This window comes from Mobula birostris, chromosome 29 (genome assembly GCF_030028105.1).
Source record: "Mobula birostris isolate sMobBir1 chromosome 29, sMobBir1.hap1, whole genome shotgun sequence".
NCBI lineage: Eukaryota > Metazoa > Chordata > Chondrichthyes > Myliobatiformes > Myliobatidae > Mobula > Mobula birostris.
The window spans coordinates 13,328,778-13,905,493 of record NC_092398.1 but is presented as its reverse complement, the minus strand read 5'-3'; the positions used below and the strand labels follow the sequence as shown (position 1 = coordinate 13,905,493).

The 576,716-nt window shown below is 44.5% G+C and overlaps 2 protein-coding genes, 1 long non-coding RNA gene and 3 other non-coding genes across 8 annotated transcripts; all 6 read left to right on the top strand.

Annotated features, from left to right (window-relative positions):
- Positions 1–28,379: 28,379 nt before the first annotated feature.
- Positions 28,380–124,361, top strand: pum1 (pumilio RNA-binding family member 1). Its single transcript, XM_072246846.1, is given in 22 exon segments — positions 28,380–28,400; positions 28,403–28,858; positions 66,626–66,694; positions 72,658–72,766; positions 75,251–75,438; positions 76,213–76,376; positions 77,019–77,292; positions 79,826–79,919; positions 82,282–82,401; positions 84,961–85,106; positions 86,310–86,448; positions 88,154–88,297; positions 89,380–89,676; positions 90,885–91,121; positions 91,701–91,968; positions 93,170–93,299; positions 94,039–94,173; positions 102,478–102,615; positions 104,132–104,257; positions 114,366–114,487; positions 116,420–116,612; positions 121,545–124,361. Coding segments are annotated over 22 exon segments (3,702 nt in total). The 3' UTR covers positions 121,677–124,361.
- Positions 84,301–84,383, top strand: LOC140190332 (small nucleolar RNA SNORD103/SNORD85). The gene has a single exon (XR_011883594.1). It is a non-coding gene; the product is annotated as a small nucleolar RNA SNORD103/SNORD85 (small nucleolar RNA).
- On the top strand, positions 86,986–87,066 carry LOC140190322 (small nucleolar RNA SNORD103/SNORD85). Its single transcript, XR_011883584.1, has one exon. It is a non-coding gene; the product is annotated as a small nucleolar RNA SNORD103/SNORD85 (small nucleolar RNA).
- LOC140190325 (small nucleolar RNA SNORA50) lies at positions 107,285–107,421 on the top strand. Its single transcript, XR_011883587.1, has one exon. It is a non-coding gene; the product is annotated as a small nucleolar RNA SNORA50 (small nucleolar RNA).
- A 39,096-nt stretch (positions 124,362–163,457) lies between the features above and the next one.
- Positions 163,458–466,222, top strand: LOC140190254 (uncharacterized). Its single transcript, XM_072246825.1, has 5 exons — positions 163,458–163,782; positions 430,456–430,567; positions 450,199–450,701; positions 458,513–458,798; positions 465,285–466,222. Exons 1-5 carry the CDS (start codon positions 163,720–163,722, stop codon positions 465,449–465,451), a joined length of 1,131 nt encoding a protein of 376 aa, XP_072102926.1. The 5' UTR covers positions 163,458–163,719; the 3' UTR covers positions 465,452–466,222.
- Positions 466,223–532,130: 65,908 nt separating this feature from the next.
- Positions 532,131–553,622, top strand: LOC140190210 (uncharacterized). Of its 3 annotated transcripts, none has more exons than XR_011883551.1 (4): positions 532,131–532,175; positions 543,969–544,138; positions 553,093–553,380; positions 553,494–553,622. It is a non-coding gene; the product is annotated as an uncharacterized lncRNA (long non-coding RNA). The 3 variants fall into 3 exon arrangements; XR_011883552.1 differs by lacking the exon at positions 532,131–532,175 and adding an exon at positions 543,087–543,174; XR_011883553.1 differs by lacking the exon at positions 543,969–544,138.
- Positions 553,623–576,716: the final 23,094 nt, after the last annotated feature.

The window sequence follows — 576,716 nt, the reverse complement described above, 5'->3', positions numbered from 1 at the left end:
CACATTACAGGAGCAACAGTACTTCCCTAAGGTGCTGTCCTTTGGATATTCTGAAATGGACGTGAATGCCGAGGTGTAAATGCAAGCCTTTCGTGTCTCAGTGATCAGGCATGTTTTACAATTCAGTCTAATTTTCTCTCAAATGCTCCTGTTTCTTAGCTTGTGTCTTCCAGAGAAAGTTTCCTTTTGGGAACGTGCGGACCATCATTTGTGCCCTCAGCTCCTCCTACACCTCGGTTCAAGCTAGAAAATCTGCAGATGCCGGAAATGAAAGCAAAACACACTAACTGCTGGAGGAACTCAGCAGGCCAGCCGGTATCTATGGAAAAGAGTAAACAGTCGACTCTTTTCCACAGATATTGCCTGTCCTGCTGAATTCCTCCAGCATTTTGTGCGTGCCACTGCCGTTCAGTGCCTGTTTGAAATTTGTTGGTCAATGTGGAAATGAAAATGAGCTTAATTGTGCAGTTTGGACCACTTGTTGTTAGAAGTATTTGCACCTATAGAGAGAGAGATTCTGAAGAGATTATATCCAGGGAGCAAAGAAAGGCTTGCAACAATGGAGCTGCTTTCATAAAAAATCTATGATAACAGGGTGTGTGGCTCAAAGATTTGAGGGATAGCGCAGAGGAGATAAACAGAGATTACAGACACGGATGAGATTCTGCAGACGCTGGAGATCTTGAGCAACATGCATAAAATGCTGTGGAACTCAGCAAGTTAGGCATCTGTCATGATTAAGGGTCTCAGCCTGAAATGTCAGCTGTTTATTTAATTATACATACAAGACCTTGGTCAGATCCCACTTGGAGTACTGTGCTCAGTTCTGGGCGCCTCACTATAGGAAGGATATAGAAACCATAGAAAGGGTGCAGAGGAATTTTACAAGGATGTTGCCTGCATTGGGGAGCATGCCTTATGAGAATAGGTTGAGTGAACTCAGCCTTTTTTCCTTGGAGCGACAGAGGATGAGAGGTGACCTGATAGAGGTGTATAAGATGATGAGAGGCATTGATTGTGTGGATAGTCAGAGGCTTTTTCCCAGGGCTAAAATGACTAACACGAGGGGACATAGTGTTAAGGTGCTTGGAAATAGATACAGAGGGGATGTCAGGGGTAAGTTTTTCACACAGGGAGTGGTGGGTGCATGGTGGTAGAGGCATATACAATAGGGTCTTTTAAGAGACTCTTAGATAGGTACATGGAGCTTAGAAAAATAGAGGGCTATGCAGGAGGGAAATTCTAGGCTGTTTCTAGAGTAGGTGACATGGTCAGCACAACATTGTGGGCCGAGGGGCCTGCAATGTGCTGTAGATTTCTGTGTTCCTTTATTTAGAGATACAGCACAGAACAGGCCCTTCCAGCCCAACGAGCCACACTGCCGAGCAACCCTACACTAACCACAGGACCAACTAACTTACTAATCTCCGGGTGCTCTGGGTTCCAAAGTCCGTGGGTGGAAACCGAGCACCCACGCACGGTCCGCAGGAGAACATGCAAACTCCGTGCAGACAGCGCCGGAGTTGAACCCCAAACTCCGACACGCTCCGGGCTGTAACAGCGTTGCGCCAACTGCTGCATCTCCATGGAGCCTCGCAGCCTTTCGGCTCACGTCAAGCACCGTCTGTTCCTCTCCACAGATGCTGCCTGACCTGCTGGCGGTTTGTGAGTGTGTGTGCGCGTGCGCTAGAGTGATGGGAGTGTGCAAGTGGCTAAGGAAACGTGGATATTGGATTAAGTAACTGAATCTTAAAATGATCATGGTTTTACATTGTAGGTCACCTACCTACAGGAAAGATGTCAATAACGCTGAAAGAGTACAGAGAAAATCTGCAAGGATGTTGCTGCTTCTTGAGGACTTGACTTACAAGGAAAGATTGAATAGGTTTGGACTTTATTCCTCATAACGCAGAAGATTGAGAGGAGATTTGATAGAGGTATACAAGATCATGAAGGGTATGGATGGGGTGGTTCCTTACAGTTGTTATAGCCAGGGTTAGTATTGGGGACAAGCTCCCGCTACCTATTTTTGTTTAGGCATCCGTTAGTCTCGCGAGACCATGGATCTGCGCCTGGAAAGTCTTCACTCTCCAGGGCGCAGGCCTGGGCAAGGTTGTATGGAAGACCGGCAGTTGCCCATGCTGCCAGTCTCCCCTCTCCACGCCACCGATGTTGTCCAAGGGAAGGGCACTAGGGCTGATACAGCTTGGCACCAGTGTCATCGCAGAGCAATGTGTGATTAAGTACCTTGCTGAAGGACACAACGCGCTGCCTCAACTGAGGCTCGAACTAGTGACATTCAGATCGCCAGTCGAACGCCTTAACCACTTGGCCACGCACCCACAACCGCTACCTATTAAATGCTCCTAACTCCATGCACCTCAGATAGCCTCTGATAACTAAGTCCAGAGGCCAAGACCATCCTGGCCTTCACCTGTGGCTTAGCTACTAAGCCTGGCAGAATCGTTTCTACCGACAGGAGAAGGGGCAAAGGCAGGTTACTGGCACCTTAAAACCAGTCACTTCGGGCAGACGGTGCTCGTCAGCCATGGTTGGCAGCTCATCTAGGAGAAGGGAAACTCTGATCTCGAACCTCTGCTGGCTTGCGGCTACACCCACTCAAGAGGAAGGCTCCGGGAGTAAACCCCGAGGGAAAAATCCGGAGCTGGAGTCCCCAAGGCTGTCCCACATTCAGTTCAACGCTGACTGGCAGCTCCTGCGATGCTACTGGTGCCAAACTGTATGGGTCTCTGCTGTTCCTTTGGGTTCATCAGATGCATGGAGAGGGGGAGCCTGCTACATGGGCAACAGCTTGCTCTCCATATCGTACTGCCCAAGCTTGCGTATCTAGACAGCTAGGACACAATATCCATGGTCGACTCTGAGTGACGGAGGCCCTCAGCTCACCTCACCTCATAGGTAGGGTAAATGCAAGCAGGCTCTTTCCACTGAGGTTGGGTGGGACTACACCCAGAGGTCATGGGTTAAGGGTGAAAGGTGAAAAGTTAAGGGGAAGCTTCTTCACTCAGAGGATGATGAGAGTGTGGAACGGGCTGCCGGTGTAAGTGGTGCATGCGAGCTCAATTTCAGCGTTGAAGTGAAGTTTGGATAGGTACATGGATGGTAGGGGTATGGAGGGCTATGGTCCCGGTGCAGGTCGATGGGAGTAGGCAGTTTAAATAGTTTTTGTGGTAACTTCTACTTTGAAAAAGGCACACTCGACAACTTCATGCCAAAGAAACAACTTTATCTCGAACTTCAAAACGTTACGTATATACAGAGGGTTTCACAACCCGTACGGCATGGCGGGGACACTATGTACCGACAGCCACCAGAAGAACAAAAACGGAAGTAGACCCCTCCCCAATTAGTATTAACTTACTTTTAATTACACTCACATTGCAACAGTTTTGGCATAGACCGATGGGCTGAAGGGCCTGTTTCTGTGCTGTACTTTTCTATGACCCTACTGGGACCAGAGGTTGTTAAATGCACCAATGGAATTATTGACTGAAGCAAAGTCTGTGACAGACATCGAGAATAGATTAAAGGAGAATAAAGGAGGAGGCCAATGAGATTTGGACTTCTGTCATTTTGAGGATTAACACAAATGTGTGCTGGTCCTAGGACATTGGTTGTCCATTTATTCTGGTGGCAGCTGTTGTAAGACTATTCTTGTGCCCAGCGATACTGTGCTTTGTGACTTGACTCTGTGTAGACCGACCTTGCCCCGTCCTCACTCATACTTTTGGTTAGCAAAATGCTGCTGAGCTCAGATTTAAAAGTGACAAATTTTCAACTTGCAAAAGGAGTTCTAAACTTTGACTTCCCTCTGTGTGTAGGTACAGCACCCAAGTTCACTTTGAATGGATAGCTCCTGATCTTTGGGCTGAGATTGCTATTCCCAATTTCGTGCAACAGCCAGGTGTGTGTCACTAATGTTTCGAAAACTTCCGTCATCAATCTTTGACCTTGTGAGCTGTAGGGATTACAGCCTAAAGTTTATATGATCCGGCCTCGTAATTTGAGTTTTGGAGTTTTGAATATCATACAGGTAAATTTGCTACTCTTTAAAGCAAGTTGACCCAAAACTGCTACTCTGGCATCAGGTGAAGCTGAACTAAGGCTTTGTATAACAGCAGTCAATTGCAGCCCTGTGAAGTTCTGTAATTCACTGGTTTATTTGATCTGTTTTCAAACCTGTCCACATCATGTTGCCCGCCGCTCTGGGTCACCGCTACATTTTAAATGAGTTTATGCAGAAATTAAAAGATTGGAGTGATCAAGTACAGGAATCATTGTTGTCGTCGTTATATGATGTGGGCGATCCTGGTCTTTCTATGACCATGATTGTGCTTGGCAAATTTTTCTGCAGAAGTGGTTTGCCATCGCCTACTTCTGGGCAGTGTCTTTACAAGACGGGTGGCCCCAGCCGTTATCAATACTCTACAGAGATTGTCTGCCTGGCGTCAGTGGTTGAATAACCATGACATGTGATGTGCACTGGCTGCTCATATGACAATCCACCACCTGCTCCCATGGCTTCGCGTGACCCTGATCGGGGTGGGGGGTGCTAAACTGGTGCTACTCCTTGCCCAAGGGTGACCTGCAGACTAGCAGAGGGAAGGAGCACCTTACACCTCCTTTGGTAGTGACTTATCTCCATCCCACCACCCAAAAGGAATAACACCAGATTAATGGTTTTTGGTCTTTTTTTAATCGGGTTATTTGAGTTTCTTGCTTTGTGACTGCCTATAAGCAGACAAATTTCAAGGTGTATAATTTATACATTCTTAGACAATAAATGTGCTTTGAATCTTTGAATATATTCTACCTTTACATTACATTATTTCTGTTTTTTTGCACAATTTTAATCTATTCAATATATGTATACTGTAATTTGATTCACTTATTTATTACTATTATTATTTTCTTCTATATTATGTATTGCATTGAACAGCTGCTGCTAAGTTAACATGCCGGTGATAATAAACCTGATTCTGATTCTAACCTTTCCCTGCTGCTGAGGTAAGGACTGTGGGATCTGGTATTTCAAAAGCCAGAGGGCACCAGGGAGAAAATGGTTATGTTTAGGAATGGGAGAGGAAATCTATGTGTGGGGCCTGGCAATGTGGGAGAGGTCTTAATGAATACTTCTCATCTGCGTGGACGAGGAAGATGTCGAGATGAGAAAGGATGGGCTGATGATCTGTAGCATGTCGGTGATAGGAAGGATAAGGTGTTAGATGTGATGGAGCATTCCGAATCCGATTCATTTATTTATCACATGTACCCTGGAACGCACAGTGAAGTGCATTGATTGTGATCATAACCTAAGGCTGTTCTCGAGGCAGCCCACAAGATCATCATCATCATCATCATAATTAAGTGCCATGCCCAGTTTGAGCTTTGACTGCCATGGCCCACACACTCCTGTTTTGGGTCAAGCGGATCAATTCATTGGTATTCATTTCCAGTTCTCTGGCTGCTGTCTCCATTCATCATTTGTCTTTGTCTTCCTCTTGCTTCCTTCCCTTCAATCTTTCCCATAATTACCGTGCATTCTAACTCCTCATTCCTAATCACGTGTCCAATGAAGTTACGTTGCCCTTTCATGATCTCATACATTATTTCTCTTTTTGTGTTTGCTCTGTTCATGACATCCTCGTTAGATATTCGTTTCGTCCATGATATTCTTTGCACCCTCCTCAAAAACCACATCTCTGCTGCTACAATTCGTTTCCTCATGTTACTAGAAATTGTCCAACATTCTGAGCCATATAACATAACTGGATAAATGTAACATTTCAGTACTCTGAGGCGGGTTGTCATGCCTAGTTTAGTATTGATCAGTATACTCTTCATTCTCGTAAAGGTGTCTTTTGCCATCCCTATTCTTCTTTTGATGTCCAAGTCGCACCTGCCATCTGATGTCACCCAGCTTCCTAAGTAGCAAAAGTTCTGTACTTGTTTTATGTCTTCCCCGTTTATTCTCAGCCTGCATATAGGATCCTCCTTCTTTTTGGATATCACCATACATTCTGTCTTTTTGCAATTGATAGATAGACCCATTTTTGCACCTTCTTCAACAATTATATCAATTAAATTTTGTAGTTCTTCCTCCGTACTTGCAATTAACACAGTGTCATCTGCATATCTGAAATTATTGATGTTTTCACTGCCAACTTTGATTCCCAAGATGTCTCTTATTTTTTGTAATATTGTTTCACTGTACACATTAAATAAATCAGGGGAGAAAACACACCCTTGTCTAACGCCTCTCTTGATTTTTGTAAACTGACTCACTTCTCCATCTATTCTTACAGTGGCAATTTGCTCCCTGTACAGATTTCTGATTAGGTGGAGGTCTTTCGAATCTAGATCTAGAGTTTCCTGTAATATTTCAAATAACTTATTGTGCTTCACTTTATCAAATGCTTTTGTGTAGTTGATAAAACAAACAAGTTTTTTTGCACTTGAATGGCTCGTTCTGATAGTATCCTTAATATCAATATTGCGTTTCTTGTACCTTGTCTTTCACAAAACCACATTGTTCTTTGCCTGTTTCAGCTTGTATCTTACTTTTAGCTCTTGTCATCAAAATTCTTAGAAGTATCTTGGTGATATGACTCATTAAACTTATGGTCCTATGTAATTCACATTCTATTGCTCCAGCTTTCTTAGGAAGAGTGTTAAATACTGATTTTTTTCATCTCTTCTGGTATTATTCCAGTCTCATAAATTTCATTGATTAAGTCAGTAAGTTTTTCAATTCCATAATCTTCAAGGGCGATAATTTGTTCTATTGCTAATTCATCAGGATCTGCTGCCTTTCCTTTCTTCATTTTATTTATTGCGTTACGAACTTCAGATTTTAAAATACTTGGACCTTCAATGTTCTTCTTAATTTCTGGTTTTTCGCCTCGATTGTCTTCAAACAATTCCTGAATATACTCAATCCATCTGTTCATAATTTCATCTTTTTTCATGATAATGGTACCAACCTTTGCTTTCAAACATCCACCTGAAGAACAGAGGAGCTTTTTACCAGTGATATTCTTGATTTGTTGATGTAGCCTTTTTGGATCAGTGATAGGGATTCTTTCTATTTGCTCACGTTCCTGGTTTAACCATTCTTCTTTGACTTTTTGACTTAAGCTTTTAACTTTTTTATCTAAGAACCTATATTCTATAGGATTTGCTTTCTTCCGTCTCCTTTCTTCCATTAGATTTTTGATTTCATCTGTCATCCATTTATTCTTTGTGCTTTTTTGTTTTTTAGGAATCACTGACTTTGCTGATTTAGAGAGTTAAATTTCATTTCTACATGATTGCCATCATCTTCAACAGATTCTATTTCTAGACCTTGAAATCTATTCCTTACTTCAATTGTAAATTTTTGTCTTAAGTTTTCTTCTTTAATTAATTTCAAGTAGTCAAGGGATTGTTCAAGTTTTTGCTTCTTTAGTTTTTTAAGTTTTACTTTTACATGACATACTACTGGGTCATGGTCACTATTACAGTCTGCACCTGGATATGTTTTGCATTGTGTCACTGAGTTTCTAAATCTTTGGTTTATAGTAATAAAGTCAGTTTGATTTCTAGTGTTATCACCTGGACTTTTCCAGGTCCACAAGTGTCTTGGATGGTTTTTAAAGTAGGTATTCATAATGACCTGATTATTCATCTTGCACCATTCTACCCATTTCTCACCTCTTTCATTTCTTTCCCCTAGTCCAAATTTTCCTATGGTATTTCCATCAGCACCTTGTCCTACTTTAGCATTTAGATCTCCCATGATGATAACAATATCTTGAGATTTGCATCCATTCTTTGATTGTTCAAGCTCTTCATAGAATTTATCTATATCTTCATTTGTTCCATCTGTTGTTGGTGCATATACCTGTATAATCGCTAAATCAAATGGTTGTCCTCTGAATCTAACAAGGAGCACTCTTTCTGATACTGCTCAATGTCCTAAAACACTTTTTGCCATGTTTTCATCCATAAGAATTCCTACTCCATTAGTATGGGATGTTCCTCAAGAATAAACTAGTGTTTTATTTCTAATCTGACATGTTCCAGCACCTATCCAACCAACCTCACTAATTCCCATGATAATCTTTAGTCTTTCCATTTCATTTATCACATTGTCCAATCTTCCTGCTTGATAGAGGGTTCTCATATTCCAAGTGGCAATAATTTTCTGTTGTGTTACCTTAATTTTATGACCAGTAGCTTGATAACGGTCAGGGATCCCCTGCTGCCCAGAATCAACCCTACCGAGCGAAACATCTTCAGAATTGTCTTGAAGATCCTCTTGATGCTGTTGTTCTGTGATACATTTTGTGAGTTTGACCATGGTTTTCTTAGCAAATAGCAACAGTGGTTTGCTAGTGCCTACTGTTGGGCGAACCAAAGAAATCGCCATTTCTTCACCCCTCCCTTCACCCACTCTCTCCCCCTCCCCTCTCCCCTCTCCCCCTCCCCTCTCCCCCTCCCCTCTCCCCCTCCCCTCTCCCCCTCCCCTCTCCCCCTCCCCTCTCCCCTCTCCCCCTCCCCTCTCCCCCTCCCCTCTCCCCTCTCCCCCTCCCCTCTCCCCCTCCCCTCTCCCCCTCCCCTCTCCCCCTCCCCTCTCCCCCTCCCCTCTCCCCTCTCCCCCTCCCCTCTCCCCCTCCCCTCTCCCCCTCCCCACTTCTCTCCCCCTTCTCTCCCCCCTCTCCCGCCCCTCTCCCCCCTCTCCCCCCACTCTCTCCCACCTCGCTCCCTCACCCCCCTCTTTCTCTCTTATCTCCTCAAAGTTAATCAGTAAGCTTCAAGACCTTGGCCTCAATACCTCTGTGTGGAAGTGGATCCTCGGTTTCCTGACCTGCAGAGCCCCAGTCAGTTTGGATTGGCAACAACATCTCCTCCACAATCTGCGTCAGCACAGGTGCATCAAGGCTGTGTGCTCATCACCTGCTCTACTCACTTTATATTTATGACCGTGAGGCTAAGCACAGCTCCAAAGCCATACTCAAGTTTGCTGATGACATCACTGCCACAGGCCGAATCAAAGATGGTGACGATTCAGCATGCAGGAGGGAGATTGAAAATCTGGCTGAGCGCTGCCAAAACAACAACCTCTCACTCAGTGTCAGCAGAACCAAGGTGCTGATTGTTGACTTCAGGAGAAGGAATCCATAGATCCATGAGCCAGTCCTCATCCGGGGATCAGAGGTGGAGAGGGTCAGCGATTTTAAATTCCTCAGTGTTATCATTTCAGAGAATCTGTCCTGGGCCCAGCATGTAAGTGCAATTATGAAGAAAGCACGACATTCTTAGGAATTTCCGAAGATGTGGCATGACATCTAAAACATTGACAAACTTCTATAGATGTGCGATGGAGACTGGCTACATCACAACCTGGTGTGGAAGCACCAATGCCCTTGTACAGAAGGTCCTACCAAGAGTAGTGGATACAGCCCAGTCCATCGTGGGTAAAGTCCTCCCCACCAATGAGCACATCTACACAAAATGTTATTGCAGGAAAGCAGCATCCACCATCAGGGATCCTTGCCACCCAGGATATGCTCTTTTAGTGCCGCTGCCATCAGGAAGAAGGTACAGGAGCCTCAGGTCTCACACCACCAGGTCCACGGACAGTTATTACCCCTCAACTAAAGGGAATAACTTCACTCAATATCACTTGCCTCCTCATTGAAATGTTCCCACAATGCCGTCAAATGAAAGAACCATCCACATACTAGCTGCAACAGTGAACCAGAACTGTGCACAATGCTCCAAATGTGGCCAAACCAAAGTTTTATATCGCTGCAGTGTGACTTCTCAACACCATAACCAATGGAGGCAAATAATCCAAGTGCCTTCAGTCACATCCTATTTATATGTGTTGCTATTTTCTGGGAACTATGGACTTGGACCTCAGAGTCCCTCTGTCTTCCTCTTGCAGCCTGGCCTTACACTTCCCTGAATTAAACTTCATCTGCCACTTCTTTGCCCATATCAGCAGTTCGTCTATAACCTGCCATACTCCTGATGGTGGAGGCCTGTGTGTTTGTGTGTGGGAGGGCACCTAGGCACATGAGACTCAGGAAAGAAAAGGGGCTTATTTTGCTTTTGTGGTGGTGTTTGTGTTTTTGTTGTGGTGCTTGTGTTTTTGTTGTGTTGTTGCTGTTGCTTGCCTCCTCTACATCAGTGAGACCCGACGCAGATTGGGGGACTGCTTCGTTGAGTACCTCCACCACAACAGACAGGATCTCCCGGGTGCCACCCTCTTCAACTCTGCTTCACATTCCCATTTGGATATGTCCATACATGGCCTCCTCTACTGCCATGATGAGGCCAAACTGAGGTTGGAGGAGCAACACCTCACATACCGTCTGGGTAGTCTCCAGCCCCTTGGTATGAACATTGAATTCTCCAATTTCCAGTAATTCCTTGCCCCTCCCTTCCCCCATCAGTTTTATTCTGCCCCCTCCTCCAGCTGTCCATATGTCTATCCAATTGAACTTTAAACGACAACATTCACTATACTAACATGTCAGACAAGAGTAGAAATGACATCCTGCCAATGGTGGTTAGGCTTGTTAATTCATCATTTAAAAATTGAAAATGAAGTGGACTGAAAGCTACCAATGGACGTTATCGCGACACAGTGCGGAATAGGTTCTCCCGGCCCTTCAAGCCGTGCTGGCCAATGGTCCCCTCTTTAACCCTAGCAATTTACAATTACCAATTAACCTTATAACCGGTATGTCTTTGGACTGTGGGAGGAAACTGGACATCCGGTCAAAACCACAAGGAAGAGTTACAGACTCCTTACAGATGACTTCAGAATTGACCTCCGAACTCTGACACCCTGAGCTGTAATAGTGCCGCGCTAACAGCTAAGCCTCAGGTCCCACACCACGAGATTCAGGAACAGTTATCACCCTACAACCGTCGGGCTCCTGCGCATTGGTTGATTGCCATTTATTGTTTACCTATACCATTTAGCTCGGTAGCGTAGTGGTTAGCACAACGGTTTATAGTAGCGGCGACTAGGGTTCAATTCCCGCTGCTGCCTGTTCTCCCCGTTTTCGCGTGGGTTTCCTCCCACAGTCCGAAGAATTGTTCATTGTAAATTAATTATTCATTGTAAATTGTCCTGTGATTAGGCTAGGCCTAAATTGGGGGTTGGCTCGGCTCGTAGGGCCGGAAGGGCCGATTCCATACTGTATCTCAATAAAATAAAAGGAAATGCTGGAGGAACTCAGCAGGTCAGGCAGCATCTATGGAAATGAATAAACAGTCGACGTTTCGAGCTGAGACCCTTCTTCTGGCCAGAATAAGAAAGTCGGGGGAGTGGAAGGAGTACAAGCTAGAAGGCGACAGGTGACGCCAAGTGGGTGGTACATTATCGATATATTTTTTCATAAATTCTTTATTTTCCTGTGAATGCCTGCAGGAAAATGAATCTTAGTGGTTCTTTGATAATACATTGACTTTGCCTTTGAGTGATGTGTCATTTCTGATGTGTTGCCCAGTTCTTCCAGCTTTTGAATGATACATCGTTGCTGGCGTAACAGCGGATCTGCCCCCTCCAGTCTAACTTCGGGCTCTCTTCATTGATTGACTCATCCCTTGTGCTTGACGCCACAACATACTGATCAGGCGTGCTTTGTTCCCTAGCGGAGTAGGTACGAAGGCTAAAAAGTGTACCCATGTTCCTATAGGGGCAGACTTAGTCAGGAACATAAGAACATAAGAAACAGGAGCAGGAGTCGGTCATCTGGCCCGTTGAGCCTGCTCTGCCATTCAATAAGATCATGGCTGATCTGGCCACGGACTCATTTCCACCTACCTGCCTTTCTCCCATAATTCTTAATTCCCCTACTATGCAAAAATCTATCCAATCTTGTCTTAAGTGTATTTGCTGAGGTAGCCTGTACTGCCTCATTGGGCAGAGAGTTCCCCAGATTCACCACTCTCTGGGAAAAGCAGTTCCTCCTCATCTCCATCCTAAATCTACTCCCCCGAATCCTGAGGTCATATTTTTTATGATGCAGTCAGGTTGAAAGAGGAATCTTTGAATGTGTTTATGGGTGTGGCCTCAGAATCAGGTCAAAATCGAGCTCAATATCAATGACTTCGTGAAATTTGTTGTTTTGCGGCGGAACTGTGGCCTACTGTCTCAAAGGTCCAGAGATCTAGATTCAATCCTGACCTCAGGTTCCTATCTGTTTCCACATTCTCCCTATGACTACTTTGCTCTCCGCTGGGGCCTCTGGTTTCCTCCCACGCCTCACGGTATGGTGGGGTAGTGGTTAGCACAACGGTTTACAGTGCAGGCAACCGGAGTTCAATTCCCGCTGCTGCCTATAAGGAGTTTGTACGTTCCCCCCTGTGACTGTGTGGGTTTGTTTTGGGTACTCCAGTTTCCCCCCACAGTCCAAAGACATACCGGTTAATTGGTCATTGTAAACAATCCCATGATTAGGCCAGGATTAAATCGGGGATTGCTGGGCGGAGTGGCTACTGAACATATGTCAACAAATGAATACACCTGCAGGTAGATGAGTCAATTGGCCTCTGCAATTTGTCCTTAGGGTGTAGTAGGTAGAGAATTTTGCGAGAATTAATATAGGTTGTGGAAGAACTAGTTGCCCTCCGCCATCGTATTTCTCAATGGTCCATGAAGGTACAAGAGCCTCAGGACTCGCACCATCAGGTTCAAGAACAGTTACTACCCCTCAACCATCAGGCTCTTCAACAAAGGAGATGCCTACACTCATTTAAGGACAATTTTATCCTGTTGTTTCACACTTGTTCCTATTGCTGTTTATTTACTATCTGCATTTGCCCAGTTTGTTTACAGTTTACAGTTCCTGACGTTTACAGATCCCGTTTACAGTTACTGTTCTGTAGATTTGCCCACAGAAAAAGAATCTCGGGGTTGTATGTAGTGATATGCATGTACTCTGATAATGAATTTTACTCTGGACTTTTGCTCACTTTCAAGGACTCTTCATCTCATATTGTTGATATTTAATTATTTATTCTTATTATTTCTTTTTATATTTGCACAGTTTGTTGTCTTCTGCACCCTGGTTGAATGCCCGTTTGGTGTGGTCTTTCATTGATTCTATTATGGTTATTATTCTATTATGGAGTTACTGAGTATGCCCACAAGAAAATGAATCTCAGGGATGTATATGATGACACAGGTGTACTTTGATAATAAAATTTACTTTCAACTTTGAATCGATGAAAAACTCCACACGGAGACTGAACTACCAACCAATGTGCAAAGAAGACAAACAGTACAAATACCAAAAAAAAAACAAGTAATAACAGATAAGTAAATAAATAACACTGAGAACATGAGTTGTAGAGTCCTTGAAATAACCTTTGCTTCCAGATTAGGAAACTGGGAGTTTAATAGGTATTGATGTTCAGTGTGGACTCAGTGGGGTCGAAGGGCATGTTCCCATGCCATATGTCTCTATGACTACGACCCTTAATAGAAAAGCAAATACCCGGAAATCTAGAGTCAAAAACAGAAAATGCTGGAAAAGCTCAGCGGGTCAGGCAACGTGTGGAAAGCCAACCAGAGTTAAAGTTTCAAGCTGAAAGAAAATGCAGGTCTTCACATTGAAATATTGGTTGTACCTTGGTCCATTGATAATTCCTCACCTGCAAGCTTCTTGCGCTTTCTGCTTCATTTTTAGTTTCCTTGATGTCCTGGCCAAAATCAACACCATTTAAAAAAAAAGAACATTTTTATCTTTTACTCAAGCCTGCTTTTAGGACTTTGCTGTACTAAAATAGGCTCTGATATTTCTGTATGATATTAATGACATTTCAACAGTTGTCATTTGGTTTAAAAACTCCTAAACATGCCAAGTTTGTGAAATGTAAGATATAAGTGTATATTCATTCAATTTTTTTTTGCAACAAGCAACTTATGGGGATAGATTTTTTGTGCTTCTCTCTCGAAATAATTTGGTGTTTGCAAGAGGGATGAACACATGTTGTTGAAGTTCCCGTTGAGGGAAAAAAAGGGAAGAGACTTGAGTTATAAAGGACTTTTAGCTATCTCACCATGTTTTATTCAACCAGGGAAGTACCCTTTGAGGTTTAGTTAATAACGTGGCAACAAACTTTGTGCACAGGAGGTGAAATTTAGATGCAGGGAATTTTTGTTGGTGAGGCCACGCCTGAGTACTGGGCACTGGTTTGATCCCACTACCCAAAACAGGATATAGTAACTTTAGATTTAAATTCATTCTGAAAGTGTTTCACTGAGCTAGTTCCTTGGATGACAGAATTGCCCTGTCAAGAGATACTAAACTGGTTATGTCTGTATTCTTTGGGGGTGAGGAGGATCTTAATGAAACATCTAAGATCTTAAGGGGGAAAGGCAGGGGAGGTGTCAAGTTGTTTTCCGTAGTTGGAGAGTCTTGACGAGGCATACAAAATTATGAAGGGTATAGATAGGGTAAATGCAAGCAAGCAGCCGCTGAGGTTGGGTGAAAGTACAACTAGGTCATGGTTTAAGGGTGAAAGGTGTAATGTTTAACTTGGGTGTGGAATGAGATGCCAGTGCAAATGGTGGATGCAATTTCGCTTTCAACATTTACGAGAAGTTTGGATATGTACGTGAATGGGAGGTGTACAGGGGGGTTATGGTCTGAGTGCAGGTCGATGGGACTAGGCAGTTCAAATGGTCCAGCATAGACTAGATGGGCTGAAGATGAGTAACCAGCCTTTGAAACTGAAGTATATAGAAACTTCTTAGTGGTTTATGGATCTCCAGAATTAATTATTCCTAAGAACTGTGGAGACTGGATCTTGTGAAGGGTTTCGTCCCGAAATGTCAACTGTACTTTTTTTTCCATAGATGCTGCCTGGCCTGCTGAGTTCCTCTAGCATTTTGTGTGCATCGCTCGGATTTCCAGCATCTGCAGATTCTCTCTTGTTTGAGGCTAGCTCTTGTCAGCTATTCAAACAGGAGTTAGATGCATTTTTTTTCAATATTGGGAGATTAAAGTGACTGACATGGAGAGTGAGTTGAGGCCTGTACTGAATGACAGGGCAGGCTTCAGGAGTTAGGTTGCCAACATCTGGCTCTTGTTTCTGGTGTTTACCGAAAACTCCCACCTAGCATTGAGATTCTAAGACAATACCCTTATTTTGGATGTTAATGTCCAAGTCAGTTTTCACATAGTCTTCAAAACAGGATCTTTTCCATGGAGAAATATGCATTATGGGAATTATAACATTCCTGCATTCCGGTACCAGATTTTTATGTGCTTTGATCACCAAAGTGGAATTTAAACTCCCGATTTCCTAATCTGGAAGCAAAGGTTATTTCAAGGACCTTACAATTCATGTTCTTAGTATCACTTATTTACTTATCTGTTAATACTTTTTTTTGGTATTTGTACAGTTTGTCTTTGCACATTGGTTGTTTGTTCAGTCTATGTATAGTTTTTCATTGATTCAAAGTTCAAAGTAATTTTTTTTTGAAGTATATGTATGTCACCATAGACAACCCTGAGTTTCATTTTCTTCTGTGCATACTCAATGAATCCACAATAGATAAATAACAATAATAGAATCACTGAAAGATTGCACCAACTTGGGGATTCTACCAGTGTGCAAAAGAAAAACTGTGCAAATACAAAAAGAAAGAAATAATAATATTAAATAAATAAGCAATAAAATATCGAGAACATGAGATGAAGAGTGAGCCCATAGGTTGTGGGAACATTTCAGTGATGGGGCAAGTGAAGTTGAGTGAAGTTATCCCCTTTGGTTCAGGTAATAACTGTTCCTGAACATGGTGGTGTGAGTCCTGAGGCTCCTGTACCACCTTCCTGATGTCAGCAGTGAGAAGAGAGCATGGCCTGGGTGGTGGGGATCTCTAATGTTGGTTGCTGCCTTTCTGCGACAAAGCGCCGTGTAGATGTGCTCAATGGTGGGAAGGGCTTTAGTTGTGCTGGACTGGGCCATATCCGTTATTTTTTTAAGGGATTTTTCCATTCAAAGCATTGTTTTTCCATACCAGACTGTGATGCAGCTAGTCAATATACATCTATAGAAGTCTGTCGAAGTTTTAGATGTCGTACCGAATCTTTGCAGACTCCTAAGGAAGTAGAGGCGCTCCGTGCTTTCTTCATAACTGCACTTATGGGCTAGGCTCAGGACAGGTCCTCTGAAATGGTAACACCAAGGAATTTAAAGTTGTTGACCCTCTCCACCTCTGATCCTCTGATGAAGGCTGTCTCATGGACCTCTGGTTTCCTCCTCCTAAAGTCAATAATCAGCTCCTTGGTCTTGCTGACGTTGAGTGAGAGGTTGTTGTTGTGGCACCATTCAGCCAGATTTTCAATCTCCCTCCTACATGCTGATTCGCCACCTATGATATGGCCTACGACAGTAGTGTCATTAGCAAACTTGAATTTGGCATTGGAGCTGTGCTTATCCAGACAGTCACAGGCATAAAGTGAGTAGAGCAGGGGGCAAAGCACAGCTCTGTGGTGCATCTGTGTTGATGGAAATCATGTAAGGGAAATTGGTGCCAGTCTAAACTGACTGAGGCCTGCAAATGAGGAAATCAAGGATTCAACAGGAATTCTGCAGATGCTGGAAATTCAAGCAACACACATCAAAGTTGCTGGTGAACACAGCAGGCCAGGCAGCATCTCTAGGAAGAGGTACAGTCGACGTTTCAGGCCGAGACCCTTCGTCATGATTCAGGAATCAAGGATTCAGTTGTGAGGCCGTGAAGCTTATTGATTGGTTTTGAGGAGTTGATGGTACTGAATGCTGAGCCATAATTGATCAAGAGCATCCTGATGTATGCACCTTCACTGTCCAGATGTTCCAGGATTGAGTGATGAGCCAATGAGGTGGCCCGTACGGTGGACCTGTTGTACTGGTAGACAAATCTGAGCGGATCCACGTTGCTTCTCAGGCAAGAGTTGAGATGTTTCATCACCAAACTCTCAAAATACTTTATCACTGTGGATGTAAGTGCCATTGGACAATAGTCACTGAGCCCGGTTAGCACGTTCTTCTGAAGCAGCAGTATAGGTGAAACCTGCTTGAAGCCATTGGGTACCTCAGACCGTGAAGAAGTGAAACATTAAAGATCTCAGTGAACACTCCAGCCAGTTGATCAGCACAGGTCTTTATCACTTGACCACGTACCCCGTTCGGGGCCGGATACTTTTCGTGTGTTCACCCTCCTGAAGGCTGCTCGCGCGCCATCCTCTGAAACTGAAATCACAAAATTATGTTGCATTCCTTTGTTCTACTATGAATATCTGCAAGAAAATGAATTTCAGGGTAGTATATGGTGACATGTACGTACTTTGATAATAAACTTACTTTGCAGTTTAAAAGATTTTATTGAGAGAGCTAGGCCTACTTTTTTTTTCTAGTTTCTCCCCCCCCCCTGCCATTTTCGCTTGTGTCCTCTCTAAGTTTTTTTTTCTTACCAATGAGGCATACCTGCTGTGAGCAAGTACCTGCCACATGCTGGGCATCTCGGTTTCCTTCTGGCTCCGAGTTATCCATTCTCCCCCCCCCCCCCCCCCCCCCCGTTTGGATACTGTCCTTCTAACCATTTCAAATATGCTCTCACCTCACTGCCTCGAACATTATTTTTTCTCTATTGTAACAGGCTGCTGCCCTGTCTCGCATATTTTTGTTTCCAAGGTATGCATTGATTTACTGCAGTTTCTTGTTCCCATTGGAACAAGTTGAGCTTCTGAGTCCCTGAAGGGAACCAAGGCCACCCTGTAATCCAGTACTGCCGCAACCATATATTCTGTGCCATGCATTTACATGTGTATTGTGGTAACCGGTCACACGAGCGGGGAGGGTGTGGTAAAGGAGAAGGGAATAAATTTCATATTCTTGCTTATTTTGTGGCAGCTTGGAACCAGCAGAGGTCATAGCCAAAGGGTGGTGAAGGTGTGGAATTTGTGGCCACATGCAGCTGTGGAGGCCAGGTTGTTGGGTGTACTTAAGGCAGGGATTGAGAGGTTCTTGATTGGACATGGCATCAAAGGTTACAGGGAGAAGGCCGGGAACTGGAGTTGAGGAGGAGATAGAAAAAAAGATCAGCTATGATTGAATTGTGGTAAACCATATATATATATGTTGTAACTGGGCTAACTGTCTGGACACGCCCCTCTGCTGACTGCCCCTGTGGTTCCTCCCACAGACCCCTGAATAAAGGTGATTCCGCTCTGCTCCTCCCCCTCAGTCCAGGGGCAGACACACAGCATGCTGGAAGTCATATTTTACTGCGAATAAAAGCCTTTCAGTACTTACCCTACTTCAGTCTTTTGGAATAATTGAAGGTGCATCAATTTTATTTGCAGTTAATTCTAAAGCACGGAACGTGCCCTGAGACCCGACAAGTTAGACCTCAATCTGCAAACACCTGAAGCTGGAAACGCTTTCGAACTCTAGCTGGCTGCTTCGAATCGTACCTATATATATATATATATAGTTTACCACATGAATGGCAGAGCAAACTCGATGGGCCAGATGGCCTAATTCTGTTCCTATATCTTATGGTCTTGTATCTTTGCTGACTGCTTAATATCACCCAATACCATTTAATATCACCTCAAGATTGTATGATTGCTAATAAAGGATTGGACTCTGAAACAATCATTTCATTGGAACTGAGGATGAATCAGGCAAGTATAGCAACTGCTCCTGAGGTCGCGGGCTGGCGGTAGTTGTTTCGTTTCGATTTTGGATCAATTTTTGCCACTACAAAAACCTCAAACTTGACTTTCCCATATTCCTTCGCGCTATTGATTAACAAAATCCTTCAGTCTCCAATTTATAATTAACATTCAATGAAGCGTCAGCTGTCATTTGTCAAGGTTTGTTTTTTTTCTTTTTACAACGCTTCTTAACTTCTGAATGACCTGGCTGTAGTTTGTAGTTTGGCTCCCCGTCCCACAGAAATAACTTCACTCCATCAATTCCTCTGAATGTCCACGGAACTTTGACCTAATTAACCCCTCCCCCACCCCATCCTTCTAAATTACAGGGACGACGACAACTGTTTTGTATGATCTCTCTGTCTAATTTAACGCTTGGAATCCAGGTGGCACTTTGGTAAGTTTATACTGCTCTCCCCCCCAAAGCCGCTCTATCCCACTTAAGGCATAGTTGCCAGAACACCTTTCATCATTTCAGGTGTGGTCTAACCATGCCTATGACATAAGATCTCCTAACTTTGCACAAAGGCCAGCATTCCGTTATGAACGTGTGGTTGTCAGTCTCTTCACACGGATGTTACCTGACCTCCTGATTATATGCACAATTTTCAGTTTTATTTTAACATTCCATTAGCCCTTTCTGATTATTTTTGATACCTGAACATTTTACTGGTGCGTCAAGTCTATTTCTAGCTTTCTGTCGCTTACAGTTTATATTTTTAAAAACTTTTCATTGAGCTCAGCTGTGGCATCCATCTACGGGTCAGCCGGTTGCAGGTTTAAGACGAGCTCCGGAATGTAAGGTCAAACAGATTCAGGGCAGTGCTGAGGGAGTATTGTGCTATTAAAGGTGCTCTTCCCCCCCCCCCCCCCACCTCCATTCTTCATCGTTGAGGACAAGTACCTTTCGGATAAAATGAAAAACACAGACCTTGAAATGCTCAGCCGAATGAAAAGCATACCACAGCATGACATTGATAAAGAGCAGGAGAGATATCCCTGATATCTGTGCTCTTGTGTACACGAGGAAGTCTGCAGATGCTGGAAATTCAGAATACACACACTCGCACTCTGTGGACATGAGTAAACAGTCGGCGCTTCGGCCGAGAGCCTTCTTCAGGGCTGAGAAGGAACGGGGGGAGAGAGATGCCAGAATTAAAAGGTTGGGGGGAAGAGGGGAAGGAGGCTAGCTGGAAGGTGATAGGTGAAGCCAGGTGGGTGGGAAAGGTCAAGGGCTGGGGATGAAAGAATCTTAGAGGAGAAAGGGGATCCAGGAGGGAGTAATGGGCAGGTGAGAAGAGGTGAAAGGTCAGAGCAGGGAATAAAGGAAGGTGGGGTGGAATTGTTCACCGGAAGGAGAAACTGATATTCATGTATTTCCCCCCCCCCAACCCCTCCCTTCCCTTCACCCGATGCAGTTTGGCACCGGTGGCGTCATAGGAGTTCCCAGTCAATATTGAATTCAACGTAGGGCTGCCTAAGGGACTCCAGATGCGGATTTTTCCTCAGGTTTTACTCCCGAAGCCTTCCCCGTGAGTGAGTGTAGCCGCAAGGCAGTGGAGGTTTGAGATCAGAGTTTTCCTTCTCCTAGGTGAGCTGCCAACCACGGCTGACGAGCCCCCTCTGCCCGAAGCGACTGGTTTTAAGGTGCCAGTAACCTGCCTTTGCCCCTTCTCCTGTCAGTAGAAACTGTTCCACATGGCTTGGTAGCTAAGCCACACGTGAAGGCCAGGAGCTGGACTTGGCTGTCAGGAGATATTTCAATGGATTCAAAGTACATGTATTATCAAAGCACGTATAAATTATGCAACCAAGATTATTCTGCTTACAGACAGCCACAAAGCAAGAAACCCAATGTGCAGAGAAAGAGAGAGGGCGAAAAAAACACGAATCATGCAAGTAACAGAAGCAAGCAACACCATTCAGACCCAGAATCGTTTATTATCATGTGTCACGACATTTGTTAACTTACAATGCAATACATAATAAATTAATTGTAGTAAGTATATGTGCATACTGAATAGATTAAAAATAGTGCAAAAGAAGAAATTATATTATTAAAGAAGTGAGGTGGTGTTCAAGAGTTCAATGTCCGTTTTAGGAATCTGGTTCTGAACCAAACTGTCCGTAGGCCTGAATCCCAGAGCAGCAGGAGTAGGCCCAAAGCCTCAGTCTCAGTACATCATATAGCGGGGCAAATCACCGCGAAGATCGCAGACGCAAAGCGCAAGGTAGCCAGAGCAGCCAGCTTAGGAGACGCATACAATGAGGAGCATTTAATAGGTAGTGGGAGCTTATCCCCACTACCACTTCCGACTCTAACAACTTTAAAGAACCTGGAAATACTGACAGAGCAAATGTAAATACAGATCTTAAGTAATTATTCAGAATACTCACCACTTCCATATTTTAAGATGGACCTCAACTCTACAAAATCGTTGGCGTGGTGGCTATCCCTCGAGGTCAAGGATGACGGTCTTCGTTCTGTTGATCTACTTACGGGCTCTCCAGCGGCTCATGAGTTCAATCTTGGCTTTGAAAGTTCTTCTGCGTTCAGGACAGGTAGCTCCAGATGGCAGATCAGGCTTTGGTTGTTGCTGCCTCTCTTTCCATTTCCTTCTCTTCTTCTAATTCTGCACATCTGTTGGCTCCGAAAGTTGCTGTTCCTTCTCGATGACGGCTTGCCAGAGTTTCCTGTCCTTGGCAACGGTTTGCCAATTGTTGATGTCGACGTTACATTTCTTCATGTTGGCTTTTAAGACGTCTTTGAATCTCTTCTGTTGTCAGCCTCTTTTACGTTTGCCCTCCTTAAGCTGGGAGTAGAAGATTTGTTTCAGCAGACGTTCGTCTTTCATCTGAACAACATGAAGATTACCCATTACTACCTCCAGACCAGCTTTTGCCTGCGTGATCTCCTTCATGCCACCATTGATGTTCTTGTCTTCAGCTGTTTGTGAAATCTGAAATCCTCCAGCCTCCTTTGTCTATCCTCTCAGATCTTGTTGGACAAAGTTTTGAGACTGTGTGTCAAATCTGTTTTAATTATTTGCTTGTGAAAGCACAGCATCTTTTTTTTTTAACTCCGTGTTATTGCTGTGGCATTCAACAGTCTACATTTCAGGCTGAGACCTAGTTGACGTTTCGGGTCGAGAGCCTTCATGGTCTCAGCCTGAAACGTCGACTGTTTACTCTTTTCCGTAGATGCTGCCCGGCCTGCTGAGCTCCCCCAGTATTTTGTGTGTGTTGCTTGGACTTCCAAAATCTGCAGAATTTTCTCTTATTTATGACTTGGCTAAATATTTTCAACGTAGGCCAGGAGTCAAGGGTACACCTCATTCTGAGGTGATCCCTGGCTTCTATTTATAATTTTTTTTTCCCCTCCCTGTTGGTATTCCAAATTCTGGAATTGACCCTTAGGTTTTCAATCTTCCCTCTTTTATATATTTCCCCTTAGAGAGCTGTCGTAGCATTTAGTATAACTTGTGTGCTGTCAACAGTAGCCTAGTGGGTAGCACAACGGTTTACAGTCCAGGCAACCTGGGTTCGAATCCTGCTGCCGCCTGTAAGGGCATTCCGGGCATTCCAGTTTCTTCCCACAGTCCAGACCGTACCTGTTGGTCAGTTAATTAGGCATTGTCCCATGATTAGGCTTGGGTTAAATCGGGAGATTTCTGGGCAGCGCACCTCGGAGGGCCGGAAGGGCCTGTACTGGCGGGGCCATGGTAGCGCGCAGTGGTTAGCACAATGCTTTACAGTACAGATGACCCGGGTTTGATTCCCGCCACTGTTTTGGGCGGTGTGCCTCGAAGGGCCCATTCTATGCTGTATCTCAATAAAACAATAATAATGAATAAAAATCAAAACTGCTAATTGGGCAGTATTAGATTATGAGGACACACAGTCCTCTTTTATTGTTATTCAGTAATGCATGCATTAAGAAATGATACAATACTCCTCCAGTGTGATATCACAGAAACACAGGACAGACCAAGACTGAAAAAACTAACAAAGACCACATAATTATAACATATAGTTACAACAGTGCAACAATACTATAAATTGATGAAGAACAGGCCATGGCACAGTAAAAAAAGTTCAAGGTCTCTCTAAAGTCCCACATCTCATGCAGACGGGAGAAGGAAGAAAACTCTCCCTGCCGTGCCCGACCGCAGTCCAACTCTGAGTCGTCCGAAAACTTCGAGCCTCCGACCAGCCCTCCGACACCGAGTACCGAGCGCCGTCTCTGCCGAATGCTTTGACCCCAGCCTCGGTCACCAGCAGCAGGCAAAGCCGGGGATTTTGGGGCCTTCCCTCCAGAGATTCTCGATCGCACAGTAGCAGCGGCAGCGAACCAGGTATTTCAGAAATTTCTCCAGATGTTCCTCTGTGCTTCTCACGTCTGTCTCCATCAAATCAGAATTGTGCATGGCCCCTATCTAACAAATACGATATCATTTCACCGGAGAGCTGCGCGGCACTGTGTCACGCCGCCATCTTCTCCTCCTGCCTCTATACTCCTCTGTGAATATACTCATATTATACTAAAACCTTAGCTGTAGTATGATTTAATATTTTGAGGGATGGCACAGTGGTAGAATTAGTCCGGCTGCTGTTTGGGTTCAGGTCTTACCTCTGGAGCTGACTTTGAAGTTTGCATATTGTCCCGGTAACTGGGACACAAGATATTCTGAAGATGCTGGAAATCTTGAGCAAATCACACAAAATGCTGAGAAACACACGAGACCTGATGAAGGATGTCAGGCTGGGTTTTTTTTTGCCACCCCCCCCCCAGAGATGCTGCCGAGTTCCTTCAGTATTTCTTTTCATTGAGGTGCAGTGCAGAATAGGCCTTTCTGGCCCTTCGAGCCACATTGCCCAGCAGCCTGCGATTTAACCCGAGCCAAATCGCAGGGCAATTTACAAAGACCAATTAACCCACCAACTGGTACGTCTTTGGACTGCGGGAGGGGAAACCCACACAGTCGCGGGAAGAACGTACAAACTCCTTACAGGCACCAGGGGGAATTGTATATTTTGTGTGTGTGGCTTGCTCCCCGTGACTGCATAGGTTTCCTCCAGGAGCTGCAGTTTCCTCCCAGATCCCACTGTGGGTTAATTGGCCACTGTAGATTGTCCCTAGTGCATGGATGAGAGATAGAATCTGGGGGTGCAGGAGTTGAGGGGTGTAAACGTGCACTTCAAAGTTCGAAGTACGTTTACTATCAAAGTATGTATACATTATACAACCTTGAGAGTTGTTTCCTTATAGACAGCCACAAAACCAAGAAACCCAAAGAAGAACTATAAAAAAGATCATCAAACAACCAATGAGCAGAGAGAAAAAAAACAAATTATGCAAACAATAAATGCAAGAAATAGCATTCTGAACTTAAGTCCACAAGGAGTTTGCCCACAGTTTGTCTTTGGTTTAGGGCAGAGACGAGTAAACGTAGCAGAGCAGTCCGCTGAACCGCCCCGTCTCTCGCTTCAGGGCCCTGACACCCTGACCTTTTCAAACTGGCCTGGCAGCTAAATTGTCATCCAAACATCAGCTTCAGTCGTTCCGGTATGCCCTAGGGCCTGGACCCCTCTGCCTTGATTTGGCTTGTATCCGATCTTTCCGATTTGGCCCGGCACTTAAATCGATTGGACCTCGGGCTTTCCTTGTTCTTGTTGACAGGCCTGCTGCCCTGGTTCTGCCACAGCGAATTGCCTCCAAGTCCAAACGGATTTGATAGCATGGACTTGATGGGCCAAAAATCCTGTTCACAAGCTGCATGACTTGCTAATTGAAAAGCAAGACCGTCTGTAACCAAAAACAAATACTTGGCCACGCAGTCATTTATCAAAGCTGCCTATGAAAACAGTAGTGGTTGGCATCACACTTTGCGGTACCAGCGACCCAGGTTCAATTCCCGCTGCTGCCTGTAAGGAGTTTGTACGTTCACCTCGTGACCACGTGCGTTTCCTCAGGTGCTCCAGTTCCCCACCCCCACCCCCACCCCCACCCCCACCCCCACCCCCACAATCCAAAGACATACTGTTTGATTGGTTAGCAACACACATAAAAGTTGCTGGTGAACGCAGCAGGCCAGGCAACATCTCTAGGAAGAGGTACAGTTGACGTTTCGGGCCAAGACCCTTCATTCTGACTTTTATGTGTGTTGCTTGAAATTCCAGCATCTGCAGATTTCCTCGTGTGTGCTGTTTGATTGGCTAATTGGTTGTTGTAAATTGTCTTGTGATTAGGCTAGGGTTAATTTGGGGGACCTATTCCACACTGTACCTTTACATAAGTAATTAAAATGGTACAATTTCAAAAATCAGCTGCACTTTCATAGACTTTTAACCTTTCGCTTACAGAACTAACTTGTGGTTTTGGGGATTATGTTAACATATTTTAAAGGGAGGTCCCAAACACGATAAAATCGGTAGGTGCTGGGAATCCGAATCAATGCACACAAGCACACAACGTGCTGGAGGAACTCGGCAGTTTTGGAAGGGAGCTAGCTTCTCCACCACACGCATTGTTTTTGTTTAGCAGACGGAACTTTTGAGTTTCTTTGCATAAGATGTAGGGATCTGGAAGTATAGCAGCGGAGGCACTGGAAGGTTTGGGAAGGGATGCTGTCACCTGTTTGCGAGATAACTGCAAGTTGGGAGCTGCAAGTGAAACAAAGGCCGAGTTGGGGGGGGGCGGGGGGGGGAGGGAGGCTGCCCTCACCCAGGATGCTTTGCGCTCGAGTGTCCCAGTGTAGCGCCATGTTGTAGAGAGAGAGGACTGAGAGGGGCCGCAATCCGCTGCAATCTGCCCGCTCTGCCGGTGAGTATCCCGACCTGACCTCACCAGTCGACAGCTTAGACACCCGCGCACCCGGCCGGCCCGGTATTGCGGGGCGGCGGGGAGCCGGCGAGGCAGAATTCGCGCGGCTACTTTTCCTCCAGCTCCCTTCTCTGCCCAGTATTTTGGGCTCGGGGGCCATTGTTGTAGTGTGTGTGTGTGTGTGTATGTAAGTGTGTGTGTACATGTATGTGTGCGTGTGTGCTGTAGGAGCGGGCTGGAGGGCAAGGGCTAGCAGCATTGCAAAGAAGGGAGGGCATATTTATGTTGGGGTGGGTGGGGGAACAGAGGGTGAATTTTAAGGCCCCCGTCCACCTCTTGCACAAAGCCAGATGGTTAAACTTTGATGGAAAAATTGCTTCTTTCAATTATTTCAGGAAACGAATAGGGAAGGAGGGCTGGTTTCAGTGCACGAAATGCTTGAATTGTTCTCCTTAGTACAAAATAATTACTTTTTTAAAAGGCTTGAAATGCAGATTTGAATTTTAAAAAAAAGGTTGTGAAATGTGTACTGTGTTGTTTTCAATGTGGAGGTATTGCAGTTACGCAAAAACAACAAAAGTATTCCCCTGAAAAAACAATTTATGTTGCCACCTCGTGCATTCTTCGGAGAAATAATAATCTTTATTTTTCTTTTTTTGGATAAGGTATTTGGTTGCTGGGGAATTTTGTAGAAAGTCTGCTAATAAAGAGAGGGAAGACTGTTGCAAATCCAATTTTTATTTCAAACTGGTCTGAAATATTATGGATTTGAAAAGTAACTATGCCCAGAATCAGCTGGATTCAGTATTTCGACATGAAAATTGGGTCTGGTTTTGCTTTAAGTTTAGATATTGTGATTTTTTCCCTACTCGTGCTGTGTACTGGTGTAGGCCTTAATAAGGAAAGTTGTATGCCTTATGCATATACCCCTAACTGTAGCTGTTTCAGAAGCTTGTTTTTTGCTTTAGAAGTCAATGTAATTTTTTTTACTCTCTTGCATGGTTTTATAATATGTACATTTTGCATCAATTAAAATTTTTTTGCTTCAAACCATGTTGAATCTTGTTTCTTTCAAGTGCTTTAGATTCAGCTGAAGGTAATGCACGTTCTTCACAAACACATTGTTTGAACAAAAAAATGTCTACTGAGGCAACCTAGCTTCATTGCAGTTGTACAGAACAAATATTTAATTGGAATAAGTAACATGCTGAAAGATCTCTGAAATGCATGTGCACACAACCTGTTAAAATGTATTTATTGTTGTTGGATGCATTTTCTCCTTTTAACATGTAAAAGCAGCACAGTGGATTGGGCTTTGAATTAAGAGTCAGGGAAGCTTGTATTGAACTACCGTGGAACAGCAAGACAATTTTAGAAAGTGTTTTGATAATGTGGAAAACAAGGATGTTAGGCAGAAGTTGCTAGCTCTGTTCAGTTATTTAATACATAAATTTTACATTCAGTGGATATAGTAACATCAGGAAGGCTTGGAATTCCTCATAAGATCAGAATATCCCCACCCAGTGCCTTTAATACATACTCTGCATGTTTTCAAAGCTTGGGCCCACTTCTTTGTTGATGCAGCACCAAAGCACACATAAGGGGGAGGGGGTTATATGCTCCTTGCTTGTCAAGTAATATTGCTATATTTTGAAATAATGCAAACTAAAGCAAGGATATATAAAAATTATCAGTATAACACATCAAGGGTGAAATAACATGTTCCTTGCAATTGGAATAGATTAAATATATACATTTTTTTCTGGCTTGTGCCCAAGTTTGTCCATTGTTGATTGATTTTCTGCATTGAGAAACACATGGTGTGTTGGGGATTCGCGTGCTCTTCAAACCACGCTTCAGTAGATTCTTCCCTTTCAGTACTGACTTACACTTGTTCAAATCAGGTAATGGGCACTGAGCTGTTAAGTTCCAGGTATTATTTTCCGGGGGGTGGAGGGGGGCAAACGCTTAACAGTATAGGCCTCTCGGCCCACAATGTTGTTCCAAACCAGTTGAAAAGTAAATTTAAAAAAACTCAAAACTACCCCTCCTATCTACACAATGTTTGTATCCCTCCATCTTCATATTCATGTGCCAATGTAAATGTAAAAGCCTGTCCTGTATCTGCATCTACCACCAACCATAAAAAAAAGTACAGTGCAAACAGGCCCTTTGGCCCATCTAGCCTGTGCTGAGCCAGCTTACTATTTCAGAACATCGTACAGACCCTTCGGCCCACAATGCTGAGCAAGTTAATTTTTTAAAAATCAAAAAAAAATCTACCCGTACAATGTCCCTTTTCCTCCAACTTCCTTATGCCCATGTGCTTATCCAAACGTCTCTTTCAGTATTTTTATTAGTTTCTGCGTAGAAGAATGCAGAGTACAAGAAGATATATTATAAGTCAAAAGAAAAGAATAAAATAGTACTAAATACATTGTATTTAAAAATAGTTACAATCACAAACCCTGTATTCATAAAAATTAAATTGTAATATTGAAATATTTTGTTATACAGAAAAAAATCTAAACCTACTATCAAAGTCTCTTAAAAGCCTCTAATGTATTTGCCTCTACCACCATACCGTAGAAAAGTATAGCACAGAAACAAGCCCTTCGGCCCATCTAACCTGTACTGAGCCATCTTTCCATTTTCAGCAGCAGGTTAAAGGCAGCACATGGGGAGCTATCAAACCACTTTTTTAGTGAGGGCGAAGACCAAGTTCTTTAATTTTTCACTGAAAGCTGAATGTTGCACTGGAGATGTATGTGTAAAGTTGTGTTTTATTTTTTTCTCTCTGTTTTTCAGGACTAGGTGGGATGGTTGTTCCCTGTGTTTTTAAGGTATGAATGAAGTGCTCTGGCAGGACTCCCTCCCCCAGCAGCAGTATCAGCCGCCACCGCCGTCACCTCAGGACAGTCTCGGTAACAGCGTTGTTCACAACATGCCGGTGGTGCTAACTGGACCCTCCTCTGCCGGCTCCCAGCAGCAGCAGCAGCAGCAGCACGCCGCCTCGCAGGCGCTCGCCGCCTCGGTCTCCACGCAAGGCCCCGGCTCAATGGGCCCCCCCGTGCCGGTGGTGGTGCCAGCCCTCGCGCTGGCCGCGGGCCGCTCGCAGGACGATGCCATGGTGGATTACTTCTTCCAGCGGCAGCCCGGGGAGCACCTGGGAGGAGGCGGAGGCAGCGGAGTAGCAGGGGGCGGTGGTAGTGGCGGGGGCGGAGGAGGTGGCGGCGGCGGTTACAATGGCAAGCACCGCTGGCCGACAGGCGACAGCATCCATGTTGAACATCACCAGGTCAGTGACATTTTCAATAGATGGTCTTTAATAGTACTCTGCTTGAGCTTTAAGCTTTGATCTGTTTACAGTCCCAAGTCCTACGTAGAGTCTGGCTCAATAATTAAATGAAGCTAAAGCAGGAACTTTAAATCATAATCCAGATCCGCATTATTTTTGGTGTAAATACAGGCCAGTCCTGATGAAGGGTCTCGGCCCTAAACACTTCTGTGTAGATGTTGCCTGGCCTTCTAAGTTCCTCCAGCACTTGTGTGTGTTGCTTGGATTTCCAGCATCTGCTGAGTTTCTTCTCCAAGTTTAAGTTGGTTCCCTTTGCTCCTTATCAAACTCAGTATATCCTATGCTCTTCTATTGGATATTTTTGCTTGGAGTGCATGCTAGCTGTTCTGTGCAATGAGTTCCAAATCCTTTGGGGGTGTGAAGGATCTCTCTTAAATAATCCTACTAAATATAATGGTAGCTGCCCTACATCTCCTTCCTTTGAGGAAATGAAAAGAGTTTCTCCATTTCCTATTGTAATTGTAAACTTGTTACTCACACCACTCAGCTTTATTTTGAGCCTGTCTTCCCTTTCTACTGTGTGCGTTTCTGATGAAATCTCTGATCTCCCAAACCATCTCCAATGCCTCATTTTCCTCTTCATAATGCAGTGACTAGACCCATGGGCAGTGTCCACACAGTAGGTCTCAAGCAACAGGAGAGAGAGAGAAAAAGTTTGGTTTGTAACTTCTAACAACAGAAACAAAAGTTTATTTTATACTTAATGTATTGAATCAAGATATTCTGATACAGTACTAAGAAAATGCATCTTTCTTCATGCCAGTTTTTCAGGAAGGTGTTAATTAAGGATTTGTTTGGAACCAACTAAGATTTTGGGAAGTTCAGTGTCCATGCCAACATTTGCCCTTCACTTATTTCTATTAAAGCAGATTATCTGGTCATCTGTCTTTTTTTTTGCATTTGATCTTGTCTGTGAATTGCAGTTGTCTACCTAATGATGCAGAAACTTGGAAAAGCAGTTCATTGTAAAGGCTTTCAAAGTTTCCAAATCATGGATCACACTCAGTAAAGGCACAGCAACAGCTTTTGGTGTGTGTGTGTGTGTGTCACTGAAATGTTCTTGTCTTTACAAATTCTCTGAATTCTGTAGGCAAGTTATGCACCTGGATTTGCTGAATATCATGCAGAATTAAAATTACAACTTTTTGACTTTTTAAAAATGTCTCCTCTTCTCCCATTGCCTCAACACTCTTGGCACAAAGGCTGAAGTAGCTGATAGAGTAGGCCAACTGCTACCTTTTCATCAATATTAATGATTGGTAATACATGCTTGACATTGCACTCTAGTCAAGAGCAATTAAAAAAAAATCAAGTCTGAGCACACCAGGGTTAATTTGGGCTGTCCCTCAAGTGCCAACCTAATTAAAAGTAGATCTGTTGGTCACTTGTGGTCGGTGGCATTTTGGTTTGTGTGTCTTTAACTCAGCCATCAGCAGGGGACACTTTTCCCCCCCTCCAGTATATAGAAATGCAAAAATTGCATTTCACTTTGGGTAAGGTCAATAGTACTGTTAGGAATGCATAAAACTTAACATTTAATTCTCAAACAGTAATGCACAGCTTTTGATCTTTGCACTTATTTAATTTGCGAATACAGTTCTCTATATCTTCCCTGCATGTAGTCCTGTTCATCAGAAACATTGAGTCCAGAACAGACCACTAAATTTGCACATCTGTTTTAATACCAATTTCATAGTCTGTAATTGAGCAGGAAACTTCCAGTGGATGGGAAGCATATCTGCTCTACGTCCTGCAAAAGGGCCATTTTCAGGATTCATTTCAACCGTGGAAGCACAACTAATTTTATTGGAGTGAGTAGCCTCTTACTAGCAGCTTTGAAGATTGTTACGGGAAGGAATAAAATAATAACATTGCATGAAGGCTAATTCGATTTCTTTTTGCTTTAAACACCTTGTGCTAGGTCATTTGAAAGGGATATTTGTTCAAAGCCTGTGCAGTTAAAACAATGCAATGTAGAAACATGCCCTTTTGGCCCACAATCTGCACAGTGTAGGGCAGGTAGGACAGGATGTGGGGAGAGAAATGGAGTTAGTGTTTCAGATATACTTGGTTTATTAACAGCAGTCCTGAATTACAATGAGTAGTGATATTAGACAATGAATATGACAGAGCAACACACACAGAATTTTGGAGGAACTCAGTAGGTCAGGCAGCATCTATGGAGAGGAATCAACAGTTGACTTTTCGGGCCAGGACCCTTCTTCAGGACTAATGAAGGGTCTTGACCCGAAACGTCGGCTCTTTATTCATCTCCATAGATGCAGCCTGACTTGTTGAGTTTCTCTAGCATTTTGTGTGCGTTGCTCTAGATTTTCAGCATCTGCAGACTTTCTTCTGTCAATGAATACAACAGTTTTGCTCCACCCAGATGCACACAAAAATGCTACTTTACTACGATGAACTTCTTCAGGTTTATGCCTTGGTGACCATTACGAAATGGTTAGAGCGAAGAGACAAGGAATCTGATCCAGATTTGATGGTCGTAGATATAGCCTTCTCAGCAATTAATGAGGGATTGTACTCAAAGTATTTTTAAAGAACATTCGAGCTTAGCTCTGATCTTAACAAAATAAAGGTCAGAAATTAAACTGGCGCCTTCTGTGTTTTGGAACTATAAAGTTGCTGCCTTTGCCAATTAGTTTGGGGAGTTTGTAATTTTTACTTGTATATTCCTTGGACAAAAACAACCCCCAGCATGGGGAGCTGAAGAAATCTAGAAGTTGGGCTTTGCCGAGCTCAGTAAATCAAGCTGTATGTGTATTTGCTTTGATTTGTGGTGATAGCTTGACGGGGGTGGGGGAAAAGAGAAGACAGCTTGGAATTCTAGAGGAAGGGTGGGACTTCACTGTCTCTTACCTGACAATACTCTAAATTTATCCATATCCTCTTGTCTGCTTGGGGAAGGTACTGTGAGGTTGCTGGCCCTCTTGGGACTGGAATGAGCAGGTGCCGATGCTTTCATAGGGAGGGAGGGATCGAGCAAAAATATAATTACTGACACATACTGTCTTCTTGTAAATTTTGTCTATAGATTCTTTTGGTATAAACTTTGCTTAATTATTTTCAACTTGTTGGGAAGTTAGCGATTATGGATCCTGATTTATAGAGTTGATGCAGCCAAGATAAGCAATTTAGCACAGAATATTCCAGAACACTTCCAAGAGATTGGCAACAGCAAGTAGACATTGTAATGTTGTACAGTTATCCATGGTAAACACGAATTGGAAAGAATACTTCTAAGTACTTTTGGTAAATCAGCACGTTTAAGGTTGCATTTAGAATGAAAGTACACATGAATGGTTCACCTTTAAGTCCTCATGCAACAAATGGTTTTTGAAAGTAGCTATCTGTTAAAGATCACTTTTGGGGTAAATGAATTTTTCTTTGGGCTTGAAAATATTATCTGGCACTCTGTGTAGTTTGAGGGTGTGGAGAGCAGGGTTACTTTCAGTGGCTGTTTAACCATAAGTCTTCAGTTTGACTGACTTAAAGTTGGAGCCGCTAATGGCAATTTCTCTTCATCTCATCCTATTCCTGGCCTACAGGGGCATCCATTCACCGGTATCATCTTTGCAATTTTAAGTCAAATATTAAAATGTACAAGTTACATGTATAACTAATAATATTAAAAATGCCATTTAATCTCCATGTTCTGTAATAAAGAAATGGGAATGGTTTGGGAGCAGGCAGGATAATGGGAACTGGTGGATACTTTTTTTCAGCTTCCCAGCTTGATTGTTCCAACGTTGCTCTGAGCGTCCTTCTGTCTGTCTCATTTATAAGCTAGCATTTCTGAAATTCAGTTTCCTTTGTTCATTCACTAATATTTCTTGTTCTTCTGCCCTTGCGAATCTCTGTTGCCTTTAGCTCTTCAGTGCTTCTAGTGTAAAATTCTCACTGCGTTGTCTGAATTGATCTAATCTGATAATCATTCTTTTTAAGCCCATCACCCCTACTGGGGAGAAGGCTGCAAACAGCAGCTCGCTAGAGTCATCTCTTACTAGCTCTTCTTCCAGTTAGTCCTGACGAAGGGTCTCGGCCCGAAACGTTGACTGTACCTCTTTCTAGAGATGCTGCCTGGCCTGCTGCGTTCACCAGCAACTTTTATGTGTGTTGCTCGCTAGAGTCATCTGTCCTGGGCCAAACGAAGTTTGATTGGTCCCATGGCTTCTGCTTCCACCATTCTACTTCATAAGTCTTCCAGGTGAGGATCCATCTTCTCCCAGGGATGAGGTATTTGGAGCTTCCACTGGCATTTCTGCAGCTCTGGGTTTTTACGAGATGCAGTTATTAGCCCCATGCCCAACCCTCCTCCGTCTGCAGCGGGGCTTGGGTGACAGAGTTATATAACCATGACATTGTGTTTCATGGTCTGATGATGTAACTCCCTGTCCCACCATTTTACCTGTGACCCCACATAAGGAAGCTGGGAAAGTTTAATCAAAGTAGCATGAAAGAGGTCCCCTGGCACGCTCTCCATCCGTGCTGGGTTGAGCGCCGAGCTAGCAACTCGACCTCGTAAAAAAGAAATTGTCTGCTACAGAAACATCAACAGCAAAAAGTTGATGGCCTATGCTCCCTGTGAGTTTAAAAGGCAATTTCCTTTTTCCATGACAGAGGAATAGGAAATGGCTGGATTGATAGAAGGAACATTACTGAACTTTTCTGGTTTAATAATATCCTGGGTAAGAAATCTGTCATCTTGCCTCTGTATCTCACCAATAACACCTACAGACCTATGAACAAAATAAGGGGTAAACATCTCTTGCATCACTCCTGAGATTGTTTGGCATGCTCTTCTGCCATTTCCCTTCTAAATCCTATGATTTTCTGTATTCCTATAGAAAACCTTTCTTGCTGCTCAAGCTATCAGTCAACACACTTAACACCTCTTTAGGTTCCGTGCCATTTTTTGTTTGAATTATGCCCAAATAAAACTGCTTGGTTTGTTTCTTCCAAAGTCAAAATCACTTTGACTAAAGCAAGTTATTTTTTTACTGGTACAATACCATATAAGAGAGCTTTAGTGTTCTACAGTGGAATGGAAGCTAAAACTGATTAAAATTAAAATGGTTTCCCTGCTGAAAACCGTACAAGTCAACAACTCATGAATTGATGATCGCCACAAAGTTTATTGCTTAGGATTCTGAACTTAATTATTTTTTTTTTTTGAAGAGTTCAAACCTTGCTTGAAATGAAATTGCGACAGTAGATCGGGTAGCTTATTTGTTGCTTCCAGAAGAAATGAGCATGATTGTAATGTGAATGCTGAAAACCCTCCAGTAGTTCATATTGCATTAGAAGAAGACAACAATATAGTCCCACAAACAACAGGAATTCTGCAGATGCTGGAAATTCAAGCAACACACATAAAAGTTGCTGGTGAACGCAGCAGGCCAGGTAGCATCTCTAGAAAGAGGTGCAGACGATGTTTCAGGCCGAGACCCTTCGTCAGGACTAACTGAAGGAAGAGTAAGTAAGGGATTTGAGAGGGGGAGGGGGAGATCCAAAATGATAGGAGAAGACCGGAGGGGGAGGGATGGAGCCAAGAGCTGGACAGGTGATTGGCAAAAGGGGTATGAGAGGATCATGGGACAGGACGTCCGGGAAGAAAGACGGGGGGGGGGGGGACCCAGAGGATGAGGAAGGGGTATATTCAGAGGGACAGAGGGAGAAAAAGGAGAGTAAGAGAAAGAATGTGTGTATAAAAATAAGTAACAGATGTGGTACGAGGAGGAGGTGGGGTGTATAAAAATATAGTCCCACAGTTCAAATGTATCATGACTGATTCTTGAACTCGGTGTCCTAGCCTCATAACTTGATTATTATTTTAAAAAGACAGTGATTTCAGACGTGGCCATATTTGGTGACCATGGGCTGCCTGTTAAGTGTCCTCTGGGTAGGGAAATTTCCCTATTCTGAATAACTGACCCCTTATTTCAAGCATTCCAATTGCTGGAAATGTTGACTATAACCATCCTGTAAAGTTGTAGAATTCTAGCTAGGAGGTTTCTTATCCTAGTCTGGTCTGGCTTTCTAGTCCTTTAATGTTTTTAAGTCTTGGTGAATTGTAAAGCAGTTGCTATGATGGACTACCCTCACTATCACTGTGGGAAGAACACCTCCACTTGTAGAGCAGCAGTGACCTGGGAGTGCTCATAGCCATCACCTTTGAGAAATGAGCCATTGGCAAAATCAATGGGGAGAAAAAAGCATTGGGAGATTACAAAATGCAGTCCTTTTGACCAGAATTAAGGAATGAGATCATAATGTCAATTTTAATGTTAAAAATTACTTGTAAGATTAAACATGTATTGCTTGATGGATAATCACTTCTGGGAGCTAGAAGGTTTTATTGTGGATCACTTGAGAGCCTACTTGACCCGTTGTACCAGTTCATTGTTGGAGTGTTGGCTTAACCAGTCCAACTGCCTTGTTCTACTCTGGACATCTCTTTTCCTCTACATTTAACATCTTCCTAGAAAGATAAATGGCATCTGCCTTATTCATTTTCTGCAGCAAAAATAATCCACGCTGCAGCAATAAATTTCCATATCTCACCTCAGTTTAAAAAAAAACTGGAGTGAAGTAAAAGATAGTTCCTCTTGGCTTGACAGTGTTTTGTGATCTTCCTCAACCACTTACAGATCTACAGGTAGAAGGGAGTAAAGTTGATAATGTGGTTATGGGAGGGTAGTGTTGCATTTGGGTCATTTAACAAGTTGATGACGAGCTGATCTGCAAATCTTGCAGAAGTTGTAACAGAGAACCAGAATGAACTACCCATGACCAAATTTGGTTTGGAGTTGCAAACTCTTGGCTTATTTGGTTCAACCCCATGCAAAGTAGACATTTAACTTAGAGTATGTCTTATCTGGTACCGATTCTGAATAAAGTTCCTGTTTTTAAATCTCCCTCAGTGCAGCCGCTTTGCGTCTCACAATGGATATGCAGTGAAAGCTTAAAATGCTGGAAATACTCAGGCAAGCAAGCTGCATCTGTGAAAAGAGCTGATGTTTTCAGGATTAAGACATTGCTGCAGTTCTGATTGGAACTGATAGAAATACTGACTGTTTCTCTTTCCACATGCTGCCTGGCATGTTGAGTATTTCCAGCATTTTCTGTTTTTATTTCGGATTTCCAAGGACAGTTGCTTAGCTCAAGTGAATAGGTAGGTTTTGAATCTAATCTTCTCCCTGCAATGTAGGTTGCCTTGCCTCTGTGGAAAATCTTTCTAATTTAGTCCTGGCCTTTGCTTTGGCTGCTTGTATGGAGTTTTTTAATGTTAGATTAAGCTATTTCTTGCCCATGTCCCTTGCAAAGAAATGCTGGGATTCTGAATATAATACCAGAGAAAATACTCAGTTGGATTTGCCTGTGAAAGCTTACTTTGCTGGTTTTCATATAGGGTGAAGGCTTATTCTAAACCTTGGGTTCCGTTCAGACTTTAGTCTGTAAACACAAACTAAACTATGTGAATGCTGGTTATTTGTATCTGCAGAGGTCAGCTGATCTGAAAGGAAAGCATTGGGGCATCTTGAAATAATTTGTAGCCAATTAAATCCAATTGAAATGCTGTCATAGTTACAGTTGTGGAGGATGGTGGCTAATTTGTATAAGTTGAACTCTCATACAGGAGTGTGATGGTGGTAAGATAATTTGGTACTTGTGACCAAGGTTCTGGTTGCGTATCAACTTGCATGCGGCTTTGGTTTTGATTTATTTTTATTCACTTGGTCCTCAATTATCCATTGACTTACAATCTGCAGATCTCCATACTTGTAGGTTGGGAGTGTTGTGATTAGGTGTGCGGCCGGGGTCGTGAATGTGGGTCAAGCTGCAATTTGGGCTCTTGGGGTGGAGCTGGGTCTGGAATGCTTGTTTCAGTGAATTGGCAAGCTGTAACTTAAAAAGTATAATTTCTTTAGGAGAGGTTAATTGCTGTATGTCATTGCATTCTTGGTGACAATTGTCAACACCCTTCAGCAGTATCTGTAGGTCCTTTTGTAATCTCCCTTTCGCTACTAAGGAGAATTTCAGTCACTTGTAATTTCATTGACAGTTGGCCTTTTAAGTTTTTAATGAAAATGGTGTTCTTTTCAAGTTATGGTAGTAAATTTCACAAATAGTTTTCATTCCTGGAATAGAGTGGTTGTTGGAGCAGCCTGCATTTATTTCCCATTTCTGGTGACCTTCATTACTAGACCATTTCAAAGAGCTGTTACCATTGTGAACTTTATACCAAACTAGGTAAGGGTGCCAAGTCATCTTCAGCAAAACACATTGAACTAGATAAATGTTTACAACACTCCAATCATTTAGTAAGCACCAATCTAGATTTAAAATGTTTAGCGGCTCAGGTAGAATTTAAACTTAATTGGTCATTAGTCTAGGCCTCCTGAAAGACTAGTCCAATAACGTAACCACAAGTTTACTGTGCCCCATGAAAATACTGGTGTGGAATTTCTGCAGTCCAAGTCATGAATTGTGCCTGCATAGTTCCTGTGTTTATTGGTAACTGAACTAATAACCATAATACTGTGGGTGTTATGGTTATTAGTGCACTTGTCTCGTATGAGTCAGGTTGCCAATCCAAAATACGGAATAGCTTACATTAAATAAGTTTCAAACTTCCTCAGATCCTTACAGCTGTCATTATGACTGTACCCCTGCCCTCTTGATGAGTACAGCAGTGTTGCATTGGGAATCTGCCTAATCGAGCGGCGGCAGGTTAGCTATGGTGTAGTTTCTGGATTTTTCTCTTTCAGTGGAGAGGACTGACTATGAGGGGATAAAGGCAAGTTCACCAAATTTATATACAAATAATTGAGTTGAATGTCTTGGCTTTAGTTTTTTTCCCCCATGTGTTTTTTGCTGTTTTTTAAAAAAAGCATCCTTAGTGTTTCCATATTTCAAATTTTCTATGTGAATCTCAGCCACACAGACTTGGTCTCAACTGTAAACATAAATTTGTTGGATCAAGTAACAACAGCACAAAAGGATCATTATTTATCTTTTCACCCGTTTATTTCTTTGAGCTCAGCTGGCGAGTGAACTTGGTCCCGACATCAGGGAGAGAAGCGTTCTCATCTGCTCGGCGGTTCAACAAGTTCACTGCCTGATGTCAGAATTGTTAGAAGTTATAAGGCCACCGATACAAAAGAACAATCAGTTTGGTGAGCATTCCAGCCAAGTCAATAGACTATTGATACAGAGAACAACCAGTTTGATAGACACTGCAGCCACCTTAATTAAAGAAAGGAATGTCCTACCTGGTTTGTTGGAGCCACAACTTAATTAGAAAGATAAGAACATCCGTCAAATTTATGCTTTAATTAAGAAAGGAATGTCCTGTGTAATTTCCATCAGGTACTGCCTTTTGTCAAAACCAAAAGGTGTGAAAAGCCAGGAGACATCTTATGTGGATCTGGGTGAGCTTCAATCCCTGTCTTGCTCCAAAGAAAGGAGCTGTGAGACATTATTTAAACCCACTGCAGTCACCCACAAAATACACAGACATAGTCGGTACTGAACCCATTGTTTACAGGAATCTGAGAATCCTCCATTCCCTTAAACTTTATCACAATTTTGACTGTCAGTAAGCTTGAGGGTGCTGCTGTCTAATTATGGGCTTATAATGGGACAGGCTTCAGGTTTCTGCCATAGAAAGTAGCAAGTAGCAAATGCATTTGGTACATCAAGGGTATATTGGACAAATAATGACAGATTGTTTATGTATGAGTTAACAGTTTTGAGGGTAATAATCCTTCACACTGAATTGATGAAGGCCTTTGAGCAGGCCTGATAATTCCACATTCACTATACTGACCTGAATGAGATTATAAACTCGAGAAAATCTGCAGATGCTGGAATTCCAAAGCATCACACACAAAATGCTGGAGGATCTCAGCAGGCCAGGCAGCATCTGTGGGGAGAAAAAGAAGTAAATATTTGATGTTTCAGTCCGAGACCCTTCATCAGTCCTGAAGAAGTATCATGGCCTGAAACGTCGATTTGTTTATTTATTTCCTTAGATGCTGGCTGGCCTGTAGAGTTCCTCCAGCAATTGTGTGTGTAGATGTGAAGCAGATTAGATCAGTTTTAAGAGGAAGCCACTATAAGTTTGGACAGAATTTAACCATTATTTGGAGGTTGGTTTTTGGTCATATGCTTCTCTCCTCTGTATGGTGCAGGGTTGAGTGTGTGTTCAGTTTACTGGGATACACTTACTATTTAGGATGAGCACATGTCTGGTTCTGTACCCCAGTGGGCTTTATAGTGATTTGAGTAACTACAGGTGGTCTGTTTAGAGGACAAGAACAGGTTTGTGGAGAAATGTGATGTTGTGTGCTGCTGAAATCGCGTTAATGGAATACTTCAGTAGAGACGGTATCATTGTGAAGGTTTTGCAACTGTCCTCCATCACGCACCTCCCTAGTTTTTTAAAAGAGGTCTTTGCAGAGATTACTTGTGTTTGCTGTAGCTGCGGTCAAATTGGGTTGCAAGGCCCAGGCTGAAAAGTAGAATTGAATTTACATGCTGTACTGCTCTTGTCAATTAGCCTTAAGCCATCAGGGAAGCCCTTACAAATTCTAAAGCTCGACATTAACAAATGTTATGATTCTCTTAAAGGAAATAATTCAATAGCTGTTGGGTTGGTGAATGTCCCAATGCAATGTCAAGTCGGTGTATCTTGCAGAGAACAGAAGCAATTACTATTTACCAATTTCTTTGTGACCTGTTGTATCTTTTTTTAATGTTGCTTTAATTTTCTTAGCGGCAAGTAATTTTGATCAGGGTTGTCATAATCCATTGTTTCAATTGCATTTGAAAGAATGGGGTGGGGGGGATTTGTCCGGCTTCTGCTTTGGTAAACATTACACACATTTTAAGGAAAGAAGCCTGGTGAAGATTAATTAAATTGTTATGCTATTTGCTGTTTGCACTACTTTTTGATGGATTTCTTCAGTGCTGAGATTGAATGTGAGCACTGGATAGTACTTTGATAAAGCCAACTTTTAGAACACTACAACACAGAAACAGGCCCTTTGGCCCATCTAGTCTGCAGCCTGGTCTTCTGCCTAGACCTATCAACCTCCATAGTCCTCCATACCTCTCTCCTTGTACCTATCCAAATTTCTCTTCGATGTTACAGTTGAACTCACATCTACCATTTCTAGCAGCTCCTTCTAAGCTCATGACTCTCTCTGAATGTAGAAATTCCCCTTCATATTCACTGCATATCAGCCATAATGAATTGACGGAGCAGACTTGATGGGCCAAATGGCCTAATTCTGCTCTTATGGTCTTGTAGTTTAAATACTTCAGGTTTCACTGTAAACTTCTGGTTCTAGTCTTGTCCAACCTGAGGGGTAAAAATCAGCAAACTTCCAACATATCTATCCCGAATGTGTTCCGAACTTAATCATTTGAAGGACTTCAGTAGCAGAAGCAGAAGCAGCAATGCTACTGAAGGCTGCCCAGCTTTATTGAGCAGTTTATTTTAAGCACGACCAAATACTGCAGGGTAAACGGTAGCGTAGTGGTTATAGCAGTTAGCACAGCAATACTTTCAAAGTTCAGTTCTTGCAACTGCCTGTCAGGAGTTTGTACCTTCTCCCTGTGATCACGTGTGTTTCCTCTGGGTGCTCCAGTTTCTTCCCACAGTCCAAAGATGTACTGGTTGGTAGGTTAATTGGAAGTTGTCAATTGTCCTCCAGTTAGGCTGGAGTTAGATCGGGGGATTGCTGGGCCGATTCTGAACTGTATCTCAATAAATTTCAAAGTAAATTTATTATCAAAGTACATATATCACCATATATAACACTGAAATTCATTTTCTTGTGGGCATACTCAGTAAATCCAAACTAGAATAATAACCATAATGGAATTAATGAAAGACTGAACCAACTTGGGTGTTCAACCAGTGTTCAAAAGATAACAAACTATGCAAATACAAAAAGAAAGAAATAATAAATAAGTAAGTAATAAAGATAGAGAACATGAGATGAAAAGTCCTTGAAAGTAAGTCCATTGTTAGTGAAAACATTTCAAGTGAAGTTTCACTTGTTACGTAATAAAAAGGAGTTTATAGTGAGTTACATAAAGCATCACAAGTTTTGTGTTCCTATTCTTGCCGTTGCCTGTCAGGAGTTAGTATGTTCTCCCCATGACCATATGGGTTTCCTCCAGGCGCTCCAGTTCTCTCTCTCTTTCCCCCCCCCCACCAAGTCCAAAGACGAACTGGTTGGTAGATTACTGGACGTTGTAAATTACTGTACGATTAGGCTTGGGTTAAATTGGGGGATTGCTCAGCGGCGTGGCTAGAAGGGGCGGAAGGCTGCATCTCAATAAATACATCGATCCACTAGAGCTCCGGTAAATTGTTTTGATACGCACTGAACCTTTGTCCAGTGCTAACTCTCTATTGGAAACTGAGTTTAAAAATTGACTTGTCTTCTGCAGAGACCACTTAGAATAAACAACTGTGGTTACAATGGAACTTTGGGATAAAGCTAGTTTTAACAGATGTGTTAGTACTTCAGTGAAGCTTTCTTGATTTTAACCATGTTTATGATAAATCTGCATACAAACAGCATGGGATTGAACTAGTCTACACAGTTGGGGTGGGGGGAGAAGTTGCTGGGTTCCATATTTTAGAAGTTGCACACAATCTTATTTTAATGTGATTTTAGAACCATTGCTCCCTTTTTTCCCAAGTTCATTTCGTACTTTCGGTGAAGAGATCTTGTGATGTTAAAAGACCTGAACAGATTAGGTATGGCAAAGTTATTTCCCATGGTAGGGGATTTCAGGACAAGAGGGCACGACTTTAGGATTGAAGGATGTCCATTTAGAATTGAGATGCGGAGAAATTACTTAGAGGGTGGTAAATCTGTGGAATTTGTTGCCATGAGCGGCTGTGGAGGCCAAGTCATTGGGTATATTTAAGACCGCAAGATATAGAAGCAGAAGTAAGCCATTTGGCCCATCGAGTCTGCTCCGCTATTCAATCTTGGGCTGATCCAATTCTTCCAGTCATCCCCACTCCCCTGCTTTCTCCCCATACCCTTTGATGCCCTGGCTAATCAAGAACCTATCTGTCTCTGCCTTGAATGCACCCAATGACTTATCTTTCAATCCTGAAGTCGTACCCTCTTGTCCTAGACTCCCCTACCATGGGAAATAACTTTGCCATGTCTAATCTGTTCGGGCCTTTTAACATTCGGAATGTGTCTATGAGATTCCCTCCCTCCCCCCCCCCCCCCCCCCATTCTCCTGAACTCCAGGGAATGCAGCCCAAGAGCTGCCAGAGGTTCCTGATATGGTAACCCTTTCATTCCTGGAATCATTCCCGTGAACCTTCTTTGAACCCAATGTCAGTATATCCTTTCTAAAATCAGGAGCCCAAAACTGCACACAGTACTCCTCACGAGTGCTTTATAAAGCCTCAACATCACATCCCTGCTCTTATATTCTATACCTCTAGAAATGAATGCCAGCAGTGCATTTGCCTTCTTCACCACTGACTCAATCTGGAGGTTAACCTTTAGGGTATCCTGCACAAGGACTCCTAAGTCCCTTTGCATCTCTGCATTTTGAATTCTCTCCCCATCTAAATAATAGTCTGCCCGTTTATTTCTTCCACCAAAGTGCATGATCATACACTTTCGAACATTGTACTTCATTTGCCACTTCTTTGTCTAATCCCATAAACTATCTAAGTCTCTCTGCAGGTTCTTTGTTTCCTCAACACTACCCGCTCCTCCACCTATCTTTGTATCATCAGCAAATTCAGCCACAAATCCATTAATCCCATAGTCCAGATCATAGACTTGCATCGTAAAAAGCAGTGGTCCCAACACCGAACCCTGTGGAACTCCACTGGTAACCAGCAGCCAGTCAGAATAGGATCCCTTTATTCCCACACTCTATTCTACCAGGTGCAACTCACAAACTTAATCTTTAAGGCAGAGATAGATAGATTCTTGATTAGCCAGAGTAGCAAAGGGTATGGGGTGAATGTAGGGGAGTGGGGATAACTGGAAGAATTGGATCAGCCCATGATTGAATGGCGGAGTAGACTCGAAGGGCTGAATGGCCCACTTTTGCTCCTATATCTTATGATCTTATGATATAATTGTTTCCTTCTCTGTAGCTGAATCCTGAGAATATTCCAGATAATTTTCCCTCTGCTGGTGACCTAATTACAAGAGTTACTTTACAAACATTGTGAGCCACGCTGTAGGCAGGAGTAAAATGAACTATGATCGTGTCAATAACTAGATGCTTCAGCTTTGCATAGTGCCTTTTCTGATGTATTATACTTGCACATAGAATATGGTGTGGGGCCCAAGTTTGTCTTTCAAGATAATGACACGGTTCAGAATAGTGAAACAGTTTAAAAAAAAAGAGAATAAATAACTTTTAGATGAATGAAAGTCTGAAGATTATAAAGATTTAACTGTTCATAAAACTAAACAAACCTAAGGAAGGTTGATAGTGTGAATTTTATTTTGTGAGAATGCAGCCAGAAAAGAATTAATGATAAAAGGAATTGTAAATCATTAGTTCAAATTTAGATACTTTTTCTGTTATGTGAAACTTGCAGTGTATTAGGTGCCAGCTAGCCCTCAACCTTCAATTCTGTTAGGATGTTCCCTGCCCCTCAACCCCCTTGCCTGTTTGGAAGCACCACTTGCTGGTGAAAATATTTTTTAGTGGACAGAAGATGGTTCTTGTGGACTATGCATATCCTCTAGCTTCACATTCGACCCATCTCCAAAGGTTCATGCAGACTTCTCTCAGCAGGGTGAAGTGAGCTGAAAAGTATAATTCACAATGCAAAGCAACACATAAAGTGCTGGAAGAACTCTTCAGGTCAGGCAGCATCTATGGAAATGAATAGATAGTCGAAGTTTCAGGCTGAGATCCTTCAGGACGGGAGAAGGGTCTCGGCTTGAAACGTTGACTATCTATCTGTTCATTTCCATAGGTGCTGCTTTACCCGCTGAGTTTCTCCAGCACTTTGTGTGAGTTTTCTTGGATTTCTAGCATCTGCAGACTTTTTATAATTCACAATACACTTTACCTATATGCTTTTCCCTGAATTTTTATGTACAGTTTTTGAAAATGCATATTTTCACTTATTCTTTTTGCTGTAACACTTTCTGTTTGAAAAGGAAGGTATTTACCACTAATGTTATAGTCATACCTATTGCTTTAGGTAGGGTTTTTTTATGCAGGCAGTTCATGACTTCCTTGCTGTTTCATTAAGTACATGCTTGAAAAACTGGTATAGTATAGTGTTTCTTTCAGTATGAAAGTTAAATTGTACTTTGTTTTGCATTGACTTAAAAGCTGTCCAGATTTTTGTCGTTCCCAACTATGATGGAGTTGGGAGCTGTGTGATGCTGAATGCTGCATTGAAATTAATATAGTTTTGCATGAAGTGTGACAGTAGTGATGCTTTAGTCATGCTGTTGCAGAGTTTTATTTACGATTTTTATAAAGAGAAGGTGGGGGCAAATGAGGCTCGATGGACTTGTATCTGTAGGAGGGCTGGTAAAGCTTGGCCTTGTTTTTACAACAGAATTCTGTCATCACTGTTTACTTTCTAGTGATTGACATTTGAAATTTCAGACAACTGGGAACCAGATGCTAATTTACAGTAAAAACACTTCTCAATTTTGAGAAGGAAAGGTGCTTGAATATCGTTTGCAGTGGGGAAAGTGCAAAAAAAAACCCCACCTATGCTGGCAATCGGAAATTTAAAAAAAGCAAATACCAGGTATACTTGTGGGCCAGGGAACTTATGTAAAGTAACAAATGGGAGTTAATGTTTTGGGCAGTTGAAGTGAAAATTCATCAAGCCTTGCAGCCCTGAATTTTGTTTCTCTCTCCATGGAATGCTGCCTGACTTTCTGATTATTTCCAGCGTTTCTGTTATTTAATCTTTAAAGATATCAGCTGTTTGCCTGAAGTATGGGATTGTTCCTCTTTCACTTGCTGATCAGTTCACTCCATTTTCTTGATTTTTATTTGAGTTTTCTCCTGTTCAGTGCAACAAAATAAGACTACAGCCAGTATAACAAAATTTTTCTGTGATGTTTTACTTGTCGCTGAAGATTTTGAGGGTTTCCAACTATTCTATGATATATACCAGAATGTATTGAAACAAGATTTTTTTGTGTTGCAAATATAGTTGCTGTTATACCATTCGATTTTAGAGGATTAGAGAAGTGAAAGAGCTTCTCATGATACTTGGTGGAAAAAGATTTTGGAAGATCTTTTCTGATTTTTCTCACTAAAGCCTCAATGATTTGAATGAAGATGTTTTGAAGAGTAATTGGTAGTATGTTTGCTGTAAATGCTGGTGGATCTGTTGAAAAGCCTCATTAATTGACCATGGAGAAATGACGTTTAGTTGCCAACTTCAGGATAAAGGGGATTTTTTTTTAAAGGATGCTAGTAATCCAGAAAATAAGCTTAGAAGACATTTGTTTTCAATTACCAAATGCACGAATTGAGATTGAAGATCTCTGTCTCAATTGCATATAAAACCAATGATAAAATAGTGTTTTTGAAAATTCAAGTTTTATTCTGCAGTGACTCAAGCCATGCATGTTTGAATTTGGTTCTCATTAAACCACAACTTTTTATATTTAAAAAAAAAACAGAACCTCCACGCCATAAGCCTCAATTAACTCCCATACCACTTCAGATGCCATTTTGTACTTCTGGCCCTCGGTTGATGCCAGATGGTATCTCTGTTCAGTGTTTAAGCTGATAATATCAGTTAACATATTGCACGTTCGAGTGATTTCTTATACAGACAAGTCCATAATCCCTTATCTGAAATCCTTGGGGCCAGTTGCATTTAGGAATTCAGAATTTTTTGGATTTCAGACCCCGCCCCCGATACAAGAAAAACACGTATGCTCAAGCCCCTTATTTAACCTGTCTCAGTGCAGTGGACTTTAGGACCCAGCGGGGCACCAAACCTATGCACACCCTCCTGTATACTTTAAATCATCTCTAGATTACTTATAATACCTAATATAATGTAAATGCTATGTAAATAATTGTTACACTGTATTGTTTAGGGAATAATGACAAGAAGAAATTTTATTTCCAACAGAAACATCCAATAAAACATAAAAATATACAGCTTCAAACAAACCGAATCAAACACATGGTAAATGACTTATTGGAATAAATGTAGAATGTCACTGTCACTATAAAACTTCAGTAACTTGTCTTTCTGTTTATTGAAATCATATACAGTGGTAGTTCCGACACTATTTTCTTCGGTAAGACGCTGCACAGACACACCACGATCAAGCTTCTGCAATAGCTCCACTTCCTGTGTTATTGATAGAGAAGATTCCTTCTCTTTTTCTCATTGTTACCCATAGGGGTATCTGCAGCTCTTTTTGACATTTTCACAATGAAATTAAACACAAAGTCAACAGTGAACACAAAATATCAGCGAACAGCAAATACACATGTAACCAGTACGAGCGCTGAGCCACAACTGACGCCTGGCGGCATCTGCTAATGCTGCCACGTCACACCTGAGTGATGTCAGCTGTCGGCAAAAAAACTTCGGTTTTCAGAGCTTTTTGGATTTCAGAATTCCGGATAAAGGAATGTGCACCTGTAGTTGCAAGTTGATGAAATGTGTTTAGACTACATGTGAATGTACTTAGCATCTTGAAGTTAAATATTTTAATTTGTCATGTATTTTATTGAATGCTTAATGTACCTCCTGATATCATTAATGACTTCATGTAACCAGTATGAAAATGCATCTTTTTTAGACTATACTGGAGTGCAACTATGGATAGTTGTCATTTTCATTGAACCTCACCTATTGTGTGGCCAGGCTGCCCTTGTTGCCCACAAACTTGCTGTCTGTGGGTCCGTGCATCTGCCACAGATAGGGAGTGTTGGTAAGGATAGTACATTTGTGCATAACCCCCTTCTGTGGTGTCTGAATAACCCTGTTCACTTTGAGACTGATTTCAATTTGCATTGTGATAGCAGGTAGTAAAATATTAATCAGTGCACAGTTATGTTAGGAAGACTGGGAGCTTGAAGTGTTGATTAAAATGTTCAGATGGAGTAGGGGCCCAAATTCTGGTTCTGAATTGCAACTGGAGCTATGCTGGGGAGCACAGGTAGGAGGGTGCACATGGTGGCAAGATCATGGGTAAGTTTGTGGCTGGTACTGGGGGTCCGAGTGGGTTTTGTTTAGTTCTAGAAAAAGATGGGACTGGTCTGTAAGTTAAAGGCCCTAAATTTGAGCAAGGCTAATTTTGCTGGTGTTTGACAGGAGCTTGTAAAGATTGATTGGGAGAAGCTATTAGTATATAAAGGGACATTTGGTAATTCAGAGGCTTTAAAAGTAAGATAGGGAAGGTTCAGCATGTTCCTGATTGGGTAAAGAGCAAGGCTGGCAGTATTAGGCTGAATAGGACTATTGAGGCTCTTGGCAGGAAAATTGGGTTCCATGTTGGCATACTTAGCTGGGATCAAGCAAATGCCTTGATTGTGTGGGTTGTAGGTGTACACATAAGAAAAAAATCAGGAAAGCTCAAAGGGGACACAAGATAAAGGAAAATCCAAAGAGGTTCTATGAATGTTGAGCAAAAATCTAACTAGGAAGTGAATCGGACCACTTAGAAATTTAAAGCCAAGGGAGGTAGGTGAGGCCTTAAGAAAAAATCTTATTTAGCACCTTAGGAACTAGGGAAATCAAGAAAGGGAATGGCGATGTCATGAAACATTGATATTATGAAAGATACTGGCACTTCTGAGGTGCATGGAAGTGAATAAATCCCCAAGGCCTGATCAAGTCTATCTTAGGACATTGTGAAGAAATTGCTGAGGCCTTGGCAGAGATTTTTGTATTTTCTTTAGTCGAGGGTGATCCACTGGAAGAAGAGGACAGTCATCGTGCTTTCAGTGAAGAAGGACAAACCAGTGAGCCTAACATCAGTGGTGGGAAAGTTACTGAGAAACAGGATCTATGTATTTGGAAAATTCAGGGGCAGGTTGGGGATAGTCAACGTGGCTTGCTGCAAAGGGAATTGTTTCATGAATTGGAGTAATTTTTGAAGATGTGACCAAGAAATTAATGAGAGCAGGGCAGTAGAGGTGGACTTTAGCAAGGCTTTAGACAAGGTCCCAAATGGCTGGCTGGTCTGGTGAGTGAGTGAGCTAATTGGATATAAATTGGCTTGGTAGAAGAAACTGAGACAGTCGTGGAGGGATTTTCAGTTTGGAGGCCTGAAGCCAGTGGTTTTGCCTTAGCGATTAGTGCTGCTGTTCATCTCATCTATTGATTTGGTATGATTATTAAATTTGCAAATGAGACCAAGGTAGCTATTGTGAAGATGATTGTCTACAGTTATAACAGGATCTAACTGGGAAAATAGGCCAAGATTAGCAGATGAAATTTAACTTGATGCGTGTGAGGTGATGCTTTTTGGAAAGTTAAACTAGGACAGAACATGCACAGTAGATCACATTTCTCCAGGAAATGTTGTAAAACAGAGATGCCTGGGGTACAAGTACATAGCTCACTGAAAGCGGTGACATGCTGAGGGCATCTACCATGATTGCCTTCATTGGATGGGGCACGAGTACAAAAATTGGGATGTCACGTTATAGGTGTAGAAGATGCAGTAATATACAATTCTTTTTGGCGGGGGTCCCCAACCTTTTGCGCACTGCGGACCGGTTTAATATTGATGATATTCTTGCAGACCGGCCGATGATGGGGGGGAGGTGTTCAAGTTCAACAATGCGTGACAGGGAATGAGGAAAGGTGCACCTGACTCATTGTTTCATATCGCCAAATCATATCATTCCCTCGCGGCCGGGTGGTTGGGGACCACTGCTTTATGGCACCAGCAACCTGGGTTCCATTCCTGTAGCTGTCTATAAGGAGTTTGTACATTCTTCCTGTGACAACATGGGTTTCCTCCCACAATCCAAAAACCTACTGATTTGTAGGTTAATTGGTCATTGTCCCATGATTAGGCTAGGATTAAATTGGGGGATTGCTGGGCGGCGCACCCGAAAAGGCCAATTTCATGCTGCATCCCGATAAATAAATAAAGGTTCTCAAGACCTTACCTGGAATATTGTGTGCATCTGTGCCCACCATACTACAGGTATGATTAATGAGAGAATGTAGAAAAGACCCTGCTTTGTTCCTGGGACCAGAGGGCTGAGGTATCAGAAGAAACTGGATATGCCAGCACTGCTTTTCATTAGTTGAGCTGTGACCTTGGAGTGGTTCTCCCCTCCCTCCCCCTCTCCCAAGGTAGGCTAAAGGTAGAGGCCATGGGTTTCAGGTGAGAGGAGAAAGGTTTAAAGCGGGCTTTTTAATCCAGAGTGTGCTGCCAGAGGAAGTGGTGGAGGTGAGTACAATTATGTTTGGACACATTCTTGATTTGGAAATATTTACAGAGATACAAGCCCAATGAAGGCAAATGGGATGAACTTTGGTCTGCATGGATGATTGTGGCCAAACTTCCATGTTCCTTGAACACTAGTATCTTTCAAGTTGTAGATTTGTTCTTGTATCTGCAAGTCAGGTGTGGGTCATGCCAGTTCCGCGCACTCTTCTACAATGTTCACTCCTCTCAGTATGCTGTATCCCAAACTGGTACAAGTGATTTTGTTTGAGGTTGGTGTGAAATTTTGCCTCGTCCTTCAGGAATAACTGGAACTTAGTTTAGGGACGTGAGGCTGAGGATGCTGGAGATCTGGAGGACCACACAAAGGAGCTGGATGAACTCAGCATTTGTGTTGATTGTCCATTTCTCTCTGCAGATGCTGTCTGGCTCACTGAGTGCCCCCAGTTCCTTTTGTGTGTAAGAGTTTGTCACAGGTCCTGTTTTTCAATTGATATACAGAAGGCTCTTAACATAGAATAGTTAAGTTTGCCATTGAAGCTAAGTTTTTGTTTTGTTTATCCTTAAGTGTACATTTGTGTTTGTTCAGTGTTTGAATTAATGGGGCAGTCAGTTCACCAAGGGGTTAGTGGAAGAATATATATTCATTTATAACTTTGGAAAATAGTTTGGCATGTTGTATTGCATAATATCACGAGGTAACTGTTCTGTTGTATGCTTTCTCGTGCAAAGAGCTGTTGTTTAGCATGGCTTGAATGCAGAGCATATTGATTTGTCTTCCTAAGGCTTCCTTTTATTTGGGTTGGCCTGTTTGTCTTACAGTCTACCATTATATGGAAGGTATCTGAGATTTCTTAAGTGTTTTGACTGGTGGCATCAACAAGAGTAAGTGTTCTCTGGCTTTCAAGGCAGTTGCTACCATTTCTCTTGACAACTACCCTCCAATTTGTTAGTGTTTGTGTGTCTGTTGATTAGTGGTTTCTCATTCAATCTAATGAACATAGATGTCATTGGGAATACTAAACATACGTGGATCTTGAGTTGCATTTGAGATTAAAAGCTAGTGGCCTTCAGGACTCCACAACTCTTAAGGCATTGGGGCTAAAGGGTATCTTATCACTCCTTCCCCACCCATACATTCCCTTTTGTGCTACTTTGGACTTGCTTTCCAAAGCTGACAAGAATAGGACATGAACCCAGCTGCTATTTGTACTCCAAAATTCAAGTGTCTTGTGCTGGAACACATTATGAGTTTTTAAAGATTTGTCTACAAATTATTAGGGGCATAGTCGACCAACAGATAATTCTGAACTGAGGCACAGTAAAATGAACGTTTATGATGTCATGAGGAAGCTGCTGTGACAGTTTAGTGCGTACTCTGAAGTCATAAACATTTAGGGTTTTCACTTCAGAATAAGAACTGTGTAAGTTAGGCAATCTGCCAGGATGTGTTTGACTTTTCAGCTTCTCACCTGAAAACTGAGAGATGGGACTAGGTTTAAAAAATTGATCTGCATTCATCCAGCATATACACTTCTTCAAGCTGGCATTCCTGAGGTAGCATAATATTGATGTGCGGTAAACTGAAAGGCCTAAAAGGTAATTAAACAGAGCACAAGTACCTTAATATCAGAAGTTTTCCCAATATTTCATAATAATTTGTGTTTACCTTTCTAGTTACAGTTTTATACAATTCTCCAGGCAAAATTTATCCATGGTCATTATATAAGTGTGCAACTAATTAGGAGCAAGGGAATGTGTGACCTTGCACCAGCTAAGTGTTGCTTTTTGCATAGGACTGTTCTGTCAGACTTGCCTCCAATATTATACTTCCGGTAGTTTTCTTGATAATTTGTGAGGAATTCTTGTTGCCCATATTCCCTCTTGCTTTAATTGTTCAGCTCGAGCTCCCTGGTGTTGCTGCTTTTACTGTACAAATGCATTATTGAATCATCCATGTTGTGGGGAAAGTATTTATGGGTGGTGGTATCTTTGTATTTATACTTTATTAGTTACATTTCATTACTAGCTTGTATTGTCCATGGAGCAGCATGGCACGGTCAGCTTCTCATCTGTATCTGGAACTGTGCAGGTTACTTGTCTTCGGATATTGTGAATCTGAAGTATTGCCAATGTGGTTTTGTTTCATTCATTGTCAAGCCTTATTCAGAGCATCAAGACTTGGTAGATTTGTTCTTGAATCTACAAATCAGGCGAGGGTTGGGCCAATTTCGCACGCTTTCCCGTGATGTTCATTCCTCTCCACGGTGCTGAGGCTGTGAGACTGCTCTGGCTGGTACTCGCTTCGTATCTGCGAGTTCGTGGTGATTTTCCCCACTATATGATGAACTGAGACGGGCTTTGGGCCTACTCTCACTGCTCACGTCTGTGCTCTTCTGTTGTTTACATAATTTGTGTTTTTTCTCTCTTTCTCTGTGCATTGGGTATTGGTCTTTTTTATTGGGTTCTTTTGAGTTTCTAGCTTTGAGGCTGCCAAATGTTGTATAATTTATACATACTTTGATAATAAATGAACTTTGAATCCTTTGAAATATTGAACATGCTGAGGCTTTACACTTTACCATCATCTGTGCCAGGTGGTGTCGTGTAGTTTGGTGTGTAAATGAACTTTGAAAAATGATAGGTCGTAGGTGACCCAGGGAGTTCAGGAGGAAATCCAAGGCAGTGTCCTTGAGGCAGTCCGGATGGTGTTTTAGGAAAATATTGACCGTGGGAAATTTAATGTACTGTTCAGAAACTGTTCTAACTACATTTGTTGTACCAGTTTCATCTGTTGACATTCAACAAAATAAAAATTGTTGCAAAACATGACCAGTGTTCACCTGATGTTGATTGGCCTCTGTCCTGTTACAAGTTGATATCTTGCCAAAATTGTGTTGGTTCATGTGGATTCCAAACTAGCATTTGCTAAAGGAGCCACTTCAGGCCTCAGTAATTTGTGTTGAGATGTGCTAGCTTTTTCCAGCTCAATATCTTGACAGTGCGTTGTTATAACTGATGGCTGACAGTGAACTGTTAATTACCGCCACTGCCTGGAAGGACTTTTTTGTACATTCTCCCAGTGACCACGTGACCTCCCACAGTTAAAAGACGTACCGGTTAGTAGGTTAATTAGTCATTATAAGTTTTCCCTTGATTAAGCTAGGGTTAATTTGAGTTGTTGGGCAGTGTATCTTGAGGGCCCTATTTCATGCTATATCTCAATCAATCAATAAAAATAAAATTGATCAGTAAAACACTGATGTGAGAGCCCGAAAAGCAAAACAAACTGCAGAGACTGGGAATCTGGGATAAAATGACTGAAATTGTTCGGAACATTACAATATATGGAGAGAAAGTGTTCTGGGTTAATAACTTCCAGTGAGAGCAAATAGAAGATTCTTGTTCTAAAACATTCTGTTTCTAACTTTTCCTCACTTGATCTGAGTATTTCTCAATGTTTTCTGTTTATTTTGATGTGATTGAATTCTGAGAACAAATTTTTAGCCGCTAGCAATGGCAAAGTACTGTGATTCACTGCTGTAATATCCTGGCAGAAATTTATGCAGAGAACTTAGTAATTTTTGGGCGTGATCACAGTGATGTAGGTGAGAATGTAATGCAGCTGGTGATGGAAAGGCTAAATCAATGGCTTTCATGATACTGGTGTTATTTCCTTGAAGAATTTTTTCCCCTCGATTTATCCTTCAAGCAAGATTTGGATAGTGACGTTTGGTAGACAGATGTTGATATTAGATATTGGGTAGAGATGTTGGAGGAGTTGAAAATGTGGGCGGCTGAAATGTTCTTGTTTTTATTTGGTCCAGTATATTCACAGTGCATTTTATTTTGAATATCAAGCTACAGTGTACAAAGTGCTAAGAATGTTATTCTAGAACAGAAAGGATTTGAGTTTTTGTGGAGTAGTGGTCTCAGTTCTTTATTCAGTTGTCTATTTTCAGCATTTGGACATTGCTGGTGGGGCCAGTATTTACTGCCTAGCTCTAATTGGCCATGAGAAGGTGGTAGTGAGCCATTGCTTTGAATTGCTACAGTTACTCTGGAGAAGGTACTGGCTGAACTGTTGCAGGACCTGGAACCCAGCAAAAACAAAGGTACGGTGATGGACATCCAAGTCAGGAGAGTGTGTAATTTGGCAGGGAACCTCCAGGTTGTGGAGTCCTTGCTTGAGGTGGTGGGTTTGATGTACTGCTGGTGTAGTCTAGGCCAGTGTGGTGTACACTGCAATCTCCATTCAGCTGATGAGAAAGGAGTGAATGTTTAAAGTCACTGGAGCCTTAGTCACGATGGCTGCTTGGAGGGCGCAAAGTATTTTGAGAACTGTTGAAGCTTCTTTTGGGTAACTTCCATCACACTTAAGTCTTTGAGATGCCAGGTGAAGTGCTTGGCACTTTTATTTTTGCAGTACCAATGTTCTGTGCATCAAGGCTTTTGCTGTGTGCAAACGTAGACTGTTTCATTTGGTGAGAAACAAATGGAGTTCATTGTCTGATCATCAATGCATTCCCCCATTCCTGACTTGATGAAGCAACACAAAATGATAGGGGCAGGGTTACTACCCTGAAGAACTATGCAATTATGTCCTGGGGCTGGGATAATGGTGATCTTCCACAATCACAGACGCTCTTGGATCTTTATCTTCCCTGCAGCATTTATCAGGGCATGTTTGTCGAATGCTTTATTGGTGAAATAGAAAGCCTTGTTTGTTTCTAGCATTCGGATTAAAGCTCTGCACCTTTTCTATGTTGTTACATTTCTACCAATGTATTTCCCCAGAGCTTGGTGCATGCAAGGTTAATAAAGTAAAGCATTGTGGATTTGTTATCCATGTATGTTGGGGCATTCATCAGTGGAGTTGTTCATACTGTTCTGTTCTTGATGCTTCAGCTCTCTCAGCCCTGTTTAAGAAACATTTAATGCAGCCCATTACACTGTGTTTGATCTTCTAGTGATTATAGATAGTAAACAACAATCCATTAACCAATCCTTGGTGCTTGGTGTTACGTTTGCCTCAAGCAAAGCAAGCATTGGAAAGGCGATGTAGGGTTCCACCAAGATTTGGTGGTCTTAATTCAACAGTGTTCAAAGTTTGAAGTAAATTTTAATATAGGAGTACATATACAACTGAGATTCATTTTCTTGCGGGCGTACTCAATAAATCCACAATAGAATAATAACCGTAATAAGACTCAATAAAAGACTGACCAAATTGGATTCAATTAATGTGCCAAAGACACAAACTGCAAATACAAAAAGAAAGAAATAATAAATAAATAAGCAATAATTAAAGACGTTATTGGAGGTCAGAGTGAGGGCTAAAATTAAATGGTTAAGTGAATGGTAGCCTGCATCAGCTGGGCTGGCGATTGTGCCGAGGTGTTAACCGTAGTGACTGCCAAATAACTACTTGGGAGTATAGAACAGTACAGCACAAGAACATGTGCTTGGGTTCAGAACATGTACCGACCATGATGACATTAAAATAAATTCTTTTGGCCTGCACATGTTCTATAATCTCTTACAACAGGAATTCTACAGATGCTGGAAATTCAAGCAACACACATCAAAGTTGCTGGTGAACGCAGCAGGCCAAGCAGCATCTGTAGGAAGAGGTGCAGTTGACGTTTCAGGCCGAGACCCTTCGTCAGGACTAACTGAAGGAAGAGTGAGTAAGGGATTTGAAAGGGGGAGGGGGAGATCCAAAATGATAGGAGAAGACAGGAGGGGGAGGGATGGACAGGTGATTGGCAAAAGGGGATACGAGAGGATCATGGGACAGGAGGTCCGGGAAGAAAGACAAGGGGGGGGGGGCAGAGGATGGGCAAGAGGTATATTCAGAGGGACAGAGGGAGAAAAAGGAGAGTGAGAGAAAGAATGTGTGCATAAAAATAAATAACGGATGGGGTACGAGGGGGAGGTGGGGCCTTAGCGGAAGTTAGAGAAGTCACTTCCGCTAAGGCCCCACCTCCCCCTCGTACCCCATCCGTTATTTATTTTTATGCACACATTCTTTCTCTCACTCTCCTTTTTCTCCCTCTGTCCCTCTGAATATACCTCTTGCCCATCCTCTGGGCCCCCCCCCCCCCTTGTCTTTCTTCCCGGACCTCCTGTCCCATGATCCTCTTGTATCCCCTTTTGCCAATCACCTGTCCATCCCTCCCCCTCCTGTCTTCTCCTATCATTTTGGATCTCCCCCTCCCCCTTTCAAATCCCTTACTCACTCTTCCTTCAGTTAGTCCTGACGAAGGGTCTCGGCCTGAAACGTCGACTGCACCTCTTCCTACAGATGCTGCTTGGCCTGCTGCGTTCACCAGCAACTTTGATGTGTGTTGCTTCTATAATCTCTTGTTCGTGGGCCTGGCTAAATGCCTGTTAATGTTGCTGCCTTGTGAGCTTCCACTACTTCCCTAGCAGCATGTTTCAGGCACCTCATGCTTATAAAGAAGAAACTACTTTTTGAAATCTCATTTAAAGTTTCTTTCACTTTCGATCTATGCCTTCTAGTATTGGACATTTCCAATCTGGGTGTGGGGAGGGTGGAGACTACCCTATCTCTGTGTTGCCTTTCCCAAGGTTATATCCTTCTATTGGGTCTCCCACACCCCCATCCAATTAATATCCTGGTGAACCTCCGTTTGCACCCTCTCCAAAGCCTCTGCATCTTTCCTATAGTGTGGTGACCAGAAGTTTAGTATCAGAGGTTTAGTGTCAGAAGTTTACTATCTGAGTTTAGTACAGCTGCAGTGTGCTCTTTTGTCTATTTTTGTAGTCAGTGGTCTGACTAATAAGCGCAAGTACACCTTTGTAACCACCCTATTTACCTTAGTTGCCACTTTCAGGGGGTTTTGATCACTCTGCACGAGGCGAAAAGTGTTGCAAACTGCTGTGGACTTTTCTCTGATATTCAATTCTATCCCACACCCAAAATATAATGTCTTATCTGGACTAGACTTCAGCTGCTTTCCTGTGATTCATATTTCAAAGTGATTTATATTCTGTATCCTCTGACAACCTTCCTCACTGTTCACATCCCTGTCAATTTTTTTGCTGTGTGTAAACTTGCAAATCAGCACACCTACGTTTTTGTCCAAATCACTTGCGTGTAACACAAATGGGATCACGGCATTGATTCATTGGTCACAGACCTCCTCTCGAGCTTCTGTAAGGGTTCTGTTTTGCTTCCAGGATGTTCAGGATTCACCCTTTTGTTATCAGGCACTTTTATCTCAGACAGTCAGTAGCACGTTATGCATCATGCACATTCTTATTGATAATGTTGAACATAAAACCAGTCTGCATTCTTCTCCTCCTAACGGTATTTCTTTCCAGACAAACAACTTTTAGAGAAGTATAACTCTGGGGGGAAAAAACCCTGCAGACGTAGAAGTCTAAAGCATAAAATAAAATGCTTGGGATGCAAAGTTGTTTGGTGCAACTGTGGAGAAACAGGGTGTAATATATCCCAACTCTGATTAAAAAGTTCTCACCTTAGTGCAGGGGTTCCCAACCTTTATAATGCTATGGGGCCTTACCATTAACCTGGACTCTGGGGACCTCTGCTGTAGAACATGGAATAAACTATTTCTTCAGCAGTGCTGCATGACCAGCTCTGTGTTTTCAGCAGTTTCTAATTCCAAGGACAGTACTGATGGAATAGGCTATTTGTCTTCATTCACTGTTCCTGCTGCAACATCTTTGCTTGTATGTAGCCATAGTGTGTTTCTCTATCAATGACCTAGTTATATAAATATACCTGGGTGTATTTAGCCAACTAGCATAAACTGGAGTCTTCTCACGTAAACAAACGGACAGAGGCTCCTGATCAATCAGTGGTTAATTCTGTTCTGGCGGTGGCTGTCTTGAATTTAGACGTGTCGAGCGGGGTGTGGGGTAGTTACTTTTGGGAATGTATAATATCAAAGAGAAATTATGGTGAGTGAAAGATTAAACTTTTTTTGTGTTTTTTTTTAAAGTGTACACTTGGTACAGGAAAATCAAGACAGTGAGAAACTTAAGGTAACCAGTACGAATAAAGATCAGGTAGTATAGAAATTAGAGAGACAAAAACAGCCAATTTGGAGCCTGCTCCTCAGAGCTTTAGTTGGGTATGTTGGTGATCATCCGCAATTCTCTGGTGTCTGGTACTGTCTCAGTAGATTGGAATTTATCAGTACGCACTAAGGAGAAAATCTAGAATCTACACCAGTAAGCCTGACCCAAATGCTAGAATCTCCTGTTGTGCGCGAGTACAGCACAGCACATAATTAGGAAGAGAAGTAGTGAGGTAGAAGATGGTGGGCTGCAAATTTTAGAGACTGTTCATGGCTCTGGAGCTCATTTGGTATATATTGATTCCAAAGCTTTCATCCCTGGGTGAGGGGATTGCATTGTGAGGAAAGATTAAGATAATCTTGTGTCTATTGAAATTTAGAAGAATGACACTAATAAGTTTTCAATTTATCAGGGCTTCTGTCTTCTTTAGCTGGATACGTGAGACACCAAATAGAGGTTTCCCCCGCCATCTGAAGGTAGAGCGTTCCTGTGAAATGGTTCGTAAGCCGAAATGTCATAAAGCGAAGAAGCAATTACCATTTATTTATATGGGAAAAATTTGTGAGCGTTCACAGACCCAAAAAATAACCTGCCAAATCATGCCAAATAACACATAGACCTAAAATAACAGTAACATATAGTAAAAGCAGGAATGATATGATAAATACACAGCCTATATAAAGTAGAAATACTTCTCTACAATCATTGCCGCACTGTTCTCTGCAGTGAAAATCTCACGCAAGCGCTCTCGGCAGAAACACTTTCTCCAGTAACTGTTAAGCTATGAAGCTGCCAAATCACACCAAATAACGCATAAAAATACACAGCCTATATAAAGTAGAAATAATGTATGTACAGTGTAGTATCACTTACTGGAATTGGGAAGACAGCGCCGAGCACATTGATGGTGTGTTAGGCTGAGTTGTTGGAGGTTGGGGTGGTGCAGTGGACCCCAACCTCCAGGCCACCGACCGATACCGATCTGTGAAGCATGTAGGGGTACAGCGGTAGCGGGGGCGCACCCAACACATCTTTAAGAAAAAAGCCAAAATAAACAAGCTAATTAAATAGGTGCCGGTCGGCAATCACCTCTGATCTGGGCCGACATTTACATGCCGGGTGGCACCTAATTAATTAGCTTGTTTATTTTGGCTTTTTTTCTTAAAGATGTACTGGGCGCCTCCAGGCTACCACTGCATTCTCCGCGGCAATGTATCGGCCCAGGGGTTGGGGTGGTGGGACACTGGGGTGTCATCTCATCGTCGTCTGTTCCCATCAGGGCAGGCAGGTCATCTTTTTCTATGTTTGCCTGCCTCGATGTTGAAGGTTGAGGTTTGTTGTCTGCTGTGGCTGATGGGGAAGGCTTGAAAAACGACAGTATGCTTGACTGCTTAGCCTCGCGCATTTCTCTATCATACAGTTCTTCGTAAGCACTCAAACCATCTTGCAAATATGCCCTCAACCGATGTACTTAAAGTCGTACTTTTCTGCAATCATTGCAGCGAAAATCTCACGCAGTTGTTTCAAGTTCAGTTCCTGGACAACTTCACTTTCGGTTTCGATTGTTATCCTTTTCTCTTCCAATTGTATCAGCTCTTCATCTATTAGTTCTTGGTCATGGGATGTCAAAACCTCTTCAACATAATCTTCGTCAACTTCCACAAGCCAAACTCACTTTGTCCTTCGTTCACCATGATTGAAACACTTAATTATGTCTAGTTTTACACTAAGTGTAACACCCTTATGAGCTCTTTTAGGCTTTTCCGATACCTTAGAACTCATCTTGCTTACGGCTGCTCACAGGCACGTGTTTAAGTAATGCCAGCTAGAATGCAGTTCCGGGGGAGGAGCTTGGCTGCTCGGGGCGTTTTCTGTTAGCGAAAACAGATAACTAATGTAGGTCACACGTACAAGTTGCTGGTGAATGCAGCAGGCCAGGCAGCATCTCTAGGAAGAGGTGCAGTCGACGTTTCAGGCCGAGACCCTTCGTCAGGACTAACTGTCCTTCAGTTAGTCCTGACAAAGGGTCTCGGCCTGAAACGTCGACTGCACCTCTTCCCAGAGATGCTGCCTGGCCTGCTGCGTTCACCAGCAACTTTTATGTGTGTTGCTTGAATTTCCAGCATCTGCAGAATTCCTGTCATTTGCGTTTTTAAACTACTGTAGGTCTTTGGTAACAGCAAGATTTCGTAAAGCGAATGTTCGAAAAGCAGGGGACACCTGTAGATACACTCAACACACACCAGGAGCCCCCCGCACTCCCCCTCCCCCACCCATTCCCCTCTCTCACCGTATGTCCTTGTCTGCCTGTCGCCTCCCTCTGGTGCTCCTCCCCCTTTTTCTTTCTTCCATGGCCTTCTGTCCTCTCCTATTAGATTCCCCCTTCTCTACCCCTGTATCTCTTTCACTAAGTAACTTCCCAACTCTTTACTTCACCCCCCCCCCCCACAGTTTCACCTGTCACCATATGTTTCTTCCTCCCCTCCCCTCCCACCCTCTTATTCTCACTCCTCGTCTTATTTTCTCCAGTCCTGTTGAAGGGTCTTGGACTAAAACGTTGACTGTACTCTTTTCCTAGATGCTACTTGGCTTGCTGAGTTCCTTGGATTTCCAGCATCTGCAGATTTTCTCTTGGTTGTGGTTGAGACATCAGGTAGAAGCAGGACTGAGCCACATTGCTGCCAATCACTGACAAACTTGATCTCGGCTTCATCTCGTTTCTGCTTCCCTGCTTAGTCCTCTAAAAGGCACAAACCTCATCTGTTGATGTTTTTTGCTTCCTCTCTTCTGAAGGGCAGAGAATTCCAAAAATTTGTGATATCTGGAAGAAATTCATCTCTTCACTTTTGAAGCGGCCACCTGTTCTGAAACTTTATCCCCTGGTTCTAGAATTTCCCGTGAGGAAAAATTGTATCACCATTTCCCTTCTCAAGCCAATTGAAGAGTTCCTGCAGCATTTTGTGTGTGTTACTTGGATTTCCAGCCTCCACAGGATTTCTCGTTTGTGATTGAGACACCAAGTAGAAGCAGGACTGGGCCACATCATTGCCATTCATTACCAAGTTGATCTCTGCTTTCCTGCAGAGATGGAAAGTGGATGAGGTATAGTCATGATATTGTGTGGCAAGAGCTGTATAGCCAACTTTCTCCGATAATGTCTCTGGAGTTGAACTGAGAGGAGGACAATGTTGGAACAGGCTATTGACAACACAATGAAAGAGTACAGAAAGAGAACTTGTACAGTACTGTACAAAAGCCTCGGGGGTGGGGTGTGTGCGCGTGTGTATATATTCAGGTGCCTAAGATTTTTGCTCAGTATTATTTATTGGTTAAAATAGGAAGGTGGTTGGGAAACAGAAATAAGAGTGCTTAGCTTTGTTATTGTGAATTGCTTCTCTTTCAACACAATACACTGCAAGCAATTTAAGTATTTCTGAAATTACCGTCATAGAGAGATGGGACTGCCAGTGTGATGCAGCAAGGTTCTTTGAAAATAGTGATTTGAGATAATGTTGATATGAGACAAGCGAGATTTGTGTGACATTGTTAATGTCGAAAGAATTGAAAGAAGCTTTAAGCATGAAAGAAGGTAAAGGAAATGATTGTGGTAGGTGAACTGTTTATCAAATTTAAAATAAATATTGGGTCAACTTTTTTTTTTAGACTTCAACTCTTAAGTACTTTCCTAGACATAGACATGAACCAGTACAGTGCCTGACCTCTCATTATTTTATATACAGTGGTTTCCGGTTAATTGGGGCACATTGGGACCAGTATGTTTTGACCCAGTTAAGCGGCTGTCCCAGTTATCCAAAGTTTCATGGAAATAGTTAAAAAGGTATTTAAAAAAAAATACAAACTATGGTTTAACAGAATAACAAATTATGTATTTAAATGAACTACAGAATAGATTAGGACACTAGCAATATTACTGCTTTACCATAAAATAGTGTATAAGGTCGTAATGGTTACTGACAGGGGGGGTAATTGATAAATAATTAATTCACCAAGTGTACTTTGGCAGAAGTAAACCATCCATTCTTAGCCCCTTAAGGTCTTGAGATTTAATGCTTTTCCCAATAGCCAACAATTTCCTTTTATCAGTTCCTGACGTATTTGAATAACACAACACAGTTATAAGGTTTGTTTCGTTTGCATTGTAAATTTCATCTGCACAAACTTTTTGAAGCAAGCTGGGGAGTTCTGTGGATTTTTATGTTTCTGCACTTACCTTCCTCACCTTGTGCTTTCTTGCATTCAGTGTGAGACAATCAACTACCTGTTGCTTTAAAATCTTCATGACCCAACTTCTTAGCTAGCTCCCACCTCATTCAGTTATAGAGGAACACCATTGATTGAGGGCCTCATTAACACCTGGATCCTTACCTTCATGATTTTGTTTATGTGACGTTCCTCAGGTAGGCCCATTCTTCTTGCAGTTTATCTTGCTGATGTACCAAGTGTGTAATTGTAGATTTTGGCACCCCAGTTATCTCTGCCAGCTGTTGACAAGTGGTGTTATGCACATGGCTTTTAATTTGGTCTAGTTGGGTAGTTTTTTTTCAGCTAATGTGAAATCTTTTCATGGCAAGAAACACACAAGTTTCTGAAATCAAAAATTTTAAAAAATTATTAGAAACACTGCTTTTTGAATGGATAACAGCTCCTCAGCTTCTGTTGCTCCATAGAAAACAGTGCAACAGTTCAATCTCCAGTCAAATACTCTCTAATCCAGGCAACATCCTTGTAAACGTTTTTTGCACCCTCTCCAAACTGTCCTCATTTTGTAATGTGACGGCTGGAACTGCGCATAACACTTCTAATGTGGTGTGACTGAAGTTTAATACAGCTGCAACAGACTTTTATATTCAGTGCCATGACTGCTGAAGGCAAGCATCAGTGAGCCATGAACTTGCAACCCAAGAACTCCATTTACTGTATACTTAACCCTTGCATTTGACTTCCCAAGATTCAACACATTAAACTCTACTGCCATTTCTCTGTCCATATTTAGAACCCATCTATATCCTGCTGTATGATTTGGCAACCTTCCTTTATTATCTATTACTTCAATTTATGTCGTCTGCAAACTTGTAATCCTTGAGGAAAGCCACTGGTCCTAGACTGAGTTGGAGAAGCACCTTTTCTCTACTACCCATTGTCATCCTTGACCAAGTTAGTTTTGGAGCTGGTGTACCTGCTCACCATGGATCCCATGCAACTTAATCTTATATAACCTTGGGTCCACCGTCCCTCGCTTAATGGTATCGGTCCATTGCATAAAAAGGTTGGGATCCCCTGTTCTACACCAACCCTTGTAAAATGGACCTTGACTAAAGTCCCTGTTCACATAGACAGCAGCCATTGCTCTGTCTTGTGTTTTAAAAATGTTCTCAGTCTGGACGTTCGAAATGATTTATAAGCAAAGAATAAAGATGTTCCCCCCCCCTTCCCCCCCGCCATAATTTTTAAGGGTATTCTTTGCCGGTTCTTTTTATATCAAGTTTGTGGCTTATTGTGGGTATTCCATATGATATGGGAGCAGAAATAGGCCATTTGGTCTATCGAGTCTGCTCTGCCATTTCATCTTGGCTGATCCAATTTTCCTCTCGGCCCCAATCTCCTCCCTTCTCTCTTTATGCCTTGACCAAGCAAGAATCTATCAACCTCTGCCTTAAATGTACATAAAGACTTGCATCCACAGCTGCCTGTGGCAAAGATTTCCACAGATTCACCAATCACCTCTGGCTAAAGAAATTCCTCCTCATCTCTGTTCTAAAAGGTCCCCCCTCTATTCTGAGGCTGTGTCCTCTGGTCTTAAACTCTCCCACCATAGGAAACATCCACATCCACTCTATATCAAGGCCTTTCACCATTGGGTAGGTTTCAGTGAGGTCACCTCTCATTCTTCTGAATTCTAGTGAATACAAGCCCAGAGCTATGAGATGCTCTTCAAATGATAAGCCATTCAATCCTGTAATCATTTTCGGGAACCTCCTTTGAACCCTCTCTAGTTTCGGTACATCCTTTCTAAGATAAAGGGCCCTAACCTGCTCATAATGCTCCCAAGTGAGGCCTTACCACTGCTTTATAAAGTTTCAACATTACATGCTTTTATGTACTAGTTCTCTTGAAATGAATGCTAACGTTGCATTTACCTTCCTCAACTTGCAAATAACCTTTAAAGAATCCTGCATAAGTACTTCCAAGTCCCTTTGCACCTCAGTTTTTTGTGTATTTTCACCACATTTAGAAAATAGTCGACCCTTTCATTTCTTCTACCAAAGTGCATGACCATACACTTCCTGACACTGTTCCATCTGTCATGTCTTTGCCCATTCTCCTCAACTGTCTAATTCCTTCTGTAGCCTCTACTTCCTCAACTACCTGCTCTTCCACCTATTTTCATATCATTTGCAAACTTTGCAACAAGGCCATTCTATCCAAATAATACAAATCATTGACGTATAATGTAAAAAGAATCGGTCCCAACACAGACCCTTGTGGAACATCACTAGTCACTGGTAGCCAGTCAGAAAAGGGTCCCTTTATTCCCACTCTTTGCCTCCTGCCAATCAGCCACTGCTCTATCCATGCTAGAATCTTTCCTGTAATGCAGGGGTCGCTAACCCTTTTTGCACCGCGGACCGGATTATTATTGACAATATTCTTGTGGAGCTGCCGACCCGTTGGGGGGGGGGGTGGGGGGGGAGGGGAGGGTTGCCAACGGACGAGAGTAGCAGTCACATACGTTGTGTTTACCCCGAGAAAGGCTGCCATGACCATGAAGCCTTGCTCGGGCAGCTGTGTGTGCATGCGTGTATGTGCCGATTTTTTTTTCCCCCTACAAATCATTTTTGGCGATTCTGTTCGGGGGGGGGGGAATGGTGTTATTCACGACTGGAATATAGGTTATAGGTCAACTGTGTCACTTATAAGTGGCTAATGCACTCAATTTCGTTTCTAAAAGGGTTTATCTAACAAATTTAATATTAAACACACAGCACATATTTTTCTTGCATGAATATAGTGATAAGTCAATAGCGTCATAACATTTTAAGTAACATTTGGATATTAAACACACAGCATATATTTTCCCCGTATGAACATATAAAATCATTGCAACACACCAATATCGCTGAATCAGTGGGAGCCCTGGGCTTGTTTCCCTGCAACAACACGGTCCCATCGAGGGGTGATAGGAGACAGCGATACTTGAAGGGGGTTCCTTGTGTCCAATCTGTTCCGCAATTTAGTTTTCCTTGCATTCATTGCTGAAAAGCTTGCTTTGCAGAGATATGTTGGAAATGGAAACAACATTTTCAGTGCTTTTGTGGCTATCTCAGGATATTTAGCTTTGACTTTGATCCAGAATGCTGGCAGAGATGTTATGTCAAACATACTTTTCAGCCCGCTGTCATTTGCAAGCTCGAGGAGTTGCTCTTCTTCCCGCGCTGACACGGATGACGCGTGCGTAATGACCTCGCGTGCGTTCAAGTTCCAACAGTGGGTGTGACAGGGAATGAGGAAAGGTGCAGCTGACTCATATCGCCAAATCATATAGTTTTCTCGTGGCCGGGTAGCACATGCATTGCGGCCCAGTACTGGTCCGCCGGCCCGATGGTTGGGGACCGCTGCTGTAATGCCATGGGTTTGTAGCTTATTAAGCAGCCTCGTGTGGCACCTTGTCAAAGGCCTTCTGAAAATACATAGTACACAAAATCAACGGCCTCCAAGTACCCTGGATCCTCATCCTTAATAATTGACTCCGGCATCTTCCCGACCACTGAGGTCAGACTAACTGGCCTACAGTTTCTTTCCTTCTGCCTCTTTCCCATCTTGAACAATGGAGTAAAATTTAAAAATTTCCAGTCTTCCGGAACCATTCCAGAATCAAGTGATTCTTGAAGGGTCATTACTAACGCCTCCACAATCTCTTCAGCCACCTCCTTCAGAACTCTGGTGTGTACACCATCTGGTCCAGTTTCCCAAGAGTCTTCTTTCAGGGTATGGTAACTTCACGTACTTCATGCCCCCTGACACCTGGAACTCCTACCATGCTGCTAGTCTTCTCCACAGTGAATGCAATGTAGCTTTCTGGAAGGAATCCGTTTATATCCCCTACTATTGAATTCAGAGTTGCACATACCATTATTTAAAAACAATTTTAAAAAATTGCTGTATTTTGCCTATTCTATATTAAGCTTGTAGGTGACTGCATGTGTTTTCTATCATTGCCTATCATGCTTTACACGCGAGTGTAAATATCACTGCAGCGTAGACTGAAAGTAATGACTAGCAGAGGATGTGAAGAGGCTTTTCAACTCTCCCTAGATAGATGAGCAGATTGTCATTTGCTGTGTCATTCCTATCGCAGATAAATACAGTCTGTTAATTTGCCATGTTCTAAACTGTCTCCACTTAGCTCAGCAATATTGGGTATACAATGTTTGTCCTAGCCAGTATGGGATTATTTCTTGCAAAGCAGTTCATTGACTGCGTTGTTCTCAAGGATGTCTGGGGAATAAATGGAAGTTCCTAATAAGCCAAAATCAGCATTCTCTTCTCACTAACCAACTGAATCCTGTTCATCATAACTTGGTGTTTTGAATGTTCTTGGTATTCACCATAAGAGTCTTAGTTTCCAAATGGCTCTTGATAAATGGACATTTGTACACCCATTGTTAAGTGAAACCAGAAACTTTACTACTTTGATGCATTAGGTGTGGCTTTATGCTCTACTTAAATTAGCATTTCTAATATTAGCAATACATGTTTGATGTGTGTTACTGACTTTCATGTCTTGAGAATGGTGTACACGCATAGGTTAAATATCTCCCAGCGAATGAGCAGGCACAATGCAGAGGACCTGCATGGATAATTATGAGGAGGAAGGTTCTATCCCTTCAGTCCAAATACAAGTTTGTGACTTTAGATTGAGTAAAATGTTTCCTGGCTGGTGAAAACAATTTTTTCTTCTCAGTGGGGATGTACTTGTCTAAATAATTTATTATAAATAAGGAAATAACTTAATCTGGCCCAGTTTTGAGCCCTTTATTGTATAGCAGTTGTGTTACTCTTTTACTGAAGTTACCATTGTATTTGGGTGGCCAATTATATTGTCTGATTCATGAAGTCTATGTTTTGTGTCTCATTCTTTCCAATTGGTGTTTTATTTCTTCAGGTACGGTCCATGGATGAACTGAACCATGACTTTCAAGCGTTGGCATTAGAAGGGAGGAGCATGGGAGAGGTGAGTTTTATATTCAGAATGGACGATGGAAAATCACGAAGTATTGATATATATCATTTGACCTTTTTTTGTTCTACTCTGTTCCCTGTCTCAAAACAATACTTTCCTTAAGAATGATTTTACAGATCCGGAATTTCTTACTTCTGTAACTTGATATTGCAGTCAGAAGTGCCTCATGGTCTAAATTGTTTCTGGTGACTTGGATTAGTGGTTAATTTATGACCTTACACTTTATTTTCTGTTAGTTTGGCTGTGTTGTTCATGAATTCATTTACAATTTACTTTTTTCTTGATTATGGCTGTGAATGTCTTGTAACAAAAAACTGAACATGGAGTTTGATAGATATTCAAAGTTTAAAAAGTATTGGTATTTGTAGTTCACTGGAGTTGTCTGGTGTGATGCTAAAGTGTACACGAGGGTTCTGATCCGTGTGCCAAGTTAGCTCATCATGTTGGTATGGAAGCTACTTTCGGCCTTCATATTCACTGGGTGGTGAGCTTGGGCTGGTGGGGGGACACTGCTTTGTTGTGATCTGCACTGGAAAATCCATTTTTTGCACCTGCGTTCTCACCGATTTTGAGGAGGCTGAAGAGAGTTGGGCCTAGCGTATCCATTTTCACATTTTTTACAGATGTACAGTAGAGAGCATCCTAACTAGCTGCATCACTGCTTGATACAGAAACTGCACTGTGGCGGATAGGTAGTCAAAACTGCCTAATGCATCACCAGCACCCGCCTACTTGCAGTCAAGGGCATGAAGGGCACGTGTACAGAAAGGTGCTGGAAAAAGGCCAGTAGCATCATGAAGGATCCCACATATCCTGCTCACGGACTGTTTGTCCCACCCCCATCAGCTGGACTACCGGACTCAAAAACAGTTACTTTCCACAAACAGTAAAGCTAATCAACACTTCCACCCAACTTTTCAATGGCCAATGACTCTACTTGTCCACTATTTGAAGCTGTGCAACAGTATTTACAATTGAAATGATTCCCTTCAATTTCAAGCTGAGATGGACCCATATTTTGTTCATGGCCATCTGTATGTATCTGTGCAGTGTTTTGTTTCCTGCCTTAGCACAGTCATGGGCTTACATGGACACCCTGTAAACCTGATGCCATTCAAAACTCTTTCTGAATGGGATCAGTGACTCATTACCCCTGTGACGTAGGCCGTGATTTGTCCTGTTCTTTGTAAACCCTCAAATTAATGCACTACTTCTGTCTGCATGTGTATCCTTAAGTTTGCTCAGCACAAAGTTCAGTGATTACTGTCAAACTCTTCCTGAATTCTTCCTAGTTATCCAGTTTTTAAAAAAGATTTCCTTTATATGTTTCTAGAGTGTATGTCTTCCTAATTGCAAACAAATTCCTTAATCCCTAATGCAATCTATTTCTTCCCGTCTTCAGCTGTTTATGATTACAGATTTCTAATACTTGAGTTTTCTTTTTGATTTCAATTTCTTTATTCCATCATTGGTCTTAAATATCATTTGCATGCTATATCAGATTCAGAATCAGGTTTAATATCACTGGAGCAACACACACCAAATGCTGGAGGAGCTCAGCAGGCCAGGCAGCGTCTATGGAAAGAAGTACAGTCGACGTTTCAGGCTGACACCCTTTGGCAGGACTGGAGAAGTGTCTCGGCCCGAAACGTCAACTGTACTTCTTTCTAGAGATGCTGCCTGGCCTGCTGAATTCCTCCAACATTTTGTGTGTATTGCTTATGTGTGACAGTGCTTCTTTGGGCAGTTTGTTTAAAGGAGTTTGTATAAATGGGACTGCTGTGTTAGATCTCTCTGTTACTTGGCATGTACATTCATTCTGCTTCTGGCTGCACAGATCAATAAAGTTTGTTTTGGAATGTATTTGTAATACTCTATAGTTTCTAGGCAGTTGAATAAGAAAAGCCAACTTTCTCTGTGATTTTGGTGATCGATAAGGAGATGTGGTAGAGGATTCCTTAACATGGAAGATAATTGGAGACGATAAGACTCGGGACCCTTGCCTTTTCAACTGCTTCAATAATAATGCAGTGTTGTTTATGGGGGAATGCATTTTGAGGACATTTACTGTTTGCTGCTATTTTGTTGAATGAAATTTCTAATTTTCAATATTGCCATACTCTTCGCGAGTCGTTCATGTGATTCTTTTGTATATAGCAATACTCATGGGACAAGCATGTTAATGGCGGGCAACAGTTCTTTCTTTGAAAGTTTTTCCACTTGATCAGTCATTTTTCATTTTCTAGGGCAGATGTATCCACTGATGCCTAATGCAGTCTTGGTTTAAAACTAGTCTAGTTTTTTTTAAAAGAATCTGATGGACGTAGTTAACTTTCTGACTCCTAACCTTGTGATTCTGACCAAAACTTGACAACAGATTCTTATAGCTTACAGAAGAATGATTAACTAATAGAATTATAGGTGTTCTTTCATCAGCTCTTGAAATTCAAGTTAATAGGCTTGTTGTCCCAGTAGGATTCCAGCCTCACTTCAGAATTTCAGCACACAGGCTTGTACTTCAGACAAGATAGCATTCCTTAAGTGGCATCTTTCAAAACAAGTGGTGCTTAATGTTATCTGATGGGGATGTGGTGAGGAGGCTTAATTTATTGTCCTGACTAACATTTATCCTTTGACAATGTTAGAATACATGGACTTGTGCCTTTCTCATTAATTTTTGTGCTACTGCGTTCTGGGATTTTAGCAACGCAAGTGAGTTGCTCTTAAAAACAAATAAGTCCTTCAGCGGTATTTTGGTCTATCCAAGGACATTAGGCCCTATGCTGGAGATACAACCGTTCAAGGTAGCCCCAAAATTTCAGTGGATGTTTGCTCCTTAACCATGGATTTGTATACATGTTGATAGCAAAAAGGATCTGGCACATCTTAATAGCTGATTCAGGGACAGTGGATTTGCACTGTGATATAGTGAGTCTTGTTAAACTGCTCTTGAGTAACTTCGGCTATTAAAGCATCTCCTAAAACTGTAGGAGAGTAATGTCTCTGTTATATGGATCTGCTGAACGCTTTGTGCATTTATTTGGACGTGCTTTTTAACCTAGGAGCTGCCTATTTGTGTGTGTTCTCTGGGATCCATACTTAAAAATATTCACAGCATACTGAGTTCAACATTGTCTCCTTTATCAGCCCTCCTGAGATTATGATCCCAATTTTTCCACTGGGAACAACTCTTTAGTATCCATCCTGTTGGACTGTTGGAGCTCCCGAAGTTTCAGGGAATAGTTACACTTGCGCTTTCATTGAGGTCTATTTAATGTAATAATTCAGATTAATGATTGTGTATTAACAAGTTGGAGACATGTGTCCTGCTTGTACAGATGGCTGCATTGATAAAAGCCACTGTGAATGTCAAAAAGAATGAAATGCTCTGCTGGTTTGGTGTTGGAGTTAACAGTATGAGATGGGAGGTTTATCCTGACCCGAACTTGGGAGTAATAGTTATTTGTCTGAGGTTGGAAATGCTCCATGGAGGCTTAGGCAACACAACCTTTATTCATGTCTGGTGAGATTTTTATTGGGTGTGTATTTGGAACTTTGAAGGAGGGGTGTTAAAGAGTTACAAGGCAGCCTCTCACCAAAACATGCACGTGCAAAGTTGGGAAAAACAGGGGCAGCAAGAGAAACATGCTTTTGGAACTGTTTAATTTTGGGGAATCCCAAAACATCTGCAAAATCAGATGCTTGTCCTGTTCTTCTAGACCTAGTCTTGGAATTTCTATTAGTGGTTTTTGAAGGATGATTTGCATACTGGAATACTGAATGTTTTTCCTCTCCAGTCAGCTGAACTTTCCTTGTGCTCATAAACTGAGCTTGGCATGTTTGGATATTGGCTTCCATTTTCGATACAACTACAGTGACCAGGGGGCTATATTGTACTTGTGCATATTAATAGGGTGTAAAGTATCGATATGTTATTGTGGAGCTGAAAAGTTGAGATGATTACTGTTTGTTTCATGCATTGTGCTGTGAAAAAAGAGACAGATGATTTGTTGTTTTTGGACTGGAAAACCAACACATGATGAAGTACAGGAGCTATAAAAGACTTGCACTTCTGTTTCACTCATCTGGACTCTGTCACATTTTGCAGTGCTGGCTCCTCAAGTCTCATTTAACCAATTGTGGCAACAGAAAGTTTACTTGTGCATAAATTTGGGGATCTGAAGCTTTATAACAAGCTTGCCCTTTGATATTTTGTAATAAGCAGTGTAGGTGAATGTCTTTTTCTTTGTTTTTAAAACGAAACGTAGCCCAAAAAGATTCAGGATGTAAGGTACTTAGGAAATTTTAGATAGATTGGCAATTCATTTTAGACCTTGATGGTGTAATTTTAAACCACAGTACTTTTTATCTTAAATATTTATATCACCAGCAATTGAACAAAGTACTCATGACAGTCTGAAGTATTTACTTCGAACCGTCAAAGTGCTATGACTTTGGAAGGTCATTTGGAAAGATTTCACTAAGGTGCCTTGTTTAGAACATAGGGCATTATAGCACAGTGCAGGCCCTTTGGCCCACGTTGTGCTGACCTTCTACCCTACTCTTAACATCAATCAAACCCTACCCCTCCTGCATGGACCTCTATTTTTCTATCATCTAAGTGCCTATCTCAGAGTTTCGTTAATGCCCTTAATGTATTTACCTCTGTCACTTCCCCTGTTTGATCTAGAATTGGTGTGGGGCTTTTCTGGAAAACATTGCCTGGAGGTACAAAGAGATTTTGCATTTGCCGGAAATTATTCAAAAGTGGCAAAACTATTTGATTTTCTTTCCACATTCATGTTTTGTTTCTGCTATCTGCTGTGCACTCGGGAAAGTTCACTGCTGTTGTAGCTTAGTCACCCGGGGAATATTGCAATTCAGAGTCTAAATTCCTTTAAAGGTTGTGCAGGACCTTGTTCCTCCCAATCACTGAGGCAAGAACTCTTGTTCTAATGAATCTGGCTTGCTTTGAAAGAATGAGGAAGGTTAACCTTCTGTGTTTTGTTTATAGCTTCCTCTTCTGTACTTGTTCAGTAATTCCTTTCGTTTCATTAGCCTTCCATCAGATGCCCACTTGACACAAGTAGGCTTGTAGAATGATGCATCACGCCATCTTGGACATAATTGGAGATTCCTGCTGAAATACTGATGTCAGGAATAGCTCCCGTCCAACTGCAGCATCACAGTTACAGTGACGCTACTATAGCTCGGGCCATTGGAGTTCTGTAAGAAGTTTGTATGTCCTTCCTGTGAGTATGTGGCGTTTCCTCCCGCAGTCCAAAAACATACCATTTAGAAGGTTAGTCAGTCATTGCAAATTGTGTTTAGGCTCGGGTTAAATAGGTGGGTTGCTGGGTGGTGCAGCTTGTTGTGCTGGAAGGGCCCATTCGGCACTGGTTGTCTAAATAAAATAAGTAAATAGATTACGAATTGAATATGAAACCTTTTTTGTCTGCATGGTTTGGTCACTAACTTGGTAATTTGTAATAACTTTGCCATTCGTGAAAGATTTTTTGGCAAGTGGGTTCTCTAGGAGATTTGAGCGTTCTTTTTGCACTTCTATACACTGGTCAGTTTATAGAATGGAATTTGTTGGCAGCTCTTTTGAGTTCCCATTTCTACGTTATGGTTAGAACCTAACTTCTGCATTGTATTGGATTTCCTTGAACTTGTTGCATCTTAATGTGTAACTGCTGTCAGCAGTTGGGGTAGAGTCTCGGTCGAATTATCTGGAAGATCGATGTGTGTGTCTGAACCAAAGAAAAGAACTGTTTATTTGCTTATTAGCAAATTACTGTAATAGTTTCTAATTGATTTTAGGATTAATGTGTATTGGTCATAATCTTTCTGTTGCCCTTGTGATTTGATAGGCATTGGGTCTTGCTTGCACTGTCTCAGAAGTGCTTTTTGACAAAAACTGTTACTTTATTATTTTTCTCTTACTTACACAGCAGCTTCTGCCTGGCAAGAAATTCTGGGAGTCTGATGATACAAACAAGGATGGGCCGAAAGGGATATTTCTTGGGGATCAATGGAGAGACAGTGCATGGGGACCTTCAGGTAAGGAGCATGAGCATATTTCATTTTTTAAAAAAAAAAAGTATGAATGCTAAATTAATACCTCCAGCCACTGAGGATTGATACATTCAATTCGGAAGAGAGATAGCTCAGGTGGGTTGATGGTTGAGTTGAGTTGTTGTCTGATCTGGGCAACTTACTTGTAAACATTTCATCACCATGTGAGCAGACACCGTCAGTGCGCTGTTGATTGTGGTGTGTCCTCCGAATGCATTGCCTTTTTATAATTTTCAAGCACATTACTGGCTATAAAGTGGCATGATTGACTCTCCCTAGTCTCTACCCATGAAGATTGACAGGCGCAAATTCGACTGGGCATCAATGAAAGCCATGTCATAAGCAAACGTGGCATCGAAGAGAATTCCAAAAAGTGTGGTTTTCCGCGAACAATCCTGTAAACAAACACGTAGGCCTGGATCCTATTTATGAACTGATGTGGGCAAAATGCCCGACCACAACGCACAAAGTTAGCTAATCAGTGACGAGATTCCCTCACCACATCACTCGAGTTTCTAAAATGACGTCCATTCAGCTGATTTAAACAGTATATGAAGGCCAAGCATTTGGAGGACACACCATAATCAACAGCACACTGACGATGTCTCCTTGAATCGCGATGAAACGTCAAGTAAATTGCCACGAGCAGAGAACAACTCTACCCAACCATGGATATAAACCTTCTTTTCTGGATTATCTTACTTTTTTTTTGTGTTGACATTGAATACAGAGCCATTTAAGTGGTCCGGAACATTTGGAATAGTTGCACAATCTGGACTGTCCAGTTGGAAATCTCTTAAATTTTTATTAGTAAAAGTGCCCTCTTTGCTAAATTGAGACTGCACATTTACATCAGGTATGATGACATGCCTTTCCTGATCCTTGGTAAACAAATTATGTTCTTTGCTTTAGTTCTATGTTGAGTCATGGAACTATACTGTGCAGAAATCGTTCCTTTTTGCCCAACTAGTCAGTGCCTGACTGACCTAGTCCCATTAGCCTACATTTGGCCCACCTCTAAACCTTTCCTATCCAAATATTGTTCAAATGTCTTTTAAACATCTACCACTTCCTCAAGCAGTTCATTCCATCTATGTTGTACCCTCTGTATGGAAAAAAGCTCCCTTTCAGATTGCTGTGAGGTGAAATCAACCTACTGGCAATGATGTGGATCCAGATTTCACCTATTTGTCTTACTTGCAGGGAAACTGAGCTTCAGATTACCCTGTCTCATTTTGAGTATTATTTCTATCTGTGCTATTTTCAGGAGTGTGCAGTTCTTGCTTGGAAATAGTGCCGGTGGCTCTCCTAATGTGTGCAGCCAATGCACTCAGACTGCTTAATGCTGATGATGCGTTACTCTGAGGTGGAGCGCTGCGTAAATCAGCACTGCGTAAATATCAAACCTGAGATGTATGATACATTATTTTATGTTTAACAATTAATTTGTGGAGGAACAAACACACAAATAGGCCTAACCTGTACATCCGTGGAGCAGCAACACATCACAGCAGCAGAAGAGGGAAGCAGGTGGTGGTTACACCTTAGAGGAGGGACCAGGCTGAGGGTCCTCCTCTAACTTTAGCTTCTTCAAGTAGCGTCGAGATTTGGCTGCCTTTTCTTAAGTTTCCTCTCATGAAGCAGTTCTCGGGAACAGGAAATCATGTCGAGAACTCCTCTCTTTGCTGTATTGCTTCACTCCCAGTCAGGGTCATTTGCAGTGAACGCCGTGATTTGTGTGCTCGTGGTGATGCTAGTACTGAGGAATTTTGTGTGAGGTTTCTTGTGGGTGCTTCCTCTCCCCGATCTGGGTCCTCAGATTCAGGCCATTTTGCAGACATTATGGGTGGTGGAAAAATGGAATAATTTGACGAGGGAACAAGAATGTTTACACACGAGGGGGAGGCAGAGCGTGAACTGGTACGTGAATGGCTGTGAGTGGCTTAGAGTGCATGAAGTGCTGTCATTGGCTGATTGGATGTTTACTATAATGGCAGCCACTCAGAAGTTTTAAGTGTTTAGAATGAATTTTTGTCGTTTTTAAAAAATTCTTTAATGCATTGAATAACCATCTTGTAATGACTCAGTGCGTGGGGTCTGAGTGTATGAGTAATTGTATTTGCTGTAAGGATTCTCAAATCTGGTATTCGTCTCGAGAGGATTGAATATGTTTGGACTAGAGTTGATCTTAAAAGGAGAGTATTTTTGAACTATTTTAGAATGGCTTTTTGGGTTCCAGTGTGGATGGTGCCAAGTTTGGAATTCCCATTTGAAGGGAACTCCCAGGATTGTTGCAATTTTCTATTTAAAGACGAACATTTACATTTTGCTGCATGCGATTTCACTTGGGGAAACCATCTGTGCAGCTGATTTCTAGTAAACTGTAATGTGGCTACGTGGAGCACTAAAAAATCTCTGCAGTTCTGAGTTGGTTGTTAATAACAGGGACTTGTTCCACTTCTTGCTCAGATCACTCTGTGTCACAACCAATCATGGTGCAGAGACGTCCTGGTCAAGGATTCCATGGCAGCAGCGAAGTCAACTCTGTTCTGTCTCCACGTTCTGAGAGTGGTGGGCTTGGTGTCAGCATGGTGGAGTATGTACTGAGCTCATCTCCTGGGGAAAAACTGGAATCCTGCCTCAGAAAAGGGCCATTTGTAAGTATTGGAAATGTTTGATTTTCAACTATACAGATAGAGGGACAATAGGAGATGGTTAAATGCATTATTATCAAAATTTGAACAATGAATGTTGTCTGCTATGTATGTTCTTTGTCTCAAGCTTGCCTTGATGCTATCATCTCCCCAACAGCCTATTGTTAGACAACCTCAAATGTTATCTGTGGTGCCAGCTCAAATCACCATCAGTTGCAAGCTGTTTATCGTAAAGTATTCATGTAATAATCTAACATTGATAATTTTCCAGCAGAGGGGTAGATGTTGGTGTAAAGTGTTTACTTATGTGGCTGATCTTAATTGCCGAAGTTGGTCTTTTTCTGTTGGTCTATCTGGTTTAGATCAGCTTTATAAACTTTTTAGGCTTATTTATCTAAGTTAGTATTTCATTAAAACATTTCATTTCGTTTCCATAAGGATCTACTATGCAATTGGTAGCCCTATTCACAAAGTAATTCACTGCTGAGAATTTCTTCTGTGATTGGCATCATCAGTAAAATTGGTCAAAGCTGTGACCTATTTCCTTAGCTATTTAATTTTTTGTTTCACCAGTACGTCATCAGCGTGTGTAGTGCTGATGACATCAGAAAGTTAATTGTACTTCCTTGGAGCATTGTGTATGTGCACTTGAGCTCTCCAGGAATCATAGTAACAGCAGTGATGCTTTGCCACCAGTGCTGAAATCTGTAAAACGCCAGCATGTTAGAATAGTTGGTAAAATGTCCTTCCTGCTTCTTTTTCTCTGCCTTTGTTTAGGGTTCTGGAGATACGGAGGCTCACAATGAAAAAGGAGACAAGAAAGGAAAATCTTCGTTTGATGGGGATAAGATGGGGGACCTGAAAGAAGTAGAAGATGATGGAATTGACAAAACAAATGGCTTGGTGGTGCAAAATGGCATAGATTCTGATAAAGACTTCAGGTATTTGGTAAAATCTACATGGTTCTTGGTCAGAATTACTTTTTCTATAACCATCAATTATGACATGTTTTCATTTTGAAGGGGTTTCAACAATCAGCACGTTTAAACGCCCATCATGTTACATTTGAGAAAAATCCTATACTTCCATCTTGACTTTGTGAGCAGAGCGATTATTAATCTTTTTAATTCTAAAATTATTCAATAACAGAATTATTTCTACTTGCACAATGTAGTCTTCCTGTTAGTGACTTTGTTATGGCTTAAAATTGTTATGGTTTACAACTGCAGAAACATAGCTGCTGCTCCTGGGGTGGAATTCATTTAGAGCAGGGGCTCCCAACCTTATTCCATGGACCACTAAGCAAAGGGTCCACAGATCCCAAGTTGGGAATCCCTGACTTAGTGGTTCTAAATGTTTCCAGACTTAGTTTTGGTCTAAGGCAGTACTTGATACTAGTTATGAACTTTTGCTTTCAAAATCTCAGTGAATTCAAATCTCAATCAACATTAATTTTTGCATGTTCACTTTGAATTTCCTGTGACCAACTTGTAGTTGTGTAATTGCTGCTAAATGTGCATGTCCTTCATCAGTATGAGATGTTACTTGTGCATAATATTCACGAGGAACTTCTGTTTGTTCAGCCGAACCCCTGGCAGCTGTCAGACCTCTCCAAGCGAAGTGGTGGATCTACTTGGACCTAACCAGAACAATTCAGAAAGCCTGAGTCAGCTGACCAACAGCAACAATGTAAAGCCTACAGAAGATTTCAATAACGTTGAGTCACAGAATGTGCCCTTGGATTCTATGGAACCTGTCGGACTGGATTCGCTGCAGTTTGATTATTCCAGTAGCCAGGTGCAAATGGACTCTGGAACAGCTGCTGTGAGTCTGTTTGATTACAGCTCACAACAACAGGTCAGTTTGTCTTCCGCGCAGCCCAGTTTATGTTGGAGAATTGTAGAACTTTCCTGAGCGGAGAGATTAACGTGTATTCCTAATACAAACTGAGGTACCTCAGCCCCTCTTACCCCTATGCCTTTTTATCCTCTGTCAAATAGTGGTGCAATTTTATTTGAACGGCCAAGTTACCATTTAAATAGTTTCAAAATACTGAATGTGTTTTCAGTTCTCTAGTGGACTGAAACTGAGTTATTCTGGTGTCTTGAGGCCCAGAACAATGGCCAGATTTTGAAGAAATATTTTACCTTGGAGACCACAGCCACGAAGTATAGATTAAAGCACTATTTTGCAGAGAGAGCAATAAGAAGGGCATATTGGACGACTGGTGTAGGGGATATAAACTGATCTGAGGACCATGTGTCCTTGTTACAATTTCTTCATAATTGTATATCCCGTTCTTTGCCCTTGAAGCTCATGTTCTTTTTGCACAGAATATGACTGTCATTTTGCTGTGGTTTACATTTTAGCAACGCCTGATACTGTCTTTCCACAATGTTGGCATTCATATATCCTGGAGCATAGCAACAGTGAGTGTGAATACCAGCTGTTTTTCCTGACGCCTGACCTTTAGTCAGAGTTACACAGTGCGGAAGTGAGCCCTTTAGCATAAGGCTAATTGAAAATAGCACTGAGCTGGGAGATGTGTCCTCATTTTGTTTTTACTTCTAAGCGAGACACCCACATGTGACCTGGTGGCGTAATGATGTATTCGCCTACTTTTACATATAACGTGTAATGAATTATGTCAACAGCAAAGAATGCTTAATCAAACAATATATTTACAATATTCCTCAAATACTAAATACACAACACAGATCACTACCCAAACTTTGCAATGCAGAGTAAAATTTGTGAAGTGGTGCATGCAGTGAGTTTGGTGCTAAGACCTTTCTTCTTTCGAATATATTTTAATGACACGGTTACCATGGAAATTTGTGGTGTTATGGGTAGTCGGGAAGATGGTTGAAGGCTACTGGAGGATATATTTCAGATGGAAAGTTCTGCAGAGCATTAGCAGGGGAGCTGAATTCTGAGAAATGTGAGGTGATGCATTTTGGAATGGTAGGACACTATTGAATGTTGATGAACAGATAGAGAATGGAAGTTTCAAGTCCACAGTTGATTGAAAGTGGCAAGACAGATAGGTAGATTTTTGCCATCAATAAGTTGGAACTTTGAATATTAGGAGCAACAGCTTAGGTACAGTTGGAGCATTGTGCTTCATGGTAAGAAACATGTGATTGTGCTTCAGAGGATGTTGCCTGAATTGGAAGATTTTAGTGGAGTGAGCTATGGGCTGGACATCTTTCTCCTGGACTAAAAGTCTATGACTGTTGTGGTAAGGGTATTATAAGAAGCAAAGTGTAGTTTGTCAGAGTCTCTTTCTTCATCATCATTATCATCATTATGTGTCCTGTTGTATAATGTGGGCAATCTTGGTCTTCCCATGACCATGATTGTTCTCGACAACTTTTTGTACAGAAGTGGTTTGCCATTGCCTTCTGGGCAGTGTCTTTACAAGATGGGCGACCCCAGCCATTATCAGTACTCTAAAATCTGGTGTCAGTAGTTGCATAATCAGGACTTACAAAATGCACCAGCTGCTCATACGACCATCCACCACCTGCTCCCGTGGTTTCATATGACCCAGATGGGGGGTTGGGGGCCAAGCAGGTGCTACACCTTGCCCAAGGGTGACCTGCAGGCCAGCGTTGGGAAGGAACACCTTACACCTCCTTTGGTAGAGACATATCACCTCTCTGCCACCTGCTGTTTTTTTTAATCAGGGTAGAGATTTAAAAAAAACAGGAAGTTTAAGAAGAGGGGGAGGAATTTTAAAGGGGATCTGAGTTTTTCAATGTTTGATATCTGCAGTGTCCTGCCAGAGGAGGGATACACTCACTGTTTAAACACTGAATAGGTAAGAGATGGAAGGATGCCAACTTAATACAGGCAAATAGGATTCGTACAGGTGAACAAAATGGTCAAGCAACAATTGGTAAGATGAGTGGCCTGCTTCTGTGCTGGTTGTTTTTGACCCTAATTAACGCTTACTGTGAACCTTAAACTTGTAGATCTGGAAGTAATCCAGGCACGTGCAAATTAACCAAAGATCATAGGGCTTCAGTTAAACAAAGTTTCAGGTTGGGTAGTATATGGCAGCCAGAAACCATTTGGAGAATAATTTTAATTTACTCTCTGTGGACTTGGTTGATCCTGACTGAGCAAGGTGTTGTTTTGACTGAGGAAACAAAGTTGCTGTTCCTAGCATAAGGGAGATTTTCCCATTCAGCATTTTTTTGAGGGCAGGCAGCCCCAAACTGACTGACCTGCCTCTCTAACCCAATTATGCTTCTGTCAGTTTCTTATCGAGAAACGGTAGTTTTAAAATAAGTCATAATAGGTTGGCAAAGCAGCGGCTAAGTTGGTCTGGTATTGGCATAAATATGTTGCATCAGAGTAAAAAAAATTCTTTCATTCTGTTTAGCTTTTCCAGAGGCAGAATGCGTTGACGGTTCAGCAGCTCACAGCTGCACAACAGCAGCAGTATGCACTTGCAGCTGCCCAGCAACCTCACATAGGTAAGGGAAACTTTATATTGAACCTGTCTCAATACCTATACTGCGCCCAGCTAAAAAAATTAAATTATCATTCATTAGTTGTGAAAATTAAACATTAATACATGTTAAATGTGGGACTATTGACCTGAATCTTTGATGTCAAATTTATTGAGATACAGCGCGGAAAAGGCCCTTCCAGCCCTTCGAGCTGCGCCGCCCTGCAATCCCTGGGTTTAATCCCAACCTAGTCATGGGACAATTTACTTACCAACTGGTAGGTCTTTGGACTGTGGGAGGAAATCCATGCAGCCACGAGGAGAACGTACAAGCTCCTTACAGTCGGTGGTCGGAATTGAACCCTAGTGGCCTGCATACCGTTAAGGGGTGTGCTAACCACTACGCCACCGTGCTGAACCTAAATTTAAAGGAAACCTGAAGAGAAAACCTTGTAGGTAATTGGTTACTTAATGTGGAGGGTGGGGAAAGAGTAAACAGTATTTAATGACAAAGGTGATGCCCTATTGTTACTTGGAAGGTAATCCAATATAATTAGGACCTACACTTCATTTATAGTTTCATTGCTTTCAGGAGCCACTGAGCTTTCAAGGAGATGAGTCAAATTTGAGCAAAAGTGCTCAAGGGCTTTGTTGAAGTAAAATGTATTAGGATGGCTCACTAAGTAAATTGTTAAGGGATTTTAAAATCAACCTGTAACCTTTTACTGGGTACATGTTGAAACAGATGCACTTGGTTCATCCCAACTCCAATTACTGTGTTTAATTACTGTCTGGTAAATAGAGGGAAATGGCTTCTGAGACATAATTGCTGCTTCACTGTTAAGACTGCAGCTTTTCCATTTGAGGAAATTTTCTGAATTGAATTATGTTGCCACTTCCTATTAGTTAGGTTACAGTCCTTTAAATCGTAATTAATCACAGTGCAGTAGTACTGGGAACACAGAAGGAGCAATGAAATTGTAGTACTATGATGCTTGATTAAATAATATGTTTTTATGCAACTTAATGGATGACCAGCAGGAGAATCCTTGATTTCCTCGACCATTATTTTATCTGTTTTGCTCATAAGAAGTAATAACGTGCATGTCATGGATTTGGGAACCTTCTTCAAAAATAGACCAGTGTGGTACCACTTAACCTTGATAAGATTATAAAGTCCTTAGTTGTCACTCAGGCATTGTTTGTATGTAAGCATTTGGAAGTGATAACATGCTGGAAAGAGTTCTGCATTGAGGGCATTTTGTGCTGTAATGAGATCTCGACAAACTGTGACTGGTTGGAGTGGGGTTGTTATGGATTTATCAATGTTTGCAGGTTCACTCCACAGGATGGCTCTGTAGTCTGTCTTGGAAATGCATCGTCCCATACCGTGAGATATAGGAGCAGATTTGCTGCATTTAACAACTAAAGGAGCAGAATTGGCATTCTTTTTCCACTTTAGTTATAATTGGTTGCAGTACACTTGAATCATTCAGTCAGTGGTTCAGCATACATGCCACAACAATTGCTCTCAAGCAAATTAGATACAATGTAATAACCTCCGTTTGGATCCACCGAGGATCCCAGATACTTAGATTTGATTGACTGCTTCTCCCTTCAAATTGTACACGCTACCCTTTCTGCTAGGCGAAGTTACCTGCAAGCCCTGTCTCAGCTAAAGCTCCGGGCCCCTCTCTCTACCATTGGCCGTGGACCTCTTTGTGACATTTCATCCTCGGCTGGATCCACGCCTTCAAACCACCAAATCTTCACCTTCCTTGTGTCCAGGGAAGGATCGGAAGATTACTCAACTCCAGACTGTGGGTCCCACATTCTCCCACCCCGGTTCTGATGGCCCTTCCCCCCCCCCCCCACCTTTTTATTTTGGAATTTTCTCCTTTCCTTAATAGTCCTGATAAAGAATCTCGACCCAAACGTCAACTACTTATTTATTTCCATAGATGCTACCTGACCTGCTGAGTTCCTCCAACGTTTTGTGTGTGTTGCTCTGTATTTCCAGAATCTGTGTTTACTATCTAATAGCCATTTGACTACTACTTAAGTTTGAATAACTCCTGTAGAGTGAACATGGGTTTCATTTTGCTACATTTTATGTGCCTGTTCCTGAGATTTTAATTTAAGTTTTTAATGCTTGTAGAAAGAGCTTCCTATAATTTTCTAAATGTTTGGTAGTCTGGTTGCACTTGGAATTAATCAGCTTCAGGTTCATGTGAGCAATCAGAACCAGAAACAAAGGTAATTTAATAACCCCATGTGAGCAATCAGAACCAGAAACAAAGGTAATTTAATAACCCCAGTGATTGTTTAAAATAAGATATGGAGGTGATTCTATGTGATTTTACATGTTTTATTCTTGTATTACACAGGTATGTTTTCAGCCGGCCTTGCTCCAGCGACATTTGTTCCTAATCCTTACATCATTAGTGCTGCCCCTCCAGGTACAGACCCTTACACTGCAGGGCTTGCTGCGGCTGCAACTCTGGCAGGTAAAACTTTGACAACCATTTCAGTGATCTGAATGAAGGTAATGGCAGTACTTGTTTAATTAGCCTCCTCCCCCTCCCCGCAGCACCATAGAAGGTAAGCGTAAGGAATGGTGTGTAAAGGGGAAACATTCAGTTTGTAATAATTTTTCTGGATGGAAAAGGACATGGAGTGCTGTGAATAGTTTTATCTCATTATGGATACTTTATCTCAATTGCTAGTCTTAGGTTTTTCTTGCATATCCATTTAAATTGATGATGGTCAGCCCACGCAGTGAAGCGTGTTTAGGGGGATGGAGGGTAAGTTTGTCAGTCAGTTTGAAAAGCGAAATGTCAGTGATTGAGCAGTGAATCACCAGAAGAGGCTGATCAGGCAAATGATGGGAGGAGGTAACGTTCATTGAATGACATTTTGATTAAAATAGAAGTAATTTGAGACCTATCATACAAAGCATTCCTGTGGAGGAATAGATTATTCTGGATCTATGTAGTGGATTTTTTTGTCCTTTTTCAGTAGAGTTTATTCATGCGCCCATCAGTTCCGTCATCTGTCATCTCGTACCAGGATGTTTGAGGCAGAATTAGTTGGCTGTGCCATTTCTTTGCAAGTAATTCCTTTGATCGTGCTTCAAACAGATGCTGAATGGAAAGGCATATAATCCCATTACCCAGATGCAGTCTTTGAGAAACATGGCATCAGATATTTTGTATGATCTTGGAAGTGATCTGGGAGGGTAACCCAATAATTGAGAAATTATTATTTTATTTGATAGCTCCTGAGCTAATTAAAGAAAAACACCTCATATTACAGGTGCATTTGTGAAGAATACATGTTGTATTTTTAAGTAACTGCATAATATTATTCTTTGTGAATGGAGAGGTTCAGAAAATTGTTACTTGGTCTCGTCTGCAGTGTTCTTCAAAGTTCATACTAGTATTTATTGTTACGTTAATAAAATAGCTACAAGTTAAATTTGTTTTCAGCTCCTTTTTGAACAGGGGCATCAAAGGCAATTCGCATCCGAGTCTCACATTGAATGCTTCTGTTATTGTTTATGTTTTGTGGGAAAAGTTAGAATAAAAAAAAAACTTCTCTTTGTTTAGGATGGTGGTGAATATTGGCTGCTGGGGTTGAGGCACTTGATGTTGCAATGATTGCTGAGCCTGGCAGTTAGCTTGCATACGTTTCAGCAGCAGTCGAGGTGACATCTTCAGTGCACAGTTGTTGGTGTTTCCCTCTGGGAGTGCTCGCATTTATATGGGCTCCCATTCACTTGCCTCGGCCCTGAAGAGGTGGCCATTCAAAACCGTGGCAAGTGAACGGGGCCTGTATATACGCGAGCACTTCCAGAGAGAACACCAATAACTTTGCAATGAGGATATCACCTCGACTGGTGATGAAACGTCTTCAAGCTTTGCGAACGCTGCCACCTCAAACTTCTCTTTGTCTTCCGCTCAGAAAAGATAGTGAACTATAGGGCTGATTTACTTTTGTGTAGTAATATTGGTCATATTTTTAAATATGACCAAATCATTAAAGCTTTTTTGAATGTGTTTTTATTTACTGCCGATTTTACTGCCTATGGCTTTTAGTTCAGAAAAATTCCCCTTAACAGGAAGGATGACTCCCAAAGCCGAAGCATAATGTACAATCATGAAAAGACTATTTTCAACACATGCTTCAGAACCTGTTCTATTATGATTGTGGATGTTGATTGTGGTTATGGCAAACCTATTCAGTGTGCGGTAGATAATATCCTTTTCATTAAGGTTTACACTAAGAATTTGCACTTCATCAGTGCCAAGTTTCCAGTGTTGCAAAACTGGATTCACTGGCATAAAGTAGTTTGCTGCAGAAAGGAAGCAGGCCATTTTATTTTTTACAAGTGCTAAGAGAGTTGGTCTGGCAATGATGACACACTTGCCCTCACTGAGAAGAATATTCAATAATGAAAACTTAATTCTGTACTCAAATCTGAGCCGGACTAACCACTTAGCTGATGAAGCTCTAAATCAATGTTGTTACTTCTGTTAATAGTTTATCCGTATGCATCTCTTGCTGTAGGTGAGGTAGGAATGCAATTGTATTTGAGGAAAAATGCTTTTATGTGGGGATGAAAAACTTCTTTTCAATTGATTTGATTTAATTTTGTGCAGCTGGACAATATGCCAACCTTCAATAATCCAGGTTTAATTTCAAACATCTGTTTGTGCCTTTAAACCTTCCAAATAGTCAATGGTTAATATAGAGTTGATGCAGTTTAAGAGGCTATTCTAATATACTAAATTCAGCTGACATGTGAATCAATACCTGAGTTCATTAAGAAGGCCCAACTCTTATATAGTCTTATAATCTTTAAGTAAAAGTTTTGGTATCGGGAACTTCTGCAAGAAAGGAATAAGATATATGGAAATGAAGTCATACAATTTGTGGCTTATTGATTGGACAAATGGATTGGTTGAAATATCTTTAATGAAAGCTCATTTGTGATGTTCCTTGGATTTGTGCAATAATGTTAAAGTTCAACATTTTGTTTCCAATGCCATTGTTTGCTGTATTAGGTCCTGCAGTGGTCCCACATCAGTACTATGGTGTTCCGTGGGGTGTTTATCCAGCAAATCTCTTCCAACAACAAGCTGCAGCAGCTGCAGCTAACAACTCAGCAAACCAGCAGGCTGCATCACAGGCACAGCAGGGCCAGCAACAGGCAAGTCACTTGCATATTTAACCAGCTCGTTGTAAGAGAACGTGACAGTGAATAAGGAAAACTGTGGGAGTGGTAATAGCTAATTTATGATTATGCTGAAGTCTTCCATGATATTATCACCTTTAAGGCATTTCTAGGATTATTAGTCTGTGTTTCAATGATTTGGATCAAATGTGTGGTTAAAAACAGTAACAAGTTATTTATGCAGCCTGACGATCATGACAAATCTGCTGTCATTATTTGAAGATCCCAGCCCAACTAGAGTACACTGATGCCTGAGAAAAACCTAATGTGGAGGGTGATCCTGGAATTATATTGGAAATCTTGGTGATCTTCTTTCATTCAGCAAATAGCTGAAGCATACAAACAAAGTCACCAATTTGGTTGTATTGCTTAAGTGAAGTGCTGTGTTTCAACTTGCAAGCATTTGATTAGGAAAGTCAACAGCAGCCAAATCTTGTCCTAATTCTAGTACATCACCCTCTGCCAGGCATGTCAGAATTCAAGAAATAGAAGTAAAGTTGGCAGTTTAAGCTGTTGCACTTTTAACTAAGTTTGTGGCTACTCTTTTGCCTATAATGATACTCCTTAATCAGTGCCAAGAGTGTTAATTCTCTAAAAACTAAAACAATGTCTGTTTATCTTGAATATGCTTCACAGCCCTCTTGGGTAATGATTTACAAACTCAGGTAGAGATATTTCTTTTCAATCTCTCCTGATTGGCTGACCTGTTACTTTGAGACTCCAATTAAAGGTTCTAGGCATGTCAGCCTCATTTGGACATTTATCCTGTTAAACCTTATGGGGTGTAGAAGGTAAATCGTTTGTCATTGTATATCCAGATTCTGACTTGTTCCCATAGCTGCCTTGTTTATCTGTTTGCTCTATTTGGGTTTCTGATCAATGGTGAGCACAGAATGTCGATAGAAGGCTTGGCAATAAGAATGTCATTGTGTGTTGTTGAACTTTTGGTACCTTCTGTGGCACGAATGCTACTTGTAGCTGGTGCTTCAATATTCTTGTTGTCTACAGGCAAGGAATGCTTCATTGAGTTGTAAATTTTGCAATCATCGAAGACTGTCCCCAATTTGCCTTTGTGCAGCTTTGTACCCAGTTATTTTTTGATGCTCTTTTAAAATCTTGTTCAACACGTTACTTCATTGGGTGAAGATTTGATGATCCTTTCTTTGTCTTTTATACCAGGTTCTGCGTGCTGGAGCCAATCAACGACCTTTGACCCCAAATCAAAGCCAACAAGGCCAACAAGCAGATAGCCTGGTAGCAGCTGCTGCTGTCAACTCAGCTTTAGCTTTTAGCCAAGGACTGGCTACTGGAATGCCAGGTAAGATGCCATTTTACTCCGTCCAGCAGAGATGTGTTTTATTTGGTGGTTGGTGGTTTGCTAAAAAGGTGGCTTTGTAAAGAGGCTAATTATTAGCATTGTCAGAGCATGGTTGTATAGGGTAAATTGTTCATTTCCCTTAAATACTTTTATGACCATTTGCAATAAATAATGCAAAGCAAATTTCTGTTACATGATTTAAATTATAACTAGTTTGAAGTTTGTTTTAAGCAATTGAAATCTCTATGCCTATCCTCCTCAATGCTGCAGTTAAACTCAGACAGATCTTTTGGGATAGAATTTGTTGTGCAGTGTGACTGTTTATTGATGGATGTTATCATAGTGACAGAACAGAATCAAGAAGAAGTGTAGTTCCAATTTGCACTTTTCAGTGTTAACTCATTCTGGTATCAGCTGGTATCAAGTCCAGCTATAATGATCGATGCCCATAATGTTGATGGATAACTTTAAAGATGGGGTTTTCCTACTGACTGTTATGTTAAAGGTTTTTTTTTGGAACTGCATTCTTTTAATTTGTCTGGCAATGATGACACACTTGCCCTCACTGAGAATATTGTTCTACCGTGAGGATGTCACTTGTTCACGACCTGAGCCAGCCAGGGCCTGTGTTACAGGCCAAAGCAGTAACTTGCTTAAAACACTTTTTAAATGTTATAATAGTTCTTCATATTTAGTCTGTGTACCTATGCTAATGCATACTTTAATTTCCAGTTGTTTAAAACACATCCCCAGCGCTTGTTATTACTAAATATAGCAAAAGGTTTGTTCTTTAGGCTGTGTGAAAGATTGTAGAAGAGTGTGGCCAGAAATTTGGTCATTCATTATATCACAGGGCACTTCAGAAAAGGAATTCAAAGCAACTAAATGGCAAAAGAAAGAGTGCTGGGGGTGGGGGCAAGTTAGAGTACAGGATTGAGCCACAGGATAGAATAAATCAAATGCAACAATAGGTTTTGAAATGAAATACTCCACTGTGTTTTGCGAATAAGGTGAGGGCAATGTCAAGAGGGGATCCTAAGCACTAAGACCAAGGATTTACAAACACGAGCTGCTGCAGATGTTGGAAGTCCAGAAAAACACAAAATGCTGGAGGACTGTGGCAGGTCAGGTGGCATCTATGGAGAGGATGAAAGAGCGGGCGTTTCTGACCTTCAGTCAAGGAAGGGCGAAGAAGGTGGGAGAGGGGAAAGGGTGTACAATCTGGCAGGTGATGGGCGAATCCAGGAGATGGGAAAGATAGGTGGGTGGGGAGGGGGGGGATGATGCAAGAAGCTATGAGGTGATAGGTGGATGAGGTGAAGGGTTGAATAAGATGTAATCTGATAGGAGAGGGGATTGGGCCAGGGAAGGAAAGTAGGTGATTGCAGATTTATATTACAAAGAATTGATGCCAATGAGAACTGGCTGTATTGTGTGTGTGTGATTTCAGTGATGGGAGAAGTGTTGACAGGACAATGTGGAATTGACAGTGACTGAGAGTTTTAAACCAGATGATTCTCAGCTTGGGTACAGGTAAAGAATTTTAGGCAGTGGCCAGAGGAAGCATAGCGATGGAAGTTCACTTGGAGTTGGAGAGGGCAAGGTGACCCTCCTTCAGCCTTTGCCCCTAGATCGGTTTCCGTTTGACATTATTGATTGTTAGCAGGTAGTGCTAAGTTACGACCATAATCATGCCTTATTTCAGGTTATCAAGTCCTTGCTCCAGCCGCTTACTATGATCAGACAGGTGCTCTTGTGGTGAACGCCGGGGCTCGGAATGGCTTGGGGGCTCCTGTGCGCCTTGTTGCTCCAGCACCTGTCATTATAAGTCCATCCGCAGCCCAAGCAGGTAAGGTTGGCTTTTTGGGAAGACGACTGAAATTAGATTTATATCCTTCAATTCTATTTGTTTACAAACCGACAATGTTCACTGCATCTTAAAACCAAATCCTGATGGATCATTTCAGATGTGTACTGTTTTAAAACTGAACCCTGCTAGGTCATTTCACATGTGCATTGTTTTAATTGACGAACTTGTGAACCCTGCGGTATGACTTGCCGGTAATTCTTCGGTGTGTGCTAGTTCAGCTTTTGATGCTGAATTTTAATTTCTCTCTGGGGTCATAACAGATGAAACTATTGATTCAGCAGAGAAATTTCACAGCTTCACTACCATTTCCTTTCCATTTTCTCACATCCCACCCGAGTGCCTGCGTGTTTTCTAGCTCTGCAGTTCAATTTGGGTGATCTTGAGGTCGGACTGGTTCAGATAACATTCCAAATTTGGGTGTATTCGGTAATTATCCAAGGCATCAGGTGCATTGCAGAAGAAACCTGTTATGCTGGCCAACCTGTTAAGTATTCTAGACTGACATGGTAGTTGGTCATGAATTGTTGGGAAACTAGCTTCCTCAGCATATTGCACACCTTAAAAACTGATTTATAAAATTCTGGGAATTTAATCATAACATCATAATACATTACAATGTAATTGTTCAGATTTATGTATTCAGATTTACTTCGTTTGAGGTGCTAGTGCATGAATGGTGTAGTTATAAAAGTTTTCTTTCTGTAATATACTGATTCCTCAAATGTTCAATTACAAGTTAATGTTCTGTAACCTAATACTGGGCCTTTGCAAAAATGTAACACGAGACATGTTGTAAAACATCAGATTGTAGTGCAGAGCAAACTTTACAATATTTGTTCCTCCTCAAACCTTTTGTGGGATTGGTCATGAGCATGGCAATGACATAATGTCAAGAGCACACATTGTTTCGTGGGAGGTTGAACCTAACCTGGTTTGCCATCCATGTTCCTGCAAAGGACGTTCATAATCTGACAACAGTTGGTAATCTTGCTGTGTTTGGTTGAAATCCCGTTGTCTACATGTTTAGTGCTAGGCACTTGAATAAATCTTTTGTATTCCAGCAGTTGCAGCAGCAGCCGCCTCAGCGAATGGAACAGCAAGTGGCTTAGCAGGGACATCAAATGGCTCCTTTCGCCCAATGAGTAATCAGCAGCCTCAACAGCAACCACAGCAACAGCCCACCAACAGTTTGGCCTCAAACTCATTCTATGGTAACAATTCCCTGTCTAGCACTTCACAGAGCAACTCACTGTTCTCTCAGGGGTCTGGCCAGCCTGGTGGCACCTCCCTGGGCTTTGGAAGCACTAGTTCACTTGGGGCAACACTCGGATCTGCACTTGGAGGATTTGGATCAGCAGGTATATTTAAACTGTAATCGTACAATACTAAGTGCACAACTTCATTGTACAAGCTCAGCCGTCGTGTTTCCCGTCAGGCATGCACCTTGCTTTGGACTATTTAAGATAGTGGTCCACGTTGTACCTACTTGAAGAGCAGAAACTTATTTTTGTTTCTCCAGCAAGAAGTTCCACACTATAATCTTAAGTTCTTAAGTAATTTATTTGACATAAAAGGTAATGGCACATACCAAACAGGTAATAATCTGATACTTCATTCTTGCACTGAGGTGTCTTCAGCTTAATTTCAGTTCACTTTCACCAGTCTTCAATATTATGCCATTGCAATCCCCATGAGCAACACAACTGCAATAGTCATTATTTTCCACCCTAACAGTTTAAAGAAATTATCTTTTCAGTCTTGTTTGCAAGGATACTATCTGTATCTACACTGCTGGGTGGTTTATGCTATTATAAGTGAATTCAGCATGGGATTTTATCCACCAGTGAGAGTTATAGAAATTATAGTCATAGTATTTTTTTAAGGTTCAAAGGTTCATTTTTATTGTCAAAGTATACAACTCTGATATTTGTCTTCTCCAGATAGCCATGAAATGCAGAAAAGCCACGGGTGTTGTGGAAAGAAAACACATCAACCTCCCCCTTCAGAAAGCAACAGCACCACTAACATCAAACCCCCCAACCCCTTCCTCTCAAAAATGAACAGTGACAAAAGCATCAAACCCCCCCAACGCGCACGTGCGCACACACACGTGCGCACATAATCGCCCACACACACGAGCGTGCACATACTCGCCCACACACGCGCGCACATAATCGCCCCCCCCCCCCCCCCACACACACACGCGCGCATGCATTATCGCCCACACAGTAAAACAAGAATAATGGACCCTAAATCCCCAACCCCTCCTTAAGTATTTAGAAGAATTGGAGAGTATCTGATCATTATTTTTCCAAAAAAAGCAGAATTTGTCTCTCTGGGTCTTTTGATCATAACTAGTACAAAACATTTTTGGCTTTATTTGCTGAGTTGCTATCATGAGATTTATAATTAGCAAGTTGTGTTTATGTACCCAGATAAAATGCTTTTGGTGATCTGAATACATCAAAAAATGCCTTTAAAAGGCTTATTTGTGTGGCCTTGATAATGTGCACAGATGTTGCTATTGTAAAGAATTAAAAATAAACCACTTTTTAACTCTCTTAAGTTGGCAGCTCAAACACTAGCAGCGGCTCAAGGAGAGACTCACTAACTGGGAGCTCTGACCTATACAAGCGAACAACCAGCAGTCTCGCCCCTATAGGCCACAACTTTTACAATGGATTGGGCTTCTCATCTTCCCCTGGCCCAGTAGGAATGCCTCTTCCAAACCAAGGACCCAGCCACTCGCTAACACCACCACCATCATTATCGTCCCATGGATCGTCCTCGAGCCTTAATCTGGGTAAGAGGGGTGGGTAACTCTCAGTTAATTTTCTCTCGTTCTCATTATACCAGGATTTTTTTAAAGTAACTTGTTATGGATATTTTGCATGATGTTAGCAGTTTATTGTGTGATATTTGTTTTTTTACAGATTGTTAGAATTAGATTTGAACAGAAAGCAGAACTTAGTGCGAATAAATAATATGGTATTTGGAATTACATGGACAGGGCTGGGAAAAACAAATTGTTAATATGTCTTGAATCCACTGACTTTGGTATACCCCCCAGAGCTGTTCCATTCTGTCCTTTTATGGGACTTCTGTTTATTCATAGTTATTGATTTCATATGAGCTAAAATACATTTTCAAAGCTTGCCCCTTCGCACCACTGTGTTGTGCAAATCACAATTATGCTGGAAGTGTTACCTCACTGAAGGCAGTGGATGGTCCTTCTCATTGAAAGTTACTGTTATAATAAGCCTTTACCGTCTCAAAAGCTATTCATATCTAAACATTGCTTTCTTAACAAATACTAATATTTTGTGCTAGTTGCCTCAATGGACGTTGGATACATTAAAATCTTGATGCATTTGTGTGACAGGTGGACTTACAAATGGCAGCGGAAGATTTATTTCGGCCGCCCCAGGAGCTGAAGCCAAGTACCGCAGTGTTAACAGTGCCTCCAGTCTGTTCAGCTCCAGCAGTCAGTTATTTCCGCCGTCACGTCTGCGGTACAGCATGTCAGATGTGATGCCGTCGGGCCGCAGCAGACTACTGGAGGACTTCCGTAATAACCGTTATCCAAACCTTCAACTCCGTGAAATAGCTGGCCACATCATGGAATTCTCTCAGGATCAACATGGTTCAAGGTGGGGAAAATTGATGTATCTTGCAGCATCCAGCATTTAAACAATGCTTCCGAGCAAAGTCAGAAGGTTTAACCTCATTTAGTGAAGTACTACCATTACTTTTCTGGCTAATTAATTTTTTATTATGCTACTCTGTTGTTGCACTTGATCAAAGTATGGGTAAATAAGCAGCCGTACAATATTAAATGGAAGTTGGTTAAAAGGAAAGTTGCAGAATATTGTGCAAATAAAACCAAAGTAACCCTAGCTCCGATGACTTGTATAGGTAATAGATTGTTACGGAGTCATTTTGACAATTTTGTGGGAAGGCACACAACCATGTAACAGTTGGCCATTTCACAGCTTGTATTACAGAAGAAAAGCAAATGTGTCATATATCATCGTAAACAAGTGCAATATGTAACTTGCAAGTTGATAAGCATGAACTCGCAAGTTGATATGCACGCCCGGGCTGAGTAAAATTTGCACTGTTGCTTGGAGCTGGAGATAATATTATGAAGGATGCAGAAGGCATAGATAATGAAGACCGTAACCAGACAGAAGATTCTACTTGGTAAAGAGTACAGATTCACCCTGGAATGGGTTCACTGAAATTTGGCAACTTAGAAGATAGGGATTACCTTATTTGTCGCATGCACGTTGAAACATGGAGTGAAATGCATGATCAAATCTGTAAGAATTGTACAAGCGTCGCAGTGCTTCCTGTGTCAGGGTAGTATGTCCACAAATTAACCCTAACCGTACATCTTTGGAATATGGGCAGAGGAGAACATATGAACTCCTTCCAGGCAGTGGCAGAAATCGAGAAGCCTGGTGCAAACCACTGCACTACTGTGTCACCCTACTTTGTAGAATTTTGCAGTTGATGATTCCTGAATATGGTCCATAAACCACTTGGTGCGTGCCTCCGAGAGCCGATGTGCCTACGAGCACCATGATGAACTGCTGCTCTGGGCTGGTATGTCAGATCAGCTTGAAGTGCCTTTTAATGAGGTCACTGCTTGTAGCAGAGTAGTAAGAACTTTTGAGGAAGTTATAGGGTTGAGTAACATTTGGTCATTACTAGGAGAGGGGGTTGTTTAGAACCTCTTTCATGAAAGCTGATCTGTGTGTGATTTTCAAAGATAATTCAAAACATGCGAAGCATTTGGTATGAACTACAAGACCTTTCTGACTCCTTGAAATATCTTGTGGCCCCCAGGTTCATTCAGCTTAAATTGGAACGAGCTACCCCTGCAGAGAGACAGCTGGTCTTCAACGAGATTCTGCAGGCAGCCTATCAATTGATGGTGGATGTTTTTGGAAATTACGTAATTCAGAAGTTTTTTGAGGTAAGCAGGCAAGAGAAAATGGAGATAATAGTTTAAATTTTGTTTTACATTGCTCATGCTCACAGTGAAAGTTAAGGCCTTTGAAATAAAGAAATCAAAATTGGATGTGAAAAATGCAGTCTCCCTTTAATAAACAAGCTTGTGATTTTTGCTGTCCCAATCTCCAGTCTTCGGAATGGGAAGTAAAGCATTTTAGCTTCATTCCTGCTGACATATGCCACCTCCCCTATATTTTTGCCTGTTAGATCACCTTGTGGAATACCCAAATTTCCTTTATTCCTTGGCCTTTCTATGTATAAATATTTTCCCATTAAGGGTGCCAAGTGCTCAAGAGAATGAATGTTGTCTTTCCCAACTTGGATGAGGGACAGAGGTTGTCCTACGGCATATAGGGCTCAGTGCGTCGATAGGATTTCTACCTTACTGATTTATAACAGACACCAGCTTTCAATGGGATTTTGTAGATCATTTTTCTTTAATAAAACATATTGTTGCTGCTGCTGCTTTTGATAAAAAGATTGTCTGGATTTGTTTAATCTTCTGAGTATATATTCAGTCACTGGGGTGAAGCATCTTTACCCTGTGAGTGGTGGAGATGTTACCACTCAGTTTATTTACAGCTGGTGGATTGAAGAAGCATACAGGGTTGGATGAGGGAAGGAGATCTGATTGAAGCAAGAATGGCCTGTATCTGTGTTGTTGTGCTTTCCAGTAAAATGTTTGTGCTCCTTGTCTCTAGTTCGGAAGCTTGGATCAGAAGCTGGCTCTCGCTCAGCGTATCCGTGGACATGTTCTCTCTTTAGCACTGCAGATGTATGGCTGTCGTGTGATACAGAAGGCCCTGGAATCCATTCCCCCAGACCAACAGATCATTGTAAGTTTGATTTTAATGTATGGCCCAGCTATTTATTTCAGGCACTTTACACGTTTCCACAAGGGAATTTGTCATTCAGTCGTACATACATATACCACCAAGTACCAAAATGTGTACAATACAGTACATATAACTCATGCACGTTACACACGAACTTGTATTGCCACCAGTAAATTAACAAATAATGTGTATTTACAACACAAGTTTAAAAAGTAAACAATATAATGCTATTGGCACTTTTTACATGATGAGACCTGGTTGGTGGCAGGGAACTGAGTAGTCTTGTGGCCTGGGGGAAGAAGCTGTTTCCCATCCTGACAGTTCTTGTTCCTGCTGTCTGATGGTAGGAGGTCAAAGAGTTTGTTGGACGGGTGGAAGGGGTTGACAATGCCAAGGGCCCTGCGTATGCAGTGCTCCTGATAAATGTCTCCAATGGGTGCAAGGGAGACCCCGATGATCCTCTCAGCAGTCCTCGCAGTCACTTGTAGGGACTTGCAGTCAGGTGCCTTGCAGCTCCCGTATCGGAAGGTGATCGGGACACTCTTGATGGTGCTCCGTGAAAATTGGTTGGGGGTGGCGGGATTAGGGAAGCCTCACTTGCGTCAATCTCCTCAGGAAGTGGAGATGCTGCTGTGCTTTCTTGACCAAAGATGTCAAGTTGAGCACACATATTGAAAACATGTTTTTCTCTCCATTAAATTAGAATGGGCAGAACGTGATTAATGGTGGGTATACTTTCATAGAAATGGTAAAATAGAAAATCTGTCCATTATTCACTTTGCATGCTGACTTTGATTTCCTATACAGCTTTACAGAGTGTACTGTAAAGACAAAGAAAAATCCACAGTTCATATATAATTAATACCAACGTATCCATGAATACTACATCATTAATCTTTATTTGCACTGTTTGTCTTTGTATTGTAGATTTTTGTGCCTTTGCACTCTATTTCTGCTGCAAAGCAGCAAATTTCATGTCCTGTGACAGTGAAATAAATCTGAAATTACTTTTCACTTAGGAAAATTGACCACTTCAAACTTGGTCAAACTGCAGAATTAAGCTTAGACAAGATTATGCTTTCCAGGAACATAATCAAACTAGAATCTGGAGTATCTTAAGACCATGAGACATGGGAGCAGAATTAGGCTATTCAGCCTGTTGAGTCTGCACCATTACGTCATGGCTGAAATAATTGCTCTCTACTGCATTCTCCTACCTTATCCCTGTAACCTTTGACGCTCTGATTAATCAAGAATCTATCACCCTCTGCCTTAAAAATACCCAATGAATTGGCCTGCACAGCTGCCTGGCAGTGAATTCCACGGATTCACCACCCTCTGGCTAAAGAAATTTTTCCTCTTTTCTGTTATAAATGGATGTCCCCCTATTCTGAGGCTGTGCCCTTTGGTCCTAGATTCCCCCACTATAGGAAGCATCCTCTCCATGTCCATTCTATCTAGGCCTTTCAATACTTGATAGGTTTCAATGAGATCTCCCCTACCCTCAACAATCCTTCTAAACTGCAGCGATTACAGGCCCAGCGCCATCAAGTGCTCCTCATATGTTCACTCTCTTCATTCCTGGGAGAATTATAGTGAACCTCCTCTGAACCCTCCCCAGTGCCAATACATCTTCAGTAAGGGGCCCAAAACTGCTCTGGGTGGTCTGACCAGTGACTACTTAAACCCCAGTATTACATCCTTCCTTTTGTATTCTACACTGACTCAACCTGCAAATTAACCTGTAGGAAATCCTGCATGAGGACTCCCAAGTCCCTTTGCACCTCTGATTTTTGAGTTTTCTCTCCATTTAGAAAAAGGTCAACCCTTTTATTTCTTATGCCAAAGTGCATGACAATCACTTCCTGACACGGTATTCCATCTGCCTCTTCTTTGCCCATTCCCCTAATCTGTCTAAGTCCTTCTGCAGACACCTTGCTTCCTCCACCTATCTTGGTATCATCTTCAAACGTAGACATAAAGCCATCAATTCCTTCATCCAAATCATTGATATATAATGTGAAAAGCTGTTTCAATACCGCTAGTTGCTGGTAGCCAACTAGAAAAGGTTCTCTTTATTCCCTTTCTTTGTCTCCTGCCAGTCAGCCAATCTTCCTTTTGTCCATGCTAATATCTTCTCTATAATACCATGGGGTCTTGTTAAGCAGCCTGATGTGTGGCACCTTGTCAAAGGCTTTCTGAAAACCCAAAGAAACAATATTCACTGATCACTGATCAGGTAGTCCTGACGAAGGGTCTTGGCCTGAAACGTCGACTGTACCTCTTCCTAGAGATGCTGCCTGGCCTGCTGCGTACACCAGCAACTTTGATGTATGTTGCTTGAATTTCCAGCATCTGCAGAATTCCCGTTGTTTGAATATTCACTGATTCTTCTTTGTCTATCTTGCCTGTTATTTCCTCAAAGAATTCCACAGATGTGTCAGGCAAGATTTCCCCTTTAGAAAACCATGCTGGCTTTGGCATGATTTATCATGTGCCACCAAGGACCCTGTATAATAGATTACAAAATCTTTCTAATTACTGAGGGCAGGTTAATTGGCCTATAATTTCTTTTCTTCTGCTTCCTTCTCTTATTAAAGAGAGCAGTGACATTTACTACTTAACAGTCCTCCAGAGCCTAGTGATTCTTGAAAAGTCATTACTAATGCCTCCACTATTTTGTCAGCTACTTATTTCAGAACCCTGTCTCACTATACATTGCATCCATTTGTATACCAATTGTCCCACCCTCACCCTTATCACTCTGGTTCCCATCCCCTGCTAAATTAGTTTAAACCCACACTAACAGTTCCAGCAAACCTACCTGCAAGGATATTGCCTCCCTCAGGTTCAGGTGTAACCCATCCTTTTTTTACAGGTCATCCCTCCCCCCAGAAGCGATCCCAATGATCTAGAAATCTGAATCCCTACCCCTTGTAGCAATTCTACAGCCACACATTCATCTGCCAAATCATCTTGTTCCTCCCTCACTGGTATGTGGCATAGACAGCAATTCAGAGACTTCTACTCTGGGAGATAGATAGATATACTTTATTAATCCCAAGGGAAATTTGGTTTTGTTACAGCTGCACCAACCAAGAGTAGAGCGTAAATATAGCAATACAAAAAACCACCAACAATCAAACAACAAAATGCAAACTATGCCAGATGGAAAATAAGTCCAGGACCAGTCTATTGGCTCAGGGTGTCTGACCCTCCACAGGAGGAGCTGCACGTTCGATGCCAGTGTTGTATCACGGTGGAATGTGGCCGAAGTCCAACAGTAAAAAGTTCAATATCCAGTCTGCAAACACGTTCCTCGATCGTAATATACCCTGGATTGCACCATCCGTTGTTAACCAGATCAGTAAGCACGAAACTCCTTTACGCTTACCGCTCTCGGTGCACTTCCGGTCAGCCAGAATGATATTATCCACCGAACTCCTCTTCTCCAAAAGTCTCTGTTGTTTTGACCCGGTCCTCTTTCCTTGGCTTTGTGATCCCCCTCTGTGTGTTTTCCTCTGGATTTCAGCAGGGGTGTCCACCGCTCTGTTAGCTAAGCCGGCCAGGATTTGCTGGAATACACAATGCGACCATGCTTCTGTCCCGCGTGTCGGGATGTAACCATTTCCAGCGCTAAAGAAAACCCAAATAAAGCTCTCTACCAGCATGTTAGATAGGGTGCAGCTTGGACATGTTACCGTGAGAGGAAAAAAAACTGCTTTCCAGTTTTCTGCCTAACTCCTTTCCTCATATGGGCTGTCCCTGCACTACATCCATACAACCAACCTGATCTATTAACTTCATGTTTGGTTATGGATGTGTGTGGTATAAAGTCACCATTTGACCATCAACCCTGCACCAAAGCTGTCTTAGTTGTGTTCTCCTTTACCTTCCTCCATGAGAAATCTTTTCCAAATAACGTGCAAACTGCACGCCAGCTGCAGCATGTTCATGCTTGAACTGTTTCTGGCACTATGAGACGGTGCCTTTCCTAGCTGGGTCACTGCTACACTGGGAGAACTATCTTAGCTGGTGTTTGTCAAGTGCTAGTGGTGGGCTGCGATGCAATTCTGGATTTCTTTCTCAAGCAGAAAACTAGGCGATGACAGTGGGAGACCAATTTTTGTATTGGTGATTATAATTCAGTTATATTTACATAGTATCAAAAGGAAAGATAGTATTGTGGTTAAGTCAACTGATAAGTGATTTTGTGTAAGTATATTGGAAACAGCTTCAGTATAACAAGTTGAGACAATGACGGGCTTTCAAGAAAATTCTGTGGATTCAGGGTAAGTGTTCTCACAAATTTAATGGGACTTTCAGACATGGGATCTCTGAAAAGATTATCAGACACTGAGTACTTAATATACCAGGAAGTCTTGGAGAGTAAAGGCGCCGTGGGAGTGAAAGCAAGAGGGAGACTAGGAGAATGACAAAAGAGTATGAAAAATAAAGGCAAGGAAATTGCAAAGTTGTATTAATATTAGGGAGCCTAAGAAAAAGTAGTGGTTAACTACCCCTGTATGTGGTGGTGGACATTGGACAGGGAGGTTCTCGGACATTTTGCAATCCAGGGAAGGGTGACAAAATTGGCTGGCCAGCCGGGAGCACTGGGGGCTGTGAGGTTCACAAAACTTAATACTTTTGATGTATTAATAATCTAGTTCTAAATTGCGAAAGCGTGAGCAGAGTTTTCGGATAGTACAGAAGTTAACAGTGTGGTTTACAGTGGGAAAGAAAGATTTTTTTGACTGCAGAAGGATCAAAAGATGGCCAGGAGAATGGCAAATAGAATTTATTTAGGGAAGTGAGAGGTTATGTTTGGGTGGTGGAATGTGTAAACGTGAGGATATTGAGATGCGTGGAAGAACACAGGAACTGTATAGAGGTATGCAGATCAATTGCTGAACGTATCAGGATATGTCAATAGGGAGGTTAAAAAGGCAGATGATTTAGGAAATATGTGATTGCACAAGAAGAGTCAGGTAATGGGTGGAGATTAGTCTCTACCAAAGGAGGTGTAAGGCACTCCTTCCCTCCACTAACCTGCAGGTCACCCGTGGGCAAAGAGTAGCACCTGTTGAGCCCCCGATCAGGATCATGTGAAGCCCTGGAAGCAGGTGGTGGATGGTCATATGAGCAGTTGGTGCATATCACGTCCTGGTTATGTGAGCATCCACTGACTTCTGAAAATTATTGATAATGGCTGCGGTCATCTTTTGTGTAAAGACACATTGCCCAGAAGAAGGCAATGGCAAACCACTTCTGTAGAAATTTTTTTTCCAAGAACAATTACGGTCATGGATGGACCATAATCGTGTACATCATACAACATGGCACATAATGGTGGTGACTGCAGAGATCTTCTCAGGGCTGGAACGTTTTACCTGTGGAATGATTGGATAAGCCGAGTTGCTTTCTATGGAGGAGAGGAAGCTGCGAGGTGATTTAATTGGGAAGATTTAGGGTGCTTAGAGTAATCTACCTGCAGCTCAGGGGCTAGTAACCAAAGAGATTTAAATACAATTAGAAGATTGGAGGAGTTATGGCAAAAAAAAAAGGTGTGAAATTCTCTGCCTGAAGGATAGTGTTGTGAGAAATATACCTAAAAGTATATTTACCTTTGAGGTAAAGTCGAAGTGAAAACATAGGTGAAAATATGTATGACTGTTTTTTTCCTTTATCATGTACACATGTTGAGACAGGTGGCCTCCTGCGTCAGATTTTCTGTAACTATATGACTAAAGGTTTCTCGCATACCTGTAGTCCTTCATCCCTAATTCAGTTGAGCACAGTATTCCAGATGGAGCCAAGCTTTTTTAATATCGACATAGCAAAACTCCCTGGCTTTTGTTCTGAACCACTCAGCTATTTGTCCTTTTACCTTCAAAAAATTTATGCCTGACAACTCAAGTTAAAACCCATCAGGATAATATCTCCTTTGTCATTACTAACCTCATTAACTCTGGAAAAACTCCAATCCACTGCCACCAAGCTCACCCTGCACTGCTTATCTCTTACCCAAGATCCACATACCTGACTGTCTGGGTAGGCCTGTTGTCTTTGCCTGTTTCTGTCCTACTGAACTCAAGTCCTCAAACCTCATCTTCATTCTATCCCCTTTTCCACCTACATCCATGACTCTTCATGTGCATTCAATCTCCTCAACAACTTCAGATTCCCTGCCCCTGACCACCTCATTTTTCACCATGGATGTCTAGTCCCTATACACTTCTATCCTCCCATCAAAAAGGCCTTAAAGCTCCCTGCTTCTTTCTTGGCAAAAGACCCAACTAGTTCCCCTCCACCTCTGCCCTTGGTCTGGCAAAACTGAGCCTCATCCTCAACAGTTACTCCTTGGCTCCTCCCATTTTCTCCAAACTCAAGGGATAGTGGTGGGAATCCGCATGGGACCCAACAATGCCTGCCTTTTCGTTGGCTATGTGGAACAGTCCATGTTCCAAGTCTTCCCTGTTAATGCTCCCCAACTCTTCCTTTGTTACATTTACAACAACATTGGTGCTGCTAAGCTCATCAATTTAACCAACTTCCAACCTGCCTTTAAGCTCACTTGGCCCATTTCTAACACCCCTCTCCCCTTTCTCAATCTTTCTGTCTCTATCTCTGGAGACAAGCTGTCTACCGACATCTTTTATAAACCTACAGATTCCCATGACTATCTCGACTGTATGTCCTCCTACCCTGTCTCCTGACATCCCCTTTTTTCAGTTCTTTTGCCTCCACCGCATCTTTTCCCAGCTTGAGGCTTAGTTTTCCTTTCCTCCACTATTGTGACTCCCCTCGGCTCCATTTCCTCCATTTCCCATACATCTGTGCTCACCCTCTCTTACTGCCGTCTTAACAGCAATAAAGGTCCTCTTGTCCTCACCTACCACCCCATGAGCCTCTGCATCCAACATATCATTCTCCGCAACTTCCGTCATCTTCTTCATTCCTCCCTCCTGGGCACATATCCATGCAAGTGACAGAAATGCTACACCTGCCCGTTCACCACCCCCCTCACCTCCATTTAGGGCCCCAAACAGTCCTTCCAGGTGAGGCAACAAAAGGCGAATCTGTTGGGGTCATCTATTATATCTGGTTTTTCCGATGCAGCCGCCTCTACGTTGGTGAGACCCAACATGAATTGGGGGACTGTTTTGACATGCAACTCCTCCATCTGCCAAAAGCAGAATTTCCCTGTTTTAATTCCTATCCCCATTCCCATTCTGATATGTCAGTCCATGGCTGCTGCTTTTTGCTAAGACGAGGCCAGTCTCAGAGTGGAGGAGCTGCACCTCATATTGCGTTGAGGTAGCTTCCAACCAGGTAGCATTAACGTTGGTTTCTCCTGGTGATTTTTTTTTCTCTTCCCCTTCTCTCTTAACACTTATTCCCACTTGCCTTATCACCCCCCCCCCCCCCGTGCCCCTCCTTCCCTTTCTCCTGTGGTCCACTCTGCTCTCTTGCCCTCGACCTTGCTCATCCACCTGGCTTCACCTATCACCTTCTAGCTGTCCTCCTCTTCTCCCCCTTCCCCTCACTGCCCTCCCAAATCTTTATTCTGGCGTCTTCCCCCTTTCTTCTCAGCCCCGAGGAAGGGTCTCAGCCCAAAATGTCAACTGTAATTCATTTCCACAGAAGCTGTCTGACCTGCTGAGTTCCTCCAGCATTTTGTGTGTGTTGCTTTGGATTTCCAGCATCTGCAGAATCTCTAATGTTTGACATTTGTTAGTAATCTGTTCTTTTCCCTTCTTCCCATTGAAATGATATTTTTGTACTTCGTCATTGCACTACTTCTGTCACTTGCATTGCACATTCCCAGCCCATCTGCTTTTATGTCCTCTTGTGACCAATTTACAAGTTTCATGTTATCTGCATGTCTTGGAATTCCAAACTCCTTCCAAACTAATTTGTTAGTACTCAGATTTTGAAATTGTTAACTTCTTCCTTGGTTTTGTGCATTGCTGTTTAAGCTGTACGTTTGCTGATGCAGCAAATTACTGTGTGAAGTTCTATTTCTCACATTCTCAAGAACATTCCTACTTCCTTGATCTCACGGTAGAGGTGCACAGGGAGCAAATGTATAACTTCCCCACTAGTAAGCAGGATTTAATTTGTTGGCAATGGCTCAGCCATTGACATAGTTTATAAAAAGAAATGGAACATTAAAAAATCTATGCAGAAACTTGCTGGAGAATTTGCATGTAATTTGTATGTGAAAGTGAATGATTTGGGTAGTTTGCATTGTTACCAGCTTAAAGTGTAACTTAATCAGTGCTCATTCCTGCTGGTTTTCAGAATGAGATGGTAAAAGAACTTGATGGGCATGTCCTGAAATGTGTCAAAGATCAGAATGGAAATCACGTTGTGCAGAAGTGCATTGAATGTGTTCAGCCACAGTCGCTGCAGTTCATCATTGATGCTTTCCAAGGACAGGTAGGACCTGATTCCCTCCATCACCACTTTAAACATGGGCTGCATCTTGACCAAGTAAAATGGTTCTTCGCGTTTTATCTCAAGTAGCTTAGATGTTAGTGTGGGGCATTATGGTTGTCCACACTAGCAGCCAGGAAGGGAAACCACATAGTTGGTTGTGGAAGTAGGAATAGTTTTCTCGGCTGACTTGAAATCAAGTCTAAAGATCAAAACTGGTTCCTTAACATGGAGCTCTGCTTTCCTTCAACAAGGACTGTTACAATTTCTATAGGAAACTTAATCAAGTTTTAAAACAGAATGAATTATTGACTGATGTAGTTATTGGTAAAGGTGAGCTATTTGAACAATCTGTCCATGGATTCATACAGCAATACAGCGTGGTTACAGAACCTTTGGCCCAAAGAAGTCCAGGCCAACCCTGATGTGTTCATATGAGCAGGGATGCAGAGCACACAGTAGCACGCAGGCTATCCTTTATTGATAACACTGCTGCTACAATACATGAATTCCTCCCACATGGAAGTAACTGAGTGCACAGCATTAATGCATTAACTAGGTTGACTCTCAAGTGCCTTTTAATTATTTCCCCTTTCATTCTAAATCTATGCCTCCTAGTTCTGGTCAATCCTACACTGTGGTAAAGACTGTTACTGTCCACCTTAGCTATGCTTCTCACACTTAAACATTTCTATCAGCTCACCCCTCATTCTGCTATGTTCTAAGCAGTAAGGACCTATCCTGGCCATCCTATATTTGGGGAGAACAGTACTATAGCACACCGGGATTCATTTCCTGCCACTGTCTGTAAAGAGTTTGTGCGTTCTCCCCGTGACCACCTGGGTTTCCTCCCACAGAACTGAGATGTACTGATTGGTGGGTTAATTGGTCATTGTAAATCGTCCTGTCATTAGGTGAGGGATAAATGGGGGTTTGCTGGGCGGTGTGGCTCGAAGAGCTGGAAGGGCCTGTTCCATGCAGTATCTCAATAAATAAATAATGCAGGCCTCTAGTCCTGAAAACATCCTCAAGTCTTTTTCTATGCTCTTTCCAATTTTATACCATCTTTCCCATAACGGTGACAAAAACTGTTGACAGTACTCCCAAATTTATAATATCAGACATCTTCCCTGACTGATAAAGGCCAGTGTGCTTAACATCCTTTTCACTGCCTGGTCTACCTATGATGCCTCTTTCAATGAACTATGCACGTGCATTCCCAATTACCCTGTTCTATTACACTCCTATTACTATTAATAATATCAGTCCTACGCTGGTTTGACTTTCCAAAATGAGAGATACCCGAGAGATGATCAACCTGTATATAAACCAGAAGTGGAGAAAATGGTAGGAAAGCTAGAACGTGCAAGTTATTTGAATGGCAAGTTTGTGTTGTACCAGATTGCAAAACATTACCAGTTTAACACGTTTTTTACTACATATAAAACGTAAAATTTATCCTACCTTACAGATTTCCTCTTTTGTGACCTGGTGCTAAGCTGTTCTATTTTTGCTAAAGGTTTTTGCACTGTCGACTCATCCATATGGGTGTCGTGTTATCCAGCGAATTTTGGAGCACTGCATGCCTGAGCAGACCCTGCCTATCTTAGAGGAACTACATCAACACACAGAACAGTTGGTTCAGGTATGTGTCTTTGTATGCTCATGTAACTGTCTTTGTCTTACTATCATTCTATGATTTGGAGACATGGAATATGAAGCAAGCCTCACTATTGGCCCTTGTGTGTAGTGCCTCTAACACTGAGATTCTGCCTTTTTATTCTTACCCAAGGGTTCCCAACCTCGGGTCCATGGACCCGTTGGTTAATAATAGGCGTCCATGGCATAAAAAAGGTTGGGGATCCCTGTTCTAGACAGTGCAGTGAGGACCTCTTAAAGGGTGCTGGATAGATATGTTGATAAGGTAGAGATTTCCAGTCTCTTAAGAATTTTCTTTTTGAATAAACTTTCAGGAAGATGTATTTAGTCTGTTCTACTCAAAGAAAATCTCTCTGACAAAGAAATCAGCTTGATGAAGTACCATGTTGCCTTTATATAAAGAGACTAAAACTTTTGCACACAACGGTGTGTTATAGCAATCGTGTAACAGCTTAAGACATCACTCTCGTAATCCTTTTTTTAAAATTAAGATCAACATACCGTATAAATTTACTTGCTGTGTACTTTGCCACATTCATACAACAGTACGGATTCTATGTGTCCACAATTCCCAAACTCTCGTGAGTTTGATAACCTATTCTGTGCTTTCCCAACAAGGTGGGTGCGTGGAATGCACTGCCAGCGAAGGTGGTAGAGGCGGATGCAATAGGATCTTTTAAGAGACTCTTAGATAGGTACATGGAGCTTAGAAAATTAGAGGGCTATGCGGTAGGGAAATTCTAGGCAGTTTCTAAAGTAGGTAACATGGTCAGCACAACATTGTGGGCCGAAGGGCCTGTAATGTGCTGTAGATTTCTATGTTTCTAAGGTGGATAATTTGATACTTTACATTATATAAGATACAATTTGGCTCATTTACTCAGCGTGCCCAGTCTACTGTAAAGTGCTGATAATCTGGCATGTTTGGGTTTGGGGCTGATTTAGTAGATTGTCTGGACAATTGGATGTTACTTATTCTGATAGTTAATGATTAAACCCAGCACATTTGTTGTACATTTTTTAAGATGTGCAATATAACATAATGTTCTACAATTCCCTCATGCACCCAGTAATGACTACAATTAAAGTAATTAATTTTTTGTACAACTGAGACTTCTGGAATCTATCAGATGGAGCAAGTGAAAATGGAGCTTGAGTTGTTTGAAAGAGAAACGCAAGGATCAGGCTGATGAATCAAAGGCGAGCATGGTAAACATCTGGTGAGCCAGTTATCAATTCATTGGGTTTCTGAATGGTTGAATATTATGGACTGCTGTGGTTTTTGCTTAGCTCCATATTCCTCTAGAGCAGGGGTATCCAGTTATTTTTTGAATGCCTTGGGCCCCTATTATTATCCAAGAGGTCCATAAAACCCCAGGTTGGGAACTCCTAATCTGGAACCTTTTTCGACTTCCTTGTAGGTTTCAAGGTTTCAAAGGTACATTTAATGTCAGAGAAATGTATACAATATACATCCTGAAATGCTTTTTCTTTGCAACCAACCACGAAAACAGAGTGCCCCAAAGAATGAATGACAGTTAAATGTTAGAACCCCACAGCCCCTCCAGCTCCCCCCCCACGCGTAAGCTGCAACAGAGCAATGATCCCCTCCTCCCCCACCAGCAAAAAGAAACATCGGCGCCCACCACCGAGCACTAAAGCGTGCAGTAAAGCACAGACTCGCAGTATCCCAAAGGCTACTCATTCACTCGGTATTCGACATACCACAGGCTCGCTCTCTCCCTAATAAGGGAGAAAGAGGTGTCTCCATTTTACAGCGAGACAGGAGACGTAACAAACAATTCGCTGATTTACCATGTTAAAAGTTTGTTGTGTCGCCTTTTCCATGCTCTGCCCAAAGATCTCGGGGGTCTGAGCACACAGCCAGAGATTTTCCATCTCCCACAACACACTGATTTCCTGCTGAGGCATCAGCCTTTGATCCACCCATTTCCAGGGCCACGGAATCCCGGAACTCCGAAGGCAAGCTAATCTCTTAAGGCCGCATCCTTGGCTTATCGAATAACAGCCAGTCATGGAACCCCGGGAGCGGGTCCCATTCCCGCAAAGAACCAAAGTCTGTGTAGCTCCAGGTCAGGGTCTTCAAAAGAACCCTGAAAGGGAAAAATAGAGATATTAAAGATGGAAATGGAGCTGTTTCTGCAGATGCAAACAAAGGAGTTGCTGTTAGGTGCCATTGTCTCCTCCTAAGCTGCTCCTCCTCTTGTATGAAATGATCAAAAATATTTATCAAAAATTACATGTGTTACACTTGTGATACTCACCTAAAGTATTGATTTAGATTTTACATAGTTGAGGCCCAAGTCTTTGGGGGCAGTTCACTGTAGCATTTTTTAACCAGGTTTTACTAAAGAGTGGACCAGTCTACCGGTCTTGCCTCTGATATTTTATACAGGTAACTATTCTATTTAATTGTGGTTCATCTGGAAAAGTAGTTGGTGCAATTAATCAACTGAAAACTTTACCTCTAGATATAAATCATGTTTGTTTAAAAATATTACGCAAGCTTACTGAAAGTGGACGTGGAAAGCAATGGACTTCAGTTGATCTTTTATGAAACCCTTTGCAGGATTATGGAACTCCCTGTTGGTTTTATTACAAATACTTTAATGTAGTCATTGTTATAATCTGACAGTTGTTGCCATTTTGCAAGGTCTCACCATCAGCGTTGGTGACTACACTTCTTAAAGGATTCTGAATGATCCTCCTCTGGTTTGAACTGTGCCATGCCTGCTTTTTTAATCTACCTGAGTGGGAGGCAACTCCCAGGCTTTGGGTTTCTGCTCAGAGACGATGCCTTGTGATTGTGGCCTGAGTTGCTTGATAATGCACTAAATTGTCATTCTGGAGGTAGCTTTATTGTAGAGAATTTCTGACTAGTCTGCATAATTTTTAAACACATGTTTTGTTATCTAAGGACAAATAATGTAAAATATAGGGATCGAAAATGAATCTTGCATTTTCATTCTGCTCTTTTTGTTTGTGGTTGCCTCTGCACAGTATTTGAACCTGTGATCACTGATCGGTAGTGCCATGGGCCAAGCAACTGTGCAACAGCAAATCCTTGTGATAACTGGAACTTCTCAGCATTGGACACTGAGCTGTTTTTTTTAAACGCAAGGGACATGTGTAAGATGTATGGCTCAGGATCACTGGGTGTTGCAGTTGCAATAGATTAATGACGTTGTATGGGACATGCTACTGATTAAGTAATCTGAGATACTCCTCACTCTGAGGTTGTAGCCTCAGGAAAAGGCATCGCATGTCATCTTTGATCAACAACTTGCCAATTAATTCTTCCACAATTGAAGCTGTGTACTCAATTTCGATATATTGCAATAATTGCTTCCTGATTTTAATTCAGATCCTCAGATCCGCAAAGCAGAATGATGCATTTCTCTTACAAGGGATACTGAAAATCTAGAGTAGTGGTTGCTAACCCGTCGATCGTGATCGACCGGTTGATCTTTGAGACTTTCCCAGTAGATCCTGAAAAAAATACACAAGTACCATCGTAATGTGAGCATTATAAAAATAAGTAATACTAATTAGGATAACGGTAATATAGCAATACTTTCGCAACTGAAAACTGTTTGTAAAGAGAGATTGTTTCTGGGTTGCAGGGTTTTAGTTCCGTTCTTTCTGCCCAGTGCGCATGTGTGTAGCTCCCCCGCCATGCACGGCGTTTTCAGCGTAGCCTGTGCTGCATCAAAGTGACCAATTAGATTAGATAAGAGTACAGACTGTCGCAAACATCAATATACGGCAGCGGTAGTTGGAACGCACCTAGCACATCTTTAAGAAAAAAGCCGAAATAAACAGCTAGTTAATTATGTGCCGCCCGGCACGTAAATGTCGGCCCAGATCAGAGGCGACGCATTCGGCAATCACCTCTGATTTGGGCTGACATATACATGCCGGGCAGCACCTAATTAATTAGCTTGTTTATTTCGGCTTTTTTCTTAAGAATGTGCTGGGTGCGTTCTGGCCACGGCTGCATTCTTCGCGCATCAGTATTGGTCCGCGGCCCGGAGGTTGGGGACCACTGATATACGACACTCGCTGGTGATATCCTGATAGCATGGTGAAGGCTCCACGAAAGAAGGCGAAAACGTACAAATTCCTTCCAGGATGGGAAGAGGAATTTCTATTGACCTTGGTGAAAGACAAGTGTGTATGTATGTTGTGCCACCAAACACAAGCACTGACTAAAAGAGGGAATCTGGAGTGGCACCACAGCACCAACCACCAGAAGTTTAAAGACACCTACCCCGCAAAGAGTGCAATTTGTGCCAGGAAAGTTGAGGAGCTGAAATCGGGGTTGAAAGTCAAGCAATCATTTTTCACAAAACATTCTGCTCAAAATAAGGCTGCTATTGAAGCACCATTTCGTGTAAGTCACCTTTTGGCTAAGCACAAGAAGCCTTTTACAGATGGCGACTTATTCGAGGAAGCAATGGCCATTACCGCAAAGACTGTTTTTAGTGACTTTAAAAACAAAAACGGCATCACAACCGCAATACATAATATACCGCTTGGCCCTGCAACAGTGACAAGGAGGGTAGAGTCACTGTCAGAGGACATGGATCGACAAGTGTTAAAGGACTTGTCACTCTGTGAATATTTTTCACTACAGTTCGATGAATCTCTGGATGTAGTGCAAACGGCTCAGCTTGTTGTATTTGTCTGAATGGCTTTCCAGGATTTTACAGCAAAGGAGGACTTCCTCACTCTTTTGCAATTAAAGGAGAGAAGGAGAGGTGAGGATGTTTACAATGAGTTTTAAAAATATGTCTGTGAAAATGACATCCCCGTTCATAAACTGGTGGCAGTTACTACTGATGGGGCCCCAGCAATGCGCTACGGTTTTATAGCACTAAAAGTCAGTGCCTACTTCGGGTCAACATATCTATGTGAAATTGCATTTTCACAGATGAAAATTATTAAATCTAAGTACAGGAGCTGTCTTACTAATAGGCACCTCAAACTTTCTCAGACTGGCTGGCTGTAGTTATGAGCCAAATTTCGGGGAACGAGCAGAAAGTATTCAGCCCCAGTCATCACACTGAGTGCAACAGTCAATTTTTATTCATTTATTTATCGTGTTGAAATAAAATTAAGTAATGAAACTTAGCAATAAAGGTAATAAGCTTAGTAATAAGTAATTAAAGAAAAGTAATAAAGGTGTGAAGTATTGTAATATTCTTAAAGACAGCTATGGCCTGTTCGATATGCTAGTTACAGTGTTTTCTTGTTTGTCATACTTTCAAGTTAATTCAGAAGTATTTTATGTAATTCAAATACAATTAGCCCAAATAAAAGGAAGTACAATCTGAGCTGTTTTTTCTCTAAACAACTTAGTAGGTAGATCTTGCTAAGGTCGCGGCAGGGGATCTTGGACTTAAGAAGGTTGGTGACCACTAATCTAGAGCAATCCACACAATGTGGTGGAGGAGCTCAGCAGGTCAGGTAGCATCTACGGACGGGAATAAACAGTCAAAGTTTATGGCCGAGGCCCCTCATCAGGATGTTGATGCAGGGTCTCGGCCCGAAACATTGACTGTTTATTCCCGCCCATAGATGCTACATGGCCTGCTAAGCTCCTCCAGCACATTGTGATGCATTTTGCTATTTTTGTTTCACATTTTCTTTGCTTGAAAAGCGAAGAAGCAGCAGAAAGTAATGCCAGTTCCTTCAGAGGAAAGTACTGTCAAAGCAGTTATTTTTCAAAGCAGCAGAAGGAAGGCTGTAATTGTAATAGTAAGAGAGAGAGCATATTAATCATGCCCAATAACAAATGTGTTTCATAATTAAAATTTACAAAGGCTTTTATAGATGCTGATTTAAGACGCATACTTAATTTAGGTTGTTTATACCCAAGTATGCCTTGTAGTCAGAAAGTGCAAGTGTTGGATAGTAATATTTTTGAACTTTTGAACGATCCTAATATCCACCATGTATGCCCCAATCTTTAACCTGCTGAATTCAAAATGAATTCCATATTCTGTTGTGTGTAACATATCAAGCAAAAATTCTTCAAAATGTAATGTAAAATACAGAGTAAAATCTTTTTAGAATGTTATAGGCTTTGTCAAGTATTCTTGAACTATTAAACAATTTGAGTTAAGAATACTCGACAAACCACCCTCCTTACCAGAATGAATACACTGTCTCGCCAGCAGCGGAAGCTGAGGAGAATATTCCTGGCATGAGTGGTGCTCACTTGCACAGTATTGTGGCTTCTGAGCAAAGCAAATGTCACATCTCACTGGCTATGGGATATGGGTGTTTGTTGCCGATTGTGACGATTATGCCATTGGAACTGAGAAAAGTCAGCTGGAAGCTGGATGTGTGTAGCTGAGGTGTTTTGAAATTGAGCTTTGTAGTCACCCAATGTGAGGTGAAGGAAATTGGAGTTGTGCAAGAATAGGTAAATTGCACTGTGATCTGAGTGTTGTTTTGGATGAACATCAGACTACATTTTGTGATTAATTAATGCAGAAAATGATATAGTTACATAGTTTCAAAGGGTTCACACCTTTTCTTGCAATAGTGCATATATGTTTTCATATACTCCCCTGAGAGATTTGCTCTCCTAAGAGCATATTCAGCAAATCTGTAGAATAGTAATTTTAACAGGATCAATGAAAGATCAACCAGAGTGCAGAAAACAGCAGACTGTGGAAATAGAAATACTGTATAAATAAATAGCAGTAAATAATGAGGACACGAGATAAAGAGTCCTTAAAGTGAGATCATTGGTTGTGGGAACATTTCAATGTAGTTATCCCCCTTTGTTCAAGAGCCTGATGGTTGAGGGGTAGTACTTGTTCTTGAACCTGGTGGTGCAAGACCTGAGGCTCCTGTACCTTCTACCTGATGGCAGCAGCGAGAAGAGAGCATGGCCCGGGCAGTAAGGATCTCTGATGATGGATGCTGCTTTCCACCTACAGCACATCATGTAGATGTGCTCAGTTGTTGGAAGGGCTTTACCTGTGATGTACTGGCCCGAATCCACTGCCTTTTGTAAGACTTCCCGTTCAAAGGCATTGGTGCTTCTAAACCAGGCCATGATGCAGCCAGTCAATACTCTCTCCAATAAACAACTATAGAGGTTGGTGTATATGAAAAATAAAACTACTTCAAAGCTCTGAGAAAGTACTTTAATGATATATAGTATTCTTCAAACTAGCGATGAAAAAACACTTAATGTTACTTTGGGTATTTAGTGGGATCCTTGCAACGTGTAAACTCGAGTTTCTGAATATCTGGTTGCATCTTGGTTAGTTGAAGATTCCATCTTTTGACTACATCAAGATGGTTACGAGCTTTTGATAGACCTTAAATAAAACCAAATCCAATTAAAAATAACTGCTTTCTTCCAGAGCTGTGGAAATTTATTTTGAATATCACCAGTTATGTAGAAATTTTGCTTGTCATGTTTGAATTTTGCTCGAACTGTTATATCACTCTGGTAGGCTTTACACGTTCTTGCCGCTCTACAGTGTAGCCGTTTCTGGCAGATGACCCCTCTGCGGGTTAACTGCAGCCTTCATGTCATGTTTAATAAGTATTATAACACGCACGGGTCAGTGGAGGGCAGACAGAACCAGCCTTTTGCTGCACACTCGCTGATTGGCCTCGCTGCTGATAGCCCCCACCCAGTCTGCAGTTTGTGATTTGGGGGCGGATGTGGATTAGGGCTCAGTGGGCTGCTCTGCAGGGTGTGAATGGTAATTCGTGTGAATTGTTAAGCAGGAGCAGAGATGATGGCTGCACCCCACACACAAAAATCTGTTTTGCTGCCTCATTTACATCATCTAGCATATTTTTCCATTAATTTCATTCAGGATTCCAATTACATAGACTTATTTATTTTTGTTTATATATGTTAGTAATATTTGATTGAAACAGTAAACTTAAGGCCTTTTCAGGAACTCCTATGGCTGCCAGTTTCTTGTTGTTTTCTTCTTGTGGCCCCTACAACATCCAGCGTGGCCCATGGGGAGGGGGAGAAGAGGGTGGACGTACGTGGTAACCTCTTGCATCTCCAATTCCATCCTGCTCGCTCTGACAAATGGAGGCATGTCAAAGTTTGTTCCTTTTGCAGTGTTTGTTTTTACCCCCGCGTCAATTCTGTGAGAGTGAACTTCATTCCTGATCTCAAATATATTGGTAATGATTTGTGAATTCCATTTACGTGACTTTTCATAACCGGCACAGCTGTGATGAGAGGCTTGTCTGTACAGAGAAAAGAAAGTCCTTGTAGATTTTTGCTCATGAGAATGAGAATTCTTAATTGCCATTAGGGATGTTAAGGCAGGGTTTTTCCATTGAACTGATAATTGTCATTCATGTTTATAATCATAATTAACTCAGTTAATTTTTCTACTTTTTCTAATTTTCTAACTGCAACTGCTTAAATGGTGTTGGGGGAAATCATTGGTTTTCCTGAGTGTATGAGAAACTTGTCCCTTTGTATTGTCAGTACATTGGACGTTGATTACCCCCCCAGTTGGTGTTTTTGTGTGGCCTTGACTGCAAATGCTATTGCTGACTGGTGCTGCAAATAATTCTGCACCTGAGTAGCCAAGCAGCTATTCTAGACCAGGCTCATAGTGTTAATGTTGACTGGCATTCAGTGTAACTGCTTGTGCATAGAGGGAGCTCCCCACCTGGTGCTGTTGTACTTTTAGCTGATACCCACAATCTTTAGGTTTCTTTTCCGCTTCAGCATTGTATGTTTGCAGTAAATATTGGAAACTTTTCTATCTGATTAAAAATGTACTGCATTGGAGAGGGACCAGAGAAGGTTCCCAAGAATGATTCAGGGAATGAAATGGTTAATTTAAGAGGAGCGTTTGATTGCTCTGGGCCTGTACTCACTGGAATTTAAAAGGATGGGGAGATATGGGATCTCACTGAAACCCACTGTATATTGAAAGACCCAGATAGAGTGGAAGTGGAGAAGGTGTTTCTTACCATGGTGGAGTCCAGTAAAGAGGGGCACAGCCTCAGAATAGACGATCATCCCTTTAGAACAGAGATGAGCAAGAATTTCTTTAGCCAGAGGATGGTGAATCTGTTGAATTCATTGCCACAGGTGGCTTTGGAGGCCAACTCATTGGGTATATTTAAAGTGGTGGTTGATGAGGTGAGAATGGTAAACCTGATGGCATGAACAACGATTTCTCGAATTTCCAGTATTCCACCCCCCACTCCCCCCCCCGCAATCATTCCCCATAGACTTTTCCCTCTCAACTTATTTCCTTACCTGCCTATCACCTCCCTCTGGTGCTCCTCCCCATTTTCTTTCTTCTTTGGCATTCTGTCCTCTCTCAGCAGAGTTCCCCTTCTCCAGCCCTGTATCTCTTCCACCAATCAACTTCCCAGCTCTTTACCTTCCCCACCCTTCCCGTTTCACAAGCCCATCACTTTCTGTTTCTTCCTCCTCTGCCCCAACTTTCTTGCTCTGACTCTTTTTCCCAGTCCAGATGAGGGGTCTCTGTCCGAAACGTTGACTGTCTATTCATTTCCATAGATTCTGCCTTGACCTGCTGAGTTCCTCCAGCATTTTGTGTGTGGTACGTTTAGTTTATCTTTTTGGTTCATACTGCAGAGCTTGTACTTGCAATAGCTGTTTTATTTCAGTGTGCAACACCCTGGAATATTGTGATTTTTGAGGCAGCACTGTATTTTGAATGTACAGAGGTGAGGAATAGGGCCATTGAGGTAGAATAGATTTTCTCAGGGAGGGCCATTACCCAAAGCATTTTCTGCTTTCTATTCTAATCGACAGCTACTCATTAAATGGAAAATGACATCAGTGTTTTCTTACATAATCCTCTGATCAACAGTATGTTAAGTGTTGATGGCTGATTATGTAATTAGCATGGGGTGATGTTTACTTAATCACTATTATGCATTTTGTACCTCCCAGCTGAGTAAGTGCCTTATCCTTGAAAGCATCGTTGTACAAATCTAATTTGAGCCCTTAAAAAAAGTGTTGAAGTACCTAGTATGTTAATGATTTTGCTTCTTTTGTTACTTTAACTTTATTCGCTTACTTACAGGATCAGTACGGGAATTACGTCATTCAGCACGTTCTGGAGCATGGCCGGCCCGAGGACAAGAGTAAGATCGTGTCTGAAATCCGAGGAAATGTCCTGGCTTTGAGCCAGCATAAGTTTGCCAGGTACGGCGAGCAATACTCAGTTGAATTAGCGGAACTGGAATCTACCTTTGATTTGGTGGTGTGATCTTTTGTACAATGGAGCTCCTAGTTTATGTCCTCAGGCCCATTTTGCGGTGCACTGTTCCTTATAAGCTGCGCGGGTGCACAGCTGCGCAGTAACTGAAATGCTCCTGCGCACATAACCTTTGTTGCCACGCAGCTGGAATTTTCTTTTACATGAAGTTTTATTAAAGTGCCGCACAGTTTCCAGTCTGTGTATAAAATAAATAAATAAATATTTCCTGGTCAGAGCAATGGTTGTTCTGCGCAGCTGTAAAAACAAATTTGAGGGAACGTCGTTGCAGTGAAAAGACATTCTGATTTACAATTTGAGAATTCAGTATTTTTTTATTCTAAGGAGATTGGAAACCTTTGGGGGAAAATTTAAAAAAAAAGGCTTTTTCATTCAAGCCAGCTAAATTGCCATTTGTGTTCCAAGTTTCTTACCCTGTTCAGTTAACCTGAGGCTTGGATCATCTATGAGCTTTGGATACAGCTTTCTACTCTAAAATCTTGATCGTTCATAAAGAATGTGAAGAATTGAAATGAATTCTGAGGGTTTGAATTTAAATATTGATTTAAATGCTGATCTCAACTGAAGCATTATTGAACTTCACAGACAGCATCATCCTGTTCAATATAGTGTGTCTGGGACATCTGGTTACTACTTAGTAGAGTGCTGTACCTTTAGTTGAATTGGAAGTTTGTGAACAGTTTGCTGTTTAATGCTTGGAACAGCCAAGTGAGTCTCCCTTTTGCAGAATCTTAAAGTACAGATAGAAGCCATTCAGTCTTTTCTGTTCCTACTGTCTTTTCTGAGCTGAGCAATTAAATCCCATAATCCAGCAAAAAAGGTTTCTTTTCTGTGAAATACCTCATGATTATTTCTATGGGACCTGATTCTACTGTCCTTTCCGGTAGTTATAACAATACGGTTAGCGATCGGGTTGAAAGATTGCTGAGAAAATTTGTAAGGATTTTGCTGTGACTAAGTTATAGGGAAAAGGTTAGAACTTTCCACCCTCATTTTCCTATGCTGCAGGGAATATAGGAGAAACCTGTAAGGAGTTCCTATGTTCACCCCGTGACTGCGTGGTTTCCTCCCTCAGGTTAATTTGGTCATTCTAAATTGTCCGTGACTAGGCGAGGATTAAATCGGGATTGCTGGGCGGCGTGGTTTGAAGGGCCGGAAAGACATATTCCATGCTGCATCTTTATAAATAAGTAAACAGAATTTGTGAGGGCGGAGGGGTAAATACATGCAGCCCCACCCCCGAGATTAGGTGAGACTAAAACTAGAGGTTATTAGTTTAGGGTGAAAGGTGAAATATTTAAGGGGAACCTGGGGGTGGGGAGTGAAATTTCTTCACTCAGGGTGGTGTGATTGTGGAACAAGTAGTGGTTGTGGTCCAGGTTCTGGTAGATGGGCCACGGGATCTGATTCTGTGCTACAGTGCTCTATGGTTTTGAAATAAATGTTCTCTTTTTCCTTCTGCTCTGGTGTTGACCGTATTTGAAGGCTAGTCCCATTTGGTTCAGAAAGAGAGCTCCTCATCCAGTCCCCTGTTAAATGTCCGTTCTTTTGGCAGACCCAGTGATTCCCAAACAGCACCCTGTGGCCAAGGCAGCTAGGGTGCAAAGTCTAATTTTTTCTTTTCCTGTTGATATTTCAGCTTTAATAATGTTGAGCTAATTTCATGTTTCACAGTCCCCCTGTGTAAGCCTTTGTCACACCCGGTCTTGATTTTACATCTGACCCCTGGTTGGTTGTCAGCTTAGAGGTGCGAATGGATTTTCCGTTTAGCTATATTAAAACGTAGCTTAATTCGGAGTAGTTATTTTTAGTCATTGAACTTGTCAGCTGTCACAAGTGTGGATGCCTTTGTTTTCCAGCAATGTTGTGGAGAAATGTGTGACCCACGCCTCTCGTGCTGAGCGAGCTCTGCTGATTGATGAAGTGTGCAGTATTAACGATGGTCCTCACAGTGCCTTATACACTATGATGAAGGATCAGTATGCAAACTATGTGGTGCAGAAGATGATTGACGTGGCAGAGCCAGCCCAGCGCAAGATCGTGATGCATAAGGTGGGTTGAATACGACACTGATGTATTTTCAGTTTGACAAAGGGAAAAGCTTCATTTGTCACGGTATGTCGAAGCCTACAGTGAAATCTGTTGCTTGCGCCGAATCAAATCAGCGAGGATTTTTGCTGGGCGGCTCGCAGGTGTCAGCGTGCTCCTGGTTCTCACATAACATGTTGCCAATGACTTGCGAGTGCCGACTGTAATCTTTGGAATGTGGGAGGAAACCGGAGCACTTGGATGAAATCCACACGCTCACGGGGAGAAGAGGCAGGGTCAAGAATTGAAGCCCGATCTTTGTAGAGTGGCTGACGCTGTGGATGGTAATGCTAATGGCTATGCTACCGTGCTGCCTCCAGATGACCCGTTTGTCAAAATGGTCATCTCCGGGTTGCCAGAGGTCAAACGCACTTAAAATTTTAATGTAATTTTTTTTACTCCTCTGTTTAACACAGAGTATGTAAATAGTTTCTTAATGAAAACTCAGTCCCCCAAATTTTTGTAAGTATATCCTGGACCAAATCTTCAGGGGTGTCCATGCCCAGCTTAACAGGCAAGACAAAATATATTTGGGTTAAAAGATTTTGTTTGGGTTACTTTGTGCCTCGTGATTCTGAAGTCATAAATTCCAGATTCTAAGTTGTGGATTGTGAGACTGGTGCAGTGATGCGCTCGCTTGTGTTCTTGCTGCCTGTCCCCTGCGTCACGCTGATTCCCGTACTGTAGCTTAATCACGCTTTGCATCAACTGGAGGTTTCTTTATTGAATGGTGATGCATGGAATGATGACAGTGAAGTAATGACTCTCCTGACAGACAAAGGAATGTTCAGTCCATTGAGTTATAAATGAAAGTTTGTAACATCTGCCGTCAGGGAGTTCCAAAGGCATAATCTTGTACTCTCAAATCTTGAGACTTATTTATCTGGTACTGCAGTTTTTCTCCTTCCTCCTCCCCACATCAAAGTTCTGATGTTTCTTTTTGCTCTTTCCCCGAACTGAAGCTTGTTTTCTAGATTCAATCCAACTTTCTTGCACCCTCGACCCATCTCCTACACCTCAGGCCTCCGGCCACCTACTCCTTGTGGATACTGCTGCTGTCCCTGCCCCTTCAGGAACTCTTGCCCTTCAAAATGCATTGTCGGCGTGCGTTCTCTCCATAGCTGGCAAAATCGTCCAAAAAGGGCTGGTTACTGTCCAGCAACTGTCAGTTACCATCTCCTTTTCCTTTCTAAAGTCCCTGAGCTCATGTTTATTTGTGTTTAGGGACACAGCATGGTAACATAGCATTCCGGCCTGACAACCCTGCACTGTCCAATGATGCCCGAGTGTCCAATTAACCTAGTAACTTGTGCGTCTTTGGAAGGTGAGAGGAAACCAGAGCACCCAAAGGAAACCCACACAGTCGCGGGGAGATCAAACACTGCGCACAGCAGCAGTTTTGAACCCGCATCGCTAATGCTGTAATAGCATTACCCTAACTGCTATGTTACCATGCCACAGATTATTGCTCCAGATTCCAGCGTCTGCAGTCTCTCGTGCCTCATTTGTTAGTATCGATTTTGTTGTCATTTCCGGAATGAGGCTTGAGCTGGAAACAAAGAATCAGTCATGTTATCTGGGCATCTTGTGATCTGATCTATCTTCCCTGCAGTTTGTGGCTTAAATCCCTCATCATATTTTGTGCCCAAGCTGCACTACTCTTAGAAAAGTTACCTGTTTCTTATCGTCTTTTATATCCTCTACAGGACTTGAAGGCTCCTCAAATACTTTAGAAGTGTTGACAGCCAATCTACCCTTAAGGCTTCAACTAAAACCTGATGATAACTAGATGACCTATGTGGAGGGAAACATTCCTAAGTACTCTCAAGATAGTTAGACTGGACTGAGTAATGGGCAGCACTTTACTAATGACAGGAAAGTCTTGAGGGTTTGTGATTAGGATCATAATCATCTCTGGTAGCTGTCCAAAGCTGAACCGGACCATTCACAACCATGTTGTTGTGTTTTGACTTCCAATAGATGCTGACTGCAAAATTTACTGCTCATTTTCATCGCGAATGGCATCACTCGATTCCTTTCCTGCCTTATCATCTTCATTCTTCCCTTTTCCCTTTGGGGAAAAGGCAGGAGAAAGGGTTGATTGGGAAAATAAATCGACTATATGATCAAATGATAGATACAAAATACTCTGCAGATGCTGGGGTCAAAGCAACACTCACAATGTGCTGGAGGAACTCAGCAGGTTGGGCAGCATCCGTGGAAATGATCAGTCTGACTGATCATTTCCACGGATGCTGCCCGACCTGCTGAGTTCCTCCAGTGTGTTGTGAGTGTTGCTTTGATCAAATGGTCGGGCAGATTTGATGGGCTGAATGGCCCAATTCTGCACCCGTCTCTGTGGTCTTTTGGACCATGGCGACCTGACCAGTTTGTATCTCCTGCCCAAACTTCCTTCTGTATAAACCCATGCAGCTAAAACTACCCATGTCTTAATTTGTTCAAAGTCCTGGCCATCTGATCAGTCTTGTACAGTCAGTGCAGTCTTCCAGATTTGGTTTCACATCATCATCCCTGTTTTCAAATACCTATATAACCTCAGCTTATTTGTGTCTGGGACAACCTTTACTGCTAAATATCTTTGAGGTTTCTGTTCTGTTCCAAATCTGATCTCTTACACAAATGAATTAGAATTTTTCATTTGCTTTATAAACCCATAAAGGTATTGAAGCAGAATTAGGCTATTTGGCCCACCATTCACTCGTGGCTGATTTATTATCCCTCTCAACACTATTCTCTTGCCTTCTTCCTGTAACATTTGATGCCCCATCAACCTTTTTAAGTATACCCAATGCCTTGGCTTCCACAGCTGCCTGTGGCAAAGAATTCCACAGATTTACCACTTTCTGGCTAAAGAAATTCCTCCTCATCTCTTCTAAAAGGGACTCCTTGTATTCTGAGGCGGTTCTCCCACCCCTAGACTTCCCAAACTATTGGAAATGGAAACATCCTGCCCCTGTCCACTCTATCTAGGTCTTTCAGTATTCGATAGGGTTCATTGAGATCCTGTGCTTTGAACTGCCTCGACCCAAAAATCTTCCCACCACTCAAAACCTACCAGTTTGTCCAAGCCTGTGCCATTTCATCTCACCCTGTGACTCATTCCAAACATATTTAACTGGAAGTAGCTAAAATTACATTGAACTGTGTTAACACAAGCTGTTGAATCATGGGTCCCTGATATGAGGAATATTAAAAGGGTAAATGCAGGTAAGCAGTTGGGTAGGATTACAACCAGCGGTCACGGGTTATGTGTAAGGGGAACATGAAGGGAAACTTCACTCAGAGGGTCGAGAGAGTGTGGAACGAGCTGGCAGCAGAAGCGGTGCATGCGAGCTTGATTTCAATATTTAAGACAAATTTGGATAGGTGCATGGATAGTAGGGGTGTGGTCCCTACTGCACGTTGATGGGAGTAGACAGTTTAAATGGCTCAGCATGGACTGGATAGGCTGAAGAGCCTGTTTCTGTACTGTACTTCTCGATGACTCTTAAGACGTATTGTGAGTGAAATAAACAACTTTTCTTGCCACAGCAGATGTTTAACAGTTGGAGGGGTATGGGGGTATCGTCCATGTGATAAGTTTGGGCAGAATAATAGTTTTGCACAGACTAGATGGGCTGAAGGGGCTGCTTCTGTGCTGCAGTGTTTTGTGTCTGCGACAACCCTCCATCTTAAGGATGGCATATATCAGACCATCACATCACCTGTGTATATTCTTCCCTTCTGCCGGTTTCTGAATGGATGTTGAACCCATGAAAACTACCTCAATACTTTTTATTTTCATTTTTGCACTGCTTAATTTAACTTTTTTCTAGATTATGAGAACACTCAGTCCTCTTTTATTGTCATTTAGAAATGCATACATGCATTAAGAAATGATACAATGTTCCTCCAGAGTGATATCACAGAAAACAGGACAAACCAAAGACTAACACTGACAGAACCACATAATTATAACATATAGTTACAGCAGTGCAAAACAATACCATAAATTGATAAAGAACAGACCATGGGGACGATAAAAAAAAAGTCTCAAGTCCCGATGGACTCCCGAGTCCCCGATAGCAGGCGGCAAAAGGGAGAAGCTCCCTGTCATAAACCTCCAGGCACCGACCACTGCCGATGCCTTGGAAGCAGCTGACCACAGCTGACACCGAGTCCGTCCATCTGAAAACTTCGAGCTTCCGACCAGCCCCTCCGATACAGCCTCCCAAGTGCCATCCTCTGCTGAGCGCCTTCGACCTCACCCCGGCTGTAGAAACAAGCAAAGCCGAGGATCTGAGGCCTTCTGCTCCGGAGATTCTGGTTACCATACGGTAGCAGCGGCAGCGAGGCGGGCATTTCAGAAGTTTTCCAAATGTTCCTCTGTGTTCTCACATCTGTCTCCATCAAATCAGAATTGTGCACGGTCCCCTACTTGACAGATAACAGATATTCATCAGTGGAGAGGCCGCGCGCGCTGCCGTCGCGTCACCATCTTCTCCTTCCCCCTCTTATATATATTTAATAGGTATACTGTAATTCATGTGTTATTATTATTATGTATTATTTATTGTACTGCTGCTGTAAAGTCAGCAAATTACACAATGTGCTGGTGATATTAAACCTGATTCTGATTCTGCTTTAGTAGGGGAGGATAGTTTGTGAAAAAGCATGTGAAGGATTGGTCTGTATTTCATTAATGAATTGGAAGGTACATTGTTAGGAACTTGTCTTATCTAGAGGTTGGCCATAGACAAAAAATCAGGCAGCAGGATTGCAGCACTGTCTGATTTGCTCTGCCTTGAGCAGGTTTCCTGGTCTTGTTATTAGCAGTAGCACACTGAGAGATCAGCTCTTACTCTTGTAACTGCATGTTCAAAAATTTCTTTACAGATCAGGCCTCACATTGCAACCCTTCGCAAGTACACCTACGGAAAACACATCTTGGCCAAACTTGAAAAATATTACATGAAGAATGGAGTGGACCTCGGCCCCATTGGTGGGCCGCCGAATGGAATGCTGTAAATGTGAAATTTTTAAAGCAGAATTACTCCTCCCAACATCCCTTTCCTGGGGGACTAAAACGCGATTGACTGACGTGATAACCAGCAGCCTAATTCTCCACCTCTGCAGGCTCATAGCAAACAAAAAAAAAACATCTTGATTTTAGGTTGCCATACCATGCTAGCAAAAAGCAAACCAATTTAGTTTCTTCAGTGAAAGCATTTATAAATTTTATTTTGTCTGTTATGTATATATTATATATGATGCTTAGCAATTCTCAAAGTCCTATTTTTTCCAGGAGATGTTCACACTTTTTTTGGTTAATTTTTTAGAAATGATCACTGCCCTGCTTTTCTACCGTGTCTCAGTGATGTATAGGAATAGTGTACATAAGGTTTAAGATAAAGAAAATACATCAAAATTGTGATATTTTAGCCATCCCATTATATGTACAAAAAGTAGAAAAGTTCAGGGTGCTTTTTGGTGAAATTGGGCTTGTGTTAAATGCAGATTTGGCTCAATATACTCCTGCTGTGACAGTAAGATATCCAAGAAGTTGAAATCTACTTGTAATTATCTTTTTTTCTCATTATGGACATGAGCTTTTCAGCAATTATTTGACAAATTTATATTTAAATCAGTTACACAGGTTTTCAAAACATATGACGATTAACTTTAAAATGAAAGTTATTGTGTAAAAATAATAATTAAAACGGGCCCCACGGGTGTCCTTTTTTTCATAATTTTCCCTAACCTGTGGGTGTTTTTAAACCTGAATACCTGCTGTTTTTATGATTTGCATTGACTGCTCAGCCCCAGCTTTCTGGCCGACTCAAATTCCAGGTATGCTGTTTGGTTTTCTTTCATGTTGAGATCAACCATGGAACACAGTTTCTGTTTGTGTGTGTGCTCCCTCTGCGGGTGTGCCGCTTGCCTCCTATTCCTTCACAGGTAGGTGTGTACAATAAAATATAGAACCTAGAGGACTGATGTTTAATGAAATTCAGCCTGAGGAAGACAAAATGAAATCCAACCAAATGTTTGGTCTTGCTTATAAATATGTAGTGTATAATTGTTGTAGACTTTGCATATATATTTGTAGGTTTTTTTCCTTTTTGGCAATTTGATGTCTATCTGTATCTAAAATGTACCCTAGTAGTGGAGCATAATTTGACTGTACAATTGTACATTTGTAAACCTCTATAATGTAAATGTGGAAAGTTTGAACCAACTTTAACCCTTTGAAAACAAAAATGAGACTGTGCATTTCAGTGTATATTCACATTTTTTTCCTTTTGTCGTTAGCATATAGTATTGTACAATGTAAATTCTCAATCAGAAGTAAATTTTTGAAGGAAAATGTTCTATCTTTATACAGCTTAGGGAATGTAAAACACTTACTTTCTTTTTAATCTGTCACTTGATGGAACAGTAGTCTTTATAAATGTTGTGGAAAATTAATAATCTTCACATAGAACTTTTACAAATATTGTAATGTTTTTTTTTGTTGTGACAGTAAAAGAAATTGTGCATAGCAACAGAACCCCTAGTTACCATGGAAACAAAACTTCCTGTTCATCTTGTAAAGTGTGGACCTTACCCCTTTTGTACAGAAGATACCTGTATTTTGCATTTTTTGTCTACTTGTAAGTGAATGTATGATACTGTCAATTTTCTTGGTTTGAATATAGAAATGTAACACTACATTCATGATGTACATTTACAGAAAGCCTTGTGTATATTTCCAGAAGAACTTTTGCAAGTACACCTGTAACCATATGTGTATAATTAACAAACCTGTGTATGCTTGGCCTCTGCAAATATTTTTTGTAACTTTTTTCTTGTGTAGATTGTCTCTAAAAACAATGCGTGCTCTTTATTTTGAAAAGAAAAGTACTTTAAAATCTGTACTTGTGTTTTAAAAAAACTGGGTGGTTTGGTTAGACATTTTTGGAAAACGTCATTAAAAGAGCTAGTAATTCAATCATTCGATGGTAGCTATTTTATACGTAGTTGTACTTTCGGCATTTTAGTAGCTTGGGATTTTCTGCCTCTTTTTATACCATAAAGGGGTTTTTCTGTCTTGAACTGATGACACATACCCTGGTACACAGTTCCATCTGTTCCTTTATCTCCCTTTTTCTGCAAGAGCTTGACTATTAGTGACAGACTCGATTGTGGGTGTAGAGCGGATGCCTTCTCGTCTGACATCTGCATTCCGTACCTGGCCCCGGTCACTTATCCCTGGTCGTTTGTTTTCCCGTTGATGCCTCTTGTACAGAGATACAGTTACACTGCTCCCACTGCTGAACACAGTGAACTGTCCAGATCCAGCGCGAAACCGTTCTGCGCAGTGGGCTGTGGCCAGATTCTGCCTGGCCAGTTGTACGTGGGTGGGAGGGAAACACTCAGAATTACGTTCCTATCCTTAATCTGTAGAAATCCTCATTACCTTACAAAGTTCTACATCTGTGAAATATGTATCAAAATCTTGAATGTAAAGTGTTGTATATCTTATACATTTGTAGTCAGCGTTGAAATTATTTAATGTTTTGCAATCAAGTCGTGTTTTTAAATTTTGTGAAAAGATATCTATTAAATCTATCCTTTTCAAAAAAGATTGGATAAAGAATAGAACTTTCTGAAATGAGCATTTTTTTTACCCTGTGCAAAAGTCCAGGAGGTCGTATTTGCTGAAGTGTTAGCATCAGGCTTCCCAGTAAAAGTAAGGTTTGTTGATAACTGACGTGTATTTTTAAACTCAGTAAGATCACTCAAAACTTATGATTAAACAAAGCCACTGTTACTGGTTTGTGTCAATTTACCCGTCTTGCCTGGTGTACTTGTAATCAGCATCAGAATCTCTCTCCGCCTGTGTTCTTGGCCAAAATCATAGCTTGGTTTGCAATAATCAACGATGCTGAACAAGTGCAGCAGAGCAGGCTCATTAGGTCGATTGAGTTACTACCTGTTACACTGCTGGCGTTTAGGGCAGTAATAAAATCTCTGGTGGTCAGGGCGTCAGTGTCATCGTGTCAGTAGCTTTCCCTCGATTAGGAAGAATAGGGGGTGGGAAACAGCTTTGCCACCTGCAGCAAGTCGGCAGGTTCTAGGGTTTTTCCTGAAATTCAACAGCCTGCAGATGCTGGATCTCTTTAAATTTACTGGAAGTACATTTTCAGTCATCTCTCTAGGGCAATGTAAGGGCTGGCCGTGTCTGACATCGTGCAGCTGGACAATGGGTGCTGGAAAGCAAAAGGTGTGCCAGTGCTTTCAGTGAGCAAAGGAACTTCAGGCACGAGAGCCGGTTTCATTTCTGATCTCAATAATGGGCTCTCTAAAATACTCTTCCTGCCTTGGAAACCATTGCCGCATAATGTATGTCGAATGTGGGAGCCCCTGACCACCGGAGCCCTGTGCATCCTCTGTCATGCCTGGTTTGCCAGCTCCATTCGGGAGTCTCTGGAAGACGGCGTAAACTTCAGAAAAAGTGATTGGGGCTGCGGACCCCAGAAAATAACAAATTTGATTACTTCCAACCCCTCTCTGTTCCCCCCCCCCACCAGCAGGAGTTCATTTAGTGCTGGGGGCCACGAATAAGGTAGTTCTGGTCCAATGCTTCCTCCAGGTTTGAGAAGCAGGCATGCGGCAACCGTGGTTAATGCATAACTACACATGGCCAAAGTTAAATAACATGGGTAAATACCACGACCTGATCCCTCCCTCCCGAGAATTGCAGGTTGTACTGGCAATGCACACGTTTTAAAAAGCTGGTCGATGCACAGGGGCCTGTCCACCACCTCCCTCACATTGACGTCCTGGGTAGGTTAATTGGTAACTGAAAATTGTCCTCTGAGTTTAGTGTTAATCTGGGTTGCTGGGGCGACAGCGAAGAGCGGGAAGGGCCTACCCTGTACTGTGTGGCTAAATAAATATTTTTGCTCTTGGCGATGGACATAACATATAGCATGGTAATTGAGACAGGAAGCGGGGACATCAATGAGAAGTACTTTACGAAGGAGGGTGTAAGTGATTTCCAACCGGGGTGCTTGTCTTTTTCTGAAAGGTTTGGACACACAGTTGGCCTTAGTTTGTTCCTGGCCACCGCACCGTTCTGGTATAAGGTGCCTGCCTCTTGTTTGGAGCATTTGAAGATGAAAATCTATACCACGTTCAACCACTGTCAATCTACACTTTCTGATGTTTATCGGTACTCTCAAGCATCTACTCTGAAGCAGAGCGCAGTGTATCTGTTTTACAGTGAATGACAATTTAGAAAAAAAACACTAGCTTGTGGAAATCTGAAATATGAAAAGAAGTTGGAAAAGAGGCGATGGAAGAAAGAGCAGTTAACATTTCAGAACTGAGAGGGAAGCCAGTGGTAGAAGAGGGGGCAATGCAGTAGGTGAAAGATAAAGCGCGTGTGCTGGAATCTAGAACAACAATCTGCTCAAGAAACTCGGGGCTGAGAGGATGAAAGGCGTTGTCAAAGTTTTTGACCCAAAACATGGCTGACGGGATAAAGTAATTGCCGACGAGCGGCCATTTAATGTTAAGATTCATCTACATTAACGCCTCGCATTCAGCGTTCACAATGTGGTACCTCAACGCTGGAGCAGCTAAATGCAGACAGGGTGATTGTGCGGTGACAGGAGTGGTCCCGAATGCCGAGCTACATGCCACTTTAATCGTCATCCCGCACGGTTGAAATAAGGATCAGAGCAGAACTGAAGGATAACATCTAATCTCATCTGTGCACAGATGCAGCCTGCAGGCCTCGAACGGCTTCAGATAACTTGGTCGTTCAGTTTGTACTGGACTATTTTGCCCTCGGCTTGTTTCTGCAGCATTACATTGGCTACATTAGTAACATGTTACACAATCAGGAAGCAAAGCAGCTTCCCCGTTATTTCACCCAGTCTGAGAAATTCCCTTTGTCCACCCACTTCCTTCCTCCAACCTCTCCGCTGCCTCGTCCAGTTTGTCTCTTGAATATGAATATCGATTCACAAGCAAGAGAAAATCTGCAGATGCTGGAAATCCGAGCAACACACACAAAATGCTGGAGGAACTCAGCAGGCCAGGCAGCATCTTGGAAAAGAGTACAGTTGACGTCTCAGGCCGAAACCCTTCAAAAGGACTTTCTCCTTTCAGTTAAATAATAACCCCCGTTCTATTCTTCATTCTGGCTTCTTACCTCTTTTCACTTGCCAGTCATCTCCCCTCCTCCCCTTTCTCCTATGGTCCACTCTCTCCTATCAGATTTCGTCCTCTGCAGCCCTTTACCTTTCCTACCCACCTAGCATCTGGTTTCACCTATCACATTTTAGATGTCCTCCTTTCCATCCTTCCACCTTTTTATTTTGGCCTCCCCCACCCCCTTCCTTTCCGACCCTGAAGGAGGGTTTCGGCCTGAAACGTCCTCTGTTTATTCATTTCCATAGATGCTGCCCGATCTGCTGAGTTCCTCCAGTATTTTGTGTGTGTTGCTCTGGAATTCCGGCACCTGCGGAATTTGTGCTTTTGATTTTCTCTTCTCTTCCCATGAAGGTACGCAGACCCGCAATGTTAACCCTCTCTCCACAGAGGCTGCGTGGCCCGCTGAGGTTTTGCAGCATGTTCTGTTTAATTGTTTTTCCTCGACGATGCACGGATCGTCCTACCCCGGCAGCTCGCCACTGCCCTCTGCTGTCTCCAACAGGTGTTTCCACCGGTGTCCAGTGTGGAGTCCTGGTTAGGAAGCAAATTCTTTCACAGACGGGCTTAAGGTCAGAAGTGAACAACTGCAGATGTCCTTCATCATTAGTCGCTGGTGTAAAGGGGTCACAGAACATTACAACGCAGAAACAGACCCTTCAGCCCATCTAGCTATGCTGGACTATTCTGCCTAGTCCTATCAACCTGCACCTGGACCAAAGCCCTCCCATTCATGTGCTTATCCAAACCAATCTTAAGTGTCAAAATCAACCACTTCCACTGGCAGCTCGTTCCACACTCTAAATGAAGAAATCTCCCTTAAACAGTTTACATTTCACCTGTAACCTATGACCTCTGTTTTTAGTCTCACCCAGTTTCAGTGGGGAAAAAAAACCTCCCTGCATTTTCCTTCCCTATGCCCCTCATGATTTAATATACCTCTATCAAATCTCCCCTCATTCTCCTGTGCTGTGTTTAGGTATCAATTGTGGACAATTATTAAACACAATTATCGCTTCACTTGGCATTGAGGGGAACCTGAAGACCAAGTAAGCGTTTTGTCATTGGTTAGATATCTCTGCATAAAATCATCTCAACTTTCCAAAGTAGATTCCTCAGCCATCTGTCCAGGTAGATGGATGAGAGTTAGCTCAAGACCCTAAGACATTGGAACAGAAATAATCCTCTTAAGGCTTAAAGTGTAACAAGAGCTGTTTGTGAATAACACTGTCCACAAAGCAGTCAATTATGCCAAGTTGCTGCACAGGATATTTATCAGACAAGGCTTGGCACTGAGCCACGGAGAAAGTGAACACCATTAGACATAGGAGCAGAATTAGACCATCCTAATTCTAGCAACACACACCCAAAATGCTGGAGGAACTCAGCAGGCCAGGCAGCACCTATGGAAAAAAGTACAGTCGACGTTTCAGGCCGAGACCCTTCATCAGGACCGCCGAAGGGTTTCGGCCTGAAACGTCGACTGTACACTTTTCCAGAAATGCTGCCTGGCCTGCTGAATTCCTCCAGCATTTTGTGTGTGTTGCTCGGATTTCCAGCATCTGCAGATTTCCTCGTTTGTCATTTTTTTTTGTAATTTATTTTTTTATTGAATTTCATCATCAAACATTTCCATAAGATGTATTTCAGATACTGTAAATATATATCATATATTCATATTTGTCACAATCTCCACATAAGATTTATCTGATGTATACACTTATAGAAAGGAGAGGATAGAAAGAACAATCGAAAGAAGAAAACTATGTACAAAGTTGAAAAGCAGGACCTCAAGGGTAGTAATCTCAGGATTGCTACCTGTGCTAGGTGCCAGTGAGGATAGGAATAGGATGCTCTGGAGGAGGAACAAGTGGCTGAGGAACTGGTGTAGGGGGCAGGGTTTCAGATTTCAGGATCATTGGGACCTCTTCTGGGGCAGGTGGGACCTGTACAAGAGAGACGGGTTACACTTGAACCACAGGGGGACCAATATCCTTTCAGGGAGGTTTGTTAGTGCTGTTGGGGAGGCTTTAAACTAGATTTGCAGGGGGATGGGAACCAGAGTGCCAGAGCTGACAGTGTGGCTGGGGTGAAAATAAATGATATTGAAAGTTTAAGCAAATCTGCTGATAGAAAGGTTGTGAGTGGTGGTAAAAATCTTCTGAGGTGTATATATTTCAATGCTACGAGTATTGCGGGGAAGGCGGATGAATTGAGGGTGTGGATTGACACGTGGAATTATAATGTTGTAGCAATTAGTGAAACTTGGCTACAGGAGGGGCAGGACTGGCAGCTTAATATTCCAGGGTTCCGATGTTTCAGATGTGATCGAGGCAGAGGAATGAAAGGTGGGGGAGTAGCATTGCTTGTTAGGGAAAATATTACAGCAGTGCTCAGGCAGGACAGATTAGAGGGCTTGTCTACTGAGTCCTTATGGGTGGAGCTGAGAAACAGGAAAGGTATGGCCACATTAGTGGGATTGTATTACAGACCACCCAATAGTCAACGAGACTTGGAAGAGCAAATCTGCAGAGAGATAGCAGGCAACTGTAGGAAACATAAAGTTGTGGTGGTAGGGGATTTTAATTTTCCATACATTGATTGGGACTCCCATACTGTTAGGGGTCTAGATGGTTTAGAGTTTGTAAAATGTGTTCAGGAAAGTTTTCTAAATCAGTATATAGAGGGACCAACTAGAGGGGATGCAATATTGGATCTCCTGTTAGGAAACGAATTAGGACAAGTGACAGAAGTCTGTGTAGGGGAGCACTTTGGTTCCAGTGATCATAACACCATTAGTTTCAATTTGATCATGGACAAGGATAGATCTGGTCCTAGGGTTGAGGTTCTGAACTGGAAGAAGGCCAAATTTGAAGAAATGAGAAAGGATCTAAAAAGCGTGGATTGGGACAGGTTGTTCTCTGGCAAAGATGTGATTGGTAGGTGGGAAGCCTTCAAAGGGGAAATTTTGAGAGTGCAGAGTTTGTATGTTCCTGTCAGGATTAAAGGCAAATTGAATAGGAATAAGGAACCTTGGTTCTCAAGGGATATTGCAACTCTGATAAAGAAGAAGAGGGAGTTGTATGAAATGTATAGGAAACAGGGGGTAAATCAGGTGCTTGAAGAGTATAAGAAGTGCAAGAAAATACTTAAGAAAGATATCAAGAGGGCAAAAAGAAGACATGAGGTTGCCTTGGCAGTCAAAGTGAAGGATAATCCAAAGAGCTTTTACAAGTATATTAAGAGCAAAAGGATTGTAAGGGATAAAATTGGTCCTCTTGAAGATCAGAGTGGTCGGCTTTGTGCGGAACCAAAGGAAATGGGGGAGATCTTAAATAGGTTTTTTGCGTCTGTACTTACTAAGGAAGCTGGCATGAAATCTATGGAATTGAGGGAATCAAGTAGTGAGACTATGGAAACTGTACAGATTGAAAAGGAGGAGGTGCTTGCTGTCTTGAGGAAAATTAAAGTGGATAAATCCCCAGGACCTGACAGAGTGTTCCCTCGGACCTTGAAGGAGACTAGTGTTGAAATTGCGGGTGCCCTGGCAGAAATATTTAAAATGTCGCTGTCTACGGGTGAAGTGCCGGAGGATTGGAGAGTGGCTCATGTTGTTCCGTTGTTTAAAAAAGGATCGAAAAGTAACCCAGGAAATTATAGGCCGGTGAGTTTAACGTCAGTAGTAGGTAAGTTATTGGAGGGAGTACTAAGAGACAGAACCTACAAGCATTTGGATAGACAGGGGCTTATTAGGGAGAGTCAACATGGCTTTGTGCGTGGTAGGTCATGTTTGACCAATTTGTTGGAGCTTTTCGAGGAGGTTACCAGGAAAGTGGATGAAGGGAAGGCAGTGGATATTGTCTACATGGACTTCAGTAAGGCCTTTGACAAGGTCCCGCATGGGAGGTTAGTTAGGAAAATTCAGTCGCTAGGTATACATGGAGAGGTGGTAAATTGGATTAGACATTGGCTCGATGGAAGAAGCCAGAGAGTGGTGGTAGAGAATTGCTTCTCTGAGTGGAGGCCTGTGACTAGTGGTGTGCCACAGGGATCAGTGCTGGGTCCATTGTTATTTGTCATCTATATCAATGATCTGGATGATAATGTGGTAAATTGGATCGGCAAGTTTGCTGATGATACAAAGATTGGAGGTGTAGTAGACAGTGAGGAAGGTTTTCAGAGCCTGCAGAGGGACTTGGACCAGCTGGAAAAATGGGCTGAAAAATGGCAGATGGAGTTTAATACAGACAAGTGTGAGGTATTGCACATTGGAAGGACAAACCAAGGTAGAACATACAGGGTTAATGGTAAGGCACTGAGGAGTGCAGTGGAACAGAGGGATCTGGGAATACAGATACAAAATTCCCTAAAAGTGTCGTCACAGGTGGATAGGGTCGTAAAGAGAGCTTTTGGTACATTGGCCTTTATTAATCGAAGTATTGAGTATAAGAGCTGGAATGTTATGATGAGGTTGTATAAGGCATTGGTGAGGCCGAATCTGGAGTATTGTATTCAGTTTTGGTCACCAAATTACAGGAAGGATATAAATAAGGTTGAAAGAGTGCAGAGAAGGTTTACAAGGATGTTGCCAGGACTTGAGAAACTTAGTTACAGAGAAAGGTTGAATAGGTTAGGGCTTTATTCCCTGGAGCGTAGAAGAATGAGGGGAGATTTAGAGGTATATAAAATTATGATGGGTATAGATAGAGTGAATGCAAGCAGGCTTTTTCCACTGAGGCGAGGGGAGAAAAAAACCAGAGGACATGGGTTAAGGGTGAGGGGGGAAAGTTTAAAGGGAACATTAGTGGGGGCTTCTTCACACAGAGAGTGGTGGGAGTATGGAATGAGCTGCCAGACGAGGTGGTAAATGTGGGTTCTTTTTTAACATAAATTGGACAGATACATGGATGGGAGGTGTACGGAGGGATATGGTCCGTGTGCAGGTCAGTGGGACTAGGCAGAAAATGGTTTGGCACAGCCAAGAAGGGCCAAAGGGCCTGTTTCTGTGCTGTAGTTTCTATGGTTTCTATGGTTTAAAGTAGGGAATGATTTTTTACAACATATTCATTGACTTATGAGAATAAAATCAGGCCTATGAGGTGCTACGTAGTTAAACCATTTTCCCCAGTATGAATAAAATTGTTCCAACTTATGATTAACTGATGCTGTTATCTTCTCCATTTTGTAAATGTCCATTGTAATTTCCATCCATACACTTAAAGTTGGGCTCTCCTGTGATAACCATTTCCTGGTAAGGGTCTTTTTACTAGCCACCAGCAGTACATTCATTAAATATTTATCTCTTTTCAACCATTCTGGAGGTCTTGTTTGTCATTCTAATTCTAGTCTGCTCTGCCAATCCATCATGGCTGATTTTTTTTATTCCTCTCAGCACCATTCTCTTGCCATCTCCCTGTGACCTTTGACACCTTTACTAATCAAAAACCCATCATACTCCACTCTAAGGCCATTCTGTTGGTCATTTAATTTATAGAAGGCCCATTTAATTGGGTTTTCAATGCTCTGTGAAACAATGGGTGTGCTTAATAGATGCACTCAACAAATTCCACAGTTAAGGAAATTCCTCCTCATCTCTGTTCTAAAGGGACATCCTTCTGTTCTGAGGCTGTGCCCTGTGGTCCTGGAATCTCCCACTATTGAAAGCATCCTCTCCTCATCCATATTATCCCCATATCCCTATCGACATTGGCCCCTCAGCCAGTCATCAAACACAGCCTGAGGAACCACCCACTGTATCTGCTGCTGCTGTGGGTTTTCATCATTTACACTTGCTGTGAATCACTGCGAAGTCGGTGCGGATCCCAATTTGAGAGCTGTGACTTAACTGCACAGAGATTTGCAATACCCTGAGGCACTGAATTTGATTATCGAACAATAACCTGTGCTGGTAACGGTTGTCAAGGCTGCAAGGTCATGTGTATCAGCCAGACGTCTACAAATACATGTGCTTCTTACCTTCCTCGAGGATATTTTTTATTTGTGTTAACGTGAAACAGTACAGCACAGTAACTGGCCCTTCGGCCCACAGTGTTGTGCTGACCCAGCTGAAAAGTAAGTAAAAGAACACCCAAACACTGATCCCTCCATCCTACGCCATGTCCATATCCCTTCACCTTCCTCACATCCATGTGCCTATCCAATGTCTCTTAAAAGCCTCCAATGTATTTGCCTCCACCACCATCCCAGGCATCCACCACTCTCTGAGTGGAAAAACTTACCCCTCAGATCCCCTGTGAACCAACTCCCTCTCACATCCATTGCATGCCCTCTATTAGACATTTCAACCCTGGGAAACAGATACTCTCTGTCCACTCTCTCTGTGCCTCTCATCATCTTGTAAACCTCTATCAGATCTCCTCTCAGCCTCCAGCACTCCAGAGAAAACAACCCAAGTTTGTCCAGCCTCTCGTGATAGCACATGCCTTCTAAACCAGACAGATTCCTGGTGAACCCCTTCTGCACCCTCTCCAAAGCCTCAACATCCTCCCTATCGTGGTACAACCAGAGGTGTATGCAATACTCCAGATGTGGCCCAACCAGAGTTTTATAAAGTTGCAACATAACCTCTTGACTTTTGAACTCAATGCCTCGACTAATAAGAGCAAGCATTCCACCAGCCCTCTTAACCACCCTATCAACCTGTGTCACCTCTTTCAAGGACCTATGAACTTGGATCTCTGTTGCTGGAGTGAACTCCTGTAGCCAGCAGCCTTACTTTGAGGTTAGTAGATCAATTGGTCACATGGGTGTAATTAGGCAGCACAGGTTTACTGGACAGGAGGGTCTGTGTTGGCCAGCCTGGACCGGTCATTCACCTCGCAAGCGAACTTGTCTTTCTACTTGTAACGAGCAACCCCCATCCACTCGTGCATTCCTCAGCCACCCCATGACCCAGCCCTGACATCGTAACAGGGAAGATTTACGAGGACATTGCTGGGACTTGGGGGACTGAGTTACAGAGAGAGGACGAGCAGGTTAGGAATTGATTAATTGGCGCGTAGAAGAGTTGGTATTATAAAGGTGTATAAAATCACGGGGGGCATAGGCAAAGTGAATGCACACAGTCTTTCCCCCAGGGCTGGGGAAATCAGGAACTAGAGGGCATGGGTTTAGAGTGAAAGGGGGAGATTAGATTAGTTTCGATCATGAGGACACGCAGTCCTCCTTTATTGTCATTTAGTAATACATGCATTAAGAAATGATACAATATTCCTCCGGTGTGATATCATAAAAACACAGGACAGACCAAGACTGAAAAATTAACAAAAACCACATAATTATAACATATAGTTACAACAGTGCAACAATACCATAACTTGATGAAGAACAGGCCATGGCACAGTAAAAAAGTTCAAAGTCTCTCGAAAGTCCCACATCTCACGCAGACGGGAGAAGGAAGAAAACTCTCCTTGCCATGCCCGACCACAGTCCGACTCTGAGTCGTCCGAAAACTTTGAGCCTCCGACCAGCCCTCCGACACCGAGCACCATCTCTGCCGAACGTTTCGACCCCAGCCCCAGCCGCCAGCAGCAAGCAAAGCCGGGGATTTTGGGGCCTTCCCTCCGGAGATTCTCGATCACACAGTAGCGGCAGCAGCAAACCGGGCATTTCAGAAATTTCTCCAGATGTTCCTCTGCTTCTCACGTCTGCCTCCATCAAATCAGAATTGTGCACGGCATCCTACTGACAAATACGATATGTAGAGGTTGATGTAGATGCATTAACAATGTTTTTAAGACACCTGGAGAGCTACTTGGATAGGAAAAGTTTCGATGGAGATGGAGCAAACGCAGATAGATGGGATGAGTTTGGATTGGAACTTGGGGTGGCGCGATAGCGCGGTGGCTAGAATGATGCTTCGCAGGACTAGCAACCCGGGCTCGATTCCCACCGCTGTCTGTAAGGAGTTTGTACATTCTCGCTGCGACTAGGGTTTCCCCCAGGTGCGCCGGTTTCCTCCCACATTCCAAAGACGTACTGGCCAGTAGGTTCATTGGTCACATGGGTGAAAGTTGGGTGGCGTGGTCTAAACAGGGCAGGACGTCCTGTTAGCCCATTGTATCTCTCAGGGATCTTGGACTGTATGCACAGGTTGGGCTGAATGGTCTGTTTTTGTGCTGTACAACTGTATGTATGGTGTGGTACCATTAATGGGATAATCTCCCTCTGCTTGGTAGGAGGGAGTATCAAATAAGATAGACGATGAGTCAGCCACACACAGAACTAAGTCACATGTGCCCAGAACCTTGGCTAGAGTCTCACTGGATGTTTCAAAGGAGGCAAGCATGGCGACAAGGTGTAAGGAGCAGATTACAGACCTTCGACACCACTCGGCTGAAAACTAGACATGAGCAGCCAAAAGCGATGAAAGGTGAAGATGTACCAGAGGCAGGAGCTCCCACCGAGAGAAGGAAGCTTCTCCAGTGCTGTAGTAATGAAGGGCAGGTCAGGTTCAAGTGATAGTGTAGCACAAAGCAGAGTAGAAATCTAGAATTCTTTCCCCACTCCAATCTCCCCCTCACACCATCCACCACTCCCCACACACATACACCAGATAGCTAGGGTTTGAAAAAGGCCTCACAGCTAGAGGTCATGGGTTAAGGGTGAAAGGTGACATGTTTAAGGGGAAAACGGGGGGAAACTGCTTCACTCAGAGGGTGGGGAGAGCCAGTGCAAGTGGTGGATGCAATTTCGATTTCAACGTTTAAGAGAAGTTTGGATAGCTTGTACTCTGCAGATCTTCCTCCATTACATTGACGACTCTATTGGTGCTGGTTCGTGCACCCATGCTGAGCTCAACTTCATCAACTTTGCCTGTAACTTCCACCCTGCCCTTAAGTTCACTTGGTCCATCTCTGACACCTCCCTCCCCTTTCTCGCTCTCTCTGTCTCCGGTCAACTGACATCTTTTATAAACCTAATGATTCCCATGGCGATCTTGACCATACCTTCTCCCACCCTGTCTCCTGTAAAAATCAAATCAGTCTCTTCGCCTCCACCACATCTGTTCAACATGCAGATTTCCATTCCAGGACATCCGAGATGTCCTCCCTCCTCTATCAATGCCACCCTCACCTGCATGTCCTCCATTTCCTGTATATCTGCACTCACCCCATCTTCCCGCCACCGTAGGAGCAATAGACTCCGTCTTGTCCTTACCCACCACCCTATCAGCCTCCACGTCCAACACATTATCCTCTGCAACTTCTACCGTCTCTAAAGGGAGCCTCCCTCTAAACATATCTTTACGTCCCCATCTCCTCTCCACTTTCACTGACTCCCTTGTCCATTTTCCCCTCCCCACTGATCTCCATCCTGGTACTTATCCCTGCAAAGTGGCCAAAGTGCTCCACCTGCCCCTTCACCTCCTCCCTCACCTCATACAGAGCTTCAAACAGTCCGCTCAGGGGAGGCAGCACTTCACCTGTGAATCTCCTGGGGTCGTCTCCTGTGCCTGAGGCTCCTCTACACTGGTGAGACCCATCGTAAGTTGGGGGACCGCTTCGCCCAGCACCTCCACTCCTTCCGCCACAGGTGGGAATTCCCAGTGGCCAAACATTTTAATTCCCACTCCCATTCACGTTCCGTCATGTCAATCTATAGCCTCCTCTTGTGCCAAGATGAGGCCACCCTCAGGGTGGAGGAGCAACATCTTATATTCCGTCTGGGTAGCCTCCAACCTGATGGCGTGAACATCGATTTCTCCCTCCGGTGAAAGTGCTCCCCCCCCACCCCACTCCGACCTTTCACTTTTTCTCACCTGCCTATGGCTTCGACAAGCCGGCTAAACCAGGTGAGGGTAGCCGATGGGTCTCAAACCCTCGGTGAGACAGGGAGTTGTCTATCCCAGCATGTGAAGACAGACTCCGGCAGATTGAGCGGACGAGACCATTGGAAGGTCCAACGGTCGAGAAGGCGGTTTCTGCAAGCGTCGTGGAAAGTGTAGAGCAGGACAAGACACAGAAGACGTCCTGGTCATCCACTGTGCCTAGTCCCATCTCCAGCCGTCTCGACTCTGTCTTGCCACTGGATCCAGATGGGAATTGGGAAGAGAGAGTGAGGCTGACGCTGCGCAACTCTCCCTCACTTCAATCCAAATCACGCGCTAGTCTCAACACCATCACCATCATAATAGTGTTGAGGTCTTCATCGACGACGACGATGGACGAACACACAATCTGCCTATTACCTCCCTCTGGGTCCCCTCCTCTTTCCCTTTCTCCTGCAGTCCACTCTGCTCTCCTATCAGATTCCTTCCTCTCCAGCCCTTGACCTTTCCCACCCACCTGGCTTCATCAATCACCTTCCAGTTAACATTTTTCCCTTCCAACCCCCACTACCTTTTTATTCTGGAATCTTCCCTCCTTCCTTCTCAGCCCTGAAGAAGGGTCTCGGCCCAAATCGTTGACGGTCCACTCTTTCCCATAGATGCTGCCTGACCTGCTGAGTCGCTCCAGTGTTTTGTGTGTGTTGGTTTGCATAGGAAGGTGGATGGGAGGGGTACGGAGGGAGGGTTATAGCCTGGGTGCAGTTCGATGGGACTAGACAGTTTAGGTGGCTTGACACAACTAGATGGGCCGAAGGGCCTGTTTCTGTGCTGTAGTTTTCTATGAGTCTAATTAAGTGTGACAGACTTTTGTTGGTTGTCGGTACTGTATAACAAGATAGATGGAATTAAGGTCAAACGGACCTCACAGCTGCTCCTGATTCATCCCAGTCAGCGTTCTCTCTGTCAGGACAGTAAAACCATCCAAGAACTGTAAATCACTAGCAAATCCTCTGAGTTTAAACCATTGCCACTGGAGGGATCATTTCACAGAATGCACTCCTTCACCCTTAACACTAGTAACCCAATCTCCAGGATTCATTCACCAAATACTTACAGCGTTTATAGAATCTGCCAAAGATTCATCCTCACTTGATTGCTTTGGAGAGGTTCCTTACATGGTTTTGCATAAAGGCCCTTTTGGAATGGAGAATGAGTTAATTCCACTCTGATCCTGAGCAGCAAAAGATGCCTGTGTGATTATTTTTAACTGGGGTGGCCGATTCACACCTGCTTCCATACTGGCTTGATAGAAGCCTGGTCTAATGCATGACTGGGGACCAGGCTCACCTGCTGCACAATATTAAAGCCACTGTTCCCTCTAAGCTGCATGGGTGTGTGGCCGCACTGTGACCGAAATGCTTTCGCACACATAACTTTCGTTGCCATGCAACTGGATTTTTCTTTTATAAAATATTAATACAATTTTGAAATTGTGCTAATATAACTTTGCAATTTATGTTAATGTAATTGTGAAATAACCTGTAATTAATAGCGTGATGAATATTATCCATAAATTTTATGAATAATAAACATACCCATTCTTTACTTTGAAACATTTTAGAGCTTCAATGTATTTACATTGTCAGTGTTTCAAGTTACAACACTGTTATAAATTGTAACAATAAACACAGAATGGAAGTCGGTAGCTCATAAACTGCCAGCCTGTTGAATGCCAACACCATCTAGTCAAAACGTTTACCTTTGGCATTGTATCAGTCAGTTGTTCTGAGTCTTTCATCTGGATGTGAAATTAATCTGGTTAGTGATTATAGACAATGGATTTGTAATAAAGACAGTCAAGAAAAAGTTTATTAAATATGAAAGCTTTTCTTTGTTGTGCTATATATTATTATATTCTTCAATTACTAAATAAAATCAAAAGTATCTGATGGTTTTCAGTTTTCAGTCTAAATATTCATAGTATGCATATTACAAAAAAAACATTTAAAGTGCCACACAGTTTTCAGGCCGTGTAAAAATTTCCTGCTGAGAGCAATTGTTGGTCCACGCAGCTGTAAAAAAAATTAGGGGAAATATTATAAAGCACACTTTTCACCAATCTCACCATGGCCTCCAGTCAGAATGACCCAAAACAGAATTGATCATCTCACTCACCTCCTCTCTCCTCCAAGACCCTGCAGCCCAGTCCTGAGAGAGGTGCATATCCTGAGAAAGATGTTGCAATGTAAAACATTCACAAGCACTGTTTTCTTCAGAGCACTGTAAAAGGTTTACTCCTCAGTAATGACCAAAAAGTAAACATTTCCATAATCTAAAAAAACTAACGGACAAGTTGCATCGTTTATGCGCTATACTACTTGATGCCATTATGAGAGTAACCACAAGATGGCAGTATGTCTCCATTTTTATGGTCAGTATTTCCTTTGCATCAATTGCATTGAATTTAAAGGGATATAATCCCTGAATATAATCCCTCCATGTATGTATTTATTGATTTGTACATGTTGTTGCTTTGGACAGCGATTACTACCTAAACTAAAGGGTTTATGTAAAGGATTTTTTGCATATTCAAATGGCACGGCTACATATATATAGTATTGATACTGGTTTATTATTGTCACATGTACCAAGATACCACGTGTTGGGCGCGTGGCCAAGTGGCCATTAAACAAAAGTCCTTTCTGCCCTCTCAGACTGATGTAATAGATCCGTTGTCCCTCCTCTTAGTGTTGGGCACATGGCTAAATGGTTAAGGCGTTCGTCTAGTGATCTGAAGGTCGCTAGTTCGAGCCTCAGCTGTGGCAGCGTGTTTGTGTCCTTGAGCAAGGCACTTAACCACACATTGCTCTAGTGTCTGTGCAAGGAGTGGCGCCCCACACAGACTTCCAATCTGTGCCTTGTAAGGCATGAGAATGCCCGACGCAGGCCTCTCATGGTCTGAGTCGACGTTCCCTCCTCCCTCCCCCCCCCACCAAGATACAGCGAAAAGCTTGTCTTGCATACTGTTTATACAGATCAAATCATTACACAGTGCACTGAGCTAGAATAAAGTAAAACAATATCAATGCAGAGCAGGAAAAGATTGAAGAGCAAGATCCTAACAAGGTAGATTGTGAGGCCAAGAGCCCATCTGATCGTGCAAGAGATCAGAATCACAAACAAGAGAAAGCCTGCAGACGCTGGAAATCCAGGGCAACACACACAAAATACTGGAAGAACTCAGCAGGCCAGGCAGCATCGATGGAAAAGAGTGAAGAGTCGCCGTTTCGGGCCGAGGCCCTTTTTCAGGACACCAAATCAGAACCAGGTTTAATATCACCAGCATGTGTTGTGAAATTTACCGCCTTTGTGGCAGCAGTACAATGCAATACATAATAATAGAAAAACCTGTAAATTACTGTGAATTGTGAGTATATACAAATTGATAGTTAAATTAAATAACTAGAGCAAAAATAGAAGTGAAATCAGATCATGAGACACAGGAGCAGAGTTGGGCCATTCAGCCCATCGAGTCCACTCTGCTATCTCATTATGGCTGATCCCGGATCCCATTCAACCCCATACATTTCCCCTCTCACCATATCCCTTGATGCCCTGACCAATCAGGAATCTAGCAACCTCCGCTTTAAATGTACCCACAGACCTGGCCTCCACTGTAGTCTGTGGCAGAGCATTCCACCGACTCCCCACTCTTTGGCTAAAAACATTCCTCCTTACCTCTGTCAGAGGAGGAAGAAGCGGCTCCTGAACCGTTGAGTGTGTGCCTTCAGGCTTCTGTCCCTCCTCCCTGATGGTAGCAATGAGAAGAGGGCACGTCCTGGGTGGTGGGGGTCCTTAATGATGGACACCACCTTTTTGAGGCATCGCTCTTTGAAGATGTCCTGGATCTCAAATTCTGGATCTCTGTGCGACAGGAGAACACACATCATAGTACAAAAGTCTCTGAATTATTAGTTCGTACATTATTATTGAGTATATTATTATTCTGTACTTTATTATTAGTTAATATTATTATTGCTAAGTGTGTTTTTAAATGTTGCTGCTGTAACAAAGTAATTTCTCACTCGGGATCAATAGAGTACTTGGTGGTGGCCATCTTGCGAGACCATTGGATCTGACCCTGGAAAGTCTCACTGCAGTCTGTGTTAGAGCAGTGTCTGTTGTGGCTGTAGAGGCCCACACGGGAGTGACAGTCTCGGCTGCAGCGACTGCATTTGAAGGTACTGTCCTCCAGTGTTGTCTTGGTGCTGTTTTTCCGACGAGTGCGCCTTTCTTCAGCAGCAAGCCTCAGATTCTCTTATTAGAGTACTTACATTATTATATAAAAGAGTACTTATTATTATTATTATGATGATGCTACGGAGGCTGGTGCCCATGATGGAGCTGATTGAGCTTCCAACTCTCTGCAGCTCACTTCGACCCTGTGTATTACTCCCCCCGCCCATACCAGTCGTTGATGCAGCCAGTTAGAATGCTCTCCACGGTCCATCTGTAGAAAGGTTCGAGTGTTTGTGGAGACACACCGAAAGTGTGATCCCTTCAAGAGTCTGGTAACAGCGGGATAGAAGCAGTCTTTGGGTCTGGTGGGACGTGCTTTCAGGCCCTTGTATCTTCTGCCCGACGGGAGAGGGGAGTCCAGTGAAAATGTCTGAAGTGTCTGGGGTCTTCAATTCTGTTGGCAACAGGAAGAATTGACAAGACGAACGGAGGGGGGGGGCTGGTTCGTGTGGTGTGCTGAGCTGTGTTCACAATTTGTTTTTGTGGTCACATGCAGAGTGCATGGATGGTGCTTGCTTCTGAAGATCTAGGAGGTCACAGATTCTAACCTGTGGGAGGAGGAGAAGATGGCGACGTGATGCAGCGCGCACGGCCACTCCGGTGATGAATATCTGTTATCTGTCAAGTCGGAGGCTGTGCACAATTCTGATTTGATGGAGGCAGACGTGTGAGCACGGAGGAACATCTGGTGAAACTTCTGAAATGCCTGTTTCGCTTCCGCTGCTACTGTGTGATCCGAAATCTCTGGAGGGGAAGGCCCAGAATCCTTGGCTTTGCTTGTTACTTGGCGGCTGGGGCGGGGTTGAAGCGCTCAGCAGAGGATGGTGCTCGGTGTTGGAGGGCTGGTCAGGGGCTCGAAGTTTTCGGACGGACTCAGAGTCGGACTGAGGTCGGGTGCTTCCAGGGTGCTGCATCGGCAAGTTTGCGGCGCTGGAGGCTCATGGCAGGGAGAGTTTCTCCCTTCTACCGTCTGCGTGAGATGTTGGGGCTATTGGGACTTTGAGACTTTTTTTTACCGTGCCCATGGTCTGCTCTTATCAAATTACTTTATTGCTTTGCACTGTTGTAACAATATGTTATAATTATGTGGTTTTTGTCAGTTTTAGTCTTGGTATGTCTTGTGTTTCTGTGATATCATACTGGAGGAACATTGTATCATTTTTTAATGCATGCATTTCTAAATGATAATAAACGAGGAGTGAGTGTCCTCATAATCTAATCTAATCTGATTTTAGCCTGATTTGAGTCATTTACTCTCGCCATGTGTCTTATATTCTTTCGCGGAATGCGAGGCCCTCTGCCACCACTCATTGCCCGACCCCTAAGGTCCTTGAGAAGGTGGAGGTGAGCCAGCCTTCTTGTAATCCCATGGCAGCTCACAGCAGAGGGGTTGATCATTCCAACAGGTAGTTACCGAACTCCAGAATCACATTTCACCAGGCAGTGTAAGGTGGCAGATTTTCTGCCTTGTGTTTTTTTCACCTCCTGACCACTGAAGAGTGGTAGAATTGGTTTAAAAATCAAACTGAAGCTCAATGAGTTTAAAGAGCACGTTTGTCTTAATATTGAGGCCGAATCTGGAGTATTGTGTTCAGTTTTGGTCACCAAATTACGGGAAGGATATAAATAAGGTTGAAAGAGTACAGAGAAGGTTTACAAGGATGTTGCCGGGACTTGAGTTACAGAGAAAGGTTGAATAGGTTAGGACTTTATTCCCTGGAGCATAGAAGAATGAGGGGAGATTTGATAGAGGTATATAAAATTATGATGGGTATAGATAGAGTGAATGCAAGCAGGCTTTTTCCACTGAGGCAAGGGGAGAAAAAAACCAGAGGACATGGGTTAAGGGTGAGGGGGGAAAAGTTTAAAGGGAACATTGGGGGGGGCTTCTTCACACAGAGAGTGGTGGGAGTATGGAATGAGCTGCCAGACGAGGTGGTAAATGTGGGTTCTTTTTTAACATTTAAGAATAAATTGGACAGATACATGGATGAGAGGTGTACGGAGGGATATGGTCCGTGTGCAGGTCAGTGGGACTAGGCAGAAAATGGTTCGGCACAGCCAAGAAGGGCCAAAAGGCCTGTTTCTGTGCTGTAGTTTTTCATTGTTTTCTATATGTATCGATTTCAACTGCAGCTGGATTGTTCAAAGTTCAAAGTAAATTTAGTATCAAAGCACATATGTATCACCATATAGACCCTTGAGGTCTATATGACCCTTGAGGTCTATATGACCCTTGACCCTTTTCTTGCAGGCATTTACAGGAAATGCTAAAGAATTTATGAAAAAAACTATACATAACAAAGACTGACAAACCGCTAATGTGCAAAAGAGGGCAAACTATGCAAATAATAAAAAATAACTAAATAATCCGGAGAGCATGAGTTGCAGAGATCATCACGGTTAAAGCCCTCCCCGCCATTGAACACGTCTGCGCCAAGCGTTGTTGCAAGAAATCAGCATCCATCATCAGGGACCACCTCCACCCGGGTCATGCTCTCTTCTCGCTGCTGCCATCAGGAGGAAGGTACAGGAGCCTCAGGACTCGCACCACCACGTTCAGGAACAGTTACCACCCCTCAACCATCAGGCTCTTGAACCAAAGGGAATAACTTCACTCAACTTCACTTGCCCCATCACTGAAACATTCCCACAACCTATGGACTCACTTCCAAAGAATCTTCAGCTCATGTTCCCGATATTCATTGCTTATTTATTTATTTTTATTCTTTCTTTCTTTTTTTATTCACACAGTCTGTTGTTGTTTGCACACTGGATGGACACCCAATGCCTTTCATTGATTCTATTATGGTCATTATTCTATTATGGACTTATTGAGTATGTCCTCAAGAAAATGAATCTCAGGGTCGTACTAATTTACTTGGAACTTTGAAAGTGAATCTGTAAATTGAGATTATACTGAATATTAGGTGCTGTTGCAAAGTGTACAGACGACATCTGCTTCAGTCACCAGGAACAGGTTCACACTAAAGATTTCTTTAGTGTTGGTGTGAAGTGGTTTCCTCTCACCGAGCGTACATTAAACATCAAAACCTCTGTCCAACAATTCCGAAAGGAAGCAGGCGAGAGATTCCACTCCCAGGTGAAAATAGCACTCTGCCCGAGGCGCACTGAATCCCAACTAGGAGCAACACCTTGTATTCCAGCTGGGTAACCTCCAACCTGATGGCATGAATATCAATTTCTCCTTCTGGTTTAAAAATAAGTTCACCCCTCCCCTCTTCTTCTATTCCTCACTCTGACCCCTTATCCCTTCTCACCTGCCTATCACCTCCCCCGGTACCCCTTCTCCTTCCCTTTCTCCTGCAATCCACTCCCCCCTCCAGCCCTTAACCTTTCCTACCACCTGGCTTCACCTATCACCTTCTAGCCATCCTCCATCCCCTCCGACAAACTTTTTATTCTGGCATCTTCCCTCTTCCTTTTCAGACCTGAAGAGAGGTCTCGGCCCGAATCGTCGACTGTTTATTCATTTCCGTAGATGCTGCCTGACCTGCTGAGTTCCTCCAGCATTTTGTGTGCGTGTTACTACAAGTTGCATTCATGATGTGACTACAGAATTCCCAACCGAGTTAAACCAGTTTGCTTTGACTCTCCAAGGCGGCCAGCGAGAACAAACTGGAGGAGAGGCTGTAGATCGAAGAAGATGGAGGTGCATAGCTGCCAATCCCGGATTCGGGACGGCACCCCCTGACTGACTGACTGACTGTAGAGAGCAATTTGCCTGTTTTTACCCCAATTCTGTGCCAGTAATTTTCTCTCTCTCTGTGTTTAACATACCTCTGTCAAAGATGGTATTTTGTGTCCAGAGTTGCGAAGAATGGGTCTAGCTCTGTTGTTACACAATGTCAAGGGCAAATCACCATCTGGTATGCGCGTGGGGGGTGCGGTTACTGCACAAGATCGAAGTAAGCTGCAGAAACTTGTAAAATTAGTCAGCTCCATCACGGGCACGAACCTCCACAGTATCTAAGACATCTTCAAAGAGCGATGCCTCAGAAAGGCAGTGTCCATTATTAAGGACCCCCATCACCCTGGACATGCCCTCTTCTCATTGCTACCATCAGGGAGGAGGTACAGAAGCCTGAAGGCACACACTCAACGATTCAGGAACAGCTTCTTCCCCTCTGCCATCTGATTTCTGAATGGACATTGAACCCATGAATACTACCTCACATTTTCTTTTATTTCCGTTTGCACTCTTATTTAATTTAACTACTTAATACACACACACACACACACACACACACACACACACACACACACACACAGGGTGTGTGTATATATATATCTACTGTAATTCAGCATTTGTTTCTATATTTATTTCTATGTGTGGTGTTGTACTGCTGCTGCTAAATTAGCAAATTTCACGACGTATTCCGGTGATAATTAAACCTGATTCTGAAGTTTATTGTGATCCGCACAGGTACAGGTATGTACAGGTACAGCTGTGTACAGGTACAGGTGTGTACAGGTACAGGTATGTACAGGTACAGCTGTGTACAGGTACAGGTATGTACAGGTACAGGTATGTACAGGTACAGCTGTGTACAGGTACAGGTGTGTACAGGTACAGGTATGTACAGGTACAGCTGTGTACAGGTACAGGTATGTACAGGTACAGCTGTGTACAGGTACAGGTGTGTACAGGTACAGCTGTGTACAGGTACAGGTGTGTACAGGTACAGGTATGTACAGGTACAGCTGTGTACAGGTACAGGTATGTACAGGTACAGGTGTGTACAGGTACAGTTGTGTACAGGTACAGGTGTGTACAGGTACAGGTGTGTACAGGTACAGTTGTGTACAGGAGCGATGAAAAACTTGCTCGTAGTAACATTTACAGGAAAAAAACATAAATGAGACATAAATTATAGACTTTTAAAACAAGAGAACATAATTAAAACAAAAGAAGAGCCAAGTTAATTTTAGCGTGAAGTGATCATAGTGTTGATAAACTGTAGTGATCCACATTTTATCGGTTTATTCAAGAACTAAATGGTTGAAGACAAGTAGGACAAGATCTCTGAGGACCTAACCTGGTCCCAACATATCGATGCAGCTGTAATGAAGGCAAGACAGCGGATATATTTCATTAGGAGTTTGATGAGATTTTGTTTGTCACCGAAAACACTCGCAAATTTCTACAGATGTACCCTGGAGAGCATTCTGACTGGCTGCATCACCATCTGGCATTGGGGGCTGGGCCTACTGCACAGGCTGGAAGAAAGCTGTAGACACAGTCAGCTCCATCATGGGCACCAGCCTCCGTAGTATCCAGGACATCTTCAAGGAGCGGTGCCTCAGAAAGACAGCGTCCATTATTAAGGACCCCCAGCACCCAGGACATGCCCTCTTCTCACTGCTACCATCAGGGAGGAGGTACAGAAGCCTGAAGGCACACACTCAGTGACTCAGCAACAGCTTCTTCCCCGATTTCTGATGGGACTTTGAACTCATCCGCACCACCTCACCACTTTCTTGTTAATTTCTGTTTTTATGCTACTTATGTTAATTTAATCTTTAATATACATATTAATTATTAGATTCAACTTTATTGTCATTGTGCCGAGTACAGATACAAAGCCAATGAAATGCAGTTAGCATCTGACCAGAAATGCAAAGAATAGTGTTATTTACAAAATAACTGTGAATAAAAAGTAAGTGCTACAGCACACAAATATAAAAGTACTGAGACAGTACAACATGGGTGCAATACTGCTTAGTGCTGTGATGAGAGGTTCAGCAGTGTCACAGCCTCAGGGAAGAAGCTCTTCCTGTGCCTGCTGGTGCGGGAGCGGAGGCTCCTGTAGCGCCTACCAGATGGGAGGAGAGTAAAAAGTCCATGGTTAAGGTGAGATGCATCCCTGATAATGCTTTTCGCCCTGCCCAGGCAGCGTTTATGGTAGATGTTCTCAATGGTGGGCAATTGGGTGCCGATAATCCGCTGGGCAGTTTTCACCACATGCTGGAGTGCTTTCTTACTGTAGTTCAGTTTTTTCCTGTTATTCTGTATTGCATTGTACTGCAGCCGCAAGGTTATCCAATTTCACAACATATGCCGGTGATATCAAACCAGATTCTGATTCGTGTGGCATTTCAGGGTTCTCTACCTCCTGCCTCACGGTAGCTGTGAGAAGGGGACACGGTCCGGATAGCGGGGATCTTTGATATTAAATGTTGCCTTTTGAAGCAGCGCCTCCTGTATGTAACTAATGGACATTGCTGCAATAAATGTCCTTCGGAGAAAAGTTCTTCTAGGGCAGGGGTTCCCAACCTTTCTTTATGCCATGGACCAAAACCATTCAGCAAAGTCTCCACTGACCCCTGAAGTAGGGAACCACCTTTGACCACAGGTCCATCAGGCAGTGGTCAGCTTCGAGGGGCAGTTCCCCGAGCAGGCTATTTAAATCAACTGGCGGAGCCCCTCATCGCTGGAATGCACCAAGACCTTGCCTGGGTGGCGGCCGTGCTTGGCAGGCTGCCCTCGGGACGCCTGCGGTGGAGGGGGGGGAGACTGCGGGCTCGCTAGGAGGCCTTCGTCACAGTTCGTCCTGAGCAGCAGGGGAACAGAGGGCTCCCTGAGCCTCTGGCTCTTCCCAGCGGATGCCAAGTGGCTGCTGGAAGTTCACCAGCTTGCAGGTGCCCCTTGGTCCGGCCGAGACCTGTTGGGCTTCCCGCCCGGAAATACGTCCGAATGGGAGTGCTGCCGACTGGCACTTTCCCGTCGGCGGGAGCATGTGCTGAGGGACACACTTACACTCAATACATCCGGTGCTGAGGGTCTGTGGGGGCAAGGGTCACCGTCTAGGCTCCTTCTGCTGCTGGACATTGAGGGTCTGACTCTCTGCCGTCACTGATCAACCGGAAATGTTAATCCTTATGAAAGACTTCGAGGCTTTGGAGAGGGCGCAGAAGAGGTTCACCAGGATGCCGCCTGGTTTGGAGGGCGTGTGCTATCACGAGAGTCTGGGTGAACTTCACTCCATTGTAATACTGATACATCTGACTTTAGCTTCTCCTCAAACTGCAGGGTGAATTCCATCACATTATGATCACTGGCCCCGAAGGGTTCCTTTACCTTAAGCTCTCCAATCAGTCCCAGTTCATTGCACAACGCCCAATGCAGAATAGCTGACCCCCTAGTGGCATTAACCATGAGCTGCTCTATAAAGCCAATTTGTAGGCATTCTACAAATTCCACCCCCTTTTGGATCCAGCACTAACCTAATTTTCCCAATCTACCTGCACATTGAAATCCCCCATGACTATCAGAACATTACCCTTTAGACATGCATTTTCTATATCCCATTGTAATTTGTAACCCACATCTTTGCCACTGTTCGGAGGTGCATATATAACTCCCATCAGGGTCTTTTCACACTTACCCTTTCTTAGTTCTACCCACAAGGATTCTACATCCCGGAGGCTGAGGAGGAGATCTGATAGAGGTTTACAAGATTATGAGATGAATAGATAGAGTGGACACAGAGTATCTGTTTCCCAGGGTTGAAATCTCTAATACCAGAGGGCATTAAAAGTGAGAGGGGGTAGGTTCAAGGGGAATATGGGGGGTAAGTTTTTAACTCAGAGAGTGGTAGATGCCTGGTATGGTGGTAGAGGCAAATACATTAGAGGCTTTTAGAGACATTTTGGATAGAGACATGGACGTAAGGAAGATGGAGGGATATGGACAATTGTAGAAAGGAGTGATTTGTGTTTGGGTATTTTTCATTTGCTTTCTAGCCCGTCAGCACAACATTGTGGGCCGAATCGCTTGTTTCAGTGCTGTACTGTTCTATGTTCTATGCCCTTTCCTTCCCTCCACATTCCCGCTCTCTGTTTCTGGCACTGAAATTATCATAAATTATTCATTTATTTGTTGAGATACAGAGCGGAATAGGCCATTCTGACCCTTTGAGTCGAGTCACCCAGCATTCCACTGATTTACTCCTTGACTAATCACGGAAAAATTTACAACGACCAATTAACCTACCAACTGGTAGGTCTTTGGACTGTGGGAGGATACCAGAGCACCCGGAGGAAACCCACGCGGTCACGGGGAGAACGTGCAAATTCTTTGCAGGCATTATTGACAATTAGTGATGATACTGCTTTTATAAATTCTCATTTTACTCCAGGATGCACTAAAGCTCGTGCAGCCACCGCAGAAACTTTGTGTGGCACGACCTCGATCTACGGTCCTCCCTCACTGAACTCAAGGGACTGAAACCCGTGTGGGAACCTCTCAGCGCACTTCAAGGTAAATTTATTATCAAAGTACATTCACGTCGCCATATACAACCCTGAGATTTCATTTCTTTGTGGGCATGCTCAATAAATTTACAGAATAATAACCATAATAGAATCAATGAAAGACCGGGCAGCTTGGGCATTCGTAAAACCATAAGACAAAGGAGCAGAAGTCTGCCATTCGGCCCATCGAGTCTGCTCCGCCATTTTATCATGAGCTGATCCATTCTCCTATTTAGTCCCACTCCCCTGCCTTCTCACCATAACCTTTGATGCCCTGGCTACTCAGATACCTATCAATCTCTGCCTTAAATACACCCAATGACTTGGCCTCCACTGCCGCCCGTGGCAACAAATTCCATGGATTCACCACCCTCTGACTAATAAAATTTCTTCGCATTTCTGTTCTGAATTGGCACCCTTTAATCCTTAAGTCATGCCCTCTTGTACTAGGCTCCCTCATCATGGGAAACAACTTTGCCACATCCACTCTGTCCATGCCTTTCAACATTCGAAATGTTTCTATGAGGTCCCCCCTCATTCTTCTAAACTCCAAGGAATACAGTCCAACAGCGGACAAATGTTCTTCATATGTTAACTCCCTCATTTCCGGAATCATTCTAGTAGAGTACAGAACACAACAAACTGTGTAAATAAAAAAAGAAAGAACTGATAGTAATAAATAAATAAGCAATAAGTATTGAGAAAATGAGATGAAGAGTCCTTGAAAACGAATCCATTGGTTGTGGGGTCATTTCACTGATGGGGCGAGTCACGTTCATGGACTATGTATAGTGTAAGGAAGCTTGTGTCTCAAACGTACAGGGAGAGACAAGGGACCATACTGTCACGATGGACCCTAGACTTGTGGAGATTTAAAATCATGATGTTTGTTATTGTCAGACTTGTCGCATGTATTGGGTGGCAGGGTAGAGATACGTCTCTACCAAAGGAGGTGTGAGGTGCTCCTTCCCTCCGCTCTCCTGTAGGTCACCCTTGGGCAGGGAGTAGCACCTGCTTAGCCCCCGATCAGGGTCACGTGAAGCCAGGGGAGCAGGTGGTGGATGGTCATATGAGCAGCCGGTGCAGATCACAAGTCCTGGTTATGCGACCAGTGACGCCAGGTAGACAATCTCTGAGGAGCATTGATATTGAGTCTTGTAAAGACACTGCCCAGAAGAAGGCAATGGCAAGACCACTTCTGTAGAAAAACTTGCCAAGGACAATCATGGTCGTGGAAAGACCGTGATCACCCACGCCGTACGACACGGAGCATAATGAACGAAGGAAATCTTTTTCTCTATATGCCATTCACACAGATTATTCATTCCTACCGCAGTCACCGAGGTAGTTAGAAAGAGAACGGAACTGTGGAGGAGTACGGTACAGAAGCAGGCTCCTCGACCCACGATGTTATGCTACGATAATTAAATTAATAACCAACATGGCCATAAAACCTGTTCTTTTGAAACTATTGATGACCATTTCTTTCCATTTCCTGCAGATCCAAGAGCCTTTTGAACTATCTGCCTGTATCTCCACCCCGGACAGTACATGCCGAGCACCCCCCACTCTCTGTGTAAAAAACTTGCCCCGCACATCTCCTTTGAACCTACCCACCCTCCCCCCCGCCAGCCTTAAGTGCATTAAGCGTTTCATCCCTGGGAAAAAGCTACCGGCTGTGTACACTATCTTATGAACCTCCACAACCTTGTCGTTGGGTTTGGAGGCTTGCGTGCCTCAGTGACCTGGAGAGCTATGTTGACTGGAGTCAGGCTTTATGCTTTGGTTCTTGGTAGGGTCACCCATGCCGAGCAGGTCAAAGGGTAGGGGCCAGACGAAGAGTGGTCCACCGGTCCTCCAGGTTCGGGGGTTCAGCTCACCCTGACTGGTCAAATAAGTTGTTCCAGAAACAGCAATGAAGAATCCTTAAAGGAGATTCATTGTTGCTCTAAAGTCTGAAAGCACAATGGGCAGTGAAAAGAAATAAAATCTTATAAACTTCTATCAAATCTTCCCTCAGACTCCACTGCTCCGGAGAAAACCATATAACAATATAACAATTACAGCACGGAAACAGGCCATCTCGGCCCTTCTAGTCCGTGTCGAACGCTTACTCTCACTTAGTCCCACCGACCTGCACTCAGCCCATAACCCTCCATTCCTTTCCTGTCCATATAGCCGTCCAATTTTACTTTAAATGACAATATCGAACCTGCCTCAACCACTTCTGCTGGAAGCTCGTTCCACACAGCTACCACTCTCTGAGTAAAGAAATTCCCCCTCATGTTACCCCTAAACTTTTGCCCCCTAACTCTCAACTCATGTCCTCCAGTTTGAATCTCCCCCACTCTCAATGGAAGAAGCCTATCCACGTCAACTCTATCTATCCTCCTCATAATTTTAAATACCTCTATTAAGTCCCCCCTCAACCTTCTACGCTCCAAAGAATAAAGACCCAACTTGTTCAACCTTTCTCCGTAACTTAGATGCTGAAATCCAGGTAACGTTCTGGTAGATCTTCTCTGTACTCTCTCTGTACTTCTGAAATGCCCGGTTCGCTGCCGCTACTACTGTGTGATCGAGAATCTCCGGAGGGAAGGCCCCAAAATCCCCGGCTTTGCCTGCTGCTGGTGACCGAGGCTGAGGTCGAAACGTTCGGACAGAGACGGTGCTCGGTACTCGGTGTCTGAGGGCAGGTTGGAGGCTCAAAGTTTTCGGACGACTCAGAGTCGGACTGTGGTTGTGCATGGCAGGGAGAGTTTTCTTCCTTCTCCCGTCTGCGTGAGATGTGGGGCTTTCGAGAGACTTTGAACTTTTTTACTGTGCCCATGGCCTGTTCTTCATCAAGTTATGGTATTGTTGCACTGTTGTAACTATATGTTATAATTATGTGGTTTTTGTTAGTTTTTCAGTCTTGGTCTGTCCTGTGTTTCTGTGATATCACACCAGAGGAATATTGTATCATTTCTTAATGCATGCATTACTAAATGACAAAAAAAGAGGACTGCGTGTCCTCGTAATCTGATCTAATCTAATCTAATCAATTTTGTTGACAACCCAAATACAGTTCTACAGCTTCAGAGGCAGTGTAGTGCAGGAAGACCACTGAAGTGCGGGGCCATGAAGCTGACTGGGAGATCAATAGTTCACCTTTTAGCACCTGGAAAGTCTGTTCAAGAGTGTGAATATAAATATTCACTCTTCCTCAAACGTGATGAAGCACGGGAGATGATGTGGATTTGACCATCGATGTCTTTCTTCCTCGAGGGATGCCTCCAAACTAAAGGACATGAGTTGCCTTTTCTGGTGGTGGACCTTTCCAACAGGAGGACCAGTTGGATGCAGATTGGTAGGAGCTGCAGGCCAAGTCCCTGCTTCCCAGTGGAATGGGCTGGTGACGATTTGGAGTTCAGCCCTTGACTCCGACTCAGATGGGCACCTCAAAGCACTGGAGAGGCATCACTGGTGCTACTTTCATAAACGTGTCCACAGGTAGAATAAGTGAACCAACGCCATCCTAGACCAGTCCCAGAGCCGGGAGTCCCTTTATAACACAGACAGCTCTGATGGGCAGGTCACATTGCTTGCACGGCCAACAGCAAATCTTCTGAAACCTTCATTTGTTGGATCCTGATCCTGACGGATCTTCAGGAGACAAGAATGAGGCAAACACATGTAGTTGATAGTCGTTTTCCTCCAAGAAGACCACAACCTTGTCACTGGATTTGAAGGCTTGCATGCCTCAATGACCCAGGAGCTATGTTGGCTGGAGTCAGGGCTTTATGTTTTTCCTCTTGGTAGGGTCACCCATGCCAAACCAGTAGAGGCCAGACTAAGAGTGGTCCACCAGTCCTCCAGGCTCAGGGCTAATAACCCCGACTGGTCAAACAAAATTGTTATGGAAACAGCAATGAAGAATCCTTTCCATCTGAGTGTGGTGGTATTTCTGAGTCTCGACCCGGGACTTGCATGACTGACAGTAGTGACAACCGAGCTACTGACACGATGAAGGAAGCCCTGAACACTGTCAGAGATGGAGGACCTTCATTGCTGCCCTAAACGCCAACAGTGTAACAGGGAGTAAAAATTAGTTCACATCAAAGTTGCTGGTGAACGCAGCAGGCCAGGCAGCAGGCCAGCAACTTTGATGTGTGTTGCTTGAATTTCCAGTATCTGCAGAATTACTGTTGTTTGAGTAAAAATTAGTTGTTTTATTGCACATTACAGAAACTTAGGGCAAACAGAGAGTGAGAGAGAGCTGAGAGAACCAAGGAAAGACAAAGGAATATGCAGTTGTGGTTGTCTCATACTCAGACCAGAGATAACAAAAATTCCTGTGATAATAATTAACACATAAAATAGCCAGATTTAAACTGCTACCGAAAACTAAAAACTTTCTAGAAAAATTGTGAAGCACCTGTACTGTAATTGCTGCAAAATTCAGAGAATTACTTATATATCGATGATAATACAAAAATACAAACAAAAATAGGAAAGTTGAACTATAAGAAAAAAATAACAGTTCTGCACCCCCAATGCCGCACACTCTACCCTGAGCTCCATCACAGCACCAGGTGAATAAAGAGAATAATTTATTTATTGAAGTACAGTGCAGAATAGGCCCTTTCAGCCCTTCGAGCTGGACTGCCCAGCAATCCCCCGATTTAATCCTATCCTAGTTACAGGACAATTTACAATGACCTATTAACCTACTTCTTTGGACTGTGGGAGGAAACCAGATCACTCGGAGGAAACCCACGCAGTCACAGGAAGAACGTACAAACCCCTTACAGGCAGCCTCAGGAATTGAACCCAGGTCACTGATACTGTAAAGCGTTGTGCTAAGCACTATACTACCGTGCCAATAGTTCAAAGGTGTTCCCAAAACTTCCTTGATATCTTAACATCTGAACATCTCCATGAGTCCTGGTCTCCATCTCTTCACTGGGAACACGTGGAAGCCCAAGGGTATCAGTGGAAGGAAAGCCCCAACTCATAAATTACCCACCCTGTCAATCCCCTCCTGCCCCACCTGTGCATGCTTCCTACATTGTTGGTTAAATCATTGTCATAAACACGAGGGGAAAGTTTAATTCCTTGCCCACGTGAAGTTCACAGAATAAACAGCATAGACCAACGAATCAAGGGGCAGGCACAAAACAACAGAATGTTGCAAAGTACAGCAATGCAAATCGAAACAATTCAAAATAAAATGCTGAAATAGCCATAGCAGATTGGTAGAATTAAGGGTTTAAGAACATGGCAACACCCCCAGGAAGGGGATGTGAGAGGGGTGATTGACTCAGAAGTCTGATGGCAATCGGGAAGACACTGTTGTGGAAAAGTACTTTACTTGTAGTAACAAAATGGAACCTGTATTGCACCAGAGTGCTTTACTAACAGTGTTTGTGCAACATTTTGCCAATGGAACCTTGACAAACTGTGGAAAGACAAACGGATATGGTTACTAGAAGAATGATTAAGCAGATGAACATAATACATACCATCTTTGAACTTGTGTATGAAGGAGTGACTATGCCGTCTATTTTTTTTTTTGAAGCTATCACCAGCTCTTCTGCAGTGCTAGTCTTCCCTTGCTGCGAGTAAAATAAATGCGCTTATGATTGATTCACTCTGAGTTCATTGTTGTTTGCTATAACACATAGTGAAAAGGTGAACGAAATTGTTCTTGAGTCTGGTTATTTGGGCTTTCAATCTCCTGTATCTTCTAAAAGGAAGATGAGAGAACGGGAATGGTAGGCCTTCTTCACAATACTGCTAGCCTTCTTGATGCAACACAACGTGAAGGTAGACTGGATGGATGGAAGCGATGCGTGTGTGATGAAACAGACAGTGCTTATGACCCTCTGCTGGGTCTGTCAGTCCAGAGCAGAGCAGTTCCTATACTGGGATGAGATGCAATCCATCAGGATACTTTCTATAGCACAGTTGAAGTTTGAGAGAATCATTGAGGAAAGCTAAAGGTTAAAGATAACGTTCAGTAAAATGTGCCGTTTTGCATTAAATCAAATCAGCGAGGATTGTGCTGGGAAATCAGTAACAGTGGCCATTCTTATGGCACCAAACAGGCGTACCAACAACTTACTAACCCTAACCCGTACATCTGAGGAATGTGGGAGGAAACCAGAGCTCCTGGAGGAAACCCATGTGGTCATGGCCAGAATGTACATACTCGAAGATTCAAAGTGCATTTATTATCTATGTATGCATTCAGTATACAACCCTGGGGTTCGTCTTCCCCACAGACAGCCATGAAACACATTCAAAGAAAAGCACCAAACCACCAACGTGCAAAAAAAAGAACAAATCATGCAAATGGCAAAATAGAATTGAACAAGAAACACAGAGTATAAACCTCACCTACAAGTTCAATGAAACAGTCCAAGCATGTCCAGCTTCAGCTCAGTTCAGTCTAATCCAGCGCAGTGTCATTCGCTGACCGCAGGCTGCAGAGCCAGTCCATCCCGATCAACAGCGCACAAAACAGCAAGTGAAAGCAGCGACTAGAAAGCATAAACACGCCACAACATGAACTAGAGACCAGTCCATAAACCGCATCGATCAAGCCTTGCCCGGCAACTCGAGTCTCTGGCACCATCCTCCAGCATCAGTGAGTGAGAACGAGCGAGAAAGAGAAAGAGAGAGAGAGACCAATTGAACATAGGCACTTTTGTCCAGGAGCAGTGAGCGGGAGGGAGAACGAGACCGGTCTTCTCCTTACAGGCAGTGGCAGGAATTGAACCCTGATCTTACACCTGGTGTGGTGAAGCATTGAGCTAACTTCAGTGGCACCACGCTGCTCGAAGTGTGCACGCTGATGTGCCCCCTGGATCACTGCGTCCGTGCGATGGGACCAGGTGAGGACGCTGGCGATGTGGACGACAAGGAGCTCAAAGCTTTCGATCGTCCCCACAATGGCACCGTTGATGAGGGCAGGATCCACCCCACGACTCCCTCGGGTCAACAGCCAGCTCTCGCATCCTGCTCACGTTAAGGTCTGAGCTGCTGCTCTGTCACCAGGATGCAGGGCTTGGGATCCCTTCCCTGTTCCCTGCCTCACCATTGTCATTGATCCGGCTGATAACAGGGGTGTCAGGGGCGAGCTTTAAGATTGAGTTGGCTCTGTCTTTGGCCTCGTGGTCATGGGCATGCAAGCTGTAGAGAAGGTCCTCACCAGCCACCACAGAACCCTAGGACTGGAGTTTTCCTCAATCGCTAGGGATTGTCATAGAGTCATAGAGCACTACAGCACAGAAAAAGGTCCTTTGGCCCATCTAGTCTATGCCAAACTCTAATTCTGCCTAGCCCTATTGATCTGCCCCTGGACCATAGCCCTCTCATCCATGTACCCATCAAAACTTGGCTTAAATGTTGCAATCAGACCCACATCCATCACTTCCCCGAGCAGCTCATTCCACAATTGTACCACCCACTAAGTGAAGGAGATTTCCCGTAGGTTCACCATTCACCCTTAACCTACGACTTCCAGTTCTCGTCTCACCCAAACTCAGAGGCAAAAGCCTGCTTGCATTTTACCCTATCTATACCCCTCAAAATTTTATACAGCTCTATCTAATCTCCTTTCCTTCTCCTACATTCCAGGGAATAAAGCCCTAACTTATATAACCTTTCCCTATAATTCATAAGAACATAAGAAATAGGAGCAGGAGTTGGCCATCTGGCCTGTTGAGCCTGCTCCGCCATTCAATAAGATCATGGCTGAACTGGTCATGGACTCATCTCCACCTACCTGTCTTTTCCCCATAACCCTACAGTGCAAAAATCTATCTAACCTTGTCTTAAATATATTTACTGAGGTAGTCTCCATTGCTTCATTGGGCAGAGCAGTCCACAGATTCACCACTCTCTGGGAAAAGCAGTTCCCCCTCATCTCTGACCTAAATCTACTCCCCTGATTCTGGAGGCTATGCCCCCTTTCGGGTCCTCAACATCCTTGTAGATTTTCCCTGGGCTCTTTCAATCTTGTTGGTGCCTTTCCTGTAGGTTAGGTGTCCAGGAAGAAAAGATGCACCAACCTGACCAAGCTAAATGGATTCTTGAGAAGGTCGACGTCTGTATCCTACCGCAAAAGAGCGAGGGACAAGGAGAAAACAAGAGAAAGTCTGCAGATGCTGGAAATCCAAGCAACACACGCAAAATGCTGGAGGAACTCAGCAGGCCAGGAGAGGTAATTGACTCATTCTCTCACAGGGACCGATGAGGGGCCTCTTTCTCTATGCTAAGGTGCTGAGACTTCCTTCGCATCACTTCCTCCTCTTACTCCGCACCTGTCTGTCAGGTGTGTTGGGACAGCTTTTGAAACTTGATTGGGTCAGTACAACAAACGAGTACCTCCCGCCACCCCCACTGTTCCGGCATCTCATTTACATTGTTAGCTTGTGTTCTGCAGTTAATTACCCCATTTATTGGAATCCTTGATCTCTTTGAAGTCTGCCCCTCTCTGCTTTGACACCTCTCGTGGGCTATAATGTGACCTAGCTATTTCTTGCAGTGCACTCTTCCATGTATCTTGCATGGAACTACTGGTAGACGTTGGGGAAACAGCCTTGCTTGTTTTATAACAGCCAACAAAGGGAGCAATAATTAAGGCATCTTCGCGATGCGATCACTCAAGTCGAGTATGGTGTTCTCCTAAGAGGTTGTCTGTTGGTGGGTGCTCATGTGGCTGTAGAAGCCAGTCCGAGATCCAGTCATTCTGGTGCAGTGTTGGCTGTGGTGAATGGTTAGATCTTTGGGTGGTTCTGTTTGCTTTCACAGTTGCTGCTTGTTCTCTGGGGCACAGTGGAGATTGTTCTCGTGCAGTGCAGCTCCTTTCTGAACAGATTTCCTCCAGGTGTATTGATTGAGTTCAACGTCATCCCCGTTTCCAGATGTAATGTTGGATTTCTTCAGGCTGATTTTGATGTTGTCTTTGGAGTGTCTCCTTTGCCCACCAGGGGCTGGCTGACCTTCCTTGTGGAGCCTCTTCACAAACATGCAGCTCCATAAATCTTCCTTCTCCTGGTCCTCAGGTGTATAATTGAGCCATGCATCAGTATTGGCGCAGTCATAGTGAAATGGGACTCTGAAAACACAGAAAATCTACAGCACAATACAGGCCCTTTGGCCCACAATGCTGTGCTGAACATGTACTTATCTCAGAAATTACCTAGGGTTACCCATAACCCTCCATTTTTCTAAGCTCCATGTACCTATTCATGAGTCTCTTAAAAGACCCTATTGTATCCGCCTCCACCACTGTCACTGGTAGCCCATTCCACGCACTCACCACTCTCTGCGTAAAATTCTTACCCCTGACATCTCCTCTGTACCTACATCTAAGCGCCTCTGTACCTGTGCCTTCTTGTGTTAGCCATTTCAGCCCTGGGAAAAACCTCTGACTATCCACACAATCAATGCCTCTCATCATCTTATACACCTCTATCAGGTCACCTCTCATCCTCTGTCTCTCCAAGGAGAAAAGGCCGAGTTCACTCAGCCTATTCTCATAAGGCATGCTCCCCAATCTGGGCAACAGCCTTCTAAATCTCCTCTGCACCCTGTCTACGGTTTCCACATCCTTCCTGTAGTGAGGTGACCAGAACTGAGCACAGTACTGCAAGTGGGGTCTGACCAGGGTCCTACATAGCTGTAACATTATCTCTTGACTCTTAAACTCAATCCCATGGTTGATGAAGGCCAATGCACCGTATGCCTTCTTAACCACAGAGTCAACCTGCGTAGCAGCTTTGAGTGTCCTATGGACTCAGACCCCAAGATCCCTCTGATCTTCCACACTGCCAAGAGTCTTGCCGTTAATACTATATTCTGCCATCATATTTGACCTTCCAAAATGAACCACCTCACACTTATCTGGGTTAAACTCCATCTGCCACTTCTCAGCCCAGTTTTGCATCCTATCAATGTCCCGCTGTAACCTCTGACAGCCCTTCACACTATCCACAACACCCCCAACCTTGGTGTCATCAACCATTGTGACTCTCTTAGGCAAACAATCATAGATGGCCTTGTGTCATACGTGGTTGTCCAAATAATTTTACGTGTAGGACTGACAGATTTTGCTTAACCAGAGACATTAAGAGATACAGTTAATTCGAGGGCTGGGTCGCAGATCCCACGTGATCTCAGAATCGGAATCACTTCCAAACAGTACAGTGAAAAACTCTTGGACACATATCTATAGCTAGGGTGCCTAAGACTTTTGCACAGTACTGTAGTAATTTTATGTATTGCGCTGTACTGCTGTCGCAAAAATAAAACTCATGACTTATGTGAGTGATGATAAATCTGATTCTGATATGGGTCTCTATTGTGGACTGAGGGTGGGAAGGGGGCAGGGAGAGAGGAAGACTGGTTGGGAAAAGGGGAAGGGAGTGGGGAATCATGGCTGGGAAAAGGGGAAGGGAGAGAGGAACCGTGGTTGGGAAAAGGGGAAGGGAGAGGGGAGTCGTGATTGGGATGAGGGGTAGGGAGAGGGGAACCGTGATTGGGATGAGGGGAAGGGAGAGGGGAATAGTGGTTGGGATGAGGGGAAGGGAGAGGGGAACCGTGGTTGGGAAAAGGGGAAGGGAGAGGGGAGTTGTGGCTGGGAAGAGGGGAAGGGAGAGAGGAACCGTGGTTGGGAAAAGGGGAAGGGAGAGGGGAATCGTGGTTGTGAAAAGGGGAAGGGAGAGGGGAATCGTGGTTGTGAAAAGGGGAAGGGAGAGGGGAGGGAGCTGGGAGCACTGGAGAGACATTCTGTGATGATCAATAAACCCATTGTTTGGAATCAAATGACCTTGCCTGGTGTCTCAGGGCTGGGTGTGTCTGCATCTGTGACACCCCTCTGACCCCCACCCCTGCCGTCCCCGGCACTCCTTCTCTGCCAACTGACCCACACCCCCGCCCCCCGCAGCACTCCATCCTCACCATACCCAGCATCCCTTGGTCTCGCCAGATTTACAAACTTGCTCTACACTCCAGATTAACAAGTACAGTACCGTGCAAAACTCTTAGGCACCCTAGTTTTATGTATATATATATAAGACTTTTGCATGGTTCTGTATGCCATGTAAAAGCATATGTTTTGCAGCAGCAGTATAGCGCTAAACATAAATATTACAATAAGAATGCTATATATATATATATATAAATAAATCTAGATAATATATATATAAATGCTGTGTGTGTGTGTATATATATATATAAATCTAGATAAAAGTGACGGCAAAATGGTGAGGTGGGGTTCATGGGCTCAGAAATCTGATAGTGGACGGGGAAGAAATTGTTCCTAAAATGCTGAGTGTGGGTCTTCAGGCTACTGTCTCTCCTCCCTGATGGTAACAATGAGAAGAGAGCATGACCTGGGTGATGGGTGTCCTTTATGATGGACACCGCATCTCTGAGGTTCCGCTCCTTGCAGATGCCTTTGAGTAGGAAGATTTGAAATGGATTTGAGGGCACAGTGTGATGAGGCTGGGCAAACTTGAGCTGCTTTCTCTGGAGTGCTGAGGGGAGATCTGACAGAGGTTTACCAGATTATGAGAAGGATAGACAGAGTGGACAGGGAGTATCTGTTTCCCAGGGTTGAAATGTCTAATAGAGGGCATGCATTGAAGCTGAGAGGGGGTAGGTTCAAGGGGGATGTGAGGGGTAAGTTTTTTCACTCAGAGAGTGGTGGATGCTTGAATGCGCTGCCTGATAGAGTGGTAGAGGCAAGTGCATTTGAGGCTTTTAACAGGTAAGAAGAAGAGGGCAAGCTCGTAACCCTGGGGTGTACCTGTGCTGATGTAGATTGTGGAGGAGATATTTTTGCCAATCCAAACTGCCTGGCGTCCTCAAGTGAGGAAATCCAGAATCCAATTGCACAAGGGGGTATTCAGGGCAAGGTCCTGGAGCTTATTGATCAGTTTTGAGGTGATGATGTTATTAAATGCTGAGCTGTAATTGATAAAGAGCATCCTGATGTATGCACCTTTGCTGTCCAGATGTTCCAGGGTTGAGCAAAGAGCGAACGAAATGGGATCTGCTGTGGACCTGTTATACTAGTTATCAAATTGGAGCAAATCCCATGTCCCCTCTCAGGCAGGAGCTGATATGTTTCATCACCAACCTCTCGAAATACTTCACTCTCTGTTTCGATGTACATGTGACAAATAAAGCTCTCCAAGGCAACAAGAGTTAATGCTACACGCATAAAAATTGCTGGTGAATGCAGCAGGCCAGGCAGCATCTATAGGAAGAGATACAGTTGACTGTAGATGCTGCCTGGCCTGCTGCGTTCACCAGCAATTTTTATGTGTGTTGCTTGAAATTCCAGCATCTACAGATTTCCTCTTGTTAAGAGTTAATGCTAAGCACAATTTAACCCCTTAATTAGGCTTTAAAGATTAGTTGGAATGATGATAAAAATGCAAAATGGTTGGACCTGCAGACAATATTTGCTAATCCTGAGGTAGAAAAATTACAACCTATTTTTATTCAATAATAGTTTATTATGAATTTAATATTAGTATAATTTATATATAGTATAGTATAATTTATATATTATTTATGTTCTTCCCCTCTGCCATCCGATTCCTAAATGGACATTGAAGCCGTGAACACTACCTCACTTTTAAAATATACATTAGTTCTGTTTTTTAATCTATTCAATCTACATACACTGTAATTTATTTATTTATTTTTCTTCTATATTCGGTATTGCATTGAACTGCTGCTGCTAAGTTAACAAATTTCGTGACATATGCCGGTGATAATAAACCTGATTCTGATTCTGTGTGGAATTCAGGAAGGGTAGAACGAGGGAAAACACACCAGTCCTCAGAGAGACACACATAAAAGTTGCTGGTGAACGCAGCAGGCCAGGCAGCGTCTCTAGGAAGAGGTACAGTCGACGTTTTGGGCCGAGACCCTTCATCAGGACTAACTGAAAGAAGAGATAGTAAGAGATTTGAAAGTGGGAGGGGAGGGGGAGATCCGAAATGATAGGAGAAGACAGGAGGGGGAGGGATGGAGCCAAGAGCTGGACAGGTGATTGGCAAAAGGGATATGAGAGGATCATGGGCCAGGAGGCCCGAAACGTCAACTGTACCTCTTCCTAGAGATGCTTCCTGGCCTGCTGCGTTCACCAGCAACTTTGATGTGTGTTGCTTGAAATTCCAGCATCTGCAGATTTCCCCGTGTTTGAGTCCTCAGAGAGAGATTGGAAGTGGAGAGAGTGAGCGATTTCAAGTTCTTGGGTGTCATCATCTCTGAGGATCTGTCCTAGGCCCAAGATATCGATGCAGTTACAAAGAAGGCACGACAGTGGCTATATTTCGTTCTGAGTTTAAGGAGATTTGGTACGTCAGCTAAGACTGTTGCAAATTCCTACAGTTGTGCAGTGGAGAGCATTTGAAGTGGCTGCATCACGTGGGTGGGGGGCTACTGCACAGGATTGAACTAAGCTGCAGAGAGTTGTAAACTCAGTCAGCTCCATCATGGGCTCCAGCCTCCCCAGCGTCCGGGGCATCTTCAAGGAAGGATGCCTCAAAAAGGTGGCGTCCATCATTAAAGACCCCCATCACCCAGGACATGCCTTGTTCCCATTGCTTCCATCAGGGAGGAGGTACAGAAGCCTGAAGACACACACTCAACCATTCAGGAACAGCTTCTTCCCCTCTGCCGTTCGATTTCTGAATGGACATTGAACCCATGAACCCTACCTCACTACTTTTTTATTTCTATTTTTGTACTACTGATTTAATTTAACTATTTAATATATAGACATACTTACTGTAATTCACATTTTCCCTATTATTACGTACTGCTGCCACAAAGACAACAAATTTCATGACATACGCCGGTGATGTTAATCCTGACTCTGATTTTCTGCATCTAAGAGCCTATGATGTTGCCGCAGGTAAGTTTTCATCGCACCTCTCCCTCAGCGTAGTTGGGCGCATGACAATTTTACTCGACTTCAGTCCCCCTCTGTCACCTGCCGACGATGAAAATCTGAACTGGACCCATAAAAAAAAATGCTGGGTGAACGCAAGGGGGGGGGGTCGACGTTTCGGGTCGAGATCCTTCCTCAGGGCTGAAGAATGCGGGTCGTTTCTGTTAAACAGGGCTGCAAAACTCAGGTTGCGCGGTGCCTGTAGGGGGCGGATTGGATTGTGTTTAAATTAATTTCTTGGCTCCCTCGCTCTCTCTCTCTCTCTCTCTCCCTGTCTCTATATCTAGAGAGTGAGCTGGGGGCGGATCGGTACAGTTTCCCAGCACAGAGAGAGAGAGAGAGAGAGAGAGAAAGAACGGTCGGCGGAGGTAAAGAAATCAAAATCCAGAGCGCTGCTGGCCGCGGAGCGCCGAAACTGATCAGGAGAGGAAGGAGAGCTGAGGGACTCTTTACAACCCGCTTCCAAGGGAGGGACAGACACCGGAGAAAGAGATCCATCAGCTCGGATACCGACCCAGCGCTGTATACCCCGCTTTCCCACCATGTCCAAGCTCTCGGTGTTCCTGCTATGCCTGCTGGTCCCCAGCCTGTGCGACATTGTATCGGTAAGTGACAGACCAGCGGCTACATTGTTGCAAAGCGAAACGTTACTACGGGAGAACTAGAAATTGAAACGCGATGCTGGCGGCTGCTCAGCTTATGAGGAATTGCTGTATCAAATATTTTAAGGAAAGTGTGTGTGTGATGGTACTCATCTTGCAAACTGTTACAGTGCATTGCTTTCGTGACACCAGTGGCTTATTGGAAGCATTTGATTTGTATTTTAATTTACGTTGTAAAAAATCCCAGGGGGGTAGTCAGGTGGGGCGCTCTCCAGGTGTCGGTGGGGAGCGTTTGGGAATTTTTTTTTCACCGTGGAGTACTTTAGAGAGGAATTATTTTTGGAGGGGTTGATTCCATCTCCAGGCAGTTACGTCACCTGCCCCTCCCGTCCTTTCTTGTCCACTCTTCCCGGTCCCATTCTCTCCTTTTCCTCGCTGCCCTACCCCCGCCGGGCTCTCTGTCAACCCCTTTCCCTCTCAGATCCTGCAGCATCTCGCCCGGTCCTTCCGATCTCACTCTCCCTCAGCCCCCAATCCCGGGATGAGAGGTCGTTTGGATTTCCTTGCTTGCTTTTCCCATCTTCCATTCCTTGTTCAACCCTCCCCTCCCTCCCCTCCCTCCCCTCCCTCCCCTCAATCCACTCACCATCCCACCTTTATCACGGGCACTATCGGGTGCTGGTTATTTTAGCCGTGCACAGAGTTCAGGGGTGCGGAAATCAAAGGATGTTTATTGCTGACGTGAGGTTTCCCCGCTCTGGTTGAAGTGAATGTTGTTTTGTTTGATGAACTGATTTTTGTCGCAGGTGACTTCATAGCCTGCAGCCTTTGTGGAGGTTGACCCTCGGGTTGTCTAGTTGAAGTTGTATATGATGCCAATCTGTTTAAAAAAAAATGTGCGATAGGTTAAAAAAAATGTTGGAAGTCAAATTTATGGTGAATTTTGGGTAATGCTCATGGTGCTGTGGTTTATCTTGAGGACGGGAGGTTGTGGATTCGCACTCTGGAGGTGTGATCCTCGAATCTTGCCTGATACTTCAGCGCAGTTTCGATAGAGACCTCAGCGGTCACAGACACAGTGACAGACTGTGGTCCTGTCTACTCGCTGAATTAGGACTGATCTGAGGAAGACCCCCCCCCCCATACCACGCCGCCCACTTGTCATGTTGTGGGAGCTTACTGCGGGCAAGCTCTTCAAAGTTGGAACTTCATCGGGCGTGAAACATTTTTCCAAGGTCACGATTAACAAATGCGAAGTTTCTTTTTTTAAATTAAAGCAAGAAGACCCGTTCATGCCACCAGCAAAGCCGGAGAACGTTAAACACTATTTTGAAACAAAATAGATAATCTGGGGTAATCAGTACTTGAGTCTCAGATTCCTGTGGGGCCAGAGAAATCTTCATTTGATTGGAAATCAACACATTCGATTCAAATTGCTGCCTCTTGTTGAGACTAAGTAGTTCATTGCAAGTTTCTTAATTAAAAGTCCAACCAATTCCCAGTTGAGTGAGTGACGCCATTATTCTCGGGACTTGTGATGTAAGGCGCAGATATCTTGGTTGTGTGTGTGTGTGGAAGTTAATTTAGGATCATAGTCTCTCTCTTTCATCACTGACTGATTCATGTCTGAGGAAGTTCAGCCACAATTGAGCTGGCACGGGTCCAAACTCGCTGTACTCCCAGTTGACTTTGGGAACCTACAGTTTATGATCATGTGTGTGCTTTATATAGCGTCTGCATTTCAGTCCCACCCCCACTTTGTAAAGGGATCAAAACGTTTTCATCATATTTGTAGTAACTGACCAAAGCTAAAAACAGAATCTGTGATGCACTGGAAGTCCATTAATTTACTTCAAGGCCAATTTTTTAAAAACACCTCTGGTATGGGAATGGCCTATTCTATTACTAGTAGATTGGTTAATCACTGCACTGACCCAGGGGCCCACTTTAAGATGTATTGTAGATTGCACTGGGTTTTTCTCTCTCACTGTCCAGTTGTTGATAAGGCCTCTACATTGAACCAAGCCAAGGTACTCAGAGGAAAAAAGAAGTGCTTTCTGTGAATGTCTGCTGCTGATGCAGGCCAATCATTTGAAAGCACAGGACAAACTGAGTCTGAGGTAGTGGAGTAATTTTAAAGTTATAATCGAGGGCTCAGTAATTCTGGGATGCCAGCCAGCATATTGTCTGAATGAATATTTTCATCCCACTGTGTGGGGGAAGAATTAACACACACAAAATGCTGGAAGAACTCAGGGGGTCGGGCAGTGTCTATGAAAAGGAATAACTCTGTCAATGTGGAATGTGTGTGCACGCAGGGCATCTCAGTGCAGAAATGACATTCTCTTAAGCAAAGCCTTATTTTATTTCCAGAAGCATGGTAAAGGCGCAAGTTAATTTAATTCCTCCCCTTTTTCAGAAGACATTGCTAAAACTTCCTGCGGCCCACTCTAGGGGAAAGGACGGTGCTGTATAGTGTTTCTGTAAATATCTTGCTGCATTTGTAGTGACCAATAACGTATTTCTTCCTAACCAATCCTGATCAGGTGTTGGAGTGCATCTGTTGTAAGACCAGTCGTTGGATTGTTGGTGGGGGAGCGACACGGGTTAGCTTTGGCCTGGCTTATAAAGGGTGCCCTTGCCTATTCTGCATGCTCCTGCACCCACCTGGGCCGAGGCCAGACGTTGCAGGCACTCTGGGAAGTGACAGGCTGCAATCTTCGGTCAGGTGCTGCTTCTTGGTGTCTAACTGCACAGACTTCGCGTGTTGTAGGAGCTGCTCTGGGACTCCAGAGCCAGAAAACTGAAAGCACAAACACCAGCCCAGAACTTGCAGATATGGCCTGGAACGTCTCTGGTGCACTGAAGTTCTGCAACATCAGAGAGGCATTGAGATATTAAACCAGAAATACCTCATGAGCAGGAATAAAAGATCTAATTTAAACAGATGTTTCCTACACTGGGATAGTGTAAGACCAGAGGGTGCAGCCTAAGAATAGAAAGATGTCCCTTTAAAGATTCAAAGTGCATTTATTATCAAAGTTTTTTATACAGAATACAGCTCTTGAGACTCGTCCTCCTGCAGGCAGCCACGAAACAAAGAAACACCATGGAACCTTGTTCAAGGAAACATCACACTTCAGAACAGAGACGAGGAGGAATTTCTTTAGCCAGAGGATGGTGAATCTGTGGAATTCATTGCCGCAGACTGATGTGGAGGCCAAGTACTTGGGTATATTTAAAGCAGAGGTTGATAGGTTATTGATTAGTAAAGGCATCAGAGGGTTACATAGGGAAGGCAGAAGAATGGGATTGAGAGGGGAAATAAATCAGAAATGATGGAATGGTGGAGCAGCCTCAATGGGCTGAATGGCCTATTTCTGCTCCCATGTCTTCTGGCCTTATCCGAATGCAGTGTTTCATTATCCCCAGCATCAAGGCCTTGCGCAGCAGCACAAAATATCTGCTCAATATTTCAAACATCAAAATTAAATTTTATTATCAAAGTACATATATGTCACCATCTACAACCCTGAGATCTATTTTTCTGTAGGCATACTCCACAGAATAGTAACTATAACAGAATCAGGGAAACAAACTGCGCAAATGCAAATATAAATAAATAGCAATAAATAATGAGAGCATGATTAAAGAGATAAAGAGTCCTTAAGGTGAGGTTGCTGTGGGAACATCTCAATTGACGGGGCAAGTTCAATAACTACATTCAATGTCAGAGAAATGTATACAATATACATCCTGAATTTCTTTTTCTTCACAAACATCTACAAAAACAGAAGAGTGCCCCAAAGAATGAAGGGTAGTTAAATGTTAGAACCCCAAAGCTCCCCCCCAGCTCCCCCTCCCACACATAAGCAACAACAAGGCAATGAACCCCCCCACACCCCAACCAGCAAAAAGCATCAACGCCCCCTACTGAGCACTCAAGTGTGCAGCAAAGCATCAGTAAAGACACAGACTTGCAGTACCCCAAAGACCACAAGTGAAGTAGAGTGTACTTATCCCCTTTTATTCAAGAGTCCATTGGTTGAGGGGTAATAGCTGTTTTTAAAGCTGGTGGTTCATGGCTCTTTCTGAGAGCTTGTTACATGCAAGTGGGCTGCTATCTTTCTAACATGACCATACAACCATACTTTGACGCCCTTACTTAATGTACCCAATGACTTGGCCTCCACAGCTGCCTGTGGTACCAAATTCCACAGATTCTTCACTCTCTAAATGAAAGAAATTCTCCCTAACCTCTGTCCAAAATGGACGTCCTGCTACTCTGAGGCGGTGCCCTCTGGCCCTAGATTTCCGCACGATAGGGAACATCCTCTCCACATTATCTCTCCCCCAGGCCTTTCAATATTCAATAGGTCTCAATGAGGTCTCCCCTCATTCTTTTAAATTCCAGCGATCACATGCCCAGAGTCATTAGATGCTCCTCATACATTAACTATATATTGTGTGTGGTCAAGTGGTTAAGGCATCGGTCTAGTGATCTGAAGGTCGTGAGTTCGAGCCTTGGCTGAGGCAGTGTGTTGTGTCCTTGAGCAAGGCACTTACCACACATTGCTCTGCGACGACACCGGTGCCAAGCTGTATGGGTCCTAGTGCCCTTCCCTTGGACAACATCGGTGGTGTGGAGAGAGGAAACTTGCAGCATGGGTCTTCCACACAACCTTGCCCAGGCCTGCGCCCTGGAAACCTTCCATGACGCAAATCCATGGTCTCACGAGGCTAACGGATGCCTATACTATATAGCAACAGTGCTGTCCCTTCCCAATTAACCCTGTCGGTTCTAAGACACTTTGGGAGCATCATGAGATGATAAGAGGTTCCTTAGGACCACAGAGGTTTTAAAAAACATGGGGTGCTGTTGAAAGTTGAGACTTAATTGAGTGAAGAGTTTATACCAACTGTGGCAAGTTAGCAATCCTGAACGTTAAGCCAAATTGCATTAAGATATTGATTTGTGTGCTTTGCAGAAGGACTGTAGGGACAGACCCTGGAGGTTGGCAATCAGTACAAATGGAAAGCGAGGAGAAGCAGAGGAGTTCCTCTGTGAGAGCTGCTCTCGTTCATTAACGGCCCGAGATTCCCTTTGATTTAGGCCTGTATTTATGTATAACTGCAAATGCCTTGGGGGAAGGGAAAATCAATCTAAACCTTCCCGGGATTAAATTAGCAGAACCCTTGATCCTTATTAGGTTTTCAACTTTGCAACCTCACGTCTTCGTCGCACCACGTTGCTGAATGGTAAATTGGATATAGCCACCTTTTTTCACCCAGTAGACTTACAGCAGCCAATCATTTGTAAAGTGGACTCTGCTTTGACGAATATTTCCTTTTAAAATGTTGCTACGGCAACCACTTGACTTTAAACTCCTGTTTCCAGAACTCTGCCTTCTATCTCCCTATCAGCTTTTCAGCATGCCAGAATCAGAATCAAGTTTAATGTCATCGGCATATATTGTGAAATTTGTTGTTTTTGTGGTAGCAGTACAACGCAATACATAATAATGGAGAAAAAATGTGAATTACAGTAAGTATATATGTATACATGTGATAGACCCACACACACACACACACACACACACACACACACACACACACACACACACACACACACACACATATATATATATTTCAAAGGTTCAATTTAATGTCAGAGAAATGCATACAATATACATCCTGAAATGCTTCTTCTTCGCAAAACATCCGCGAAAACAGAGAAGTGCCCCGAAGAATGAATGAAAGTCAAACGTGAGAACACCAAAGTCCCCCCAGCTCCCCCCCTCCCGCGCGTAAGCGACAGCAAGGCAATGATACCCCCCCGGCAAAAGGAAAAGCGCACCCGTTATCGAGCGCAAACGCTAGTAGTTAGTATAATGGTTAAATTTAGTAAGTAGTGCAGAACAGAAGTAAAAAAGTAGTGAGGTTGTGTTCATGGGTTCAATGTCCATTCGGAAGTCGGACGGTAGAGGGACAGGATCTGCTCCTGAATTGTTGCCTTGCCACACACACAACACACTGGAGGAACTCAGCAGGCCAGGCAGCATCTACGGAAAAGAGTATTGTTGACGTTTCGGGCCCAGGCCCTTCAGCAGGGCTGGAGGAAGAAAGCTGGCTTAGCTTAAAAGGTAGGGGGGAAGGGGAGAGAGAAGCTCAAGGTGACAGGTGAAATCCGAAAGGAAGGGCGGGGGGGGGTAATGAAGTAAAGAGCTGGGAACAAGACGGAAGACCATGGAAGAAAGAAAAGGGGGGAGGAGCACCAGAGGGAGTCGATGGGCGGGCAAGGAGACAAGATGAGAGAGGGAAAAGAGGATGGAGAATGGTGAAGGGGGAGGAGTAGGGGCCATTACTGGAAGAATAATTTCTGGAGCCTGCAGCTCTCCTGAATCACTGAGTGCATGCCTTCAGGCTCCTGTACCTCCTCCCTGATGGTAGCCATGAGAAGCACCTGTCCTGGATGGTGGGTGATCCTTAATGCTGGACGCCGCCCTTTTGAGGTATTGCTCCTTGAAGATGTCCTGGAGGCTAGTACCCATGATGGAGTTGACTGAGTTTACAACTCTCTGGTCAGTGGTGATTTCAATCCTGCTCAGTGTTAGCTCCCAGCTGTGGAGGTTTGCGCACTTGCCTCCAAATTCCTCAGACTTCCCTCGCTGGGGGTGGCACTGTAGCCTAGCGGTCAGCCCAGCGTTATTACGACAGCAGTCGCTGAGGTTCATTTCTGCTGCTGTTGGTAAAACGTTTGTACGCTCCCCCAGGGACCGCGTGGATTTCTTCTGGGTGCCCCGGTTTCCAAACGCGTTCTGACGACATACGGCGAATTGGCCAGATGGGTGTGGTTGGATTTGATGGGCTGAAGAGCCTGTTATCGTTCTGTACCTAAAAACTAAATAAGCGACACACCTTGACTTGAATTGACTTTATTACTTACATCCTTCATATACATGAGGAGTTAAAAATCTTTACGTTACATCTCCATCTAAATGTGCAATGTGCAATTTATAGTAATTTATAATAAATAGTATGTACAACAATACAACATCGAAATACAGTTGTGTCAGCATGATTTAATTAGTCTGATGGCCTGGTGGAAGAAGCTGTCCCGGAGCCTGTTGGTCCTGGCTTTTATGCTGTGGTACCGTTTCCCGGATGGTAGCAGCTGGAACAGTTTGTGGCTGAGGTGACTGAGGTCCCCAGTGATCCTTCAGGCCCTTTTTACACAGCTGTCTCTGTGTCCTGAACTGTGGGACACTAGTGAATTACCAATTCAACCCCATTTATATTTGAGTTCCCAAGTAATTAAGGTGAGACTTCCTCTGAGATAGGGAGTAGCTGCCTGGGCAGGTATCTAGATGGCTCATGGGCTGGTGCAGTGTCCGTCTGTACTCTTGAGGTTCTCCAAGCCATCCCAAGTGCCTCTTCTCCACTCTCATGGGACTTGGGACCATCCTTATCAATGTTTCTATCACTCAATGGGGTTTCTTGTTTTGTGGTTGGCTGTGAAGAGTAAGAATTTCAGGCTGCTTTCTGTATATATTCTCTGATATTAAATTGAGCATTTGAACCTTTTTCCATGGTTAGAACTTGGAACGCAGCATCTGGGGGCTGAGGATGTGTCCAAGGTAAGTAGGTAGCTGGCCATGTAAGGGGGTTGGCCTGAGAGAGAAGTCTCACTGTCCTCTCATTGAACTTGGTGGCCCTCAGGTGCCTCTCCCTTCACTTTCTTTAACTCCCTGTGCTCCTTTGTTCAGGGCACTTCCTTTTACAGTTGGTGATCTCTCTCGCTCTCTCGCTCTCTCGCTCTATCTCTAGCTCATATATTACCCCTCTACCGCATCCCTTGGTGAAGGTGCTGAGGTGAGGATGTCACTGGTAGAATAGGTAAGAGAAAGCCCGAGGCTGAGACGTAGCTGAATTTTTCAGAAGTCCCACCAAAAAGGTTAGTGCACAAAGTGTGTGATATAGGGCAGGGATTCCCAGCCTTTTTAATGCCGTGGACCCCTACCATTAAATTTGGGGTCTGTGGACTCCAGGTTAGGAGCCTCTGTTACAGGAGATCATGTAATGGCTTTCATTGAGAATGAGAGGAGGAATAAATGGATCTTTCCTGGTGTGAATGACAGACGGACTGATTCATCTGCACTGGTTAAGGTGGCAGAATAAAGCTAGGAGATTCGTCATCAATTACCTAAGATATTAAACTCTGCGAACATTGATGCCATTAAGGCCAAATCAACTAATTAATGGAACAGGGCACTCTGCCCTCCTTTGCTGGTATCCCACTCCCTCAGGTTCCTGCTAAATTTTCTTCAAAACTCTCCTATGTATCAATACTTTGCATGAACTTGTATTGTACCATGTAAATTTAATAATCTAATTCAGATCTTAGACCTTCGCTGTTTGTCATAGAAACATAGGTTCATAGAAAAGTATAGCACCAGAACAGGCCCTTCAGCCCATCTAGTCCATGCTAAACCATTTAAACTACCTACTCCCATCGACCTGCACCGAGACCGTAGCCCTCCATAACCCTACCGTCCACGTACCTATCCAAACTTCTCCTAAACTTTGAAATCGAGCTCACATGCACCACTTGTGCTGGCAGCTCACTCCACACTCTCACAACCCTCTGAGTGAAGAAGCTTCCCCTCATGTTCCTCTTAAACTTTTCACCTTTCACCCTTAACCTATGACCTCTAGTTGTAGTCTCACAGAGGTCAGTGGAAAAAGCCTGCTTGCAATCACTGTATCTATACCCCTCATAATTTTGTATAACTCTGTTAAATCACCTCTCAATCTTCTACACGCCAAGGAATAAAATCTTAATCTATTCAATCTTTCCTCACAACCCAGGTCCTCCAGACCCAGCAATATCCTTGTAAATTTTCTCTGTACTCTTTCAATCTTATTTACATCTTTCCTGTAGGTAGGTGACCAAAACTGCACACAATACTCCAAATTAGGCCTCACCAACATCTTATACAACTTCAACATAACATCCTATCTCCTACGCTCAGTACTTTGATTTATGAGGGGTAATGTGGCAAAAGCTTTCTTTATGACCCCATCTACCTGCACTTTCAATGAATTTTGGGTCTGTATATGAATAGGGCGAGGGAAGGGAACGAAAGAGTTCAAAGTTTGGCAGTGACACTAAACGGTGTGGGATCGTGAACACAAGAAAGCTCCGGGGGAGGCGGACGGACTGACCAAGTGGAGATGCAGAATAACAGGGATAAATATGGTGTTATCCTCTTGGATGGGATCACCAGGAAGGCAGTGCTGATGTACAAGAAGACTTGGGCAGGCACTCTCGAACACTGGGCGCAAAAACATCGGTGCAGTGGGCAGCATGGCACGGTAGTGTTGTGGTTAATGCATCGCTTTGCTGCCCTGGCGGCTGCCGATCGGGTTTCAGTTCCTGCCCCTGCCTTTAAGGATTCTGTCCATTTTCCCCAAGGCCATGCAGCTTTCCTCTGGGAGCTCTGGTTTCCTCCCACATTCCGGCGATGTACGGCTAGGATTAGTGAGCTGCGGGCATGCTGTGCTAGCACCGGAAGCGCAGTGACAATTGCGGGCTCACCGATTTGATTTGATGCAAGCAATGCTTTCACCGCACGTTTCGAAGTTCAAAGTGTGCGTACGTTATACGACTTTGAGATTCGTCTCCTTACGGGCAGCCACCAAACAAAGACACCCAGTAGAACCCGTTAAAAATAAAAGGAAGATCGTCAAACACCCAATGTGCAGAGAGTAGAAAACATCAAATCGTGTAACAATAAAAGTAAGCAAGTAGCATTCAGAGAAAAGGCGAGTCTATAGACACAGAGCCCGGAGCAGGCGACTGCCTCAGTTCAGCGCAGGGCGGAGTAATCATTGTGGAGCCCTCAGACACGGAGCCTGGAGCAGGCCACAGCCTCAGCCTCAGTTCAGTGCAGAGCCGAGTAAACGTCGCAGAGCCTGGAGCAGGCCACAGCCTCAGCCTCAGTTCAATGCAGAGCCCAGAAAATGTCGCAGAGCCCAGAGCAGACCACGGCCTCGGCCTTGACGTCTATTCGAAGTGTGCATACAGAACCCACCTCTGAGATTCATCCTCCTGCAGGCAGCCACGAAACAAGGAAACACCGCGGAACCCATTCAAGGAAACGCCAGGCACCCAACGCGCGAGGAAAGAACAAATCCCGCAAACGGCAAGAAGCGCGCGAACAACACGTAGAATATCAAGCAAAGAATACATGACACGTGGAGCCAATCCCCCAAGCAACTAAGGAGGCCGATGGCATCTTGACTTTGCAGTGAGTGGGCTTGAGTACAGGAGGAACTACACCTAATATGGAGGCTCTGTGAGCCCTCCCTGGAGTATCACGTGCAGTCTTGGTCTCCGTCCCAAAGGAACGGACGCACGCTGCCGTAAAGGAAGGGCAGGCTGAGGATCACGGTCTGGCTCCTGGGGTGAACTGCCTCTGGGGAAAGGGGTTACTTTGACCAAATCAGAAGCTGCCAGAGCTCTGAAGAATGAGTGGGTGTCTAATTAGAGCTTGTAAAATCCTGACAGAGGCTGGAATCTGGGGAATTTCCACGGGCTGGGAGAGCTAGAAAGGGGATTGCCGTCTTAGTTTGCTTGTCAAGAAAGTTAATACTGGAATGAGGAGAAATTTCTTCACTTGGATGCTGAAGATGTTTAACAAGGAAATGTAGAAATAGTCAATGAGTATGGGGAAGAGCAGAAAACAGAATCACGTTGAATGATGGAGCAGGCTCAGAGGGCTGAATTGCCTACTATTTCCTACATTTTTATGGACTATAGTTTTTATAACCAATGGCCAAAGCCTGCAAATCCCCTATGAATGTGCTGAGGAAATTGAGCCCAGTGTCAGTGAACCTACAAGTCAGCTGGAGGCTGAAGGCCAAAGGTGACCTGTCCCGACGGTGTATGTGGATGGGAGGGGGGAATGTGCCTTGTTGTGCCACTGTTGTTTTGTTGCTCGTCCTGTTCTGCCGAGCATTGTGGGTACGCTAGGCTGGCGCCGGAACTCGCGGGCTGGCCCCAGCTCACCCTCGGGCCTGTGTTGGTTGTTAATGCAATCGGCACATTTTGCGGTATCTTTTGATGAATAAAGGATCTGAACGTCTCATGACCTTTCGGTCAGCTGACCGGACAACTTCCCGACGTCAGGTTCCGGTCCGCGCACTCCTCCGCTGCGCTCGAGCCAACTTCCGGGGAGCATTTTCCGCACCAGGCGCGAGGCGTTACTTAAAACTTTGCAGGTGGCACAAACTAGTTCCCAGAGCGGCTCTGAGCGAGGAGCGCGGCAGGAAGCCTTGCAGTTGCGAAGGAGGAGTTCGAAAGTAGGCTGTCGAGCTCCAAAGGATTTGTTCCCCATTGGGGAATGGGGGGGGGACGTGGGTGGGGAGGGTGGAATGCATCTTGGGCCTGTAACCACTGGAAGGGTGGAGAGCTGGAGGATGTCAATACAGCAAATTATCATTCAAGTTTGAATTGGAATGTGTTAATCACATGCACATTTAAACGTACAGCCAAGTGTGTCATTTTCACTCACATCCAACACACCTGGGTGTGTGCTGGGGGCAGCCCGCGAGCGCGGCCACGTATTCCAATGTCGACACAGCAGGCCCACAATGCTTAGTAGGAAGCACAAACAACAAACAAATCTGCTGACAACAGGACCTCGAGCACGAGGCCTTGAACTTCTGACTCACTGATAGTTCAGACATCCCACCTCTCCCGTTGTACCGGGAGTCTCCCGCATATTAATAGTGGCTCCCTGATGCCCGCAAATTATATACAATGTCCCGGAAATTGATTTTTTGAGAGCGAGCGTGAGAGAACGCGTGAGAAAGAGCGAGTGCAAGAGCAAGAAAGCAAGCGCGAGACAGCGAGCGCGAATGAGAGAGCGAGCGCGAGCAAGAGCAAGAGTGTTCCAAAAAAAGAAAATATGAAATATACGTCACCCCAGACTACACTAAAGTGTAACCCTGCCTAATAGGGGTCAAAAATAATGACAGTGTTGCTCGTCGCACTGTCTGCAACAGGGACTTTTCTATTGCCCATGGTGGGTTAAGACTGTAAACGACATGTTTAACAGGTGTCATTCGTTCATTAGCGTAGCTAATATTATTTAAACTAGCTGGCTAGCTGCTCAGGAGCTACTCTATTGCAGGCATCCCACTCTCCCGGAAGTCTCCCGCAAATTGACGGTGCTACCTCCCTGAAATGAGTTTTTGCAGGGTGGGATATCTGGATGGTTGGACACCGAACACTAGGCCTTGAGCTCCAGACTCACTGGTGATTGGACACCGAACACTAGGCCTCAAACTCCTGACTATCTGATGGTTGGACACTGAACACTAGGCCTCGAGCTCCTGACTCACTGATAACAAGACCCCGAACACTAGGCCTTGAACTCCAGTTTCACCGATTCATGTACCTGAAGGGTCATCGGATCTCATTCCTCCTGCCCGCACGGCACTCCGAGAACCTGTTTACAGTATGTTGCACATCCTTCCCACAGCATGGTGCCCTGAAGAGCACTCAATACTTCACATGCCCCGGACGGAGAGCATTACAACTTAATAAAATATTTTGACTTGTAGGCACTTACAGTGCCGGGGAATGGCTGCCTAGTTACTCATACTTGGACTGTGTCTTGGGACAATTATCTTTGGTGAAGGCACAATTATAAATCCAAATGGTTAGTAGCAAACAGGCTGTGCCTGTGCGAAGAGAGATAAGGAAGGGACTGACACATGTGGAATTGTAGCTAAGCCAAAAACAAAGAGGAAAGGGAAGCCCTAGGGGATTAAGTGCCATCACTCAACCGAGTGCAGTGCCTTGGGAGCCAATGCTGATAACACATTTATATTGAGCTCCATTGCTTGAAGCCATCTTGGAGCACTTTTCACAGAGTGAATCACACAGGAGCTACGCCGTACACGACTACAATTCATTCTGCACAACTGCATCCGGTGGACGACTGACGGACTGATTCGTTGGCTTTGGGTAGCGTTGGTTAAAGGCGGAAGAATGCCTCTAGGGGATTCTTCATCAGTTACCCAAGGTATTAAGGCTCTGGGAGTATCGATGCCGGTCGTGTTTCAGTGGCAAATCAATCATTTTATGCAACAAGGGACCCTGCCCGTCTTTGCTGATAGTCTTCTCCTGCTGAATTGTGTTTTGAAACATGATTCAAAATGTTAACACTTTAGCTGTAAAGAGGGGCTTTTTGGGAGCTTAAGAGGCTTCGGGTGTGTGTCGCTGTGCCAGGGCCCGGGTCCCAGGGCGAGGTGCTTGGACAATTCAAGCGCCAGCCCAGATGGACCAGAAAGCCCCAGTGTCGGGACCGGAGGCGGGGGTCAGATCGATTTTGCTCGCTGCCCCGCGATTTCATTCCTCTCTCCGGCGGCTGGTGAGTTTCGTGGGTTTTTTTTTGCCCCGCTAATACGATGAACCGAGATCGAGGCTTGGGCCTGCTCCAGCTGGTCCGGGGAACGGATCTAAGGACTCAATCTGGTTCGGAACGCCGTCGTTTGCCCTTGTGGTTTGCACGATGTGTGTGAGCGTTTTTCTTCCTCTTTCTCTGCGCAGTGGTAATTGTCTTTTTTTAAAAATTGGGTTCTTCGGATTTGTGGCTACCTGTAAGCAGACAAATCTCAAGGTGTAGAATTTTAACATTCTTTGACAATAAATGTATTTTAAATCTTTGAAACCAAGGCAGGAATATACACAGTGAACAGTGGGACCTTGAGGAGTGTGGTAGAACAGAGAGGTCTAGGAGTACAAATACAAGGTTCTCCAATTGTGGTCATATTGGTAGACAAAGTGGTGCTTGCCTTTGTTGGTCAGAGCTGTGACACTGCATAATAACTTTACAAATCATTGGTGAGACGGCACCTGAAGTATTGTGTACTGTTCTGGCCACCGTACTGCAGCAATGGTGCTATTAGGCTAGAGAAGGTGAAGAAAAGATTCAGGAAGATGTTGGTGAGATTGGAGGGTTTGACTGATGAAGAGAGATTGTCTCGGGTGGAACAGTTTCCGTTGAAGAGAAAGAGGCTGAAGGGTGATTGCTCGGAAAGAAAGAGGACCATCATCTTTATCCCGGAGAGGGGGGGGGGGTCTAAAGCTAGAGGGGAATGATTCAACAAAACTGGAGGGCAATTTTTTACTCAGGGAGTAGTGAGCTGCCAAGGGAGGTGATAGAGGTGGATATAATTACCAGGTTTATAAAGTGTTTGAGCAGGTAGATGGACAGGAAAGGAGGGGGATATGAGCCAAATGCAGACAAGTGGGACCAGGTCAGATAGGAACTTTGGTCATTGGGCCAAAGGGCTCATTTCTGTGTGGTAGGAATTTATAAACTTGTATCACCCCATGTTATCTAGTTTAGTGTATATCTGTATCACCAGCCTGCTTGCTTTCCTCATTATTGACACTGTGGGCAATGTTCCTCCCCGACTTCCTCCATTTCTCTCTCCCCTTCATCTATCTCCCCCTTTAGCTAGACCGTACTCTGCTATTTTTTCATTTTCCTCCTTATTTCCTCCATCCTGCTATCTCTCCACACACCCTCCTACAATTCTTATCTTTCTTTCCCCGATGACCTGACATTGACTTTCAATCATTGTCCATATCTCTCTGCGCCCTCTCTCTCCCCTCTCTGTGACTCTCGCTCGGTCTGTCCGTCTCTCAGTCACTCTTCCCTCTCTGTGCTTCTCTGTCTGTCTGTCTCCCTCTTTCTCTCTGTTTGTGTCTTCTGTCACTCTCCGTGTGTTTGTGTGTGTGTGTGTGTGTGTGTGTGTGTGTGACTGTGTGTGTGTGTGAGAAACTGTGTGTGCGTCTCTTTCTCTCTGTTTGTGTCTTTGTCATTCTCCCTGTGTGTGTGTGTGTGACTCTGTGCGTCTCTGTGTGTCTCTCTGTCTGTCTCTTGGTGTGTGTCTGTGTGACTGTGAGACACTCTCTCTCTCTCTGTCTGTCTCTTTCTCTCTGTTTGTGTCTTCTGTCACTCTCCGTGTGTGTGTGTGAGACTCTGTGTGTCTCCCTGTCTGTCTCTTGGTGTGTGTCTGTGTGACTATGAGTTTCTCTCTCTCTCTCTGTCTGTCTCTTTCTCTCTGTTTGTGTCTTCTGTCACTCTGTGTGTGTGTGTGTGTGTGTGTGTGTGACTGTCTCTCTCTCTCTTTGTCTGTGTCTGTCTCTCTTTCTCTCTGTTTGTGTCTTTCTGTCATTCTCCCTGTGTGTGTGTGAGAGACTGTGTGTGTCTCTGTGTGTGTGTCTCTCTCTGTCTCTTGGTGTGTGTCTGTGTGACTGAGTCTCTCTCTCTCTCTGTCTCTCTTAATTTCTGTGTCTCTCTGTCATTTTCCCTCTCTGTGACCTATGTGTGTGTGTGTGTGTGTGTGTGTGTGTGTGTGTGTGTCTTTGTTTCTCTGTCTCTCTGTGTCTCTCATTCTGTGTCTCCCTGTGTCTGTCGGTGTGTGACTGTGAGTCTCTCTCTCTCTCTCTGTCTCTCTTTTCCCTCTCTCTCCATACTTCCTTTCCTTGCCAAGCTACGTTGTAGACTTCTAATATTATACTGCAGTTGTACCTTGCCTGAAAATAGAATACACTGTGCGTTTTGCGAAGCTAAGACTGCGATTGCTTGACAAGTTTAATTGTTGTCACAGCAAGTCAATGTAAATTGTGCAGTAGTCGGGTCGGGCTCACGCAGGAAATCAGCTTTGTTTCCAACGGTTTAATCCGTTCACTGACCTACTGACTGCATGCAGAATGGCACTGGTAATCTGTGGCAGTGAACGGGCTGCTTGAGATGAGGCTCGGTGAATCCAAATGGTCAGCGCGTGAGTGACTGGTTGTACTTTCCTGGTATCCGAATCCCTCGGCAGGAAAGCTGATGATTCCATGTTTTCCTTCTGGGAGCCAAAAAAAAAGAAGAATCACACCCAGGAGGCATTGGGCAGGGAGAGAGTACGGATGAAAGTCTGCAAGATTAATTTCCTCTGCACTCTGTGAATGCGCTACAGGCTCGATCTCAGAATCAGGTTTAATATCACCGGCATATGTCGCGAAATTTGTTAACTTTGTGGCAGCAGTACAATGCAGTACATGATAAATGCAGAGAAAATACTGTGAATTTTTTAGATTATGAGAACACTCAGTCCTCTTTTATTGTCATTTAGAAATGCATACATGCATTAAGAAATGATACAATGTTTCTCCGGAGTGATATCACAGAAAACAGGACAAACCAAAGACTAACACTGACAGAACCACATAATTATAACATATAGTTACAGCAGTGCAAAGCAATACCATAATTTGATGAAGAACAAACCATGGGCACGGTAAAAAAAACTCTCAGAGTCCCTGAGTCGATCAACTCCTGAGTCCCCGATAGCGGCGGCAAAAGGGAGAAACTCCTTGCCATAAACCTCCAGGCACCGTCAACTTGCCGATGCCTTGGAAGCAGCCGACACTGAGTCCATCCGTCCGAAAACTTCGAGCTTCCGACCAGCCTCTCCGATTCAGCCTTCCGAGCGCCATCCTCTGCTGAGCGCCTTCGACTTCGCCCCGGCTGCTGAAACAAGCAAAGCCGAGGGTTTGGGGCCTTCTGCTCCGGAGATTCCGGTTACCACACAGTAGTAGCGGCAGCGAAGCAGGCATTTCAGAAGTTTTCCAGATGTTCCTCTGTACTCTCATGTCTGTCTCCATCAAATCAGAATTGTGCACGGTCCCCTACTTGACAAATTACAGATATCATTCACTGCAGAGGCCGCGCACGCTGCCGTCGTGCCACCATCTTCTCCTCCAACAGTAAGTATGTTAAAATAGTTAAATAAATAGTGCAAAAAAAGAAATTAAATAGAAGTAGTGAGGTAGTGTTCATGGGTTCAATGTCCATCCAGAAATTGGATGGCAAGGGGGAAGAAGCTGTTCTTGAATCATTGAGTGTGTGCTTTCAGGCTTCTGTACCTCCTCCCTGATGTGAAGAGGGCATCTCCTGGGTAATGGGGTCCTTAATGGTGGACGCCAATTATTTTGAGGCACTGTGCCTTGAAGATGTCTTGGATACCCGTGATGGAGCTGACTAATTTTACAACCCTCTGCAGCCCCCCCACCCCATACCAGACAGTGATGCAGCCACTCAGAATGCTCTCTGTTTTCACCCTCACATAAAGACCTAAAGCTCCCTTTCAGGTGACAACAGAAACAGTCGGCCCTACTGACTGAACCTATTCATACAATCTTCTTCCAACTCCACCCTCCCAGAAGGGGAATAGTGAATGTTTCACAAGGAATCCGCAGAGGGGTTTGGATACGTTTGGGGTCAGCCAAGAAAAAGCGACGGAGAGGTGAGCTGATAGAGGTGTATAAGATGATGAGAGGCATTGATCGTGTGGATAGTCAGAGGCTTTTTCCCAGGGCTGAAATGGCTAACTCGAGAGGGCACAGTTTTAAGGGGCTTGGAAGTAGGTACAGAGGGGAATGTCAGGGGTAAGTTTTTTTTAATGCAGAGAGTGGTGAGTGCGTGGAATGGACTGCTGGCGGTGTTGGTGGAGGCGGATACAATAGGGCATTTTAAGAGGTTAAGAGGCTTAGAAAAATAGAGGGCCATGGGTAACCCTAGGTAATTTCTAAGGTAAGGACATGTTTGGCACAGCTTTGTGGGCTGAAGGGCCTGTATTGTGCTGTAGGTTTTCTCTGTTTCTAAGATGGTAGATTGAGATGAAGCAGTACAGTAGTGTAGTGGTTAGCACGACGCTTTACAGTACCAGTGACCCGGGTTCAATTCCCACCACCGCCTGTAAGCAGTTTCTACGTTCTCCCCGTGACTGCATGGGCTTCCTCCCGCAGTCCAAAGGAGTACCGGCTGGTAAGTCAAGTCAACACAAGTCACTTTTAATTGTCATTTCGACAATAACTGCTGGTACATTACACAGTAAAAATGAGAGAACATTTTTCAGGACCATGGTGCTACATGAAACAACACAAAAACTACACTAGACTACAGACCTACCCAGGACTGCATAAAATACACAAAACAGTGCAGGCATTACAATAAATAATAAACAAGACAATAGGCACGGCGGAGGGCAGTAGGTTGGTAGTCCGATGGCTTGGGGGGGGGGAGCTGTTACATAAATAAACAGCTGAATGGCGGCGTCCGGAATTCTGTCCGTTTCTGTACTCCCGCCGAGTATTTCGTTGGAGTCGGATGCAGTCCAATTTGATGTCCATTGGAGAGCAGAATGGACGGGAGAGACGGCTGGCTAGGGCTTGCTTTGTTCCTGGCACGGACTCCTGCCCGCTCGCCTCGCTTCCCCTTCCTCGCACACCGCCTACGACGTCCCCACCTCCGGCCACTGGCATCAGGCGACTCCGAGGACTACAGGCCTGATTCTCTCAGCAAGCCGAGGTGATTCTAGCGCAATTTAACCAGCAGATCTTCATGAAGTTAATTGCTCATTGTAAATCGCCCCGTGACTAGGCTAGGATGAAATCGGGGGGATTGCTGTGGGGGGGGGGTAAGCCCCTCTGGCTCTCAATAAAAAGGTGAAAGAACATTCCGGTGGGCCGAGGGGAGGGGGTGCGGGAAAGAAACTAAAAACACAAGGAACCCCGCAGGAGCCGGAAATCCAGAGAGGAATAAAAAACCCAGTTTTTTTTCCAGTAAATGTTGGTGTACTGACGTACAGAAAACAAACTTGTCCGTAAGATAAGCAAATGGAAGGGCAGCTGGTATTGCAATAAGGTTGGTGTATGAAACATTGATAGCCATGTCATAACTGTGTGGGGATTTTTCATTATTTGTGGACTCTGTACCTTAAGATACTCTTTGGAGGCACTGCAGCCTTTTTCTTTATTAGATCCTAGGATGAGGGGGTTCTTGTATTTTTTATTTATTGAGATACTGTGTGGAGTATGCCTTTCTCGTCCTTCGAGCCACACCGCCCAGCAATCCCCCGACTTAATGCTAGCCTAGTCATGGGACAGCTTACAATGACCAGTTAAACCACCATCTGGTACGCCTTTGGACTGTGGAAGGAAACCGGAGCACCCGGAGGAAACCCACGCGGTCACGGGGAGAACGGACAAACTCCTTACAGACAGTGGTGGGAATTGACCCTGGGTCTCCCATACCGTAAAGCGTCGTGTTAACCAGGCCATCCATGAGTTGGCAAACCAGCCTCATGCTCAGCCTTCCAGCCTGTTGGGTTTAATTTGAAGCAAGGAATAACCACCAGACAGCCCAACCCTGGGAAGAAATGCTTTTGGATGCATTTTGTGTGAATTTAAAAAAAATTCCTGTGCAAATGGGTCCATTTTCAAAGTTCAAAGTAAATTTTATTATCAAAGTACATATATGTCACTATATACAACCCTGAGATTTATTTTCTTGCAGGCATACTCAGCAAATCTATAGAGAAATACCTATAACAGGATCAATGAAAGATCAACCAGAGTGCAGAAGACAACAAATTGTGGAAATGTAAATATAAATAAATAGCAAGAAATAACAAGAACATGAGATAAAGAGTCTTTAAAGTGAGATCATCGGTTGTGGGAGCATCTCAATGGATGGGCAAGTGAGTGTAGTTATCCCCTTTGTTCAAGAGCTGGGTGGTTGAGGGGTAGTAACTGTTCTTGAACCTGGTGGCGTGAGTCCTGAGGCTCCTGTACCTTCTACCTGATGGCTGTAGCAAGAAGAGAGCATGACCTGGGTGGTGAGGATCTCTGATGATGGATGCTGCTTTCCTACAAAAGCGTTTCGTGTAGACGTGCTCAATGGTTGGGAGGGCTTTACCTGTGATGTACTGGGCCAAAACCACTAGCTTCAGTAGGACTTTCAAGGGCATTGACGTTTCCATACCAGGCTGTGATGCAGCCAGTGAATACACTCTCCGCTACACATCTATGGAAGTTTGTCGAAGTTTTGGATGTCATGCAGAATCTCCACAGACTCCTGAGGAAGTGGAGGAACTGTCTTGCTTTCTTCACAATTGTACTTACGTGCTGGGCCTGGGACAGGTCCTCCAGAATAGTCACACTTGGCAGCTCTGACTTCCAGCTTTCCCACCTCCCTCTGTATCATTATGATGTCCCCTCTTTTCATTGTCACTAATTTATCATTTCAGCAGATTGTTAATGGCTGAGGATAACCTGCTGAACTTTGAGGCAGGACTCATCTAGAAAACGATCTCTTTATTCCTACTGTTTGTATTCTGCCAGTTTCCACAGCTCACGTCCATGTCCTGTCTTCGAGGTGAGGCGCTTGATCACATGACCCTTCCCTGCTAGTGCCACTGTTTAAAAATAGCCAAGACATTTGTTTAAAATGACTTTCTTCTTCCTTTCATTAAGCTACATTAACTTTGCCTAATCGAGTTATGTTTCTCTAAATGCCTAATTATTACTTCCTGTAAATATCAGATTCCCAGCATTTTCCTAATGACTGAGGCGTACAAAGTTCAGAGTAACTTTATTATCAAAGTACATATACGTCACCATATACATCAGGCTGAGATGCGTTCTCTTGTGGACATTCACAGTAAATACAAGTAACACGACAGAATCAATGAGACCACACTCAACAGGACGTACAGCCATAACAGACATCCCACCCTGCAAAAACTCATTTCAGGGAGGTAGCACCATCAATTTGCGGGAGACTCCCGGGAGAAGTGGGATGTCTGCAATAGAGCAGCTCCTTAGCAGCTAGCCAGCTAGTTTAAATAACGTTAGCTGTGCTAATGAACGAATGACACCTGTTAAACTCACCTCAACATGTCTTTTACAGTCTTAACCCGCCATGGGCAATAGAAAAGTCACTGTCATTATTTTGACCCCTATTAGGCAGGGGCACACTTTAGTGTAGTCTGGAGTGACGTACGTTTTATTTTTTTTTTGGAACACTCTGCCATGGCGCACTCTTGCTCGCGCTTGCTCTCTCGTGGTCACTCGCGTGCTCTCGCTTTCTCGCTTGCACGCTCGCTTGCCTTTGTTCTTGCTTGCTTTCTCTCTCACTCTCTCTCTCTCTCTCTCGCGCTCTCTCTCTCGTGGTTGCTCTCGCACTCTCTCTTGCCTTTCTCTCTCTTGCTTTCCTCTCGCTCGCTCTCAAAAAAAATTATTTCCGTGATATTGTATATAAGTTGCGGGCATCAGGGAGCCACTATTAATATGCGGGAGACTCCCGGAAGTTCCGGGAGAGGTGGGATGTCTGCCATAATGCAAATGCAAAATTGCTCACAATACTCCAAATGTGATCTGACCAATGCCTTATAAAGCAACAGCATTATATCCTTTAAAATGAATGCTACCACTGCCCTTGCCTTCCTTACTGTCGACTCAACCTGTAAGTTAACTTTTTGGGAGTCCTGCACCGGGACTCCAAAGTCCCTTTGCACCTCTAATTTCTGAACTTTCTCCATGTTTAGGTATGCCTTTATTCCCTCTACCGAGGTAGATGACCGTACACTTCTCCATACTGTATGCCGTCTGCCACCTATTTGCCTACACCACTGGGTACTCAGCCCGTCCATTCCTTCAGCACCCCCCCCCCCCCACAGATTCCACCAATCACCCGGGGCACCCAGCCTTGCACAAAGTCACCTTCACGGTCGACGGTAAGCCAACTAGGCTCCACACAATAAAATGTACCTGAATTTATCGGTAGGAAAGGGTTAATTTGGCAATGTCCATTAGACAACTTCAGAGGTGAGAGTTCAGTTACTTCCACCCCTGTCAGCTCCAACACTCCCAGTTTGATGGCACACCCATCATCCCAGCAGCACCCACCCACACATACACGCCAAACGTTCGTTATTTGACGTACCCACTGCTCCAGGCCCTCGCCCGCCCCAAATCACTCAGAAAGCACGCTCTTTGTTATCCAGTTTCTAATGAAAGAAAAGAGACCTGACACCTTAACTTGTTTTCCTCTCCACAGATGCTGCCTGATGCACTGAGTGTTTCAGGAATCTTGTTTTTATGTCAGATTTCTCGCATTTGCAACGAGACCCTTCAGCAGGACCCATAATTCCACAACCCAGAGAATAAAACCCACAGACTACTAGTCTCTGCCATTTCCTTGTTTTCCCTTTCTCATCCTTGAGGGACCTATGTTTACTAAGCCACGCTCTTCCATCACATACCTTGGCTCGAAATGTAGACTGTTTATTCATTTCCATCGATGCTGCCTGACCTGCTGAGCTCCCCCAGCATTTTGTGTGTGTGTGGCTTTGGATTTCCAGCAGCTGCAGACTTTCCTGTGTTGTCAATTTCAGTTGCCTGGTCATAAATAATTTTAGCTATAGTCCCATGTTATCAGTCAGTGGGTGTCGTCCCGAACCCGGGGTTGGCGGCTATGCACCTCCATCTTCTTCGATCTGGAGTACAGCCTCTCCTCCAGTTTGTTCTCGCTGGCCGCTTTGGCACCGCCCGCCGGACTCGAGTCCGAGGCTGTGTCGGCCTCCAGCTGCGGCCGCTTCTTCGAGCTCGGCCCTTCCTTAGGCGGAGGCCTCGGGCAGGTCCAGGCACACGGTGCAGCGCCCAAGTTCATCATGTCTCTTCTAACTGGGTGCATAGCGTACGGTTCGTAGATACATGGTGAGGCTTTAATCTCCACGGAAGATGGCTGTTGGCTCACAAGGAACTCATCCATCCTTTGTCAGGATTTGTTTTTATCAGTCCTACTGGGTGTCCACACACCCTCCTCACCAGACTAAGTCCGGTGGGGGAGCCGGCCCAAGTTGCGACCACGGCCCCCGACCGAGCGCCGGGCGCCTGCCCCATGTTATAAGTCTCAATTATTTCCTGATTGCTCGAGGCTGCTGTAGGCTTTGGTGCAACAAACTTCCTCTAGATCAGGGCTTCATACCTGGGGGTCCATAACATAAGAAAGGCTGGGAACTCTTGCTCTAGGTACATCTGGGTTGACTGCTTCAACCTGTGATCCAGCATTGGAATAAACGCTTGGTGATCTGTCATTACCTCTGCAAAATCAACAGGCTATTGTCCTGCTTGATGACCTTTCTCCATATCTACTCGGGAGAACAATCACAGTGGTAATGCAATTGGGACTTCAAGTTATAAACAAAGATCTCGAATTCAGCAGCAAAAAATATGAGTTATATTCTCAAAGATAGCTTTGAGGATGGGCTTCGTGGAATGTATCTGTGACAGATTCTTTAAACAATATCTAACCAGGGAACAGCTTATTTTAGAACTGGCATTAATTAATAATCTCATATTAAAGGAAGAGTGATTATAGCATAAGAGAGTTGCACATTCAGTTTGAGGGTTAGAAGCTGCCGTGTAAAAATAGAGCCTTTAACTAATTACTATTATGTAAATTTTCGATTGGAGAGCAAGACAGTTGATAGACAGTGGTGGACAGTTAGGGATTATTTTCCGATTGATAGCAAATAAATTCTGTAGAGAAACAGAGGCATTTTGGAGATGGCCCACTGAGGAAATCGGGGAAGTTATATTAAATTATAAGGAAAGTTCTATAACGTTGTGAAAATAAGTGGTCGGTCAGGAGTCTGGGAGCATTTAAAATCACCAGAAGATGTGTAAAAAGATAATAAAAAGGGAGAAAATCGATTATGAGAGTAAGCCATCAAGAAATATGGGAAACGACAGGATGAACTTTTATAGATATATGATGGAAGAGCCTTCACATTGGTTCCTTAAGGATGAGACAGGGAAATATGATAGAAAGCAAGGAAACGGCGGAGACTAGTACTCTGTGGGTTTTATTCTCTGGGTTGTGGAAGTATGGGTCCTGCCAAAGGGTCTTGGCTCAAACTGTGGACTGTTTTCCATTGATGCTGCCTGGCCTGCTGAGTTCCTCCAGCTTTTGTGTGAGTTGCCTTTATTGAACTTTGCATTTTTTTTGTAACCCTTTGATGTGACGAAATGAAGTAAACAATCCCAGAATAAAGCTAATACGTTCCAATATATGTACGTGACTACAGGAAATGTGTTTACCAAAGGAATACATGACTACTAGCACCCAATGTACTGAACATTGTACAAGACTAAGGAAATAGCAGAGGCAAAGTCAACTGCAGATGACAGGATGCAACAAATGTGTCCGTTGATGATTGGAAGGACTGAGCTCACTGGAAATAGAAACCTCGCCTTGCTCTTTTGTATAAAAGGGATGCTTTGTAAACGTTGTGTTGGAAGTCTTCTGCCATCCCTGGTGGGAGTGGAGATGAACTTTCCCCTTGAAAGCAATAAAAAATAAAGGCACTGTATAAAGATCTACTCACTGTTGGTTTGTGTTTTGTGAGACTTAGTGGAGAGATACTCGATAGGCTGTTATTCCACTGTTCTTGAAATATTTTTAGTTGCATTGTAGAAGACACCAGAAGTGTTTCAGTGATAGTGGAATAAAGCCCTTCCAACCATTGAGTACATCTACATGAAACACTGCCACAGGAAAAGCAGCACACATCATCAGGGACCCCCGCCACCCAGCCCATGCTCTTTTCTTCAGGAAGAAGGTACAGGGGGCCTCAGGACTCGCACCACCAAGTTCAGGAACAGTTACTGCCCCTCAGTCATAAGACTCTTGAACCAAAGGGGATAACTTCATTCGCCCCATCATTGAAATGTTCCCAGAACCTATGGACTCACTTTCAAGGGCTCTTCATCTCATGTTCTCGATACTTATTGCTTATTTATTTATCATTATATAACAGGCTGTAAGGTTTCACTGCTAAGGCTAATGTAAGGGCTTCTACGTAATGTTCCACTGCTGAGGTAATGGTTTCTCTGTAGCAGCAATGTTTGGGTTATGGCTCGAGATAACGGGGCTTTGGAATGTGGGGATTATCCAATGGGAGAAATGTTGTTCCTTGTGTGTCTGGGAACTGGGTTTTAAGCGGTTGATGGAGAGAGAGGACGCGAATGGAGGAAGTTGGAAGCCCACGGGACAGAGTGGATTGAGGAGCAAGGGTCCGAGGGCTGGCTATGCTTGGAGGTCAATGGGAACAAATGAACAAACAGTGAGCTCCAACGATGCATAATAGACTGTTTTGTGAGAATGAGCCCTTTTTTTTTGTTGTTTCTTTGCTAACCATATAGTCAAATTAAGAATTATAGAGATCTGTCGTTTAATCGCATATTGTGTACTGTCTGATATCTTGGATTTGTAACCAGGCAACACATCATGCAGCATCCAATTATTATTTCTTTCATTTTGTATTTGCACAGTTTGTTGTCTTCTGCGTTCTGGTTGAATACTGTAATTGGACAGACTTGATTGATTCTGTTATGATTACTATTCTATAGATTTATTGAGTATGCCTACAGGAAAATGAATCTCAGGGTTGTATATGGTAACATATGTGTACTTTGATAATAAAGTTTACTTGGAATTTACTTGTGATAATAATAAACCAATAGTAAGGAAAGCAGTGCCAACACAGTTCACAGAGAACACGTTTGGGATATTGAAGTAATTGGATTTTCCCTCATTTTTTCTCAAAGATTTTTAATATATTCATTACTAAAATACTGAAGTCGGAACTTTGAAACTGTTTGTCAAAAAAAGAGGTCATCAGGGTTAAAAAGTCTGAAAATCCAAATGTTGCAAATGCTAGAAATCAAAGTCAATTCAAAATTCCTGAAATACTCAGTGGGTCAGGCAGTATCTGTGGAGAGAAAAATGAGTTAAGGCATCAAGTCTTTAATCTTTCATTAGAAACTGGATAACGAAGAGCGTACTTTCTGAGTGATTTGGGGCAGGCGAGGGCCTGGAACAGTGGGTACATCAAATAACCAACGTTTGGCGTGTATGTGTGGGTGGGTGCTGCTGGGATGATGGGTGTGCCATCAAACTGGGAGTGTTGGAGCTGACAGGGGTGGAAGTAACTGAACTCTCACCTCTGAAGTTGTCTAACGGACATTGCCACATTAACTCTTTCCTACCAATAAATTCAGGTACATTTTATTGTGTGGAACCTAGTTGGCTTACCGTCGACCGTGAAGGTGACTTTGTGCAAGGCTGGGTGCCCCAGGTGATTGGTGGAATCTGTGGAGGGTTGGGTGCTGAAGGAATGGATGGGCTGAGTACCCAGTGGTGTGGGCAAATAAGCGGCAGATGGCATACAGTATGGAGAAGTGTACGGTCATCTACTTCAGTAGAGGGAATAAAGGCATACCTAAACGAGGAGAAAGTTCAGAAATTCGAGGTGCAAAGGGAACGGAGTCCTGGTGAAGGATTCCCAAAAAGTTAACTTGCAGGTTGAGTCGACAGTAAGGAAGGCAAGGGCAGTGGTAGCATTCATTTTAAAGGATATAATGCTGTTGCTTTGTAAGGCATTGGTCAGATCACATTTGGAGTATTGCAAGCAGTTTTGGGCTTCGTATCAACGAAAGGTACTGGAGAGGGTCCAGAGGAAAGTGATCCTGGGAATGAAAGGGTTGATGTATGGGAAGTGTTGGGCTCTGAGCCTGTACTTGCTGGAGTTTAGATGAATGGTGGAGGATCTCATTGAAATATTGGAAAGCGTAGGTTGAATGGACGTGGCGGGGGATGTTTCTAATAGTGAGCGAGTCCAGGACCAGCGGGCAAAGCTTCAGAACAGAAGGACGTCCCCTTTAGGACAAAGATGGGGAGGAATTTCTTTAGCCAGAGGGTGGTGAATCTGTGGAATTCATTGCCTCCGATGGCTGTGGAGGCAAAGTCATTGGGAGTATTAATTAGTCAGGATGTCAAAAGGTCATGGGGGGGAAAAAGACAGAAGATCGGGGTTGAGAGCATCCAGGACACTTTCAACAGGCAAAGACTCAGAAAGGCAGCAACCATCCTTACGGACCCCCATCACCCAGGACATGCCCTCTTCTCATTGCTACCATCAGGAAGGAGGTACAGGAGCCTGAAGGCACACACTCAATCATTCAGGAACAGCTTCTTCCCCTCTGTCATCAGATTTCTGAATGGATAATAAACACATCCTCAGTATATTTTTGCCTCTCTTTTTGCACTACTTACTTAATTTAATTTTCTTTTTTTATATATACGTTTTATAATTTATATTTTTTATTACTTATTACAATGTACTGCAGCTGCAAAACAACAAATTTCACTACATGTGCCAGTGGTATTCAACCTGATTCTGATAAATCAGTCATGATGGAATGGTGGAACAGACTTGATGGGCTGAATGGCCTAATTCTGCTCCTATGTCTTGTGGTCTTATGGCGTAATGAATGCTGAGGCAGGAATATGGTGGGGGGGGGGTGGTCGTGCTACACATTAGTCATCAGCGTTCATGTGTGAGAGTTCAAAGTTCAAAGTACATTTATTCCTTCCTAGCATGTCGCACCTGATAGTCGGCCATTCTTGTCTGGCGCGTGGTGTCAGGATTGGTCTCCTTTCAGATTAACCGGGTCACGATATGAAAGTTCCTGACTTGACCCTTGTTTGTTTTTGTTTTTTACGAGGCCGAGTGGCTAGCTCGACACTCAACCTGGCACGGATGGAAAGCGTGCTTGCGGGGGTGGCCCGACTTGGATTTGAACTCGGGAGCCTTCGCTCCGGGGTCCGGCGCTGATGCCATTGCCTACATTTATTATCAAAGTATATTGCAACCTTCAGATTCATCTCCTTACAGGCAGCCACAAACCCTATGGGACCCATTAAAAAAGAGCACTGTGAAATAGCCAATGCGCAGGATAAGAAGAGAACAAACAGTGCAAACAGTGAGATAAGGTCATGAAAGTGAGTTTGCAATCATTAAGCCAGTCGCAGCCGCCCCAGAAGCCTGTTATCTGCAGGCCACAGCCTCAGTTCAGTGCAGAGATGAGTAAACCTCACCAGGCTGTGAGCTGGCCCCTGGCCTGTCTCTTGCCTCTGGCCCCGACACCCTGACCTTTCCAATCTGGGCTGGCACTTAAATTGGCCAAACTTTGGCTCATTTCATCACTCTCGTACCCTGGGCCCTACCACTTCGATACGTTCTCGGGTCTAGGCCTCGTCGCCTTGATTCGGTCTGTACCCAACCTTTCCAATCTGGCCTGGCACTTAAGTTACTCAAACATCGGCTTGTTCCTCGCTCTTGGGCACGGGCCCCCGCCGCCTTGCCATGACTTGGCTCAGAACCCCCCCCGGCTTCAAATCGACTCCAGCAAACCATACGTTGGCTCGCTCCCCGATCTCCAGCCTGGGCCCCATGGCCTCGACTCGACACAGACACAAACATCACGCCGCACCTTGACACTTCACGCCGCAAGAAACGCCAGGTCGTACAGGCCGCTCAAGACTTCAACTCTGAAAGGGAAGTTGCTGTGATCATTTACCAGAAAGAGGTGAATAATAAACTAGTTAACAGTTTTGTTTGTTGCCAGCTGACTCCCAGCTGGGATATTTTAGTCATTTAGGAACGTGATACTGATTAGGAATTAAACCTGGCAGTTTCTTCCCAACACAAGTAATTAGCCTTTGTAGGTGGCACGTAGCTCATGTGTCGCTTCTCAAGCTTCTAATCCACAAATCGATCTACTGAATGACATACGCTGGCTGGAGTCTGACTAACAGCCCAGTCGCATCCAGAGGAGTCAACTGTAATACCCTCCTCTGAGTCACCGATCATAATTTCCCTTCCGTGCTGCAGTCCTTCGACTGTTATATCGGCTATGACGGTAAACGGAATCCAGACTGCACAGTCTTCCTTTTACCCCAAGCAGTACTTGGGGGGAGAAAACTAATAGGGTTGTTGGGAAGTCCTCCCCTTTGCACTGTTCTCTGTGGCTCTGCTGCAAGAAGATGCTGGCTTGGAATAATAAGCCTCTGTGGTAATTATTTTTTTCTCTCGGTCACCCACAACTTTCCGTTCACCACGGCCGATCCCAGGAAATCTCGTGCTCCGTTTAATCTTCTGGTTGAAAATACGTTAAGTGTGTGGCAGAAATCCACCTGCCCCGGGCTGGGGAAGAATCCTCCCCATCCACTGATGAATGAAACTCCACCCCACCCCTCCCTGAGGTTCACATTCTTCAGGAATTTACCAAAGTCCTGTGGAATTGACACATCTTCTCCCACCGAGAGTTCTGAGGACACCATGGATTTTGTAGAACCTAGAGCATAGAAATCTACAGCACATTACAGGCCCTTCGGCCCACAGTGTTGTGCCGACCGTGTAACCTACTCTAGAAACTGCCTAGAATTTCCCTACCGCATAGCCCTAATTGTAAAGACGTTAAGGAGAATTTGTGTGTGTGTTTCAACTTTCTTGTGAATGCCTATTAGTTCTATAAAATATAGGGGAGGGGGGAATGTGTGATTGTGGTATTGTCGAGGGGGTATTTCTGAGTGTTTGGTTGTGTATGTGTGTTTGGCTTTGTGAACCTTCACGCAGAAATCTGCAAAATAATAAATGCTTGGCCCATTCCCCTCAGGGTGATGGAACAGAAACTATTAATATCAGATGCAGAATCACTGCCCCTCGGTTTTGTAACCTGGCCCTGGTGAGAGTACGGCTGATGAGATTTTACAGGCATGGGGTGTAGGACCGAATGGCCTTGGTGCTGTATTGTTCTGTGATTTACATCTCTGTGTCTTGTCACTCAATACTTGCCTTTAAACGTTAGCTTTATTTCTCACGTTTTGTACATCAAAACGTTGAAATGCCTCGTTTGTGTCAAATCAATGGTTCCATTTAATTTCAGAGAAATGTATACAATCATACAATATGATTGAGTTCAGGAGTTGTGAGGTAATGTTACAGCTATGTAAGACCTTGGTCAGACGCCACTTGGAGTACTGTGTTCAGTTCTGGTCACCTCACTACAGAAAGGATGTGGATGTGATAGAGAGAGTACAGAGGAGATTTACAAGGATGTTGCCTGGATTGGGGAGCATGCCTTGTGAGAATAGGTTGAGTGAACTTGGCCTTTTCTCCTTGGAGAGACAGAGGATGAGAGGTGACCTGATAGAGGTGTATAAGATGATGAGAGGCATTGATCGTGTGGATAGTCAGAGGCTTTTTCCCAGGGCTGAAATGGCTAACACGAGGGGGCGTAGTTTTAAGGTGCTTGGAAGTAGGTACAGAGGGGATGTCAGGGGTAAGTTTTTCACACAGAGAGTGGTGGGTGCGAGGAATGAACTGCTGGTGACATTGGTTGAGGCGGATACAATAAAGTCTTCTAAGAGACTCTTAGATAGGTACATGGAGCTTGGAAAAGTAGAGGGCTGTGCGATAGGCAGTAGTTTACATGGTCGGCACAACATTGTGGGCCGAAGGGCCTGAAATGTGCTGTAGATTTCTATGTTTCTATACAACCTGAAATTCTCACTCTCCACAGACATCCTCGAAACAGAAGAAAAAACTCTGAAGAATGAATGACAGAAAAACAATGAGCCCCAAAGCTTCCTGTTCCCCCATGCTCATGCAGCAGCAAAAGCATTAACCCTCCTCTCTAGTATTCCAGCAGAAAGCACCAGCCCTTCCCACCACCCACCATGCCAGCAACAGCAAAGCCCCCAAAGAGGGACCACGGTCTACAGTCCATCAAAAACTAACTACTCACTCCAACATCTCAACATCCCACAGCCTCTCTCTCTCCCTCACTGACAGGGGAGAGACAGATATTGCTCCTTCCACAGCAACAGGGGAGACAACAGTCGCTATTTTGACGTTACAGTCAGTGTGAAGCGTTGCTTTTATTTCGAGTTCCCCGACTCGAGAATCGGCGGGAAATTCTCACTTGCCATTGAGAGAGAGAGAGAGACAGAGAGCGATCAACCACCGAGCTCAGAGGCCTCCGCCAGGTTCGACATATTGCAGATGCGACCGATAGGCGTCCTCCAAGAATGGGAACATGGCACCGTGTGGAACTGCAGTTTGAGTGCCACTGTAGATCAAAGACCCCAACAGGACCCCAGCCACTCTGAAAATGAAAATAAGGGACATTAGAATAGGAAGAATTTGACTGTTTCACTGATGAGCTGGGAGAAGCCGGGGTGAGAATTGTGCTGGGTAGCCCACAACACTGGTGCCAACAAAGCATGCACATGACTCACTAACCCTAACCCTTAAGTCTTTAGACTGTGGGAGGAACCCTGAGCATTCGGAGGAAACCCACGTAGTCATGGGGGTAACATCATCATCATCATCATGAGGTGCCATGTCCAGTTTGAGCTTTGACTGCCATGGCCCACACACTCCTGTTTCGGGTCAGGTGGATCAATTCGTTGGTATTCATTTCAAGTTCTCCGGCTGCTGCCTCCATCATCATTTTTCTTTGCCTTCCTCTTGCTTTCTTCCCTTCAATCTTTCCCATAATTACCGTGCATTCTAACTCCTCTTTCCTAATCACATGTCCAATGAAGTCACGTAGCCTTTTCATGATCTTTTACGTTATTTCTCTTTTTGTGCTTGCTCTGTTCATGACATCCTCATTAGATATTCGTTTCATCCATGATATTCTTTGCATCCTCCTCAAAAAACACATCTCTGCTGCTTCAACTCATTTCCTCATGTTACTAGATATTGTCCAACATTCTGAGCCATATAACATAACTGGATAAACGTAATACTTCAGTGCTCTAAGGCGGGTTGTCATGCCTAGTTTAGTGTTGGTCAGTATAGTCTTCATTCTCGTAAAGGTGTCTTTTGCCATCCCTATTCTTCTTTTGATGTCCATGTCGCACCTGCCGTCTGATGTCACCCAGCTTCCTAAGTAGCAAAAGTTCTGTACTTGTTTTATGGCTTCCCCGTTTATTCTCAGCCTGCAGATAGGATTCTCCTTCTTTCTGGATATCACCATACATTCTGTCTTTTAGATAGATAGACCCATTTTTGCACTTTCTTCAACAACTATATCAATTGTTTTGTAGTTCTTCTTCCGTACTTGCAATTAGCACAGTATCATCCACATATCTAAAATTATTGATGTAAAATTATCGATATAAAATTGTTGATTTTCACCGCCAACTTTGATTCCCAAGATGTTTCTTATTTTTTGTAATATTGTTTCACTGTACGCATTAAACAAATTAGGGAAGAAAACACACCTTTGTCTAACGCCCCTTGTGGGGCAACATATGGGCTCCTTACAGGCTGTGGTGGGAATTGAAGCTCTATCAGCTATCACTGGGACTCTAACAGTGTAACGTTAACACTATGCTACTGTTAAGTTTTGGAATTAAGGAAAAAATATTCCAGAACTCTGAGGAACAAGGCTGTGGGAGTAATTGGACAGCCTCTTCCCTGAGCTAGCAGAAGGCTGAATGGCCTCTTTCTCTCATATATTTCTGACTCTGGATCCCTGTTTTTTTTTCCTCAATGAATGTTTGGCAGTAGTTTAACTGGTGCTTTCTTGTATAACTGATCAGCTGGCCAGCACAATATTAAAATCTTACTCTAAACAGTGATACAGCTGAAATGAATGAAAATCTAGTCCCTACCACTATGGCGTTTCTAAGTGGGAGACAGAAGGGGCTCGGGAAGCAGAGAAATCACTGGAACAGAGATTAAAGATTAGCATGTGACGTCTGTGTAAATTTTGCTTCTGGTACTTCAGAGCATTTGCCTTTGTTTGCCAGAGATGACCTTTTGCAGAGTACTCAAAGGAAGATCAGCGGACATGGGTTCAACCAAGACCACAGACAGATAATCCCTCTCTGTTTGGGAACACAGGAAGAGTCTGCAGCTCAATAGCAATACTGTTGGTCTGCTGCACTTGCCTGGCAATCTTCTTTGAACCGTTTCATGGTTCTTCTTTGTTTCGTGACTGTCTGTGAGGAAATTAATTAATTAATTTATTGAGATACAACACGGAATAGGCCCTCCGGCCCTTCGAGCCAGGCTGCCTAACGGGACAATTTACAGTGACCAATTAACCTACTGACCAGACAATTTACAGTGACCAATCAACCTACTAATGGGATAATTTACAGTGACCAATGAACCTACTAACAGGATAATTTACAGTGACCAATTAACCAACTAACGGGACAATTTACAGTGACCAATTAACTGACTAACGGGACAATTTACAGTGATCAATTAACCTACTAACGGGTACATCTTTAGACTGTGGGAGGAAACCCACGCGGTCACGGGGAGAATGTACAAACTCCTTACAGGCAGTGGCGGGAATTGTACTGTAAAGCGTTGTGCTCACCACTAGGCTGCCGTGCCACCCCGAATATCAGGGTTGCATACTGCATACATATTTTGATAATCAATGTACTTTGAATCTTTTCCCCCCTAATCCTTCAGCTCCCAGCCTCTGTCTTGAATAAATCCGTTCGACATCCACAGCTCTCTGTGGTGGAGAATTCCAAAGGTTCACAACCCCCAGCAAGGAATATATTCCTCATCCCATTACCAAGTGACAATTTGAGAGAATGAGCCCAGGACAAACTGCACCTGCCCCATCAGGACTCTGTATATGATTTAGTGGCATCACCTAATCCTGAGTGACTGATGTCCACTCCAGTCAGTCTCTTCAGATGGGACAGTTCACCCCTTCTAACCTTTGATATGTGGGAATCGGAATTTGTGATTAAACAGGCAGGGTGAAGAATGTGATGAATCACAGTTTTGGACCAGGTAGGACTAGATTTTCAACTCTCTTTGGAGTTCACTCCTAGAAAGCCCAGCTTTGACTGTAAGGGCACAAAGTGGCTGGGCTATTGGTGGATTACAGTGATATTTCTTATAAGAACATAAGAAATAGGAGCAGGAGTCGGCCATTTGGCCCATTGAGCCTGCTCTGCCATTCAGTAAGATCGTGGCTGATCTGGCCATGGACTCCTCTCCACCTACCTGCCTTTTCCCCACAACCCTTAATTTTCCAACTATGCAAAAATCTGTCCAACCTTGTCTTAAATATATTTACTGAGGGAGCCTCCACTGCTTCACTGGGCAGAGAATTCCACAGATTCAGCACTCTGTGGGAAAAACAATTCCTCCTCATCTCCGTCCTAAACTTACTCCCCCGAATCCTGAGGCTATGTCCCCTAGTTCTATTCTCACCTACCAGTGGAAACAACTTTCCTGCCTCCATCTTATCTATCCCTTTCATAATTTTAAATGTTTCTATAAGATCTCCTCACATCCTTCTGAATTCCAGCAAGTTCAGTCCCAGGCGACTCAATCTCTCCTCATTGTAACCTAAGTTTTTAAAAACTTTTTGCACTGGACTGCTGCTGCAAAACACCAAATTTCACAACATACAGTGCTGTGCAAAAGTCTTAAGCACGTATATATAACTAGTGTGCCAAAGACTATTGCACAGTACTGTAGTTATTTTATGTATTGCAATGTACTGCTGTCGCAAAAAAACCCAAACTTTATGACATGTGAGTGTTGATAAACCTGATTCTGAAATACAAGACAATCTGCAGAATGCTGGAAATCAAAACAACACACACAAAATGCCGGAGGAACTCAGCAGGTCAGGCAGCATCTATGGAAAAGAGGGCTGATGAAGGGTCTTGGCCCGAAACGTTGACCGTTCACTTTTTTCCGTAGATGCTGCTTGGCCCGTTGTCCGGGTTTTGTGTGTGAACCTGATATGGGATTGTGGACTGAGAATGGGAAGGGGGTAGGGAGAGGGGAATCATGGTTGGGAAGAGGGGAAAGGGAGAAGGGAGCACCAGAGAGACATCCCGTAATGATCAATAAACCAATTGTGTGGAATCAGATGACCTTGCCTGGTGTCTCAGAGTTGGGTGTGTCTACACCCGTGCCAACCCCTCCGACCCTGACACTCCTCTGCCACCCATCCCGCGGCGCTCCACCCTCACCATTCCCCCGTTCCCAATGCCCTTTGCTCCCGCCAGACTTAGAAACCCGCTCTCCGCTCCACGTTGACAAATGCAGAACCGCGCAAAAGTTCTGGGCACCCTAGCTGTATATATGTACCTCCGACTTTTGCACAGTGCTGTTGCAAATGTGTCTTTTTGAAATCTTTTGACGATGACTCTCCAAATTGTGCAGACCGTCTCCCCCAGCTCTTGATTTCTCACAGGAAATAAAAATAAAGATTCCAGAGGGGAGATTTGATGGAGGTATACAAAATTCTGAGGGTAAATGCCAGTGTCCTCTAGCTTGGCGGTGTGGCTGGACGAGCTGGTATGGCCTACTTCATGCTGTATCTAGATAGTCAGACCGACAGACAACGGGGATCACTGTGATTAATAAACCAAGCACTATTAACGAGTGCAATTGCCCATTTTTAATAAAGTAAAAGCTGAAATCTGCATAACCTGTTTGTCAGATTCCTATGCCACTTTCATGTTGACACCCTCCCAGTACCAAAGTTACCCTGAGTCACCTGCGGCAGGAGTTGACGATTGCCCTGTGGCCAGTTTCAATCAACAGTCCTCGGACAAATAAGAAGTCACATATTTAAAATGTGTGTTGTATAAAGGGAGAAGGCGCCGAATTCCACCAGCCCGGTTCAGTTCAGTTCTCCCTGCTATCTAACCTTCAGCTGAAGGCTACCGGCAAATTTTAAATTTCCGTATGCAATAAGAGGAAAGATTTGAAAGTCAGAATTTTAAATGCCCTGCCTGTGTTGTGGGACAGATCACGCCGGTAATTACACATCTCTAATACCAGGCAGCTTGTTAATCTCCCGGGGCCGCAGATCGCCAGAGATAGGCCTACAACATTACTGAAGCTCACCGTGGCTTATCCTGATTTCCCACTGGGAAAGCCAGAGTTCGCCACCGTTCAGATTTAGATCCAGTGCAGGCAATATACTTCAACTGAGTGTCTCGCTTGCCTTTCGACCTGCTCGCGATGGGAGCTTCGCCGGCTAATTAATATTATTTTTCAAGAAGAAGTGTGCACGCTCAACTGCCTTTTATTTCTCATTGAAACATCAGGCAGTTCGTGATGAGGTGGCGCTTGCTAATACATGTGGGAAGAATAGCCCTGACAGTTGTGTGCATGCCATGCCTGACTAACGCCAGTAACGAGTCTCAAAATGAACATGTTAATGGGGTATTGGATCTTTGTGGTCTTGTGTAATGACTCAGCAAGCAGCACATTACAAAAGCCAATGTTTGTCCAACTAACTCTCACCAACGTTTGATAGTTACTTAGCATTCTGCTGGCGCTCAGGTTGAAGAGACTTGCTCAATTAACCCACTGGGAACTAACAAAGCATTTAGCTGACCGTCTACCTCCCCTCAAGGTAGCGTAGTGGCTAGCATGCTGCTTTGCAGTGCAGGCGACCCGGGTTCAAATCCTGCCCCTGCCTGTAAGGAGTTCGTACGTTCTCCCTGTGACCGCGTGGGTTTCCTCCGGGTGCTCCTTGGAGGGCGGGGGGGGTTCTCACTGAAACCTTTCGAATGTTGAAAGGCCTAGACAGTAGATGTGGAAAGGCTGTTTGCCATGGTGGGGGAATCTAGGACAAGAGGGCACCCTTTCTGGATAGAGAGATGTCCTTCCAAACCAGAGCCAAAGGGAATTTGTTGCCACATGCAGCTGTGGAGGCCAGGAATGTAATTAAGGCAGAGAATAATAGGTTCTTGATTGGATGTGGCATCAAAGGTTATAGGGAAAAGGCCGGGAACTGGGGTTAAGGAGGGGAGAAAAAAGGATCAGCCCTGATTGAATGGTGGAGCAGACTCGATGGGACAGATGGCCTAATTCTGCTCCAATGGCTTATCATAAAAAGTTGTTTCAAGTGTTTACAATGCAGTGACTGAGGTAGTAGGTAGAGGGGGTGAGGACTTTACTACACTGGTTGATCACATTAATTGCCTGGGGGAGGAAACACCCTCTCCGTTAAGATTCTCTTTACCACTTCCCCTTTGACTACCTCCCTCAAATCCTCCAACAGAGATCCTCGTCGAAGTCGGCCAGATTAGTGCTCCTGCAATTTGACTTCGGTCGTTACGCTGTGGAGAAGCAGTTTGCCATTGACTTGACGTCTGATTTTTATTTTGGGTGAGGAACTGTCCCACATCTTGTCACTGCCAAATATTGCACTGACCTTGGCTGTTGCAACTCCAGCTAAAGCACAGCGTTGGAGCTGGGAGTTGAAGATGCTTGGGGTGTGCAGTAACCTGAGGACCATAGTCCATAAGGTTGTCATAGCCGGGGGTGGTAATGGGGACAAGCTCCCACTACCTATTAAATGCTCCAAATGGCGTGCGCCTCAAATAGCTTCAGACAATCTAGTCCAGCTCCTGGACTTCATGTGTGGCTTAGCTACTAAGCCCAATGGAACCAAGAAGAGGCCTTAAACCAGTGGCTTCGTGCAGATGGGGTTGGGCAGCTCATCTCGGAGGAGGAACGCTCTGATCTGAAGGCTTTGGGCGTAGACCCCGAGGGAAAAATCCAGAGCTGGAGCCCCTAAGGCAGTCCTACGTTGAGTTCATCGCTGACTGGCAGCTCCGGCGATGCTGCTGGTGCCAAACCATATCCGTATCGGTCTCGGCCGTCCCTTTGGGTTCATCAGACGCATGGAGAGGGGGAGCCTGCTACACGGGCGACAGCTTGCTCTCCGTATCGTACTGCCCGGGCTTGTGTTCTTAGACAGCTAGGGCGCAATCTCCATGGTCGACCCTGACCGACGGAGGCCTCAGACTCGGGTAGTCCTGCATGAAGCTCCCATCAGGGCAGGACTGGAAGCATGGCGCAGTGGGTGGATGGAGGAGGGGGCTGGAGGTGAGATTACTGGAGCAAACAGAGTGGAACTAATGAACGGCTCAAAACGTGAGGCCATCTGTTGCGAAAGCCCGCCAGGCTGCCGGCTACAAAGGTGGCTCCTCCACTTCAATAGGCTGCGTGCTCACTTTGATATTCGAGCTGCTGTTTTTACTGCTTGTACCTTGATGTGGGAGAGGGGAGAAGAGTAATATTGTATGCAGATGTGGCTGAGGGTTAACGTTTCTGAAACTTAATGAAGATTGAAGTCTTGGGGTGACAGGGGTGCGGCTTGCGGTTTCCCGGCAGACTCCTGATCCAGCCTGGTGAAGCTCCCCTGGCACTGCAGTCTGCGGCCCTCACCCTGAAGGTACTGACTTTTGCTGACGGGCTTCCAGACCTCCCCCAGCCTGTACGTAAGGACAAACACTTGGGAGACCCTATACGATGGATCTTCCAACTCCTGCAGAACTGTTGGTGGGGGGGGGGGGCGCTTACTTTGGAATCACATTTCCCGCCTGCAGGCTCTATGGATCACGAGTCCTGTTGCAACCTGGGGAAGATCTGGTACTCAACAAGGCCCCCCTGACGTGAGACAAAATCAAAAACGTTATCTTCGAATCATCAGCCTATTCACCCCTCCGAACCTGGTTGAAGTCTAACCTGTCTGCAACAGAACTCCAGTTACCTGGTGTTTTATGTTTTGAAATTTTACAATTAATAATTTTTTTTTTAGCAGCCTTTCGAGGAAGGGGAGTTTTTAACAGAATCATAGAACATAGAAATCTACAGCACATTACAGGCCCTGCGGCCCACAATGTTGTGCTGACCATGTAACTTACTGGAGAAACTGCCTAGAATTTCCCTATCGCATAACCCTCTATTTTTCTAAGCTCCACGTACCTATCTAAGAGGCTCTTAAAAGGCCCTATTGTATCCGCTTCAACCGTCGTCACCAGCAGTGCATTCCACACACCCACCACTCTCTGCGTAAAAAAACTTACCTCTGACATCTCCCTTGTACCTATTTCCAAGCACCTTAAAACTATGCCCCTCATGCTAGTCATTTCAGCCCTGGGAAAAAGCCTCTGGCTATCCACACGATCAATGTCTCTCATCATCTTATACACCTCTATCAGGTCACCTCCCATCCTCTGTCTCTCCAAGGAGAAAAGGCCAAGTTCACTCAACCTATTCTCATAAGGCATGCTCCCCAATCCAGGCAACATCCTTGTAAATCTCCTCTGCACTCTCTCTATAGTATCCACATCCTTCCTGTACTGAACTGAACAGAGCAAGTGGGGTCTAACTGATAGCTGCAACATTACCTCATGCGTTTTGAACTCATTAATGAAGGCCATCACACCATCTGCCTTCTTAAAAACGCTGTCAACCTGTGCAGCAGCTTTTGAGTGTCCTACGGACATGGACCCCCAAGATCTCGCTGATCCTCCACGCTGCTAAGAGTCTTACCATGAGTATTATATTCTGTCTTTAAATTTGACCGACTGAAATGAAGCTCTTCACACTTATCTGGGTTGAACTCCATCTGCCGCTTCTCAGCCCAGTTCTGCATCCTATCGATGTCCTGCTGTAACCTCTGACAGCCCTCCAGACTATCCACAACACCCCCAACTTTTGTGTCATCAACAAAATCTGTTGCACCAATCCTCTGTCCAGGATGCTATTTGCTGAGGACATGGATCCTTGCCAGGCTCACCATTGAGTTATCCAGGGTGGGGTGGGAGGTAGGGTAAGACCACCTCCACTGCATTGGACTGTCTCACTTGTCCTGTGGCTTCACCACAGGAAGGAAATCTCCGGTCTGGCTTACGAACATGGATGACTCTTATCTGAGTCTGCAGCCAAACAGCAGTTAGGAATGAGTCAGAATCAGGTTTAACTTCACTGGAATGTGACGTGAAATTTGTTTTGCGGCAATGCATAATCATAAAAAGCTGTAAATTACAGTTTATGGTCGGTGTCCGTCTGCCTCGAAGGACAATGGGTGATGATGATCATCATCACAGGTATGGAGATCCTGAGGTGCCCAGTCGTCAAGATCCCCCTCTCGGCTGCACCAGGGAAAGCTTGTGAAGCAATACGTTTGCCACCAGCTCGGCTGCAGGAGCTGCCGGAAGGATGTTCAATGACGTCCAGCCCCCTTAGGGGTTCCACTCCGGATTTGCTGTCTGGGTTTACTTCAGTAGCCTTCGTCTCTCCCGAGGCTGCCTGCAAGGCAGTGGGACTATTTACCCATTGCTGTGGGTCTGTTTTACGAGCACCAGGGCGTGTCCACACACCGGCTGGCCTGTGTGCTAAGTGTGCAGGGGCCAGACCTCCTCCCCGTCCCCTGTAGTTCAGCTCGAGTCCGAAAGGAGCTCAGTTTCCATTTGTCACCTGCGAGGAGGCACCACATGAGACTTGCTGCTGGAGAGGCTGTGTACTGGCAGGGAGAGACTTATACACTCCTCTCTCCTTCTCAAAGCGGGGGAAGCTGAAAGTCAGGGCGACAAACACTACCCACTGCACGACCACACTAGACACATCACAACCGCCATTTTGACATATGTATATTAAAAAAGAGGTAGGATTCCAGGCTGTATACTGTATACATTCTCCAACATTAAATCGAACCGTTGACGTAAGTCGTGCAAAAAGCAACAGTAAAAAAGTAGCGAGGTAGTGTTCATGGGTTCAGTGCCCATTGAGAAACTGGGTGGCAGAGGGGAGGAAGCTGTTCCTGAATCACTGAGCGTATGCCATTGGGCTTCTGTACCTCCTCCCTGATGGTAGCAATGAGAAGAGGGCACGTCCTTGGTGATGGGGGTCCTTAATGCTGGATGCCGCTTTCGTCCACTAGCACAGATAACTTCTTCATAGAAACATAGAAGCGTAGAAATCTACGGCACATTACAGGCCCTTCAGCCCACAATGTTGTGCCAACTATGTAACCTATTCCAGAAACTGCCTAGAATTTCCCTACCGCTTAGCCCTCTATTTTCTAAGCTTCATTTACCTTCTCTTAAAAGACCCTATTGTATCTTCCTCTACCACCATCGCTGGCAGTGCATTCCACCACCCACCACTCTCTGCGTGCATTCCTGTGAATATTTTTGTATATTAAAATACATTTTATTCATAATAAAAATATATTTAGCAGATATACGTGCATATATGTTTACGAAAGGTTCAAAAAACTAGGTAATGAGAGAGATGTTGAAGGTTATAAAGCTAGCGGGAAGGAGCTTAAGAATGAATTTAGGAGAGCCAGAAGTGGCTGTGAGAAAACCTTGGTGGACAGGGTTAAGGAAAACCCCAAGGCATTCTACAAGTATGTGAACAGCAAGAGGCTAAGACGTGAGAGAATAGGACCGTGTCAGTGGAAAAATGTTTATGGAACCGGCGGAGATAGCAGAGGTACTTATTGAATACTTTGCTTCAGTATTCACTATGGAAAAGGATCTTGGCGACTGTAGGGATGACTTACAGTGGACTGAAAAGCTTGAGCATGTAGATATTAAGAAAGAGGATGTGCTGGAGCTTTTGGAAAGCATTAAGTTGGGTAAGTCACCGGGACCGGACGGGATGTACCCCAGGCTACTGTGGGAGGTGAGGGAGGAGATTGCTGAGCCTCTGGTGATGATCTTTGCATCATCAATGGGGACGGGAGAGGTTCCGGAGGATTGGAAGGTTGCGGATGTTGTTCCCTTATTCAAGAAAGGGAGTAGAGATAGCCCAGGAAATTATAGACCAACGATTCAGTGGTTGTTAAGTTGATGGAGAAGATCCTGAGAGGCAAGATTTATGAAAATTTGGAGAGGCATGATATGATTAGGAATAGTCAGCATGGCTTTGTCAAAGACAGGTCATGCCTTACGAGCCTGATTGAACTTTTTGAGGATGTGACTAAACACATTGATGAAGGTAGAGCCGTAGATGTAATGTATATGGATTTCAGCAAGGCATTTGATAAGGCACCCCGCAAGGCTTATTGAGAAAGTAGAAGCATGGGATCCAAGGGGACATTGCTTTGTGGATCCAGAACTGGCTTGCCCACAGAAGGCAAAGAGTGGTTGTAGGTGGGTCATATTCTGCATGGAGGCCGGTGACCAGTGGTGTGCCTCAGGGATCTGTTCTGGGGCCCCTACTCTTTGTGATTTTTATAAATGACCTGGATGAGGAAGTGGAGGGATGGGTTAGTAAATTTGCTGACGACACAAATGTTGGAGGTATTGTGGATAGTGTGGAGGGCTGTCAGACCTTACAGCAGAACATTGATAGGATGCAAAACTGGGCTGAGGAGTGGCAGATGGAGTTCAACCCAGATAAGTGTGAGGTGATTCATTTTGGTAGGTCAAATATGATGGCAGAATATAGTATTAATGGTAAGACTCTTGACTGTGTGGAGGATCAGAGGGATCTTGAGGTCCGAGTCCATAGGACACTCAAAGCTGCTATGCAGGTTGACTCTCTGTGCATTGGCCTTCTTCAACCATGGGATTGAGTTTAAGAGCCGAGAGGTAATATTGCAGCTATATAGGACCCCGGTCAGACCCCACTTGGAGTACCGTGCTCAATTCTGGTCGCCTCACTACAGGAAGGACGTGGAAACCATAGAAAGCGTGCAGAGGAGATTTACAAGGATGTTGCCTGGATTGGGGAGCATGCCTTATGAGAATAGGTTGAGTGAACTTGGCCTTTTCTCCTTGGAGCGACGGAGGATGAGAGTTGACTTGATTGAGGTGTATAAGATAATGAGAGGCATTGATCATGTGGATAGTCAGAGGCTTTTCCCCAGGGCTGAAATGGCTAGCGCAAGAGGGCATAGTTTTAATGTGCTTGAAAGTAGGCACAGAGGAGATGTCAGGGGTAAGTTTTTTACGCAGAGAGTGGTGAGTGCGTGGAATGGGCTGCCGGCGACGGTGGTGGAGGCGGATACAATAGGGTCTTTTAAGAGACTCCTGGATAGGTACATGGAGCTTAGAAAAATCGAGGGCTATGGGTAAGTCTAGGTAGTTCTAAGGTAAGGACATGCTCGGCACAGCTTTATGGGCCAAAAGGGCCTGTATTGTGCTGTAGATTTTCTATGTTTCTAATAAACCATGAAATGCCTTTTCATTCTTTACATTCGAAGTCAATCCTTTCAGGTCTATCACAATTCCTACACATCAACAGGACAGCTGCCACTCCTGTGAGTGAAATACAACGACAGCAATTGAGAGGCTTCCTCCTGTGAACGGATTTTAAAAAATACTGCTGCATGTCGACCCGTTCATAGAGGTGTAATTCAGTGTGCCACAGTCTGGAGGAGCCTTGTTGTTGCCTTCTTCCACTAGCTGGTTTAATTGTTACCAGTCAGACTCACTACATGGTCAGAACCTTCGCCTCAGTTCTTGTCTCTGCTGATGATTTTTACATGGACTCTGATTCTAGCAGGGTCTGGCACCTCAAGTTTTTCAAAATGCATCAGAGGTGGATGAGAGATTTTTGGCATGTGGAGTGGGATGGGCTGGACGTTAATGTTCCGGCACCCGAAAGCCATGCCATCTCCTCGGCAACAGCCAGTGCCTTCTCCCGTGGCTGTGGGATGGTAATGAGCCTACGCGCGGTTTTCAGCTTTCACGTTTTTCCCGTCGGCGGCAGCGCGCGCTGGCGAGGGAAGTGAGCAGGGGAGGTTGGGGTTGGGAAGGAGTGCTGGGTGGTTGGGCAGGGTGGAGCGAGGAAGGGTACAGAGGGACACACACAAAGTGCTGGAGGAACTCAGCAGGCCAGGCGGCGTCACTGGAGAAGAGTCACGCGGAAGGGTCCTGGCCCGGAACGGCGACTGTTTACTCTTTTCCGTAGATACTGGGTTCCTCTAGCATTTGGTGTGTGTTGCTTGGAGTTCCAGCATCTTCAGATTTTCTCTTGTTTGTGAAGGGTACAGGCAGATCCTGGTTTTTGGAGGAAAATACCAGTGCCAACTCGAGTGGGTAAACCTCCAAGAGGAGCACAACCTTGTGGTTTGGAGGCTTGCGTGCCTCGATGACCCAGAGTTCTACGTTGGCTGGAGTCAGCGCTTTGTGCTTCGACTCTCGGTAGGGTCACCCATGCCAAACAGGTCAAAGGGTAGAGGTCAGACTAAGAGCGGTCCACCAGTCCTCCAGGTTCGGGAATTCAGCTCAGGGCTAACAATGCTGACTGGTAAAAGAAAATTGTTATGGAAACAGCAATGAAGGATCCTCCTACATCTGAGTGTGACGGTATTCCTGAGTCTCCACCCGGGACTTGCATGGCTGACTGTAGTGAAAACTGAGAGGAAGCTACTGACACGATGAAGGAAGCCCTGAACACCCCCAGAGATGGGGGACCTTCATTGCTGCCCTAAACGCCAGCGGTGTAACGGGCAGTAGCGATATTAAACACATGCACAGTGAGCACGCAATTCATTAATGCATTTCCTTCAAACTCCGTCATGCACACAACCATAGTCTGATGGAACGAATGTGAACTTCATTTCCCTCGACATCCATGTAGATAATTCATGGGCCTCTTTATAGAACCTTAATCTTGTGAAGACTCAGTCTGCTAAAACAAGTCTGTTTGTGTGTTAACACTGCACTCTCCTCCCCATCCATTTCCACCCTCAGGCAAAAAAAAAACATACCTTCAAGAAGACGGAAAAGACAATAGGGCTACACGGTAGTGTAGGGGTTAGCACAGCGGCTTATGGTGCAGATGAGCCAGGTTCAACCCAGGTTCGATTCCTGCCACTGCCTGTAAGTGTTTGTACAAAGACCGCATGGGCTTCTACTGGGTGCTGTGATTTTCTCCTGCAGTCTAAGGTGCCCTGGTTGTAGGGTTAATTAATTGGTCAATGTAAGTTGATCAAGCTAGGGTTAAACTGGGGGAAAACGGACGGCATGGGGAAATAAATTAGTAGTCTCTGGTCTTTGGTGGAATAATTGAGGATTCTTCTCCCTGATTTGCTCCGACTGTCATGAGCTGTCAGCGGGTGCAGTCCAGCCAAGTGAACCATCCTGATCATGGAAGATGCTCTGCAGTTGGGAGGAGCGTGGTTGCTCAGGGAAAGACAAGACATACCACTGACGCCTCATTGCCACCAGGGTGAGGGCACTAAACGAGAAACAAATGATAAAGCAAACAACTGCTGTCTCTCCCCAGGGATCAGGGGTTCCCAATCCTTTTTATGCCGTGGACTCCTGCCATTAACCAAGGGGTCTGCGGGCTCTAATCTGGGAACCCCTGCGTTGAAGTAAAATCTAGGTTTGCGTTTTAAACCTTACTGCTGTCATTTAGATTCGCGTTATTTGTACTTAAAATTAGAATTGAATCTTACATCCATCCCACAACGTGAGGGCGTAAAAATCTTTGTGTTATGACTCCGTTGCAGCGTACAGGCGTGTGAATTTAAAGGTCGAGTGGCTCGTAGGAAGAAGCCGTCCCGTGGCCTGTTGGTCCTGGCTTCAGTGGTGCGGCACTGTTTGCGAGAGTGTCACCCAATCCCCCGCTCTTGCGTTAGCTAATGTGTTGTTTAAACAGCTCGAGACGGAAGGGACTGCAGAGGCTGGTGGGATCAGGCCTGATTCACATCGGAGCTGGAGAGAAGAAGTGGACCATTTAGCCCTTAGCCCTCTGAGATAGATCTGGTATTTCTCATCATTTTAATGTTACTATCTTTGGCGGGGGGAGGGTGCTCGGCAGCCCACCCTGGAGAAGGAAAACTCTGATTTCAAACCTCCGCTAACTTGCGGCCATACCCACCCATGGGAAAGGCTTCTGGAGTAAACCCCGAGGCAGAAATCTGGAGCCAGGGTCCCTAAGCCGGTCTGATGTTGTTTACAACTTCACTCTGGCAGCCTCTGCGACAACACTGGTGCCGAGCTGTATCGGCACTTGCCCATCCCTTGGACTACATCAGTGACGTGGAGAGGGAAACCCACTGCCTGGGCAACAGCCGGTTCTTCAAATATTCCCGCCCCGGCTTGCACCCTGGAGAGGACACAGCCCACCAGAGGTGCAAACCCATGATCCCCTGGGATCGACGGCGGCCTACTAATCTAACCTGATGTTACTATCTGTGTAAACATCCTCGAAATCAACTTGGCGGGAGGCGTCCACGAATCCCTCAGTTAATGGTAGGGGTCCAATGACATAAAAAAAAGGTTGGAAACCCCTGCTTGAGGTAACTTCTGGTCTGCTGGGAGTGGCTGAGGAAGAGAATTACCCAAAGTCACGAATGGTTTCAAAACTACCTTATATGATACTAATCCATTGTATAATTGTCTAAGATTGTGGAAAATAATTCTCAGCCCCTGATCTTTTCTACACTTTCTCAGAGGCTGCACCAACAACGTTCTGTCAGCATCATTATATGCCGTGTTGTACGATGTAGGTCGTGACCATGATTATTCTTGGCAAGAGATTCTATATCCACTAAGTAAAATTTAGCCGGCTGGTGGTGTGGTGGCATCTGCACCGGACTGCGAACCGAGAGGTCCAGGGTTCGAATCCAGCCGGCTCCTTGTAAGCTTTCCATCCGCGCTGGCAACTCGGCCTCGTAAAAAAAAAAAAAAGGTGAGACAAATGCTAAAGAGATGGCAAGGTTGCTCCCTGATGCGCCGCGGAGACAACCGATGAAATCCTTGACGTGTTTTTCTGGTCAGGTGTTGGTTCGGTCTTGCAAAGCACAGCGGCAGGTCTTTCAGTCCAACGTCTTCATGTTGGTGTTTCTCCTCCATGTGAGCCTCCCATTATTGTTCACCTTATTTATTCCGTTGTTCTTGGCTTCCCAATCTTTCTGTCCAAACTTGTCCCACCAACGTGCGGCATACTGTATTCAACCCCAACCCCTCCCTCAATGAGATCTTCAGAAATTAATGTGTCATTTACTAGTGAATATCGTTATCAAACACCTGGCTCCCTTCAAACTGACTTATGGAAATATCTTTGTGTTAACAATTATGAATTGGTTAGATAAGGAATGTGCTTTCAGAGAAAAAGCCCCATCCTGACAAATATAAATTTTCAGCTCTGTTATCATTCAAGTCGACTCTTTTACAACTCGTTTCCATTCTCTCACATGTAACGTTAGAGATCAGAGCTGTCCAGTTTTCCAAGAAAACTCAACAGAGTTTAAACTGGCACGGCCATGAACAGTTTTTACCTTTCAACCGCCAGGTTGCTGAACCAGGACAGGTAACTTCACAACCTATGCACTTATTTTCAAGGACTCAGTATTACCTATTTACTAATTATTACTGTTTTGTATTTGTTATTTACTTATTGAGATACAGTATTGAGTACCTTCTAGCCCTTCGAGCCACACCACACCCCAATTTATTCCTAGCCTAAACACGAGACAATTTACCAGTAAAAACCAGTAATTTACCAGTATGACTTTGGACTTTGGGAGGAAACCGGAGCACCGGGGGGAAATCCACGCAGAATTTACAAACTCCTTACAGGCAGTGGCAAGGATTGAACCTGGGTATCCCGCACTGTAAACCACTGTGCTGACCACTACACTATCATGCCACCTTCCTTTGCACATTGGTTGTTTGTCAGTTTTTCATTGACTCTAATGTTTTTTTGTTGTTCTGCTGTGAATGCCTGCAAGAAAATTAATCTCATTAATCTGCGCGTAGCCTCTCCGGTGAAATGATATCGTATTTGTTAAATAGGGTACCCGTGCACAATTCTGATTTGATGGAGGCAGCCGTGAGAGCACGGAGGAACATCTGGAGTAACTTCTGAAATGCCTGGTTCGCTGCCGCTGCTATTGTGTGATTGAGAATCTCCGGAGGGGAAGGCCCCAAGATCCTCAGCTTTGCCTGCGGCTGGTGGCCGAGGCTGGGGTTGAAGCATTCGGCAGAGATGGTGCTCGGTGCTTGGTGTCGGAGGGCTGGTCGGAGCTCGAAGTTTTTGGACGACTCAGAGTTGGACTGTGGTCGGGTACGGCAGGGAGAGTTTTCTTCCTTCTCCCGTCCGCGTGAGATAATAGACAATAGACAATAGGTGCAGGAGTAGGCCATTCGGCCCTTTGAGCCAGCACCACCATTCACTGTGATCACGGCTGATCATCCACTATCAGTATCCAGTTCCTGCCTTATCCACATAACCTTTGATTCTGTTATCTTTAAGAGCTCTATCCATCTCTTTCTTGAAAGCATCCAGAGACTTGGCCCCCACAGCCTTTTGGGGCAGAGCATTCCATATATCCACCACTCTCTGGGTGAAAAAGCTTTTCCTCAACTCCGTTCTAAATGGCCTACCCCTAATTCTTAAACTGTGGCCTCTGATTCTGGACTCATCCATCAGCGGGAACATGCTTCCTGCCTCCAGTGTGTCCAATCCCTTAATAATCTTATATGTTTCAATAAGATATGGGACTTTCGAGAGACTTGAAACTTTTTTACTGTGCTCATGGCCTGTTCTTCATCAAGTTACGGTATTGTTGCACTGTTGTATCTATATGTTATAATTATGTGGGTTTTGTCAGTTTTTCAGTCTTGGTCTGTCCTGTGTTTCTGTGATATCACACCGGAGGAATGTTGTATCATTTCTTAATGCATACATTACTAAATGACAATAAAAGAGGACTCTGTGTCCTCATAATCTAATATGGTGATAAATTCATACTTTGGCAAATCTGGTGCTCAATGCAGACCAAACACTCAAGTCTTCATGATAACTTCCTTGGACTACTCAAAACAAGCTATAATTCACCAAAATTGAAAGGAATGGGTCACTAAAGTATCCAATTAAATGCAGCAAAGTTAAAATAGTTCCCATCTATGAAAGAATAAAAATATTCTTTTTAAAGAGTGTAATTCCAAAAGCAGCCTGTTTACTTTTCATTAGCCTTGCTGAGCCTCTGTGGAGCTGGTACTATTATTCTAGTCCAAGGGCATCTGCAAAACACAACGGGACATTTTGGAAACCAAGTCCGTCAAAGAAAGTTTGATTGAAACAATCTGGGCCAAAGAGTTAATTTGAGAACAGATTATTTTGATTTCAGAGCCTTTTAATCCCTCGCAGAATCAGAATCAGGTTTATTATCACCAGCATGTGTTGTGAAATTTGTTAACTTAGCAGCAGCAGTTCAATGCAATACATGATATGGAAGAAGAAGAAAAAAATAATAAAGTAATAATAAATAATAAGTAAATCAGTTACAGTATATGTATACTGAATAGATTGAAAATCGTGCAAAAAACAGAAATAATATATATTAAAACAGTAAGCTCGTGTTCATGGGTTCAATGTCCATTTAGGAATCAGATGGCAGAGGGGAAGAAACAGTTCCTGAATTGCTGAGTGTGTGCCTTCAGGTTTCTGTACCTCCTACCTGATGGTAACAGTGAGAAAAGGGCATGCAGTTGAAGAAAGCAACACACATAAAAGTTGCTGGTGAACGCAGCAGGCCGGGCAGCAACTCTAGGAAGAGGTACAGTCGACGTTTTGGGCCGAGACCCTTCGTCAGGACTAACTGAAAGAAGAGCTGGAGGATCTCAACAGGTCAGGCAGCATCGATGGAGAGGAATAGAGCGCCGAAATTTTGGGCCGAGACCCTTCATCGGGACCCTTCAGGTCTTGATGAAGGGTCTCAGCCAAAAACGTGGGCTCTTTATTTCTCTCCAGAGACAAATCTGTACCTGTTTGAGCCTTTTTAAGAGGAAATAGAGCTTTGAAGTTGTTACCTGCTTCCCAGCTATCCAAATATACCTCAAGGAGGTTACACTCCCATCGCTGCAAGGTCAGAACACTGGAGTTGGTTTATTATGGTCACATGTACCAAGACACAGTGTAAATCTTGTCTTGCATACTGTTAGCACACACGAGATGCTGGAGGAACTCAGCAGGCCAGGCCGCATCTATGGAAAAGAGTGCAGTTGACGTTTGCACACTGTTATACTGATCTGTTCATTATTCTGTGCACTGAGGTAGTTCAAGGTCAAGCCATAATAAAGCATAATAAAGTTTAAAAGCTACCGAAAAAGTGCAGGTAAATGATACTGTGCAAGATCATAATGAGGCACAGGTCTGTGCAAAAGTCTTATATATATAGCTCGGGTGCCTAAGAATTTTGCATAGTACTGTATTTGTCAATGTGGAGCAGAGAGCGAGTTTGTAAAACTGGTGGGAGCAAAGGAGGTTGGGTGTAGCGAGGGTGGGGTGCCACGGGAGGGGTGTGGGACAGTTGGCAGAGAAGGAGTGCCGGAGTGGGTGGGGGGTGGCACGGGTGTAGACACACCCAGCCCTGAGACACCAGGCAAGGTCGTTTGAATCCGAACAATTGCATTATTGATCGAGACTGGTGCTTCCCGCTCCCTTCCCCTTTTCCTAACGGTGATTCCCCTCTCCCTGTCCCCTTCCAAATCTTGGTCCTCAATACAGAACCATATCAGAATCAGGTTTATCATCAGTTATGTTCCCTCTAGGCTGTGTGTGTGCGTGCACATACCTTTTTCAACCAGCGCACAAAGGAAATTAATGTGTGCACAAAAGGTAAAATAATGTAGTAATTAATAATTATACTTATTGATAATAATCTTTTAGCTAAATATGTATATATTTAGTATATACATTTAGTTTATATATTTAGTTAAATATGTATGTTATTTTGTTGTTATTCTGTGCAGTTTTATGTCAAATATTTTATAAGCCTACATAAACTGTGCCATGTGTGCATTCAGTGCGCACATACTTTAGTCACAGGAAAAAAATTTGCACAACATAAGACTTCTGCGCACACTGACTACTGAAGATTAGAGGGAACATTGATCATCAGTCACATATGTCAATTTCGTTTTTATAAATTGAGGCAGCAGTACGGTGTAATACATAAAATTACTAATACTGTGCAAAAGTCCTAGGCACCCCAGCTGTAATATATACACACGCACACACACATCCCTAAACCCCCAAGGCTGTAGATTGTGAGGTCAAGAGGCCATCTTATCATACAAGAGGCCCATTCAAAGAGACTGCTAACACCGGGGTAAAACTGTCCTTCAGCCTGGTGGTACGTGCTTTTAGACTTCTGTGCTTTCTCTCCGATGGGAGAGGAGAGAGTATCCGGCTGGATAGGATCCTTAATTAAGCTGGCTGCTTTTCCAAAGCGGTGAGTAGACAGGGCCTCCCCCTTCCTGAACTCAAGGGATGATGAGACAGCTTGTTGTGATTTACCAACAGCGCAGACCAGAGATTTATGTCAGAGCCTCTTTCACCTTGAAGACTTCCAGCATGAATCGACCGGGGGGAGCAAGCTCTTGAAATAATATTCTAATCAATCATTCCAGGGCAGTTTAAACCAGTGAGGTCAATAATGAGTTTAATCCAGACATATTTCCACGGAGCCCTGGATGCTCGAGACATTCTGAGGCGGGTATCAATACAGAGTTGAGATTTAAACTGGAACAACACACACAGAATGCTGGAGGAACTCAGCAGGTCAGACAACATCTAGAGAGAGGAATAAACAGTCGACACTTCAGGCCAAGGCCCTTCAGCAGGACTTGATGCAGGGTCTCGGCCCGAAATGTCAACTATTTATTCCTCTCCATAGACACGGCCTGACCTGCTGAGTTCCTCCAGCGTTTTGTGTGTATTGCTCCGGGTTTCCAGCATCGGCAGAATCTCTGGTGTTTGAGATTTAAACTGAACTTGATCTTGGCGGCAGTGCATTAACAAACCATTAAACTATATTTTGTACTGCATGTGAAGGACCAGAAGCACAATGTTCTCGGCCTGAAATGGCGACTATTTATTCATTTCCACAGATGCTGCCTGACCTGTTGTGCCATCAGCGTTTTGCACGTGTTGCTTTGGATTTCCATCCTCTGCGGACTTTCTAACGTTTACGATTTCTGCTCCCCGCTTGGTGTTATTTTACATGAAGGTGTAAATTATTGTGTTTGTGTCTGAGGCAATTGCTCCTTCTCAGAACTTCCACCATTTATCAAACCCTAAAATGATTGGTCGGAATCTGCTTAATGCTGAAAACTCTGAGGGCAAAATTCTGCTGCCGAATGCTCCAATTTTGCCATTTGGTTCACTGGTGTTGGACTGCAGTAGCAGCAGGCAGCCATCGATCCCAGGGGATCACGGGTTTGCACCTCTGGTGGGCTGTGTCCTCTCCGGGGTGCAAGATTTGAAGAACCAGCTGTTGCCCAGGCAGCAGGTTCCCCCTCGCCACGTCCAAGGGAAAGGCAAGAGCCGATACAGCTCAGTGCCAGTGTCGTCGCAGAGGTCACCAGAGTGAAGTTGTAAGCAACATCAAACTGCCTAAGGGAGCCCGGCTCCGGATTTCTTCCTCGGGGTTTACTCCCGAAGCCTTTCTCGTGGGTGGCTGTGGCCGCAAGGCAGCGGAGTGCGTCTGCAGAAAGCAACTTTAATTGTTAATGGACGAGTCTAGGTCTGAGTCTGCAATCCCGTCCCCTAGTCGCTTCCCGTTCGGTGAAAACTGACTCCAGACAACTCTACTTCCGAATACTTTTAGCACATGAACCGGGGCTGCAAGTGTCCACATCAGGAGGGCAGTCTGAGGAGAAATGGGATTTTACTTGGGTGGACAGACCAGGGAGATATGGTCAAACGTCGGACCGATGAGAGATGGCTTCCCGATGTCCTGGCAGGGGAACGATACAGAGCTGTTGGAGCTCTGGGGTTCAGTCATAGAGTTCTGAATGAGACCGAGTCTACAGGTGAATATGTTGATCGTAGGCTTAAGGTTAGAGTTTTTCCAAAACGTAATGCCCATCACTGATCATGGCACGGTCTCTGGAGAGGGGAAGTGCAATTAATACATCAAGCCATTAACCATTATTGTCAATATATGGTCTTGATTAGGAAATTGTCAGAGTTTTCTTTTTCCATTCCCCATTCTGGTTACCCCCACATCCTTCTGCTCCATGCCCTCATAACCCCCCTCTTGTTCCCCACCTCCTTCCCTTTCTCCCAGGGTCCACTGTCCTCTCCTGTTAGATTCCTCCATCTTCAGCCCTTTATCTCCTCCATCTATCAGCTCCCAGCTTCTCCCTCCCTCACACACCCACCTTCCCCCCGACCTAACCTCACCTATCCCCTGCCAGATTGTACCCGTTCTCTTACCTCCAACTTCTCATTCTGGCTTCTAACCCCCTTCCTTCTCAGGCCAAAATGTCAACTGTTTATTCCCTTCCATAGACGCTGCCTGACCTGCTGAGTTCCTCCAGCATTTTGTGTGCATTGAACAATATTTTCATCATCTGCAGAAGCTCTTGTGTCTACAGTGCCAGGGATCAAAGGGTGGGATTTTGGACTGGTACTCTTACTGCAGGATGGGCCAAGTGGGGTCTTGGAATAGCTCGGCTGATAGAAAGTTCCATAGCCATATCACGTGGACAGCATGGCAAACGGCAAACAGTGCCCATTAATTACTTACTATCCGTTATGCCGCTGGCGTTTAGGGCCGCAATGGAAGTCCTCCATCCCTGGTGGTGTTCAGCGCTTCCTTCATCATGTCAGTAACGTCAGCCATGCAAGTTCTTGGTGGAGACTCAGGAATACCATTCCACACAGATGTAGAAGGGCTCTTCATTCCTGTTTCCGTAACAATTTTGTTTGACCATTCAGGATTACTCGCCCTGAGCTGAACTACAGAACCTGGAGGACCGGTGGACCACTCTTAGTCTGGCCTCTACCCTTTGACTTGTTTGGCATAGGTGACCCTACCAAGAGCCAAAGCACAAAGCCCTGACTCCAGCCAACATAGCTCTCTAGGTCACTGAGGCACGCAAGCCTCCAAACCCAACGAGAAGATTGTGGTCTTCCTGGAGGAGTGTATATTAATATAAATGTTGTCGCGTGGTCAAGTGGTTAAGGCGTTCTTCTAGTGATTTGAAGGTCACTAGTTCGAGCCTTGGCTGAGGTAGCGTGTGTGTCCTTGAGCAAGGCACTTAACCACACATTGCTCTGCGATGACACCGGTGCCAAACTGTATCGGCCCTAGTGCCCTTCCCTTGGACAACATCGGTGGCATGGAGAGGGGAGACATGCAGCATGGGCAACTGCCGGTCTTCCATACAACCTTGCCCAGGCCTGCGCCCTGGAAACCTTCCAAGGCGCAAATCCATGGTCTCATGAGACTAATAGATGCCTATTATAAGTGAACAAATAATTTTCAAGACTAATTCTTCTGAAGTAACTCAGAGGCAAGATTCATCCTCACTGAAACATGACAGACATTAAACAAAAGGCTAGAATATTTAGTTCTGAAGATGGGCTATTGATTTTGTATTTGTGTGTGTCTTCACTCAGAGATTTGTGAGGGAGTGGAACGAACTTCCAGCACAAGTGGTGCATGCAAGCTCAATTACGATGCTTAAGACAAGTTTGGATAGGTACGTGGATGGGAGGGGTATGGAGGGCTACGGTCCTGGTGTGGGTCAACAGTATGACTCTAAAGTTGCAGCAGTGAGTACTATGTACAAGATACACTGCTACAACACACTAAACTTCCTCAGGCAGCACCTTCCGGACCCACAACCACTACTATCTAGGAGGACGAGAACAGCAGATGCCTGGGAACACCACCACTTGGAAATGCCCCTCCAAGTCACTCACCATCCTGACTTGCAAACATATCACCATTCCTTCATTGTCACTGGGTCAAAATCATGGAATTCCCTCCCCAACAGCACCTACACCTCAGGGACTGCAGCGGTTCAAGAAGGCAGTTCATCACCACCTTCTCGAGGGCAACCAGGGATGAGCATTAAATGCTGGCAACGCCCATATCCCCTAAATGAATAATTTTTTGAAAAAAGGTGTTATATTTTTGATATAAAGTGTTGCCTCGGTTTCTCTACAGATGCTGTCTGACTTGCTGGGTATTTCAAACGCTGTGTTTTAATGATAAAATGTTTATTTTCTTTATATACTTTCTCATTAAGTTGTTGAATATGGAAATCATCACACTGGAGTGAGATCATAATCAAATGCAAATGCGTGGAAAAAGCAGGAGAGCTGGGACCACCCTCCCGACTGTGATTACCCAACTCGATTAAACCGAAGTGGGCATGGGAGGGGTTTGGTATCTGTCTTTCCCACTCTGTTTCCTGAGATCATCGGGAGAGAAGCCCCTGTTGCACTTCATTGCTCCTGACAACAGCCCAGGTCTTGAAAACTATCCAATGCTGAAAGGCCCTGACAGAGTGGATGTAGAGTGGATGTGGAGAGGATGTTTCCTACGGGTGGGAGAGTCTGAGACCGGAGGACACAGCTTCAGAATAGTGCATGGGAGTGTCCTTTTAGACCGGAGATGAGGAGGAATTTGTTTAGCCAGTGAATGGTGAATCTGTGGAATTTTTTGCCACAGGTGGCTGTGGAGGCCAAGTCGTTGGGTATATTTGAGGCAGAGGTTGACAGATTCTTGATTAGTCAGGGCATGAAGGGATACAGGGAGAAGGCAGGAGATTGGGGCTGGGTGGGAAAATGGATCTGCCATGATGAAATGGCAGAGCAGACTCGATGGGCCAAATGGCCTAATTCTGCTCCTATAATTTAAGGTCCTAGGGAAGAGTCCATAATCTCTGTGCTGGATTATCTGCATTCAGCCCAGTTGAGAAAATCAAGAACAACTTCTAGCTTGCAGTTTGGTTCCTTCTCAGGGTATCTGCTGCCAAAACTTGCTCAAGCACAAACAAAATAAATGACTCTCGTTTATTGGCAAGCCAAGAGCTCTCTCATTATGTCAGAGCTGCATGAGATTGACATTGGCATCATCAGGATTATTAAATATGACTGCTCGGAGATAGATATGGACTGATTTGTATTGACAAACAGCGAGTGTGCTGTAATATATCAGGAACCTATTTAATGAAGAAGTATTACAACTGTGCCTGCACAGAAAGGGGGAAGCACAGATCGCTGCCGGTGACGGGCTGCCCAGAGCTGTCACAGGTTTCGAGGTGCCAGTCCATTCACTTGACTGGTCTTGGTTCATTGCCATGGTAACTGACCCTTTGCTTCCGCTGCATGGGGCAGAGCGAATGGGACTGTTGTTAACCCTTGCTGCTGTCATATCCCGGGGAATATGAGGAAAAAGGGCTGTCATTATCCATTGAAAAGTACGGCGAGGTCTCAGCCGGTCCTGTGGACTGGAGAAGGACCCAAGACTCCACGCCGAAGCCGCACTGAATGAGTTGGGCGAGTGGATCTGTCAAAACGGGCGTCCCTCTCTCAGCTTAACAGCTGGAATCAGCTTCGGCCTGCAGCTCTGCAATGACGCCAGCGTGGACGTGCATGCGTGTGCACGCCTGTGTACACAGCTCCTTTCCAGTACAAAAGCCTGCGCACATTTCTGGCCCTGCGATATCCATGAAGCCCCAAGGCAGGCGGCAAGAATCAGGAGAGACTCTCACGATCCGGGTTACGGTCTGATTTCATTACTCTGATTGAGAAGAGGCCCAGGAGCCTGAAGACCCACACTCAACATTTTAAGAACAGCTCCTTCCCCTCTGCCATGAGATTTCCGAACAGCCCATAAACCCAACACCTCATTATCCGTTATTTGCACTCTATATTATTTTTTGCAACTTACAGTAAATTTTATGTAGTGCAGTATACTGCTGCCGCAAAACAACAAATTTCATGACATCTGTCACTGATTATAAATCTGATGCTGGATACAGTCAAATCCACTTACCACAGCAAGGGTTCCCAACCTGGGTTCCATGGATCTCCAGCTTAGTGGTATAAAATAGGTTGGGAACCCCTGCATGGGAGGGGGTTTGGATATTATGTTTAGTAACTCCAGAAATTAATCTAAAGAAAATCACAAATGGTCTTGTTATGTCTTTTTAACTTGCAATAAAAGGATGGGGGAACCAAGGGAAAACTAAGGTCTTAGTTTGTCCTTTACTTTAAGCAAGCTGTGCATGAATGCCGTTCTTGTACTTCTTACATATAAACCGTTGTTAGAACGATTTTTGGATTTAATGCGCATACATTTAGCAAATGACTTTGGCTATCAGTCTTCACACCTGAATATGAATAGTGGATTTAATTTGGAGTACAGCTTTGAACAATGGGTTTCTGAAAAGCCATGAATCTCTGACCAGCCAATGCTGAGACTAAAATTCATTTGGACGCCTGTGGTGTGCGTGCCAATATGGAGGTGTGAAGTTTCTGTGCAGTTTCAAAGAAAGCATTGTCCATACTTTGTAAATATGGAGTTGCCCTTTGATGCTTGGCACATAAAATATGGAGCCCCATATTTTATGGGCCAGCAGACCATGCGACCGAAAGCATCTCCATATGATGCCTGCTTTGTCGAATAAAGAAGCTGCTTTGTATCGACCAGTACTTTTCTCCGGTGACTTCATTCACGCAACAACAACCATAATGAATTATGTAAACAAACAGAGAATACTTAATCGAACAATATATTTACAATATTACTCAAATATTACTGTAATATTAAATATACTACGTTCCTCCCAGCTTAGCTATAAACTCCAACTCAATACAGAATGCATCTTAACTCAAATATGAAACATATTGTGCTCTTGTCATCTATATCCACACACACACACACACACACAGTATATAACTGCCATATAGACATCTACAACATAGTAAATTTTAAATTGTTCTATTCAGGCCTAAAGATTTAGTCACTGTGAAGGACTGTGGGATAACGTCTTTCCTGACAAAGGGGATCACTTTAATTGGCTGGTGAGACTTGTGGCTGTGAAACAATCGCAGGTTCTGAGGTCTCCTCGGTGCTGGTTGTAGGAGTTGGCTCTGGGACTGCAGGAAGTGATTCTGACAGCTTTGGATACCTTCCTTCCCTAATGATCGACTGTGTCATCTGCAGGTGACATCAGGCGCAATCTGCACTATGTAGAACAGTGGTCCGGTTCGGTCCTTAATCTTTCCAAGTGCCCATTTTTGATCACCTCTGTGGTCCCTCACCAGAGCCGCTTGCCCAGGAGCGAAACCTCGAACCTCCTTGTTTAAGGAGCCCCCAGTTTGTCTCAGCTGTTTGTTCTGAACCCTCCTTCTGAGACTGGGTTTGAGGAGATCAAGTGTGAATGCGAGAGACAACCCAGGAACAGCGTAGCCGGTGAGTTGCGGAGTGTGCCGCATTGCGATATGCAAGGAGGAAATTGGTGAGCTTCTGATTTAGTGTTAGTGTAGTGTGCTCTGCTAACATTGCTCAGAGTGTATTCTTCCAGATTCCGGACAAACCTTTGTAGCTGGGTGGTAGAGTGTAGATGTAATATGTCTTATTCCTTTCAGTTTCAGGAATGACTGAAACCATTCCAAAACAAATGGTTCCAAAGCACTGCCTAAGTGTTTAGGAACACCAGTCCTTGAGAAGAGGCTTCTCAACACATCAACAGTTGTGAGAGGCTGTAGTGGAGGCTATTGGGAACACTTCTGGTCACTTTGGAGCTGCATCCACAGCTACCAAGACATTAGTGCCCACGAAGGGCCTGACAAAATCCACACGAGTCCTCTGCCAGGCCAATGCACAGATGGAGAGGTGCTGCTCTTGGCATCCCGAACGGAGCATGGCAAGCTGCTCGATCTGCTTATCTATCCCAGGCCACCTGACAAGGCTTCAAGCCAACGCTTTCATTTTGACCACGCCGAGATGACTTCCTATGCTTGAGCTCTCAGCTTGGATGGTACAACAACTCCCAATCCCCACCTAAGGCAATCCCTGTCAAAGGAGAGTTCATCCCGGTGCTGGTAAAAATGAGGGAACTGGAATTTCTGCTGCGCATTCAAGCTAGTGTTGATGGCCATGTAGACCTGACACAGTGTGGGCTCTTTTCCGATTTCCTTTTGGATCATCCCTGCCATAATAGGGAGACTTTTGATTCACATTGGGGAGAATGCAAACACTGACTACGGTTCTCTGCGGGAATGGGACACGCTCTCGGGGTTCCGTAACTGGCTGTTGTTCAGCATGCCAAAGGCTCGGCCTGAGAGTCCAGCTCGATTCGGAAGCCTAGGATCTCGGGGCTCTGGAGATGGGAGGGTCGAGGGTCAGTGTCACGACAGGAGGCCCGTGTGTCATCGGGGGAGTCGAAATATCTATGGCTGTGTGCCTGGAGACCCGGGATCTTTGCAGTCTTCGGGCACAGAGCTCAAAAAATGCGACGTAACGGACTTTTAACCATAAACCAGCGAGTTGTGTGTTATGTCTCCCCGCTCGCTGGGAAAATGGAGACATCTCTTTCTCCCTTGTTAGGGAGAGAGAGAACCTGCGGTATGTCGAATGCCGGGTGAAACGCGAAGTCTTTGAGGGTAACTGCAAGTCTGTGTCTTTGCTACTGTTTTGTTCACGCTTGGGGGCTCGGTGGTGGTGCCAATGCTTGGTTTTACTCCCCGGTGGGGGGAGGGGGGGATTGTTGCTCGCTGCTGCTTACGCCCGGGAGAGGGGAGCTGTGGGGGGGGGGGGATTTTGGGATTCTAACGTTTAACTGTCGTCCATTCTTTGGGGCACTCCTCTGTCTTCGTGGATGTTTGCGAAGAAAAAGCATTTCAGGATGTATATTGTATACATTTCTCTGATATTAAATTGTACCTTTGAACCTTTGAATACATCAAGAGGAGTGTCCTCTTTTGTAAACCTTTCAGCTATTTCCTTTTTCAAGGGTAAACGGGACAACCCATCAGCACTTCCACAATTAGATGGCTCTTGAATTCGATCGTGGTCAGTGTATTCATTTTCATCTGTCAGATGTGCTCTTTGTATGTGTCATACTTTGTTGCCTTTTCTGCAAATTTTGCCTTTAAGCTTGCATGCCTGGTGTGTGTGAGCCCTTGATAAAACGGTAATGCAGTTCGTTCAGCCAGGCAGGTTTCTGTTTAGATGTTGTAATTTTGTCCGTTCTCCCTGCGATCGCGTGGGTTTCCTCTGGGTGCTCCAGTTTCCCCCCACATCACAAAAAAATGTACAGTTAGGGTGAGTGAATTACGGGCAGACCATGTTTGCGGTGACATTGTTCTTGGGGTGGTAGCTGTAACACATGAGGAGAAATTAGACCTATTGGGACTATCTTCTCTGGAGTTTAGAAGAACGACAGGGCAACTTGTAGAAAACTTAATTTCTTTAGCCAGAGTGTGGCCAATCTGTTGAATTCATTGGCACAGCGACTGTGGAGGCCAAGTCACTGGGTGTATTAAGGCAGAGGTTAATAGATTTTTGATTAGTCGAGGCACGAAGGGGTATAAGGAGAAGGAAGGGGCAGGAAGGAAGGGATGGGGAGAAAGAAAGGGCAGGAAGGGGAGAAGGCAGGAGATTGGGGCTGACAGGGAAATCGATCAGCCATGATGAAATAACAGAGCAGATTTGATGGGTCAAAAAGCCTATTTCTGCTCCTATATCTAATGGTTTTATGATCCAAAGCTGTTAAGTTCTAGCAGGATTGGTTAGACTACACTAGACTACACACAGGAAGGATGGCTGGAGTGTCCAAAACCACAGAACAGAACCTGAGGTCATGGGGCATGCCATCAAGAACCAAGAACAGGAGAAATGTTTTTACTCAGAGTGTGAATGTGCGGAATTGTCTACCACAGAAGGTGGTGGAGACTGTTCTGTTTTGTAACTTCAAAACTAATTCAAAGGAAGACACACGAGTCCAAAATGTGAGTCTAACTTCGAGTTTAAGTGAGGCAGGCATGTATCATGTGATAGCGTGATCAAGTGTGCAATTCACGTATTTATACACATAACCCCTAATGAATTATTTAAACAAACAAGATTGCTCAAATATTACTGAAATATTTAATATATAACAGAGACTGTGTCATAAAGAAGGAAATGGATATACATTTATTAATGTTGAAGCAATCGAGGAAAGTGTGGGTATTTGATGTTGCCTGGATTGGAGGACGTACCTTATGAGAATAGGTTGAGTGAACTCGGCCTTTTCTCCTTGGAGCGACGGAGGATGAGAGGTGACCTGACAGAGGTGTATAAGATGATGAGAGGCATTGGTCGTGTGGATAGTCAGAGGCTTTTTCCCAGGGCTGAAATGGTTGCCACAAGAGGACACAGGTTTAAGGTGCTGGGGAGAAGGTACAGAGGAGATGTCAGGGGTAAGTTTTTTTTACACAGAGAGCGGTGAGTGCGTGGAATGGACTGCTGGCGACAGTGGTGGAGGCGGATACAATAGGGTCTTTTAAGAGACTTTTAGATAGGTACATGGAGCTTAGTAAAACAGAGGGCTATAGGGAAGCCTAGTAATTTCTAAGGTAGGGACATGCTTGACACAACTTTGTGAGTCGAAGGGCCTGTATTGTGCTGTAGGTTTTCTATGTTTCTATTTCTCCCTGAGCAATTTGAATGGCAAAGTGCACGGTAGGATCCTCATGACTTATCCCCTGCTCTTGTATTCTATTTCTTTGTTTCAAACATCAGTCACAAAGACATTTGCACACATGTGGCTTCAGCAGCAGCTCCCGGAGTGATGGATGGGGCAGGCAGTAGGTAACAGGTGAACCTGCTTCACCACCTCGAACTTCGGGACAGATGGGATTTCCCTTGCGTTGCCGTCGGCGTGTGCTTTTCTCCTGCTCCCCCCGTCTTCGAGGACTGCCTTCTCCTGCCGTTCTCAGTCAGTTTCCAGGATGGGACTGAGATGCAAGATGCCGAGGAACGAGATGCTTTGAATCCTGCAGGCGGTCAGTTGACGGCAGGTCATTGGGCGTGGAGGTACCGAGTCATAAGCTGCGGTTCGAGCCAGCTTGGTGGACTGTTCCCACCATAACCCAATGCCAGCTCACCTGACGACCTCTTAGGGGACACAGAAGCAAGGCTAGCATTTTCTCCCCTCTGACATGGGTAGCTTTGCAAAGGCAGTGTGTCTCCGACAGCTGTAACCCTAGAAAGCCCTGGGCCCCACTGGGCATGTTTGGCATCCTGTTACATGAACTAGTTACTTCTGTTTTCCAGTCTGGGTCCTGTGTTTCAATATTTCTCCTTTCACCGTGTGTTGATGTCGCTGTGACTAATGGATTATCGTCAAGTTACGGTCACAGCAAGTGAAGCAATTCCGAACGAAAGTCAAGCCTGAGCAACTTAATGATTAATCTGGAAAGTTCTAAGGTGATCCTGCATTATCCCCATGTTCAATAAGTGCCCTCCAGTCTAACTCGAGGACAGTGGCTATATTTCATTGGGAGTTTTGAAGAGATTTGGTTTGTCGCCTAGAACACTTGAAAATTTCTGCAGCTGTACCATGGAGTGTATTCTGACAGGGTGCATCACTGTCTGGCCTACTGCATAGGATAGCAGGAAGCTGCAGAACGTTGCAAAATTAGTCAGCTCCATCATGGGTACTAGCCTCCGTAGTATCCAGGACAGCTTCAGGGAGCAGTGCCTCAGAAAGGCGGCGTCCAGCATTAAGGGCCCCCATCACCCAGGTCATCCCTTGTTCTCAATGTTACCATCAGGAAGGAGGTACGGGAGCCTGAAGGCACACACTCAGCAATTCAGGAACAGCTTCTTTCCCTCTGCCATCCGATTTCTGAATGGACATTGAACCCTTGGACACTACCTCACTTTTTTATATATATTATTTCTGTTTTTGCACTGTTTTTAACTTAACTATTTAATATACATATATGAAGAAGAAGAAGAAAGCCCTTAACTCCAAGTGGAGTCATCGGGACGCCATCATGACGGTGTTTTTTTTAGCAGGCTTTCTTATTTTTACGAGGCAGAGTTGCTAGCTCGACGCTCAACCCAGCACGGATGGAAAGCGTGCAGGGGAGCCGGCTGGATTTGAACTCGGGATCCTTCGCTCCGAAGTCCGGCGCTGATGCCACTATGCCACCAGCCGGCTTATACACATATACTTACTGTAATTCGTTTATTAATAATTTTTTTCTATATTATCATGTATTGCATTGTACTGCTGCCACAAAGTTAACAAATTTCATGGTACATGCTGGTGATATTAAACCTATTTCTGATTCTGAAAACCCACTTTAACAGGTTTAAACTCATTTGTCACTTGTGCATTGAAACCTGCAGTGAAATACATCATTTGAGTTAACGGATAACGCATTCTGAGGCTGCGCTGGGGGCAGCTCGCAAAATGTTGCCACACTCCCGCACCAGTGAAGCATGCCCACAACTCACTAGCCCGTACACCTTTGGCATGTGAGAGGGAACCCACGCTGTCGTGGGGGGAGCGTACAAACTCCTTACAGACAGCGGCGGGAATTGAACCCTGCAATGCAAAAGCATCTACCTTTTGCCACCGTATCTTTTGTTCGTCAGCGCGGTGCAGTCCTAATCCCTGTACGGAATGATTTGCTGGCCCATTTAAGTGGGCATTTAGGAGTTAACCACATCGCAATGGGTCAAGACCTGTGCATAGGTTGGGCCGAGTAACATCGGCTGAATTTATTCAGTAAAACATCTCACTAGTCTTTACAGCAGTTTTAGGATTTCTGTAACCAATACTGGCTGCTTTTGCCAGATTTATATGAAATTAAATCCTGTAGCTGCCTCATTAAGATTCACAGCCCAGGACCAGAAGCATAATCACAACATTATCATAACTCTTGGGACACTTGTATCCTAAAGTTTCCAAGCTTTTCAAAATCACCGTGATCAAAATTTATAACGGGAGCAACAGCTGCTTTGCCATGGCGTACTCACCGGTGGGGGGGGCGGGGCGGTGAAATACCCTTTTGTTTCACAAAGCGTTAGTACAATGTGAAGCTTGGCCTCCGGGCACCGCGTTGGGCCTCTAATCGATTCCTGGCAGCAGCGCGCCGCCACTGTATTCCACGTGCCAGTTCAGTGCTCTCACTCCCCTGTGGGGCTGAACATCTCATGCAGGGTTTCTCAACCTGGGGCCTACGGGCGCCTCGCTTCAAGGTGCTGGTCCACAGCATTCTGAATTTCAGCTGGCACCTCTTTGCCCATGCCGCGGGACGGCTGGACTGCGGAGAGTTGAAAAGGGCGTGACATAATCCAGATCTGACGATAATCAAGTTCTGCTCAGACGGACACAGAGTTTGAGTAACTGGTCCATAATCATATTGCTGGGTTTTATTTTTGGAGCTTACCACATCTTCAAAGACTGCTACAAACTTTTACGTAATGGCAAAGATTGTGAATTTAAAAAAATATCTTGGCAGCTTCGGGCTTGGGCTGAGGAAGTGAACATGCGAATCATCGGAAGATTCCATCCATGTAACATATAACCATATAACAATTACAGCACGGAAACAGGCCATCTCGGCCCTTCTAGTCCGTGCCGAACTCTTACTCTCACCTAGTCCCACCGACCTGCACTCGGCCCATAACCCTCCATTCCTTTCCTGTCCATATATCTATCCAATTTAACTTTAAACAACAACATCAAACTTGCCTCAACTACTTCTTCCGTTCTTTTTTGCAACTGATTTGGCCGGAGATTTTGTGGCTGCTGATTTGAGGAGCGAGTGAGAAATGTTGGCTTCAAGCTGTGCCACATGCATCAGGAGTAAATATGGGATTATCTTCATCTTTTAAACCACTTGAACTAGTCCTTCCTTAAACTGCCATGTTGAATTGGAGCAAGTGGGTCTTCCTGCCTTGTCGTCATAGTTTCCATTGTTTATTTTGCACACCTTTTGAATCAGAATTAGTGTCAGCATCCGGTTTAATATCACTGACATAATTATGAACCATGTTGCTTTGCAGCAGCAGTTCAGTGTAATCCATAAATAAAAATTATATATAAGAAATTATAAGGCGGCCCGGTAGCGTAGTGGTCAGCACAACGGTTTACAGTGCGGGTGACCTGGGTTCAATTCCCGCCGCTGCCTGTAAAGGGTTTGTCCGTTCTCCCCCGTGACCGCGTGGGTTTCCTCCAGGTGCTCCCACATACCAAGATGTTGGTGGGTTAGTTAGTTGGTCATTGTAAATCGTCCCATGATTAGGCTGGGGTTAAAACGGGGAATTGCTAGGCCGCGCGACTCGGAGGCCCAGAGGGCCCATTCTGCATCTCAATAATTAAATATTCAGTACTGTACTTTACTCTCTGGAAAGATTGAGGGGAGTAAACCTGGAGGAAGACCTCGGCTTATGTACATCAAAAGCATAGCCAGGTGGCTACACATCGAGGAAATGGAAGTCATCCAAAAACGAAGGATAGATCTACATAGAAAACCATGGTCACCAAAGTCCGCATCGAATATGGTACCTAGACAGACTGTGCAAAAGTCTTAGGCACACGTATACAGCTGTATCTATGCGCCTAAGACTATTGTACAGTACTGTGTGATTATTTTATGTATTGCTCTGTACTACTGCTGGAAAAAAAACGATTTCATATATTAACCGCTGATTAAGGATTGAGACATCGAGACGAATGCAGAAGACGAGGGAGAGGTCAGAGCCGACGGCTTTCCTTTCGATCGCTGCCGAGAAGGAGTCTGTGAGCAGCCATGGCTGTGTGCCCCACTGAGGCATGCGGGTAGGCCTCTGCCTTGTGGGTGTCCCTCTCTTTCGGTGATTTTCCGTGGTATCGCGGTTCTGTGTTTATGGATTGGACGATTGTGTTTATGGACTGTGGTCTTTTTCATACTTATAGCTTTTATATTCTGTGTTTTTTTTATCGTCCATTCCTTTTCTGTTTTGTTGTGTGAGGGGAGGGGCTTTGGGGTTGATGTCCTGTTAGTCTTTTTGTACGGGGATTGGATGCTTTTTTGGGGGGGATTGGTGTTCCTGTTCAGTTTTCTGCAAAGGGAGGGGTTTTGAGGCTTAATGATTGGGATGCTGTTCTTTTTTGTGCCGGGGGGGGTGTGGTTTGATGTTTCTTTCTGGATGACTTTCATGTTCTTTCTTTGTTTCATGGCTATCTGGAGAAGACAAATTTCGGAGTTGTATATGGACACATGCTTTGATAATATATGAACCTTTGAACATGTGTGAGTGATGATAAACCAGATTTTATTGTGGACTGTGAGTGGGAAGGGGACAGGGAGAGGGGAATCATGCTTGGGAAAAGGGGAATGGAGAGGGGAGGGAGCGGGAAGCACCAGAGAGACATTCTGTAATGGTTGGAATCAAATAACCTTGCCTGGTGTCTCAGGGTTGAGTGTCTGTGCACCTGTACCACCCCCATCCCCCGGCACTCCTTCTCTGTCACCCGTCGCACACCCTTCCCATGGTGCTCCAGTTTTGCCATTCCCAGCAGTCTTTGCTCCTGCCAGGTTTACAGACTTGCTGTCTGCTCCACATTGACAAATACAGTACTGTGTAAAAGTCTTAGGCCCTGTATAGGTATGCATATACACAGTATATATCTATATCTATCTATGTGTCTAAGACTTTTGCACAGTATGTATAAAAATAAATAAGTAACGCAAACAGAGAGCAAAAAGCAGTGAGTGAGGTAGTGTTCATGGATTGATTGCCTGTTCAGAAATCTGATGAACACATTTTGTGAAACTTCTTTGCGAACTTTAGAAAAAATAAGGTTTTATTTTTGGATTGTGTTTTGAGATTCCTGCAATTTCTCAATTTCTCAAGTCAGTATTTTGATTGGAAGCTATTTGACTGCAGGAAGGTCCTGTGGAGAAGATCCCTTGAAGCCAACACTCTCTCTCTCTGGATCAGCTGTTTTAGTTCAATTTCAGCAACAACTTGATTCCAGATTTGTGTCCTTTCCCCATTTTTGTTTGACAGGTCTCTTTATCAGTTTTTAAGAAACCAGAAAGTGGTAGGGGGCAGGATGAGGTAACTGAAACAGGAGGTCATGCGGTGGAAGTTGCAGGAAGGCTTACAGCTGGCAACCCAATTGTGATGGAAAAGGTAACATCTTAACAAATCTAATGGGGATGTCTCCTGTTGGAAACCACTGTCTTTTTTAAATAATAATTTTTGTAAGATTTGTACTTTTTTAACGAAGTGATGTATTTTTCACACTCTCTGGCAGAAAGCGGTATAGCAGCTAAACTAACGGTTTATCACTTTTCTCATTTTTCATTGCCTAAGGATTAGCACATTACCCACGTGATGTAATTGTTTTAATTACGTAGCATATTAATTAATTTTACCACTATCTAGGGAACTTTCCTTATCTCATCTATAAAAGATATAGAGTTTTCAGAAGCACTGTCTTTATACCTTTGTCTTACATCCCTTTGCATTAATTCCACACTTAATGTTCTTTCTCAGCTTTTTATTTCATTTGCTTAGTATTTGAGTGTTTGTTTGTACTCTAAAATAAACCGAAATCTTGGAATTAAGACTGCTCGACATCCCTGACTCCCGAAGTTAAACAGAGATCCAAAATCCACTTTGTACAAGCTGAATTAGACTGAATCCAGTGTAAATCTCTGGCCAGTATCTATACAGGAACTCTTCAAATCTGCTCTGCAGTTATTGGTGATTAATGAGAGTTACTGGATTGACTTTAAAGTATTACTACTGTTTTATAAAGCACTGAATGGTCTGGGGCCAAGGTACATCTCTGATCTCTTGTTGCATTATGAACCTTCCCAAACTCCCAGGTGATCTGGGGCAGGTCTGCTTACCGTCCCCAGAGTCAAAATTAAAGACGGTGAAGCAGTTATTAGTTGCTATGTTCCACGTATCTGGAATAACCTTCCAGAGGATCTGAAGTCTGCTCCAACTTTAAGTTATTTTAAACCGAGGCTTAAAACCTTCAATTTCACTGTAGCTTTGAATTGGAATCTCCTGCACCGTAACATTTAGCCCTTTTTAAATCTATTTATCATATCTATTTTTGTGTGATTTTATTCTCTTTTACATTGTCTGAAATTTGAATGTTTGATTTTTATATTTTGTTCTGTGTAAAGTATTGTGTTTGAAAAATAAAAGTTAAAGTCTGTCCCGAGTCTTATAGGCCCATCAGGCTGGTGCTTATGCCGGTTTCCGTGGTGTGAAGTGACTGAGAGTATGAGACCCTCCCCCTGGATAGGACGCCAGTCTATCGCGAGGTTAACCCCTAGCATTTGCCAGTGCCCATTTTCAGCTGGGTGGACTGGAGCATTGTGTGATTAAGTGCCTTGCTCAAAGACACAACATGCTGCCTCAGCTGGGGCTCGAACTCGCGACCTTCAGATTGCTAGTCCGACGCCTTAACCACTTGGCCATGCGCCACACAGGAAACATCCTCTCCACATCCACTTTATCGAGGCTTTTCAATTTCAATATGACTTTCCATTCCCAAAGAGACGTGTTCTCCTCTACTGTCACAATGAGGCCAAACACCTCAAATTCCATCTGGGTGGTCTCCAACCTGATGGCATAAACATTGATATGACTAACTTCCAATAACCACTGCCATCTGTTTTCCCTCCCCATCCCTGACCTTCTTTTTGTTTCTCCCCTGTTCTGGTGGCCTCTCAGTTCTTTTCTCCCCCCACCCCTACACCCTCATGCCCTGCCCATCATCTCCCTCAGTTCTCCGCCTCCTTCCACTTATTCCACTGTCCCCTCCAATCAGATTCTGTCTTCAGTCCGTTTCCTCTTCCACCTATCACCTCGCAGTTTCTCACATCACCAGCCCCTCCCCCGTCCACCCACCTTGCCTGTCACCTGGACTCACCTATCACCTGCAGCTTGTAGTCCTTCCCCTCCCGCCACCTTCTTATTCTGACTTTGTCCCTGTCCCCTTCCAGTCCTGATGAAGGGCCTCAGCTTGAAACATCGACTCATTTCCCACTATAGATGCTGCCTGACCTGCTGGGTTCCTCCAGCAATCGTTCCAATTTAAGACAGGTGTCTACAGGTAATGGTAGATGACATCATAAGCACCAAGAGATAAATTCTCTCCTGCCTTAAATTGTATCATTGCCCAAGTACCCTGTCCAGGCCTTGGACCTCAAAGGTTTTCTTCGATTCCTGAAGTATTTTATACAAGCTGCAACTTCACGCATAATTAATTCATTTCAAAAGTCAAAGTTCAAAGTAAATTTATTATCAAAATATATATATGTCACCATATACAACCCCAAGGTTCATTTTCTTTCAGGCATACTCAATAAATCTATCATAGAATCAATGAAAGACCACACCAATTTGGGTGTTCAACCAACAACAACAAAAAAGAAAGAAATAATAATAACAAATAAGCAATAAGTATTGAGAACATGAGACAAAGAGTCCTTAAAAGTGAGTCCATAGGTTGTGGGAACATTTCAGTTATTGAGCAAGTGAAGTTGAGTGAAGTTATCCCCTCTGGTTCAAGAACCTGATGGTTGAGGGGTAATAACTGCTCCTGAACCTGGTGGTGCGAGTCCTGAGGCTCCTGTATCTTCTTCCCGATGGCAGCAGTGAGAAGAGAGCATGGCCTGGCTGGTGGGGTCCCTGATGATGGATGGTGTTCTCCTGTGATGGAGTTTCAACAGTAGGGAGGGCTTTACCCATGATGCACTCTGCCACTCATGTTCTCAGGATTGTTTAATTACTTTTTATTATTTGCATGATTTGACCTCTTTTGCACATTGCCTGTTCGTTAGTCTTTGCTATGTATAGCTTTTTTTTCATAAATTCTTTAGTATTTCTGTATTTTCCTGTAAATACCGCTGATGGACTGGGCCGTATCCACCACTTTTTGTAGGGTTTTCCATTCAAAGGCGTTGGGTGAAGATTAAAGTTACCTACAATAATTAAATAACAGGATATTTTCCCCATCTAAACTCCTCCGCTGAAGCATACGCACTTTATACCCTGGATTTCCACTCTTCCCGTAATTATAGCATCAAAGTCTTCAGAGAAATTGGAATAGACCTGGTTTTATAATGATCCTTGTGCTTTTCTTCAGCTATTTGATGACATTGATGTCTGGGAAGATTATGGCTAATGAGGACTCTTGTGCAAATGATATGTGTTCACTTGGGTACATGTACTTTATAGTGGCCGATGTATGTATATCCAACAGCAGTAGCTTTACTTTATATTTATTGAGATATACAACTGGCCTTTTGAGCTGGGCTGCCCAGCAATCCCCTGATTTAATCCCAGCCTCATCATGGGATAATTTACAATGGCCAATTAACCTACCAACTTGTAGGTCTTTGGGACGTGGGAGGAAACCCATGCGGTCACGGGGAGAACGTACATTCTTACAGGCAGCGGTGGAAATTGAACCTGGGTCGTTATCTTCTGTGTGCTAATCACTGTGCTACAGTGCTGCCCCCGGGTACATCGCAGCTTTAGTTCAACATGCCAAGTTTTCCTCTCCGAAACAGTTACCAAAATTTGGCACTGAGGCACGTAGCTGGGTGTTGGACAAGTGACCAAAGGCTTCATGAAAGAGGCACTGTTTCAGGTAGGTCTTGAAGGAGAGGAGGCTCGAATGATTTAGAGGAAGGATTGCAGGACCTAAGATCTCTTGACGCGGGTCTGAGCATCAGGTTGCAAGGAGACTGCATTCACCACCGTCAAAGCTGTTCTCAGATTAGGATAGATGGTTGCTTTTAGGTATCTGAGGATGGACCTCCAAGGTCAGACGGAGAACCATTTGTTTTCACAAGTGGAGCTGAGAGGGCAAAGTTTGAAGGAGCACAACTGGACAGCAGCTACCAGTTTCTCAAAATAAGTCAGGTGAAGTCCAGTCTCACGGAAACTGCTTGAGCGCATCTGCTCCAGTTCTTTCAACTTTGCCACTCGGATGTAAGAATGAATTGTTCAAATGCAAGAAAAGCCCCAAAGTCGTGCAAAGGAGGATGCGAGGCGCACAAGATAATAAGAGGCACAGATCGAGTGGTCCGAGACTTTTTCTCCAGGGCGGAAATAGCTAATCTAGGGGGCATATATATTGGTGAGACTTGACGCAGACTGGGAGATCGTTTTGCTGAACACCTACGCTCTGTCTGCCAGAGAAAGCAGGATCTCCCAGTGGCCACACATTTTAATTCCACGTCCCATTCCCATTCTGACATGTCGATCCACGGCCTCCTCTGCTGTAAAGATGAAGCCACACTCAGGTTGGAGGAACAACACCTTATATTCCGTCTGGGTAGCCTCCAACCTGATGGCATGAACATTGACTTCTCTAACTTCTGTTAATGCCCCACCTCCCCCTCATACCCCATCCCTTATTTATTTATATACACACATTCTCTTTCTCTCTCTCCTTTTTCTCCCTCTGTTCCTCTGACTATACCCCTGCCCATCCTCTGGTTCCCCACCCCCTTTCTTTCTCCCTAGGCCTCCTGTCCCATGATCCTCTCGTATCCCTTTTGCCAATCACCTGTCCAGCTCTTGGCTCCATCCCTCCCGCTCCTGTCTTCTCCTACCATTTTGGATCTCCCCCTCCCCCTCCCACTTTCAAATCTCTTACTCACTCTTCCTTCAGTTAGTCCTGACGAAGGGTCTCGGCCCGAAGCGTCGACTGTACCTCTTCCTAGAGATGCTGCCTGGCCTGCTGCGTTCACCAGCAACTTTTATGTGTGTTGCTGGGCATAACTTTAAAGTGCTTGGAGGGAAGTATGGGGAGGGGTAGGGTGTCAGTGGTAGTTTTTTTATGCAGAGAGTGATGGGTGTGTGTAGAGCATCGCCAAGGGTAGATACATTAGGAACAATTAAGGGACTGGATTGGGGAGGCGTTTGAGTGTAAGAAGGCCAAGTAACAGGAGCTGGCGGAGCAGTGCCAGTGACTGCTCTACCACAATGTGAGTCTTTGAGTTGGGGTGTAGAGGGTTTTTTTGTCTGTTTGCTGTGCAGAACCTACTCTCTCCTTGGCATTATGGGGGGGTGGCGGCAAAGAAAAGAGTCGTCAGGACAGTCACAGAGGCGGCTGAATGAGCCCCCAGGTGGCAGTGGATCAAGAGGTGTGACCCGTGGACCAGTGCTGCTGGGACGCAAGCCGGGGCTGGATCAAACATGGCTGGGTCGCCTGGGCGAGGGTGTCTGACATTGAAAGACCCGAAGCACTCGATGACCCCAGATGATGTGTCCCAGCGCATCCTAGAATCTCAGCATCATGAGGCTCCTCAGGTAGGTTCATGGATGAAAGGAAAATGGAAGGCTATGTGGGTGGGAAGAGATAGACTGACAGAGGAGGTTAAAGGGTCGGTACAACATCAAGGGCCGAAAGGCCTGCTCTGAGCTATTCTACGCTCTTTGTTCCGGAATGTTTGTGCTTTAGAAAATGGGAATTGTTAACTGCAATTTCTTCCCCATGAACTCTTGACTTTCCTTTCTGAGGATATGAATAGTTATTTTTATCTTAAATGCTTTAAAGTGCATTTAAACATGGCAGCGAAGATTAAAGATTGGAAGGGAGCTTAGCTTTATTTGTCACATGTATATGTAAGCATATACTCAGTGGCCACTTTATTAGGTACCCCTGAGTGTACATTCGTGGTCTTCTGCTGCTGTAGTCCATCCACTTCAAGGCTCTCCCTGTGACTGTATGGGTTTCCTCTGGATGCTTTATTTTTCTCCCACGTTCAGAAACGCTCTTCTGCACACTACTGTTGGAACACGTTTGAGTTACTGTTGCCTTCCTGTCAGCTTGAACCGGTTTGGCCATTCTCCTCTGACCTCTCACATTAACAAGGCATTTTCACCCTCAGGACTGGATGATTTTTGTTCTTGCACCACCCTCTCGAAACTCTAGAGACTGTTGTGTGCGAAAATCCCAGGAGATCACCAGGTTTTGAGATACACAAACCACCCCATCTGGCACCAACAATCATTCCACAGTCAAAGTCAGTTAGATCACATTTCTTCCCCATTATGATGGTTAGCTTGAATAACACTGAACCTCTTGACCATGTCTGCATGCTTTCATGCATTGAGTTGCTGCCACATGATTGGCTGATTAGATATTTGCATTAATGAGCAGGTGTACAGGTGCAATAAAGCAGTCACTGAGTGTACAGTGTATTGCCTCATGTGCATCAAATCAACTCAGCGAGAATTGTGTTGGGCAGCCAGCAAGTGTCACTACAGTGCCAACATGGCATGCCCATAACTCACCTAAATGTACGTCTTTGGAATATGGGAGAAAACCAGAGCACCCGGAGGAAACCTCTGTGGTCACAGTGTGAACGTACAAGCTCCTTACAGACAGCAGCAGGAATTGAAGCACTTTCTTTACAGCAGGCAGTATAAAACACCGTGCCAACCACTACACAATCATGTCATTATTAATATTGCAATTAATACAGTGTCTTTAACATAGCGAAACTTGCCATGACACATTTCAGCTGCCTCTCAGTTGCTCATCCACTTCTGTGTCCGAAAACCACTGCTGTTTTCCTCAGGGAAACTCACCCAGTTTTCAACAGTGATGAGACAACAGATGTAAAAACCCTCTTTGCACACGCTGAGGCTGTAGAACTGGAAACTGTTCTTTCTTTCTTTATTCATCTTTTTATTGCTTTAAAAGGAACATAAATACAAACAAGAGGAGAATTATCTCAAATATATATATCAATAACAATACAGACAGATTGAAATAGACATTATCAAAATCATACATAGTGTTAAGCTAGTATATAATATATAATGAAAAAGAAAACAGCAATTCTCCTCTTATCAGTTCATGAAGAGGAAAGAAAAAAAAAACTTTGAATTTTAAATGAAGGAAGAAAAGACCCCACTACACTATACAAAAAAAAAAGGGACTGGGCAGTCCATTCTGAGGATACGACCAAAAGAAAAAGAAAGACTTTCTGATCAAATCCAAACCTTCGAAAAACAAGTTGGAAGAGTAATAAATCAAATTAAATGAAAATATTGAATAAAAGTTCGCCAGATTTGCTCAAATTTAAAGGATGTATCAACTGTCTGACTTCTTATTTTCTCTAAACTTATACAGGACATAATGGAGGAGAGCCAGTAAAAGACCGTAGGTGGGTTAGAATCCTTCCACTTCAGTAAAATGGCTCTCCTAGCCAATAAAGTTGAAAAGGCTATCATACGTTGAGAAGAAACAGGAATATTTCCTGGTCTCGATGGGGTAATCCCAAGGAACTGTTCTTTTTTGAAATCCCTTCTTGTTGTGTGCAGGGCAGTTCTTTGCAAGGTCACCAGAGTAGATGGGATGAACTAGGTTTAACGATTCCTCTTTCCTTTGTGCTAATGGTAACGCACGGTGGTGCCATCCAGTCGCCGAGAGACCAAATTATTTGATTATTTCCAGAAACCTGTAGCCACTTTCCTCTTGAGTTCCTGCAGATGTAAACTCTGCCCTCTTTGCCTCTACTTGTGAAAAGAAATCGTTCTCCATCTGACCCCTAAAGGTCCCATCAGTGACATCTGATTGCAATCACTGGTCACGGTGGCTCGTGACATTCCCATTGTAATAAGGGTCAATGAATTCTACAGAGGGCAGAGTAAGTTGGAAACCTCTTGCCAACCTTGGCCACTTTCTTTTGGTCTTTAACATTGCTGAGCACCCCAGAGTGCTTTACGCTTTTGGGCTCAGAGGAAGAGGCAGAAGGAGTTTAAAAAAATGAATGAAGTATGATGGGTATTTTGTTGATGAGAAGATGAGAAAGCATTTGAGAATTTGGTACAATGCTGTTGTTAAGAAGATAAGGAAACATTTAAAAGGTTGGTTCAGGCTGTTTTATTTCAAGTTTTCAGCATTTGCAATTTTTTTTGTCTCATTGGACAACAAAGATTTTGCTTCCTGAATAGTTTTGGGTTTCGGGCTGCTGATCATGAAAATCACCATGAACTTTCCCTATCACACACCTTTTTTTGTTATTTCAATTCACAATTCAAGTCAGAATGCCAAGATTAAGGAAGGCATTTTTGCTGGTCCACAAATGAAACAGGTCATCAATGACAGGTGACTCGAAGAACTTCTAGTGGGACTGGAGAAAATCGCATGGAAGGCATTCAAGGATGTTGTTGAAACTTTTCTTGGCAACTACTGAGCACCAAACTAGGTGCAGTTGGTTGACAACATGATTCAAAGGCCTGAAATGCAACATGACACTAGAGATTCATTTTCTGCATTCCCATTTAGACTTCTTCCCTACAAATCTTGGTGCTGTCAGTGACGATAATGGTGAACAGTTCACCAGAACATTGTAGTCATGGAGAGGTGCTATCAGGGGAACTGGAATCCAACAATGCTGGGTAATTTTTGTTAGACACTTATGTAGAAGCATCAGGCACTGAGTACAAACGAAAAACATTTTTAGCTCAGTTGAACTATTGCAAAGAGTCAGCACCATTATCCAATTAAACACGTTATATTCAATAGAAGTTAATTTCTTATTTCTCCAAGTTCCTACATGATACAAGTAGTCTGAAATTATATTTGTGTTCAGCTTCAAGTGGGCTATCATAAGCAAAAATGATTTCTGAGGAAGCAACATTTTGGAAAAAAAATTAGTTGTCCAGTGTTTTTATCGATAGAAGAATTATTTGGTCAATATGACCACCCTATACGTATTTAAAGGAATTTCTCTGAATCTCACCACTTGCCCTTTAACTAATTATCTAAAATATTTAATGATGAAAATCCATTCTGGGTGTGTTACTTATATTGGAGGTAATCCACATTTAACTGCTGCTAATTAAACAGAATTTATTTGCTTCTAGATTAATGCTCTTTTGAAATCCAAGTATACTTTTTCATCAAAATCCAAAGTTTTCAACATGCTGATCGCATGAATACTGTTCTTTGAAAATGTTTTTGATGAGCTTCCAAAGCAGCTGGAAATAGACCCTGGAGCACAGATAATACCACACCAAAACAGACACTCCAGCCCACGATGCTGAGCCAAGCTAATTAAACTTGTAACTAAATGTCTAACTAAACCAATCCTCAAATTCCGAAAGCCTAAACCAATAGCCATATCTCTCTGTTCCCCGCATATTCATGTTTCTATCCAAAGTCCACTCAATCACCCCGATATATTTCCGTTGTGTCCCAGTGTGACCGAGGATAAGGGGAGTCCCCACTGGAGAACATGGGTTCTAATCCCACCCCAGGCAGCTGAGCATCTGGGGCATAGCTGTTAGTGCAGTGGTTTACAGCGCCAGCTCGACGATCGGACGTTCGATTCCCGCTGCTCGCTGTAAGGAGTTTGTATGTTCTCCCTGTAACCAGTTGTGCATGGAAAGGGTAAGCTCTCTCCACATATAATGAGGACGTCTCCTCTTTGGACTGGCCGAATTAGCCTGCGTCCAGGGTACTGTTATGGTCAGTAGTTTTATGTTTTGTCCAGGTGGATTCAGAATTGGTTTGCCTGCAGAAGGCAGAGGGTGGTGGTGGAGGGAGTACATTCAGATTGGAGGATTGTGACTAGTGGTGTCGCACAAGGATCTGTTCTGGGACCTCTACTTTTCGTGATTTTTATTAACGACCTGAATCTGGGGGTAGAAAGGTGGGTTGGCAAGTTTGCAGACGACACAAAGGTTGGTGGTGTTGTAGGTAGTGTAGAGGATTGTCAAAGATTGCAGAGAGACATTGATAGGATGCAGAAGTGGGCTGAGAAGTGGCAGATGGGGTTCAACCCGGAGAAGTGTGAGGTGGTACACTATGGAAGGACAAACTCCAAGGCAGAGTACGAAGTAAATGGCAGGATACTTGGTAGTGTGGAGGAGCAGAAGGATCTCGGGGTACACGTCCACAGATCCCTGAAAGTTGCCTCACAGGTGGATAGGGTAGTTAAGAAAGCTTATGGGGTGTTAGCTTTCATAAGTCGAGGGATAGAGTTTAAGAGTCGCAATGTAATGATGCAGCTCTATAAAACTCTGGTTAGGCCACAGTTGGAGTACTGTGTCCAGTTCTGGTCACCTCACTATAGGAAGGATGTGGAAGCATTGGAAAGGGTACAGAGGAGATTTACCAGGATGCTGCCTGGTTTGGAAAGTATGCATTATGATAGAGATTAAGGGAGCTAGGGCTTTACTCTTTGGAGAGAAGGAGGATGAGAGGAGACATGATAGAGGTGTACAAGATAATAAGAGGAATAGATAGAGTGGATAGCCAGCGCCTCTTCCCCAGGGCACCACTTCTCAATACAAGAGGACATGGCTTTAAGGTAAGGGGTGGGAAGTTCAAGGGGGATATTAGAGGAAGGTTTTTTACTCAGAGAGTGGTTGGTGCATGGAATGCCCTGCCTGAGTCAGTGGTGGAGGCAGATACACTAGTGAAGTTTAAGAGACTACTAGACAGGTATATGGAGGAATCTAAGGTCGGGGCTTATGTGGGAGGCAGGGTTTGAGGGTCGGCACAACATTGTGGGCCGAAGGGCCTGTACTGTGCTGTACTATTCTATGCTCTATAAACTAAGTCAAAGGAATCACAGGAGTCCGGGATTACAGGTGTAACTTCGCGGTAGCACGTAGTAGCGCAGTGACATGTGCCATTAATATTTTTTACATATAACCCATAATGAACAAGAATGCTTGATTATGGCCATCATCTGTCTCAAAGGACAATGGGTGTTTTGACCACTCCAGGGCACGATCCGGGGCGGAAGGTATGGAGATCCTGAGATGCCCAGTCGTCAAGATCCCCCTCTTGGTCTCACCAGTGTAGTCCAAAGGAAAGCTTATGAAGCAATATGTTTGGCACCAGCTTGGCTGCAGGAGCTGCCGGAAGGATGTTCAATGACGTCCAGTTGCCTTAGGGGCTCCACTCCGGACTTCCCGTCTGTGTTTACTCCTGAAGCCTTCGTCTCTCCCGAGGCTGCCCACGAGGCAGCGGGACTATTTACCCACAGCTGGGGATCTGGTTCACGAGCACCAGGGATTGTCCACACACCGGTGGGCCTGCGTGCTATGAGTGCAGGGGCCAGACCTCCTCCCCGTCCTCTGTAGTTCAGCCCGAGTCCGAAAGGAGTTCAGTTTCCGTGTGTCGCCAGTGAGGAGGCAGTACGCGAGGCTTGCTGATGGAGATTCAGGGAGATACTTACACACTCAGCTGTCCTTCTCGCGAGACTGCTAGCCAGTGGTGGGAACCAAAAGCGAGAGTGACAAGCACTACCCACTACACTACCACACTGGATGCGTCACAACAACCATTTTGACACAAACAAGAATGCTCAATCAACCAAGATCTCTTGAATATTACTTAAATATTAAATACACAACAGTGGGCCTGCCCTGTTGGTGCTAGAAGTGTGGTGACACTTACAGGCTGCCCACCCCAATCCTCGCTGATTTGGTTTGACGCCAACGATGCCTTTTACCGTGCGTTTCAATGTACACGAGACAGATAAAGTTAATCTTTAAAAATATCTTTTAGGGTATTGCTGGCTCCTGTGCTTCAGTGCCAGAGGAAAGCTGTTGTATTGTGCTTTGCGAACCCACCTGCGAAGTGCTTTGGAATGTTCTGCCGAATTAAGGCGTCCCGTCACTGGGAATGGCTGTTATTGTGATTTGGGCTGATGTCGGGATGCCTTGGCACCATGCCAAGCCACAATCATTTTTTTTCTCTCCCTGCTCCTGCCTTATCTTGATCAGAGTTTGCAAGTCTGTGGCAGAATGCTCTTGAAATCCCTGGAAAAACTGTTGTAACAAAAGCTCCCTGTATAAAGTGGTGTGGGAGGTTTGGGAATTGGGGTGAGTATCAGAAACCCTTATATCTTAAGAAACTAAATAGCAGACTTAACCCGCTAGCTTATTGGTGTCCTTGAGGTTTCTGGGTACAGTTTGGGCTGTCGGGGGGGGGGTGCGGGGTGAGGGGACACATTAAGTTTACTTGGAGGCGTCTAACTGTGTGGTAATTGTAACTGGCCTGTGGCTCCCGGCCAACCACATGGCAACTAATGGCCTTTTGCATTCTCGGCAGCAGTTCGTGCGTAGGGCGAGCACTGAAACGCAGAACTGAGGAACCAGTCGTTTTATTCCTGCTTCTGACCAACGAGCATATGTTTCCCATTTGCAATCGACCAAATTAGTTCCCCCTCCCTTCCTACCTTCAGGAGCGGCTTTGATTTGGAAAGATGTGACAAGGGGAGGTTTCTTCCCCCACCCCCTCCCCTCTCTCTTTTTCTCCCCCTCAAGCTCCTAATCAGTTTTTGCCAAAATGCAGCTGTGCTCTTTAATTGGGCCGGATCTTAGTCCATTTCCTGTCGGCCTATTGCTAACAGTGGCTGCCCCCGCACCCCACCCCCCAGCCCACCCTTTGTACCTGGCCTTACTTCAGCCACCACCTCATGTTGAACAGCCCAGCTGACGCGTAGCTGTTTCCCACAAGGACTCCTGTCGCTTCGCACGGGTGGCCCGGCGGCGTAGTGACTAGCACGACGCTTTACGGTGTATGCGACCCGGGTTCAATCCCCTGTTCTCCCCATGACTGCGTGGGTTTCCTCACGGACACCTTGGTGTCCACAGTCCAAGGACCTACTGATTGGTAGCCTGACTGGTCATTGTAAATTAGATTAGATTAGATTCAACTTTATTGTCATTGTGCCGAGTACAGATATAAAGCCAATGAAATGCAATTAGCAGCTGACCAGAAATGCAAAGAATATTGTTATTTACAACATAACTGTGAATAAAAAAAGTGCTATAGCACACAAATATAAAAGTACTGAGACAGTCCAATATGGGTGCAATACTGCTTAGCGCTGTGATGAGAGGTTCAGCAGGGTCACAGCCTCAGGGAAGAAGCTCGTCCTGAGCCTGCTGGTGCGGGAGCAGAGGCTCCTGTAGCGCCTACCGGATGGGAGGAGAGTAAAAAGTCCATGGTTAGGGTGAGATGCATCCTTGATAATGCTTTTCACCCTGCCCAGGCAGCGTTTATGGTAGGTGTTCTCAATGGTGGGCAATTGGGTGCCGATAATCCGCTGGGCAGTTCTCACCACTCGCTGGAGTGCTCTGTGGTCCGATATGGGACAATTGCCATACCACACCGAGATGCAGTTGGTGAGTGTGCTCTCAATGGTACAGCTGTAAAAGTCCGTCAGTATCCTGGGACAGAGGTGAGCTTTCTTGATGCTCCGCAGGAAATAAAGGCGCTGTTGCGCCTTTTTGATCAGGATGGAGGAGTTCACGGACCAGGTGTCTTGCAAATAGGCTAGAATTAAATCAGGGGTTTCTGGGCAGCATAGCTGAAAGATCGGAGGGCCTAATCTGCGTGGAACCTTCGTAAGTAAATAAGGCGTTTAGTGAATAAGAAGCTGTGGAGTCCTGGTGTGTCGGTGTCTGATACGCCTGGGGCCGTATTAACAATACTCAATACTAAGACTGTCTGCCTGTATATGTGCAGTTTCTGCCCACACCCCTCCAAATGACCCCTCCCCCAGACATTTTGATTGCCAAGAGACTGGGCTAGTCCCCAAGCCCATTCTGCCATTGAAGCAGATAACAAGTGATTCATATCTGAACTCTGATTGTCTGCTTTGCCCTTTGTGCTAAGTGGAAAGGCATTATCAAAGGAACTGTACAGTTCGAGACTAATTTGATTTATCGGTGTACAAGTTTCTCTCTCTCCTCAAAGGTCAAAGCACAAAGTGCATATGTTATCGAAGCATGTTTGCAGTATACAACCTTGAGATTCGTCTCCTAACCGGCAGCCGCATAGCAAAGAAACCTGAGTTAACCCATTAAGAGAAGACTGACAAACACCCAATGTGCAGAAACATAGAAAACCTACAGCAAAATACAGGCCCTTCTGCCCACAAATTCATGCCGAACATGTTCCTACCTTAGAAATTACTAGACTTCCCCATAGCCCTCTATTTTTCTAAGCTCCATGTATCTATCCAAAAGTCTCTTAAAAGACCCTATCGTATCCGCCTCCACCACCGTTGCCGGCAGCTCATTCCACACACTCACCACTCTCTGAGTAAAAAACTTACCCTTGACATCTCCTCTGTACCTACTCCCCAGCACCTTAAACCTGTGTCCTCTTGTGGCAACCATCTTAGCCCTGGGAAAAAGCCTCTGACTACCCACACGATCAATGCCTCTCATTATCTTATACACCTCTCTCAGGTCACCCCTCATCCTCAGAGAGAGAGGAAAAAAAAAGCACCAATCGTGCGGAACAATAAACGCAAGCAAGTTGCGTTCTGAACTGAAGTCCGTAAAGAGAGTCTGTCCACAGACCTTCAGAATGGAGCAGCAAGATGAACTGGCCCGACCCTCGCCTTGGACCCCCCTTGCTCTCAGCGACGGGCCCTTGCTGTCTCGGCGACGGGCCCTTGCTCTCAGCGACGGGCCCTTGCTGTCTCGGCGACGGGCCCTTGCTCTCGGCGACGGGCCCTTGCTGTCTCGGCGACGGGCCCTTGCTGTCTCGGCGCGGTCCTGCCGCATCGATCTGCCTCCACGGCCAAAGGGCAGTTCCAGACTACTGATCACTCACCAGAATAAGTGCAATTAATAAGTATTTAGTTGTTTTCCTGGTTTCATCAGCCACCAGCCAGAGGTTGCCGAGATTCACCAGTGCCATCTGAAACTCCTCTGCTTATACCTGCCATTTTGATCAGGACTTTGATAACTACCTTTGCGTTCTTTTTGACACTTGGTGTGATGTGTGGCTTGTCACAGCTTATATGTGACATAAATCCAAGACATTAATCCTAAATTTATGTATCCCTTGAAAAATGTTCATTTAATAAAATTGTTTCTCCCTGCGGATTCTCTAGATTCCCTGGTTACTTCACAAGGATGTGCTGGTTGGTTCAGCACCCACTATAGATGAACTGAAGTGAAGCTGGGTGGGGCGGACAGATTGGCACGTGGGAGAGAGTAGGTTACAGGCCTACTGTAACGTAGAGCAACACGTTACAGCGTGAGCAATCGGGGTTCGATTCCTGCCACTGCCTGTAAGGAGCTTGCACGATCTCTCCGTGACCGCGTGGGTTTCCTCCGGGTGCTCCGGTTTCAGAATCAGGTTTAATATCACTGGCATATGGCGTGAAATCTGTTAACTTTGCGGCAGCAGTACAATGCCACACATGATAAATATAGAAAAAACTGAATTATGGTCAGTATATATGTATATTAAATAGTTAAAATAAATGTGGGCACGTGGCCAAGTGGTTAAAGCATTCGACTAGTGACCTGAAGGTCACTAGTTCAAGCCCCAGCTGAGGCAGCGTGTTGTGTCTTCGAGCAAGGCACTTAACCACACATTGCTCTGCGACGACACCGGTGCCAAGCTGTATGGGTCCTAGTGCCCTTCCCTTGGACAACATTGGTGTCGTGGAGGGAGGAGACTTGCAGCATGGGCAACTGCTGGTCTTCCATACAACCTTGCCCAGGCCTGCGCCCTGGAGAGTGAAGACTTTCTAGGCGCAGATCCATGGTCTCGCAAGACTAACGGGTGCCTTTATTTATTAGTTACGGTAAGTAGTGCAAATCCAGAAATTAAGAAAAAGTAGTGAGTTAGAGTTCATGGGTTCAATGTCTGCTCAGGAGCTGGACAGCAGAGGGGAAGAAGCTGTTCCTGAATTGCTGAGTGTGTGCCTTCAGGCTCCCATACCTCCTCCCTGATGGTAGCAATGAGAAGAGGGCATGACCTGGATGGGTGGTGGAGGACGGGGATGGGGTGAGGTCCTTGATGATGGAAGCCCCTTTTCTGAGGCACCACTCCTAGAAGATGTCCTGGATACTGCGGAGGCTAGTGCCCGTGATGGAGCTGACTAGTTTTACAGCTCTCTGCAGCTTCCTCCCGTACTCCGAAGAGTTACGGGTTAGCGCTGGAAAGTTATTGGCTCTGGAAGCATTGTGGCACTTGTGGGCTGTCCCCCAGCACGTCCTCGGGCCGTTGGCCGTTGGTGTGAATGACACATTTCACTGCAGGTTTTGATAAGGCTGATTTGTAAAATCTTAGATGCAGTCATCTGTGCACTAGGTGTAAAACTTTACAGGGTAGGCCCTTGTGCGTAAAAGGATTACAATTGTCTCCCTTTAAGTAGTGGAACCAACCCGTCAATGGTTCAAGGAGCATCATAGAACATAGGACATAGAAATCTACAGCACATTACAGGCCCTTCGGCCCACAATGTTGTGCTGACCATGTAACCTACTCTAGAAGCTGCCTAGAATTACTCTACCATATGGCTTTCAATCTTGCTAAGCTCCATATATCTATCTAAGAGTCTTTTAAAAGACCCTATTGTATCTGCCTCTACTGCTGTCACCGGCAGTGCATTCCACACACCCACCACTCTCTGTGTGAAAAACTTACTCTGACATCCCCCTTGTACCTACTTCCAAGCACCTTAAAACTATGCCCTCTCGTGCTAGCCACTTCAGCCCTGGGAATAAAGCCTCTGGCTATCCACACGATCAATGCCTTTCATCATCTTAAACACCTCTATCTGGTCACCTCTCATCCTCCGTCGCTCCGAGGAGAGAAGGCCGAGTTCACTCAACCTATTCTCTTAAGGCATGCTCTCCAGTCCAGGCAATGTCCTTGTAAATCTCCTCTGCACTCTCTGTAGAAGGTTACTGAGGTCACCTAATCTGTAGGAAAGTTTGTGAATCTCCGTGACCTGTGCCTAAAATGGAATGCGCAAAACCTTTGCTGACGCACACCACACAGCGCCACCCCTCGATTCTTCAAAACCCCCTCCATCAATAAAAAGATGCTTTATGATCATCCCTACTACCAAATGAGGCAGCAAAAGATTTTTTTATAACCCGAGAGCAGTGAGATGTTTTCACAGGAAATGTCTGACACCAGCTAGATGGATCTAACAATGTGTGACATTCATTGATGCAGTTTGGAACCCTCGCAGACCTGGTGTACAGCTCTGTATTTGGATAGTAAACAGTTACCGTAGCAATACTATTTAGAAATGATGTTATTTTTGAATTGTCTTTTTAAAAGGGTAACATTAATAATTCTCATATTTTCTAAACTGCTTCATTTGTTTCTATCTCGGTGTTTTTTAAATATTAAAACAACAAATATGCATAAATAAGCAACAGGGCTCATCCATTTTCCTTAAAGTTTCATAATTAAAAAAAAGTTCAAAGTAATTTATTATCAAGGTACATATATGTCACCGTATGCACTTCTGAGAATAACTTTCTTGTGTGCATACTCAATAACTCCACAATAGAATAATAACCATAATAGAATAATGAAAAACCACGCCAACTTGGGCATTCAGCCAGTGTGCGAAAGACAATGACCTGTGCAAATTCAAAATAAACAATAAACATCAAGAACTTGAGATGAAGAGCCCTTGAAAATGAGTTCATAGGCTGTGGGAATATTTCAGTGATGGGTCAAGTGAAGTTGTCCCCTTTGGTTCAACTTCCACATAACCCTATTATTATTTCTATTAGGTGACATTGAAGGGATAAAACCGAAACTTAAATTGAATAAATACCGGAAAGAATTTATAAAAATTGCATTGGCAGTAGCCACGAAGGCTATTGCAGTTACTTGGAAATCGGATTCGTATTTAAGTATGGATCGTTGGAATAATGAAATTTTTAGCTGTATTCCACTTGAAAAAAATTACTTATAATTTAAGAAATAAATATGATACATTTTTGAATATTTGGCTCCCTTATTTACAAAAGATAGGATTGTATATATAGGTGCTCCGATGATAAAGATGTTGGTCCTTTGGGGAAAGAAACAAATACATATATTAAATTTATTTTGAATCCCATGGAGCATGTGGAGACCTTGCAATATCTGGGCAGGCTTTCTTTCTTTTTTTTCTTTTTCTTTCTTTTCTTTTAAGTAGGGGTATGTATCGGGGGGAAGGGTTAAGGGGAGGGGGGAGGGTAGATATTATTATTCCATGTAACCAAGTTTGAAAATTGAATAAAAAATTATTTGAAAAAAAGAGCCTGATGGTTGAGGGGTAATAACTGTTCCTGAACCTGGTGCTGTGAGTCCTGAGGCGCCTGTGTCACCTTCTTCCCAGTGTCAGTAGAGAGAAGAGAGCATGTCCTGGGTGGTGGGGGTCCCTGATGACGGATGCTGCTTTCCTACGACAGTGTTTCGTGTAAGTGTGCTCAATGGCAGGGAGGATTTTACCCGCGATGGTCTGGGCCGTATCCATTACTTTTTGTAGGATTTGCCATACCAGGCTGTGATGCCGTCTGTCAATATCATTACTAATTCATTAATCATTGAAAATCTCTGCTCAAGGATACCATGGCACACAAGCGGAACTTTTGGAAGGTTATCACCAGTTTGGGCACACGCTCTGAAAGGTTCGCCACCCCTGACATGCGGCACAATCTTGTCGAATGGTGACGCAGCCAGCTTCTTTGGTTAAAGTCTTAATATCCCAGCTGATGCAACGATCCTGCGGGCAATCCCCACGATTTCTCACACCCTCACCCTCTCCCTCTCTCACCAGTTTCCCTCGATTGTGTTTTTTCTCTCTCTTATTCAGTCTGTACCTTTACACTTGTGCGTCATTTCAGAACAAAAGTTGGAGACACAAACTCCCCCAGAAAAGGTGTGATAATAAAGTTCTTCTGGGGGAGAGGAAGACATTTCTAAGTTTCTCCCTAAATTAGAGCACCCACATTAAAAACCTCTGAGTTCAGTTAAAGAACTGACAGACAAAATTGTGGAAATGTTATTGATTATGTTAATTTGCAAAAGTCAGCGGGGTAATTGCTTCTGGAAGAAAGCAGCTTATAATATGTCATTTTCAAAAAAAAAACATTTAATTATGCCATTAAGTTACGTCTGCAGAGTCCACCTAGCAAGTATCTTTTTTTAATATGTATCCCCAGATGCACTGAGATCTTTTTGTTGCCATCCAGTGGTCAGTTGGTTTAGTTTGTTGGGTGGGGAACTATCTGCTCCAGGGAGTGGGTATTCAGAAGGCAGAGACCCTGCGAGTGGGTCAGATAGAAACGTCTGACCATGGCCGTAGAGATGTGCTGTTGTGGGATATATAGTATGTGATTAGGAGCTGGAGGTGGCTATTGAGTCCTGAGCCTCTGCTATTCACTGGGATTATGGCCAGTTCAACATTCCTTTGGTAAGACGTTGGTGAGGCCAAAATTTGAGTATTGCATGCAGTTCTGGTCACTTATCTATAGGAAAGATATCAATAAGATTGTAAGAGTACAAGGATGTTGCCAGGACTTGAGGAGCATAGTTATAGGGGAAGGTGGAACAGGCTAAGGCTTTTATCCCTGGAGCAGAAGAGAATGAGGGGAGATTTGATAGTGAGGGGTTTACAGTGCCTTGTAAGAGTATTCAGTTCCCAACCACATTGTTCTTGTAAATGAGGATTACAATCCAGAATTTTGTTCAATTTAACTGAGAATCATTAATTGTGAATTATATGCTTCTTTTTTTTTCATGTAGAATCCCCCAAAAGACAGGGAAAATTGTAGAGCGTGAGAAACTAAATATTCAAAAACTGTAAGGTCAGCAGTTCAAAGTGTTTGTCCCCTTTACTCGGTACTCCCAGCTCACAGCTATTACAGCCAGTCATCTTTCTGGATGAGTCTCTATTCGCTTAGCATAACGTGAAGGAGCAATTTTGTCTATTCCTCCTTGCAAATTTGCTCAGGCTGTGCCAGGTTAGTGAGGGAGCGGTGGAGAACCGCAGTCTTGAGGTCAGAGACGCTCGATCGGGTTACAGTCTTCCTTCCAAGCTGAACGGCTTAACACTTTCCCACATTATATCCCCCTTTTTCAACATTTCACCCATTTCTCAGTAGATTACACTTACATTTAAAGATAAAGAGTTTAGCTTCATTTGTCACATGTACGTCAAAAAATGGAAACATGCAGTGAAATCTGTCAAGCAACACACATCAACGTTGCTGGTGAACGCAGCCGGCCAGGCAGCATCTCTAGGAAGAGGTACAGTCGATGTTTCGGGCAGAGACTCTTCGTCCTGACGAGGCAACTTTGATGTGTGTTGCTTGAATTTCCAGCATTTTCCTCGTGTTTGCGAGTGAAATCTGTCATTTGTTTTGTGTTTGGGGCAGCCCGCAAGTGCTGCCTTGCTTCTGGCGCCAACGTAGCGTGCGCACAAGTTTCTGAACCTACCAACCCGTACATCTTTGGATTGTGTGGGTGGAAACCCGGGCACCCGGAGGAAACCCACGTGGTCACGGGGAGAACGGACTAATTCCTCACAGTGGCGGCGGAGTTGAACCTGGTTCACCGGCGCTGTAAGGCGTTATGCTAATCCCGACGCTACTGTGCTGCCCTCACTGTGTGTGTAATCCTCCAAATTTTCCTCTCAACCAGTACTGCAGTTTAAAGGAGGTCTTACATATTAATCGCAGATTCCAGCTATCGGATAGGTGGAAGAAGCAGGCACTTCTACACAAGCACAGATTTCTGATAGGAAGGTCAACACTTTTAAACCAGATTAATCAGAAAGGCAGCTGAGGTGATAGACGTTTCCCCAGGATCTTTGATAACCTGCTATTGATCTCAGGGAACTCTTGACATAACGTGGGGCAGTGCTTTGATGGCAGTTAACGTCCAAGAATGTAGCGGAGCTGTCTTGTTTACCACACTTTAACAAATCCCTGCTTCTGAAACCAATTCTAACCATTCACAAACCACACACGTTAGGTGCTGACTCTGTGTCTGAGAGGCAGAGAGGTCCGTCTCCGCCAGTCACCCTTGGGCAAGGTGAAGCATCTGCTTATCCTACCCGATCAGGGTCACGTGAAACCATTCAAGTAGGTGGTGCATATCTCAAATCCTGGTTATGTGACCACTGTTACCAGGCAATCTCTGAAGAGTATTGATAATGGCTGGGGTTACCCGTCTTGTGAAGGCACTGCCCAGAAGAAGGCAGTGGCAAACCACTTCTGTAGGAAAATTTGCCAAGAACCATCATGGTCATGGAAAGACCATGATTGCCCACATCATAGGACATGGCGCGTAATGATGATGTTATATGACATGGCACATAATGATGATGGACCATAATTAAATCATTGAAAGACAGCATCAAATGGGCATTTAACCAGAGTGCAAAAGGCAACAAGCTGGGCAAATAGAAAAATAAAGAAAGAATAAATAAATAAGCAATAACTATTGAGAACATGGGATGAAGAGTCCTTGAAAGTGGGAACATTGGTTGTTGGAACATTTTGATGATGGGGCAAGTGAAGTTGAGTGAAATTATCCCCTTTGGTTCCAGAGCCCGAAGGTTGAGGGGTAATAAGTGTTGCTGAACCTGGTGGTGCGAGTCCTGAGTCTTCTTCGTGGCAGCAGCGAGAAGAGAGCACGTCCTGGGTGGCGGGGTTGGGGGGGGAGGGGTGTCCTGATGATGGACGCTGCTTTCCCGCCACAGCGTCTCATTTAGATGTACTCAGTGGTGGGCACACCATGGATATGGGCCTTCTGGCCAAACCAGTCCGAGGCAACCACAGTGCCCACCCAGCTAGTCCCAGTTTCCTACGTTCCGCCCTAAACTCTGCCCTTCCATGTACCTACCCATCTAAGGGCCTCTTAATCAACACTACTGTACCACTTCTTTTGGGCAGCTCATTCCACACACTAACCACCACTACATGAAAAAGTTACCTCTCAGCTCCGTTCAAATCTTTCCCCGATCATCCTAAACCTACGCCCCCAAGGTCTGGATTCTCCTTCTCTGAAGAAAAGACTGTTGGCATCCACCTTATCAAGGCCTCTCATAACCTTGAACATTTCTGTGAGGTTGCCCCTCCATAACATTCCAAAGGAATAAGGACCTGCCTGACCAATCACTCTCTATAACTCATTTCCCCTCTCCTGGAAACAATCTTGTAAATCTTTTCTGCGGTCTTTCTAGTTTAACCACATCTTCCCTGAACAGAGTGGCCAAAAGTGCTCACAGTTTGGCCTGTCGACAACATGAATACCTGCACTATAATACCCCCTCTCCTGTCGCCAATGCCCTGACAGCTGAAGGCCAGTGTGCTATGTCTTTGTCACCACCATATCTGCCCTTGATACAGTTTCCAATGAACTATGCACCTAAGTCCCTCTGTTCCATTACACTCCCCTGTGTCCCTTGTGAACAGTAGGACACCAAGGAGTGAGGGTGTCCGTAATTCATTGACAGTGATGTCACAAGTAGATAGGGTCGTAAAGAAAACTTTTGGCATGTTGCCCTTCATAAATCAAAGTCTTGACTGCGGGAGGTGGGATGTTATGTTGAAGTTGTACAAGACGTTGGTGGGGCCTAATTTGGAGTATTGTTGTGTAGTTTTGGTCACCTACCTACGGGAAAGATGTAAATAAGGTTAAAAAAGATCAGAGAGAATTTACAAGGATGTAGCTAGGCCTGGATGACCTGGGTTATAAGGAAAAACGGAATGGTGTCAGATTTGGAACGTAGAAGGTTGAGATGAGATTTGATACAAAATGATGAGGGGTAAGTAGACTTTTTTCCCCGCTGACTTTGGGTGGGACTACAACCAGCGGTCATGGGTTAAAGGTGAAACGTGCCCGACCTGCTGAGTTTTGAGTGTCAAGCAACACACATCAAAGTTGCTGGTGAACGCAGCAGGCCAGGCAGCATCTGTAGGAAGAAGTGCAGTCGACGTTTCAGGCCGAGACCTTAGTCCTGACGAAGGGTCTCGGCCTGAAATGTCGACTGCACCTCTTCCTACAGATGCTGCCTGGCCTGCTGCGTTCACCAGCAACTTTGATGTGTGTTGCTTGAATTTCCAGCATCTGCAGAATTCCTGTTGTTTGAGTTTTGAGTGTGTTGTTTTGGATTTTCAGCATCTGCAGACTTCCTGGTGTTTGTGATTAACAAAGATTTAACCCTGACCTGGGATGCTGTCTTTGTGGAGTTTGCATGCCTACCTGTGATCTTCTGGGTTTCCATGAGGTGCGCTCCCATCGTCCCGTCCTGAAGGTGTGCGGGTCAGGTGGGCTGAGCCATAGAATCAGAGGGATGGGTGAGGGGATAGCTTGGGAACTAACTGGGATTAACTTTAATGGCCACTTGGTTGCCAGCATGGACTCAGTGGCTGAAAGTTCTGTCTGCACACTCTATGATTTTATCGCAGAGTTAAAATAATTGTCGAGAAACCAGACAGGAAATGAAAATTATTCTCACAGAGTGGGCTAAGATCAGCAACACAGAAATGGCAGTATAATCAGATTTCAGCGACGTTTGAGCACAGATGAGCATTGTTTGATTATTGTCATTACCCGCTGCCCTACAGCTCTTTCTGCAGCCTCTACGTAATAAAAAAAGGGCATGAAAGTGTTTTTGGGTATGTGAGTCCCTGCTGATTGATCTGTGTTGGGTTTATGTTCCCTAAAGCTGTTTCTGCATTGAGTGTTTAGTAGGCTCACTTTCAATGACATTTCATCTCATATTCCCGATATTTATTGCTTATTTATTTATTATTATTATTATTTCTTTCTTTCTGTATTTGCACAGCTTGTTATCTTTTGCACACCGGATGAACACCCAAGTTGCTGCGTCTCTCATTGAGTCGATTATGGATTTATTGAGATGCCCGCAAGAAAATGAAACTCAGGGGCGGGGATGGGTGGCATGGTAGCATAGAGGTTAGCACAATGGTTTACAGTACCAGCAACCCGGGTTCAATTCCTGATGCTGCCTGTAAGGAGTTTGTACGTTCTCCCCGTGACCGCGTGGGTTTCCTCCGGGTGCTCCGGTTTCCTCCCACAGTCCAAAGATTGATGGTTAATTGGTCATTGTGTACCATAATTAGGCTAGGATTGATTTGGGGTTGCTGGGGCAGTGCGGTTCAAAGGGCCAGAAGGGCCTACTCCGTGTTGTGTCTCAATAAAATAAAAGAAATATGGCGACAGATATGCACTTTGACAATAAACTTACTTTGAACTTTGAACTTTTCCCACTAACTGGATATCAGATGAGATGTGGCTTTCCAAGTACGGCCCAAGAGGTCAGAAATAGCCGACATCAGAATCTATCGCTGTGGTAAAAGCAAAAATTACTGGAAATGCACAGCAGATCGAAGGGCTGAAATCTTAACTGTTTCTCACTCTTCAGATGCTGACTGACCTGCTGAGCGTTTCTAGTATTCTCTGCTTTCGTTTTATGTTTTGCGTTTGCAATTTTTAAAGAACTTCAGAGGTATTTACCTGGACATGTCCCAACAGTGCTGCAATATAAACGGGAAAAGATGAATTCAGCATGTTGCCCATGGCAACAGAAAAGGTAATTTATCTAAATAGTCTGTCCCAGTATAAACACTGCACACAAAGTACCAAGCATTTCTCTTTACCTCGCCCTTCATTTCCTTTCACCATCAGCAGCTTAGCAACTTCAGATCAGGTTGCACATGTAATGCCGCTTTTTGCACACTGAAATAATCTTCCAGCTGGAATGCGGGGGTTGTGCGTGGGTAATGGTCCTGTCACGCAAAATGGTGCAGGGGCTTGGCCAGTCTGATTGGACATCTCAACCGTCTGATACCAGTGCGGGGGAGTGGGGGGGTGAGCGAAGTTACCCCTTCTCACGTACCTCAAATCAAATATAGACATCTGTGCTCCTTAAATAAAGAGAGTGCACTGTCTCTTGGATTTGCAGAACTCTCATGACACCCAGCTTCCTTCCTGGTGCAGGGGCCAAATAGTTACATCAAATGAACGTGTGGTAGAGATGAGGTCCCTCCAGAACTACAGAGGGTTGTGGACACAGCTCAGCACATCACAGAAACTAACCTCCCTCCAGGACTCTTCGCTGACTCACTAAAGCAACCAGCGCTGTCAAAGACCCCACTGACACCAGACAATCTCTCTTCCCCGCCTCTCCCGTCGGGGAATGACATACCACCAAGCTCAAGGACATCTTCTACCCCACTGTAATCAGACCCCTGAACAGACCTCGTATACGATAGTCCCTCTTGTCTTCACAGTCTACCACGTTATAATCTTGCACCTTATTGTTTACCTGCGCTGCACTCTTTTGATAGCTTATACACTTTATTCTGCACGGTTATTGTTTTCAACTTCTTCTGGCTCGATGCACTGTGTACTGATTTGAACTGGATGAACAGCCTGCAAGATTGAGCTGAACATTCCTGGACTGTTTCAATGACTCTGTGGTTTGACGTTTCACGTTCTGTGTTTGCCGCTTGTGTTTTTTTTTGCTGTTGCATGATTTGTTCTTTTTTTTTGATGTTTACTTTGAGCGGGTCCCATGGTGTTTCTTTGTTCTGTGGGAAGACGACTCTCAGTGTTGTATTCTGCATATGCACTTTAATAATAAATATACTTCGGATCTTTGACACTGTACCTTCACTCACAACACGCTGGAGGAACTCAGCAGGTCGGGCAGCATCTGTGGAAACGATCAGACAACGTTTCGGGCGGGAACCCTTCGTCAGGACCGTAGGGGGAAGGGGCAGAGGCTCTATAAAGAAGGTGGGGGGAGAGCAGGAAGGAGAAGGCTGGTAGGTACCAGGTGAAAAACCAGTAAGGGGAAAGATGAAGGGCACTGTATCTTGGTGCTTGAGACAATGACATACTCACCGATACCAACGAGGTGCGCCTGTGATGTGGATCCCATGGTTAGTCCGCTTCCTAATACATTGTCTTGTTGCTTTTATGTATCTTCATAATTTGTTGTGTGTTGTTTGTCCGTCTTTGCTTGCGTGCAGTTTTCCTATTAAACCTATCGTGTTTCTTCGCATTTATCATGAATGGCCAAAAGAAAATGAATCCTAGGGGAGGATATCCTAGGGTGACCTGTATGTACTTTGATAATAAATCTGCTTTGAGCGTTAGACTTCAAAGCATCATAGGGTAATCACCCAGGCCCACTTTATTGCAAGTACCTGCTGGAGAAAGGCAGTTGTTCCATCTCCGTCTGAGAACAGTGGGTGTTTAAGGGTTTCAAGGTTTCAAAGCACATTTAATATCAGCGAATGTGTTCAGTATACAACCTGAAATTTGTCCTCTTCACAGACAGCCACGAAACAAAGAAACCCCATAGAGTGATAGGAACATCGAAGTCCCCCCCCTTGCGCGCAAACAGCAGCAAAACCGTTGATCCCCCCTTCACCCCACCCGAAACAGCAGAAACACCAACACCACCCCCCCTCCGCCGCCCACCATGTGAGCAGCAGAACCTCCAGAGAGCCCACCAAACTACAGTCCACTTTGGCATCTCAGACGGGCTCTTCCTCTCCAGCGAGGGAGGGAGAGGTTGCTCCTGCGTCGAGAGCGGAGACCAGCAACTCTCTGTTCCGACGTTACAATCTTCCGCGTCGCTTCTCGCAGTGCGCCCCTCCCCACCCCCACCCCCTCTCAGGGACTGTCCAGCACACTCTCTTCTGTGCTTGCTCACTGCTTGCAAGTTGGGGCCGATGTTCTGAGGCTCACTGAGGCCGCCTTATCCCTTGAAGGAAACATCTTCATTCCACCCACCTGGAAAGCACTGTGGCACTCTCCTCCTGCCCGTTGCTTTGTTTCATTCCCCTCTTTGAGATTGAGAAGTTCCACGTGTAGAGGTGGGATCAACATTAGAACAACGCAGCACAGTGCAGCTCTCTGACCCACAATGTTGTGTTGACCTATAAAAAACTACTTGAAGTTCAAAGTTCAAAGTAAATTTATTATTAAAGTAGATATATGACACCATATACTAGCCTGAGATACTTTTCCATGCAGGCATTCACAGTAGAGCAAAGAAATGCAATAGAATCAGTGAAAAACTACACACAAGGACTGACAAGCAAATAACGTGCAAAAGGAGACAATCTGTGCAAATGCTATAAATAAATAAATAATTCATGAGCTGTAGAGGTCCTCGAAAAGTGAATCCATAGGTTAGACCATAAGATATAAGATCAGAATTAGGCCGTTTGGCCCATTGAGTCTACTCTGCCATTTCACCATGGCTGATCCACTTACGCTCTCAGCCCTGATATCCTGACTCCTCCCCGTATCCCTTCAGGAGTCTATCAGCCTCTGCCTTAAATAAACGTGAAGACTTGGCCTCCACAGCCGCCTGGGACAAGGAATTGCACAGATTCACCCACTCGCTGTCTAAAGAAATCCCTCTTCGTTTCTGTGCGGAATTAGGTCAGAGCTACGGTGGGTGAAGTTATCCACGCTGGTTCAGGAGCCTGATGGTTGAAGGGGAATAACTGATCCGGAACCTGGTGGTGTGGGACCCAAGGCTCCTGTAGCTCCTTCCCGATGGCAACAGCAAGAGCAGTGCTCCACGATCAATCTAACCTTCCCTCCTACAACACCCATAACTCCCCATTTCTATGGTTTTGAATCTTGGCAAGAGTGAATAGTGAGTTATCTTGCCACCTTTCTTCGGTCTCCCTTATTCCTCCTGTGTGTGTGTGTGCGCGTGCTTTCTTGATTTGTCTCAACTGGCTTGTGTGGGATTCTATAATTTTTTTTGTCTGCAAGGTTTGGTTCAGTTAGTTCAGGTTTGACAAGGATAAGTGCACTCATTCATAATCTCAGTTGTTGGTTCTAATCTCTGGCGTGGTATCTGCCCACCCACTAAGCCATCACCAATACTGATTCTGCGCTCCGAATTCTACTTGTGATTCCTGCTCCTGAGGTAGCTTGATTGGCTCATTCATTTTTAAATGAATATATTTTATTACTTGGTTACTCCCATAATTTACTGACTTTAGTCAGAACGTCTGAGTGTGGGTCAGGGCAAGACTAATTCATAAGTATTTGAGAACTTGGATCCGTTCCCAATATTTTCTGTTCTGTTAAAAGGCAGCCGGTGTTCAACACCTATTGAATTTCAATTATTTGTGTTGGAACCCTCTGATGGCCTTTGCTATTTATTTCAGTTCGCTTTAGAAGAGCTGGCAAGGCAGTTTGGTTCTTTTCCTGCTGTTAAAACAGGTTTCCAAGCAGATTCCCTTGTCCATTCGTCCCTCCCCACTAATCTCCCTCCCAGCCCTTTTCCCTGCAAGCGGCATAGTACTGCACCTGCCCATTCACTTCGATTCAGGGTCCCAAATGGCCCTTCCAGGCGAGGCAACAGCTCACCTGTGAATCTGCTGGGGTTGTCCATTGTGTCTGGTGCTCCCGATGTGGCCTCCTCTACGTTGGTGAGACATCTCGTAAACTGGGTGGCCACCTCATCGAGCAACTCCGCTCCGCCCACTAAAAGCGGAAGTTCCCAGGGGCCAAACATTCGCATTCCCATTCCCATTCCCATTCCCGTTCCGGCAAGTCGGTCCACGGGCTCCTCTTCTGCCAAGAACAGGCCACCCTGGTGGTGGAGGAAGAACATCTTACATTCCCGGTGAAGGGTCTCGGCCTGAAACGTCGACTGTTTACTCTTTTCCATTGACGCTGCCTGGCCTGCTGAGTTCCTCCAGTATTTTGATTTCCAACATGTGCAGATTTTTTCTTGTTTATATTCCATCTGCGTAGTCTCCAACCTGATGGCATGAATATTGATTTCTCCTTCCGGTTAAAAAAAAATGTTTCCCTCCTCCTTCCTCTTCTTCTGTTCTCCACTGTGGCCTCTTATTTGTTCTCCCCCTCATATTACTTCCCTGGGTCCCCTTCTCCTTCCCCTTCTCCCATGGTCCACTCAGATCCCTTCCTCCTGAGCCCTTTACCTTTCCCACCCACCCAGCTTCACCTTTCACCTTTCACCTTCCAGATATCCTCCTTCCCCTCCCCCCACCTTTTTATTCCAGCACCTTCCCCTTCCTTTCCAGTCCCGAAGAATGGTCTTGGCCCGAAGGATCAGCTGTTTATTCATCTCCATAGATGCTGCCTGGCCTGCTGAGTTCCTCCAGCATTTTGTGTGTGTTGCTTTGGATTTCCAGCATCTGTGGAACCTCTCGTGTTTATGATTTCCGAAGATCCTCTATCCAGTCCCAAATAACTTTCATCCAAATATTTTCATTTTAATTCATTTTCAAGACTGGCAACTCCAACATTTATTCTCCGAGCCTAATTGCCCCCGAACTGAGAAGGCAGATAACTAAGAGTCAACCACATTGGAGCTCCTGGAGTTGTGTACAGTTGACTGGATAAGGACGGAAGTCCCCCCAACAAAGGGCAATAGATAACCAGAGGGGCTTTTACAAAGGTGCAATAATTTCATGGCTTTACATTTTAGTTTTAAATTCTAAAATTTATTTAATAACTTATCGAACACTGAAAGACCTAGATGGAGTGGATGCGGAGAAGTTGATTCCTATAGCAGGGAAGTCTAGGACCAGAGGACGCAGCCTCAGAACAGAGGAGTGTCCATTTAGAGTGGAGATGAGGAGAGTGGTGAATCCATGGAATTTGTTGCCACAGGCGGCTGTGGAGGCCCAGTCGTTGGGTGTATTTAAGGAGGAGGTTGATAGGTTCTTGATTAGTCAGGGCGTGAAAGGTTACAGGCCGGAGAATGTGGGTGAGAGGGAAATGGATCAGCCATGATGAAATGGCGGAGCAGATTCAAAGGGCCGAATGGCCTAATTCTCCTCCTATGTCTTATGGTGTAATTGGGATGTAAATTCCCAAGGTGCCATGGTGGGATTTGAACTCATGCCTCTAGTTGAATGACCCAGCACTGTGGCTGCTTGCCACATACCAACTACAAGAAAGCACCTTTCATTTCTGTAGGAATGGGGTACTGGGGAGACCTTAACTGCCGTTCACGCACTAGGTTATGCTGGTCCATGTGCTCATTTCTAGCAACGAGGTCACAACAGAAAGGTGTTGTCATCAGCGTTTATTGTTTGATGGGAGAATATTGCTTCTTCTGCTGTCATGGGACACTCTACTTCCCCTTCAAGGACAGGTAAGGCCCTCACTGAGTAGAAATAGAGAGGCAGTGTTGTGAAGGGCGGCACCATAACACGGTGGTTAACACACCACTGACTCTGGGTTGCATTCATGCATATCCAGACATCTCAGGTCAATGGGGTGTTTCTTGGTTTGTAGTCGAACCCAGACTGCAGCCCCAGAGTCACCATTGGACGAATGTGGAGGCCAGATTTTTGGATATATTTCAAGCAGAGGTTCTTGATTAGTAATGTCATCAAAGATTATGGGTGAATGTAGGAGAATGATATTGAGAGAGATCATAAATGTTATTTATTTATTAAGATACAGCATGAAATCGATCTTTTTGGCCCTTTAAGCCATACTGCTCAACAATCCTCCAATTTAACCCTAGCCTGATCATGGAACAATTTTAAAATGACCAATTAACCTATGAATCTTTGGACAGTGGGAGGAAACCAGAGCACCCAGAGGAAACCCACGTGGTCAAGGGGAGAACGTACAAATTCCTTACAGGCAGCCTCGGGAATTGAACCCAGCTTGCCGGTACGGTGAAGCGCTGTGCTAACCACTATGCTACCATGCCGCCCCAAATCAAATGGCGGAGCAGACTCAATGGGCCGGATGGCCTCACTCTGTCCCTGGGTCTCGTGGTCTTACACCCTTAGGCTGTGTTGGTCGTTAACGCAAATGAAGCATTTCACTCGATGTTTCAAAGTGCTCATGATGACTAAATCTGAACCTGATGTACGGAAAGAACAAAGAGGAAGGGTGTCGGGCTTAGTAAGGACTGTTCCTCATTTCACCCAGAATAAGGCTTGCACACATACTGTTTGCACCCTGTTAACCCCGAGATAGTGAGAGGGGTGGAAGAAGAATTCTGACAGGCTGCATCACCCTCTGGTCCTGGTGGGTGGGGGGGAACTACTGCACAGGATCGAAGTAAGCCGCAGAGAGTTGTAAACTTAGTCAGCTCCATCATGAGCACCAGCCTCAAAAAGGCAGCGTCCATTATTAAGGACCCCCATCACCCAGGACATGCCCTCTTCTCATTGGTACCATCAGGTAGGAGGTACAGAAGCCTGAAGGAACACACTCAGCGATTCAGAAACAGCTTCATCCCCTCTGCCATCCAATTTTTGAATGGACGTTAAACAAACACACACACACACACACACACACACACACACACACACACACACACACACACATATGACAACAAATTTCACGAGGTATGCTGGCGATATTAAATCTGATTCTGATTAATCAATACACACAAAATGCTGGAGGAACTCAGCAGGTCAGGCAGCATCTATGGAAATGAATAAACAGCCCCCGGTTTGAGCCGAGACCCTTTTTCAGGACCATACATTATTCTATATAAGTGTGTTAAGGCCGGGTGAAGGAGCAAAGGTTGATGGGATGTTGGATTCTGTGGCCATCTGCTGATTACCAACATTAATCTGACGTTAATTTGGCTCGGCAGTAAATTGGAAGTTGCCAGATCTTTTTTCAGATGGCTACTTCCTGTTCGATGGAGAGGGAGGAAGCAGAGGGGGAACTGTTTGAACTCCTGAGTTATTTTCTCCAGAGTTCTGGGGCTTGATGAATCAATTATCCTTTCAGAAGACTACCTAAGTTAGTCATATGTTAAAAGGACTGTCAGTTGAGGCATCTTACAGCATACTAAGTGGAGGTAATTGGAACCAGCTGGTTGCGGCCTCTTGTTGGGCCTCCAGTAAAAGCCATAAAACATAAACAGGCCTACTGGGTTCTCTGACTCCCAGCTCCAGGACGGTTACTAGGCTACAGACTGTTTAAGTTCCCGCAGCAAGCTCGAGAGTATGGACCAGTTCTTTTGCCCAAGGGGGGGTGCACACGCTGATGACTGCACACCTGCACTTTGCCAGCATGTGTTATTGCAGCGAAGCAGATTCAGGAGCCCGGACAATCTCTGTCGCTGCTATTTCTCCCCATCCCAGTTGATCTGGACAACCGAATCTCATCGTCGGGTTTCTTTTGTTATTGGAGGAGCTAGAGATCTTAGAACAATACAGCATGGCGCAGGCTTTCTGGCCTACGATGGAGTGCGACCTTTTAACTAACTTCAGGATGATTCTAACATTTCCCCCCACCCCCCCCAAAAGATCAGCCACGAGGCATCCTTGTTGCTTAAACCAGTGGTCCCCAACCACTGGGCCGCGAAGCATGTGCCATCGGGCCGCGAGGAAACGATATGATTTGGCGATATGAAACGATATGAGTCAGCTGCACCTTTTCTCATTCCCTGTCACGCACTGCTGAACTTGAAATAACCTACCAAATTATACCAAATAACACATAAACCTAAAATAACAGTAACATACAGTAAAAGCAGGAATGATATGATAAGTACACAGCCTATATAAAGTAGAAATAATGTATGTACAGTGTAGCTTCACTTAACAGAATCGGGACGATTAAGCCAAAACAGATTTGTAGAAAAAAAATTGGCACGTACACGCGTGCGCACACAGGTGCCCGCACAAGGCTTTATGGTCATGGTAGTCTTTCTCGGGGTAAACACAAGTGTCCCGTATTTGACTGCTACTTTTGTCCCTTATTTGGGAGTGAGAAAGTTGGCAACCCTACTTGAACATTCCCCCCCACCTCCCCCGTCGGCCGGTCCGCAAGAATATTGTCAATATTAAACCGGTCTGCGGTGCTAAGAAGATTGGGGACCCCTGGCTTAAACATTGGATCTGACTGAGGTTGGTGTCTGCGGTGAGTACGGACACACTATTTCCTCCTCACCCCTTGACTGGGATCTCTTGGTTAGATTGGGCCCCAGCTTCGGGTGCTGCTTCATTCTGCAGAGAAAGCAATATGCACCTCCGTTGCAAGAAACCTTCCAGCAATATAGAATACTTTATTTTACTTTATTGTTGCCAAATAATTGATACTAGAGCGTACAATTATCACAGCGATATTTGATTCTGCGCTTCACGCTCCCTGGAGTACAAATCGACAGTAAATATAATAAAAATTTAAATTATAAATCATAAATCGGCAGGAGGAGAAGATGGCGGCGCGACGCAGCTTGCGCGGCCTCTCCGGTGATGATATCTGTTATCTGTCAAGTAGGATACAATTCTAATTTGATGGAGCCAGACGTGAGAGCACGGAGGAACATCTGGTGAAACTTCTGAAATGCCTGCTTCGCTGCCGCTGCTACTGCGTGATCCGAAATCTCCGGAGGGAAAGGCCCCGAATCCTCGGCTTTGCCTGTTGCTTGGCGGCCGGGGCCGGGGTCGGAGTGCTCGGCAGAGATGGTGCTCGGTGTCGGAGGGCTGGTCGGAGGCTTGAAGTTTTCGGACGGACTCAGAGTCGGACTGTGGTCGGGTGCTTCCAGGGTGCTGCATCGGCAAGTTTGCGGCGCTGGAAGCTCATGGCAGGGAGAGTTTTTCCTCCTTCTACCGTCTGCGTGAGATGATGGGCTATCGGGACTTTGAGACTTTTTTTTACCGTGCCCATGGTCTGTTCTTTATCAAATTATGGTATTGCTTTGCACTGTTGTAACTATATGTTATAGTTATGTGGTTTTGTCAGTTTTAGTCTTGGTCTGTCTTGTGTTTCTGTGATCTCATACTGGAGGAACATTATCATTTTTTAGTGCATGCATTTCTAAATGACAATAAACGAGGACTGAGTGTCCTCATAATCTAATCTAATAATCTAACAAATAGAAAATAGAAAAGGGAAAGTAAGGTAGTGCAAAATACAGAGCATAGCACAATGCAGCACTGTCCAGGCCTTTGGGCCCACAATGCCCTGCTGACCTTATAACCAACTCGAAGATCAATCTAGCCCTTCTCTCCCCCATAACCTTCCATTCTTTCATTCATCCTCGCGCCTATTGAAATAGCTCTTTAATGTTCCTAATGTATCTGTTTGTACTACCACCCCTGAGAGTATGCTCTTGTTCGCTTAGAGTAATCAATTACGGGCTTTATGTAAAATACATTAATTGCATCTGTCATCATGCTACCGCGTGATACGTGAAAATTGAAGCCAGGCAGCACGCACAAAACGCTGGAGGAACTCGGCAGGCCAGGCAGCATCTGCGGAAAAGAGTACAGTCGACGTTTCGGGCCGAGACTCTTCATCAGGACCGATGAAGGGTCTCGGCCCGAAATGTTGACAGATGAAGGGGCTCGGCCTGAAACGTCAACTGCTTACTCTTTTTCGCAGATGCTGCCTGACCTCCCGAGTTCTTCCACCATTTTGTCTGTGTTGCTTCGGATTTCCAGCATCTGCAGATTTTCTCTTGTTTCTGAAACTTGAAGGCAGACCTGCATCCCTGGACTCCCATGTTTTCTTTGAATTTACCTAATGTTTTGAAGTTGCAAAACATAAGATTAACATCTTTATAAGATTACTCAAACATCACTGAAATATTAAATACGCAACATCCACCACTTTCTATGTTTGAAAAACCCTACCTCCGATATCCCCTCTATCCTTTCCATAGAAACCATAGAAACCATAGAAACTACAGCACAGAAACAGGCCTTTTGGCCCTTCTTGGCTGTGCCGAACCATTTTCTGCCTAGTCCCACTGACCTGCACACGGACCATATCCCTCCATACACCTCCCATCCATGTATCTGTCCAATTTATTCTTAAATGTTACAAAAGAACTCGCATTTACCACCTCATCTGGCAGCTCATTCCACACTCTCTGTGTGAAGAAGCCCCCCCTAATGTTCCCTTTAAACTTTCCCCCCCTCACCCTTAACCCATGTCCTCTGGTTTTTTTCTCCGCTTGCCTCAGTGGAAAAAGCCTGCTTGCATTCACTCTATCAATACCCATCATAATTTTATATACCTCTATCAAATCTCCCCTCATTCTTCTACGCTCCAGGGAATAAAGTCCTAACCTATTCAACCTTTCACTGTAACTGAGTTTCTCAAGTCCCGGCAACATCCTTGTAAACCTTCTCTGCACTCTTTCACCCTTACTTAATTCCTTCCTGTAATTTGGTGACCAAAACTGAACACCATACTCCAGATTCGGCCTCACCAATGCCTTATACAACCTCATCATAACATTCCAGCTCTTATACTCAATACTTCGATTAATAAAGTCCAATGTACCAAAAGCTCTCTTTACGACCCTATCTACCTGTGACGACACTTTTAGGGAATTTTGTATCTGTATTCCCAGATCCCTCTGCTCCACTGCACTCCTCAGTGCCTTACCATTAACCCTGTACGTTCTACGTTGGTTTGTCCTTCCAACGTGCAATACCTCACACTTGTCTGTATTAAACTCCATCTGCCATTTTTCAGCCCATTTTTCCAGCTGGTCCAAGTCCCTCTGCAGGCTCTGAAAACCTTCCTCACTGTCTACTACACCTCCAATCTTTGTATCATCAGCAAACTTGCTGATCCAATTTACCACATCGATATAGATGACAAATAACAATGGACCCAGCACTGATCCCTGTGGCACACCACTAGTCACAGGCCTCCACTCAGAGAAGCAATTCTCTACCACCACTCTCTGGCTTCTTCCATCGAGCCAATGTCTAATCCAATTTACCACCTCTCCATGTATACCTAGCGACTGAATTTTCCTAACTAACCTCCCATGCGGGACCTTGTCAAAGGTCTTACTGAAGTCTATGTAGACAATATCCACTGCCTTCCCTTCATCCACTTTCCTGGTAACCTCCTCGAAAAGCTCCAACAGATTGGTCAAACATGACCTAATACGCACAAAGCCATGTTGACTCTCCCTAATAAGCCCCTGTCTATCCAAATGCTTGTAGGTTCTGTCTCTTAGTACTCCCTCCAATAACTTACCTACTACTGACGTTAAACTCACTGGCCTATAATTTCCCGGATTACTTTTCGATCCTTTTTTAAACAACGGAACAACATGAGCCACTCTCCAATCCTCCGGCACTTCACCCGTAGACAGCGACATTTTAAATATTTCTGCCAGGGCCCCCGCAATTTCAACACTAGTCTCCTTCAAGGTCCGAGGGAACACTCTGTCAGGTCCTGGGGATTTATCCACTTTAATTTTCCTCAAGACAGCAAGCACCTCCTCCTTTTCGACCTGTACAGTTTCCATGGTCTCACTACTTGATTCCCTCAATTCCATAGATTTCATGCCAGCTTCCTTAGTAAATACAGACGCAAAAAACCTATTTAAGATCTCCCCCATTTCCTTTGGTTCCGCACAAAGCCGACCACTCTGATCTTCAAGAGGACCAATTTTATCCCTTACAATCCTTTTGCTCTTAATATACTTGTAAAAGCTCTTTGGATTATCCTTCACTTTGACTGCCAAGGCAACCTCATGTCTTCTTTTTGCCCTCTTGATTTCTTTCTTAAGTATTTTCTTGCACTTCTTATACTCCTCAAGCACCTGATTTACCCCGTTTCCTATACATTTCATACAACTCCCTCTTCTTCTTTATCAGAGTTGCAATATCCCTTGAGAACCAAGGTTCCTTATTCCTATTCAATTTGCCTTTAATCCTGACAGGAACATACAAACTCTGCACTCTCAAAATTTCCCCTTTGAAGGCTTCCCACCTACCGATCACATCTTTGCCAGAGAACAACCTGTTCCAATCCACGCTTTTTAGATCCTTTCTCATTTCTTCAAATTTGGCCTTCTTCCAGTTCAGAACCTCAATTCTAGGACCAGATCTATCCTTGTCCATGATCAAATTGAAACTAATGGTGTTGTGATCACTGGAACCAAAGTGCTCCCCTACACAGACTTGCGTCATTTGCCCTAATTCGTTACCTAACAGGAGATCCAATATTGCATCCCCTCTAGTTGGTCCCTCTATATATTGATTTAGAAAACTTTCCTGAACACATTTTCCTTCGATCACTTTAAAATTGTGTCTCCTTTGTATTAGCTGTTTTGTACACAATTATGTGTAAAAATATCAGAGTTTCCCTTCAGCCTAACTTGTCCTGCTGACCAAGGAGCCTATCTGAAGTACCCATTTCTGCATTTGGCCTACACCCATGATAAAAACTTGCAAGATTATGAGAGGCATGGAGAGGGCAGACAGCTACCATCCTTACCCCTGGGTTGACATGTCTCATACTAAAGGGGGTTAATTTAAGGTGAGAGGGGGGCAAGTTCAAAGGGGATTTGTGAGGCAGGTTTTTTTTTCACACAGAGAATGATGGGGGCCTGAAATGCCCTGAGGAGTGGTGGCGGAGGGAGATACAATAAAGACAAGTTTAGAGGATCTTGGGTAGTCACATGAAAGTGTAGAGGTTTAGCAAGACATTAATTAGCGTGAATAGTTCTGTGCTCCATTGCAGGCCGAACACAGGCGAGCGCAGTCGAAGGGCCTGTACTTGCGCTGAACCCTTACATGTTTTGCCGCGTTTATTATGGGTAACTTGTCCTGTGGGTTGGGACGTGGTAGAAGCAAAGAGGATAGTTGTTTATTTATTGAGATATGGCGCACAATAGGCCCTTCCGGGCCTTCGAGCCGCATCACCCAGCAACCCCCCCGATTTAATCCTAGCCAAATGACCAATCAACCTACCAACCGGTACGTCTTTGGCCTGTGGGAGGAAACCGGAGCACCCGGAGGAAAGCCACGCGGTCACAGGGAGAACGTACAAACTCCTTACAGGCAGCGTTGGGAATTGAACCTGTGCCACCTCTGCTGTAAAGCGCTGTGCTAACCACTACGCTACGTGCCACCTTAGTTACATACTCATGTCTTGTCTTAGGTCAGTTTAGTGTAGCTAGAGCCAGAGAGGCAGCTGAACTGATATTTTATTTTTGTTGACCACCCATTGCAACACTTAAGAGTGTTTAAATATGCTTAAATATGTTAAGATTGCTAATGTTTAATATCTGTTAGAAACATAGAAAACCTACAGCACAATACAGGCCCTTCGGCCCACAAAGCCGTGCCGAACATGTCCTTACCTTAGAAATTACCTAGGGTTACCCTTCTCCCTCTATCTTTCTAAGCTTCATGTGCCTATCCAGGAGTCTCTTAAAAGACCCTATCATTTCCGTCTCCAACACTGTCGCCGGCAGCCCATTCCACACACCGATCACTCTCTGCGTAAAAAAACTTACCCCTGACATCTCCTCTGTACCTACTTCCAAGCACCTTAAAACTGTGTCCTCTCATATTAGCCATTTCAGCCCTGGGAAAAAGCCTCTGACTACCCACATGATCAATGCCTCTCATTATCTTATACACCTCTATCAGGTCACCTCTCATCTTCCGTCGCTCCAGGGAGAAAAGGCCGAGTTCACTCAACCTATTCCCATAAGGCATGCTCCCCAATCCAGGCAACGTCCTTGTAAATCTCCTCTGCACCCTTTCTATAGTTTCCATATCCATGTTATTTCATTATGCCTCTAGTTTTAGCTCATTAGTTTTTATCGTTACAAAATTGTTCGTCTTTCCTGGTTTCTTAATAAAGGATCAAGTGTACTTCCTTCGATTTAGAACTTCATTCTTGTGGCAGACAATCTCTGAAAAGAAATTATCTTGGCCGGGGTCATCCGTCTTGTAGAGACACTGCCCAGAAAAATCAGAATTAGAATCAGGGTTTAATATCACCAACATATGTCATGAAATTTGTTAACTTAGCGGCAGCAGTAGAATGCAACACATAAATATAGAAAAAAAAATTAATTATATATATAATTATTAAATAGTTAAATTAAAAGTAGTTCAATAACAGAAATAATCAAAAAAAGTGCGGTAAGGTTGTGGGTTCAATGTCCATTCAGAAATTGGATGGCAGAGGGGAAGAAGCTGTTCCTGAATCACTGAGTGTGAGCTTTCAGGCTTCTGTACTTCCTTCCCTATGTAACAATGAGGAGAGGGCATGTCCTGGGAGGTAGGGGTCCTTAATGATGAAGATGTCTTGGATAGTATGAAGGCTAGTACCCATGATGGAGCTGACTAACTTTACAACTTTCCGTAGGCAATGGCAAACCACTTCTTTGAAATACAGGAGGGAAAAAAAACATTTCTGTATTTTGTGGCTATCTGGAGAAGGCGAATATCAGAGTTGTACATGCATGCTTTGACAGTAAAATGAGCCTTTGATCTTCTGTAAAAAAATTTGCCAAGAACAAATTTTGGTCATGGAAAAACCATGATTGCCTGCATCATATGACATGGCGCATAACGATGATGTCATACGATACGGCCCGTAACGAGCGAATGAAATCGGGGAGGGGGGTCCTTGGAGCGAGGAGGCATGAGCGCTAACTGCCAGTCTACCAGTGATGACGTTGCTCAGAATTGCAGGGCCTTAATGGGAACAAAATTTAAGGTCAGACACAAAACCGACAGTGATATGCTATCACGAGATTCCGCCAACGCTGGAAACCTTGAGTGATGCAGACAAAATGCTGGAGGACCTCAGATACCCCAGGTAGCATCTATGGAGGGCAATAAACGGCAACGCGTCAGGCCGAGAAGGGTAGGTTGGCTTCCCTCCATAGGTGCAGCCCGGCTTGCCAAATTCCTCCAGCGTTTTGCGGGTGCCGCGATCTATTGATTTGCCTCTGCTTGTTTCGCACTTTCCCACAAAGTCAGTGTCCACTTCATACTGGAGTTATTTCATTGCCTCTGGTCGGTCTCCTGAGCACACCATCGGTTCAAAGAGAATCTTCCCAGGGCATCTAAGGATGAGCAGCACATATAACCCTGGCCTTGTTGTCCAATTCCCAAGATCTCCCAGTGGCCACACATTTTAATTCCACGTCCCATTCCCATTCTGATATGTCTATCCACGGCCTCCTCTACTGTCAAGATGAAGCCACACTCAGGTTGGAGGAACAGCACCTTATATTCCGTCTGGGTAGCCTCCAACCTGATGGCATGAACATCGACTTCTCTAACTTCCGCTAATGCCCCACCTCCCCCTCGTACCCCATCCATTATTTATTTATTATGATTATATATATATATATATATTTTTTTCTCTCTCCTTTTTCTCCCTCTGTCCATCTCACTATAACTCCTTGCCCATCCTCTGGGTTCCCCCCCACCCTTTCCTTCTCCCCGGGCCTCCTGTCCCATGATCTTCTCATATCCCTTTTGCCAATCACCTGTCCAGCTCCTGGCTCCATCCCTCCCCCGCCTGTCTTCTCCTATCATTTCCGATCTCCCCTCCCCCTCCCACTTTCAAATCTCTTACTAGCTCTTCTTTCAGTCAGTCCTGACGAAGGGTCTCGGCCCAAAACGTCGACTGTACCTCTTCCTAGAGATGCTGCCTGGCCTGCTGCGTTCACCAGCGACTTTGATGTGTGTTGCTTGAACAACCCTTTATGAAAAGGTTTCTTTATCCAGCACTCGCAGGGAACTTCAAACGTCCTCAAAGCCGCTTCTTCCAAGGAACTCAGGCTGTGCCAGCTATTCTCAGGTGGACAAACGGGATTCGGAGTGCAGTACGCGCGGGGAGGAGTGTGAGGAGGACGAGGCTGCAGCATTTCCCATCTACAGAGAAACCCAGTCTCATTACTCACAGCTGCCAGCAAGTCGTGCGGAACACTCGCTTTTGAAAGGTAATACATTTGAAAGGAGATACAGGTGAATAGAGCCGAGGCTGTGGGGTGACTGTATCTCAGCCCAGAACACTTTTGTTTCTGGTTTTGGTGTTGGTTTATCATGTCACATGTACCAAGATCAATCTATTACACGGAGCGTTGAGCTAGAGGGATTCCCAACCTTTTTTAATGCCATGGACCCCTCCCATTAACTGAGGGGTCCCTGGATTCCAGGTTGGCCATCCCTGTAGGCTAGAGTAAAGTAAAACCACAACAATGCAGAATAAAGGCTGATTTATACTTCTGCGTCAACTCGACGCCGTAACCTACGCAAGTGGCCTACGCGCGCTGTGAGCATTTATACTTGTGCGTTGGTGTGTCTGCGTCGTTCTGCAATTCGGGCACGTCACGCATGCGCACACACCTGCCCGCACAAGGCTTCATGGTCATGGCATTCTTTCTCGGGGTAAACAAGCTTAAAGCGAGCGTCTTTTTCCGTAAAAGTGAAATGTGTCCTCCATAATTTCGGAGGTCTGTAAAGCTTTATGGAAAGCATTGCAGCCAGAGTTCCTTCCCTGCCCTTCAGCCGCCCAGTGGGAAGCTATTGCAGCGTAGGAGGAAATGCGATGCTACCAGGCGGACCAGTCACAGTTGTTGTGGTCTGCGTTGCCGCGACGCGCAGTTACATTTTGGGAGAGGTGCACATCAGGCTATGGCGTAGGGATCCGCGTAGGCTCTGCGTAGGGTTCGCGGTGACACTGTACCTACGGCATTGAGTTGACGCACAAGTATAAATCAGCCTTGAGGAGTAAAATGTACTGATGGAGTGTAACACCGGTCAATAAGAAAGTGCAAGAGGTAGATCATGAGGTCAAGAGTCCATCTTATCATACAAGTAGTCCATTCAGGAGTCTGATAACAGGGGGACAGATTTGCATCAGAGGTGTGAACGGTAATCAAGAACGGTAAAGCACAGTACAGGCCCTTAGACCCACTATAGTATTCTGATCAACAATGAGAGCGCGGGGGAAAGGGAGTTGATGTTCTCGTTGCCTTTTGTTGTGATTTGTTTTTTGCGTGAAGGGGTCGATGTTCTTTGAATCTTTCCATAGTTTTCTTTGTTTCGTGGCTATCTGGAGAAGGGGAATCTCCAAGTTGCATACTGCACACGTATTTTGATAATAAATGTACCTACTTCCAAACACCTTAAAACTATGCCCTCTCATGTTAGCTATTTCAGCCCTGGGAAAAAGCCTCTGGCTATCCACACGATCAATGCCTCTCATCATCTTGTACACCTCTATCAGGTCACCTCTCATCCTCTGTCACTCCAAGGAGAAAAGGCTAAGTTCACTCAACCTATTCTCACGAGGAACGCCCTCCAATCAAGGCAACATCCTTGTAAATCTCTGCACTGTCTCTATAGTATCCACATTCTTCCTGTAGTGAGGTGACCAGAACTCACAGGAAGTCATTGTAAATTCTGAATATTTCATGGTGACACTTTTGGGTTACTCTAATACAATCCTTGCTTACTTGATCTAATTGAAACTTCCCTTTTTTTGTATGTTTCTGTGTTTTGATGTACATCTTTTGTTCGTTATATGCTGTGTTGTATGACATCATCATTATGCGCCTTGTCATATTACATCATCATTATGTTCGTGATGTATGGCGATCACGGTCTCTCCATGACTGTGATTGCCCTTGGCAAATTTTTCTACAGAAGTGGTTTGCCATTGCCTTCTACAGGGTAGTGTCTTTACAAGTCGGGTGACCCCACCCGTTATCAATACTCTTCAGAGATTGTCCGCCTGGTATCAGTGGTCACATAACCAGGACCAGCTGCTCGTGCGGCCATCCACCACCTGCTCCCATGGGTATGTGACCATGATTGTTAGGCTAAGCAGGGGCTACAACTTGCCCAAGGGTGACCTGCAGGCTAGTGGAGGGAAGGAGTGTCTTCCACATATCACTTCCTCCGCACAATACATATACCTGGGGTACCTAAGACTTTTGCACAGTACTGTATTTGTCAACGTGGAGCGGAGAGCGAGTTTGTAAATCTGGCGGGAACGTTGGGAAGTGGTGAGGGAGGAGCGTTGCGGGAAGGGGGTGGGACAGGTGGCAGAGAAGGAGTGCCCAAGACATGCTCAGCCTTGAGGCACCAGACAAGGTCATCTGATTCCAAGCAATTAGCTCATTGATCATTACAAAATGTCTCATTTTTAATGTCTCATTAAAAATGTCTTTTGTAATGACATTACAAAAGTCACTTTTGTCACTTATTACAAAAGTGAGAGGGCTTCCCACTCCCTCCCCTTCCCTTCTCCCTTTCCCAACCATGATACCCCTCTCCCTGTCCCCTTCCCACTCTCAGTCTACTACAGAGACCTATATCAGAATCAGGTTTATCATCAATCATGTATGTCTTGAAATTTGTTTTGTTTGTGACAGCAGTGCACTACAATACATAAAATTACTGCAGTACTCTGCAAAAGCCTTAGGCACCCCAGATATATGTATATATGTATATATATATGTATATGTATATATTTGGGCCGTACCCTCCAATTATCTGGACCTGCCTCTTGGTTTTTTTGCACTACCTTACTTTCCCTTTTCTATTTTCTATTTACGGTTTATAATTTAAATTTTTACTATATTTACTATCGATTTGTACTCCAGGGAGCAGGAAGCACAGAATCAAATATCGCTGTGATGATTGTACGCTCTAGTATCAATTGTTTGGCGACAATACAGTGAAGTAAAGTATATATACAAACGTGTGTGTGTGTGTGTATGCGCGCGCGCACGCCACAGTTAAGACTTTTACACAGGACTGTATATTACACAGACCCACTGCCATCCAGTAGTAAGACATTAGAAAGTAAGGGAGCAAAGCTTATATTTCTTTCAACATCCTTTTCAGCAGATGCTGGAGTGAATGGTGAAGTGTAGTGACCGAGAGAATACAGATAGAATGCTCCTACAAGCAGCAAATTAATAATGAATGAATTGTCCACTTTACTAATGTAGATGTGGAAAAAGTATTGACTTTATGCATTTTATTAAAATAGCCTGTGGAATGTCTCCCATCAGCTTAGAAAGCCTGTTGAGAATATATTCTCACTATATTTTATTTACAGTTTGTAGATACAGCAGGATTAGGCCCTTCCAGACCCTCGAGCTGCACCACCCAAAGGCATATGTCGTGAAATTTGTTTGTTTTGTGGCAGCAGCACATTGCAGTACATAATAATAATAACTGTAAATTACATAGAAACTTAGAAAACCTACAGCACAATACAGGCCCTTTGGCCCAGAAAGCTGTGCCGAGCATGTCCTTACATTAGAAATTACCTAGGGTTACCCATAGCTCTCTATTTTTCTAAGCTCCACGTACCTGTCCAGGAGTCTCTTAAAAGACCCTAAAAGACCCTATCGTATCCGCCTCCACCACCGTCGCCGGCAGCCCACTCCACGCACTCACCACTCTCTGAGTAAAAAACTTACCCCTGACATCTCCTCCGTACCTACTTCCAAGCACCTTAAAACTGTGTCCTCTCGTGTTAACCATTTCAGCATTTCAGCCCTGGGAAAAAGCCTCTGACTGTCCACAGAATCAATGTCTCTCATCATCTTGTACACCTCTATCAGATCACCTCTCATCCTCCGTCTCCAAGGAAAAAGGAACATTAGGAAGTATGTATTTTTTATTATATATATATATATAGACTTACAAAATACACGTGGACTAAGATGTTAACTGTCCTGTGCTATCACCAGAGGGATCATCAGTTGATCTGCCACCTGTCTTCAGGAGTTTCGGCCCGCTTATGATCAAGACTCCCTCGAGGTGGTGGGCCAGCAGTGCTAAAGCACCACCTCCCACTGGTGAGCTTAAAAACTTGGCATCTGCCTCTATCAGTCACTTCCATCCAACAGATAGTCTGCTCTTCAGGTGTCTATGCAACTACTGAAGGGTTTGCAAGATATGTAGACACTGTCTGACTATCTGCCCCTCTGGACATACTTGGTCCACACCCATGCTGATCCTTTCTCTGCTGCCTCAGCTGCAGCCCTGCTGGTTGACTTGATCTCCCTTCTAGTGAAGCCAAGGTCACGCAGCCACTTCTGGATATATATATACACATACACACACACACCTTGTATATATATATAGATATAGATTTATATTTACACTAGATATTTAATTTAACATTTTATGTTAAATTAAGTATCCAAGTCAAGTATTCAGTGCAAAAAGAGAGAAGACAGTACTGTATATGTGACAAATAAAGCTAATTTGTAAAAATATTTTCATACACCATCTTACCATGTTCTTCATGGAATCTGAGGGCAAAGTTTTTTTGTTCTGAGTGAAGTTCCAACCTGGATCTGGCTGCCAGAGGAGGTGAAGGGTCTCAACCCGTAATGTTGACCGTGCTCTTTTCCATCGATCCTGCCTGGCCTGCTGAGTTCCTCCAGCTTTTTGTGTGTGTTGCTCGGATTTCCAGCGTCTGCAGATTTTCTCTTGTTTGTAGGAGGAATCAGATGGGACTACTACGTTGATGGAGAATGTAGATCTGTACTGAAACAGGCAAGCATACAAGGAAGCAGTCCTAATGTGGGCAAGTAGAATCTGTGTAGATGGGCAGAAAGGTTGTCATGGGCAGCGTGGCCTGAAGTTCTGAGTCTAGTGTCCAAGGTTCGCTGTTTGAAGGACCATTGTTATGTAGGTAAGCCAGCGTGTCACAGAGTTCAGCATCAGAATCACCTTTATGATCTCTGACATATGACGGGGAACTTGCTTTTTCTCTTTGGTGGCAGCAGTACTGTGCAAGACTTAAAAAAATTACTATCATTTACAATAAAAAAAGAAACAGTGCTGAAGAGAATAATGAGGTTTTGCCCATGGGTTCATGGACCGTTAAGAAACTGGATGGCAGAGGGGAAGTGAAGCTGTTCCTAAAGCATTGATGGTGGATCTTCAGGCTCCTGTACCTCCTCCCTGGTGAAGGGTTAGTGGTTGAAGATGCTTCTAGTAGGGGCCAGGGGAGTTTGAAGGGATGAATTAAGAATAAACTTACCGCATAGTGAAATATTGACGATTTATCGAGAGATAGTACTGAAACTGTTAAAAGTATCGATTACATTCCAGGTATTTTCCAGCCTGACGGTTTGGAGGTTTTTTTTTAACCTGTGCTTCAGTACATTTGCTGTCTTACCTGCCCAGAGTCCAGGTGTGATACCGCCTCCGGCCAGCAGGGGCATCTTTCCCTGTGCTGCCAGCTGCCCCCTTGTGGCTCGGAGGACTCTCAGCCGCCCGACCTTCCACACGTGTCCCACACATGCACTGCTCTGAAGATGTCAAAGAGCTTTGAATCACTACAGCACATCAAGTCCATGCCAGACCGGTGCTTCATGGTTACCTCAGACTCGAAGGGCCGGAGGGCTGTTTGCGTGGTGTTTTTCTCTATGACTTGTAGGTTGTGTCCTCAAACAAGAAAAAATCTGCAGATGCTGGAAAGCCAAGTATAATGCTCGGGTTATGTCTGGGGAGGACAGTCTCTGGCCCCACCAAGTGTGTGAAATCTCAGGTGTTAAACCTTCTGTTTGTGTGGATGCTGTGTGATCTGTTCCCCTGTTACAAATCAGCACCACAAAATGACAGACAGTACACCATATGCAACTAAACGATTTAGCTTTATAATTCTTAATTTGTCTAAATGGTTAGTAAAGTAAAACAAAAAGAAAAGGGGCCACTTTAATGAGACGGTCTAGTGCGCTCGTTGGAGCTCACTGCTTCCCTTCCACTGGTCCTCCATCGATTTCCCCCGGCTTCGTCCACTCCCGGCCCCACTCCTTCTCGTGTCTACGACCTCTCCGTTCTGGCATCTTCTCTCTTCATCTTCCGCTGAACAAAAGACCCGGATCACCTCGTTCTCAGGATCACAACAAGAGAAAAACGTTCCCTTCATTGGACAGCGCACGTTCCAAAGCCCCCGTTATCTCTCGCCATAACCCAAGCACTGCTGCTACAGAAAGACCAGCACGTTAGTAGTGAAACCCTTTCCCAGGGTGTTACACGAACAACACACACAAAGTGCTGGAGGAACTCAGCAGGCCAGGCAACATCTGTGGAAAAAAGTACAGTCGATGTTTCGGGCTGAGACCCTTCGGCAGGACTGGAGAAAAATAGATGAGGAGCAGATTTGAAAGGTGGTGGGGAGAGAGAAACACAAAGTGACAGGTGAAACCAGGAGGGGAAGGGATGAAGTAAAGAGCTGGGAAGTTGATTGGTGAGAGAGATATAGGACTGGAGAAGGAGGAGTCTGAAAGGTGGGGATAGAAGGTCATGGAAAAAAGAAAATAGGGGAGGACCAACAGAGGGAGGCAATGGGTAGGCAAGGAGATAAAGTGAGGGAGGGAAAAGGGGATGGGGAATGGAGAAGGAGGTGGGGAGGCCAATACTGGAAATTTGAGAAATCGATGTTCATGCCATCAGGTTGGAGGCTACCCAGACGGAATATGAAGTGTTGTTTCTCCAGCCTGAGTGTGGCCTCATCGTGACAGCAGAGGAGGCCATGGATTGACATATCGGAATGGGGATGGAAAGTGGAATTAAAATGGGTGGCCCCTGGGAGATCCTGCTTCCTCTGGCGGGCGGAGCGTAGGTTGTGTTCCAAGCCTATTGCAATTTTAACCCTCCCGCGCAAAGTTCAGCTGGTGAGAAGACAGTGTCCCCATTGATTTACGTGAGAGGGAATGGCTGGATTCAGAATGGTAAATAGACCTGTTTATTGATAAAAGGCAGCTAATTTAAAAGTATTTATTAGTTTTAAGAGTGCACGTGTTTGTAGAGCTTTAAACTATTTACGTAGTTTTAAACAAGTATAGTTCCTTAAATATTTTGCAGTTTGAGTGGTTCCTGGGTACATCCTGTCAACTTTGACAGCCGGTGAGTGGGGGTGGTGGGGGGGTAGAGACCGATATTTGTGTCGGCATGGCTGTCCTTTGGACTGTGGTGGGTCGTGGTGATGCACTGGGTCTGGCATCCCCACAGGAAGAGGAGCAGGGAACCACGCTTGAGGGACTTACAGTGAAAGAACAGCTTCTTTATGGGTCTTGTGCCCAGACCCCCAGGGTCTACGAGGATGAAAATAATCCTGCGGTCACTTAGCGTATTTGAGAACGGGGATGAGGAGGAATTTCTTCAGCCAGAGGGTGGTGAATCGATGGAATTTGTTGCCACAGGTGGCTGAGAAGGCCAAGTTATTGGGTGCATTTAAGGCAGAGGTTGATAGGTTCTTGATTAGCCAGGGCATGAAAGAGAGAAGGCAGGAAAATGGGGTTCAGAGGGAAATGGATCAGCCAAGCTGAAATCGATGGGCTGAATGGCCTAATTCTGCTCCTATCTCTTATGGTCCTATGTGTGGCGCGTGGCCAAGTGGTTAAGGCGTTGGACTAGCGATCTGAAGGTCGTGAGTTCGAGCCCCAGCTGGGGCAGCGTGTTGTGTCCTTGAGCAAGGCACTTAAACACACACTGCTCCAGTCCACCCAGCTGAAAACGGGTACCGGCAAATGCTGCGGGTTAACCTGGCGATAGACTGGTGTCCTATCCGGGGGGAGTCTCGTACTCTCAGTCGCTTCACGTCACGGAAACTAGCATAAGCACCGGCCTGATGAGCCGATAAGGCTCGGGACAGACTTTAACTTTTAACTCTTATGGTCTTACCAAAGCGGGGCCAATGCACATTTCAGTCAGAAGGGGTGGTACAGTACCTGTTTGCTAATACATGTCCCACTGTCCTTGACATGGCTGCCAATCTTTCACTGATGGGAGGAAAGTACAGGAGGGATGTCAGAGGTAGTTTTTTTTTACACAGAGCATGGTGGATATGGTAGAGGCAGATACATCAGAGACAATTAACAGACTCTTAGATAGGCACATGGCTGATAGAAAATTGTATTTATGTATGTATTTTTTTATATTGAGATACAGCACAATCAGCCTTTCCAGCCCTGTTTTTTTCACAAATGTTTATTCACACAAAATACACATAATGCAAACATCAAGTACCTACAAGTTCAAACTAAAATATGATTATTACTGTCCATAAAACAGTCAATACCCAGGGGGGCCCACCATTGCTGGAGATCCCACCATTGCTGGAGATCCCTCACTATACCCACCGTGACTGCGTGCTCCCTCTCAAAGGTCACTCGGGCACAAACGCATCCAGCCCTCGACCTGGACCGTGAATGGCCATCTTGGCCAGGCCCAGGAGCAAGCCCACCAGCAGATCCTCCGAGCGGCCTGCCCTCCCCCACTTCTGTACTGGGCGCCCGTAGATCAGGAGCGTGGGGCTGAAGTGTGACCTAAACCTGAGGAGCAAGCCTCTTCAGATACTCAAAAAGGGGCTGCTACCTCTCACATTCCATATAAATGTGGCACACAGACTCCTTCTAGCCTTTCGAGCCACGTTGCCCAGCAACCCCCAGATTTAAACTTAGCCTAATCACGGGGCAGTTTACAAAGACCAACTAACCTACCAACCGGAACGTCTTTGGACTGTGGGAGGAAATCAGAGCACGGGGAGGAAACCCAAACGGTCCTGGGGAGAATGTACAACCTCCTTACAGGCAGCATCGGGAATGAAGGGCTAAGAGGGAGGCGGGCATTAGATTGACCTTGGAGAAGGTTGAAAGGTCGGAACAACACAACAGGCCTGTAGAAGAGCTGGTACTGTTCTCTGTTTCTCTGTTCAGTCTCTGTGTATCTTGTAATGGAGTCTTTTCCACACTATTATCGTCGTGGGTTCTGTGGACCGTAATAAAGTCCGACAGCATCCTCAAAGTGGAATAGCTGGTCGACCCCAATCCATATTTGAAATGACGTTCGCACAGGTTACGCCAATTAAAATGTAGGTAAGCGTTGAAGATGGCGTAGCTCTTCCTGACCCTGGTGAATGGTGAAGAAGCTCTGAGATCATTTCCCAAGCAACCATTACATCAGTCTTTAATCAGTGAAGAGCATGGCACGGAGGTCTGTAATCTAAGAGAGGTGCTCTATTTCAATCCTTTCACCTATGAATGACTTTAAGACTTGGAAGAGAAAGCCAGGTTCCAAGTCAATGGGATGGGATCTGTTTCTCGATAACTATCATCCCCTTCACCTCGAGTGCTCACACAACAGGTTTAAGCTGAGTAACGATGTATTTGGTTCAGAGTGTAAAATGACATAGAGTCCTAGTCATAGAAAAGCACGGAGAGAAAGGCCCTCCGGCCCATCCAGCTCATGCTGAGTCATCTAAACTGCCTACTCCCATCAACCTGCACCGGGACCATAACCCTCCATCCGTGTACCTATCTGAACTTCCCTTAAGTGTTGAAATTGAGCTTGCATGTGCCACTTGTGTTCCACACTTTCACGACCTTCTGAGTGAAGAAGTTTGCCCGTACGTTTCCCATAAACTTTTCACCTTTCACCTCTAGTTGTAGCATGCGTCCCCAAATCCTAAGAGCTTTCTACAGGGGCACAATTGAGAGTATCCTGACTGGCTGCATCACTGCCTGGTACGGGAACTGTACTTCCCTCAATCGCAGGACTCTGCAGAGAGTGGTGCCGACAGCCCAGCGCATCCGTAGATGTGAACTTCCCACTATTCAGGACATTTACAGCGACAGGTATGTAAAAAGGGCCCGAAGGATCATTGGGGACCCAAGTCACCCGACCACAAACTGTTCCAGCTGCTACCATCCGAGAAACTGTATTGCAGTGTTAAAACCAGGACCAACAGGCTCCGGGACAGCTTCTTCCACCAGGCCATCAGACTGATTAATTCACGCTGACACAATTGTATTGCTAAGCTGTATTGACTGTCCTGCTGTGTATCTTACTGTACACACTATTTATTACAAATTACTATAATTTGCACATTGCACATTCAGATGGAGGCGTAACATAAAGATTTTTACTCCTCATGTATGTGAAGCATGTAAGAAATAAAATCAGTTCAATTCAATACCCAATCTCAGTGGAAAAAGCCTGCTTGCATTTACCTCATCTATACCCCTCATAATTTGGTATATCTCTATCAAATCTCCTCTCAATCTTCTACATTCTAAAGAATACAGTCCTAACCTATTCAATTTTTCCTTATAACTCAGGTCCCCCAGTCCTTGTAAATTTTCTCTGTACTATTTATACTTTATACTCTATTGTCGCCAAACAATTGATACTAGAGCGTACAATCATCACAGCCATATTTGATTCTGCTCTTCATGCTCCCTGGATTACAAATCGATAGTAAATATTAAAAATTTAAATTATAAATCATAAATAGAAAATAGAAAAATGGAAAGTAAGGTAGTGCAAAAAAACCGGGAGGCAGGTCCGGATATTTGGAGGGTACGGCCCAGATCTGGGTCAGGATCCGTTCAGCAGTCTTATCACAGTTGGAAAGAAGCTGTTCCCAAATCTGGCCGTATGAGTCTTCAAGCTCCTGAGCCTTCTTCCAGGGGGAAGAGGGACAAAAAGTGTGTTGGCTGGGTGGGTGGTGTCCTTGATTATCCTGGCAGCACTGCTCCGACAGCGTGCGGTGTAAAGTGAGTCCAAGGACGGAAGATTGGTTTGTGTGATGTTTTGGGCTGTGTTTACAATCTTCTGCAGCTTCTTCCGGCCTTGGACAGGACAACTTCCATACCAGGTTGTGATGCACCCTAGAAGAATGCTTTCTACAGTGAAACTATAAAAATTAGTGAGGGTTTTAGGGGACAGGCCAAATTTCCTTAGCTTCCTCAGGAAGTAAAGGCGCTGGTGGGCCTTCTTGGCAGTGGACCTCTTTCAAACTTATTTACATTTTTCCTGTAGGTAGGCAGCCAAACCTGCACACAACCCTCCAAATTAGGCCTCACCAACGTCTTATACAACTTCAGCATAACATCCCACTTCCTGTACTCACTGGAAATACTTGCTGACAGGCCCATCTGATGAAAAGAATACGGGATTACAAGTTTTAATTATAGAAGCTTGGAGTAAGGGAGGAAGTCGTAATTCGACTTAATTGGAGCATTGTGTTCGAACCTGGCTGACAGGGTTTAGGAAGGATGTCACAGGCTCGATGAGGGTGCAAAGGAATTTGTCAGAATGGTTCATGGGATGAAGAGATTCCGGCACTGGTCAATTTAGGGCAGAGAAGGTTCAGGGAAGATTTAAGTTAAAAATTAACTTTATTTGTCACATGTAAGTCGAAACATGCAGTGAAACGCATCATTGACCCCAAATCAAATCAGTGAGGTTTGCCCCGAGCAGCCCACAAGTGTCACCACGTTTCCGGCACCAACTTCGCATGGCCATGACTCGCTAATCCTAACCGTGCACCTTTGGAATGTGGGAGGAAACCAGAGCACCCAGAGGAAACCCGGGGGGTGGTCACAGGGAGAACGTACGGACAGCGGCGGGAATTGAACTCTGATCAGCGGTTGCTGTGTAGCGACGAACTAACCACTACGCTACCGTGCAGCGGAGGAGCCCGGTGCTTTCATAGTGCATGAGCTGGCCGGTGGCGCAGTGGCGTCCGCGCCGGACCCCGGGGCAAGTGGTCCCGGGTTCGAATCCGGTTGGTTCCTTGCTCACTTTCCATCCCGTGTTGGGTTGAGCGTCAAGCTGGCAACTCGGCCTCGTTTAAAAAAAAAGAAGCAAACAAAATGCTAAAGAAACGGCAGGGTTACCACCCCGATGCGCCACAAGGAATCTACTCAGCTCCCCATCTCGATCCACCATTCAGTGATATCAATCTTGCGCCTTAACCTCATTAAGCTGTTTTTCTCTGTGTCCCTTAACAGAAATCTATCAGTCTGAAAACTTAAGACCATCAATTATGCCGATGTTAACCATCGTTCATGCATGAGGCTTTTGAACCTTTGGCACAACATCATAAGTTATCCTGGAAACCATCAGTGCTCTAACTTTAAGAAAAAAGTTAAATATTTAATGCAGAACTGGTTTCCAAAGCTGAAGCAGCATTGTAGTTGGTTCCAGAGAGCAAGGTTAGTCTGGTTCTCTGTGTTCAATTAGTTGGGCAAGTGCTTGAAAGAGAATTCCTCAGGCACTCTGGTTTAATTTCCAAAGGTGCAAAACATTTTTTGGAGCTCCAAAGTAAAGGGAGGATAATACCACAAGAGTTCATCTGTCTGAGGTTGGCATTAGGGAAAAATTCTTTATTCAAAATATAGTACTTTCCACCAGAAAAAGTGGGATCCCCCAGTGGCTGCCCATTTTAATTCCACTTCCCATTCCCATTCCAATATGTCCATCCACGGCCTCATCCACTGTCGTGATGAGGCCACGCTCAGGTTGGAGGAACAACATCTTATATCCCATCTGGGTAGCCTCCAACCTGTTGGCAAGAATATCGATTTCTTGAACTCCCAGTAATGACCCCCAACCACCCCCTTCTCCATTCCCCATCCCCTTTTCCCTCGCTCACTTTATCTTCTTGCCCGCCTATCGCCTCCCTCTGGTGCTCCTCCCCTCCTTTCTCCCTGCCATGGCCTTCTGTCCTCTTCTATCAGACTCCCCCTTCTCCAGCCCCGGATCACTTTCACCAATTTACTTCCCAGTTCTTTACTTCATCCCTCCCCCTTCAGGTTTCACCTATCATCTTGTGTTTCTCTCTCCCCTCCCCTACCCCCTTTTAAATTAACTCCTCAGCATTTTTCTCCAATCCTGCTGAAGGGTCTCGGCCCAAAAAGTCAACTATACTTTTTTCCATAGATGCTGCCTGGCCTGCCTGAGTTCTTCCACCATTTTATGTGTGGTACTTTTAGATATTAGTTATACATTTATCTATCTCTCTGTCTCTATTTGTACCTCTCTATCGCTCTATCTCTAATCTCTCTATTACTCTATCTCTCCATTTATATATCTCCCCACTTCTATATCTATCTCTCTCTCTATCTCTTTATTTTTACAGAGATACAGATTGTTATAGGCCCTTCTGACCCCTTGAGCCACCCAGCAATCCCCCTGATTTAATCCTAGCCTAATGGCTCAATTTAATATCAGAGAATGTATACAGTATACACCTTGAAATCCTTACTCTTCACAGACATCCACAAAACAGAGAGAAAAAAACTCCAAAGAATGAATTACAGAAAATCGTTAGAACTCCAAAGCCCCCCGCCCTCCCATGGACCATTTACAATGACCAATTAACCTACCAACCGGTACGTCTTTGGACTGTGGGAGGAAACTGGAGCACCTGGAGGAAACCCAGGCTGTCACAGGGAGAACGTACAAACTCATTATAGACAGTGGTAGGAATTGAACCCGGGTTACCTGTACTCTGAAGCGTCGTGCTAACCTCTACACCTCCGTGCTAATTTGTAAACCTCTATTAGTCACGAGTTCATTGCAATGACATTGCAGATTATGCATCAGCTAATTGAGAGACAGAACATTATTGAAGGGATGAATGGCTTTCTCTTACTCTGATGTCACTATTTTTCTCATGAGCCAGATCATTTGATGGAAATGTCATGATTGTGGCTTCATGCCTCTCTCCCTTTGACTCCATCTCAGCGTCCTTGGGAGAGAATTGCCCATGACAGAGTCTCCAGCTTGTACCTGACTGTCCTTTGTCCTTTGACTCCCTTTTGGCTGACGGCAACTTATTTCCATGCATCTGATGTGCTGCCAGAAGTCTGTTGGCATATCTCCATTAAACACAGGCCAGGAACTGGGATGCCTTAGCCAACAGCCTTTTGAACAGTGTAAAGTTCATTCACCGCTGGAACGAACCTACTGGAGGAAAGAAGGTGGACACAAGAGGCTGCAAACACTGGAATTACACACAAAGCACTGGAGAATGGCAGCATGTCTGACAGCATCTAAAGAAGGAACTAGATAGCCGACACATCAGGTCAGCACTCTTCGTCAGGACTGAAGGAAGGGAGCCGGTGTAAAGGGGTGGAACAAGAATGTTGGTAGCAGCAAGAGGGAGAACAGTCTGCCCTTCTGTTTAGGGGGCATGCACCTTGCCCCAGGTGCTATGCCGAAGGGTTTCGGCCTGAAACGTCGACTGTCCTTTTTTCCATAGACGCTGCCTGACCTGCTGAGTTCCTCCAGCATTTTGTGTGTGTTGCTCAGATTTCCAGCATCTGCAGATTTTCTCTTGTTTGCTATGTGTAGATGTCCACAGATGGTTTCTTTCTAGAGATACTCCCTGACTTGCTGAGTTCTTCCAGCATTTTGTGCTTGTTACTGAGGGTTTCCAGCATCTGTGGAATCTCTCGAACATCAGTCGAAATCAGTCGAACATCCACCTGTCCCTGTCTAACCTCTCTTGACTCCAGAGGAATAGAGAACAATGAGTATTCACAGATCAGTGGTTCTTCTTATCAATTATTTATTTGTCTGTAGGTTTATTGTTTGGCAACATATGTTTAATTCGCAGTGCTGAACATGCCTGCTGTGTTTCGGTAGATAACATTCCCAACACTAAACTAAAAGTTCTGGATTCCCGGAGAGTTTAGTGCAAAAATTTTAGGTCAATCTTCAATTGTAGAGTTGAAACTAAACAGGAAGCTTTGACCTGAAGGTAAAACTTTGAAGTGTCAGGGTCTTCACACTAGGACAGGGTTTGCGAGAAGCTAAGGTAGGATTGAGGGTGGATGGTTCCTGATGGAAGCTGTCTGGAATTGGTTTTTGTAGTCACTTATACTGAGGTACAGTGAAAAGCTTGTCTTGCAAATCGATCATATAGACTGGATCATGAAAGTTCAAAGCGAGTTTATTATCAAAGTACATAGATGACAACCTTGAAATGAATTTTTTGTGGGCATACTTAATAAATCCAAAATAGAATAATGACTATAACGGAATCAGTGAAAGACCCCGCAGCAACTTGGGGTTCAACCAGTGTACAAAAGACAACAAACAGTGCAAATACAAAAAGAAAATAAATAATAATAACAAATAAATATCAGGAACACGAGATGAAGAGTTCTTGAAAGTGAATCCATAGATTGTGGGAACATTTCAGCGACTGGGCAAGTGAAGTTGAGTGAAGTTATCCTCTTTGGTTCAAGAGTCTGATGGTTGGGAGGTAATAACTGTTCCTGAGCCTGGTGATGAGAGTCCTGAGGCTCTTGTACCTTTTTCCTGATGACAGCAGCAAGAAGAGGGGGTGGGAGTCCCTGATGATGGATGCTGCTTTCCTGTGACAGTGTTCTGTGTCGATGTGCTCAGTGGTGGGGAGGGCTTTACCCGTGATGGACTGGGCCGTATCCACTACTTTTTGTAGGATTTTCCATTCAAGGGCATTGATGTTTCCATACCAGGCTGTGATGCAGCCAGTCAATATACTCTCCACCACAGATCTATAGCACCCTGAGGTACAACAAGGTAAAGCAATAACAGAATGCAGAGTAAAGTGTGACAGCTATGGAGAAAGTGCAGTGCAGGTAAACAATGAGGTGTAAGGTCATAAGAAGGTAGATTGCGAGGTCGAGAGTTCAACTTATTGTACTAGGGAACTATTTAATAGTCTTATAACAGTGGGTTTGAAGCTGTCCTTGAGCCTGGTGGGGTTGAAGGTAGGTTGCTCCTCATGGAAATTGTGTTAGAATTGGAATATTATTGTCACGTGTACTGAGATAAAGTGAAAAGCTTGTTTTGCACACTGTTCATACAAATTCAATTCAATTCAACTTTATTGTCATTGTGCCGAGTACAGATACAAAGCCAATGAAATACATTTAGCATCTGACCAGAAATGCAAAGGATAATGTTATTTACAAAGTAACTGCGAATTTAAAAAAAGTGCTACAGCACACAATTATGAAAGTACTGAGACAGTACAATACGGATGCAATACTGCTTAGCGCTGTGAAGAGAGGTTCAGCAGTGTCACAGCTCTTCCTGTGCCTGCTGGTGTGGGAGCGGAGGCTCCTGTAGTGCCTACTGGATGGGAGGAGAGTAAAAAGTCCATGGTTAGGGTGAGATGCATCCCTGATAATGCTTTTTGCCCTGCCCAGGCAGCGTTTATGGTAGATGTTCTCAATGGTGGACAATTGGGTGCCGATAATCTGGGCAGTTTTCACCACACGCTGGAGTGCTTTGCGGTCCAATATGGGACAATTGCCATACCACACTAAGATGCAGTTGGTGAGTATGCTCTCAATGGTACAGTGGTAAAATCAGATCAATTCACTGAAGTAGAACAAGGTAAGACCATAATAATGCAGAACAAAGTGTACCACTACAGAGAAAGTGCAGAGCAGGTGAACTATAAGCTGCAAGATCATAACTAGGTAGCTGCGTACTTGGACGTTAAGCTCTCAACTATGATCTTCTTTCAGCCACAACTCAATGATGCCCGCCATATCATTCCTGCTTATCTCTAGTTGTGCTACAAGGTCATCTATGTTACTCTGTGTACTGCTTGCATTCAAATATAACTTGAGTCCTTTGTCAGGGATAGCAATTCCCCTACCAGGCGGTGATGCAGCTGGTCAGGAATCTTTGTTGTGTATTTAATATTTCAGTAATATTTGAGTAATATATTGTTTGAATAAGCATTATTTGTTGTTTACATAATGCATTGCATGTTATATGTAAAAGTACGGAAATGGCATACGTCATCACGCCACCATGTGATATGCGTGCACAAGTTATGTCCCAGATCCTTTGTTTTCCTTTCAATTTTTTTAATGTTTTGGGGTTACAAAACGTAACAACACTCTCAATGGTGCTCGTGTAAAAATTGGTTCGAGTGGTGGTGGGGGTGAGGGTGTGGGGGTAGCCTCACTCGCTTCAGTCTCCTCAGGAAGTGGAGATGCTGCTGTGCTTTCTCGGCCATAGAGGTGGTATTGAGAGACCAGCTGAGCTCATCTTTTACGTGTTCTCCCATAAACTTGGTGCTCTTAACTTCCCACGGAGGAGCCATTTATATGCAGTGAGGAGCGGTCAGCCTGCACCTTTCTAACATTTGCAATCATCTCTGTGGTCTTGTCCACGTTGAGGCTCCAGATGTTGTGCTTACACCATTCTACCAGCTGTTCCATACCTCCTCCCTGTACACCATCTCTTTGCTGTTGGGAACCAAGGGAATGCACAATTACTGAGGCTAACTTAAACCTTAACTCGCATCACATCGTGCCGTGGTATTAAAAATGTATTAAACCAGTGTGGAAACAGAGGGAAACACAAGAACTTCTCCAGATGCTGGAAACCTAGAGCAATGCATGCAACATGCTGGAGGAACTCAGCAGGCCAGGCAGCATCAATGAAGAGAAATAAACTTGTCCTGTTGAAGGTCTTCGCCTGAAACTTCAACTGTTTATTCCTCTCCATAGATGCTGCCTGACCTGCTGAGTTCCTCCAGCATTTTGTAAGTCTAGGAGAAAATAGAATCTGAGATTCAACAGAAAAGGGAGAAAGGAAAACGGTTATGAGGCATAGATAGGGAAGATAGCTTAAAAAAAAACATTTCCCCATGGCTGGGATATCTAAAACCAGAGAGCAATGGTTTAAGGTGAGGAATAAGAGTTCTACAGCACAGGAGCAGGCTGTTCGGCCCACAATGTTGTCCTGAACCAGCTAAAAAGTAAATTAAAACATCCCAAGAACTAATCCCTCCTACCTACACGATGTCCATATCCCTCTGTCTTCCTCACATTCATGTGTCTGTCCAATTGTCTCTTAGAAGCCTCTAATGTATTTGCCTCTACCACCATACCAAGCATCCACCACTCTCCAAGTCAAATACTTACCCCTCAGATCCCCCTCTCACCTTCAATACATGCCGTCTGGTGTTAGGCATTTCTACTCTGGGAAAAAGGGTAAAAACTCCCTGTCTACTCTGTCTATGCCTCTCATAATCTTATAAATCTCTATCAGGTCTCCCCTCAGCCTCCGCTGCTCTACAAGAGAAAACAACCCACCTTTGCCCCAGTGTCTCATGCCCTCGAAACCAGGCCGCATCCTGGTAGACGTGAGGAAGAAATTTTTTTTCACCCAGCGGACAGCTACCTGAGATGGTGCTGGAGGCAGAGACTCTCATGACATCTCGGTGAAATCACTTTGAATCTCCAAGGCATAATTAGGCTTTGGAACAAGTGCCGATGACTGGGAGTGTAGAGATACCTGATGGTTAGCATGGTTGTGATGGGCCGAAGGGCCTGTGTCTGTGCTGTATGACTATCCGCTCTTTGTTTTGTATGGAAGAGATCCTTTTACACCATTTTGAAGATGAGGCATCCTCAGTAACTCATTCATATTTATTACTCTTTTGGTGTCACTAAATAAAACACCTGGTCATTATCACTTTGCTGTTTTTAGGAGCATGTTCTTCACAAGCTAGTTGCCATGTTTCCAACCTCAGAGCACTGGCTGTTGTTCAAAATATAAATAGCACTAAAGGAGATATTGAATGTCATTAGAAGGGTAGGTATTTCTTTCATCGGTAACTTCGTTGTTCCTCTCTGCGCCTTGGGCGGCAACCTTGTCATTTCCTTAGCATTTTTGTCTGTTGTTTTTACGAGGCTGAGTTGTTTGCTCGATGCTCAACTCAGCATGGATGGACAGCGGCCGGATTCGAACCCAGGACCACTCACCCCAAAGTCCGGTGCTGATGCCACTACACCACCAGACAGTTACCTGTGTGTAACTTGGCTAAAACTACAGCATATTACAAAGATCAAACTGATGTCAGTTCTTTTTCCCCCTCTCCCTCCCCCGCCACCTTCTTACTCTGACTTCCTTCCCCCTCCCTTCTCAGTCCTGATGAAGGGTCTCGGACCAAATCGTCGACTGTCAGCTCTTTTCCACCAATGCTGCCTGACCTGCTGAGTTCCTCCAGAATTCTGTGTGTGTGTATGTGTGTGTGTGTGTATGTGTGTGTGTGTGTGTGTGTTACTTTGATTTCCAGCATCTGCAGATTTTCTCTCGTAACTGATGCCAGCTTTTACAGTTATGTCTACGATTAGTGACTCAATATAGAAATAAGGGAAAGAATCAAGCTTGATTTGTGCATGGGATCTCTGGACAGATGCTGTCCGCACTCCCCTCTATTTAAAGGGATCAAAACGGAAACTGTGGGTGTACAGTCAAAGGCTAGTGGCACTGTTCTGAAACTGGGATCGGTAATTACGAAACGGAGACCTCATAAATCCCATAAAACCTCAGGTCTCCAATCTCCGAGACTTAAACAAATCCTGTGTATTTCTTTATTGGTTTGTGTTTGGTCACTTGAACTAGAAAAGTCACTTCCCTTTCTGTGCCTGGGAGTTAAGGATTTGGGGTCAGCAAGGCTGTATTCTTCAGTTTCTAAATCAAAGATTAAGTGTCAATCTTCCTTCACTCTTTTTCTGTAGAATTCAAAATCCCATTTTCTCCTCACCGGTGAAGTGGCTGTTGGTACGCTTTAATACAGTGGCACACGATGATGTGAGTTAAAGTTTCAATTGGCTTCAGTAATTGTTCCGCATTCCTCTGGCTCCAAAGTAAATTGGTCCTTTTTGTCTGCATGGCCTGGGACCTTTGTCCTGTGAGACTGATTACTGTTGTTTGAAACAACCCTTTACTCCATCTTATTCACGGCTAAATCCACCTTGCTGAGCTGGCCATAGTTTTCATCTTGCTCTGTCCTGCTATGGCAAGAGATCTCTTTGGCAGTGTTGTCATAAGTCTCAGGCTGTCCTGAATAGATCCAGGTAGACAAATCCGCTACAGCAATGTTGTCTTCAGCAAGGATGCCTCAAAAAATTGGCATCCACCATTAACGACCCTCACCATCCTCTTCTCATTACTACAATAGATGAGGAGGTACAGGAACCCAAAGACGCACACTCATCATTTTAGGAAAAGCTTATCCTCTGCAGTCAGATTTCTGAAAGGTCTATGAATCCATGAACACAACCAATTTTACTCTCTTTTTACGCAAACATGAGGAAATCTGCAGATGCTGGAAATTCAAGCAACAAACACAAAAAATGCTGTGAACGCGGTAGGCCAGGCAGCATCTATAGGAAGAGGTACAGTCGACGTTTCGGGCCGAGACCTGTCGTCAGGACTAACTGATAGATGCTGCCTGGCCTGCTGTGTTCACCAGCATTTTTTTTGTGTGCGTTGCTCTCGTTTTACTTTATTTATTCATTTGATGGCTCCAGGCCCATATTCACTGGAATTCAGAAGAATGAGGAGGGATCTCATTGAAGCCCATTGAACGTTGAAACGTCTTGACAGAGTGGATGTGGAGAGGATGTTTCCAATAGTGGGAGAGTCGAAGACCAGAGGGCACAGACTCAGAATAGAGGGACGTCCATTTAGAATGGAGATGAGGAGGAATTTCTTTAGCCAAAGAGTGGTGGATTATTAGAATTCATTGCCACAGGTGGCTGTGGAGGCTAAGTGATTGGGTATGTTTCAACCCCGGGATGCAGATACTCTCTGTCCACTCTGTCTATGCCCTCATAATCTTGTACCTCTATCGGATCTCCCCTCAGTCTCCGTCGCTCCGGAGAAAGCAACCCAAATTTATCCAGCCTGTGATAGCACACACCCTCTAAACCAGGCAGCATCCTGGTAAACCCCTTCTGCACCCTCCCCAAAGCCTCAACGTCCTTCCTATAGCGGGCGACCAGAACTGTATGTAATACTCCAGATGTGGCCTAACCAGAGTTTTATAAAGTTACAACATAACCTCTTGACTTCTGAACTCAGTGCCTCAACTAATAAAAGCAAGCATTCCAAAAGCCTTCGTAACCACCTTATCGACCTGTGTAGATAGATTCTACACAGGCCGATAAGGTTGAAGCTTCTATGTTGGAGAAAAGCTGGGTACTTTTCCTTGGCGGTCAAGTCAATGATTATTCCTCAGTTGCCATCAACCAAAGAGATTGCCTTATAATTATTCGGGTGCCATTTGTGGAGAACACACACACGTTGCCTTGGACATTGGAGTTGATCCCTGCCTGGCTTTAGAGGAGGGGGAGGGAATGTCAACTCAGACTATGAGAGGCCTGCGTCGGGCATTTTCATGCCTTACAAGGTGCAGATTGGAAGTCTGTGTGGGGCGCCACTCCTCGCACAGACACTAGAGCAATGTGTGGTTAAGTGCCTTGCTCAAGGGCAAAACATGCTGCCACAGCTGAGGCTCGAACTAGCGACCTTCAGATCACTAGACGAACGCCTTAACCATTTAGCCATGTGCCCAACACTAAGAGGAGGGACAACGGATCTATTACATCAGTCTGAGAGGGCAGAAAGGACTTTTGTTTAATGGCTCCTTGGAAGTTGTCACCTCTAATACTGCCCAAGAATCATGACGCCACGGCACAAGGCTAATGAAACTGAAGCAGTGAATAAAGGCTGGACTAATTCCCCATGCATTTCGAACCTGGGCCCTTTGAAATGTCTCAGAGTACTACATGAGCTTAAAGTTCACCACCATTGGCATCATGTCAATCAGTAGGGCTCACAGTAGAGATTACTCTTCAAAGTTCAAAGTAAATTTTATTATCAAAGTACCATATACAACTCTGACATTAGTTGCCTTGTGGGCATACGCTGTAAATCTATAGAATAATAACCATAACAAGATCAATGAAAGACCGCCCAACTAGGTGTTAAACCACAGTGCAGAAGAGAACCAACTGAGCAAAAGTAAAAAGAAAAAAAAAATTAATAAATAAGCAATAAACATGAGAACATGGGATGAAGAGTCTTTGAAAGTGACTCCATGGGTTGTGGGAACATTTCAATGATGGGGGCGAGTTCAAGACCTGATGGTTGAGGGGTAGCAACTGTTCCTGAACCTGGCGCTGTGAGCCCTGAGCCTCCTGTACCTTCTTCCTGATGGCAGCAGTGAGAAGAGAGCACGTCCTGGGTGGTGGGGGTCCCTGATGATGGATGTTGCTTTCCCTACACATGCTTCACATAGATTAGCTCAATGGTGGGGAGGCCTTATCCATGATGAACTGGGCAGTAACCAGTATTTTCTGTAGGATTTTCCGTTCAAGAGCATCGGTGTTCCTGTACCAGGCTGTGATGCTTTTACCCTTCCTCACGTCCAGTTGGCAACAGAAAAACACAGGAACAATGAATTCTGCTGGCTTTAAGTACCAAGCTTCCCTCCGACTTGGGTCACCTATGATCGATGCATAGTATCTACTTAAAACGCGAAGCTGCTGTTACCCAGGGACCATCGAGATTAAGATGCAGGTCAGACATAGGACCCAAGTCGCCAGTTCTAGGAACCAGAATCAGAAACGGGCTCAATATCACTGTCATACGTCGTGAAAGTTGACAGCAGGTGATTCCCATCAGAGCTGCACGCAATACATCGCCACTTAAAGAATTTCCCACTCGGGATCAATAAAGTATTTATTATTATTATTAATGGCGCCATCTTGGGATGCTACTCTACAACTGTCAGTCTCCTGAACCGATGTGGATAACTGCATTCACCACAACCAACAGATTCACTTTCAAGGGCTCTTTTACAGCTCACGTTCTCACTCTTGGTTACATTTGCAGTTGATCTTCTTTTCCACAATTGGTTATTTGTCAGACTTTATCTGTTTATATATAGTATTTTGTAAAACGATGTTGTATTTATTTTGTCCTATAATTGCCTGCAAGAAAATCTCGAGATAGCATGTGGGAACATATACACACTTTGATAATAAGTTTGCTTTGAACTTTGACGAGGTAGTCGAGAACGCATAAGTGTTTCTTCACAGAACCGGAAACCTAGCTATGTTTCTGTCTGTGTGGAGTTTGCACGTTCTCTCTGCAACCTTGTGAGCTTCCCTGAGGACTCCTGATTCCACCCACATCCCTCAGACATTCCTGAATTACTCCTGGTGTGGATGGCTGATAGGACAATCAAGCATTGGAATGTGAAAGAGAAGGGTCTCCAAGGAAATGGGATTGATGAGACCTAGCACGCGGGTAATGGGTTGAATGGCCTCTTATGTTGTACGAAATTAGAAATATTTAAGCGTGAGAAAAGCATAGGTTTGGTAGCTTCACATTGCTGCAGTGAGCTGTTAATGCTCAGTGTCTAGAGCTGGAAGTAGAGAATCGGAGGAGCGCCCTTTGCCGCTTAACAGATGTCCAATCAAGTGGAACAGCCACAAACCATCTAAAGCCAATCTCCTCAACCTTCCCTTGATGCTAACAGTTGATGGATTGTGGCTTTTCCCCTCCTCTGTTCCTTTGCCAATCACCGAAAGCGAGGGCTTGCTGCCCAAGTCTCTTTCCTGTGTCTCCATTCCCCACCATCTGCTTTCATCTTTCTCATGCTCTGCACCATTGGAGATGGCAGGAACTCCTGGTCTTGGCTTCAGGGGCCTTCCTGATCATTGTGTAAGTCACGACCTCTGAGGACCTAACCTGGTCCCAACATATCGATGCAGTTATAAAGAAAACAAGGCAGCAACTATATTTCATTAGGAATTTGAAGAGATTTGGTACGTCAACAAAAACACTCAGAAACTTCTGCAAATGTAATGTGGAGAAAATTCTGACAGGCTGCATCACTGTCTGGTATGAGGGGGAGGTGGCTACTGCACAGGACTGAAAGAAGCTGCAGAGGGTTATAAATTTAGTCGGCTCCATCTCGGGTACTAACCTATAAAGTACCCAGGACATCTTCAAGGAATGGTGTCTCAGAAAGGCAGCATCCATTATTAAGGACCCTCAGCATGCAGGGATGCGATTTTCTCGTTGTTACCATCAGGTAGGAGGTACAGAAGCCTGAAAGCACACACTCAGCGAGCGATTCAGGAACAGCTCCCTCCCATCTGCCATCCGATTTCTGAATGGACATTGAACCCATGAACGCTTTTTTAATATATATTATTTCTGTTCTTTTTTCATGATTTTTAATCTATTCAATATACATATACTGTCATTGATTTACTTATTTATTATTTTTTTCTTCTTCTTCTATACTATGTATTGCATTGAACTGCTGCTGCTAAGTTAACAAATATAGAGAGAAGGCAGGTATAGGGTTCTGAGTTGGATGATCAGCCATGATCATACTGAAGGGCAGTGCAGGCTCGAAGGGCCGAATGGCCTAGTCCTGCACTTAGTTGCTATGTTTCTATGGCGATGATAATAAACCTGATTCTGATTCTGTGGCCGCCATTGGAACAGTGGAGCATCCGTTAGTCTTGCGAGACCATGGATCTGGGCCTGGAAAGTCTTCACTCTCAGGGCACAGGCCTGGGCAAGGTTGTATGGAAGACCAGCAGTTGCCCATGCTGCAAGTCTCCCCTCTCCATGACACCAATGTTGTCCAAGGGAAGGGTATTAGGTCCAAGGGAAGGGTATTAGGACCCATACAGCTTGGCACCAGTGTCATGACAGAGCAATGTGTGATTAAATGCCTTGCCCAAGGACACAACATGTTCCCTCGGCTGGGGCTCGAACTCACGACCTTCAGGTAGCTAGTCCAATGCCTTAACCACTTGGCCACATGCTCACTACAGTGGAAAGAACCATAAGAATTGAACTGGGTGCCAGGTATTTACTGATTCTGTCCCGAGACATCCTGCTTCTACCAACCTGCCTATGATGATGTAGCACTGACTTACTCAAAGGAAATCTGATGTTTCTAATTGTGTTTACAGTAAATCATCCCTTTCATGAAGTTTGGTCATGGGCAGGTAGGAAATACGGGGCAGAGATGGAACTGGTGATCCATTGTATTTTAGATGTCAGTTAAGGGCCAGTATACTAAGGGGAGCATCCTTACCTTGGTTCAAATGGCTTCACGGGATTGTGCTGTCGTTGTCTGGAATGATCCAAGAAAGAAAATGCTTAAAATCTCCATCCATGCCACTTTGCCTCAATGTTCTACAGAAAAGAGTCTAGCGTTTATACTAAACACAAGAGATTCTGCAGATGCTGGAAATCCAGAGTAACATATACAAAATGCTGGAGGAACTTAGCAGGTCAGGCAGCATCTCTGGAGAGAAATAAAGTTCAAAGTTCAGAAGTTCAAAGTAAATTTTATTATCAGAGTACATATATGTCACCACATCCAACCCTGAGGTTCGTTTTCCTGCAGGCATACTCAGCAAATCTATAGAATAGTAACTGTAACAGGATCAATGAAAGATCAACCAGAGTGCAGAAGACAACAAACTCTGCAAATACAAATAAATTGCAATAAATAACAAGAACATGAGATAGCAAACATAGAATCCTTAAAGTGAGGTCATTGGCTGTGGATGGGCCGAGACCCTTCTTCAGGTTCAAAAGTTCAAAGTTCAACTTAAACATGTAACCACATATAACAACCCTGAGATTCTTTTTCCTGCGGGCATACTCAGCAAATCTACAGAACAGTAACTGTAAACAGGGTCAATGAACAACAAACTGTGCAAATGCAAGTACAATTAAATAGCAAAAAATAATGAGTATGAAACAACAGACTCTCCCACAATAGAAAACATCCTCTCCATGTCTACTGTATGTAAGCCTTTCAATATTTGATAGGCTCTCCCCTCATTCTTCCAAACTCCAGTGAGTACAGTCCCAGAGCCATCAAACGCTCCTTTTATATTAACCCTTTCATTCCTGCAACCATTCTCGTAATGGCAGTAGTTTATATAACTGCTCTATGTTTCCACTTTTGTTTTCAATGCAAAGGCTTCACATTAACGCTAATTAACGGATGATTTTCCAAATGTCAAAAGTAGAATTCCTTTAAACTTGGACTAGGCTGTGGAAAGCTCTGCAATCTACAGGATTATCCTAACTTGAACTAGCATCGCACCCCTTCACCATTTTCTTCACGGCCATAGTAATGAAGTGGGCGCTGGCATTAATGATGTGGTCCAAACAAAAGAGAGTTGGAATTGATTGAATAGTTTCTGAGCATGGGTTAGCTGCTGCGGTACTATTTAATGAAAGCTTTTTTTTATAAACTGAACAATCATCTCAAAGTACAAGATATTTTTCCTCTGAATAATGGGCTCCCTTGGCTTTTAAGTTAAAATAACAGGGCTTGTTCTGTGGAACATATGATTTGGTCATCTTAACAATACTCTTGTCAATCTACTAAAGCAGTTCTTTTTTCTTTAGAGCTGCTCAGCTGGTGTAAGTTTCATACCCTGAGCTCTGCAGTAACCTGAAACATTCCTCTATTACTTTTACAGAAACTCTTCCCTCTTCCCCCAGGAAGGAGTACGGGTCGTGATTAATTGTGCTGGGAAAATATAGCAAGCAGGATCGAAATAAGCTGCAGAGCATTATAAACTTAGACAGCTCCATCATGGGAGCTAGACTCCCCAGTATCTAGAACATCTTTAAGGAGTGATTCCTCAGAAAGGTGGCGTCCATTATTAAGGATCCCCATCACCCAGGACATGTCCTCTTCTCATTGTTACCATCAGGGAGGAGGTACAGAAGCTTGAAGACACACACTCAACAATTCAGGAACAGCTTCTTCCCCTCTGCCATCCAATTTCTGAATGGACATTGAACCCATAAACACTACCTCACTACTTTTTTATTTCTATTTTTGCACTACTTATTTAACTCTCTATATGTATACTTACTGCAATTCATAGTTATTTTTCTAGATTATCGTGTATTGCATTGTACTGCTGCCTCAAAGCTAACAAATTTCACAGCATAAGATAGTAAACCCGATTCAGATTCTGATTCTGAAATATTTCATTCCCGGTTTTCCTCGAGCCCTGGATGTGATGAGGAGCTTGCCGCTTTTTGTCTGGAGTGTTTCTGGAATTTTCCACTGTTGGAATTCTGTAGTTCGTATTTCACAATTTCTTCTAAGAAAGTGGAAAATCGGTGTTTGCTCCAGTGATGTGAAAACCTGCTGTCGTTCCTCAACATCTGGGATACAAGAATCCCCAGTGAAGCAAAGGGCCAGTTTATTAGAACTTTTCAAATATAAACTCAATGGCCCTTGTATAGATCCACTTGTGCACCTGTTAATGCAAATCTCTAATCAGTCAATCACGTGGCAGCAATTCAATGCATAAAAGCACGCTGACATAGTCAAGAGATTCAGTTGTTATTCAGACCAAACTTCAGAATGGGGAGGAAATTTGCTCTAAGTAACTGTGACTGTGGAATGGTGCCAGATGGGGTAGTTTGAGTATTGCAGGAACTGCTGATATCCTGGATTTTCACACACAACAATCTCTAGAGTTTACAGAGTATGGTGTGGGTGAAACACCTCGTTAATGCGCAAGGTCAGAGGAGAATGGCCAGACTGGTTCAAGTTGACAGGAAGGTGACAGCAACTCAAACAACAGTAGTGTGCAGAAGAACATCTCTGAATACACAACATGTTGAACCTTGAAGTGGACGGGCTACAACAGCAGAAGACCATGAACATACACTCACTGGCCACTTTTTTAGGTAGAGGAGGTATCTAGTAAAGTGGTCACCAAGTGTATGCATCGAATTCCCTTTGAAAAGTTACAATTGAATCTATTTCAGCTATCATTTTTTGTAGCATGCTGTTCTCACAAACCTATGCCCTCTCATTTTTGACCGCCGTTCCCTGGGAAAACACTGAGTATATTTATCCTGTCACAAACAAGAAGACATCAGCAGATGCTGGAAATCCAAGCAACACACACAAAATGCCAGAGAAACTCAGCAGGCCAGGCAGCCGCTACGGAAAAAAGTACAGTTGACGTTTTGGGCCGAGACCCTTCAGCAGGACTGGAGGGAAAAAAAGATGAGGAGCGGATTTAAAAGGTGAGGGGAAGGGTGGAAGAAACACAAGGTGATAGGTGAAACTGGGATAGGGGAGGGATGAAGTAAAGAGCTGGGAAGTAGATTGGTGAAAGAGATACAGGTCTGGAGAAGGGGGAATACAATAGGAGAGGTCAGGAGGCCATGGGAGAGACAAAAAAGGGGAAGGAGCATCAGAGAGAGATGATGGGCAGGCAAGGAGATCAGGTGAGAGAGGGAAAAGGCAATGGGGAACGGTGAAGTGGGGGCGGGGCATTTCTGGAAGTTCGAGAAATCAATATTCATGCCAGCCGGTTGGAGGTTCTCCAAACAGAATATAAGGTGTTGTTCTTCTGACCTGAGTGTGGCCTCATCGCGACAGTGAAGGAGGCCATGGATAGACATATTGGAATGGGAATGGGGAGTGGAATTAAAATGGGCGGCCACAGGGAAATCCTGCTTCTTCTGGCAGACAGAGCATAGGTGCTCGGCGTAACGGTCTCTAAATCTATGTCGGGTCTCACCGATACACAGGAGGCCACATTGGGAGCGCTGGACACAATATATGGTGCTAGCAGACTGGCAGGTGAAGACATTCATTCATCCTGTCTCTTGTCTATGGCCCTTGTGATTTTATACGTCTCTTTAAGGTTTAATATCACTGGCATATATCGTGAAATTTGTTGTTATGTGACAGCAGTACATTGCAATACATAATAATAACTGTACACTACAGTAACAAATATATATATTTGTTATATAACATGGGGTTCAATGTCCATTCAGAAATTGGATGGTGGAAGGGAAGATGCTGTTCAGAATTATTAGCCCTGTGCCTTCAGGCTTCTGTACCTCCTTCCTGATGGTAGCAATGAGACGAGGGCATGTCCTGGGTGGTGGGGGTCCTTAATGATGGATGCCGCCTTTTTGAGACATCGCTCCTTGAAGATGTCCTGGATGCTGGGGAGGCCAGTGCCCATGATGGAGCTGACTGAGTTTACAACTGCTGCGGCTTTTTCACTTTCCAACATCTGTAGAATCTCCTTCTGTCCTCATAAATATTCTCTGCTCTCTTTCCATCTTAGTGACGTCTTTTCTACAACAGGGTAACGAAAACTGGATGCAACTACAGCTGGAAGTTGCTCTAAATTCATACAGAAGGCATGCTTTTAATATACGGCAAAGGGAGAAGGGTTGCCTCCATTGTCACTGTTGTGAGTAAGCGCGTCACGGGTTTTATTTTGTGGAGTTGAAATGAATACAGGGGTCTCTCACTAACTTTGTTCACCCTCAGGTCCTGCTCTGCACAGGAGGATATTCTCAATGCCCCGGCCAATTATCCCTCAATAAGCATCATCAAAAAAAATCCCATATTTGCTCATTCTCAGTTGATGATATGGGAACGTGCTGTGCGTAAATGGTCCGTGGAATCGCCTTCAAAGATCAGTCTGCTGGCTGAAAAACACTCAAAGATATGCTTACCAGCTTGCAGGTGGTGCTCTGGAAACGCGGGCTTTTTATTGGCTGGTAGCAGGCTGGAGATGTGCTGTAGAGTTCGGGGCGTTGGCGACCCCTGATGGTTGGGAGTGGAGGTGCACTAATTTATGCAGCATGGCAACAGGCCTTTCGGGCCCAAGGAGCCCATGTGACCAATTGCTTATTTATTATTTATTATTATTTATTTCTTTTTGCTTTTGCACGGCTTATTGTCTTGTGCACTCTGGTTCAATGGCCAAGTTGGTGCGGTCTTTCATCGACTCTTATTATGGTTATTATTTATTTATTGATTGAGATACAGCACCCAGCAATCCCCCGATTTAATTTTAGCCTAATCATGGGACCATTTACCATGACCAATTAACCTGCCATCTTCTGGTGTCTCTTTTATATCTTTCACCATTTACCTTAAAGTTATACCTTCTCGTTCTCCACTCTGGGGAAAATAATAAATGGTGACATTTATCTTATCTATTTCTATAATATTAGACAGAAGACATTTGGTTTTCATCAGTGTTGAGTTAAGTGCCTCGGAGACATTCCTGGTGTGTTATTCACCCATTTGTGGACATGGCAATCACTGTGCTCCCTTATCCATCACTGGATACCCCCATGGGAGCTCCTTCCCGAAAGAACAGCAGGAAACAATTAGCAGTGAAATCTCTGATTACTTTTCCAGTTTCCCAGCTCAATGAGATTTTCCTTCAGTTCTGGCTGCCCCAAATGATGATGGCAGCAAGAGATTAATTAGCAGATTAAATAAAATCCCACTCTGAGAATTGGACCTGCTATCTGCTTTAATAATCTCTATAGCAGAAAGCTCTAAGAAAGTTATTTCTGCAGTTGGGTTTGTGTAACCAAAGTTGAAATTAAATTTCAAAGTTCAAAGTAAATTTTATTATCAAAGTACATATATGTCACCATGTACAACCCTGAGATTCATTTTCCTGTGGGCATACTCAGCAAATCTGTAGAATAGTAGCTCTAGTATTTCAATGAAAGTTCAGCTAGAGTGCAGAAACTGTGCCAATGCAGATATAAATAAATCACAATAAATAATGAGAACATGAAATAATAAGATAGAGTGTCCTTAAAGTGAGATCATTGGCTGTGGGAACATTTCAAAGATGGGGCAAGTGAGTGTAGTTATCCCCATTTATTGAGGAGTCTGCTGATTGGGGGGGATTATAAGCGACGATTCGATGACAAACACTGCCATCTTCTTCAGGGATGATGCTTCAAGAAGGTGGCAGAGTTTGTCATCGAAACATCGATTATAAACAATACCTGTACCCGGCTGGAAGCTCGAGAAGAACTTATTCATCATATACATAGGGAAAGCACTAGATCCTTTTTCAGTAACCTTTAAGTTTTGATGTAAGTAACACAGAGAAGATGTTTCTACTTAGGCCCTTATCGTCAGCTTAAAGTACAAGACAGGTATTAGGAAATCCATGCTGGAGATTAAAAAAAATCTAAATATTTATTGATATATCGAGATACAATGTGGAGTAGGTCCTTCCAGCCTTTGAGCTGTGGTGCCCAGCAACCTCTGATTTAATAGGAGCCTAATCATGGGAGAATTTACAATGACCAATTATCCTACCAACTGGTACACCTTTGGGTTGTGAGAGGAAACCGTAGCACCTGGAGGAAACCTTCGTGGTCATGGAGAGAACATACAAACCCCTTGCAGACAGCAGCAGGAACTGAATTCAGGTTGCTGGTACTGTAAATCATTGCGCTAACCCCTACACTATTGTGCCACAAGCTATGCTGCAAAGTTGGATTGTGATGGGAATTTGTTTCCTGGGCCAGTGGGCCTCTTGTTGTTTTTGTCTAACTGCGCTTTCTAAACACAGCAGCTGCCACTTGTAAAGATCAAACAGTTGTAAATTAAACTTCCAACTAATATTCTTTGTTTAGCTTTTGGTCATAAGTGGGAGCCAGCCTTCAGTTCTTAAAATGTAAATGGCAAGCAGTAATCAGTTTGAAGTTAAAAACACAGTTTTGTAAACAGATTGTTCATAAAAACAAGATTCTGGGTCACTGCACTTTGCTTATTGCTGCTCAAGAGGTGCAGTTTAAGAGAATGGGTTATTTAATTGGGCTTGTTTCAAAATAGACCATGCTGGCTAAGTTGTTTAGTTCAAGGAAGCTTGTAGACCAATCACTTAGCACATCAATAACTGATCTATTAATAAGCCGGAAGGTTTATGTACTCAGAGAAGTTAGCTTCACAGCATTAATTGTGGGAACCTGGGGACTATACAGAAAAACTACACATAAACAGACAAAGAATAACAAATAACAGTGTGCAAAAAGAAGACAAACTGCACAAATAAAATTAATACTGAGAACAAATTGTAAAGTGAGTCCGCAGATCGTAGAATCGGTTCAGAGTTGTGATGAGTGAGGTTATCCATAGCAGTTCAGAAGCCTAATGGTTGGGGGGTATTAAATGTTCTTAAACCTGCTGACGTGGGATCTAAGGCTTCTGCACCTCCCACCCGAAGATAGTCGCAAGGAGAGGGTGGGGTCTTTGATGGTGCATGCTGTTTTCTTCAAGAAGTGATGCCTCACCTAGGTTATGGCCTCTTCTCAATGCTACCATCAGGGAGGAGGTACAGAAGCCTGAAGGTACACAGTCAATGATTCAAGAACAGCTTCTTCCCCTTGGCCATCAGATTTCCGAATGGACATTGAACCCATGAACACTACCTCCCTACTTCTTTCTCTCTTTTGCATTACTTATTTAATTTATTTTTTATATATATATATATATATATATATCTATATATATATATATATATATATATATATATATACTTACTGCAATTCACAGTTTCTATTATTATGAATTGCATTGTACCGCTGCTACAAAGACAACAACTTTCACGACATATGCTGGTGATATTAAAAGTGATTCAGATTCTCACTAAGTTTTCTATCAGTAGTAACGAATCGGTCAGTCTGTAGTAACAATGGAAGGGTCTCGCTTCTGAAACATTGACTGTTTATTCCTCCCCATCGATGCTGCCAGACCTGCTGAGTTCATCCAGCGTGCTTGTTGTGTGTGTTGCTCTGGATTTCCAGCATCTGCAGAATCTCCTGAGTTTGGGAAGTTTGGGAGACTTTCCGGGGCAGTGACTATTTAGCATTGGGAATGGAAGGAGGGCTTCAGCGTGACACAGTGTGGCCATAGTCGGGGGCTGGCTGCTACACAGTGCTGGGTAATTTTCATTTTTCTCCCCGAGGGCCTCAGGAACAATTAGTTGAGTGTAGCTCAGATTTCATTTCCAGGACAGAGTCGCAAGCTAACCACACTGAATCATCACATCAAAGGCAGTAAAGTGAGCTTGGCGATAGCAACCCGGGCCTGCGCGACAATGCCTGACTCTGTTCAGTGTGTGCCAACAGTGAGCCGGGGCTGCCGACTGAGTCAGTTCACAGACCGCCTTTAGCAAAATCATCTGAATGCCGAGCCCCGGTCCTGGGGTCGGCTCTTCATTAAGCTGCCAGATTCCCTCATCCTTGAAAGAAAGGAGCCATACAAACCTGCAAACCGGCCCCCGAGGAGAGCCTCGGGCGAGGTCCAGTGAGGTGCTGGCCCTACTTCACGAGTTTTGAGGGTTGTGCAGTCAGAATCAGAATCAAGGTTTAATATCACGGGCTTGTGTCGTGAAGTTTGTTAGCTTAGCAATGCACGAAAATAAAAACTGTAAATTACAACTTGGAGGTGAATGGTCCTGGGTTCGATTCTGGCCGGCTCCTTCCCTTGTGTTGGGTTGAGCGTCAAGCTAGCAAATCGGCCTTACTAAAGTCCAAAACTATTGAAGAGTCGGCAAGGTGAATCAGTGGGAAGGGGGCCGGGAGCGGGAAGCATCAGAGAGACATTCTGTAATGAACCAATTGTTCGGAATCAAGCAACCCTGCCTACCGTCTCAGGGCTGGGTGTGTCTGCACCCGTGCCAACGGCCTGCTCCTGTCACTCCTTCTCTGCCACCTGTCCCACGCCCCTCCCATGGTGCCCCCACCCTCACCATTCCCAACCTCCTTAGGTCCCACCAGACTTACAAACTCGCTCTCCGCTCCACTTTGACAAGTGCAGAACTGTGCAAGTCTTAGGCACCCTAACTATATATACGTGCTCTAGACTTTTGCACAGTACTGTGTATATTTTAAAAGATAAATAAGTACTGCAAAAGAAGAGGAAAATAAAAGTAGTGAGGCCGTGTTTGTGGGCTCGTCCGTTCAGAAACTGGATGGCAGAGGGGAAGAAGCTGTTCCTAAATCGTTGAGCGTGTGCCTTCAGGTTTCTGTACCTCCTCCCTGGTGGAGGGGGAGAGGGCATGTACTGGGGATGGGGGCTTCTTAATGATGGTCGCCACCGCTTTGAGGTATCGCTTCTTGAAGATGTCCTGGATGCTGGGGAGGCTGGTGCCCTTGATGGAGCTAGCTGAGTTTACAACTTTCTGCAGCTTATTTTGATTCTGGTCAGTGCCTCCCCAACCAGACGGTGATTCAGCCAGTTAGGATGCTCTCTGCGGTACACCTGTACAAAGTTATGAGTGTCTTTAGTTCTCATCTCATTAACTCTTTCCCTGTAAACGATGATCAAGTGGGAGGTTCTCTCTGTCTTGTTCTCGGTCAGCCTTGCCACTCAAAACGTCTCAAAGTAGCGTGACTGAACTTTCTTCTGGTCGGGAAAGACGATCACTTTGTCGAAACAGCCTATCTTTTGGCTGCACTCCATTGTTTTGTTAAAGTGGGATCCTGACCAGCAATCTCACAACCCCACTCCCATCCCGACGGGTCACCATACCCAGATCCATGTGAACTTGAAAGTTGAAGATCTCACCGACCTCTGACCCCCCCTCCCCCAAATAAAAATGACTTCTGGGAAAGGGAATTCACATTGTCACAATCGTTCGCTGTGTGCTGCAGCCTGGAGAGGGGAACTGGGGTGAAGGTCAGGCAAAATCTGAGTGTGGAATAAAATCAAAGGATTGAAAGTCCAGTACTCAAGGAGGGGTTTTTGATGTTGGAATTGGAATCATCAGCTGCCTTTTATGGAGGGGGAGAGGAAATCCATATAAAGTCACAAATCCTTCTTAAAGCTGCTGAACAGCTTCAGATGCTCAGTGGTTCGCTTTCAAGCTGATTGTTCACGAGTTCTGTCAATTTCACGCTCCTGAATTATTTCTGTGGCCTGCTTGCTCGGTCTGGATAAATAGATCTCCCATTTCCTCTTCCTCTTTTATCCTGGGGTGGGGTGATGGACAGGGGAAGGCATCTGGTTTCTTTCTGCATCTCGCTCATGTTTCCCACAGCCTAACAGAAAGGATCTGAGTTACTGGTTTAAAAAGATTTTGTTAGGAGCAAAATACAACAGCCCAGGCCAAGACTGGAAGTGTGCTGACTGCTTGTTACATCCAGTACATCTCAAAAACACAGTCCCCTTTTTTTTGAAATTGAATCCATGTGCATTAGGCAAAATTAATTGAGAGTGGGAGAGAGGGTGTGTTGAAGTGGGGGGCAGGTGGAAAGAAATTAAAACAGAATTGAGTTGTGAAAGGTTAAAGGTCATTGCTTCATGTGTCAGAGGTTCTGAACAAGCAAGCAGTGAAATTTCATGCCGCTGAATATAAAATTCTCTTGATATATCTGAAGATTGTTAATATCCTCTGTGAAATTCAACACATTTGGACATGAATGATTATTCTTCTTACATTGCCTTTCAATTGCCTGAGACTTTGATTTATGTTTACTTTATATTTTTCTTGTGAACGCGATGAATATGAGCAAGTTCAAGTTGAGAAACAGAATCAGGTTTAATTAATATCACCGGCATTTGTCGTGAGATTTATCGTCTTTGCGGCAGCAGTACATTGCAGTGCATAATAATAGAGAAAAGAACTGTGAATTACAGTAAGGATATTAAGCAGTTAAATTAAATAAGTAGAGCAAAAATAACAATTAAAAAATAGTGAGGTGGTGTTCATGGGTTCACTGTCCATTCAGAATCTGATGGCAGAGGGGAAGAAGCTGTTCCTGAATCATTGTGCCTTCAGGCTCCTGTACCTCCCTCCTGATGGTAACAGTGAGAAGAGGGCATGTCCTGGGTGGTCGGGGTCCTTAATGATGGACGCCGACTTTCTGAGGCATCGCTTCTTGAAGATGCCTTGGGTACTAAGGAGGCTAGTGCCCATGATGGAGCTGACTAAGTTTACAATTCTCTGCTGCTTACATTAATCCTGTTCAGTAGCCCCACCCCTCCATACCAGACGGTGATGCAGCCAGTCTGAATGCTCTCTCTGGTACATCTGTAGAAACTTGTGAGTGTTTTAGGTGACATACCAAATCTCCACGAACTCCTAATGAAATATAGCCACTGTCTTGCCTTCTTTATAGCTGCATCGATATGTTGGGCCCAGGATAGATCCTCAGAGACATTAACTCCCAGGAACTTGAAATTACCTACTCTTTCTACTTCTGATCCCTCTGTGAGGGCTGGTGTGTGTTCACTCCTCCTACCCTTACCCTTTAATTATTATTCAACCATACATGAACACAGCCAAACGAAACTGTGTTCCTGTGAGGCCAAGGTGCCAAACACATTACCAGCAGCACACAGCACATAGCACGTATATTTCGTTCATCCGATATGTGCTGTGTCTTATGACGTGGGCAATCATGGTCTTTCCATGACCATGATTGTTCTTGACAAATTTTTCCACAGAAGTGGTTTGCCGTTGCCTTCTGGGCAGTGTCTTTGCAAGACGGGTGACCCCAGCCATTATCAATACTCTTCAAAGATTGTCTGCCTGGTGTCAGTGGTCACATAACCAGGACTTGTGATCTGCACCAGCTGCTCGTACGACCATCCACCACCTGCTCCCATGGCTTCACGTGACCCTGATCAGGGGGCTAAGCACATGCTACACCTTGCCCAAGGGTGACCTGCAGGCTAGCAGAGGGAAGGAGCACCTTACACCTCCTTTGGCTGAGACATATCTCCACACCACTACCCTGCCAACATATGGTTATGATAGTGGAAAACATACAGTCACAGAAAAAAACACTGTAGCCCAAGTCCCTGAATAGCGTGGCCTGTAGATTGATGGTTGTTCTGGATGCTGGACCTGGGATATGATACCATGTGCTTGCAACTCTTTCATCGCACTGTTAGAGCATATTCTGGAGTTAGGGTCTATAACAATTATTAAGTTCAACAGCAGCCACTCTTCAGATGTGAATATGGATTGTAGATTAAATTTAAAATGCAGTCCTGAACAATAATTTTCCTGAGGCCATGGACACCAGTTGGCTGAAAACTAGACAATGCGGATTAGCATTTATTTTGGGTGTCCGGAGTGTGGGTGCGAAGAAGAAGATGTGTGAGAACTATATGTAATTCAAAGGAAGCATTGTAGATACAGTGTACCTATAGATAATTGTCCTGCTGTAACCTTTGACCTTTAGCATATAAAAATGCCATGTAATATTGGGTCGAACAGGTCTTTTCCTCCAAAAGCATCTCATTTTGTTGAACAAAACACGTTGTATCCACTAGCTTTAGTGTCTCTCCAGTGACTTTGCTCTCATACAACAGCACCTGTACTTAAATGTACTTGTGCATAAGACAACATGCTTGACTTTGACTTTGACAACCCTGATCAAAAAGATAATCTGCCATGAAATTCTATTTCTCTGCACACAACGCATGTTGTTAACTTAAAGGTCACCTTTATTTGCACATCGAAACACTGAAACATACAGTGAAACGTGTTGCTTGCATCAATGACCAACACAGTTTGAGGATGCGCTGGGGGCAGCCCACAAATGTTGGTCGCCATGCTTCTGGCTTCAACAGAGTATGCCCCACAACTTATTAACCCTTCCCAACCCATGTGGCTTTGGAACGTGGGAGTAAACCAGAGCACCCAGAGAAAATGTACATGGTCACAGTAAGAAGGTACAGACTCCTTACAGGCAGTGATAGGAATTGAACCCCTGTCAAAACAGATTAATGAAAGTAGAGCAGTGGATGTAGTGTATATGGATTTCAGTAAGGCACTTGATAAGGTTTCCCCTGCAAGGCTCCTTCAGAAAGTAAGGAGGCATGGGATCCAAGGAGACCTTGCTTTGTGGATCCAGAATTGGCTTGCCCACAGAAGGCAAAGGGTTGTTATAGATGGTTCATATTCTGCAGAGAGGTCAGTGGCCAGTGGCGTTCTGCGGGGTCTGTTCTGGGACCCCTCCTCTTTGTGATTTTTATAAATGAACTGGATGAAGAAGTAGAAAGGTGGATTAATAAGTTTGCTGATGACACAAAGGTAGGGGCTGTTGTGGACAGTTTGGAGGGTTATCAGAGGTTACAGCGGGACATCAAAGACAGAATATAATATTAATGGTAAGACTCTTGGCAGTATAGAGGATCTGAGAGATCTTGGGGTCTGTGTCCATTGGACACTCAAAGCTGCTGCGCAGGTTGACAGTGTTGTTAAGAAGGCGTATGATGTGTTGGCATTGATCAACCCTGGGATTGAGCTCAAGAACCATGAGGTAATGTTACAGCTATATAAGACCTTGGTCAGACCCCATTTGGAGTACTGTGTTCAGTTCTGGTCACCTCACTACAGGAAGGATGTGGATGCTATAGAGAGAGTGCAGAGGAGATTTATAAGGACGTAGTGATTGGAGGGTGTACCTTATGACAATAGGTTGAATGAACTGGGCCTTTTCTCCTTGGAGCAACAGAGGATGAGAGGAGATCTGATATAGATGTATAAATGATGAGAGGCATTGATCGTGTGGATAGCCAGAGGCTTTTTCCCAGGGCTGAAATGGGTAACATGAGGGGCATAGTTTTAAGGTGCTTGGAAGTAGGTACAAGGAGGATATCGGGGGTAAGTTTTTCACACAGAAAGTGGTGGATGCGTGGAATGCACTGTCAACGACGGTGGTGGAAGCGGATACAATAGGATCTTTTAAGAGGTTCATAGATAGGTACATGGAGCTTAGAAAAATAGAGGGCTTTGCGCTAGGGAAATTCTAAGCAGTTTCTAGAGTAGGTTACACGGTCGGCACAACATTGTGGGCCGAAGGGCCTGTAATGTGCTGTAGATTTCTATGTTCTATGTTCTTGCTCATTGGGAATGTAAAGTGTTACGTTAGCCACCCTGTGACTCTGCCGCCCTTGGATTGCTTCAGTAATCTTGCGGCTATATGGAGCTTTCCATTAAAACACCCCAAAGCACTTTATGAAGCTCAAAGTACATTTATTATCAAAGTATGTTTAATTATACAACCTTGAGATTTGCCTCCTCACAGGCAGCCACAAGACAAGAAACTCGAAAGAACCTTTTAAAAAAAAGACCAACAAGCACCCAATGTGCAGAGAGAGAGAGAAAAAACACACAAATCGTGCAAACAAGCAACAGCGTTCAGAATGAAAGCGAGTCCATAGACCCGGAACCCGGATAGGCCTGATCAGGCCTGCGGCCTCAGCCTCTGTGCATCACACGGCGGAGCAGGACATCACAATTTAAGTCATTTATTGCAGCGTGGCTACTGTTGCTGTGCCGGGAAACGCAGCGGTGAATTATGCGCCGCAAATTGCCGCCAACAGCCACGCGACCGGTGATCATGTAAAGTAAAGCCCACTCCGCTCAGGATGAGTTCCTGAGGAAGACGGTGCCAAGTCCATCCGTCCTGAAAGGAGTCATTATCATGTCCTGTGCTTTCATTGGCCGAATATCAGCATCGTCCTCGTTGGTCAAGTAAATGTGATCAAAGTGACTGTGTCGGATGAACTGGTTGCGCGCGGCAAGCTGACTTTACTCTTTTACTTTGTAAAAATATTATATGTTTGGGGAAATAACCGCACAGTGTTCTGTGGGGTAGCAGAATTCCAATGAAGTTTGTTTTTAATGATGTGGAGGGTGGGTAAATATCGGGCAGGGCATTGCTAAATACATCTCTCTGGTTCCTCACCTCCTTCTCTGTATTCTGTGCTCCACTTTTCTCTCCGAGTACATTCCTCCTTCCTCGTGCATTTACATCTTTACTGGAAAGGAAGGGGAGAAGTCAGAGTTAGAAGGTGGGGGGGGGGGCGGGGGAAGTACAAGGTGGCAGGTGGCTTCTCCCCTTCCTGTCCAGTCCTTACGAAGAGTCTCGGCCCAAAGCGTCGACTGTTGACTCCTTTCCATAGCTGCTGCTTGGCCTGCTGGGGTTCCTGCAGCATTTTAGACCAAAAGATACAGGGGCAGAAGTTAGGCTGAGTCTGCTCTGCCATTTCATCGTGGCCGATCCATTTTTCCTCTCAGCCCCGATCTCCTGCCTTCTCCTTGTGTCCTTTCATGCCCTGACCAATCAAGAATCTATCAACTTTAAACGTACATAAAGACTCGGCCCTGTGGCAATGAATTCCACAGATCCACCACTCTCTGGCTCAAGAAATTCCTCCTCATCTCCGTTCTAAAAGGACGCCCCTCTATTCTGAGAGTGTGTCCTCTTGGTCTTGGACTCCCCCCACCAGAGGAAATTTTGTACGTGTTGCTCCCTCTCCCTCCATGCCTTCTTGATCTGGCTTCTGTCCCTTTCCCTTCCAGCCCTGATGAAGGTTCTTGGCCTTAAAATTCAACTGCTTATTCGCTTCCGTAGATGCTGCCTGATGTGCTGAGTTCCTGCAGCCTTTTGCGTGTTTTGCAAAATACTTCTCTGCCCTTCAAATTATTGCTGGGGAGTGGCTGACACGCACCTGAGAGTTCCTCAGCTCAATTTATGGTACCAGCCCAGAGCATGAATTGAACCCACGCCTGGCGTGAAAGCTGACGGTACCACACATGCAGGGCCAAAGCTGACGTGTTTTTAGTTGAAGTTATTTTCATTCTGACCCCTTTTATATTTAGAAAGACCTTTCCGTTCAGGAAGTTGATGCCATAATGTTGAGTGGAGTTTATATCAACACGTGTTCCCTTTTCAGGCATCCACAGGCATTACTAGATCTTTTCTCAAGGCCGGAGCTCCCAGGGGCATTGCTCAGGATACTGCGACCATTGTCTGTGTTGGACTTTGGCAAGGACTCACTTCTACATCTGTTATACGGTCATTTCCCACATTTCACTAAAAAAAAGGTCTATCTGGCCGTTCCCTTTGTATGCAATAGTGCAGATAAGTGGGAGTGCAACTTTAAGAGCTGAGCGTACCATCTGAATTACGAATTACATTCCCGAACCAAGGTCACCACGCTCCCCCCACCCACCCCCGGAGCTGAGTAGCTGTTCGCAGGAGAGACTCCTGTCCGTGCGCACTCAGAGGCCAAGGTCCAGGCCAATGTCACAAACACGAGAAAACCTGAAGATGTTTGCAATCCGAAGCAAGGCACACAAAATGCTGGAAGAATTCAGCAGGCCAGGCGGCATCTGGGGAAAAGAGCAAACAGTCGACGTTTCAGGCCGAGACCCTTCATCAGGACTTTGCTTTCCCATAGATCGGGATTTTTCCTGGACTGCTGAGTTCCTCCAGCATTTAGTGTGTGTTACAAGTTAGGGGGGGCTATGACCAGAGGGAAAAAGGCTGGAGTCACTTAGCACTTTTGTGCGCAAGTTTCTATTAGGTGCATCAGAATTCAAACTTACAAAAATGAGCAAAAATAGTGAAAACTGCCAATATTTACACAAAGATATCTACCGGAAAACATACTATTTTTGTCCAGTGTGAACTCTTGTCAGCTCTGATCTCTTTCTCCCACTGAGAGTGAATACCCTGTTTATTAGACACCAGGATATACCACCTTTAATTACCCACAAAGTTAAATTAAGACTACACATGAATTAGAATAGGATGCACCCACAATGTAGTTACAATCAAATGAGGAAATAGACAGAAGTATCTACCTTAAATGCTGTATACAAACAACACATACACATTTACACATCCCCATTACTAAAAGCATGGAATTTCCCGCCATGTATGGCAGGAAAGGCACCATAAAGTTAACCCGAGCGCATCGGCTCGCTTTAGGACTCATTATGAGTAAATACTAGGACAGGGAGAAGACACTAAAGAGCGCATAATCATCGCAACGACAGCAGAATGACAAGGCGATGTGTGTGTGTGTGTGTGCGTGCATAAATGTGCAGGTGTAAGGAATGCGTTTACTGAGTTTTCTCCACGTGTTGGGCACGTGGCCAAGTGGTTAAGGCGTTCGTCTCGTGATCTGAAGGTCGCTAGTTCGAGTCTCAGCTGTGGCAGCGTGTTTGTGTCCTTGAGCAAGGCACTTAACCACACATTGCTCTAGTATCTCTGCGAGGAGTGACACCCCACACAGACTTCCAATCTGTGCCTTGTAAGGCATGAAAATGCCCGATGCAGGCCTCTCATGGTCTGAGTCGACGTTCCCCCTCCCTCCTCCATCGCTACTCTTATTTGACTTCCCAAAGACGAACTATCTCACACTTGTTGGGATTATATTTTATCTGCCCAACTTTCTATCTCATCTATACCCTGCTGTAGCCTGTCCACTACACGGCCCAGTTTCCATGCCATTGGCAAACTGACAAATCATCAACTCCTCCACCCCAGCCGTGGTATATCGCTGGTCACAGACTTCCAATCAGAAACACTTTCACTTCTCCACCACCCTTTTCCTCCCAAGTGGATCCAATTAACCGGCTCACCTTGGATCCCAGGAGCCTCAACTCCCTGGTCCAGCCTCCCAAGTGGGACCTTGTCAAGCTCCTTATTCAAGTCCAGAGGGACAACATGGACTACTCTGCCTTCATCGATCTTCTTAGTTACCTCTTCAAAAAAGGAAGAGATCAAATTTCCCCCACACAAGGCCAATGATCTATCATCAGCCCTTGCCTTCTCAAATGTACATAAATCTCTTTTTTTTTAATGATATCTCTACCTATAGTTACCTGGCTTATCCCTGCTGACCTTCTTAAACAAATCTTTCAATCTTATTGATATTGTTCCTGTAGGTAGATATTCTGGTCACCTACCTACCGGAAAAGTATCAATAAGATTGAAAGAGTCCAGAGAAAATTTACGAGGATGAAGCTGAGACTTGAGGACCCGAGTTACAAGGAAAGATTGAATAAATTAGGGCTTGATTCCCTCGAGTGTAGAAGATTGAGAGGAGATTTTGATAGAGATCGTCAAAATTATGAGGGCTATAAATAGGGGAAATTTTTTAAAAACTTTTTTTTTTACTGTGCCCATGGTCTGTTCTTTATCAAATTACGGTATTGCTTTGCACTGTTGTAACTATATGTTATAATCATGTGGTTTTTGTCAGTTTTTCAGTCTTGGTTTGTCTTGTTTTCTGTGATATCATTCTGGATGAACAGATTCTGGAGGCATTACTAAATGACAATAAAAGAGGACAGCGTGTCCTCATAATCTAATCTAATATAATACAAGCAGGATTTTTCCACTGAGGTCGGGTGGGACAAGAACTATAGGTCATGGGTTAAGGGTGGAAGGTGAAAGAGGAACACGAGGGGGAACTTCTTCCCTGAGGGTAGTGAGGGTGTGGTACGAACTGCCAGAGAAATGTAAGAGAAATTTGGATAGGGAGGGGTGTGGAGGGCTGTGATCCGTGTGCAGGTCGATGGGTCTAGGCAGAATAGTAGGTTGGCACAGACTAGATGGGCTGAAGGGCCTGTTTCTGTGTTGCAGTGTTCTATGATTCTATTGATCATTGACACTTTGCAGCCCCAGGTTCTTTTATCAGAACTCCGCCTGTCTGAAATGTCTCTGATTAAATAAATAATATTAGATATGTTTCAGTGTTTGGCACTTCGCCAATGACTAATAAAGATTCAAGAACCTCTGTCAGATCCCCAGCTATCTCTGTTATTCTCCCCCGATGGACCTCATGTTCATAATGGGACACTTCGTTAACTTCTCAATCATGTGACCGGAGCTCTCTCTGCAATATGTTAACGGCATTTAAATGGGATACCGGAGCCCTCGTTTGGAGGCTTATCTGCAACCTGTTCTTTCACTTTCATTCCCCCAAGTCTCCCTCGCCACAGCTGATCGATATTTCCAATTGATGCCTTGACGGCAGCTCGTACAACAATCGCCAAGGGAACCTTATGCCATGCATCACCATGACAACATGTCAATAAGGCATCCCAAGAAAGGGCCTTCAAGAGATCTGACTAGTGCCCGCACTCTCCCAGCTCGCTACTCGTGTCAGCTCTGTGGCCTCTCGCAATCTTATCTGAATACTCCCCAATTCCCTAAACTCAGATAATGTCTGTTGAAAGGATTAGCCTAATTGTGAGTAACTTCACAAAGGCAAAATTCCTTTTGCATTAAAGGACTGTAACGATGCGTAGCTTAAACCGTTGCCTCTGGTAATCAGGGTCAGGCATCTAGCTGGTGTCTCCTCCAGCCATTGCTTTGTGTGTTCATATCTAAAGTGTGTACGCACGTATACACAGCTTTGAACAAGCACGTGCGCGCAATAACACACGCTGTAGTGTTCCAGAAGGCCACTTAAGTCCTCCTTCTTGAGACAACTGGAGGCAAGCTGCTGTCCTTGCCAACAATGTCGTCATTCCATAAAGGGAAACCATCACAGAAGCGCCGCCTGGAGTGATGACACCATTAAATTATTTTTAAAGCTTCTCACTGTTCAGAGAAACACAAACAGGGGAAAATCTGCAGATGCTGGAAATCTGAGCAACACACACAAAATGCTGCCCGGCCTGCTGAGTTCCTCCAGTATGTTGCTTGTGTTGCTCAGATTTCCAGCGTCTGCAGATTTCCTCTTGTTTGAGAATGCTTTCCACGGTACATCTGTAGAAATTTGCCAGTGCTTTAGGTGACAAACCAAAACTGAATTGTTGAGTGTGTGCCTTCAGGCTCCTGTAACTCCTTCCTGATGTTGGCTGTGAGAACAAGGCACGACCTGGGTGATTGGGGTCCTTAATGATGGATGCTAACTTTTTGAGGCATCGTTCCTTGAAGATGTCCTGGATACTACGGAGGCTGGTGCCCATGATGGAGCTGACTAAGTTTACAACTCTCTGCAGCTTATTTTAATCCTGTACAGTATCAGACATCCCACCCTGCAAAAACTCATTTCAGGGAAATAGCACCCCTGCCCCCGCAACCCCATATCCCCCCTTCTGTCGACTCCCAAGGGCGTATGTAATACTTTGTTTAGTGATTTTGTCTAATCTGTAAACCAAGTTGGGTATATGCAGCAAATGTGACATTAAAATACATACTTATATTATCATGTTTATTCTATTACAACTTTAAGCAAGTCTACAGGGAGTTTGGCCTCATCACGTAGGACATCAATAACGTAGCTCCTTGGCAACTAGCCAGCTAGTTTAAATCAGGGGACCCCAACTTTTTTTGCACTGAGGACCGGTTTAATATTGACAATATTCTTGCAGACCGGGTGACCTGGGGGGGGGGGGGGGGCGGAGTGTTGGGTGTTAAACACAACCGGAATATAGGTGATAAGTCAACTATAAGTCATTTGTAAGTGGCTAATACACTCAATTTAGTTTCTAAAGGGGTTTATCTAACGAATTTAATATTAAACACACAGCTCATATTTTCCTTGCATGAATGTAGTGATAAGTCCATTATAACAGTGGTCCCAAACCTTCGGGCTGCGAAGAATGCAGCGGTACGGTGGTAGCCAGAACGCACCCAGCACATCTTTAAAAAAAAGCCAAAATAAACAAGCTAATTGATTAGGTGCTGCCCGGCACGTAAATGTCGGCCCAGATCAGAGGTGATGCAATCGGCAATTATGTCAAAGTTATGTCAAACATACTTTTCACTCACCGTCATTTGCAAGCTTGAGAAGTTAATCTTCTTCCCACGCTGACATGGATGATTCACTGGGGACATTCACAAATGGGTCACAGACCCATTCCTTTACACGTCTTGGGTCACTGATGACCTCGCGTGCGTTAAAAATCAACAGTGCGTGACAGGGAATGAGGAAAGGTACAGCTGACTCATATTGTTTCATATCGTCAAATCATATCGTTTCCTCGCGGCCCGGTGGTTGGGGACCACTCTTAGCACAAAGAGAGACCAATCAGGATGTTCGCTCTCCCTCTCAAAAAAATCGATTTCCGGGATATTGTATATAATTTCCAGGCGTCAGGGAGCCACTATCGATATGTGGGAGACTCCTGGAACTTCCAGGAGAGGTGGGATGTCTGCAGTAGCCCCACCTCCCCTTGCACCCCTGCATACCAGACAGTGATGCAGCCAGTCCAGTTAGAGTGCTCTCCATGGTACGTCTGTAGAAATTTGCGAGTTTCTTTGATGACATACCAAATTTCTTCAAACTCCCAACGAAATACAGCCGCTGTCTTGCCCTCTTTGTAGCTGCATCAAAGTGTTGGGCCTAACATATCCTCAGAGATACTGACACCCAGGAACTTGAAATCGCTCACTCTTTCCACTTCTGATCCCACGACGCGGAACTGGTGTGTGTTCCCTCCTCTTACCCTTTCTGAAGTCCACAACGGGCCCTTTGGTCCGACTTATAGATAGGCATCTTCGTTGCCATGGATACTAGTGCCATTTGCCTGTGTTTGGGCCCATAACCTTGTAACCCATTCCAATTCATGTCCAAGTCTATCTTACTTGCCTCTATCACCTAGCAGCTCAGTCCACCCTCTGCTGGGGAAAAAACCTGCCCCTCAACCCCTTTCAAATCACTAATATATGGCAAATGATTATGATTATTATGATTATAAGGACACGCAATCCCCTTTTATTGTCATTTAGTAATGCATGCATTAAGAAATGATAAAAATGTGTTTTCAGAATGATCTCACGAAAACACATGACAAACCGACTTAAAAACTAACAAAAACCACATAATTATAACATATAGTTACAACAGTACAACAATACCGTAATTTGATAAGAACAGACCATGGCACAGTAAAAGTCTCAGAGTCTCTCGAAAGTCCCATCATCGCACGCAGACGGTGAACCTCCAGCGCCGCCAACTTGCCGGTGCAGCATCCTGGAAGCATCCGACCACAGTCCGACTCTGAGTCCGTCCGAAAACTCCGAGCCTCCGACCACCTATTCGACACCGAGCACCGAGCACCATCTCTGCCGAGCGTTTCAACCCCGGCCCCGGCAATAGGCAAAGCCGAGGATTTGGGGCCTTCGTCTCCAGAGATTCTCGATCGCACAGTAGCAGCGGCAGCGAAGCGGGAATTTCAGAAGTGACTCCAGGTGTTCCTCCATGCTTCTCATGGCTGTCTCCATCAAATCAGGATTGTGCACGGCCCCTAGTTACACATATCGATGTTCATTCGGAACGGCCGTGCGCGCTGCGTCACGCCGCCATCTTCTCCTCCCTCCAAATGATAAAGGTTACACCATTTTGCATTAATTTATATTGAAAATTACAAAAATTGACAACACCCAAAAAACATTAGTCACACCCAAAGCATTGGCACACTGAAGCCCCTGGGCTAGTTTTCAATGACCCAGAGATGATCATTGACAAATCTCAGCCAAGGGAAAACTGCTTTGTGAGCACATGGTGCAGTTTCAGTTTTAAGAAGGTCTTCCCCAAAATGAGCTGAGCTATGAAGTGTGAATCGGGCCAGCAGAAAACAAACTGAACTAGATATACCTGGGCTCTTTCTTTGATTTTGTGTATTATATTCTGTGTTTTTGGCTTACTTTTTATTTCCATTTGCACAATTTGATTTTCTTTTGTGCTTGAGGTGGGGAGTTGATGTTTTCCTTCGAACGGGTTCAGTGGTGTTTCTTAGTTCCGTCGTTGTCTGTGAAGAAGACGAATCTCAGGGTTCTATCCTGCACCCCTACTTTGATAGCAAATGTACTTTGAATCTTTGAAGGCTTCCGTGATTTTTTTCATCACGAGAGGAAGGAGTGAATTACAGTCCTGGGAGAGAGATTTATCTGTAAGAGCTTTCCTTTGTAAGCAGCCGACACATCAGTAGTCTCAGAGAGGGATACAGCTAGGAATTAAATTGCCTTGGGCTAAAAAAGAAATGGAGTTTGCCTTCCCGGTTTCTGTAGAGTATTATTATGTGTTGTACTATTATGCACATAATGACGATAATGACTGCAGGCACCTCCTGCTGTGGTTTTGCAAAGACCAGCTTTTGGCAGCAGCGGAGAAAGGGATGGCATGAGCATGCTGTGATGTCACTCGGTGCCCGGCTGACACTAGGCAAATACCACCCATGCCCAGGTGAACTCTGCAGAGGGGGAGGTGCCCGGGTCAGTTCCACCGTTGTTGCTGCTCCACCCAGAAAAACTATTGCTAACCTAAAACCTGCACGAGAAAAAAGAGCACATCCGCGCACGATTGGCTTTTATCCACTTTCTTCAGAGCAAGGGAAAGATCCAAGATAATCCAAATGGTACAGCTTCCCCAGTGTTCCATTTGGTGCTAAATTGCTGTGTTCTTGGAATCGACCAGTGATATGTTTGGCTTAATGAGGTGTGTTACTTACGTGGTTATGCGCGCGTGTGTGTGTGTGTGTGTGCGCGCGCAAATGGATGTATAATAAAGCAGATTCACAGGTTTGGTGAACGAGACAGCAAACACTGATTATGCATAAGTATATTAATCGTTTATTTACAAACAGGAAGAGATCTGACCAAACATCTAAGTCCCCACCCCCCTAAAGTTACACAAAAAACTACAAAACTAAACGTTCAACTCTGACATTCATAGCTAAGAGTGTGTGTGGGCTCCCCCAAGCCCGGAGCAAACTTTCCCAGTGGTTCTTCAGCACTGTCCGTGTCCTCGGTGCGAAACGGGCCCCGGGGACAACAGGAAAAGAGACGAAGCCACCCGCACGTGCTACTCTTGCACCCCTGAGGCGCCTGAAACCGGACACCGGTGCCCTGGCGCACATGGCGGCCAGTGGGAATGGGCCGCTGCATCCTTCAAACGGGCCAGTCGCTGGACGCGGCTTTCGACCGACAAGTAAACTAGCCCCCACGTAACAGCAGTTGAGGGCGGAAGGCCAAGCTACTGGCACAGCTCTGACACAGGAGCTGCCTGCAGATTCTTTCTGTTGCGACCTATAAATGCCGCAGGCCCTCCACAGCTGGAGGACGATGTGTGAGGCTGTCTGCTCAACCAGACCGGGGTCTAATTACTTTTTCTCTCTGGCACTGTTTGGTCTTTTATTGTTCGGTCTGAATAGCTGCGCACTTTTACAGATCATTGCATGAAGTTTGCTATATTTTTAATGTGATTGGTACTCAGGAGATTAAAAGATGTAAAGCTGGGGGTGACGGGGTTGTGTGAAGCAGAAAGGAAAATCTCCCACAGGGTGAGGCTGTGGAAAAGAATGTATCCCAGCTTGGGGGCTACCAGGGGTCAAGACGAATATGGGGAGCCCTAGGGAAATCACACCTGGAATATCGTGCATGGGTCTCATAACCTTGCTTCAGGAACAATGTTCCTGCAAGTGAGGAAAAGCAGTCAAAGTTCATCACATTGACCCCGGGATTGGGAAGCAAGTGAGAATAAGTTTGCTGGAAATAATTCGGAAAATGTGTAGCTCGGGTTGAACTGTTCTCCGATCGTGTTGATTTACTTGCAAACGTTTTGTCACCCTTGCGAGGAGACATTGTTGTGCTGTTGATTGTGGTGAGCCCTCTGAATGCTTGGCCTTTACATTATTATCAATCAGCTGACTGAACGTCATTCCAGAAACTCATTTGTGATGTGGAGAGGAGATCCCGTCGCTCACTGGCTGTGTGGTGAACTCCCTGTGTTGTGGTCAGGAACTTTGCCCGCAGTGGCACATGAGCAGGACTGAGGCCTACGCGTTTGTTTTGCGGAACTGCTCACGGAAAGCCAGGCGATGAGATTTCCTCCCCGCATCGCAATCGAGTTTCCGAAAAGCCGATCGATAAGTAGCCGCAATCGACAGCCCACTTGATGGTGCCTCCTCGTGCGGTGATGAAGCGTTTGCAAGCAAATTGCCAAAATCGGAAAACAGCTCGATCTGACCAGAATAAGCCTGAACGCACATTCCTTTGGGTTTAGCAAAATGAGAGGAGATCGCATTGAAATGTGTAAAAATATTAAGACGTGTGAGGAAGTAAATGCCGAGGTGACACTTCCCCTGATTAGGATGTTTGAATTTGGAGGTCACATTCACAATGTTGCCAGGACTCATGTAACTGAGTTATCGAGAGAGGGTGAGCAAGCTGGGACTTCAGTAAGAAAATGCAGGGTAAACTTTAGAAGTACACAAGACTTTGAGGGGCCCCTTTCTGAGGCATCGTTCCTTAAAGATGTCTTAGATACTACAGAGGCGAGTGCCCATGATGGAGTTAGCTAAGTTTACAGCCCTCTGCAGCTTCCTTCGATCTGTTCAGTAGCCCCCCCACCCCCGCCATACCAGACAGTGATACATTCAGTTAGAAGACACTCCATGGTACACCTGTAGAAATTTTGGTGACACACCAAATCTCCTCAAACTCCAAATGAAATATAGACGCTGTCTCGCCTTCTTTAAAGCTGTGTTGATATGTTGGCTCCAGGTTGGATCCTCAGGGGTATTGACACCCAGGAACTTGAAATTACTCACGCTCTCCGCTTCTGATCCCTCTAGGAGCCCCACAGGCTGAGTTATCCACAGGGGGCTTCACGTTCAGGGGCACTAAGGCTCAATGTGGAGGCCTGGGTTCCAACTTATTCATCTACTAGAACTATTCTGAGCAAGTCTTTCATGGTGCTCAGGTCTTGATCACGCAGCTTGGCACAGAGTTTGGTCAGTGGACATCCAGTCCAGGAATTGGCATGGTTTGGTCTGCAGCACGACGCTGAAGCTTGCCAGCATGACGACCTGGCCCAGCCGAGAGACGGGAAGGGGCTCAGTGTCACCCACAGCTACTTGAACTGGAGTAGGTCCACAAGAAACAGTTGGCGGCTGATACCTGATGCCAGTCTGACACGTCGAGGTAAACCAATCCAAACAGAGCAGTGAACAGGCCAGGGGCCTTCAAATTCTCCAGGTAATACTGCACTCTGTCAGCACTGAGTTTCTGTGTTCAAACCACAACACAAATTTACACTCATCCTTTTTAATTGCGCTTAAGTGCAATTCAGCCCAGCAAGGCTGATTACAACCTAATTTACCCAAACTGGTGAGGATGAATTGATTTTTATTGATAGAATTAAAGTTCCCAAGATTGAAAATGTAATGAGTAGGTTTGTAGAGAGTAGCTGGTAAAGAGTCACCTCGCTCGGACGCCATCTTGTAAAGAGTCACCTCGCTCGGACGCCATCTTGTAAAGAGTCACTCTCACTCTGTCACCATCTTCCTTGGGCTGTCCCCCAGGTCTTAGTAGCATCAAAGTTGAAAAAGTTCAAAGTAAGTTTATTATTAAAGTACATATATGCTACCTTGTGAATCATTTTCTTGCAGGAAAGTTTACAGGAAAATATGATAGAATTTATGGAAAACTACAATTAACGAAGACTGACAATCAATGTGCTAAAGAAGCCAAATCATCCAGATGTTAAAAAAGTAAATAAATATTACTGAGAACATGTGTTGTAGAGTCCTTGAAAGTGAGCCTGTGGGTTGTGGAATCAGTTCGGAATTGAGGTGAGTGAACTTATCCAGGCTGGTTCAGGAGCCTGATGGTTGTAAGTTAGTAATCGTTCTGTGTGAGCATGTGGCCAAGTGGCCAAGTGGTTAAGGCATTGGACTAGCAACTTGAAGGTCGTGAGCTCGAGCCCCAGCCAAGGCAATGTATTGTGTCCTTGAGCAAGGCACTTAATCACACATTGCTCTGCGACGACACCAGTGCCAAGCTGTATGGGTCCTAATGTCCTTCCCTTGGACAACATTGGTGTCGTGGAGAGGGGAGACTTGCAGCATGGGCAACTGCTGGTCTTCCATACAACCTTGCCCAGGCCTGCGTCCTGGAGAGTGAAGACTTTCCAGGCGCAGATCCATGGTCTCGCAAGACTAACGGATGCCTTTATAACTGTTTCTGAACCTGGTGCTGTGGGACCTAAGTACCTCCTGTCCGATAGTGGTAGTGAGAAGAAAGCATGACCTGGATGGATGGTGAGGGGTCTTTGATGATAGATGGTTCTCTCTTTACTCCTTGTAAGTGTGCTCAGTGATGAAGTGTGAATTCCCCATGATAGACGGGGTTCCATTCATTGCTGTTGCCAAACTAGACCATGATGCAACCAGTCAGGATATGCTCCTCTGTGCATCTATAGAATTTTCTGCAAGTTTTAGATGACATGCCAATCTATTTAAGTAGAGGCACATCTTCAGTCCTATAATGAGGACTGGCTCAAGGGTGTCCAGGTTCTTTCTCCTCAAGTCATTAATCAGTTCTTTGGTTTTCCTGACGTTGAGTGAGAGGTTGTTGCCGTGGCACCACTCAACCAGTTTTCAATCTCCCTCCTATATGCTGATTCATCACCAGCTTTGAGTTGGCCAGCTTAAGACGTTGAAAGTGAAGCCAATACTGTGATTACCGTTCTATTTAGGGCTATGAGCTTTATTAACATTGACTTTATGTTTTAACCTTTTTAGGTCGACAATCATAGTGAAGTTTTAATGTGTTAAGAGTTCCACTTGACTCTAAATTTGCATAACGCCTTGAATCAAAGTCCCATCTGGCTTGTCAGTTGGCTGCGGCAGACTGTATGATATTTCCGAAGGAGCATGAGGATCTTACGGGCCAGCAACACCCGTTAGGGAACGCCACCATCCCTGACACTCTGGCTGCATTCGGCCGAAACCCTTCAACGGGACTAGAGACGTTAAAAAAGGACTGGAGAGTACAAAGTAAATTTTATTATCACAATACATATGTTCTTACAACCAATGACTTCACTTTAAGGATTCTTTATCTCACGTTCTCGTAATTTACTGCTATTTATTTATATTTGCATTTGCACAGTTTGTTGTCTTCTGCACTCTGGTTGATTTTTCATTGATCCTGTTTACAGTTACTGTTCTGTAGATTTGCTGAGTATGCCCACAGGAAAATGAATCTCAGGGTTTTACATGGTGATATATATAAACTCTGAAAGTAAAATTTACTTCGTACTCTCCAGTCCTTGTTTTTTTTCGAATCCTGCTGAAGGGTTTCGGTCCGAAACGTCGACTGTACATTCTTCCACAGATGCTGCCTGGCCTGCTGAGTTCCCCCAACATTTTGAGTGTGTGTTACTTTGTACTTTGTAAGTTGGCTGTTGAGGAACCATAAACATGCTGCCTCAGAGCCGTCTTAGTATCGGCTGGGAGTCCCCCTGAGGTAAAGATCAAAAATGTATCTAATCAGATGGTGATGCAGCAAGTTGCAATAGTTCCTTCGATCATGGTGAGCAAAGTTTGATGGATGTACATGCTTGGCGTTCGAGCTCTGTCGGCTCCAGATGTGACTGGCCTGTGGGACCAACTGACGGGTGTCCCAGCTGCTCCGTGCCGTGGGGTGATCACTTTTTAATTCTAGTCTGCAAGCTATTGGTGTAAAACAGTATCGGTTTGCCAAGCAGCTGGCCGGAAGACATCTTTACTGCGTACCTCAGAGAGAATATGCATGAGTTTCTGTGCTGACCTTGATGTGCATTGATACCTGAGACTTTTACATGTGTAATAATTGTTTGTGTGTGTATGTGAGTGAAAGAGAGAGAGACTTTGGATGTATTTCTATGATTGTATAACTTTGTATGTATATGTCAGTATGGATGTGAATTTATATCAGTGAATGACATTATACATGAATGTGCGACTTTTCAGAATCAGGTTTAATATCACCAGCATGTGTCATGAAATTTGTTAATTTTGCGGCAGCAGTAGAATGCAATACATGATTAATATAGGAATTATTAATTGCACTAAGTATATAAATGTATATTAAATAGCTATCTTAAATAAGTAGTCCAAAAACAGAACTAGAAAAAGTAGTGAGGTAGCGTTCATGGGTTCAATATCTATTCAGAAATCGGATGGCAGAGGGGAAGAAGCTATTCCTGAATTGTTGAGTGTGTGCCTCCAGGCTTCTGTACCTCCTTCCTGATGGTAACAATGAGAAGAGGGCATGTCCTGGGTGGTGGGGGTCCTTAGTGATGGACGCCGCCTGTCCGAGGCATCGCTCCTTGTAGATGTCTGGGATACTACAGAGTCTCATGCTGACTAATTCTACAACTTTCAGTAGCTTCTTTCGATCCTGTGTAGTGTCTCGCCCCGCCCCTCCCCCATATCAGACAGTGAAGCAGCCTGTCAGAATGCTCTCCACAGTATATCTAGAAGTTTTCGAGTGTTTTTTTTAGGTGACAAACCAAATCTCCTCAGTCTCCTGATGAAATATAGCTGCTGTCTTGCCTTCTTTACAGCCGCATCGACATGTTAGATATGATAGGTCGATATATTTTGGGTGACTTGTTTGAACATATGCGTCTCCATTTGTGTATGACCTTGGATAACCTGGTGTGCATGCACGATAAGTGCTTGCTCCTATGTCGGTTTGTAAAATTATGTGTGTGCACTTATGTCTGTGTGTAATTTGCACTGAGCGAGAAAGGTTTCTGATTGCCTCTCCCTCTCTGGGCCTCACCGCGGGGAACTCATTTTAAAATTGTGAGCTGTTGCTTGGTCTCTCTATCGAATGTGGGGTTGGCGTACGGGTCAGGATGGTCTCGCATTCGGTCCATGTTCTTCGCAGCCCTTGGAATGGGCAACAGCAGGGGCCGTGCCCACAGTAGAATAGGTGTGTGGTCATAGTGAGAGAACGGGCTTGTGCCCCGTGCTCAAACCTGGACTATGAACCTTGGCGCACTCCCAGATGAGCTGGGGGGTTGGAGGGGGGCAGAGGCACTGAGCAATGCTTTTCTCTGTGCTCCTTGATGGGATGGGACTACATGACAAAAGTGGAAAGACTTGTCTCCTCACAGCCATGTTAACACAATATTCATCATGAGCTTTGTCACAGCAACACTATTAGACCATAAGATTATAAAATATAGGAGCAGAATTAGGCCATTTGGCCCATTAAGTCTGCTCCGCCATTTCACCATGCCTGATCCGTTTCCCTCTCAGCCCCAATTTCCTGTTAGTGTGTAACCTTTCACACTAATCAAGAATCTATCAATCTCTGCCTTAAATAATGTTTTACTATTTTTAATATTTAATATTTGTAATCCAGGGAGCGGGAAGAGCAGAATCAAATATCGCTGTGATGATTGTATGTTCTAGTATCAATTGTTTGGCGACAATAAGGTATAAAGTATAAATATACCCAATGACTTGGTGTCCATAGCCGCCTGCGGCGACGGATTCTGGCTGGAAAATTTCCTCCTCATCTCCATTCTAAATGTACATTCTAAATTTGCATTTGCAGAGTTTGTTGTCTTCTGCACTCCGGTTGATCTTTCATTGATCCTGTTATAGTTACTATTCTATAGATTTGCAGAGTATGCCCTGAGGTTGTGCCCTCTGGTCCTAGACTCCCCCATCCTGTCCACATCCACTCTGTCGAGGCCTTTCACCATTCAATAGATCTTCAGTTAGGTTTGATCTAAATGGGTGATCAGAACAGTCCCGGAAAGAGAAGCATAGGAATTTACAAAAAAGAAATAGAAACAGGTTTATTATCACAAACTTAGATGATGAGATTTGTTTTGTAACAACAGTACAGAGCAAATCATAAAAGAAGAATTTAAGTTGCAAAATATTATGGGGAAAAGGCAGGTAGGTGGAGATGAGCCCATGGCCAGATCGGCCATGATCTTATTGAATGGTGGAGCAGGCTGGATGGGCCAGTTGGCTGACTCTTGCTCCTATTTCTAATGTTCTTATAACTTTTTAAAAATCACAGCACAGACCTAGATATATACTGACCCACAAAGTGCGGCCTGGTCTCATTAAAATCCCGGGTGTATAAACTATCAGTTTTGTTTATTATCGATCTTTAATGGCATCAGCAGATCTGACCTGACTACTGGCCTCAAATGATAACGTCCTTGTGAATAAAGTCTATCCTGTCACGTAAAACCAAAGAAACCATTCTCCTCCTCCTGTGATGTCAGCACTATTTTCATACCCAATCTGAGGGAGAGTGGTATTGTCACTGGAGAAGCTTTTCTGAATTCTGTTGCTAAAATGACCGGGAACTTAAAGTTGAAAGTAATTTTTATTATCAAAGTACATATATGTCACCATATACAACTCTGAGATTCATTTTCCGGTGGGCATACTCTGCAAATCTATAGAATAGTAACTATAACAGGATCAATGAAAGATCAACCGGAGTGCAGAAGACAACAAACTCTGCAAATGCAAATATAAATAAATAGCAATAAATAAGAGTCCTTAAAGTGAGATCATTGGTTGTGAGAACATCTTAATGGAAGCATCACAGCTTAACAAGCCTTGGTAGAACAGTTTCTTCTAATTGATGCCTGTGATCGATGATTTGATGCCTGTTGATGCAGGGTATAAAGAAGGCTAGATAGTGGTTATATTTCATTAGGAGTTTGAGGAGTTTTAGTATGTCACCCGAAATTTCTACAGACATACCGTGGAGAGCATTCTAACTGGCTGCATCACTGTTGGATATGGGTGGGGTTTTGGGGGGTGGGGGCTACTGCACAGGATCAGAGTAAGCTGCAGAGAGTTGTAAACTCAGTCAGCTCCATCATGGGCACCAGCCTCCGTAGTATCCAGGACATCTTCAAGGAACAGTGCCTCAAAAAGGCGGCGTCCGTCATTAAGGACCCCATCACCCAGGGGGTGCCCTCTTCTCATTGATACTGTCAGGAGCCTGAAGGCCCACACTCAACAATTCAGGAACAGCTTCTTCCCCTCCGCCATCCGATTTCTGAATGGACATTGAACCCATGAACACCACCTCCCTACTTTTTTACTTCTGTTTTTTGCACGACTATTTTTAAGATAGTTATTTAATGTACATTTATGTACTTACTGTAATCAATTTTTTCCCTATATTTATCATTGAACTGCTGCTGCAAAGTTAACAAATTTCGCGACATACGACGATGACATTAAACCTTATTCTAATTCTGATTCTGAACAGGCTACCAGTTTGTACTTATGGGTGACGTATACAGAATGCTGGAGGAAGGCTCGGCAGGTCAGGCAGCACCCGCGGAGGGAAGTGAACAGTCAACGTTTTGGTGCGAGACCCTTAATCAGGACCGGAAAGGATGGGGCAGAAGCCAGAATAAGAAGTGGGGGGGGGGGCAAAGGGCGGGGCATAAGCTGGCAGGTGATAGATGATGGGGGGAAGGTGGGTATGGGGGGTGCGTGTGATGTGGGAAACTGGTGATAGGTGGAAGGGGTAGTGAATAGGCTGAAGAAGGAAGAATCTGATGGGAGAGCACAGTGGGCCATGGAATAAAGGGAAGGTGGTGATGTTGGGTCTTAACAGCAGGGTAGGGTAAGAGTGTGGCCAAATGGTTAAGGTGTTCATCTAGTGATTTGAAGGTCGCTAGTTCGAGCCTTGGCTGAGGCAGCGTGTTGTGTCCTTGAGCAAGGCACTTAACCACACATTGCTCTGTGACGACAACGGTGCCAAGCTGTATGGGTCCTAATGCCCTTCCCTTGGACAACATCGGTGTTGTGGAGAGGGGAGGCTTGCAGCATGGGCAACTGCCGGTCTTCTATACAACCTTGCCCAGGCCTGCGCCCTGGAAACCTTCCAAGGCGCAAATCCATGGTCTCATGAGACTAACAGGTGCCTATATATATAAAAAGGGTAAGAGACGAGGTGAGTGGGCCATCAGAAACAAGAAAGGGAAAAAAAGAGGTGGGGGAAATGGGGGGAGGGGGTGGTTACTGTATGTTAGAGTAAACAATGTTCAGCATTTATGGACCAGCTTCCTGCGCTCAGTATCTGAAGACAACATAATTGACTACCTTGATATTGAGTGGGGAATCCACAGTGGACAAGAATATTAAGAGCTGGCAGGGTGCCTGACAGCTGCATGTGACGCTTGAATGAATGTAACCCTTGATTCTTTCGCTAGTGCCACTCATTTTTCCCGAGTGGCCAAAGCTCTTCACACACAAGGAAAAAGTTCTCGTCGATGTTTCAGAGAAAGCTCGACACTTGCTTCCAAAAACAGCAGATCAAGAACAGACAGACACTTCTGTTTGGTGGTGATTTTTAGACTCATTTTATTTATTGAGATATTTATTAATAAGCCCTTCCAGCCCTTTGGGCTGCCTGCCTAGTGATCCCTTAATTTAGTCCTAGCCCAATCACAGGACAATTTACACCGATCAGTTAACCTACCAACCAGTACGACTTTGGATTGTAGGAGGAAATCGGAGCACCCGGAGGAAATCCACGCGGCCGCAGGCAGAACGGACAAACTCCTTACAGGCAGTAGTGGGAATTGAACCCGGGTCGCCTGCACCATAAAGTGTCATGCTAACCACTACACTACCATGCTCCCCATTATAGTGGTAACCTCAGCCAGTGTCAGTATAACTTGGAAAACCTGAGTGTCTTGACCCCCACTTCTCCCACCATTAATTTAATGCTATGCAATGGTTCCCAACCTTTTTTATGTCATGGAACGCCCACCCTTAAACGAGGAGTCCGTGGACCTCAGATTGGGAATGCCTGTAGGGGTAAGGTAACACTGAATTAGAACATGATGCCAGCCAAGGGGCCAGAGTTGTAAACCTCCTGCTGGGGTACACAGTGGGGTACAATGTCATGGTGGCATCCAGTCTTCTCTGCTGGCGCACCGACTGCAGCCAAATCAAGTCAGCAGGATTGGTGTGTCCAAGGTTCCAGGAATTCCAGGGATTCCAGGGATTAATCTCTGGCACTGGTTGAGAATTGTTGAAGTGTTGGGACTGACAGTAGTCCTGGATGGACTGTAGATCAGTCTCTTTAGAGGCTTGTTGTTGCTTGCATGGTGGGTGGTGGTGGGGGCAGGGGGGTGATGCTTTTACTGCTGCTTGTGCATGGCGGGGGTGGGGCTTTGTGGTTCTAGTGGGTTTTTTTGTCATTCATTCATTGGGTTTTTTGCCCAGTTTTGTGGATGTCCGTGAAGAATAAGAATTTCAGGTTGTATACTGTATATGTTCTCTGATATTAAATGAAACCATTGAACCATTGGTTGAAAATGGTTAAAAAGCTAAAACACTCCTGATGCTTATAAAATTGTTGGTGGTGGGAGGTGTTGGCTATGGCTGAGTAGGTTGGCCAAAGACAAAAGGGCACGTGATGAAATGATCAGAATACCCTTGACCAGAATTGACTAACCCTCATCCATGCAATTGTTACCACGACCATTCCTATATTTTCCAAGTCAGCATTCCTGAAGCCTGTGGGCAACTAAAACTTTTTTCCTAAACAGCACTGTCACTTTCACTCAACACCCGCTATGTTTTCTGAGCTACATTAGATCCCACTTGCTTTTAAATCCCTCCCCCACTCTAATCTCTGAGATTTCTGATTGATACCTGAGATAGGTACATAAAATTAGTCTGTATATCAGCTGATCTGATGTATTCATGTTAATTGTGTTTTTTTTATTGTGCTCTTTATGCCTATTGTGTTTTATATGCTGCATTGGAACCAGAGTAACAACCAATTTGTTCTTCTTTGCACTTGTGTACCGAAGAGTGACAGTCAATCATCTTGAATCTCGAATTCCTCCAATTTTTAACCAATGCTAAATTTTAACCTAGTGCATTTAGATTTCCATTTCTAAATCAATCCCTCTCTTCTCCTTTAAGACACTCCTTGAGGCATACCTCTTTGGTTAGGATCTTATTCCTCTGCCATCGTTTGTCTTCTGCTTTGCTTGACAGTTCGGTGAGAGACACTGCAACATCATTCTGCTTTTAAGGCCTCACAGTTGTTGCTGGTGTCACCATGCGTTTTCCTGGACATCTTTCCTCATCGGCTGACTTACACCTGACCTCTTCAACAGTTAATTCTGATTTTTTTTAAGGAAGTGTTTAGTCTTTAATTCCTCATTTAATTGCCAGGTATCACTGAGGCCTGAGCATCTATTGGAGCCATGTCACAACCCTGTTTCCCATGGCAACCACATGGCTGCTTGTGGGAAGTGGCAGGCACATCATGAGATATATGTCTCCTTCACCACCCTTCCACTTCAATGTAACTGAGATAAAAGGGCCACTTTGTAAAAACTCTCCAGCACGCTCTCCTACTTACACTTTGCGGCCCTAACATGAGCTGTCGGTGCTTGGATGTTTGTGTGTGTGTGGAGCAGTTTTAATTGACTCCCTGTGCATCTTAAGGTACTACTGCGTGACCCACAGGGGCCATAATTAACTCTGCAATTTTGCTAACATCGTTCAGGCTTTTAATGGACAGAAGATTTAATTGAAACATCATCACCCTCTTTTGATCATGGAGTACCTCTCAGGGTGAGGTCATTAAAAACCACGGGGAGCAAACCTTATGGAGGCAGAAGGAAAGACTATTTTCAAAGAAAAAGGGGCTGGATTATTCATTGCCTTGTGAAATAAACAAGCTAGATGTATAGGGCCCCATTACAGGAAAAGGGATCTGTTTTCTCTGTCTGTTGAGCAGGCTTAAACTGTTCCCATCTTCTCTGCATTATTGCCTGCGGCTTGTCTGGGCAAAGTGCCTCATGAAAGGACACGGGCAGGGTGGCCCTTTTTTTCGGCTCGGATTCAGAATCAGGCTTAATATCACCAGCATATGCTGTGAAATTTGTTGACTTTGCAGCAGTGGTACAATGCAATACATGATTAAAAAGAAAGAATAAATTAATTACAGTAAGTATATATCTGTGTATTAAATAGTTAAGTTAAATAGTGCAAAAACAGAATTTTAAAAAAGTAGTGAGGTAGTATTCATGGGTTTCAGTGTCCGTTCAGAATTTGGATGACAGAGGGGAAGAAGCTGTTCCTGAATCATTGAGTGTGTGTCTTCAGGTTTCTGTACCTCCTTTCTGGTGGTAACAATGAGAAGGGAGCGTTTCAGCAGCTTATTTGACCTTAAAGAGCTGTGGCTGAGATTGGTCCTACACACACAAGAACAGTGCATAGCTCCCATGTTAAATATCATCTCTCCAACCCACCGTGACTCAGAGTGCCATCACAGCAAAGGTAAGATTGGCCCGACTCAGACACCAATTTGGTTTCCTCCCCCCGACCTTTTATTCTGCCATCTTCCCCCTTCCTTTTCAGTCTTGAAGAGGAGTCTCGGCCCGGAGTATCAACTGCTTATTCACTTTCATAGGTACCGCCTGACCTGCTGAGTTCCTCCAGCATTTTGTGTGTGTGTTGCTTTGGATTTCCAGCATCTGCAGGCATTCTTGTGTTTATCATCAATTTGGCTCTCTACTTCAGCAGCACACCAGTTGTGCAGTGAACTCTTGGTAACATGTGAATAGAGTAAAGGGGTTTGTAAATCCCTGAGAAAGTCTATATGAAAATTCCCATTGTGGATTTACATGGCATTACAATTGGCATTGAATTGAATTGACTTTATTACTTACATCCTTCATATACATGACGTCTCTTTACGTTATGTCTCCGTCTAAATGTGCAATGTGCAATTTAATGTAATTTATAATAAATGTTATGTACCACAGGATAGTCAATATAACATAGAAATACAGTTGTGTCAGCATGAATTAAGCAGTCTGATGGCCTGGTGGAAGAAGCTGTCCCGGAGCCTGTTGGTCCTGGCTTTTATGCTGTGGTACCACTTCCTGGATGGTAGCAGCTGGAACAGTTTGTGGTTGGGGTAACTCGGGACCCCAGTGATCCTTCGGGCCCTTTTTACACACCTGTCTCTGTAAGTGTCCTGAATAGTGGGAAGTTCACATCTGCGGATGCGCTGGGCTATACACACACTCTCTGCAGAGTCCTGCAATTGAGGGAACTACAGTTCCCATACCAGGCAGCGATGCAGCCAGTCAGGATGCTCTCAGTTGTGCCCCTGGAGAAGGTTCTTAGGATTTGGGGGCTCATACATCAGAATTAAGATTAACTTTTCCGGGCTGATGAGTGAAATGGGTCTTGTGTTGATAGACTTCTCAGTGTAAGCTTGCACATTTCTAATAAATATTTAATGATCGACATCAAATTATTCTTCATTCTTAACTCCCGGACACAGTTACCACAAAAGTTATGAAAAGCTTTCCCAAGATGTTGACTGATTTCTCTTTCCACAGATCCTGCTTGACTGGCTGATTTCTTCCACTATAGTTCGCTTTTTGTTGGTGACTTCGATGTTTTGCTGTTGGGGTGTGGCAGCTGAGGTCTCTAATCCTCTAGACCAGGGGCTTCCAACCTCTTTTATGACATGGGCACCTACTATTAACCAAGGGGTCTGTGAACCCTTGCTCTAGACCCTTGCAGAAGGAACAGTCAGGGTCCTGAGCTTTTTGTAGCTTGGTGCAGTTCTTCGCACGCCATTCTTCAAACTCCACCATGGTGACAACACCTCCCTCCCAACTCTATAAGCTCCTTAACCCTCAACCTTCTGAGATATTTTCTCCCCTCCCCAGCCTTTCAATCATCTTTTATTTTAGTAACTGAACTGTTGTTGTCTGTGCCTTTAGCTTTTGAGGCATTGGTCCCTGGAATTCTGCTTATAAACCCTTGTCTAACTCCTCTACAACCATTCAAATCAGAAGCCATTGATCCCTCAAGCCTGCTTTGTCACTCAGTAAGATCTGATTGTAGCCACAACTCTACAGTCCCACTTATCTCTGATAATCTTCTTCCCTGTCCCTTATCAAGAACCACCTTCATCTACGTACCATAAGAATATTCTATGACTCCATTTCCACCACCGATTGAGGAAAAGAGGCTCAAAGACTTTTGATCACTGACATCATCTTTGCTCTAAGTCAGAGGTACAAGGGAACTTGTGAGTCCTAGTTCAGAATTCCCTACAGGTTAACCCACGGATCTGAGTCATTAGTAAGAAAGGCAGCTTTAATGTTGGCATTCCTTTTGGGAGGATAAGAATATAAAAGCAAGAATGTAATGCTGAGGCTTTATAAGGCGATGGTCGGACCACACTGGGAGCATTGTGAGCAGTTTTGGGCTCCTTTTGTAAGGAAGGATATGCTGCCATTGGAGAAGGTCAAGAGGTAGTTCATGAGAATGATCCCGGGAATGAAAGAGTTACTGTATGATGAATGTTAGGTGGCTCTGGGCTTGTACTCACTGGAACTTAGGAGGATGAGGAGAAACCTCACTGAAACCTAATGAATATTGAAAGGCCTGCTGGGTGGGGTGGACGTGGAGAGGACATCTCCCATAGTGGGAGAGGCTAGAACCAGAGGGCCTCAGAATACAAGGATGGGCAGTCTTTTAAAATGGTGAAGAGGAGGAATTCATTTAGCCAGAGGGTGGTGAATCTGTGGAATTCATTGCCACAGATGGCTGTGGAGGCCAAGTCATTGGGTATATTTAAAGCAGAGGTTGAAAGGTTCTTGATTAGTAAGAATGTCAAAAATTACAGTGAAAAGGCAGAATAGGGTTGAGAGGGAAAAAAATGATGGAGCTGTGATCCGTTGGGGGAGCAAATTTGATGAGCCAAATGGCCTAACTCTGCTTCTAGTCTTAAGGTCAGTCAAGTCCCTGGAGGATCACTTCTAAGGAATTTAACTTTCTGATGGAGTTTTTGTTCCTAATAACTCCTGTAGAAGTAGTACCAAGCAAGTGGAGTTATGTAAATATAAGCTGTTAGTCAGCCATATTGATAGATGTGCCAGATTAACTGTTCAGTCCACTTTTTGGTGAAAAGCATTAGTGAACATAGAACATAGAATAGTACAGCACAGTACAGGCCCTTCAGCCCACAATGTTGTGCCGACCCTCAAACCCTGCCTCCCACATAACCCCCCACCTTAAATTCCTCCATATACCTGTCTAGTAGTCTCTTAAATTTCACTAGTGTATCTGCCTCCACCACTGTCTCAGGCAGTGCATTCCACGCACCAACCACTCTCTGAGTAAAAAACCTTCCTCTAAAATCCCCCTTGGACTTCCCACCCCTTACCTTAAAGCCTCTTGTATTGAGCAGTACTGCCCTGGGGAAGAGGTGCTGGCTATCCACTCTATCTATTCCTCTTATTATCTTGTACACCTCTATCATGTCTCCTCTCATCCTCCTTCTCTCCAAAGAGTAAAGCCCTAGTTCCCTTAATCTCTAGTGCACTTCTTCTAGTGCTTTATATTCATCCCTCACTCTTCATTGGGATCAGCATCTCTTTCCTCTTTCCATTTCTAAACACATATCGTCACTTTTGTAAATGACTGAAGAATCACCCCTTTTGAGCATTGTCAATGATGGTAATTACATCTTGCTGAATAAATATGGAACACCTCTCAAATCTTACTCTTCCCAATTGCCTTAAATCTTACGACTTCTGCTTCTCGACCCTCTTGCGTTGGCACTGAATGCTGCCCGTTGACTATGTTCAATAGTTCTATTTCACTACTGTATTAAATTTGCCTTCTAATCACGAGTAGAGATCAGCCAATCGGTTCTTGGAAAGTTACAAATAATGAAGTGCAGCTGTTGCAACGTGACTTTAAAAATCTATTGAAATTTGTTTCTATTCATTTTTTTTTCTGGTGCAAATAAGAGAGCACTGTTTAGAAAATTAAAGCTACATCCGAAGAGATTAGAGGATCAAAGTTTCCTCTTAAAACTACATTCGCTATAGTCTCGGTTATAGAAAATTGTTTTGCCTCATTCTGAGATCAGATTAAACGAGCGTAAAGCTGAAGTAGGCCATGACTTCTTCTAGCATGAACAGGGGTGACATAAGGACTCTGTAGCCTGAGAGCCAATATGGACTTACATTTGCCCAAGGGGGTCCCTGTGAGGTAAATGCCACCTGTGGATGTGAAGTGGAATACCCTCAAATGGAAAATCCTACAAGAAGTAGTGAGTACGGCCCAGTCCGTCGCGGGTGAAGTCCTCCCCACCTCTGAGCACACCTACACGAAGCACTGTCGCAGGAACGCAGCGGCCGTCATCAGGGACCCCCACCGCCTAGGGCCTGCTCTCTTCTCACTGCTGCCATCAGGAAAAAGCCTCAGGGTTCACACCACCAGGTTCAGGAACAGTTATTGCCCCTCAGCCATCAGGATCTTGAACCAGTGGAGTCAACTTCACTGGCCGCAAACAGTCCCGCAACCTATGGAACACACATCAAAGCTGCTGGTGAACGCAGCAGGCCAGGCAGCATCTCTAGACCGTCCTGACGAAGGGTCTCGGCCCGAAACGTCGACTGTACCTCTTCCTAGAGATGCTGCCTGGCCTGCTGCGTTCACCAGCAACTTTGATGTGTGTTGCTTGAATTTCCAGCATCCGCAGAATTCCTGTTGTTTCCGCAACCTATGGGCTCACTTTCAAGGATCCTTCATCTCATGTTCTTGATATTTATTGCTTATTTATTTATTATTCTTTCTTTCTTTATTATTATTAATTTTATATTTGCACAGTTTGCTGCCTTTTGCACCCTGGTTGAATGCCCCAGTTGGTGCAGTCTTTCATTGATTCTATTATGGCCATTTTTCTATTATGGATTTATTGAGAACGCCAGCAAGAAAATGAATCTCAGGGTTGCATAGGGTGACATATATATACCTTGATTATAAATTTAAACTGTTTTCACCCATCCATCAGTATTACACTGAAGAGCAAGGGATTTCTCCTGATTAATAGTTGTCTTTTGATTAACACCACAAACAGATTGCGTGCTTGTTGCTCCACCTGACTCCTCGCCATGCAGATATCATTTGCAGATCTACCTCCTATATTACCTGAGCAACAAGAAGTTGGAAAGTACTTCTTTGGCTGCTAAGAGGTTGAGGGAGAAAGTCTCCGACCTTTGGGCTTAGGTAGCAGAAGGCACAAACCCTGGTGGTAATTGTGTTATGGGGCTAGTGGGGAATCTTGTCCACCGATACTGCACATTTGGAAAAGTTGCACTCCTAGATTTCCAATGCGTCACCAATACAGGGAGCAGTTCCTTCCTGACGACACATTATTTGAAGAGAGGAAATACAATGGGTTTCTTTCACAATGATATACTGCATCTTTTGTGTAAATTTAGTTCCATGATGCAGATGTGCATGTTTGGCTTGGGAAGTGCCCCATGCCTGTTAGGAAGTATATTGTTCTTTGGGCCCACTTTCTTCATTCTTGGCTATCAATTCATCTCTGTGTACAGGCTCCCCAAGTATTGTGGTCGCTTCCTGCAATGCTTTCACGTCATGCTCTGTAGCAGTGTTCATTGCCACTTGCATGGAGTTATTAAATCAATATTAGAGACATGGGTTTTATCAAGATCCTGCTTTGTTATTGTGCTGCTGGACATGACCAAAGTCTCATTGTTCGGGATTTGGTTCAACTTGATGATGATAATTCTATATAACTCACTTTTTTTTTGTATTCTTGCCCATTCTTTCCTGCTGCCGAGTGGCAGGCTGGGAGGTTTTGGGTCCTTTGTTGGTTTTTGTGTGAGGGAAGGATTAGGTGTGTTTGGGGTTTGTGAGTTGTTGTTTCTTTTTCTTTTTGTACCATGGTGGGGTTGGGGGATGATGGCTTTCTTCCAACTACTTCCATTGTTTTCTGAATTCTATGGCTATCTAGAGAAGACAAATCTCGGAGTTGTACATACCTACCTTGTTAATAAAATGAACCTTTGAACCTTTTCGGGTGGCATGGTAGTGTAACACTTTACAGCGCCAGCAGTTAGGGGTCGATTGCCACCGCTGCCTGCAAGGAGTTTGCACGTTCTCCCCGTGACCACATGGGTTTCCTCCTGCATTCCAAAGGCATCCAGGTTAGGGTTAGCGAGTTGTGAGCATGCGATGTTAGCGACACTTGGGGGCTCTGCACATCTTCGGATTGTGTTGATCATTGATGTAAATAACACTTTTCACTCTGTGTTTCGATGTACATGAGCAAAATAAGGTTAATTTTTATCTTTATAAAGAAGAACTTTTGCTGGAAGGAGCAGATTTTTGATACTTTAAAGTCATGGAGTCTTACAAAAGCACAGCGCAGAACCAGGCCCTTCGGCCCGTCTAGTCTATGCTGAACCATTTAAACTGCCTACTCCCATTGACCTGCACCGGGACCATAGCCCTCCATACCCCTACAATCTACGTACCCATCTAAACTTTGCCTAAACGTTGAAACCGAGCTTGCATGCACCGCTTGTGTTGTTCCACACTACCAGCACCTTCTGAGTGAAGAAGTTTCCCCTCACGTTCCCCTTAAACTTTTCACCTTTCACCCTTAACCCATGGCCTCTAGTTGTAGTCCCACTGAACCTAAGTGGAAAAAGCCTGCTGCATTTACCCTCCCTATACCCCTCATAACTTTGTACGCCTCTATCAAATCTCCCCTCATAACTTTGTACGCCTCTATCAAGTCTCCCCTCATGACTTTGTACGCCTCTATCGAACCTCCCCTCGTGAAGTTGTACGCCTCTATCGAACCTCCCCTCAATCTTCTACATTCCAAGAAATAAGGTCCTAACCTATCCAGTCTTTCCCTATCCGTAACACAGTCCCGGCAACATCCTTGTCTAACTTTATGCCACTGATTCTACAAGTGCTGGACACCTTCAGCAACACACACAGACAAAATGCTGGAGGAATTCAACAGGCCAGGAAGCATCTGTGGAGGACAGCAGTCTTGGCCGACCTCTTGGAATTTTCCAGAAGCGTTGGCTTATGTCCTTCAGCTTTCTAGGTTCTGTGCCGGGGATTCCGTCCCTCAGCCTCTCTGCCTCCCCAACACCCCCACCACAGCCCCAGCCCCAGTCCCAGTCGAACCACCCTCTTTGATGCTTAATCCAGCTCCCAAACAGGCAGCACTTCCCTTTCATGAAAATGGTTTATAAGGAGCCCATTGCCGAACTTTCTCCTGCCTTCTCTCCCCCCTCCCACTCCTCCTCCCGCCGGTGTGTGTGAAGCGTTGGTCGGGAAGCCGCTGTTACTCATTAACCGCGCCATTGCGAGAAAGCAGAGGGCGCACAGTTGCTCGGCCTGAGGCGCTCTTCCAGCCACAGTGACTTCTGTCTCCCTTTGAATCTCACCAGAGCCTCCCGTGCCCTGTGAATTCCGCGGGGCTGCGGGTCGTCAGGAGGAAGTAGGAGGAATCTATTACGGCGCGTCCTGACCCTCAGTGACCTCTCGAGGTGAAAGGCAAAAAAAACCCAGCACAGCAGAGAAATGCGTTCAATAAACTCCTTGACATCAAAGTGGCTAGTTCTTTATCAGGACAGCCAAAGGAGAAATAGACACTAATGATTAGAATTCAGGTGGCGTTTCCTTGGCAACCTCTTTATCTTGCTGAATACATTATTGTAGTTAAGTAGCCCGTTTCCTCCCAAGGCCTAATTGCTCATCACTCTTCTTGTTTACAGCAGAATAAGAGGAGGTGAAAGGGTAATTAAAATGAAGGCAGACTAAGCACTGTGAAGAGGGGATTGTGAGGACTTAGTGTTGCGCTGTCTGGCTGCTCTCGGCCTGGTTTTTACAGCAGGTTCAAGTTGCACGGATGAGCTTTTCCCTGAAGCAACTCCCTGACATCAAATTGCATCAACCACTGTGCACTTAATTTAACAGATTGGATGGCCGGATCCATCCCAGATCATCAGCATATAAACCGGGCGGAAGGATGTCCAGGATCAATCACCCATCCCCCGCCACCCTTCTCAGACTATGACAATCTGACATATGCTGTGGAATTTCACGGACACGTTGTGATGGCTGTGGGTGACAGGAGGTGTGGACTAACTACATGGATGCCGGCGTCACTTAAGGGCTCACTCAGTCTCTATGGACAGTTATAATTTGCTGGATTGTTCAGCAGTCTTTGTGGACAGCTCTGTCCGCCAGAGAAAGCAGGATCTCCCAGTGGCTACACATTTTAATTCCACGTCCCATTCCCATTCTGACATGTCTATCCACGGCCTCCTCTACTGTCAAGATGAAGCCATGCTCAGGTTGGAGGAACAACACCTTATATTCCGTCTGGGTAGCCTCCAACCTGATGGCATGAACATTGACTTCTCAAACTTCCGCTAATGCCCCATCTCCCTCCCTTATACACCATCCCTTATTATTTATCATTTCCCCCCTTTTTTTTCTCTCTTTTTTCCCCCTCTGTCCCTCTCACTATAACTCCTTGCCCATCCTCTGGGATTTTCCCCCCTCCCCCTTTCTTTCTCCCTAGGCCTCCCGTCCCATGATCTTCTCCCTTCTCCAGCCTCCTATCCCTTTTGCCAATGAACTTTCCAGCTCTTAACTCCATCCCTCCCCCTCCCGTCTTCTCCTATCATTTTGGATCTTGCCCTCCCCCTCCCACTTTCAAATCTCTTTACTATCTCTTCTTTCAGTTAGTGTTGATGAAGGGTCTCGGCCCGAAACGTCGACTGTACCTCTTCCTACAGATGCTGCCTGGCCTGCTGCATTCAGCAGCATTTTTTGTGTGTGCTGCTTGAAATTCCAGCATCTGCAGATTTCCTCGTGTTTGTGTTTGCACTCATCATCATCTTCATGTCCCATGTTGTATGACATCATCATTATGTGCTGTGATGTATGGCTTGCCCACAGAAGGCAAAGAGTGGTTGTAGACGGGCCATATTCTGCATGGCCGTCGGTGACCAGTGGTGTGCCCCAGGGATCTGTTCTGGGACCCCTTCTCTTCGTGATTTTTATAAATGACCTGGATGAGAAAGTGGAGGGATGGGTCGTTGGATGATCAGCCATGATCATAATAAATGGCGGTGCAGGCTCGAAGGACCGAATGGCCTACTCCTGCACCTATTTTCTATGTTTCTATGTTTCTTGAGTGTGTGCCTTCAGGCTTCTGTACCTCCTCCCTGATGGTAGCAATGAGAAGAGGGCATGTTCTGGGTGGTGGGGTCCTTAATGATGGACGCCACCTTTTTGAGACACGGCTCCTTAAAGATGTCCTGGATGCTGGGGAGGCTGGTGCCCACGATGGAGCTGACAGAGTTTACAACTTTCTGCAGCTGATTCCGATCCTATGCAGTAGTCGTCCCCCCGCCCCAGCCCCCCCACTAGCGGTGGTGGAGCCAGTTAGAATGCTCTCCATGGTACATCTACGGAAATTTGTGAGAGTCTTTGGTGACATACCTGATCTATTCAAACTCCTAATGAAATATAGCCACTGTCATGCACTCTTGATTACTGCATTGATATGTATAGTCCAGGTTAGATCCGCAGAGATATTAACACCCAGGAAATTGAAATTGCTTACTCTCTCCACTTCTGATGTCCCCTGTGAGGACTGGTGTGTTTTCCCTTTCTGAAATCCACAATCTGTTCTTTGGTCTTACTGACGTTGAGTGCAAGGCTGTGCCTGCGATACCACTCAGCCAGCTGACTTAACTCACTCCCGTACGCCCTCTCGTCACCAACTGAGATTCTGCCAACAGTAGTTGTGTCGTCAGCAAATTTATGGTTGGCATTTGAGCTGTGTCTAGTCATGGATGTGGAGAGAGAGTAGAGCAGTGGGCTAAGCAGATGTCCCTGAGGTGTTACTGCAGTAGAATTGAATTGAATGATTTTTATTGTCATTAAACATAGGTACAATGAAACTCTGTTTGGCTTCCTCTCAGGCAATTAAATAAAGCGGTAGATAAAAACAAGACAGTAATAGAAAAACGGTATTAAATAGATAAGTAGCAGAAAATAAGCTGCAGCAGCACCAGAATATCACAGTAATGCACAAAGTGATAGAAGGAGAAGGGAACAGTAAAGCCCACCACATAGAAACAACTGTTCAGCAACTAGGAGTCAGGAAAACACCCGCATCATTAAAAGGATATTGGGAACAGTGAGGTGTGTATATTTCCTGGGGGGAAAAAAATGCTTCTGAAGAGAGCAGGACTATGCACATCAGAATCAGAATTAGAATCAGGTTTATCATCATCAGCATGTGACGTGAAATTTGTTAACTTAGCAGCAGCAGTTCAATGCAATACATAATCTAGCAGAGGGAAAAAAAAATAAAATAAAACATAATAATAGATAAACAAGTAAATCAATTACGTATATTGAATAGATTTTTAAAAATGTGCAAAGATAGAAATACTGTGTACTTAAAAAAAAGTGAGGTAGTGTCCAAAGCTTCAATGTCCGTTTAGGAATCGGATGGCAGAGGGGAAGAAGCTGTTCCTGAATCGCTGTGTGTGTGGTGTGCAGTGCAATGCATCCTAACAAGCTTCATCACTGCTTGGTACGGAAACTGCAGTACAGCAGAGAGAGAGGAAGCCTGTACAATGGGTAGTCAAAACTGCTCAACACCAGCCTACCCGCCATCAAGGACATATATATATGTATATAGAAAGGTGCCAGAAAAGGGCTGGTAGCATCTTAAAGGACCCCACCCACCCTGCTCATGGATAGTTTGCCCTCTCCCATCAGGGAGGGGCCTGCACAGCGTCCACATCAGAACCTCCAGACTCAAAAATGGTTACTTTCCCCAAGCAGTAAGGCTGATCAACACCTCCACCCACTAACTCCACCACTGCTTTATTGTTTCCCGTCCGTCACCTTATGTACAGCCTGCTGTCACATTATGGGCGTATGATTAACCTATATAAAATACATTATGTATTTATATTTATTGTGTGTTTTTTCAGTATTATTGTGTTGTTTACCTTCTGTGTTTTTCTGCATCGGATCCGGAGTAAGAATTATTTTGTTCTCCTTTACGCTGTGAGGTGAGGACTTCTGTCGGTCAGAGTCGACCATGGATATTGCATCTTGGTTGTCTAGATACGCAAGCCTGGGCAGTACGATATCGAGAGCAAGCTGTTGCCTCTGTAGTAGGCACTCTCTCTCTCTCTCTCCACGCAGCCGATGAACCCAAAGCATTGGCAGAGACCAATACAGTTTGGTACCAGCAGCATTGCAGGGGTTGCCAGACAACATTGAACACAACGTAGGACTGCCTCAGGGACTCCAGCTCCAGAATTTTCCCCCAGGGTCTACTCCCGAAGCCTTCCCCATGAGTAGGTATAACTGCAAGGCAGCAGAAGTTTGATATCAGAGTTTTCCTTCTCCTGGAGGAGCTGACCATCCTCGTCTGCCCGAACCGACTGGCTTTAAGGTGTCGGTAACCCACCTTTGCCCCTTCTTCTGTCGGTAGAAACGGTTCTGCTGGGCTTAGTAGCTAAGCCACATGTGAAGGCCGGGAGCTAGACTTGATTGTCAGAGGCTATTTGAGGTACACGCCATTGGGAGCATTTAATAGGTAGTGGGAGCTTGTCCCCATTAACACCCCTGACTATAACCGCCTTAAGGAACCTTAATTGCTTTACACGTGTGTACAGGAAATGGCATTAAATAATCTGGAGATGTTGAAAAGTTGAGAGAGAGAGACAATTTTGTCAGAGCATCTCTGCAGCTCTCAAACCTAGGTGGATGGCTGCTAGTCAGCTAACATAGAGTCGGCGGGTCCTACAGTACGAAAACAGGCTCTTCAGCTCTTCTAGTCTACACCGATCTGATCTTCTGCCTCGTTTCATCTATTTGCACCCAGACCGTGTCCTTCCCAACCTATCCAAGCTTCTCTTAAATGTCACAATTGAATCCACATCTAACACTCCTGCTGGCAAATCCTTCCACAGTCTTAAATGTTAGGATCAAACCCACATCTAACACTTCTGCTGGTAGCTCCTTCTACAGTTGCACCGTCCCTCTGAACAAGCGTCCCCTTAGGTTCCCATTAAGTATTTCACCTTTCACCCTATACCCTATGACCTCTAGCTCCAGTGTCACTCTTTCAGTCCGTGCATTCCAGACCCTGGTAACTCACCACCTTAAGAAATGTGCTGCCCACGTTACTGTGGTACTGTTGTGAATTGCTTTGTACCTTCCTGAACGGTTCAAGGCCTAATGCCCCCGTTCTTTAGCCGGAGAGTGGTGAACCTGTGGAATTCATCGCCGCAGATGGCTGTGGAGGCCAGGTCACTGGGTAGATTTAAAGTGAAAGGTGAGAGACTTTTGATTAGTGATGTTACGGCAGGAGAATATAGCTGAGGGGGTAATAAATCAGTTATGATAGAAACGCAGAACAGACTTGAAACATAGAAACGTTGAAGGGCTGAATGGCCTAATTCTATGTGTCATAGTCCTGTTCCTGACCCAAGTATGGACCAGGAACCCATTCCTGTCCCTTGTGACCTTAATTTTAAACTGTCTATCATAGTGAACTTAGACACTACAGCAGACAACTGCACCCTTATTTTGTTAAGAATAAAATAGTTTTAATGAGGAATGAAAAATATCTTTAATTACATTTTGAGATGGGAGCAGTCTTCCCACCACCAATCCCAACGTGCTCCATTAGCACGCAATAACCTGTTATGGTTTTCATAAAGCTGCTGGATCTAAACGGATCGGATTATCAATTGGGCCATGTTATCGTGGGATAAACTGGTGATTAGTCCCACCAATTAACTTGCAGTATTACCTCTACTGGCCACCAGAAAGTAAAGCCAGATGTGAAGACCACTTAAGAAGGATGTGACCGCATTTGAAAGGGGTGCTGGGCTATTATAGAACATGTGTGGTTTTTTAAGTGATTAACTAACCAAGAGGCCAGGTGGTTTTTATCTAGCCCCTCTGGGCATATCGCAGACGGAAGTTCACTTGCCTGTTAAACGATGTCGAGCAGAACCCCCTTAAACACTGACAGACCAAGAGCAGTTGACAGCTTTATTGGATCGCTGGGACCTTGTTAGAGCCGAGGATACCTTTAATGCAGTGTTAAGCACAGCTGAAGGAAATACTTCCCTTTGTCCAATAGTATCCAAATGTTAAGCTGGTAGAACAGTGCCAGGGACAAGTGGATGGCACTGAAGAATGGAACTGGGGGTAGAAGGGATTGGACACCAGCAGGGTTGTGGTGGTCACCAAGCTGGATTTCTGTAGCATCTTCCAAGTGCTTCACAGGATTAAAGATTTTTTTTTATTTATTAAGATACAACATGGACTAGGCTGTAGTGGCTCTCTGAGCCGTACTATCCAGCAATGCCCCGATTCAACCGTAGCCTCATCATGGGACAATTTACAATGTCTGATCAGCCTACTCACCAGGACGTCTTTGGAATGTGGGAGGAAACCAGAGCAAACCCACACGATCATGTGGAGAACGTACAAACTCCTTACAGACAGCGGTGGGAATTGAACCCAGGTCGCCTGCACTGTACAGAATTTTGCTCACTGCTACGCTACCATGCATTTGACGCTCTCCCCAACAAGGAGAAATTTATGGTGGCATGCTGCTGCGGCAAGCAGCTCTGATACCTCCCAGCCGTGGCAACTCGGGTTCAATACCGACCTCCGACGTTGTCCGTGTGGAGTTCGCGTGCGCTCCCTGTGACAACATGGTTTCCTCCAGGTGCTCAGGTTTCTTCCCACAAACAAAAAAGATACAGCTTTCATAGATTAACTGGCACAGGAAATTTCCCCTAGTGTGTTGCTGATTGTTAGACTTGGGAGGCGGAATTGGGCAGAATAAATGGCGTTGGAATTAAGATGCCAGTCTGACAATCAATGCAGTTAGCAACGTGGAGACGCTCATGTCAAGAATGTCTCATTCAGGCACGAACTGCTGTTCTTTGTCTGTTTGAGGCCTTTAATCCAGAGGTTGGGGTAATCTGCAAAGCATAAAGTAAGGTTGTCTTTCTGTCTTACCTCCACCAGAACCCATGGTGGATGTCTGCAGCCACTGAGGAAATTGCTATCCTAATTTGAGGAAACCTAAAATGTGAAAATCTGCAGATGCTGGAAATCCAAAGCAACACACACAAAATGCTGGAGGAACTCAGCAGGTTAGGCAGCATCTATGGAAAAAGAAAGTAAACAGTTGATGTTTCGAGCTGAAATCCAACCTATTACATGTAGATGGTGTTTAGTCAGTGCGGACTCAATGGGATGTATTTTTATAGAGTCTGGCACCGCGATTCCAAACTGAAAGCCTGGTGAACACCATGGGCATTAAGGAGCATCTTAAAGGAGACAATAGAAGCTTATGAGCATGGAGAAGGACCGTCTGGTCCTACGACTTGGACATCTGACCTTCTGTCATAGGACATGTACATCTGACCTTCTGGTCATATGACATGGACATCTGACCTTCTGGTCATATGACATGTACATCTGACCTTCTGGTCATATGACATGGACATCTGACCTTCTGGTCATATGACATGGACATCTGACCTTCTGGTCATATGACATGGACATCTGAAAGCTTGACAGTCAATTGCAGAAGGACAGAAATAGCCAGTTATTGGACCTTTACTGTTAGTAGATGTTGCGAATCCTTTTCTAAAGGATGTGAGATCCATGTAGCCATACAATCTTTCGGATATTTGATCGGCATTGACATTGGGCTGCAATGTAAACCAAACAGAACCATGATAAATTGATATCTTGGTTTATTACTCTCACATGTACCAAGGTTCAGTGAAAATCTTGAATATCATTCAGACAAATCAATTCATTACCACAGCGCACAGCGGTTATACAAGTTACACAATAAACAGAGAGGAAAGTATCACAGTTACAGAGATAACGACAAGGTTGGCGGAAATTCAAGATAAAGAATTGGCTTTATTTATCACTTGTACTTGGCACGTGGCCAAGTGGTTAAGGCATTTGACTAGCGACCTGAAGGTCGTGAGTTTGATCCCCAGCCGAGGCAGCGTGTTGTGTCCTTGTTATGTGTCCAAGGCACATAACCACACAGTGCTCTGCGACAATACTGATGCCAAGCTGTATCGGCCCTTGCCCTTCCCTTGGACAACATTGGTGTCATGGAGAGGGGAGACTTGCAGCATGGGCAACTGCCAGTCCTCCATACAACCTTGCCCAGGCCTGTACCCTGGAGAGTGAAGACTTTCCAAGTGCAGATGCATAGTCTCACAAGACTAACGAATGTACATCGAAACAAGCAGTGAAATGCATCGTTTATGTCAAATCAAATCAGCAAGGATGTGCTGGGGGCAGCCTGCAAGTGTTGTCAGCTTCTCGCACCATCGTAGCGTGCCCACAATTCACTAACACTTACCATCCATCTTTGGAATGTGGGGGTAAACTGGGGCACCCATATAGTCATGGAGAAAACTTACAAACTCCTTAGAAGCTGGGATGGGAATTGAACCCTGCTCTGTAAAGTGATTAGATTAGATTAGATTAGATTATGAGGACACGCAGCCCTCTTTTATTGTCATTTAGTAATGCATGCATTAAGAAATGATACAATGTTCCTCCAGAATGATATCACAGAAACACAAGACAAACCAAGACTAAAAAAACTGACAAAAACCACATGATTATAACATACAGTTACAACAGTGCAAAGCAATACCATAATTTGATAAAGAACAGAGCATGGGCACGGTTAAAAAGTGTCTCAAAGTCTCTCAAAAGTCCTATCACATCATGCAGATGGTAGAAGGAAGAGAAACTCTCTTCCTGCCATGAGCTTCCAGCGCCGCAAACTTGCCGATGCAGCACCCTGGAAGCACCCGACCACAGCCGACTCTTGAGTCAGTCCGAAAACTTCGAGCCTCCGACCGGCCCTCCGACACCGAGCACTGAGCACCATCTCTGCCCAGCGCTTCGACCCCGGCCCCAGCAACAGGCAATAGGCAAAGCCGAGGATCTGGGGCCTTCCCCTCTGGAGATTCTCGATCGCACAGTAGCAGCGGCAGCGAAGCGGGCATTTCAGAAGTTTCTCCAGATGTTCCTCCGTGCTTCTCACGTCTGTCTCCATCAAATCAGGATTGTGCATGGTACCTATTTAACAAATCCGATATCATTTCGGAGCGGCCATCTTCTTCTCCCCTCCAACCACTACATTGCCATGATATGCCTGAAGATAGAGATCACTGTCTTTGAGAATGTAGTAGCCTCAGTGTTCAAAAGCATCATTGGCCATCACTCTCTTCCTCATACTCCTGTGAGCTGAAGGAACATTTTCAATTAACTCAAGGATTTTATCCAGTGGATTAGCTGGCAAGCCTGAATGGTGACAGAGTTGAGTTCATATTGTAATCTACAGTCACTGAATGAGAACCTTCATTGATGTTATTCTCATCAAAAACTCTTTTGTCCAGCTTCCTCTTTCAATTTATGCCAGTAACTTCTGCCAATCTATGTAATTTCTTCCCAGCCCCTATAAAACTTTTTTTTTATTTCTGTGCTTCTTCGATTCTAGACACTTGTGTCCTCTGATTCTCTTCATCCCCATGAGTGTCTGTCTCTCAGAGAAGCAAATCTTTGAGCGTCTCTCTATAAAATGGAGTTATGTTTGTTTCACCTGCAGATGGTCAGTGGTGTACTGCAATATTATGTATTGCATTGAACTGCTGCTGCCAAGTTAACAAATTTCACGACACATGCTGGTGATAATAAACCTGATTCTGATTCTGAATTCAACAAATACTGACACAGATTGTGACATGATCTATCCAATAAAGAGTTGTAAAATTAGTCAGCTCCCTCATAGGTACCAGCCTCTGTAGTACCCAAGACATCTTCAAAGAGCGGTGCCTCAGAAAGGTAGCGTCCATCATTAAAGACCCTCACCACCCAGGAGATGCTCTCTTCTCACTGCTACCATCAGAAAGGAGGTGCAGAAGCTTGAAGGCTCACACTCAGTGATTCAGGAACAGCTTCTTCCCCTCTGCCATCTGATTTCTAAATGGACCTTGAACCCATGAACGCTACCTCACCTTTTTTATTTATGTTTTTGCACTACTTATTTAATATATATATATATATATAAAAAAGTCAAAAAATTTCACAACATATTTTGGGGATATTAAACCTGATCCTGATTCTGAACACCATCGGCCTGAGAAGTCAGGGCTTCTTCACTGGCTCACTGCAGTGGAGTGAACGAGTGGGGTAGACCTGTGAGGAAGTTTCTTTGAAGAGTGCCCCATTCAACCATTTGAGGCCATTAATCCAGAAAGTGCGGGGGGCGGGGGTGGTAATCTGCAAATCATGAAGTAATTTTTCTTTCTCTCCTAACCTCCACTAGAACCCATGCGGCTAAGGAATTTGCTGCCCCAGTTTTAAAAAAAACATTTCCTATCAGTTTCGACTCAGCCCGAGGTGACTGAAAGATTAGTCTGGCCTCTGCCCAGAAAGTCACTTGGCAAAGAATTTTATGATAAGATTTAGAGTAAAATCATTAAAACCATAAGATCAGAGAGTCACTCCGTGATGGATTAGTTGGTTCAACCCAAGCTCATTTATAATTAAGCCACTTGATTCAATTAAGGATCTAATGCACCAATTAGTTGTCCAATTTTTACACATTGCGCTGAACCTCGTGCTAGCTTTCGCATCTGATGGATTAGGGGCCAAAGGCCTTGAGTCGTGATCAGTGGGAATCCTATCATTGGAGCTTTTTCCTATTTCAGAGCTTGGCCCACTGCATTCTTGCCCAGCCTTGCAAAGTGTCACCTTATCCGCAAAATTTCTTGGGATGGGAAGAAAGGGGGAATGCGAAAAGAGAGCAGCTCAGGTAATGGGCCGTGAAATCAGAAAAATATACAGTGCCTAGCAGAGGGATCAGTAACTAGGGTACATAGGTCAAAGCTGATACTGGGGACGGGTTGAAGATAACTGCTTTTACCCAAAGAGATTTAGGGTCTGGATTTGAAAGGATGGTGGGGAATTGAGGAGCTGTAGCACAGGGCAACTAAGTAAGAGCTGAGGCAACACACACAAAATTCTGGAGAGACTCAGCAGGTCAGGCAGCATCTGTGGAAATGAATAAACAGTCAAAGTTTCAGGCTGAGAAGAACTCTCAGTTTCCATAGATGCTGCCTGACCAGCTGAGTTTCTTCAGCATTTTGTGTATACATGTGTGTGTATTGCTTTGGATTTCTGGCATCTGCAGACTTTCTTGTGTTTATAATTAAGAGCTGAGAAGTGTTGTGTAGACGAGAGGGACAAATTTATAAGGAGAGGCTGGTGAGGTAGGGGAGTGTTCATGGGTTCAATGTCCATTTAGGAATCTGATGGCAGAGGGGAAGAAGCTGTTCCCGAATTGCTGAGTGTATGCCTTCTGGCTTCTGCACCTCCTTCCCGGTGGTAACAAAGAGAACAAAGCGTTTCCTGGGTGGTGGGGATCCTGAATGATGGATGCTGCCTTCCTAAGGCACCGCTCTTTGAAGGTGTATACATATATATATTTACAGTAATTCATGTTTTTTAAAAATGATTATGTATCGCATTGTACTGCTGCCACAAAGACACAAATTTCACGACATGAACCTGATTCTGTTTTAAATCTAGTTTCAGGAGACTACGTGGTGTGTAAGGAGGGAAAAGCCTCTTTTGAAACTGTCTGTTGAAGTATTCTGTGCTCTTCAAACGTTGCTCTAGCTGATGGATATTACGCACCCACCCTTTCCTTCACCCGATTTGAAAATCATTGTTTCTTCCATTCTGACTCAGTTCTGGTCACCTCACTAAAGGAAGGATGTGGATACTATAGAAAGAGTGCAGAGGAGATTTATGAGGATGTTGCCTGGATTGGAGAGCGTGCCTTATGAGAATAGGTTGAGTGAACTTGGCCTTCTGTCCTGGAGCGACGGAGGATGAGAGGTGACCTGATAGAGGTGTATAAGATGATGAAGGGCATTGTTCTTGTGGATAGCCAGAGGATTTTTTCCCAGGGTTGAAATGGCTAACACGAGGGGTGTAGTTTTAAGGTGCTTGGAGGTAGGTACAAGGGGATGTCAGAGGTAAGTTTTTCACACAGAGGAAGATGGGTGTGTGGGATGCACTGCCGGCAGTGGTGGTAGAGGAGGATACAATAGAGTCTTTTAAGAGACTCTTAGGTAGGTATATGGAGCTTAGACAAATAGAGTGCTATGCAGGAGTGTGATTCTGGGCAGTTTCTAGAGTAGGTTACATGGTCGACACAACATTGTGGGCCGAAGGGCTCAAGATTTCTACGTTCCACACTCACTCATTACACATAACGAGCAATTTCTGCAACTTGCCAGTAATTTCCACCTTTTCAAATAACACTTTACTTCCTCCTGAGAGGTGGTTGTACTTGATCTGTGCTAACGCTGGGGTGGAAATATTAAAGAAACAGTTCTGTGGAAAAAGATATCAAACTTCAAAACAAGCTGTCATTGTGTAAGTGATGTCGGTTGGAGTCTTTTGAATAATACACTGATTTTACAGAATAATTAATTCTGATCAATGCACTCTCCTCGTCATCGTGTGGGTTTCCTCTGACACTCTGGTTCCTCTCATAGTCTAAAGACGTAGTGGTTGGTAGTGGTCCTGACGAAGGGTCTCGGCCTGAAACGTCGACTGCACCTCTTCCTAGAGATGCTGCCTGGCCTGCTGCGTTCACCAGCAACTTTTATGTGTGTTGCTTGAATTTCCAGCATCTGCAGAATTCCTGTTGTTTGTGGTTGGTAGGTTAATTAGTTATTGGGAATTGTCCCGCGATTAGGCCAGGATTAAATTGGGAAGCATGGCTCAAAAGGGTGAGAAAGGCTGTTCTGTGCTGTATTTCAATCAATCAATGATGGAGATTGACATTACAAACAAGGGAAAATCTGCAGATGCTGGAAATCAAAGTAATACACACAAAATGCTGGAGGAACTCAGCAGGCCAGGCAGATCTATGGAAAGGAGTAAACAATCGACATTTCGGGCCAAGACCCTTCATCAGGACTGGTGAAGGCTTTCGGCCCGAAACTTCGAAAGATTGATGTTCCATTGGGATTCTGGTAGACGTTGGGTAGTTGATTCGATGTGGTGGTGGAGCAGTTACGTTACCTGTAATTATTGCTATTTCAGAGACCTGGGTTTAATATTCCAGTAAAATTGAGTTCAAATCTTTGCTGGGGCAGTTTGCGCATTGGAATTCAGTTTAAAGCATAATCAGGGATAAAGAAAAAGCGGTCTTGAAATGACCAACTGTGAGAGAAGACAAAAGCAACCTGGTCCATAAATTCAGGCATGCTAATTCAAAACAGCTTTGCAAGGTGTGAACACAAGGCATTCTACAGATGCTGGAAATCTCGGGCAGCGCACATGAAATATGGAGGAGTCCTGATGATGGGTCTCGGCCTGAAACGGCCACTGTCCATCCATTTCCACAGACGCTGCCTGGCCTTCTGAGTTTCTCCGGCATTTTGTGTGTTTCGCCTTGGGTTTCCAGCACCTGCAGATTTTCTTGTGTTGGGTTTACAGGAGGAACTGAGCAGCATCTATGGAAAGGCATAAAGAGTCGCCCGAGTTCTTCCAGCATTCTGTGTGTGTTTTTCAAGATGCATGTGTGTCTGGGTACACACGTGACTGACTGCTGGCTGTTTAATTGATCATAAGGCGGAGGTTGATTCTTTTCAATTAAAAGCAGGACATCTGTGCTCTTAAAGTGAAAGCTTCAGGTGTAAGACCTTTACATTGTTGGATTTTTTTAATATATGTTTGGTGTATTTTTGAGGGGCTATGCCATTATTAATGCCTGGACAGATGGATGTACTTTAAGTTCAATTTCAAATGTAGTAAATGTGATTTGTCAAGCACTTTTTTCCAACAGAGATACGTCTCCTTTAACAGGAGCTCTGGTGCATCTCTTCATCCACACACACTGATTCCCTGGTTTCAGTTACATATGAAGTAATATTATAGCTCTATAAAACTTGTCCATACCACACTTGGCGTCTGGTGTTTAGTTCAGGTTGCCTCATTATAGGGAGGATGTGGAAGCTTGAGAGGGTGCAGAGGAGATTTACCAGGATACTGCCTGGATTAGAGACCGTATCTTATGAGGACAGGTTGAACAAACTAGGGATTTTCTCTTTGGAGAGGAGAATGAGAAGTTACTTGATGGAGGTATACAAGATGATAATGGTCATAGAGAGAGTGGAAAGCTAGTGCCTTTTTTCTAGGGTGGAAATTGCTAAGGTGTTTGGAGGAATGTATGGAGGGATGACAGAGGATAGGCCTTTTACACCGGGAGTGGTGGGTGTGTGAACAGAGTACCAGAGATGGAGGTACTCCAGAAAAGGATGCTGTCCAAGTTGCATGCCATCTTGGACAATGTCTCCCATCCACTACATAATGTACTGGTTGGGCACAGGAGTACATTCAGCCAGAGACTCATTCCACCGAGATGCAACACAGAGCGTCATAGGAAGTCATTCCTGCCTGTGGCCATCAAACTTTACAACTCCTCCCTTGGAGGGTCAGGCACCCTGAGCCAATAGGCTGGTCCTGGACTTATTTCCTGGCATAATTTACATATTACTATTTAACTATTTATGGTTTTATTACTACTTATTATTTATGGTGCAACTGTAACGAAAACCAATTTCCCCCGGGATCAATAAAGTATGACTAGACTAAACTAAACTAAACTAAACTAAACTAGAGGGAAACAGTTATGTTTTGTAACTCTAAAACATAAAAACTAATTGAGACGTAAATAAGGGAGCTGGGAATGCGAGTTTAACTTGGCTTTTACTCTTAGCAAGGCGCACACGTGACATAGCAACATAATGATGTATGCCATTTACGTACTTTTACATATAACCCAAAATGCATGCTGTAAACAACAAAGAATGCTTAATTATACTTTATACTTTATTGTCGCCAAAATATTGGTACTAGAATATACAATCATCACAGCGATATTTGATTCTGCGTTTCCCACTCCCTGGATTACAAATGTTAAATATTAAAAATAGTAAAAATTAGTAAATATTAAAAATTTAAATTATAAATCATAAATAGAAAATAGAAAAATGGAAAGTAAGGTAGTAATTAAACAATATATTTGCAATCATTATTATCACTATGCCCAGTGCTGTGTGACGAGGGTGGCCATGGTCTATCCGTGACCATGACGGTTCTTGGCAAATTTTTCTACAGAAGTGGTTTGCCATTGTCTTCTTCTGGGCAGTGTCTTTAGAAGATGGGTGACCCCAGCCATTATCAATATTCTCCAGAGATTGCCTGGCGTCAATGGTCGCATAGTCAGGACTTGTGATATGCACCAGCTGCTCATATGACCATCCACCACCTGCTCCCTTGGCATCACTTGACCCTGATAGGGGACTAAGCTGGTGCTACACCTTGCCCGAGGGTGACCTGCAGACTAGTGGAGGTAAGAAGCACCTTACACCTCCTTTGGTAGAGACGTATCTCCACTCCACGACCCAATATTGTAATTAAAATTATTACTCAAATAACATTGAGATATTAAATACACAGCAGAGATTTGCAAATCAGTGAGTTGCTTTTGTTTTGTCTCCCCTCTCACTGTCTAAGGGGACACCACTCTGACCCTTGACTGGGGAGGGACAGAGCCTGTGGTATATCGAATTAGTTTTTGTTGTAGTGCAGACCATGGTCTTTCTTGGGGGCTTTGCTATTGCTTGCTTGCTGGGCTGGGGGCACTCATGTTCTTTTTGCAGAAGTGGGTGAGGATGGGGGAGGGTCGTGGTTTTGCTGCTTGTGCTTGGGAGGGGGAAGTGGAGGGGCTTTGGGGTTCTAATGTTTTTACTGTCATTCATTTTTGGGGCACTCTTCTGTTTTCATGGTTGTTGGCAAAGAACAAGAATTTTAGGATGTACGTATATTGTACACATTGAATTGAATTGAATAGACTTCATTACTTACATCCTTCATATAACGAGGAGTAAAAATCTTTACATTATGTCTCTGTCTAAATGTGCAATATGCAATTTATAGTAATTTATAATAAATAGCATGTACACCAGGACAGTCAATATAACATAGAAATACAATTGTATCAGCATGAATTAATCAGTCTGATGGCCTGGTGGAAGAAGCTGTCCCGGAGCCTGTTGGTCCTGGCTTTTATGCTGCGGTACCGTTTCCCGGATGGTAGCAGCTGGAACAGTTTGTGGTTGGGCGACTTGGGTCCCCAATGATCCTTCAGTCCCTTTTTACACACCTGTCTTTATAAATTTCTCTGACATTAACTGGAACTCTTGAACTATTGAGATACGTTAGGAAGATTTAAGAGACTCTTAGATAGGTATATGGACAGAAGGAAAATGGAGGACTATGTGGGAGGGAAGAGTTAAATTGGTCTTGGGATCGATTAGGGTGTTTTGGCACAGCATTGTGGGCTGAAGGACCTTAATGCCCTGTACTGTTCTACTCTGTGTTCTATATGGATTCAAGGAGTTACTGACTGAGATGGAAACTGCATTCATACTTACAGCTGAATAAATGTCATCTATAAAGCAGTCTATTTGGGAACAGCTTCTTTCCAACTGTGAACAGATCCTGACCCGGATCTGGGCCGTACCCTCCAAGTATCCGGACCTGCCTCTTTGTTTTTTTTTGCACTACCTTACTTTCCATTTTTCTATTTTCTATTTATGATTTATAATTTAAATTTTTAATATTTACTATTGATTTGTAATCCAGGGAGCGGGAAGCGCAGAATCAAATATTGCTGTGATGATTGTACATTCTAGTGTCAATTGTTTGGCTACAATAAAATATAAAGTATAATAAACTGCACCTCTCTAATCATGGTACATCAGCTCTTCTGCAGCGTCAATCTGACAGGCCATGGGGATTCAGCTGAAAAGGAGAGAGAGTCTCCCTTCTTCACATGAGGCCAGTAGCCTGCAGGTTTAAGGCTGTGACATCTCTTTTGTGATTTATACAAGGTTTTCATCAGATCTGCAGAAGCTTTACTAGTGCTGGGAACATGGTACCAGTCTAGGCTTTATTTGGGCAGTGCTGATGTGTATTGTTCCATATGCCTGCTAAAATTAACATTACATCACTCGTTTCAAATTCTGGGAGAATGCATTTGATTACCTCTACTCTACCTCAGTTCTGTACTGAAGCAATTAAACCATAGAAACTATAGCACAGAAACAGGCCTTTTGGCCCTTCTTGGTTGTACCGAACCATTTTCTGCCTAGTCCCACTGGCCTAGGCACACGGACCATGTCCCTCCATACACCTCCCATCCATGTATCTGTCCAATTTATTCTTAAATGTTAAAAAAGAACCCGTATTCACCACCTCGTCTGGCAGCTCATTCCGTACTCCCACCACTCTCTGTGTGAAGCCCCCCCTAATGTTCCCTTTAAACTTTTCCCCCTCACCCTTAACCCATGCCCTCTGGTTTTTTTCTCCCCTTGCCTCAGTGGAAAAAGCCTGCTTGCATTCACTCTATCTATACCCATCATAATTTTATATACCTCTATCAAATCTCCCCTCATTCTTCTACGCTCCAGGGAATGAAGTCCTAACCTATTCAACCTTTCTCTGTAACTAAGTTTCTCAAGTCCTGGCAACATCCTTGTAAACCTTCTCTGCACTCTTTCAACCTTATTTATAATCTTCCTGTAATTTGGTGACCAAAACTGAACACAATACTCCAGATTCGGCCTCACCAATGCCTTATACAACCTCATCATAATATTCCAGCTCTTATACTCAATACTTTGATTGATAAAGACCAATGTACCAAAAGCTCTCTTTACGACTCTATCTACCTGTGACGCTACTTTTAGGGAATTTTGTATCTGTATTCCCAGATCCCTCTGTTCCACTGCACTCCTCAATGCCTTACCATTAACCCTGTATGTTCTACCTTTGTTTGTCCTTCCAACGTACAATACCTCACACTTGTCTGTATTAAACTCCATCTGCCATTTTTCAGCCCATTTTTCCAGTTGGTCCAAGCCCCTCTGCAGGCTCTGAAAACCTTCCTCACTATCTACTACACCTCCAATCTTTGTATCATCAGCAAATTTGCTGATCCAATTTACCACATTATCATCCAGATCATTGATATAGATGACAAATAACAATGGACCCAGCACTGATCCCTGTAGCACACCACTAGTCACAGGCCTCCACTCAGAGAAGCAATTCTCTACTACCATTCTTTGGCTTCTTCCATTGAGCCAATGTGTAATCCAATTTACCACCTCTCCATGTATACCTAGCGACTGAATTTTCCTAACTAACCTCCCATGCGGGACCTTGTCAAAGGCCTTACTGAAGTCCATGTAGACAATATCCACTGCCTTCCCTTCATCCACTTTCCTGGTAACTTCTTTGAAAAACTCCAATAGATTGGTCAAACATGACCTACCACGCACAAAGCCATGTTGACTCTCCCTAATAAGTCGCTGTCTATCCAAATGCTTGTAGATTCTGTCTCCTAGTACTCCCTCCAATAACTTACCTACTACTGACGTTAAACTTACTGGCCTATAATTTCCCGGATTACTTTTCGATCCTTTTTTAAACAACGGAACAACATGAGCCACTCTCCAATCCTCCGGCACCTCACCTGTAGACAGCGACATTTTAAATATTTCTGCCAGGGCCCCTGCAATTTCAACACTAGTCTCCTTCAAGGTCTGTGGGAACACCCTGTCAGGTGGGCCTGATTAATTTCTGCACCTTTGCAAACACCTAGAATTTTTTAAAAAGGGTGGACCGTAGATGCTGAAAATCAAAACTAAAAAGAGAAAAAGCTTGAAATATTCAGCAAGTCAGCCTGCATCTGTGGGAAGGGAAACATTGAATGTTGAAGACAACTTTGTCAGAGTTGTCGCTGAATAATACCAGCGTTTTCTGTTTTGGTATCTGATATGTTTGGTTTGCTGTGATGTTATTGAATTTGATCTGATAACCGGATGGTTTGTGTAATTTCTCCATCAATTGTGCCCCCTCCCAAACCCTCCCATCCACAGATACCCTGTAGATCCCCTGCACACAAATGGTACTCCGAATCTTTGGCACTTTTCCCAGAATGTTCTTAAAAGTCTGTACATCTTGTACTCAATTGTGTGATGTGTGTGAGAGTGGAGGACAGAAAGAAAGGCCCTGTACTTGTAAAACTTCTAGAGACTCCAATAGCATATTAGAGTGGCTGCCCTTTGGGGAAGGGTGGCTTCTGTTGCTCTCAGTGTCTAAACTGTGGATCTCCACAGTGACAATGATGATGATATAATCTTAAAAGAAAAAGATTTGCTTTCTCATTGTGATCTCAGGACCTTACTGTGGTTAGTATGCAAGAGTCTATGGCGTCTTGTCTATACTGCACCAACCGCTGCCTCTGGGCTATAAACATGCAGGAGTAATGTGTGGTTAAGTGCCTTGCTCAAGGACTCAACATGCTGCCTTAGCTGAGGCTCGAACTCGCAACCTTCAGATCACTAGTCCAATGCCTTAACCACTTGGCCACGTGCCAACACCTATTGACCTATGCACACTTAAGACCATAAATACAGAAGCAGAATTAGGCCATTCAGCCCCTCTTGGCTGCTCCTCCATTCTATCATGGCTGATTTATTATCTCTCTCAACCCCATTCTCCTGCCTTCTCCTCATAACCTTTGACACCCTCACTAATCAAGGACCTTTCAACCTCTGTCTCAAATATACCCAATCATTTGGCCTCCGCAGCTGCCTGTAGCAATGAATTCCACAGATTAACCATCCTCTCGCTAAACAAATTTTTCCTCATTTTTGTTCTACATGGATATCCCCCTATTCTGAGGCCATGTCCTCTGGTCCTAGACTCCCCCACAATCGGAAAACATCGTCTCCACATCCACTCTATCTAGGCCTTTCAATATTCAATATGTTTCACTGAGATCCCCCCTCATTCTTCTGAACTCCATGTTGACAATACATTTACTCTGACTTTGAATTTGACTTTGGTGTTCTCAGTGTAGGAAGATATTTTCATATTACAAACTACACAATGATATTGACCAGTTGTGTGTCTTATATCCATCATCCAGGGCACCAAATTCTGCTCTTAGAAATATTCATGGGATCTTGTTAATCCACTCCAAGAGAGCAGGCAGGCAATTAACTGCTTTGTTTAAAAGCTAGCAGCTTATTTCCTCAATATTAGAGTAGAATTTTGTTCTCAAGCCAGATTCGAACTCACAGCTTGATGACTTCAGGACCAGTGGGTTGCCAATAGCAGCTCCTTTTACAGCGGTGCTTTAGGCCTTAAGAGTATAAAATAGAAGCAGAATCAGGCCATTTGGCCCGTCAAATCTGCTCTGCCAATCAATCATGGCTGATTTATTAACCCTCTCAACACCATTCTCCAGCCTTTTCTCTCTTACCTATGATACCCTGACTAATCAAGAACTTGTCATCTCTGCTTTAAAGATACTCAATGATTTGGCCTCTGTGGCAATGAATTCCACTGATACACCACCTCTGGCTAAAGAAATTCTCCCTCATCTGTGTTTTAAAAGGACATCCTTCTATTCTGAGGCTGATCCCTCTGGTCCTGGACTCCCCAATGATAGGAAACATCCTCTCCACATCCATTTTATCCAGGACATTCAATATTCTGTAGGCACATGTTTGGAGAGCAATACTGAATGAGAGCATGTTTTAGAAGGGGAAAAAGTCATCAAACTAAAGTCTTATGGCTTGGCTGGAAACCAGAACCATAAAGAATTGTAGCCAACATTTCTGCCTCAACAAAGCTCATTGCCCTAGTCTCTTCAGAGTGTTTCTAGGAGTTTCCCTACAACAGTGACCTCAGGATTAATTAACCGGTGTGAGGTTCATTAATATATCCCGAGGAAACACTAAGATTCCAGGTCATTTGGGATTAAATGAAAATCCAAAATCTCCATCACGATCTCCTGGAGAAGTTGGCGGGATGACCGGATTGGTGACTGATGGAATCACAGCCCATACAAACCCCTCGGAAAACAGGATGTGTTTGGACGTGTTGGACAATGGAATCAGGATAGGGGAAACGGTCCAAAATAGCACCCTGCTGCCATGAGCACCAGAGCTCGGCTTGCATTTCCGAAAAAGAACTTTACTTTTCAAAGAGAAAGGCAGAAAGGATGTTGATTGTATTGAAGAGAAAAGACCACACTCAGCAGGCTCAGAATTTTCAATCAGTGCATTGTAATTTTACTCTTTGCTCAGTCCAACTCAATCTTTGTAGGCCTAGAATGAACCAGGATACTTTAAATTCCTTCCTCTGCCATCTTCTTGACCTGTCTTACCCCCTCCTGTGCTTCAGTCCCAACCACACCTCACCTATCTGACGAGTGTATCTCTTGGAGAATTATGGGGTGATCTAAGTTCAAAGTTCAAAGTAAGTTGATTATCAAAGTACATATTGTATATATCACCATAATCAACCCCGAGATTCATTTTCTTGCGGGCATTCACCGCAAATACAAGAAACACAATGGAATCCATAAAAGACCGCCCCAACAGTGCATACCGCCAATGGACAAATGACATCAAACTGTACAAATACTAAAAGATAACAAGAAATAAACATCGAGAACATGAGGTGAAGAGTCCTTGAAAGTGAGTCCATAGTTTGTGGGACATTTCAGTGATGGGGCAAGTGAAGTTGAGTAAAGTTATCCCCTTTATTTCCTGCCGAGCATCAAGAAAGCTCACCTCTGTCCCAGGATATTGACGGACTTTTACTGCTGTACCACTGAGAGCATACTCACCAACTGCAACTTGGTGTGGTATGGCAATTGTCATGTATCGGACCGCAAAGCACTCCAGCGTGTAGTGAAAACTGCCCAGCGGGTTATCGGCACCCAATTGTCCACCATTGAGAACATCTACCATAAACGCTGCCTGGGCAGGGTGAAAAGCATTATCAAGGATGCATCTCACCCTAACCATGGACTTTTTACTCTCCTCCCATCTGGTAGGTGCTACAGGAACCTCTGCTCCCGCACCAGCAGGCACAGGAAGAGCTTCTTCCCTGAGGTTGTGACACTGCTGAACCTCACATCACAGCGCTAAGCAGTATTGCATCCGTATTGTACTGTCTCAGTACATTTATATTTGTGTGCTGTAGCACTTACTTTTTATTCGCAGTTATTTTGTAAATAACAATATTCTTTGCATTTCTGGTCAGATGCTAATTGCATTTCATTGCCTTTGTATCTGTACTCGGCACAATGACAATAAAGTTGAATCTAATCTAATCTAATCTAATTTAGTTCAAGAGCCTGATGGTTGAGCGGCAGTAACTGCTCCTGAATCTGATGGCATAAGTCCTGTGGCTCCTGTACCTTCTTCCCGATGGCAGCGTGCCCTGGGTGGTGGGGGTCCCCGATGATGGATGCTGCTTTCCTGTGACAGCGCTCCGCGTAGATGTGGAAAAACTGCACTCAAAGACCGACTAACAGCCAATATGCAAAGAAGAGAAACTGTCAATGAGAGCAGTCAAAGCAGAAGGGCCAGACTGGTTCAAGCTGGCAGAAAGGCACCAGTAGCTCAAATAATCAAGCTGGTGTGTCGAAGAACATCTCTGGATGCACAATGTGTCGAAGCTAGAAGTGGATGGGCTACAGCAACAGGCATTCACTGTGGCTACTTTATTAAGTGTGTGGCGCGTGGCCGAGTGGTTAGGGCGTTGGGCTCACAATCTGAAGGTCATGGGTTCGAGTCTCGGCTGGGGCAGCGTGTTGTGTCCTTGAGCAAGGCACTTAACCACACACTGCTCCAGTCCACCCAGCTGAAAATGGGTACCGGCAAATGCTGGGGGTTAACCTCGCGAAAGACTGGCGTCCTATCCGGGGGGGGGAGTCTCGTACTCTCAGTCGCTTCACGCCACGGAAACCGGCATAAGCACTGGCCTGATGGGCCACAAAGGCTCGGCACAGACTTTGACTTTATTAAGTACTCAAAGTACCTGACTGTATTTCCTGTGCTCTTAGGGAGGAGGTAAAAGCAGGGTGTCATCCCTGATTTTATTTTAGAGACAGAGCATGGAATAGGCCTTTCCACCAACACACCCTATCCTAATCACAGGACATTTTTCCAGTGACCAACTCACCTGCTAATCAGTGCGCCTTGGGACTGTGGGAGGAAACTGGAGCACCCGGGGGAGACCCGCGCGCTCGTAGGAAGGACGTACAGATGGCGTCAGAATGGAATTCTGAAACTCTGATGCGCTAACTGCTATATTATCATGGCACCCTTTATACCCACTACTTTGGTTTGAAAGCAGTGATCAGTTAACAACCATTCCAACGGAATCTTAATCCCTCGCCCCTCACCCCTCCTGCCACAGAGTTGTTCATTCACCTGCTACTTTGCACGGTTGATCAATTCAAGTATGGTAGTAGGAGTAATTCATCCTGTGTGAAGGGAATATTTAGTATTTATTTATTTATTGAGATACAGCGCAAAGTAGGCCCTTCTGGGCCTTTGAGCCATGCTGTCCAGCAACCCCGGATTTAACCATAGCCTAATCCTGGGACAATTTACAAAGACCAATTAACCTACCAACTGGTATGTCTTTGGATTGTGGGAGGAAACCCACACGGTCACGGGGAGAACGTATGAACTCCTCATAGGCAGTGGTGGGAATTGAACCCGGGTCTCCTGTACCGTAAGCCGTTGTGCTAACCACTATCCTGCCGAGCCCCCTAATATTCATACATATACCCACAGTCTACACGATGCCAGGAGGCACATCATTAAAATACGTAACTCGTCATTAAGGAGTTGAACAATATTTCTTTTAATATGAAACTTATACAGAACTGCATTGTAGATTACCATGGTAGCCCCAGGCAAGATATTAATCTAAAATAAGCTAATAACAGCTGAGCTGCTCATTTCAAGCAGACAGTTTGCTGGCTGCTTGTTCTACATGAACTATCTGCTGTGAGAATGACTAATTACCTTGACATCTGCATGGTTAAAAATGGGTAAAAATAGATGCCTCTCAGCTTAGGAAGCCAGGGCCAAAAGGTCTTGTTTACAGTTCCACAGTTCTTTCTGTTTCCCATCACGTCCCTTTACCGACCTCTCTGCAGGGCTCCACATTTTGTCATCATTGGTGGAGGACGTTCAACTGAATGTCCAAGCTGATGTTTGACAGAATAGATGCTCAGGGGGTTTTCTTTCGTCTGCCTGATCAAGAAATAGGAGAAGACGTTCAGGATGAGAGAATGGCCATTTACGATCTCGGGGAAGAAGACATTTCTTTATTGAACATCGATTTCTCCAGCTTCCAGTAATTGCCCCCTCCCTTCACCATTCCCCATTCTTGTTTCCCTCTCTTACCTTATCTTCTCACCTACCCATCGTCTCCCTCTGGTGCTCCTCACCATTTGTTCCATGGTCTCCTGCCCTCTCCTATTAGATTCCCCCTTCTGCAGCCCTTTATCTCTTTCACCAATCGACTTCCCAGCTCTTTACTTCACCCCTCCACCCTCCCAGTTTCACCTATCACCTGCCACCTTGTGCTTCTTCCTCCCCTCCCACCCACCTTCTCACCTTCTTACCCTGACTCCTCATCTACTCTTCCAGTCCGGTGAAGGGTCTCGGCATGAAACGTTGACTGTTTGCTCTTTCCCATAGAGTGCGTGTGCGGTGTGCGTGTGTCTGTGTGTGTGTGTGTGTGTGTGTGTGTGTGTGTGTGTGTGTTGCCTTTACTGTGAAGGTTGTGAATCTTCGACATTTCTTACCACAAAGATCTGTAGATGCCCACTTGAGGCTGAAGTAGATAGACATTTGGATTTCTTCCCTTCGGATTAGTCGAGGGGTTACTAATCTGGGGTCCACTCTGCTAATTGTAAGGGTCCATGCCATTAAAAAAAAGGTTGGGACCCCTGGATTAGAGGTTAGACTGGGCAAGTAGGTGGGTATGGTAGAAGCTCTGTTATGACTCAGTGGGTAACAAGACCCAGCTCCTCGTTGGGTCTCATGGTTTTGAGGAGTGATGTCGCTCCTCTAAACACTTCAGCTGTCTGGAATCAATAAACCTGGCATCTGAGTGAGGGTGTCGTGGCCTGTGTGGACCAGCAGCAAACCACAAAGGGAAGCTTCTTGGCAGCCCAGCACAGGCAGCACAGGGATGCCCTGGCTGGCAGTGTCGTGTCTGGACTCGGAATCAGAATCGGGTTCATTATCATCAGCGTGTCTCGTCAAATCTGTTGTCTTTGTGGCAGCAGCACCATGAATATGTAATAATAGAGAAAAAACTGAATTATAGTAAGTATGTATTAAATAAATAAATTAAATAATTAGTGCAAAAATAGAAATAAAGAAGTGGTGAGGTAGTGTTCTTGGGTTCAATATCCATTCAGAAATCGGATGGCAGAGGGGAAGAAGCTGTTCCTGAATCACTGAGTGTGTGCCTTCAGGTTCCTGTACCTCCTTCCTGATGGTAGCAATGAGAAGAGGGCATGTCCTTGGTGATGGGGGTCCTTAATGATGGACACTGCCTTTTTGTGGCATTGCTGTCCTGGATACTATGGAGGCTAGTGTCCCTGATGGAGCTGACTAAGTTTACAACTCTCCGTAGCTGATTGTGATCCTGTGCAGTAGCCCCCCGCCCCATAACAGACAGTGATGCAGTCAGTCAGAATGCTCTCCACATGACTTCTGTGGAAATTTGTGAGGGTCTTTGTTGACATACAAAATCTCCTCAAACTCCTAATGAAATGTAGCTGCTGTCTTGCCTTCTTTGTAGCCACATCGATGTGTAGGGTCCAGGATAGATCCTCAGAGATATTGACAGCCAAGAACTTGGAATTGCCCGCTCTGTCCACTTCTGATCCCTCTATGAGGGCTGGCGTGCTTTCCACAATCAGTCCTTTGGTCTTATAAGGTTACAAGTGCAAGGCTCCAAGGTTGACTTGATGATCTAGGTTCCAATTCAGCTTGCATGTTCTCCCAATGACCGTGTGGCTTTCTTTTGGATGTTCTGGTCTCCCACACAACAAGAATCGCATGGTTGATAGGTTAAGTGGGCACTGTGAGTTGCTGCCAGTGTCGATGAGTGAGGATGGGGCGGTGGGGTGCAGAGGAACAATGGAATGAAGAGAGTGATTCACATTCAGTGTGGGTGTGGGGGTCGGGGGGTGGGGAAGAGTCTGTTTCTCTGCATAATCTATCTCAATAAAATGATTCCAGTGTTTGTTGAAAATAGTGCAAGGTCTAGACTCTGAGGAGGTCACTGTACAGTCATCATCATTATATGCCGTGTTTTATGACATGGGCGGTCATGGTTTTTCCATACTTGGCAGTTCTTTCTGCAGAGGTGGTTTGCCATTGTCTTCTTCTGGGCAGTGTCTTTACAAGATGGGTGACCCCCCCCCCCCCCCCCAGCCATTATCAATACTCTTCAAGGATTGTCTGCCTGGCATCAGTGCGTAACCAGGACTTGTGACATGCACCAGCTGCTCATATGATCATCCACCACCTGCTCCCATGGATTCACGTGATCGGAAGGGCTAAGCAGGTGCTACACCTTGCCCAAGGGTGACCTGCAGGCCAGCAGAGGGAAGGAGCACCTTACACCTTCTTTGGCAGAGGTGGATCTCCAACCCACCACCTATTAGAGCATGTTCTGGACTTAGAGTGTATAGGAAAGTGTTAACCTCAGCAACTAACTTCCGTGATCAATCTTTAGACCTGAATGTGGACTGTAGATTAAATTTAAAATGCAGCTCTGGTTAATAAGTTCTTGAAGCTCTGAACAGCAGTTAACTGGAAAGCAGACAATGCTGGTCAACATCCGTTTTGAACAAGAGGAAATCCGCAGTTGCTGGAAATCCAAGCAACACACATAAAGTGCTGGAGGAACTCAGCAGGCCAGGCAGCATCTATGGAAAAGAGTACAGTCGACGTTTGGGCCGAGACCCTTCGGCAGGACTCACCGAAGGGTCTCAGCTTGAAACGCCGACTGTACTCTTTTCCATAAATGCTGCCTGGCCTGCTGAGCTCCCCCAGTATTTTGTGTGTGTGTTGCTAACATTCATTTTGGTTGGCTGGAGTGTGGGTGCGAAGAAGAAGGTGTGAAAGTTTATATGTAATTCAAAGGAAGCATTGTAGATACGTTGTAAATATAGGATTGTCTTTTGATCTTTAGCATGTAAAATGTCATGTGATATTGGGTCGAACGCACCTCTTCCTCTGAAAAGGTGTCAATACGATGCCTGCTGCTCCTTTCTGTTGAATAAACCACTTCTGTCTCTCTCCAGTGACTTTGTTCATATTACAACACCGCCCAAGTGCATATCTTCTCTAAAAGGGGTCAGACAGACATGTATCTGTAGATTTTCTCTTGTTTATGATTCAGTGCATCGTTCCTTGAGTCAAACGGTCATTTACTCTATTTAAAGCTCAGCTACTTGAGCAAACAATCCCCATTGACACTACAGCCCTGGTCTGAACGTCGGGTGCAAGATCAGAGCACTAGCCCACTCAGACCTCTCAGGTTAAATTAAACAGGTACATTGGTTTATTATTGTCACATACACTGAATATTTGTTTTTCAAGCCATTCATACAGATCGTTTCACATTTAATGTGGGAAATAAATGCAGGAGGTATGTGTCTTGGTGCTGTGACCTCACAGGTCAGTATCACATGCGACGTAAGGATTGTGTAAGCAGGCAACTCTGTTTCTAACATTCAATGTTCAAAGTAAATTCTATTATCATCATGTCATCATATACAAACCTGAGCTTCATTCTGCTGTGGGCATTCTCAGTAAATCTATAGAATAGTAACTATAACAGGATCAATGAAAGATCAACCAGAGTGCAGAAGACATCAAACTCTGCAAATGCAAATATAAATAAATAGCAATAAATATTGAGGACATGAGATTATGAGATAAAGAGTCCTTAAAGTGAGGTCATTGGTTGTGGGAACATTTCAATGATTGAACAAGTGATTAAAATATTGACAACATTATTAGCTGCAAAATTAACTGAATGTTTGCAGTTTGCAAAAGGTGTTATTAAATAATCTTTCATCTCTGCTACAGCTGCCTACTAGATGAGATGGGTCTCTGTTCTCACATTTAGGTGGCTTCATTGAAGCATGTACAATTGCCAGTGCAGACAGTGAGAAGCCTTTTATCAGACTACAGTGTCTATTACTCAGGATAAGGGGCTGCTCATTTCGCTCTTCGATTAGGTAGAGATGAAATTAGAGATACATTTTGCAATTGTCTTTCTCACAAGGATGTGAATAACAAGTGGATGAATAAAGAGGCCTAGATCAATTGATTTTTGATCATCATGATATTCAAAAGAAATCCGGACAAAGAAAAGAGAAAATTTCAATTATTATTTTAAAACTAGTAGGCATGAGCTCCTTTACTTTTGTGAAACTAAGCAGAGGCAAGAAGATCATTTTACCGATGACTTGAATGTTTTCTGCAGTAGCTATTTCGAGTTTATAATCTGGACACTTCTTCCCTTCCCTTTTGGCCTTCTCCATTGCCGCAGTGAGGTCCAACTGGAAGAACAACAGCTCTATTCTCTGCTTGGGTATCTTGCAGCCCAGTGATAGGAAAACCAAAATTACCAATTTCAAGTTATCCTCACCCCAAGCGTTTTCCTCCCATGATCACTGACCTGTCCCCACCCCACCCCAGGTTTCTTCTCCTCCCCCATCTGGTTCCACCTCTCACCATGGACACAAGGCGCATAATGATGATGTCATATGACGGCACGTAACGATGATGTCATATGACAGCTCATAATGATGATGTCATATGACAGCACATAATGATGATGTCATATGACAGCACATAACATCATATGACAGCAGATAATGACGATGATGATGCATCCCTGTCAGGAGGGTAAGTAAGTCTGTGCACAGTACTCCAAGTGTGGCTTAGTCAAAGCTCCACAAATTACAGGAAGACGTCATCAGTCTTATTCCCTGAGCCCCTTACAATAAAGGCCAACGTGGCATTTGATTACTTACTGTATGGATGTGGTAAAGGTACAATGGGGTGAGTAATGATATCGCTGCAGGGCATTTGGTACAACACAAACTCCCCCAAAACAATCCTGACAAAGGCTCTTGGTGGCATAGTGGTAGCACAACGCTTTACAATACCAGCACCCCATGTTCCATTCCCGCCACTGCCTGTAACAAGTTTGTAGGTTCTTCCTGTGACCGCGTGGCCTTCCTCTGGGTGCTCCAGTTTCCTCCCACAGTCCAAAGCCATACCAGTTGGTTGTTTAATTGGTCTTTATAAACTGTCTCGTGATTCGGGTAGGGTTAAGTCAGGGGTAGCTAGGCTGTGCGGCTCGCAGGGCAGGAAGAGCCTATCCCATGCTGTATCACAATAAGAAGCCATTTGTTAAAACATTGACGGTTCGTTTCAGTCCATAGACGCTGCCCGGCCTGCTGAGTTCCTCCAGCATTTTGTGTGTGTTGCTCTGAATTTCCAGCATCTGCAGATTCTCTTGTGTTTATGAAAAAAAAACATTTTGTTTCAAAAGAATGGGAATTATGCTCAGCCTAATATAACACAAGTCTGTATTTTTTTTTACTAACTGAACGCACTATTGATCTATTTAGTAAAAAGCCTTAAACTATCTTCCGGATTGCTGTGATTTTCTTTTCCTTTACAAACTAAGGCACATTAAAAGACTTCGTCAGGTAAGCCTCCAGGGAGGCTTCCCAGGAAACTTAACCATGTCGTGGGTCCATTAACGCAAGCTGAAGTGATAACCCACTCAGCAAAAAACACTCATAAAAATTAAGACGGTACATCAGCCAAAGAAGATGGAACCAATTTCATGCATTTTATAGTTTAAACAGAAAAACTACAGCACAATACAGGCCCTTTGGCTCACGTTGCTGTACCGAACATGTACTTACTTTAGAAATTACCTAGGGTTACCCATAGCCCTCTATTTTTCTAAGCTCCATGTACCTATCCAGGAGCCTCTTAAAAGACCCTATCGTATCCACCTCCACCACCGTCACCGGCAGCCCATTCCACGCACTCACCACTCTCTGCGTAAAAAACTTATCCCTGACATCTCCTCTGTACCTACTTCCAAGCAACTTAAAACTGTGCCCTCTTGTGCTAGCCATTCCAGCCCTGGGAAAAAGCCTCTGGCTATCCACACGATCAATGCCTCTCATCATCTTATACACCTCTATCAGGTCATCTCTCAGCCTTTGTTGCTCCAAGGAGAAAAGGCCGAGTTCACTCAACCTATTCTCATAAGGCATGCTCCCCAATCCAGGCGACATCCTTGTAAATCTCCTCTGCACCTTTTCCATGGTTTCCACATCCTTCCTGTAGTGAGGTGACCAGAACCGAGCACAGTACTCCAAGTGGGGTCTGACCAGGGTCCGATATTGCTGTAACATTACCTCTCGGCTCTTAAACTCAATCCCATGGTTGATGAAGGCTAATGCATCGTGTGCCTTCTTAACCTCATGGTCACAATTTGCGACAGAATCCCACCTGAACACTCTATATATAGTTTTTCTTTCCTGATCTCATGAAGTCTGTGACTCTGTTCTCCTTACCAGAGCTTTTGAAGGTCCCGGTGAGGATGTGGCAAAAGGCAGCAGCTCAGAAACCGGACGTAAGATGAGATAAGATAAAACTTTATTTATCCTGAAGGAGATTATTGTTGCAAGGCCGCTCAGTCAGAAATATATACTTTAAAATACAAAATGTAAACATTGAGATATGAAAGAATACAAAAAGTGCATTAAGAAGTAATTGTGCAAAATACAGATGTGCAATGAAACCATATACTTGTAGTTTTAAGGAGGAGGAGCTCTAGAGTCTTATAGCCACAGGGAGAAAGGATCTCTTGTGGTGTTCAGTGGTGTAACTCAGTGGAATCAGCCTGTTACGAAAGGTGCTTCTCTGTTTGTCCAGTACGTCATGGAGGGGGTGAGAGGGATTGTCCATGTCAGCTGGACAAGCTGGCTGTCAGTTTACAGACACTGACTTCCCCGGTGTGATTACATTAATATGTCGGTGCTATTAGCAAAATCATATTTGAAACCTGGCTGCATCACCGTCTGGTATGGGGGGTCGGGGGGGTGGGTGCAACTGCAGAGAGCTGTCAAATTAGTCAGCCCCGTCTTAGGTCCCAGCCTCCGTAGCATCCAAGACAGCTTCAAGGAGCGATGCCTTAGGAAGGTGGTGTCTATCTTTAAGGACCCCCCCCCACCACCACCCAGGACTTGCCCATTTCTCACTGTTACCATCAGGGAGGAGGTACAGAAGCCTGAAGGAACACACTCAATGATTCAGGAACAGCTTCTTCCCCTCTGCCGTCCGATTTCTGAAAGAACACTGAACCCATGAGCGCCAGCTCACTACTTTTTTATTTCTGTTTTACGTTGCGCTACTTATCTTACCTTAACTATTTAATATACTTACTCCAATTCAGTGTTTTTGATCTCAATTTATTTATCATGTATCGCATTGTACTGCTGTCGTAAAGTTAACAAATTTCACAACGTATGCCGGTGACATTAACCTGACTCAGATTCTGATTGTGATCTGTCAGTCACAGCAGAACGGACCCCAGAGAGACCAGAAGAAATAATTTTGAGAACAAAAGTCCCTGGAGGTCATTATTCTTTCTTCTTGTGTTGTTCCACTGCTGAAGGCATTCATTAAGCTGCTTTCCTGAGGATTTATTTACATTGTTGTAGCTTACTTGTCCCAGCGCAAAGAGCAAGTACCATTGATACTGTGATATTTATGTTTTCTAACTAAATAACCACTAAATTACTTGTTTGGAATGCACACACCATAATTTTGATCAAACTGCTGACTTCCAGTTAGAGCAGAGTGCAAATTCATGTAGGGCGCTCTTTGAAAGCTCTTTGCTTCAAAGGTTCAAGTCTCAAAGAACATTTATTATCAAAGTATGTATACAGTATTCTTCCCACAGACAGCCACAAAACAAAAAAAAAGATGGAACCCGTTCAAAGAAAAACATCAAACCACCACCCCCCTTACGCGCGGAAAAAAAACAAATTGCACAAACGGTAAAAAAAACGAGGGTAAAACACGGAATATAAGACACAAAGGGTCCAGGCATACTCAGTTCAGTTCAATCTCGCACCGTGTCGTCCCTTAGCTGCAGGGTGCCCTGCTCAAAACCACACAATATAGCAACAAAAAAATGGAGTGACCAGAAACCAGAAACACATCCTAACATGAACCATAGAGTCCAATCCAGAAGCCGCATTGATTAAACTTTGCCCAAGATCCAGGACTCTGGCACTATCCTCTGACAGCATCGAGGGAAAGAGAGACCTTTCGAATGCAGGGGCCTGCCTCTGGGAGCAGCGAGTGAGAGGGGGACAGAGGGACCGTCGTACCCAGACACCTTCCTTTGGCAGCAGTGAGCGAGAGGCTGGTAGAGCTTCCTGACTTAGCTCTGCAGCGTTACGCAGTTCGACGTGCGTGACTTGGATTAAAGGACATTGGGTGCTCCTTGAAGTTTTGGTCTTCAGCCACTGGCAATTCGACTGTGTCTATAAACCATCACAAACCAAAGTTCAAAGTAAGTTTTTAATCAAAGTACATATATGACAATCATGAGATTCATTTTCTTGTGGGCATACTCAATAAGTCTATAACAGAATAACAACCAGAATAGAATCAATGAAAGATCGCTCCAACCTGGATGTTCAACCAATGTCCAAAATCCAACAGACTGTGTAAATATAAGAAGAAAGAAAAAAATAATAATAATAATAATAATAAATAAATAAGCAACAAATACTGAGAAGGTAAGATGAAGACTCCTTCAAAGTGAGTGCATGGGTTGTGGGAACATTTCAATGATGGTGTAATTGGGGTTACAAACAAGAGAAAATCTGCAGGTGCTGGGAATCCGAGCAACACCCACAAACTGCTGGAGGAACTCAGCAGGCCAGGCAGCATCTGTGGCAAAGAGTACAGTCGACGTTTCGGGTCTCAGCCTGGCCTGCTGAGTTCCTCCAGCATTTTGTGTGTGTCGAGTGACGTTATCCCCCTTTTGTTCAATAGCCTGATGTTTGAGGGGTAATAACTGTTCCTGAACCTGGAGGCGTGAGTCCTGAGGCTCCTGTAGCTTCTTCCTGTTGGCAGGGTGAGTGTGGCATGGGTGGGCTTCTCACCTCTCCCATATCGAGCCACAGGGGTGCACACGGGAGGGGTGTGGGTATCAGTTCCACAGAACACAGCATGGACAAGAAGATGGCCTTTGGAGCAGTTCGTGTGGGATTGTTACTCTATTTGTGATGTTCTCGGCACGTTGTGCTAACTCATTAAAGTCGCCCAACTCCCTCAGATTTCCTTCATTTACTGTCTCTCACGTTTTAACATTGACACTGACAGGGGCATAGGTGGGGGGAAATGCTCACAGCCTTTTTCCCAGGAGCTGTGGAATCTAAAACTAAGTGGCATAGGTTTAGGGTGAGAGGGAAGAGACTTAAAAGGGACTTGAGGAGCAACTTTATCACACAGAGGGCGATGCATATATGCGACAAGTTATCAGAAGAAGTGGTTAAGGCAGATACAATAACAAGATTTAACAGATGCTTGGACAGGTAAAGGTTTGGAGGAATATGGGGCAAATGTCTGCAGATAGGCTCGAGAGTGAGGAAGGACCCGAGGTTTGACCGACTTAAGTGCCGGCACTTGCGTTGAACTGAGGCTGCGGCCTGCAGCTGACGGGCTCCTGGATCGGCTGCAGTGATGACCGGCTTCGTGACCGTGATCTCACTTTCGTGATCTTCAGTTCTGAATGTCATTGTCTTACTTCTACTGCTTTCACGATTTGATTTTTATTCTGCACGCTGGGTGTTTGACAGTCTTTTTAAATGGGTTCTATTGGGTTTCTTCGTTTTGTGGCTGCCCGTAAGGAGACGAATCTCAAGGTTGCATATGGTATACGTACTTCGGTAATAAATGTAGTTTGAACTTTGAACTTGGGCAAATTGGTTATAGAGTCATGGAGAAGTACAGCAAAGAAACAGACCCTTCAGCCCATCTAGTCCAGACTGAAACCATTTAAACTGCTTACTCCCATCGAACTGCACTGGGACCATAGCCCTCCATACCCCTACCATCCATGTACCTATCCAAACTTCTCTTAAAGGTTGGAATCGAGCTCACTCCACCACTTGCGCTGGCAGCTCGCTCCATGCGCTCACCACCCTCTGAGTGAAGAAGGTGGTGAGCTTTCACCCTTAACCCATGACCTCTGGTTGTAGTCCTGCTCAACCTCAGCAGAAAAAGCCTGCTTGCATTTACCCTATCTAAAAAAGTTAAAGTCTGTCCCGAGCCTTGTGGCCTATCAGGCCAGTGCTTATGCCGGTTTCTGTGACGTGAAGCGACTGAGAGTACGAGACCCCCCCCCCCCCGGATAGGACGCCAGTCTATCGCGAGGTTAACCCCCAGCATTTGCCAGTACCCATTTTCAGCTGGGTGGACCGGAGCAGTGTGTGGTTAAGTGCCTTGCTCAAGGACACAACACGCTGCCCCAGCCGAGACTCAAACCCACAACCTTTAGGTTGTGAGCCCAACGCCCTAACCGCTTGGCCACGTGCCACTATTCATGCACCACATAATTTTGTATACCTCAGTCAGTCAGGTCAGTCTGCACGGTTTGGGCTGAAGGGCCTATGATTCAATGACTTCTTCTTTGGGATTGAGGTAGACATGACACCAGTTCTCCAGCTTCTGAGATGGCTGGTGAGGCATCTCACCAACTAAGGTAACTGGACTCTGGAAATGGTCATGTGAGTAGATGAGTCACTCTGTGCTACTGTGCCCATGCAAAGCAAAGTGCACTGTAAAACCCTTTGTTGTCTTCACACTTAGAATGGATGCCATGGTCTTCAGCAGAGAACTGATTGTAGACTTTAGGAGAGGGAAGCCGGAGGCCCATGAGCCAGTCCTCATAGGAGGATCAGAGCTGGAGAGGGTTAGCAACTTTAAATTCCTCTGTGTTCCCATTTCTGAGGACCTGTCCAGGACCCAGCACGTAAATGCAATTGCGAAGAAAGCACGACAGTGCCTCTACTTCCTTAGGAGTCTGCGGAGATTTGGCATGTCATCAAAAACTTCGACAAACTTTAATAGATGTGTAGCGGAGAGTGTATTGACTGGCCGTATCATGGCCTGGTATGGGACCACCATTGCCTTTGAATGGAAAATCCTATAAAAGGTAGTGGATTTGGCCCAGTACATCATGGGCAATGCTCTCCCAACCATTGAGCACATTGACATGAAAAGCAATCTTTGGAAAATAGCATCCATCATCAGAGATGCTCACCATCCAGGACATGCTCTCTTCTTGCTGCTGCCATCAGGAAGAAGGTACAAGAGCCTCAGGACTGGCACCACCAGGTTCAAGAACAGTTACCACCCCTCGACCATCAGGCTCTTAAATAAAAGGGGATAACTACACTCACTTGCCCCACAGCCAGTGATCTCACTTTCAGGACTCTTTATCTTGATATTTCATGCTCTCATTATTTATTGCTATTTATTTAAATTTGCATTTGCACAGTTTGTTGTCTTCTGCACTCTGGTTGATCTTTCATTGATCCTGTTACAGTTACTATTCTATAGATTTGCTGAGTACGCCCGCAGGAAGGTGAACCTGAGTTTAGTATGTGGTGACATACATGTACTTTGAACTTTGAACAGTCAACAAGCAACCTTGTGTTGTTTTTCAGCCCCTCATTGACACGATGACCAGATTGTCAAAGTCCATGTGCTTTTGTTAATCGATCACTGGCTGAGGGAGTTGTAAGATGATACCAACTTTACTGACTTTGTTAAACCGATAACTGAGTGATCTGTTGGGAGAGTAGTTAAGAGGCAACAACATTTGCCGTTCGTGAGTTGTATAAGTCAAGTTCAGATAAAAATGGCAGATTTCATTAACTGAAGGACATCGGTGAACCAGGTGAGTCCTGGTGACAATCCGGTCATTTCCTAGATACCATTACTTACCCTGGCTTTTAAATTCCAGGTTGAACAAGCTGGTTAAGTTCCCGACTGCAGTGGTGGGCTTTGTACTCATGTCTTCAGATAACGCGTTAAGGCCTCTGGCCCTCTGTTGTTTTCGGATGGTAGCAGTCACAGCTTTGAGAGACAGCAGGAAAAGTGCTAAGGGAATATCACCGCCTGCAGGGACCCCTCTGTATTGCAAACTAGAGATTCTGCAGATGCTGGCACTTCAGAGAGACACACACACACACACACACACACACACAAAATGTTGGTGGAACTCAGCAGGTCAGGAATAAAGGAATAATCAGTCGATGTTTCGGGCCCAGACTTTTCACCTAATGTGGTGATGAAGGATCTCAGGCTGAACCTTCGACTGTTTATTCCTGTCCATAGATGCTGCTTGACCTGCTGAGCTCCACCAGCATTCTGTGCATATTCCCCACTCTCTCTACTTGCCCGTTATGCCACTGGCGTTTAGGACAGCAGTGAAGGTCCTTCATTTCTACTGGTGGTCAGGGCTTCCTTCATCGTGTCAGTAGCTCAGTTCTCACTACAGTCAGTCATGCAAGTCCCGGGTGGAGACTCAGGAATACCATCACACTCAGATGTAGAGCAATTCTTCATTGATGTCTCTGTAACAGTTTTGTTTGACCAGGCAGAGTTGTCAGCGCTGAGCTGAACCCCTGAACCTGGAGGACCGGTGGACCACTCTTAGTCTGACCTCTACCCTTTGACCTGCTTGGCATGGGTGACCCTACCAAAGCCCTGACTCCAGCCAACGTAGCTCTCCGGGTCAATGAGGCACACAAGCCCCCAAACCCTACGACAAGGTTGTGGTCCTCTTGGAGGAATTCCCTCTCCAATCCTGACTTCGAGCAATATCTTCACTGTTGCTGTCTCGTTCTGAAATATTCTCCCCAATACCAGTGGGGGAGCAACATCAGTACAGAAATAACAGTGGACCCAGGAGGTGGTCCTCCCGATCACCACCTCAAGGACCACTAAGGATCAGCGATAAATGCTGGCACTATTCAAAAACGAATTAAAAATGATAAGGTAACATAATGTTACCCATCATGCCTTGAGATACGAATATTGCCCATTCTCTCTTGGTCAGTTTGCTTTCATCTAATGAGTTCCTCTCTGAAAGGGCTTTATAAATTGATTTAATAAAGGACATTTCAAATGAAACAATTCATTAATTTACCTAACTGCATTGACGTGTCCTGTATAACGTCATTCCCTCGATTCCTCTCTGCAATCACTGTCTGCATCTCATCAAATAATTGACCTTGTTTCCTGTCCTGTTCACTGCTACAGCGAGCCCTTTTTAAGCTTCAACACACACATTAACTGCGCTTGATACTTTGGTCAGCTCACTCACGAAACTGGCTGTGAAAATAGCAGGGACACTAACTGCTGTGACCTTAAAGGTTCTGTTTCCTGTAAAGACCCTTCAACTCTGCCGTTAGGTTAAAACCCCCTGAAAGTTTCAGTTTATAAAAGTTCTTTGTTGTAAATTGGTCTGACTTTATTTTCTCATCTGCCTTTCTTTCTTACCTCTTGTATTTATTGTTTTCAGGAAATCCAGGATGATGAAATACTTTGATTGGACAGAATAGAATTTATTTCTTGCACTGCTCTGTAGGTGGTGTCTCGGGCGCAGAAATTAGGAGCAGCCCCTACTTTTGAAGTTTGCTCGGGAATTGCCGATTTGAATTACCGGTCCTGAGAATTGTCCTGAATTATGTGCATCCAAGGCTTATCCCTGAGAGACAACTTGCCATGTGAGATAGAGTCGGAGGGGTTTTATTGGTAATTATAGTTCCATCTGTTTCGTGCCAGTCCACTCCTGAACACACCAGCTGATGTCAGAGCCCCACTGCCGGTGTAGGTCCAGTGAAACTTGAGTCCTTTGAAGTTGTTTCACCTTAATGAAGGTGGGGTGGGGGGGCGATACAGAGTCACACAGCCATTCGTTACTGAAACAGGCCTTTCTGCCCATCATGTACATGCCGACCACCAACACTTTTCTATACAACTCCAATTTACCAGCCTTTTGTAATCTAGGATGAGGCGTGGAGACCAGAAGCTACAGGAGTAGAATTAGGCCATATGGCCCATTGATTCTGCTCCGCCATTTCATCATGGCTGGTCCAATTTTCCCTCTCAGCCCTAATCTCCTGCATCTCCCCATATTCCTTCATGCCCTGACCAATCAAGGATCTATCAACCTCTGCCTTTCTTTCTTTTCTTTACAAATCTTTTTATTATTATATTATTCAAAAAAAACATGAGCACATTGAAGTAACAACACTTACAATGTCTCAAGGAAAAAAAACATTACCTTAAAGATTGAAAAATTTTGTGATAATGAAAAAAACTCTACTAAGCAGAATAAGTGAGGGGGAAACCCATTAGGTGTACAACCCTGGAGCCGTGCGTCATACAAAAGCTTCTAAAAATAAACATCAAACCGCCAGCAAGAAAGAAAAATATACCAAAAAATTTGCAGTTAGATCGTGGAGAAAATCTATCAATTAGCTCAAATGATAATAACGAGCAAATGAGCCTCATCTTTTCTCAAAATCAAATAAAAGTTCAAAGGTTCAACTTCTAATTTTCTCCAAACTAAGACATAGCATCACTTGAAAGAACCATCGTGACAAAGTAGGAGCTGATGTATCCTTCCACTTCAACAAAATGGCCCTAACCTCTGCCTTAATATACATAAAGACTCGGCCTCCACAGAGACTGACTGTGGCAACGGATTCCACAGTTTCACCACTCTCTGGCTAAAGAAATTCCTCCTCATCTCCGATCTAAAACGAAGTCCCCTCTGTTCTGAGGCTGTGTCCTCTGGTCTTAGATTCCACCCCCCATAGGAGCATTCTGTCCACATCCACCCTTTCGAGGCCTTTCAACATTCGACAGGTGTCAATGAGGTCACCGCTCATTCTTCTGAATTCCATGGAGTACAGGCCAAGAGCCATCAAACACTCCTCATTTGATAACCGTTTCAATCCCAGTATTATACAGAAACTGGCCTTTCTGACCAATTCATCCATGTCAACCCAGATGCCTGCCTGAGCTGGTCACATGTGCCTGTTTTTGGCCTAAACTTTTCCCAATCCATGTACCCATCTAAATTACTCTTAGATGCAATTTCACCCGTCTCTACAGCTTCCTCTGGGTGCTTACTCCATATTCCTTCCACCTTTCCTGTGGCAAACGTTTCCCCTCAATTTCCTTGTTAAATCTTTCCCCTCTCATCTTTAAACCTATGCTCTCTCGTTTGAGACTCCTCTGCTCATAAACACGAGGAAGTCTGCCGACTCTGGAAATGAAAAGCGACACGCACAAAGTGCGGGAGGAACTCAGCAGGTCAGGCAGCATCTGTGGAAATGAATAAACAGCTGACATTTCGGGCTGAGACCCTTCATCAGGACACTATGACCATTCACCTCATCAAAGAGTTTTGTTTAATTTAACTTCAGCATTTTACACTCCAGGGAAAATATCCCAGTCTTCCAGGTATCTCTTTATAACTCAAGCCCTGCTCTCCCTGTTACATCCTTGTGATCTTTTCTCAAAAGTTCATTTATTATCAAAGTATACGTAAAGATAGAAACCTACAGCACATTACAGGCCAACCATGTAACCTTCTCTAGAAACTGCCTAGTGCATACCCCTCTATTTTTCCAAGCTCCATTCTCCTAAGAGGCTCTTAAAAGACCCTATTGTATTTGTTTCCATCACCACCGCCATTGGCAGTATATCCCACGCACCCATCACTCTGTGTGAAAACCTTACCCCCGACATCCCCTCGGTACCTATTTCCAAGCACCTTAAAACTACGCCCCTAAGTGTTGGTCATTTCAGCCCTGGGGAAAAGCCTCTGACTATCCACATGATCAATACTTCTCATCATCTTATACACCTCTCATCCTCCATCAGTCCAAGGAGAAAAGGCCAAGTTCATTCAACCTATTCTCATAAAGTAAGCCCTCCAATCCAGGCAACATCATTGTAAGTATAACTCTGAAACTCTTCTTCTCCAGATAGCCACGAAACCAAGAAAGAAAAGAACGGCAGCCCAGTCATCAACCCCCAAATCCCTTCCTGCTTAATAACTGCTGTTCCCATAACTGGGCACCCAGCCACATGGACACACAATGCACACTCAGAATTGCCTGGAGGAACTCAGCAGGTCAGGCAGCATGTATGGAAATTAATGAACAGTCGACGTTTCAGCAGGTCAGGCAGCATCTATGGAGAGGAATAAACAGTTGATGTTTTAGCAGGTCAGGCAGCATTTGTGGAGAGGAATAAACAGAGTCTGGCTTTATTTGTCATGCATACTTCAAAATACAACATGCTTGTGTCAAATCAGATCGGTGAGGATTGTGCCAGGCAGTCCGCAAGTGCCGCCCTGCTTCCAGTGCCAACATAGCATGCCCACATCTCACTAATCCTAACTCCATGTCTTTGGAATGTGGGAGGAAACCGGAGCATCTAGAGGAAACCCACGCAGCCACAGGGAGAACGTACAGACGCCTTATGGACAGTGGTAGTAATCGAACCCTGAAAAGCACTGTCATGTCGCCTAGTTGTAATACGAATTTCCAATCCCCGTACTACTTGGTGCCCTGACCAATGAAGGCAAGCATGCCAAAATCCGAGGTTCAAGGTTCAAGGTACATTTATTATTGAAGTATGTATGCAGTATACAACTCTGAGATTCGTCTTCTCCAGATAGCCACAAAACAGATGCCTTCACTACTCTACCTGTGTCTCCAACTGTGTACCTGTACCATATTCTGAGCTATAAGCACCAAATATTCTTGCTAATAAGTCTTAGCAGTGAATTCAGAACAATACGTGATCACTGAGAATGTTTTGAATGCAGAAACTTATTCCATGGATAATCTGAAAAGGGAGGTTCAAAGTTCAAAGTACATTTATTATCAAAGTACGTATACATTATACAAACTTGAGATTTGTCTCCTGAGCTGAGGGTAGAAGAAAGAAAATGGAAGGATATCATATGGACCGAGATGAGAAGTGGAGTGGGAAGGTGAATCAGGTGTGGCAAAGTGCTCCATTTCATTGAGGTTTTGCCTGCTGTAGATGCCCTGCAGATTATTTGTTTGGAGTAAAAGCTTCGAAGGTGATACTAATCCTGTTGGTTTTGGCTGTTTTAAATTAAACTGAAGCCCTGGCAGGTAGCTACCTCAACAGAAATTCAAAACCAGTAGATTTTTTTTATGTATGTCATTGCCATCTTCAAAGCATACAAGAAACCTTAGGTCAAAGAAATCAGACAAGGACCTTCCTTGATTGAATCGAGGCCTCTGTTGATCAGGGTTGGCCATGGACGTTGTGTCCTAGCTGTCAAGATACGCAAGCCTGGATAGTACAATATGGAGAGCAAGCTGCTGCCCATGTAATAAGCTTCCCCTCTCCACGCATCTAATTAACCCAAAGGAATGGCCAAGACTGATACAGTTTGGCACCAGTGGTGTCGCAAGAGTTGCCAGTCAGCGTTGAACTCGGTGTAGGACTGCCTTAAGGGACTCCAGTTCTGCATTCTTCCCTCAGAGTTTACTGCCGAAGCCTTTTCCATTTGTGGGTATAGCTGCTACGCAGCAGAGGTTTGAGATCAGTTTTCCTTCTCCTAGATGAGCTGCCAGCCACAGCCTATGAGCCCCATCTGCCCGAAGCGACTGGTTTTAAGGCACCAGTAACCTGCCTTTTCCCCTTCTCCTGTCAGTAGAAATTATTTCACTGGGCTTAGCAGCTAAGCCACATGTGAAGGGCAGGAGCTGGACTTGGTTGTTAGAAGCTATTTTAGACACCACCATTGGGAGCATTTAACAGGTAGTGGGAGCTTGTCTCCATTACCACCCATGGCTATGACAACCTTAAGGAACCAAGCAACACTGAATGAGGGTCAGAAAATTAAACTGAAAATCAGAATCGTTTTATCATCGCTAATGGATGTCATGAATTTTATTTTTGTTTTGTTGTAGCACTATAACTGCTATACATAAAAATCACAGTAAGTTACAATAAGAACAATATAAAATACACAAATAGTGAATAAAGAAAGCAAACCAGAGGAAATGTTCAGTTCATAGACCGTTCAGAAATCTGACGGCAGAGGGAGAGAGGCTGATTCTAAAACATCCAGTGAGGGTCCTCAGTCTCCAGATGGCAGAGATGAGAAGAGGACACGTCCTGGATAGTGAGGGACTTCAACGATGGACGCTGCTTCCTTGAGGCAGTGCCTGGTGAGGATGTGAAAATGCAGTGGGGCCCCAAGGTAGCGCGAGGCTGTTCCAGCCTGGGACATCTGAGTTCGGAGTTCGATTCTGACCCCATCTGTAAGGAGTTTTGTACGTCCAAACATGTGGGGTTCATTCTGGTGCTCTGGATTTCTCCCACAGTCTGAAGCCCTAATGGTTAGTAGGATTGCAAATTGGTCATTGTAAATTGACCTGTGATTGGGCTTGGGTTTGATTCTGTGCAATGGAGTCGCCACACCGGACAGTGATGCAGTAACGAGTCAGAACGCTCTTTGTGGTACATCTGTAGAAACTTGATGGAATCTCTGGTGATGTACCCAAGCTCCTAATGAAGTATAGTCGCTTGCGTGCCCTCGTCGTGATTGCATCAGTATGTTGGGACCAGGATAGATCCTCTGAGTTGCTGTCGTCCAGGTCCTCGAAGCTGCTCACCCTTTCACTGGTCCCTCAGTGAGGACTGGCGTGTGTCCTCCTGACTTTCCCTTCCTGAAATCTGCGATCGATCCCTCGGTCCTACTGACACTGAGTGCAAGGTTGTTGCTGTGGCACCACTCCACCAGCTGACCTACCTCACTTCCGGACGCCTCCTTGACACCATCTGAGCTTCTGCCCACCGTCCGCTGAGTCACTGGTGCGTTCATAGATGGCATTTGAGCCGCGCCTAGCCCCACGCTCACGAGTGCAGCAGTGGACTCAACACGTATCCTTGAGGTGCTACTGTGTTGATTGTCTCTGGAGATGAGGCACCTTCCAGCCCTTTGAGCCACGCCACCCAGCAACCCCTGATCTAACCCCAGCCTAATCACAGGACAATTTAAAATGACTAATTAACCCACCATCCGGTACGTCTTTGGACTGTGGGGGGAAACTGGACCACCTGGAGGATACCCATGCGGTCACGGGGAGAACGTACAAACTCCTTCCAGCCAGCGGCGGGAATTTAACCGGGGTCGACGGTACAGTAAAGCGTTGTGCTAACCACTACGCCACCGTGCCTACCCGTGAAAGTGAGGAGGAGGTAAGATAAGATAAAATAAGACTTTATTTATTTACCGGAAGGAAGTTACTGTTGCAAGGCTGCTTGGTCAGTAATTTATACTTTAAAATACAAAATGTGAGCGTTGAGAAACATACAAAATGTGCATTAAAAAGTAATAGTGAAAAATACAGCCAATGAGAGCGCTTGACATACGCACTGAGCCAATCATGTATTAGTTCATGCTCTGCCTCCCCCGTGTGTATAAATGTTCTTCCTCCCTCGCCAAAATATTCTATTTTTTCACCGGTAATGTCTGGAAAACAGCCTGCAACTTCCAGTGAGGGTAGTGCATCTATGTCTAGGAAAAACATTAGCATGGATGTGAAACTGCATTCTCATGGTGAAAGGGTTCGTCCATCACTATCTGGTTTGGATCAGCTACCAAACCAGACAAGAATAGACTCCAAAGAACCGTCAGGGCTACGGAAAGGATTATTGGTGTGAAGCTGCCCTCGATCCAGGACTTATATGCATCTAGAGTCAGGAAGCGAGTAAGCAGCATTATTGTAGACCCATCACACCCTGGACATCACCTGTTCCAACTCCTTCCTTCTGGTAGGCGCTTTAGATCACTGTATGCCAGGACAAATAGGTACAAGAACAGTTTCTTTCCGTATGCCATCAGTCTTATGAACACTTGAATTTTAGTCTATTACAAACCAAGTCCACCTGTACATACACAGGTATACCTCATTGTATATAGTTCACGATTATTTGCACTATTGTTTTGTTTGCTTTTTGATTCTGTACAGCGAGAGCGCAGGGAAACCGGCATCAAATTCCCTGTATGTGTCCACGTACTTGACGATAATAAAGAATTCCGATTCTGATTCTGATTCTGACATGTCCATTAACATAACGTTATAACAACCCTACAGAGCGCTGATTTACCTAGTGCTCCCACCTGCAAGGAAAGCGTCCTCACCGTTAAGCGGGGTCTGACTGTATATTAAATAGTTAAATTAAATAAGTAATGCAAAATATAGAAATTTAAAAAAACGTTGCGAGGCAGTGTCCATTCAGAAGTTGGATGGCAGGGGATTCAAAGGAGGTTTTCAAAAATTATTTCAGGACTGAAAGGCTTATCATATGAGGTGCGTTTGATGGCTCTGGGCCTGTACCCACTTGAATTCGGAAGAATGAGAGGGGATCCCATCGGGGGAGTGGAACTAAATGGGAGAATGGATCAGCTCATGATAAAATGGTGGAGCAGACTCGATGGGCTGAATGGCCGACTTCTGCTCCTTTGTCTTATGGTCTTATGGAAACCCGTCGAATGTTGAAAGGTCTGGGTGTGGAGGGGATGTTTCCTATGGTGGGGGAGACTGGAGCCAGAGGGCACAATCTCAGAATTGAACGGATATGAGGAGGAATTTCTTTAGTCTGAGGGTAGTGAATCTGTGGAATTTTTTGCTACAGACCATCGTGGAGGCCAGGTCATTGGGTATATATGAAGCAGGGGTGGAGAGATTTATGATCACTCAGGGTGTGAAAGGTTATCGGGAGGAGACAGGAGAATGGGGTTGAGAGGGAAATGAATCAGCTGTGATTACATGGTAGAGCAGACTCAATGGGCTGAATGGCCTAATTCTGCTCCAATGCCTTATGGGCTTATGGCCTTAAGGGTCGGTATCCTTATTTGACAGGTTTTAGGGGGTGCTGGAGATTACAGAAGGTCCATGGGGCTCAAAGTATTGAGATAATTCGGTGAGAAAGTTAAATGAAAAATATACCAGCACACCAGCTGCCCAGTGAAGAGTTTGTGGGAGATCCTGAGTTTGCCTCGATTCCTTAGAGGGGCAGCCAGTGAACGTCATTAGATGGCTGGGCAAGCCTTTCACTCAATGAGAACAAGTGGGGCTTTCATTCTGAAAGGATGAGAATGATTGACCCAAGGTATTTGAGCACTGTTGGGATAAGAAAAGCCCATGACTCCTCACTTCCTGAAGACATGACTTGAGGTGTTTATCCAGTATTGTCTAGATCCCACATGCCTTTGTGATCGGTACCATATGCTGCAGAGACACAGACCCCACCGTAATAAATCTGAAACATGTTGGGTCACAAATAACCTTTGACCGTGCGAGGTCATGAAATCGTTATGGTAACTACTTCCAGGTCAAAGACAAACAACTGAAAATAAACAACTGCGGACCCATTGGGTGGCAGTGAAATCTCTTGATGATTAATAACGGTCGTTACCTTACAGAAAGCACAAACCAGGACTGATTTTTTGCTTCCTGCAGGCTTTCCCATTCCTCAGCCTGTGGTCACCAATGCAGAAGGACGATCAGGGAAAGAAAAGTGAGGTAGAGTAGACCTTGGTAGATGGAGGGTACGCTGCCTAGTTTCATAAGTATGCACACACAGTTTGAAGACTCTGGCAGCTGGAAGTCTTTACATTACTTTACTTTATTGTCACCAAACAATCGATGCTAGAGCGTACAATCATCACAGCGATATTTGATTTTGCACTTTGCGCTCCTTGGAGTACAAATTGATAGTAAATATTCAAAATTTAAATTATAAATCATAAATAGAAAATAGAAAATGGAAAGTAAAGTAGTGCAAAAAAACCGGGAGGCAGGTCCGGATATTTGGAGGTAATGGCCCAGATCCGGGTCAGGATCCGTTCAGCAGTCTTATCACAGTTGGAAAGAAGCTGTTCCCAAATCTGGCCGTACGAGTCTTCAAGCTCCTGAGCTTTCTCCCAGAGGGAAGAGGGACGAAAAGTGTTTTGGCTGGGTGGGTCGTGTCCTTGATTATCCTGGCAGCACTGCTCCGACAGCGTGCGGTGTAAAGTGAGCCTAGGGATGGAAGATTGGTTTGTGTGATGTGCTGCGCCGTGTTCACAATCTTCTGCAGCTTCTTCCGGTCTTGGACAGGACAGCTTCCATACCAGGTTGTGATGCACCCTAGAATAATGCTTTCTATGGTGCATCTATAAAAATTAGTGAGAGTTTTAGGGTTCAGGCCAAATTTCTTTAGCTTTCTCAGGGCGCTGGTGGGCCTTCTTGGCAGTGCACTCTGCTTGGGATCTTTGAGATCATGTCACTTTATTGGGAGGAGGGTTACAAAGAACATAGAACATAGAACAGTACAGCAACAGGCCTTTCAGCCCACATTGCTGTGCCAGACCAGCTAAAAACTAAATTAAGTACCCCCAAAAACTAATTCCTCATACCTACACGATGTCCATACCCCTCCATCTTCCTTACATCCATGTGTCTATCCAAAGTATCTCTTAAAAGCCTCTAATGTATTTGCCTCTACCCCCATACCAGTCATCTACCACTCTCTGAGTGAAAAACTTACCCCTCACACCTGCCTTGAACCTACCTCCTCTCACCTTCAATGCATGCCCTCTGGTATTAGACATTTCTGCCCTGGGAAACAGATACCCCCTGTCTAATCTATCTATGCCTCTCATGATCTGATAAACCTCGATCAGATCTCCTCTCAGCCTCTGGCGCTCCAGTATAAACAACCCAAATTTATCCAGCTCTCATGATAACACATGCCCACTAAACCAGGCAGCATCCTGATAAACCTCTTCTTCTCCCCCTCAAAAGCCTCAACATCCTTCCCACAGTGGAGCATTTTGTGTGTGTTGCTCGGATTTCCATCATCTGCAGATCTTCCCTGGTTTGTAAAGGGAATGTTAACTTGTTAAACCACTCAACACACATCAAAGTTGCTGGTGAATGCAGCAGGCCAGGCAGCATCTCTAGGAAGAGGTACAGTCAACGTTTCGGGCCGAGACCCTTCGTCAGGACTAACTGAAAGAAGAGCTAGTAAGAGATTTGAAAGTGGGAGGGGGAGGGGGAGATCTGAAATGATAGGAGAAGACAGGAGGGGGAGGGATGGAGCCAAGAGCTGGACAGTTGATTGGCAAAAGGGATATCAGAGGATCATGGGACAGGAGGCCCAGGGAGAAGGAAAAAAAAGGGGGAGGGGGGAAAAACCCAGAGGATGGGCAAGGGGTATAGTGAGAGGGACAGAGGGAGAAAAAGGAGAATGAAAGAAAGAATGTGTGTATAAAAATAAATAACGGATGGGGTACGAGGGGGAGGTGGGGAATTAGCGGAAGTTTGAGAAGTCAATGTTCATGCCATCAAGTTGGAGGCTACCCAGACAGAATATAAGGTGCTGTTCCTCCAACCTGAGTGTGGCTTCATCTTTACAGTAGAGGAGGCTGTGGATAGACATGTCAGAATGGGAATGGGTTGTAGAATTAAAATGTGTGGCCACTGGGAGATCCTGCTTTCTCTGGCGGGCAGAGCTTAGGTGTTCAGCGGAACGATCTCCCGGTCTGCGTCGGGTCTCGCCAATATATAGAAGGCCACATCGGGAGCAATTTAAATTGTTAAACCATTCAGTGAGTTTTCTCCCAGGTGTTATTTGAGACAAGTGTTTAATCTTTCATCTTTGGAGGTTGCATCCACCATTCTACCACTACTACTACTACTATGTCGACTCAGGCCTAGGGGGCCGGCGTCGGGCACGGTGACTGAATCTCCACTTCTCCCTCTCCCTCATCAGTGTGTTCAGTTCATCTACATTAGCCGCGCCGCTGTCTTCTAGGAGCGTGTTGACCATAGTCTTGGGAGGGTGCCCGGGGTTCATCCTCCCGTGCTTGGGCTCCCATATGATGACTAGGCCGGCAGGTAGCTCGGGTGGCGTAGACAGTGCCCCACTAGTTGCAGTCTTCTGGCCTCGATTTTAGTGGTGAGCTTCGGTAGGTCGTCATAGAGCTTGACATTCATCCACCATTCCCCGCATTTATTCCCACTACCCCAAGATCAACCTAGGGTAGGTTACAGCTAGAGCTTGCATAATTTGTAAAGTAAAGGCATCCATTAGTCTTGTGAGAAAGTCTTCACTCTCCAGGGCGCAGGCCTGGGCAAGGTTGTATGGAAGACCAGCAGTTGCCCATGCTGCAAGTCTCCCCTCTCCATGACACCGATGTTGTCCAAAGGAAGGGCATTAGGACCCATACAGCTTGACACCAGTGTCGTCGCAGAGCAATGTGTGATTAAGTGCCTTGCTCAAGGACACAACACGCTGCCTCGGCTGGGGCTCGAACTCACGACCTTCAGGTCGCTAGTCCAATGCCTTAACCACTTGGCCACGTGCTCACACATAATTTGTAACAAGATAGGAAATGGATAAATTTAATGGTTATCTGAGTGCCACAAAGTTCACTTGGATGTCTCAGTCTACTTTTTCCCTTCATTGGACTGTGGATGTTAATGACTACATTATTTACTTTCACAAAGATCCAATGGGGTTTGAAATAAGTATTACAAATGTCTTATTTATTTCAAAGTTCTGGGCATATATTGTTAATTATTGTTGCTGAGATTTAGACAGGTGGCAGAGTGGAGGTACTTCTCTGCCAAAGGGGATCTAAGATGCCCCTTTCCTCCACTAGTCTGCAGGGTACCCGTGGGCAAGGTGTAGTGCCTGCTCAACCTCCCCAGGGTCACATGAAGCCATGTGAGCAGCTGGTGCACATCACAAGTACCAATTATGTGGCATTGATGCCAGGTGGACAGTCTGAAGAGTATTGATAATGGCTGGGGGGTCACCCATCCTGTAACGACACTGCCCAGAAGAAGGCAATGGTAATCTGCTTCTGTAGAAAAATTTGCCAAGAACAGTCATGCAGATGGAAAGACCATGGTGCCTACTTTGTACAACATGGCATACAATGATGATGTCATATGACACGGTGCATAATGATGACGTCATTTGACACGTAACATAATGAACTGAGCATAGGACAGCACAATGCAGTATTGATCCTTTAGCCTAAGCTGTGGTGCTGACCTCGTATCCTATGATCAATCTAACCCTTTTCCCCCAACATAGTCCATAGTTTTGTATTAACCTTACATCATGTGCCTATCTAAGAGTATCTTAAAAGTCCCTAATTTATAAGCCTCTACCACCCAACTCTGGTAGTGCATTCCAGGAACTAACCGCTCTGTTTAAGAAACCTGCCTCTAATATCAGCCCCTGTCATGACTGGGAGCGAAGCCAGCAGAGAGACACAGCTGGTCAATATAAAAAGTCTTTATTTAGGACACACACAAGTTTTGGAGCCACAGAACAGAGAGAGAGAGAAAGAGGGAGACTCCCCAACCCAACAGTATAGCACAGTTTTATATTTTAAAGAACAAAAGTAACAGAACAATTTCCATAATTATAATGCCTTCATAATGTTGTGATCTCTGAGTCATATTCAGACAATGGGTTGTCAATTGCATTCATGCATATGCAGACATCTCAGTCAATTGGATGTTTCGGTCTGCAATTTAATCTAAAATGCATCTTCAGGAAGACCATTGTTCTGAGCGGCCCTTAAATTCAATGTATAATCCATATTCAGATCTGAAGACTGGTTGCTGTTGAAGTTAATATTTGCTATATTGTGTATCCCCAGAATACGCAGTAACTCCTCCGAACTTTGCTCCAGTCATCTTAAAAAAATGTCCTCTGGTACTAGCTGTTGCTGCCCTGGGAAAGATCTCAGCCAGAATTGTGAAATTTTGTTTAGAACAGAAGGTTTCAAAACTTGCAGAGTGGTTGTGGAATAAGGTCACAGATCAGCCGTCATCTCACTGAAGGTCACAGCAGGCCAAAGAGGTGAAATGACTTCATTCTGTGTCTAAGTTTCACGAAAGTCTGGCAGCTAATCAATAATAGATAACCAATGTTTATTGTTATTTATTCTTCTTTCCCCACTTCCCTAATGAGTGTACCCCAAGCCCATCACATCCTATCACTATCCCTCCTGGAACTGGCACCTGGGCTTCGTAATCGCCAATATACTGTATCTCTTTCTATAACTGAATATAGTGGGTTCTTCATCTTGTAGAATTTACAGGAGATCCTTTCTGGCTGTATTTTAGCTCAGAAAATGTTAACGATACATTTTCACTTGACAGATAGGAAGAAGATTATGGGCTGTGGAGGAGTTCTGCATTAACCTATTGAACAGCACTACACTGAGACTTGTAGACTCCCTATTACTTTGATTTAATGTTAGCAAAGTGTTACATTGCTTCATGTCCTATAAGCAGACAAGTTGATCTTTCACAGGACCATCTGTGCTTTTGGATTTAACATAGATGGGCCATTCTCAGTTAAAAGAAACCTCTTCTTCCATGTTAGATCAGTGTGCATCCTCTGTAAAACTCTCACTTCTTTCTTCTCTCCTTTCTAGTCTTCTTCCAGTTTACCTGCCCTCACCAGCTACAATCCACAACACAATTCTTTTAGGTATTTGACTTCCCTCTTTTCTATCCATGCACCTGTCCAAGCATCAGTTACATGTTGTTATTGTAACCACCTCAACCATTTCCTTCTGCAGCTTGTTTCATAAGCACACCACCCTCCTTCTGTGTGAAGAAGTACCCCTCAAATCCCTTTTAACTCTCTCACCTTAAATCTATGCCCTCAAGTTTTTGGTTCCCCAAGCCTGGGATAAAGATTGCTTGCCACTCAATCTACACCCCTCATGATTTTGCGTACCTCTGTAAGTATCAGGATCAGAATCATAAAGTCATATAGTCATCGAAAAGTACAGCACGCAAACAGGCCCTTTGGCCCATCTAGTCCGTGCTGAACCGGTTAATCTGCCTGCTCCCATCGACCTGCACTGGGACCATAGCCCTTCATACCCCTGCCGGTCATGTAGCCATCCAAACTTGTCTTAAACGTTCAAATCGAGTGTGCATGTCACCACTTGTTCTGGCAGAGAGAGGGAGAGAGAAGAGAGAGAGGGACAGAGAAGAGTGAGGGAGGAGAAGAGAGAGAAGAGGAGAGAGAGAAAAGGAAAGAGAGAGAAGAAGAGAGGGAAAGAGAGAAGGGGATAATGAGAGAGAGAGAGAGCGAGGAGGAGGGAGAGAGAGAGAGAAGAGAGGGAGAGAGAAGAGGAGAGGGAAAGAGAGAAGAGGATAATGAGAGAGAGAGGGAAAGAGAGAGAGAAGAGAAGAGAGAGAAGAGGAGAGAGAGAGGAGAAAAGAGAGAGAAGAGAGAGCAGAAAGAGAGAAGAGAGAGGGACAGAGAAGAGCGAGGGATGAGAAGAGAGAGAAGAGGAAAGAGAGAGAGAGAAGAGGAGAGGAAAAGAGAGAAGAGGATGATAAAAGAGAGAGAGAGAGGGAGAGAGAAGAGGAGAGGGAAAGAGAGAGAGGGAATGAGAGAGAGAGGGAAGAGGAGAGAGAGAGACACACACATTCAGATCTAAAGACTGGGGGCTGTAGAAATTAGTTTTTGCAATATTGTGTAACTCTAGAATATGCACTAACAGTTGACTAAATTCACCTCTTCCTGCAGCTTATTTCAATCCAGTGGCAATGACCCCCTCTCCCCCCAATCCCAGACGGTGATGCAGCCAGTTAGAATGCCCTCCATGGCACACCTGTAGTGAAAATAAGATGAGAACTAGTAAATGTTGGAACTCTGAGATTCGGATGACCTTAATGAGTTAGCACAGCAAGCTGCGAACATCACTGTGAAATAGTGATCCCACATAATTAGATCCAAATGTTGTTCCCAAAGCCCCTAATGATTTTATACACCTCTGTAAGATCATCCATTATCACCCCTTGTATGCCAAAAGGAGAGGAGGAAGAATCAAATATGCATTTATGACAAAATATAACTAAAGTCAACTGTGATCCTTTTTGAGGTTATGTTAGTGCTCTGGGGATCACTCAGAGGTGCAGGAAATCCCCAGTAACAAAATGCTCACAGCTTACTGAGATCTCTCCTGAACACATTCCATTAGTAATTGTCCCAGGGAGAGCAGCGGATAATAACAAAGCAGGCTTCAATGTGGATTGGGAGTGCAGATTTGAACGGTGGGTGATGGAAATACACCGGGCTCTTTATGTAACCAGTGCATTGCCAAAGTACTTACATACGGCCCGTTATGCTGCTGTCATTTAGGGCAGCAATGAAGGCCCTCCATCTCTGGCGGTGTTCAGGGCTTCCTTCAGTTTTGGTCTCCAAATTTGAGGAAGGGCATTCTCGCTATTGAGGGAGTGCAGCGTAGGTTCACAAGGTTAATTCCCGGGATGGCGGGACTGTCATATGTCGAAAGATTGGAGCGACTGGGCTTGTATACTGTGGAATTTAGAAGGTTGAGAGGGTATCTTATTGAAATATATAAGATTATTAAGGGATTGGACACGCTGGAGGCAGGAAGCATGTTCCCGCTGATGGGTGAGTCCAGAACCAGAGGCCACAGTTTAAGAATAAAGGGTAGGCCATTTAGAACGGAGTTGAGGAAAAACTTTTTCACCCAGAGAGTGGTGGATATATGGAATGCTCTGTCCCAGAAGGCTGTGGAGGCCAAGTCTCTGGATGCTTTCAAGAAAGAGGTGGATAGAGCTCTTAAAGATAGTGGAATCAAAGGTTATGGGGATAAGGCAGGAACTGGATACTGATTGTGGATGATCAGCCATGATCACAGTGAATGGCGGTGCTGGCTCAAAGGGCCAAATGGCCTACTTCTGCACCTATTGTCTATTCATCATGGCTGTAGCTTCCTCTTGGTTTTCACTACTGTCAGTCACACAAATCCTGGGTGGAGGCTCTGGAATCTTAATTGAATTGAATTAACTTTATCAGTCACATCCTTCACATTCATGAGGAGTAAAAATCTTTACGTTACGTTTCCGTCAAAATGTGCAATGTACAATTTATAGTAATTTGTTTTAAATAGTATGTACAACAGGACAGTCAGTATAGCATAGGAATACAATTATATCAGTGTGAATTAATCAGTCTGATGGCCTGGTGGAAGAAGCTGTCCCGGAGCCTGTTGGTCCTGGTTTTAAAGCTGCGGTACCATTTCCCGGATGGTAGCAGCTGGAACAGTTCGTGGTTGGGGTGACTTGAGTCCACAGTGATCCTTTGGGCCCTTTTTACACATCTGTCTTTGTAAATGTCCTGAATAGTGAGAAGTCACATCTACAGATGCGCTGGGCTGTCAGCACCACTCTCTGCAGAGTCCTGCGTTTGGAGAGGTACAGTTCCCATACCAGGCAGTGATGCAGCCAGTCAGGATGCTCTCAGTCGTGCCCCTCTAGAAAGTTCGTAGGATTTGGGGGCCCATACCAAACTTCTTCAACCGTCTTTGAGGTGAAAGAGGCGCTGTTGTGCTTTTTTCACCACACAGCCGGTGTGTACAGACCACGTGAGATCCTCGGTGATGTTTATGCTGAGGAACTTAAAGCTGTTCACCCTCTCAACCCCAGATCCATTGATGTCAATAGGGGTTAGCCAGTCTCCATTTCTCCTGTAATTCACAACCAGCTCCTTTGTTTTTGCGACATTGAGGGAGAGGTGGTTTTCTTGACACCACTGTGTCAGAGTGATGACTTCTTCTCTGCAGACTACCTTGTTATTATTTGAGATTAGGCCAATCAATGTAATATAGTCAGCAAATTTCTGTGACAGTTTTCTTTTACCAGTCAGGGTTGAGCTTACGCGGGCAGGCGGAAAATCATCCCTCTTGTGCTTCTTGATCTCGTCTCTCGAGTTCCAGTGTCACTCAACCCTGCCACTTTGATTTGACCCACGCCTTCATTTACAAAGTCCAACACTTGCCTTTATTGGACCTTCCCCCTCCTTACACAAGTCAGCTGGTATGTTGGGATGCGGCCGGGGTTAGTCGGGGTGTAGTTAGGGTTAGTTGGGAGTGTGTGGGCCCTTGGACGTTAGGATTAGGGTTATGGGTAGGGTTGGGGGATGTATATGTGGGCCTGAGTTAGAGAATTTAGTGTGGTGTGATATGCGGGGCCGTGGCGGATAGGGTTGTGGATAGTGGAGCCACTTTAATCTGGCCCATGCCTTTCATTAACCTGGTCCAACGCCACTTGGCTTAATTAACCGGGTGTGCACTGGGACACATTGTCAGTAATGCAGCCTGGGGTCTTCAGGTGCTTCGGCTCTTTAATCACTGGGCATCCTCGCTCAGGCGACCTAGCCAGGGTTGATCAGACCCAGCTTGTGTTCATCCCTTGGACCAAGATAATGAGGGGCATGTAATTTTAGGGATAGGGTATTTTAGGACTCATTCCTTGATTTTCTTTTGACCATTCGGGGAGTAGAATGTTTTTGAGGCCTAGTTATGAGGCTTCATCTCAAAGTAAGCTTCAACTTCCCTACTTTAAATTTACACTGGTCTTTCTTTTGCATCTGTGTGCGTGGGATCGCATGGGTTAAATGAACAGAGTTTCCTGGAGATTCAGTGTCACTCCACCCTGTCACACTAAGTTTAATAGTGATTTGTTTTCTGCGGTCCCAGCTCAGGTTTAACTCCTCTCGCCTCGTTGGTACCTGGCTTTTTTATTGGCATTTCATAGACTGGGAAAGCGCGTCACTGCCAGGAAAACGTTAGCTCTGAGCTGAGCCCTGAACCTGGAGGACCGGTGGACCACCCCAGTCCAGCCTTTACCCTTTGACCTGTTTGGTGTGGGTGACCCTACCAAGAGCCAAAGCATAAAGCCCTGACTCCAGCCAACATAACTCCCTGGGTCATTGAGGCACACAGGCCTCCAAACCCAATGACAAGATTGTGGTCCTTTTAAAGGATTGCTAAAGTACCGATGGCCAAATTCTGTGACCCAGAGGATGTTGGTCTTTCTAAGAGAGATTTCATACAACCAGCAGATTTTTCTTCTTTGGTGCCTAAGAGAGTCTCAAAAGTTGCTTAAAATATGTCCATGCAAATTATCACTTTAGAACTGGAACTTTATTTTACCCTTCACTTAAAAGCGGCCTAGAATTCCAGGGCTGATTTTATTCCCCAGATGACCATCTTAGCAGCTGGGGAGGGAGCTCTCCAGTGAAGATCAATCACTTTCCCAGCCTATGGATGTCCTGGCAGATACTCCCATATGCCTTTTCCATTTATTGAATAACCACAAACAAAATCATAATGGGAAATGAATCCTATAATTCAATTATGGCATTTTAATGAATTCTCCAGTCATGGCTTTAAAACTAAAGTGTCTATGCATCTCAGAGATTGAATTACAAATCAGCCTCCAGAGCCATGTTTTCTCTCAGTGCAGACCTCTTCTTTGTCTGCCTTCCCTCTTTCTGAAAAGATACTAACAGTGTACTTGCTCTGTGCTCATAGTGGTGTTAAAGCAAAGTCAGTCTCCATAACAACAGGGGGGGACCACATTTCTCTTTCGGTGTTCACCATAGCAACGGCACAGGTGGCACGATTAGCGGTTAGCGCAACACTTTATACGGCATCGCCAATCAGGGTTCAGTTCCCATCACCGCCCAGAAGGAGTTTGTACGTTCTCCTCGTGACCGCGTGGGTTTCCTCTGGGTGCTCTGGTTTCCTCCCACAGGTTAACGTTAGTCAGTTTTGCTGCCGGAAGCATAGTGAAACTTGGGGGCGCATCTTCAGACTGTTGTAAACGCAAGCGACCAGCTTTACTGTATGTCTTGATGTTTCAATGTACAGTACATGCAAAGAACAAATAAAACTAATCTTGAAATTAAGCTCATCTCGTTAATTAGCTAAGCTGATGAGCTAAACCTAGGCAAATTTTGTCAGAGCAGGTGCACAGTACCCATCAGACAAGAAGCCAGAATCGGGTTTAATATCACCAGCATATGTTGTGAAATTTGTTAACTTTGTGGTAGCAGTACAATGAAATACATGACAAAAAACTGAATTACAGTAAATAAATATTGTATTAAATAGTTAAGTGGTACAAAAACAGAAATAAAAAGAAGTAGTGAGGTAGTGTTTATGAGTTCAATGTCCTTTCAGAAACTGGATGGCAGAGGGGAGGAAACTGTTCCTGAATTACTGAATGTGTGTCTTCAGGGTTCTGTACCTCCTTCCTGATGGTAAGAGTGAGAAGAGGCATGTTGTGGGCGGGGGAGTCCCTCACGATGGACACTGACTTTGTGAGGTACCGCGCTTTGAAGATGTCCTGGATACAGTACTATGGAGGCTGGTGCCCATGATGGAGCTGACTAAGTTTGCAACTCTCTGGAGCTTATTTCGCTCCCGTGCCATAGCGCTCCCCACTCCCCCAGAATACCAGACAGTGATGTAGCCAGTTAGAATGCTCTCTACGGCAGAGGTGAGACATTTGTAGAAATAAACCAGCAGATTAAAATGAAATTCATTTGAAAAGATACCTATGCCTGTATGCTCTTTCCGAATAATGGTAATTCGGTGATGAAAGATGATGAGGGGCATTGATCTGTGGGTAGCCAGAGGCTTTTTCCCCAGGGCTGAAATGGCTAACACGAGGGGATAGTTTTAAGGTGCTTGGAAGTAGGTACAAAGGAGATGTCGGGAGTAAGTTTTTCACACCAAGTTGGTGGGTGCGTGAAATGCACTACCAGTGACAGTGGTAAAGGTGGATACAAAAGGGTCTTTTAAGAGACTTAGATAGGTACATGGAGTTTAGAAAAATAGAGGGCTATGCGGTAGGGTACTCCTAGGCAGTTTTTAGAGTAGGTTACATGGTCGGCACAACGTTGTGGGCTGAAGGGCCTGTAATGTGCTGTCGATTTCTATGTTCTGTGTTCTACGCTCTATGATATTGTCTGGCGCATATCCGGGGAAGGAGGATGAATAATGGCCCCGCTCTTCCCTGTAGTGCCAGCATTGTTCCTGTCAACAGTTCCCAAGGAAAGGATTGTCACCAAATAATTTACAAGTGCAATCCCACCAATAGGGCCCATTGTTCTTTCTGTAAACAGACCCAACCAGGATTAAACTGGATTCTGTCAGAAGATTCGGCAGGAAGCCGAATTATTTCAGTGAGGAACTGTGCCTGCAAATAGAATGTAATCATAGATTTAACCCACACAGCACCCTGTTCAGTGTACAGGCCAGAGGCTGTGGATATAATGAGCTCAGCAGCAAATTCCACTCAAAGACCGAAGGCTAATTCATTCCACTTCATTAATAAATACTTACTCTTTCCTGTGATATTTAAGACAGGAGAATGAGGTTGAGAGAGGCAATAAATCAGCCTTGATGGGTTGGCAGAGCAGACTCGATGGACTGAATGGCCTAATTCTGCTCCTATGTCTTATGATGTTATCCCTGTGTTGTTCCAAAGTTGCCCATCGTAATCTGCACCGAGCAGAAAGGGCTCAAGACTGCACTGGATTGACTGCCCTCACTTCAAAGCACAGTTAAACCTTTCAACCCGGGGCAGGATTCACACTTAGACCTGAACTAAATGAGAACAGTTGGTGTCCATCCTTAACGGACGTTTTACAACAGCAATCCAACAGCCTCGTTGAATTCCCTTTCCCTGACAATGCCATTTATAAACTTTATTTAATGAGACTTGCATGGAACTTTGCAGACTGGGAATGTGAACTAATCTGCTCAATAATTTATCCAGGTCACAAGTCTGTTAATATAATATTTGTTCATTTATTATGCGCTGTGTCGTATGACACGGTCCTATGACCATGACTATTGTTGGCAAATTTTTCTGCAGAAGTGGCTTGCCATTGCCGCCTTTACAAGGCAGTGTCTTTACAAGACGGGTGACCCCAGTCATTGTCGATACTCTGCAGAGATTGTCTGCCTGGCGTCAGTGGTCACATAACCAGGATACGTGATATGCACCAGCTGCTCATACGACCGTCCACCACCTGCTCCCATGGCTTCATATGACCTTGATCGGGGGCTAAGCAGGTGCTACACCTTGCCCAAGGGCGACCTGCAGGCTACTGGAGGGAAGGAGTTACTTACATCTCCTTTGCTAGAGATGTGTCTCCTCCCTACTTCCCATTATACCATGCATGATACCATACATATTCTAATACATTATGCCATACAAGTTTCAATAACAGAAGAACATGTCAATCCAAAACAATAATTCAGGTAAATTGCATTAAATTAAGAGATAAAATTTGTTTCTAGCTCGGGGGTTTCTTGGTTTCCAGAAGATATGATCAGTTTATAGGAACAAATGCTGAATCTTGTATTCAACACATTCTCATGGTTTGGGTATTTGCTATTGGGCGTATTTGCTTTTAGTAGCTCTGAGATACTTAGCAGGTTGAGTCTGTGGTGAGGAAGGTAAATGCAACGTTAGCATTCATTTCAAGAGGACTAGAATATAAAAGCAAGGATGTAATGTTGAGGCTTTATAAAGCACCAGTGAGGCCTTACTTGGTGTATTGTGAACAGTTTTGGGCCCCTTATCTAAGAAAAGATGTGCTGGCCTTGGAGAGGATTCAAAGGAGATTCACAAAAATGATGCAAACACAAGGAAATCTGCAGATGCTGGAAATTCAAGCAATACACACAAAAAATGCTGGTGGAACGCAGCAGGCCAGGCAGCATCTATAGGAAGAGGTACAGTCGACATTTTGGGCCGAGACCCTTTGTCAGGACAAAGGGTCCAAACTTCTGACAAAGGGTCTCGGCCCGAAACATCAACTGTACGTCTTCCTACAGATGCTGTCTGGCCTGCTGCGTTCACCAACACTTTTTGTGTGTGTTTCACAAAAATGACTCTGGAATTGAAAGGCTTGTCACATGAAGAGCTTCTGATAGGTCTAGGCCTGTATTCACTAGAATTCAGAAGAATGAGGGGTGACCTCATTGAAACTGATGGAATGCTGAAAGGTTTCAATAGAGTGGATGTGGACAGGATGCTTTCTATGTTGGGGGAGTCTAAGGTCAGAGGACACACCCTCAGAATAGAGGGACATCCTTTTAGAATGGAGATGAGGAGGAATTTCTTTAAGACAGTGGTGAACCTGTGAAATTCGTCTCCACAGACAGTTATGGAGGGCAAGTTATTGGGTTTTCAAATCTCTTACTAGCTCTTCTTTCAGTCAGTCCTGACGAAGGGTCTTGGCCCGAAACGTCGACTGTACCTCTTCCTAGAGATGCTGCCTGGCCTGCTGCGTTCACCAGCAACTTGTATGTGTGTTGCTGGGTATATTTAAAGCCGAGGTTTATAGATTCTTGATTAATCAGGGCATAAAGGGATATGGGGAGAAGGCGCTGAGTGGGAAAATGGATCAGCCATGATGAAATGGCGGAGCAGACTAGATGGGCCAAATGGCCAATTCTGAAACATAGAAACATAGAGATCTACAGCACATTATAGATCCTTCAGCCCACAACAGTCAAAGGAAGCATGGCAGTGGCTATATTTCATTAGGAGTTTGAGGAGCTTTGGTATGTCACTTAAAACACTTAAGTTTCTGCAGATGTACCGTGGAGAGCATTCTGACTGGCTGCATCACCGTCTGGTATGGAAGGGCCACTGCACAGGATCAAAATAAGCTGCAGAGAGTTGTAAAATTAGTCAGCTCCATCATGGGCGTTAGCCTCCATGGTGTCCAGGACATCCTCAAGGAACGATGCCTCAGAAAGGTGGCACGTCTCCCAGGTTATGCCTTGCTCTCATTGCTACCATCAGGAAGGAGATACAGAAGCCTGAAGGCACACACTCAGCGATTCAGGAACAGCTTCTTCCCCTCTTGCATTGAATTTCTGAATGGACATTGAACCCATGAACATTACCTCACTACTTTTTTATTTCCATTTTTTGCACTACTTGTTTAATTTAACTATACACACAGTAATTCATGTTTCCTTTCTCTATTATCATGTATCGCACTGTGTAGCCCCTCGGTAAGCCTCAGGCTCACTCAGCTCGCTTTTGTCTAGCGGGAGCAGCCTTCGGCCCCGCCAAACTGGGTAATCAAGTTTGTGTGGATGCTGTGTGATGTACTCCACCCCGCCAGATGACAGACAGTACACCATATGCGATTAAATGATTACACTTTATAGATCTTACTAGAACTATGTAATTAATAGAGATAAAATATAAAAGGAAAGTAAAAGGCGCCAAACTTATCAAAGTTCAACCACTTCGTGCACAACCGTTGGAGCTCAATTAACGGAAGTCTTCTTTCCACCATTCGATTCCTTCCGACCTCCTCGACCCGCCGCCTGGGACCAACCATGGTGGTCGACCAGACGCTTCACACGAGTCTGTCCTCATCTCCTCTCCTCGCCGAAGACCCTGGGCCTCGGACTCCCGCTCAGGGTCCGTCCCGCCGCCCAGCTTACAGCATCGCCTCTCCTCTCTCTGTCCCCATTGCGCCTTCTCCCCCAAAGCCCGCAAAACAATAGCTTACAGACACACAAGAAAGAATAACATCTATCCCCATTGGTTAGCAAATAAATACAACTTTCTTATCAGTAATTATAACCCAAACAAACTACGAGAGAGAAGCACTTTCTCAGTAGTTAACATAACAAAGAAGTCATTTTATTCTAACATAACAAAGAAGCTATTTTTATTAGCCTTAGCAGTAACATAAAAGAAGAAACCCTTACAACTGTATTGCTGTCGCTAAGTTAACAAATTTCACGACATATGCCGGTGATATTAAACCCGATTCTGATTCTGATACCATTTGGGACCCACGTTTACTTGCCCACCGTCTCCACTCATTGAGTTAGGCCACAGAGACAAGGTTGGGAATTGTAATGGGCACGGGATAACAGTGCAGGTTGGAGCTCTGCACAGAAGTCTGGGTCACTCCAGAGGGAGCACTTCTATTCAACCCCTGCATTCCCCCTTGGTTAACTGGAGTTGTCCATTTAAAGCAGAGGATCCCAGCCTGGGATCCACTGTCTCTTCATGGTATGAAAAAGGCTGGGAACCCCTGATTTGGAGCATCGTCAGGCATTTTGTTTCACAAAGGAAGGAAGGGCATGAGAAATTAGCCAGCAGAATATGGATTTGCGTGTGCGGTGCGATGCGTTACCGATCCAGTTTCAAATTTGCCTATAAATCGGTAACTGAGCCCTGTGGTTTGCCCATCTGGAGATCATCTGTCGAATTTTGTTGGGTTGAGGCACAGCGAGGCTGTCTGTGGTTACGAGAGCAGCTGGTGCCTTTTATCAAGCAATTCTCAAGGTTGGAAAGGTACAGTCCGGTGTCAGACCCAGCTCTGGCAATGCGACGAGTCTTGTGGGAACTGGAGAGAAGTGCTTTGAGCTGTTTAAGGGCAAAGTACATTTGATGGAGAGTCAGTTTATCTGCACCATTGGTAAGGCTGGAGATCAGCATGATTTCTGTAGGGGCACAGAAAGGCAAGCCTATTAATCATGTTCCTTCTCAAACACTTTAAAGGCCAATTCCATTTATTATGGACAGACACAGTGGACATTGTTGCTGAAGAGGAACATCAAACATTACAGTGCAATTATAGGCCCTTTAGCTCTTGATGTTGCGCTGACCTTGTACCTACTTGAAGATCAATACAAACCTTCCCTCCTACATATCCACAAACACGAGGAAATCTGCAGCTGCTGGAATTTCAAGCAACACACATAAAAGTTGCTGGTGGAACGCAGCAGGCCAGGCAGCATCTCTAGGAAGCGGTACAGTGGATGTTTCGGGCCGAGACCCTTCGTCAGGACTAACTGAAGGAAGAGCTAGTAAGAGATTTGAAAGTGGGAGGGAGAGGGGGAGATCCAAAATGATGGGAGAAGACAGGAGGGGGAGGGATGGAGCCAAGAGCTGGACAGGTGATTGGCAAAAGGGGATACGAGAGGATCATGGGACAGGAGGCCTAGGGAGAAAGAAAAGGGGGAGGGGGGGAAAAGCCCAGAGGATGGGCAAGGGGTATAGTGAGAGGGACAGAGGGAGAAAAAGGAGAGAGAGAAGAAGAATGTGTGTATATAAATAAATAAATAACAGATGGGGTAGGAGGGGGAGGTGGGGCATTCGCGGAAGTTTGAGAAGTCAATGTTCATGCCATCATATCCCTCCTTTTTTCTATCATCCTAAAAGTTTGTAAAGTCTGTCAAAAAGTTTCTCAATAATCTCTAATGTACCTGCCGCTACTTCCACTCCTGGCTGGGTGTTCCATGCACCCACTACCCTATGTTTAAAAAAAACTTACCTCTGACATCCCTCTATATTTACCTCCGACTATGTTAAAATTGGTTGGATGGCATCCGTCTGTCTCGAAGGACAATGGGTGATGTTGATCATCATCACAAGCCTGGGCGGAAGGTATGGAGATCCTGAGATGACCAGTCGTCAGGATCCCCCTCTCGGCCACACCAGTGTAGTCCAAAGGAAAGCTTATGAAGCAATACGTTTGGCACCAGCTTGTCTGCAGGAGCTGCCGGGAGGATGTTCAATGACGACCAGCTGCCTTAGGGGCTCCACTCCAGATTTGCTGTCTGGGTTTACTCCCGTAGCCTTCGTCTCTCCTGAGGCTGCCCACAAGGCAGTGGGAATATTTACCCACAGCTGGGGATCTGGTTCACGAGCACCAGGGCGTGTCCACACGACAGTGGGCCTGCGTGCTACGAGTGCAGGGGCCAGACCTCCTCCCTGTCCTCTGTAGTTCAGCCCGAGTCCGAAAGGAGTTCAGTTTCCGCGTGTCGCCAGCGAGGAGGCACTGCAAGAGGCTTGCTGTTGGAGAGACTATGTACTGGCAGAGAGAGACTTACACATTCAGCTCTCCTTTTCCCGAGACTGCTAGCCAGCGGTGGAAGCTGGAAGTGAGAGCGGCAAGCACTACCCACAACACTGCCTCATTAGACGCATCACAACAACCATGTTGAAATTATACCCCCTCATTTTAGGCATTTCTACCCTGTGCCTCTTATCATCTTGTACAACCCTATCAAGTCACCTCTCATCCTCCTTCGCTCCAGGGAGAAAAGCCCTAGTTCATTCAATCTATCCTCATAAGCTGCACTCCCTGTTCCAGGGTTCATCCTGATAAATCTCCTTTGCACCCTCTCTGAAGTTTCCTGCAACGGTGGAAAGCCAGGAGGCCCCAGGGCACAGCATAAATGAATAATCAGGAGCAGCAACCATTCAAGTTGTGGCTTCAACCCACACCACCTTTCAATAATGCTCTTATTCATTGGGAAGATGGTGGAATTTTTTGGGAAAGGTGCCTTTTATTGTCCATCCTAATAGTCACTGAAGCAAAAAGATTCTCGTGGCCCTTCAGAGGGCAGTTAAAAATCAAGGCTATGGATATACACAATCAATGACCACTTTATGAGATACCTCCTGTACCTAGGTACAGGGAACGTGGGCACGTGGCCAAGTGGTTAAGGCGTTCGTCTAGTGATCTGAAGGTCGCTGGTTCGAGCCTCAGCTGTGGCAGCGTGTTTGTGCCCTCGAGCAAGGCACTTAATCACACATTGCTCTAGTCTGTGTGAGGAGTGGTGCCCCACACAGACTTCCAATCTGCGCCTTGTAAGGCATGAAAATGCCCAACGCAGGCCTCTCATGGTCTGGGTTGACGTTCTCCCTTCCTCCTGTACCTAATAAAGTGGCCACTGAGTGTATGTTCATGGTCTTCTGCTGCTGAAGCCCGTCCACTTCGAGATGGTCACATTCTGAGATGGTTTTCCGCGCACCACTGTTGTAATGCGCGATTATTTTGAGTTACGGTCGCTTTCCCGTCGGCTTGAACCAGTCTGGCCATTCTCCTCTGACCTCTCTTGTTAACATCTACTCACTGGATTTTTTTTTGTTTCTTGCACCATTCTCTGTTAACCGTAGAGACTGTTGTGTGTGAAAATCCCAAGACATTTGCACCAGCAATTATTCAAAGTTCAAAGTAACTTAATTATCAAAGCACATTTCTATCATAATATACATCCCCGACATTCATTTTCTTGTGGGCATTCACAGTAAATACAAGAAACAGAATAGAATCAATGAGAGATCGCCCCCAACAGGACAGACATTCAATGTGCAACTGACAACAAGTGCAAAAATAAATACAGAAATAACAATTATAATAGATAACCAAAAATTGTAATATTGCGGTATGTTGACAGCTCGGGTTGGCTATTTGAATGTTTGGTTGATTGCCGAGCTTGGCAAAATGTTTGCAGACGTTTCGGCTCCAATCGAGAAGCCATCATCAGTGCGCAGTTGAGGTTGTTGTCGCCTCAGAATTCTGGCTTCTATACTCCTCCGGGGTCCGAATGGATATTGATTAGATGTCGTGGGTTGCAGGTGGTCGATTAGAAGTGTTTGCTTCGCTGTCCAGGTCTGGAGATTACTGGTGATCTTTGATTGTTGACATCATTTCTCTTTTCTCTGTAAGGGTTCATAGACAAGATCTATGTCGACGTATTTGTTGATGGATCCTTCTGTAGAGAACCACGCTTTGAGAAGTTCACAGTCTTCTCTTGTTCTGATCGATCAAACTCACAAATAACAATAAATATCTAGAATGTGAGGTAAAGAGTCCTCTTTTCTCTGTAAGGGTTCATATACAAGATCTATGTTGATATGTTTCTTGATGGATCCTTCTGTAGAGAGCCATGCTTTGAGAAGTTCACGGTCTTCTCTTGTTCTGATCAACCAAACTTCCAAATAACAATAATTATCTAGAGCTTGAGGTAAAGAGTCCTTAAAAGTGAGTCCCTATGGTGAGGGAGCATTTCAGTGATGGGCGGATGAAGTTGAGTGAACTAATCCACTCTGGTTCAGGAACCAGATAGTTGATGGTTCACAGTCAAAGTCACTTAAATCATATTTCTTCGCCATTCTGATGTTTGGTCTGAGCTTCTTGACCATGTCTACACCCTTTTATGCATTGACTTGCTGCCACAGGATTGGCTGATTAAATATTTGCATTAACAAGCAGGTGTGCAGGTGTACAGGTGTACCCGATGAAGAGGTCACTGGGTGTATATTAGCTTTTTAATTCCAGCTTTAAACCACTAGAGCAACATACATCAAAGTTGCTGGTGAACGCAGCAGGCCAGGCAGGATCTCTAGGAAGAGGTACATTCGATGTTTCGGGCCGAGACCCTTCATCAGGACTAACTGAAGGAAGAGCTAGTAAGAGATTTGGCCACTGGATCTAACTTCCACAACTGCTGCAGTGGGATTTGAACAGTCTCCAGATCATTAGGCCAGGAGTCTGTATCACTAGACCTGTAAGGTATGAATCTAACCCACTGTAACCATGGGATGCCATCAAGGACAATCTGCTGTGGTAATTTGGCTTTGCTCTGGCCTCAAATCCTTTTGAAACCTTGCTAGCCAAAAAACACCAATCTTTGTGGTAATCTGGTCTTCATTTGAGGATCCCAGTGGCAATGGTCTCCCAACCTCCACCATTTCAATAACTATCTTCCTGTTTTGGCATATGGCTCAGGGGTGATCCCCACCACAATGCCGAGGTTCGCTGAGTAGATTTGCACTGACGGCAGGAGATTGGAGAGCGGTTGAGTTCTTTCAATCGGACAAGGGGTTTTGATAGGGTGCGTTTGCTGCTTGAATGCATAGAAATGGTCCCTCTTGACAGGGAAATGGGAATCGTGACAGTGAGACAGAGCTGGACCATTTGGGGGGGAGAGATTTAAAGTTCAAAGTACATTTATTGTCATAGAACATAGAAATTTACAGCACATTACAGGCCCTTCGGCCCACAATGTTGTGCCGACCATGTAACCCACTCTAGAAACTGCCTAGAATTTCCGTCAAACAACAGGAATTCTGCAGATGCTGGAAATTCAAGCAACATACATCAAAGTTGCTGGTGAACGCAACAGGCCAGGCAGCATCTCTAGGAAGAGGTGCAGTCGACGTTTCAGGCCGAGACCCTTCGTCAGGACCCTACCCTATGCGGTAATTTCCCTACCGCACAGCCCTCTGTTCTTCTCAGCTCCATGTACCTACCTAAGAGTGTCTCAAAAGACCCTATTCTATCTGCCTTTACCACCATCACTGGCAATTCATTCTACACTCCCACCACTCTCTGTGTGAAAACCTTTCCCCTGACTTCCCCTCTGTACCTACCTCCAAGCATCTTAAAACTGTAAGCACGAGGAATTCTGCAGATGCTGGAAATTCAAGCAACACACATCAAAGTTGCTGGTGAACACAGCAGGCCAGGCAGCATCTCTAGGAAGAGGTACAGTCGACGTTTCGGGCCGAGACCCTTCGTCAGGACTAACTGAAGGAAGAGTGAGTAAGGGATTTGAAAGTGGGAGGGGGAGGGGGAGATCGGAAGTGATAGGAGAAGACAGGAGGGGGAGGGATGGAGCCAAGAGCTGGACAGGTGATTGACAAAAGGGATATGAGAGGATCATGGGACAGGAGGCCCAGGGAGAAGGAAAAGGGGGAGGGGGGGAAACCCAGAGGATGGGCAAGGGGTATAGTGAGAGGGACAGAGGGAGAAAAAGGAGAGAGAGAAAAAGAATGTGTGTATATAAATAAATAATGGATGGAGTACGAGGGGGAGGTGATGCATTAGCGGAAGTTTGAGAAGTCAATGTTCATGCCATCAGGTTGGAGGCTACCCAGACAGAATATAAGGTGTTGTTCCTCCAACCTGAGTGTGGCTTCATCTTGACAGTAGAGGAGGCTGTGGATAGACATGTCAGAATGGGAATGGGACGTGGAATTAAAATGTGTGGCCACTGGGAGGGGGCCACTGTGCCTCCTCTTGCTAGCCATTTCAGGCCTGGAAAAGAGCCCCTGGCTATCCTCACCATCAATGTTTTGATGGCATCTCTGCCACCTTCTTGGGGGATGATGCCTAGGTATGTTAAGTCCAGTGGTGTTTATATGCCTGAAGTCCGTCCCTCCTGATTGGGTTAGTCCTCATCCAATCAGGTTTCTTCTCTCCCTCCTTGTTTACAATTGAATTCCAGTTCTTACTTAGTGTGAGACCTTTGACTTTATTAAAGTTCTTTTCCTCTACTGTTATCTCAATGGCTTTCTTCACCAGGAGGTCCCAATTGGTTTATTGATCATTACAGAATATCTCTCTGGTCCTTTCCGCTCCCTCCCCTCTCCCTGCCCCTTTCCCATTCTCTGATAGAGACTCATATCAGAATCAGGTTTATCATCACTCACATGTCATGAATTTTTTTTTGCCGCAACATTGCAGTGCAATGCATAAGATTACTACAGCACTGTGCAAAAGTCTTTTGCACTCCAGAGAGATCGCCATTTAACTAATCATGTGACTTATAAAACCAATTGGCTGTACCTGTGATGATTGGATGTGTCATACTAAAGAAGAGTGAATACTTCTGGATCAATTATTTTGTGTTCTGTATTTGTAATTAATTTAGATCACTTTGTTGAAATCTTTTTTCACTTTGGCAGGAAAGAGTCTTTTTCTGTTGATCAGTGTCAAAAAAGCCAAATTAAATCCACTGAGATTTAATGTTGTAAAACAATAAAACAAGAAAACTTCCAATAAAACATGAATGCTTCTTATAGGCACTATATATATATATATATATATATATATACATATGCGTGTGTACCTAGGACTTTTGCCTGAGAAGAAGCTACTGGCATAATGTTCCCTTTCAGTTCTGGTCACCTCACTACAGGAAGGATGTGGATACTCTAGCAAGAGTGCAGAGGAGATGTGCAAGGATGTTGCCTGGATTGGAGAGTGTGTCTTATGAAAATAGGTTGAGTGAACTTGGCCTTTTCTCCTTGGAGCGTCAGAGGATGAGAGGTGTCCTGATAGAGGTGTATAAGATGATGAGGGGCATCGATCGTGTGGATAGTCAGAGGCTTTTTCCCAGGGCTGAAATGGATAACACGAGGGGGCATAGTTTTAAGATGCTTGGAAGTAGGTACAGAGGAGATGTCAGGGGTAAGTTTTTTGACACAGAGAGTGGTGGGAGTGTGGAATGCACAGCCAGCGACAGTCGGAGAGGTGGATAGATTAGGGTCTTTCAAGAGACTCTTTGGTAGGTACATGGAGCTTAGAAAATTAGAGGGCTATGCGGTAGGGAAATTCTAGGCAGTATCTAGAGTAGGTTACATGGTCGGCACAACGTTGTGGGCTGAAGGGCCTGTGATGTGCTGAAGATTTCTATGGTCTATAAAGGACGTCCTGAACATCGCCAAGATGATCAAGGACAGACAGAGATGGAGGACCTTCATTGCTGCCCTAAATACCAGCTGACAGTAACCGACTAACCAGCTAGGACTTCTGCACAGCGCTGTAAGTATCAAGGTGAGCAGCCCTGTTGGGCCACCTGCATTTTCCAGGCACTATGAACGAAAAGCAGGCCCAAGCCACCCACCGCCCACCCCCCAGCCATAAAGAAGGGAAGGTTACGAGGTATCGGTAAACTGCAAGCCCACCTGCGCGAAATTCACACTGCAGTGCTGAGTGCTTATTGGCACAGCCCACAGGCACCACTTTAATGGGCCTCGGTGGGGGAAGAAAGTAATCTAAGACAAGTTTCAGTCATCTCTAGATGCTTTCAAACACATTCAGTCCAAGGTACAATGGCAGCCTTGTGATTGCCCCGTCCACTCTGTCTACATTACAGCATTGATTCCACTTCAAAGAACTTTATCACCTCTGAAGTCCTTTGAGCATGAGCTGCAGTGTATAAAAGCAAGTTGGCTGTGCAGCCGCATCTTAAGAATTTATAACCAGCACTGAGTCAGAGGGCGCAGTTACTTCTCAAGCCTGACAAAAACAACTTGTATTAATGTGGTGGTGTTTAAGGCACTAAGTGTCCCAGGGGGCGGTGTGGAAAGGAACACACACACAAAATGCTGGAGCAACGTGCCCGGCCTGCCGAGATTTCCAGCGTCTGCAGATTCTCTTGCGCTTATGGTGTGAGGAGGTATCAGTTCCAGCGACGAGGAGCTCAGACAGCCGAGGTTTCCAAGAGCCACCGAGACATAAACGAACACGGAGAGAATATGTTGGGGATGCTCAGCTGGTCAGGCAGCATCTGCGGAGAGAGAGGGACACAGTCCAAAGCAAATTCGTTATCAAAGTACATATATCATGTGACGATTGTACATTCTAGTATCAATTGTTTGGCAACAATAAAGTATAAAGTATATGTCACCATATACAACCCTGAGATTAATTTTCTTATGGGCCACAAGTACTTACGGGGGTTCACCTGGCTGACAGACTTGAGTGGAGCACCAACGCAGAGGCTGTGTACAAGAAGGGCCAGAGTCACCTCTACTCCCTGAGGAGGCTGAGGTCCTTTGGAGTGTGCCGGCCTCCCCTTCACATGTTCTACCAGTCTGTTGCAGCCAGTACAATCCTCCATGTGGTGTTGTGCTGGGGCAATGGCATCAACACGGGTGATGCCAACAGGCTCAATAAACTGATTAGAAAGACTGGCTCTGTTATAGGAGTCAAACTGGACCCACTGGAGGCTGTGGTAGAACAAAGGACCCCTTGGAAAGCCCTGGCAATTCTGGACAATGTTTCTCACCCTTTGCATGTCACCTTGGCTGAACAGAGGAGCACTTTTAGTGATAGACTAAGACAACTGCACTGCTCCAAAAAGCGATATATGAGGTCATTCTTACCCTTGGCCATTAGGCTCTATAATGGGTCAACCTTTAGCCAAGGAAGTGATGACTCCCCCCCCCCCCCCCCCGTTAGACTGTTTGAGGTAACTTATTTTTTATTCTTTCTTACTTCTAATATTTGTACATCTGTGCACTTGTAATGCTACTGTGACACTGTAATTTCCTTTGGGAACAGTAAAGTATCTGTCTATCTATCTATCTAAATCCATAGAATAATATCCACAACAGAATTAATGAAAGATTGCACCAGCTTGGACGTTCAACTGCAGTTCAGAAGACAACAAGCTATGTAAATACGAACAGAAAGAGATAACAATAATGAATAAATAAACAATAAACATCAAGATGAGGAGTCTTTGAAAGTGAGTCCATTGGTTGTGGGAACATTTCAATGATGGGGCAAGGGAAGTTGAGTGAAGTTATCTGCGTTGGTTCAAGAGCCTGATGGTTGAGGGGCAGAAACTGTTCCTGAAACTGGTGGTGCGAGTCCTGTGGCTCCTGTACCTTCCTCCTGATGGCAGCAGCGAGAAGAGAGCGTGGTCTGGGTGGTGGGGACCCCTGATGGTGGATGCTGTTTTCCTACGACAGCGTTTCATGTAGATGTGCTCGATGGTTGGTAGAGCTTTACCCATAATAGACCGGGCCGTATCCACTACTTTTTGTAGGATTTTCCATTTCAGGGGATTGGTGTTTCCATACCAGGCTGCGATGTAGCCAGTCAATATACACTCCACCACACATCCATAGAAGTTTGTCAAATCTTTAGATGTTATGCTGAATCTCCACAAACTTCTAAGGAAGCAGAGGCACTGCTGTGTTTTCTTAGTAATTGCACTTATATGCTGGGGTCAGGACAGGTCCCCCGAAATAATAACACTAGGATGCTGACCCTCTCCACCTATGTCGAGTTGGTGGCCATTTGTCAGTATTGTGCCTCTCTCTTCACAGATGCTGCCTGATCCTATCAGTAGTTCTAGCATTTCTTGTTTCCTGAATACACTCAGTGGCTGCTTTGTTAGGTACACCTGCTCGTTAATGCAACTATCTAATCAGCCAATCATGTGACTGCAACTCAATGCATAAAAGCACGCAGACATGGTCACGAGGTTCAGCTGTTTTCCGGATCAAATATCAAAATGAGGGTGAAATGTGATCTAAGTGACTTTGACCGTAGAATGATTGTTGGTGCCAGATGGAGTGGTTTGAGGATCTCAGGAGCTGCTCTTCTCCTGGGATTTTCAATCACAGCAATTTCTAGAGTTTACAGAGAATGGTGCACAAAGCAGAAAAACATCGAGTGATCGGCAATTCTGTGGGTGAAAGCATTTGTTAATGAGAGAGGTCAGAGGACAATGATCGGACTGGTATAAGTTTGAACTGGTTGGGCTACAGCAGCAGAAGACCACAAACGTACACTCAGTGGCACTGGAAGTACCTAATAAAATGGCCACTGAGCGTATGCAGTAATTTAGTTTTGTCGGAACATAAAGTAGAAGGCATTCGCAATGATTCTGATCCTGAATTATTCTCTGGACGATAGCACTGCGAAGACGGTACGTCCTGGCCGGTGGAGGTCCTGAATGCTGAATGCTGCAATTTTTGAGGCATTGCCTTTTGAGGATGTCCTTGAACCTGTGGAGGTTAGCGCCCAGGATGGAGCTGGTTGATTCTGTGACCTTCCGCAGTTTATCCAATCCCGTGCGGTAGCCCCTATACATCTGATGGCGACGCAACCCAGAGAAAATGCTGTCCGTACTCCATCTGTACAAATCTTCTGGAGTCTTTGGCGACATGCTACTACTACTACGTCGACTCAGGCCTAGGGGGCCGGCGTCGGGCACGATGACGGACTCTCCACTTCTCCCTCTCCCTCATCAGTGTGTTCAGTTCATCTACATTAGCCGCACCACTGTCTTCTAGGAGCGTGTTGACCATAGTCTTGGGAGGGCGCCCAGGGTTCATCCTCCCGTGCTTGGGCTCCCATATGATGACTAGGCTGGCAGGTAGCTTGGAGTGGCGTAGACAGTGCCCCACTAGTTGCAGTCTTCTCGCCTCGATTTTAGTGGTGAGCATCGGTAGGTTGTTATAGAGCTCAACGTTCGTCATGTGCTGTTGCCAACACACGTCAGGAGCCATCCGGAGCATTCATGTATAGCAACCATCTGGAGACTTTCACATCGACATACCAAGCCACCTCAAACTCCTAATGAAACATAGCCACTGCCGTGCCCTCTTTGTAATCGCGTCGATATGTTGGGACCAGGTTAGATCTTCAGAGATGTTGCCACCCAGTACCTTGAAAGAGCTCACCTTTTCCACTGGTGACCTCTCAAAGAGGTGTGTGTTCCCTCGACTTCCCCTTCCTGAAGTTTGCAACCAATGAAGACAGACGTGAGAAGCAGAGGAACACCTGGAGAAATTTCTGAAATGCCCGGTTCGCTGCCGCTGCTACTGTGCGATCGAGAATCTCCGGAGGGAAGGCCCCAAAATCCCCGGCTTTGCCTGCTGCTGGTGATCGAGGCTGAGGTTGAAGCGTTCGGCAGAGATGGTGCTCGTTACTCGGTGTCGGAGGGCTGAACAGAGCTCGAAGTTTTCGGACGACTCAGAGTCAGACTGTGGTCGGGCATGGCAGGGAGAGTTTTCTTCCTTCTCCCATCTGCGTGAGATGTGGGACTTTCGAGAGACTTTGAACTTTTTTACTGTGCCATGGTCTGTTCTTCATCAAGTTATGGTATTGTTGCACTGTTGTAACTATACGTTATAATTATGTGGTTTTTGTTAGTTTTTCAGTCTTGGTCTGTCCTGTGTTTCTGTGATATCACACCAGAGGAATATTGTATCATTTCTTAATGCATGCATTACTAAATGACAATAAAAGAGGACTGTGTGTCCTCATAATCTAAATCTAAATTCCTACAACCTCCAGCCCCAATGCCACTGCTTTAAAGCAGGGGTTCCCATCTGGGGTGCGCAGACCCCTCGGGTCAGGCTCCGTTCAATAAAAAAGGGTTGGGATGTTAAAGGGACGTTTCTGTTTGGACGCTTGGAGCGAGGCTCTGTGCTGGGCTTGTGAACTGGGTGCTGTGGAACCTGAATGGGTCACCTGCCCCACGCTGTTGGAGCAGGATTTCTTTTTGACAAGGTCCCTTTCATCGCATCGTAAGCCAACGCTCATCTAACGTTTGCACAATCTCGCCTCGTGGTGATGCATACTGCCAGACCCTTGTCATCATTGGAGAACTGACCTGTCACGGCTGCAGACCCAATGGTCGCGGTGGGAGCTTGCCCATTCTTGAGAGAGGTGATAACGTGTCTATTTCCAGGGTAATCCACCTACATGCGCTTTGACTCCTGGTGAAATCTAGATGTATTTACAACATGTGCGTTTAACATTGTTAGACCGGGCTGGCATTGAGAGTGCGGACTGAGTGTCAATCTAGGGCCAGATGTCTCTTGGGGTCCAGAATTGAAGGATAAATTTATTGTAAGTGACGTGAAATCACAAGTTAAAATTGTTTTAACTGCATTTGTCTGTCCTGAAAATGTCGGGAGTGTGGGTAACAAGGCAGAAGGTAAAGATTTACTTTATTTATCACCTGCGCTCTGAAATACGCGGTGAAAGGCATCCCTGCATCAAATCAAACCAGCGAAGGTGGTGCTTGGCAGTGCCACACTTCCAGTGCCAACGTAATATGCCCACAACTCACTAACCCAAACTGTACATCTTTGGACTGCGGGAGGAAGCCTGTGCAGTCATGGGGAGAATGTACAGGCTCCTTTCGGGCAGCGAGGGGAGTTGCACGCCTATCGTCCGGCTGGCGCAGTAAAGTATTGCGCTGGCCGTTATGCCACCGTGCGTCTTTTGACTGATTCTGTGGGTTATAAATTAAATAGATGATTGTCCCCTTTGTGTTGCAGCCCCTTGGGAATTTGCACTGGAGTCTGTCAACCAGTTGATTGTTGCGTGGGTGAACTGCGTTGACGTTGCTAGGCAGCTCGCACAATTGAATTCTATTCCTGCCACACCTGCTGGCATCTTTTAGAACCCATACAAAATGGTCAGTTCTTCCGGCACTTTGTGTGTGTGTGTTGCTTTGCATTTCCAGCATCCTCGTGTTTTCTCAGCGGAGGGGGAGGCTCAACGCTTTTCTTGCTGTTTGTGCATGGGATAGGTTGGGGGGGGGTCTTTAGAGTTCTGATACCGCTACCATTCTTTCTTTGGGGTTTCTTGTTTCATGAGTGTATCTGTGAAGAGTAAGAATTTCAGGTTGGATTCTGTATACATTCTCTGATATCAAATCGGATCATGAGAATCACTTTATAATTTGCTGCTCCACTGTGAAGTCTCTTTGTGGGATGCCTCCCCTGAAGAAGTTTAAATCTTCTCTTTGAAGGGAGTTCAGTGGGACCCTCTCTCACTGTCACCTTCTAGCAATCTTCCTTCCCCTCTACCCATCTTTCTCTCCTCTTCCCCCTCCCTTTCCAGTCCTGGTCCAGGGTCTTGGCACGATGCATCGACTGTTTATTTATTTCCAGAGATGCTGCCTGACCTGCTGAGTTCCTCTGGCATTTTGCCTTTGTCGTTTATGAATTCCAGCATCTTCAGATTCTCTCGCGTTTACAGTTTTCAATCACTTGCCTTCGTTTGCTGTTTGGGACTGGGAACTTGGACTGATTTAATTACAGTGTTTTCTTTCACTGCGGAGTATTGAAGCTGGTTTAGTTTGTACAATAATCCCACAAAAGGGCAGGATGAAGGCAACCCAGGCCTAATAGTAAGATCTTCTTACTCCAGGCTGTCACTCAAACCAATGCAATCAGAATGCTGGATTGTTGGTGAGACATTATAACAGGGTCCTAAATACTCTCTAGGGTGGCAGGGTATCGGTAAGTCTCTGCCAAAGGAGGTGTAAGGTGCTCCTTCCCTCCGCTAGCCTGCAGGTCACCCTTGGGCAAGGAGTAGCACCTGCTTAGGCCCAAGGATCAGGATCACGTGAAGCCATGGAAGTAGGTGGTGGCTGGTGCATATCACAAGTCCTGACGCCAGGTAGACAATCGCTGAGGAGTATCTATAGTGGCTGGGGTCACCTGCCTTGTAAAGGCACTGCCCAGAAGAAGACGATGGCAAACCACTTCTGTGAAAAAATTTGCCAAGAACACTCATGGTCATGCCCACGTCATATGACACGGCACATAATGAACAAACAATATACTCTCTCAAGTGGATGTAAACATTTTGTGGCGGTTTTGAAGATTAGGAGACTTGTCCCTGGTGTTCTGGTCAAATGTACCTCTCCACTGGTCATTATCGCATCGCTCTTTGTGGGAGCTTCCTTTATATGAATGGTCTTTCATCTATCTGCACTTCAGAAATATTTCTGTCACTCTGAGGACATCCGGATATTGGCAAAACAGAAATAGAACATTCTCTTTTTAACTTGCTGCAGAACCTGCAGGCTGTTTACTGGGCAGCAACATTGGGGACCTAGCCATAGTCGGCCTGATCTCATAAGGACACAAAAGTGGAGTAGCCTTAGTAATGTGCAAATTATTTTGGCATTCTGAATGGTCCAAATGGTGGTGACCATTTTTCAGATGGTGACGAGAGGGCGTACAGGAGTGAGATTAATCAGCTAGTTGAGTGGTGTAACAGCAAAAACCTTGCATTCAATGTCAGTAAGACTTAAGAACTGATTGGGAACCTCAGAAAGGGTAAGACAAGGGAAAGTAGTCCTCATCAAGGGATCAGAAATGGAAAGAGTGAACAATTTCAAGTTCCTAGGTGTCAATATCTCTGAGGATCTATCCTGATGATCAACATATTGATACAGTTACAAAGAAAGCTATATTTCATTCGAAGCTTGAGGAGATCTAGTTTGGTCACTGAAAACACCGGCAATGTCTACAGATGTACTGCGGAGAGCATTCTAACTGACTACATCGCCGTCTGGTATTGGGGGGGGGTGTGTTGCAGGGCTACTGCACAGGATCGAGACCAGCTGCAAAGAGTTGTAAACTCGGTCAACTCCATCGTGGGCACCAGCCTCCGTAGACATCTTCAAAGAGCGATGTCTCAAAAAGGCCCTGTCCACCATTAAGGACCCTCACCACCCAGGACATGCCCTCTTCTCATTGCTACCATCAGGAAGGAGCCGGAAGGCACAAACTCAACAATTCAGGAACAGCTTCTTCCCCTCTGCCATCTCATATCATATCTGAATGGGCATGGAACCCATGAACACTACTTTTTTTATTACTATTTTTGCACTACTTGTTAGATTTACTATTTTATATATATATATAAACATACATACACATGCATAGTTCCTGTAATTCATATTTATCATGTTTTTTTCTATCATTATGTATTGCATTATGCTGCTGCTGCTACGTTAACAAATTTCATGACATATTGCCGGTGGGAGTAAACCTGATTCTGACCTGGACGAAAAGTATTGACCAGTCGAAGGCGGGATATGCAGCCACTAGTTCCCACCATATATCCAGTTATGGTCATGCTCTTAATCGCATCCTTTGTACGAGCCAATGGGAACAATCATAAATGGCTGCGAATCTGGGCTGACGCATTGTCCTCTTTCCCCGGGGATCGCTGAGGCCAGAGGAGTCATCTTGTCTATTATCCCTCTCGCCCTGCTGGCACCGGCTCTGGGATCAAGCCTGGGATTTATCCAACCTGCATGGCGCACCGGCGCATGACTTGGACGGTGAGTCAGCGACGAGGGAAAATTGTTTCCCTCTTTCTTCCGAGCGCTCATCTTCAAATGGAGGTGGCCACAGAGTCTCTGAGTAATTGTTATACAAAAGCGTATAGATACTTAAGAAGCAAGGGGTTGAACGTGACTGATGGTTGTGGGCTAAAGGGTTTGTGGACCACTTGGGGTTAAGTAGGTTTGCTGTCAGATCAGACATAATCGTATTGAGTGGGGCAGCAGGCTCAAGGGACAGAGAGGCCTGCTTGTGCTCCTAATTGAATCCTTGCACGAGCCAATGGAACAATCATAAATACAGAGAGAGAAAAAAATAAAGGAGGACATTCTCCTTAAAAGACCTAAACCTGAAGTAACTTAAATAGCCACAACTCTTGTAACATTCCCAGCCTTCTCCAACGAGAAACCCAGTTTATTTTCGAGGTTATCCAAATAATAATCCGGACTTGGTGTAAGTTATATGTTTGAAATTTTCAACAGCTTAGTTAAGTCGTGCCAATTTTAGAGCTGCAGGGCTGCAGTTTTGTGGGGAGTTTAGAATGCTCTACCCTGGGGCGTAGCAGCTCGATTATTGCTCTTTCCTCTTGCTGGAGGTAATTTATTCCTTGTCTGCGATTTCTTGGGATGTTGTGGATTATTCTCACATTCTGTGCTGCCAGTATTCAGATAATGTGAAATGAAAGAAAATTAAAATACGGATGGAAATAAAGGAGGAAAGCATTAGTGTCGCTGTGGTGCTGTCAGAACTTCAGTAAAACCTCAAGTACTGTGCGTTGACGTGCACTGTGTCTAATAATATAGAAAACACAGCTCAGCGTGGATATAAAAGACATAATTTGCATTGTTTTAGTTTTGTCATATGTATCAAGATACAGTGAAAAGCTCGTCCTGAATTCCGTTTGTACCAATCAAATCATTACACAGCCCAATGAGCTGGAATAAGGTAAAACAATAAAAATGCACAATAAAGTCTTAAAAGCTACTGGGTGAATTCCAGTGCAGGTGAATGATAAAATGCAAAATCATTACCAGGTGGACTGTGAGGGAAAGAGTCCATCTTATCGTACTGGAGATCCATGCAAGAGTCTGATATCGATCGGGTGGAAGCTGTCCTTGAGTCTGGTGGGGTGGGCTTTCAGGCTTTTGTATCTTTGGTTCAGATAGAGTGTGGAGTTGGCCCAGCAATCCCTGATATAACCCTAGCCTACATGGGACAAGTTACAATGACCAATTAGCCTACCAAACAGTACGGTTGGACCGTGGGAGGAAACCGGAGCACCCGGAGAAAACCCACGCAGTCACGGACAGAATGTACCAACTCCTTACAGGCAGTGGCAGGAATTGAACCCGAGTTGCCTGTATTGTAAACCGTTGTGCTAACCACTATGCCACCTGTACCTGTTGGGGGAGGGGAGAATAGAAAATGTCCAGGGTGAGGTACTTAGACCATAAGACAAAGTAGCAGAAGTCGGCCATTCGGCCCATCGAGTCTGCTCTGCCATTTTATCATGAGCTGATCCATTCTCCCATTTAGTCCCACTCCCCTGCCTTCTCACCATAACCTTTGATGACCTGGCTACTCAGATACCTATCAATCTCTGCCTTAAGAACACCCAATGACTTGACCTCCACTGCTGCCCGTGGCAACAAATTCCATAGATTCACCACCCTCTGGCTAAAAAAATTTCTTCGCATTTCTGTTCTGAATGGGCGCCCTTCAATCCTTAAGTCATGCTCTCTCGTACTAGGCTCCCCCATCATGGGAAACAACTTTGCCACATCCACTCTGTCCATGTCTTTCAACATTCGAAATGTTTCTATGAGGTCCCCCCTCATTCTTCTAAACTCCAAGGAGTACAGTCCAAGAGCGGACAAACATTCCTCATATGTTAACCCTCTCATTCCCGGAATCATTCTAGTGAATCTTTTCTGTACCCTCTCCAACGTCAGCACATCTTTTCTTAAATAAGGAGACCAAAACTGTCCACAGTACTCCAAGTGAGGTCTTACCAGTGCCTTATAGAGCCTCAACATCACATCCCTGCTCCTATACTCTATTCCTCTAGAAATGAATACCAACATTGCATTTGCCTTCTTCACTACTGACTTAACCTGGAGGTTAACCTTAAGGGTATCCTGTACAAGGACTCCCAAGTCCCGTTGCATCTCAGAACTTTGAATTCTTTCCCCATTTAAATAATAGTCTGCCAGTTTATTACTTCTGCCAAAGTGCATAACCATACACGTTCCAACATTGTACTTCATTTGCCACTTCTCTGCCCATTCTTCCAATCTATCCAAGTCTCTCTGCAGACTCCCCGTTTCCTCAGCACTACCTGCCCCTCCACCTATCTTCGTATTGTCAGCAAACTTAGCCACAAAGCCATCTATTCCATAATCCAAATCTTTGATGTACAATGTAAAAAGAAGCAGCCCCAACACGGACCCCTGTGGAACACCACTGGTAACTGGCAGCCAACCAGAATAGGATCCCTTTATTCCCCCTCTCTGTTTCCTGCCAATCAGCCAACGCTCTATCCACGTATGTAACTTTCCCGTAATTCCATGGGCTCTTATCTTGTTAAGTAGCCTCATGTGTGGCACATTGTCAAAGGCCTTCTGAAAATACAAATATACAACATCCACTGCATCTCCCTTGTCTAGCCTTCTTGTAATTTCCTCAAATTACTTGATCATGCTGGCTGCTTTACCAAGCCAGCAAGAAGTATAGACAGAGTCCATGGAGGGGAGGCAGGTTCCTGTGATGTGCTGGGCTGTGTACACAACTGTGGAGTTTCCTGCAGTTATGGACAGACCCATTATAGATCCGGACAGACCCAATATAGATCCAAACGGAATGTTTTCTGTGGTGCCTCAATAAAAAATTGGTAAGATTTGACAGGGACACGCCAAATTTCTTCAGCCTCTTGAGGAAGTGGAGATGTTGGAGAGCTTTCTTGGTTGTGACATCAACGTGGCTAAACTATGACATAGATGTGATTGAACATAAACCTGTTTTAGATATGTTGATGGAGTGATAAGTATTGATCAGGTCACCATGAAGAGAAAACTTGCCAACTTTTAGTCCAATTAAAGCAGTGGGACCTTCTGTACTCACCAAAAATGATAGTTGGAAACTTGGTTTAGCTTCCTTGTTGCTCTATTAGGTGCACTCTCAACTCCTGAGTCATAAGTTTGTCAGATCAAGCTTAGAATATAAAAGCAATGCTGAGGCTTTAGAAAGCACTGGTGAGGCCTCAATTGGAGCATTGTGAGCAGTTTTGGGTCTCTTATTTAAGAAAGAATGTGTTTACGTTGAAGAGAGTTCAAAGGAGGATCTTAAGGACGATTCCAGGATTGTCAGGCCAATCATATATGCGGGCTCTGGACCTGTGCTTGCTAGAATTTAGAAGAATGAGGGAGGGATTCTCGTTGGAACCTATCAAATGCAGAAAGGCACATACAGAGTGGATGTGAAGAGGATGTTTCCTTTGGCGGGGGAGTCTAGGACCAGAGGGTACAGCCTCAGAATAGAGGAATGTCTATTTAGAATGGAGATGAAGAGGAATTTCTTTAGCCAGATCTGTTGGGATTCTTTGCCACAGTTGGCTGTGGAGGCCAGGTAAGTGGATGCATTTAAGGCGGAGGTTGGTAGGTTCTTGATAAGTCAAGGGCATGGAAGTTTATGGGGAGAGATCTAGGAATAATAGTGCATAGTTCTCTGAAGGTGGAATCTGATGTGGATAGGGTGGTGAAGAAAGCTTTTGGTATGCCGGCCTTTATTAATCAGAGCATTGAGTACAGGAGTTGGGATGTAATGTTGAAATTGTATAGGGCATTGGTAAGGCCAGATTTGGAGTATTGTGTACAGTTCTGGTCACCGAATCATAGGAAAGATGTCAATAAAATTGAGAGAGTACAGAGGAGGTTTACTAAAATGTTGCCTGGGTTTCATCTCCTAAGTTACAGAGAAAGGTTGAGTAAGTTAGGTCTTTATTCTTTGGAGTGTAGAAGGTTGAGAGGGGGACTTGATAGAGGTAATTATGAGGGGGATTGATAGAGTTGACGTGGATAGGCTTTTTCCATTGAGAGTGGGGACGATTCAAAAAAGAGGACATGAATTGAGAGTTAAAGGACAAAAGTTTAGGGGTAACATGAGGGGGAACTTCTTTACTCAGAGTGGTAGCTGTGTGGAACGAGCTTCCAGCAGAAATGGTTGAAGCAGGTTCGATGTTGTCATTTAAAGTTAAATTGGACAGATATATGGACAGGAAAGGAATGGAGGGTTATGGGCTGAGTGCAGGTCGGTGGGACTAGGTGAGAGTAAGAGTTCGGCATGGACTAGAAGGGCCGAGATGGCCTGTTTCCATGCTGTAATTGTTAAATGGTTATGTGGTTATATGAGAAGGCAGGAGGCTGGAGTTGAGAGGGAAAATGGATCAGCCATGATGAAACAGTGAAGCAGACTCAATGGGCCAAATGGCCTAATTCTGCTCCTATGTCTTATCATCTTATGGTCTCGCAGAAGGGAAATACCACATTATCCAAGTTGATGCCCCAGTGTGGTACTGAGGGAGTGTTCAGCTGTCAGAGGAGCTCCCTGTTGGATCATTTGCTAATCTGCAGGCTCTCTAATCTTCTTAACTGGATGTAAAAGATCCGTTTTCACAACTTTTAAGTCTTACCCCTTGTGCTCTGGCCGGTATTTCTCTCAGTCAACAGGGTAGCAGGCCATTCTTTCAGCGCTGTGAGAGAGCTTGTTCTCTGTAAATTGCCTGCCTTGTCTGCTGCAACAGCAGCTGTACTGTGAAGGTAGTTAATTGGCTCTAAACCATTTCTGGATGCCACAAGATCATGAATGGAACTCTGGAAATGCACATCTATCCTCTTTATTCGAACTCGGTGCAGGCAGGGAACTTGATGAAAAGACACTACCTAAAAAGGAAATCCAGCGACAGTTCTGGATGATTTCCTGCCAGTATTGAAATGCACCCAAGCTCCAAATTCCAGTCGTGATGGAAACATTCTGAACATCTTGAAAAATCCTTGGGCCGTCTCCTCTGTGAGTGAACGCTGGGATCAAGTTCCCGGTCGTCTGCAGAGCGTAGCTCTCGTTTATCCCAAGCCGACCAGCCTTTGCAGCCCGTCCGCTTGTGGTGAACGCCAGTGACTCCTCTTGCACGTCTCTAAAGGGGCAAAGGAGGTGTGTGGGCTTGTGAGTGGAAGAGCTGAGTATTTAGCAAAAAGACATCGTGAAACCAAAGTCAGATATTTCACATCCCACTGGTGTCATTGACACCAGATCTACAGGTATTAAGGAACCTAAATAAGTGTAACTGTTGTGTTGGTTCATCTATGTAAACATTGGGTGGCGGGGTGGAGCTACGTCACTACCAAAGGAGGTGTAAGGTGCTCCTTCCCTCCACCGGCCTGTAGGTCACTCTTGGGCAAGGAGTAGCACCTGCTTAGCCCTCGATCAGGGGCACATGACCATGGGAGCAGGTGTGGATGGTCGTATGAGCAGCCGATGCACATCACAAGTCCTGGTTATGCGACCACTGACGCCAGCCAGACAATCTCTGAAGAGTATTGATAATGGCTGGGGGGGGGTCACCCGCCTTGTAAAGCCACTGCCCAGAAGAAGGCAATGGCGAACCACTTCTGTGGAAAAATTTGCCAGAATAATCAAGGTCATGGAAAGACCATGATCGCCCATGTCATACAACATGGCACATAACGATGATGTCATATGACTCGGAACATAATAATGATGATGATGACAATGATGTAAACCATGACTGTCTGCCTGTGCTGATCTCAAGTTGGAGCATTGAATTTGACCTCAGAACCACAGTAGATGAGGAGGAAAGTCCCATTCCTACTTCCCATTCGAATTCCGACATGTCAGTCCACAAGCTCTCGTACTGCCATGATAAGGCCACACTCAAGTTGGAGGAGCAACACCTCATTCTGTATGGGTAGCCTCAAACCTGATAGCATGAACATTGATTTTTCTAATGTCCATTACTTTCAATCCTCTCTCCTTTCTTTCTTTTCCCATTCCCCATTCTGGCTCCTCTCCCAACCTTCTCATCACCTCCCTCTGGTACTCCTATTCCTTCCCATTCTCCCATTGTCCAATCTGCTGTCCTATCAGATTCTTTCTTCTTCAGTCCTTTACCTTTTTCCACCTATCACCTCCCAGCTTTTCACTTCATCCTCCCTTCCCCCATCCACCCACCTTCTCCCTCTCTTGGCTTCATTTATCACCTGCCATCTTGTGTTCCACCTTCTTATATCAGCTTCTGTCCCCTTCCATTCCAGTCCTGAAGGGTCTCTGCCCAAAACATTGGCTGTTTGTCTTCCTCTACAGATGCTGCCTGACCTGCTGAGTTCCTCCAGCATTTTGTGTGTGCTTCCAATCTTGGCTGATTTTTTGTGTGTGAATTGGATGGCCATGAACTTGAACACAAATCTCAAGTGTTAAAAGCCCACAGGACATTTGAGCTGAGATGAGTGGAAGGCTGATGAATCTGATGAAAACTCACTGTAGGGGCACTTTCCACAAAGCAGCAAAGCCAATGAGAAAAGGTATTCCGAATAATCAGGAGCTCTGATCGAACAGAAAAGAAGATAACTTCTCCACTAACACACGTAAAAGTTGCTGGTGAACGCAGCAGGCCAGGCAGCATCTCTAGGAAGAGGTACAGTCGACGTTTCGGGCCGAGACCCTTCGTCAGGACTTTCCACTTCCAGGAGGACCATTGACTGGCCAAAGATAACAGTTTAAGATTAATTAGCAGGATTAGCAGAGCGGAGAGTAGCTGTCGTTGGTCCAGTGAAAGGTGGTGACGAATCGACATATAGGAGAGAGATAGAAAATGTGGCTAAGTGGTGCCACAGTGACAACCTCTCGCTCAATGTCAGCAAGCTGATTATTGACATCAGGAGGAAACCGGAGGTCCATGAGCCAGTCCCTCATTGGGGGATCAGAAGTGGAGAGGGTCAGCAATTTTTGATTCTTCAGAGTTATCATCTCAGCGGACCTGTCCTGTCCTGGCATGGCAGCGCCTCTACTTCCTTAGGGGTCTGCAGAGATTTTGCATGACATCTAAACCTTTGACAAACTTTTATAAATGTGCAGTGGAGAGTATATTGACTGGCTGCATCACAGCCTGGTATGGAAGCACCAGAGGAAAACTCTACAAGAAGTAGTGAGTACGTCCCAGTTCATCACGGGTGAAGCCCTCCCCACCGTTGAGCACATCTTCACGGAAACGCTGTTGCAGGAAAGCAGCATCTATCCAGGACCCCCACCATCCAGGCCACGCTCTCTTCTCACTGCTGCCATCGGGAAGGAGGTACAGGAGCCTCTGGACCCACATCACCAGGTTCAGGAATAATTATTACCCTTCAACCTTCAGGCTCTTGAACCAGAGGGGATAACTTCACTCAACTTCACTTGCCCCGTCACTGAACTGTTCCCACAACCTAATGACTCACTTCCAAGAACTCTTCATCTCATATTCTCAATATTTATTGCTTATTTATTTATTTATTATTACTTTTTTGTATTTGCAGAGTTTGATGTCCTGTCTACATTTGCACATTGTAATTTTGTCCGTATTTTTGGGTGCAGTCTTTCATTAAGTCTATTGCATCTCTTGTAGTTACTGTGAAGGCAAGAAAGAAAATGAATCTCAGGGTGGTATATGGTGATATGTATGTACTCCAAGGTTTCAAAGGTACATTTAATGTCAGAGAAATGTATACAATATATATTCTGAAATGCTTTTTCTTTGCAACCATCCACGAAAAACAGAGGATTGCCCCCAAAGAATGAATGACAATTAAATGTTAGAACCCTGAAGTCCCCCCCCAGCTCCCCTCCCTCCCGTGCATAAGCAGCAACAAGCAATGATCCCCCTCCCCCACCAGCAAAAAAAAAGCATCGACACTCACAACCGAGCACTCAAGCGTGCAGCAAAACAACGACACAGACTCGCAGTACCCCGAAGACAACTCATTCACCCGGTATTCGACATACCACAGGCTCTCTCTCCCCCTAATAAGGGACAAAGAGGTGTCTCTGGTTTACTTTGATAACAAATCTACTTTGAACATTGAAAAGTGTGTAGAAATCTGGAATGGGCTGCTGGAAGATTCAAAGGGAATTTCTGAAAGGGTTTCCGGTTAGTATTTGAAGAGAAAAGCTGCAGAACTCCGTGGAAGAGCATGGGCTTGGACCTTATGGATGATAAGGTCCACATGATGGCCCACGTGCATTCCTACATTTTAGACCTGTGCGTTCTAGACATCCCTCCCCCTCTGCACTACCCCTGCCATCAGGGTAATTAGAAGAGATGTAATGAAAACATATCCTATAAGTGTTTGCTGGCTCCCTTGACTGGAAATTTGAATCACATTTACAGTAGATTACATGCAGAGCCATCTGGCAAAAAAACAATAAATTCCTAACAATGCTGTCTCTTTATTCTGTTGCAGCCTATTTTAATTGTATGATATCATTCAAATATATATTGCATGCCACAGACACAGTCTTGACCCAGCCAGTACTTAACGTACATCTGAAGGGAATTTTGCTAATGCCTAATGGGACATATATATTTTTTTTTCTTCTGAGTGATTTAAGGCAGTGGGTTACAGGGAACAACTTTACTGCACTCCCAGTCTGTGGGAAAGAAACTGTGTTTTAGGTTTTAACGTAAACATTATGAGTCAGTGATGGAGTGTTGGCTGTGTTACCCAGCTGTGCATTCCTGCCTCATCCTAGGTCAGAACATGTTGTCCTTACTCTGTAACTTTATTTGGATGTTTGCTCACCTCTTACTTATTTATACTTAAGCTCTATAAAAACAAATTATTCAGTAAACCCAGCTAATTCTCCTTGTTGAAAAGACTCCAGCCCACTGAAGTAGAGTTGTAGACTTGACTCAGTGCTTAAGAGTATAGTAGTCTAGACAGGCAGATATCCTAATAGCCAATAATTAATGCAGATGCTAGTCATGGGGGTGGGGGTGTTTAATAGATGAGTCAGATACCCATCCATTGTCTTGAGAACTTGTCTACATGGTCGCAGGCATCACGAGGAAACGTTGGAGATGGATTGGGCACGTGATGAGAAGAAAGGCCAACTCCATCAACAAACCTTACAGACACCCTGAGCCAATAGGCTGGTCCTGGACTTATTTCCTGGCATAATTTACCTATTACTATTTAACTATTTATGGTTTTATTACTATTTAATTATTTATGGTGCAACTGTAACGAAAACCAATTTCCCCTGGATCAATAAAGTATGACTATGACTGTGACTAAGACAGCACTTCGTTGGACCCCTGAAGGAAACTCGGGAGACCAAAGACAACTTGGTGCCATACCGTAGAGGCAGACCTAAATCACACCTGGGGCACAATGGAGAAGATGGCCAAGGACGGACATAAACAAGGGAAAACCCGCAGACGCAGGAAATCCGAGCAACACACACAAAATGCTGGAGGAACTCAGCAGGCCAGGCAGCATCTATGGGAAAGAGTACAGTCGACATTTTGGGCCAGAACCCTTCGGCAGGACCGACAGAGATGGGAGGACCTCCATTGCTGCCCTAAACACCAGTGTAACAGGCAGTAACCACTGATACACATCCATTGTCTTGAGAACTTGTCTACACTGTTATTCATCTTGATGATTAAGAGATTAGTCTACAATGTCAGGGATGGAATTAAACAAGAATGTTTCCTATCACAGTCACAGGTGAATTCGTCTAGACCAGCAGCTCACAGACCCCTCTGTTAATGGTCACGGCCAATGGTATTATAAAGTTTGGGAACCCCTGGTCTAGACTGATGTCAATCCCAATGCCTCCAGAGGTAGGTGAGACTGGTATCCATCCTGTAGGACTTACAAGTTCAAGTTTATTGCCTGTCAACTGGACACATGTATACAGCCAAAGGAAACAATGTTCCTTCAGACTAAGGTACATGGCACAGTACATATAACTCATACATGTAACACCAAAAGTAATACTTCCACTAGTAAATTATCAAATAATACGGTACATTTGCGACAAGTTAAAGTTCAAAGTAAATTTACTGTCAGAGCACACATGCAAGCAGAATAACTCTACTGGCACTTCGTGCATGATGAGACTCGGGTGGTGACAGGGAGTTCGGTAGTCTCACGACCTTGGGAGAACAAGCTGTTTCTCATCATAATAGCTCTTGTTCTAATGGTATGGTACCTCCTGCCTGATGGTGGGGGGATGGGGTTGGGATGGGGGACAAAGAGATTCCTGGATGGATGGGAATGATCATTGACAACGATAAGAGCCGAAAATATATAAATATGTTGAACTGTCAGAAGGCATAGCGTGGGAGTAAATGCGTAAATGACGATATCAGAATTCCTTACTCTGGGTCAAGGATCTCTTTTTTAGTTTGAAAGATTATCCTGGTACAAGCAAGAGATAATCTGCAGATGCCGAAAGTCCAGGGCAACACACACAAAATGCTGGGGGAGCTCGACAGGCCAGGCAGCACCTACGGAAAAAGGTAAACAGTCAACGTTTCTGGGCGAGTCTCCTCTTCAGAACTGAGAAGGAAGGCGGGGGTGGGGGGTGGGGGAAGATGCCTGAATAAGAAAGTGGGTGGGCGGGAGGGGAAGAAGGATAGTTGAAAGGTGATGGGTGAAGCCAGGCGGGTGGGAAAGATCAAGGGCTGGAGAAGAAGGAATCCGATAGGAGAGGAGAAAGGGAAGGAGGAGGGGCACCTGAGGGAAATAATAGGCAGGTGAGAAGAAGTAAAATGTCAGACTGGGGAATAGAGGGGCGGGAAATTTTGTTCCTGGGGAGTAATCCATTGGTATATTTTGTCACATTGTGGAGATGGCGATCGTACAAAGATTCAATCCTATCCCATTGCCTGAACTAGAGCCCTCATTATGACTGCCTCAAAGCATTAGAAGAGAATAATTTTATTACAAAGGATTTCAAGCTGCTGGCGATGGTCCCAGAAGTAGGGGTGTTTTATGTCTTAGAGAAGCGATCAAAAGCCATTTTTATTTAGCAAGAATTGACTGCCCAGTCGCACATCAAGGACCTTCAGGCAGTCTAATAGTATGTATAGGGCCAATGTGCAATTCTACTGACCATCTGCTATTTTATTGGACAATTATGGGATAATGAGCAATTCCTGTGGAATGTTGCCCGCATGCAAAGGAAGCTGTCGGAAAGCCCACCTGCTCCCCCTTTTTTGCATTCTCTGAACGAATTCAGCCTTCAACAGTGTCAACCTGCCCCACAGGTGTCATAAAATTGGATTTAACTCTCTCAAAAAGGTGAGAATAGGATCTGGGCGCCACTTGCCCAAAGTCTGCCAGATATACTTTGGCCAGATGATTGTTGAGCAAGAAATAGGCAGTCAATCACAGTGCTAGTTACTCGGGGGCATCTCACTCTCAGTGAGATGATGGGAACATTGGTTGTTTATTCATTTCCGTCGATGCTGCCTGGCCTGCTGAGTTCCTCCAGCGTTTTGTGTACGTTGCCTCACTCTAAACTGTAATGGTAAAGGAGGGTAAAATGTGTTATGTTATGTTCCATTCAACCGAGAGCTTACTTCACCCACCGGACATTCCTTCCTCTTCCGCCCTTTACCTTTATACCACCTTGCAACTCCCAGATTACCTCATTCCCCTTCCCCACCCACCTACGTTCCCCTTCGCCTGGCTTTGCCTAACACCTTGCAGCTTGTACTCCTTCCCCTCAGACTCCCACCCACCCTCAACCTTCTTATTCTGGCTTCTTGCCCCTTCCTTTCCAGTCCCAATAAAAGGCCTCGGCCCAAATATTTATTCCCTTCCATAGATGTTGCCTGACCCGATGAGTTTGTGTGTGTAACTGCCAGCTCTTTTGTTTTATGAAGTTTATTCACCATCAAAACACTAAGGCTACGTCCACACTACGCCGGATGATTTTGAAAACGAGGCTTTTTCTCTTCGTTTTGACCTTCCGTCCACATTGAAGCGGTGTTTTCAGCCCCCCAAAACAGAGATTTTCAGAAACGGTCTCCAGAGTGAATAAATCTGAAAACGCCTAATATCCATTGCAGTGTGTGTGGGGTAACCGGAGCTTTTTAAAACCGTTGTCATGACGTGCCGGAACAGATGACAGCAGCACCGCATTTCATTGTTTTCTTATTATTCTTATTACTACTTTATTGTCGCCAAACAATTGATACTAGAGCGTACAATCATCACAGCGATATTTGATTCTGCGCTTTGCAGAACCTAACAATTTCAGAACAGACGGCAACGAGACTGAAGCCAGAAGAGTTAGAAATGTACTCACCAAATACTTTGACTCATAGCTTACTGAATAAAAAATTATACTCACTTTGCTCTGTTTTCTGTCCTTGCTTGTATGAAGGTGGTTTACCTATTTATGCAAGTACTTCTCTGTCAATAGACGTGTAACAGCCTAATGTAACATTGTATGGAAATACAAGATAACACTGATGCAGACGTTTTATACATTTAACAAGGTGCTTTATTAATGCAACAGAGTTAGTCAGTTTTTCAATGTTCGTCGTCAGCCGGGTTATACTGTCTGTGAACTCCCTGTCGGTTGCCTACACACGCTCCAGTATTTGTTTTTGTTTTTGTCATAAGGAGGTGGCTGGGAAAGGGTCCAAGTGCAAGACACAGACACTGAATTACTAGGGACAGGACTAGGATACAGGGTGAGGGCTAGGACACGGACACAAAAACCAGGAACCTGGAACAGGACTGGACAAGAGAGCTAGGAGCCAGGGCTTGGACTCTGAGCCAGAGACTGGACAAGGACCCAGAACCTCGGTCTTGCCTCTGGCTCAGATCCCAGAACCAGGCAAGGACGTGACTTGGCAGGCAGGCAGGACGAGGCTTGAGACCAGAGACTTGAGGCGAGGCTTGGATAGAGGCTTGGGGGCTTGAAGCTCCTTCTGGGCAGGGCGTGGTACTCCTGGGCAGGGCGCGGTACTCCACCCGACGGTGGCAAAGGACAGAACCCACCGTGGGGTAACAGCAATCTGATTGGCTTACCCGACGGAGGCAAGGGACAGGAAGGGACAGGACCCACCGTGGGGTAACAGCAACCCGGCCTGACTTACCCGACGGAGGCAAGGGACAGGAAGGGACAGGACCCACTGTGGGGTAACGGCAACCTGGCCTGGCTTACCCGACGGAGGCAAGCGACAGGAAGGGGCAGGACCCACCGTGGGGTAACGGCAATCTGGCTTGGCTTACCCGACAGAGGCAAGGGACTGGAAGGGAGCTAGGTACAGGGTGGCTCAAAGATAAGACTTCAGGCAAGATGAGATGAGAGTTACTGGCAAGACAAGGCAAGGCTTCAGGCAATGCAAGGCAAGACAAGAACCTAAGGTGAGGCAAGAGTTACTGGCAAGACAAGGCAAGGCTTCAGGCAAGGATACAGAAGGCAGGGGAAGGGATACAAGGAGTAGGACAAGAACAATCCAGCAGCCGCGCCCTGGTCTCTGGAGGTATTTATGCAGCCATCCCCCACGAGAATCAGCTGCCTCAATTAGTGCTCAACAGGAACAGAAACAGGGTAGACAGGAAAACCTGGAGCAAGGGTCGGTGGACCGGACCGTGAACCGGAATGCGGACTTCATGGACCAGACCATGACAATTTTAGTTTTAAGTCCTCCTGCACGAGAGCCAAGAGCAATTCCTTTTAAGTTTTTTCTACTCTGTAACTGGACAGATGCGCACTAAGTATACCGTTTCCTCTTCGCTTGTTTTCTGTGTGTCCTGCGCAAGCCCAGTAGAGGAGATTCGCCCAAATATCCATGTTAGTGTGGACAGGGATATTTTGAAAAACACTTAGTGTGTACGCCTGTTGTTTTTACTCGAAACTGGCGTTTTCAAAATTATCTGGCGTAGATATGGACGTAGCCTAAATTGTAGCTTCATGAGTTATTTACAGTCTCAAATTCAAATACGATATCACCATCTATGACACATTTGAGCCCCTGAGGGGCCTTCTGTTCTTGGAAACCCCCACTGTACCCATAGAGACCATGTGATCCTTCTCCAGGGACACCGGAAGAGGGGCAGGAAACATTGTCTTCGTCAGAGCCCTTGACTGCCCACAACATGGATCTGGGAAGTCTTTAACAAATGCAAAAGATTCTGAGGTTTCTGGAAATCCAGAGAAACACACACAAAATGATGGAGGAGTGCTATTGAGAGATGCTGCCTGACTTGATGAGTTCCTCTGGCACCTTATGCATGTTCCTCTGGACCATGGGAAGTTTCTTTAATGGTATTGCTGTAACCAAACTGGGGAAGATATTAGGAAGTGTGCAACATGATTTAGTTGGCAGTGTGGAGATACGTCTCTACCAAAGGAGGTGTAAACGCTCTTTCCCTCTGCTAGCCTTCAGGTCACTCTTGGGCAAGGCGTAGCACCAGCTTAGGACTCCCCCAGATCAGGGTCATGTGAGGCCATGGGATCAGGTAGTGGATGATCGTATGAGTAGCCGGTGCATATCTCAAGTCCGAGTTACGTGACCACTGACATCAGGCAGAAAATCTCTGAAGAGTACTGATAATGGCTGGGGTCACCAATCTTGTAAAGGCACTGCCTAGAAGAAGGCAATGGCAAACCACTTCTGTAGAAAAAATTGCCAAAGACGGTCATGGTCATAAGACCATAATCGCCCACATCACACAACACAGCACATAATGATGATGTCATGCGATATGGCACATAATGATGATGGTGACAACAGGTATATGGATGGTTGCTAGGCTGTTACTGGAAATAGCTCTAGGCTGATAGATTAAGTGCTTTGTCCAAAATTACATAACAGATTCAGTTGCACTTTTTTTGCTTTCCTTGTGCACTGCCAGAAATGTGTAAAATGAGTTTGGTAACAACATAGAAAGTTAGTGCCATGCTTTGAAGAGTTGGATTATTACAACAATAATTGGGCACCCAGCCAGGGCTCTCGTTATCACTCAGATTAAACACCAAACTCCCGAATGCTCTGAGCTTCAGTAGCTAACCGATACACTGCCGGGGATTGGGTTCAACCACATTCAGACAAATATCTGAAGACAGAAAATTGGTGTTTCAGCCTGTGTTCAGTGATTTTGAATGTTTGACACAAATTGGTCCAATTATATTTTCACCTTGGGCGAAATCTCCCTCTGCAACTGAATTCACTTTTAGTTTAGTTGTAGCTCAATATACACTTGGTGGTCATTTTATTAGATACCTCCTGTACCTACTACAATGGCCATTAAGTGTACGTTCATGGCCCTCTGCCGCTGCCCAGCCATGCAGGTTGTGTCTTCAGAGATGTTCTTCTGCACTCCGCTGTTGTAATGTGATTATTTGAGTTACTGTCCCTTGAACTAGTCTGGCCATTCTCCTCTGACATCTCTCATCTACAAGAACCGCAACTCACCTACTGTTTTTTAAGTTTTTCACACCATTCTCTATAAACTCCAGAGACTGTTGTGTGTGAAAATCCCAAGAGATCAGCAGTTTCTGAAATACTCAAACCACCCAATCTGGCACCAGCAATCATTCCACAGTCAAGGTCACTTAGATCACATTTCTTCCCCATTCTGATGTTTGTCCTGAGAAACTGAACCTTCTGACCATGTCTGCATGCTTTCACACGTTGGGTTGCTGCCACACAATGGGCTGATTTAGATATTTACATTAATAGCAGATGCACCTGATAAAGCGGCCACTGAGTGTAAATCCTTAGCATTCAATCTTTCTGTTTGACGTATTTAAGATAGTATTAGTATCATCATCTTCATTGCGTGCAGGGTCATATGATATGGGAGATCATGGTCTTCCATCTGAGAAGTTGAAAAGTCCAAAACTTTTGCCTGTCCATCCCTTGATGTTACTCTTGAATGTCATGCACTGTCAATATTTTCTTCCACCAATTTTCCTGGTCACTGCAAGGGGTTTGAGCTACTCTTTCCTCAGTACATGTCCCAGAAGTTCCAGAGGCCGGTTTCTGACTGATCATATCAGCTCTCTTCTTTGTCCAGCTTTTCGCAATACTTCCTCGTTTGTTACTCTGTTAATATAAGGGAATAAAATCATGGGGTGGGAGAAGGGGAAGGGGTGGTCACTTATGCTAAGTGTGTGATGGAGCATTTCTGGCTTCCACAACAAATTAGCCCTTTCCCAATCTTTCCTGCCATGTTTCCCATGCTATCAAATTGGAGCCAAGCAAAAGTAATCTTAAATCCTGTGACTTCTCTCTTGGATTTCAGATGTACCGCACATCCAGACAGACCCAGGACCTCGCAACGTTAACCGATCTGGAAGGATCAGGGTCGGATGATGAAGATGAGGGATTTTACTCTGGCTCCGGGGGTTCAGGATGTAAGTTGCAACTGTTTAGCATGTTCTCCATAACGAATCTGTGGAATATTGATTACCATTTCTAATAAGAAACAACTCAAAGTGATCTAACATCCCTTGGAAAATGAACAAGCAAGCACATATTGATTACAAATGGCATTCCCTCTGTTGAATTGTATTGATCATTGAAACTTTTGCTCTTGTTCCCGATGATCTGTTAATCTTATTTATTTTTGATTTAGCAGTCCTTTGAGCAGCACCATCCCAGCAACCCCCAACAGCATTGAGGTAATCACGGGACAATTTACAATGACCAGTTCACCTACCCGGTAGGTTTTCGGACTCTGGGAGGAAACTGGAGCATCTGGGGACCGGAGCAGGTCCCAGTGCAAGGTGATTGGAGTAGGCAGTTTAAGTGGCTTGGCATGGACTAGATGGGTTGAAGGGCCTGTTTCTGTGCTGTACTTTTCTATGACTCTACGAAGTTCAGACTCCTTACAGAGGGTGCTGGGAACGAACTCTGAACTCTGATGCCCTGAGCTGTAATAGTGTTGCACTAACCGTGAAGCGCCAATGAAGGGTGACCCCGTAATGAATCAGAATCAGGTTTATTATCACCGGCATGTGACATGAAATTTGTTAACTTAGCAGCAGCAGTTCAATGCAATACGTAATCTAGCAGAGAGAGAAAAAAATAATAAATAAAATAAAATATAATAAATAAACAATTAAATCAATTACATATATTGGATAGATTTATAAAAATGTGCAAAAACAGAAGTACTGTATACTAAAAAAAGTGAGGTAGTGCCCAAAGCTTCAAAGTCCATTTGGGAATCAGATGGCAGAGGAAAGAAGCTGTTTCTGAATTGCTGAGTGTGTGTCTTCAGGCTTCTGTATCTCCTACCTGATGGTAACAGTGAGAAAAGGGCATGCCCTGGGTGCTGAAGGTCTTTAATAATGGATGCTGCCTTTCTGAGACACTGCTCCCTAAAGAAGTCCTGGATACTTTGTAGGCTAGTGCCCAAGATGGAGCTGACTAGAACTACTACCTTCTGCAGCTTCTTTCAGTTCTGTACAGTAGCCCCACCATACGAGTCAGTGATGCAGCCTATCAGAATGCTCTCGACAGTACAACTATAGAAGCTTTTGAGTGTACTTGTTGACATGCCAGATGCTACAAACTCCTAATAAAGTATAGCTGTTGTCTTCCCTTCTTTATCACTACATAAAGAATTTTGGCCTGACATGTTCACTGTTTAGTTCTTTCCATAGATTCTGCCTGTCCTACTGAGCTTCTCCAGTATTTTGTGTGTGTTAAACTGAGCTTCTGCTCTGGAGATTTGGGTTTGATTCTGATATTGGGCACTGTCTGTGCGGATGACACCCTGACCTTTTCAATTTGGCCCGGCAATTAAATCGTCCAAACCTTAGGTCATTTCTTGCTCTTGGACCCGATACCCCATCTTGTTCTTCATTGAAAGCATTTTGGTTTGTTGAATGCCAGTCTCAGTCTTTGGTCTTCCACCCTCCCTTTTAGCAGCCCCCAAAGGATCTCCTACCAGAGATTATTGGATAGTCATGTTGATAATAATCCATTGTACAATGCCTTCATCCACACCAGGGGTGTAGTGCTAGCTGTAGTGCCAAAAGCATCCAGCGAGTGGTTGTTCTGTGAGCGAAAACATCTTGTTAAATCCACTCACTGGATTTTTTTTTTGTTTTTGGCACCATTCTTTGTAAACTCCAGAGTCTGTTGTGCATAAAAATCCCAGGAGATCAGTAGCTTATGAGATACTCAAATCACCCTGGGCGGCACCTAATTAATTAGCTTGTTTATTCCGGCTTTTTTCTTAAAGATGTGCCGGACACAGTCCGGTGCGTTCCGGCTAGCACTGCACCCCTGATCCACTCCAACCCCTTCACCCACCTTCCTTTCCCAGGTTACTGGGGAGATGGTACTAAGAATAACAAAATAGGAAAGGAATGCATGGACTCAGACCAAAAATGTTACCTCAGGAAAGTAGAGTATAATACTATAATATTGGTGTTATTTTCAGTACATTCATGACTTTAGTAAGTAGATTAAGGAGATTTAGAATATTGGAGAGTTAGTGGAAGTGTTTTTGGATGAAGAGCACCCTTTCACAGCGAGGCCAGCTGGGAACAGGTAAAACATTAGCCCACATGGACACAAGAGGCTCTGCAGATGCTGGAAATCTCGAGAAACACACACCAAATGCTGGAGGAACTCCGTAAGCCAAGCAGCGTCTATGAAGTGGAATAAGCGGTCGACGTTTCAGGCCGAGACCCTTCGTCGGGACTAGAAAGGAAGGAGGAAGAAGCCAGAATAAGAAGACGGGGTGGAGGGGGGTAGGGAAGGAATGCAGGCTGGCAGGTGATAGGCGAGACCAATGTAAGAGGGAAGGTGGGTGGTTGGGAGAGGTGGGGTGAAGAAAGAAGATGGGAGGTGATAGGTGGAAGAGGTAAAGGGATGAAGAAGGAGGAATCTGATTGGTGTGGGCAGTGGAGCATAGAAGAAAAGGAAGGAGGAGGGGCACCGGGGGAGGTGATAGATAGATAGGTGCTTTATTGATCCCAAAGGAAATTACTGTGTCACAGTGGCATTACACATGCACAGATATACAAATACAGAAATATTAGAAGAGAAGTAAGAAAGATTAAAAAATAAGTGACCTCAAACAGTCTAACGGCAGGGGAGGGGTCATCACTTCCCCAGCTGTAGGTTGACTCATTATACAGCCTAATGGCCGAGGGTAAGAAAGACCTCATATAGCGCTCTTTGGAGCAGTGCAGTTGTCTTAGTCTATTACTAAAAGTGCTCCTCTGGTCAGGTGAGCAGGTGAAGAATAAAGAAGGGGTAACCAAACAATAGAAACAAAATTGAATTGAATGATTTTTATTGTCATTAAACATAGGTACAATGAAACTCTGTTTGGCTTCCTCTCAGGCAATTAAATAAAGCGGTAGATAAAAACAAGACAGTAATAGAAAAACAGTATTAAATAGATAAGTAGCAGAAAATAAGCTGCAGCAGCACCAGAATATCACAGTAATGCACAAAGTGCCGTTAGTGCGAGTATTTGAGCCCTTGTGTGTGCACGTGTGCTCACAGTTTCAGTCATTGTTCTGTGGGAGTGCTGTGATGGAGGACACAGCTCTGGGATAGAAGCTGTTCCTCAGTCTATTTGTCCTGGCTTTTAGCATCCTGAACCTTTTGACAGATGGCAGCGGGTCAAACAGGGAGTGGCCGGGGTGTGTGGTGTCTCTGGTTATGCTGATTGCTTTCCTCCTGAGTCTGCTGGAATAGATGGTGTCCAGTCCCGGGAGCTCCATCTTGACAATTCCTGACAAATGCTGGAGGAACTCAGCAGGCCAGGCAGCATCTATGGGTAAAGGTACGGTGGACATTTTGGGCTGAGATCATTCATCAGTCCTTCTGAAGGGTCTCAGCCCAAAACGTAGCCTGTTTATTCATTTCCATAGATGCTGCCTGGCCTGCTGAGTTCCTCCCCCATTTTGTGTGTGTTGCTTGGATTTCCAGCATCTACAAATTTTCTCTTGTTTGTGAAGAGTAATCAGAATGAGGAATGGAAAAGAGGGAACATCAGCCACCTGCCTGCCCTGATATCTCACTAAGGAGAAGAAATTTGTTTTTAGGTTGATAACAATGGACATTTGTGTGTCACTTGCTAGTTATCCATACCTAAGTCATTGTGGGCGAATGAGCACTGGTGTATATATCTAGTGTTTGCACACTTGCTTAACACCAGTAACTAAAGATGAATTTCTCTCTCAACTGAGTACCTTTGTGTAATTTTCATAATTAACCTTTTCATTATTAATGTGATTGAGATTAGACAAGAACTCAGAAAGTGAAATAAAGACTCAGCAGGTCAGCCAGCATCCGTGGAGAGAGATACCGAGTGAAAGTTTTTGGCTCATCAGAGTTGGTCACAGCTCGCTCTTGTTCCGCGTACCTTTTCTGATAAAATCTCATCGATTGAGACATAGGTTTGTTTCCTTTGCATAGATGCTGTCCAACTGTTGAGTATTTCTAGAACTTTCCTCTTTTTATTACAGATCCTCAACCCCTGCAGTATTTAGCTCTTGGAAATGAAATTGTGGGCAGCTCTGAGTCGAAATTGGCCCCATTGACTTTGTAATGAGGAATACCTGCAGCACAATCGAGGCACAAGAGGCTGCAGAGTCCGGAATCTAGAACAAGAAGCAACCTGCTGAAGGAACTCAATGAGCTGAGCAGCATCTATGGGGAAAGGAATTGACACTTCAGATTGAAGTCCTGCATCAGGAGCGTTGGACCCCAAACCTTGATGATTCCTTCCCCTCCCACAGATCTTGCTCAATTCACGGAGTTCCTCCAGCAGATTGATTTTTTTTAATATAATTTTTATTAAGTTTTCAAAGTAATACATGAGAAAATAATATCTACCCTCACCCCTCCCCTTAACCCTCCCCCCCCCGATATATACTCCTACCTAAAGAGAAAAGAAAAAAAAGAAAAGTAAAAAAAAAAGAACCGCCTGAACATTGGAAGGTTTGCACATGCTCCATGGGATAAAAATAAATTTAGTAGATATTTGTTACTTTCCCCCAAGGAACCCAGATCTTCATCATCGGAGCTATAAATAAGGGCTCCAAATATTCAAAAATGTTACATATTTATCTCTTAAAATCTAAAACATTATTTAGCTTCTCAACTCTCATAGTTCCCTGGGGAATCTCTTTGAACTTCACCATGTTGCTATGTGTTTCCCTCCCAATCATCCAGGCAAAAAGAAAAAAAAAAGATAAGATACAAAAAAAGAAAAAACAAAATACCCCCCCACTAATGTTGTGAATGAAAAGATACACAACACTACCCCCCTCCATTGTGCGGGTCGTGGCTATTGCCACGCCTGCACACATGAATAACGTAGCGATTGGTCAGTGTTTCTTCCAGCTGCCCCGTAACAAAAAATTGTACATATATTTAAAAAAATTAATGTCATTATTCCCAGCTAATATTCCTCAAATTTTAACCTTTCTTCCCCTCCCTCATATAAATAATAATATACTTATATATTCATCCGCCTAAAAATCCAACAGGCCTAATCCTTGATCCGGTCTTCATCTTCAATCCATCTCGCTCCCCTAGGTTTGTTCTTGTATCTGGTGAATATTCAAAGAATCTCGCACAAACTCCTCCGCTTTCCGGTAATCGTCAAAAAATCTTTTTTCTCCACCAGACAAAAAAATCTTCAAGATTGCAGGATAACGCAATATAAATTGATAACCGTGATCTCATAGGGCTTTTCTCACTGGATTAAATTTCTTCCTTCTCGTCAGAAGTTCATAACTTATGTCAGGGTAGAAGAAAATTTTCTTCCCTTCTATCATCAGTGGCCCTTTTCTCTTCTTGGCAGCTTGGGCAGCCGCCTGTAGAATCCTTTCTTTGTCTTGAAATCTTAAGATTTTTATTAAAATTGATCGTGGATATTGGTCATCTTGTGGTTTTGGTCTTAGAGCTCTATGTACCCACTCAATTTCAATTGATCGGTCTTCCTCTTTCATTTGCAAGGTTTTCGGAATCCATCTTTGAAAAAACTCTATTGGATTATCTCCCTCTATACCTTCTTTAAGACCAACAATTTTAATGTTATTACGTCTACTAAAATTTTCCAACTCGTCCACTTTCTCCAAGAGTCGATTTCTTTCCGTGTTCCAGACAAGCACATCATTTTCTGTTTTTTCCACTCTATCGTTAATATGCTCCATTGTTCTTTCCATCTTCTGAAGTTTCTTATCCATTTTATCCTGTCTTTGCATAGCTTTATCATAGCACATCTTCACGTCTCTAAGCTCTGTTCTTAATTTTCTTAGTTCAGCCGTTAATTGCAATAAAGCCCCTCTTATGTCTCTTTCGTCTCCTTTTCTTCCAGTCTCTTCCAGTTCTTCCTCCTCTTCTTCATCTGTATTCTCTGCGGAATCCAATTCGGACTCTGAGTCACTTAAAGTTGCAGTGGCCGTCGGTTCTTGTAGTTTAAGTTGTGTCAATTTGCGCATGCGCACTTCTTTGCTCATGCGCATTTCTGGCATCTTCTTCCGAGAGACCGCTACGGCCACCATTGCTCCCTGTTCTCCTACGCCAGAGATAAAATACGTCTCCTCCGAAGGAGATCCAACCTGAATCCGAGGCTCCATCGCTGCAGTAGGCCCTTTTTTCTTCCCATCTCGCGGCGACTTCACAACAACAGACTTCTTCTGTTGCAGTTTATGAGGCATATCGTAGAGTAGTCTTACGAAGTTTATAAGTAGTTTTCAGAAAGTATTTATTAACTTTACTTTGCTTAAACAGTACTTTGTTGATTTTTTACGGGAGAGCTGGATTTACACGTCTCAATCCCACGTCATCACGTGACGCCCCCCAGCAGATTGATTGTTGCTCCACATGGGCACAATACCCTTCCTTGCTACGTCATGACTTTTCCCAAACATTGTGCCTGACCCTGCTGATGCACTTCCCACATCCATGTTCTCCAATCCCAAACTTCTGACCAGAAGGGCAAAGCCAACCTTACTGGCCTGATGTATCTCAGAGTCCAGTGGTATGGACTAGGTGGAATCAGAGTAACTGGCAGTGCAGTAAGGAGAGCCCACCCCAAACTTCTCTGATAGTTTTGGCAGCTGGCAACACCCTGCCCTATTCCGCCAACTGCTAAAGCTGTCATTGATGTTTAATTGATCCCGTAGGTACGTGGGTTGAAATGGGGCCAGTTACCAATCCACTGGATTTTTTTCTTTTCATGCAATTATCTTGGATTTGATTGCCTTTCCCTTTCTGCTTGGGTAGCATGTACTTCAGCCAGACGGTGGTGTGGTGGTGTCCACAATGAACTTTGAGGCGAGCGGTCGTGGGTTCGAATCTAGCCAGCTCCTTGCACGCTTTCCATCTGTGGTGGGTTGAGCGTTGAGCTGGCAACTTGGCCGTGAAACACAACAGCCAATAGTACTAAAGAAATGGCAAAGTTTCCACCCAATACAGACAAAAAAAATGCACTTCATACCCCATTCTGTCAGTCCGGTCTCCCTCCTGATTCTTTTACCCATCGACTTAAATCTGTGTTCTACCACTGGGAACCGTAGTCCTGATGAAGGGTCTTGGCCCAAAATGTTGACAGTTTATTCCTCTCCATAGATGCCTGACCTGCTGAGTTCCTCCAGCATTTTCTGTGCGAGTGTGTGTTACTTTAGATTTCCAGGATCTGCAGAACCTGTTGTGTTCATCTCTCCTTCACCACGCCAATGCAAATTTGGTTCTGATCTCCTTTACGGAATCTCTTCTTAGCATTCTCTGGTCCAAGTAGAACAAGCCTAGATTGTACAGCCTTTCACCCATGACAAAAGACCCTCATCCATGCCAACGTTCATACTTAACTCTTTTGCATCGATCTCCAGGCACTTGGCACGTTTTCGAGTGCTGGGAGATCCAATACCCCAGTGGAACCTTTGAGACCTGCTCCAGATCCCAGAGCCTCAAAATCTGATCTTTCAATCCCGAGCAGTGTTGAAGGAGTGCCAGACAGTAAGAGGTCCTGTTTCTTGGAAGAAACACGGTCATATGATTTAAATCAGAGCAAATGAATCATCCTCAGTGTCTTGTCCAATATATAACTCTCAATTAAAAGTGCTCTAAAAATGGTTTGTTGTATTCTTCTCACATAGCGGTTTGTGGGAGTTTTCTGGGCACATATCACACATTAAAGTTCAAAGTAAATTTATTATCAAAGTATATATACGTCACCATATACAACACTGAGGTTCATTTTCTTGTGGGCATACTCAGTAAATCTGTAATAGAATAATAACCATAATAGAATCAATGAAAAACCACACCAATTTGGATGTTTAACCAGTTAAACTAGTCTTAAATAGCTAAAAGTTTGGAAATCATGGACAGTATTTTAGAAATGGGAGTTCTTTCTCCTTATGTATGTGAAACATTTTTCAGTGTGTGCAGTTAAGAGGATGGTGGGGTGGAGATACGTCTCTACCAAAGGAGGTGTAAGGCTCTCTTTCCCTCCACTGGCTGGTAGATCACCCTTGGGCAAGGCGTAGTACCTGCTTAGCACCTCCCCCTCCCCTCCCCGATCAGGGTCACCTGAAGCCATGGGAGCTGGTGGTGAATGGTCGTACGAGCAGCTGGTGCAGATCACAAGTCCTGGTTATGCGACCACTGATGCCAGCAGACAATCTCTGAAGAGTATTGAAAATGGCGGGGGGGGGAGGGGGCGGGGGACACCCATCTTGTAAAGACACTGCCCAGATGGCAAACCACTTCCGTGGGAAAATTTGCCAAGAGCATTCATGGTCATGGAAAAACCATGATTGCCCACATCATACGACGCTACGCATAGTGATGATGTCATACAACATGGCACATAATGAACGAACACCTGGTCATTGCTCAGCTGCCTGTGTCTTCTATAATTTTTCTGTTTGTTAACTTTGTGTAATGTGTGTAATTTCCTTTGGGATCAATAAAGTATCTGTCTATCTATCTTTCGGCTTATCTATCTTTCTAGCTATCTATCTATCTCTCTCTATCTGTCTTTCTATCCATATCTATCTGTGTATCTATTTATCTATCTGTCCATCTATCTATCTCTCTATATACCTATATATATATATTTGTCTGTCTATTTATTCATTTGTTTGTCTGTCTATCTATCTGTTTGTCTATCTATCTGTCTATCTATCTATCTGTCTATCTATCTATCTGTCTATCTATCTATCTGTCTATCTATCTGTCTATCTATCTATCTGTCTATCTATCTGTCTGTCTATCTGTCTGTCTATCTATCTGTCTATCTATCTATCTGTCTGTCTATCTGTCTATCTATCTAACTAACAGGAAGAGGAAAGCATCATTATTGTTTCAATGTTCATACAGCAAGAGGTTTCATGTTTATAGCACATTATGAACAATCTGATTGGATTTAATGAGCTGTGTATGTAATCTGAAATATCCAAGCGTCTGAGGAGTCTTTCACTGGTATTTGTTGTGGTGTCGGGAGGTGTGGGTGGGAGGGGAGGCAGTGGCTGGCTGATGACATTTACAGACTGTCTGTGAGACCTGTTGCTCAACAGCTGTTCTGACATCTTTGCTAAAATATCACCACAGGCTTAGCCTTGAAGCTCAGTCATATCTTTTGTATATACCCTATTGACATACGAAGAGTAGATTATATAGAGGAGCAATTTCTCTTTAATGAGGTTCTTAGCTCCAAGTTGCAATTGTTCTGTAATGAGCTTTATTTGACATTTTGAGTTTTCATTGGAGAGAGGTCATCCTACTCTTTGGCAGTGTAATTGTTCCTGGTCTGGATCTCCAGGTTTGGCCCACATTCCAAAACTGACTTCCAATTTAATAACACTTTCCCTTCCTTTGCAGAAGTGTCTGTGTCTCTGGTTTCCTTCTCCATTATTTATGATGAACCATGCCTTTGCTTCCTGTTTTGTTTGCAGGAGCATGTTGTTCTTGCAGAGATGCCTCCTGCTGGTTCTTAGAACGCCTTGTAATTTGCAGTGTCAGCTACCATCCTGTGAGAGTCCACATTTTTCCTCCCATCGCCGTCGGTGGGCGCCTGAGATTGAGGGAGTGCTCACACGTTTGCTCAAGGTGAAAGCTGCCGAAGGCCTGCCTCATCTGCTTTCTCTCCCTGCCCCTCTCAGTGACCTTCCCTCCATTCCCGAAGGCGCCAACATCACAGTAGTTTATATCAGACCTGATTTGGCGACTGGCTCTGAAGGGGAAGGGCAAAAGTGCCTGTTCCACAGTAATACTCAGCCCACACTCCCATAAAATGCATGAGTATTAAAGGGCCCCTCCAGTTGCTGCCAAATTTCACTTCCTGCACTTGGCCTTGGGAAAGTGCTGTATCCAACTTGTGAGAACTGAGCCACTTGTAAAATATAACTTAGATTAGATTATGAAGACACATGGTCCTCTTTTATTTCATTTAGTAATACATGCATTAAGAAATGATACAATATTTCCTCTGGTGTGATATCACAAAACACAGGACAGACCAAGACTGAAAAAACTAACAAAACCACATAATTATAACATATAGTTACAACAGTGCAACAATACCATAACTTGATGAAGAACAGTCCATGGCACAGTAAAAAAGTTCAAAGTTTCTCAAATGCCCCACATCTCACGCAGACGGGAGAAGGAAGAAAACTCTCCCTGCCATGCCCGACCACAGTCCGACTCTGAGTCGTCCGAAAACTTCAAGCCTCCGATTAGCCCTCCGACACCGAGTACCGAGCACCATCTCTATCCGAACAATTCGATCTCAATCTCAGTCGCCAGCAGCAGACAAAGCCAGGGATTTTGAGGCCTTCCCTTCGGAAGATTCTCGATCGCGCAGTAACAGCGGCAGCGAACTGGCATTTCAGAAATTTCTCCAGATGTTCCTCTGTGCCTTTTCACATCTGTCTTCATCAAATCAGAATTGTCCACGGCCCCTATTTAACAGATACGATACCATTTTCACCGGAGGGCTGCACGCGCGCGGTGCGCAGCTATCTCCTCCTCCCGAAATGAACAGAGAATCAAGACCAACTCCCTAATCTTAACGGCCTGCTAGATCATTTGTGCTTCTGTGATGGAAGGGTTGGTGAGCGGAAGCTCTACTCAACGTGCTCGGTTACCGGAGGGAACTATTTTGCGGTCTGCATCAAGGGTGGCAGAACAATATTCACCAAAAAAAAAATTAACCGAAGCGACTGACCTCTGATGCTTGGACGCCGATTTAGGCGCTACGCCAGGTTGAAAAGGTCAGGGTGTCACGCCCTGAGGCGAGGTAGGGGCTGGTTCAGTTCTGCTCTGTGCTAAACTAAGAATCTGTGAATGGATTCTCTTTGCGGACTTCAGTTCTGAACGCGACTTGCCTGCGTTTATCACTTGCATGGTTTGTTTTTTTTCTCTCTGCACATTGGGTGTTTGGCGGTCTTCGTTCTCTTATGGTTCTTTTGGGTTCCTTAGTTCTGTGGCTGGCTGTGAGGAGCAGAATCTCAGGGTTGTATAATGTACATATACTTTGATAATAAATGAACTTTGAACTTGAACTTTGAAGACTTGAAATATGATGTGAAGAGGGTGCAGTGCGATTAATGTGAAGAGCTCTGCTGTGGTCCTGGCCCAGGTCATTGAACATATAAATGCTAGACCCCAGGAATAGTCCCTTCAGCCCACAGTGTCTATCTGAAATTAACCAAGTGTCACGGTCCCGACCGTTAATTCCTCTTATTATCCTAATTCCCTTTTCCCTGTGTTCTCTTGGGCTCCTTGAGTGCAGCACCTGATTCTCTTCTAAACCAGCTGCATAAAAACCCCGGCTTTGGATCCACTCATTGCCAAACCGTTGTTTCAGCCAGTGCGGTAATTCACGTTCCTGGCAGCCTAGAATAGTGTATTCTAAGTTATACTTCAGTACCGAGGTTTACCTGTGTAACTCCATCTCTCCATGTTAAGAAAAGTATTGTCTGCCGCTTGTCTTTCTACGCTTCGTGTCAAGATAAGTTTTGCCTGCCGCCTGTCTCCTGTTTGCCGTCCAGCTCCAGCAATGCCCTGTGTCACGAAAAGTATTGTCTTCTGTTTGCCTTTCCATGTAATGCTGCATGTCAAGATTGGTGCTGCCTGCCGCCTGTCTCCTGTTTGCCGTTCAGCACTGGCAATGCCCTGTGTCACGAAAAGTTTTGCCTGCCTCCTGCTCCTCTGTTCACCCGCGCTGTTTGCCTGTGTTAACTCTGTCTCTCGACCGCTAAGAATTGTGTATTCCAAGTTCTGTTTCCGTGCTGTTTGCCTGCGTTAACTCTGTCTCTCTGTGTTAATGGGAGCATTGCATGCCACCTGTCTTCCCGTTCATCCTTCCGCCCGCTGTTCTCCTCAAGCCACGCTCGCACCCTGGTCTGCATTCCTGCTCTGCCTCGTTCCGCCGCCCGCCTTCACTCCCCGTTGGCTCAGTGGTTAAACGCTGCGTTCCCATCGTAGCGACCCGGGTTCGATCCCCGGCCAAGCCTTCCTCGCTCCTCGGCCTTTCCTGTAATCGTTAATAAACCCTTTAGATTACTCTACCTCCGTGTCTGTGTTCTGCGTTTGGGTTTGCCCCGTTCCATTGCAACACCTAGTCTCTTCTCAGAATCAGAATCAGGTTTATTATCACTGGTATAAGCTGTGAAATTTGTTGTTTAGCAGTACAATGAAGGACATAAAAAATTCGATAGCTTACAACAAGAACTATGTAGAAATAATAGAGTTGTGCAGAAAGAAAGCAAAATAGTGTCTGTGTACTGTTCAGAAATCAAATGGCAGAGGGGAAGAAGCTGCTCGTAAAACATTGAGTGTGTGTCTTCAGGCTCCTGTACCTCTTCCTTGATGGTAGCTATGGGAAGAGGGCATGTCTTGGTGATAGGGGTCCTTAATGATGGATGCTGCCTTTTTGGGGTATCAGCTTTTGACGATGCTCTCAATGACGGGGAGGCCCATGAAAGAGCAGGTTGAGCTTACAACCCACTCCAGCAGCCTGCCTCTCTCTACGCCCATGACTGCGTGGCTAGGAGTAGCTCAAATGAGTTCTATAAGTTTGACGATGATACAACCGTTGTTGACAGAGTTTCAGATGGTGATGAAACGGTGTACAGGAGCAAGATAGATCAGTTAGTGGAGTGGTGTCGCAGCAACGACCTGGCACTCAACGTCAGCCAGACCAAAGAGCTGATTGTGGACTTCAGGGAGGGTAAGATGAGGGAACACACACCAATCCTCACAGAGGGATCAGAAGTGGAGAGAGCGAGCAATTTCAAGGTCCTGGGTGTCAATATCTCTGAAGACCTAACCTGGACAAAATATATTGATGTAGCTATAAAGAAGACAAGAGAGTGGCTATATTTTAACAGGCATTTGAGGAATTTTGGTTTGTCAACTAAAATACTCAAAGACTGTTACACAGGCGTGGTGGTGGACGAACCCAAGTGCAGAACGCAGGCGCGGGGGCAGAGCCGGGAGGCGTTATTGCTGTAGCAAGTGTGGAATTGGTTTTCAGGAGAGTCTTTACCCGAAGTCTTGGGTTTGGAGAGAATCCAGGAGCGATGCTAGACTTAAAACTGACAGTCCTAAGAACAATGAAACGGGGTTATTCACACCGGAGTCAACCAACAAACTGGCAGCTCCTTGTTGTGATCACAGGGTCTTTATCCTGCATTTTCTGATGGAAAGCAGGTGTATGTAGTTAGTGGAACCTGGGAATGATTGGAAGTTAAACGAGGAGATTGAGGTCCAATTCCTGAGGTAAATAGTAAGGTGGGGGATTGCCAGAAGGGACCATGACAAAGACTTCTAACAAGTGTAGCGTGGGGAGCATTCTGACTGGCTGCTTCACCATCTGGTATGGGCATGGAGGGGGGGTTGTTACTGCACAAGATCGAAGTAAGTTACAGAAACTTGTAAAATTAGTCAGCCCCATCATGGGTACTAGCCTCCACAGTATCTAAGACATCTTCAATCAGCGGTGCCTTAGGAAGTCGGCGTCCATCATTAAGAACCTCCCATCACCCAGGACAAGCCCTCTTCTCACTGTTACCATCAGGAAGGAGGTACAGAATCCTGAAGGCCCACACTCAACTATTCGGGAACAGCTTCTTCCCCTCCGCCATCCGATTCCTAAATGGACATTGAACCGTGAACACTACCTCACTACTTTTTATTTCTAATTTTTTGCACTATCTATTTTAACAACTATTTAATATATATGCTTACTGTAATTCAGTTTTCTCCTCGATATTTATTTGTCATGTATTGCATTGTACTACTGCCGTAAAGTTAACAAATTTCACCACATGTGCTGATGATGTTAAACCTGATTCTGATTCTGATCTCCTTGCCCACCTATCGGCTCCCTCTGGTCCTCCTCCCCTCTTTTCTTTCTGCCCTCCCCTATTAGATTCCCCCTTCTCCAGCCCTGGATCTCCTTCACCAGTCTACTTCCCAGCTCTTTACGTTCCCCTTCCCCCTCCCGGTTTCAACTATCACCTTGTGCTTCACCCTCTTCTCATCCCCCCACCTTTTAAATCTACTCCTCATCTTTATTTCTCCAGTCCTGCCGAAGGGACTCGGCCTGAAATGTCGACTGTACTCTTTTCCCCATGGATGCTGCCTGGCCTGCTGAGTTCCTCCAGCATTTTGTGTGTGTTGCTCGGATTTCCAGCATCTGCAGATTTTCTCCTGTTTTTGATTCTGATCATTCATTTCCCTGCATTCTCTTTGTGGAACTGGTTTATTAGTGTCACATGTACCAAGAAACATCTGGCCAGATGAAGCTCATTAGCCGTGGTTGACAACTCATCCAGGAGAAGAAAAACTCTGATAGTCATAGTCATAGTCATACTTTATTGATCCCGGGGGAAATTGGTTTTCATTACAGTTGCACCATAAATAATAAATAGTAATAGAACCATAAATAGTTAAATAGTAATATGTAAATTATGCCAGTAAATTATGAAATAAGTCCAGGACCAGCCTATTGGTTCAGGGTGCCTGACCCTCCAAGGGAGGAGTTGTAAAGTTTGATGGCCATAGGCAGGAATGACTTCCTATGACGCTCTGTGTTGCATCTCGGTGGAATGAGTCTCTGGCTGAATGTACTCCTGTGCCCACCCAGTCCATTATGTAGTGGATGGGAGACATTGACCAAGATGGCATGCAACTTAGACAGCATCCTCTTTTCAGACACCACCGTGAGAGAGTCCAGTTCCATCCCCACAACATCACTGGCCTTACGAATGAGTTTGTTGATTCTGTTGGTGTCTGCTACCCTCAGCCTGCTGCCCCAGCACACAACAGCAAACATGATCGCACTGGTCACCACAGACTCGTAGAACATCCTCAGCATCGTCCGGCAGATGTTAAAGGACCTCAGTCTCCTCAGGAAATAGAGACGGCCCTGACCCTTCTTGTAGACAGCCTCAGTGTTCTTTGACCAGTCCAGTTTATTGTCAATTCGTATCCCCAGGTATTTGTAATCCTCCACCATATCCACACTGACCCCCTGGATGGAAACAGGGGTCACCGGTACCTTAGCTCTCCTCAGGTCTACCACCAGCTCCTTAGTCTTTTTCACATTAAGCTGCAGATAATTCTGCTCACACCATGTGACAAAGTTTCCTACCGTAGCCCTCCTCTGCCATGCGATGATACCCACCGATGGGGAAGGCTTTGGGAGTAAACCTCGACGGAAAACTCCAGAGCTGGAGTCCCTGGGGTGCTCCAATGTTGAGTTCAGTGTTGACTGGTAACTCCTGTGACGCTGCTGGTGCCAAACGCTATCGGTCTCCGTCATTCCTCTGGAATCTTCAGTGGAGAGGGGGGTCTGCTGTACGGGCAACAGCTTGCTTTCCGCACTGTACTGCCCTGGCTTGCGTATCCACAACGTAGACAGCTAGGACGCTACATCCATAGTCGAATCACAAAAGGTTGGTTTGCAGGTCAGAATCAGAATCAAGTTAATTATCACCGGCATGTGTCGTGAAATTTGTTTACTTAGCAACAGCAGTTCAATGCAATACATAATATAGAAGAAAAAATAATAATAGATAAATAAGTAAATCAATTACAGCATATGTATATTCAACAGATTAAAATCATGCAAAAAACAAATAATAAATATTAAAGAAAGTGAGGTAGTGTTCACAGGTTCAATGTCCATTTAGGAATCGGATGGCAGAGGGGAAGAAGCTGTTCCTGAATCACTGAGTGTGTGCCTTCAGGCTCCTGTATCTCCTACCTGATGGTAACAGTGAGAAAAGGGCATGACCTGGGTACTGGAGGTCCTTAATAATGGACGCTGCCTTTCTGAGACACCGCTCCTTGAAGATGTCCTGGGTACTTTGTGGGCTTGTGCCCAAGATGGAGCTGACTAGATTTACAACCCTCTGCAGCTTTTTTTGGTCCTGTGCAGTAGCCCCCACCGCACCAGACAGTGATCCAGCCTGTCAGAATGCTCTCCACAGTACATCTATAGAAGTTTTTACATATATAAGAGATACAGCAGGCTATCAAGAGGGCAAATGGAATGTTAACCTTCAATGCTAGAGGGATTGAATTTAAGAGCAGGGAGGTTCTGCTGCAACTGTACAGGGTACTGGTGAGGCCGCACCTGGAGTACTGCGTGCAGTTCTGGTCTCCTTACTTGAAGTAGGATATACTGGCTTTGGAGGCGGTGTGGAGGAGGTTGATTCCAGAGATGAGGAGGTTAGAATATGAGGAGAGGTTGAGTCACCTGGGACTGCACTTGCTGGAATTCAGAAGAATGAGAGGAGACCTTATAGAAACATTATGAAAGGGATAGATAAAAAAAGAGGCAGGAAAGTTGTTTCCACTGGTAGGTGACACCAGACCTAGGGAACATCGTCTCAGGATTCAGGGGAGTAGATTTAGGACGAAGATGAGGAGGAACTGCTTTTCCCAAAGAGTGGTGAATTTGTGAAAATCTCTACCTAATGAAGCAATGGAGGCTACCTCAGTAAATCTATTTAAGACAAGGTTGAATAGATCTTTGCATAGTAGGGGAATTAAGGGTTATGGGGAAAAGACAGGTAGGTGGAGGTGAGTCCATGGTCAGATCAGCCATGACCTTGTTGAATGCGGAGCAGACTCGACGGGCCAGATGGCCGACTCTTGCTCCTATTTATAATGTTCTTATGACTATGACCAACGCAGGGCTTCTCCAAGATACTGTGAAAAGTTTGTGTTTTGTGTGCCATCCAGATAGATGGTTCCATACATAGGCACGTTGAGGTAGTGCTGAAAGGGAAAGCTAGCAGAACGTAGAGGACAGTGAAAGTGACGTCCAGGTAGACAACAAGGGCCATAAGGAGGTTGACTGAAGGATCAAGATCGTGCCCATGTGCCTGTCCAAAGGCCCCTCCAACCCTCCAACATCACTGCTTCCAGCACCAACCCTGACATCCCAGTCCTGGCACCCTGCACTCTACGTTTGAAAAAGAAAAGCTTGCCCCACTCGGCTCCCAGCCATGCCAACTTCTCACAGCTGCCACTGGGCTTGAGGTACAGAAGCCTGAAGTCCGACCACACCAGGTTCAAGAAGAACTACCTCCCTTCAGCCATTGGGTTCTTAAACCAACCTGCACAATCTGAATCACTCCATCAGTACAAGAACACTGTGTCACGTTGCCCTTCAGATTCACGCTCAGGTTTATTCTTATCCCACCATTCTAAGGGACTGGATATATCAGTATTGAGATAGACAGGGACAGATCCAGGTTAGTCAGCATAGCCTTGAGTACCTAGTAGGTCATGTCTAACCAGTCTTACAGAGTCTTTCAAGAGAATTGCCAGGAAAGTTGATGGAGGCAAGGCAGTGGATGTTGTCTGCATAGACTTTGGTGACGCATTTGACAAGGTCCTGCATGGGAGGTTGGCGTAGGATGTTCAGTCCCTTGGCATTCAGTATGAGGTAGTAGATTGGATTAGACGCTGACTTTGCAGGAGAAGTCAAAGGGTGGTAGTAGATGGTTGCCTTTCTGATTGAAGGCCTGTGACTGGTGATGTGCTGGGACTGATGTTGCTTGTCATCTATTCCAATGATCTGGATGACAATGTGGTTAACTGGATCAGCAAATTTGTAGACATCAAAGTTGTAGTGGACAGCGAAGTAGGCTAACAGAGCTTGCAGCGGGGTTTGGACTGGCCCGGCTGGGAAAATGGGCTGAGAAAAATGCAGACGGAATTTATTTCAGACACGTGTGAGATGTTGCGTTTCGGGAGGACAAACCAGGGTAGGACTTACTCGGTGAGTGGCAGGGCAGTGGGGAGTGCGGTAGAGCAGAGGGATCTTGGAATACTGATCCTTCATTACTCGAAAGTGGTGTCACAGGTAGATAGGGTCATAAAGAAAGCGTTTGGCACATTGGCCTTCATTAATCAAAGCCATGAGCACAGGAGACGGGATGTTATGTTGAAGTTGTACAAAACATTGTTGAGACCTAATTTGGAGTATTGTGAGCAGTTTTGGTCACCTACCTACAGGAAAGATGTCAATAAGATTGAAAGAGTGCAGGGAGAATTTACTATGATGTTGCCAGGACCTGAGGACCTCAGTTATTAGGAAAGATTGAATAAGGCCAGGACTTGATTCCATAGAGTTTAGGAGAATGAGGGGAGATTTGATAGAGGTATACAAATTTATGAGGGGTATTGATAGGGTAAATGTAGAAGGTATATATACAGTGTGTGTATATATATGTATTGTGTGTGTGTATATATATATATATATATATATATATATACGTATGTGTGTGTATATATGTATATATGTAGGGTATATATAGAGGGGTATAGGTAGGGTAAATGTAAGCAGGCTTTTTCCACTGAAGTTGGGTGAGACAAAAACCGGAGGTCATGGGTAAGGATGAAAGGTAAAAAGTTTAAGGGTAACAAGAGGGGAAACTTTGTCATTCAGAGGGGGTGAGAGTGTGGGATGAGCTGCCAGTGGAAGTGGTGGATGTGAGTTTGATTTCAACATTGAAGAGAAATTTGGGTAGGTACATGGATGGGAGGGGTATGGAGAGCTAACGGTCCCAGTGATGGAACTAGGCAGGTTAATAGTTTGGTATGGACTTGATGGGCCGAAGGGCCTGTTTCTGTGCTGTACTGCTCTAGGACTCTCTCTCTCTCTCTCTTTATACAGATATGCCACCAAACAAAATATTATTCCTCTGGACCAAGGTGCACAACACAGTACATATAACTCACACACAATACATAAAGTACTATTACCACAAATAAATTAACAAATAATAAAATATATTCCAGAAGGTTGACTTTTATCATGAGGTGCATTTACGACACAGGTTAAAATGTAAACAGTGTAACGCTACCGGTGTTTCGTATGTGATGACACTCGGGTGGTGGGAGGGCTTTTGGTAGTCTTACCACCCGGGTGAAGAAGCATTTGCCATCCTGACATTTCTTATCCTAATGGTACGTTACCTCCTGCCTGATGGTCGGGACTCAAGGAGATTGGGGAACAGATAGGAGGGACCATTGACAACGCTGAGGGCCCTGCGTACTCAGCGCACCTGATAAATATCTCGGATGGGTGCAAGAGAGACCGCAATGATCCTCACAGCGCTCTTTCCAATCGCCGGTAGTGTCTCGCGTCAAATGCCGTGCATTTCCCGTACCAGGTGGTGATGCGGCTGGTCAGGATATTCGCAATGAGGCTCCTGTAAAAATTGGTTAGAATGATGAATTAGTGTATTTTTGTTATAATTCTGGTTTTTCCTTGCATAATTTCAAATAATTTAGTTATTTTTATCTTGTGAATGTTGAATATTGGATGCTGTGTGCCAACGATGCTACTGCAAGTAAGTTTTTCATTTCACTTGAGCATAAACTTGACCTTGACTTTTTGAACTTTTGAACTTTTCCTTCAGACGTTCCTCCTGTCACTTTCTCGTGTTGGACAGGTCCAGCAGTTGTGGGGTGTCATGGTTCAGTATTGTTGGTCTGGACTTACCTGGGTTTTTGTATTCCTTTTCAGACCCCGACTTTGAAAGTGAGCTGAGGCTCACTACAGGAGTGACCAGGGCAGTCACAGCCACACCCGCCACCTCCACCTTTGGCTCGGTCCAGCCCTTCGCCTTCACCTTCAGGAGCACCACCCTGACAAGCGGTGGCGGCACCCGAGCGCCGGCCCCCACCTCTGCCACCCCCCCCACCCAGCGGGCTGTGACGGCGGCCCCCGCCCCCGCCACCATGCCGGCCTCCTCCGCCGCCGCCGCCACAACCTCGCGGGTGACCACGGCAAGCACGGGCGCGGCCACGACCTCCACCATTCAGGCTCCGACCACCCACAGCAGCACCATCGCTGTCGTCCCGCTGGCCACCACGGTGATAGCGGCCACCACCAAGCAGAGTATGACCAACGTGGAAGACGTTGCCAGACCTATCTCCACGCCCGACCCGCAGACAGATAGAGCAACTTTAGAAAGCTTCACGGCAGGCACGAGTAAAACCATCCTGTCTGCTCCTTACGTCACAGAGGTAAGTGTTGCCAATGTCTTCTCCTTTATATCAGAATCAGGTCTATAGTGGCATCAGCATTGGACTTCGGGACAAGAGGTCTCGAGTTTGAATCCAGCCGGCTCCCCTGCACGCTTTCCATCCGTGCTGGGTTGCCAGCTGGTGATCTCTTTGGAAACTCACCCAGCAGAAGGCAATGGCAATGGCTGTAACTTGCCTCGTATGCGGTTCCCCACTACGTCAGAGAGGCGTGGAGGGAAATCGTCCGCTAACTGGAGGAACTCCGGATGCGAAGTACCTTTCCTTTTTTCTCTATTGACACTGACATATGTCATAATATTTGTTGTTTAATGGCAGCAGTTCGGTGCAGGCATAGCAAATTACTCTAAGCAACACACACAAAATGCTGGAGGAACTCAGCAAGTCAGGCAGTGTCTGTGGAAAGGAATAAACAGTCAATGTTTCGGGCTGAGACCTTCAGGACTGAAGGGGAAGGGGGAAGACGCCTGAAAAGGTGGAGGGGGGGGGAAGGCGGGTAGCTGGAAGGTGATAGGTGAAGCCAGGTGAGTGGGGAAGGTAAAGGGCTGGAGAGGAAGGAATCCGATAGGAGAGGAGAGTGGAGCATAGGAGAAAGGGAAGGAGGAGATGACCCAGGGGAGGTGTTAGGCAGGTGAGAAGAGGGGAATGGAAGAGGAGGGGAGGGAGAGGGATTTTTTTTAACTGGAAGGAGAAATCGATATTCATGTCATCATGTCAGACGGAATATAGAGTATGGTTCCTTCACCTGGTGGAAAAAAGTGTATGGTTCCTCCTCGTGGCACAAGTGGAAGCCATGGACAGACGTGTCAGAAGCTCTAAGTTACAATAAGGATCAACGAGTAATGAAAGAGGAAAGCGAGGTTCATGGGCCATTCAGAATTCTGATGGCACAGTGGAAGCAGCTGTGGGTCGTCGGGCTCCTGTACCACTCCCTGATTGTAGTAATGAGAAGAGGGTGCTTCCTGGAGGGCAAGGGTCTGTCTTTTTGAGATGCTGCCTTTTGACAGTGTCCTCGATGATGGGGAGGGTTGAAGCCTCCCTCGATCCTGCGCACTGGCGTCTCCGTACTAGGCAGTGTTGCAACCAGACAGAATTCTCCCCACGTCGGAATCTATAGGAATTCTTTGGTGGGAGCCCAAACCTCCTCAGACTCCACATGAAGTATAGCCGCTGGCGTGCCTTTGTCGTGATCCCATCAATACGGTGGGCTGTGGGATGTCTATTTATTTATTGTCTATCCCAGCATGTGAAGACAGGCGGATTGAGCGGACGAGACCCATGGAAGGTCCAACAGTCAAGAAGGCGGTCTCTGCAAGCGTCGTGGAACGTGTAGAGCAGGACAAGACACAGAAGACGTCCTGGTCATCCACTGCGCCTAGTCCCATCTCCAGCCGTCTAGACTCTGTCTTGCCACTGGATCCAGATGGGAATTGGGAAGAGAGAGTGAGGCTGACGCTGCGCAACTCTCCCTCACTTAAATCCAAATCACGCGCTAGTCTCAACACCATCATAATGTTGTCGAGGTCCTCATCGACGTCAACGATGGACAAACAACCGTTTATTTATTGAGGTACACCGCGGAACAGGCCACGCCAGCCAGCAACCCTCAGATTTAACCGTAGCCTAATCACAGGACAATTTACAAGGACCAACCGGTAGGTCTTTGGACCGCGGTAGGAAACCAGAGCATCTGGAAGAATCCCGCGCGGTCACAGGGAGAACGTACAAATCCTTGCAGGCGGTGTGGCGGGAATCGCACCCGGGTTGCCTGTACTGTAAACTGTTGGTGCTGAGGCTTCGGAGAGGGTGCAGGAGAGGTTCACCAGGATGCTGCTTGGTTTAGAGGGTAGGTGCTATCACGAGAGGCTGGTTAAACTCAGGTTGTTTTCTCTGACCACTGGAGGCTGAGGGGAGATCTGATAGAGGCTGACAAGATAATGAGAGGTGTAGACCCTTGGACAACATCGGTGACGTGGAGAGGGGAGACTTGCAGCATGGGCAACTGCCGGTCTTCCATACAACCTTGCCCAGGTCCCGCGGCCTGGAAACCTTCCAAGGCGCAAACGGATGCCTTGAAAGAGTAGACAGGGAGTATCTGTTTCCCAGGGTTGAAATGTCTAGTACCAGAGGGCATTGAAGGTGAGAGGAGGTAGGTTCAAGGGGGATGTGAGGGGTAAGTTTTTTTCTCAGAGAGCAGTGGATGTCCGGTATGGTGGTAGGGGCCAATGCATTAGAGATCTTTAAAAGTTATTTGAATAGGTACATGGATGTAAGGAAGATGGAGGGATATGAACATGGTGTAGATAGTAGGGATTAGTATTTGAGTGTTTTGATTTGCTTTTCAGCTGGTTTGGTACAACATTGTGGGCTGAATGGCCTGTTCCTGTGCTGTACTCTTCTATGTTCGTTGAACGCCTGAGATTGGGGTCGGGAAGAAAAATATCTCAGCCATCATTGTAGAGCAGAGCAGACTCAATTGGCAGAATGGCCTTCTTTGTATACATATGGTCATATCATAGGCCAATTCCATTTCCAGCATAAGAGGCTGGTGCATAATTTCAGAGCTCATGGTTTTGTTGGAAAAGAATAAAAACAGCTTGTTTCATAGAGAACAGAAATCTGGAATAAATGGATAATTTCCAGACTGGAAAGAGATACCTAGTGAAACATCTGAAGGATCAGATCTCGGCCCTGTGGTTGTTCATTCTTCACGTGAATGAGCAGTATGTAAGGTTTCCAAATCTGCTCATGAATTGAGAAAAGTTGGAGGACAATCTGAGGTGAAGTTGCTTGAGTCTGCAACGGGATACAGATGGAGACATAGAAAAGTACAGCACAGAAACAGGACCTTCGGCCCATCTAGTCCGTGCCAGACTGCTTACTCCCCTCGACTGCACCATAGCCCTCTATAGACTGAGTGAGTAAGCAAAAGACTAGCAAAAGTTTAATGTGAGACGCTATGTGCCTGTGCACTTTAGTAAGAGAAATCAGCATGCAGATTATGATTTAAAAGGAAAGAGTGCTGAAAGTGGGTAAAGTACAGAGGGATCTTGGTAGTTCTGGTACACAGACTGCGGGAGTGGGGAATGAAAGTGAGTCTGTCAATTGGCAGCTTGCTGGGCTCGGCACATCACAGTCTCCTGCACACATAAGGCTCAAAGCAGAACTTCATGATACCATGACATCAGACGCTGACACACTTGAATTCACCGGAGGTCTAAAGGCTTAGAGGGAGACTGGTGCAGCTTGTACCAAACCAGTCAGCTTCACGCCAAGTGGGACAGCGGCCCCAGTCATTTATTGAAGATAAACGTCTGCACCATTTCACTGTATTCTGAGCTACATTTTAGTATCTGAAGACACTTTCAATTAAACTTTTCTTATGTTGTTAATTCTGTCTGAATATTCTTAAGTATTTGTGTGGCCTTCAAAATCAGTTCAGAGGTTCTTGGGGATGCTGTTCCAGCAATGGGGCATGGGGAAACACTGCCTAAACCAAACAAGGCTCTTGGAGCCAACTCCACCCTGGCATCCCCTTCAGTGGGGCGAAGCAGCTTGCTCCACTCTTTTGTCGCGCGAACAAAGTCACCGGAGATAAGTAGCCCGTAGAAATGAAGCAGTCTGTTTATTCAACAAAATGAGACACAGCAGGCATCATATTGAGACCCCTTCGGAGGAAGACGCCTGCTTGACCCAACACAACATGATATTTTATATGCTAAAGATCAAAGGACAATTCTATATTTACAATACATCCACAATGCTTTCCTTTGAATTACATATAACTTTTACACTTCCTTCTTCACACCTACACTACAGACACACAAATGAATTTTAACCCAGCATTGTCTGGTCTTCCAATTAACTGCGGTTCACAACTTTTAGGAACCCATAGTCCAGAGCTGCATTTTAAATTTAATATACAGTCCATATTCAGATCTGAAGGTTGGTAGTTGAAGTTACTTGCTGAAGTTATTTTCTATATGTCCTAACCCAAAAAACCCCTGAACATACCCTTTGTGTTGAATAAATGCTAGGCCAGGTCGGTGAGCACGGGGGCCAGTGTATGCATACACCATGCCATACTTGCACCATCCACCTCTTTGCAGTTTGCAGAAAGAACTTCTAAATTTAATGTGTAGCTTTAAAGATTTAAGATTAGATTTGTTTATCATGTGTTCATCAAAACATTGAAACGTACAGTGAAATGTGTCATTTGCGACAGTGACCAACACAGTCCAAGGATTGTGCTTGAGACAGCCCGCAAGTGTTGCCACACTTCCAGTGTCGATGTAGCATGTCCACAGCTCATTAACCCTAACCCGTTCATCTTTGAAATGTAGGAGGAAACTGGAGTACCCTGCGGAGGCCCATACAGTCACGGGGAGTGGGTACAAACTCTTCAGGGGCAGCGGTGGGATTGAACCCTGATGGGTGATTTCTGGTGCAGTAAACTGCTGTGCTAGCCTGCCATGGTCAGTGCTTGTGAGGGAGAGGAGTGGAAGAATGAGGCGATAAGGTTAGATGAAACGTGTAACAGATAATTCCTTTTCCTAACCCTGTCTGTGCTGATTTTGCCCCTTATCCCTGTGGCTGGCCGAGTTTTCCATAGGTGCTCTGGTCTCTACCAGTTTGATGGTGCGTTTTCGGGCCAATTGGGCAATCTGGCAATTTGCTGTCTCCAAGAAGGTTCTGGAGGCCAGCAGCCTTCAGGCCGAGATACTTAGAGATGGGGCACGAGCCCATGGCTGACTCCGTTTCTCCCCGGTCTCAATGATTAAAACGTCGAGGTAGATTGAAAGGTTGAGGAGAGTGCGGAAGGTGCTCAGCACCGTCTACCGGCCTCTTACTCACTGCTGCCAGAGGAAGGTGTCGGCGTGTGATGGTCTCTTGCTGCTCCCGAAGGAATATCCCTGCATTCAACTGCTCTCCCTGTCTCTCTCCCTCTCTTCCTCGATGCACTTGGAGGACGGTACCCAAGTTCTGGGTCTGCAGTTTGTGGATTCAACTTTAGTTCCTGGTCGACCCTTTATCTCTTGCTATTCTGGGTGACTTGGGATCGGGGCAGCCTGCACACCGAACACTGAGCTGAACTGAATGCGGACTCTTTCGAAGTAGTGTTCTATCCTCTATGTTTTTGCTCGTTCTTGTTGCCGTTTGCACGACTTGCTGTTTCGCACACGGGTTGGGAGGGGATGTTGAAGTTTTCCTTTGAACGGGTTCCATGGTGTTTCTTTGTTTCGTGGCAGTCTGTGGGGGAAGACAAATCTCAGGGTTGTGTACTGCACGTGTACTTTGGTAAGTTTCTCATGGACCCAAAAATTCCCTAATGGTCTCGTTCTGATAAACGGAGGCACAGTTCCAAGCAAACTTTCACTCAGAAACTCAGAAATAACTTTTATCCCAAAGGGGCAGACTTGTCTAGCTGCATAAGCTTTAATAATATTTAGAGATACCTCCAACATTGTTTGTTGGGACTGTGTTTGACTCCAGAATTCGCTGTGACGAATTTACTAGTTTCATGCTTGTCAAAACTAGATTAGATTAGATTAGATTCAACTTTATTGTCATTGTGCCAAGTACAGATACAAAGCCAATGAAATGCAGTTAGCATCTGACCAGAAATGCAAAGAATAGTGTTATTTACAAAATAACTGCGAATAAAAAGTAAGTGCTACAGCACACAAATATAAAAGTACTGAGACAGTACAATATGGGTGCAATACTGCTTAGCGCTGTGATGTGAGGTTCAGCAGGGTCACAGCCTCAGGGAAGAAGCTCTTCCTGTGCCTGCTGGTGCGGGAGCGGAGGTTCCTGTAGCACCTACCGGATGGGAGGAGAGTAAAAAGTCCATAGTTAGGGTGAGACGCATCCTTGATAATGCTTTTCGCCCTGCCCAGGCAGCGTTTATGGTGGATGTTCTCAATGGTGGGCAATTGGGTGCCGATAATCTGCTGGGAAGTTTTCACCACACTCTGGAGTGCCTTTTGGTCCGATATGGTACAATTGCCATACCACACTGAGATGCAGTTGGTGAGTATGCTCTCAATGGTACAGCGGTAAAAGTCCATCAGTATCCTGGTGCAGAGGTGAGCTTTCTTCATGCTCCACAGGAAATAAAGGCTCTGTTGTGCCTTTTTGATCAGGGTGGAGGAGTTCAGGGACCAGGTGAGATCCTCGGAAATCTGGACACCAAGGAATCTGAAACTTGATACATGCTCCATTACAGCTCCATTGATGTAGATGGGGACGCGAGTGTGGCTCCTCGCATGCCTGAAGCCACAATGATCTCCTTGGTCTTCTGGGTGTGTATAAAATATGTATAATCCTGGGATTAGTAGGAACACATCAGCAAAAGCTCCCTAACAGTCTCGTCCAGGTGAATGGAAGCATAGCTCTGAGCAAACTCTCTCTGATGAACTCAGAAATAACTTTTACCCTTAAAGGGTAGGTTTATTATTTATTTATGGAGCGACAGCATGGAAGCCTCATCGCCTAGCAACCCCCCGATTTAACCCTAGCCTAATAACAGGACAATTTACAATGACCAATTAACTTACCCTCTGGTACATCTTTGGACTGTGGAAGGAAACCAGATCACCCGGTCACGGGGAGAACGGACAAACTCCTTACAGGCATTATTAACACACACAAGTTCGATAGGCGTTTGTTCCCTGTGTATTATCTTTAATCCATTTAGACCATGTTCAAGTTGGGCCAACTTGAAGGAGATTTTCAGTAGAAACACTGCGCGCTGCCAGTACATCCTGTGCGCCATTCATTCTGGTTGCGATCATGATCCGTTGGGCACTGCCAGGGTCGCCAAATATTGAAACCTCCTGGGCACGTTCAGGAGGTCTCAATTCCTGGCCTTCTCCCCTCCCAGAAACCTGGCCCACACTGTAGCCAATCCCCAGTTACAGGCCAACCTCGCCACGCTTTGCTTTCCCAAACTGCTGAGTGAAAAATGATTGGCTCACGCGTGAGGGCAGCTCAGCTCCCAAAGCAGGGTCAGGTTCAAGTTTATCATCACTGACAAATGTCATAAAACTAGCTGCTCGGTGGCAGCAGGACAGTGCAATACGCGAAAAAATCCATATAAGTTTTAAATAAGAAATATAATAAAAATAATAAATAAATAGTGTAAAAAGAGAGCAAAAAAGGTGAGGTTGTGTTCATCGTCCATTGAGAAATCTGACGGCAGAGGGGAAGAAGCAGCTCCTAAAATGTTGAGTTTGTGTCTTCAGGCTCCTGTGCCTCTTTCGTAACCTCTGTAGTGTCCAGGACATCTTCAAGGAGCGATGCCTCAGAAAGGCGGCGTCCATCATTAAGGACCCCAGCACCTAGGACGTGCCTTGTTCTCGTTCTACCATCAGGAAGGAGGTACAGAAGCCTGAAGGCACACACGCAACGATTCGGGAACAGCTTCTTCCCCTCTGCCATCTGATTTCTGAATGGACATTGAAACCATGAACACTACCTCACTATTTCTTTATTTCTATTTTTGCACGACTTAATTAGTTTAACTATTTACTATAATTTCTGTAATTCACTTTTTTCTCTATTATTGTGTATTGCATTGTACTGCTGCCTCAAAGACAACAAATTTCACTACACATGCCAGTGATATTAAACCTGATTCTGATTCCTTGATGGTATCAATGAGAAGAGTTCAAAAGAAGTAAAAGATACGCCTCCTTTCCCTCGGTGGTTGCATTTCAATTTGAAGGAACTGGGAGTGAATGTTGCTCTTACTGAACGCTTTTGTTTTCTTTTTTGAATTGTGGCCGCAGAAAGCGAGTTCCAGTGAGCAGGTGGAAGAGGTGACCGTTAACAATGAAGTCGAGGCTCCAGCGGCAGGTTCTCCAAGTGGAGACTTCGAAATCACCGAGGAAGCGGAAGTGGCGAATCCCGAGGCAAATAACGAAGTGTTTGCAGCTATCACACAGCCAACGGTCCGGGGCACTGAGAAAATTGACCTGCCTGATATCATAGACAATGCAATAGACTCTGACAGTTCATCATCGGTTGCACAATTACCCCAGAAGAACATATTGGAGAGGAAAGAAGTTTTAGTAGGTAAGGGAATTGGTTAACTCATCTTCCTTGCAGCCTGCACCCAACGTGTGTCACTTGTAATGACCCTTTTATCTCCACTCAGCTTTGGCTTTGTACTGGTGTCGGGAGCATCTGTGTTTGGGACACTTTGGCCAGTGCTGCATTGCCAAGTACAGGGTAACAAGAATCCAGGAAACTGGGTCTTGAAGAGATTCTTAGAGGAGAGAAATTGATCCCAGTAATTCTACGTTTAGATGACGAGTGCGGTTTATCAGTTAGATATATTCACACACATTCTTATAAAGTAGAAGTTGGAAAATTTCAAAATAAATATTGGGATACGATGTAAGGCGTTCCACTGGCCGGTGGTGTAGTGGTATCAGCACCAGTCTTCGAGGCGAGTGGTCCTGGATTCGAATCCGGCTGGCTCCCTGCACGCTTTCCATCTGTGCTGCGTTGAGCATTGAGCTAGCGACTCGGCCTTGTAAAAAAAGAGTCAGATGCTACAGAAATGGCAAAAATGACACCCCCTTGACACCACAAGGCACAAAAAGGATCAACAGTGTAAGGTGTAGGAAGACACTGAAGCCCTGAAGAGCAAACACATTCATGGTTTCAATATTGAGCATAGAACTGTACAGTATAGTACAAGCCCTCTGCCCACAATGTTTTGCCGACCTTTTTACTGACTCTAATCTAACCTTTCCCTTTCACCTACACACACAAAATGCTATAGGAACTCAGCAGGTCAGGCAGCATCTAGGAAAAGAGTGAACAGTCAATATTTCGGGCCAAAACCCCATGGCAGGATTTTGGCAGGTTTCGTCCCGAAAAGTCAACCGTACGCTTTTCCATAGATGCCGCCTGGCCTGCAGAGTTCCTCCAGCATTTTGTGTGTGTGTTGCTCGGATTTCCAGCTTCTGCGGTTGTCCTCGTGTTCCTGATTGCTTCCCCGTTCACATGGTCTTCCATTTCTCCTTCAACCTTGTGGTTATCTCAGAGACTCTTCAACGCTCCTGATGTATCTGCCTCCACCATCACCCTGGCAGTGCGTTCCACACACCGACCATTCTCTGCGTAAAACGCCTCCCTCTGACATCCTTCTTACCCCACCAATCATCTGGAAAGCTGCTGAATCTATGCCACTTGTCACCTTGTAGCCCTCTATCACGTCACTTCTTATTCTCGTTTGCTCCTTAGTTCACTCAATCTAACCACATAAACCATGCTCTCTAATCCAGGCAGATCTCCCCTGCACCCTCTCCGAAACTTCCACATTCTTCCAGAACTGAACCCAACACTTCAAGTGTAGTCTAGCCAGAATTTTACAGAGCTGCACCATTTGCCTCACAGCTCTTAAACTCAAGCATAGACAAATGAAGGCCAAATCACCTTGTCGACTTGTGCTGCAACTTTGAGGGTCTATAGGTGTGGACTCCAAGATCCCTCTGTTCCTCCACACTGTTAAGAATCATAACGTTTGACCTTCACTTTCACTTATTGACTCTACTTAACTCAATTCAAGTTTAATTGTCATCCAGTCACACATGAATATAGCCAAATGAGCCACCATTACTCCACGGCTAAGGTGCAAAACACAATACCAACAGTCATACACAGCACAAAGCACTCATAGCATGTATAAGGTAGAAAGACACAGCCACTCAGTAGTAGAGTCCAAACTTAAGCCATGCAACAATGCTGTGATCTGCAGACGACCGTGACAAAGCTTGTCTTCAGCTGAGTGAACGCTGGGGAGCTGCACCGACTCCAGCCTGGACACCGCACCACGCTGCCCCCGGTGGAGTGCACTGGCTCCTACACCATTCTCCCAGCAGCTGTAAACAGGTGACACCACAGCTCGAGGCCCAGTCCCCACACATAGAAGATAGCAATCACATATAGGACATCAGTATTATATATATATATAAACACACACACCTGACAAGGGTGTACAGCAGAGACATCAGGATGTCATTTGGACTGGAGAAGTGCAGCCGGATGGTCGTGAAAAGAGCCAAACTCATCAAGACTGAAGAAGTCGAGTTACCTGAAGGCCACAAATGGGATGTACAGGACAGCTGTGTAACGCTCAGCTATATCGGCTTGTATTTATCTAGGGGAAACCCCATCTGCCGCCCAACCTTGTCTCCTTCTTGCGTCGGTTGCTGTGCAATGCCACCTGATTCGCCCTCAAACATCGATCATCAGCCAGCACACAATGTACATTTTACAAATTACACTTTATAAATCTTACTAGGACTATGAGATTAATAGAGGTACAATACAAAAGGGAACGGGGATAAAAAAGGTGCCAGACTTATCAAAGTTCAATTTCTTCGTGCACACAGTTGCAGGTTAGGACCTTCCTTCTTCACCCTGCGATCTGCTCCGACCCCCTCGACTCACAGCTCGGGCCCACCCGAAGTGATCGCCCAGAGCACTCCCAGCACGTCCGTCGTCCACTCCCCGCCAAAACCCCTGCTTCCCAGCCATATGAGACAGCACGTCACCCCAAAAAAGAATAACGTGGACACCCATTGGTCCATTCGCTCTCTTATCAATAAGATAACCCAAACAAACTGCAGTGAGAGAACCTTCTCAGCATTTAACATAACAAAGAAGCCATTTCGATTAACATACGCAGTAACATAAAATATTAACAAAGAAGCCATTTTGATTAACATACGCAGTAACATAAAAGAAGAAACCCCTTACACCTGCAACATCCAAGTGCCTCCAAAGAGCCAGGCAGGTCCTAAAAAGCCAGCTGAATGGGAAGAACAAGATCAGAGCCATCAACACATTCACCCTACCAGTAATCAGATACCCAACCACAGTAGTGTGCAGGCCAAGGAACGAACTGGAAGCCGTTGATATCAAGACCCGGAAACTACTAACAATACTAACAATTTAGGTGTATAAGATGATGAGAGGCATTGATTGTGTGGATAGCCAGAGGCTTTTTCCCAGGGCTGAAATGGCTAACGCGAGGGGGCATAGTTTTAAGATGCTTGGTACGAGTGGGTGTCAGAGGTAAATTTTTGACACAGAGAGCGGTGGGTATGTGGAATGCACTGCCAGCAAAGGTGGTAGATGTGGATACAATAGGGCCTTTTAAGAGACTCTTAGATAGGTACATGGAGCTTAGAAAAATAGTGAGCTATGCGGTAGGGAAACTCTAGGCAGTTTCTAGAGAGGGTTACATGGTCGGCGCAACATTGTGGGCCGAAGGGCCTGTAATGTGCTGTAGGTTTCTATGTTTCTAATACATGGAGGATTCCACTCAAAGTCCAACATCCAGTGACTGTAAACCTGCCGGAATAAAGGAGGACGGGGATTTGGAAGTGTCGAGGCCACGTTACTGGAAGAAGTGCGAAACATCCATGAGAATGTCAGGATAATGGTCCCTAAGGATGACCTGCTAGGAGAATATCCCACCAGCAGGCAGGAGATATGGAAATGGAAGTGGGTGAAGCAGAGTCAGAGGACCAGAGACCACGGCAGGACAAGCCACTGCACGAGATGTACCATCACCAGATATCAGAGGTGGCTGACATAAGAAAGTCCAACCAACGGCTGGAAATGGCAGGGCTGAGGGACAGCACAGAGGCGTTGCTCATGGCTGCACAAGGACGGGTACTGAACACAAGAGCAATAGAATCAGGGGTCTATCACACCAGACAAGACCCAAGATGCAGACTGTGCAAGGAATCCGCTGAAACCATCCAGCACGTGGTAGCAGGGTGCAAGATGCAGGCAGGGACAGCAGACACTGAACGGCACAACCAAGCTGCAGGAATTGTTACAGGAACATCTGCGCTGGGTGTAGATTGGACTCTCCCAAATCCAAATGGGAAACACCCGAGAAGATAGTGGAGAACGTCAGAGCTCAGATCCTGTGGGACTTCCAAATACAGACTGATAAGCAGGTACTGGTCAGCCAAGCAGACAGTAATACTGGACAAGGAACAGAAGAAAGCAATAGTAACAGATGTGGCAATCCTGAATGGCAGTAACATCAGGAAGGAAGAATGTGAGAAGCTGGAGAAATACCAGGGATTGAAAGAGCAGATGGAAAGGATGTGGAAGGTTAAAGCCAGAGTAATCCTGGTGGTGATAGGAGAACTGGGAGTTGTGACACCTTGACTGGGAGAGTGGCTCTAACAAATCCCAGGAACAACATCTGAGATCTTGGTCCAGAACACAGCGCTACTAGGAACAGCAAGGATACTGCACCAAACCCTCAAGTTCCCAGGCCTCTGGAAGAGGACCCGAGATTGAGGGAAAAACACACATACTCCACCCATAAGGGGTGAGAAAAATATGTGTGGGTGCTTGTCATATGCAGAGCATTTGATGGCTCTGGGCCTGTATTTGCTAGAGTTCAGACGAATGAGGTGTGACCTCATTGAAACCTATCGAATGGTGAGAGGCCTCGATAGAGTGAATGTGGAGAGGACGTCCGCCACGTTGGGGGTGTTGAAGACCAGCGGACTCAGGATAGAGGGCGTCATTTTAGAACAGAGATGAGGAGGAGTAGTGAATCTGTGGAATTCTTTGCCACAGGGAGCCATGGAGGCTAAGTCTTTATGTATATTTAAGGCAGCGGTTGATAGATTCTACCCTGCCATCTCCACAACAGTTTACACCTCCATTCATGCAAAGATAAGACTAATGACCCTCTCATTACCTCTATAACTCTTAATGACCCTCATGTGATTGCAATACCTTTAAACAACTCACAGAGTTTATAAGCTGGAAAACTACCCACCATGGATCAGAACTGAAGGAACTCCTCGGATGAGTAGCAAAATGTCTTCCAGACAGCACAGCAAGTTCAGTTGCCTGGATTTACTACTGCTTGATATACAATGACCTGGATGACCGAGCACCTTCATAGACGTATTCTCCTTCTCTATAAACCTTTGTCAGATCTCTCCTCAGTCTCCAGCCCTCCAGAGAAAACGACCCAAGTTTATAGAAACATAGAAATATAGAAAATAGGTGCAGGAGTAGGCCATTCGGCCCTTCGAGCCTGCACCACCATTCAGTATGATCATGGCTGATCATCCAACTCAGAACCCTGTACCTGCCTTCCCTCCATCCCCCTGATCCCTTTAGTCACAAGGGCCATATCTAACTCCCTCTTAAATATAGCCAATGAACTGGCCTCCACTGTTTCCCGTGGCAGACAATTCCACAGATTCATGATAGCACATGCCCTCTAAACCAGGCACCATCCTAGTACACCTCTTCAGCACCCTCTCCAAAGCTTCAACGTCCTTCCCCTAGAGGGGTGACCAGAACTGTACACAGTACTCTAGATGTGGCCTAACCAGAGTTCTATAAATTTGCAACATAACCTCTTGAGTTTTGAACTTAATGCCTCGACTAATAAAAATAAACATTCCATAAGCCTTCTTGACCATCTATTGACCTGTGTAGCCACTTTCAAGGAGTTATGAACCTGAATCTCAAGATCTCTCTGCTCAGGAACACTGTTAAGGACCTTACCCTTAACAGTGTACTGTCTCCTTGCATTTGCCCTACTGAGGTGCATTTATCTGGGTTAAACTGCACCTGCCATTTCTCAGCCCACATCTGCAACATCTGTATATCGCGCCGTATTCTTTGCCAGCCTTCTACACCAGGGGTCCCCAACCTGTTTTGCACCGCAGACCGGTTTAATATTGACAATATTCTTGCGGACTGGCCGACTGGTGGGGGGGGAGGTTGTTCAAGTAGGGTTAAACTCACCTCAACATGTCTTTTACAGTTAGGGTTGCCAACTTTCTCACTCCCAAATAAAGGACAAAAGTAGCAGTCAAATCCCAGGACACTTTACCCCAAAAAGACTACCATGACCATGAAGCCTTGCGTGGGCACCTGTGTGCGCATGTGCATACGTGCCAACTTTTTTTCCCCCGCAAATCGGATTTGGCTTAATCTTCCTGTCTACACTGTACATACATTAGTTCTATGTTATATAGGCTGTGTATTTATCATATCATTCCCACTTTTACTATATGTTAGTGTTATTTTTTGGGTCTGGGAACGCTCAAAAATTTTCCCCACATAAATTAATAGTAATTGCTTCTTCGCTTTACGCCATTTCGGCACGAGAGGTTTCATAGGAACGCTCTACCTTAGCGGGGGAAATACAGGTCAAGGGCAATCCCGTATGGAACAAACCAATTTAGCCCAATATATGGGATGTCCCGGCTAATACGGGACTGTTGGCAACCCTATGTTCAAGTTCAACAGTGCGTGACAGGGAATGAGGAAAGGTGCAGCTGACTCATATTGTTTCCTCGCGGCCCGGTAGCACATGCTTTGCGGCCCGGTGGTTGGGGACCGCTGATCTACACTATCCACAACTCCACCATCTGCAAATTTACTGACACACCCATCTACATTCACCTGTGACACTGCTCCAGCTTGAAAACGGCCGCTCGCAGTGCGCGCAGCCACTGTCGCTAACACGTTCTGCTTCCTTTTGCACAGCGGTCGTGGTTGGGGGAGTGGTTGGTGCCCTCTTCGCTGCCTTCCTGGTCATGCTGTTGATCTACCGAATGAAGAAAAAGGACGAGGGGAGCTACACGTTGGAGGAGCCAAAGCAGGCGAGCATAGCTTACCAAAAGCCCGACAAGCAGGAGGAGTTTTATGCATAAACAATTCGAGAGTGCCTCAAATTGTTCGGACTGTAAACTGATCATTCTCTTTAAAAAAAAGTACATAGAAAAGAATAATAATCCCAAATGTCACTTGAGCAAAGTTCTGCCGAGTTGGAGAGATGTTTTAATGCTGGCCTTTTTCACTCATGTTGTTGAATTTACTGTCATTGTTCCAACTAAGACTTACGGGGGTGTGGGGAGGGGGGGTGGGGTGGTGTCTGTAGTAGGGGGACCAGAAACCACAAAGCACAGCGACTGCTTCTAGACAACTGCAGCACCACAATAGAACGGGGGCAGAGCACTGGGAGTAGTCTTGGCGACTGAGAAATGCTGGAGCTTTGCATATCAAACAAAAAAAGTTGGTCTTAATACTCATTGCTCACCCAGAATGTTACATTCCCTTATTTGAACTAATAGTTGCATTGTTACCAAGGCTACTTTCTGCACCCCCCCCCCACCCACCCCCACTTTCAGAACTTCTTGTGAGCCACAGCTTGGTACTGTGTTAATGTTACTTTTCTGTTCTTGAATGAAAATGCTGAAAGAGGTGATTTCTGTTTGATTGCCCAGTGAAGATAGACAATCAATCCCTGATGTCTATAGAGAGTTACTTTACTGAAAATGCTTAATGACAAAGTATTAATATCCAATGAATAGCTGTGGTTTGAAGGGGACAAGACATATCCTTAAGTTAATGTTGCTGAATTTTTGAATGAATATGCAGTATGTTTGTGTCAAATTGAATAAAGAAAAGAATTTGTTTTGAAAGAGCTGTTCCTACATGTGATTCAGATGGAGATTGAGGAGGGTTTGATTTGATCTATAGGCAACACCGGAAAACAGAACCTACCCCCTTAAAAGTAGGCATTCAGCTGTAGTGCGGTGTCCGGACATTTCCCATTCACTGATGTGCCCGAACATTTCGCATTCACTGATGTGTCCAGAAATTCCCCGTTCACTGACGTGTCCGGAAATTCCCCAATCACTGATGCGTCCCAACATTTCCCATGCACTGATGTGTCCGGATGTTTCCCATTCACTGATGTGTCCGGATGTTTCCCATTCACTGATGTGTCCAAACGCTCCCCATTCACTGATGTGTCCGACATTCCCCATTCACTGATGTGTCCAAACGCTCCCCATTCACTGATGTGTCCGACATTCCCCACTCACTGATGTGTCCGAACGTTCCCCATTCACTGATGTGTCCCAACATTTCCCATTCACTGATGTATCCGGACATTTCCCATTCACCGATGTATCCGGACATTCCCCAATCACTGATGTGTCCGACATTCCCCATTCACTGATGTCTGGACGTTTCCCATTCACTGATGTATCCGGACATTCCCCAATCACTGATGGATCTGGACATTTCCTATTCGCTGATGTGTTGGATGGAATAAATCTGAATGAACCACTGGGAAGAAGAGTGCTGGGAATAGTCGTATGTGAGCGGAGGTGGGCAATTTGCCATGACGTCCCGAAGCCTTTCTCCAGCTAATCCTGCCCATTGACAGCAGCAAGAATCCTTCCCCCTTTGCCTTCTCTCCTTCCCTTCTCTCAATTGTCCTTTCTTTCACTTTCCCTCTTAATTTTTAATGTCCTTTCTTCCTCATTTCTCTCTCTTTCTCACACACAAACTCCGCACCACCCACCCATGCCCGCCCTCCCTCATTCTTTTCCCTCCAGTTCACCCTCCGCGGCGACCAAGTCAGACAGCAGTATCATTCGGTGCGCCTCTCCCTCGCTCAGTATCTTGTTTACAGCTGCTGTAGTAGCTGTTTTGATGCTATTACTCTGCAGGCTCTACACCTGGTTTTGGGACTATTTAATAATCGTGCCCACATCTGTCTAGCAGGACAGTGCCTGGCTCTGTTGACTAATGTGCCAGAGAGCCTGCCTGGGGAATAGGGTGAGCAACCAGGCAGAAAGTAACTTAATTGGTAAACATCACTAAAAAAATGTTTATACATCCATGGAAGTGATAACCAGGAGAATGTAATGAAACTCTCTGGGTCAGCCTTGTAATAATCTGTTGATATTTGTCAATTACATTAACTGATGGAGGTGACAGGGCAAAGCTCACAGAGATTCTTCCAGTTGGAGAATATGTTTGGCCGATTTCCCATACAAGAAGTAACACACACAGAATTCTGGGGGAACTCAACAGGTCAGGCAGCATCTATGGAAAAGAGTAAACAGTCAATCCTTTTGGTTGAAGACTCTACTTCAGGACTGGAAAGGGAGGGCCTCGGCACAAAACGATTGACTGTTTTCTCTTTTCCATAGCTGCTGCCTGACCTGCTGAGTTCCTCCAGTATTCTGTGTGTGTTGCTTGTACTGCCAGTATCTACAGGTTTTCCCCTGTTTGTGTTCCTATATAATTCATTTTGTTCCGGGTACACTCAGTTGAGCGGGTACATTGCCCAAAAAATCATCCACACTTTGGGCGTTTAAAGATTGCAGACTGTCAGTGATAAATATTACATTTGGAAACCAGCCGATTATCCCAGGCATGTGTCCAGGAAGAGAAATTAAATATTTCAGTGCTGGGAAAGTGAAACAAAATTAACTTTTGGATGGTCTGCCAATTTCTGGAAGGGGCAAAGCGAGTTCAATACTTTGGAGAAAGACTTCTGGTTTCAGATTTCAGACGCACATCGCTGTGGCTTTGCTCTTTCCATTGCTGATCAAAGGTCGCATCATGCTCTTCACGATACAATGGTCAGGTTTTCCTTCTTTACTTCAGTGTATTCCATTGATGAAGAATGGACGTGATGCATTTCCAACACCGCCTTCTCTTTAGGTACAGTCCCCAGAAGGAACGCTTTGGGCGAAATTATGTGGATTGAGCTACTGAGCTCATTAATAGTGGGAACACGATGGAGAGGCTGCATCCCCAAGGTACAAGAAACAGGAGACTTATTGCACTTTCTCTCAAAAAAATTACCCTGGTCCCTACTGGGAGAAGTTGCAGTCTTCTCTATTTCACTTTACCCCTAAAGCAGACGATCGGCTGACTTTAATCACTGTTAGCTGAGAATTAGAATTCCTGCCATATTTCCAAATTATTAGCCATGTGTTGTCAATGTCCATCCCCATACTTAAATATGCAATTTGCTTAATTAAGAGTCAAAAGCCAGTAATTTGAAACTGCCAGCTAGTCATAAAAGTCTTTCAGGAAAGGAATTCTGCTGTCCTTTCTTGGTCTGGCCCATATATAACTCCCCACCTCCCCCTCGTACCCCATCCGTTATTTATTTATTTATATACACACATTCTTTCTCTCTCTCTCCTTTTTCTCCCTCTGTCCCTCTCACAATACCCTTTGCCCATCCTCTGGGTTTCCCCCACCCCCACCACCACTTTTCATTCTGCCCGGACCTCCTGGCCCATGATCCTCTCATATCCCTTTTGCCAATCACCTGTCCAGCTCTTGGCTCCATCCCTCCCCCTCCTGTCTTCTCCTATCATTTCGGATCTCCCCCCCCCCCCACTTTCAAATCTCTTACTAGCTCTTCCTTCAGTTAGTCCTGACGAAGGGTCTCGGCCCGAAATGTCGACTGTACCTCTTCCTAGAGATGCTGCCTGGCCTGCTGCGTTCACCAGCAACTTTAATGTGTGTAACTCCAGACTGATTAACAAGCTTGGTTTCAACTGCCCCCCTCCCAACCCCAGTTCCACAATAATTGGGGCAGTAAATAGTCACATTAGGTTATGAGAACACTCAGTCCTCTTTGATTGTCATTTAGAAATGCATACATGCATTAAGAAATGATACAATGTTTCTCCAGAGTGATATCACAGAAAACAGGACAAACCAAAGACTAACACTGACAGAACCACATAATTATAACATATAGTTACAGCAGTGCAAAGCAATACCATAATTTGATGAAGAACAAACCATGGGCACAGTAAAAAAAAGTCTCAAAGTCCCGAGTCGATCGACTCCTGAGTCCCCAATAGCAGGCAGCAAAAGGGAGAAACTCCCTGCCATAAACCTCCAGGCACCATCGACTTGCCGATGCCTTAGAAGCAGCCGACCACAGCCGACACTGAGTCTGTCCGTCCGAAAACCTTGAGCCTCTGACCAGCCCCTCCGATACAGCCTCCCGAGCGCCATCCTCTGCCAAGCGCCTTCGACCTCGCCCCGGCTGCTGAAACAAGCAAAGCTGAGGATTTCGGGGCCTTCTGCTCCGGAGATTCCGGTTACCACACAGTAGCAGTGGCAGCGAAGCGGGCACTTCAGAAGTTTTCCAGATGTTCCTCCGTACTCTCACGTCCGTCTCCATCAAATCAGGATTGTGCACAGTTCCCTACTTGACAGATAATAGATATCATTCACCGGAGAGGCCGCGCGCACTGCGTCGCGCCACCATCTTCTCCTCATGACCAGTGATGTCCACATTCCCACAGAGAAGCAAGAAAAAATAGTCTTCATGTTCCTACCGTTGAAAGCTCCCTGGCGCCATCACTCCTGGGAATAGGCATTGGTCGATAGGTACTGTGAGCAGATTTAGGCCCCTTACCTAAGAGAAAAAGTGCGGGGGTTAGAGAGGGTCCAGAGGAGGTTCACGAGAATGATCCAGGAATAGAAGGGTTAATGTATGAGGAGCCTATGGTGATGTAATTTGCTGTAATTTAGAAGTGCGGTGTGGGGTGGGGAGGGGAACATCTCACTGAAACCTATCGAATATTGAAAGGCCTAGATAGAGTAGATGTGGAGAGAATGTTTCCAAAAGTGAGGGAGTCTAGGACCAGAGGGCTCAGGCACGTACAAGGACATCCCTTTAGAGGAGAGATAAGGAAGGATTTCTTTAGCCAGAGTGTGGAGAATATGTGGAATTTATTTTCACGGATAACTGTGGATGCCAAATTGTTGGGTAAATTTAAAGTGAAATTGGCGGCGGGGAAGAAGCTGTTCCTGAATCGCTGCGTGTGTGCCTTCAGGCTTCTGCACCTCCTACCTGATAGTACCAGGCTGGGGTCCTTAGTGATGGATGCCGCCTTCCAAGTCATGGCTCCTTGAAGATGGTCTTGGATGGTATCCAAGATGGAGCTGACCAATTTTACAAGTTTCTGCGACTTAGTTTGATTTTGTGCAATAACTCCCCCCCCACCCCTCACCAGACAGTGATGCAGCCAGTCAGAACGCTCTCCATGGTGGATTTGCAGTTTCGAGTGTTTTAGTTGACAAATTAAATCTCCTCAAACTCCTATTGAAATAAAGTCACTGTCTTGCCTTCTTTGTAGCTGCATCGATAGGTTGGGACCAGGTTAGATCCTCAGAGATCTTGACACCCCAGAACTTGAAATTGCTCACTCTCTCCACTTCTGATCCCTCTGTGTGGATTAGTTTGTGTTCCCTTCTTGATTGGTCAGGGTGTCAAGGGTTACGGGGAGAAAGCAGCAGAATGGGGTTGAGAGGGATTATAAATCAGTTATGGATGAATGGCAGAGCAGAGTCAATGGGGGTGAATGGCCTAATTTTTCTCCTATGTCTTATGGTCATAATATGTAATTAGAATAACATTGGTTAAGTTGGCAGCTTTCATCATGAAGGTGGTCTTTGGAATTCATAATGATAAAGGAAGGGGAAAGAAGACAGAATCTATGAATATAAAATGGAACAGAATTAATTCTGTACTCACAGGTCTAATTACACACTCCTCTCAAAACCCTTTGTCACCTGAAGACTACGCTCTCAATGTGATTAGCCACAAGGGCCCGCAATAAAGACCTCGTATTTAATTGAGAAAGTGAAATGCAGAATAAAGGCTGTTAACCTAAATTATCTTGAGTGTTCCTCCTAGGAGCTGTTCCTGAGGCTTGACGTAGGAAGGTAGATGAATTTTACATTTTGCCCTCTATAATAATTATTATTTTAGAGCCCATAAGTAGGCTTTTATGTAAGCGCTCCGCAAGTTTTTATTGCTGCAGTCTGTTCAGTTTCTGCCCTAGTGACATGTCGATGTCACCGCATGACTTTAGACTCAAAATATATTCCTTCAAAATTTACTCATTTAAAGATATACCTCCAAGCCTGCTGAGAGAGCGACTGAAATGTAAGTGGAGTAATATTGGGGAGAAAAGTTACATTCTTTATGAATATTATATGCACTCAGTGGCTACTTTAATTCAGTACCTCCCGCAGCTAATAAAGCTGCCAGGGGCTGTACGTTCCTGGTGTCCTGCTGCTGTGGCCCATCTGCTTCAAGGATCAACGTGTTCTGCGTTCAGAGCTGCTCTTCTGCACACCACTGTTGTAATGTGTGGTCATTTGAGTTACTGTCACCTTTCTGTCAGCTTGAACCAGTCTGGCCATTCTCCTCTGACCTCTTTCATCAACAAGGTGTTTTTGCCCATTGGGCTGATACTCACTGGAAGTTTTTTTTTAATTTTTGCACCATTCTCTGTAAACTCTAAAGGCTGCTGTGCATGAAAATCCCAGGAGACCATCAGTTTCTGAGCTACTCAAAGCAACCCAATCATTCCACAGTCAAAGACACTCAGATCACATTTCTTCCCACATTTTGATGTTTGGTCTGAACAACAACTGAACCTCTTGACCATGTCTGCATGCTCTTATGCATTGAGTTGCTGCCACATGATTGGCCGATTAACTATTTGCATTAACAAGCAGGTGTACCTAATATTGTCCAGTGTGTACATGTCCTTTATGAGGCTTTAAATGAGCCTGATCAGTTCAGGTCAGATTAAAATTATTAACTGATTCATCAGAATTACAATTTAATTAAATTCAGCATCAAGGTGAAGATCCATGTTGGTCTTTATGCTTGGCCGTACTGATCCATGTCGGTCTTTACGTTTGGCCCTACAGATCCATGTCAGTCTTTATGTTTGGTCCAACAGATCCATTTCGGGCTTTATGTCCCACCCTTATCAGGCAACCCCATCCTTGGAGAATGGAGGATGTAACTTGCAGCCTGATTTTATATCGCAATTTATCCAGCATATAAACAGATGGGATACGATGGGAAGTTAGCAGTATGGGTCTCTGTGATTGGGTTAGGTTCAGACCAGTACTGATAACTTCACCCAACAACTTAGATAAACAGATGGCTATTTAGTACGAGATCATTCCTTATATTGAAGAACATTACGGTTTTTAATTTTAGAATATTAGTTAAGGTACTTAACCATTAAGTAGCCAAAGCCTGACCTTGCTTAATCTACTGCCGATAAAGACGAGACTTTGGTACCTAAGACTTGACAATTTGAACTTCTGATAGGTTTCCCTGTTTCTACCCTTCATAAACTCGGTCAACCAAAATATGGCTCGCGTAAGCTAACCTGCAGAAAATTCCGTTCGCCATGTATTAACCTTCATTTTCTCTCAATCTGCCAGTGTCTCAAGTTCAAAATGCTCATACTTGTTTTCAACTTATTGGAAGGACTCTCTACTCCAATATACCTCATGCATGCGCCGTCAAGGTCCCGAATTTTTTAATTCTTTTGTATTGACCTCACTGCCTTCTTACCTCTTTCTTACTTTATATTGATCCTTGAAAATGCCTCCCTGCTTGCCATCTGCCCCACCTCTCCAAACTTGGCCGTGCATCAGTTTGATAATATTCCTAAGAAGGCTTTGGGACGTTTTGCCATTTTCAGAGTTCAAAGTAAGTTTTGTTTTCTGTGTGTGTTTATGTCACCACATACAACCGTGAGATTAATTTTCCTGCGGGCGTACTCAGTAAATGTATAGAATAGTAACTATAACAGGATCAATGAAAGATCAACTAGAGTGCAGAAGACAACAAACTGTGCAAATACAAATAGTAATAATTACCAAGAGCATGAAATAACAAGATAAAGAGTCCTTAAAGTGAGATCATTGGTTGAGGGAACATCTCAATAGATGAGTGAAGTTAGCCCCTTTTATGCAGGAGCCTGATGGTTGAGGGGTGGTAACTGTTCTTGAACCTGCTGGTGCGAGTCCTGAGGCTCCTGTACCTTCTACCTGATGGCAGCAGCGAGACGAGAGCATGGCCCAAGCAGTGAGGATCTCTGATGATGGATGCTGCTTTCCTAGATGTGCTCAATGGCTGGGAGAGCTTTTACCCACGACGCACAGGGCCATATAATCTTGTTATTAAGTTCCAATCTTGGCAATCATTCGTTAGTTTTCTCTCTTGAATGTTTTGTTGAATTTGAGAAGAAAACCCACAGATATTTTGGAGAAGTCTTTCAATTAAAGAGAGGGCTGTTGTTTCTTGTGAAGCTTTGCACTTACAGGAGGAATTAAACTGATGGTACTTATCATCAGCTCAGTCAGGCCAACCTGTCAAGACTGATTTGATTAAGTGGACAGCAAAGATAAAGAATAACCTTATCCTGGCTGTTCTGTGCTGGGGAGTTTAAGAGGAAGTGTTACATTAGATCACTTCCGTTGCCTTCCTGATCCAATTGCAGCAGCCCCAGCGGAAATAAATCTCCTCGGTGATTTGTAGCAGCTTAGTGTGGCAGCCAGCCTATTAATCATGCTGTTAACCTGCAAGATATCGTCCTGGAATTGCCATTGCTCATAATACTAGACAGCAGCCATATTAGCGCATGATGGACGGCTGTAAATTCAAACAGAATACAGGTTGAACAAGGGTATTAATCCAGGCCCACTATGACATCGAGCCACAGAGCACTACAGCACAGAAACAGACCCTATAACCCATCTGGTCCATGACAGTCTAGCATAGACCCCCACCCAGCTGCACCCAGACCCCTCCCACCCACGTACCTGTCCCAACTTTGCATAAATGTTACCTCTGTAACTTCTGTCAGTTCGCTTCACCCCCACACCTCCCTCAGAGTACAGTAGTCCCCTTTTCAGATTTCCCTTAAATATTTCCCCCTTCACCCGAAACGTATGACCTCTGGTTCTAGTCTCACTCAACCTGAAGGGGCAAAGAATGCATCCGCTCACCTTGTCCCTACCCCTCACAATTTTGCAAACCTCTATAAGATCTCTGCTCATTCATCTATCTCCTGGAGAAATATTCTCTCTGAAACAGTGACTAGCAGGGGCCCAAAGCTGCTCACAATACTCCCGAAGTGAGGCCTCACCAGTGATTTATAAAATCTCAAAATTGCATCCTTGCTTTTATATTTTAGTCCTCTCGAAATGAATGCTAACATTCAGACTCAAGCTGCAAATTAACCTTTAGGGAATCCTGCACCAGTCCTGGTGAAGGGTCTCTGCCTGAAACGTCGACTGTTTACTCCTTTCCATAGATGCTGCCTGGCCTGCTGAGCTCCTCCAGCGTTTTGTGTGTGCTGCAAGGACTCCCAAGTCCCTTTGTTTTCTGTATTTTCTCTCCGTTTAGAAGATAACAAACCCTTTAATTTCTTCTACAAAAGTGCATTAGATTAGATTAGATTATGAGGACACTCAGTCCTCTTTTATTGTCATTTAATAATGCATGCACTAAGAAATGATACAATGTTTCTCCAGAATGATATCACAGAAACACATGACAAACCGACTGAAAAACTGACAAAAACCACATAATTATAACATATAGTTACAACAGTGCAAAGCAATACCGTAATTTGATAAAGAGCAGACCATGGGCACAGTAAAAAAAGTCTCAAAGTCTCTCGAAAGGCCCATCACTTCGATACACTTCCTGACATTGTACTCTGTCTACCACTTCTTTGCCCATTCTCCTAATCTGTCGAAGACCTTCTGTAGCCTCTCTACTTTCTCAAAGCTACCCATCCCTCCACCGATCTTCGTATCGTCTGCACACTTTGCAACAAAGCCATCGATTCCACCATCCAGATCACTGACATATAACGTAATAAAAAGATCAGTCTCAACACAGGCCCGTGTGGAACACCACTAGTCACTGACAGCCAACCAGAAAGCGCTCCCTTTATTCCTACTCTTTGCTCCCTGTCAATCCGCCAATGCTTTATCCATGCTGGAATACCATGAGTTCATAGCTTGTTCAGCAGCCTTGTCAAAAGCCTTCTGAGGTGAACAGGGTGTGTGTGCATGTCAGGGTGCCGTCCTGTTATTGTGAGTTGGAACCAACTTGACATAAGACATCCAAAGTTACTGGAAATAATTCGGAAAATGTGCCGCTCCGGTAGTTGATGGTGGGGCTATTCTCCGATCTTGGCAATTTACTTGTAAATATTTTATCACCGTGCAGGAAGACATCGACAGTGCACTGTTACTGTTTCAGAAAAAGCAAAAGAGTTTATCCTGTCAGTCCTGGTGAAGCGTCTCAACCCAAAATGCTGACTCTCCATTTGCATCCACAGATGCTACTTGACCTGTTGAGTTCCACTGGCATTCTGCGTGATGGTTAGGTTTCTTTCGGTCAATACTTACTTACACTTCAGTTAATGTCACTAAAATGGGTTTTGCCTGAAATATTATCCTAGCAGGTTTCAGTAATCCACCCATGAGCTAAAAACCGCCGTTCGTACTCTGCCCCTGAACCTCATTAATACTGAAGTCGATTTTGGAGATTGACTATAATGTGTTATTGGTAAGACCATTACTGATGGATTTCTCAGCAATGATTTGTTCTTTAATATGTTACTGATTGTGGAAACAGTGTTTGTACATTGGCAGCTGTGTTTGCAACATTAAAAATTCAAAAATCTCTTTATTATCAAATGATTTACAAGCAAATGTCCCAAGGCTGTGAAAGGTGATTTATGAGAGAGCTTTTTTTGTAGCTTTGTATTCAAGACCATCTCATGGAGCCTGTGAGACGGTTGAAGACCTCGTTCTTGTTTCAATTAGCGATAAAGGCTTCCTTTCTCGTTAGCCCATCTTTCTTCGACTGATGGCTTCTGGATGTAATGGATTAACCTGACTAAATTAATCCAAACACAATGTATTGGAAGGTTGGAATCTCTTCCTCTCTCTTTACAAATTAAATCTCTTATTATGGGCATTTTTTTTGCAGAGCTAAAAATAGATAATGGTTTACCAACAACAATATCTAAATTCTATATTGGTTTTCTCTCTTAGTACATATTTCTAAACTTGAATGTTAGTTCGAACATCTAAAGCATCCTGTTAGCTTAATTCTGTTTCAGCTTCTAACAAGATTTAATGAGTGTGGGCATCTACCAACTGGAGACCTTCAAAGTAAGTTTTATTGTCAAAGTACATGTATGTCACCGTATACAACCCTGAGATCCATTTTCCTGGGGGCATACTGAGCAAATCTGTAGAATAGTAACTATAACAGGATCAATGAAAGATCAATCAGAGTGTGGAAGACAACAGACTGTGCAAATGTAAACATAAATTAATAGTAAATAAGTAACGAGAAAAGAGTCCTTAAAGTGAGATCACTGGTTGGGCATCATCATCATCATCTCAATGGATGGGCAAGTGAGTGCAAAAATCACTTTGTTAAAAATAGTGGTGGTTGAGGATGTTCTTGAACCAGGTATTGCGAGTCCTGAGGCTCCTGTACCTTCTACCTGATCACTTGATCTCTTGCATGAAGGTTTTTGTGAAGGCATGGACGTGTTTCCGTAGTCTGGGCCCTTTCATGTTGGGAGACTGAGTAAAGCCGAGCCCTGGCTCATGACACCAGACTGCCAGCCTCAACACCCTTTACTTTGATAATCTTGAACAACTTATCAAGAACAGATTGGATTTGGAAGATCTCACTATGACCTTCACAGAGTTGAAAGAGAGCTTGCTGGGCTGAGACACTAACAATACGCCAGCCAGTTGATACTGAACGTGAGGAATAGGAAGTCAAGTCCTTCAACATCTTCAATTATTGAAGTTTGATCAGTTTTGCTTCAGAAGATCAATTCAACCAGAATTTGTTGGGTAGCTGCAGGAGTCACTGTTTCACCAAAGCCTGAGCCAATGGCTCCAAAAATGATATGGGGACAGAGTGTGAGGAATCTATAGTATCCTATTTCATCCTGCTCCTGCATAATAATTTTCTAAATTAGTTGCAAAGCTTCAATATCCTCTCACGAGCTATATGTTGCCTTGGGACTATCTGCAAACAGAGGACGAGAGGGGAAGCATCTCAGTGTCAAGTTAGAGTCATGATCACAAGTCATACTGTGTAAGAACAAGACCCTATAGTCCAACTGGTCCATCTTGGCCAAGATCCATATCTAAGCTAGTCGCGTTAGGACCATGGATCACTATGACATAAAAGAATGTTGGAGACCCCTGGACTAAACCTTCCCTACCCATGTACCTGCCCAAGTACCCTTTTCATGTTGTTAATGTGCCTGCTTCAACCACGTCCTCTGGCAGCTCTTTCCATGTGCTGACCACCCTCTAGGCAAAGAAGTTGCCCTTCAAGTTCCAATTAAATCTCTTTCCTCTCACCTTAAACCGATGCCCTCTGGTTCTTGACTCCCCAACCTGGAAAAAGTCTGCGTATTCACACGATCTTCTAAGTGCCCTTCATAAATTTATACACTCCTGCAAGATCACCCGTCATTCTTCTGTGTTCTAGTGAAAAAAGTCTGAAGCTGCTCAACCTCTGTCCGTAAATCTGTCCGATAAAATTCAGTTCTATTAAGTGAAATTTGCTCTGAGGAAAAAGAGCAAAATGAAAACATCTGTGCCTGTTTCCACTGTAGCTACAATTTACTGCCTTTTGAATTTCAAATTTCAAAACATTGTCATCAGAATAGCATTGGTCGTGACCGTGTTTCGAACTCCACAAGTAAAGATGAAGAAAACTTTTGTCTGGCATGCAAGAAATTGTTGATAGGGAGTCTTCAGGTATCTAAATGCTTAGAAAGTAACACAAAACATTTTACTCTATACTTACTGTGAAATAATTTCTGCTTGTCACATCTCAAGGTAATTCACTGCAGAGTTTTTATTGCTCTGCATCTCAATGAGATTGAGGACTCATGTTCCCAGCCCTTCTACCACCGTTAGTCATTTACTCCTGCAGGCTCTCTTGCTTATTCTGTTTGCTCAGCACTTAGATGGGGCATTATAGAATCATAGAATGGAAACAGGCCATTTGGCCCAACTCACCCATGCTGACCACGGTGCCCAGCAAGCTAGTCCCATTTGCCTTATTTCAGCCCATATGTGTCTAAACATTTCCTGTCCATGTACTTACCCAAATATCTTTTACATTTTGTTATTGTACCTGCCTCTGGCAGCTCATTCCTTATATGCACCCCCTTCTGCATGAATGTTGCCCTTCAAGCCCCCTTTATCTCTTTCATCTCACACTCTATTCTTATACCCTCCAGTTTTTAGTTCCTCTTCGCTTCATTTTATCTGTAACCCTCATGATTTTATATACCACTGTAAGGTCACCCCTCAGTTTTCTATGCTCCAAATAATAAAGTCCTAGCCTACCCAACCGGTCCCTTTCTTCTGTTTTTGAAGTCACATTATGGGGGCACGTGGCCAAGTGGTTAAGGTGTTCGTCTAGTAACTTGAAGGTCGCTAGTTTGAACCTCAGCTGTGGCAGCGTGTTTGTGTCCTTGAGCAAGGCACTTAACCACACATGTGCGAGGAGTGGCGCCCCACACAGGCTTCCAATCTGCGCCTTGTAAGGCATGAAAATGCCCGACGCAGGCCTCTCGTGGTCTGAGTTGACGTTCGATGTATGGGGGCAGGAGTAGGGATGATCCAAACCTACCTTCTATGAGTTCACAACCATTGGACAATGTGAGTGGGCAAAATTTGAAAGTTATAACGAGGCCTGGAGATTGTGGCTTGATGGCAAGTGCCCAACTGTGAGTGTAGGAGGTGAGAGAGAGAAAGAAGACAAACCAGACGCATTTAATTTGTATTTTTCTGCTTCATACCATTGACCGCGAAAAAATAAAATCCCATTAAGCTGGATGACAGTATTAAAGTGATGAGAACTTGCCAATCAAGAGCAGATAAGTGTATGCCTTTCATTAGGATTCAGTTTTGTGCAAGAAATCTGCCGTAGTCATTAAGGGAGCTGGGAGCTGTAGAGGTTTCCCCATTGGATACAGTTACTGTCTTGTTTATATTACATGGTTGTCACGGCTACCTCAGTGGCACTCGACAAGAATAATCAATCTGCAAAAATAGACTGGCGCCCTGCAGGACCTGCTCCTACCCACGGTAAAAGAAAGAGTGGGCCTCCTGAGAAGGTGGTGGAAGGGGGGGGTGTTGGAGGGGGGCAGATCAGTGAATAACGAGATCTGTATCCAACAATCGAAACTGAAAATACTCAAAGCCGTGTTTGGAGGATTCATGATCTTGTCGACAAATATTTAACAAGTGGTAGGTGTAATCTGAGGAAAAGTTGCACACTTTGAACCTTGCCCTCTGACAAATTATGTAAATAGTTTAAAAAAAACTGTACAAATTTTAATGCATTATTGTGTGAATTAAATGACGTCTGTATAACAACGTTCCCCACACAGCATATGGGAACCAAACGGGGATTGGAACATCAGCTTCTGATTATTTGTACAATTGTATTGTGTGCGCTATTAGATTCCACCTTTTGAAGAAGCATGTAAATATTTTTAATAGGAAGTATATCATAAATGGATCATGGTTGTCTTGTATATAATCCTTGTAGACTCTTAGCATTCTTGAACTTCTAGAAGTGTGTCTTTCCAATTTGTTAACTCTTTTATTTCAAGTTGCTGGCCATGAGAAAGCATTTTAAAAATAAAAGATTTTGCCTTTTTTTATAATATATATCTGTGCTGTGCCCATTTATAAAATAAATAAAACAACTGAACTGCCTTTTAGATGTGGTTGTGTCTTTTTTCATACTAATTCAGCGGAAATTAGCAAAACATCTCTAAAAAGAAGGTTCAATGGTTCTTAATGTCAGAGAATGTATACAGTTTGCAACCTGAAATTCTTACTCTTCACAGACATCCATGAAACAGAGAGAAAAAAATCCAAAGAGTGAATGATAGAAAATGTTAGAAACCCAAAGCCCCCTCCCAGCAAAAGCATCAACCCTCCCACCCTCAAACAAGAGAAAATCTACAGTTACATGAGAAAATCTGCAGATGCTGGAATTTCAAGCAACACACATAAAAGTTGCTGGTGAAGGCAGCAGGCCAGGCAGCATCTCTAGGAAGAGGTACAGTCGACGTTTCAGGCTGAAACCCTTCGTCAGGACCTCTTCCTAGAGATGCTGCCTGGCCTGCTGCGTTCACCAACAACTTTTATGAAAATCTGCCGTTGCTAGAAATCCAAGCAACACACTCAAAGTGCTGGAGAAACTCAGCAGGTCAGGCAGCGTTTATGGAGAAGAGAACAGTTGACGTTTCGGGTCGAGACCCTTCATCCCACCCTCCCCCCCCACTTGGAAAAGCATCAGCCCCCATCGTCCCCCATACAAGCAATAGTAATGCCCTCAGAGGCCATGATCCAGAGTTTATCAAAAAAAACTACTGCCCATCCCAACACTTCTACATCTCAGACAGGTTTTTTCTCTCACTAACGAGGGAGAGAGAGATATCACTCCTGCCGTGGTGCGAGGGGAAACCCACTGCTCACTGTTTCAGTGTTACAATGCGCAGCGCTGCTTATTTTAACAGCAGTGTTCACCGCCGCCTCAATGTTCCAATCTCCTGCGAGGCTCCAGTCCGCGACACCGGCGAGGAATTGCGTCGTCTGCAGGGCCGAGCCCTGAGGGCAGCGGCCTCTGTGGCTTCTCCTGGAGATATCGAAAATGCCGGGCTGCCCGGCGAGCTCTGAGAGCGAGAAGCTTCGGCTGTGAAGAACTGCGGTTTTAGTGCAGCCGTAGATGTTGGACTCCCACAGGGCCCCAGCCACCTTGGAAAGGAAAGAAAAGACACCGGAGAGAAGAAATTAAGCTGTTTCGCTGATGAGCTGGACGAAGTCACCCTCGGGTGCTATATTTAGCTCATCCCCCTTGGTTCCTTAAGGTGTATGAGAACCTGGCTTTACAAGTTGAAATAGAAAGGAATAAATTAAACAAAGCAATGGTAAACTCAAACAAATCAAAGCCCTCATAATAAGTCTCCAGCTCCTTGGTATGAACATAGAATTCTCCAACTTCCAGTAGTTCCCTCCCCCTTCCTTCCTCTATCCGTATGTCACTCTGCCCCCTCCCCCAGCTGCCTATCACCTTCCTCATAGTTCCGCCTCCTCCTACTATCCATTGTGTTTTCCCGTATTCCTTCTTCACTTTTCCTGCCTATCGCCTCCCTGCTTCCCCTCCCCCACCCCTTTGTCTTTCAAATTACTGGTTTTTCACCTCGAACCTACCAGCCTTCTCCTTCCCACCCTCCCCCCACCTTCTTTATAGGGCCTCTGCCCCTTCGCCCTACGGTCCTGACGAAGTGTTCCGGCCCGAAACGTCGACTCATCGTTTCCACAGATGCTGCCCGACCTGCTGAGTTCCTCCAGCGTGTTGTGAGTGTTGCCCTCATAATATTATACCAGTTTTGGCTCCAGTTGGGAAAAAGTTCACAAAACCATGAAGGTGAGTGCAGGAGAGAACTAGAACGTAGAATGCAGAATATTACAGCATGGTCAGACAGAGGAGATTTAGCTATTCAGCCCATCGAGTCTGCTCAGCCTAGCCCTTTTAACCGACTCTAAGATCAAGCTAAGCCTCCCCTCTTTCAGAGCCCTCGAGAAGGAGTGAGGGGATAGAGATTACCAGAAGTTAGAGAAATCAATGTTCATACCGGCAGGTTGGAGGCTGCCCATACTGCATTCAGTTAGTTTTCACACAGATTACACGAAGACACGAAGGATTTGGCAGATTAAACGGAGGTAAATCTTCTGTGTGTGAAGTAGGTTTGTGATCTGGTATTAATAGGATTGGCTCAAATTCTACTCATGATGGTTTCCTTCCAGTCTTGAGAATTATTTTATTTTAAACTTCGAAGTTGTGTGTTGCTCCCACGCTGTGAAATTTTAGAGGTTTGGTCATATGGAGGCAAAGCATCTATATTAGATTTCAGAGGAATGATCTTATTGCAGCAACTCAACTGAGCTTTAAGCAGCATTGGCCATTTCCTTAGCAACACCAACTGGGTTCCTTAACACTGAACGTTTATGAAAGGGAAATTTCCCTTGGTCACAATGCTACGATAAATTTTTGGCTACATATTGCTCCACTTCTGAACTTCATATCAATTAACAGTTTACACATTCAGCACATTTTTAATACATTTATTCCGAGGTTTTGAATATTGCTAGCAAACCTGCATTTACAGCCTTGCTCCCCTGAGTGGCTTTCTAAGACATTTCAGAAGTGTGTCTGTAAGTCGGAGAGTCAGTACTGCACAGAAACTGGCCCTTCGGCCCACACTTTCTCTGCCAACCATTGAGCCCCACTTTATATTAGTCACATTTTACTGCCCCCGCCCAATTCCCACCAACTCTCTAATTTTCCCTACACAAGGGCAGTTTAGATTATGAAGACACGCAGTCCTCTTTTATTGTCATTTAGTAATGCATGCATTAAGAAATGATACAATATTTCCTCCGGTGTGATATCACAAAACACAGGACAGAGCAAGACTGAAAAAACTGACAAAACCACGTAATTATAACATATAGCTACAGCAGTGCACAATACCATAACTTGATGAAGAAGTCCATGAGCACAGTAAAGTTCAAAGTTTCTCAAATGTCCCACATCTCACGCAGACGGGAGAAGGAAGAAAAAAACTCTCCCTGCCATGCCGACCACAATCCGACTCTGAGTCATCCGAAAACTTCGAGCTCTGATCAGCTCTCCGACACCGAGTACTGAGCACCAACTCTGTCCGAACGATTCGACCTCCTTCTCGGTCGACAAGAGCAGGCAAGGCTGGGAATTTTGAGGCCTACCCTCCGAAAGATTCCCGACCACACAGTAACGACAGCAGCGAACTGGCATTTCAGAAATTTCTCCAGATGTTCCTCTGTGCTTTCATGTCCATCTCCATCAAATCAGAATTGTCCACGGCCCCTATTTAACAGATACGATATCATTTTTCACCGGAGAGCTGCGCACATGCAGGTGCGCCACCATCTTCTCCTCCCGAGTGGCTAATTAACCTACTGCTCTGCACACACTTAAGTAAGCCACACTGGGTAACCATGACAAATTTCCTTCCCCTGCAGTTATTAGTACATCCGAGTCAACAGGCCAGCTGGTTTTCATTACCAGTGTGTTTTCACTTTCTGCCCGTAACGCCACTGGCGTTTAGGGCAGCAATGAAGGTCTTCCACCTCTGGCGGTGTTCAGGGCTTCCTTCATTGTGTCAGGAGCTTCCTCTCGGTTTTCACTACTGTCAGTCATGCAGTTCCCCAGTGGAGACTCAGGAATACCATCACACTCGGATGTAGAAAGATTCTTCATTGCTGTTTCTCAAACAGTTTTGTTTGACCAGTCAGAGTGGTCAGCCGTAAGCTGAACCCCCAAATCTAGAAGATGGGTGGACCATTCTCAGTCAGGCCTCTACCCTTTGACTTGTTTGGCATGAGTGACCCCACCCAGAGCCAAACCATAAAGCCCTGACTCCAGCCAACATAGACCTCGGGGTCATAGATTCATGTAAACCTCCAAACCCTACAACAAGGTTGTAGTCCTCTTGGAGGACGAGTGTTTAAGTTCCAACTGGATTTGGTTACTTGAATTTAAGTTCACCAGTTGCATGATGGGATTTGAATTCATTTCTCCAGGTTCATAGTCAATGCCTCTGTATGTTTATCCAGAAATTTACGTGATCAAGAATGAAGTTTTAAACCTCTTGGAGAATATTGTTGTGACGTGTTTTCTTTATCAGCCTGAACCAAATAAAGTTATACACACAACGTGCTGGAAGAGCTCAGCAGTTCAGGCAGCATCTACGGAAAAGAGTAAACAGTCGACGTTTCGGGCCGAGACTCTTCATCAAAACTGGAGAGGAAGGGGGAAGAAGTCTGAATAAGAAGGTGGGGAGGACGGGAGGAAGATGTACAAGGTGGCAGGTGATAGGTGAAACTGGGAGGGGGAAGGGGCGAAGTAAAGAGCTGGGAAGTTGATTCGTGGAAGAGACAAAGGGCTGGAGAAGGGGGAATCTGATAGGAGAGGGCAGAAGACCATGGAATAAAGGGAAGGGGGAGGACCATCAGAGGGAAGTGATGGGTAGGTAAGAAGAGAAGGTGTGAGGGGGAAAACAGGAATAGGGAAAGGTGAAGGAGGTGGGGGGGGGTCAAATACCAGAAGTCTGAAAAATCAATGTTCATGCCATCAGGTTGGAGGCTACCCAGATGGAAAATGAGGTGTTGCTCCTCAAACCTGAGTGTGGCCTCACTGTGGCAGCAGGGGAGGAGGCCATGGAGAGACATGTCAGAATGGGAATGGGAAGTAGAAGTGAAATGGGTGTCTGTTTTGAAATAGAAATAGAGTTAGAAGTGTATCATTAGGAAAACTTCTACCCATCACCTGTTTGTATTTATCAAACTGGCCATAATAACATTCAATTCCATTCAGAGTTAAAGATAGATAGACAGATACTTTATCAATACCAAAGGAAGTTACAGCATCACAGTAGTATTACAAGTGCACAGATATACAAATATTAGAAGAGAAGTAGAAAGAATAAAAATAAGTGACCTCAAACAGTCTAACAGGAGGGGGGTCATCACTTCCTTGGCTAAAGGTTGACTCATTATAGAGCCTAATGGCCGAGGGTAAGAATGACCTCATATATCGCTCTTTGGAGCAGCACAGTTGCCTCAGTCTATCACTGAAAGTGCTCCTCTGTTCAGCCAAGGTGGCACGTAGAGGGTGAGAAACATTGTCCAGAATTGCCAGGAATTTTCCACAGGGTCCTTTGTTCTACCACAGCCTCCAGTGTGTCCAGTTTGACTCCTATAACAGAGCCAGCCTTTCTAATCAGTTTATTGAGCCTGTTGGCATCACCCGTGGTGATGCCGTTGCCCCAGCACACCACCACATAGAAGATTGTACTGACGACAACAGACTGGTAGAATGTGTGAAGGAGAGGCCTGCAGACTCCAAAGGGCCTCAGTCTCCTCAGGAATTACAGGTGACCCTGGTTCTTCTTGTACACAGCCTCTGTGTTGGTGCTCTGCTCACGTCCGTCATTCAGGTGCACCCCCAGGTACGAGGGGTGATTGGTAAGTTCATGGCCTAATGTAAAAGGAGTCAATTTTAGAAAACCTAGCACATTTATTTTTCAACATAGTTCCCTCCCAATTTTACAGTTAGTCCAGCGGTCATGGAGCATACGGATCCCTTCTTTGTAGAAGTCGGGGTCTTGGACCTCCAGAAAGTGGTCCACAGCAGGGGTGATTGATAAGTTTGTGGCCTAAGGTAGAGGGAGGTGAGTTATTAACTTCAAACTTTCTGCATAATCACTCAAAGAGTTGAACTGCACGTGCATGTAACAAGAACTGTATAACTCATCTTCTTCTATCTTAGGCCACGAATTTATCAATCATTCCTGCTGTGGACCACTTTCTGGAGGTCCAAGATGTCGACTTCTACAAAGAAAGGATCTGTATGCTCCACGACCGCTGGACTAAGTGTGTAAATGTAGGAGGGGACCATGCTGAAAAATAAATGTGCTAGGTTTTGTAAAATTGACGCCTTCTACCTTAGGTCACAAACTTATCAATCACCCCTCGTACTTGTGGGTCCTCACCGCATCCACATCCTCATCATTAGCAGTAACAGGTAGCAATGCAGGCTCAGCCTCCCCAAACTCCATCACCATCTCCTTTGTCTTACTGATGAAGTTTTTCTGGAGTATTAAATTCCAGGCTCAAATAAAGGAACGAAATGGTTTGTTCTGATGTTGCTTCAAATGCTACATTGAATTTTTCTCAGAGAATCCTTATAAGCTGAGGATTCATAAGACCATAATACATAAGGAGAGAATTAGGCCATTTGGCACATTGAGTCTGCTCTGCATTTCCATTGTGCCTGAAATTCCTCCTCATCCCTGCATGAAAGGGGCCTCCTTTCACTCTGAGGCTGCACCCTCTGGTGGTAGACTCCCCCACTATTGGAAGCATCTTCTCCTCGTCCACTCTGTTACATTTTGTAGCTCCAAAACAAAACGTTATTTTGATGAAAACGACGGGAGACCAAGAGAAGCAAGTCTCAAGTTTGTCCTTTAAGCGAGGTACATTCGTATCACATGGTAGAATCATGACATGTGCATTACATTTCACCCTTAATAAATTATTTAAGCAAATAAAGATGCTTAATCAACAACATGTTTACAAGATTACTCAAATATTAAATACACAACATACTCTATCTAAGTCTTTCAATATTTAATAGGTTGCAATGAGTCCCCCTTTCGTTCTTCTAAACTACAGGGAGTGCAAGCCCAGAACCATCATACGCTCCTCATAAGTTAACCCTTTCATTCCTAGGAAATGTGAACCTCATCAGGACCCCCTCCAACGCTAGCACGTCCTTTCTCAAATAAGAGGCCGAAACCTGCTCACGCTACTCCAAGTGTGGTCTGACAAATGCCTTAAGAAGCCTCGGCGTTATATCCTTACTTTTATATCATAGTCCCGTGAATATCATATAACTGTTGATAAGGTGATGAGAGAGATTGATGATGGCAGGACAATGGATGGTGTCTATATGGATCTTAGTGAGGTGTTTGACAAAGTCCCTCAAAGGAGGCTAATCCAGAAGATTAAGATGTACGGGGTCTACGACAAATTGGCTGTTTGGATTCAGAATTGGCTTGCCCATAGAAAACAGGGTAATGGTTGAAAGGACATATTCGAGCTGGAGGTCTGTAATTAGTGGAGTTCCACAGGGATCTGCGCTGGGACCTCTGCTGTTCATGACGTATATAAATGACTTGGATGAAAATGTAGATGGGTGGATCAGTAAGTTTGCGGATGATACCAAGATTGGTGGAGTTGTGGATCGATTAGGAGTCTGGCAAAGAATACAGCACGATATAGATCAGCTGCAGATATGGGCAGAGAAAAGGCAGATGGAGTTTAACCCAGATAAATGTGAGGTGTTTCACCTTGGTAGGGCAAACACAAGGAGACAGTACATTGTTAAGGGTAAGGTCCTTAACAGTGTTACTGAGCAGAGAGATCTTGGGATCCAAGTTCATAGCTTCTTGAAGGGTTGACAGGGTGGTTAAGAAGGCTTATGGAATGCTTGTTCTTAATAGTCGAGGCATTGAGTTCAAAAGTCAAGAGGTTATGTTGCAACTTTATAAAACTCTGGTTAGGCCACATCTGGAGTATTGTGTACAGTTCTGGTCACCCCGTGTAGGAAGGATGTTGAGGCTTTGGAGAGGGCGCAGAAGAGGTTTACCAGGATGCTGCTTTGTTTAAAGGGCTTGTGCTTTCATGAGAGTCTGGATAAACTTGGGTTGTTTTCTCTGGGACGCCAGAGGCTGAGGGGAGATCCGATAGAGGTTTACAAGATCATGAGAGGCATAGATAGAGTAGATAGGGAGTATCTGTTTTTCAGAGTTGAACTATCTAATGCCAGAGGGCATGCATTGAAGATGAGAGGGGGTAGGTTCAAGGGGGAGGTGAGGGGCAAGGTTTTCACTCAGAGAGTGGTGGATGCCTACAATATGCTGCCTGGTATGGTGGTAGAGGCAAATACGTTAGAGGCTCTTAAGAGACATTTGGATAGGCAGGTGACTGTGAGGAAGATGGAGAGATATGGACAACATTGTGGGCCGAAGAGCTTTGCTTTACTGTCCTACATTCTACACAGTTTATTGTATTCACTTTACATTTTGCTTTTTAATTTTGAAGTCTCAATGAAATAGCGTTGCTCAGCCAAACACCTGCCTCTGTCCCTGTTTAAAACATAACAAGTAACATGGAAGATACAGCAGTCAATAAAGAGGCTTCTGAGCAGAACTGAGAAATTCTGGCTTCAGCTCCTTTGAATAGAGTTGCTGTTAAACATGAATCAACACCTAGAGTCTGAAGGAGATCGTGGCTGGCGTGATTAATTAAACCTCTAGATCAGGATCAGATCCTTGATGGGTGCAAAGGTCAAAGGTCTAATACAATGTCAGAGAAATGCACACAATGTACATCCTGAAATGCTTTTTCTGCGCAAACATCCATGAAAACAGAGGAGTGACCAAAGAATGAATGACAGTTAAACGTGAGAACCCCAAAGTCCCCCCAGCTCCCAGCTCCCGCCCCCACCAAACAAAGAGCAAGCATCAGCACCACACTGAGCACGCGTGTGAGCAAGGCAACAGCAAAGACACCGACCTTGCAGTCACCCCAAAGTCCGTTACGTTGCTTTTTTCAACCTCTGGTCTTCGGGCCCACAGCAAAAGATTTTACGGCTCCCCCGACGACACGCGAGTCTCCTGCCGTGACACCGACCCTCGACCCGCCCCTCTCCAGAGCCCCGAGATCTTAGGCTTCCAAGTACGAGTGGGGCTCTCAGGCCGAACCTTTGGCATGTCGGATAACGGCCAGTCCTGAAACCCCGAGAACGGGTTGCATTCCCGCGAAGTCTGCGTGTAACTCCAGGTCAGGGTCTTCAAAAGAAGCCTGAAAGGGAAAAATTAAGGTATTAAAGATGGAAATAGAGCTGTTTCCAAAGATGCAAGTAAAGGAGCCGCCATTTAGCAGAGATGCAGAGATCCATATTCTTGGCATCAAGTGTATTACTGTACTTGATTATTTCCATGGGTTGCTTTTCTTTCTTTTCAACCGTAGAAGGTGAAAACGTTGAGGAAAGGTTGAGAACAGTGAGAATACTTTTCTAAATGTTAAGGAACAGCAATGGTTAAGAAACCTGACTGGGTTCCAGCTCGTTAGCTGGAGAGAAAAGATTCCTCAGCAGGTCCCGTACCCAGGGTACAGCGCCTGCCTGTCTCTCTGAGGAGAAGGTCCACCACCAGGGATGCTCCTCCTAACATGCCCCAGGATATCTAACCTGTAGTACAGGATTATCTCCTGTGAGCAGATTGCTTGGGCACATGCTGCCTCTGCAGGCTCACTCAATCCCATGACTGTACAGCCCTTTCTGAATAAAACTCACTCCTTGCTGTTGGCACTGGAACAGACACCCCGTGGCGAACAGCATTAGATGCTGCTAAATGCTCAGCCCGGTTGCAGATGAGGGATTAGAATCAGAACCAGGTTTAATATCACTGATGGATGTCATGAAGTTTGTCGTTTTGCAGCAGCAGTACAATGCAGTACTTAAAAATTACTGACAAAATATATCAAAATAAACAGATGGTGCAAAAAGGGAGTAAATTTCAATTTAATTCAAGATTAATTGTCATTCAACCAAACATGAATACAGCCAAAGAAAACAGCATTCTGCCAGAGTCAAGATGCAAAACATAATACCAATAGTCACACACAGCACAAAGCACACACAGCATCACACATAATATACACAGTGTTAGAGTGATTTTTGGGTTTAGGCCACATACCCTGTACATTTAACAATTGACTTTGGCTCCCAGTCTTCACATCTTGAAAATGTATTGTGGATTTAATTTGGAGTGCAACTCTGAACAATGGATTCCTAAAGCCCAGACAATGCTGATTAAAATTCATTTGGATGTCTGTGGTGTGGATGTGAGCCTGGAGGTGTGAATGTTGTATGCAGTTTCAAAGAAAGCATTGTGGATACATTGTAAATATGGAGTTGTCCTTTGATGTTTGGCACATAAAATATCGAACCCCACGTTGGGCCAGCAGATCTTTCTACCAAATGGTTTCAAAGGTTTCAAAGGTACATTTAATGTCAGAGAGATGTATACAATATACATCCTGAAATTATTTTTCTTCACAAACATCCACAAAAACAGAGGAGTGCCCCCAAAGAATGAATGACAGTTAAATGTTAGAACCCCACAGCTCCCCCAGCTCCCCCTCCCACACATAAGCAGCAACAAACCAACAATCCCCCCTCCTCCACCAGAAAAAAAAGCATCGGCACCCACCACTGAGCACTCAAGCGTGCAGCAAAGCAACAGTCAAGAGACAGACTTGCAGTACCCCAAAGACTACTTGTTCACCCGGTATTCGACATACCACAAGCTCTCTCTCTCTCTAATAAGGGAAAAAGAGATGTCTCCGTTTCACAGAGAGAGTGGAGATATGACAAACAACTCACTGATTTACGATGTTAAAAGTCCATTGCATCGCTTTTTCCGAGCTCTGTGCCCAAAGATCCCGGGTCTCTGGACACACAGCCGGAGATCTTCCGTCTCCCACAACACACCGATTCCCTTCTGAGATACCGACCTTCGGTCTGCCAGTCTCCAGAGCCACAAGATCCAGGAACTCCAAAGGCGAGCTAACCTCTTAGGCCGCACCCTTGGCATATCGAATAACGACCAGTCGTAAAACCCCAAGAACTGGTCCCATTCTCACAAAAAACCAAAGTCAGTGTGTAACTCCAGGTTAGGTTCTTCAGAAGAACCCTGAAAGGGGAAAATAGAGATATTAAAGATGAAAATAGAGCTGTCCCAAAGATGCAAGCAAAGGAGTCTCCATTAGGCACCATTGTCTCCTCCTAAGCACCTCCATATGATGCCTGCTGTACCTAGTTTGTATCTACCAGTAATTTTGTCTGGTGACTTCACTCACGCAACAATACACAGCATATGCAAAATAGTGAGGTAGTGTTCACAGGTTTGTGTTAGATCTAGTTTTGACCCCTCTAGGGAGTAGGTTTTGTTTATTGGCCTAGGTTTTTAGGCTTCGTTCAGATCAAACGAAATCTGATGGCAGAGGGGAAGAAACTGTTCCCAAAGCGTTGAGTGTGCACCTTCAGGCTCCTGTACCTCCTCTCCAATGGTAGTAATGAGAAGAAGCCACGTCCGAAAAGGTGAGGCTCCTTCCACATGGAAACTGCTGGCCTGCTAGCAATGCGGATGAATGATTAATCTGTCAATATTCCTCCTTCAGTTCTATTTCATTAATAATGAAATGTCATGTACCCTCTAATGTCTGATTTAATATGTTTGGTCATTTAAGGACAGTAATTCAATTGCAGCTTGGTCATGTATTTAACCTGACTAATGACAACAGGATTCAATGCAACAAATTGGCTGCTAATAAGTAATGATTTTACTGCAGGGGTTCCTAACCTTCTTTATGCCATGGGCCCCTACCATTAACCAAGGGGGTCTGTAGACCCCAAGTTGGGAACCCCTCTTTACTGTAACAGATAAGAATACTTTGGCATATTTTCTTTCTTTAAAACCGGCCATAAAAAAGCTATAAGCATCAATTTAAATTGACAGGGAATATCTTGAAACATTGAGTTTAGCAATTTCAATAATGATCCTGCTGTTGCCCTGTCGTCCCTCCCTGAGAACATCCTGTGCTTTCTTTATAGTAAATTCTGAAATCTGTCTGCCTTTACCTCATCTGGGAAACTAGGGGATTAATAGAGTACTATAGCACAGAATCAGGCCCTTTTGTCCATCTAGTCCATGCTGTACTATTACTCTCCCTAATCCCATCGACCTACACCTGGACTATAGCCCTCCACAACCCTTCCATCTATGTATCGTACTTATACAAACTTCTCTTAAATGTTGAAATTGAACTGATGATACAACCATTGTTGGTAGAATCTCAGGTGGTGACGAGAGGGCGTACAGGAGTGAGATATGCTAACTAGTGGAGTGGTGCCGCAGCAACAACCTGGCACTCAACGTCAGTAAGATGAAAGAGCTGATTGTGGACTTCAGAAAGGGTAAGACAAAGGAACGCATACCAATCCTCATAGAGGGATCAGAAGTGGAGAGAGTGAGCAGCTTCAAGTTCCTGGGTTTCAAGATCTCTGAGGATCTAACCTGGTCCCAACATATTGATGTAATCATAAAGAAGGCAAGACGGCAGGTATACTTTATTAGAAGTTTGAAGTGATTTGGCATGTCAACAAATACACTCAAAAGCTTCTGCAAATATGCCGTGGGGAGCATTCTGACAGGCTGCATCACTGTCTGGTATGGAGGAGCTACCGTATAGGACCGAAAGAAGCTGCAGAAGATTGTAAATCTAGTCAGCTCTATCTTGGGCACTAGCCTACAAAGTACCCAGGACATCTTTAGGGAGCGGTGTCTCAGAAAGGCAGCGTCCATTAAAAAAGACCTCCAGCACCCAGGGCATGCCCTTTTCTCACTGTTACCATCAGGTAGGAGGTACAGAAGCCTGAAGGCACACACTCAGTGATTCAGGAACAGCTTCTTCCCCTCTGCCATCTGATTCCTAAATGGACATTGAAGCTTTGGACACTACCTCACTTTTTTTTAATATACAGTATTTCTGTTTTTTCACATTTTTTAGTAATCTATTCAATATACATAATTGATTTACTTGTTTATTTATTAATATATTTTATTTTATTTATTTTTTCTCTCTCTCTCTGCTAGATTATGTATTGCATTGAACTGCTGCTGCTAAGTTAACAAATTTCACATCACATGCCGGTGATAATAAACCTGATTCTGATTCTGAACTTGCATGCACCATTTCCACTGACAGATCATTCCACACTCTCACCACCCTCTGAGTGAAGGAGTTAGAACCTAGAACATTGAAATCTACAGCACATTACAGGCCCTTTGGCCCACAATGTTGTGCTGACCATGTAACCCCCTCTAGAAACTCTGTACCGCATAGCCCTAAGCGCCGTGTACCTATCTGAGAGTCTCTTAAAAGACCCTATTGTATTCGCCTCTATCACAGTCGTTGGTAGTGCATTTCTTGCACCCACCACTCTCTGCGAGAAAAACTTAGCCCTGACATTCCCCTTGTACCTACTTCCAAGCACCTTAAAACTGTGCCCCCCCCACCCCCCTGTGTTAGCTATTTCAGCCCTGGGAAAAAGCCTCTGACTATCAACACGATCAATGCCTCTCATCATCTTATACACCTCTGTCAGGTCACCTCTCACCCTCCGTCGCTCCAAGGAGAAAAGGCCAAGTTCACTCGACCTATTCTCATAAGACATGCTCCCCAATCCAGGCAATAACCATAGAAACCATAGAAAAGCTACAGCACAGAAACAGGCCTTTTGGCCCTTCTTGGCTGTGCCGAACCATTTTCTGCCTAGTCCCACTGACCTGCTCACGGACCATATCCCTCCATACACCTCCCATCCATGTATCTGTCCAATTTATTCTTAAATGTTAAAAAAGAACCCGCATTTTTTGTAAATCTCCTCCGAATCAGTCATATTCAAGTTCCTCCTCATGTTCCCCTTAAACATTTTACCTTTCACCCTTAACCTATGACCTCAGCAGAAGAAAAACTGCTTGCATACACCCTATCTATATCACTGGTAATTATATATACTTCAATCAGATCTCCCCCCTGTTCTCCTACGCTCTACAGAATAAAGTCCAGACCTATTCAAGCTTTCCCTAGGGTTCAAGTCCTCAAGTCCCTGTTACCTCCTTGTAAATCTTTCTCCCTTTACACACCCAAGAAATGTGAGTCAATCTGGTGCTAGACTCCGTGAACAACCGTACTGATGCTTGCCCAGAGGAATCTGCTCCCTGATGCTCACCCTTGCCTGGAATTATTACTTAACATAAGACCATAAGTCATTGGAGCAGAATTAGGTCATTCATCTATCAAGTCTGCTCCACTACTTCATCGTAGCTGATTTATTATCCTTCCCAACTTAATTCTCCTGCCACGTCCCCCTAACCTTTGATGTCCTGATTTATCAAGAGCCTGTCAACCCCCACTTTAAATATATCCAATGACCAGACCTGCACAGCCGGCTGTGGCAATGAATTTCACAGATTCACCACCCTCTGGCTCTTTCTTCATCTCCGCTCTAAATGGATGTCCCTCACTTCTGAGGCTTTGCACTCTGGTCCTAGACGCCACCCCACCCCCCACCACTGCAGGAAACACCTTCATCACGTCTACTTTATCTAGATCTTACAGGAGGGAGGAGAAGATGGCGGCGCGACGCAGCGCGCGTGGTCGTTCCGAATGATATCGATACGTGTTAACTAGAGGTGCCATGCACAATCCTGATTTGATGGAGACAGCCGTGAGAAGCACGGAGGAACATCCGAAGAAACTTCTGAAATGCCCGCTTCGCTGCCGCTGCTACTGTGCGATCGAGAATCTCCAGAGGTGAAGGCCCCAAATCCTCGGCTTTGCCTATTGCCTGTTGACGGGGCCAGGGTCGAAGCGGTCAGCAGAGATGGTGCTCGGTGCTCGGTGTCGGAGAGCTGGTCGAAGGCTCGGAGTTTTCAGACGGACTCGGATTTGGACTGTGGTCGGGTGCTTCCGGGATGCTGCATCGGCAAGTTGGCGGCGCTGGAGGTTCACCGTCTGCGTGAGATGATGGGACTTTCGAGAGACTTTGAAACTTTTTACCGTGTGCCCATGGTCTGTTCTTTATCAAATTACAGTATTGCTTTGCACTGTTGTAACTATATATTATAATTATGTGGTTTTTGTCATTTTTTCAGTCGATTTGTCTTGTGTTTCTGTGATGTCATTCTGGAAAAACATTGTATCATTTCTTAATGCATGCATTACTCAATGACAATAAAAGAGGACTGCGTGTCCTCATAATCTAATCTAATCTAATCTAATTTAACATGCCCCACTTGGAAATCCCCCTCCAAGTCACTCACCATCCTGGCTTGGAAACATATCGCCGTCCCTTCATTGTTGCTGGGTCAACATCATGGAATTCCCTCGCTAACAGCACTGAGGGTATACCCACACCTCAGGGACTGCAGCGGTTCAAGAAGGCAGCTCATCACCACCTCCTCAAGGGCAGCTAGGGATGGGCAATAAATGCTGGCTTAGCTGGCGACGCCCACAATGAATAAAATGAATAAAAAAGTGTCCTGCCTTCCCCCATTACAGCCATTTCCAGTCATATTTTCATCCCATTAAACATTTATATGCACCTTTGAGACCTGCTAACATTAACTTCCCACAGCTTTGATGAAAGTTCATACAGTCACACGGATTGGAAGCGGGTCTCCAAGGCCATGCTGACCGATAAGCACACATAAGCCTCGTGGTTAACAAGACACTTTGCAGTGCTGCCAACTTGAGTCCAGTCCCGTCGCTGTCTGTTAAAGAGTTCGAACTTTCTCCAGGTGTCCTCCAGGCGCTCCACTTTCCTCCCATGGCTCCAAAGTCATGTGGGTTAAGGTTAATATGTTGGCACTGGGAAGTGTGGCAGCATTCTCAGGCTGCCCCTGGCACATCCACAGATTGTGCTGGTCGCTGACGCAAGCAATACACTTCATTGTACATTTTCATAGTTGCAGGTGAGAACCGAGGCTAATTTTTACCAACACATACGCCTTTGGGATGTGGAAGGAAACCAAACCACCATTGGGAGAACGTGCGAACTCCACATAGACAGCACCCAAGGGAAGGATTGAACTTGAGCCACCAGAGCTGCAAGGCAGCAGCTCCATTAGCTATGTCACCGTGCCATCACTGCTTCAGGTTGCTGAGGTGAAACACTATCATGGCCCTGGAGTCAACTGTCGCGGTTATGTTCCCCATTAGCCCAGATTTTCCTCCTCTGGATCTGTGGGACTGAACTTATTGAAATGGGTCGTCCTGGAACAAGACCAGAGAGCGAAATGAGTAATCCACAGCTCTGGCAGCATCAATCCGTGGCGAAGGAAATGGAGTCAACAATTCACATCAATTACCTCTCAATGCCACTTGGAAAAGTTGCACATATTTTAAGGCGCAGAAAAGGTGGAGGGGTGTAGAGGACAAAATGAATATCTGCGATAAATCAAAATAAGCTGCAAAGAGTTGTAAACTTAGTCAGCTCCATCATGGACACTAGCTTCCATAGTATCCAGGACATCTTCAAGGAGCAATGCTTCAGAAAGATGGTGTCCATCATTAAGGACCCCCATCACCCAGGTCATGCCCTGTTCTCACTGCTACCATCAGGAAGGAGGTACAGAAGCCTGAAGGCACACATTCAGTGATTTAGGAACAATTTATTCCCCTCTGCCATCCAATTTCTGAATAGACATTAAACCCATGAACACTAACTCACTCAAACAACAGGAATTCTGCAGATGCTGGAAATTCAAGCAACACACATCAAAGTTGCTGGTGAACGCAGCAGGCCAGGCAGCATCTCTAGGAAGAGGTGCAGTCGACGTTTCAGGCCGAGACCCTTTGTCAGGACTAACTGAAGGAAGAGTTAGTAAGAGATTTGAAAGTGGAAGGGGGAGGGGGAGATCCGGAATGATAGGAGAAGACAGGAGGGGGAGGGATGGAGCCAAGAGCTGGACAGGTGTTTGGCAAAGGGGATATGAGAGGATCATGGGACAGGAGGCCCGGGGAGAAAGACAAGGGGGGGTGGGGGAAACCAGAGGATGGACAAGGGGTATAGTCAGAGGGACAGAGGGAGAAAAAGGAGAGAGAGTGAGAGAAAGAATGTGTGTATATAAATAAATAACAGATGGGGTACAAGGGGGAGGTGGGGCATTAGCGGAAGTTAGAGAAGTCAATGTTCATGCCATCTGGTTGGAGGCTACCCAGACGGAATATAAGGTGTTGTTCCTCCAACCTGAGTGTGGCTTCATCTTTACAGTAGAGGAGGCCGTGGATAGACATATCAGAATGGGAATGGGATGTGGAATACTTTTTTTTCAATTTTTGCACTACTTATTTAATGTAACTATTATATATATACCTACTGTAATTCACAATTTTTTCTCTATTATTATGTATTGCAATCTACTGCTGCTGCAAAGACAACAAATTTCACAATTTATGCCAGTGATACTAATCTGATTCTGATACGATGGAGATCAGGAGAAATTAACCGTTCAAGTGCCAGTGCGACTGGCTGAGCAACGGAAGGGACAGTTCTTCAATCACAGCTTATCTGTCTGAATCGAAAGAAATGGATGAAGGCAGAGTAAAGGGAAAAGAAAAACTCTGTGATATTTAGAAAAAAAAACACAAGAATAATAAATAAAGAGCAGAAAATAACCAGTAGATCAGTATGCCACTGTGGAGATAGAAAGACTGAGGTCACTTCATCTGCGTCTCAGGAGAACATACATTCAGTAGCTGCTTTATTAGGTACCTAATAAAGTGGCCACTGTGTGTCTGCCTGCTGTAGCCCATCCACTTGACAGTTTGATGTGTTGTGTATTTATAGATGATCTTCCCCACCCCACAGTTGCTTATTTGAGTTATTGTCGCCTTCCTGTCAGCTGGAACCAGTCTGGCCATTCTCCTCTGACCTCTCTCATTAACAAGGCATTTTCGCCCATGGAACTGCTGCTCACCGGATGTTCTTTATTTGTTAGTTTCTCACACCATTCTCTGCAAATGCCCGAGACTGTTCAGCATGAAAATCGCAAGATAGCAACAGTCTCTGAGATATTGACACCACCCTGCCCTGTGCCAACGGCCAAAGTCACTTAGATCACATTTCTTCTCCCATTCTGATGTTTGGTCTGAACAACAACTGAACCTCTTGACCAAGTCGGCATGCTTTTATACATTGAGAGGCTGCCACATGATTGGCTGATTAGATATCTGCATTAACGAATAGGTGTTCAAGTGTATCTAATAAAGTGGTCACTGAGTGTACAGTCAGCACTGAACACACTGAACCAAACTGGAAGAAGTCCATGTGATTCTCTGTTTCAACTGGAAGGAATGCATGCGAGATATAAAAATTTAACTGCTTAGTGGGAAGGGAGGTATAAAAAGGTGGATGTTGTATCTTCTGACTGATCCCACGAGAAGCGGTGTCACAACCACGGACCCTACTGCAGGGCCTACGTGCCCGCGTAGGCAGGTAATGCAGCAGGTTCGGCAATTGAACTCGTGGGTATGCAAATTCCAGTTAAACACAGTTTCATGTTGTGGTGTTTAGCTCCCTTCTTTTCATTCTGGTCTTGTTAAGACTTGCCTGAAACATAGCAACGTTTACGCTCCCTGTTTACTCTGGCCCTTATCTGAGGTAAAAGGGCGGACATTTCGGCTGATGATGGAAGCAAAGTGGTATTTGTTTAGTATTTATTTAGTGCTTCTAGCTGTGGCGTTGGTGCCTAACCACCAGTTTGAGAGTTTAAATTAATGGCCCTGTTGGCCTAGTGTTTATTGTTTTTCTTATCGTTCAAATTCTATCAAGCTCACATTAAAATCTGTGAACTGTCCACTCTCTTCAGTGTCTCTCTCTGTTTCTGCACTTGGGCCGTATCTGGATGTCCAGAGAGCAAATCTCGACCAGGTAAATGGACCCATCAGAGAGGGAACAGCTGACCTTGGCCTTGAGATGCATTGGCCAGCTAGGGGAGAAGTTACAGGCAATCAAACCTGGGTTGGGAAGAAGTGATTGAAGCAATGCGGCAGATAATCTCAGTAGCACGAGCCCAGTATCAGCTGGAGGAACAGATGCCATGCCTCGCAGTGACAGCTCAGCAGCTCTCCGCGGACAGTTGTAGCAACGCAGCAGCCATCTTTGCTCTCACAGCTGCAGTCCATGAAATCACAACCAACAGCCATTAGCGTACTGGCAAGCACAACTCATCAGGCGTTGGCCCCACCTTGCAGATCCTCCTTTTCAGCTGCCTCAGCACCCTCAGCCACGACCTCCCACATCTGGACCAGAACTGACTTCCATATCGGCACCAGAGCCGAGTATTTCTCCACCAGGCCGATACTCTAGTGACCCTGATGGTTGCAGGGATTTCCTTGCCCAGTGCGAGCTGACTTTCAAGCTCAGCCTGGTCGGTGTGGTGAGGATGCGTGGAACCTGGCGTGTCAAATCTCCCGGATGGACCGCCACTCAGTCTGTTGAACACTCTACCAGAGCAAGACCCCACAATAGGCCAGTCATTTTGACATTTTGCGGCTGAGTCAAGGAGAGTTTTTTGACCTTCCTGTATGGGGTTAGCCAACTAACTCCTGGACCTGTGCCAAGGTAGAGGGACAGTGAGGATCCATGCAGTTAAATTCTGCACGCTTGCAGCAGAGACGGGATGGAATGAGAGATCCACTATCTCTGCCTTCCAACAGGGACTGAACACAGGGGTCCTGTTCTCTGTGGTGAGCAGGACAGCCTGAATGACCATTGATCTGGCTATTCAAGTTGACAGCTATGTTACTGATTGGTGCAGGAAAAGAACACCTTGGGCTTCTTACTCTTTGGATCACCATCTTGTCTTTCAACCTCTCCCTCAGGAGGAACGAGATCGGCGCAGGAGAACATGTTCCTGCCTCATTCATGGCGATCCAGGACACTTCTGGGCGTTATGTCCCAGGTCTCCAGCAAAAGAAGATATCCGTCAGCCGGGAGGGGAGATCTGACGTGCTGGTCTCCCTGCAATTAGCTTCCGATAATCGTGTGATGCTCTCAGCTCCCTTGTCGTGGGGGTCACGGACCCAGGAATCTCATGGCCATCTCCCTAGCTTAAAGATGGGGAGCTCTGGCTCAGAAGTTGAGAGAAAAGCTCGACACCGAGTCCCAGGATGGTTGACCTCTGGCCACCGGCCAGGTCCTCTTTTCCACCGAACCCCTCCAACGTGTGCTGGGACAGCAACCGGACGGGACAACTCTCCTTGTATCCGGTTGATTAGCCTGAACTGCCATTGGTGCCTGGTCTCCCCGGTTATCCCGACTGAACCCACTGATTGATTAGTCCCTTAAAGCACTCCAAGAGCGGGGACTGGCATGTCTGTCTGCCTGTCTGGGTCCAGCTCAGGCTCCGGTCTGTGAATCCCCTTCTCCGTCAGTGACTGATGGGGACCTGTCTGGAATTCTGGCTGAATATGGTGATCTTCTTGAGGTCCTCAGTAAAAAGAAGGCCACCTCCCTGCCTCCACACCGGTTATACGGCTGCACCATTGACTCCTTACCTGGCACCAGTCATTCCTGGGGTCGTCCTGAAACAGTGGCCATGGAAGAATACTCTTTGTCCAGTAGGCATCGGCCTTGGGCTTTATCTGTCTGTCAACCTCGTCAGGCAGGGCGGGCTTCTTATTTGTGAGCAAGAAGAAAGGCAAGCTCTGTCCCTGCATCGATTATCGGCCCCCTCAACAACGTAACAGTGAAGAATCACTACCCTCTTCTCCTGCTTGCCTCCGTGTTTGAACATCTCCGGGGGTGTGACGGGGTTCATATTTTCCAAATATGACCTGTGCAATGCTTATAATGCTTGTATCGGAGAAGGGAAGAAAAAACACCAGGTGATGGGTGAAACCGGGAGGAGATGGGATGAAGTAAAGAACTGCATCCATTTACTATTTAGTTATTGCTTCCAGATGCGATGCTGGCAGTCTGAGAGTTTTAGTTAACGGCTCTTATTGTTTTTCTTTTCCTTTCAGTTCTGCGACAGTTCTCATTAAAGTCAGTGAACTGCCGAACCGCTTCATTGTGTGTGCGTCTCTCTCTCTCTCCGCTCCTTGGCCATCTCCCAAGGTTCTGACAAGTGGAGGGGTACTGATGAAAATGGAAGAGTTTACCAGAGCTGGCCGAGCAGTAGCTCTCAGAATGCTGAAGTGTCGTGGGGCATGAGGGGAGAAGTTCAAGTTTATTGTTGTCATGAATTCTGATGTAAACACCAGGAAGATTCGCTTTTTGCAGCAGAACTGTACGTTAAAAGGGGAAGGCAAACATAGACTTAAATCAACATAAATTATACATAACTTACACTTCTGTGAAATAAGCAACAAAATAGATTCAGATTCATTTTATTTATTACATACACATCAAAACATATCATGAAATGAGTTGTTTGCATTAGCAACTAATACAACCTAAGGCTATGCTGGGGGCAGCCCCCAAGTGTCAAAGTTCAAAGTTCAAAGCGAACTTATTATCAAAGTACATGATTTTACCCTGAGATTCAGTTTCTTGTGGGCATACCCGATAAATCTATAGAGTGAAAGACCACGCCAACTTGGACGGTTCAACCAGAATGCAGAAGACAACAAACTGTGCAAATATAAAAAAGAGAAAAATAATAATAAGAAATAAATAAGCAATAAATATTGAGAACATGAGACGAAGAGTCCTTGAAAGTGAGTCTATTGGTTGTGGGAACATTTCAATGATGAGGCGAGTGAAGTTGAGTGAAGTTATCCCATTTGGTTCAAGAGCCTCATGGTTGTGGGGTAACATCTGTTCCTGAAGCTGGTGGTGCAAGTCCTAAGGCTTCTGTACCTTCTTCCTGACATTGCCACACATTCAGTTACCAACATAGCATCACACATAAAAATTGCTGGTCAACGCAGCAGGCCAGGCAGCATCTCTAGGAAGAGGTACAGTCGACGTTTCGGGCCGAGACCCTTCGTCAGGACTAACTGAAAGAAGAGATAGTAAGAGATTTGAAAGTGGGAGGGGGAGGGGGAGATCCGGAATGACAGGAGAAAACAGGAGGGGGAAGGGATGGAGCTAAGAGCTGGAAAGTTGATTGGCAAAAGGGATATGAGAGGACACGTTCCAAGAAAGGAAATACGGCTATAGTAACGAGTCTGAGTCAAAATGTGGTCGAAAAGTTGAAGGGCCAAAGAAATTATAGATGGGGAGCAGTGAGAGATGGTTTCACTGAACTCCCGTCAAAGAGAAGATTTAAACTGCTTCAGTGTAAGCATCACCCAACATAGCATGCCCACAATGCTTGGCAGAACAACACAGAAGACAACAGGCAGCAACACAATAGATAATCAAAATGACACTTGTGCAAGCTGAAAGAGACCGGTAGGTACAGTCCAAGGTAGTGTTAAGGTGTTTCAGATTGCTTCAAGAACCAGCTGGGAGTTGGAAAGAAGCTGTTGAGGTCTTCAGCCTCCTGTACCTTCTGCCTGATGGCAGCTGAAAGAAGAGAGCGTGAGCTGGATGGGTGGGGGTCCCTGGTGATGGATGATACCTTCCTGTGGTATCAACTCTTGGAGAGAAATGACCTTGACAATAATGTCCCCACATTGTGTCTGGATCCTGTTTGAAATCCTTCAACAATGCCAAATGGTGGGGAGCCCTGCTGCCCAAATGACTCAGAAAGGTGGCATCTGTCGTTAAAGACCCCCATCACCCAGGAGATGCCCTCTTCTCATTGATACCATCAGGAAGGAGGTACAGAAGCCTGAAGGCACACACTCAACGATTCAGGAATAGTTTCTTCTCTCTGCCTTCCGATTTCTAAATGGATATTGAACCCATGAACACTACCTCACTACTTCTTGTTCTCTTTTAGCCTTAATTATTTAATTAAAAATATACATATTTAAAATATATATATATATACACACACACACAAACACACACAAACACACACACACACACACACACATATATACATACACCCTTACTGTAACTTTACAGTTTTTATTATGTATTGCAATGGTTTGGGTGGTGGTCCTGAGGAACATTTTTTGTATTCAGGCCGCTGACATCCTGGACAAATCTCTCATCCGGGCCTTCCACTGAGCACAGACCTGTGGGTGCCCCGGGAGGTGCACCGAGGGAGGGAGGCCCTGTCACAATCATGGACTCTGCTGCAGAGCATCAGAGGTGTTTACCTCCTCTGTTTTCCAGACGTCTGCCCTCACGTTATCTTCCCGCCGCCTTAATGGGGATAGTGTTCTTCTTGTCCTCACCTGCCACGCCATTAGCCTCTGCATCCAGCCGTCATTCTCCGCAACGTCTGCTCTTCCTCAACAGGATCTTACCACCAAACACATCTCAACCTTCCCCCACTCTCCACTTTCCACAGGGGTTTCTCCCTCCAAAATTCCCTTGTCCATTTGTCCTTCTCCACTAATCTCCTTCCTGACACTTATCCTTGCAAGTAGTAGTTCTATACCTGTCCATTCATCTCCTCCCTCACCTCCATTCAGGGCCTCAAACCATCCTTCTAGGAGAGGCAAAACTTCACCTGTGAATCTGTTAGGGTCATCTACTCTATCTGGCACTCCTGATGCAGCCTCCTCTACATAGGTGAGACTCAACATAGATTGGGGATCTGCTTTGTCGAGCACCATCACTCCTTCTGCAGAAACAAGATTTCCCGGTGACCAGCCATTTTAATTCCAATTCTTATTCCCATCCGAACGTATTGGTCTGTGGCCTCCTCTACTGCCATGATGAGGCTACTCTCAGGTTTGAGGAGCAACACCTCATATTCCCAATCTGATGGCATGATCATTGATTTCTCTTACGGTAATTTTCCCCCCTCTCCCTTCCCTCTTCTTCAATTCCTCACTCTGCTTCCCCTCTTACCTCTTCTCTTCTCCTCACCTGCTTATCACCTCCCTCTGGTGCCCCTCCTCCTTCACCTTCTCCCATGGTTCCGCTCTCCTCTCCAATCAGATTCCTTCTTCTTCAGGGCTTTACTTTTTCCAACCTATCATCTCCAGCTTCTTACTCTATCCCTCAGCTCCCCCACCCACCTATCACCTGCTAGCTTGTACTCCTTTCCCTCCCCTCCTCCCTATCTTATTCTGGCTTCCTCCCCTGCCCGCCTTCCTGTCCAGTCCTGATGAAGGGCCTCAGCCCAAATTGACGACTGCTAATTCATTTCCATGGATGCTGCCTGACCTGCTGAGTTCCTCCAGCATTTTGTGTGTGTCACAAAAAAAAAGAGGTGGCATTCCTTAAGAGCGCACTGAAGCACACTACATTCCTTCCATTGGCTGTCAGTTGAACTATGACACAGGTGGCTGGGAATCGTTCAAAGTGGAGAATGCTGCGTAGACTTTGTATGTCCGACCCTCTAAAAACAGACCGAGGGTGAATGCTACAGCAGAACAGCTCCCCCTGTTCCTTCACCGCTGCCTAACAAATGTTCTATTTTAACATTAAATGGTGTCAATTGTAGGCTTGGATTGACTATTCAGAGCAGTTGTAACTCTTTGATATTTAATTGGCACCGTATGGTTGCTTAGTTCAGGCGTCAGATTATCAGGTGACTCAGATATTTATTCGGGAACTCGTTTAACTTGTTTTCAGAAAAATTGCTGTAAAGGCTTTAAATATAACAAGAGCTGTCAGTGCACAACATTGCCCACAAAGCAGCCAATTATTCCAAGTTGCTGCACAGTATATTTATCAGACAAGGTTTGACACTGAGCCACGGAGAACATGCAGCATTCAGAATCAGGTTTAATATCACCGGCATATGTCATGAAATTTGTTAAATTTGCTGCAGCGGTACAATGCAATAGGTAATAATAGAGAAAAAAAAACTGTGAATTACAGTATGAACGCACGTATTAAATAAGTAGAGCAAAAAAAAAATTAAAATGGAGTGAGGAAGTGTTCATGGGTTCAATGTTCCTTCAGAAATCGGATGGCAGAGGGGAAGAAGCTGTTCCTGAATCACTGAGTGTGTGTAGCCTTCAGGCTCCTGTACCTCCTTCCTGATGGTAACAATGAGAAGAGGGTGATGGGGATCCTTAATGATGGATGCTGCCTTTTTGAGGCATCACTCCTTAAAGATGTCCTAGATACTACGGAAGATATATAGTGTAGAAATGAGCAGATTTGGGCTTTCAGCCATCCAGACTATTTTGTTATTCAATCTGATCATAACCAATTCTGTACCTCATCCATCTTCCGTTTGGTTCCCGTGTCCGCAAGTTCCCTCTGTGCCTCTGCAACTCTGGGAAGAAGGCGCTGGCTCTCCACTCTATCTTTGTCTCTTTTAGCAAGGAGGAGAGGTTGAGCCTTAAGGAGAGAGGGTTCGAGCTGAATGCTTGATGCTACAGCTGCCAAAGACAGAGTCGATGGGACGGGGGAGGTGCCACGGATAGAGTAGAAAGATCCCAGTAAGTTGTAAAGAAGGAGGAGGTAACAGAGATATGGGCTGAGGCCAAGGAAGGATCTAAACACAAGGATGAGAAGGTTAAAATTCCAGAATGGGAACCAAGATGGGTCATTCTGGGATGAAGGCCAATGGGTGCATTAGTCTTCATTAGTCAGGGGATTGAGTTGAAGGGGAAATGTTGCAGCTCCGCAAAAGTCTAGCTCAGGGGTTCCCAGCCTTTTTTATGCCGTGCACCCCGAACATTAACTGAGGGATCCGAGAGCCCCAGGTTGGGAACCCCTGCTCTAGCTAGGCCCCTCTTGAAGTATGGTGTCAGTTTTAGGCCCCTCGTTGTAGGAAGGTTGTGGAAGCTTTAGGGAGGGTGCAGAGGGGATTTGCTAGGGTGTTGTCTGGATGAGAGAACATGGCTTATGAGGAAAGTCTGTGTGAGCTAGGGCTTTTCCCTTAGGAGCGAAGGAGGATGAGAGTGACTTGAGAGAGATGTAGGTAGAGTGGACAGCCAGTGCTTTTTCCCCAGGGTGGCATTGGCTTACACCAGAGGATATTCTTTTCAGGTGAGTAGAGGAAAGGATTAAGGTGTGGGATGTCAGGGGTAGGTATTTTTACACAGAGAGTGCTGAGAGACTGGGACACACTGCCACTGGGGTGCTGGTAGAGGCAGATTCATTAAGGACATTTAAAAAACTCTCGGATAGGCTCACGGATGAAAGAAAATTGTAGGCTTACAGGCTGTGCAGGAAGAAAGACTTAGATTGATCTTGCAGTAGGTTAGAGGTAGGCACGGTATTGTGGGCCGAGTACCCGTACCGTGCGATACTATTTGATGTTCTACGAGCATGCGGGACTTTGAACAGGTTATCATACTGAGATGCGGTGGGGGGGGGGAGGGGTGCTACTGCACAGGATCGAAATAAGCTGCAGGGAGTTGTAAACTCAGGCAGCTCCATCGTGGGTGCTAACCTCCCCAACATGAAGGACGTCATCAAGGAGCAGTGTCTCAGAAAGACAGCGTCCATGATCAAGGACCCCAATCACCCAGGACATGCCTTGTTCTCATTGCTACCATCAGAAAAGAGGTACAGGAGCCTGAAGGCACACATTCAATGATTCAGGATTTGCCATCTGATTTCTGAGTGGACATTGAACCCATGAACACTCCCTCACTACTTCTTTTATTTCTATATTTGCACTATCTATTTAATTTAACAAAATAGAGAATATGGTTGGCATCTGTCTGTCTTGAAGGACAATGGGTGATGATAATCGTCATCACAAGCCTGGGCGGAAGGTATGGAGATGTAGAGATGCCCAGTCGTCAAGATCCCCCTCTCGGCCTCACCGGTGTAGTCCAAAGGAAAGCTTATGAAGCAATACGTTTGGCACCAGCTTGGCTGCAGGAGCTGCCGGGAGGATGTTCAATAGCGTCCAGTCACCTTAGGGGCTCCACTCCGGATTTGCTGACTGGGTTTACTCCCGTAGCCTTCGTCTCTCCCGAGGCTGCCCACAAGGCAGTGGGAATATTTACCCATAGTTGGGGAAACTCCATATATACGTATATATATAAAACTGTAATCCACAGTTTCTTCTGTTCTTCTATATTGCATTGTACTGCTGCCTCAAAGACAACAAATTTCACAACATATGCCAATGATATTAAAACTGATTCTGATCAACTGGTTTAGAAATCGTTCTACACTTAAACAGCATAGCGGTCAGTATTGTAGTCTGCCAGTTTGTGAAGGTTGCACAATTCAAGGTTTCCTGACGAAAATTTTATGGTTTTACTGCAATATCCCAGATCAAAAGTGACATAAATTGTTTCAGCATAATGTTCCTGGTTAAAATATATAAAGTTTATGCAAATAACACAGTGTAGCGGAGCAGATGTGAACGTTAACAAGAGAAAGTCTGCAGATGCTGGAAATACAAAGCAACACACACAAAGTGCTGGAGGAACTCAGCAGGTCATGGGGCATTTGTGGAGATGAACAGACAGTAAACCAAGACTCCTGCCCCAAAACGTCGACTGTTTAGTCTTTTCCATAGATGCTGCCTGACGTGCTGAGCTCCTCCAGCGTTTTGGGTGTGATCTTTGCTCCTAAGGGGACATCTCACTTCACTGGCATCTACCTCCCAGCATCTGGAGAGTTGCAGCTAAGTAAGAGAAGGGTGGATTGAATTCCCAGAGGGTGAGAAGAAACTGGTCAGGAAATATTTCAGGAGATGGGTGAGACGTTGGAATGACCTCACTTTGAGGAATGACTTTGAGAGATACCTGTGCTCGTTCTGTTGTTCCTTTGTGCTGAAGGAGATGTGACTAACATCTCTTCGCTTTGAGTACAGAGTTTCGGGGGAGCTTGTTGATACAGCAGTGAGCAGCAAAGTGCGAGGTGTAGCAGGAATCGGAAACGGCGTGGAATGGCCCTAAGACTGGGAAGCCTGGAGCGAATGTGTCCTGGACATCCATGAGCAAAAACAGTCAAGGGACCTTCCAGAGGTGATTCTTGAGGTTGCGTCCAAGCGAGGAAAAGAATGCACTGGTGGGAATCTTGGGGAAATGGAGGAGCAATCTGTGGCTAATTCTTGGATAATAAGCCAATCTTGGTTAATCTGTGAGGTTCCGTGCTGTAATTGTTTTATGGTTATATGGTGAGAGTAAGCGTTCAGCACAGACTAGAAGGGCCAAGATGGCCTGTTTCCGTGCTGTAATTGTTATAGGTTGAAAACCTCACTGCGGTGAACATTGCATCAGAAAGGCAAGTACCAGAGGGAGAATTAAAGCCCAAGGGAAAAATGAAGCAAAGAATACAGTAACGACACAAAATGCGGAGGCATTCAGAGTTGTGAATTGAGTTAGTCAGTCCTGATGCAGGTCTCGACCTGAAACATTGAAAGTTCCTTCCTCCCACAGATGATGCTCAGTTTGCTGAGTTCCTCCAGCAGATTGTTTGTTGGTACAGAATTGACCGCAGTTTACTTCCCCTATACATTTTCCCCACCCTGCGTCACAGCCAGTCACAGTCCACTCAGAGCAAAGCTGCGTGCCTAGCCCACTGTTGAGCTCTCTTTATGCTTATGACTCTGTGGCTATGAATTTGCGGAGGACACAGCTGCTGGTGGTAGAACCCCGGATGGTGACCAGCAGGCGTGCAGGAGCGAGATCGATCAGCTGGCTGAGTGGGGCCGCAGCGACAACCTCGCTCTCAGCATCAGTAAGTCAGAGGAGTCGATGGTGGCCTTCGGGAAGGGGAAGTCAGGAGTATTCACACCGGTCCCGCATCGAGATGTCAGCAGTGGACAGAGCGAGCAACTTCACGTTCTCCAGCGTCAACGTATCAGGGGATGTATCCGGGGCCCGATATATTGCTGCAATCACAGAGAAGACACACCATCAGCTTTGGTGCGTCACCAAAGACTCCAGCAAGTTTCTACAGGTGTGCAGTGTAGAACATTCTGGTTGGATGCATCACCGTCTTGTATGGAGGCTCCAGAGCACGGGATCGGGAAAAACGCTGGAATGAATTATAAACTCAGCCAGCTCCATCACAGGCACGTAGCCTCCCCACTGCTGAGAAGGTTAGAAGAATGGGGTGGGGGGATCTCATTGAAACCCGAAAAATATCAAGGATGTATCAACCTCCACTTTAAATATACCCAATGACCTGACCTCCACAGCCGCCTGTAGCAATGAATTCCACAGATTCACCACTCTCTGGCTAAAGAAATTTCTCCTCATCTCTGTTCTAAAGGGACATCTTCATATTCTGAGTCTATGTCTTCTGATTCCGGACTCACCGACTAGAGAAAACATCCTCTCCAAGTTCAGTTTATCTAGGCCTTTCAATATTCAATACGTTTCAATGAGATCCCCCCCCCCCCCCCCAATCCTTCTGAACTCGAGTGACTACAGACCCAGAGCCATCAAATGTTCCTCATATGTTATGGTAGGATAATGGAATGAAACAGAATGTTAATCCATGACATTGTTCAATGTCAGGATCTCCCAGTGGCTACCCATTTTAATTCCACATCCCATTCCCAATCCGATATGTCTATCCATGGCCTCCTCTACTCTCATGAGAGGCCACACTTAGGCTGGTGGACCAACTCCTTTTATTCCGTCTGGGTAGCCTCCAACCTGATGGCATGAACATCAATTTCTCGAACTTCCAGTAATGCCCCCCCTCACCATTCCCCATCCCCTTTTCCTTCTGTTCTTGCCTGTCCATCACCTCTCTCTGGTGCTCCTCCCCCTTTTCTTTCTTCCATGGCCTTCTGTCCTCTTCTATCAGACTCCCCCTTCTCCAGCCCCGGATCACTTTCACCAATCAACTTCCCAGCTCTTCACTTCATCCCTCCCCCTTCAGGTTTCACCCATCATCTTGTGGTCCTCCCTCTCCTTCTCGCCCACCATTTAAATCTACTCCTCATCTTTTTTTCTCCAGTCCTGCCGAAGGGTCTTGGCCTGAAACATCAACTGTACTTTTTTCCGTTTATGCTGCCCGACCTGCGAGTTCCTCCAGCATTTTGTGTGTGTTGCTCAGATTTCCAGTATCTGCAGACTTTCTCTTGTTAGTTCAATGTCAGAGCAGCTTCTAGGGACATGTGTCCGTTCCCTCTTTTATTCCTAACTTCTCGGGATTTGGACTCTACCAATATTCCTGGGAGGGAGCTATCACTGTAGTTTCCCCAAATACAAGTATGTTGCAGCAGGAAGCACTTTGTAATGATTTTAGGAAGATTTGCTACTTCTCAGGTGCTAGGGAGAATGGAGGTCAAATTGTGTTGTCTCTCCATGCTCCCAACTGAGAGCAACTAGCTCACACAAATCAAAACTGGAAGCTGAGGCTTTCAATTTAGTATAAGAATATTGTCTCCAGGGGTTCCTTAATAATCCTCCTCCAAGGATATCAACAATCCCATTTGTTACAACCGCTGGACTTGAAAGACGAGGAGACAGTGCAGAAACCAGCGCATCAGAACTATAAATGAAAATGGATATTTATGTGAAGCGCATCTGAAAGAGAAAATACCGATTAATGCTTCAAGTGCAGATATATTTTGGTTGGTCCTTGGTTGATGCAGCAACATCAATCGCAGCTGTCTGCTCCGAAGCCCGGGTAATTGATTTGTTCAGTGGATTTGACTGAATATGAAAACATTGACATGAAAATACTTCCTGTCGTTGGCTCCAGAACGTTTCAACTTCAGATCCAATTCTCACCATCTGCTGCGGATGACCAGACACAATTCCACTTGAATAAAATAGAAGCATTTGTCATGGAGTTCACGTTGTGATGCTTTACAAGAGTGCTTCATATCAATATTAATTAAGTGGGGCAGAAGTACAAATATGTTGAGAAGCCAAGTTTAAGCATTGGAAATTTGTACTTAATCAGTGGATCTGGGGTTGAGAGGGTGAACAGCTTTAAGTTCCTCAGCATAAACATCACCGAGGATCTCACGTGGACTGTACACACCAGCTGTGCGGTGAAAAAGGCACAACAGTGCCTCTTTCACCTCAGATGGTTGAAGAAGTTTGGTATGGGCCCCCAAATCCTAAGAACTTCCTACAGAAGCGCAGTTGAGAGCATCCTGACTGGCTGCATCATTGCCTGGTACGGGAACTGTACTTCCCCAACCGCAGGACTCTGCAGAGAGTGGTGCAGACAGCCCAGCGCATCTGTGGATCTGAACTTCCACACTGTTCAGGACATTTACAGAGACAGGTGCATAAAAAGGGCCTGAAGGATCATTGGAGACCTGGGTCACCTCAACCACAAACTGTTCCAGCTGCTACCATCTGGGAAACGGTGCCGCAGTATTAAAACCAGGACCAACAGGCTCCGGGACAGCTTTTTCCACCAGGCCATCAGACTGACTAATTCACACTGACACAATTGTATTTCTGTGTTATATTGACTGTCCTGTTGTACATACTATTTATTACTATAATTTGCGCATGGCACATTCAGACGGAGATGTAACGTAAAGATTTTTACTCCTTGTGTGTGTGAAGGATGTAAAAAATAAAGTCAATTCAGTTCAATTTAGATTAGATTATGAGGACACTCAGTCCTCGTTTATTGTCATTTAGTAATGCATGCATTAAGAAATGATACAATATTCCTCCAGTATGATATCACAGAAACACAAGACAGACCAAGACTAAAACTGACAAAAACCACATAATTATAACATATAGTTACAACAGTGCAAAGCAATACCGTAATTTGATAAAGAGCAGACCATGGACACGGCAAAAAAAAGTCTCAAAGTCCCGATAGCCCCATCATCTCACGCAGACGATAGAAGGAAGAAAATTCTCCCTGCTATGAACCTCCAGTGCTGCAAACTTGCCGATGCAGCACCCTGGAAGCACCCGACCACAGCCGACTCTGAGTGCGTCCGAAAACTTCGAGCCTTATTAGCTGTGTAGGGTGTATGGGGTGTCCAGCGAGGGGCAGCACCTCTGGTGAAGGGGCTTGTCGGGTCCAGTCCAGGGCAGTTCACTCATCTTTGGTCCCCACCGGAAACTCAGCTCTCATAATCTTATAAACCTTGATCACATCTCTCCTCAGCCTCTGGCACTCCAGAGGAAACAACCCAAGTTCCAAACAAGAGTGAATCTGCCGATGCTGGAAATCCAAGCAACACATGCAGGACACCGAAGGAACTCAGCAGGCCAGGCAGCATCTATGGAAAAAAAGTGCAGTCGACATTTCAGGCCGAGACCCTTCAGCAGGACTGGAGAAAAAAAGATGAGGAGTAGATTTTAAAGGTGGGGGATGGGAAAGAGAAACATAAAGTGGCAGGTGAAACCGGGAGGGGGAGAGATGACTTCATAAGAATGAGGGGTGACCTCTTTGAAACTATCGAATGGTGAAAGGCCTCAATAGAGTGGATGTGGAGAGGATCTTCCCTATGGTCTAAGACCAGAGGACACGGCCTCAGAATAGAGGGGCGTCCGTTCAGAACAGAAATGAGGTGAAATTTCTTTAGCCAGTGAGTGGTGAATCTGTGGAATTCTTTGCCGCAGGCAGCTGTGAAGGCCAAGTCTTTATGCATCCATCAAGAAGTTGATAGATTCTTGATTGGTCAGGGCATGAAGGGATATGGGGCTACATAGGAGATTGGGGCTGAGAGGAAAATTGGATCAGCCATGATGAAATGGCAGAGCAGCCTCGATGGGCCAAATGGCCTAATTCTGCTCTTATATCTCATGGTCTTCTGTATGTACCAGGTTTTCAATGTCTTAGAAAATAGAGGAGGAGAGGGGAGTTGCACTGCTAGAGAGAAAGAGGGCATCCATTAGTCTTGCGAGACCATGGATCTGCGCCTGCAAAGTCTTCACTCTCCAGGGCGCAGGCCTGGGCAAGGTTGTACGGAAGACCAGCAGTTGCCCATGCTGCAAGTCTCCCCTCTCCATGACACCAATGTTGTCCAAGGGAAGGGCATTAGGACCCATACAGCTTGGCACCAGTGTCGTCGCAGAGCAGTGTGTGGTTAAGTGCCTTGCTCAAGGACACAACATGTTGCCTTGGCTGGGGCTCGAATTCACGACCTTCAGGTCGCTAGTCCAATACCCTAACCATTTGGCCACGTGCCCACACTGCTAATCAGGGACAATATTACAACTGCACTTAGTGGAGTTAATGAAGGAGTTAGATGCTGAGTCCATTTGGTTGGATTTCAGCAGTAGGAGGGGTGCAATCACACTGATGGGATTGTACTGCAGACCAATGTTCCCTCTAGCGTGTGTATGCACACACCTTTTGCTACAAGCACTCCTTTTGCTACTGTTGTCACTAACAACTGTAGGTCTCCTTTTTTTCAGCTTTCACGGGGGAGAAGACAAGGTTGTCCATTAAGTCGTTTGTTCTTTAATTTAATATTAGAACCCCTTGCTATTGCTCTTCGTGAAGCTAAAAATATTCATGGGATTTTTGTGAATGAGACCATTCATAAGATTTCTCTTCATGCTGACGATTTATTGGTTTATATATCTAATCCCAATGACGGCGTTTTTTTTAGCAGGCTTTCTTATTTTTACGAGGCCGAGTTGCTAGCTCGATGCTCAACTCAGCACGGACGGAAAGTGCGCAAGGGAGCCAGCTGGATTCGAACTCGGGAGCCTTTGCTTCGAAGTGCAGCGCTGAAGCCACTACGCCGCCAGCCGGCTCAAAGGAACTTAAACTGCAGCGAAAGGTTGTCACCTTCTACTCATTGGCACAATAAATATATTTCACGGGATTGTACACAATCACATTTCCTTTCCTGGTTTATGATGCGGACCAGGCTGACAAGGAGGGGTTTGTCATGATTTGTCTGCAGATTTTAGAACCGGCTTGTTTATACTGTTGTTATTGAATAAGTTAGTGATTCACTGGGTCACATTCCAAAGAAGCAAAGAGCATGAAGCACAAGAGAACTGCTAGTTAATTTAAAGCAGAATGGCTTATTATCCTTCGAACAGCTTCAGGTTTACTTCCATGTAAAAATTCCATGCACGCATGTTGTCACTGGGCAAAAAATTGCACAGCACAAGATTTTTGTGCACACTGGTCATTACAAGTTCGAGGAAATATTGCTGCAGACCCCCTAATAGTCACTGGGACATTGATGAGCAGAGAAGTAATCAGATTAAGTAAAAATAATTGGGTTGTTGTCATAGGGGATTTCAACTTCCAAGTCAAGTCAAGTCAAGTCACTTTTTATTGTCATTTCAACCATAACTGCTGGTACAGAACACAGTAAAAACGAGACAACGTTTTACATGAAACAATACAAAAACTACACTGAACTACGTAAGAAAAAACACAAAAACTACACTAGACTACAGACTTATCCAGGACTGCATAAAGTGCACAAAACAGTGCAGACACTGCAATAAATAATAATAAATAATAAACAAGACAATAGGCACAGTAGAGGGCAGTAGGTTGGTGTCAGTCCAGGCTCTGGGTATTGAGAAGTCTGATGGCTTGGGGGCAGAAACTGTTACATAGTCTGGTCGTGACAGCCCGAATGCTTCGGTGCCTTTTTCCAGATGGCAGGAGGGAGAGGAGTTTATATGAGGGGTGCGTGGGGTCCTTCATAATGCTGTTTGCTTTGCGGATGCAGCGTGTGGTGTAAATGTCTGTGATAGTGGGAAGAGAGACCCCGATTATCTTCTCAGCTGACCTCACTATCCGCTGCAGGATCTTGTGATCCGAGATGGTGCAATTTCCGAACCAGGCCGTGATGCAGCTGCTCAGGATGCTCTCAATACAACCTCTGTAGAATGTGGTGAGGATGGGGGGGTGGGAGGTGGACTAATATAAACTGGGAGTTCTTCGTGCAAGGAGTTTAGATGGGGCAAAATTTGCTAAATGTCTCCTGGAAGGGATTCCTTTTGATTATTGGGTACCCTCTGCTGCTTAGTTTAGACAGGAGACTGTTGCCAAACAGTTTCTCATGAGCATCAGTTGGGTGCATCTCTGTGGCTATTAGACTCTACACTGCGTCTAGAGCAAACAGATTGTGTCAATTATGTGTGTTTGCATTCAAGGAGCAGGAATTTTTGTCACTGATACTCGGTGAGAAATAAGCAGTAAGACAATTCAGAACTGATTTGTTCATGGCAGTGTCAAGCATTCAGGCTTGGAGATGCCGGAAACAGCCACGAGTGGAAACGAAATGATTTCGCTACATCAACAAGTTAGGCACTACGAAGAATGTGAAGTTGACTATAAGGTTAAGACTGTAAGACCATAAGATATAGGAGCAGAATTAGGCCATTCAGCCCATCGAGTCTGTTCCACCATTTCATCATGGCTGATCCATTTTTCTCTCAACCCCAATCTCCTGTCTTCTCCCCGTAACCCTTCATGCCCTGACTAATCAAGAATCTATCAACCTCTTCCTTAAATATATCCAATGACTTGTCCACCACAGCTGCCTGTGGCAACAAATTCCACAGATTCACCACTCTCTGGCTGAAGAAATTCCTCCTTATCTCCATACTAACTGGATGTCCTTCTATTATAAGATTAGATTAGATTATGAGGACACGCAGTCCTCTTTTATTGTCATTTAGTAATGCATGCATTAAGAAATGATACAATATTCCTCTGGTGTGATATCACAGAAACACAGGACAGACCAAGACTGAAAAACTAACAAAAACCACATAATTATAACATATAGTTACAACAGTGCAACAATACCATAACTTGATGAAGAACAGGCCATGGGCACAGTAAAAAAGTTCAAAGTCTCTCGAAAGCCCCACATCTCACGCAGACGGGAGAAGGAAGAAAACTCTCCCTGCCATGCACAACCACAGTCCGACTCTGAGTCGTCCGAAAACTTCGAGCCTCCGACCAGCCCTCCGACACTGAGCACCGAGCACCACCTCTATCCGAATGATTTGACCTCAGCCTCGGACGCCAGCAGCGCAGGCAAAGCCGGGGATTTTGGGGCCTTCCCTCCGGAAGATTCTCGATCGCACAGTAACAACAGCAGTGAACCATGCATTTCAGAAATTTCTCCAGATGTTCCTCTGCTTCTCACGTCTGTCTTCATCAAATCAGAATTATCCACGGCCCCTATTTAACAGATACGATATAATTTCACCAGAGAGCTGCGTGCGCGTGGCGTGCTGCCATCTTCTCCTCCCGCCGATAGGAAAACCTCACCATAAGAAACATCCTCTCTAAATCCACTCTTTTGAGGCCTTTCAACAGTCAATAGGTTTCAATGAGATTCCTCTCCGCCCATTCTTCTGAATTCCAGTGAGTGCAGGCCCAGAGATGTCAATCGGGCCTGATATGGTAACACTTTTACTCCAGGAATCATTCTCATGAATCTCCTCTGAACCTTCTCCACTGTCAGCACATCCTTTCTTAAATAAGGGGCCTAAATATGTTCACAATATCTCAACTGAGGCTTTTCCAGCGCCTTACAAAGCCTCAACATTACATCCTTGCTTTTATATTTTCATCCCCGCGAAATTAATGCTAGCATTGCATTGCCTTTCTCACCACCAGCTCAACCTGCAAATTAGCCTTTAAGGAATGGAGCACGAGGACTCTCAAGTCCCTTTGACCCTTGGATTTTTTGAATGTTCTCTCCATTTAGAAAATAGTCCATTCTCTCATTTCTTCTGTCAAAGTGTATGACCATACACTCCCAGCATTGTATTCCACCCGCCACTTCTTTGCCCATTCGCCTAACTTATCTAAGTCCTTCTGCAGCCTCTCAGCTTCCTCAACACTACATACCCCTCCACTTATCTTTGTATCTTTCTGCAAACTTGGCCAGAGAGCCAATTCCATCATCCAAATAAGCAGTCCCAACACAAACCCCTGTAGAACACCACTAGTCACCAGTAGCCAACCAGAAAATGATCCCCTTATTCCCACTCTTTGCCTCCTGCCAATCAGCCACTGCTTTATCCATGCTAGAATCTTTCCTGTAATACAATGGGCTCATAGCTTGTTAAACATGGCACCTTGTCAAAGGCCTTCTGAAAATCCAAGTACACAGCATCCACTGAGCCTCCTTTGTCTATCCTGCTTGTTATTTCTTTAAAGAATTCCAACAGAGTTGTCAGGCAAGATTTGCCCTTAAGGGACAAATGCTGACTTCAGCCTATTTTATCGTGTGCCTCTAAGTATCCCAAAACCACATCCTTAACAATCGACTCCAACAACTTCCCAACCACCGAGGTCAGACTAATTGGCCTATAGTTTCCTTTCTTCTGCCTCTCTCCCTTCTTGAAGAGTGGAGTGACATTTGCAATTTTCCAGTCGTCTGGAACCAAGCCAGAATCTATTGATTCTTGAAAGATCATTATCTATTATCATCATTAGATCATCTTGAATGTTACTATAAAAATGAAGATTTGGACAATGCAGTTGTCTAAAGCATTGTGTGAAGGCAGTCCATTTTCTGTACTAGTGTTGGCGCTGATTTTGTTCATTTACAGTCAATCAAAGGAACATGGCAGATGAATTCTTCTGTCGATAACTATTAGAACTAATACTCAGTTTTATTGTACTATAGAGGTATTGACAGTTTTCTAATTTGTTCTGTATTTCATTTAAATACGTAAAGAATTTATGTAGGGACTGCAGTGGTTCAAGACGGCAGCTCATCACCATCTTCTCGAGGGCAACTAGGGATGAGCAATAAATGCTGGCTTAGTTGGCGATGCCCACATCCCATAAATGAATGAATAAATTGCTACCCGGTTATAAAGAAGGCAAGACAGCGGCTATATTTCATTAGGAGTTTGAAGAGATTTGGCATGTCAACAAATAAACTGAAAATTTTCTATAGCTGTACCATGGAGAGCATTCTGACAGGCTGCATCACTTGTCTGGTATGGGGGGGGGGGGGGTCTACCGCGGAGGACCGAAACAAGCTGCAGAGAGTTGTAAATTTAATTGGCTTCATCTTGGGTACAAGCCTACAAAATGCCCCAGGACATCTTCAAGGAGTGGTGTCTCAGAAAGGCAGCATCCATCATTAAGGACTTCCAGCATGCCCTTTTCTCACTGTTACCATCAGGTAGGAGGTACAGAAGCCTGAAGGCACACACTCAGCGATTCAGGAACAGCTTCTTCCCCTCTGCCATCTGATTCCTAAATGAACATTGGACACTGCATTATTTTTTTTTAAATATATAGTATTTCCGTTTTTTACGCGATTTTTAATCTATTGAATATATGTATACTGTAATTGATTTACTTATTTATTTATTATTATTATTTTATTTTGTTTTTTTCTTTTATATTATGTATTGTATTGAACTGCTGCTGCTAAGTTAACTAAGTTATCATGACACATGCCGATGATAAATAAACCTGATTCCGATTCTGATTCTGGTAGTTTGTCTTTTTTCTATCCCTTTTAACTATTTCCGTGAAACTTCGGCTAACTGGGGCAGCCGGTTAATTGGGCTAAAATTCACTGGTCCCAATGAACTAGAATCTAGTACATCTTAAGGTAATATATGGTAACTTATATATAATGTGATAATAAATGTATTTTGAACTTTAACCTCTTATGGTACATTAGTGTGATGAGCTATATGACCGAAGAAAGGATCAATATAATATAAAGTCAGACACAGCAAGCATAAGCCTCTTTAACTATTTGTTATAATTCTATAGTTATTGTATAGGATTCATTGAATAAATGTAGAAACAATTTCAAGCATTTCTTTGGAATAAGGATGGCCACAGAGGTGCATAAAGCTGTGAAGATCATAGAAAGGTTGAAGAAGAATGCTCAAGCTCTCTGGGATCTTCACAGCTCGGATAGACAGGATGCACAACCGCCTCCCTCCCCGTCGTCCTCAACGCAGGTGCCCCCCCCCACCCGAGACTGTATGCAGAGCCCGTTGCTGTACGCGCAGCTCACATGTGACTGCACAGCCAAACACCCGAGCAATCCTATCGTCAAGTTCGCCGGTGACGCGGCATTGTTGGGGCTCACCACCAGACGTCTCCACCAGAGAGGCGGTGGAAGAGCTTGAGGTCTAAACCTCTTCCTGAATGTCAACAGGCCAAAGGAGGTGGTTACCGATTTCAGGGGGGCTCGCAACACTCACACTCCCCTTTTACGTCGGCAGCACAGCTGTGCAAACTGCAAGGAATCTCTAACCTCCTGGGAGTCCACATCTCACACAACCTCTCAGCATTCCAGAACACATCCCACGCAGTCGAGAAAACTCACTGGCGCCTCTACTTCCTGAGGAAGCTGAAGGGAGCTGGACTGTACACATCCATGCTCACGCCATTCTACGTATGGACCGTAGAGAGCGTCCTGACAAGCCTTGCCACTGTTCGGCACAAAAACTGCACTGCGGCAGACGGAGAAGCTCTACAAAGGGTTGTGGGAACCACCCAGCACATCTCTGGCACCAGCCTACCCGCCATTTAGGCCGCATATACAGAAAGTGGCCAGTAACATCATGAAGGAGCCCACACACCCTGCTCATGGACTAGTTGTCCCACGCCCATCGGGGAGGAGGTTACACAGCCTCCAGAGCAGGACTCACCATCTCAAAAGCAGTTACTTTCCCCAAGCAGTAAGGCTGATCAGCACCTCCACCCACTAATTCCACCATTACTTTATTATTTCCTGTCAGACACCTATGTACAGCCCAGTGTCACTTCATGAGTTCTATGTATACGAGTTATCTTATGTATTTATATTTATTGTACGTTTTCATTATTATTATTATTATTGTGTCCTTTATCTTTTATGTTTTTTTCTGTGCTTTATTGGATCCAGAGTAACACTAATATCATTCTCCTCACACTGAAAATGACGTTGAACAATCTTGAACTTAAATTTGAGCCACTGGGAGAGGTTTGTGACCAGGAGATGTAGTGTAAATTTAAGTGAGTTACTAGAAGCATTCGAGGAGAATCAAAGAATTTCCTGGGCTTTGAACTCTGCCTGGAAGTGCCATGAAAACATTAAGTATCATCATGTTTGAAGTTTCTGTAAATGAAGTCTTGATGTGTCATTACACAATGTGCCTTTTTTGTGGTAAAGCAGAGCACTAAGATTGACTAACTATCTATTGATGTAAGTTCTACAGGCATTATTGAAGGTCTAATGTAGGACCGTAAGAACATAAGATATAGGAGCAGAATTAGGCCATTTGGCCCATCAAGTTTGCTCTGCCATTTCATCATGGCTGATCCAATTTTCTTCTCAGCCCCAATTTCCTGTGTTCACCTGTATCCCTTCATGCTCAGACTAATCAAGAATCTATCAACCTCTGCCTTAAATAGACATAAAAACTTAGCCTCCACAGCTGCCTGTGGCAAAGAATTCCACAGATTCACCACTCTCTGGCTAAAGAAATTCCTCCTCATCTCTGGTCTAAAAGGACACCCCTCTATTCCGAGGCTGTGCCCGCTGGTCTTTGACTCTTCATTTAGAAAATGGTTGCCCCTTCATTTCTTCTACCAAAGTGCATAACCATACACGTTCTGACACTGTATTCCATTTGCCATTTCTTTGCCCATTCTCCTAATCTGTCTAAGTTCTTCTGCAGCCTCTCTACTTCCTCAAAACTACCTGCCCCCCTCCACAGATCTTCATATCGTCTGCAAACTTTGCAACAAAGTCATTAATTCCATCACCCTAATCATTGACATATAACGTAAAAAGAATCGGTCCCGCACAGACCCCTGTGGAACACCACCAGTCACTGGCAGCCAGCAAGAAAAAGTTCCCTTTATTCCCACTCCTTCCCTCCTGCCAATCAGCCACTGTTTTATCCATGCTAGAATCTTTCCTGTAATACCAGGGGCTTGTAGCTTGTTAAGCAGCCTCATGTGTGGCACCTTGTCCAAGGCCTTCTGAAAATCCAAGTACACAACATCAACCCATTCTTCTTTGTCTTTCCCACTAGTTATTTCTTGTAATTATGCCTATTATGTCATAGTGGAATAGTCACCAAAGGTACAGGCCAGAAATTCTCATTATACAGGCCAGGAGGTTTCCTTAACAGATCTCTAGCCGAGATCTCCTTTGCACAGTGGGTCATTGAAATCTGGAAAGCAATGTCTCAAAAGGTGATAGAAGGTTCACTTGTGTCAAAAGTGAGTTAGAAAAATACGAGGTTTAAAACTCAGCAGCACCGCCGGGAGAGGGCAGGAGAGCGTAACTAGTAAGAAGCAGAGTAGGCTGTATATTTTCTGTGCTACCTGATTTCACAAAGGGGAAATTACAGGGGAATGCCGGTCAAGCAGCATTGGGTGGGCAGAAGGGTTCCTCTTAATGACTCTTGGAGCAACCATGGAAAGAGAACTAGGGAAAATTACAAGCTGAAGACCTTTGGTGCAAACTGGAGTAATGGATTCCAGCCTTTTCCCCAATGACATTTGCTACCAATCTGGCCTATTGTTTTCTGATTGCCTTTTTCTTCATCATCTTATCATCACAGCACTAAGCAGTATTACACCCATATTGTACTGTCTCGGTACTTTTATATTTGTGTGTTGTAGAACTTTTTTTATTCACAGTTATTTTGTAAATAACACTATTCTTTGCATTTCTGGTCAGATGCTAAATGCATTTCATTGGCTTTGTATCTGTACTCGGCACAATGACAATAAAGTTGAATCTAATCTAATCTAATTATTATTCTTTCTCAGCTCAAAGCTGGTAAAACTGAGGCACAGGCATAGCGAAGCACGCTGATTTTGTTAATTGCTAGGAACTTTTGTACTATTCTAGTAGTGTTTAGAACTGTGGCTTTCTGGAGATTTACATAGATATTGCTGCATAGCCCTAGTTGTTTAATGTTAGTACTTGGTGCTTTTGGAATGATACCAGTTGTAGAATTCACTATTGGGACAATGAACTCCCTGCTCATGTTCCAAAATCTTTCAATTTTCTCTTTTAATTCAGCATATCTGTGGTGTTTTCCCTTATTGATTTTGGTTAGTTATGTGTGTTTGGAGCGGCTATATCTATTAAATAAGTTTTTCTTGCTTGTTTATCCTGTATTATGATATCTATATAGTTATTATGGATTGTCCTATCTGTAATAACTGATCGGTTATCATATAAATTGTGGTATTCTGACTCTAAATCTGGATCAGGCTTGTATTTATAGTCGCCTGGATTTCATTTATGAGTTTGTATTTTAAAACAAGATTTTGATGAATGATGTTTGCCACTGATTGTCCCTGTGTAAGTAATCAGATTGAGTTAAACTGCTACAGGATCCTGTAATGTGTTGGATCGTTTCTGTTTTTTTTCTTGGCATTTTCTATATTTTTCATCTAGAATTTGTTGGTCTTTTTTATGTATGTTTAATTTTTTTTGTGTTACCCACTTGGCCCTGTATTGCCAGAAGGAACCCTTCTGTTTCTGGGAAGAGATCTCCAACTCTGAGCCAGGCATTTGACGCTTCCTTGTCGACGCCTACCCTGCCCTTCCATGAAGGGTCATGCTCTTCCATTGTAAACTTTTTCCTTAATAGTTATAATGTCTTCCGGTTCCAAGGTTGTTAAGCTGAGGAGTGGTAGTGGGGACAAGCTCCCACTACATAAAAGTGCTCCTCACAGCATGCGCCTCAAATAGCCTCTGACAACCAAGTCCAACTCCTGGCCTTCTCGTGTGGCTTAGCCTCTATGCCTGGCAGAACTGTTTCTACTGACAGGAGAAGGGGCGAAGGCGGGTCCTGGCGCCTTAAAACCAGTGCTTCGGGTAGATGGAGCTCATCAGCCTGGGAAGGCAGTCCATCTAAGAGAGGGAAAGCTCTGATCTCAAACCCCCACTGCCTTGCGGCCATACCCAGTCATGGGAAAGGCTTCGGGAGTAAACCCTGAGGACAAATCCGGAGCTGGAATCCCTAAGGCAGTCCGACATTGCCTTCAACCTCGTTCTGGCAACTCCTGCGAAGACACTGGTGCCAAGCTGTATCGGCCCTTGCCCTTCCCTTGGACAACATCGGTGGCGTGGAGAGGGGAGACTTGCTGCATGGGCAACTGCCGGACTTCCATACAACCTTGCCCAGGCTTGCCCTGGAACCAGGTGCAGATCCATGGTCTTGCGAGACTAACGGATGCCACCACATAATGTCTTCATTATTATTATTATTATTATTATTGAAAGAGAGCAGAGAAAATGTTCAGAGATAGTGCCAGAACTTGAGAACCTGAGTTACAGGGATAGGTTGAATAGGTTAGGACTTTATCCCCTGGAGCGCTGGAGAATGAACGAAAATCTTACAGAGCTACATAGAATATTGAGGGTACAGATAAAATGAACGCTTACAGGCTTTTTCCCCTCACGTTGGGTAAAACTAGTACCAGAGGTCATAGGTCATAGAGTGAAAGATGAAACAATTAAGAGGATTCTGTGACACCAAGTTCGGATATGGTCTAAGTGCAGAGCGAGAGACACTGAAGTGGGTCAATAGTTCACAGACTTTAATGCAAACAGAGTTAAAGGGAAAAGAAAACAGTAAGTGCTCGGCCAAACAGGGCTGTTAACTAAATGTCTCAAATGGAAAATGAAGTCTATCACTGCGGCTGAAAGGAATAACTAAATATAAAACGAATACCGCTAATCTTCAGAGTCAGTTGACTCGACAGTCCAGTTTCTCAGACAAGGCCAAATGCAAGCAAGCAGCAAAGCATTGCTGTGCTGGGTTCAAGTCTCAACAAGCACTATGACGGAAAGAATGGAGTTAAATACTATCACAATGAAATAATAATTAGCTGGCACGTGCATATTCACGAGCGCAATTGCTGTATCTGCTGCGCTGCCCAATCCGTGGCTGTGCCAATCTGTGGCTGTGCCAATCTGAGGGGGATCTTCACTCAGAGGTTGATGTGAGCTGCCAGCGGGAGAGGTAGAGGTGGGATCAATTAAAAGAAGTTTGAAAGGGTAGGTGGGAAAACCAAGCTGGCGTGAGCTAGACGAGCCAAAGGGTCTGTTTCTGTGCAGTAGCGCTCTACGAGTACCAAAGTACAGTGAAAAACTTGTCTAGTATAATGCCCATCAAATCAATTCTGTATCCAGCACATTCAGGTAGTACAAGCTAAAACAATAACTTGTTTTAACAATAACTGAGTTCGGGATAAAGTGTTACGGCAAAGAGAAAGTGCAGTGCGGGTAGACAGTAGGTGCAAGGTCACAGTGAAGTAGATTCTGAGGTCAAGAGTCTACCTTATCATACAAAGGACCATTCAATACTCTTATAAGAGTGGGATAGAAGCTGTCCTTGACATTTCCCCTCTTTTCATTAATAATCTGAAACCAATCTATCCACTTCCTTTCCAGCCACTTCCAGGTTATAGAGGCCATCACTTCCAGAGAATGACAATCGTTAGCCACGTTAATTAGTGTAATATTTTTTCACTAGTGATAGAGATTGCTTTAAGTCCCTCCCTTCTATAACTGCTTGATTATCTGTTGTCACTGGGATGCTTTTAACATCTGCCATGCATACAAATCTCAAATAATTACTTAGAATGTTGACTCTGACCTCTCTCGACCCTTTTGATTTTTCACAGAACATTAAGTGTTTCTGATAGGATTATCAAAGAAGGGCAGGGGGTCAAAACAGTCTCATGCAGTTGAGGTGGAAGATCTAGCATTTTCTTACTAACCGGTATCTCTGGTTGCCTGATTTACTGTTAAGATAAACATTATAGATTCTTTTCTGTTCTAGTCATTGGACACGGAAAAAAATAGCAGCCTGGAAAATAACAGACGTGAAGGTTAATATATGGGCTCTGCTGCCAGGAAGACAAAAAAAAACCTTTATATTAACCCTTCTTTATCTGTGATATGTTCTCCTATTTGTTAGTACAATAGTGTAACAATACGAGGAGTGATTGATAAGTTTGTGGCCTAAGGTAGAAGGAGTCAATTTTAAAAAAACTTAGCACATTTATTTTTCCTACATTTACACACTTAGTCCAGCCATCGTGGAGCATACCGATCCCTTCTTTGTAGAAGTTGGCGTCTTGGACCTCCACAAAGTGGTCCACACAGCAGGGGTGATTGATAAGTTGGTGGCCTAAGGGAGAAGGAGATGAGTTATTAACTCAATCTTTCTGCATAATCACTCAAAGAGTTGAACTGCACGTGCATGCAACGAGAGCTGTATAACTCACCTCCTTCTACCTTAGGCCACAAACTTATCAATCACCCCTGCTGTGGACCACTTCTACAAAGAAAGGATCCGTATGCTCCACGACTGCTGGACTAAGTGTGTACATGTAGGAGGGGGCTATGTTGAAAAATAAATGTGCCATGTTTTCTAAAATTGACTCATTCTAACAAGTGTCCTTGTTCATCAGTCACTGAAAGTAAGCATACAGGTGCAGCAGGGAGTGAAGAAAGCTAATGGCATGTAGGCCTTCATAACAAGACGAGTTGAGTATACGAGCAAAGAGGTCCTTCTGCAGTTGTACAAGGCCCTGGTGAGACCACACCTGGAGTATTGTGTGAAGTTTTGGTCTCCAAATTTGAGGAAGGACATTCTTGCAATGAAGGGAGTGCAGCGTAAGTGCACTGGGTTAATTACAGGGATGGCGAGAATGTCATATGTTGAAAGATTGGAGCAACTGGGCTTGTATACACTGGAATTTAGAAGGATGAGAGGGGATCTGATTGAAACATAGAAGAATATTAAGGGATTGGACACGCTAGAGGAAGGAAAGATGTTCTCGATGTTGGGGGAGTCCAGAATCAAAGGCCATAGTTTAAGAATAAGGGGTAGATCATTTAGAACGGAGTTGAGGAAAAACTTTTTCACACAGAGGGTTGTGGATCTGTGGAATGCTCTGCCTCAGAAGGCAGTGGAGGCCAATTCTCTGGATTCTTTCAAGAAAGAGTTAGATAGAGCTCTTAAAGATAGCGGAGTCAAGGGATATGGGGAGAAGGTAGGAAAAGGGTACTGATTGTGGATGATCAGCTATGATCACAGTGAATGGCAGTGCTGGCTCGAAGGGCCGAATGGCCTACTCCTGCACCTATTGTCTATTGTCTACCTTAGGCCACAAACTTATCAATCACCCCTCTTATGTCTATGTAACAGTAAACAGATTTAGATTCACTTGCAACAAACACAAATTGCTGGAGGAACTCAGCTGATCAGGCAGCATCTATGGAAGAGAGTGACGTTTCGAGCCAAGCTCCTTCTTCAAGACTGGAAAGGAAAGGGGGACGAAGCCAGAATAGAAAGGTGGGTGGAGGGAAGGAGGATAGCTGTAAGGTGATGGCTGGAGCCAGGTGGGCTGGAAAGGTAAAGGGCTGGAGAAGAAGGAATCTGAAAGGAGAGAATCAGAATCAGAATCAGGTTTATTGTCCCCGGAATGTGACGTGAAATTTGTTAACTTAGCAACAGTGGTTCAATGCAATACTGTACATAATATAGAAAAAAAAAATAATAATAAATAAATAAATAAATAAATTACAGTATATGTATATTGAATAGATTAAAAATCGTGCAAAAAACAGAAATACTATATATTAAAAAAAAGCGAAGGAGTGTCCAAGGGTTCAATGTCCACTTAGGAATCTGGCAGCAGAGGGGAAGAAGCTGTTCCTGAATCGCTGAGTGTGTGCCTTCAGGCTCCTGTATCTCCTACCTGATGGTAACAGTGAGAAAAAGGAATGCCCTGGGTACTAGGGGTCCCTAATAATGGACGCTGCTTTTCTGAGACACTGCTTCTTGAGATGTCCTGGGTACTCTGTAGGCTAGTACCCGAGATGGAGCCGACTAAATTTACAACCCTCTGCAGCTTCTTTTGGTCCTGTGCAGTAGCCCCTCCATACCAGACAGTGATGCAGCCTGTCAGAATGCTCTCCACGGTTCATCTATAGAAGTTTTTGAGTGTATTTGTTGACATACCAAATCTCTCAAGAAGTGGACCTAAGGAGAAAGGGAAGGAGGAGGGGACCCAGGGGGAAGATTCACTTATTTGTCACATATATATTGGTAGGTATGATACTGCGGGCATCGCTGAGTTAGACAATAGACAATAGACAATAGGTGCAGGAGTAGGCTATTCGGCCCTTCGAGTCAGCACCGCCATTCTCTGTGATCATGGCTGATCACCCACAATCAGTATCCAGTTCCTGCCTTATCCCCATAACCTTTGATTCCGCTTTCTTTAAGAGCTCTATCCATCTCTTTCTTGAAAGCATCCAGAGATTTGGCCTCCACAGCCTTCTGGGGCAGAGCATTCCATATATCCACCACTCTCTGGGTGAAAAAGTTGTGGCTGAAAGAAATTATGGTTGGGAACTTAACACCCAAGGATACACATTGTATTGCATGGACAGGCAGGTAGACAGAGGGGGTGGGGTGGTTCTGTTGGTAAAAGATAAAAATCAAATCTTGAGAAATGAGGTGACATAGGATCAGAAGGTGTCGAATCCATGTGGGTAGAGTTAAGAAACTGCAAGGGTAAGAAGACCCTGATGGGAGTTATATACAGACCCCCAAACAGTAGAAGAGGTGTGCTCTACAACTTACAAATGGGAGATAGAAAATGCATGTCAAAAGGGCAATGTTAAGATAGTCACGGGGGATTTTGACATGCAGATAGATTGGAAAAACCAGGTTGGTGCTGGATCCCAAGAGAGGGAACTTGTAAAATGTCTATAAGATGGCTTTTTAGAGCAGCTTGTGGTTCAGCCCATTATGAGAAAGGCTATTCTGGACTGGGTGTTCGTAAGGAACTGGATTTGATTAGAGAACTTTAAAGGGATCCTCAGGGGAAAGTGATCAAAATGTGATAGAATTCACCCTGCAATTTGAGAAGGAGAAGCTAAAGTCAGGCATATCAATATTACAGTGGAATAAAGGGAATTACAGAAGCATGGGAGAGGAGCTAACCAAGATTGATTGGAAGGGAACACTAGCAGGGATGACAGCAGAGTAGCAAAGGCTAGAGTTTATTGGAGCTATTTGAAAGGTGCAAGATAGATACATCCCAAAGAAATAGTATTCTAAAGACAGAATGATGCAACTGTGACTGACAAGGGGAATCAAAGGCAACATAAAAGCAAAAGAGAGGGCATATAATAAAGGAAAAATTAGTGGGAAGTTAGAGGATTTGGAAGCTTTTAAAAAGTAACAGAAAAGCCATAAGAAAAGAAAAATATTAAGGTAAGCCGGCCAATGATATCAAAGAGGATATATGAAAAGCCTGCAGAGGGACTTGGACCAGCTGGAAAAATGGGCTAAAAAATGGCAGATGGAGTTTAATACTGACAAGTGTGAGGTATTGCACGTTGGAAGGACAAACCAACATTGAACATACAGGGTTAATGGTAAAGCACTGAGGAGTGCAGTGGAACAGAGGGATCTGGGAATACAGATACAAAATTCCCTAAAAGTGGCGTCACAGGTAGATAGGGTCGTAAAGAGAGCTTTTGGTACATTGGCCTTTATTAATCAAAGTATTGAGTATAAGAGCTAGAATGTTATGGTGAGATTGTATAAGGCATTGGTGAGGCCGAATCTGGAGTATTGTGTTCAGTTTTGGTCACCAAATTACAGGAAGGATATAAATAAGGTTGAAAGAGTGCAGAGAAGGTTTACAAGGATGTTGCCAGGACTTGAGAAACTCAGTTACAGAGGAAGGTTGAATAGGTTGGGACTTTATTCCTTGGAGCGTAGAAGAATGAGGGGAGATTTGATAGAGGTATATAAAATGATGATGGGTATAGATAGAGTGAATGCAAGCAGGCTTTTTCCACTGAGGCAAGCGGAGAAAAAAACCAGAGGACATGGGTTAAGGGTGAGGGGGGGAAAGTTTAAAGGGAACATTGGGGGGGCTTCTTCACACAGAGAGTGGTGGGAGTATGGAATGAGCTGCCAGACGAGGTAGTAAATACGGGTTCTTTTTTAACATTTAAGAATAAATTGGACAGATACATGGATGGGAGGTGTATGGAGGGATATGGTCCGTGTGCAGGTCAGTGGGACTAGGTAGAAAATGGTTCGGCACAGCCAGGGAGGGCCAAAAGGCCTGTTTCTGTGCTGTAGTTTCTATGGTTTCTATGGTTAAAAGGTTTTTTTCAGATATTTAAAGAGTAAAAGAGAGGTGAGAGTAGATATCAGACCACTGGAAAATGACGCTGGTGGATGAACTAAACATGTACTTTGCACTTGACTTCACTGTGGATGCACTAGCAGTATGCTGGAAGTTCAAGCGTGTCAGGGGGCAGAAGTGGGTTCAGATCCGATTACTAGGGAGAATGTGCTTGGGAAGCTGAAAGGTCTAAAGGTACATAAGTCACCTGGACCATATGGTCTACACCCCAGGGTTCTGAAAGAGGTAGCTAAAGAGATTGTGGAGGCATTACTGTCGTCATGAACGTTTAAGAATCACTAGCTTCCGGCACGACTCTGGAGGACTGGAAAATTGCAAATATCACTCCACTGTTTGAGAAGGGAGGGAGGCAGAAGAAAGGAAACAATAGGCCAGTTAGCCTGACCTCAGTGGTTGGGAAGATGTTGGAGTTGATTGTTGGGTATAAGGTTCCAGGGTACTTGGAGGCACCTAGTAAAATAGGCCAAAGTCAGCACTGCTTCCTTAAGGGAAATTCTTGCCTAGCAAATCTGTTGGAATTCTTTGAGGTAATAACAAGCAGGATAGAGAATTGGTGGATGTTGTGTATTTGGATTTTCAGGAGGCCTTTGACAAGGTGCCGCACATGAGGCTACTTAACAAGATAAGAGCCCATGGTGTTACAGGAAAGATATAGCCATGCATAGAGCACTGGACAACTGAGGGGCGCAAAGAGTGTGAATAAAAGGGGCCGATAACTAGTCGTGTTCCGCAGGCGTTGGTGTTGGGACCATTTCTCTTTATGTTATATGCCAGAATTAATGACTTTGTGGCCAGGTTTGTGGACAATATGAGGATAGATGGAGGGGCAGGTTGTGCTGGGGAAACAGGGAGACTGCAGAAGGACTTGGACAGGTTGGGAGAATGGACAAAGATGTGGCAGGTGGAATACAGTGTCAGGAAGAGATTGGTCGAGCACTTTGGTCGAAGGAATAAAAGAGTAGACAATTTTCTAAATGGGAAGAAAATTCAAAAATCTGAGGTGCAAAGAGACGTGGAAGTCCTTGTGCAGGATTCCCCAAAGGCTAACTTGCAGGTTAAATCAGTGGTGAGGAAGGCAAATACAATGTTAGCATTCATTTTGAGAGGACTAGAATATAAAAAACAAGGATGTAATGCTAAGGCTTTATAAGACACTGATAAGGGCTCACTTGGAATATTGAGTGCAGTTTTGGACCCTTTATCTAGGAAATAATGTGTTTACATTGGATAGGGTTTAAAGGAAGCTCACAAAAATGATTCCAGGAATGAAAGGTTTATCATATGAGGAGCGTTTGCTTGCTCCAGGCCTGTACTCACTGGAATTCAGAAGAATAAGTGGGGACCTCATTGAAACCTATCGAATGTTGAAAGTCTTAGACAGTGTGGATTTAGAGAAGATGTTTCCTACAGTGAGGGTATCTAGGACCAGAGGGTACAATGTCAGAATAGAGAGATGTCCATCTAGAACGGAGATGAGGAGGAATTTCTTTACCCTGAGGGTGGTGAATCCGTGGAATTCATTGCCACAGGTGGGAATGGAATCCAGGCCATTGGATGTACTTAAAGTGGAGGTTGATAGATTCTTGAAAAGTCAGGGCATAAAAGGTTATGGGAAAAAGGCAGGACAATGGAATTGAGAGGGAAATGCATCATGTATTGTCAAATGGTGGAGCAGACTTGATGGGCCAAATGGCCCAATTCTGCTCCTATGTGTTATGATCTTATATCAAAACATACAGTGAAATGCGACATTTGTCACAACCTAATAACGCAACCTAAGGATGTGCCAGGGGCAGCCAGTGAGTTTCACCACACATCCCATCACCAACATAGCATGCCCGCAATGTTCAACAGAACAACAGAAATAAAACAATTGAATTGACTTTATTCCTTACATCCTTCACATACACAACGAGCAAAAATCTTTACGTTACAACAGATAAACACTCCCCTCTCCCCCACCTATCCACACATCCACCCCCTCACACACAGACAGACATCCCCAGGACAGGCTGCCATCTGACCTTTAACCTCCATCGGACTCACGGACCCACAGACATCAGGCCTCCACGTTCCCGATGGACTCACAAACCCAGGGCATCGGCAATTGGGCCTCAACTTCGAAATCCCAGCATGATTTTTGGAATATTGTATTACCAAATACAATATTATCAGTGTAAAACTGACTGGAATATAACAGCTTAATCTCTCGATGCAGGGAAATAATTCCTTGGAATACTTGAGAGAAAACAAAGGAATTCTCCTCTCCTGACTAATGGGGTGTATCTCAATCAAAACTGGTAGAAACCAGTTTTCACTTTCTCAGATTGCAGTGCATGAGGGTTTGCAGTGAAAACCTTGGCCACCATACTTCCTGCATTACAGCTGTGATTACCTTTGAGAATTACACCATTAACAGTAAAGACTTGGCTCACGAAAAAGGCGACGGAAATGCAAGCATTTCTTTCCATTGTCGGACTGACCGAGCAGGCTGTGGAATGGCCAGAAGTTCTGCAGGTGCTGGAGATCAAAGCAACACACACGAGACACCAGAGGGACTCAGCAGGCCAGGCAGCACCTGTGGAAAAGAGTAAACAGTTGACTTTTTGGGCCGAGACCCTTCTTCGGGACTACAAATATTGTGAGTCAATCAGACAGTGAAGGGGGTCATTTGTTTGTTCACCTGCTGCACTGAGTTTTTGCTAAAAGAAATTGCACACGCATCAAGGAAGCTCAGTAGGTGTTGTCAGGTTTGCCTGTGGTTGCAGGCAACTGTTTCCAAACCAAAGGTTAAGATCCTCCATTTCTGGTGCAGTGACTTTGTTCTATTATGGACTGATGTCACAGTCTAGGTACAAAATATTTCCTTACTGTAACCAGAGCTAAAAATTCAACTCCTTGAAGCCATTCATTCCTTAGTCAGCACTTTCCCCCTCAATCATTGCATTTAGTGCCTGACAATTCACTCTGCACGATGTACAGACGTACATTTTAATGCCTGAATAACAGTGGTGTCCTAACACTATTGGTCTTGCTGAAACCTGAGCTTTAAGCAAAGGCAAGGAATCTGCAGTAGTAATGATAGCAGAGTGACCAGCATTTTTTAATCGCAACACACACAAAACGCTGGAGGCACTCAGCAGGTCAGGCAGCATCCACGGCAATGGATAAACAGTCAGACTGGGACACTCTTTCAGGACTGAGGAAGAAGGGGGAAGATGATAGGATAAAGAGGTGTGGGGAGGGAGGAAGGAGGCAGGCTGGAAGGTGATAGGTGAAGCCAGGTAGGCGGGAAAGGTCAAGGGCCGGAGAGCAAGGATCCTGATTGGAGGCCAAGTGGAACAAGACGGCAGCAAAGACAAGCTCCCAGGAAGGATACGTTGGTCTGGGTGAGTAAATGGTTGAAAAGCCAGAGAGAGATCCCGGAGGGAGTCAGTATTGCTTCAGGTCGTTTGGAGCTGATGGATCATTTTTTAAAATTTCCTGCATCTCAACCACCACCCCCCTTCACCTCAGTAAGGAACATGAAGAATCGTCTGGGGGAGGTGGGGGGAGGGTGGGAGGCAACTGAATTCAAACAGCAAGAGACAGAGATAGAGACTGTGCCTCCACGCGCTGCTGGAGTGTCCTTTCATGCATCTCATAAATGTACTCAGCACAAAAGCACTCAATCCAAAGGATAATATTGCTCTGTGATCCTGAAAGGCACATGTTAAACTAAAGATGGATAGTTCCTTGTGAAGCTTAGCGTATTGGCCTGATCAGCTATTGACACAAGAACAACCCCACTGGTTGATGGCTCAGTTATCAATTTAAAACCATTCACAAACTTCACTTGATTAGTCTGATAATCAATAGTTTAATTTGTGCTTTCTGTTTACAGACTTCTTAGGCAAAGACAATATTGTAACTGTAAATCTGGCTAATTGTTAAACGATGAAGCAATCATCTGATGTAAATAGACCTGTTCCAATGGAAGTATCAGCTTGAGTGATTCAATTTGCTTTATGGCACGGAAGCTTGCTTCAAGATTCAAAGTACATTTTTATCAAAGATTGCATAAGTTATTCAACCTTGAGATTTGTCTGCTTACAGGCAGCCTCAAAGCAAGAAACCCAAACAACACCCCCCCCAAAAAAAGAAAGATCAAAATGACTCCACAGTGAAAGAGAAAGGAAAAAAAACACAATCATGCAAACGATGGAAGCAAATGACAGTGTTCCAAACCAGACTGAGTCCTTAGGTCCACTCTGTGGAGCAGCCAAAGTAGGTCCAGGCCTTGTTCACGGTAGCACAGCAGCTGGAGTAGGCCCAAGCCTCCATCTCAGTAACACAACAACCGGATTAGGCCCAAGCCTCAATCTCAGGAGCACGGCAGCCAGAGTAGGCCCAAGCCTCAATCTCAGTAGCACAACAACCGGATTAGGCCCAAGCCTTGTCTCAGTAGCACAGCAGCCAAAGTAGGCCTAGACCTAGAGTTGCCAACTGTCCCGTATTAGCTGGGACATCCCGTATATTGGGCTAAATTGGTTTGTCCCATACGGGACTGCCCTTGTCCCGTATTCCCCCCGCTAAGGTAGAGCGTTCCAATGAAACCATTCGTAAGCCGAAATGACGTGAAGCGAAGAAGCAATTACCGTTAATTTATATGGGAAAAAATTTTGAGCGTTCCCAGACCCAAAAGATAACCTACCAAGTCATACCAAATAACACATAAAACCTAAAATAACACTAGCATACAGTAAAAGCAGAATCGGGAAGATTAAGCCGAAACCGATTTGTAGAAAAAAATCAGCACATACGTGCGTGCGCACATCACGCATACATACACGAGTGCCCGCGCAAGGCCTTAGCAGTTCACCGCTGAGAGAACAGTGAACATCATGGGACAGCGAACGAAATCAGCCTGACCCTTGCCTCCAGTCCCAACACTTGGGCTTCCCAGTCCATCTGGGCTGGCGTTGGAATTGTCCAAGCATCGGACAATGCCTCGCTCTAGGACCTGGACCCCAGCATAGCAGCATGCTTGGGATTCTACTCACTCTCTGCAGTCACCTGAAAAGTCAAGCCTGAAAGGTGACAACAAGCCAGTAGAGATTCACTGGCAGTGAAATGGAGAGACAGGAGATGGCTGGTGTGGAAATCTGGAACAGTAAATAATCTTCTGGAGGAACACAGCGGGTTGAGGAGTGTTTTTGGGATGGAGGAGGGGGAGGTAGAGGTGGAAGGACTGGCCACTATTCCAGGTCGAAACCCTGCGTGAAGATTGAGAACGGAGATCAGAACACACAAAATGCGAGAGGAACTCAGCAGGTTGGGCAACATCTGTTGAAGTGAATAAACAGTCGATGCTTCAGGCCGAGGCCCTTCTTCAGGACTGAGAAGAGAGAGAGAAGATGCCAGAATGAAAAGGTTGGGGGAGAAGGGAAGGAGGCTAGCTGGAAGGTGAAATCAGGTGCCCCCCCCCCACCCCCCAGATCCTAAGAACTTTCTACAGGGGCACGACTGAGAGCCTCCTGACTGGCTGCATCACTGTCTGGTACGGAAACTGTACTTCCCCAACCGCAGGACTCTGCAGAGAGTGGTGTGGACAGCCCAGCGCATCTGTAGATGTGAACTTCCCTTTATTCAGGGCATTTACAAAGACAGTTGTGTAAAAAGGGCCCAAAGGATCACTGGGGTCCTGAGTCACCCCAACCACAAACTGTTCCAGCTGCTACCATCCAGGAAGCAGTGCCACAGCATAAAAGCCAGGACCAACAGGCTCCAGGACAGCTTCTTCCACCAGGCCATCAGACTGATTAATTCAGGCTGACGTAACTGTATTTCTATGTTATATTGACTCCAGAAATGGCTGTGTGACCTTGGCTTCACTAGAAGAGAGATCAAGTCAACCAGCAGGGCTGTAGCTGAGGCAGCAGAGAAAGGATCAGCATGGGTGTGGACCAAATATGTCCAGAGGGGCAGATAGTCAGACAGTGTATACATATCTTGCAAACCCTTCAGTAGTTGCACAGACACCTGAAGAGCAGAATATCTGTTGGATGGAAGTGACCAACAACTCTGATAGAGGCAGATGCCAAGTTTTTAAGCTCACCAGTGGGAGGTGGTGCTTTAGCACTGCTGGCCCACCACCTCGAGGGAGTCTTGATCATAAGCGGGCCGAAACTCCTGAAGACAGGTGGCAGATCAACTGATGATCCCTCTGGTGATAGCACAGGACAGTTAACATCTTAGTCCACGTGTATTCTGTAACTCTTGAGAAACAACACTTCATATTCCATTTGGTTAGCCTCAGTCTGATGGCAGGAATACAGATATTTCCTTCTGGTAATTTTTTTCCATCCCCCTCCCCTCTTCTTCTATTCCCCATTCTGGCCGCTTGCCTCCTCTCACCTGCCTATCACCTCCCCCTGGTGCCCCTCCTCCATCCCTTTCTCCTGTGGTCTACTCTCTTCTCCTATCAGATTCCTTCCTCCCCAGCTCTTGACCTTTCCCACCCACCTGGCCTCACCTATCACCTTCTGGCTAGCCTCCCTCCTCTACACCCACCTTTTGATTCTGGCGTCTACCCCCTTCCTTTCCAGTCCTGAAGAAGGATCTTGGCCCAGAACATTAATTGTTCATTCATCTCCATGGATGCTGACTGACCTGCTGAGTTTCCCCAGCATTTTGTGTGTGTGAATTTCTCTTTAATTTTTATATTTAGCCCAGTGAATGATCCCTTCAACTGCATTTGTTTGGAATTGAAGTTTTATACGTGATATGAACTGAAGGTATTATTACCAGTGGGATCTTTATTTTCATGACTCCAACCGCTCTCCTGTTACCCTCCCAGGTGACATGCTTTGCTCGTGACCATGGAAACGGTGCCAAAAAGCGAGTTTACCTCATGATGCGGGGTACATGCTGATTGGAATCAGAGCCAGGTCAAAGGTCATTGACATATGTTGTGAAGTATGTTGTTCTTTCTTTCAATAAATCTTTTTATTAATTTAAAAGGAACATAAATATAAACAAGAGGAAAATTATCTCAAATATATATATCAATAACAATACAGAGATTGAGATAGACATTATCAAAATCATACATAGTGTTAAGCTAGTATATAGCATATATGATTATAATTATGATTTTATGATTATGAGGACACACAGTCCTCTTTTATTGTCATTTAGTAATACATGCATTAAGAAATGATAAAAATGTTTTTCCAGAATGTTATCACGAAAACACATGACAAACCGAATTAAAAACTAACAAAAACCACATAATTATAACATATAGTTACAACAGTGCAAAGTAATACAGTAATTTGATAAGAGCAGACCATGGCACAGTAAAAGTTTCAGAGTCTCTCGAAAGTCCCATCATCTCACGCAGACGGTGAACCTCCAGCGCCGCCAACTTGCCGATGCAGCATCCCGGAAGCATCCGACCACAGTCCGACTCCGAGTCTGTCCGAAAACTCCGAGCCTCCGACCAGCTCTCTGACACCGAGCACCACCTCTGCCGAGCGCTTCGACCCCGGCCCCGGTAACAGGCAATAGGCAAAGCCGAGGATTTGGGACCTTCGTCTCCGGAGATTCTCGATCGCACAGTAGCAGCGGCAGCGAAGTGGGCATTTCAGGAGTTTCTCCAGATGTTCCTCTGCGCTTCACGGCTGTCTCCATCAAACCCAGATTGTGCACGGTTCCCCTAATTACACATATCGATATTCATTCTGAACGGCTGCGCGCGCTGCATCGCACCGCCGCCATATGTAATAAAAAAGAAAACAGCAATTCTCCTCTTATCAGCTCATGAAGAGGAGATATGTTGTTATGTGGTGTAGCTTTACACCCTGGATCGGAGAAACATTAGCTCAGTTGATGGTATACATGTATATAGTTAAATGACAATAAACTTGACTTGACTTGATGCATAATAATAACAGTAAGAAGTACATATATCTTAAGAAGTTAAGTAAGTAGTGCAAAAATAGAAATAAAAAAGTAGTGAGGTAACGTTCATGGGTTCAATGTCCATTCAGGATCGGACGGCAGAGGGGAAGAAGTTGTTCCTGAATCGTTGAGCGTGTGCCTCCAGGCTTCTGTACTTCCTACCTGATGGTAGCAGTGAGAACAGGGCATGACCTGGGTGATGGGGGTCCTTAAAAAGATGGATGCCGCCTTTTTGGCTCCTTGACGATATCTCGGATGCTGAGGGGTGGGGGGAGTGTGGCCAGTGTTCATGTGTATATCAGCAAGGCCGCTGTACTTCAGTGATAGTTCAAGTGTGATGAACCTTTCATGACCTTACTGCCCCAAAGTTCTTCAGTTTAGTTAGATTGAAATGTGCTTGCAGTTGTCATGGCCTACAGCTTTGCAGGTTGTTAAATAAATGCAAGCATATTTATCTTTTCTGGGCATTGTTTTTCCCTGGTGGTTTCTGCAGGGCTAACCATGTAAGACCAATCAAATTTTCATCAAACTCCATGGCATAAAGAGTCACTATCTAATTCCCCTGCTTGCATTTGGGATTTTTCAGTGCTGGTTGTCATGGGACCGAGTTGTCATGCCTCAGTGTTAGCCCTGGTGGGTCCACACCAGAATGGCGAAAATTATTAATGTCTCACTCGTCACCTCAACTGCAGAGAGCACGTTCATCTATAGCTGCTTTTTAACATCGTTTTAACAGTTTATTGCTAGTTATCACCTCTCCATGGAGGCTTACTCTGTGAGAATTGGCTGCCACATTTTCTATACTTCATCAGCAACTGTACATAAACAAGCAATTGGAGGTTGTCTTGAATGGGGATGTCTTGTTCTCATAAAATCAGAATCAGAATCAGGTTTAATAGCACTGATCTATGAAGTGAAACTTGTTGTTTTGCAGCAGCAATACATAAGAAACATAAATTATTATGTGTATGTGTATATAGATAGCTAGGGTGTCTACAACTTTTGCACAGTGCTGTAGTAATTTTATGTACAGTACAATAGAGATCCATATCAGAATAAGGTTTATCATCACTCACATACGTCATGAAATTTGCTTTTTTTGTGGCAGCAGTATAGTGCAATTCAGAAAAAAAACTATAAATTATAATCATTTTAAATATATATATATAAAATTCTGTACAAAAATCTTAGGGGCATATATACTGTACAGGTCCACAATCCCTTATCCGAAATCCTTGGGGGCAGTTGTATTTCGGAATTCAGGATTTTTCGGATTTTAGACCCCCCCCCAATACAAAAAAACACAGATGCTCAAGTTCCTTATTTAACCTGTCTCAGTGCAGTGGACTTTAGGCCCCGGCGGCGCACCAAACCTACGCACATCCTCCCGTATACTTTAAATCATCTCTGGATTACTTATAGTACCCAATACAATGTAAATGCTATGTAAGTAGTTGTTATACTGTATTGTTTAGGGAATAATAACAAAAAAAATTTATTTCCAACAAAAACATTCAATAAAACATAAAAATATACAGCTTCAAACGAACCGAATCAAACACATGGTAAATGACTTATTGGAATAAATGTCACTGTCACTGTCACTATAAAACTTCAGTAACTTGTCTTTCTGTTTATTGAAATCATATACAGTGGTAGTTCCGACACTATTTTCTTCAGTCAGACACCGCACAGACACACCACGATCAAGCTTCTGCAATAACTCTACTTTCTGCGTTATTGATAATGATAGATGCTTCCTTTTGTTTTTCTCATTGTTATGAGAATTTTTCTCATCTGCAGCTCTTTTTGACATTTTCACAGTGAAATTAAACACAAAGTCAACAGTGAACACAAAATATCAGTGAACAGCAAATACAAGTGTAACCAGTACGAGCGCTGAGCCACAGCTGACGTCTGCCGGCATCTGCTAATGCTGCCACGTCACACCTGAGTGATGTCAGCTGTCGGCAAAAAAACTTCGGTTTTCGGAGCTTTTTGGATTTCAGAACTTCATATGAAGGAATATGTATCTGTATATAGCTAGGGTGCCTAAGACTTTTGCACAATTCTGTATATGTACTGCATTGTACTGTTGCCGTTGAAAAGAAACAAATTTCATGACATATATGAGTGATGATAAACCTGATTCTGATATGGGTCTGTATTGTGGACTGAGAGTGGGAAGGGGGCAGGGAGAGGGGAATCATGGTTGGGAAAAGGGGAAGGGAGAGGGGAGGGAGCTGGAAGCACCAGAGAGGCATTCTGAAATGATCAATAAACCAATTGTTTGGAATCAAATGACCTTGCCTGGTGTCTCAGGACTGGGTGCGTCTGCACCTGTGTCTTGCCCCTCCCCACCCCCACCCCGCCACTGTGTCTCCCCCCCCACCCCCACCCCGCCACTGGCACTCCTTCTCTGCAGCTGCCCCACACCCCTCTTGTGGCACTTCCCCCTCGCCATTCCCAACATTCTTTGCTCCTGCCAGATTTACAAACTCGCTCTCCGCTCCACGTTGACAAACACAGTACTCTGCAAAAGTCTCAGGCACCCTAGTTATATATATGCACCTTAGACCTCAATGGGTATGTGTGTGTATTTACATATTCACTTCATTCTCTTTCTCTTCCACTCTCTCTTACTTTCTCTCTGTTCTCTCCTTCATTATTCGTTTCTCTCCTGAAGAAATGGCTCCATCACACTCTGTAAGTTTCCGTTTCGCAGGCCCAATTAAAATTAAGGCAGACGCACAAAAGACTACAGATGCTGAAACCTGAATATAAAAGAACCAAACTGCTGGAAGAACTGATTGGGTCAGGCAGCATCTGTGGAAGCATTTCAGGTCGAGATCCTGCACCACGACTGAGATTGAACAAGGGAAGGGTGAGGCAGGAGTTATTAAATTAAAATTATTCATTCGAAAATTCAAAGCACCACAATTGCAGCCGCACTATGGACTCAAGTATTATGAGAACATTTGTTTTGCATGAGGGAACAGAAGTCATTATGATAATTGCATTAATACCACAGTCCTGCATATGCCACAGAGATGTGTGTATATTAAGTGCATTCTCAGCAGCTGCCAAAACAAGTTGCTGGTCAGTCCATCTTATACCTGACTTCTTCCCTTATAATGAGCCCCTGTTGTTGGCACACTGTCGCACTGTTCTTTTTTGCCTGACACAAAACACAGGGAGAATGTTTGACGTGGAATACTGCTGTGTGCTCTGAAATAATAACAAAAAATGTTCAAAATATTCATCAGGTTGAGCAGTCTGTGTGGAAAGTGAAGCAGTCTTTATTGATTCTATTCTGGTTATCATTCTATTACAGATTTATTGAGTATGCCCTCAAGAAAATGGATTTTTAATCTATTCAGTATACATATACTGTAATTCATTTACTTATTTAATTTTTATTATTAATTTTCTTCTTCTATATTATGTATTGCATTGAACTGCTGCTGCTAGGTTAACAAATTTCACGACACATGCTGGTGATTCTGATATACGGTGACATATGTACTTTGGTAATAAATTTACTTTGAACTTTAGTTAATGCTTCTTGTCAAAAGCTCTTTCATTACTCAAAAGTTCTGGTATGGAGGTCTGTGCTACAGGTTCAGATCAATGGGATTAGGCAGAATAATCAAAATCAGGTTTAATGTTGTTAAATTTTGTCATTATGTGGAAGCAGTACAATGCTATACATAATCATTTTAAAAACTGTAAATGACAGTAAGGAGTGTGTATATATATATTACTTTTAGTAATAGACTAAGACAACTGCACTGCTCCAAAGAGCGCTACGTGAGGTCATTCTTACACTCGAGCATTAAGCTCTATAATGAGTCAACCTGAAGGCAGGGAAGTGATGACCCTCTCCTGTTAGACTGGTTGAGGTAACTTATTTTTTATTCTTTCTTACTTCTCTTCTAATATTTGTACATCTGTGCACTTGTAATGCTGCTGTGACACTGTAATTTCTTTTGGAAATTATCTATCTGTATATCTGTTTAAATAAAGGCATCCGTTAGTCTTGCGAGACCATGGATCTGTGCCTGGAAAGTCTTCACTCTCCAGGGCGCAGGCCTGGGCAAGGTTATATGGAAGACTGGCAGTTGCCCATGATGCCAGTCTCCCCTCTCCACGACACCGATGTTGTCCAGGGGAAGGGCAAGGGCCGATACAGCTTGGCACCAGTGTCGTCGCAGAGCGATGTGTGGTTAAGTGCCTTGCTCAAAGACACAACACGCTGCCTCGGCTGGGGCTCGAACTCACGACCCTCAGATCGCTAGTCGAATGCCTTAACCACTTGGCCACGTGCCCATCTGTTTAAAAAAGTTAAGTTAAATAAGTAGCACAAAAATAGATTAAACTAAGTAATGATCTAGTGTTCATGGGTTCAATGTCCATTCAGAAATTGGATGGCAGAGGGGAAGAGGCTGTTCCTGAATCGTTGAGTGTGTGCCTCCAGGCTCCTGTGCTTCCTGTCTGATGGTAGCAATGAGAAGGGGGTGATGGGGGTCCTTAATGATGGATGCCACCTTCTTGAGGTGCCGCTCGTTGAGGACGTCCCGGACGCTGGAGAGGATGGTGCCCATGATGGAGCTGACTGAGTTCGCAACTTTCTGCAGCTCATTTCGATCCTGCGCAGTCCCCAACATCTTCCCCCCCCCCATACGAGACTGTGATGGAAACAGTTAGAGAGAAGCAGCAGTGTATCTTGGACTAGACAGACCTAAGGGTCTGCTGCTGAACTGCAGTGCTCTATAACTCAATCAGAACTCTGATTTCTCTGAGTAGTTTTATCAGTGATTGGTCAGCAAGTATAATCTGTGGGATATGCCGTTACAGGTTTTATAATTTTCCATGGTTCCATAAGGTCGTTATAGCTGGGGATGGTAATTGGGACAAGCTCCCACTACCTATTAAATGCTCCCAATGGCGTGTTCCTCAAGTAGCCTCTGACAAACAAATCCAGCTCCTGGCCTTCGCATGCGGCTTAGCTACTAAGCCCAGCGGAACTGTTTCTACCAACAGGAGAAGGGACAAAGGCAGGTTCAAACCAGTCGCTTCGGGTGGATTGGGCTCGTCAGCCATGGTTGGCAGGCTCATCTAGGAGAAGGGAAACTCTTATCCCCAACCACTGCTGCCCAGCGGCTGTACCCACTCGTGGGGATGAGTTCGGGAGAAAACCCCGGGGGGGGAATCTGGAGCTGGAGCCCAACATTGAGTTTAACACTGACTGGCAACTCCTGCAACACCGCTGGTGCCAACCTGTATGCCTCTGTCGTTCCTTTGGGCTCACCAGATGTGTGGAGAGGGGGAGCTTTCTACACAGGCAACAGCTTGCTCTCCATATCGTACTGCCCTGGACGGCTAAGACGCAACATCCACGGTCGACCCTGACCGAGGGAGGACTCGAATTTTCCAGCTTCCATCCCACTTTTGATGCTGCTGGCTCCTCACTGTCACACAGAGCATGGAGGGAGGCCTGTCAGCACACTGAGCTGTTAACATACGTTCATCGGCACTAAACGTTGTTTTCCCTCCTCATTCTTAACAACTCTCCTCTGATTCTATCACTCACCCACACAGTGAGACACAGAACATAGAACAGTACAGCACAGGAACAGGCCATTCGGCCCACAATGTTGTGCTGCACCAGCTAACAAGCAAATCAAAAACACCCAAACACTAATCCCTCCTATCGACACCATGTCCATATCCCTCCATCTTCTTTACATCCATGTGCCTATCCAAACATCTCTTAAAAGCCTCTAATGTATTTGCCTCCACCACCACACCAGGCAGTGCATTCCAGGCATCCACCACTCTCTGAGTAAAAAACTTACCCCTCACATCCCCCTTGAATCTACCCCCTCTCACCTTCAATGCATGCCCTCTGGTATTAGACATTTCTAACCTGGGAAGCAGTTACTCCCTGTCTATTCTGTCTATCGTGTTGGCACGTGGCCAAGTGGTTAAGGTGTTGGTCTAGTGATCGGAAGGTCGCTAGTTCGAGCCTCAGCTGAGGCAGCATGTTGTGTCCTTGAGCAAGGCACTTAACCACACATTGCTCTGTGACGACACCGGCGCCAAGCTGTATCGGCCCTAGTGCCCTTCCCTTGGACAACATCGGTGGCGTGGAGAGGGGAGACTTGCAGCATGGGCAACTGCCAGTCTTCCATATAACCTTGCCCAGGGCTGCACCCTGGAAACCTTCCAAGGCGCAAATCCATGGTCTCACGAGACTAACGGAAGCCTATAAACTCTATCTATGCCTCTCATAATCTGATAAGCCTCTATCATATGTCCTCTCAGCCTCTACCGCTCCAGAGAAAACAACCCAAGTTTGTCCAGCCTCTCGTGATAGCACGTGCGTCCTCTGCATCGTCTCCAAAGCCTCAACATCCTTCCTATAATGGGGTGACCAAAACGGTATGCAATACTTAGTTAATACACAGAGAATTAACAGTGACTAATTAACTTCCCAATACTCAGGGCTTTAGGAATGTGGGAGGGGTCAAAGGTGGTGGGTCAGAGTCATGTCTCTACCCTTGGGCAAGATGTAGCACCTACTTAACCTCTCTCCCCCCACCCCCACTCCGATCAGGGTCATGTGAGGCCATGGGAGCAGGTGGTGGATGGCCATATGAGCAACTGGCGCATATCACAAATCCTGGTGATGCGACCACTGACACCAGGCAGACAATCTCTGAAGAGTATTGATGATGTCTGGGGTCACCCGTCTCGCAAAGACACTGCCCAGAAGAAAGGCGATGGCAAACCACTGCTGTGAACACGCGACACAGCAAATCCATAGATAATGATGATCATGGCTGATGCTCAAGGCTGTGAAATGAGCTACATAAATGACATTCTTCACTTCTAATATTAGAACTACAACTTTCAGCTACATAGATGAGCTTCACTCACAATATAATCAAAGGACATATTAGCATCAGTTCTCTGCAAGCAAAAGACGTGGACCGTCTCAGCACCCTGCTCCTGGGCAGCGCAGTTTCAGAACATCTTGAGTTTCTATCCTGCTCCCGGCTTCCATTACTAGTTATTAGTTACTAGTTTACTCGAACCCTATTTATTCCCCTCCATGGATGTTCCCTGACCTGCTGAGTTCCTCCGCCATGTTGATTGTGTTGCTCTGGGATTTCCAGCGTCTGCAGAATCCCTTGTGTTTGGGTTACTAAACTTATTCTGTTCCCCTCACTCAGGAGAAGATGGGAAAAATTATTGTGGGCGCCAAAGACTTTATTTCAAAAGAAGTTGCTACATAAATGCAACCTCGTTTTCGCCAGTTGGAATTTTGTACATGAGTGTCTCGCTCCACCAGCACGGGCCATCTCTTCCAGGGGAAAAATCAATCAACCTTTCAAAGTCCAGTGTGAGTAAATTTAATATGAAACTCATATATGTCACCGTATGCAGCCCTGAGATTCGTTTTCTTGCGGACATAATAAATCCAGAGAATAATAACCATGTTTCTATATTTTGGGGGAGCAGCGTCGGTGCTGGTGATGCAAAAAGACGAAATAAACTCATCAAAAAGGCCGGGTCTGTCCTTGACTACAGCCTGGACTCTTTTGAGTTAGTGGTGGAGAGGAGGTCACTAAACAAACTGTTATTGATTATGGATAATCAGGCACATCCTCTCCATGACCTGAATAAGCAGCAGAGCACCCTTTTGAACAGACCCATTCAGCTCCGCTGTCGCAAAGATCGTTACAGAAAATCTTTCCTACCAAATCCAATAAGCATATACAACAGTTCATCTCTGAGTGATAGAACACACATCACAGTACAATAGTCTCTGCTTTATTATTTTGTACAATATTATTGCACATTGGTAAATTATTATTGTGTATGTTATTATTCGCTACTTTATTATTAGTTATTATTACTATATTTATTATTATTTCTAAGTGTGTTTTTAAATGTTGCTGCTGTAACGAATTAAGTTCCCACTCAGGATCAATAAAGTGCTCATTATTATTTTATTATTATTATTAATAGAGACAATGATAGACCGCACCAACTTGGCTGTTCAACCAGTATGCAAAAAGACAGCAGACTGCAAATATGAAAAGAAAGAAATAATAATAACAAAAAAAAAATCCATAAATATTGAGAACATGAGATGAAGAATCCTTGAAAGTGAGTCCATAGGCCGTGGGAACATTGTGATGATGGGGCGAGTGAAGTCGAGTGAAGTTATCCGCTCTGGTTTAAGAGCCTGATGTTTGAGGGGTAGTAACTGTCCTGAACCTGGCGGTGCAAGTTCTGAGGCTCTTGTACGTTCTTGCCATTAATGGTAGCGAGAAGGGAGCATGCCCTGGATGGCGGTGGTCCCTGATCACGATGATAGATGCTGCTTTCCTGTGACAGCGTTTCATGTGGGTGTGCTCAGTGGTGGGAAGGGCTTTGCCTGTTATAGACTGAGCTCTTCCCACTACTTTTTGTAGGATTTTCCATTCAAGGGCATTGGTACTTTCATACCTGGCTGTGTTGCAGCCTATCTATATCATCTATATAGAAGTTTGTCGAGGGTTTAGATGTCATCGAAGGGTTCCGGCCCGAAACGTTGACTGATCATTTCCACGGATGCTGCCCGACCTGCTGAGTTCCTCCAGCATGTTGCGAGTGTTGCTTTGACCCCAGCATCTGCAGGTTATTTTGTGCATAGATGTCATGTTGTGTCTTTGCAAACTCCTAAGGAAGTAGAGGTGCTGCCGTGCTTTCTTCGTGATTGCACGTGCTGGGCCCAGGGCAGGTCCTCTGAAATAATAGCACTGAGGAATTCCAAGCTGCTGACCTTGTCCACCTTGTTTTTTCCCTGATGAGGACTGGCTCATGGTCCTCTGAGTTCCTTCTCCTGAAGTCAATGATCATTTCCTTGGTGTAGCTAACATTGAGTAGGAGCTCGTTGTTGTGACAGCAGTCAGGTTTTCAGTCTCCCTCATATTCTGATCCATTACCGTTTTGATTCGATCTATGACAGTGGTGTTGTAAACAAACAGTCGACGCCGAAGGGTCTCGGCCCGAAACGTCGACCGTACTCTTTTCCATAGACGCTGCCTGGCCTGCTGAGTTCCTCCAGCATTTTGCGTGCGTGGCTTGGATTTCCAGCATCTGCAGATTTGCTCTTGTTTGAGAACAAATTAACTTTGAATGCAATGCAGCAGGGAGTTCAGAAGCCTAATGGCCTGAGGGAAGATGCTGTTTCCATCCTGACCATTCTTGTCTTTATGCATCAGAGTCTCCTGCCTGATGGCGGAAAGTCAAAGAGGATGCTGGATGGATGGGGTGGGATCCCTGATAACACTAAGGGCCCTGCGTACACGGCACTCCTGATAAAGCTTTGTGCTGTACTTTCACACCGAAGTGAGACTCAAATTTGCAACCTCTGACTCAGAAACAAGTGCATTGCACCTAAACCACAGCCTGGGTAGGACTCGGAAAAAATTGCACTTCCACAATCTGAAACCCATCGCATGCGATCTTACATCAGAAAACAATGGCCAACTGGATGAATTAATATTTGCCCATCCATGTTTACGGATTCAGATCAGGGATCAAAAATCAACTTCCTTCACTATGTGGTACATGCTTATTCACCAGATACATTTGCACATACTGGGAAATTGCTGTGGCACGTTAGCACTACATGCAACAAAAAACAGCAACATTCAACAATTATACCGAATAAAGAGTTATATAAAAATGAAGGTATAAGGGGAAATCTGACAGAGGCTTACAAGATTATGAGAGGCATAGGCAGAATGGACAGAGAGTATCTGTTTCCCAAGGTTGAAATGCCTAATATCAGATGGAAGGCATTGAAGCTGAGAGGGGGTAGGTTCATGGTTTTTACTCAGAGAGTGGTGGATGCCTGATCTGGTGGTAGAGGCAAATACATTAGAGTCTTTTAAGAGACATTTAGATAGGCATGTGGATGTAAGGAAGATGGAGAGACATGCACATGGTGTAGTGTTTGGGTGTTTATGATTTGCTTTTCAACTAGCTTTCAACACGACCCACCCATCCAACACACCTTTCGTCCCTCTTCCCTCCGGGAGAAGGCTCAGGAGCTTGAAGACTCGTACGGCCAGATTTGGGAACAGCTTCTTTCCAACTGTGATAAGACTGCTGAACGGATCCTGACCCGGATCTGGGCCGTACCCTCCAAATATCCGGAGCTGCATCTCGTTTTTTTTTTGCACTACCTTACTTTCCATTTTTCTATTTTCTATTTATGATTTATAATTTAAATTTTTAATATTTACTAATTTTAATATTTTTGATATTTAATATTTGTAATCCAGGGAGTGGGAAGCGCAGAATCAAATATCGCCGTGAAGATTGTACGTTCTAGTACCAATTGTTTGGCAACAATAAAGTATAAAGTATAAGTAGTTCAGCACAACATTGTGGGCCGAATGGCCTGTCCCTGGGCTGTAATCTTCTATGTTCTGTGTTGAATAGCGTGTGTAAATGCCAGCATGCATTTACAATGTAAACAGCATTACAACATAATGATTACGGTGTATACTGCACAGTGCAGTGATTGAGGTAGTAAATAGATGGAGGTGTGGGGGGGCTAACTAGGACAGTTGCTACCCCTCAACCATCAGGCTCTTGAACAAAAGGGGATAGCTACATTCACTTGCCCATCCATTGAGATGTTCCCACGATCAATGATCTCACTTTAGGGACTCTTTATCTCACGTTCTCATTTATTATTGCTATTTATTTACATTTGCATTTGCACAATTTGTTGTCTTCTGCACTCTGGTTGATCTTTCATTGATCCTGTTATAGTTACTATTCTCCAGATTCTCTGAGTATGCCCACAGGGAAATGAATCTCAAGGTTGTATTTGGTGACATGTACGTACTCAGATTATAAAATTTACTTTGAACTTTGATTGGATTAACTGCCAGGGAAGAAGAAACTTTTACGATGGTGTGACGTTTTAGTGTTAATAGCCCGAGAGCACTTTGCCAAAGGGAGTTTTTGAAAAAGGCAGTTTGCTGGGTGATTGCAGGATGACGAAATGTCTTCAGAATATATATAAAAAACCATTAAATAATAAAAGTGACTATAACTGAATTTATCAGTACTCTGTGTCCCACTGTAATAGGATTCTTCACAGAGCTGCATAAAGCTGAGTAGGCATTTGCATTTCCTCCTGAGATATTAAAACCCACTGTCTAGACGTGCAGTAGCGTGTTAGCTAATGTCTGACATGATTCTGCTGGTGATTTTAATAACATTTATATGATCTGTACAGTACTTCAAATGAAGTGACAGGCATTGCCACAAATAGAATATTGAAAGGGGATTTAGAGAGCGAGCGCACCCAGCATCATTCATTGAATGGCCACTGTTCTGGTTGCAAAGTTAAGTTTATTATTCAGTAGCTTCTGATTGTAAATTTCTGAATAATGAGATGCCTCAGGTAATTGATTTCTTCAGATTTCTTTTTTTGTCACGGTTCTATGTTATGGGGTCATGGGGTCTGAGGTGCTTTATTTTAATAGGTGCCTCCTGAGTGTAAGATGGTTATTTAGCGCTGCTACAGCCCGTCCACTTCAAGGTTCGATGTGCTGTGCATTCAGAGATGCTCTTCTGCACACCACTGTAATAACATGCAGTTATTTGAATTGCCGTCGCCTTCCTGTCAGCTTGAACTGGTCTGGCCGTTCTCCTCTGACCTCTCGCACTAACAACGTGCCTTTGCCCACAGAACTGCCGCTCACCAGATTTTCTTTTTTTTTCTGTAAACTCTACGTGAAAATCCCAGGAGCTCGGCAGTCTCTGAGATACTCAAACCACCTCATCTGGCGCCAACAATCATTTAGGGTCAAAGCCACTTTGATCAGATTTCTTCCCCGTTCTGATGTTTGGTCTGAGCAACAACTGAACCTCCTGACCATGTCTGCTTGGTTTTAAGCATTAACTTGCTGCCAAATGATTGGCTGATTAAGTATTTAGATTATGAAGACATGCAGTCCTCTTTTATTGTCATTTAGTAATGCATGCATTAAGAAATGATACAATATTTTTATAATTTAGTTTATAAATTTAGATTATTATTTGCATTAACAGGCACGTGTACAGGTGTATCTAATAAAGTAGCCACTGAGTGTACATGTCTATATGTTTGTGGGTATATGTTTCTTTGAGACTGCATTTATATACTTGCATGGGAGTGATTGTAAATACATTTACATAAGGTGCTAAGGAAAGAAAATGCACTGTTAACATTTATTTCAATAGGACTGGAAAATAAAATCAAGGATTTAATGCTGAAGCTTGATAAGGCATTGGTCAGGCCACTTTTGGAATATTGTGAGCAGTTTTGGGCCCCTTATCTAAGAAAGGATGGCTGACATTGGAGAAGATCCAGAAGGAGTTCAGGAGAATGACCTAGGAGTATAAACATTAATGTCTGAGCAGCGTTTGATGGCTCTGTGCCTGTACATCTGAAGATTAGAAGAATAAGTGGAGATCTCATTGAATGCTATTGAATACCGTAAGGCCTACGTGGACGTGAAGAAGATGTTTCCTATGGTGGGGAAGCCCCAGACCAGAGAGCACAGATTCAGAATTGAAAGATACCCCTTCAGAATAGAGATGAAAAAGAATTTCTTTGGCCAGAGAGTTGTGAGTCTGCGGAATTCATTGCCACAGATGGCTATGGAGGCCGGGTCTTTTGGGTATACTTAAAGTGGAGGTTGATAGATTCTTGATTAGTAAGGCCGTCGAAGGTTATGGGATGAATGAGAAGGCAGGAGTTAGGGGTTGAGAGGGATAATAAATTATTCTGATGTGGCTCACCTCACTGATAATGTTTGGAATTATAAGTTTGTCAGATACATCTTACTGGCTCCTCAACAATTATCTCTCTACTTTCTCCTCCAATGTCATTTTTAAATAGTCACACCTTTAAGGTATGGTCAGTGTCAAGTTGCCCCTAATGACCTAACTGATCCCATCCCCACCCACTGCTCTAGGACAGTGCAAGAATAAGTTGAATTTACATACAATTTTTAATTTTATTAAATGTTGCAAGATATACCAGAGTTAACAAACAAAATGGTACGTATGTCAAGTTACTTGAGCAATAATAAAGGCAAGCAAGGAAAATGACCAAAATGTGGGTAGAGAAAACAGAAATCCTGACTAATTTTTAAATAGTGAGAGGCGAGGAAATATTGATGTCCAAAGGGACCTGAGTGTCCTTATATAACAAATCATTGAGTGTCGCTTGGTGGACAGTTAGAAAGACAAGTGGTATTGTTGTGACTGTGAATGAGGTCACTGGAGAGGCAAAGAAGCTGATGAATTGTCAGCACAACATTCTGAAGACGTTCTTGGTAGAGGCTCACAAACCCAAAGATACATCACATGTTTATATCCCTAAGATCAAAGGTCACATTAGCCGATACAATAAAATTTCAATAGTGACAATGACATCATTTCCTTCAATGATTTGGGTTGGCAATGATTCTTTTGAGTTACATATCTATAGTGACAAAAATATCTGAATGTTCAAGCACCTTTGTAGCAAAGTAATTCACACAAATAGTCTAAAAGCTTCTGAAGATAGAGAGCCAGACACCCAAAATTAATATTGTCAGGGCTTTCTCTGAGAACACAAATACCATGAGTACACAAAAACTATTGATTGCCTATACCTTGTGACCATATTTGATATGCTAAGTGACAACATCAGCCTGGTCTGTCAGCTTGAACTCGGTCTCAGTGGTGCAAATAACTTAGCTCATGTTGCCTGGTTTGATGCAAGTCAATTAACTTAACCCCACTGTTTTAGCGTCTCACTCATACATGTGCAATCGCTTAGTCTGTGGAGCAGCCTGTGCTTTTAACTTCAATTTGCTGCTTGCAATTTACAAAAGAGCTGAAGGTTAATTGCAAGCTTCCTGAACTTCTTTGCATTTAAGATAAGAACTGAAGCCTGGTTGTTGTTTGAATTAATATCTTCTTTAGTCAGGTGATTTCAGAATACTCTCTAACAGTATGTTGAATTATATTGCTGGAGGATTTGAATACAAGGATGTCTTTATACAGTTATACAGGAATATAGGAGAGTTGTGTATAGGTTTTCTTCTATAGATGGATAGATAGGTAGATAGGTAGACATACTTCATTGATCCCGAGGGAAATTGGGTTTCGTTACAGCCGCACCAACCAAGAATAGAGCATAAATATAGCAATACAAAACCACAAACAATCAAACAGCAAAATGCAAACTATGCCAGATGGAAATAAGTCCAGGACCAGCCTATTGGCTCAGGGTGTCTGACCCTCCACGGGAGGAGCTGCAAAGTTCGATGGCCACAGGCAGGAACAACCTCCCATGACGCCCGGTGTTGTATCTTGGTGGAATATGGCCAGAGTCCAACAGTAAAAAGTTCAATATCCCGGCTACAAACACGTCCCTCGATCGTAATATGACCAGGATTGCACCATCCGTTGTTAACCAGAACAGCAAGCACCGAACTCCCTGCTATACTTGCTATAGGGGGCAGCGCATCAAAGATTCACCTGGTTGTTTTCTGAGATGTCAGATGTGTCATATCATGGACAGAAGTATTTTTTACTCAGTTCTCCAGATGGTTGCCATATTGACAACAATAATGCAGCAAAAATCCACAGGAGCCCTGAACTGGAGGAGAGAGGGTAATAAAGGTTTTAATAGAGAAAGAGTTTACAGAGATCCTGTAATGGGCTGGGTTGATCAAACCCAAGCAATCTGAGTGTCCAGGAAATGTGGTAGTAAGTGTGCAAGCACAACAAAATAACTTAAGCCTAGTTTATTATCATAAAACTGAAAGCGCAAATAATCCACACTAAATACTATTAAGTCTATTACAAAGATTTCAGGGCTCACAATTCTTAGTCTCCACATCAGGGGACTTGATGGTCATTGTTGTTGGGGGAACTCTGAATTCCAACATGTGAAAGTACCCTGGGTCTCCTAGTCGTTAACCACAATGCCTCCAGTCTAGGTGAGGTCCCAAGAGCCGAGCAAAAGGTACCCCAATTAATAGAGGGTTCCACAAGCATAGAGAGACACACAGAGATAGATTAACTCAGTGATCTTTTGCTCTCATGCCACTAACCCAGCATGGTTTCTTTCAACTCATATGTTCATTGTCAGACAGCCTCATGCCACTGGTGCCTGAGGCCAGGGAAGAATCCAGCTGCTATCAGCAAACAATGTTTAACAGTGTTTAACTTGCACAGACACCTTCCATTCTCCAAGCTCACAAAGTGTTAAAAGTGCAACTTGGAGCTGGTCAGGCCTTCATCCAATATATTACAAAAATTAATACACCATAACACAGATCCATCAACTAATCATATAGCAATATAGTCCCGAGCAGGACGAGCTCAGTTTAGAATCCAATTTGTCTCAAGCACTGCCGTAACATATTACGTTTATCTTTGCCCTCTTCAATCGATATAGCTGACAGTGGAAATCATTGATTGGTTCTGATGATCAATTGAACTGAATTTTTGAATTGATTCCCCTGCTTATTTTCCACATGGTTTCAGGTTCACAGCGGGGATGTAAATGAAGATGTGAAAGTTGTCAACAAAGTTAAATGAGAGCAGACAGAAGTCTGTGAAAAATGGAAATCAGCTTTACATGCAGCTGGTGCTTATACACACAAACAACTTGGGACGGATAGTTCTGAATGACTGTAAACCCCAATAATTGATTCAATGAATGAAAGCAATCAAAATGTCCACATTTTCTCAATTAATAAAAGTACTGACCTTTCCAGTTTACCCCAAAACTTCTTGATTCAAAATGACAAATTAATCACTTTTAATTACGGCTTTTTAAAGAATCCGATTCTCATCTAACTAATTAATCAAGTACTCATTGCATTGAGACTCTGGCTACATTAAATTCACCATCAGCTTACATCTTAAATAACACATTGGAAATGAGTACTTTAACGAAGTGATATGAACAGGGGGCATCTGCGACCAATAGTTCATCAGTTGAACTGTGAATGGTGTTGACAGTATGTGAAAATTACAGGTCTGCTCTCGATAAATGTAGCAAACACCTTAATGGACTGGATCTCTGTTTAAAAGTTAAAAGCTTCACTTGGAAGTGTCATATTTTACTTGTATAACTAGGCTCGCCTTTTCACTTTTAATGGAGGTCAATGTTTGACTGGCATTCAAGCTGGAAAAAGATGATGCCAGTGGCTTTTGCAGACCCAGGAGACATCTTCCAGTTCGTCCGCAAAAGAAATTCTTCTTCTTTTTTCATATCCTTCTTTTCTTCTCAAGGTGGCTGGGGTCCTGTCGGAGTCCGTGATCTACAGCTGCAGCTCAAGATACGGTTCCCCACAGGCGGTGGTTTTTCATTCTCAGACTCACCAGGTGACCTGGCGTTTTGATATTTCCAAGTGCGGCCTAGAAGACGTGCGCCTTCAGGGTGCAATCCTGTGTACGAGCTGGTTCCTCACTGATGTCGCCGACTGAAACGTCGCGGGAGATTGAAACATCGAGGCAGCAGGTGTAATGCGCTGCTGTAGAAAGGGCCCTGCACTTGAGCAATCTCTCACTCTCTTGATGGTAAGTGAGAGTCTGTTGGCCCTCAAGTTGGGGAGGGGGTTGCTCGAAACAGCCACGCGGTAGATTGTAATATCGAAACATTGAGCTGTTGATCTCTCCTCTTATTGTTGTAGGAGCAATACCTCTCTCTCCTTCACTAGTGAGTGAGAGAGCCCGTCTGAGATGTCAAAGTGCTGGGATGGACTGTAGTTTCTGATGGATTCTAGATCACGGTCTGTTTGGGAGTTCTGCTATTGCTTGCATGGTGGGTAGTGGGGGGGGGGTGATGCTTTTGCTGGAATAAATGGGGGTGAGGGTTGATGTTCTTTGCTGCTGCTTGTCCGTGGGAGGGGGAGGAGGTCTTTGGGGTTCTAATGTTTCTGTCATGAGTTTTTTTTTGCTGCTTTGTGGATGTCTGTGAAGAGTAAGAATTTCAGGTTGTATACTGTATACATTCTCTAAGTAAATCCATTGAACCATTAAAATCTGACCACTGTGCCTTTGTTAGGTTAATGAGGTACAAATCAAGCAGGCCCATTATTGTTAATGCGACAGAACAGCTGTGGAGCCGAAGAATTCTGTTGAACTTCGTTAGCTCTTTCCTAGTCTTTTTAAGTAGTTTTATTTGTTTACTTATTCAATTTATAGTCTTGACTTTTAATGGTTTTTAACTTTAATAGTTGAACCAACCCCCTCGGTTTCCTTGGTCTGCGTAAATTTAGAGAATACACACTCTGGTCCTGACAAATCTGTGAGATTGGGACAGCTCTCCCACTCGAACCCTGGTTTCTGTGAATGCTGTGTCATTTTCTACCCTGTTACAACTCAGTGCCAAGATATGTTGTTGTTCGTCCATCGTCGACGTCGATGAGGACCTCGACACCATTTGATGGTGTCGAGACTAGCGCGTGATTTGGATTTAAGTGAGGGAGAGTTGCGCAGCGTCAGCCTCACTCTCTCTTCCCAATTCCCATCTGGATCCAGTGGTAAGACAGAGTCGAGATGGCTGGAGATGGGACTAGGCTCAGTGGATGACCAGGACGCCTTCTGTGTCTTGTCCTGCTCTACACGTTCCATGACGCTTGCAGAGACTGCCTTCTTGACCGTTGGACCTTCCATTGGTCTCATCCGCTCAATCCCCCAGAGTCTGTCTTCACATGCTGGGATAGACAACTCCCTATCTCACCGAGGCTTTGAGACCCATCGGCTACCCTCACCTGGTTTAGCCGGCTTGTCGAAGCCGTTGCCCGGGGTGTGGCCGCTGTCGCATGCAAACAGCTACGGGGAGCCACAGGTGAGAGCTGAGTGGGTGGGGACCAAAGGTGGGCAAACTGCTTTGAAAAGGACGCGACATGTTCCCCCACCAGCGGTGCTACCCCTCCGTGACACCCCATACACCCCAAGATATAACAGACAGTACACTGCATTTGATTAAAGGAATTATATTTATGAATTTTAACTTAACTAAAGGGTTAGTAACGAAAGGGAAAAAATACTCCAAGAAGGGCCCATTATAATTAAACAGGCAAATGTGCACAAGTTGGACCTCAACTTGTCCAAAAGATCCTCAGTAGACTTTGGCACCTTGCTCCATCAAATCACGGTCCCCCACCGGGTCGAACCCCATGACCAGTTCTCTCCAGCGTCTTCTCTCTTCATCTCCTACCAAACAAAGACCCCAGCTCACACCGGTGTCAGGCACCCAAAAGAAAACCCGCTCCCCGGATTGGATGGCTCACATTCCAAAGCGTCCATAGCCCAGACACTGCTCTTACAGAACGACCAGCACGTTAGCAGTGAAATCTTGACCAGAATGTTCCATAGTAGTTGATTTTTAATAGTGTTTTGCATATTTTGAATGTTTATATGTAAGGCTTCATCAGCACTGGAGCACCACACAGCTGTGTGCTTAGTCCCCGCTCGACTTCATACTTAATAACTATGAGACTCAGCACAGCTCCAATGCCGTATTTAAATTGGCGGACAACACCGCTATTGTTGACGGAATCAAAGGTGGCACTGAATCAGTATATGGGCGGAGGGGAGATTGAAAGTCTGGCTGAGTGGTGCCATTACAACAGCCTCTCACTCAATGTCAGCAAAACCAAGGAGCTGATTATTGACTTCAGGAGGAACAACGAAAACCAGAGGCCCATATTGTCAATAATCAGCTCCTTGGTCTTGCTGGCATTGAGTGAGAGGTTGTTGTTGTGGCACCACTCAGCCAGACTTTCAATCTCCCCCCCGCCATACACCTTCTCTCGCTGTCCCGATGTACCAGCTCCCTGCGACACTGTTGTCGCTGCTTGTGTCCCATGTCCTGATACTGAACCATGTTGGTGCAGGAATGTGTAGCTAAACTTGCGGGCTGTCCTAAGCACAATCCCGGGTGAGTTAGCTGTTAGCACGATTGATGCATTTCACTGTATGTTTTGTTGTACATGCGATAAACATCTTTATCTGAATCCGAATCTACTACCCCTCCTTAATCATCCTTGAGAAGGTAATGGTGGGTCAAATTCTTAAAAAATCTTTCCGGTTTAGGTACTCTCACTGAGCCGTTGAAATATAGAAACGTAGAAACATAGAAATCTACAGCACATTACAGGCCCTTTGGCCCACAATGTTGTGCTGACCATGTAACCCACTGGAGAAACTGCCTAGAATTTCCCTACCGCATAGCCCTCTATTTTTCAAAGCTCCTTGTTTCTATCTAAGAGTCTCTTAAAAGACCCTATTGTATCCACCTCTACCACCTTCGCTGGCACTGTTGTTGGGGAGGAAATGATATGATTTAGACCCATGTTGATGAAGGACAACATGCTGTATGACTCAAAGGGAACTTGTCGATCGTGATTTCATGGATCTAGTACCCTTGTCCTTTGTAGTGGAGGCAGAAACAGCCAACGTTTCATCCTCTCCATGTCCACTCTCTCAGGGGCTTTCAATGTTCTGTCGGTTTCAATGATATCCCCAAACCCTCATTCTTCTGAACTCCAACAAGTACAGGCCCGGAGCCATCAAACGCTCAGCCTGTGAACTGCTCACGCAGCCGAGGAATTTATGTGTCTGGTTGTCTGGTCGAGTTTCTGCTCAATGTTGCCCCCCCAGAATGCTGATGGTCGGAGAGCTGGCAGTGGGAATTGCCCCTGGACATCTGCCACAGGCAGGTGGAGCCATAGCAACTGATGACAACTGTTAACTGGCAACATTAAAGCCAGTTTTCCTGACCAACCTACAGTGCCATGTAAAGGTCTCAGGCAACATACACATTATTGGTGTATGAGTATTTTTCTCTCAATCTCAGGTCCTCTACCAGAGGACTGGGAGCTAGAGTGTTCAGTGCAAAATCCTTGCTATTCTGAATATTGTGCTCTTCTGGACCAAGATCTCAGATGTTGTTCCTGGGATTTGTTGGAGCCACTTTCCCAGTCCAGGTGTCACAGCTCCCAGTGCTCCTGTCACCACCGGGATTACTCTGGCTTTAACCCTCCACATCCTTTCCATCTCCTCTTTCGAGCCCTGGTATTTCTCCAGCTTCTCACATTCTTCCTTCCTGATGTTACTGTAATTCAGGATTGCCACATCTGTTACTATTGCTTTCTTCTGTTCCTTGTCCAGTATTACTGTCTGGTTGGCTGGCCAGTACCTGCTTATCAGTCTGTATTTGGAAGTCCCACAGGATCTGAGCTCTCACGTTCTCCACTATCTTCTCAGGTGTTTCCCATTTGAATTTGGGAGAGTCCAATCTACACCCAGCGCAGATGTTCCTGTAACAATTCCTGCAGCTTGGTTGTGCCGTTCAGTGTCTGCTGTCCCTGCCTGCATCTTGCACCCTGCTACCATGTGCTGGATGGTTTCAGCGGATTCCTTGCACAGTCTGCATCTTGGGTCTTGTCTGGTGTGATAGACCCCTGATTCTATTGCTCTTGTGTTCAGCACCCGTCCTTGTGCAGCCATGAGCAACGCCTCTGTGCTGTCCCTCAGCCCTGCCATTTCCAGCCGTTGGTTGGACTTTCTTATGTCAGCCACCTCTGATATCTGACGATGGAACATCCTGTGCAGTACCTTGTCCTGCTATGGTCTCTGGTCCTCTGACTCTGCTTCACCCACTTCCAATTCCACGTCCGCTGCCTGCTGTCTGAGCAGGTCGTTCTTAGGAGCCATTATCCTGAGGTACTCATGGATGTTTCACATTTCATTCAGGACTGTGGCCTTGACATTTCCAAATCCCCATCCTCCTTTATTCCGGATGGTGTACAGTGCTCAACGTTGGACATTGCAGGGAGGGGGAGTCCTCCATGTATTGTTAGTAGCTTCCCTGGCCAGCACACTATTGCAGGGCAAATGTGTTGTTGGCTCTGATCTTGTTATCCCACTCAGCTGGCTTTTTAGGACCTGTCTCACTCTTTGGAGGTACTTGGATGATTCAGCCTTCCTTGTGTCCTCACCGTGACTTCAACGCGCCTGCAGGGTCCCCAGGTATTTGGCCTTCAGGTAACTGGACTCCTTCAGTCTTAATGATTGAATGAGTTTGGCTCTTTTCACGACCATCTGGCTGCACTCTGCCAGTCCTAATGACATCCCGATGTCTCTGCTGTACACCCCTTGTCAGGTAGATTCACGAGTCAACGTCTCTTTCATTTCTGGCAAACAGCCTGATGTCACCCATCTGCGAAAGGTGGCTGATGGTCATTCTACTCTTGAACTTGTACCTATATCCACTCTATATATATAGTTGTAGCGTGGATGAAATCACCAGAGAGACAGAGTCACCGGTAGATACAAAGCAGCTTCTTTATTCGACACAAGGTACAGCAGGCATCATACGGACAGAGACGCTTTCCGCAGAACGGTCTGCTAGCTCAATGTGGGCTCGGTATTTATAAGCTAAACACAAAAAGGCAATCACTACTTAAAAAGTTATAGACAATGCTTCCTTTTGAAGCTACATACAAAATATCACACCATCCTTTCCTTCCGACGCCAACATGTCTGGGTTGGTATCCACAGCCTTTAGGATTTACTTGGCATTTTACGTGCTAACATAGAAGACAATTAATATTTATAATGTATAGATAATACTGTCTTCGAAACTACAGTATTAGGTCAAACTACGGCGCCAGAAGCATCTGGTATTCACACCTTTTTAGGAAGCCCATTGTGGTGGACTTAATCCACAGTATTTTGTCAAATAGAAGTCTGGTGGCCAAAGTCATTTAAGTGTAAACAAATCATCTACCCAAAAAAACTCACTCTAACATATATATATATATATATGTATGTGTGTGCCCATCAGTTACCAAATAACACTTAATACTGCTGAGCAAATACAAAGCCAAGTACTCGTCTTTCCCCAAATCCTAAGGACTTTCTATGGGGCACAATAGACTGGCTGCATCACTGCCTGGTATGGGAACTGTACTTCCCTCAGTCGCAGGACCCTGCAGAGAGTGGTGCGGACAGCCCAGCACATCTGTAGATGTGAACTTCCCACTATTCAGGACATTTACAAAGACAGGTGTGTAAAAAGGGCCTGAAGGATCATTGGGGACCCGATTCACCCCAACCACAAACTGTTCCAGCTGCCACCATCCAGGAAACAGTACCGCAGCATAAAAGACAGCGCCAACAGGCTCCGGGACAGCTTCTTCCACCGAGCCATCAGACTGATTAATTCACGCTGATACAATTGTATTTCTATGTCATATTGACTGACCTGTTGTACATACTATTTATTATAAATTAGTATAAATTGCACATTACACATTTAGACGGAGATGATTTTTACTTCTCATGTATGTGCAGGATGTAAGAAATAAAGTCAATTCAATTCAATTTCTGTTTCTCAACCACGTTCCGATTTTAACCAATATGCAGTACTGTGCAAAAGTCTTAGGCACCCAAATTATAGATATACCTAAGACTTTTGCATGGTACTGTAGTAACACCACAGCATGGCAAATGTGAATCCTGCCTTCCCTTCCAGCTGTGTTTTTCTTCTGTTGATACTGCAGTCCTTGCTTCATTGACTAGTGCATCCATCTGCGTAAACCATTAATCATTGTAATGAGGGGGTCTACTGCGTCAGAACTCTGCAGTGTAAGCACTTGTATGACTAAAAGCTTCTAGTGTCACAGAAATGTCAGAGGAGGGAAAAAAAATCGCTACAATGAAGGGAACCAGACATAAATGAGAAGAATGTGGGTTTGTAACTTTAAAAAATTTAAAAGTAAGACTGAATCAGGAAAGAGCATAGGAGTGAGAAGAATCAATCTGTTTTCTCAATGTTCTGGAACAAGATGATGGGCTGAGTTGTCAGCCTCCCATTCTGTAACAATCTACAACTTACAGCAGATTATTTAGAAAACTACAGACGCAGCATGTTTCAAGATGTTAGGCAGAGGAGTCAGGTTCTCTTCTACACAATCCAGGACATCTTCAAGGAGCGATGCCTCAAAAAGGCAGCATCCAACATTAAGGAGCCCCCACCAGCTAGAACATGCCCCCTTCTCTTTGCTACCATCAGAAGGAGGTAAAGAAACATAGAAACATAGAAAAACTACAGCACAATACAGGCCCTTCTGCCCACAATGCTGTGTCAAACATGTACCTACTTTGGAAATTACCTAGGGTTACCCATAGCTCTCAATTTTTCTAAGCTCCATGTACCTATCCAGGAGCCTCTTAAAAGATCCTATCATAACCATTCACCTCCCTACACCTTCACCACCATTCCTGCAGCCCATTTCACGCGTTCACCACTCTCTGCGTAAAAAGCTTACCCCCGACATCTCCTCTGTACCGACTTCCAAGCACCTTAAAACTGTGCCCTCTCGAGTTAGCCATTTCAGCCCTGGGAAAAAGTCTCTGACTATCCACACAATCAATGCCTCTCATCATCTTATATAGGCCGGCTGGTGGCGCAGTGAGATCAGCGCCGGACTCCGGAACGAAGGTTCCCGAGTTCGAATCCAAGCCGGGCCACCCCCGAGCACGCTTTCCATCTGTACCGGGTTGAGTGTCGAGCTGGCCACTTGGCCTCGTAAAAAATACAAGGGTCGAGTCAGGAACGTTCATAACGTGACCCGGTTAATCCTGACACCACGTGCCAGATAAGAATAGCTGAATGTCTGCTACAACATGCTTAAAAAAAAATCATATACACCTCTATCAGGTCACCTCTCATCCTCTGCCACTCCAAGGAGATACAGAAGCCTGAAGGCACACACCCAGTGATTCAGGAACACCATCTTCCCCTCTGCCATCAGATTCCTGAATGTTCATTTAGCCCATGAACACCACCTCACTACTTTCTTATTTCTATTTTTGCACCACTTATTAATTTAACTTTTTAAATATATGGAACCTTCCTAGTTTCCTTGGCTGCGTAAGTCTAGGGAATACACACTTTGGTCCCGCCAAACCCATGAGATTATGACAGCTCTCTCACCCCAAGCCCCGGTTTGTGTGGATGACATGTAATTTGCTACTCTGTTACAACTCAGTGCCAAGAAACAACAGCACACTGCATATGATTAAAGGAATTATATTTATGAATCTTAACTTAACTAAAGGGTTAGTAAAGAAAAGAAAAAGAACAATAAGGGCCTATTATAATGAAACAGTCAAATGTGCTGAAGTTGAAGCTCAACTCTTCCAAAAGTCACACATATTTACCTACTGGCCAGTCGAAATCAGCACCTTGCTCCATCAAACCATGGTCCCCCATCGGGTCAAATCCTATGACCGGTCCTATCAACCATCTTCTCTCTTCATCTCCCGCCGAGTAAAAGACCCAGCTCACGTTCCAAAGCACCCATTATCTCTAACCATATATATACTTCTTACTGTAATTTACAGGTTTTATTATCATGTATTGCAATGTACTGCTGCCGCAAAACAATAAATTTCATGACATAGGCCAACCATTCACGAGAATGATTCCAGGAATGAAAGGGTTACCGTATGAGGAACGTCTGGCAGCTCTTGGGCTGTATTCCCTGGAGTTCAGGAGAATGAGGGGGGGGTTTCATAGAAACATTCCGAATGTTAAAAGGCCTGAACAGATTAGATATGACAAAGTTATTTCCCATGGTAGGGGATTCCAGGACAAGAGGGCACAACTTCAAGGTTTAAGGACGTCCTTTTACAACTGAGATGCGGAAAAAGTACTTTAGTCAGAGGGTGGTAAATCTGTGGAATTTGTTGCCATGAGCGGCTGTGGAAGCCAAGTCATTGGGTGCATTTAAGGCAGAGATAGATAGGTTCTTGATTAGCCAAGGCATCAAAGAGTATGGGATGAAAGCAGGGGAGTGGGGATGACTGGATGAAGTGAATCAGCCCAAGATTGAATGGCAGAGCAGACTCGATGGGCTGAATGGCTTACTTCTGCCCCTAAATCTTATGGTCTTATATCAAACCTAGTACTGATTCTGATCCCAAAGGAACCGGGATTTTGCACTCAGAGGGCATTTTATTAGGTACACCTGTACACCTGCTCGTTAACGCAAATATCTAATCGGCCAATCGTATGGTAGCAACTCAATACATAAAAGCATTGTAGATGTCAACAGGTTCAGTTGTTGTTCAGACCACACATCAGAATGGGGAAGAAATGTGAACTACGTAAATGACTTTGGAATGATTGTTGGTGCCAGACGGGGTGGTTTGAGTATCTCAGAAAGCGCTGATCTCCTGGGATTTTTCACACACAACCATCTATAAAGTTTACAGTGAATGATGTGAAAAACGACCAAAAAAAAAGCAATCCAGCGAGTTGTCAGTTCTGTGGGTGAAAATGCCTTGTTAATGAGAGTGGTCAGAGGAGAATGGCCAGACTGGTTCAAGCTGACAGGAAGGCGACAGTAAACTCAAATAACCACGCGTTACAACAGTGATGGGCAGAAGAACATCTCTGAACAGAGAACACGTCAAACCTTGAACTGGATGGGCTTCAGCAACAGAAGACCATAGGTTCACACTCAGTGGCCACTTTATTAGCTACATAATAAACTAGCCATCTGAACGCATGACCAGGACGTGTGGTGTTGTGAATGGAAGTTATTGGGAGGTTAAATCCAAACTGTGTTTAATAGCCTCAGTCCCCATGTGTATGATCCACAGAGCAAAGTGTATTTAGCTTGCTGGTAAAACAGTATTTTTAACAATGACAAGTTGCATTAGTTTGGTGCCATTAATAAAATGAACAAGTACTAAAAGGTCCGTAGGAAAAAAAGCAATGGCCAATGAGCTAAATTGAGGAATGTCCATTTGCAGTAAAGACCATGAGGCAGAGTTAATGGGGTTAATGTTTGTCCCAGGCTGCTGAAGAGCGATGCTGACAGGGACCAAGAGAAATGGGAAACGTTTACAATCCCCAACACAGGAAACGCAGAGCAGAAATAGTAATAAATCCAGATGAAAGGTCCCTCAAGGTCTAGAAATATGAATCTCTTCATTCTCCAGGCACAAGAGATTCTGCAGATGTTGGGAATTTTGAGTAGCACACACAAAATGCTGGAGGAATTCAGCATCTTTGGAGTGAAGTAAATAGTTGACCTTTTGGGCTGAGGCCCCTCATCAGGATAGGTGAAGGGTCTTGACCCAAAATACCGACTGTTTATGTCCCTCCATGGATGCTGCCTGGCTTACTGGACTCTTCCAGCATTTTGCATGTGTTGCTCGTGTTCCCTTCTGTTAGGGCATATCCTGGGCTAAGAGTGCTGAACTTCAGCAACCAATCTTTAGGCCAAAACATGGACTGTGACCTAGGCTACGCCCACGATACGCCGGATAATTTTGAAAATGCCGATTTCGAGTAAAAACGACAGGCGTCCACACTAAGCGTTTTTCAAAATATCTCTGTCCACATTAGAGGGGTATTTGGGCGAATCTCTTCCTACTGGGCATGCGCAGGACACACAGAAAGCAAGCGAAGAGGAAACGATATACTCGGTGCGCGTTTGTCCAGTTACAGAATAGAAAAACTTGAAAGGAATTGCTCTTGGCTCTCGCGCAGGAGAATTTAAAACTAAAAAAAGAACAAATACTGGAGCGTATGGAGGCAACCGACAGAGAGTTCACGGACAGTATGACCCGGCTGACGACGAGCATTGGAAAACTGGCTAACTGTGTTGCATTAATAAAGCACCTTGTTAAATGTATAAAACATGTCTGCATCAGCGTTATCTTGTATTTCCATACAATGTTACATTAGGATGTTACACGTCTATTGTCAGAGAAGTGCTTGCATAAATAGGTAAACCACCTTCATACAAGCAAGGACAGAAAACAGGACAAAGTGAGTATACCTATTTATTCAGTAAGCTATGGGTCAAATTATTTGGTGTGTACATTTCTAACTCTTCTGGCTTCAGTCTCATTGCCATCTGTTCTGAAATTGTTAGGTTATGTGGGGCGTTGCGTTCAAGAAAACAACGAAATGGATATTAGGCGTTTACAGATTTATTCACACTGGAGACCGTTTCTGTAAATCTCCATTTTCCGGGGATGAAAACGCCGTTTTAGTGTGGACAGAAGGTCAAAACAAAGAGAAAAAGCTTCGTTTTCAAAATTATCCAGCGTAGTGTGGATGTGCCCTCAGATTTAAAATGCAACCCTACTCAATAGGTCCCTGGAGATGAGAACAGCAGTTAATTGAAAAACCAGACTATGCTGATTAACATTCACTTTGAGTGGTTGGAGTGTGGGTGTGAAGAGGGAGGTGTGAAAGTTATATGTAATTCAGGGGAAGTATTGTAGATGTAGAATTGTCCTTTGATCTTTAGCATATAAAATGTCATGTAGTGCTGGGTCAAACAAGCCTCTTCCACTGAAGGGGTCTCAATATGATGCCTATTGCACGTTCTGTTGAATAAATCACTTATAAATCACAAATAAGTCTCTCTGGTGACTTCGTTCACATTTCAACAACTTCCATTTGGTCTTTCTCAATAAGGATGGTTTTATACCACAGGGCAGCTCAGTGCTGCTGGGGGGAAGAGTCATTGTGCCAAACGTCAAACCATCTGTAGGACCATGACCTCACTTAGAAAAAAAACACACCCACAGTGCAGCCTATTAGAATATTTTCCAATTATGGGAGAGTTATCTTATCTCTAGGAAACCTCACCAACATCCAGTTTTGGGCACATGTATGTGGTTTAGGTGCCTAAGACTTTTGCACAGGACTGTATATTGGTAAAAATAGGAAGGTGTTTGGGAAACAGTATTAAGATTACTTAGTTTTGTATTAGCTCAGTAGTTTTAAGTGCTATTTGGTAACTAGAAAGACATTGTATACAGAACTGTGCCTCCCAACCACTGAGCACACCTACATGAAACGCTGCCGTAGGAAAGCAGCATCCATCATCAGAGATCCCCACCACCCAGGCCTTGCTCTCTTCTCGCTGATTCATCAGGTAGAAGGTACAAGAGCCTCAGGACTCACACCACCAGGTTCAGGAACAGTTCCTACCCCTCAAGTATCAGGCTCTTGAACAAAAGGGGATAACTACACTCACTTGCCCATTCATTGAAATGTTCCCACTCACTTTAAGGACTCTTTAACTTGTTATTTCATTCTCTCGTTATTTATTGCTATTTATTTATATTCGCATTTGTTGCCTCCTAGTTGATCTTTCCTTGATCTTGCTATAGTTGCTATCCTATAAATCTACTGAGTATGCCCGCAGGAAAATGAATCGCAGGGTTGTATGTGGTGACATGTATATATTTTGATGATAAAATTTACTTTGAACTTTGAACTTTGAACTTTTGTGCAAAAGTCTTAGGCTCCCAGTTGTCTCTCTCTATTTTTTTTAATACACACACACACACACACACACACACACACACACACACACACACACAAATACACGCATAGTATATATGTGTGTGTGGGTGCCTAAGACTTATGCACAGTAGTGTATAGGAAAATTCTCCCACTTATAGAAGATAACTCCACCTAATGAAAATTCAGTCTTCTCTAGCAAGGCGATTCCACTCACAGAAAACAACATACCCACCTATAAAGAATAGTCTGGGCTGTAAAATAAAGTCCTGACCAAATGGAAACTCCACATCTCTGTAAGAAATTAGTTTCATAGATGGGAAAAACTTCCTACATTTAGAGAAAAAGGGACCAATAAAGGCTCACATAAAGGAAAATCTTACAGCTTTTGGAAATTAAAACCTCCTGTATAACAGTCCAATCTATTCAAAGATAGCTCCAATGTTTCCGTATGAACGAAATGATAATATTCCTACCTACAGAGTTGTTGGTCATCCCTTTGGAAAATTGCTCCATCTGTTAGAGTGCTAGGGCGTATTCTGGAGTTAGGATATATAGCAAATATTAACTTCACCAGCAACAAATCTTCAGGTTTGAATGTGTTTTGCAGATTGGATTTAAAACACTGCTCAGAACAACTAGACCTCAGATGTCTGAATGCTGCCTCGAGTCAGTGGCAATTAATGTTCAGTTCGGGTGTGAGGAAGAATGTGTGTGAAAACTATATGAAATTCAAAGGAAGCATTGTAGATACATTGTAACTATAGAATTGTCTTGCTGTTACCTTTGATCTGTAGCATATAAAAATATCATATAGTATTGAGTTGGGGGGGCCTCTTCTTATGGGAGTGTCTCAATATGATGTCTGTTGCTTGTTTTCGTTGAATAAAACACTTCTACATCCACCAGCTTCAGTGTCTCTCTGGTGAGTTTGTTCATGTCACAACAGAGCAGTCCTACCAATTTTAGAATTATTCCGCTAATGGAGCTTAGAAAAATAGAGGGCTATGGGTAACTCTAGGTAAATTCTAAAGGAAGTACATGTTCGACACAGCATTGTGGGCTGAAGCACCTGTACTGTGCTGTAGGTTTTCTATGTTTCTGTGTTTTATTCATTGGGCAGTTCTTCTAAACGGCAGGGTGGCATTGCGGTTAGCACAATGCTTTAGAATACAGGCAACCCTGGTTTAATTCCCGTGACTGCGTGGGTTTCCTCTGGGTGCTCTGGTTTCCTCCCACAGTCCAAAGACGTACCAGCTGGTAGGATAATTGGGCATTGTAAATTGTCCCATGATTAGGCTAGGTTTAAGTCGGGGGATTGCTGGGTGGCGTGGCTCGAAGTGCTGGAAAGGCATATCCCACACTGTAAAATAAAATGTCTCTTGTGGGGAACCATGTTAACAAAACCTGATGATTCTGTGCTGTGATCCGGGAATGTTGCATGGCAACTGCATGACTAGAACTGGAAATGTTATTATTTCTGTTGAAGGAAATATTAATTTTTTATCAATGTGTTAAGTGTTCACTGATCAGTGCATGAATATAGAATGAGAATATGTTTTATTTTCCTTCGAGAACAATGCGACAAACTGCAATTTCAGTCTGATATAATATTGATCTTAATGCCTTGAAAACTTTAGGTTGCACCAGGAATCATTGCTCTGATTGTCTGCCATGGACACAACCGAGACTTCAGGGCAGACACAATTAACAAAATTAACACCATTTTGGATAACCTGAACCGCAAGCTGATAAAGGCAACCTTGGCCAGGGAGTTGATGTGGAAGAACTGTTGACATTTCAAACTGTGATACGTTTGTAACCTTTTCAGAAATAAGTTGAAAAACATGTTACCAGAAACAGAATGAGAGGGAGAGAGTGTGTCTGGGAATGCAAGCTGAATTTCTAGCACAGTTTCAAGAACAACCCTGGTAAATGGCAACAGGTACTCCATTTGGACTGTTCTACTTTTGAAATATCAAGATCTCGGCATCGGAATGTGACTATCACATACTGGGCAATCTTCTCCTTAGACCAGCCACAGATCCTTCCAATAACGAGACCAATGGTGTTAGCTTTTTCAATGAAAGATTCAGCAGAATTGGTCAGGGAGACTCCCAGGACCATTAAGATAGGTACTGAAGAAGAATCTTCTTCACATTTGCAAAATTCAACGTTCAAGGTAAATTTATTATCAAAGTACATATATGTCACTATACACAACCCTGAGATTTATTTTCTTGTGGGCATACTCAGCAAATCCATAACAGAACAATAATCATAATAAAATCAATGAAAGACCGCACAAACTTAGGCAGTCAACCAATGTGCAAAAGACAACAAACTGTGCAAATACAAAAATCATAATAATAAATAAATAAATAAGCAGTAGATAACAAGAACATGAGATGAAGAGTCCTTCAAAGTGAGTCCATTGGTTGTGGGAACATTTCAATGATGGGGTAAGTGAAGTTATCCCCTCTAGTTCAAGAGCCTGTTGGTTGAGGGGTAATAATTGTTCCTGAGCCTGGTGAGGATGAGTCCTGAAGGCTGATTTATACTTGTGCGTACTAGCTTACACCGTAACCTACGCAAGTGGACTACGCCGTTGTGAGCATTTATACTTGTGTGTTGGTGCGTCTGCGCCGCTCTGCAATTCACCGCCAAAGCGCTAGTTAGCGGTGGGGTTTCTATGCCACTCGTCTCCATCGTCTCCAACCATTTATTTCACATCAGTGTGCGCACAGTATACTCAAGGACTGGCAATCACCATTTGAGTTGTAGCTTCAGGTGGAAGTCAACAGGCTGTAACAGCTAGCTATAAACTGGCATCAAGCACAGGGTCCTCCGTAATTTCGGAGGTCTGCAAAGCTTTATGGAAAGCATTGCAGCCAGAGTTCCTTCCCTGCCCTTCAGTCACCCAATGGGAAGCTATTGCAGCGTAGGAGGAAATGCCATGCTACCAAGCGGACCAATCACAGTTGTTGTGGTCTGCGTTGTCGCAACGCATAATTACATTTTGGGGGAGGTGCATGTTAGGCTATGGCGTAGGGTTCAGCGTACAGTAGAGCGTAGGGTACGCGGCTACACCGTACCTACAGCGTGCATTTGACGCACAAGTATAAATTAGCCTTAAGGCTCCTGCACCTTCTTCCTGATGGCAGCAGTGAGAAGAGAGTGCGTCCTGGGTGGTGGGGGTCCCTGATGATGGATGCTGCTTTCCTGCAGCAACACTCTGTGCAGATGTGCTCAATGGTGAGAAGGGCTAAACCTGTGATGGACTGGTCATATCCACTACTTTATGTAGGAATTTTGTAGTGGAGGGCAAGTGGGATTAGTGTAGGTTGCCAGTAAGGTTCGCATGGTGAGTTGAGGTCCTCCGTCAGTCAGAGTTGATCATGGATGTTGGGTCCTAGATACGCAAGCCTGGACAGTACGGTGTGGAGAGCAAGCTGTCTAATAGACGTCACTTGGCCTCAGCAAAATAGAGGTCAGTTTGCCAGACTACTACAGTACCCCTCTTATCTGCAAGCCTAATGGTGAGGTTGGGATTAGTGCAGAGGGAGTGGAGAGCAGCGCGTTCGGAAGGAGTGAGGTTGGATTTGGAGAGGGGGTGGTGAAGTTGAGATGGTTGATGTTTCGTCGGCCCCAGTAGCAAACTCCTCCTCTCCAAGCAATTGATGAAGCCAAAGGAATGGCAGAGACCGATACGGTTTGGTACCATAGTTCCCTCTAAGCTGTGCGCATGTGCGTGCACACACATTTTTCAACCAGAGCACAAAGGAAATTAATGTGCACACAAAAGGTTAGTGACCTAAAATAATGTAGTAGTTAATAATTATACTTATTGAAAATAATCTTTTAGACAACTGTTTCTGTTAACTAGTTAGTCAGTTTTTCAAATACCACAATGCACATCACTAATTTACGTCACCTCACCTATCCTGTTCCGGTTTGTACAGCTGCATCACGGCGGCAGCCATGTTTGGAGGACAGTGTTCCTGTCGTAAAGTTTACAAAGATCTGTTTCAAATCCTGTAGATAGCTTACTAAGTTTTTATTGGAAAAAATATTAATTCACTATGTCGAATTCAAAAGAAGCGAAGAGCGTGAAGCGCAAAAGAACTACAAATTTGTTTAAAGTTGAGTGGCTTAACAAAATAGTAGAAACTGTTACACCAAAAGCTCATGAGGTCATGAACGTTAATGCCTTATGTCTAAAATATCATGACTTTCTAGCTGAAAATATTTTAATAGACAGTTTAATGATTTCAAATTTTCCGTGCAAGAAAAAATTAAATGCAAACCGATTTCAAACTTTTCTCAAATGGTGACATTTGTACTTCAAAATGAACAGTTTTGCGACCTTGCACAGTTGATGGACATTGGGGGAACCTTTCTTGCGTCTAGTGCGGACTGTGAGTGAGGTTTTAGCCTAATGAATCAACTCAAAAACAAGCTGAGAAACCGTTTAGGTGAATGTCATTTGGATATGTTAATGAGAATCATTAGTGAATTAATTATGATAAAAATTACATATCTCCAACTACTAATGCCCCTCCTCCCCTTTGTACCCAATCCCTTATTTTATTTATTTATTTATTTATTAATTATTATGATCATCATTATGATCTTTTTCTTTCCCCTTTTTTTCTCTCTTTCTCTCTTTGTCCCTCTCACTATAACTCCTTGCCCATCCTCTAGGCCTCCCCCCCACTTTCTTTCTCCCTAGGCCTCCCGTCCCATGATCCTCTCCCTTCTCCAGGCAGTCAATCAATTTTGCCAATCAATTTTCCAGCTCTTGGCTCCATCCCTCCCCCTCCTGTCTTCTTCTATCATTTCGGATCTCCTCCTCCTCCTCCCACTTTCAAATCCCTTACTATCTCTTTTTTCAGTTAGTCCTGATGAAGGGTCTCGGCCCGAAATGTGGACTGTACCTCATCCTAGAGATGCTACCTGGCCTGCTGTATTCACCAGCAATTTTTTTGTGTGTGACTTAAATATGTATGTTATTTTGTTGTTATTCTGTGCAGTTTTATGTCAAATATTTTGTAAACCTACATAAACTGTCCCATGTGTCCATTCAGTGCGCACATACTTCTGTCACAGGAAAAAAATTTGCACAACATAAGATCTTTGGGCACACTGACTACTAAAAATTAGAGGGAACATTGGTACCAGCAGCATCGCGGGAGTCGCCAGTCAGCGTTGAACTTAACGTAGGCCTGCCTCAGGGGCTCCAGCTCCAGATTTTTTCCTCAGGGTTTACTCCCGAAGCCTTCCCCATGAGAGGGTACGGCCACAAGGCAACAGAGGTTTGAGATCCAAGTTTTCCTTCTCCCAGATGAGCTGCCAACCACAGCTAACAAGCTCCATCTGCCTGAAGCGACTGGTTTTAAGGTGCTAGTGACCTGCCTTTGCCGATTCTCCTGTCAGTGGAAACGGTTCCGCTGGGTTTAGTAGCCACACGTGAAGGCCAGGTCCTGGATTTGGTTGTCAGAGGCACACACCATTAGGAGCATTTAATAGGGAGCGGGAACTTGTCCTCATTACCACCTCCGTCTATAACAATCTTAATGAACCATGGAGATAGATAGATATAGTCTATTTTATTACAATTTATAGTATTTTTATGCATTGCAATGTAATGCTGCTGCAAAGCAACAAATCTCATGACATATGTCGTTGATATTAAGGCTGATTGCGATTACTCTGTTAGGAAGTATTCTGGAGTTTTGTGAATATAGCAGATATTAATTCAAACAACAATCAAGCCTCAGTTCTATTGGATATGTAAATCAGTTCAGGATGCTTGCAATTAGCCTTCGGTTCTATTGCAAATTGCAAACAGTGAATTGAAGTTAAAAGCACAGGCTGTTCCACAGACCAAGAAATTGCATATGTATGAGTGAGACGTTAAAACAAAGGCTTTGTTTTCAGTGGTTTACATCAAAGCTGGCAACACAGTGAAGTTACTTACACAGCTGTGGCTTGAGTGCAGGCTGGCAGACCAGATTTAGCATATCAGAGGTGGTCCCAGGTAGAGGTAATCAATAGTTTTGTGTACTTACCATATTTGCATATTCAGAGACAGCCCTGATAACATTAATTTTTGGTGTCTGGCTCTCTGTCGTCAAAAGGTTTTAGAATATTTGCGCTAGTTTCTCCCAAAGGAGCTTGGATGTTCAGGGGTGTCTTATCAATTGCAATGTGCTTCCACTGTGAATCCCAGAGACCATAAGATATAGGAGCAGAATTAGGCTGTTTGGCCCATCGAGACTACACCACCATTTCATAATGGTTTTAAAGGAACCATTTGTTAACCCAAAGTATTGAAGTAAACAAAAGTCGTTGAATCGTCATCTGTAACTTTTTGAACTTAAGGCTATGTTCAATTCAATTTAATTCTTCTCTAACTTCCGCTAATGCCCCACCTCCCCCTCGTACCCCATCCGTTATTTATTTATATACACACATTCTCTCTCTCTCTCCTTTTTCTCCCTCTGTCCCTCTCACTATACCCCTTGTCCATCCTCTGGGTCCCCCCCGCCACCTTGTCTTTCTCCCTGGGCCTCCTGTCCCATGATCCTCTCATATCCCTTTTGCTAATCACCTGTCCAGCTCTTGGCTCCATTCCTCCCCCTCCTGTCTTCTCCTATCATTTCGGATCTCCCCCTCCCCCTCCCACTTTCAAATCTCTTACTAACTCTTCCTTCAGTTACTCCTGACGAAGGGCCTCAGCCTGAAACGTCGACTCTACCTCTTCCTAGAGATGCTGTCTGGCCTGCTGCGTTCACCAGCAAATTTGATGTGTGTTGCTAATTTAGTTTGAGTTTAATTGTCATTTCGTCGTCATCGTGGCTATCCCTCGGGGTCGAGGGTAATGGTCTTCGTTCTGAAGAAGCGGCCCACAGAGCGAAGACGCCTGTGCGTGTATTTGTTTAACGTGTACTTGATGTTGCACTCCAAGAAGCACACGATACTTCACAAATCAACCAACTGATTCCAATGGCATGGGAACCACGACGATTGGAGCTGATGGATTTGTTGCAGCCTTCATCTGCCTTCACAGCCGTTGAGTTCGGAGTAACTTCGTCCGCCTGTTCCACCGTTGAGGTCTTGGTTGGATTGTTCTTTGTCAGGGACCTCACCCTGGAACTTAGCGCCATGGGTGACCCTACCAGGAGCATAGCTCCAGACGGTATTGCTCTCGGGATCTCAGGACCACACAAGCTTCTCCACCGCGACAAGGTGACAATCCACGGAGAAGAATTGTCATTTCAGCCATATGTGAATAGTCATGAATGCAGCTAAATGAAACAGCATTACTATGGGGTTAAGGTGCAGAACTCAGCACAGAACATACAGCACAAAGAACACTAAGAAAAGTATCACAATCACACAATAAAAGAGCCACAAAAAAAAACTCGTGCCATTAATCGACAGTCGGCTACAATAGAGCCCGACTCTTCCAGCCTGGGTGACACTCCACCACCAACCCCGCCCACCGTCAGGCACCACAGCTCCGCACACAGACAAGACTACAAGCCCAAATAGAATGTCAGAAAAAAAGATGCAACCAGAAAAACTACCCAACAAAAACATCCGTCGATCACACCCCTCCTGGTAGAGCACACCGGCTTCGATGACCCCCTCCCCTTCCCTCGCCCCAGGCTGCAACTTGGGGCCCAGTCCATGCACATACAGGTCTACAAGCCCATATAGAGTATCAGGAAAAAAAAGACACAGCCACACGAAATAACCGTCAAAAGCTTCAGTCGATCGCCACGCCCCCGGTGGAGCGAACCAGCGCCGACAACCCCTCCCCGTGCGACACCGCAGCCTGAGGCCTAGTCCATGCATAGACAGGATAACAGGCCCATACAGAATACCAGCAAGAAATACAACAACACAAAATATATATGTATGTGTATAGTCTAAACCCTTAGTCCATTGAAATCTTCAGGCGATCAGAAAAGAGCTTGTCTTCAGCTGAGCAACACGGCGGGGGGGAGTCCCTGGTGATGTACCTCTGGGTTTGAGAGCCTCTGCTGAGAATGTGTCCAGAATGATGTCTGCTTGCTTTGCTGAATATAGACTTCTATATCACCAGGTTCAGTGACTTTGATCACGGTCACAGCAAACTCTATGAAATAAACGGGGAGGATGACAATTCATGGCATTTCTCTTAGAGCGAACATGAACCCAATGGGTTAAACGCCTTCCATCCACATCTCAGGAAATCTGAAGACATTTCCTTCATAGAAATTGCAAACAGTGAAGTTCAGTTATGAATTTTTTTTTCATTGATTCTGTTACAGTTATTATGGATTTACGAGTACGCCTGCAAGAAAATGAATCTCAGGGTTGTATATGGCGACGTATATGTACTTTGAAATAAATTTACTTTGAGCTTTGAAACTAAAATTGCTGAACCAGGACCCTCTGTGAGTAGCTGATAGAAGCGAGTTTGATGTGTAGTCACTGGTGTGAAGAGAAATTGATTCTTGTCAATCACATCAGCATTAATTGCTGACGAGTGAAGTTTGCCTCTCCGAGTTTCAGCAGTCCTGTTTTATTTGCTATTTGTGAAATAAATTCTGACACCGGGAGTCCTCGTTTCAAGCGCTGCCTTTCTTGTTTACTCTTTCCCTGAACATTATGATTCAAGTCAGGTTGCTTTCTGCTCCATGGGTTTTCCTTAGCTCACTTTATGTAGCTTATGAGGGGTTTGTTGTCAGATGCACTTATCAACTCTTCCATAACATGAGAGGGAACAAAGCAGATGCAAGGAAGAGACTGGTTGGGAAGAGACGCCCAGGGAATATAAACACTAGAGGAGACCAGGAAGCTCAGTTGATCTGATTATCTCATTACACCTCATATTCCATCTGGGTACCCTCCAGCTTGATGTCGTGAATATCGGTTTCTCCGTCCAGTAAGCAGATCCCCCTCCCCGCCCTTCCTCTATTCCCCACTCTGAACTTTCACTTCTTTCCATCTGCTTTTTTTTTCTGGTGGGGGAGGGGTAGTCGTGGCCTGGCTACTGCTTGTGTGAGGGAGGGGGAGTTGGGTTGGGGGTCTTTGGTGTCCTAACGTTTTAACTCTCATTCATTCTTTGGGGTGCTTCTCTGTTTTCGTGGATGTATGTGAAGAAAAAGAATTTCAGGATGTGCAGTATATGGTATACATTTCTCTGACATGAAACATACCCATTGAACCTATTGAAACCCAATGAGACTCATTGCTCTTGAACCAAAGGAATAACTCCACTCAACTTCACTTGAAATGTTCCCACAACGAATGGCCTCACTTTCAAGGTGTCTTCATCTCATGTTCCCGACATTTATTACTTACTTATTTATTATTAGTTCTTCCTTTTGTATTTGCACAGTTTGTTGGCTTCTGATCTTTCATTGATTCTGTCATGGTTATTATACTATAGTGGATTTACTGAGTATGCCCACAAGAAAATGAATCTCCGGGTTGTATATGCTGACATATACATACTTTGATAATAAAATTTAGTTTGAACTTTGGCAAGTTTGGATTCCCAGACCCAGAGACCATACAATGGATCAGTACTTTAGAGGCAGCCCAGTGTGGCGTACCCATACGCTCCCATGTGTTGTTTGCCCAGTGTGGCGTACCCATACACCCCAGTGTGTTGTTTGTCCAGTGTGGCGTACCCATACACCCCAGTGTGTTGTTTGCCCAGTGTGGCGTACTCATACGCTCCCGTGTGTTGTTTGTCCAGTGTGGCGTACTCATAGACTCCCGCGTGTTGTTTGCCCAGTGTGGCGTACTCATACGCTCCCGTGTGTTGTTTGCCCAGTGTGGCGTACCCATACACCTCAGTGTGTTGTTTGTCCAGTGTGGCGTACCCATACACCTCAGTGTGTTGTTTGCCCAGTGTGGCGTACCCATACACCTCAGTGTGTTGTTTGTCCAGTGTGGCGTACCCATACACCTCAGTGTGTTGTTTGCCCAGTGTGGCGTACCCATACACCTCAGTGTGTTGTTTGTCCAGTGTGGCGTACCCATACACCTCAGTGTGTTGTTTGCCCAGTGTGGCGTACCCATACACCTCAGTGTGTTGTTTGTCCAGTGTGGTGTACCCATACACCCCAGTTGTTTTTTTTTCAAAATTCTTTATTACAAATGTCGGTGCTATACAATATTTACAAACCCAGTGACTAACACATTTACTACACTACAAACAGACAATACATGTTAAACCAATATATTGCCATCCTCATCAATGATGGCACTTACACCCCGCGGAGCCCAACGGTCCCGGAACATCTCGACGGTCGCCGTGGACTGTGCGTATTCCTTTTCAATATTCACCCGGGCACGAACATACCCCCTAAACATAGCCAGGCAGTCCGCCCGGGGAGAACCTCCTGCCACCCTTTTCCAGGAGCCACGGATGGCAATTTTCGCCAGCCCCAGGAGCAAGTTGACAAGGACATCCTCATCCCTCTGTGCCCCCCTCCTTACTGGATGACCATATATGAATAGGGTGGGACTGAAATGCAACCAGAAGGCGAGAAGCAGCCCACGCAAATACGCGAAAAGGGGCTGCAGCCTCACACACTCCACGTACATATGGTACACGGTCTCCTCCAGCCCGCAGAAGTGACACGCGGCTGGGAGATCCGCGTACAAACTAAAGAACTTATTGCAGGGCACCGCTTTATGCAGCACCCTCCAGCCGAGATCCCCAAGGTGCATGGGAAGGACTCCCTTGTAGAGGGACTTCCATTGGGGACCACCCTCACCTCCAGGTGGAAAGACCGACCGCCATGGCGTGTCGGGACGGTGGACAAATGCTAGGAAGTGGAGGGTGTGGAGCAGCAGCCCTCCTGCCTGCATCCCTGAATGGGATTATGGGTGTTGATGAAAGACGGCTCAAGTTGTGTGGATTCGTCTCTCGGGTAAGGCTGCGGGGCCTGGGCCCGACGAGTAGCTCAGCCCGAGTCGTTCCACACACCTGAGCCGCACTGACATCCGTTGAGACAGGGCAAGGGTCGGCCAGGACCCCGCCCTCTGCCAGAGGAGGGGATTCCCGGCCTGAGGCAACCATGTTCCAGACTCTCAGTAGGTCCTGATAGAAGCTGGGCAGCCTCTGCAAAGCAGCACGGCTGACGCCCGCCGGTGGTAGCTGCATATCTTCGGCAAGACAGCAGCCCCTCCGGAGGAAGAAAGTCGCCAACACGTGCCACCTGGGAGGGTGCTCGGCGTACAGGAATCTCTGCAGAGTCCTGAGGCGGAGAGCCGCCAGTCATGTGCGTACACACACCAGCGACTGTCCGCCCTCTCCTTCTGGGAGACTCAGAACCGCTGCAGAGACCCAGTGCTTCCTGTTTCCCCAGAAGAAGTCCACTAGCTTCCTCTGCATTCTTGCGACAAAAGGGGCAGGGGGGGCCAAGGTGACCATCCGGTACCACAACATGGAGGCCACCAGCTGGTTTATGACCACCACCCTGCCTCGATAGGAAAGCACCCTGAGAAGGCCTGACCAGCGCCCTAGCCGGGCCATGACCTTTGTCTCCAGGTC

Excerpts from the sequence above, each read along its gene's own strand:
- LOC140190254 (XM_072246825.1), top strand. The coding sequence starts at position 163,720 with ATGTCCAAGCTCTCGGTGTTCCTGCTATGCCTGCTGGTCCCCAGCCTG. Across the intron at positions 430,568-450,198 it reads TGGCTCCGGGGGTTCAGGAT|ACCCCGACTTTGAAAGTGAG; the intron begins GTAAGTTGCAAC and ends ATTCCTTTTCAG. Across the intron at positions 450,702-458,512 it reads CTGCTCCTTACGTCACAGAG|AAAGCGAGTTCCAGTGAGCA; the intron begins GTAAGTGTTGCC and ends TTGTGGCCGCAG.